Source organism: Acipenser ruthenus, chromosome 16 (assembly GCF_902713425.1).
Source record: "Acipenser ruthenus chromosome 16, fAciRut3.2 maternal haplotype, whole genome shotgun sequence".
Taxonomy (NCBI): Eukaryota; Metazoa; Chordata; class Actinopteri; order Acipenseriformes; family Acipenseridae; genus Acipenser; species Acipenser ruthenus.
The window spans coordinates 3,634,751-4,211,466 of NC_081204.1; the positions used below are offsets into that span (position 1 = coordinate 3,634,751).

The 576,716-nt window shown below is 37.7% G+C and overlaps 21 protein-coding genes and 1 long non-coding RNA gene across 35 annotated transcripts in view; 11 read left to right on the forward strand and 11 right to left on the reverse strand.

The window, feature by feature from the left end:
* Positions 1-19,684: 19,684 nt before the first annotated feature.
* On the reverse strand, positions 19,685-47,923 carry LOC117414076 (histone deacetylase 11-like). The gene is made up of 11 exons (XM_058988451.1): positions 47,730-47,923; positions 44,778-44,840; positions 43,881-44,029; positions 43,217-43,317; positions 41,540-41,656; positions 37,083-37,125; positions 35,156-35,232; positions 34,699-34,761; positions 27,688-27,784; positions 24,042-24,220; positions 19,685-22,476 (listed from the first exon to the last, which is right to left on the reverse strand). Exons 2-11 carry the CDS (start codon positions 44,810-44,812, stop codon positions 22,234-22,236), a joined length of 1,104 nt encoding a protein of 367 aa, XP_058844434.1. The 5' UTR covers positions 44,813-44,840; positions 47,730-47,923; the 3' UTR covers positions 19,685-22,233.
* A 1,924-nt stretch (positions 47,924-49,847) lies between these two features.
* On the forward strand, positions 49,848-79,360 carry LOC117412607 (nuclear pore membrane glycoprotein 210-like). Its single transcript, XM_034021114.3, has 40 exons — positions 49,848-50,609; positions 52,974-53,110; positions 53,212-53,343; positions 54,292-54,388; positions 54,571-54,721; positions 55,798-55,930; positions 56,318-56,476; positions 56,764-56,832; positions 57,572-57,678; positions 58,073-58,213; positions 58,707-58,844; positions 59,404-59,559; positions 61,237-61,435; positions 61,895-62,040; positions 62,160-62,378; positions 62,784-62,957; positions 63,152-63,344; positions 63,434-63,540; positions 63,729-63,833; positions 63,947-64,048; positions 64,475-64,603; positions 64,999-65,126; positions 65,613-65,748; positions 66,012-66,074; positions 66,706-66,885; positions 67,110-67,190; positions 67,378-67,509; positions 67,994-68,152; positions 69,286-69,377; positions 69,811-69,985; positions 70,483-70,658; positions 72,465-72,685; positions 73,110-73,246; positions 73,876-74,002; positions 74,381-74,527; positions 75,526-75,776; positions 76,298-76,514; positions 77,104-77,226; positions 77,327-77,401; positions 77,693-79,360. The coding sequence occupies exons 1-40, from the start codon at positions 50,443-50,445 to the stop codon at positions 77,797-77,799; spliced, it is 5,688 nt and encodes a 1,895-aa protein (XP_033877005.3). The 5' UTR covers positions 49,848-50,442; the 3' UTR covers positions 77,800-79,360.
* A 15,151-nt stretch (positions 79,361-94,511) lies between these two features.
* Positions 94,512-259,419, forward strand: LOC117412175 (IQ motif and SEC7 domain-containing protein 1-like). Of its 6 annotated transcripts, XM_058988452.1 has the most exons (16): positions 94,514-95,271; positions 125,608-125,637; positions 134,602-134,685; positions 233,491-233,770; positions 234,864-236,125; positions 239,596-239,757; positions 240,760-240,882; positions 242,137-242,303; positions 243,179-243,318; positions 246,101-246,130; positions 249,082-249,207; positions 249,751-249,850; positions 250,356-250,517; positions 250,872-251,048; positions 253,240-253,289; positions 255,210-259,419. In XM_058988452.1, exons 1-16 carry the CDS (start codon positions 95,015-95,017, stop codon positions 255,723-255,725), a joined length of 3,666 nt encoding a protein of 1,221 aa, XP_058844435.1. In that variant the 5' UTR covers positions 94,514-95,014; the 3' UTR covers positions 255,726-259,419. The 6 variants fall into 6 exon arrangements, with proteins under 6 accessions (XP_058844440.1, XP_058844435.1, XP_058844439.1 ...); XM_058988457.1 differs by lacking the exon at positions 253,240-253,289 and having other exon boundaries at positions 94,512-95,271; positions 255,210-255,357; XM_058988456.1 differs by lacking the exons at positions 94,514-95,271; positions 125,608-125,637; positions 134,602-134,685 and adding an exon at positions 161,900-162,060.
* A 5,599-nt stretch (positions 259,420-265,018) lies between these two features.
* Positions 265,019-277,349, forward strand: LOC117411961 (complex I assembly factor ACAD9, mitochondrial-like). The gene is made up of 18 exons (XM_058988458.1): positions 265,019-265,439; positions 265,719-265,812; positions 266,018-266,119; positions 266,314-266,420; positions 266,826-266,926; positions 267,960-268,038; positions 269,255-269,429; positions 269,567-269,640; positions 270,045-270,120; positions 270,842-270,912; positions 271,203-271,322; positions 271,991-272,119; positions 273,249-273,328; positions 273,597-273,723; positions 273,906-273,983; positions 274,842-274,970; positions 276,064-276,136; positions 276,397-277,349. Exons 1-18 carry the CDS (start codon positions 265,269-265,271, stop codon positions 276,495-276,497), a joined length of 1,887 nt encoding a protein of 628 aa, XP_058844441.1. The 5' UTR covers positions 265,019-265,268; the 3' UTR covers positions 276,498-277,349.
* Positions 277,350-279,601: 2,252 nt separating this feature from the next.
* Positions 279,602-300,774, reverse strand: LOC131697867 (uncharacterized). The gene is made up of 17 exons (XM_058989601.1): positions 300,529-300,774; positions 299,841-300,190; positions 299,275-299,480; positions 297,440-297,443; positions 296,968-297,099; positions 296,244-296,328; positions 294,973-295,133; positions 293,540-293,662; positions 292,666-292,850; positions 283,809-284,713; positions 283,079-283,273; positions 282,444-282,750; positions 281,550-281,714; positions 280,893-281,186; positions 280,359-280,415; positions 279,887-280,040; positions 279,602-279,714 (listed from the first exon to the last, which is right to left on the reverse strand). The coding sequence occupies exons 2-17, from the start codon at positions 300,148-300,150 to the stop codon at positions 279,656-279,658; spliced, it is 3,342 nt and encodes a 1,113-aa protein (XP_058845584.1). The 5' UTR covers positions 300,151-300,190; positions 300,529-300,774; the 3' UTR covers positions 279,602-279,655.
* Positions 300,775-302,802: 2,028 nt separating this feature from the next.
* LOC117963461 (EF-hand and coiled-coil domain-containing protein 1-like) lies at positions 302,803-323,974 on the forward strand. The gene is made up of 8 exons (XM_034903626.2): positions 302,803-303,887; positions 304,432-304,847; positions 318,089-318,207; positions 318,608-318,743; positions 319,747-319,912; positions 321,692-321,850; positions 322,325-322,394; positions 322,527-323,974. Exons 1-8 carry the CDS (start codon positions 303,201-303,203, stop codon positions 322,658-322,660), a joined length of 1,887 nt encoding a protein of 628 aa, XP_034759517.2. The 5' UTR covers positions 302,803-303,200; the 3' UTR covers positions 322,661-323,974.
* Positions 323,975-326,328: 2,354 nt separating this feature from the next.
* On the forward strand, positions 326,329-328,684 carry LOC117411981 (platelet glycoprotein IX-like). Its single transcript, XM_034903574.2, has 2 exons — positions 326,329-326,414; positions 327,326-328,684. The coding sequence occupies exon 2, from the start codon at positions 327,360-327,362 to the stop codon at positions 327,960-327,962; it is 603 nt and encodes a 200-aa protein (XP_034759465.2). The 5' UTR covers positions 326,329-326,414; positions 327,326-327,359; the 3' UTR covers positions 327,963-328,684.
* A 157-nt stretch (positions 328,685-328,841) lies between these two features.
* LOC117411980 (platelet glycoprotein IX-like) lies at positions 328,842-330,784 on the forward strand. Its single transcript, XM_034019886.3, has 2 exons — positions 328,842-329,021; positions 329,744-330,784. The coding sequence occupies exon 2, from the start codon at positions 329,745-329,747 to the stop codon at positions 330,483-330,485; it is 741 nt and encodes a 246-aa protein (XP_033875777.3). The 5' UTR covers positions 328,842-329,021; position 329,744; the 3' UTR covers positions 330,486-330,784.
* Positions 330,785-331,033: 249 nt separating this feature from the next.
* On the reverse strand, positions 331,034-343,765 carry LOC117411979 (kinetochore protein Nuf2-like). Its single transcript, XM_034019885.3, has 24 exons — positions 343,328-343,765; positions 342,577-342,706; positions 341,897-341,971; positions 341,547-341,623; positions 341,268-341,329; positions 340,849-340,946; positions 340,474-340,547; positions 340,204-340,297; positions 339,874-339,936; positions 339,639-339,776; positions 339,160-339,300; positions 338,866-339,041; positions 338,459-338,594; positions 337,883-337,971; positions 336,158-336,284; positions 335,877-335,951; positions 335,339-335,415; positions 333,523-333,616; positions 333,120-333,182; positions 332,754-332,891; positions 332,240-332,380; positions 331,974-332,149; positions 331,439-331,574; positions 331,034-331,211 (listed from the first exon to the last, which is right to left on the reverse strand). Exons 2-24 carry the CDS (start codon positions 342,700-342,702, stop codon positions 331,125-331,127), a joined length of 2,463 nt encoding a protein of 820 aa, XP_033875776.3. The 5' UTR covers positions 342,703-342,706; positions 343,328-343,765; the 3' UTR covers positions 331,034-331,124.
* Positions 343,766-344,097: 332 nt separating this feature from the next.
* LOC117412208 (ras-related protein Rab-43-like) lies at positions 344,098-349,142 on the forward strand. The gene is made up of 3 exons (XM_058988460.1): positions 344,098-344,528; positions 346,499-346,682; positions 347,105-349,142. Exons 1-3 carry the CDS (start codon positions 344,340-344,342, stop codon positions 347,353-347,355), a joined length of 624 nt encoding a protein of 207 aa, XP_058844443.1. The 5' UTR covers positions 344,098-344,339; the 3' UTR covers positions 347,356-349,142.
* Positions 349,143-350,444: 1,302 nt separating this feature from the next.
* LOC117412207 (haloacid dehalogenase-like hydrolase domain-containing 5) lies at positions 350,445-364,525 on the reverse strand. Its single transcript, XM_058988459.1, has 8 exons — positions 364,168-364,525; positions 360,786-360,989; positions 359,925-360,037; positions 358,476-358,569; positions 356,922-356,955; positions 355,714-355,888; positions 353,712-353,900; positions 350,445-353,240 (listed from the first exon to the last, which is right to left on the reverse strand). The coding sequence occupies exons 1-8, from the start codon at positions 364,279-364,281 to the stop codon at positions 352,841-352,843; spliced, it is 1,323 nt and encodes a 440-aa protein (XP_058844442.1). The 5' UTR covers positions 364,282-364,525; the 3' UTR covers positions 350,445-352,840.
* A 2,244-nt stretch (positions 364,526-366,769) lies between these two features.
* On the reverse strand, positions 366,770-373,679 carry LOC117412590 (pre-mRNA-splicing factor ISY1 homolog). Its single transcript, XM_058988462.1, has 11 exons — positions 373,529-373,679; positions 372,697-372,719; positions 372,313-372,364; positions 371,998-372,063; positions 371,607-371,649; positions 371,398-371,510; positions 370,797-370,914; positions 369,719-369,841; positions 368,459-368,580; positions 368,169-368,255; positions 366,770-367,253 (listed from the first exon to the last, which is right to left on the reverse strand). Exons 1-11 carry the CDS (start codon positions 373,529-373,531, stop codon positions 367,146-367,148), a joined length of 858 nt encoding a protein of 285 aa, XP_058844445.1. The 5' UTR covers positions 373,532-373,679; the 3' UTR covers positions 366,770-367,145.
* A 369-nt stretch (positions 373,680-374,048) lies between these two features.
* LOC131697696 (uncharacterized) lies at positions 374,049-375,226 on the forward strand. The gene is made up of 2 exons (XR_009307447.1): positions 374,049-374,259; positions 374,946-375,226. It is a non-coding gene; the product is annotated as an uncharacterized LOC131697696 (long non-coding RNA).
* Positions 375,227-382,279: 7,053 nt separating this feature from the next.
* LOC117413688 (uncharacterized) lies at positions 382,280-384,942 on the reverse strand. The gene is made up of 3 exons (XM_058988464.1): positions 384,647-384,942; positions 383,193-384,196; positions 382,280-383,025 (listed from the first exon to the last, which is right to left on the reverse strand). Exons 1-3 carry the CDS (start codon positions 384,660-384,662, stop codon positions 382,735-382,737), a joined length of 1,311 nt encoding a protein of 436 aa, XP_058844447.1. The 5' UTR covers positions 384,663-384,942; the 3' UTR covers positions 382,280-382,734.
* Positions 384,943-387,534: 2,592 nt separating this feature from the next.
* Positions 387,535-392,847, reverse strand: LOC117962898 (CCHC-type zinc finger nucleic acid binding protein). Its single transcript, XM_058988465.1, has 5 exons — positions 392,679-392,847; positions 390,510-390,677; positions 390,257-390,319; positions 389,860-390,058; positions 387,535-388,567 (listed from the first exon to the last, which is right to left on the reverse strand). The coding sequence occupies exons 2-5, from the start codon at positions 390,652-390,654 to the stop codon at positions 388,450-388,452; spliced, it is 525 nt and encodes a 174-aa protein (XP_058844448.1). The 5' UTR covers positions 390,655-390,677; positions 392,679-392,847; the 3' UTR covers positions 387,535-388,449.
* A 14,992-nt stretch (positions 392,848-407,839) lies between these two features.
* On the forward strand, positions 407,840-436,857 carry LOC131696785 (RAF proto-oncogene serine/threonine-protein kinase-like). Of its 7 annotated transcripts, none has more exons than XM_058988466.1 (18): positions 407,840-408,366; positions 420,436-420,668; positions 420,867-420,979; positions 421,172-421,274; positions 421,468-421,625; positions 422,987-423,079; positions 424,361-424,514; positions 425,515-425,574; positions 426,227-426,251; positions 427,524-427,630; positions 428,071-428,188; positions 428,286-428,370; positions 428,586-428,762; positions 430,606-430,652; positions 431,158-431,276; positions 432,834-432,980; positions 435,075-435,209; positions 435,552-436,857. In XM_058988466.1, the coding sequence occupies exons 2-18, from the start codon at positions 420,462-420,464 to the stop codon at positions 435,690-435,692; spliced, it is 1,989 nt and encodes a 662-aa protein (XP_058844449.1). In that variant the 5' UTR covers positions 407,840-408,366; positions 420,436-420,461; the 3' UTR covers positions 435,693-436,857. The 7 variants fall into 7 exon arrangements, with proteins under 7 accessions (XP_058844449.1, XP_058844450.1, XP_058844453.1 ...); XM_058988467.1 differs by having other exon boundaries at positions 407,840-408,183; XM_058988470.1 differs by having other exon boundaries at positions 407,843-408,366; positions 432,834-432,965.
* A 1,177-nt stretch (positions 436,858-438,034) lies between these two features.
* On the reverse strand, positions 438,035-447,894 carry LOC117411832 (E3 ubiquitin-protein ligase makorin-2-like). The gene is made up of 8 exons (XM_034904079.2): positions 447,771-447,894; positions 446,834-446,962; positions 446,299-446,603; positions 444,569-444,885; positions 443,123-443,337; positions 442,493-442,603; positions 440,131-440,275; positions 438,035-438,821 (listed from the first exon to the last, which is right to left on the reverse strand). The coding sequence occupies exons 1-8, from the start codon at positions 447,794-447,796 to the stop codon at positions 438,672-438,674; spliced, it is 1,398 nt and encodes a 465-aa protein (XP_034759970.1). The 5' UTR covers positions 447,797-447,894; the 3' UTR covers positions 438,035-438,671.
* A 14-nt stretch (positions 447,895-447,908) lies between these two features.
* On the forward strand, positions 447,909-451,538 carry LOC117414170 (MKRN2 opposite strand protein-like). The gene is made up of 4 exons (XM_034023948.3): positions 447,909-448,507; positions 448,944-448,993; positions 449,535-449,697; positions 450,028-451,538. Exons 1-4 carry the CDS (start codon positions 448,290-448,292, stop codon positions 450,248-450,250), a joined length of 654 nt encoding a protein of 217 aa, XP_033879839.3. The 5' UTR covers positions 447,909-448,289; the 3' UTR covers positions 450,251-451,538.
* A 505-nt stretch (positions 451,539-452,043) lies between these two features.
* LOC117412003 (tRNA-splicing endonuclease subunit Sen2) lies at positions 452,044-459,400 on the reverse strand. Of its 3 annotated transcripts, none has more exons than XM_058988475.1 (12): positions 459,164-459,386; positions 458,247-458,495; positions 458,080-458,146; positions 457,867-457,906; positions 457,037-457,550; positions 456,581-456,658; positions 456,014-456,064; positions 455,342-455,480; positions 454,805-454,841; positions 454,300-454,411; positions 453,836-453,925; positions 452,044-453,598 (listed from the first exon to the last, which is right to left on the reverse strand). In XM_058988475.1, exons 2-12 carry the CDS (start codon positions 458,433-458,435, stop codon positions 453,539-453,541), a joined length of 1,377 nt encoding a protein of 458 aa, XP_058844458.1. In that variant the 5' UTR covers positions 458,436-458,495; positions 459,164-459,386; the 3' UTR covers positions 452,044-453,538. The 3 variants fall into 3 exon arrangements, 2 of the variants coding, with proteins under 2 accessions (XP_058844458.1, XP_058844457.1); XM_058988474.1 differs by having other exon boundaries at positions 459,154-459,385; XR_009307448.1 differs by lacking the exon at positions 454,805-454,841 and having other exon boundaries at positions 453,551-453,598; positions 459,154-459,400.
* Positions 459,401-462,250: 2,850 nt separating this feature from the next.
* LOC117412001 (peroxisome proliferator-activated receptor gamma-like) lies at positions 462,251-496,174 on the reverse strand. The gene is made up of 7 exons (XM_034019919.3): positions 495,954-496,174; positions 477,243-477,476; positions 476,660-476,829; positions 474,220-474,358; positions 470,681-470,880; positions 468,789-469,248; positions 462,251-465,833 (listed from the first exon to the last, which is right to left on the reverse strand). Exons 1-7 carry the CDS (start codon positions 496,000-496,002, stop codon positions 465,586-465,588), a joined length of 1,500 nt encoding a protein of 499 aa, XP_033875810.3. The 5' UTR covers positions 496,003-496,174; the 3' UTR covers positions 462,251-465,585.
* A 5,700-nt stretch (positions 496,175-501,874) lies between these two features.
* Positions 501,875-576,716, reverse strand: part of LOC117412166 (synapsin-2-like) — a 77,646-nt gene continuing 2,804 nt past the window's right edge. The window contains exons 2-13 of the mRNA XM_034020189.3: positions 546,483-546,540; positions 543,306-543,397; positions 537,789-537,945; positions 536,800-536,889; positions 521,177-521,239; positions 520,634-520,776; positions 518,817-518,891; positions 517,935-518,037; positions 509,976-510,125; positions 509,197-509,263; positions 503,705-503,939; positions 501,875-502,778 (exon numbers count right to left, since the gene is read on the reverse strand). Coding sequence (XP_033876080.2) covers positions 502,646-502,778; positions 503,705-503,939; positions 509,197-509,263; positions 509,976-510,125; positions 517,935-518,037; positions 518,817-518,891; positions 520,634-520,776; positions 521,177-521,239; positions 536,800-536,889; positions 537,789-537,945; positions 543,306-543,397; positions 546,483-546,540 — 1,366 coding nt within the window. The 3' untranslated portion in view covers positions 501,875-502,645. The remainder of the gene's footprint in view (positions 502,779-503,704; positions 503,940-509,196; positions 509,264-509,975; positions 510,126-517,934; positions 518,038-518,816; positions 518,892-520,633; positions 520,777-521,176; positions 521,240-536,799; positions 536,890-537,788; positions 537,946-543,305; positions 543,398-546,482; positions 546,541-576,716) is intronic.
* On the forward strand, positions 524,901-536,044 carry LOC117412167 (metalloproteinase inhibitor 2-like). The gene is made up of 5 exons (XM_034020191.3): positions 524,901-525,192; positions 533,130-533,227; positions 533,571-533,685; positions 534,401-534,525; positions 535,111-536,044. The coding sequence occupies exons 1-5, from the start codon at positions 525,066-525,068 to the stop codon at positions 535,306-535,308; spliced, it is 663 nt and encodes a 220-aa protein (XP_033876082.1). The 5' UTR covers positions 524,901-525,065; the 3' UTR covers positions 535,309-536,044.

A 576,716-nucleotide genomic window follows, 5' to 3' on the forward strand; every position in this document is an offset into this window, starting at 1 on the left:
GCTAACATTTTCCCTGAAAAAAAAAATGAAATCGGTTTAGCAGCAAATAGAACTGGCAAATGTACATGGAATATACCCACCCAAAAAAGTAGTATTATCATATATAAGACCTTGCTTTGTGATTTTGCACAGTTTGTTAAATCCGGCCCCAATGTAAGGAGATATTAGAGACAAAGCAATGTATCTGTATATCTGGTAAATGCGATTAGCTGATTTCACAGACCCTCTCAGGATGTTTTCATACTGGGTGCATTAATGCTTCAGTGACACAATTTCCTACATTAGGATTATAGCCTTGCCTGATAATATATGTTGAAATAATACAATGGCTATGCTTGTCAGCTTTCAGCTTTTATGAAATGTCTCCGGAATATGGACTATTCAGTAATACAGGTTCTCTGAGATGGTGGGGTAGTTAGTGAATCTACTTTAAAATACCCATCAACATTTTTCATCAACGAAAAACCATTTTTTCAGTGTATTTTATTGGGAATCAGACAGATACAAGATCAATTAATCCAAACCATATCAAAATATAGGTTTAAGATAAACAAAACATTTTACTCAGGGCTTGAAGTTTTCAGGTTTTATTATTGATCACATGATGACCCTTTAAACTTATTTTGAGCAGATTCTGTTTCCTAATTAAACTCAGAAACATCTGTTAATTACAAAGCAATGTCATTTCTTTTTACCTTCATGTCGTGACTGAACCTGATTCTGTTTAGCTTAATTTTTATTTCAAACAGGTGTGACAAATTACTTTAATTGCTCATGGCTGATTGCATTTCATTCTTGCAGTCACTGAGTTTATCATTTATAGTTAGTTTTTTTCACTTGTTTAACAGAGTTTTTCCTCACAGATTTTCTTTTCAGCATAAAATATCCAATATGAAGTGTACACTGATAGCAAGTCCATCATTTAAATTGTAGCAAAGAAAAAAACGATCATAAACTCAGTTTGTGATTGAATAGTTTTCTCTTTATTAGGATGCAGAGACAGCTTAACTACTATCAATTAACATTTACCTAGATTGCTCCAGTAAAAACCCAACTGTATAAAAGGGTAATTGTATGTAAAAATAATGTGATATCTGTATAATGTAAAATAATGTATAATGTGATATGTTGTAACAATTGTAAGTCGCCCTGGATAAGGGCGTCTGCTAAGAAATAAATAATAATAATAATAATAATAAAGAGAGGTAGAATTTGGAAAATAGAAACCGAAAAGTTGAATCCCTAGTTATACTTAACCAAATTAATAGCCAATTGAAATCCATTAATGTGACAATTCTATTGACTGTAACATACAGTATTCCAAAGATGACGGAAATATGAAGCTTTCAGGAATCAGATCTTTGAGCTTCAGGTTTTACCTTCATTTCTGAGGGGCTTATTATGGATTGTGGACACTTGTGAACTGAAGGGCACTATGACGGGTTTGTCCTTAAATTAGTAAGTACTAGCAACCAATGGCTCAGTAAGATGGCCAGTTCTGAATTCATTGCAAAACAATGGCATCTTAGCATGGATACTTCTAAACACGGCAGACTAATACAAATCTTGAACTCAAAATAATACAATTTCCGACATGCAACAACAACTGGCACGTATTTAAACTGTAGCTGGAGGAGGTTTAAATGATTGAAGGAGAGGTTCTTGCGGTGTACTTCAGAAACAGCTTAGCCTCCCTATCATATTTCACAGACATCAGGTTTTCTCATGTGACAGGAAGTTCTGAGGGGTCAGAACAAACTGGATAACAAGCTGTTCAAACTGTCAGTCGTGAGATAGCTAAGCATGGAGTTTCTCAAGCCCGGAGAACGACATTTTAACTGCAAAGAGAACCACAAATTATCAAGTGAAATGGTTGTTGAATGTTAATTTAGGAAGAGTCATAAATGTTATATTTGAATACAATGTATGTGAAACTAGACTTTGGACTGTTAAAACAACAACCAACATGTAAGAACCTTAATTATTTCTTTACACAAGAGACCATGGGGCTGCAATGTAATTGAATTATATAAAAGTAAAATTGCCGTACTATTGTTTTCATGGGCCACGGGAAAGAGGACAGTCTTGTAAATTAGCTTTATTATTAAAACAGCCCTATTATTCTCCTTTCTGCTTTTGAAATTGCCAATGTGTCTAATTATTAAACATGACAGTGTTCTCTTTATTTCTCACATGCTGTGTAGAATCCTTTCACAGTGGTCTATTTCATCTAATGAGGGTGTTATTTTCCCATTCTAAATGAAGAAGAGCAACTACGGGTCAATATATGAAAAGCATCTTGAGAATAGTAAATGAGCAGTTTAAAAGAGCAAACCCTGCCGAGCCACACAGGATGCTCACATTTTATTGTTGCAAGCTAGAGAAAGCATTGGGCGCTGAAAAGGGACGGAGCTGTAACTGTCACCAGTCTAATCCAGAGGAATTCTAAAAGCTTCCTCTCCCTATTGTAATGCTCCAGCTGACCTTTCTCATATGAACAAACATTGGGAACTGCATGCAGAGCCGACATTCTTCAAGACACTTCCCTTCAGACAAAGGAAAACAATAAGATACGCATACCTGCTGCTGCAGTGCACGCCACTGACAGTGCAGATTGGATGGATCTAGCCTCCAGCCCTATTGCCCAGTCATGCAAAAGTCAATGATTTCCTTTGGAATAAGGCTGACCTTTTTATTCAAAATCCCTTAACCCTAATGAAGTCAGATGCGCTACATTACGCAAGCTAATTTAATCTACAAAGCCTCTAATGACCCCTTGAGTTAAACCCTGTACAGCATCCTGTAAAAAAAAAACAGCTAGATAATAGGCACAGTTATCAGTGTGTTTTATAAATAAACATTGGCTTTTACTTTTCATGGAATTATTATTATTATTATTTATTTCTTAGCAGACGCCCTTATCCAGGGCGACTTACAATCGCAAGCAAATACAAATACATTCAAGTGTTACAATATAAGTCATACAATAAATGACTTATATTGTATGGGCAATGTTATGTTAAACTATATTTAAATGCATTCATTTCATTTCATATAGAGAGAACAAGTAAAGCTAGAGTGGCCATGCAAGATGTTCAATACCCTGTTTAATGGTGTATTAACAATGTAATTACAATGTAACCACACATGTAATTACATTGGAGTCAGAGACAGCTTCATTCTTTTTCCATGATTTCTACTTGATTTGACCACATTCTGCTGGTGTGCAGCTGCATTCTTTTTTTAAGCAGCAAAGCATCACTCTGTGCCAATATGATCTGCCCCAGTGCAGCACTGATATGTTTTCAGGTGGCTTATTTTCAGGCTCACTGGTCTTTCTGTAGGACAGTGACTGGGAATCTGGAGCAAGGACTTGTGCTATAATACACCATGCACACAAAACAATGTCAGTGTTTAATGCTCAAATACAACATAGACCGGTCTCTCCAGAGGCTGCTTCAAGTTTTTTTTTTTTTTAATTTGTAATTGGTAAACAGAAAAACAGCAGGACACTAAAAATATCACTGTTAATATAGAATATGAAGAAGGACAGTCATAGTATCCCACTGATTTCAAACCTAAAATTAGTCAATTTTCTACTATTTCACTGAGAGAAACACAACATGCAGTATGAAGCAAAACCCCAGTAAGCAGAAAAGTAGTTTATCTAGTAAATTACTAGGATTTGATATATGGTACTGCAGGGTTATTTGCCATGTCTGTACAGAAATATAATATTTTAACTGTAGAGCTCATGCAGACTCCATCAGACAGACCATCTGAAGAATCTGTTCAGCTGACTTCATCATGCATTTTACTTAAACTGTACTAAGTTTAGAATATTTAAGAAATGCAGAAACAATATCAAATAAGTTATCTATAATGCATGTGTGAAGGTGTTGTTTTCAAATGATTATGTGTTTGTATCTTCGTCATGGTTTACATTAAGAGTATATCATTAATTCTGAGTCTATTGCTAGGTGCCAGTTGGACCTGAATAGTGAATCCATCAGCAGCAGTAGCTGTGTCTTGTAAAGATAGAAATGACACTCATCTCTTCTTAAACGGTTCAGACACAGAAGTCAGTGTTTTCAAAGGTTCACTTTGGAGGCCTGTGCAAGACAACCTAGCACAGCCTCAGCTGTCAACACGGCTTACTCACAAACAAACAGAGACATATGAACTGTATGATCTTGACAGCCTACAACAGTCCCCTGTCAGAGCAGATATCAAACGAGCGGCTCACTGTTTACTTTAGGTATGGCATCTCTTCTATAGGGAAACACAAGCAATTCTGCCAAATGATCCATGCCCAGGGGTGCCGGTCCTCGTTACCTAGTCATCTTAAAGCACGCATTTACTCCTGTGTCATTGAGCAGCAAAATAGAAAGGATAAGATCTCAGTTGTCCTGTGTACCATGGGACCATAGACTACAAGCTAAGTGGGGGTTATGATTAGCAACATACAATTATACTATATAATGTTTAAAGTGTCGCTGTCACACTTTAGATGGTAATTGTTTTTCCAAGAATACAGAACACAATGGAGTTACGCAGTGGTTATATAAGATATCTTTAATGTTTCAGTGGGGGGTAGACCACTGCTGTACCTCATGTTGGGGTCTCCATCACACCCGGAACCCTGTGAAGATGTCTTTCTTTGCCTTCCTCCAACCTTTGCCCTCCAAAGCTCTTCTTAAGTAGACACCTACAATCTGCACAGAACTCCTGGATAAAAGTAATGTTTTGACAGAATGGTTAGGAATCCTGTTTTCTTCTCAAAGGAAAATTCCTTTGAAGCTGGTGCATCCAGAAGAAAAATCGGCAATGAGAGCTGTCATCAGTGCATTTTATAAATAAAAAAACATTGCAGGTAAAAAGTGATTTTCTGTTCAGGAAATGGAACAGGAAAACTAGCTTGTTAAGACATAATTTGAGACTTTGTTAATCTGTGCTCTGAATAATTCATACCACTATGAACGGTGTTAATTAATTTTAATGCAAATTATCTTGCAGAAATAACGAGTTATTTGGACAGAAATGCTTGCAATTTAAAATGCCAGCTACTGTCTGTTATAAGTCTTTTATTCCTACATTTGCTGCATGTCTCCTTTTATTTTTCTTGCATTAATTCCAGAGACAATGATCCTCTTGTGCTAAATTAAAACCAGCGGCTAGATTCACACTGAAGTAATCTGAGGGCAAATAACTCATCCTGCTACAGTACAAATAGTCTTTCTCCTTAATAGCGTCCCATGCATTGTTTACAGATCTTACATCAAACGTCTTTGGTTTTGGTTATTGCTGAAAAAACTTTATACCAACTATACTGATTTTTCTCAGAAAACCAGGGGGTTTACTACCAGCAAGCTACAGGAGCACTCGTTCTAAGTTCTACCCAATGCTGAAATTATTAGCAACATAAGTTTTATTTTTAATTGCTTTGAACAAAATGTGTTGTATCTTGAAAAAACCTCCTCCAGCGCAAATAGCTTTTTTTTTTTTTTTTTTAGGGATTGAACAGTTGGTAAGGTCAGCTTACCGGTTATTTCGATTGTACCTCAGACCCATATAGACACTTTCTAGTCGAGCATGCAATTCATTTCACAGGAATTGAAGTGTATTTCAATAAGATCAGGCTGAAAGAATAAATTAATCGAACTCCAAACACAGGGAACTTGGAAAACATTGTTTGATTATTATGTGATCAACAGTGAGGTAGCCACATTCGAGAGACTCACTGCCGCACCATATCTTAATGTGATGAAATTTCCCAGTAGCCTCCTCTGTTCCATATCAACATAACCATCTGATACAAGCTTTCTGATACAACACATATCAGATGGCTGTATCGAGATGCCTCACTGCCTCACATGGAAACTGTACAAGAGAGGCACAAGCAGTAGAGCGGTACTTTTTGAACAATGACACTCAAAACCTCTTTCTTGACAACCTCTGGAGTACAGATCACAAGAGAATATGCAAAGATATGAAGAATGTAAAGCAAGCAATGGTTTAGGGAGCTAACTCGTTTGAACCTGTCAACCTACCTGCCATTTGTATATATCGGTCACAATCAATTGCTCCAAAACATAAATGCTGAACTGTATGTTGTACTGTAGGCTTATTAATAATATTTATTTTTAAAAGTAGATTTAAAAGTCAAACATCTCAGATGGCCTACAGTACATTTCCAGGACTGTAATACCCTTATTTACCAGGCCTTTCCATATTGCTCATATAACTTTCCTGGTCTTAATTGTAGTTTAAACCTGGGACATTTTACTCCCGCACCATCTGTGTGTTTTTTGTGCTCCTGATCGCTCTGTTTCAGTTGGGATTTCACAGTGGTTAACTATGCAAACTCATCATTTTGATAGAGACTACAGGTGCATTAATTTCCAATCAGCTAATCAGTTCAATGACATTCCCTGCATGCTTACACAAATAGCCATCTGTTCTTGAGTGTTGATGTGTCAAGGCTTTTAAGTAAAAGTGCTTAGCCTGACAATGCACGTGTATATGTAAATGTTTTTTTATAAGCGATGCATGTCATCCAAAGCTTCATGCAAGCAATCTGTGATGAGAATGTTAACAAGCATGTTTCATGTGAATTTACGTCTTTTGCATGATGATGGAGTCATATTTTAAATATTTTATCTTTTTAAAATTGGGCTTGACAGCAACTTTATAGAGACCTGGGTCAACCACAATGCAGGCATATACCTAACATGCAATTTAAGCAAATAAACTATGCTTGGGATTTGCAGTATTCAGCTAAGCTAATGTTAATTGTATGTACTGAATATCTTACTGAAAGTTAGGAGTTCAGTTTATTTTGTCTTTGGGGTAGAATGAAATGTTAAATAATAAGTTCTGGAAATTAATTGCAAATGTATTTTGATTGACAATTTGAATCTCAGAGAGCAACTAAAATTCCCTCCATGTGATATGTCTTACTGATGTATTTGTTAAAGCCACTTGGAGCAGAGTTACCTGGGAGGAACTTTCATGGTTACACCCTGGTGTGCCAGCTTAACTTAAACAGAAGAGATGTTTTGACGTCTCTTTTAAAGTCACAGGAGTGCTTCAGACTTCAGAGTTTAAGAAGTGGATATGATGTGATGCCTGAAACATACACTTATATACCAAGTGATTCTACACAAGAAGAATAGTACATTTCTTATGATAACTGTGGCATTTCAGAGCTATTCCAAATTGCTCTTTAAATTCAGTTTCTCAATTCCATCCATCTTATGTGTGTCTCTGTCAAAGTCTGCCTTCCATTAATGTTTTTGGAATTCAATATGCATCAAATGTGAAAGCATTTTCTTTTCATCTTTTCCCAAAAACAATTGCATTCAAAATCCACATGTCGTATTTCATTATACTTTTGAGTACGATGTAGGAATGGATTAAATGCTATGATTAAACATACAAGGTTACTTAACCAATACTGGTACACGATGAGAGGGGTATTTCATGGTTTATATTATCCATTTATTTGATTTATCCTATCAAGATTTAATCAAATGTTATTTTATTGAGGTACATATGTTATCTAGGCTAGTTAATGCATATTTTAAATAGCCATATGCTATAAGGAACTGTGAAATTCACTGCACTTGCATGTGTAAACTATATGATCATATACACATTCAGCATATGATACATACATGAATATATACTGTGCATGTCCAAATACAACTATAACTTTAGAAACAATCACAGTGATAAGCTACAACTGTTTAATGGCTAAGTTGACAAAGATTTTGGCTAGCGCCCTCATTAGTGTACTATAGTTCTTTAGACATTTGACCTTAAACTTAAATACTGACATTTAAACTTGGAGGAAAAATAATCTCACTGGGATTTTAGGCTGAACCTTTTACCTCAATTCAAACAAGCCTCCTGTTGTGTAGTGTGATTATCTTGAAAATCAAACACATATTCCAGCAGTAGGAGGTTCACAAACTGTAGCTAAACTATGTAGCTTAAAAGCAGTTTAAGAATCAGTATTATTGCTCAGTGTTATAAATGCCACACACTTTATTGTGCCACTTGGATGAACGTTGTGTTGCTTTGCAGTTATGTGGCCCATTGTAACACCTCAGGAATATCGTTGTGCTATATTCCCAGACAGCCATTTCCAGCAAGGAATCTGTGACGGGCCACACTGTGGGAATTAAAGCAAAACCGACAAGGTTCAGGCAGAGATGATTGGGGCATGAAGTAATAAAACCAGTCTAATAGTCCAATTATTTTTAAATGATCTTTATGTCTACAACTCGTGTCCATTTTATATTTACATTCAGTTGTACGTTTTACATTAACTGCTGTTTATTAGACAGCATCTTTTATTGCAGTTGAAGTGTGGTTTTGTTCATTTATGGATTAATATATTTAATACTTTGAGGAAGTGTCTTTAGAATCAATTCAAAATATAAAAACTGCAATACAGGGCATATGATTTCACTCAGTATAAACTGTACCCCGATTCTCCAGACACAATAGCATGGCATTCTCTTATACATTTTGTTAAGCTCTAAAACTGAATGATGTCATTTTTTTTTTTTTTTACAATATTTCAAGTGGGCATATGGTTTATTGATGTGATGAATCCATTTGATATGTATGCTTTTCTGGTAGATACTTGACTAGTACTTATACATGGTAGTACTGAAGCTGGATGAATGAATATACGAATGATAAATTAAGTTTCAAGCACCAGCAGATAGGACAGGTGGCTCAGCATTGCCAGGTAAGGCCAGCTGCAAAGTGGAGGCAAGGTCGACCAAATGATGTAATGACATACAAGTATGAAAATAAGGAATGTATTCATTTTTTTTACCTCATCACCACAAAATAAATGCCAATGCTATGTGTTCACCAACATGAGCGCACCTGGGATTACAGATGAGGATGTTTTAATTGTCAAACCATGCAGTTCATCATTTCAAACAATCCCCTTTATGTTGGGTCTATTACTGTATTACTGCTTCAGTACTCAATTATTTTATCTTTAAAACATTTATTTAAAAAACAAACTGACGTAAGTCATGTGGAACCACTTATGTGAATACAATAAGGCTATGCTTCAGGAATCATTTCTGGTAACTATCTTTTTTTTCTACCATCTGTCAAAAACCTCAATAATCTCACCCTGATGTTGCAGAACCACCCTTCTAGATTCTAATCAAAATTGTCAAAAGTTTAAAAAGTGTCATTCTGGTTTCCTTGGCAGGATCCAAGTTTGTTTTCCAGTAGCTTTTTTTTTCTCCCCGAGACCTTGTCCTTCAGGTCTTTAGCAAACCAAAATCTTTTACAATTTTTAACATGCAAAGTATGTTTTTCATTAGTATTCCCTACATATACGTGTCCATGAGTATCCCATGTGTCTCTACACCAAAATATATCTCCATTACCAGCTTTTCTCTGGGGAAAGTTCTACACTGACCTCTCTGTAAAAGAATCCACTAACTTAGCACTTATACTAAATGTTTTCCCTCTCGTTCAAATAATTCATTTTACTATTTGTGAAAGAAAACAAAGGCAGAGGCTTTGCAATGACAATTTAAGCAATGCATAAAAAACAGTAATTGCTTTTGTCAAACAATATATTAAACTATTCTATTAAGACACCGAAAACACCAGCAGTCCAGACGGACATATTTTTTTCCATATTGGCTCCAGATGGTAACCGTTAACAGAAAGTGCAACAAACAAACAAAATGTGAATTGTGTATATGTGAAGGGCTGCTCACATTTGTTTAAATGCTTGAAATATCTGTAATTCATGCAACCTGGGTTCTATTACAGCAGGCATTTCAGATTAGGTTATATGATAAGTAATATTACTAGTTGTGTCTCCTCTATGTCTCATCTGTGTAGTTACAGCAGCTTCAGTGCACTGAATTGTGGTTCCACTGTTGCATTCTTAGGTAAAACCATGTATTTTTCATGCTAACTGCAATAACAATCATATTAAAAACATTTATGTAGTGCATTTCCAGTCAAACATGCCAAGGAGCTACAGTGTACATACTGTAAGCAGCATTGTTTGGGGCTCTTGAAAAACACTGGCACTTGAAAAAATATGTATGTGTGCCTTCATTCCTCCTTGGAACAAACAGCACTTATTGGCACACAACACAGAATCTTGTATTGAGAACACAGCACAGGGGCGTTTTAAATTTACTTTGTTGTTAATTCCGACCGGTCATTTTCACTGCAACAATAAATTGATATGTAGTTAGCAAATATGTCTTTTTTTTTCTTTAAAGGTACACTGTAGTCAGTAGAAACATTTTTTTGTTTGCAATCTATCCAGTCAGAGAACACAAAGGCTTTCAGCTGGAAATGAAACTGATAGAAAAAATAACTATGTCAGGCCTGTTTTCAATTGTAATGTAAATTCAATTGAGTCAGTATGGGGCCCACAAAAGGAATCAGCGATGTAACAAAAACAAAAAAAAATTCTCCAACTTCTTTTTTTTATGTTTTTTTTTTTCTACAGTGATATTTTATTATTATTATTATTATTTGTTTATTTAGCAGACACCTTTATCCCCCCCCTCCATTTTATCTGATTATCTGTGCCAATGGGATGGTGAGTGGAATTTTGGCCCCAGTATTTAACCACTGTACCACTACGCATGCTAAAACACTGACCTAGTTATTCACAACATGATATATCTCACACTATAAAGGAGCACAGCCAAATGGAAGAAAGTGACGCCAAGTACAAACCCAAAAAATTAATTAATCCAAAGCTGCCAATGTCACTGAGCATTTCACACAGCTATTGGGATCCTCTCTAAATACAGAGAAAGAAAGAAATTAAGAGCTGTACTCTCAACTGACATCTACAGACATTTTCATCAACACAATACAACAACACTATGATTTCATTCTGTTTTCACGTTTTCATGTGAAGGCAAAAGCATTGCCACAGGCCAACTGCAAAGCAAACTCAGACGCCTGTGGTTGATAAATTCATTGTTATTTTTAAGTAGGAAACTTACAAACAATAACACTGTGCAAGGAGATTTTCAAGCTGCAGACTAATTTGGGTAGACCACAAAATGTAATTTCTTAATACCATGTAAATTTAATATCATGTAAACTACTGTCTAACAGGTGGCTAATATGTTAAATCAGTTGTGAAAAATGACAATAATAATCCAACAATATTTAAGCAACATATTTTTTTGCATTTTCTTTCCAACGAAAAAAAGGCATTGGCAAATTTCACAGTGAAGTAGTATCAAGAGAATAACTGTTATTCTTTTGCATTTCTTTGAAGGTTTAGTACTGGGGACAAAATTGTAACACTATTCCTCCAACATCTGGTTTTGCATTCATGCAAGTCATGTGTGCAACATGATACCTCGTTCCTCAATCCCATGAGCAATCCCATTGCAAACACAATCTGGAGAACACAACTGCAAGATTAGAACACAACCCACAGCATTATACGACAGAGGGAAACTTCAAAGAGGAAACTATATAAGCCATAAAAGTTTTCTTAATAAGGAAAATGCATTTAAGTGAATATTTTCACCCCTGCTCATGGCACTGTACTGTATTTTACATTACACTACTAGAGAATATTATAAACACCCTTTTGGTCACTTGTCACTAATTTGAGCTAATTTTACAGTGCAATTTAATCGATTATTTAAATGCCTGCTAATTCTATTGTACTGTACTCTACTACCCAGTACAGAAGTTTACTGTTTTGTCCTTATTTGCTGAAACGGACGGCCTCTATCTTGAACATTTCTACAATACAAAGGGTATATGTGTTTTCTGAAAGAGACAGCTGTGATGTATTGTAGGATTATAAGGCACAGCGGCTTTGTCAGTTTGATCAATCTGACACATCGATTCATTATTAAAGGGCAAGGCTCTCTGGATTAAGCAGCTCTAAATGGATGATCCTCTATAAAACAGGACCAGTAATGCTGATCCTTCTTGCTGCAGGAGGAAGGTTAGCCAATACACTTTCCACCTTCAAGCCAGAGGGCCTTACAGACTCATTCAACATTCCTGAAATGGCTGTCCTGGCCTCTCCCTGAAGAAGCCACAGTTTGCAATAAAATCGATCAGTTTCTTAGAGAGTTATCAAGGGAAAGTATATACCTCAATCATGTTGATTATTGATTTTTGAAGAGATTACTTAGACAGTGTTATGCAGCCTTTTTCAAGGTGTTTTTTAAATACAGAAAACAAAATGTGGGTAAAAAAATAAAAATTCCCATCCTTAATGAGCCACTGTACTATTCTGTAATGTATTTATTTTTTGAAAGGATAAAGGCATCACATTTTACAAAACTAATTGCAAACAGCACGAAGGCCTCATTAGCACACTCAGGTTGCTTCTTTCTCAGTTTTATAGCATTCTCATGGATTTTTGTTCTTACATACAGGAGAATAACGCAGCTCCTAAGATGTCTTATAATAAATTCCTAAACAACTAGCGCATCAGCCTATTGCTTCTGGGAAAATAACTGAGCATTGGAAATACAAAAAGGGCATCAGTTAAATGTATTATAATAATGCAAAACAAAACAAATTCAATAACAGCATGGATTTGTCATCCGACATAGAACACAGCAATAATTATTATGTAAAACAACCTCCCATTACTGTATGAAAAGGCAGCCAAGCTAATTTATCGTACCTCATGTAATAATCAGCTTAGTATTCCTCTCTGGAGTTTATCCACTATTAAATAGTACACCCAGGTTTGTTTTGAGGTAATGTGGCACAAGCTATTGTCTCTATGGTTTAAAAATTCTAATAATAAATATGCATGATATCTGGCTGGGGTGAGAGCAATACAAGGCTTTTTCTGTTGTATTGACTTCAGAGGTACCAACACTGTGTTTATGAAACAGAGAATTTAAGCAAATGCCTTAATTTTTATCATATAACATATTTTTTTTGCATTAAAATAATGTTCTGAATTGTGGTGCATGTTGTATGGATATGTTTAATATTACAAAGTGGTGAAATGTATTAGTGATGCTGGTTCATTTCATGTAGCATGATGTAATGGATTTAACAAAAATGAACAGATGACATGTTAAGAAATATTAAATAGGCAATAAATAAAATAGCATACACAATTTAAAACCTGTTCAGATTGTATTTCATAAAATGAATTGAAAAGATCTGAAGAGAGGACCTAAAGCAAGTTAAATCTATGCATCTACAGGAAGTGAATTATTGACAATTTTAAAAATCACAACTAAAGAATTCTGACAGCTTTAGCTGCAATGTTGTCTTTTCTGTCTTTTCTTTGTACCCTTTATTTGTTTAATGTAAAGACTTGGAAAACATCCCCAGTGGTGAGCCGAGGATAATAATCAGTATTGTGTAATATTTGGATATCATCCTTCAGTTCTTTATTATGACTCCCAGACAGCTGCCGCAGACATTTGAGATGGAGAAATAGAAACTGGGATGTATTTCTTTTAGGCAGGTTGGATGTAGCGAGCGCTGCCCCGAGCAAGTCAACGCAGCTCTTCAATTTTTATTTTGACACCAGCAGAGCTTCAAATACTAGCACGAGGTCGAGAGAAAATTGATCAGATCATAATTACATTTTCAGTAGCCTGTCATGTCATGGAGATTAGTGTTGCATGACATCAACGTTTCTCAAATGAGAGAAGATTTCCAGTGCCACGTGCGAGAGTCTTGGGTGTAAATCTTTGATCCCTGTATTAGAGCGTGTTTTTGTATCTCAGTGACCTTCTGCTACAGAAATAGACTTTGTCCTTGAGTTGCCGCTTCTCTTATTAAGAATAGTACAGGAGTGTTATTTATAGGCTCAGCTTTCATCTTTTTTTCTTATTCCTTGACTGCATCAGTATCTGTGATGTCATTTTATATTTTGGGATCGGGTGTCTCAACAGAAGTAGAACAGTGGTGCGAGGCCCGTTTGGAAAAGGCAGCTTTTTCAAAAGAAGCCCAGAATAAAAATGACACATTCAAATACAGAACAATGGGCGTGTTCTAATAGTGGTCATTGTACAGTTGTTGAAAAGGTCATTTCTTTTTCAGGTTTTGCAGGGCAGCAGTGCAGATGACTGGCAACATGAACAGAAAACATCAAGGAAGATGATTGGTTGGTCCCTGCTCTATTACACCTGTATTCTATATTATTCCTACCCATCAGCTGTACTCTTAAAACATTACCTCTGTATTACTCGCCCTGGGTAAGGGCGTCTGCTAAGAAATAAATCATAATAATAATGCTATCATCCACCTTCTGGGCTATTAAAACAGGTACATTTGTGAACAAGAATACCAACTGAGGCTGATAAAATAATAAAAGACATATGAAAAATGTAACTACCGGTAGCTTTGAAGAGAGAATGACAAGCATAGTTAACACAATTTACTAGTTCAGCCATGTATTGAGTGAATACAGACGTACACACACTTGTATACAGTGTAGTGTCACTAACATTGAGGTATTTATTTATACAAAACCACTCTAAATTACTAAAAGCCTCTAGCTTTGTCTAGCTCTTCAGATATGTTAGAGTGTACAATGACAACCCGACGGCATTTTACACCCTGAAGTTTCTTAAAGTCAGACTTTTTCAGAAATAATTGGAGTTCATCTTCATGTCCTCTATTCTTCAAATGCTTCCGAAGACCTATCAGCATCATCTCTGCTGAAGCATCTGTAAACAGACTTGCTGCATTCACTGTAACCGCAGTATAACTCAGAATGTTTTTGTACGTTTGAAGTAACGTGTGACTGTAGTTGACCTTTCGCCTTCGGGTCCCACTGGAAAACAGCATGGATTGTCAGATGCAGAAACAGCTGTGCTTACTTGCAAGGTGTTAATGAAAATGATTGTTTTGACAGCACAATCTTTCATTCTTCAAAAATGAGCGCTAATATATTTATCGATTATAAAAAAATATACAGGCCTTGGGTTTTGTGACCATGACAGGATAGCCATGGAGGGACAAGAAAATTCACAACCATTTGTGTGCAGATACAGCAAGTTAGATCTCTCCATAGTTGAATATGTTTGCAGGTTTTTTACAGTGAGCTTTGGAATATAATGACTTTAAAACTTTTTGGGACTACATCAGAAAACAGACATCCTGTGTAACAGACAGTGCTGTGTCTTGCGAAACACATCTGTTAGGGATAATGCTGCCCCCTGCTGGTGAGATGACTCACTAATCCTCATTTAAACGGATCTGATCCTTCTGCACAGTGGTTAAGTCTCTTTCTTGTGATTGGGAGGTAGCCACAGTTTTACGATTAATTCAAATAAGGCACACTTAACCTTAACCAGAGCCTGGGTTGAATCACATTTTCTTTTGAGTCGCCATTTTAAAACTTGCTATTATTCTTGAAAACGACAACACTATTTAGATGAATGAAACAGTCTCCACTGTGTTCAAACTGGATTACAAATCTCATACTCATTGTAGAGGGTGGTTAATACTGTTGATATACTGGATTACCCTTTATGTAATCCAGCTCAGTTAACAAGCGTGATTTATATAGTTTGTAATAATAATCGGCCACAGTGGACTTTAGCTGCTGGAATTCCCAGCATGCACCCTTGTCTGTCGATCAGACATGATCGGCACTGTATTTTAATGGCTACCTCGCCACTGTTCTTCTAATACCTTTCTGTGACAGTGTGATCCTTTACAGATGTATTCATTATCAAGGTAGAAATATAGCACTACAAACTGGGTTAAATACAGAAATGTGTCGCCCACATGGAAAAAAAATAAAAAATACCGACAATCTTTAACTGCACGCTGCAGACCAGACTTTCCTGGAGGGAGGCATTCTACACATTGACAACAAACACGACACCCACCAGCTCCAGTCTATTCAGCTCTTATCAGACATTATCCTCCAGCACTTCACAGAGACAGCTGACAGTTTGAGCCCCACAATGAGAAAGCTAGGGTTGTCTATTTGGAGACACATAATAATGTATCACATATGTTGCTGTTGAGGATTTTGAGCCTGCCTTGCACACATGATCATTTATCGGGCTCAAAATGAAAAACGCTACTGGGATTTACTGGGTTAAAACCCATTGGTGTGGCATCTCTGTGGCTTATTGTATTAATGCAAACAGTGGCCAGGGAGGTAAAAAGCAATGCAGCCCACATCAGATCTCATTCTATCACACAGGGGGTCCATTGCGTGTATTAACCATACTGTCACAGTCAGTTGTCAGTTGGCTAGAGACAATTGACTTTGTCAAGACAATCTCCTGCTGTGGTCCATATTCATTTGTGGTGGATGGTGGGTGGACAGTGTTGCTCACACATGCAACATACTAATGCAATAGATAGTGAAGTCCTTACAGAGTTGTTCTGTGATCCCTGTGATCAATATACTGGTATACAGTATCTCTGCATTTGTTGTTTGTGCAGGTAGAGAAGGGATTTAGTCCTCCAGTTTAAGCATATCGCATATGTGTTTGCTTGGGTTAATTTAGTACAATATTTGATTCAATTTTAGTTAAATACAACTACCTTAGTGCCACTCAATGAGCAAAACGTGCAACTTCCATGTCTTTAAATGTGAGCATTAATAAAGCATATGCCACCTGGTGGTAGGGTTTGTTTTTTCTTTTCTTTTTTATCAAGGTTTCCAGTTTTCATCTTATTTTATTATATTTGGGCTCTGTCTAGGAATTGGATTCATTTAGAGAATCTAGTGTTCATTTGCAGATGGTTGTTGCTTACTGTTGTCTATCAGTATGAACAATGGGATGAACCACCAGTCAGCCCAGATCCTATATTTTTATATACTTTTTTTTTCAAACATACTAAAACCTAATTTCCTTTTACTGAAATGTAATTTAAAGAGGAACAATACTGATTCCTAACAGCCTATATTAAAATGCTGAATACTAGAGGGATAACATAATGAGTCTGTGAAAAAAAAAGAAATAATTTGGTTGCAATTTAATGTAGCCTTCTCCAGGATGTATTTGAATAATTGATCATGACTACAACACTTTTTCATCTCTTCCTTGGACAACGTAAATGAGTTGCCACCAGCAAACACTTCAGCCTTGCCACATTTTATTGTAAGCGTCTATGGGGACTGAATTTTCATTTCTCGTAGGGGTCAAGACAACATTCAAAAATAATTAGCAGGATTTAAATGAAGGCATGCCAGGGTTTCAATGCATATCAGGCGTCTTTATGCAGTGCTCTTTCTAGTCCCAAGACCCTGAAGGGAGCCCTTGATGAGTACTGCCTCAAATTCTTTTAGGGAACTTGAGGGCAAAAATGGTTTGGGCTTGTCGATTTCCAATACCTCCAATATGTGTCCCTGTTCATCAAGAAGCTACTGTTTCTGCTATTCTGGCACTCGTTTACAACCACAGTATATATTTCATGTAAAAATGCTTTGCAGACAACATGTTATTGTGTTTGCTTGGTTCTGAACAGATTATATAAATAATGGTTGGAGATTAAGGGGTTAAAATCATAAATTCCTAGTGAGTTATACTAGGGCCTTTCATCTATAAATAAGAACAATACAGCAGCTTCCATAATGTAATATAACTCAATGAAACAACAGCTACTGTGTCAGAAAAAAAAATGCAGGAAAATCAAATGTTGGTCAGTCTTTGCAAAGTGTAATTCCGTATAAAATTATTCAAACAGCAATAAAATTGTTTGCTAGAGAAGAATTAAATTACACTTGCCTTATGGTCAATTTTAAAGCCATTATTATTTCAAACGTTTTGCTTGCAGCAGCTGATGAAACGACAAATTCGATATTGGACCACTGTCTCCCGTGCCTGGAAATCCTAATTGAGGCGCAGGTTTGAAGTGCTGGGAGACTTGGTCAGGTGGTGCAGGACAGCTACTATGCACGACTGCTTCTTCATTCTCTCAACTCCTAATGAATTTCGACCAGGACCTCAACTTCATGAGCAATACATTCACAGGCAATAGCCTGCTCTCTCTCTTTCTCTCTCCCCAACTCTGCAACATAAGTGCCAATTAGCGCCAATAGTTGCTATAGTTTTACACTGTGGTTGCTGCACATTAACAACTGTTACAGGACCACGAGGACTGAAATCAATTGAGCAGGAAGTATTATGTGTATTTTACAAGGGGGTTGAGGATTTTTTAAATAAACTGGCTGAAAATAATAAAAGTTAACTGCCACTCAAGAGTCCAGGTGGTAAAAATAAAAAGATTTAGGATGGATTTTTACATCAGTATTAAATATTAGAGCATTTTGTACAGGAATACCCATGGTGTTGTCCAGTGGATTATTAGTAATATACTGCATATGGTGTTTGCTATTTGACAGCAGGAATGGAGGATTGGGAGTGAATGGAACACAAACCATCACTGGTCTCTGGTTCGCTATCAGGACATCATGTCTGGCAGTTTGTTATGAACTCCTGTAATTCTGGGGGTTGGCATGTAGAGACACAGAATGAGTATGACAAGGTCTCCTAAATGAGTGCTATTCAAGGGGTACAGGGCAAAGGCTATCCAGAATGTGTAATCAGAAAAAAAAGGTCATATTTCAAGTTCTCAGAGAAAAGAAATCTGAAAGACGAAGCCTATGATAATCATGATTTGAGTTCAGGCGGGTAAATGTTGAAAGCCAAGAAGATCAAAGGCTACCGTTGTAAATAAAGGAAGACAAATAGGTTTTTAAATGTTTGGCCACGTGATGGAAAGTGCACCTTCTCATGTTTTATCCAGTGGCTACCCAAGCTTAGTGTAGTCTTCATATCCTTCTTTAAAGTACAGTCACTAGACACTATATCCTATGAGGTTCAGTTTACCACTCTACTAGACTACACGTTATACCCTTAGTACTTAAAGACCTGAAGCACCTAAAAGGACTTGAACAGAGTATGTATTAGTACAAAATAGGCCTACTTGCTGTACCTGGTCTTTGTGTTATTAAGTTACAACCCCTTGGTTTGAAACTATAAATAGGATAAAGTAGCATCTAAATGAGTAACACAGCAAGCAGCCAAATGGTTTCTTCAACAATGACAGGCTATCAACTCCCTTAGCGAAAGGTCCCGCTTGCTGGTAAAGTAAATTCAGCTCTGCATTGTATGCAGATAACATTTAATCGAACTGTCAATAGAAAAAGGGAGAAAAAAAGTAAATCTATGCAATGGGATATAATGAGTGGTGCTAACTCTTATATCGTCCTTCATTTGGTTCTGCATTGCTTCCTCATGTATCTATATGGAGTTGTGAACAAGCAAGGTGAATGATGTCTTGTGTACAGATGTTGCTTTGCATCACTATAATAATAAATGATCATCTGTGATTGTGTAATGAGACGCCGGTTCTCACTGTCAGCCAAAAACTGACATGCATTGCTGGATGTTTCTGCAGTCAGGGTCAGCTGCTGACCACTCATCATGCAAAGCTGAAAAGCCATCTGGGTTCTATCTGTAGCTAGTAGGAGGCTGGCATCTGTCACTAAACCTTCTCTACCACCACATAAATCCACATATCTTATCAAATACTCCTAAGGCACCTTTTTTCAATAATTTCTGGGTTCAGTGTCACAGCAGTGTGCTCCTCATAAATACAAATGTAATGGGATACAAGTCCAGGTTTAAAGCAGCATGTGTCTTAATACATTTGAGCATATGTAAAGAAATAACACACGATAAGCAGTAAACACCATTATTTTATCAATGTAACACAAACAACATCGCTTTGGCACTTTTTTTTCCCACAATTGTTGTCATACAGAATTATCTTTAAGGAACAGCAAGTCAGTGTACTTACAAATATCCAATTACTAGGCTCTCCTTAGCTAGGACTACAATTAGTGCTTATCCATCTGAAAAACTGTGTTGAAACAGAGTGGAATCAAACAGAACAATGGGGACAATGCTGAGTAAGTTGGTGCTAGTTTATTTACCACTAAATTCAATTTGCAAATGAGTCATTCAGACTGGGTTCTGAACGTCTAAATTCCCAGATAGGGTGCAATCCCATTTGAGACAAGTACAGTAAGCAACTGCTTGGGTAACAAGCACAATGAATCAAAGTAATAGAGTGCTTTTCAGCTACATGTATGACCTCTACTGGGCTCTTAATTAAGGTCAAACTTGCTATTGATATAAGAACATTTCTTCTGTTTTCTTGAGAGTAAACAGAAAAAGTGGAATAAAAACAAACCCAGTCATGCTGACCCTTTTTTATTCAGGGGCTGCTTAGTGTATTTCTATGCGCACCAATTGAAGTGACAGATGAAAGCAAAAGCTACTTAGATATGCCAGGCAGGCGCAGTGTTTGTTTTAAATGTAAGAGCACATATATCATTAAAAGCACACCACAGAGTACTGATCTGCCATGTTAAAGCACTTGTGGTAGGTTGAGTACATGTTTTTTTCTCTTTCAACAGAATCTGAACCTATAGCCTCGTGAGCCAGAGGTGAAGGTTATCTTCTGCGCCACTCACTGTGCCTCGTGTGGAAATAAACTCATCTCTCCAAGGTTCTCCTAGCACTGCCCACTTCTCAAATCAAACTAGCTTTACTTAAGTCCTGTGCATTAGGGTAATATTACAGGTCATATAATGGCAATGATTTTTCAATTGAATCTACCATTTCTACATAGCTGTCTGTAAGGGGCAGCAGTGTGGAGCAGTGGTTAGGGCTCTGGACTCTTGACCAGAGGGTTGTGGGTTCAATCCCCAGTGGGGGACACTGCTGTTGTACCCTTGAGCAAGGTACTTTACCTAGATTGCTCCAGTAAAAACCCAACTGTATAAATGGGGAATTGTATGTAAAAATAATGTGATATCTTGTAACAATTGTAAGTCGCCCTGGATAAGGGCGTCTGCTAAGAAATAAATAATAATAAACAGATTTTGAAATATATGAAGCTACTGAATAATCGTATTCATTAGAGGAGTTAACACTTTCACAGTATCTTTCCCAGTAGAATTTAGAAGTTGTCATTCCCTTTCTAAGAAAACAGTTTAACAGACAGATGTTCTATTAAAGCAGGTAGTGTCAAAAACTCTTTAGGCCACGCCAAATGAATGCTTCGATTCTCAGGGGCTTTTGCAGAGAAAATCAAGCAGCTGTTGGTATTAAAATCATATTTGATATGATTTTCTTTTTTTAATTTGTTTTATAAATTAAAGTTTATTACTGCTGCAAGAAATACATTTACAAAAGCTGTTAGGGTGTATGAATAATAATTTGTGGTCAAATAAAAATAATAATGCATTCAGAATTGCAATCGATCAATCAACATGATTGTTAAACAATGCAAACTAAAGCATGTGGCAGCCCCCAAGAAGCATGCCTTAGTACCTTTTTAACTTCAAGTTAATGTCATCCTACATGACACATGATCATTACCATGTCAGCACAAACAAAACAGGTTTTCAGTTCTGGTTATTAAATACAATTATTTAAACGTAATAGTATAATTATTTAAATGCAACAGTACCATTTTGAAAGCACTGTATTTGTAGTTGTTCCCCTCTGTTTGTTCTCTGTTGGGTAATATCGCTACCAAAATGGATATTCACAGAAATGGAGGCAAGATGCTCCTAAGGCTGTTTTTTTTTTGTTTTTAATATATCAGAAACCTGATTCTTAAAAAGACACCCTAGAGAAACATACATAATCAAATACCTAAGAATCTGGGTTATGTGTTTACCTCTAGAAAAGCATTGATCTGAATGATGGAGTATATAGCCCACACACAAACAATGCCTCTGCACATTAATTCAAATGTAATGGAAGTCCATCTTGTCAGTAATTCCAACCCCAAACAGCCTGGCTTTCCATGCTTAGAACCTTGGATTTAGAAGCTCCTCCTGCCTACATTCTAAAAACTATCCAGGAAATTATGTTTATAGGTGTAAACATTGTGACTTAACTGAGCAAAATAAATCTTAAGTGTACATATTAAAGTGGAAGCAAACTACTTTTTTTGCCTCCGTCAGTAGTGCAGTTAGTAAATCTTGTTAAAAAAAAAAAGCTGGTCCAACCTAGATGGACAGCAAGCCTGACAACCAGCAGCTGAAGCCCCAGTCACTCTAGTAGTTTTCTTTAAGTAGACCACGGTATTATAAACCTACCATAGAGAGAGAGAGGAAAACAGAGAATAAAAACATGCTACTGTTTGGGAGTAATAATCACATAGCGTAGCATCATTTTCATTTGAGGACAAAAGTACAATTAGTGCAAATATTCAGCGAGATGACAAAACTGCAGCTGATGAAATTGACTTGCTCATCATCAAAGGGACTTGGGAAGGCCTGGCTTCGCTTGCTGCGGAGTCACAGTCCACCAGCCCCAGGTTATGCAAGTTAATTATAGAATCAGCTATTATCCGCGCAGTCCTCTTCTGATAGCCTCCAGACGTCACCATGAGGATCGGGATCTTCCTCCTACGAGCAGCTTTAAACAGGATTTCATCCCGTTTAATAATGCCCTGGGTATTCAAGAGAATCATATTTTTTTATTATCATTAATCTAAAGTTCTTGCATGAACAGTGCAATACATATTTCAATAGGATCTTCTTAAATATAAACTGAAACAATATTCTTGAAGGCATTCATGCACAGCAAAGCTTATTTCAAAAAGAGGAAATGACCATCAGGCACTTAATATATTCTTGTCTCTGCTGAGACATTCTCGTCACTTTGCTCAGTGACGCTCATAGAGATGAGGTTGCTCGTAAGTATATGTTAAATATGTGGAAAAATACATATTTTTTTTGTCAGTTGGTATAGGGCGGGGTGAATTATTTTAGCTCAATAAGGGATTGGTGCTGTAACTAAAGCTGTGCAGAAAATAACCTACTCTTTGTTCCTGCTTTCCTCATTCCTCAAACTTTTAGTTTTGGTAAAACATCTTTAAAGCATTTATTTCAAGTCCTCAGTGCTATCCCCACTGGTTACTCCTGGCAACGAGGTGCAGTGGGAGGGTACTGGTGCAGTCCTGACACTGGAGTCATGGATGATAGCAGCTGTGTGCTGATTAAACCTCAGCAATCATTTCATTTCTTCTACTCGGAACCATGGGAAAGGCTTGCTTTTTTTAATATTGTAGTTTCTTTTAGTGATAGATTTTCAGGCTTAAAATGAAAAGGTAATATGGAGAAACTGAAGAGTAAATGTTTTGTGACATTACAGACACTCTCCCAATATTTGTTTGAAGGCGAGGTATAATATTACAGGAATAATAAATGGGGGACAATTATAGCTGCTTGTGATTTAACATTCAGCTATGGCCAAAAGGTTTGCATCACCCTATAGAATTAACTAGTTTTGCTCCATAAAGTCGACTGAAACCTGCTGAATAATGTTACGTTAACATAATGAATAATATACCGCCTTGTAGTTTTCCTTATACTTAACGGAAAACTGACAAAAATTGAAAAATGTGACATTTCAAAATCTAACATGAAATATTGCTATGGCTTCTGGTAGACTTTTGTAATATCATTTTGTAGATTATGTGATTAAATTATGTTAAATTAAAATATCATATATATATATATATATATATATATATATATATATATATATATATATATATATATAATTTAATTATGTCTCAATCCTAAAATTATAGGTAATGCAAAAATTTGGCCATAGCTGTAGCCTTAAGCACGGTGCATGGTTCATGCTATAATCCTTTTCTTTCCTGTGTCTGTAATTTTGTATTCTTAAACTGTAAAAAATGATATAAATATTATATTAACTCATGGCACTTGATGCTAAAATATTACGACAGCATTAGAAGTATGAGGTATTCTACCCATGACATCCATTATGCTGACTGGCCTTTAATATTTTAACAGTCTGCATTTAACCCTTTTTTTCCAATCTCTTATTTTAATTAACCAAGCGATGTAAAGATTTAAGACTAGGGACTGTAGGCAGCAGTTAAAACATCAACAGTAAAATCAATCCCTAACTTTCCAAGGCCTAATAGATCACTGTAAGCAGGTAAACTGGTCGATAATGACAGGGGTTAGTCGTTCTGCACACCTGAGGAGAAATGGCAAGGCCTCCCAGCGGATCCCCATCCAAGATATCAGTGCCTGCGTTGTAGACAAGGATGTCTGGTTTCACTTCATTCAGTGCTCCCTCCACGTGCATTTCCACCTTCTGCAGATATTCTTGGTCCTCAGTACCCCAATCCAGCTCAACCTTTCTCTTTATAGCCCCTGAAGAGAATCAGCATTTGAATCAGCCATGAAGGTATGGTGTTTTCAATCTCCACATTAAAACAAGAAGCCTAATAAAACAGCCAGCTTATAAGATAGCTTAATAATTAAGATAGCTACTAAAAAGTATAAACTACTGACAGTTATGGTTTGAATAAAACATAAAAAGTGTAAACTTTTTAGTCTCCAGATTTAATCCTGATGGATAAAATGTCCCTCATTTGATATTAAGTGCTGAAGAATATTCCATATACAAACCATGCACAGTTCTCACAGAATTCAAGCTCTTAATTATAATAAACAAAACATCAGTAACATGGTTTACAGTTCAACCTTTTCTAGATTCGATACAGGTCTGTAGTTGAGCATTTTAATTGATTTTGTTGGATTTATAAATAAAAAACAGAAATGGAAATCATACAAAACCAAACCCGCCTTGTCACATTCACACATGTAAACAATTATGGCATTGTCAGATGAAGACAAAAAGGTGGTGCAGAACACTATAGAAGGATATAATTGGATGGAATGTCCTGAGGGCCCAAACAGATATGTTCACCCACATATCAGTATCAAATACTCAAAGTATTACAGTTAGATGAAACCAGTGCACCTGAATGCGATACCTTGTAGCAGACAGAATATTCAGCATTATATACAACATTCTCACTACCTGCCTCTGCTTCTTATATAGCTGCAGTTCCACCATGGTTTTGACCTTTCTATTGTCATGTTCTGGGTCATTAAATATCTCGGACACTGCTCCAAGATGGAGCTGTCTTCCAAGTATCTGTTTTGCTTTTGCATTTCTACTTATATATTTAAGTATTGCTATTAGAGGGGTGTTTGCAGGTTTACACGCTTCTGTTTAGTAACATTGAACTAGTCACTAAACACTCCACCCTTGCTCCGCAGTGGTGGAATGACCTTCCTACAGATGTCAGGACTGCCCAGTCCCTGACCACATTCCGACACCTCCTTAAGACTCACCTCTTCAAACAGCACCTGTAGAACTCCTCTGTTTTTATCCTGGGACACTATCACCCTTCCTTAAATGCGCTTTATTTACTCTTATCTGCCCCCTATTCTACTGCATTTAACCCTGTACTTCAGAATACTGTAAACTGCCAAGTGTTTAATCTGTAGTATTTTGTATTTAATCATATCCTGATGTAACTATCACTGTTATCTGCTGTATTATTGAATTGTATTTTGTCACACTTGTACTTTGCTTGAACAAAAGTCATTGTATTTATCTTGCTCTTATTGTATTACTTGTATTGTAACACTTGAAATGTATTTGCTTACGATTGTAAGTCGCCCTGGATAAGGGCGTCTGCTAAGAAATAAATAATAATAATAATAATAATAATTATCTGTTTACAAATATGGAAGCTTTATGCTATTGTTACACTTACATGTTGCTATTTAGTTGTGCAGAAATGCAACACTCACCTTTATGCTAGCTGAGAAGGGAAATGAGTTCAGAAGCAGCATTCCAGCTTATTAATGACCCGGTATTAGTTATGTGTAGGGTGTCTCTTATTGTTATAAGAGAGGTCTTAATGTTACAACAAAAATCAATACAAAGTACTTTAATACCAACTTGCTATAAGACTCATGAAACTATACTAGCGCAATTGTAATTGCTTCCAAAGGCATACTATGTTCAATAAAATCACATCACAATAGACAAACGCAGGCGTGTAATGCACAGAGACCTACAACTCATATAGGAGTCTGCTGTTGCGTTATTAGCAAGATGTTTTTGAGTTTTGTTGATTTTTTTTAATTTTATTTTTTACTGTTTTCCTTATAACATCATATATAAAATCTAAAAAAAAATAAATGTTACTGACTTTGAGCTGAACAAACAGACTTCAAATGTCAATATATTTCATGTTTAATAAGCCAGAAACAGAACGATCAAAGCTTGTTTATGACAATGGGGAAATAGTCCAGCACTAAAATGTTGTTAATAATGAAAACTTTAAAAAGATAGTGCACTGGTTATTGACAAGGTTTTAAAAATACTGCACCTCAGGTGTCTGCTATATCTGAGTACAAAGAGAGCAACTCTTTTTGTCTAGCAGGGAGTTCTTTTTAAAGCTCAGCAACTCAATAAAGCAAATCACATTATGTGTAGATTTCCTTCCACAAATTTGTAGTTTTATAGATTTCAGTTCCTAGGTCTGCAATTATTGTTGGGATCCTTATTATAATGTAGTGGGTTAGATGGTTGCCACCTGCTGGACAACAAATGAATTGAACTACATTGTAAAGCCATAAATACTTGCGACCAAAATATTTGGCGAATCACACCCATAAAACCGATGCTGCTCCAGAAATGTTGGCTAGCTGTTGCAATATATGAAGTATGTATTGTTGGTGGAATTTGATATTCGTGCCAAAAATGTTTACAGTTTTCTTTCATATGTGAAAAAAGCACAATAAAAGGCTTGCAAACATGTATGGCTTTACAGTAAGTGGTTTACTATTTAATATACAGTCTGGTCCATCATCCTGTGAAATTAAAAAGAGTTTGTTTATAACTAACATTATTCAGTTAATTTACATTGTAATGGTTTTAATTTTATCTTCTTGTCATCATGCAAACTAATTAAGACTAATTAGCTCATTGAATGGTACTTTAGTGAACCTCAATGATGAGCTTAATCTTGCTATATATCAGTCCTGCAGTTCCTTTCAAAGGTAAACAGACGCAGACACACTTATCACATCATCCCCCCTGATTCTGCAAGAGTTAAACAAACATTCTGCACTTTCATAAAACAAACAAGTCAATAACACACAGCAATTTGTACAGGAAATGTCTGGATGTACTTCTGTTTTGTTTCACTGTAATTATGCATTCTTTCAAAGCAAAGAAAAATACTGGAAAGGGCTGGTGCTAAAAACAAACACTTGTTAAAGTGAGTGTAATGTTCATGCTGTTACATGGATCTACTGTCACAATACAGGAATGACTGTTGATACTTTCAATATTTGAACCAGCTATAGCAAGTTTGAAGATTTGTAAAAAAAATAAAAAAAAATAAAAACTCCCCAACTCATAAACTTTTACTTGACAGATCGGCCATGCAGCTTTTTAAAGCCTGTTTGTACATTGCTTGCAAACATTCAATTACATGAAGTATGTAAGGCAAGTCTTACTGCAAGGACTTCAAAAACAGGCCATCAGCATTCAATAAGGTAAATGATCCTCAAACCCAATGCTGGGAGCACGTACTATGATTTGCATGGTAATGCAAGAGTACTGAGCAATGATACGTATAGGGGTTCAATCAATGACTGATTCCTTTAATGCCTATTGCCTTGCAAGTCACTAGGTTCATTTGAACTTCCACTGGGGTTCGACTGTTTATTCGATCCATGCTAGGTGCCTCAGCCATGCTTTCTCGTAGACAATATTTCAGACAGGCATCAAACAGGAAGGCTTGACTTACGCTTCGCAAATCCGTCCCCAGGATATATGTATCTGTTGTAGACGTCCATGATATACACTCTTTTGTCATCCATGAAATCTCTCTCGTGACCATTTCCCTGAAACCCGAGGGTACAAAAGAAAAGTTGTTTTTGATCGTGTGAATGCAACATGTTGCTTACACTGCAGCATTTAACACAGAAATAATAGTGAAACACAAACACTTTGGCAATAAAATCCACACCTTAGATGGTCTGGAGCTTTGTCAGATGTGGCAATACAAAAGAAATCCTCGTATTCAGTTGGAGGTGAGGTGTCATCATATCACGCTGCTGCCTATGTAAGTAAAAGCTTAACATATTAAGTATATCAAACAGCTAGCAGTCTTTCAAAAGCTTTGTTTGGAGCCTGTTTCTAGCACCAATGTACTAGGTTTTGTCATATGACTACATTCCTCAGACCTACTGGATATATCAAATGTTTTGTCACAAGAAAGACAGAATGCTTCTATGCATGTTTACTGTTTTCTTGGATGACAAAGTGTTTCATCCAAACTGACATGCATTTATTCAGAGCTTTCAAGCCATCACATAAGACAATCATTCTGATGACTGCTGACTTACTAAGCAGTAATTCTTTTTTGCAAGGCGTGACTGCATTGTTTTTGGCTCGATTGAACAGAACAAATACAGATTTGACATGGGGTGCCCGCACACATGGACGCTTTGTAGACCAATTCAGATTCCATTGCCTTCCTTTCTTTAGTGGAGATAAAAAAAGAGCTTGTTCTTCTGAGCTCCTGTTTCCTTTTGTCTATTTTTAGTTTGCTTTACCTTTTATCGTCCTGTGGCATCTCCAAGGAAATAATAAAATCCTTTTGAGCACGTTTTCAGTGGCATGTGAAATATTAGTATGCTCAAAACAGCATACCAGTTCATAAAACTGCAGGACCTCACCTGCTATCTGTCTCACTGCATGAAGTATTTCACTCTAATCAGTCAAGTTCATCAGAAGTTAAAGTTACCTTCCGGTACATTATTTATGTATCTACAATCCAGAGGAAAGCAGAATCTTCAAAAGACTATTTAAAGTTATTCAACGCAGTGAAAAGTTATGGAAATTAAACCATGGGCAATACAAGAAAATGTGTTACAGAAAATCTCTCCATGAAAAATCAACAAGAAATTGCACTTCTTTGTTTTTCAAATATAGATATAGATATAGGGAAAATATTTAGCCACTAAAGTACCTGTACATCAGTATGAAGCAGGGTTTTAAGCAAAATCTGACAGCTGGCTGACAATGAAAAAGCATGAGCCCCCTCCAGCATCATCTTTAGGGATAACTCCGAACACTCCATCACAAGCGGAACTCTCCATCAATGGATGAGGATTCGTCCACAAGGAATTTAAAAGCGGACATCTCGAAAGTGGAAGACATTCAACAATACCTCAGGGATCCCCCTCCAGCCCCACTTTCACATTAAGAATACTAGGTTTCGAAAAGAGAGGTCTATTATTTCAATTTCCCCAAGGGCTAGCAACCTACTGTTCAATGTTTTTACATTGCACAGTACAATGAGAGGGCTCATCACAGGAGCATCACAGGGAACACTGTCGAACAATCTACTAATTGTTCGACCAAATACCCTTTTTTGGGTATACATCATAAGCCAATCAATAAATGTGTACGATTTGCTTAAATGAAGACAAAATGATTATGGTGACCCCTGAATCAATACCCCTAAACCCCCTACACAAAATATACCAAGCATGTTGTTTCCAGGAAGAAGTATGGTTGAACAGGGTGGTTTGAGATCAATGAAGCTATCACTGTATACAGTATGAAAAATAGGTCTGAAACAGTTCTTCAAGTGTGTCTAGAACCAATTAATTCAAGGTAAAACTTGTTAGAAACTAAACTTTAGCTTTCAACTATTTCTTCACGCTTTTTAACTGCCGAGCTAATGTTGATTACTGATTACCGAATACTGTATTTGACTAATGCAATCTCTAAGGTGTGCATATGGAACATTTGAATGATATGCTACCGTCCCTCAGGACTCCCTTGCAAACCAGATGCTGCATCTCAAGGTGTTTATCCAGGAGAACAAAGAATTAAGCACTGTAAAGAAATCCCAAGGAAGAGATCCTTTCACGCCAGTCTTCAATTGCCTAGACAAGGCAATGTGCCTGATCTGCTGTTAATTAGATTATTTCAGGCAGAACTGATCAAATCCATCATCTTCAAAGGAAACCTAAATTAATTACAAAACGCTGAGTAAAAAATAATTAAAAATCAACCTTGTTGACGTTTGTGTCACTTGTTACAACACAGGAAACCCATGTGATGAATGCCACCGGGTCCATCCACCAGCCACTGATTGGGATTGTAGATTAAATGAGTTGAAGAAATATGTGGAAAGTATATGTTGAGTGTATCCAGGCACCTATAAATCTAAATGAAAGTGTATTTTTAAGACGTCATGAATCACTCAACTTACAGATGAAGGCATGTGCTGCTCACTTCTGGAATTCCCAAACGGAGGAGGCCCTGCCTTGGATTCATACATTTATAATCAAGACGACTGGAACTGTACGGTGCACTGAAGCCTTTTAGATTGAGATTCTGTCTTTGCCAGAAGGGCTTATTTCCAACAATCTATACTGTGGGATTGTGATAACTGTTCAATTGAATTTAAGCATTAATACCAAAAGCCGTAGACATTATTGTTATAGATAATGAACCAATGCAACAGATACAGTAAGTATCCCATGTTGAAAGAAAGGTTATATACAGTAGCAGGTAATGCCAGGGGCCGGGATATCAAATTAATGCTATTATGTAATATATACAGTATATATATATATTTATTTTTAGTTCTTTGTGAACTGGAATGCATGACTGTTCAAAACAAAAAAGAGCATCTAGCATAAGATGATGGCAGGTACACAAACACTGCAGTGTAAACAAAATGTCATAATTATATTTTTAATAATCTGTATTTCATGAATGGGTGTCTAAAATACAGTATATGGTACTGAATTGAGGTTAAACATTTTGCTCTAAAAGTTCCTAATAAAGTCAGTGAATGTTGTCTAGTGCTGCTCAAGTAGAGTACATACTATAAAAAAACACATACCTGTAATCAAGATGACTGGCAAGCTACAGTAACTGACCATCAAAATGAACCCTAACCTTTCACCTTTGTTCCTTATTGATTGGAGGCTGTCAGTTGTATTTTATGTGTAGCAGCTTATGAAGGCACTGGAACAGTACTTTGGGACTATAATTACAACGCCTTTATTACGTTATTGTATTCATACTGGCACAACTCTCCAGTACAGTAAAACATTTTATTGACAACACACATGAAAAGCTATTGTTATTCTTTCCCTCGTCTATGGCGCAAATCATAAATACAAAGCGTAGCTGTACGGGCATTTCAGTTACGTTTGATCACTGCGGTTTGCTACTGATAAGAGCGTCTTGCAAAAACACAGGAAAAAAGTGTGTATCTTGAATCCCCCAAAATTATACAAAGAATTATAAAAGGTGATAAGATAAAGTTGTCGAGAAGACATCAAATGATTATCTTTATCAGATAATACCCTGCTACCTGTCACACTGCATCACTCCAATACTCAGGAGAACAGCTCTTAAGAAGTCCTCCAGTAATAGCATATAAAATGTTTTTCAGGTCCAAACCCGTGGCTCTTAATTGGTGCATAGGTTTTCTGACTTCTCTGACCCTCTGTTTATTAGCTTGGTAGATGCAGAATCAGCATTTTCTTCCCATTTTTTATGCCCAAGCAGATTTCAAGTCTCTTGTTCTTCAGAGCGTTCATGAATTATTTACTGAGCATGACTATTGATCAGAATACCTTGTCTTGTTCTGTCGATAAGAGCCAGAATTATAATCAGGCAATTTTTTTAACAATTCAGGGCTGGAGCCAAGACCCTTTTGAAACACGCTTCATTGTCATCTAATTTGATGAGGAGGCAAAATCCTTTCTGCAGCTAAATTGTGGGGCTGTTCTTTAAAACAATTATAAATTGTATTATAAATACAACCAGAGGTTCAATAAATTTAACTGGAGTTGCTATTTTGTACTAATCTATACATATCAGTTAACCACGTCTAAAAGAATAATGCTGCAGAGCTAAAAACATGCATACCATACAGCTGTTCCACTGAAGGGTTAAGTGTAGTAATTAGTCTCATGTCAGACGTATATGGCAACTTTCACCACATGATGGAGCTGGCACACAATGAGCAGAATCCTTCCGAAGAATCCTTCTTGCACTCAAGTGCTTCATGATTGTGGATTACGTTCCCAGCAACAATTGTCATGGCGTGGGTTGGTATTTGCAAAACTCTAGAAAGCGCTTTTTGACTGCTGCGCACAGCATATGATTTAGTGACATGGATACAACGATAGTGGTTCGAATTAGAATTACTGCCAATGCCCACAATGTGCAGTTCCCTGAGAAGGGCTTTAAATGGAACACTGTGTTACATTGATCAGAACACCCACGCTCCAGTCACTATTTCATATTGTATCCATTGTTTGTAGTGTAACCAGCTTCGATATTGTACTTGGCTACTTTTGGGCATTATTTCCAAGCACCGGTAAAATGAGAATTGCATTAAATGAATTAATTTGATAGGGCACTCAGCAGGAACAAGCCTAAACCCAATATGTAAAATGATGCAGCACACGTATAGTTGTGTCTTGCAGATCTGGGATTGCTAATCTAATCACAGCATCAAAAGCATATGTTGGAGGCACCCAATTGTGGCGTATGGGACAAGAGCCTTTAATGCAGGTCTCCTGGGATGATAGAGGGTCATGGGTTAGTCGTGAGCCTGAAGATGTACATACAGTATGCCAAGCTGTTCATACGCCTTAATTAATGAACTGCTGTGTGCTTAAAGGGGACACCTGATTGTTGGGGAAAATAATTCAAGGTAAATGGCTAATTATACTGTACACTAGAAGCAAAGGCTGTCATGAAGCTTTCTTGACAGAACCCCAATGCATTAGGGTTGAACTTCTCCGTGTTTCTATGACAACCTAGACCAGTCTATAACACATCACAGCTTCAGCAACAACCCCACAGGTTTCATGTTCAATTTCCCAGTACCACAAATTAGCAGTTTTAATCAGGCCAGGTGCTTGGTGAGCAGGAAATATGATGATTAAATCTGTGAAGAGCACTGCTGAGACACAAATATAACATTTTAAATATAAAAATTAGGTTGAATCTTAATTGTTTGCGTTTTTTTAAATTTGTTTTGCTTTTTTCTCATAAACATGAACAATCGTCTTTAATCACCTGGCCTATCAACATTATTATTATTATTATTATTATTATTATTATTATTATTATTATTATTATTATTTATTTCTTAGCAGACACCCTTATCCAGGGCGACTTACAATTGTTACAAGATATCACATTATTTTTACATACAATTACATTATTTTTTACACATTATTTTTATTAACATGACAGAATGGTCAACCCAGCTCCAGCATTATCACTGCAAGTAGAATGTTCAACTCTATTGAAATGTCAATTTATCACAGTATGTAGGCAGCAGTGTGGAGTAATGGTTAGGGCTCTGGACTCTTGACCGGAGGGTTGTTGGTTCAATCCCCAGTGGGGGACACTGCTGCTGTACCCTTGAGCAAGGTACTTTACCTAGATTGCTCCAGTAAAAACCCAACTGTATAAATGGGTAATTGTATGTAAAAATAATGTGATATCTGTATAATGTGAAATAATGTATAATGTGATATCTTGTAACAATTGTAAGTCGCCCTGGATAAGGGCGTCTGCTAAGAAATAAATAATAATAATAACAGTATGAACCATCATAGTGCCTATACAATGATTGGAGGCGCACTCACATCTACAAGAACCCAGATCTACCTCAGGAAACATGCCAGCATACACAAGGAAACTCGGCAGGCACTATTCACTCATCTTTACTTGAGGGGTTACTTATTTATTTAAAGAATGTTCTGATTAAACTAGATATTTAGTAAACTGTTGCTTAAGAAGCCAAAAACAACCCAGAACAGTATTTGTTTCATTTCACAAAACATCATATATTAAAGGTATGGCAACAGAACAATTCACAGTGCATCATTTGTATGTGGTGCTCTCTGTAGTCTGGCGAGTGTGCTGCAGCTTTAATGGCTGGACTTGTAACTATGCGCATCATGATTCATATGACAGGCCATTGTAATCAGATTTCATTTCAAAGTGCATAACCTGTTTTATTCTCCAGATCATAACACTCATAATAGGTGCAATATATTCCCAAAATGCCATTTCCCTCATTGCAGTATGGTAATATACAGATTCCTTCTGCCTATGTAAATCTTTTTCTTATACAGTACGTGCTTTGTTATCGGAATATATTTTCTGTGGTGACAGAGGAGACTCTTGAAGACAAGAGTTCACAGCATTTCCTCCAGTCGGTTCGAAACCTAAGCTGAAGGTTACCCGTCTTACATTCCTGTCAACGATCTTATCTTTCCCAGATTTCCACGGGCCTGACCTAGCTTCCTAATGGATGCTCTCGTTATCGCAAAGCAAACTGAAAAAATGAAGGTTTTAAAGCCAAGCATAAAAAGAAGTCACAGGTTCTGAATGGTAAAATGAGCACATAGCCACACATTACTGCTTATTAAAAAAATATAAAGAAATTCCAAAAAGCAACAAAAGAACATGAACACATCAGTATTTCTATACTATACGATATATTTGTAAATTCCATTTAAGATATTTTGAAACAGTATTTTAGGATTTGGGGGAAGGCAGCAATAGTTCAATTTAAAGATATACGAGTATTGCACTTCAAAGTGTGTTCCACAGTTATGGCAACTTCTTGGTATGGCACCAGCAACCTATTGAATTGATTCTCCCTCTTAACTAAGGGCTATTATTTTGCCTACTGTGTTGATTAGTTTTGCAGCAGTTTCAGCGACAAACAACATGGACAATGACTGCAGCTTACCTGATGCGCATCCAGATCAATAATTGTCGCCTTAGATACTCCTTCTACTCTCTCAAACAAAAACTGTGAATTTAAGAAGATTAAAACATAAATATTGTTGAACTGTTGTGTGTGTGTTTTTCACTGTCTTGTTCTGTAGTAAATTAATTAACCAAGTGACATTTTTCTCACACCATTCAACAAGTAGTGCTCTATGGTGGTACTTTACATTGTGCAAATGTAAGTCCTCGCATTTATACTGGTATTATTTTTTACACAAGGGCTTTTGATTCAGGCTGGTGAAGGTATTTGCCAAAATGTGTGCCAACAACATAATTTGAGAGCTGTCAGAGATAAAAAAAAAAAAAAAAAACAGTAAACAGCTAAGTTAAATAAATTGTAGGAAGTAGTCCAAAAATCAAGGATTCTATTACACCTAGCATATGATTTCAGTGCAAAGGACAGACATGTTTATTACCTTGATAGTCAGCGTGATGTCAGCATAGGCGCAAAACCCTCCACCTTTGTCACTGGAGCAATGGTGAAAGCCACCACCTACAGCATCCGAAATGTGCAATTAATGGTGGGATATGAATTCACAATGAATCCTCAATTCATTTTAGCATTGCATTCCCTTAACCCAGTAAGTACCAAATAAAATGTATTTATGCAATTTGATACATTAACATAATTGGAGTAAGTTATCATAACAATATAGTTAAAGAGAAAATTAAAATAGCAGGTAGAAGCCAGTTAAAAATGCCCCAAGAAATTACAAAGTAGCCTGTCCTGAAATTAGGAAACGTAACGGGTTGAAAGAATTTGCATCATTTTTTTTTTTTTTTTAATCAGTGAAATCCTAAACATATTCCCTTAGGGAAAACCTTTAAATGAAATCGGGTATTCGTGGCACCAAGACATCCATGCTGATGATAGACACACATACACAGAATAAATCAACCTCTTTCAAAATAATGTTTATCAATGTAAAGGATTGGCTTCCTTTTTCCTGATTCATCAGGAGATCCAGAAAGATGCTGAGCCAGCAGTAACAACTCCTACAAGAGTGATGTCCCTCTCTAAGCTCAACACATAAAAAAAATATCCCCAAATGATTTGCAAATACAGGCGTTTGCCAAAAAAAACAACAGGAATGTGTATTTCTTATTATGACCATACACATGAAAATGGGACTGTAAACAGTGAGTAAGGGAACTCTCCTGTAATCCTTTTCTTCTTTTGTTGTAGCACATATGGAGTATATTTGAACACAGTGTATCTTAATAACAGTATATAAAAATGTGATTGTTGCTGGAACACACTGTACTGTATTGGTGTTGTACATTGCCTGGCCACTTCATTAGGACCTAGACCTGCTATTAGGCTGGACCACAGTTTGCTCTGATGACCACTGCAGCGATTCCACAAGGTGCTGGAATGTGCCTCGAGGGAAATTAATCCGTTCAGTCATTAATATGTAACACCTGACAGGGCTCTCTATTCCCTCTGTCTGTCACAGACTGTTTGCGACCTCAGCTGTCTCTCTTAGTGACCACATTCCCTTTGTTTTGCCACTGATAATACACTCTGCTGACCAATGTATTGGATCTTCACTGCACTGTCACACATGACCATGTTGCCAAGCAACTATTGTGTTCTGTAGCTACAACTGAGTTTCAGGTAAAAGGTAAGATTAAAAAAAACACATCATCTTTGGGCGACTCTGATTAATGTCAGGACCAGACAACCCAAACCTGTTGTGTTTCTCTATTTTGTTTCTATTTTTTTCCACTCTTGGAAAAAACACAACCTAACTAGGGTGTAGTTAAATTGCCATGCTGGTCTTGTCCGTTGTTTCTATTTACAGTGTCCTTTACGTGTTTTATAAGCATAATCTGCTATGGAATACTATCAGGATAATGCCTGTAATGTCGTTAATTCTTTTTTTAAGGCCAAGCAACATGTTTCATTTCTCTATGCTTAAGGAGAACTGTTCACTGGAAAGTTACATCCGCCACCTCAAACAAGACCATAACAGAATATGCTCCCAAGGGAACTTTAACGTGATTATTTAATAGAAAATTAATTGTGTTGTGGTGGCTTAACTGAAACACATTTCCAAAAACAATAACAGCATGAACGGCTCTAATGGGTACTAAATAATTGAACGTGGGTTGATTTTCAGTACTAACAACATGAGGGATGAAAGTAAACTGTAAAGAATTAAGTTTAATGACACACTGGAGTCAATTAATCCTGATGCTTTTACTGCCCTATCAATAATGCTGGAGGTGAAAATTTCTTCAAGCAATGAAGTATGTTTAGAAAACAAAGTAGCTTTCTAGGTCTATAGGCCAGCACAGCTTACATGCTTTTAAATGTGTACAAATATTATTTTTACTTACCCACATTGATCGCCCATCCTCTGTCAATAGCCAGCTTGCCTGCCTACAAATAAACGAAATAAACAAGGTCTATAAATTGTAAATTTTACAATCAGATTGCTAGGGACTGCATTGAAAGACCATCAGTCATTTACAAAGCAATATGCGTGGCAACTGTTGCTATGAATAGAAATAACCATGGTACTGACTAAACGCTGGGGTCAGCAGTCAGTTACTAACACATAAACTGTTTTAATTTCTCATTTGAATGGCTTTAAATGTTCATTTAAATTTCATTATCCAGCCTGCAGGAGCCATACATTAAAACTTGTCGCTGTTCTATGGTCCATGTCACACGCTTGCATGACTTGTAAAGGCAAAAGTTAACATTAATATGTGTGAGTTCTTGCTGCTCACATGCTGTTCTTATGCGTTTTCTTGTTTGTGGCTCTTACAACTTGAGATCGTCTTGAGATCGTCTTGTTGGATTGATTTGAAAATACACACTCACTTTCATAATGGTGGAGGATTGAAATATGCACAGTTGCAGATTGTTACAACAAAGCATTCCCCCAAAACACTGCAAAAGCCAGCTACTGGCTATTAATATATCTAAGAGAATAATCATTTGCGAGTGCACATTGACGTGACTTGCCTTGTTTGGCAAATCTTTTACCCATCTCCCCGTGCAGGTTTGTCCATGAGGAAAACCTCATATGCTGGGCAGTGACACTGCAGTCCTTGCAAGTATACCAATTAGGACTAAGAACAAATAAAAGCAAATGGCTTATAGTAAGTGAGCAGCACTAAAACTGAAATTCAGTGCCAGGGTCATTACATTTTCAGTTATACCTAAGGGAATAAAGTGATCTGCTTCACAACACAGTCATCGGTCAAAACTCCAGGAGCCGGAATCCTCATGCAGACATACAATTCCACTGCTTAAATTGCTGCTTCACACATTACATTGATGTTATGGCACTCTGCATATCCATATCCAGGCACTCAAATAGGATCAGCACAGTTTAATGAATGATGTATAAAAGTGCAGAACAGTAACATATATATAAAACATGACAAACACGGTTTTATGTAGGGCTGAAAATGTTTTTTTTATCCAATATCACGCAACTGAAGATTATATTACCAGCTCTGCTTTTTGTGTAATTAAACAGTAATAAAATCCCTTCAGGCTGGTGGTAAATATGTTCTTTTTTTGTTTTTTTTGTTTCACATCATAGTTATTGTTGACATCATACAAGGCAGAAACTGTTGTAATACTACTGTTTTGGAAATTTAGGAAACCACAACATATTCCAAACAGCAATCGAGCAACACCTCCCCACTCCCACGTATAGAAAAGGAAACTACACTTAGCAGTGCATAAGCATCTGAAATACCTAACAGGTCTTGCAGTTCATACATCAATACCTACCCTGTGTGTAAAACTGAAATAGTTTTTCTTTTTTTTTTATTGTAATTAATCCCATGGAAGGGATTGAAACCAGCACATGTCTGTGCATAATGACCTATTTAAAGCTCTGCCTGTAGTTCATGCATGGCTTGTAAAGTGAGTATATTTCAGTCCCAGAGGAAATTAAATCATTATAATTTCTCCGACAAGGTAATCAAAAATGTCATGTTTGTTTAAATAGTATACGCCTTAAACATTAAGGAAAGATGTGAACATATACGATATGCAGAAAATCAGGATGCTTTTTTTCTCAACAAAAGCGATTTTGTTTCAAACCAAAAATTGTTTTTGTGTACAGCTGGCTAAATGGACTCCCTCCATATTTTTTCCAGAGTAATACACTCATTATTTCAATCAAATGCATTACAATGGGCTTCTTATATTGTAAAAAAAAAAACTCTGTAACTCTGTAATTTCGACTTTTTTTTTTTTTTTTTTAAGGTCTAATTTGTTTTGTTTTTTCTCGTGCAGATCACCTTGATGGAATTATAGCATTTTAACTTCCTGTCTCTCTTTATACATCAAATAGCCCCCAAAAACTTCTTCAGGATGTCGAATGAAAAAAAGGTTTGGGAGGAGTTGAACCAGCGTGTCAGTTCATCATCTTGAAATTAACACTAAACACTGCAGGTTACATAACACAATATTATTAACATACGGTACACATAAGCTCTTTTAATTGTTTTCAGCATCAAGAGTCAATTACATCCTATTCACTCTACCTAAATAGCGTGTGACCATCAGGTTTTGAAAACGAGATTGTGCTTTTAACATGCATTGATCGCATAACGTGTGTGGAAAGGGTATTGCTGCCAAAGAGGAAGAGGAGGTCACCTCATGCAATACTACTGCTACCTAACTTCACATTTTATCAAGAGACGGAGGATGATTTATCGTTTTAATAAACATTTTCAGGCAAGTCATGTTTCCGACTTTATCAAGCACGCGTTTCTCATGTAGCACAAGTGAATGCTACATCATAGTACAGTATTGCATTCGCTGCTAAAAGTCAGATAATGCCAAATATGTTTTAGGCTAGGCAAATTATTAATCTGTTGTGCTGTAACTTTGATAAATAGCTTTTTTTCCCCCACACATAGTAAAGGCTTTCAGCAAATTCAATTTTCCACTATTTTACTGCTTCATATGTATTCTATTCATTGGCCTGTCCATTGCCTCTGGGGCCACTATTGAGTTCTTAATAACCTCTTTACATGGTCTTCCTTGGTACAATGGCCTTCAGTTTCTCCTTCAGCTTTTGCTGAATATGCACAAACCAGTCCATAAAGAAAATGGCTATTCGACACTTAATAGACAAAAAATAGCCCAAAAAAATCCTACAGCAAAACAGCTTCTAATTTGCCAAATTAGTAATAACTGGTGAAAACAAACTACCAATAAACTGAGAATAAAAATAAGAAGAAAGTCCCCTATCATGTTTGGAGTTTAATCAATGAAGTAATTCCCCTCTCACTTGCCTCCTGTAATTTGCTCTCTCTCTTTCTGAAGGTAGCTTACCAGCTCCCAGGACGACACCCACTTTTCTTCAGCAATGCAGAAATGTGAAATGAAATGAGCATTTGACACACTTTATGGCAAGGCTGCAGCTTATTTCAAGACCCTGTAAACTTTGATTGACAATGTTGACAGTCACATCTGCTTGCATGGGATGAGACCCTAACTTCTGTGAATGTCAAGTAAGTGCTAACACCATGTAAACAAACCCAACACTCCTAATGAGCCGGCTTTGCAGAAATAACTGCTGCATACTGGCAAATTTACCTCAACGAATTTACATTTAACTAGCAAACAGGCTAATGTTAGCAAATGCCAGCACCTTTAAGATAATCCCTTAAGACTTTTTCAGGTGGCTTTTTACAAAAAAACAAACACACTACAGGACCTATCTTTGACAAAGACCCATTCATTAGATTTTGAAAGGGTTTATAATCTGAAGCAAGAAACACTGATTAAAAAAAACATGTATGTGCACTAAAACTGGTAATGAGACAAACAGTAGAGCTCACAAGCACAGTAAAGCCTGGCATGACTCAGACTGCTATGTCTTTTTAACCTCCCTGTACGGACGTTTCTCTGAGAGCAGGAAGGCGAGCTACGGGCTGTCGGGGGAGCTATTATACAAGATTCTGTTTTCGGTCATATCACACATGTGGTCACATCACATATGGGTTTTCCCTGAACAGTTTTCTCTACATACAGCCTTCCTTTGTCCAGCAGAACAGAGGTCAGATGAATGCTTCTCAACATAACAAGAAAAAGATAGGCAGAGGAAAATAACACAGTAAAATTACATTTGTTTGTCTTTCAGCCTTCCTATATAAATACAGTCTTTGTTCCAGCTAACTGGTCCTTATGTAGACACCCAAAATGTAGATTCTGCATTAACGTCTAGATCCCTGTCTAACAGAAAGGTATAGTGCATGTATAGAAGAGTTGAGAAGGGTCTCTTCAAGCCCTTTTCACTGGATAATACACAGTGAGACCCTGTCTGGAGTGTTGTCAATTGCTTACATTTACCAAGCGCTTGAGATAATGACAGGTGGCTTGATATGAAGTACAGAAAGTCTGACAACCATTGATAACTTGGGAGGTATAAAGATCTAACAGCACAAAAAAAGACCACTGATATGGAACAAACTATAAGTGCATTACAGAGCTGCACAATATAATTTGTGATTGCTTATGTCTGCCCTCACCAACCACTCGAGCCCAGTGGTAAAAAAAAAAAAAAGTACTGCAATGCCGTGATGCTGTACTTTATTCTATAGCTTAGAGTACGATCTGTCATCACCTTTTCCCCCCACCCCTAGCACCCCACTCAGTCCAGTTCTGAAAGAGAACACTGCAGTGCTGTGTTGCTGTATTTTACAGGCTGAGGCAGCAGAACAGAAGGGTGGCATTCTCAAGGGCAGAATTCTGAAACCTCAGTGCAGCAGAACGGTAGGCGCTGCTCTCTAAGGGAATGCAGGCAGTGCACTCTTACCATGATCGTTCCTCCTGTTTGAGTTCTCAGTGGCCGCAGCACCCTTCTTTGAACCAGGAAGTTGGGCAGGAGCAGGAGCGGAGGGATTTCCGTGATGGTAGCCACTACGAACGACCACTAAAAGGAGAAAAAATACATATGCTTGGCAGTATTGATGACACATCACAGCAACTCTGCATGTTTTCATCCTATACAACATATACAGTACACAGAAGTTATTAAGAGTTTAACACCCTGCATTGCTGAGAGAAATGGTGCTATTCGTTTTCAACACAGTATGCAGTACACGCTTCACCAATTTCAAATCTAAAAGCACACAGAAAACCAACACAGAATCCGCTTGGTGGTAGGGAAAGGTGTTCCTGGAATGGAATTCACAAAGGAGACGGTTTCTGTACTACTGTTTTTAGTTATGACTGTCAAACAGTACTGATTACTGCAGGCAAAATGTTAACTAACTACAAGAAAGAGTCGCTGGATCCACTTTATTTGATATTTTGATAACAGAAGCACACAGAATGATTTACTGGGATACCTCTTGTGAGCCTTCCAAGATATGGTTCTGTATGCAGTAAAAAAAGGAGAAAATATAGTCACATCTTTAAAATGAATGAATATTTTAATAATAAATGTCACCCATTTCATGAACGGATACCATCACAGCTACTGTACATGGCAAAGGCAAACAGGCAGCTGTTCTTGCCCACTGTTGTGTTGCATTGCAGGGATCTGTGAACATGTGCCTCCCTTGCCTTCTAACCCTTTAAAGGTACAAGAGACATATGTGTCCCACAAATAACATTAAGTTAACTTTCTTATTTTTGCAATAAGGTGCACGAAACAGGATTTAAAGTTTCCCGACAGGATGGCTCTGGTCATCCAAATGGTCAGTTTCCTCCTCGTGGTACTTGAGCTACTCTCAAATGTATTTTAAGAACAAACCGTTTGAACAACCTCCAAATTCCTTGTGTACCTTAAGGGGTTAAAAACACAATTTACCTGTATCGCTATTGTTTTTTCATGACCCCTTGTGTATCTTACCAGCGGACGGTACAACGGAATGAAAAAACAAACAAACAAACAAACATGCCTAACAGTGCCCCCTACTGTAATTAAAGTGGTTGTGACTGTAGATGCTGGAAACAATTCTTGAATATTTAATTAATAAAACAGTAAAAGTATAAAAATGAAGATTTACACACAATATTATTGTGCAAATACATACATAAAGTAAATCTTAATAATAATATTAGAGGTGCTTAAAAAGAAAAGGCAAACCATGTTACATTTCAGTTTTTTATTAATCTAGCAGGTACTAGCTAAAATTGATCAGCCATTATTCCCCTAAACTAGCAGGTTAGTATACCTTGACAAAGACTACAAGAGGTAACACCCAACACCCAACAAAGCTAATGCGCTGTAACGCAGTGGATTTGAATTTGCTTCTGTTAATGTTTGGTATTTGCCTAGAACCTTTTGCCGACAGTACAAAGACAGGTCTTGAAATGAAGACTGGGAGGATTGTAGGAGTGAGTACCACATAGAAACAGGAAGGTCAATGGCTTGTGGTCATAGTGTTCTAATTTGGGTTTTATTATATGGTTTCTGTATACCACCAGATATATGGGACATAGAAACACATCCATTTGCTTGCGAGCCATTGGGAAAAAGAATTACCTTTAATTTGTTAAGATAGCGTCTTGTGTGGACAACTAGGAGGTCATCCTCAGTGGCCTCCCGGGCTTCCACAATGTTGTCATCCGTTATCAATTGTTCTTCTAAGATAGACAGATAGATATAGTGTATGTTTAAACAAAAAGATGTAAATGAATAATTAAAAAAAGACATGCCTTTATAATATAATTCAATATTACCCTGGTCACATTGAATTGAGCCTAAAACACTGTCACTGGGTTCCCTTTTATATACACATCAACAGTATTTAAGTAGGTACCTTGCATCATAGTTCTCTAAGGTTGTTGTTTTTTTTTTAAATGTTATGAATTTCAAAGATAATTAGTCAGACAAAAAAGGACCACTGCACACCACAGGTATAGATGCACACATGGCAACATCTCAGTCACCTTGACCTGCAGTTCACGTATAACAGCAGCATGCCGCATGTTTTTAGTCTTTGTTAATTATCCATGCTTTACTGCACAGCTCCACCACAGAGGTAGACGTGACACAATCTTTCTCTCCAACTCACAGATTTGAAAGGTGACATTGGACAAAACTTTCTCCTGCAACTGCATTCAACTTTCATCTTCTCTACTACTGCAGGAATATTCTTGCTGCTATTTCACAAATAGGTGTTCATTATCGTAATTATGCAGCATACCTTTTAAAAAGCCAATAACCTTCCCCCATTTTCCGGCATCAAAGGGATGCATTTTTTCAAGTCCCATGAAAGTAATGTTGTATTCTGGAGAGTAGACAATTGGCAAACATGTCGATGGGACCTCGATATATAGCTGTGTTCTGTGAGAGCTGCAGAAAAGTTTATGAAAAAGTTTATGAAAAAGTTTTTAAAGTTTTTTTTTTTTTACCTTACATATTACATACAAAACATTTTTCAAGTGATTTTGAAATGGTCTGAAATAAGCATAGTTGGTTATGAAATAAAGCAATATCATAAAAACACAAATACAAATTACTATAATAAAATTGGACACATTAATATCATGTTTACCTGCCTCTGGCTATGAACAGTATTTTTCCCAGCCTTAATGGTCTTTATGGACAAGTGTAATTGTACTAGTTATTATGTTGCAGGGCAATTACTTAATGTGGGCTTTATCATATCTAGAAGAAACCTTGCTAACAGTGTGTTATATCAGATCATTGGAGCACACTAAATAGATTAAACCCATATATCTCCTTAACTACCCCCTCTCTCTCTCTCTCTCTCTCTCTCTCTCTCACACTCACACACAATTTAGGAAGAGTTACTCTACATAGTATTATATAATTACAGATCAAAATCACCAAATGCCAGGAGGAACACTGACCGTGAATGGAAGGTCCACTGTGTTGCAAGGCAAGATGTAAAATAAATCAGGCTTTCATAACATCGTACACACTGACTGCATTTTGTGCTATAATGTGTTTTGGCACTAGGGGTTGACCATATTTGGAAACCATTTTGATCATGCAAAAGACCCGTATGAAAAGCAATTTCAGCGCTATCGCTTGAGAATTTGAGGTTGTCTTATCCACACCTGTGTTGGACACTTACCACTTCTGATCTTTTTTACTTCCTTTAAGGGACATTTTCTTCACTTACACTTTTTATTTGAATCTGAAAAAAAAAACATTGGGTGAAACTTTTTTTTTACATTTTTTTTTTTTTTTTAAATTTACAAGGGAATTGTAATTTTCAATTAAAGCAAACACTGGCATGACGATACACATTTTCTATTACAGTGGCCCCACCAGTGGTCCCTGACAGTGCTATTGGGTGGAGCACTTATCGAACATACAGGGTGACAAAAAGAAGTTAAATTCTGAGGATTAGCTGACAAGTTAATAAGCACCAGCCACATCATTTATAAGTACGGGAGGTTGTGTGGTCCAGTGGTTAAAGAAAAGGGCTTGTAACCAGGAGGTCCCTGGTTCAAATCCCACCTTAGCCACTGACTCATTGTGTGACCCTGAGCAAGTCACTTAACCTCCCTGTGCTCTGTCTTTCGTGTGAGATGTAGTTGTAAGTGACTCTGCAGCTGATGCATAGTTCACACACCCTAGTCTCTGTAAGTCGCCTTGGATAAAGGCGTCTGCTAATAAAGAAATAATAATGTTTGGGACACAGCAATCTTTCCAAATCTGTCTTTTGAAAAAGTCATGGTTCTAATTACAGATTAAACTGCCACGAACAGTAACATTATAAACAATTATAAAGTATTCTTCAATTTGGACAACAATGTGTGCCCCCACCTTTATCTCCAGCAGACAGCTGGTTCCTTCATCACCGTTTTCCATTAGTCTATTAGCAAAGTAATTATTTTTCCAATCTGCATATTGAATGAACGTAAATAGATTTTCCACTTGCAATACAATGCAACAAGTTAAAAACAAAACTGCTTTTAAAGCAACAGAAATCACCATATTTTTGTTTTAAATACAATAGTCTATATATTTACATCCGTATATTACGCGTTTTAAAGTGAAAAGCCTCAACAGGTTTATCTACACTGTATGTGATTACCTATTAGGGGTTCCTTCTTACCAGCTCTTACTAGCTGGCTCACTTTACAGTCCTACAGCGGCCGGCCTAGCAACATAAAATTCAAGGAATTAAAAAAAGAAATACCAGAGACTGTTTTGCTTGCCTCATTATCAACAAACACCATGCAATTACTGACCACAAATCTTAGGTATTCTGAAAGGGAGATAATCAGCACTAAAGGTCTGAGGTCATACAACTGAAACAGTGCTTTAAGGTAGAGGACTAAACCACATAATGGGTTTTTGTTTCCAATTTTAACATCATGAATCTGTCCTGGCTGCAGGGGGAACTGATTTCAGTGGTAATAAAAGCTGTTTTTAAAAGACTTTTTACTGCGTTTCAAATTACAGCAACTGCCACTGAAGCAAAAAAGTTTCAACAATGTCTGCGGACCTACAAGTGATGTGGCAATACTTTTTACACATTAAAACACTGTATGTCTGTGTGTTTTTTTTTTTTTTTTTGATAGCACATTTTTTATAAAATATTTTAGCTCTGGCGGTTTACTTTCATTAGTCAATATCAAACAGTGAGTTAAGAAACTCAGCATTACAGTGAGGATCGGGGGGGGGGGGGGGGGGGGGGGGATGAAGGATTTATTGAGGTTCTCAAACTTGAAATGTGACGACCTTCCCAGAACTTGTTATAGCAAGGTCTCAAGATATTTTAAATCCCATTAATAAAAAAAAACAACAGCCACCCATCTTCTAATTGTAGACAGCATGTTACATTATTCATGCGATTTATACATGAAGCCTATACATGACTCAAGAGAGCAGTCTCAGCAATCCTTTCCTTTAACATCGTGCAGGTTCACTAGTCATCTCTTTTTTGTATATAGCTGGAACTTACACAATCAAAAACCACATGTACATTTCTCATTTAGAATTTGTTTAAGACTGCTGCATATTTAAGCATGGAAGATAGCACTGGCAATCAAATGACTGGAAAGTAAGGCTACTTTCAGGTAAAGCACGTCACTTTCTTTCAAACTGCAATTAAAACACATGTACGCTTGGCAAATTTATGGGATGTTCAATATGTAGGGTAGTCATTAAAAATCATGACATACATCATTTTTTTTCAACCAGTAAAATAAAGGTACAAATTGGAGCCACTGCACCACGGAATGCTGGGATGCGTGGGCTGATCAGAACATCCCACTTGTTGACTGTAAACTGCCCAAAGGCTGTAACACACAAATAAAATATGCAATATGCAAATAAATACAGTCCTCATGTCTCTGAGATCGAAACCTTAATCACCCTGGTTCCAAATAACCTGCCACGTAGGCTGGAAAGAAAGACCAATAATTTTTCAGTTTGTTAGCTGCTTTTGTAGCAGACTAACTAACACAGTAATAATATATCACGGTTCAACAGAAGTAATGTGAATTCAGCAACGATCTATCATCAAAGGCTCAGCTACCCAAATTAGTCTGCACCTCATTCTGTGCTTAAACACAAGTCAGACTGACGGCATTAGGAGAATGACAAGTTGAGGGTATTTTAATAAGTGTGTTTTCAATATCTGTAAATGATAAGCTAAGTAATAGTGTTTGTTTTTAATACGCAACTGCTGTGGTTTCAATTCCATTTGCTTTTGCTGTGGTTCATTGATAACAGGTACCAGTTAAAAAGAAATAAATAAATAAATAAAATACAGCACCCGAAGGCCTTTGCGAGATTCGCGCATGTGCAAGTTTAACCAAGCAGCATTCGGGTCTTATATATATAGATAGATAGATAGATAGATAGATAGATAGATAGATAGATAGATATTAAACCGCTCATTGTCGTAGTTCTATTATTGCAAAATGTAAAACATAATAATAATAAGATATAGTAATTGCATTACAAAATGCTGGCTGAATTATTATGTAAATTTATTTCAGTAAACGCACTGTCGGCCTTTTCACCTGCTGTGCATACTGAAAAAGACACCGAATCACGAGAAACTCACCTGCTGGACATTTTCATTTTAGGTTGAAAACTAAACAGACAGGTTGGCTTTTTTAATCGGCGCTTTGTTGATGCTATTGCATTGTTTAACCACGATTACACCGTGCAACCTGACATTATTTCTAAATGCAATCGTCCAACCAGCTTCCATTTTCAAAGCCGCTGTGCTGTATGATGCGCAGTAGATTCACGTCACTCACTGTTTGTGCAGTCTACAAAAGCGAAAGCGTTCCGTACAACCGATGTCCTTAAGTGAATGTTTGTGAAAAAGGGTGTTCGCTAGGTGAAATGTTTCACTTTAAACAATTGAACGTGGAAGCAATAGGAATGTATACACACACACACACGAAACATAAGTGCATATATGGAGAAACAACTGCAATGGATTACAAAAATCACGCCAAATGAAACTGAATTAGTATATATCAAATCCCTATATAAATCGAAATTGGCAATATTATAATTATTAATGAGACTGTAATCCATTCACCATCAGGAATTTCCATGTACAGTCCATATACAGTGGGTAGTTATGTGACTATCAGGATATATTATACCAGAGGTTGAGAAAAAAAAACTCAACATTATTTTTGTTCATTAAAATAAAACAACAAATGATCAACTTATTTTTAAATGCTTTGGGAATCTGCCCCAGAGATGAACTCCCTCCATTTCCAGAGTCACTTACTATGGTAAACAATAAACCAGGTTGTTGTTTTTATTATTACTGCAATACCACTGACAATACAATGCTTAATGTACTATTATTATTCATGCATATTGTATATTGATAATGATAATCATGTATTATACCATGCTTGTAATGAGCCCAAAGAGTATGGGCAATCAAACTCGATCCATAAATAAACACATTTGGTTTGCTCTGTGGCTTGGCTCATAATTTCTTATTGCATTACAGTATTTGTTAATCCCTCTGCTGCAAACAGTAAATGCCATTACAGAATGTTTCTAGTTCGATGTCTTCAATCTCGAATCAAGAAACATAAAGACATATACAAGCCACCCAGGACCTTTGCACAGAGAGAAATTTGAACATGTAACACAGGAAATGCTGCAGCACATTCAGAGCCTGACAGGAACACCCACCCCTTCAAATGTGCATTGCATTTGCCCGAGCAGGTTAGGCTCCACTACTGTACATGAGATACGTCTACTGACAAGCCTCTTCCTTGGCATTTCCTTTACAAACTTTTTTTTTTAGTCCCACTATATTGCTTTAAAGCTAACATTCTATTCTACTCATTCAAATATATTCAAGCACAAGGTGTGGGGAAAGGGGTGAAGAGGCTGTCATTACCTGTGTGGTTGTATTAGCATTGTGCTATACTGCTATATAAAGAGTAGCAATTAAAGACTGTCAAAGCAGCCCACAATGAAGACATTAGCATACTTCTCAAAGCACTGCTAAAGTTGAACTGGTTGAAATGACAAACTTAAAAAATGTATAGACCTGCCTATTAAAAGTATGCATGGTTTCTAATAATGCATCGTTAATTGTTATATTTCCAATTATCGGAGTAGCACCGCTTAGTTTCCAGGCATCACTAATAGATACTGTCACAAGAAGAATGTTCCACTAGGACCACCCTCTTGTATCTGTTGGATTCAGTGTTGAGTTTTTTTATTTTATTTTGTTTGTTCATTTGTTTTCACAACGCAAGTGCACAGCGCAGTTAAAGTTTTGATAAACAGGGGCCATGTAGGTTTTTGTCACCAAGGCTAGGAATCATGTCAAATCTGATGCCCCAAGGGGATGTGTGTTTGAACGACTTGAATACCCAACCACCTCGTTTTAGGTTTTATCCTGCACTTTTTATCCTGAAATTTTTAAATGCACCTCTGGTCTGGGGTTGGGGATAGTTGCTGTGTCTGTTGCATGCAATTACAGTATAACAGTTTTGTTAAAATATGCAAAACACCAGCAAATAAAATGAGTACAGACATATAATTTACAAATACTTGCATTACCCATGGGCATATAATACCTCCATGTAAAAAAAAAAAAAAACGATTTTGCCCCTGGCTTGTATTAACAACAAATAAAAAGACACACAAAACAGAAAATGTCACATTGTTCACTGCACCTTTAAGCCCCGGCTACTGTGACCCTTTCCTCCTCCCTCTTGCGTGAAAGTTACACTGTTCCTCTTCTGCCGGTGCTTGACGTTCCTCGAATGGCTGTGAATGGCGGGGATTTCGGATGAGTTTTGTGTTTAAATTTAACAATGCAATCATTTCAACAATATTTTATTTTATTGTGTAGCTTTAGGTTTGTTTTTCCGGGAGCATAAATATATATATACATATTTTTTATTTTTGTATCTATCTGCAGATTGCGTGGGCTCTATTGAAACGGATATCAGAGTCATGCTGCTGCAGCAACTCTCCATGCTGGTTGTGTATTGAAACTTTGTACAATTACTGTATCTATATTTGACTGGCAGATTATAGAAAAACAGGAACGCACTGTTGAAAGATTAATTTGTATCTTGATAGCAACGTTTCAGCGGTTGTTTTTATCAATACAGTATTATCCTTATATTATTTCGCGAACCGTTTTTTTTTTTGTTGCCCTGGTAGTACAGCGGCCTCAGGCTAGACAGCCGGAGGGAGTGGATAGTTTGATTCAAATATTTTCGATGTTATCTTGTAACGTAAGCTAAATTATATTAGCGCTTCACTGGACAAAGAAAATGTCGAGCCCTTATCAGAATGCCTTGATTTTAGTTTTGGTTTTATTTCGTTCTCTAATTGACTGTTCTGGTGCTTCTAAGTTAAATATACCCAAAGTTTTACTGCCTTTGGCGAGGAGCACCAAGATAAATTTCACATTGGAAGCAACCGAAGGATGTTACAGATGGTAAGCTGAATATCATCTTATTATTATTATTATTATTATTATTATTATTATTATTATTATTATTATTATTATTATTAAATATAGCTTGATAAATCTTTGCGGTGTTGACAGCATCCTGGAAACACGTGAGTTACAGAATATGTGCAAAGTTAGGCTGCTCACTCAAGTCTTATCTTGGATTAGTTAAGGGGTTATATGTTATGCAGTAACTGCTTTTCATGTTACATAATTGTTAGAATTGTTTTTTTGCACATATTTGAGCGTATTTTAAATACAAATTGCACACTGTTTGCAGTGCTTCTGTTTTGGTAGTCGGGCTAACAGTTTGTACTGATACACTGTATTACAAAACACAAGAAGCTACTGAATCCAAGTCATAAAAAATGTATGTTTTCATCACCACCAGAGTCCCTACTAGGTATTTCTTCAGTGCATGTGGGCGTAATCTGTTAACCCTATGCAATATTCATATGCATAGTTAGGTTTTTTTTGTTTGTTTTTTTGACTAATGCACCAATTTAGAATACGGACAGTGATCAAAATGTCACATAACAAGAAGGCCCTTATATGAAAACTAGACTAGATTCTAGAATGAGTAGGCTGAAACATTTTATAGAGAGCTTTTATAAGACGTTTGCATTGAATTTGTAAACTTATTGGATACTCTTTTAAAAAATGGAAAAAAGCACTTGCCTGGTAATTTTATTCAGCCTTCCTTGGACAAGTTGACAGAGTAAATTTATAAAGTTAATTTTGTAATAATTCATCTGCACATCCCATAAATTATACTTTGTGATACTCATAAACCAAATTCATGTATGTGTTGAACGTTCTAGAATAGACCAGAGCCCTTCTAGAATGGACTGGATTCTCAGATTGTGCTAAAACAAAAACTGAAAGTGTCGTGTCCAAAGGGTCTGTGGTAGTCATTTTATTGCATGGGAATAAAAAAAAAAGCTTCCTGGTAGTTCCAGACCTGCTGAGATTCTTGAAACCTAAATGGATGTTGTCACAAAGTAGCTGAGGCAATTCCCCTGAAGAGGCCAGCACAGCTGACCCTGCAGCTGCCCTGAGTGGTTGCCATAGCTTACAGCACTGATCCCTGTAAACAAAGGCCACCATGTGTTAAGTACAATTGACAGATCAGATGGATCATCTGAAGTTGTCCTCTTTGTCACAAGATAAGAGACGAAAAGTCTTGTGTACAAAATTACTGTAAAGAAATAATGCTGTTATTGACACACGGGCCTGGTTTCACAGACCCTGATTGTCACTAATCTTGGGCTGTTATCTTAAAGTAGGTCATGTACCACAAGATTGTGCTGATCAAGGTCTGTGGACACACACAATACTTGTTCGTGTTTTTAGATTTATTTGGAGGACAGGTTGGTATACAGAGCATTGTGTGCAGGAAGTGGTTCTTAAGAAAAACGTAGGAGGAAGTGGTTCTTGAAGAAACTCCAGGTATTCACAGTGCAGTTCACTTTTATAGCAGTCAGTGTGCCAGGCTCCAGTGGTGTCATGCAAAGCTGTCAATGATGAATTCAGTTTTGTCCAGCTCTGAACTCTATTAAAACCAGTACTGCATGTAATATGTTTGCAATTCTAGCGAGCACGCATCATTCACTTCTATAGGTGTGTCAAAAGTGACCAAATGTGTGTCCAAAGTAACATGCAAACAGGTTTTTTTCAGATTTAAAATAAGCTGTGAACAAGAACCAATTGCATACATTTTTATGTTTTACTGTTAGAGTTCATTATATCCTTGGTAGATAACAAAACAGAATTTTTCCAGTTTAAACAAATGTTTGTTTGTTTTAATTTATCTGAGCTGACTTGACTTGCAGATCATTTGACTATTTCTTTTACATTGGATTTATTTGTTTTATTTTTTAAACCCCATGGCAGGGAATGGCCCATATACATCATTTTTCCTGAAGGGGTTTGGTATAAAAAGAACCGTTTGTACTAATAGGCATGATTTTTAGAAGAAAATCCTTTCCTAATTTGATTTAGCAAACTGCTATTGTAATCACATTCTTGTTTAATTCTTTGCTACTTGGTCTGCTCGCCTCAGGTAATTAAATTGCCACCCTAGTCCGAGTTAACCGTGAATATTTTGAATGGAACAAGTTTAAATTCTGCCGAGATTCAGTGAACACATGCAATATTGTAAGCCAGTGTGATGTAACATTATGTACGTCTTACAAGCCATTAGATTTCACAGAATTGTCTTCCATTTTCCTGTATAAAAGACACACACACACACATTAAGGTAACCGCGTATTTGATTGTTTTAAATATATATTTTTTTACTGGTCACCCTGTGAAGATATTTCAATGCTCCACTTTTATTTTTCTCAGGTCCTCTACTAGACCAGAGGTTGCCAGCATAGAAGCCATTGATCAGGATGCTCGTCACTGTTCACAGAGAGCTGTTCTGCAAGCACGTTCCACCCAGCCAACCCGGCTCACCAGTATTATATTGGCCGAAGACGTATGTAAGTATTTATCTTCTTTGCCACACTAATATAGTTAGGAAGGCAGGGTTGCCAGTACATTGTCTGTTGTTATAATTGAATACGTTATTTATTTATTGAAGTGACTGGCCAGGTACTGCGCTGTGATGCGATCGTGGATATTATTAGTGCGATTCAGATTGTTTCCACTACGCGCGAGCTTTACCTGGAGGACTCACCACTGGAGCTGGCCATTCACGCTTTAGATTCTGAAGGTAAGTGTCGTTTTTATAACTCGAAAGGACCAGAAGCATTTTATATGAAATGTACTTTAATTGGATTGAAAATTAAAATAGAAAATGACATTGGACATGTTAAAGCAGACAAACCCTTGTATCATAAATCTAAATGAATTGGTAACTGAGCATCCTGGGTATTTTGTGATTCTTTTTTTTTTATAACTTACAGAAGTAAACAGTAATTCATAGATAGATTTTACACGAGGGTTCGTTCACTTCTAGTTAGTTCTAATAATTTGGACATTTGTATAAACTCCAGTAGCACTGAGTACAGTAATTGGATTATGTCCTTGTGGTGGTTAGTTTTGCGGTCTCACTTGTGATGAGTTTACTTTGGCATCTCATCAAACCAGTGAGTTTGTAAAATATGTTTAAATGTACGCAGGGATGCCAAGTTACATTAGCAAGAAGGCCTGAGCTACGATTTAAAACAGTTCTACATTCTGGCAGGGAAAGATCAGTATTATGTGGTGACTAATGCTAGTCTAACAGGCAGTGCTGTGTTACGGATTCTGTCCCCTGTCGGTGAGATGTTGTTAAAAGCTCTAAAACCTCAAGTGCAGACGAGCCCGGCTCTCTTGCACTGTGGTTAAGACGCTCACCGGTGGTGTGCAGGGTTGCCAATTTACACCCAGTCTCTACTGTGTTACACACTCATGTTCTAGTGAGAGAGTTTATTTCTCCAGTCAACTCAAATTAGAGTTGGAAATGGTCCTCTTTTTTTTATCTTTTTCTGAAAATCATTGTGCTCTTCAGAATTTTAAAGAGAGGAAGTGTTTTCTGTTAAAAGTAGGAACGCTGCCTAGAGGAGGTACCAAACATGTAATGGGATGGGGCGTGTTCAGGGTTAACTGGGAAGAATATTAAAGGTAAAACACGGTCTTCAGGTTAATTTTGCTTTTTATTTATTGTTTTGCTTTCCAGGAAATACATTTAGTACATTGGCAGGGTTAGTGTTTGACTGGACCATAGTAAAAGATGCAGAGACTACTAGCTTCTCAGACTCCTACAATGCACTGCGGTAAGTGTAGCTGTATTATCTGCTTGCAACAACAATCCATTGCTTCCTCCCTAAGGTAACCACAAGATACACTAGTACGTTAGCACACTTGGCTTTTACATTTTTTTATGTTTGATTGCTTGATCATCCCCCCCAATAAACATTATAACAAATTATTATTTATTTATTTTTTTCTCCCTTAGAGTACTCAAGTTTTCAGAATCTACATACACTCCTCCAGCCTATATTTCAGAAATGGAGAAAGTTGGCAAACAAGGAGATACAATGTTGGTGTCCGGAATGAAAACTGGAAATTCCAAACTGAAAGCTAAAATACAGGAGTCCTTATACAAGGTAGTATATGTAAAAAAAATGTTGTTTTTGCACCTGCAGCTATCCTACTAAGTCCTTACAGTACAGGTTAATATTTATTTTTCCTTCAAATCTGAAAAGCAGTTCATAGAAGAGAGAACAAGACTATATCACATTCTTCTCAAGCTGTCCTAGATTTTAAAGGTAGTCCAGAAAAAATCACATGATTTGTGCTTTAAATGTCATGCAGTTTATATTTCACTTCTGAAAGGCTTTTGAATCAAAAGCCCCATGAAGCTCCATGAATTAATCTGTGAACTGGGGTTTATTTAGTTAGTCAGTGAGCATGTGCAATCCAGCTTTCGTTAAACTAGTTCTATAGCCAGAGTAGGTAAATAGTCTTAGTCAGATTGTTCAGAAATCCTATCTCCTGGCAGCATCAGCTCCAGAAGCCTTGATGCTAAAAATAGCACCAGTTGCATCAAGTGCATAATAGCTGAGTTCCCTCGCAAGTAGGAGGGACTGTATGAAGCTTTCTTTCTGATTAAGATGTCTCATTGCTTCATTCTTGGTGGATTGTGACATCAAGCTTTAAATTCATGCCTTGCAAAGGCAATCAACAGGATTCTTGCTAGCTCCAGACTGTCATTAAGCTCCTGTAGTGAACAGCAAGAGTGGCATTGCCTGTGTTTCTTAATGTGGATGTTTTCTACCTTTTCAACCCAAACCAGGCAACTACTACTTGTAATACCTGTGTATTTTGTATTGTTTCTTTATATTCTCTAAGCACTCTTGGCAGTCCTTATGTCTGTAATACCCAAAACATCCTGTGACAGCCTTCTCCTCATTTGAAACTTGGTATCTGTCAACATAGAGGCAGACAGACACCTTGTTTAAGGCTGAGATAGTGCAGTAACCATTACCCATTTCATTTTGCTCTTCAGTAGAATGTATTTACCCATTCCAAATAGCTACGTGGTGTATTTTTGAATTGCAAAGCTATTTTTGGTACCTGATTTTGAAAGCGTTTTTCTTGTTGAAAATGATGGATCACTGTAATCCCCCCAATTTCTTACATTACGTACACATTGCCTTGAATGTGTGTTTCATTTGTGCAGAATGTGCCAGCAGCAGAAGTGAGGCTCCTAATCTTAGAAAACATACTGCTTAACCCTGCGTGTGACATTTACCTGCTGGTGGGAACTTCCATTCAGTACAAGGTTCAGAAGATGAGGCAAGGAAAGATTACAGGTTCGCTTCATTTCACTTTAAAATTCATGTTGTAGACATTATCTCCTAGGCTAAAAATATATAAAACCCTACATTCTTCATTGCTCTCCGGCTACGTAGTTTTGTTGTAAAGTTTTGCAGGGTGAGTCCACTGGTTGAACAGAATGGTTCACCATGGACCCTTTTAAATCTAGATGTAAAAAGAGAGCCACATATGAGGAGCAATCTAGACAGAGTCTAAACTACTTTAGTTTACGAAAATGATGTAGGGTTAACTGATCTGCTGAGTTGAGTGGAGTTGTTTTGTCTACACTTTTTTAAGTGAGACTTAAAACAAGTTGTGTTATGTGATGAAGTAGTTTGCCTATGTTCATCCATTTGTCTATTCTCCTTCGCTTTCTATTCCAGAGCTAGCAATGCCTTGTGATCAGTACGAACTGCAGCTTCAGAACAGTGTTTTTGGCCCAGATGGAGATCCCCACCGCCACTTGGCAAAACTGGACAGAGCAACATCCACTGTCACTGCCCTTCAACAAGGACAGGCAAACATTGTCCTTAACTACAAAAGTATCCTTTTAGAATAAGAAAAATAAAGGGAAGTTCTGCTGGTTTAATCTGCTTCTTACACATCAGCACACCATTGCGTTGCTTGAGATTTGATTTCTGCAAAAAGGCCTAGACTTTAGATTACTACAGGACATTGACACTTTCAATCTTTGTTGTATAATAGAGCAGATTCACTTTGGCCCAATGCATTGACCTACCGCAGGACTTTTATTATTTTTATAGACTTGTGTTATGTGCAGGTTTTTTGCTTATTCATCATTTTAATTGGTCCTTCATAGAATTACTAGGTATTCGTATGCAGGGAGCTTCCAGGTTGCCAAACAGCACACTGTATGTGGTGGAACCAGGATATTTAGGTAAGTAATGTTTTGTGCTCTTGTATTACTTAATGTAAGCATATTGAAATAACCCTTTTTGAGGTTTGAGTGCTCAACCTCAAAACAGTTGGGCTGAGTAAAGGGGGTGGTCCATCAAACCCCAGTAAACGTGTGTACAAAATAGGAAGAAAATGATTATTGTTTATTGTATAATTTATTTAGTCATTTACACAAACTATAGGGGTTCCCTCAGTTTTATTTAATTGTTTTGCGTAGGGCTTGTGCTTGGTTCCGTTCCGCACAGAGTGATTTTTATTTGTCTAAGAAATTCTTCATTAACGCAAACAACATTGAAATTCCTCCATTTACACTGAAATGACAGTGAATCGTCATCACTTTAGTTTTGGTCTGCCACTCAAGTGCTTTGATGTGATCTCAGTGCAAGTGGTATGTTGGTTCATGTCAAATTATTTCAGCACTAATGACAGCTAAACCCTATTCATTTAGATTGCTATGAGCGCACACCAATATTTTCACATCAATTTCTGTAACTGATGCAGACTGCAGTCTTCAAGTGCAGTGCAGTTTTATTCAAATTTCAGAAAGTGTCTGACAGTACAGTCCTTTTAGAATAGTGAAAGCAGATACAATTACTGGGATGACAATACTTATTATTATTATTTTTTTCTTCAAATGGATGGGTTGTGTTTTAAGAGGCAGATGTATGTTGCTTTAACAAATGTGCTGTCTTTATATATGAAACTTGTATTTCTGCTAGGGTTTCGAATTCAGCCAGGCGACAGATGGGTCCTGGAAACAGGGAGAGAGTATGAAATTCACATTGATGTATTTGATAAATCCAGCCATAAGGTTTACTTGTCTGATGTAAGTAATGGTTTCATGTAACGTTGCAGTTTTTATTTTGGAGGTTTCATGCCTTATTAGTCTTTATCTTTCTTTTCGTGGTTGTGAATAAACACATTACTAAACTTAAACACAAAATGTGATGTCGTCTTTAAAAAAACATTCATGTTTTAAAAAAAAAAGTGTCATAGGTACTTATTAGAAGACAAGATTAAAGAACACATAATTTACAGTAACTCAAAGTATTCTAGTGGTTGTATGTATTTTCCTATGTGTGCCTTACCAATGAATCTATTTTTGTATATACAGTATATACCGGTATAGCTAAATAAAAATAGTCTTGAGTCCAAGTTATTAATCGTCCTATTAATAGGTCTGACAGTACAAATTTGTGGTTTCATTATATTGGTTGCAGAATATCAGGATTGATGCCGACATTCCGAAAGAGTATTTTAAGGTTCTGGAGTCCTCTGTGAATGGATCGTACCACCGTGTGAAGACCTTGAAAAGGGGACAGGTGTTAATAGATGGCGCCCTCACTTCTGTGGTCGACCAGGTGGGTCCTATACAGGTTAATTATACTGGCACACCCTTAGAATCTGTTTAATACTGTGTGCTGTGGTAACATGAGTGGAGGATGTTCAAGAAGACAATAAAACATTATTACTCTTGAAAGAGATAAGTCCTCATTTTGTAGATGACAAAATCAATTAAGACACCAGTAATGCTGTTGTAAGTTTGTGTGTACAGTAATGCAGGAATGTGTGCTTGTTTTATACATAGTAAAGCTCAGTTTTCTTTTGTTACCTTTTCATTTCAATATGTTTTCTGAAATTTTCAAAAATTGAGTTCTGTGATCTTATTTCAGCACACTAATCACCTTGGAGTATTTTATTGGCCATTGCATTCATATTCTGTGGAATGAGGAAAACTAATCATTTCTCTTCACCCAACAGATGTTGAATACCGAATAACCAGTTTTCATATTTAAACAATATTGTGCCTTTTATTCTTTTTTTTGTTAAAATATCGATTCATTCAATTTACAGGATGGAGGAGTCCATGTTCTACCAGTCCCAGTTAGTAACCAACAGGATGTTGAGATTTTTAATCCCATAGTTCTCACACCAAGGATTTTGACGTTCCCTTGGCAACCGAACACGGGCGCTTACGAGTACACAATAAAAGTAAGTGGTTAAAATGAAATGGTAATTTTAATACAATTAACTCGCCAGAAGCCCCAGAGAGTCCAAAGAATCTGAGGCCATCCAGGTGGTAGGAGTGATGCACATAATGATAAACTTGCAATCAAGCAGTATTTTAGACAAGTAGGCACATCATATTGTGAGTAGCTGTAAATTGCACGTTTAAGTGTTTGAACTCTTTTGAACGGGGACCATGATGCTGCATTCATGGAAGAGTCGATTTCCAGGAATGCAGAGTGCATTAAGCAATTCTGTGTCTTGCATATTTACCAACCGAATGAAATGAGGGTTAGTATAGATTCCATTTTGATTGAAGGTTTTTGCTTGGCCGTTGACTAAAATGAGTTCTCTTGTAGGGTGGGTGTGTGTCTGAAAGATAAATGTGATTTTGATTTATATGATTTGAAATAAAATCCTGGGATTTATTTTCTTTCAAACAAAAAAAACCGTAAGAAACATTCACACATCAGTCTAACTCAAATATGCTGTAAAATATCCATGGTTAGTTAGTTATTAATGTCGTCTGTACCATGTTTTATAGGCAGAAGGTGGAAGTGGAAATTTTACTTGGTCCTCCTCCAACCATGCAGTTGCAACTGTGACAGTGACAGGAGCCATGACAACTGGCAGTGATATAGGCATCAGTGTTATACAGGCGCGCGATGTTCAGAACCCACTGCATTACGGAGAGATGAAGGTGAGTCTGTCCAATGGGGTGTCTTCCTGGCCTTTCTTCAGGTTGAGAAGCTTGTCTTAAGGCACAAAGTAACTTTACAGGAAGTATACCACAAGACAACTTAATACAGTAGTTTCAGTGTCTTCCAAAAAATAAATTCAAATGTGTATAGATATATTGTTTATATGAGCTTAATTTACTGCTCTTGAGTGGCGTTACCTTGCTGATACTACTAGAACAGTGTGTAGTTATTTGTCTTGAATACAGGTCTACAGTGTTGAAAGAGTTAAGGTGTATTGTATGAGGCTGTTTTATTTGCACATGTGAAAAATAAAATAATAATTCAGTGTAATAAGAAATACACATTTGTTTTCCTTCTGCCATTTAATGGATAACAGTACATTGTAATGAGGGATTAGCTTGCTGTGTGAGAGAATGAAAAAAACAAATCCCTAATTCTAAATGTGTGATTCTGTATAGCTTATATGCTTGGCTTCTAGATCCAATAGTGACCTAAAAAATATAAATCCTGGAAAGCCTTGGCAATCATTTTAATTACTAATTATATATATATATATATATATATATATATATATATATATATATATATATAATATGTGTGTGTGTGTGTGTGTATGATGGGTTTTTGCTGAAGGCAACAAACTTTCACTTTTTTTTTTTTAAATACAGTATGTTCTTTCTGTTTGTCTAAATGCAGCAAATACATAAAATAAAACCTTTTTTTTCACACGGATGATAGCCCTGACACTGCACCATATGGACAGAATTTCTGCCCTGCTGCTAATTTGCAGATGGTTGAAGACATTTTAAATACTTAGCAAAATTTTTCAATCTTAGTTTGGGATCTGAAAAGGCTGTAATCCATCTGTTCTACTGGAGGCAGTAGTTTACTGAACCTGTTCAATACAAAACAGCCTCATGCTGTACATTTTATTTTTAAATAAGAACTTTAAATGTAATATTTTTTGAATATACAGATATGTAATACAAATATTATAATTGTGCTTTTGCAGAGCCCTTCTTTGTTCTAGCTGTTCTGTTTTATTGAAGCAGAACGCATGTTGAGTTGTAACGTCATCCCCAGGGTGACCATTTCAAATCTATGGGTTTGATTTAGTGTAATACTGTTCAGAGTAATAAAATATACCATTAATATATACAATTTCATAGCTGTTTCTCTGAAAAAAAGTGTTCTTGTGTACACCACTAAACGCAAACTGTCGCTTAGTAAAATATGTTGTCATTAAAAAGCGGACGTTAGTGTTGATGGCTTCTTTACTGAAATGAGTCTTCTCAAGTTGCAAAATCCTGTACTCCAATATTCCATCTACAGTTGTAATCATTTCCAGCTTTCCAGACTTCATTTTGCGTGTTGTAATGTTTCTAACAAGATCAAATTTAATGAGGAAATTCAGGTTATTATATCATTTCATGATGGTCTTATATGCGTGAAAGTTTGATATACTGAAATACTGAGTGCCAAAGTAACCCTGCTTTTTCGCTGTCAATATAACGCCATTAGGTTTTATGGCACTTGAAGCTTAGGCATATAATGCCTTTTCATCCTCTGGACTAATAAGAAGTCTGATAACTACTGGTACATATATGATGCTGTTCAATTTGTGCTTTTCTGAAGAGCTCCAGCATTTATGTAGTGTTTGTTGGCATGTTTCCCAGGTTTATGTGATCGAGCCCATTGGGATGGAGTTTGTTCCCTGTCAGGTTGAGGCTCGGGCTGGACAAATGCTTGACCTTCCTCTGAGGATTTTCGGCCTGCTAAATGCGGAGACCAGTGAAAGGGTAACTCTGAGTGACTGCTCCCATTTTGATTTGGTTGTGGAATTGGAGAACCAGGGTGTCTTCAGCCCATTGGAAGGTAATTGAATAGAATGAACTGGATGAGTAGTATTTAACTTTACTTGTGCAATAGTCATTACTTATCAGTTAGCTCCTTGGTATTTTTAACACTACAGCATTGTGGTAATTGAGTTTGTATTTGGATTATTATAATTAATGTGCATTGCAGAAGACATGGGCACAGGGAATGGTGCTAAGAGGAACCATGCCCAGAGTTCATTACATTACATTCCTTTATTCATATTAAATAACAAATCCTTATGACAAAAAATGCTTTTTTCCCTTGTCCTTTTTAGTAGTTGATATCACGTTTCTAGACTGTAGTGTAGTCCTGGAGGGTTCATTCCACTTTGGAACAAAGAACAGGACTGGAAGTCCGACTTTGCCCACCCAGTGCAGATAGGTATCCCTGATGGGGTATTCAACTGTTTATCTTTTTGGTTCTTATTTGCAATTGCAACATGTATTTCCACGACAGGGAGACTCCAGCCAGGCCAAGACTATTGCAGTGGAGTAAGAGTACATGCCGAAGCTCCTGGATACACAACGCTCCATGTTAGTTACACACACGGCCAAGTTCACCTGAGTGCCAAAATCACCATTGCCACCTATCAACCTCTTAAAGTAAGTTTTAGAAGAATTTTGTTGTCATTTAAGTCTGTCCTGCTAATACCACTCTTTGTCAGAAATGCCTACCTTTTGAAACATTTGCAAGCCAATGTTTGATTTATTACATTTTTCAGGCCATTGATCCTGTTGCTGTTGCTCTGGTGACACTTGGCTCCTCTAAAGATATGCTATTCGAAGGAGGACCAAAACCATGGGTCCTGGAGCCATCCAAATTCTTCAGGAACCTCACAGCAGAAGATGCTGATAGTGTCCATCTGGCTCTTTTTGGTCCTGCATCAAGAAACTACTTTCAGCACTGGGTTCGGGCAACCTGCAGATCTCTGGGACAACAGGTGAGGGTAGAAAAAATGGCTATGCAGTGAATCCTGATGCAGCTTTCTTTTGTAGTAAAGATTACCTGTCAAAGATGGTCACATTGGAGTTGATGTAACCTGCCGTCTTCTCTTCCAATCAGTATTGTATATTCATTGCTGTATGTAATTGCACAATATATAATTGCCTCTTGCATATAAAAGCAATGTTGCTGACTTAGACAAGCACGTTCATGTGCCGATTATTTGTGTGGTCCTCAAAACAAACCTCTGCCTGAATCAGTATTTACTGCTGCAGGGTGATTTATGATTGTTTTAAATGCTTTTTGGTTTTCACTCAAATGTAGGAAGACACTATTCCAATACTTGTTTGTTTTCCAGGTTTGAACTTTTTTAAACTGTGCTTCTTTCTTCTATTTTTCACAGGTTTTGGCTATAACAGTTGGAAACCAGCCCAGTTTAACAAACCCCTTTCCTGCAGTGGAGCCAGCAGTTGTCCAGTTTGAGTGTGCACCTGCTTCCCGGCTCACCCTTGTTCCTGTCTACACCAATCCACAGCTTGATCTCTCCTGCCCTTTGCTGCAGCAAAACAAACAAGTGGTGAGGGTGATTAAAATGGAGTGATTGATTTACCCTGAACTGCTTAAATTATCTGTGATGTTGTATTGTATCTGTGGTTTAGTTTACCCCAAAAAAAAACCTTCCCTTCCCTTATTTGAATGCCAATTTGTTTAAACATGTATATACAGTTATAACGAAGCAGTATTTTAAACAAGCTGTTGTCTTGTTTGCAGGTACCGGTTTCAAACTACCGCAATCCTGTATTGGACTTGGCTGCTTATGATCAACAAGGCCGCAAGTTTGACAACTTCAGTTCGCTCAATATTTTCTGGGAATCGACAAAGGTCTCTTTAGCCAGTATAGAACCCACTATGCCAATGGTCCTGTCCATAAAGGAGGATGGAAACGGACAGAAGAAGCTTCATGGTATGATATCTTCTGGTTAAGAACACAGCTTGTAAATTTAAGAATCATAGGGACACGAGATATAAAGTTTTTATCTGGCTGTGTTCTAGGTCAGCAAACGGTGCTGGTTCATCGTGAATCAGGGATGAGTGCTGTCACTGTGACTGCTGCAGGATACCAAGTGTCACACCTCAATGCAGCCAAAGTGCATAATGTGGTAGGGAACCTTTTTGCATCTGTGTACTGTACCAATTTGAAATGTGATTGAGAAAGTGTGTACATGAGTCTTGCTTCAGTGTTTGTTCCTCCATGGCATCCTTATATTGTTTGTGTCAAACTGAACACCCATGGTAGAGTTTAGAAAAATAAAGAACTAAATCCATCCACTTTTAATGTGCATTTCAGTATGACCGTCCAACACCTGTGTCTGCTACTGTTGAACTGTTACTGGTTGAAGATGTGAAAGTGAGCCCTGAAGTCATCACAATATATAACCATCCTGGGGTTAGGGTAAGGGACACAATGTTGCTTTTTAATTTTATTTAATTATTTTTTTTTGCTTTGTTTTTGGCATTATTTTCTTTAGTTCACATACCAAGTACAGAAATATATTTGTTTTACAGGCAGAACTTGCTCTAAGAGAGGGATCTGGGTATTTCTTTGTCAACACCAGCATTGGTGGTATAGTGAATGTAGCTTATCAAGAAGCAAAGGGCATTGCAGAGGTAAGTTAAATATTTTCTTTTCTATTTCTAAGGTAAACATTTACGCTAAGGAACTGTGTGTTACAAGAAGATGTCTCATACATTGTATACTGTTTTGCATCTTTGAGAGTTAACATTTGTTGGGATGAATTAACACGTTGTGTGTAATTGGATTGGAATACTCTCCAACAGCTGCAATTGCTGTGTCTCCCCAGTCACTCAATTATGGGATTCATACCTGGATCCAACAACCAGGAAATATGATGCTGTTTTTCATGTTTACTATAAAATTACTTTGGAATATATCTTAACCAACCAATTTGATACAGGCATACCAAGTTCTACAGTGTAAGATTTACTAAAACATACTACCTTTTAGTTATTCCTTACAGTTTGAAGCGAGGTGTGTGTAAATATGTTCTGACCCATTTTTGTCTTTGTTTTAAGGTGCTTCCAGTACAGCCAGGGTTTTTAACCGTGATGGTCCATGATTTGTGCCTGACATTTCCAGCTCCTGCCAAAGCTGCAGTACACATTTCTGATATTCTTGAAATTTACATAAGAGTGGTTGACAAGGTGAGTCTTTTTTTTTTCCATTAGTCTCCGGGCTACAACAATGAGCCTTAGAAAGATGAACGATTTTTATTAACAAAAAATGTGTGGGGTAAAAGACTGTGTTGCTTAGCCAGAAACAGTTACTGTGCGAGTTACTGGGCCTAAAGCTTTGCATCAGTATAGGCCTCGAACCTCATTCTGTCTTATGGAAGTGCTTGCAACATGTTCTTTGTCTTTGGGGGAGGGGAGAGGGGGGACAGCATACTGTAATGTCCATTAACCATTTAAAAGGCTTCAGCTATAAATGTTATTTTAATGAACTTTCATTGCTTCACAATTATATTTGATGTACTCTTCATTTATTTATTTTTTAAATACAGCATACAACATTGTTGAATTGTATTGTCCTATTACAGGTAGAGATTGGAAAATCGGTAAAAGCCCACGTCCGAGTACTGGATGATAACAAGAAGCCCTTCCTGGCTAAATATTTCTCTTTCATGGACTTAAAGCTTAAAGCAGCATCTCAGATCATTTCTTTGGTGTAAGAAGTTCTTAAAAAATGTATACAATTTAAAAATATTTTGTTCTAACAAGTAGCCAGACCATTAGAATTTTTGTTAAGATTCTTGGAAGAGAAATATCTTTTGCTTTTGCACAAATGGAAATAAGACTCATTTCACCCATTCCAGGTATTACAACGATCTTGATTAGTCCCAGTGGATAGGTAACAAGCTCAGATGTGCCTTACTCAACTCCCAGTAAAACCAGGAATAGATTCAACCACTATGCAATGGGAGTCTTTTTTCCATCCCTGCTTTAGGCTGATTTTAATTTATTAAAACATGTTCTTGTGACTGATTTTACTTCCATAACTATCCAATGTCTATCAATCCTTTTTTCTACTAAATATTCAATGTATTTGATATGTTACTGATCATATATCAATATAGTCATGATAGATCTATAAAGTAGGCATTGATGTCTAATCTGGTGTAAAAATCTTTTTTTTTTTCATTTTTCATTGTAGACCCATTGGTGAAACTTTGGAAAATGACACCGCAGTCTTCCTAGTCCAAGGTGTGGCCATAGGACAGACCAGTCTGTCTGCAATTGTGCTGGATAAAACTGGCAAAAGGATCAGTTCCACACCACAGCAAATTGAAGTAAGTGCTTGCTTCTGATGAAGTAATTGTAAATGCTGTAACATAGTACGAATATACACTGAAAAAGCCATAGATTTCACATTTTCAAGTTTTGAATTTAAATATAATGCTATTACTCAACTTGGGTCTTATCAAAGTCTCTAGAAAAACAATTTGATTTGTTGTTAAGTATATTGGACCACACAAAAAAAGCATTTAAAAAAAAATGCACTAAATGTGTATTAATGAATCATGAACTCTGGAATTTTGTTTTTGTGTTCCAGGTATTTCCACCTTTTAGATTAATTCCAAGGAAGGTTACTTTAATTGTCGGTGCTATGATGCAGGTAAGCTGGTCTTGAGTTTTGTTTTTTGTTTCTTATCAATGCAGCGTTATCATGATGATCTGTTGCGAAATGCCTGGGTGAATTTCACAACAAATTTTCATCAAACAATTTTATAAATACTCTGAATACACTTCCTCGACCCAAGTTTCACTTCAAAGGTTTTCAAATCAATTTTTTCACTTCCTCCTGATGTATAACAACAAGACCAGTCTATCCGCTTTCTGAAATGTAGTGATTTCCCCCCGTTTTCACTTCTCTTTCGTTGGTATTAAGAAATTGTATATATTTCATGGTTGTGCAGTAAAGGGTTGAACTGCAGTTGTATCAACCCCAATAAACTGCAAATCCTAAATGAGCAAAAATGTTAAAAGCAAAACATTTTATTTTAGTAACACATTTGTAGTTAAAAAAATAATAATAATAATTATTGTGTCCTGAGAAAATAATGATGTATATGACCATTTGGGCAGTTTTGCTGACTAATCTGATATTATATATAATGGGAGCTAAAATGGTGGTGTGTGTGGTTGTTTTTTATTTTTTTGTATTTACATTTAATAACCTAATAAGGTGTGTGTTTTTTTGTTTGTTTGTTTGTTTTTTTAATCACATCTTTGAATTGTCCCTGCAGATAACATCTGAAGGAGGTCCCCAGCCTCAGTCTAACATCATTTTTTCCATTGGTGATCAGAAGATTGCCTCTGTAAATGGTGTTGGACATGTCCGAGGGGTTGCTGTTGGGAACGTGACTGTAACTGGAGTAGTGCAAGCTGTTGATGCAGAAACTGGAAAGCTTGTTGTAATTTCACAGGTAATAAACAGAAAACAAAGAAAGAAATGACTATTAATTCAGTGCCTTTAAACTATATCCTGGTTAATGGCACAGCTGCAATTGAAAAGCGATACGAAGTTTCAGTCTTGTTGGTTTTTTTGTTTTTCTTTCACATGCTGCTTGAACACACTGCGCAGTATATCCTGATAGGGCCTGGCATGTCTGTATCTGAGGAGGATGATTTTTGTGATTGATGTTTTTAGGATAAAGTGGATGTTGAAATAGTGCAGCTGAAAGCCATTCGAATCCGTGCACCCATCACAAGAATGAAGACTGGTACTCAGGTACAGTAATCTCATTACTTTCTTTAGAAGGCACTGGGTGAAACTTTACTGTTCTTAACCTTTTTATTTATTTTATTCCACCTTGCACAAACCAGAATGATTTTGTGTGTTTTATGATGCTAATTTCTTTTCTTTTTGGTGTGATATTTTGAGAGAATGAATCCCCTAAACATTATTTTTGTTTTAGATGCCGGTTTATGTGATGGGGATAACCAGCAGCCAGACTCCATTTTCATTTGGCAGTGCTCAGCCTGGGCTGACGTTCCACTGGTCTGTCACCAAGAGGGACATCTTGAATATCCAGACTCGCCATTCTGAAGTATGCACCCACTAAACTGTGTGCATGCTAAACTTCTGTTTGTCTCTCCTGTCTGGAGTACACGTAAAGATTACAAAACTCTGATTTTAAGTCGGGGAAATTTAGAAATTCCTCTGTCACAGTCTTGGTAGAAAAACATATTTTCATTGTGTGTTGGGTTTTTTTTTTTTTTTTTTTTAAACTGAAGTTCTCCAATATTGGCAGCCGCTTTAGCCTATACTTGCCTTTCCTTTTTGTAGTAGATTTTGAAATCCATAAGTAAATAAATTAAAACTGCGACCCATTTTAGCATTTCTGTCTTTTAATGTAATTCATCATTAAAACAATCTAACGAGAAGGAACACGGAATGATGCCCAGGTAATGTGAATTAAATGTGTTGCTAAGCCAATAAACATTTTTCTTTGTGTGTGAAATCCGAGCTTCATTTATAGTTCAAAATCCCGTAAAAATGTTTTTTTTTTATTTAATTTTTTTTTCTTGCAGGCTTCCTTGCAGCTTGCCGCAGAAGACAACTTTGCTATGAATGTGTATGGAAGAGCAAAGGGAAGAACGGGTTTGAGAGTTGTGGTGAGAGCAATAAATTCTGCTGCTGGACACCTGGAAGGCAATGTGAAAGAACTTTCAGATGAACTACAGATCCAGGTACAGCTGCACATTTTAGATTTTAGGTCTGTCTGTGTGTGTTTTTAGTACTGTACAAAATAAAAGTTAAATCCATTTTAGTTTGCCCTAAAATATCCATCTGGAATTTGTTGCATATTTTAAATTAATTAAATTAATACATTTATTCTTTGGACTTCCTCGATTTATTATAATTTTAATTAAATTGTTTACTGTACAAACATTTTCAGTTCCTTAATATTTAAGTGTTTAAACCCCATTATAATTGAGTTTAACTTGTTACCAAACAATGCCGTACCTCATTGTTTGTCCATATGCTTGAGTTAACACAAACCTTTTGAGACACATACAATATTCTACAACCTTATTGATTATGCCATAGTAATCATTCTGGGATTAGATATAGCTAAAGATGGAGGTCAGAACTGACCACATTGGACAGTGGCCACAGTCACCTCCATAAATCTTATTCAGTCTTCTGCACAGCATCTGCTAAAAATAATCACTTTAAATTGCATTTATATAACCAGGGTTATGTTTTTGTGGTCAATTAAATGTACTCTTTCATTTGTGGAGTTGTTTGTCATTTCGGACTGCAAGTAATAGAGCAGGCATGTTATTTAATTTGGTTTTATAAAGCTGATGGAGATGACGGCTAACCACATAAAGCAATAACTCATTTTCGTCTTGTTAATATGCATCAGGAGGTGATGCTTGCTTGGGTTTATTCAATAGAGACTTGAGTTTTGATAGCTGTTGTTAAAAGAATCACAAAACCTATACTGTTTTGGGATTCCAAGAAAAATACCAGAGTGTAGTGTCATCCAAGTTTATAGTAATCAATGAATTATGGATCGGAGGTTTTAATTGTGATTTTAAAATGTCTGTTTGGTGGGTAGCCAAGTTGCTGCCATTCACAGTGGAAGAGGAGTTGTGCAATCTAGTTCAAATCATTTTTTTGCTGAAATGCCGATCTTGGCTCAGGGACCCCTTAAGGAACACTGCTTTGCCCAAGAGAGGAAAATCGGCTTGTGTTGCTATACCTCATTGTACCACAGCAACCCTTACTGGTTATCCTCCAGACAAGACTCATTTGTGTTCTGTATATTTCAGTTCTGAATGCTTTAACTTTTACGTTGCTTCTCTGCTTGTAGGTTTTTGAGAAACTGCATTTGCTCAATCCTGAAGTAGTGGCTGAAGAGATATTAATGTCTCCAAACTCCTTGATGAAACTTCAGACTAACAGGTGAGAGTTATTTATTCGAATTCCCTTATGTAGGTATTCTAAAAAAATTAAAAAATCAATAGAAGACCACTTAACACTTGGCTAACATTCATTGCCAGAATTGCACATAGCCTGTTCTATGTATAAGGACTAAGCACAAACATCACCTTCAAGAAAGAATAAAAAGCGTGCAGTTTATATTCTAATACAAGACGTCTTTTTCAAAACACTTTGTCTAATTCTCTTTTTTAAGTATAGTTGTATGAATCCCTACCGCCGCCACCTATTGTGAAACGTTTGCTACTGAACATACAGAAGTATTTAATGGAAAAGCTTTTGATGCGCTCGTTGCTCTGTATTTGCTTTAGTGATTGCCTCCTAATTGACTCTTGAACTAAAATTATGTCTATTAAATGGAAGCAGCAGTCCTAATTGTTTTCTGGCTCATTTGCAGGGATGGAGTTGGTTCTCTCAGTTATCGAGTGCTGGACTGCCCTGACAAGGCAGCTTTAATTCAGGTGGACAAGACGGGTCTGCTCACTTCTGGTTCTCTCACTGGCACGTCAACCCTGGAAGTTAATTGCCAAGAGCCATTCGGAGTTAACCAAACCATTGTTGTTGCTGTTAAGGTAACTCTCTTCCTTTCTAGAGGGTTATTAGATTTTATTGCAATATTTATTTACATCACTTCATATACATTTAATGTTCTAAAGTTGGTTATCTATCATAGAAAAGCAAGAGACACCACAACCATGTCTCTCTGAGAGTAGATATGATGACTGAAATCAATACATAATATCTGCCATTTTCTGGGTTACTTTAGAGATAGTGACACAAAATCTCTAGATGTTGACACAAAATCCCTAGATGTTATCATTGCTATTTAGATCTTCTGAAGCAAGCATATCTCTAATTGCTTATAAACCTTGGTACTCTAAAGGTATGTGAACCATACCAAAATGTTGGGCAGCTTATTCTTTTGAGCAACATGCTTCTTCAATGTATGATAATTGCATGTTAATTCAGAACATTCAGTATAGTAATTCTTTATTCAGTATAGTTTCATTTAATTAGTAACAATCAAACATGTATTGCTGTTGAGCTGAAGTGTCTCCTCTTTTCCCAGGTCTTCCCAGTCTCTTACCTGAGGATCAGCACCAGTCCTGCCCTGTACACGTCTAACAAAGAGACGCAGACAGCTCTTCCATTAGGAGCAACACTCACCTTCACCGTTCACTTCCATGACAATGCGGGGGATATCTTTCAGGCTCATAATTCAGTGCTCACCTTTGCAACCAACAGGTGAATTATAGCAGACTTTGGTTCCTCAGTGAACTCCTTTGGGATCACCTCGTAGAGCCAGAGAGAATCTGAGCCTACCAGTGCTCAGATAAGCATCTGCTGTAGGGCTGATTGTGTGCGGTCCAAGATCATTTCACTTTTCTTTTTTCCTGCTACAGAACACACTCTGACTTAGTAAAGGCCATTACCCATCTGCTCTCCCCTCTATCGCTGCCAACAGCCAGCTGGGATCTGGAATATATCTACATGGCATTGCTGGGACAGGTTCTTGTGTTCAGATGCTGTTGAAATTGAAGAATGACTGAGGATGAGACCGCTGCTATTTTTAGATCCAGTAATTATAGCCCCAAATCGGAAGACTGGGGAAACTTCACGAATTAACCATGGATTGAAATAAGCAACAGTACATATTAAATCTATTAGAATAAAACGCAGAAGAAAGCAAGAAAGCGTTTGGCCAGTTTAGGAAATAGTGGTGCAGAATAAAAGTTATTTTTTTCAAACTAGCAGTGAGAAACCTAAAAATAAAATATGAACAAGAGAAGAATTCATTGAAATGTTAAGTTTTCAGCAGTTAGACGAAACAAGTCCAGGGGGCATTGGGGGTGTTGCTGTTGCTGCTTGTGCTAGCTCCATTGAGCTGCTTAATGTTTTTGAACAGAGATAGGACTCTGATAAATTAGTAAGCTACGTGTTTAGCTGGTAGCTACATAAGTCCATCAGGTTCATGTTGTAATTTGAAAGACTTCTTTACTCAAGAGTTCAAGCAGCAAGCCACTTTCCATCTACATGAGTTAAATTAAATTAATGAAACAAAGCAGCATTACTGCCTTTCTGACCAGGGTGCTAACTGGGAAGCCTTTGATTCAGACACAAACGAAATGGATGCTGTTTATAAGCAGCCGGTAGGTTTCCTGAAGGATATGTACAAAGTGGGTAGAAATGGGGGAAAAAAATAAATAAATAATTGAGGGGGACAAGTTTTTATACAGGCAGTGTGTGTTACTTGTTTGCATTCACTTTAAAAGAATACCCTCATGCAAAGTTAGAATTTGGCATGCATGGAAGATGGTTTTGTTAGACACTTAGGGATAATATACAGCTGTTATGAGGAATCTGATTCTGTAGTGTATACATGCTGTTGCAAGTAAAATTCAATCGACCGTGTCATCTCATTAAAATTGAAAAACTTTTTATAGGTTGATGGCAACTAAACATTAATCAAAAATCCACAATCCCTGATTCCAAAAGGCAGGATAATCCTGAAGATAACAGCATATACTTGCAATTGTCTTTCATATTAAGGACAACAGAGCAAGGGAAGACTTAAGTGGTTTTCTGCTGATTACTCTAAAATACATTGGGCAATCTGTTTAGGGTCCTACATGGAATTAAATGTGCTTAGAATTGTGGTTCTTGTTTAACAGTTTGTGGGAATCATTTATCACGTCTGTTGGTTATTACTTTATATGGGAAGTTGCTACAGATGGTTTGTCGTTAGACTAGATTTGATTTCAAGCAGTTCCTGCTGCTGTTTGTTTGTTTTATTTAGTACCAGCTATATCAGTGCCATTGCAATGAAGGTGCCGTAGTGTTTCCACTGGGTTGTCCTAATTTACAAACCATCGTTATATATGTTAGATGTGGAATATAGTACATGCATTGTTGGTTTTTTTTTTTTTTTTTGGTCATTATTATTAATAAACTCTGATTTGTTTGTATAAAGTAGATGTAAGTGGTTAGCACTCGGACGTTTCTATTTTAACTGCAAAGTGTTCCTGTCCTGTCCTGTTCTGTTCTCTCCAGGGATGACCTGGTTCTTGTTGGGAAGGGGTTGACTAACAGCACCTTTGTGGTTCGGACGGTGAACGTGGGGCTCTCTCTGCTGGGGGTGTGGGACAGTGAGCACACTGGAATAGCAGACTACGTGGCCCTTCCTGTACAGCACGCCATCTTCCCTGACTTGGCTGAAGACCTGGTAGTTGGTGATGTCATCTGTTTCCGCACTACGCTGGTGAATCAAGAAGGTGAGTAATGGCGCCTGATCTATTGCGCAGTGCAGTGTAGTTTGGAATAGTGCGACCTTACCCAAGTGTATGCAGGGATAGAATGAATGCATATTGTACATTACAAAATTACTTTTGGCATTTGTAATGGGAATCTTTCAACACTTTGTAAATAAATCTGGAGGACAGATTACAGAAAAAAAAAAAATCTGGCTAAATTCCAATGGAGGTAAAAATAAAATTCCTCATTCCCGTGTGGTCTAATTTAATATAAATCCTTACTTTTACAAAGTCATTTAACAGGAACAGGCTATTGCTAAAACCAAGAGTTGCATATTACTAGAAATACATATTTGTTAGAGAATTACAGGGTGGATTATTGGTTTTTTTTTTGCATATGAGGATGTAGATGAAGGATATATTTATGAGAGCTTACTTTTTGCAGGCCTTTCAGGAACATGGAGTTCTTCCTCTGGAAGTGTCCTTCAAGTTGACCCGAAGACAGGTGCAGCGGTAGCTAGAGAAGCAGGGGCGGCAACCGTCTATTATGAAATCCCTGGCCTACTAAAAACATACAGAGAGGTAATTTCCTACATTCAGTACTGCTTCATTAATATAGGGTACATCACTTTTATCTCTGCAGTTTTCATGTTCATTGACAGCATTCTTTTTACAAAAACTTGAAAGCTTCAGCAGGCAGTTTGAAACGTGGAAAATCTGTTCTGCTAGTGGTACCTGGCATTTCTGACAGTCAGATATCATGCAAGTACCATATGTGAGTACAAGGTTCAAAGATTCTCCTGTTAATCTTCACGCTAATTGTGAAGTTAAAGGATTTAAGTAATGTTAACCCTGTCTAAACCAGATATTAAAAACACATTGGCATGCACCTTTGATAGCACGTCAACTGGGCTTGAATGCTGCATGTTTGGTCTTTAAATGAGCTTTTATCCACAGTGAACCTAAGGGATTGCATTTGTGGTTAGCACTGAACTGAATTATATACATCAGTGGAGCATTGCATTCTGTCACTTCAAATTCAAAAAGCTTTTTCCATGAGACTTACGTAGAGTTTATCTGCAAGTTTAAAAATGTTACACACACTCAAAGACTGTTGTATTAATAATTTAGGATGGCTTGTGGCATACCAAAGTGCTAGGCTCCCTGTGTCTGCCTCTAATGTTGGAGCATTGCTGCATTGAGTTTCTTAGGTGCTGATCGTTGGTGCTGAAACAACAACAATTAAGACACACACGTCTGGAGCAATGAACAATGCAGGAGGGGATGCTGCTTCTAGAGTATTGGTCACTACTCGTGAAAAAGGCAGCAATTTAATAGGTATTGTATTCCACGAACAATACATATCCACTGTTCTGCTAGATTAGTGGTAGATCCATGTTTTGCGTTTTGAAATAAGTGTTTCTCTTCAGTAAGAGATTGCATAATACAGAGATCGGTTTTACATATGTAAAACCGTGTGTGTTTCTCTGTATAAATACAACTGTAGTTTAGCAGCTGTTTTAAATTAGTGGACAGTGCAGTAACAGTTACCTTTAGAAGTCAAAGTTTCTCCTTCCAGGTTTTCTATGTAAGAACTCTGTGTCAGAAATATAGTAGTTTGAGAGTTCATGGTAAAGAAACAGATGGAGCTGCAGTGCATTGCTTTCCAGTAGCTGTAGCGCTGTTTCAATGCAAGTACTTGTTCTTTCCTTTTAGGACCGTGTTCCTCGGCTCAGGGTGAAGCTGTCCGCGAGTTGCACCCAGAGTCTATCATCAGCTGCCAGCTTCAATTCAGCAATTCTGCGATTGACTTCCCTGCACATGATGTATTTGTTGCACAACCTGGATTTGATGAAAACACAGGTAGGCATGAAAACAAACCTGCATTGTTAATGATGTAATAACGGATTGTTACCATAATAATCATATTTACCATCAGTAGGGCAGGACCTGGGATGCTTGGCTTGATGGAAAATACAAAGGTAGAAAGCTGCAGAAATTCTGTTCAATTTGTGCAAAATGTGCCATTTCAAGGTTTGCTATCACTCTTCAAAATTCTCATGAAGTCCTCAAGAAAGTCCTCCTTGTGTATCAGTGCCTTGATATTCAGCTATAGAGAAGTGCTAATAGTGTTTGAAGATATCGGGTTCTTTACTTATTATGTTTATTCTGCCATGATGCTTCTCTATGGAGGCCTAACCACTGAAGTATAAACCCATTTTGAATCTGATCACTGCAGCTGCACATGGGGGCTACCAGTAGGGAAATGTCAGATTGATTTAGAAGCGCTGCAGGCACTTTCATGCGCTCAAATACATCTATTTTTTTTTGTCTTGGTGCTATCAAAAAAAAAAAGGTTGTATGGAACATGAATAGTATGTCATTTTTGATTAAATTAATCAACCCTCTAAAGCCAGAGAGCATGTTTTAAATAACCTATTACTACCCTGATGGTGGGATGTGATTTGTAATGAACAGAAAACATCTATAGCCTGATGACTGTGTTAGTTTATACAACAAGGGTTTTATTCAAAGTTGAACAGGTGCACACGTTTGTGTGGCTAACCCTGTAATGCGCATTTCTGTATCACCTACAATATGATACCATGCTTAGCCACCCCTCCTATTATAATTGTTTTTAAATCCAGCCTCACAAGCTATAATTTCACATGAAGTGCATTGTGTTGCCAGACAGGGGGACAAAAAAAGTGTTTTGTACAATAAACTGGATCTAGTTACATAAAGTAGCTTTTCTCATTTTAAAAATGCTTGAGCATTACAGGGTTAAAGGAAAAGAAAAATGGCAATGTCGGTGGTGTTCTAAAATTCCTTATTTGTTTTAATACTGTGCGTCTCCCCAGGTTTCTATACATGCTCCATCCACATGCAGAGTCCGAGTGACCAGCATCTGAAAGCCCTGAGCATGTCCAGACCAGGCCTGATAGTTAAAGCTGTGGTGCAAGGAAGCCACTTCTCTGGAGAGCAGATCAGCGCCCAGGTGCCCTTCAACCCTGGATTCTACGCTGACCAAACAGATATCCTTTTGAGCAACCAGAACACTGCCACTGACGTTACAGTATATGGAGCTTCTGAGATCCTCAGCAATTTGGAGGTGAGGAAATTTGGTGTGTGTCCATCTGTCTGTACTGTGTGTGTCAATTACATTTTGACATGTCTTAAGATTAATGCTTATTCATTTGAAATGTAAGCTGGTTTGGTTTGACATTCTTTAGCACATTTTATTGAGAGTATCTCAATCTGTGGGGTTATAAGGAGGCAGCTTTATGCCAAGTTAATTTTTTTTTTTACATGTGCTTATAGTGTATTAAAGTCATGGTGATTTTGGTTTTCATCTTTTTCACGATACTGATCGCTTTAATTGTGTTTACATGGCAGGAGATATACATCACCGAAAGTTTGTTTAATATTTATAACGCAAAGCTACTAGCATTAACTTTCAAAATATTATAATAAACAATGTGTGACTAATATGGGGTATGTATACAGGTAATAGAAAAGTGCTGTTTTGTGTTTTAGTGTTTCAATTAAAGGATCTGTTTCTACATCCTGATGTTTTGAACCAAAACTGTTTATTATTATCATTGTTTTAATTCATCTTTTTGTCTTGTCCAGGTGAAATCTGAATCCTCTCTTGTCATTGTCCAAGAGAAGGAATCTTCCTCTGGTCCGCCCAGCTTTGTGAAGTACACTGTCAGCATCACCGATTCAAGGCTTGTGTCTCGGGGAGCTGTATCGACAAGGCTGACCATATCCAGCCCACTGACAGAACAATCCATCATCATTCCTGTGACAGTGATACATGTAGCTGATAGGAGCACTGCAATGCAAGGTAGCTTTTTAGTTCAAGTCAAAGGAAAGTAGGATGTCAGTTTAACTGGAGAACAAAGCCATTAGAAAAGCATTTAGAACGACCCTTTGTAGTAAATCTGACGTTTTTGTCTTATGAAAAATAGATGTGTTGATGATTGAGAGATATCTGAAAAGCAGAATGGCCAACCAATCCGAATCTTGTTGTGTTTCATCTAAGCCACCAAACCTCAAAGGAGGTGTTTGTCTACAATTCCACAGGTTGTATTTAGTGGACTGGAATAACCAAGTGCATCCAGTACCCCAAAATCAGACATAAGGTACAGAAATCGTTTGCATTGCCATTGCAGTGTTTGATAGATGGGCTTTAAAAAAAAAAAAAAAAAAAACAACTGCCCTTTTAAGTGCTTTATCAAATAGGACTGCTACTACATATTCTGCTGACAGGTGGCACTGCATGCTGTGCAACAAAACAGATATTAGAATGTGCAATTACAAATGTCAGCTATTCATGAAGTTCTAGCCAAATTAGAATGCTAATGTAAAACGGAATGTGATTTTAGCCTTATTTGGTGTAATTAGCAATTTCCTCTACTTGGGCCACTTTCCAGCTGGTTCCTCAGTGGCAGGCTCTTGGGAGGGAGCAGGGATCTTTCAGCACTTCATTGACTCCTATCAGGTGATGTTCTTCACACTCTTTGCACTGCTTGCTGGGACTGCTATAATTATCATTGGTAAGTAATCATTTCTTTAACAAAGTTGTCCATTTTGAACTGGTGTTTAAAAAGAAAACACATAGGATTTCAATTTAAATTGCTTTAATTTCTTCCCTAGCCTGCCATGCATTCTTCTCACCAAGGGAGCAAGTTTATCATCCAGCATTTATACAGAAAACACCTACTCAACCAGGTATAGTATACACGATTCCGGAGTTGGTAAACAGAGTGTGTAAATACTACTCAAGTGCAATAACACCATCTTGTAAAAACTCAACTCATTCCTCGGTTGATCAGTGTTCATATTCGGAACAGGATCTAGAACTTGTAGTAGTTTATACACATCCGTATCAATATAAGCTGTTTTTGTTTAGAGTAAAATAAACGTTTAGTGCTGTTATTTAAGTATGCTCAATATAAAAGAAATTAAGTGTTTTTGTTTTTCAAATTAATTTGTATTGTATTTTTTTTCTTGTGTATTTAGGTTATGCTTCTCCCATCTTAAGCCCATTCAGTGACAGAAGCCAACCTACTAACCTGAGAAGCAGCCCACAGCTTCGCCTGTTTAGTACCGACTATGAGTCGCGCTAATCTTTTAAACCCTGGAATGATGAATGTATATGTAAGGATACTTGACCCAAGAGAAGAACAGTGCCTTTTAAGAATAATCAAACTTCAACATTTCTTTTGCATGGTTCTTTTAGTTGTTAAATTGCTTTTTTATTACTTTTTTTTTTGATTGCCTTTCTTTTATTCCTTTAAGAGTAATTGCATTAGAAGTTGTATTTATGAAGCAGGTTTCTATACCATGCTAACCAGTGAAGTGCTTTGCTTTTAGTCCTGTACTTTGCATAGAAGATACAGTATAACTTGTTGCTGGCATTTGTTCAAAGCTGTGGTAGAACTTAACAATGTGAACATGAACGTTTGTGAATATTGAAACTCAGGTACTTGTTGCACTGAACAACAGGTTGAATACAAGCTTTTCAATCTAACTGTACAAGGTAGAAAACATAGTGAAACAAATTGTAAATCATGGCATTTTCTATCTTGCTCTTCAGTGAATAAAAGTAGCATTTCGTAGGGGTGTGTGTGTGTAGGGAACACATTATCTGTCCTTTTAAGATTCCTCATATTTACTGTAAGTGTTATTATGCCTCATTCTGTTCACACAGATGCAGGGGTTCAAACATAAACACGCTGTTGTGCACATGGTATGCATCTCACATGATTGATATGTGTTCTGTATTCCATAAAAGCTGCATCAATCTCCCTGTTCAACTTTGTCACAATGAACAAAAAAACATTTTGACAAAAAGGCTGATTTTAGGAGCATTTACTCAAAAGTGAAGATTAATTCCTTGATGGGGTACAATTTGAGGTGGCAGTGGGGAATGGTTTTGTAGTATTGTGAAAGGTGTTTCTGTATTCTGTTCTTCAGCCCCTGTATTAAGATGTGAATCACAGAGACAGGCGGTCTGTATGTAACTATTGGCACATTTAAAATCCAAGTAGTATTTTTATTTGGTTTTAAGAGTGTGTTCTTTTTATCCGCCAGCAGAGAGAATTGCAGCATCTTGTGGAATGTGCTGAATGCATTTGTGCCGCATTCCTGAACCTTTTCCTGCAGCTTTATGTTCTGTGGAAGCTTGTTAAATGTGAATGATACAGTATAACTGAGCAAAGTTTAAGTGGCATTCCTTTTTTTGAATTTCTAAATTATAAAATGACCAGAACTAAAATGTCTGGTGAAGCTTACCTTAACGAAACTACTTCTTGACTTTCAGAAGAACCTTTGCCATCCTTGAAAAGGCTTGTTCACAGTAAAATAAGTGAAAAGAAAAACTCAGCCCTTGTTTTTGTATTCAGGGCCCAATAGTAGAATTTTCACGAAACCTGCCAAAACTTGCGTGATGTGGTGTGTTTTTTTTTTTTTTTTTTTTTTATGTTTTACCATCCTTGCATGCAGAAAAATGACTTGCAAGAAGCTATACTTTTTGCCTTTTTTGCGAAATGACAATTTTTGGATTTTGAAGACCTGCCTTAATCCTAATTAAAACTGACAAAAAGAACTTGTAGATACTTATAAGTGCTTTTGGACTGGCAGGTTTTTGTATGTCTTACTTCATTAAAATCCTTTTGTAAAAAAGTATTTCTGGATTTTGTGTTTGTTACATTTGTCAATGAATGTACTCTTCTTATTCTGCTTTTTTTTAAAGGAGGTATTAAAAAGGATGTTAAATTGGCAAGGAGAGCCCATTTCCCATTGTCTTTCCGAAGCTAAACACGTCAAAATGAGCACATGCTGAATTACCCTAATCCAATTGAGCAACGTACAATGCATGTGCTTAATCACAGTAAACATGTTTGTTTGTTTGCTGTAGCTTATGCAGTCACATTCTGCTAAAGAGTCTGCTATTATAAATGTTTTGGCTACATTAATACATGATTTTAATGTCTGCAAATGGGACACTGATGAAGGAAGAGGTGTGAGTGCTCCCTGTACATAATAATAAAAACAAGGCACATTTATCTCTGGCCAAGAGATGAATCTGTACTTGGTTTGTTATTAAGGACCACTAATGTGAATTCAAATAGCCTTGATATAGAGTACCTAAATACAGTTGCACAATTAGCAGCCGTTTAGTAGACAATTTTAATGGATATTGCAAAATTAGTTTAGGTTAGATGATGCTTTAACACTTGTAGAAATGTAACTGGTTAACTGATTTTACATTAATTGCACCTGATTGCTTTTACCAAATTAATTGTGATGACATTCAAATTCACTTGGAACTGCAAGAACACACAAATTAAGATGAATGAGTCTGCCTAGTTAATCAGAAATTAAACGTGGTTCTGAAAGTCAGCTAGAAAGCCCTCCAGACCCAACACACATTTGAACCAAAAACATATGTAGTAGATTGTGATTTAATTTACTGTTCATAAAAACAGAATACAAAAAAAGATATATTTCATATGCTTCACAGGTTTTACAAGCACTTTGGTTGACAAGATCATTGGAAAAAAGAATAATTAGGTGACTCGTAGACAGTTATTTTTTGATGCTTACAATCACTCTTCAGTTCAACTTAATGAGGTAAGATGAACTAATTTATCAAGTCACAGATCCTGATTACCACTAACCTTGGTAGTCGAAGGTTAGGGTTAAAACAGACTGTGAAACTAGTTTGTATTCACACAATACCTGCTTTTGACTTTAAAATGACGCTGTCCTGTCGGCTGGATTGAGATCTCTTAATAGGCCAAAGCTATGCAAGACACCTTTTGTGACTGATAAACATCTGTGATGACCTATTAAAAAAAACTAAACAGTAATATATTGCAGACAGAACTGTATTTGGCAAGGTATTCTGGTAAGAGTGCCGTCTAGCCTTGGCATGTCCAGGAGACCAGTTTCTTTAGTTTTCTTGATATTTTAATGAGAGTTTGTATTCAGCAGTGGTGCAAATTCAGCTTTCATATAATATTCTCAAGCAAGGCCTTTGCTGCACAGGCAGAAAGTGTCTTGAAACAGCAGTGGGTTGTGCACATTTCTGACCTTAAGTGATGCTTATGAACAAGACAAGAAACTATGTGAACACAGGAAGGGAATAAACTGGTGTACAAATGTTATGCTTTAGAGTAAAGTGTTTGGTGGAGCCACAAAATAAGAAATTGGTGTTAATATTATTATTATTATTTTACTATTTATTTCTTAGCAGACGTCCTTATCCAGGACGACTTACAGTCGTAAACAAAAATACATTTCAAGAATGAAATGCATGTTTTCTAACACTTTTTTTCAATACAATGTTTAATTTGTGAGCTGCAGAAGTATGTTTCTGGCCAGGTAGTAGGTATAGCTTCTGTCTAACTACTGAGTGACATCTTTGAATGAACTCAATGACCAATTAAAACATAATCTTAACTAAATAATGGCTTCATTGGCAACAGCCATGCCAAGCAACAACTACAGTTCTGCAAGTGAAAATGACTAAAAAAGAAACATTCTAAAGAACCAGTAATTTAGTGATCTCTTAATGGAAATTCTGTGCGTAGTGTCAGTGCTGACTAGAGAACAAAGCAGGGCCTAATGGTGCATTCATCAGGCTGAAAACCCATTAGCTTAATGAAGGCTACAGAACAGCAAACAAATGGCAGAGATTTCATTTGCACAGAGATGAGGCTCACATGGGGAGTGGTGGCAATAGAATAACCAACTGGTCAACATCACATACAGTATTAAAGGTTTTTCAAACTGCTGATGGATGATTTGGCAAACACAGATTATGATTCCGGTTATGAAAATAGAGAAACATCTGCATGTCCTGTATTTTAATCAGCGTAGTACGCATGACAAATAAGCCCCTTTCCTCAACATATGTGCCTCTTGTGATACCATTTAAGTTTTGTGCAGTGGCAAAATCATCCATGATGTGTGTTTCCAATGGCTTTTGCTTAAGGAATTCAAAATGTAAAAGAAAATGGGTCACTGAGCTGTTGATTAGAACACAGTCAACGAAGAGATTAACAGAGCTGTGGAAAGGTGCAAAACTGCTGATGGAAGCTTAATGAAGAGCATAAACTGTTGTTGGGCTGTTTGTTTTCTGTGTTGTAGTTTTTAAACAAGACACGCCTGCACCCTATTTATTCCACGCATCCAGGATGTGCTGTTTGTTGCCTCCACTTGGCGCTCGCTATTATTTATATACGTTTTGAGCTCAACGCTTGGACAGCTGTATGGCTGTTATACACTGACTGGCTGCTTCAGAGACAGGGATGATTTATAGTTGGCAGAAGCAGAACTATATATTTTCCATGGTCTCTGGAATTGCAACCAGCCCACTCCTGACAGTGTGCCCACTCCTGGCAAGCATTAGCTGTTAGTGCGTTTGTGCTGATGACTAAACAAAATGAATAGCTTGAACATTGTTACCAATGATATTGGTGTTCTGCGGTTTCCTTGCGAGGCAGAGTAATTGATCAGCAGCCTAATTATGAAACATTTCTTTTGGGTTGTCTCATTTATATGACTGGAGGGCCTGCCCAGTGCATTAGCAACATTTTAAAAAGAAATACAGCAACAGAGCTGTTGAGAGGTTTACAGGTGGGTGGATTTATAGCATTTCTTGGGAATTTTTGTACATACAGTGTATTTATGCTTCAGAAAATGGATAGGGGCTGCTTTTTACAGTAAGCAAATACATACACTGTAAGCTTGTTGTTTTCAGACCACATTCCTGCATTGAATCTACTGGCGTCATGCATCTGGGATGCTCAATAACCACTGTTTTTGATCCTCAGCAATGGACTGAGCTGGAGGAGTTGTACGTGACCCTATTCACTATGCACAGCCACCATCTCTCTACCAGCCTAATACAAGTTCAGCAGCACAGTTCAGTTCTCCTGTCACTAATTTTCTAACTCAACCATCCCTCAAAGCAGTTGGATGTTCCAGCATTTCACTCTGTGCCAATCCCTCCTCTTTCTGACATTTTTAACAGAGGCCGCCTCCTCCCCTCTAGCATTTTAAGTATTACCCAGCATGATACAATTTATAGATTATGTCATTTCCTGCATATTTCAAAGCAGAATGCACAGCAGATCTTGCAGTGATTTTAAATGATGATGCATTATAATGGTGTAATCTGAATGGCATCAGTGCATCAATATGAAAGAAGCTTGAAGATAAAGGAAGCCAGCCTTCAATTGAGTGGCTCAGCCATTAATAATCTCTATCCTCATCATTGAGCTCTTTTATTCAGTTGCTATATATATACTGTATATTATTTGGTTGTGTGTGATTCTGTATAGATAATAATACATAAAAAAGAACAATAGAAATCTGTGTGTGGTGGGGGGGGGGGGGTTAAGGTGTAATTAATTAGAAAAGTATGGAATGTGGCCAGTGGGTAATGGACTGATTGATTGTCAATTATCACTTTGATATTAAATTGTATACCACTCTATCAAAGGTGAAATGAAAGCACAGTACCTCTCCCAAAATATATTATCTTCTCATAAAATTACCACCATAATAAAAGTGGCACAAAACTCCCAGAGCACATCAAATCTAATTTATTTTTTGATAGCTTTTCCTTTGGTAGTAGTTCACCCTCTGGACCACAGAATGTACATGGACTCCATACATTAATTAGCACTGTCTTTCTGTCTGCATCACTGTCTGCTTGTAAACCGGAAACCCACAAAATAAATGCTATGTAATAATGCACATTGTTTTTGAAGCACCCTATATGTCACCCTTATTATTTTTGGTTCCCCAATAACCACCTGCAATACCCTCTGAGGATCTAAATAAAGCACCCTTGCTTCCCATTGCTTTATAAGTCATAACTGTGTATTCCAAGCACTCCTCTTTATCTAATTTTGCCTATACAAACCACACCTCAATCAATATTCACCCAGCTTTTTTTCATGGCAACGGTTCTACTAACTTACTTATGCAAAATAATTCCCAACTTTTAATGGAAGGCAGCCAGAGCACAATATCTTTGCTATTTTAGTTCAATAGCCTGCGTGTGCAATTAAAGCTGCTACATTACCTCTAATAGATTACCCAACTCCCGTTGTGTGTGTCTATCAGATCTGTCTCTTATTTTCTTAGACGATTCAAGGAGTGTCAGCTAATAATTGCCGGAGCTAAGTTAGCAAAGGCACTTGATGATGTGCTTGTAAATGAATTATTGGATCACTGTAATAAAAACAGCTGAACTTGTGTTTTCCCCACATCCTATCATCTGTTTTGAAACTTTAATTTGAATAAGTATGACATATCAGTCATACTGCTTCCCTGAATTAAGAATACAGTATGACACTTTAACCCTGTCAGGTATCGTATGTGACCCACAAATAAAGATGACGCTAACTTTCCTGTCAATGAGGTGTGCGAAAACAGTTTTTAAAATTTATTGACAGGTTGGATCTGGTCTTCCAATTGTCAGTTTCCTCCTCGTGATACTTGAGCCACTCTCAAATGTATTTTAAAAACCGCTCAATTCCCTGTGTACCTTAAGGGGTTAATAGCATAAAATCTGAATAAAACACAGATATTATGCCGAGGTCCTGTTAAGTGAACCTAATTATCAATGTGCCTGCTTGCCATGGAAAATCATCCTTGTACGTTTAAAAATGTGCCGTTAGCATTATTTTAAAATGACTTACATCCATCTGCTGCATAACGTCAAGTAAAATACAAGAAAATATGATAGTTCTGAAGAACACTGCTGTTCCCCTGGGGTTCAGTCTTAGTTTTTATGTCAGTCTTTCAAGCTTAGAGCTGGCGTAATTGATCAAAATAAATTGCAGGTGGTGGGAACTGGCAGTGACTTCCAATCTCACCACACTTCCAGGAGGCATGTAATAAAAAAGCATTCTGTTGTGAACAAGAAACTTTTTACAAAAATGAGCATTTTTCTTTCAACGCACTGCGAGGGGCAACATCATTGACAGAAGCAGCACAGCGTGTAACAGTTAGGCACACGATGGAGCTAAATATTTGCTGTAGGGGAGATATGTTTTGTTATGCTTGATGTCTTTTGCATGAATATAAAAAAAAAATCAGAAAAGATCACGAAGGGTGTGTTTTTCCCTATTCAAAACATCAAAGCAAGATTTTTGGTTATTACCTTTTCACTTCTCTGTTTTTAATACTTAGACTTAAAACTGGCTAAGTAACATATTTGTTGAGAAAGCTAAACCGAGGACTCCACCATTATCTCTGACTAGTTTTGTAATACTGATGGTGTGTTTTCATTTTGAGATTGAGCATTGAATATTGTTTTTGTACAGCCCTCATAAGCCCTCATAAGCAGTTATTACAGGTATATTGACTTCCGTTTAACTTTACCGTTGAGTTTCTTGCCATTTACAACACCTTGGCCATCTGCTGGCCATGCACACATTTCATTAGAATCTATTACACTGATTTTTTTTGCACATCTCTATACCTATCACACTGTTTGGCATCTTGGAATATTACATTCAACAATCTGCTATTAGATCTGGTGAATTCCTACCTCTTCATTTAAACTGCAGGGAAAATCAAAGGGAGATTATGTTGACTTTCATTGAACCCAACAGGATGTCCAACTCCATAGGCTGCAATATAGCACTGGCACCAGTTCTGTGAACTGCTTGGAAACACATCATTAGAAACCCGATTTCATCATGCATTTTATTAATGGCTCAAATACATAAAAGATCAAGGGCTTTCACAACTCTTCCTAATGTTTTTTTTTTCTTTACAAGAAGCACCATTAACAATGCAACACAGGTACTCAGTGGCATGCAGCCAGGCTTAATGAGCCAAACGTGTTACATAAGAAGCTTCAATAGCCTGTTTACTTCTTTCTTTCACAAAATATCATTATAGGAAGGATTAATATACATCTTCCCATACCTTTCCTATAGATGGTTTTCCAGTTTCATCAACAATTCCCCATTAACACCCTATTCAAAAGCAGTTAGCCTTCCAATGTAGTATGTGTCCATGCATTAATTTACAGACACATATCTTGTGATAATAGTACTAGTACTACTAATAATAATAATAATAATAATAAAAATAATAATAACAGCATTAGCAGGTTATAGCGTACAGTGTTAAAGAACATGTAGCTGAGGCATTTACACTAGTATTGTGTAAATTCTAAAAGAAGTTAATTCTATTTTGATACAATGTTATTAATCATCAAAACCTTCAAACATTTAAGTTTTGCAATAGATTCAACTAATGTGTGACCATCATGACTCTGTAGATAGATGAACGACTCCACATTGAATGAAGAAGCACTGTATGTTCCAAATGTCATCTCTGTACCCTCAGTGTCTCTCAGATTAGCTTGAAAAGATTTTGCTACATTGAGATCCAGTTTAAAAAGGAAACGTGACATTTTGTTGTGTCCTTGTAGCTCAAAGCAAATAGAGTCTTTGGGAGGGTCGAAAGCCTCGGGAGGTTGTGTGGCACATGCACTGCCATCCTTCATGACTGAGCGAGTAAGACTGTGCATCAAGACTGAAAAGCATATTCAGTAAGCAGTCCCCCTGGTAAGTGCGTAGACTTGTAATACATACTGAGAAATCCAAGAGTGTAGAAAAACATTCAGTCCGTGAAAAAAAAAAAAAAAATTCCTTAGCTATTATCTGTTTAAAATTCAGAAGCAAGAAAGCCTGTCTTCTTTTTCTTGAAGTGTTTTGTTGAGTTATATTCTGTAGCACTTATTGAGACAGTACCTTGAGGTCATAAATTCATATGCCACAATTAATGTTCCCATGTTTTATTTTTTATTTTGTATTAATTAGATTTTTATATATTGGAAGAAATTAAAATAAATCAAACTATCTGCATGTAATCCCCAAACTTAAGAACTATACACATTTTAACAAACCTTTCATCTCTACATAGAGTATACAATAGCATGATTAAACCCATGGCAATCTTCTGATGCAAAGGATTTTTTATTTTTTTTATCACTGGTTCCTGAACGGTTTTAAATCTAAATAATGTTATGCACACTGTGAAAGTATTATGTTACATGATCTAGCTTTGAGTCTCAAAAAGTGGCCCCAAGAATTTGGTAGACTTGAAAGCTGAATTGTTTCCGCCCTCCTTCAAGAGTAGCTTAGAGGTTGTAGTCACCAGTGCAGCCAAATTCAATACAAATAACTACATAAATGATTTCTTTATAATAGGCAGCATGGAAGGGGAGTGCTTAATAGAAACTGATCATGTCTAGATGTGAACTGGCAGGAGTGCAGATGTTCCCATTCGGAGAATTGGATGACGAATGGGAGGTAATGGATGAATAAGTGAGCAATAAAAAGTAATATCTAGATTTAAGATTCAGAAGGTTCAACTGGGGTGTTTCATTACCAACGAGGTCTCAGATGTCAGCGTTTGAGTGATTTAAAGAAACATTGCAGCATCTTTAAACCAGCCATAATCATGTCTATAATACATGTCTATAATACAACTGTAGGCTTGCAAATAATTCATGAGTGCAGAGCATATTAAACAGTGAGGAAGTAAGAGCATTAAGAGCACAATAATGAGGAAATATTGAAGCCTGAATGGCAGATTGGAGACTCCAGAAGGCTGGTAGCAAGAGAAAGGTACAAGAACTGAGCTAAAGGCAAACCAGTTTATAATAAGGACAAGTTACAAACAGCAGGGCAAGAGTTAGAACTCTCAAGGGAAAGATACTTGAGGAGCTTGGGAGAGCCTATACAAATACAAACATGGTGAGCACACAGATTATAAAACTGTATTAAAGGAAGTCTTCGCCTCATGCTGGGAGTTAGTGAATGAACATAGGTGGAGAACAGAAATGCCAGCGGCATAGAAACCACAGGCAGAGAGACAGCAATGAAATATCTGCAGACATGACAGCGGCCACAGTAGATGAGGTGACGTTGCCTGTGATGAATGGAGTAATATTGAACAGAGAATAAGCAGCAAGACAAAATGAGGTAGAACCATCTGGTGTTGTCTGAAGCCCAAACGACAGAAAAGCAAAGACAACACAAATGATGAGTACAAAAATAAACAACGTTTAGAAAAAGTGCAAATATATATATATATATAATTTGTATTCATTTTTTCTAGACAAAACATTTTCCCACACAATACCATTTGGTCTCAAATCAAGCATATTGACATTGGTACTAACCTTGCCTGCCTCCTTCTCACAGTTAATTCAAATGCCTAGTTCATAGTAGAGTCTCTAGGCAACCCCTTCACCCTCACTTTTGAATCATTTCTCCTCATTCTCAAAGGTCGCTAACATCAGCTTGTGTTCAATAGGTTGAATGCTCTACAATATTACAAAAACACTTCAGGGCTGTTATGGAACCTTCTAGTAACATTTAGAATGAGCTAGCTAACTGAGAGATTCGGATGAATGTGTCAGTAAATGTATGATAAATTGTGGGTATCCATATGTTTGTACCTACTGGCTAAATAAATACAAATGTGTGGTCTTGCAACCAAAAACTGTAAGGTTTAGCAGGAAGCATATAATAACAAATAAATTAAGTATGTATATTTGAAAAGCACAATTGATTTCCCTGGTTATTATGAGTCTGAGAGCAACATGAGATGAAAGAATCGCCCCTGGCTGTGAATACAATTCTCTGTTAAAGTATTTAACCTCCATGTTGAAAGAGAAGTGCCACCAATAACAGAGTCAAAATAACACACTCTAATCAGTTTATTGGGGAAGCGTTACGCTTTTGTAACATTTGAACTTACCTGGAGGAAAAAAAAATGAGTGGGAAGATACAGCTTGATGGCCCATCTTACAGTTGTTTATTGCTATCATTGTCCATTGCAAAGTGGAATTTTACCAGTTATAGCCAAAAAATATCTTCCATCCAGTGATTTAAATAAGTAATACATCAAAACAGTAATCAATGTGCATTCTCATGCCTGCATTTTAACTGTGCAGTAACATTGACACCAAAAAATCCTTTAATGCTAAAGAAGCTTGCCTGGAAATGCACCTTCAGTGGGTGAGCTATATATATATATATATATATATATATATATATATATATATATATATATATATATATATAATATGGTATCCGTCATTAGGTTACACATTTTTGTGATGATGAATTTGAATTAGAAGCCTCAAACTTCCATTCACCAATCAGGCGCTACCACACAGAATATCTAGCTTTAGAAAAAAACAGAACAAAAGCAAAACATTGGAAAAGTAAATAAATCTCTATTTTTTTTTTTTAAAAGATTGAAACCCTTAAAATAGCAATAGATTAAAATATTTACCATTTTCTACCAGCTTCCCCCACCCAGAAGCTTATACTGGCAGTAACTAGAAATAATAAGTATGAAGATCTTAGAATTGATAATATGAAGAAAATGTGCAGAAAAGGGGGAAAAAAGTCATCATGACATATTTTAAGTTTTATTTTAAGGCACACTTAGTCCATTAAGAAAGCATGGAAAGTGTGAGAACAAGATGCTTAATCAACATTAAGCAGCGTTTTTACAATAACGTTGGGTTTGGTTTTATGAGTTCTATAGGAATTCCTTCAAGCGTACTGATGAAAGGAGCTATTAGATGATTGGTTGTAAAGGATGGGTAAGATGCCAGTGGTGTATAACAGTGATGGTTTTCTTCCTGCAATAACCAGCTTGCTGAGTGCACAGAGCAGAAGCTATTATTACTTTTCATTGGCAGTCAGCAACCGCATTTCCTTACATGCTGTACACAAGACAGATAACTCAGCCAGTCAAGAACGTGGTATTAGTTTGTTTATGTCCAATATGAATTTATTTGTTTGTTTTTTTAGATATATTGGGAGATTTAAAATAATGCAGTCATGCAACTACTGTATTATTTTCTGGTACGTTAGCTGGAAACTTAATTCCTAAAGGATACAATCAATTTAGTTAGAAGGCTTTACTCTATTCGATGTTCCTGTCACCCATTTACTGCTTTGATGATGCAGACATCAATACGATCACAGGCTCTACAGTAAATCCCACACATGCTCATATTCTACTGCATTCCATTTGCAATGAATGTAATAGACTTGAGTGCTGCGTTAAAGCAGATGTAGCCAAAGAGAAGCAATTTCCATGTGAGGATGTAAAGGTAGTTTTTTAACATTAAGAGTTTATTTCCTTTTTACAAAATTGGAAAGACCAGCATAGAGCATAAATGTTGTAACGCATCATGGAATGCAATTGATAAAAAAAAAAGCGGCTGGATTAAAACCAAACAGACCTACAGATCTTCACAGTGATGTCTGACCCTCAAAAAAAACAAAACTAAACATTGAGTTCACAGAATGAAAAAGTATGTTCAAATAATATCTCCAATTTCTACATGACTAAAGTTGTTTTTTTTTATCTCAGAATTCCTACAGGAAAACAAATAAGACAAGCATTAAAACAAGGAGCTAATTAGCTTACACCATTAAAATCCAATGACCCGTGATGTAGATTCAGAGAATCTCCCTGTAGTCACAACTAGCTGGTTTGCAAATGTTTATCTATTCATATAATTAAGTAAAGTTATTTTGGATACTGTATTGTACAATTACCCAAACTTTTTCTTTGTTTTAGTTTTTTTTTTTTTTTAAGTTTGTTATCTTGGTATTACTGTTTATTATTCTTAATAATCAGGTTTCCACACATTGATTTAAATCAGGGGTATCCAATCATGGTCATGGCCATTCCACTCCAGGTTTAACAGGTACAATGAGATCATTAATTACTTCAGGGTCTGGATGGAGGTTTAATTAGTTCAATTTAGAACAGGGTTGGTACAAAGACCAACTTTGGACACACCTGATTTAAATATTATTACATACAAGTTGAATTTATTGACGTGTGTACGATTTGTTGCATTCATTTGATGGTGGATTCTTAGACCTCAGTTTGTACAGTTCACCCAACCATTACTCGTGCTAGGCAGATGTGATCATTCTCTCTGCTGCACTTGCACTGCAACTTTCTTGCAGCACCTGGCAGCCTGCTCTAACCAAGCTCAACCATGCTTAACTCCTGGGCTCAGTCCAGATTAACATGGCTGTAGGCTGGTGTGACAGAGAACGAATGAATCTTGGTTATAAATCTCCTTCCCGACCTGTGAGGGCGCTGTGTAAATGGAACAGAGTGCCCTGGACTGGATGGTTTGACAATTCATTCCAGGGTGGAAAGATGGAAGTCGGGCATCTAGAAAGGGGGCGGAGTCTCAGTTCACCAAGTCATCGCCCCAGACAGAAGGTGATGTGGCAATCGCGGATTGAAGGAAAAGCAATTGCACTCGCTAACCAAGGGGGGGGGGCGGGGGTACGACTAAGGGTACAAAAGGGGAAGCAACGAAGCGAACTGTTCCTTTATTATGGTTACGTATGGAGCATGGAGTAACCGTAAAGAAACCGTGAGTGTTTCTGTGTTTGTCTGTTTTCAGACAAACACTGTTTGTACTTTGCACTTGTTAGACAGCTAACACCCGGGAGCTGTCGCTGTAAATCCAGCACCAAACCCGGATTACAACACTGCACTTGTCACAATAACTGTGTATTCACACTGGCACTAGAGCACCGTGAAAAGGTCAGGGAGCCCTGTCTGTACATATAAAGTGTACATTACTATTGTTTCGGGACTGAGCCCTGTATTATTTTGCTGTGCAACTACACATTGCTGTAGATCACCAGGAACATCACCAATGTGATATGATTAACTATAGTTTCCTGGTAGACGTACATGTGACAATACAACTAAAACAAAAAATCACATGATTAATGATTACCTATAGAATTCCTTGCAGACCAAAGGCGCTTAGTACAGCAAATCACAGCCTGGCTGTTTGTGTCTTCTGAGCTGTAGGCATGACTCTGAAAAGGATCAATGAAAACTTCAATGATGTACTTACTGCTGAATTACTTTTATATACAGGACAGCACATATTATTGATCGACATTTCGGTTCGGAGAAGTGGCAATATGGTTTGCACTGACTACTTTTAAAAATGTTGCAAAGCCTAACTATACTAACGATATAATGATCAAAGCTTTTATATTGGGGCATATCTTCTGAAACTGATGCAATTCATCATAGTCACAATAAATTCTATATTCTGCTGATCTTAGGATAAATGCGAACGAGATTTTTAGATGAGTAATTGATACAGTATGTACTTGGAACAACATGCATATTATACTAAGGATACTTGAAAGCTCTTGGGGTTATAAAAGTACCTTTTCAGTACCTATTTAAAGCAAAGTGGTGTCATAACAATATTAACATTGGTGGAAATAAATACTACCATTAGTATACTACTAAATACTACCAATACTACTGGTACACAAATGGACCTTCTTAATGATCTAAATGGTGGTGGGTTTTTTGTTCGGATTTGACTCCATTTTTTAGTATAGATAAGAGTATGACACTAAATCTACGTCAGTTTAATTGTATTTTTTTTTAAAGAACAGGCTACTATAATATTATACAGACAACAGACAGTTGCTAAAGTATTTACCATCACTATGAGCAATCTATTTAAAGTAATCAGACATGAAAACAACTTTCGGTTCCTCATACAGAAGTGTGCAGGTGCCAAGTGTACGTAGAGATAAAAAGTAATTACACCAAAGTCATTTATCATGCTCAGTAAACTCTGTTTACTTTATTAAGATACTCATCAGTATTGTGGATGATATTCACTTGGCCCAGTTCTTAATGAATATAAAAGAAGACATTAACCATTACAAAATTGTATTTTATTGGTTCTTAGTATGTTTGACATTCACAAACCATTTATGGCAATTTTATCAAGTGTATTCTAAACATTTGCATACTGCAAAGCTCTTTGGTCTCCTGTTTTTTTAATGTTTGGCTCCAGTTATTGTCAGAAACATTTTAAGGCCTGCAATATATTTCTCATAAAAGTAATCACATCCTTTAATATAAGCTTAGTATGCGTCTTAAATATCTGAACTAATGTACAGTATTGTTCTTGATGGTCAGATTAAATTAGTCTTAGATTAGTCACAATAAGTATGATATTTTAGACCGCTATCAAGTTGGCTCTTTAAATGCTTAAGAAGAGCTGTCAGCTGACTAAACATAGCCAGCCCTGATTTAATACATGCACGGAAGGGCTCATTTTGGGAGGAAGACTTTTAGTGGGAGTACTGCAAGCTATTTACATCATACTGTCACCGTGCAAGAAAAATAATAACACCATTAACGATTATATAACAAAAACCATAAACCACTTAAAAATAATTACAAGCCACTAAACAAAATGCCAGGGCTGTTTATCTGTTTTGGTAAGAAGGTGTGCTAATGACTGTTTTGAGCCAATCTGGCTCATTGTTGCTTGCTTACATGTACATTACAGTGTTTTTCTTCTAGATGTTCTTTTATTCTGGGCCACTGTGAAGTAAGGATAAAATCAAATTTGCTACCACAGGGGGAATTTTAAGAAAGCAACCCGGCCTGGAAATTGATACCCTAAATCATACATCCACAGAGGGCCTCTGTGCTGTTCAGTTGCTTTATTTTATTGATCCCAAAAATAATTAAAACACAACAACAAAAGAACTGTGGGATGAGTTAGGGGTCTCCAAAGGCTGCAAAGCGCTGGATAGATACTTTATCATAATGATATTGCTATTCAGAGAGGTGATTCCTGCTCCTGGAGCATGGCTCAACTGGTACAGTATGTGGTAATTGCCTGGCAAGTAGACATCATGAAAACAAATCACTTTAATGATTATTCTTAAACGATTGCACTGGGTTTATGAAATAAAATTATACAATTGCTAAGGATGATAACAAATGTTGCCAAATAATATACCGTTTTTCTAAACGAATTACTAGCTATTACCAACAAATGAACAGTGACATTAGTAACAGTTTATACCACAAGTGTTATTATAAAATGAATGTTCTTTGATATAATTATCATCATTATTATTATTATTGAATATTCCAAACAGTGTGTTTTTATTGATATAAGTTCATTTTAATGATCTTACTTTTAAATGGTTTAATATAGATCACCACATTAGAATCTGATGCTTCTGACTAAGAATAAATAACCTAACAAAAACACAGAAGACAATAATAATAAATAATAATATCTTTATTTTTATATAGCGCCTTTCATAGTGGACCACCATCACAAAGCGCTTTACAGAGGTAGGCTGTGAACTGTGCATTATATGCAGAGTCACTTACAATAGGACATTGATTTACCATCTCATCCGCAGGATGGAGCACAAGGAGGTGCAAGAGGTGGGGTTTGAACCGGTGACCTTTCTTAACACTGTATTCAGTAGGCAGTATGTTATGAGCCTTTTTTTTTTTTTAAATATAAAAAATATTTTAAAGGGTTTATACTTGGAAAACGCCCTATGAAAAAGGCAAACCCATATAGACGACTTTCGACGTCTGTACTGTCTATACTCCCACCTGCTGGACATAAGAAGAAATGACCAAATACTGTCCCCTAGCTTTACTCGTTCTAAGTTAAATAGGTAAATCAATCAACAAATCAATAATCTATCAATAAAAACAATTTGAGCAGCTTCACCTAGCATGATGTGTGCCTATAATACATTTAAATGGTTAAAGTAAGATTGATTTGCTAATAAAAAAAAATATGATTTCAGTTAGTGGAAAAGCGCTTCTCGGGTTGGAGGCGGCACAATTACACCCATCACAGAACTGAACCTGTTGGCAAAACACACAAGAAAGAAAACAGCAGAACAAACAGATCATTTAGCTTGAGTGTTAAAAAAAGACGGATACGTGCAACTACTGTATTTAAAACAAAAGAAAAAAAAAGTAATTATGTTTCCATTTCAGCCCAGGTGCACTTGTGAATAGGGATCTGCAAAATGCGCTCGCATTTGAAAGCGGAACTCTGACAGCACACTATATGAATGAAGAGTTAACCTTACCTCACAAGAGAGCGCGTTTTAGCAAATGTGGCTTGAGGTGGTTTAAATAAATAAAGCAATATCTTCCAAGGGTTAAATGCAACTCCTCTCGGAGTGCTTTACAGAGGTTACTGATTGTGCGGCAGAGCCTCTGGACGGCGTGCGGCTGCGGACAAACGTATGAACAACTTTTTTTTTTTTCTTTTTTTTTTTACTCATTCAATCAGTACCAAACGTAAACAATGGCGGAGCGGAGCAACCAACCCGCTTTACAATCTCAAGGTCCCCTGCTGTAGTAGAGGCAAAGGGACAGCGGTTTTTCTTTTTAAATTTTATTTCCCGTGGAAGCGGAGATATGGAACATGTTACAGAAAACCCGAGCAAGGCAGCGGAGTACCTCAAGGAGCTGAATAAAATCATCGAGACGCAGCAGGAGTTGCTGGAGAAGCAGAGGAATCGGATTGAAGAGCTGGAGCAGCAAGTGACCGATCTGTGCAAGGAAAACGCCTATCTGAAAGACCAGCACCACAGACATCTGGCCACTTGCCGGCTACAACAGGGCAATAGCCATCCCACTTTAGGAGCCATAAAAGAAAATGCAGTGCAAGAAAAGTAAGGCTTTATTACTTTCTCGTAGCCTTGAACAGAGAAGAAAACAAAAAAATAATTAAAAACACGCTTAAAACAATAGAAATATACGGATTTCAGTGCGTTAAAGGTTCTTTCTATTTGTTTTGCAAAGGTATTTAAATAAAGGGGACAAAGGTGTTTTCAGTACTAGACTGTAATACTTAATTGTTAGTAATCCGTTTAAATTAAAATAGTTGTGCCAGGTGCTAGAAAGAAAACGTAACTTAAAAAATGAGTATTGCTTGTAAATTGTGGAGATTCGAGTTTCAGTGCTATGTATGGAATCTGACAGATGCTGTCTCGTCTGGTCAGTGAGTCGGTCATTTTCTCTTGGAAATAAATTGACGCTTTGAGTGTCCTCGAAACCATGCCGTTATACTGATGCTGAAGACCTTCTTTAATTCATTCTCCAATCCCAACCCAATGGGAGGCATGTTTCACGCCCGTACAGAAGAAGAATCTGCAGAACTCGAAGATCTGCACCCGCCTTGATTCTAACAGAGCCCCAACATAAATTCTACCATAAAGTTATGACATTCTTCAGTGAGTGTATCGCGCTGGACAGCGTTGCTTACACAGTGCCGGTACATGAAATATTAAAACGGGTGTTTAGCTCGGGAATTGCTGTCAGTTCAGCTGTAAGAAGGATATTTTTTCAAAGGAACATTGTTTTACCCAAACGCGCAGAGCGATGGATGAAATATTCACAAGCATGCATACAGACAATAATGTTTCACATTGGAAAAGCTTTGTCTTTGTGTTTGGGCGTGTATATACATGTCAGAAGTGGGTATTGCTGATTAGTACAGGGGATGTATGAGAAGAATATTGATATTTCTCAACGCAAGTTGTCCTTAGATCACTCTTTATAGTCTATTGAACGGAATAGCTGTAATTGCCCATAGAATGTACTCTGACGCTAACGCAGCTATTTTTATAATAGTAGACTAATCAGACGTCTTTGAAATATTACTTGTAAAATACCAGTCACCACTGTACGTATTTGATTGTTTCTGTTTAAATAATATTAGCCTATCGTTTGACATTACACAGTTTCATAAATCCTGTCTCCCCACTGTGGCAATCCTTCTGCTGTTTTTAGTTATTTTATTTTACAGTAGGCGGGTTTGATACTATAGGTGCTCAACAATCATAGTTATATTTGCTTTCTGCGTGTTGTTAGTGAACTGACGTTGAACGCGTATTCAAATGATTGATTGTGGATTCTCATTCAGTTTACTAATACGACAAATTGCGATTGTGACAAGGCAATTCGTGTCTTTCTACACAAAACAATACTTGTGTCATTAAAATACTATTGAGTCATTAGTATACTATTGACTTGCTGTGCCAGGGATCTTTTTGGTAAGGTTGAATGAATGGTGAGATCAACTGGACAATTCGTATTGTAAGCAACACCTACTGTATCAGTATAGGAATGCTAATGGTCCACTGTAGAATTTACTCTGACTCATTTCTGGGTTTGTGTTCTATGTTTCCATTCCACGGCTTTACAGGGTTCCTCTCTGTGTGCCGAGCTCAAGGATGTTAGTCTTTTAAGTGGATTTACTACCCAGATAAGTAATAATCCGGGATATTTATGGAATGCACTATCAGCTTTTGGAAGTAGAACAGTCGCCATAAATCGTTTAGTGGCGTTTCACTCGATTTAAATTGGATGCGGTAGCCAGATACCATCGTTTTAATGACTTAAGGCAGCGTGACTAATTACTTTGAGATTAATTATTCGGAGGAAAATATTCTCACGGTCTTGCTTTAATGATTATCCATGTAAATACAATGTTCTACAGAAAGAAAAAAAACACAACCATATCGTATGATTAGACACCATAGGAAAGAGAGGGTGTAAATAGAGAGCAGGTCTCATCATACACACAGTGCTTACAGCTTCTAGATCACTCGTTCTAGAGCAGATTCTGTTGACACGTGAGCAGTATAGAACGTGATCTGGTGGTGGGTGTTTGCAACCATGTCCTTACCTTTTTTTATGGTGTGTTCAGTATCGATGTTGTTCCATAGCGATCAATAAGTAATTTACCAGTTAGTTGGGTATTGTTATACGTTTTAAAATAAAGTGTCTGTATTCATGTGGTGTTTATACAGCGTTTGAGTATAAAGTATTACTTAATAGTAGAAACATGTTCAAATAAAATAAAAATACAGACTCTGAAGGACAGGGGCTTCAACTGAAGTGATTTGATAACTTTCAGTAGAAACGGGGGCGATGATGATTGGTTTGAAGTAGAATGTCCTGAAATCGAGTGTGACATTTATAGCTTGTTAAAAACAGCTATCTTTAAAGGGGAGATAACCATGGATTTTAAAATTAATGTATTGCTATTTTAGCGCAGACAACATCTCTGGTCCGCTCATTCATCTGTGCTGCAAAGCATTTGATCCTTGGCTTGTTTTAATTATTTTTCTACTTCAGTTTGGGATGCAGATTTTTCAAATAGAAGTACATTTTATCAGCTGCTTTCTGTGCAGCCGGTCACGTGGTGTGATTGTCTGGTTGCAGCAGGACGATTGGACTAGTGAGACTCACAATAGCACAAGGGACGTATTTAGGTATTTGTTAAAGCTGTTTAATAATGCACTTCCTTTGTAAAGTTAAATATGATTATCTTCCTGACATTATTCCTGACAGTATGTTTTTTATCTTGATTATATAGGTTTGGGCATTAAGTACACCAGTACATAACTTCTATGTGTGTTGTGTTAATCTATTTTTAATACTGAATGAAGATACTTTTTTTAAACTTTGTCATCTATGCAAAAATAAATAAATAATTTAAAAACCTTGATTGATAGATGTATTGTTTCTGGGAGCTGTTTAACAATACACGCAAGATTTAAGATCAGTGTGCCACCTACACTTGAGGCATTTCGCCCTAATACAATTTGTCTAAACAATGTGTTTTTATTTCGCTCTCAGATCAACTTTTATTATAATTGTGACAAATATATTTTTGGAAGGAAAGAGCGGCGTTAGAAAGGAAGGTCTCTCGGACATCACCTTCCTGTCTGGAAAGCAAACACGTGTAAAGCTGTTCAGTTACTAAGTCCAAATAAAATCAGCTCGTGGAGACGAACATTTGCTATCAGCAAATACAGAAAGGATGACAATTACTCTGGAGTTGTAATGAGAGGAGAAGTATTTGTTAAACTGCAAATACCCCTTTAGACTTGGGATGAAAGTTTGAAAAAGCTTGTGCTCGTATAGGTGTTTCACAACTAACGCATCGTATACTTCCAGCACATCCTGTGACAGCCACCTCGTTTGTGTAGAAATGTGTGCAGCAGAAAACAAAATTAGGCCGCTACAATTTAGCAAAGCATCTGCAAGACATTGTGAGTAGAGTGCCTTTATCACTGTCATCTTAGACTCCAAATGGTAGTGTCATGCTGTCCAAATAGATATAATAGAGATGCAAATGACACCACCCTTGTTACTTACTATGTACAGCGTGCCTTCATAGTAGAATCTCGAAAGACACCCTGCTATGAAATGGGAGTCTTCTTTGCAGCCCCGTGTAATCACGCGTGAAATGCAGCTCCTTTAATGTAAATAATCCATTCACAGTTCAATCTAATAGGCTCGAATTCATCTAATCATTAAATGGCTATTGCTACAGTTTTGCTCCTTTTTTTTTTTTTTTTTTTTTTTACATCATATATGACCAGGCTGTTTCACCAATAAAAAAAACAAAAAAAAACAACAGTAATATTTTTCAGGAACTCTGTAGTTTAAGGATACTTAAATTAATATGTGTTATAAAGGAAGCTAACAATTATAACAAGTATGCTGTTTGAGGGAATGTTAATTCGGATGCAGCAGTCATTAGCTTCTATTGTAAATAATTGGCTACAGAAATGGTTGAGTGCCTTGTGCAAAGAGCCCTTCATAAAAGGCAAGGACAATTAGCAATGTTCACTATGGAGGGCACTAATGCTATCATAAATTGAAAAATAGATTTGTATGTAAAACATTTTTGTTTTAAGGTTATATTTTGGACTTTTTTTTAAATTATTTACCGAAATAGATATTTTTGTTTTTAAATCTCACTATTTTTTATAAATAAGTAAACTTCTGTCTTTTATCTGAAAGCATTTTATTTCACTTTTTTCAATTCCTCTTCGCATATGGCTGAAAGAGTGAAAAACGACAGTGACTTTAATGGAACGGGGAAAAAGAGAGTGGCATCTTCTGATCTGTTTTTTTTTTAAAATTTATTGCTGCTTCCTACAGCAATTGTTGGTGCTGCTTCATTTGTTTGAAGTACCTTGTGTTGAGAGTTTCATTCCAATGTGCTGTGCCAGTGAGCAGTGAGGCAGTGAGGCAGTTTGATACCCCTGGAGAATAATAATCCGTTGTTGATTGCTTTCAGGATTACTGGGAATGGGATAGGATTGACTTTTGGGAAAAAAAAACAACAACAACTGCTGTCCTGGTTTGAGAATCTCTTGCCAGAAACCAGCTTAGTCATAAGAGTTTCTATAGACAAGTGTAATACAGCCGTCCCAGGAGTAATTAGTTACAGTCAAAGAAATAACTTCATTAGTGCTACAAGAAATGAGCATCGGAAGCTATATTTATCCTAAACGTTATCATAGTCTTTTTTTCTACAACACTGAAAAGCACAGATGTTTTCAAAAAAGGCATGTTATTTTTAGTATATTGACTGTAGGGTAGCAGAACGGAACATACTCTATGTGCGTCCTTGAATCGCTCCTGATTCTGTTTTTAGTCCTCTTGTCTTTATTGTTTTGTCTCTTTTTAAATCGTATCTGTATGTCTCTGATGAGCAGGCAGCAGCACAAAGCCACATGTGCTCTTCTGATGCTGTTTGCAGTGCCAGGAAATCTTAAGAAAAGAACAGTATCCAAGTCAATGCAATGTAGCCAATATTAAAACTTTGCATACAGAAGTTTTGCCGTCTAAGAGACTGCAAAAAAAAGTTTCACAAATATCTAGATTTTTATATAGTGCCTTTCATGATAAGGTAATCAAAGAGTTCTGTACATTTAAGAGCACCAACAGGTAAAATAATTAAAATCTAGATTGAACCAAAATTGGACACTGTGATAAATGAAAAGCCAAAAACACACTTCACCGGGCAGCTATACCTTACTGGCCAACTCCATGCAGAGTGAATAAAGACTTTGCCAGCTCTGGCCCCAGGCATCTCTCATAATTCTGTGTCTAGTGTGTTCAATATGGAAGAAGAGGTGGGCATTGGGAAATGCATTTCAGGTACTGTAATCTGGTCAGGCATACAAGATCCACTCGGCCAACTATCTAGGCATGTAAACTGGCCAATCAGTCCCAGAGTCAGTTGCCATCTAGCCCCAATCATCTGCATGCCAAGTCAGCCCCTCATCCAGTCCGCAGATTTGGAGAACACTGACTAATCAGTTCTCCATTCATTAAGCCAGTGAGATATCCTGCCAGTTTGTTATTTTAACAGAATTGAACAACAACAGAGCCCCCCACCTCTTCCTTTGAGTTGTCTTCTTCCTGTCCTTGACTGTTATGTACTCCCCATTCCTGAACTGTGGTTGCTTCCTCATCTCCTGCTGTTCTGTATGCTTCGGGTGTTTTGAACTCTAAGCTTGTTTTATTGGGAGATTGGGATTCTGGACCCTCATTATTGGGTTGGCTGTCTGAATCCCGCTCTTTTATAAAATTATTGAATCTTGGCTGCCAACTCAATTAATTCCGATTGGAGTCACGACTATTACAATAAGAAACTCATTACAGCAAAATGCTGCCATGGATAACATTATAATGATGCTGGATAGGGCATTTCCAGTTGCACTGTAAGCCTTTTTCTTAATGAGTTGCCTATGAGTCTGTTTTTATGAAATCGTTTAACTGTGAAAGCCTTACCGCAGAAGAGTGCTAATGTTTGCCCAACACCTGCATACTTAAACCCTTCACCTTCAGTACTGGTAGACGCTACCACTGACATTTGTGTTGTAAAATGTTTTATAGGTGCCACTTCAATATGCAGGTTAATACCATTCATAAGGCTTCATTTTTAAACTAATTTACATCACTGTGTGATAATGCAAAAAAAAACAGCATTAGCCTTAGGTCTCTCATGTTTTGCCAGAGTAATTGCCACTTTGAAGGCACTTGAATGGGGATGGTGACAGGGATATTGTCATTCACCAACAGTTATGTTAGGTTGGATAGCAAGAGGAAAATGGAAATACAGATTTTTGCTGTACTGTAGCTCATTCCTGCAAAGGATGAAAGTTTAATCCACACGACAGGTGTGTTTCTTTTCCTTTTATTGATGTAGATATTAGTCTGTCTGTATGACTAGGTATTATGTTTTACTGTATCCCTCGTAGGGTGTTTTGACTATTGCCACACTAGAAAACGACTGCAATGCTCCTATTAAAGACTGCAGTGGTACATTTTCACAGCAAATGACACCTTAACACCACTGAAAAGGTTTTCTCTTACTGGTTATGATCTAAATCTTACCATTTTTTTCTGGGTCAAGACACTGGTCATAGCTATTGAATGCAATATCTTCTAGCAGTAGGAAGCCTTCCAACAACTACTGTACCGTACAGATGTGTCTAGAGTGCATTAAGCTAGTGAGCCAGTGAGTGGTTCTTGCAATTTGCTAATGAACTTTTAGCTCTTTTTAGCTCTAGGTGTTCTAGCACCCTTTTACCAAATAATACGCATACAGTATCTGTTTTTTATAATACAGTAGGTGCACATAGCAGCCTATATTTTGGTTTACAGTTCATCATTATAGTTTGTCATATTTTGCGTTAAAACTTAATACTCTTGAGCTTCAGTTGATTTTGAGTCATTTTTTAAAGGATTCCTTTGGAACAGTACATTTGCATTTGTTACATATGTCCACTTCTTGAAACTGCCTGAAGCAAAGCTGTTGTTTGAAATGTTGTTCAAAAAAGGAAGTGATAATGTTTATCTGGAGAACTGATGTACCTGCATGCCGTGCAGATCTCTGTGGTTTGGGTTTGTACATCTCTTTGAATGTTTGTTAAAAAACAAAAACTGATGAGGTGCAATGGAAACAACTTAACATTGCACCAGTTTGATATTTGTTCTTATTCATTTCATCACTCTCTCGCTTAATATTGAAATGAAAAGCATCTTCGGTGAGCACACTATTATTTGTTAGGTCAAAATGAAAAATGTTGAATACGCAGGTTTCCTAATTGTAGTAATACAATTATCTTCATACCCAAGGACGGCAATAGAATGCATGATGCTTTGCCAGCAGAGAAAATAGCTTGGGAATTTGTTTAGATAGCACTGTATAGAGAATATTTAATTAAAGTCATGGTCATACCAGGTAGCCATTTAAATACAACTGACATTCATGAGATAAAGAAAGTAAACAAGCACGGATGCATTGCAACAGTGTTTTAATGCAGTAAAATATTGATGGGCAACATGAGAATATCTGTGAATGAATGAACATAGTTACTCAGACCTCCTCCCAGTAGGCCTCTACAGTAATGCCTTTTTTAGCCCCACAAAACACCTGCTCCAATTAATCTCAACACGTGCAAATAAATACAAGAACGAAATTCTAATGAGTGTATCTGGGTTGAAAGAGAACCTACTTTGGCGACAACCAATATGCTGTTCAGTCACTTTGTCCTGCAATCAATTAGTGTCTATTCTCAACAGTTTTCTTGGCAGGGTGCTGTACATGCACATTATGAGGTGCCGTCTTGCCAAGGCATGCATGTTTATTTCATGACTCACTTTTGCTCATTCTGATGGCACTGTGGGGATGACCAAACTATATTCCAAACGTGTGTTCTCTGTAGTATTCGTCATAGCTGACATGTCCTTAGTTATTCAGAAGCAGAGGACTGACTCTTTCTAGCAGTTACAATCTGCTAAATAGCCTCTGTGGGTGAAGGGTAAGCAGCAGTCAGTTATGTTTTGCTCAGTAAGCAATCAGTGGAGCCAGTGTGTTTACTCAACATGGTGCCCTGTCCAGAAAGGACTGCTGGGTCAGTCCAGCTCAGGTGGACCAAAATCTGGGAAGATGTTTTCATCCATGTGGTGGATGATAACTACATACTGTTGAGAAAAAAAGTGCCAAGGCAGGTGGTGTGTTTTTACCAAAGAAGAGCTGTTTAGCTGTGTAATTCTGTGTCTGATAAACATTTTGAAGATATTTTCACTTTCTGCATGCTGAGGATGAGCCAGACATTGATTGTTGTAAGAGATTGAGTAACACCTTTTGGTCCACTTGAGCTGTAGTAACCCTTCTGTGTATGTGCTGTAACTTGACAACATGATCCAACCAAGGTTATGTAAAATAAGGTATTCAATGAAAGTGTAATCTGAGGCAGTTTGGTATTTCTCTGTCCATGTACGATTGGACTTGAATGATTCGTTTAACTAAGGCCGCGTGTTACAACACAGGTTGGAGGAAATCTTCGGCAATGAGTATTGCGCTGCTTTCAGCATTTCAGAGATTATGAAGTGTGAAATTAGAGTCAAAACTGGAATCGTCTCACAGCTGATTCTCATTTCAAAACCGGAGGAACATGCTGATTTCAGCGTTTATTACTTTGAAGTGTCTCAGGGCATTGTCAAATGGATTTAGTTAAATGTTATTGGTAGGTATTAAATATAAAGCAAAATAGAAATTGTAAAAATACAGACTGCCGACATTCCATACACTTAGAAAATAATTGCCATAGACGCTAAGTATATGTTTGCATGAGGTGATTTTGTAATTTACTCACTGTAGTTTTTTTGACAGCTGTATTCTACTCGAGTTATTACTGAATTACACTGCATGTCTTCAATTGAATATGATCGACGTGGAGTGACTCCCCACTTTGAGCTCTTTTAACCAATGAATAGCTTTCAAAGAAAATGTATTTAAGAGAAACCACACGCTAAGAGACCACTGAGACGTGGGGCTATGGTTTAACATCATTCAGCACATTATTTCCTAATTCCCTGTCCTGCTGTAGGCTTCAGGGTTGGATTTTCTGTGGTGCACAGAATTTTCTGTTTTCTCCCTGAAGGGGTATTAAAGCTGCTTAATTACAGTTTGGAATTTCCCCTTCAAATGAATGATTGAATCAGGGTACTCAGCAACCGTCAACAGGAAACCCATTTGGAACATCAGCAACAACAAAAAGTTTAAAGATAGTGCATCAAAGCTTAAGAGGCTGCAGACTCACCATAAGGGAAGAAACACATTGTTACCCTGAATGTAAAAGAGTCTTCAAAACGGTGGTAACCGTATGGCATGTTTTGGAATAATCAAGGGTACTGTGGTCAGACAGTATTTAGATATTGTGAGTAAAGCATAGCTGAAGCCTTATAGCAGGGGTGCCCAATCACAGTCCTGGAGGGCCATTCCACTCAAGGGTTAATAGATAATGAACTACCTTCTAGTCTGGGTGGAGGTTTAATTGGAACAAAGAGCTAGACTGGAAGGGACAACTTTGTGAACCCCTGCCTTATAACCAAGGCTGCTTTATTAAAGAGGCGCCTGTGGGTGAGTCTAACAAACTGAAGCAATCTCGTGACTAAAAAAAAAAAATAATAAAGCCTGTTAGCAAAAGATGGTGTGAATATTTACTGGTAAAGGAAAATGGCAATACGTAAAATAGAAAATGAATTGTTGCATACAATCCAGGATTGTGTTATGACAGTTAAGACTTTGTTCTGCAATTCCAGCAAATGTAGGAGTGAGTAATTTAACAGAATATTTCAGTTTTAGCCAGGTTTTCAAAGCACTCGCACGACTTAAAACTACCGCCTTGTGAGAATTGTCAGATGATTTAGTGCTGATGAAATTAAATGAAATGGTTATTCAATTAATTAACAATGTATATTTGTTAAGTTTTGTAAAACACACTGTACAACTGTAAAAGTATTACAATACACCAGATTCTACCAGCAATATACTGTGGTATTTTACTATATTAGCACAATTTGGAATACAGAGCAGTGGAAGGTGCATTTTTACAGCATTCAAATGTATTTAATTATTACAATGTGTGCATGAAGCCTACATTGTAGTAGATTGTACTTGTTAAAAAATACATTTTATTAATGAACACCTTTGTAATCAATGCAATATCTACTGTTGTACTATATTTCAGGTTCCACAGCGACTTCTGTGTTTTATTTAGTTTTTTTTTTAAGGGTTATTGGTGAGCTTGTTAAAGTCAGCTTCTCTGTGTTTTAAAAGTTAATCTCCGGATTTGATAAATCATCTCGTTTTACCCGTCAGAAAATCGCATACCTTCATATGTCAAACGTCATGAAAGTGTAAATTGCAATAATCACGATGCTGGCACAACCGAGAAATGGAAAAATGTGTGCCCCTTGACCCATCATATACAGCGTCTCAACGTGATGTTACCTATGGACATGTGTGAGGACTATCTACAAACATTAATCTCTGAGATTCATCAGGGTTTATGCTGTACCTTGGGAAACGGTGGCATATCTAAACCAGTCCCTCGGGGAAGAACCCTTCTTGATACAGTAGTTTTACTTCTGTTTTGTTAACACTGAGGCTTGATCAGGGTATTTTGTAGCATGATCACATGGTAATAAAATGCTTTACTGGGACCAGTTAATGGGCTGGTTCATTGACAGTCCAGTTACTATACTTCTGGATACTGTTCCACTACTGTATATGACTTGCACACAAATGTCAGGGGTAGTGAATTTGTGATCGATGTACACGTACTACAGTTTTGTTCTGACTGTATGGCATAACCATCAATTAACTCAATTGTCAAAGTGTAAAACAATGAGGAAGCATGCTATTTTAAATTAATTGAACTGTGCTTTATAAAAAACAAAACTGCTTTCACCTCACCTGTTTTTTTTTTTTATCTCAGAAATGAGAGCTATTTTTGTCTTATATAAATATGATCTTTTTGTTTTTTTTATACACTGGTTAGAAAAAAAACAAAACACATTGTTGTTGTGCCTGACAGCTGAATTAAGATTCAGTGCATAAAATATTTTCAAAATTATTTGGAGAAATATAATTTGGTGCCGTATGTGATTTGAAATGGAAAATCGTTTAGCTCTGTGTGTTTTATTGGAAAGGAGTAATACTGTTTTTCTCATCTCAGTTGTTTGTGATGCATCAAAGTTACCTTTTCGTTGTTACTCAACAATAGCGCACAACTGATACTAAATAATGCTTATTTACAAACAGAGGGGGTGAGAAGTTATTATGAAGCAGTGATAGACCCTCATTTTCAAATATCCGGGCTCTCTTATTCGGTCAGTATTAATATGACCAGTCCATCACAATGGCTTTACCAATTAAAGGGAATTGAATCCCCATTTGTCCTGGCTTTGGAGAGTAATATAAACTAGATTAGAATGTGCTGCTTTGGGCTTTCCATCAATTTATCTCTTCTCTCTGCTATCTGGATAGCATTTGTCAGAATGAACAGGAAAGATTCATGGCCTGCAAGGGACCTTCCAGTTTAAAACGGTAATGAAATCTTAGACTGCAGCTGTGGCCAAAAGTTTTGCATCGCCTAGAATTTTAGGATTGAGACAATAAAAAAAAAAGCTATATTAGCATAATTTAGATCTTTTATTTAACATCATGAAATCAAACTACAAAATGATATCGCAAAAGTCTACCAGAAGCCATAATAGCAGTGCATTATTTCATGTTAGATTTCGAAATGTCACATTTTCTGCCAGTTTGTCGTTAAGTATATGGAAAACTACAAAGCGGTATGCAATTCATTATGTCATCATAATATTATTCAGCAGGTTTCATTCATCTTTACAAAGCAAAACTAGTTAATTCTATAGGGTGATGCAAAACTTTTGGCCATAGTTGTAAATCATTACATAAACACAGACTAGTTTGTATGTATTGATTTTTCATCACACTAGTTTTTAAATGTAATTTATTACAGTATAACTGAGTATGTTACCCTTTCAAACACCAGAAAAATATAAAATTGCTGTTTTTATTACAGTACTATATAGCACAGCTTACTCACTGCTTAAAATACAGAGCTTCTATCTGCACAGGGTCTCAAAGTGCTTTGCAAATACCACTGAATTATTAAGGACCCACTGAAGGTAGCTAATAAAGTATGTAAAACTGGCATGCTGGTTGATTCTGTATCATGTAAAAAAAACAATAGTTGCTGGTTGAAATACTGAGGGCTGCAGGGGCTACTAATAGTAGAGACGGGGCAAACGGCCAAAATTTCATTTGAATTCTGGGCAGATAGCTCAATCCGCTGGTATCTGGGGAGTCGAGATAGCAGTCGCCTTTGAGATTAAAACTGTGTACTTAGTCCCTGATTATGCTTGACCATTCCGAAGTAAAAAAGAATTGAAAAGCCTGGAAGTTGGAAAGTAAAATCAATGTGCGTTCTTGAGAGCTGTCACTTGAATCCTGTCGCTCAATGGCAATTTACTTCCAGTACCTACATGTCCAGCTCACGTTCCTCTGAGTGCATACATCCCCATCCAAGGATAATCAGCAATTAAATACTTACAAGGAAATAGGAGACAGTGGACTGATTCCTATATTCACAAAGGCAGGTCATTATTTGCTGGTAGTTTGCTTGGGCGGTTATTTCAATAACCATGCTTTTTTGAGCATTTTTTTTTCTCCCCTTTCATCTAAGAGGATTTAAGCACTGTGCTGAGAAATCATAATTGATAATATATTTAATAATAATAATTAAAAAAATCAATGTGTATCCGTGATACTTTAATAATAACAAAATGAAATCTGGATATCATGTAGGATGCATTTTGTAGCCTGTGATATCCTGGTACAGCCAGTTGCATTGATTTTATTAAGACACTTATGAAAGGCGTGGATCTGTCAGGCAGATCATATCGTGGTATTTATGGTCTGATGACTATCCTGGTCACTTGGTTCCTGAAGTCTTTATGCTTTAAATATAACAAGGTGTTTTTTTTCAATATTTATAACAGCATACAGTTGTGTTTTACCCATTGTAACTTGTATTCATTATATTAGATTTGCTGTACAAAAAGGGGTTCAATAATATCACCACAACACTATACAAAAGAAAGAGACTAGAGCAGGAGGCTAGGTTCTGCAGTGGGTTTATGCACCTTTGATTTAGTCTCAGTTTGAATGAGTGTGGTGGTCTCATCTTACCCTTACACTGTAGTTGGCAATTGCTGGGTATGATTGGGAATAAACTGCTCCCTCACCCCACGGAGCATGGTTCTTCCTGGGAGTGCTTGAGGCAAGCTCGCAGAGTAGTTTACAGAAGCACTTGGTGGTCTCTGCTTTTGTAGCTGGGATGTGCAGGAAGATTATTCTAAGTTACCTGCAGTGTAATTAACATTAGTTTCATTCAGATTGGCACCTTTGCGGTCCCTCTTCGGAGGACGGGAGGAGGTGTTTCACAGCCACTCTACGACAATAAGATCCCAGTTTTCAAATGGGAAATATTTTTATAGTATTGACAAATGGTATCACGATTGAGAAGTTTTACAATGAAAGGGGGGGGGGGGGGGAATTATTTACTCCCTGGCGGCACTTTCTCTTTGCGTGAGATCCCCCATAATGCATTGCACGCCAACGCCGCCTCAGTTGATTGCTGTCTCCGCTGGGTGCTAGTGGAGATTACTATACTAACTAGTGATTATACAAATGCATTATTGAGAAATAAAAGTTTTAGTGTTGCTGCAATGTGAGGGGGACATGTCCCCTGTGTAAATTACCGCCATGGTTGGAGGTCAAGCCCATGCTTTTCATGAGCCCCACAATCCCTCTCCCTAGTGCAGTGAGCTAGTGGCACAATATGCAACTGGATATATGTGAATATTATATGAGACCCAACAATAGAATTACATCAGCTGATAAATTGCTTTTTGATGTTTTTAAACTGTATATTGTATCAGGAATCTTGCAAAGCAAAATACGGTGAAAAGAGCAATATATCACTGTTAGTTATGCGCAGAGCTGGGTTCTTTAATTAGCTTGAGTTTATTCCTAGAGTTTGGCATGTGCGAGCAATTTTACAAGCTGGGAGTGTTTCACTTCCAGAAAGAAGCCAAAATAATTTATTTTGCTTTAAGTGTGCTGCTGGTTTTCCCTCTTGTAGTTAACATTCATGTTTATGCCGCAAGTTCTTTTTAGCCTAAATATATACAGTGCAACACATTGTGCAATATCTCTTTGGTCTTATCTTTGACTAAATTATGTGGGGTTTAATATTTTATATATATAAAAAAAATGTCAGTAACAGCAGACAAATAATAACGTTATTAATGGCGGGAGTATTCAAATCAATTGTAATACATGTGAGTTCTCCTTGGAAGAGTAACTGGTAAACTGACAGCAGCTGAATTTGCACCGGCACATGATGAAGACATAAAGGCATAAAGAGAACAAACAGAATTGCATTCAATTTATACACTGTGTAAAAGTGATTTCCCTCTGTCTTCTCAGGGGCATGATCAGAAATACAAGGTTAATGAGTTTTGATGGTTTTTGTATTTTGCCTTTCATTTTTCGTTTATGCCACGGCCACAAAGCAGATTCAATTAAATACAGCCAAAATCAAAAAGGGATTTAAAACAAAAATAATAATAATTACAAATTGGTTTGCAAAGGGAAACATTATTTGTATTGTATCCCAAACAAAAGTGTTGTATTAAACATGAAATCATAAAATGCAGAAGGTCAGACATAAGAAAGAAAACAAAAGCCCAAAAACAAGAGAAAGGGAAGAAAAGAGTCAGGAAAGGTCCGATTTTTAAATTTGTGGAGGGGTATAGAGCTGGAACAGGCTCCCCAAGAGAAAGACCTCGGCATTGCAATAGAGAAATCTAAGGAAATTATTGTAAGGTTGTAATGCACTGGTGAGAACACACTGGGAGTACTGTGTCCTATTCCAGTCTTCAGGTATATATAAATTGTGCTGAAAGATTTAAACCATTAGTGTTGCTGTAGAGGTGCTGTGAAGCATCTGGAACTCAAAATATGCATTTTATTATTTAGTTTTTCATGGGGTATGGGTAGGTCTTTTTTTACAAATTAAGTTATTATATTGTAGACCATAGAAGAGATTCCTCCGGGCAGCAATTCAATAGCACACCAAAGCATATGGAGCTGATTATGATCAGCTAATTCGATGGTGTCAAATTAATCTGTCCTGTGAGTTGTTTTCTTTTCTTTATTTCATTCTTGCCAGTGTTCTCACATTAAATCTATCCATTGTGTTCAACAAAACGTTTTCAAATATATGCTTTAATGTCGTTTTAGTATGTGCCCCAATTCACTGCCTCTGTGTTTCCCTTGACCAAATATAGTTGACAGTGAAAGGGAGGCTGGTTTGTATTCTTTTGTTGATTTCACATTCACACTCTTTCTCATCTATTTTTAGAACTGCAACAAGGGTCCTCACCTGAAGAAAATTCTTCAGTGCATTGTACAGATACATGTTGTTGTCTGGCTTTATGTGAAACTGCACAGTGCGTCAAATAACTTCAGTTGGACATAACTGGAATATGTTGGTAAATGCAGTTAAGCTGCCTTGTGTAAAGCCTGCAGAGAAATCCTGAAGCTGTGATTTGCTCTTCAGCAGTCAGCTGTGCAAGCAATAGCAGTCTCAGTAGACAGAGTATGATGGTAATACTTAGTGACTGGAAAGTAACAACAGTTGTGACAGTGTAAAGAAGACCCAGCAAGTCCAGTGATCAGCTATGATACACTCTTCCATATAGTTCTAGGCACTGAGATCTAAAATTATCTGGGGTGTATAAGTAAAGGAGTGTTATTTGTCTTGTAAATTAGACTTAGAAATTGGTCGTGCTTAGCAAGAAAGAATAAAAATGTAAGAAAGGGTTGCAGGTCATTGTTACCATTTTGCACCCTTTAAAGTTATATTTCCAATGATAATCCACTATAGAAAACATTTTCTAGCAATAAGCCAAAGTGTCTGTTCATAATGAACTCCTAGATAACTGCTAAACTAGAGCCTTATACTATATACGTCTTGTATCAACTGAACTCTTCCTCTTGCACTAAAGATGCTTACTTTAAAACATTCTTACATGGCAATTCAGTGCAACCCAGAAAAGTTTTCTTTTTATTATGTCTTATGAAGCAACACAAGAAAAAGTGAAATGAGTGCAATATAGCAACCATTCAAGTAGAAAACCTTCACATATCTCAAATGGGTTCTGAGACACGTGGTTGTGAATGTGTGGTGGCAGCAGATTCACTAGGGCACGTGTGAACTGATCTCCTGTTTGCTTGACAGTTTAAATTAACAGCACTTTGGTAATGCTTCAGAACTTCTCTTGCATTGATTGAAAAAGCTACTTGGAATATGATTCAAGGCCGTGTTACTGAGGGCATGTGTTTTCATTTTATTTGTATTTTATGTATTTATTTATATTTTGAAGTACATTGCCTTTATTAGCAGCAGGGGAGGAATGCTTTTTAGAGTTGATTAAAGCTGATGCTATTAAACTCAAGGGTGTTGCTTCATCCATTTGATTTGATTTACACAAAGCAGTGGTAAACTTCAGTCTCCATTCAGTTTAATATTTCATTAAAATGTGCAAAACAGTGTTGCAGTGTATCATCCATACAGATACTGAAGTACATATGTTTCACAAATGTGTATTCTTTCTTTACTTCAACAGAACAAAATAATAAATCTTTCTCATTTACAATAATCATTTTCAAAATGGAGGGGCTAGAAGAACAATCAGACCGGACAGATCACCCTTCAAGGCCTCAATTAGTTTTAATATAAACGATTTCTCTTAGATGATAGCCACCATGCTATTAAATATTTAAAACAAGGCTATGAGAGCACTAGCACTTTCAAGAGTCGCTAGATGATAAAATGACTTGATGTCACTGCCGGCTAGGAATGGATAAGCTTCAGATCCCATTGCCACTCCAATGAGCCAGCCTGGGCCAGCACCCTATTTTTCTTAGTGGCACAGATTGAAAAGCCTTCACAGTACATGCCTAAGCTTTAGTTTGCCAGGACTGTGATTTATATTGATTCTTCTAGTGACGAATGGTAAGATTATTCAAAGCTGAAAGGAGAAATATTCAGGAGAAGTACTGGCCTTTTCTAAATGTCTTAGCAGAAGAATAGTTTTCATTAACCACAATGCTCTTGCTGTAAGAACCTGTCCATCAACGTCATGTTTGTTTTGATTTTCTTGGTGATGACCTGCTGAGTTGCTCTTCATTTGAAAATGTTGAGATACAGAATATATCCAGTTCTGACTGCAGTATTAGTGCCCATTCTTCTGACCTTCACTGCAGTCCATTTGGACTCCTGAGAATTATTGCTGTGTCATATTGTTTTCTCTGTACAGTAATCAATACATATCTGCTGACCCTTGACAATAGCGTCCTCTTTCGGAGATTGAGTATCTGTGGAAGTAAGTATACATTACACAAGGTTACCGTATAGAATCTAGTGCTGGGAGGTATGTGGTTTTCATGTTCCAATATTATTTAATTCTGAATTAGCTTGAAAACAAAAGCATAGTTACTTTCTGCTGTCAAATAAATAAAGTACCCCATCATATTACCTATCTTCTGTGCAGTGGCTTGTGTGTTATAATTTCAGGCCTTATTTATGAATTAGATTCCTTTGCAAAATATCTCTGATGCAGTCATATATACAGTAAATTCTGTTACATGAACAAATCTGAACATGGTCATTTCAAGCAAAGTTTGATCCCTTATAAAAGTTGACCATAGTAAAAGCATAGCAAAGGTCATAAAGCTTAGTGAAAGCAAGGTAAAGAATAGTGAGATGTGGTAAAGCATCTCAAGAAACATGTCAAACCAGGGTACATTATGGTAAATGCATAGCATAACCATAGGAAAAGCATGGGAAAACTACAGAAATACCCTGCAGAAATACCGTGGTCAGCTTTTTATAAGGGATCACATTTTTTTCCCCCCAGCACTAATACAAACTGTATTTTGTGAATGTTAAAAGTTTTAAGTTTTTAAATACATTTCTCGCAATCAAAAGGCTAGGAAAATCCAACGTTTCATTGAAAACCAATCAAGGAAATGACCTTTACCTAAAATAATATTTCTCACAAGTATATAGATTTGTTGGGGTCTATTAATTTGATCTAAACAGTAAAATATCTAAATACTAACACATCTACGGTAACAGTACATGCAGATCTTATTGCCTGTAAAAAGCGATTAGTGATTCAAACTACTGAGGTATGAAGACTGGTCACTGTTTTGATCAATTGAATAGACTCTCTTTGTTCATGAGTTAATTAAGAATTCCCTGCTGCTACATTCTGAGCAACTTGTGTGGCTTGGAGTTGGGTGAGGTATTGACTTTTAACAGCAGTAGTATATGTTCTTGTTCTACAGTACATACAGTGAATGAAGTCAAAGGTATCCATTGAAGGCTATATCTTGGGAACTACTTGTCTAAATTGGATGAAACTGATTTTAAACTGTAAATCAGTCCGTAAGACAACGAATCATGATTTTCTTAAAGTTTAAAAGTTAATAAGTAAAAATAAAGTAGCATTTTGGAATAGGACAGACATTCTGAGAAAAAAAAATGTGATGGGCTGCTTCAGTAGTGGAGGGATTGTGTTTCAAGAGCTGTGTTAGAAATCAGCTGACGCTGCTTGTAGCAGATGATCTCATCAGCTCAGTGGGGGGCTGGGAATGCTGGAGACACATTGCTCTCCATGAAAACCACTGAGAGATGAAGGTCAAGTACCGAAGAGATCATGCAAATTCCTGGTAAAAAGTTAATTAAGCACTAATGTGAAAAGCATAACACCCTGTAAGATCGTGCACTCTGCTGCTCACTAATTTCTGCAGGCTGCTTTTACACGGATACACTTCCCATTAATTAGTGCATGATTAATGAAGATAATTTGAGAATGGAATGGCTTGTTACTCTATACTGTAGTTTGAAGTATTGACACCAAATCACTCAATGCGATTTCTATATCTAAAGTCACGTTCAAAATCCAGTTTTGATAATTGTTCACAATCAGTAAAGCCCTTCACTCCCCCCCCCCCCCACCTTTTAGTGCATCTTGTATAAAGCACACCATGGGGCTAATTCCTATTACACAGCAGTGTTCACGTCCATTTGGGAAGTGTGGTTGTTAAAGAAGTAAGGCACACTGTTGAAGAGTTTCACTGTAAACCATGAAGCTTCAATAAATAGCATGTGATCATTTGCATCCAGTGAAGTTAATCTGGTCACAAAGACCTCACAGGACATCCTGTAGTGATGTTTGGTTTGGGAAATAGCCCCATCCTGTGCCTCTGGAGGTGGGTTGCCTTGCTTAAATTGCAATTTTGTTTGATCATTTGCTTTCTTTTCTTGGCACCACTTTTTTAATGACAACACTGATCCACCCCTGTTTAAGCTCTATTTAGCAAATGAAGGTATATTAAGTACAATAAACATCCATACACTGCTATGAATCTGGGTGCTATCATTGAAAAGGGCAGCTTACGGGAAAACTGGGAAATCTTCAATTTTGTTTCCTCATCTTCTGCTCCCAAGACTTGATTAAACATTAAGTCTCACAAAACTGCCTCGCATCGTATTTTATCCCTGGAGGGAGATGTGACAGTAAATCCCTCAAATTCATTATGAATACTTCAGCTTGTGTGATGGTGACTTAATGTTTTGTAATGATTTAAATCGAAATATGTTTTGGTGTCAGATTTGCTTTTCTTATGTTGATAATAATACTAATAAATATGTATATACATTATAAAACTATATGCTACATTGAACTAAAATCCACATGTTCAGAGCTCTATACCGTAATAAACTCACGGTGCAGTGAAAATGCAAGAAAACATCAAATGTCACTAGAACTGTATTTGCTGGTGTGCTTTCTGTATGAAAATAATGGACATGGATATGTGGCATATTACTGGGGCTATTTTCCAACTGGAGGCAGTTGTTTATAATGGCTCTGACTGCACCCTTCCTTCAACCCAGCCATTGTGTTGCACACATGGCCCGCACCCTGGGCACGCTGCCTCTGCTTTGTGATTAATAATGCTCCTCATTATTTGTGCCATTTCACTTTTAGCTTCCTGGGGAAGGTCTCCAGCTGGGGTTGTCCATCTGCCTGAGACACCTGCTAATGACTCTTCTCATTTTCCATCCCTGCCACATATCCACCACAAGTTTACACTAGGGGCAGCTCTGGGCGGCTTCGACTGTGACCTTTTGAAACTGTAGATCATTTGTAAACAGTCAAAACGAACGACGCGCTAGTCAGGGGAACAGTTTAATTTCCCATTGTCGGTCCTTAATACAGTATGCTAATGAAAGATCTTGGCAGGACTGCTTACTGCCTGGTTTTGCAATAAAGGCTGTTGTTTCTTTTTGTTTTTTTCATCAAATAAAGGATCTACATTGCCTTACTGAATAGTGTGTTATGTATTCATTTAGCAGATATTTATGCACTAGTTTCTCATCTCTGGATACCTGGATTATAAATTTGATAAAGTTTCACTGAGTATGGTGATCCCCAATTATTGTGAATATCAGAAACTCCCAAGCCCAATTTTTTAAACTTGACAGCATGCTTTGGAGAAGCATCGTACTGAACAACAGGAATAGTCCAGGATTTAGATGTAGTTTTTTTTATTCCCTCATAGCATTGTACCAAACGGTACCTTGTGCCACTACTATAGACCCACACTTTACATGAATTTGACCTGTTTGTCAGACAAAACAATGGATTGTTGTTCACATTGTTATTACCACAAAGTTTTTATGGTCTCGGGTCGTCACTTTTGTGGTTTCCTTGGAGCTGCGTGAAAATTCATTATTGTCGCGGTTCATCTAAATCATCTTTTTTTACACTCTTATATGTGGACCTTGCATTTGAAAGACTGCTGAGGTTGTCCTATAGGCTGTAAATGTACAGTATGTAAGTATTACACTACACTATTATTTATATAAAAACTGTAACAACACCAGTGCAGTTCTGCTGACAGGGGGCTTCCAGAAGGCTTACTAATGCATCAGCAGTAGGGAAGATTGATATATTTTGAATCAGCATTATTTGCGGGCCTTTGTGCTTTTTTTTTTTGGCATGTGATGCAAAGGCTTGGAGGTTTATCACAAAGGAAGCAGATATCCTTATGCTTTTGTCACAGAAATAGTTTGAGTGCATGTGCCTAGCACCTGCTGAGCTGAACCATTTCTGGCAGTGGGAGTGAGAAGGAAACTAGAAAGGAAAGCTGTCAGAGAGCGCACATTTGGGAGAGAAAAACAAAATGACAGGAACAAAAAGGAGAGAGTTGAGGGTGGGTGACAGGAAGCTTCTGGACTGTCGACAGGGAGATTGTACCTCTCTTACAGGGCCGTCAATAGACAAACTTCTGAAAAAGACTTTCTGTATAAAGTTTCCAGTGTTATCTGGAAGGTCATGTATTTTTTTGACTGATTTGGCAGTTTCTCTTTTTCACATCTCGTTGTAAAGAGAAGTGAAGTTCTGAATGAAACTGTAAATTATTTGAAGAAAGTTAAGGTTTTACACCAAAATTACATTTAAATAATCAAATGTTAATGTTAGTTAAGTAATAAACAATTTAAAGATCCAGTGTCATAGTTTAAACATCATAATCTTGTAGATGTATTATTTTTTAATTGTAAACAATGCTAACTTGCCTGAAAATGTTTGGCTGTATTTTGCCCTTCTCTTGTTTTCCCAGTTTGAAAAGACCGGCCTCCTGCTGGGTTACCTGAGTGGATCCTTCATGTAGTTTTGATTTAGGTCCTGTGAAAAAAAATCCAACTATCAAAGTGCTACTTAAAAAGTAACCTGTCATTCAAATACTGCCACCTTGCCGTGGTGGAGAACGACACTTCGGTTAGCTTTCTTTTTTAAAATGACTAGTAAAAACTACTGCGTTAGACTGTGAAAACAGGAGGACTATTGTGCAAGTTATCATGGATTGGAGCAGTCCCATTACAAAACATGAGGGAGCCTACATTGGCCCAGTTTTCTGCAAAGGCTGGCAATTATAAACGGTGGCTATTTGGCAAGTTTGCTGCAGCTTAAGTGGCTAATTATGAACTAGGAAGAGAATTGCTGAGCTGGCAAAAATAGTTAGTCGTGTAGATCCATTTCCCAACCAAATTTTAAAAAGATTGGACAGTTTATAGTGTTGATAGAAAATAGTTATTGATAAGTATTTGTCACTTCGCTAGTGGAGGCTACAGTTATATAGCTTATATTCTATAACCCAGTCGTAATGGCAGAAGTTGACCTAGGTTTTGCTCTTTATTTAGCAGCATATTTATGAATATCATGGCCTTCATTTATGATTTTATTGCCCTTGCAATCACAAAGATGCCTTCTGAACATAACCCTAAGTTCCAAATTCATCCCTTCAGAGCTTTGATAAAGAGGTGTCTATGAGCTAAGTATAGAAACGGCCTGTGATTATATATTTGAAACATCATTGGATTGCAATAATCCTTCCGAGCTACCTTGAATGACTAACCATTGCCATCTGTAAATATACTTTTCCCACTGCTAAATTAGGCATTTTGTTAAACATGACAGCTTCTAAGTATTGGGCTCAAAATAGCTGTTAGGTTGGACTTTAATTGGGTTTTAAATCAGGTATCCCATTTTCTTAAAGGTAGCACACGTTGATATATGGTATATTAATGAAAGTTAAAAGTTGTAGTCATTTATTGAATGTCTTTAATTGATTTAGGAGACTTCCCAGTGAATTGTCTAATTGGCTAATTTACATGGCAATATAAATCATTTGGCATGGATTGTACAGAACCTATTTACCATCTCATGGTAAATTATATGAAATAGAAGACATCAGTGAAGCACAGTGTCTTGTGATTTTAAACAGTGAGTGATGAGATTACTTCAGCTGATGACAGTTTATTAGAATAATTTCTTGTGAGACCATGGGGTGTGATTTCCTTTAACAGGTTTGCTATATCTCATGCACTGTACTGTGTGGGTTGTATGGATATTCTACAGGTTACCCATTACTGGCATTTAACCAGAAATTCTATATGCAAGGTTCTTGATCTCCTCTGACACACACACTGTAAATCCAGGACTGGTATTATTATGGATACATTTTGAATGCAGCAAGGGGAAATAAAAATGGAAAGACATAAGTCAGTCAAACCATTAAAAAAAAAAATAACCCAAACTAATTGTACGCTGTCTTCACAGTAACAGATTCGACGGCTGTGGTCTGTTGAAAGTGTGCCTGACTCTGCATGCAGTGGTTTTTGATGCCAATCACAGCGGTGATCCTTTGAAAGTGTGCATGGCTCTGCTTGCTAACTACCATCTTGGAATGAAATGATAAAGTTCAGTGGTTTAAAGTCATGTTTGCTTTCTGATCACATCCTTTATATTTCCTTAATGTTAACAGGAAAGAATCGTCTGGTATTCATGACATAACTTCTGACTGTATTAACAATAATTATTATCTTTTTTTGACAGAAAAAAACAAACATATTTTTACCTGTATATTGATTTAATTTTACAATTTACAAAATTAAAAAATACCCATTAAACCTTTTCTAAATGCTAAATGATCTGTAAATGAAGTTTTGTACTAAAGAGTGACACCTTAGTACTGTATTCCAGTCTCACTGAATTGTAATCCATAACCATACAGAGTACATACATTGAAAAGCATGCTCTTGGAATGAAGACATATAAGCATGGTAATATACAGTACCACAAGATCATATAATTGTTGCATTGAACAGTTTTCAATTTTGTTTGAAAGACTGTACCAGTGCACAATCATTTCCTTTAATAGAAAAGGCTACTTTGCGTGCAAATGGTCATGGATTCTAATCTTAACATTATATCAGGTTGTTCTATTATAAATACAAATAATTACCATTACTGTATTTGACATATCACATTATATTTGCACAAAGGCAATCCAAGTGAAAGGAAAGGCCATTTAAAACAAAAAATGTTGTTCATTTAAAAGGTATGTTTTTTCTTTGTGGAGACAAAATAAATCAGCAGAAATTGAAATTCTTTTCATTTTGCAAGGCATTGTGGATGCTGAGTTAATAAAACTATATGTCATAATGTCCCTTTTGTTGTATGATAAGGGCATGGATGTTGTTCACAGTTTGAAAATACATTTATATAATACTACTGAAAAGCATAGAACAAAAGTTCAAATACCAGAATAAAGCTCTTAGTCTGTAGGCAGTTTTCCTTATTTTTTTGTTCTCTTTGTCCTCAAATATAAAACCTATACAGAAAGGTTTTGAAGTGTGATTGGCAGTATATTGTTGAAGTATATTATAGACTGTGATACAAAACAAGAATACAAATGTGTTGTTGTCCCTTCTAGATGCTTGAAGTTTCAAGGTGTCAGAATGGGGATAGACACACTCCAAGATAGTCTTTAGCTGTCTAAAGAATTCCATGAATATGTACAATGTAGGTTGTGTCAACAGTCTTCCTTTAGTAGCATATTGACGATAAGGTCATTATTTATTTTAATGCTATTAACCCTTTGCGGTCCTGTGTTGGATCAGGTCCGACATTGCAAAATTCCTGCTCCGTTTTGTATCTGTTTTAGGTGTTATTCACCGGTCCCTTGTTGTTTTTTCTCTGAAATGGCCAAGAGAAGCCAAGAGAAGCAGGGAAAAGCTGGATAAAAAAACTGGAGGCGGATCTGAGCAAAACGCATAGTCCCTTCACCACAGACATAACACAGACATAAACAACCATGATAGCTGCTTCTGCATCCAGCACTCAAACAAAATCACAGACATTTGCCAAGCTTTTTGAGATGTTATAGTAATAAAATAAAGACTTGGATCGCATTATTGAGGAGTTTGATGGTAAATCAAGTGATCAGGAGATGATTTATCAGTATGTACGGCTCGGAAGACGTATGTGATAAATACAGCGAATACGTGGTGGGCAGGGCTGGAGATGCAGTGCCTTTTAAACCTGTTATACAGTGAATAAAATGACTTTTAAACAGTGCATGTAAAATAAACAGCACGTGTAAAATAAATTGGAACTGACGAGCCTGACGGGCGCAGAATAAATGGACCGCAAAGGGTTAATGTACACTTCCTGTATTTGACAACTGCAACAGTAGCTGCAAAGATTGTTTATATTTCTACTGTAAGTGAGTGGTGCTGGTCATGACAATCCCAAATAAACTGATCATGAGGACTGGCTGTGGTTTTTGGATTAGCTCATGCCACTGAGACAGCTTTGCTGATGTTCACTAGTGACTTACTTGTCAGCAGTGACAGTGCTTGTCTTCCTAGATATCGCACCAACTATTGACACCATTGACTGCAGTACACTATGGATTACACTATGTAACACAATTTTTAATAGGCAGTATATTGTTGAAGTATATTATAGACTGTGATACAAAACAAGAATACAAATGTGTTGTTGTCCCTTCTAGATGCTTGAAGTTTCAAAATATCACTGTCCTGGTCACAAAAGCAAAGTTTGTGGGGAATAATAGCCATTTTCTATACTTTTGAGGCATAAGCAATTAGGAAATAAATATATGCTGCACGCATGTAACTTCCAAGGTCTTCCTTTGGTCTGCTTGTTTGCAGATGAAACAAGCACAATTCTCTCCAGATGTGCAGACAGTAACATCATTAATAGCGTCATCCAAAGAGAGTTACAAAGGCTCTTGCCTGCCTCCCATCCAGCATGCTTGTGATGCAAATGGATCAATAAATACTGTAGTTAATTGGCAACAGATGGAAATCATGTATCTCTTCTATGGTATAGCTGTAGTCTACCACTGGAGCCCTGTCTTGTGGAGATTAACCCTGTATCCTGTTACTATCTGCTACTGACAACCTAGTTTATCCCTTGTGCTAATCTGATTTCGTTATTCTTGGTCTCTCTCAAGAAGATCTCTGCAAACTCAAGGAAGTTTCTGGTTTCAATGTGTGTGCCACTCACAGCAAGATCACTAGCCTTCACCCCCTTCTCCCTTTATGTAACAAATAATCATTAACAATCTTAATCTTTTATTTTTTTTACAGTAATTCAGTAGTTCTACAAATTGCATCTGTATTTACATAATGCCCTCTCTGAGCAATATAATATACCATTTTTGTTTCTTACTATGTAGCCTTTTCTAAAAACATAAATGAATACTGCTCTGTGAACCTGCTGGAACACACACAAGCCTTCTTTAAATTGATGTCTGTGTTGACAGCGGTCAGGAGATAGTTATTATGAGTGATAAATCATTAAATCCATAAATATTGGGCAATACTTAGTGAGTTATGAGCCCGTGGTAAAAGGTCAGGCTTTAGAGCCTGCAGTCCATAAATGTACTGCATAATATAAACCAAGATTTACAGTTTGTACTGGCTTTGGCTAAACAGTTTTTCTTAGAAGAAAAGTTTTATAATGTCTGCTGTATCAGAAAAGAAGCTGCAGTCCCCAGCAAACCTGGTTGAGTGTCATATAATCCCAGAGTAAAGGGCATTGCAACAAATTGACATCCTCCCATCATCCCTTTGAAACTTGCGCTGTGTTTAAGAAAATAAACAGGTTAGGCACATATACAAGCAGGTGACTTCAGTATAGCTCATAAGGTACATCTCACACTGCACATGATATAGCCAGCTGGCTCATGTCTGCAGTATACTGTAAAGCCATAAATATTTGTAAGCCTTTTATTATGTGTTTTTCACGCAAACACTTTTGGCATGAAATCAAATTCCACTAACAATACATACTTCATATATTGCAACAGGTCGCCAACATTTCTGGAGCAAAATAGGTTTTATAGGTGTGATTCGCCAAATGTTTTGGTCGCAAATATTTATGGTTTTACAGTAACCCACAGTTCGTTGGAACAAGCCAGTGGATTGCAATGTTAGTGCAGCGGGTACCCTTCGTGCTACAGGCACACAGTGTGCTCTCCGCATGGCTCCTTCCAGGTCAGCCTGAAGCAGTTAGCGGATATCAGAGATTGTTTGTCTGTTGAGGCAAACTTGCTGCATACATTGTGTATCGGACAGGCTCAGAAAAGACAGATGACTTCTAAATATTTGGGGACGTTGCTAAATAAGGCCCAATGTGCTTTATTAGTTCTTAACATTTTATATGATTGAGTGTTGTATTAGTGCTTAATATCCTGCTAATGTTGCAGTTTCAGTACTGTGGATGGTGTGAGATTAGAGTAGCAGAGATATTAATAATTTATTAAAGTTTTAGTTGGCAGCTTCGCACATTTTCTAAAAGTAATTGCTAGGCATTATAGCGATTGAAAATTACTATATGGCAAATGTGAACGCACTGTAATAGAAATTTTGTACACTGTCATTTCTATAATTAAGTTATTAGGGTATGAAGTACATATGGTGATATAGTGTATGTGTATATATATATATATATATATATATATATATATATATATATATATATATATATATATATATATATATATTTATATTTATATTCCATTCCATCTAGAGAAAATTACCATAGTGTGTCAGGCAGAGCCAAACAGATCATTATTTCATTATTTTATCTCTTCTCCAGATTGGGATGCAGTAAACTACCACAATACGTTCTAAATAAATGAAGATAAAGAGCCTGAATATTTGGTGGGCACTACTGTATTTAGATTGTAGATAAAACACTTTTAATGGTATTGTATTGTATTGTATTGTTTTCCAATAGAACAGCACACTGTAGTACATACCATTACCAATATTTACAAGAAGAACAAAAAGCATTTGTGTCCAGAATGAATTAAAGACTTTCATACTGCAAGGAAACGACCAGCAAAAACTAAAGGTCAACCTCACTGGCCTGGTTTTACAGACTGCTTCATAAGACCATGTATCCAGAACAGTGCTTGTTTCTACTCCCACTTCTGTGCATAGTTAGCTAACAAGGAGCTGGCATAAATGATTTCTTATTCCTCCAGTTAATTTAGTAGTTCTTTCCTTTTTGCGATACACTAATAGACCACTTTTCCTGATTGTTCAACCACCCATTTCCCCCCCAAAAATGCCTGTAATTAAAATAATAACACACAGCATCGGTTTGGTAAGTTTTGAGATGGAGTCGAAAGCAGTGATTCAGAGGGATGTAAATGACAATATGTGGTGTACATTTTTTGCTTAAATTTATCTTTATTTATGTTAAAAATGCTGCGGAAAATATGTATTTTCTTTCATCTGCTTGTGTTGTGTAGGGGTAATACTTTTAGCTTTTGATGATGAGGTCTCCTTTTATACCACTGACATATCATATCCCATTCCATGTCTTTTATGACCCATCACTCATAGTTATAGAAACCCAGGAATGAACAGCCATTGGGGGCTATAGTGCTGCTCATTTTGCAGCCTTAGGGTTATGCTGCTGCAGTATTGCAATCCTACAAAGTGAGTCTTTCTTCTTCCAGCTCTTGAGTGGGAAGGAGACTAGACATACACTATTAACTGTGCTGTAAATTAGGAGGGCTGTTAAATGTGGAGGTAAAGCAATCACGCAAGCAAAGGTTGAGTGAATTTTCAGTTTAAAATCAATGTACTGTGCTGCACTAAATTTAAATTGGTCTGCCCAAAAAAATATCTATTTCAATATGCAGGTAGATTTATATTCACTTTCTGCTTTCATGTACTGTACATTTTCATATTTAATTCAGTGACGAGTTTTCCATTGCTGAATTTTCACCACATTAAAAATATGACTGCTAATAAACTACAGTATCTGGATAGATAATATATTTATATATAATTAGCCTGCTTATATATATACAGTGCTGGTGACCTGTTTTACTCAGAAGTCAGAGGTTAAAGGAACAGAACTTTTCAAGCGGATGGTCTTGTGAGCGTATGTGTGTGTCCAGTGATTTGATTTAATAGTTTTTTAATACGTAATGTTTCTTCAGTTACAGCCGTTATGAGCCTTGCATGTAAAAGGATTTAAGGATTTAGTCCTCGTTCAATTTAAACTAGGAACTCTGACAGGACTGTATCTCGGAGGTAGTGTTATGAGTAATGTGAAGATGTTGAAGTCCAGAGCAGCTTAAGAGGCAGACATTCAGGCATGAATATTACAGGTCTCAATCACGTTCAGATACTGTAAATAGCAGGGGTCTGAGGCTGCTTATGGCAATTCCATTTTATGAAAACTTACCCTCTTAGAAATGCTGCAATGCTTCTGCACATGAAACTGAGCCTGAATGGCTTCTCATTGTTAAACCAGAATAATGGAACATTGTGTAAAGACTGTTGCAAGAAAAGAGTGGTCTATCAATGTACTCTAACTCAGCGTTTAGTAGAAGTAAATAAACATAATTTGTATTAAGATGTTTTCATTATCTGTATTGTTTGTCAACCAGGACTATACCCACGTGGTTTATGGTCCATGAGATCGAGTATAAATGTCGAGATTTTATTGCATGGCGACTGTTGAATATAAGTAAGGATACTTAACGTGGTGACCTGGCCAAATTAACCAAGAGACCACACATGTTGTATGGGGACAGTACCACTTCGAACATACACCAAGAGCTTACCTGTAATAAGTATGTTCAAATTAAATTGCTCAAGCCAAGAAATGGTTTTAATAATTGTGATTATAGTCTTTAGTATGACTGATTTTCCCATGGCACCTTCACAGGGACTACCCCAGAGCTGCCAGAATACCACAAAGACGGAGTTTCCCATTAGACAGCCCCTTTGCAATACAGTATAGAGCATTCTAGCCCTACACATTTTGAATACCCAAGTAATCGAATGCTAGTCCAAGAACAATCACAGTAAAACATGGGGGTTATTGATTCTTTCCTCTTGTAATTATCATGGCATGAATAACAGGCTGCAATACATAAAACTATGTACACTACTAAGTGAGGACCACGTGCCCGCCAAAGAAATAACTTATGATTAGCATATTCAGCCATTGCTTGAATTGTAGCTAAGTAAAGTGTAAAAATAATATTGGCTCAATTCTGATTTTATTTTCAGTACTTGAGTAATCGAACTAAGCCCTAGTTTGTAGCTGTTTTAAAACAGGTGGGCTATGTAGGTGTGTATTGTCAAAATGCATTATACTGTAGATATTTGGTATAGTACAGTACTTCTGCAACCTAGGTTATCCCCTCTTTTTATTATTAGAATGTGTTTCTTCACACAACATTCAAATCAAGAGGTCAAGATGCAACCACTTGTTGCTTCCCTGTTTACGTTTTGGCTGATTTTCGCTTTCTTTTTTCTGCTTTGCAGGTGTGAAGGTGAAAGCTCAAGAGGTGTCAGGTATGTATTTAATTCCTTTCTCCTAATATGTCCCAGTATTCCCTCTGGATGTGCTGATTTGATGAAACCATTTGTTCTGCCATTCCAGTTGACTGATTTGGAACCAAATTGTTGAGGAACAGTGCTTTGAATTTTAAAAGGCCTTGTGAGAAAATGCATTTGACCAGTCTTGTGTTTCAGTGTTCCATTTGGGTTTTGATTACCCATGACATTATTGGAATATAAATCATTTACATTGATGCAAGTACTGTACATTGTTATGTCACAATCTGAATTCATGTCCTTCAGTAGCAGGGTAGTTAATACACTGTACAGTGCTTACAGGCTATTTCAATAGAAGACCCACCACTGTGTATTGACTATCAGTACACAGAGCTTACTTAAGGACGTACAACAGAATTTGTCACATTTCCAAAGGTGACTCATAACTGGTAGCACTTTACGATAAGGTCCAGTAATAAACACTTTAATAACCCTTTGTAGATGATTAATACATAGTATATACAATAATATTTATAGTGCAACTTATTAGCGTGGTTATTAATGCTTTATAAGGTCCCCTAATAAACACTTTGTTAAGCATTTATTAATGATTAATAGAGGCTACATAAATATGAAAGAGCAAGCTATACAGATCTATAAAGCCATTTATAAATGAGGGTTAATTTAAACAAACTCAAATGTTAGTAAAGACATGGAGAAATGTATTTTATATATATATATATATATATATATATATATATATATATATATATATATATATATATATATATATATATATATAATGTATTAAGAATTTAAACATAATTCTAAATGCAGAAAGCAGGATTATGTTTATAATAAAATGCGAGTCGCCGGTACAATAGCAGATAGTGAATATCTTTTGTTTGCATGGCTGTCTTCACCAAAAAGTGTTTAAATAACCAACAGAATCTGTGCCAGAATATTCTGTAACAGAGAGGAAAAAAGAAATGTTATGAACACAGTAGCTTTTAATTCATACAGTAGCGCAGGTTGATAGAAAGTCAGTGTCGGTGTGGGTAGATATGGTCTTCAAATCTGGTATGGCAGACCTCAATTAGTCTTGACCTATAAACTAATTTTACAACAGTCAGTCCAGCTCATGACAGCCCCTAATTTAGCAGCCATTCCTCTCAGAGTATTGGGGGTGAAATGTAGAAAGTGGAAATCGTTTTTGAAAAAGACTAAACGGCAGTGAGCAAGCTCAGCTGCTGACAATCCTCTTTACCCTGTACTGCCTTAGAAGGGATGCATATCCCATATCCCATATCAGAACGTTTAACACGACTGTCTTGATGTTAACGACTTTGTCAGTTAACATCAGTTGTGCTGACCGTTTTTCAAATGCTCTGCACATATCGTCGGTCGGATTGTGATTTGGTAATTGCATTCTGTATGCTGCTGAGCTAATTGCTTTTTGACAACTTATCCATTACAAGGACAGAAAACTTCAGTCTTCAGTAATGCTAGGCAGTGTCCCTACAGTGATTAAAAAGAAGAAAAGAAAAAAAAGAATGAGTGTGTCTTTTTTTTATTCCAGTGACATTCATACTGGGGAACGTGTTAGTTATCCTTTAATTAATTCTCATTAATAGTACAATTCTCAGGATGTATAAAACACCCTGAGAAACTGTAGTACACATATTTGTTAATACAGAAATGTTTTGCAACAGGTAATTTGCAGGCTGCAGTGCTGTACATATGACTCCTACAATGCTAGATAAACTACATTAGTATTTCCCATCCTGTGTTTTTTTTAATGGAAGATCTGTTGGAGGTTTAAGACATAGGACAATAATAATACAGCACAAATTGTTCTAGCCAAGGATAATCCCTGGTCTCCCTGTCAATTTATTAACCTGTGAAATGTCCTGTTGTATTGTATTTGAGTCTGCTGTTCCTGTCCTGATTACCTGCAGTAAATAGCTCTTCAAAAAAAGTCCACCAGTGCTGTTAATGCTGTGTAACAGGTTTTGTAAAGAAGTGAAAAAAGAATTTAAAAAGGGTGATATCCTGATAACAAACACTCATAGGGTTGATATTATCAAACTATCAGTTTAATCCCTTAAACATTCAACTGCAGTTGCTTTTGTTCAACGATTTCAGTTTGCTCTTTGACTTTGTTATCAACATTCCTTTACTTCCAGTGTGGTTTAATATTTTTACATTTGCTTTTCATTGACAAATTGATTTAGATGGCGTTGGATATTGTCTGAGGTTGAATTGTTTTCTACAGTAAACAATATGTGACGCTATGTTTTCTCCCAGAAAAACATTATGCATGTATAAAATAGTTTTTCTAGTATTACGAAATAGATCTGCTTTGAGTGTTTTATAGTTATGGATGAAACTGTATTTGCAACACAGGCATAATAAAAACATCTAAAGGTAAACCGCATATACAGTACCGAATACATTTACAGCAAACTGGATCTTTGGAAATGATGCAGAATTTCAGGAGGAATAAAAATAATGTTTTTGAAAATCGTAAAAGATGGTCTTTATAAAAAGCTTAGGTGTGTCTATTTTAAGCTCATAGAAAAGCCTGGAATGACTCAAACTGATATACTGTACAATAGGAGTCTTGTGTAAAAGCTGTTTTCAATACTATGGGACCCAATAACTCCCACTTGCACAGATAGGTGCTTGTTTTCACAGAGAGCATTCTGTCAAAGGGATCTTCACTGATGAGCAACATAATGATCTTCAAGGGCAATAATTCCGTTGTTATCTTCGAGACCAAAGATGCTGGTGTGAAAGGTCAAAGTATGATGTGAAAGTGAATTGAATAGAATGGTATACAATGATGTTTTTCTGTTTTAGACTGGCTACAGTACATGGCTAAATTGATATGAAACTCAGCTAAGGAAATGAAAGCCTATTTAGGTTTAACCAATACAAAAATAAAAATTAAAAATGATCAGGTATTGCTTCTCCAATACAGATATTAAATTGAAGTTCCGTTTCTCTTTTTCTGAATTTCCTCAATTAGTTTCCGCTTTTGAAATCCAATAGCTTTTTTTGTTTGTATTTTCTTATTTAACAGATATTCAATGCTAAAGTCTGTGTTTTTTATGAATATGATGACTTGCTGGTAATGGTTAAACAATTAGGCGTAAACGCAGTCATTTACAATCAGTCTGCTTGTTCAGTGACAGCGTGATTCTCCTTCTTCAACCAAAGCGAAGGTTCATTGTCATTCATTTTTTAACAGTATTGAACTTGGTATGCTATAAATAGCACGACTGTGTGATAGGATGAATTACTTGAAAGTAAAGGCACTGGCTGGTCAATAAGCTGTTTAAAAATTAACTGTAATACAAAATAGGTGAAAGAGTAATGTGTTTCATCAAATGTGTCATGAAAGAAAATACACTATAGCTGCAAATTAATGCATAAATCAGATGCTGATGCTGAGTTTAGCTGTAATACATTTACTATGAATGTATAAAGTAAACAATGAATGAAGCTGTATACAGAATAATTAGAGAAAAATTACCGAAAAGCAGTTGAAGCAGTGGCTTGTTGAACTTATTCACACTTTCCTTTGTTTTTCCTTTCCTTTTTCATTTATAGGGTTTCTAAAAATGATCAGCTTTATCTGGCAGCCCTGAATTCCTTTCTGTAACAAGTCACAGACACATATTACCTATAGTACATAACAGTGCATGTTTGCAATCACTATGCAAAGCCAGTTTTGAAGAAAAAACAACAAATCAGTATGCGGAAACTGTTAAGGTGTTTAAGCACCACATCTTAAGTATTCTACAAAGAGGATTGAAAAATAGCATACCTGTCAAGAAAGACTTTCCAGAAAAGATGTGATAGCCAGTGCAGAATGAATACAAAGTGGGGTATACTATATATCAGGCATGCTAAGATAAACATGTCAGATTGCAGAATGCATATGAGGGGATTGTTGCTAATGTAATCATGGATTCTGAATTTACTGCTCTATGATGCTTGAAATTAGATGCCAGAAATCTTAGTAATTTTTATGAAACTGTTGTATTGCGATATACAGTATGTTTAACAATTAGCAGTAGTGAAAGTTGGCTGTTAAACAGACACAGGGTTTTTGGTAACTGTACCTTTTCACTTCTTTGTAATTTGTTTACTGCACATCTACTGTGTTTTACAATTTGCAGAACAAGAAAAAAGTAAGCAAGAAAGCAAGTCAGTCCACTTTAAATTCTGCATTGTTGAAGCCTGTGCGAGCGCTATGCTGCCCACGTCTGAAGTCTGAACCTGCCTGTTACTTGAAATTAGCTGATTAGCTAAATTGTGTTGAAATCGGAAAATAGCTAGGTTTCACCTTCAAGTTCTGTAGCCAGATGTGAAGGATTGTAATTGAATCCAAGAGTTTAGTGGTGTCTGTCAATTGTGGCCTAACTGGAAATAAGCCCTTACAGTACTATTTTACTACAGACTTGTGTCCAGTTTGTACTGTTGTTGTTTTTATGAGGTTTTGTGTTGATTATGTACTGTAATATATGTAATCAGTACTAGTTTCTTTGTTTTGTTAAGCTTGAGGATAGCTGAAGCGTATTATCAAGGGTTACATGGTATGTGTTGTATAATTTGTGTACTGTATGCACCAAGTAAAGTCTTGAAACAAGGGGATTACATCAATAGTACATACAGCCTGGAATAGCACTCTTAATAAACAGTGCAGTTCAAGTTTAGTGAATTAAAGAATAGTCTACAGACACACAATATCTTTAGAGATTCTCACAGAATAACTTCCCACATCAATACAAATTGCTTTGCAGTCGGTAAGCCTGTACAGTGATTGAATTTTATGATTTACAGTGTGTGTGTGTGTGTGTGTGTGTGTGTGTGTGTGTGTGTGTGTGTTGGTCTGAGAGTTAAAATCTGATCTTCCACAAAGAGAAATGGAAACCTACTGCTAATCAGCCAGCCATTTACAGTATACTCAAGTTTGATCTCCCGACGTCAGTGTGCCAGTATTATTGAGGGATTATACAAGATTGTTGCTCAGTGACACAGGAATATATTGCCTGCTGTCATGTGATGAAGCTAAGAAGAAACACTTTGATCTGTTTGCAGACAGTCTACTGTACAGCTTCTACCTATGCACTTTATATGTATTGCTTTTACTTGCGTGTACTGAATAAAGGCATTTGATTTTTAAGGCACTTTACTTTCTTTTACTGTTAATCTTTTCAACTTCGCCTGATTGCTGCCAAAATGGTGTTAAATATGACGGCCTCCTGCCGTAGATGTAGTTTTTTGTCACACTAGTTCGAGCAAGACCCGAAAGATCAAGAATCATTACACAGTGGTAGCAGATAATATACCTTTAATTTCTAACATCATTCCTGGGATAATTAGCTGTACTGTTGGGTGAAATTAATCGTTGCACGCTGTAGGCACAGCACTGTGTGTCAATGTTAATAAAACATATTGAGCTTTAATACTGTTGGCTGTATTAATTACAGTTATTACATTGAGCTTTGGTGTCTCTAAATGAAGGAAAACTTGACTGGGGGCATCACAGTTTCTTTTTGGTATACAGATACCAGATACCTGTGTGGTTGTGGATATCAGGAGGCTGTGTGGTCCAGTGGTTAAAGAAACAGGCTTGTAACTAGGAGGTCCCCGGTTCAAATCCCAGCTCAGCCACTGACTCATTGTGTGACCCTGTGCAAGTCACTTAAACTCCTTGTGTTCTGTCTTTAGGGTGAGACGTTGTTGTAAGTGACTCTGCAGCTGATGCATAGTTCACACACCCTAGTCTTGTATCTTGTAAAGCGCTTTGTGATGGTAGTCCACTATGGAAGGCGCTATATAAAGATTATTATTATTATTATTATTATTATTATTATTATTATTATTATACCAGTATGTTGAAGGTCATTTTGTTTAAATAGCTCCGCTTAGAAAGGTGTAAATGCTGCAAGGTTCTGTGTTTGATTCTTACTGGTGATGGTGCCATCACCACCACCAGTTAGTTAATGGATTGCAAAAAAAAAAAAAAAACGAAATACATACATAAATAAATAAATAGCCTGAAACAACCCAATAGCTATTTGTGATAGAAACTTTCTTGACTAAATAAGTCATTTTGAACCCACATACCATTCAGGGTTTGGTAAACAGACTTATATAACACAGAACCTGCTTTCCAGTGATAACAGAAAGCTTTACAGAAACATGGAAGAAATCACCCTGGGGTTTAGCCTCTTGACATCAAGGATTATTACTGTGAGCTGTGGGTCGCTGAGGTGCAAAGCTGATTTGTCCTTGAATTGTGTTTACACAGATGACTAGTTATTTTAAAACTTAGGTACATCTTGATACAGTCCCTGTAAATAAACGTCAGGCCCCTACAGACACTCTTCATGGCGTGAATTAGTGCAAACAACAGATTTTATTTTATTTACTGCACAGAATTTTCAGTATAGTAAGATTGGGGTGATGATAAAATGTGCCTTTTCCATTGCTGAGTATCCATGGTTAACTATGAGGATCTACAGTACATAAAATAAATATGAATAACCATTGGAAATTAATAATTGAATAACTAAAAACCTGCAGTCAATGGAATGGGCTTCCATTCAATTAGCTTTTACATTAGTCATGGCTTCTGCTAAAATAAGAGAATTAGTGAACGCTTTTGCAGTAAATAGGATTCTGATATTGGGAGTATTTCACAGCTGTAACAGAATAATTTGTTTAATGTGATGAAGAGTAGATAACTTTGCATTGGAGTTGTTTAATTTAATTGGATCACGAACCTCTAGGTTTTCCATAGAGGGTATAACAAAGTCTGCAGAATCCCTATTGAAAACCGTGCAATAGCTACATTTTCCAAATGAAAAGGGCAGATTAATAACGTGACCAAATATATAATCTTGAGTTTCTGATGATTAGTTAATACTATAAAGGGGTGAAGGTGAAGGCATTGTGCAGACACCCTGTATTTTGTTCATAGTGGCATTTGCATAATATTGCATTACTCACAAAACTCACAACAACATATATGCATTATAAAATAGATACGTAGATGGGAAACTTTAATGTGGTACAGTCGGGTACACAGTGGCTGAAGGGGTTATACCCCTTCCCCAGGATTAATGTAAACTGGACACATGGCATTCACCAGTGAAGCAGTTAGGATTTCTGATTGCTTTTGTCTTTGCTCTGTAGTCTTCCTGAGTGTATTGTAAAGGCATGACACATAAACATATAGACATAAGAGTATCAAATAAAATACTTACCCTAGCACAGTTTTTAAATCATTTAAACCCATGTTTTACAGGGTTGTGTAAAAGAAGATACCTGTTAGGTTTTCTGTTGTGATGATAGTTTTAATAGCAGAAGGGTGCTGGTTGTAAAATGCTCCTTAGTTACTGCAGAGGTCCAGGAGAGTTTTAATAAAGGCAGAATTAGCATGTTTTGTCATTCTGTTTCGACCACATAACATTGATGTCACACCAGGGACTGTCGTCAGCTATTTGGCACAAACAGGAATGGGTTTCTGATGAAAGTTTAAAGGCATTGCAATTGTTAGAGCTGTTACATTTTTTAAATTGGAGATTACACTAGCAATACAATTGCTATGCAGATGTTTACACAGGTGTTTATTTTATAGTCAAGTTCCAATATTGTTGTTGTCCAATAAACCTTTACCTTATCAACTTCACATTGTTTTAACCATTTCAATGCATGGTCTTGGTACCATTTGCTCTAGTTACAGGGTATTCAGTCTACTTTACCTTATAAATTCCCTTGTATCATACTTCTCTGAATAGATTTCCAGCTACTAAACACTGAAATACTGTACTTGTCGTTTTCTGTCAGCTCTTTGCTTTTTTATTGTGGAATAAAAATTGGATTTGCTTTCCTCATTTCATCTGGGACTTTAACATTTCACTGTGCAAGTAAAAGCTATACTATGGTCACAGCTGGCATGTTTTAACAAAATGATTCTGTATGATGATAATGTGGAAAGTCCATAGGTCAAAGAAATGTACTCTTCTTAAGGATTACAATGCTGCTTCAGTATAAAAGTTATCAATCCATAAAATTTACAACAAAAAAAGTTGTAAAAAAATTTAAAACTGATTGCTACTTAATGACTTAGTCACTTAAATATTTAGTTAGACAAGTACATAGAAGTGGGAGTAGGGAGGCCACCTCCTGAGGGACAAAAAAACGAGACCGAACGGAAAAGGGGGCGGGGTTATGGTACTGGCATGTAGTGTCCTGGGAAGGCATATTGAATTCCCGGGACACCTTTCTCAAAACCGGGATGATGCAGGGTCAGGTGGCAAACCTAACTGGGAGTGAACTGGTGACAAAAATGTACTCTTTCACCGCGGTATAAAAAAGGGTCAGACTCATTTGCATGTGTAGTTAATAGCTCTCCTCACACACATTATCTGTTGTATCACAGCATCTGCATTGCAGGATCTACATGTTATGGAAAATGCACAGTCCTTTGTGTAGCAGATTTGTTCAAAGCTGTTGTAACGCGAGCCATCATTTTCAGAAACATTCATTCTAATGTTTGTTTAGTTCAGATGAGCAAATCTTCGATTTCTGTCAGTTCTTCCCAGTACAGTATAGGAAGTAGCTCTATTACTGTACATGTGTCAATGTTTCTCTGGAGTCCTGGTTCTGTTGCTTGACTGCGGTTGGGCTTCCACTGAATAGAGCTTAATTTTGTCTTCTTTGTACATCTCATTATAACCAGTAACCTGTAAATATGCAAAACGAATGACATGACTATTGTGTAGCAGTTTTGTTGACTTTTCTTATGATATGTTTACAAAAAAAAAAAGGCAAGCGAGACTGGATACACCCAGTTTCAAGCTGACACCCTCTTCCTTTATCATACTCAGAATAAGAATCCACCAGTTCTCTGTAGCGATTTTATGAGCTGAATCTGTTTTTATCTTCTTTTTTCCCTTAAAGAAGACACACTTCTTTACCAACCGAAGTCAAGGAACCACCAGACAGAAGAATGTATCCCTGTAGCAGGTGGAAGTCTACATCTGGGTAATGTCAGTCTTTCTACATTTTTTCATTGAGCTGTGCAGCAAGCCATGACAATTTTAGATCTATCAACCAATGGAAATTCATAGTATCAGGGTGATAAGAGCACCTCTTAACTGTGGTATAGCAAAGAGGAATTCAACACTGTAGATACTGAGAAGATAGTTCACAATTAGTAAAAACACTGTATCTAATGAAGTGTGTCTCAAAAGCCTGTCTGTGTGACCTCAGGTCTGGATATTGGATGTAAAGTGATGTTAATAGCGTAAATAAAGAGATGCAGCAGGTGTCTCTTTTTCATTGCTGTGGGCATGAATCCCCATTAGTCCCCAAGCAGAGGTCCATACAGTTATGAATCATGTTCAGTGATCTTGGGTCACAGAATGTTGCAGTCTAAGAACGACTGTCTGAAGGTTCTGGTAATTAACCCATTGCTGTTGTATTCGTGGGATTCTTCTCATTGGGTGCACTCCTTTTCATTCGAGCGTTGTCATGTTGGGTTGATGAACATATGGTTGTGTCCCCGTTATATGGAGCATAAAGAGTATGATTTAGTTTTAAGACCTAAGAATTACTTCCAACTGTCAGTTCCAAATAAAATAAAAACCCAAATAAATCAAAAACACATATTTAAGTAGACAGTATGTTTTCGTTTGTGGTTCCAGTTTCACCATTAGATTTACAGAAAATCCCAAATGGTTATTTTAAATGCCACTATTATATATACTGTATTGGAAATTGGCCCTTTCCTTTACACAAAGTATTTCATTTATATGGATTAATACAGTAAATAGCTTCTATATGTTGAGCAGTGCCTGCTAGCACAATGTGAAGCTTTTTTTCTCCATTATAAAATACTGTCTTTACTGTCTGAACTGCTGGTATTACTATAGAAATCAATACAATTAATAGATGCTTTTGAAACAGTTTTGAAACAGAATGGAACTGATGGTCATAAAGGTGAACTGGTCTGTCTATTCAGTTGTGACGGTGCTGCATCATGTGTAAGTGACTTGTGTTGGTGCTTGTATTTAATTTAGTAAAAATGGCTATAGTGAGTCTGTCCTTGAACATTGCGATTGGTGTGTGAATCTGGAAATTAAAATGTCTATGAATCTATTAAGTGAGAGCTGTGAAATATATGTATATTTTGTTACAAACTCTTGCTTAGCATGTTCTAGAAATCCTATTTAATGTCCCCAAGCAATCTTTTTTTAAATGCCTGTTTAAAATGAGTAATTACCATTGCTGGTTTTAAAAACAGAGAATAGTATTAAATATATTCCAGATATCGTGTTGTATTCCTGTTATGTTATATTATGGTGTGTGAGAGAGAGAGTGTGTGTGTGTGTGTGTGCGATACAGACATGTACAGTATTTGAGCACCAGCAGGCATAGTAATTGATTTGATGTTTCTGTTCCGGTGAAAGGTGAGGGATTAACAGCGCTGGTGATGGAACCCATCTGCTGTCCTCTGCCCTGGTACATCTCAGATGGGCATGGGGCCAAGCTTCTTCACACTGCTGTCAATTGTGTCTGTAGATTTATCTGGAGATGTGTCCATTCACTGAATTGGGAAGGGGATTCATTATCCATCCACCTACAAGAGTGGGTTTCTATTGAGATGCTCATACAGCTGTGAAACCGGGTCTCGATGGAACAGTTCAGATAAGTTGTTGTGAGAAGATAAAGTTTGATGCTCATGAAACTGTGTCTTCAACAACAGCTTGGTGGAAAGGTTACATCCATATGAAACTTTTATTTAATCCATCAAAACAGACTTAAAAATATATATATGTAATTTACTTGAGTTAAAGCTGTATGACTATGGACCAGTACCCCCTACACTGGTTCATCTAATTTGGTTTGTAATAGGGGGACCTGCCAGTAATCATTTCTTCTTTGTGTCTACAAGATTGTACTCCTACCAGTGGAATGCCGGCTAGTCTTTGAAACTAGCACTGGTGTTAAATCTTTTTTGGATGCTTAACAATCTCCCAAGGCCAATACGAAGTAGTTTTGTCTTAAAAGGAAACTGTATCTAAAACACATGACAAAGGATTTCACAGAAAACATCAAACCATAATCTGTCAATGCCATTTACAGCATATATTCTCACAGAATGGAATATACTGTATTTGTCCTTTTCACTCAATTTGTTCCATGCTTTTAAGTACAAAGTAGCAAATCAAAGGTCTGTTTTTAAAGCTGAAACTCTTCAAATTAAACTGTCATCTCTCTCACTGTGCATTACTTGCAGTACAGTAGGACAGGTAGCTGGCCACCACCAAACTAACTCGGCTGTGTTTCATATAGATACATGTGCCTTGATGTTGAACAAGCTACATTTAGGATTTATATAAAAAAAGATATACAAAGTAATGCATGTGTAATACTGTGCCACAAGAAACAAAGCTCACTAGTGGATACTGTTTACTCAAATCCCACATTTACAGTATTGTTCCCTTCATTGCCAACTGACCTATATATCAGAGGCAGGAATTGTCTATTTCTTTATGCTTTGAACTAATAGCACTGGTTCTATGTGCCCCCAAGTTAAATATGAACATCAAGACATAATATATATCATCTTAAAAAGCATTCATGCACAGCAAAGCTTTTTCCAAAAAGAGGTGCCGACCATAAGGCATGTGTATGTATGTGTGTGTGTGTGTGTGTGTGTGTGTGTGTGTGTGTGTGTATGTATGTGTGTATATATATATACTTCAATGGAAAGATTCCTAGCATTCTAAGTACGGTTGAGCTAGGGGGATATAATCCCTGATATATGCCCTTAGAATCTTTGTAACCGCATCACAAAAACAAGTCAAACAAAATTACTCCATCAGCTATTAACAAAATGTCGTTTTAAAGTAAATTTCAACCTTTTTAATAAGATGTCAATTGAGGAACGGCTAAATCAAAACATCTCGGAAAATACGAGCACCTCTGAGATGTCCACAGTCGCTGTAAGTAATACAGAGAGAAGTACTGTCGGGCAAAATGAACCGGTTTCTTCATCAAGCTCTTCCGAAGGTCGCACTGCTTCTGCTGTCCAAGTACTAGGCAACTCTCCTGGAAGCATTTATAACTGCTCGATTTCTGGAAATATTCAAATCAATTACCAAGGAAATGGTTCATTTTAGAGTGCTTATGTGGCAGGATACGTGGCAAAAAAGGAAAACCTAAAAATGCAGTTAAAGTCAATAGAAGTTATAGTTAATTGTGCTGTAACATTGAAGTATATAAGCAGTAAGACCCTCCACATCGGGCATTACCAGGCATTACACGACCGTTTGGTTGTAATATCGCCCTTGACTTCGTCTTGGGCCCCATTACCCAAACAGTATAATGCCTGGCAATGCCCTCTGTGTCGGGTCTTATTGCTTATATATATATATATATATATATATATATATATATATATATATATATATATATATATATAATAGCTTAACGACACAACACAGCAAAAAAAAAACAAAACATGAAAAGCAGATTGTGTTTTGTGTTTTAGTAAGCTATATCAAAAGAGAAATCATGTTGAAGTAGTCCTGTGTGGCTCTATGCTGACCTGTAGTCACCCACTTTACTGTTCAGCATTGTGATTAGATTGCTCCATCTAATAATTAATTAGGATTATACATGCAAATTAAATAGTGCACACTGCTTAGAACAAAGGTGTAGTCGAAGGATTTCTTTCCAGCGACTAATTGCCCTGTTTTGATTTTGTTTCTGGGTAATTACTGTAACATAAACATGCATAGAAGGTGTATAGAATATGGAAGCATGTAATTTATAGAACTTGAGCTTGATTGGAATGCAGTAGTTGTAATCTTTTAGGCCAGACAATAAAAAAAATACTGGCAGGTACGCAAAAACGAGGAAAGCGTGTATTATGAGTGTCTTTTAATATTATGCAATTTGCTATATTTTTGCCATAGTTAATTTTGATCCCAGTAACACAAACAGCACAAGTAGACATACCACATGTCAAGTATTTATTTCAGTCAGTACTTGTTTATTTGCCCATTGCAGTAATCATTTGGCAAAAAGTAGCCTACCGGATGATTTAGCTCAGCTGCTCTTACTTGTCAACTGATGCCCTTCTCTTTGAGTCAAGCCTTCGCTGGGTGCCCAGATTTCAGTGATTACTGTATGTGAAGCTGAGGAAAGGAATGTGGACACCTTACACCGCAACACTGTGTGGATAGTCCCGATACAGTCTGTGTTTTGTGGGTGGTCTGTTGTCTACAGAGCAGAGGCAGTTGAGAGGGTGCAATGGGGAGGGATTGTCAGTATACACAGTAATTGGGCTCGGCAGGGTTACTTTTTATATACCACAATTGGGAATTGCCATGAATTGGTAATTGCAATAGCTTGGTAAAGGGGATCTCAACTTTGGGATAAAATTATTCAACTTTTTTTGTAAATTGGCAAGTTTGCCTGAAATAGTTAATGATAGAGACTCCATATGGAATGTTCGGTGAGAATCACAATGTTGCACATGCATAACCATTTACATGCCACCCATACAGAAACAAGTTTACTGTAGTTATGACTCATAATGTTAGTAAGTGCAGAAGGCCTTGATGCTCCTGCATGTGAAGGACTTGACTCCACACCTATACTCGTGACAAAGTTCAGTTCTGTCCATCACTGGTCATGGGCACTCGTAAAGTGAGATGAAGCCGTCTCTGAGGGTTTATAACCAGCCTGCACAGCATGTTAAATAACTCTGCAGCCGAGACATGTCAATGAAACAAGCTAGCACACTGAGATACCACATCAGCTCAACAGCACACAGGAACTGTCTGGAGAGTTCCCTTTTATGGCCTCATTCTTCAATCTAGTTAATGGCTAAGACTGCCAATCTCTGCTTGCTAATAAAAACTGCAGTTCGCCTCTGTGGACTCAGTAATGAAAGATTTTCAAACTGTGGCTCACTGATATTGTGTGTACTTTAGAGATGTAGAAATGTATTTTTACATTCCAATTATTATTGTTGTTCATACATACATATATATATATATTTATTTATTTATTTATTTATTTATTTATTTTTTAATCTGTGGAATGATGATGACCTGGCTTTTCTTGATTCCAATTCTTTGCTTCCTAAAGTTTGATGAAAAAGCATGTCCTTGTTTTTCATTTGTTTATTAGTTACAGAAAGCATGTCCTTGTTTTTCATTTGTTTATTAGTTACAGTTCTTTTTTTAAAATGTGTGGGCTGTACAGACTATTCAAAAAATCCCATGATGACGGAACAATGCAAGACACAAATGGTATGACTGTAAACAGATGACCTTGATGGTCATATTTCAAAATATCTATTCACTGCACTTTCATTCTACAATGTTATGGAATTGTAAAGGCCTGATAAGTAATAAAGGATAAGCTTTCCAATTCAGAATGTCCATGTTCATTCTAAGAATCATGGTGCAAAAAGCCTTTATATCAAAGTATTCTAAAAATATTGGATACTTACTTTTATTGTTATGTTTTAATATTAAAATAAATGTATCTAGGCTCTACGCATACACACACCAAGAAACAGGATTTACTACATAATTAATGCGAGACAAAACTGAATTATCCTTAGTCGATAGCACTGATTTAAAATGTACTGTATAATTAACTTTTTACAGTAGACAATGTTACTTGATTAGGATTAAATTATTAACCACATAGACTAGTTCAATAACACATTGGACCAGATTCTCAAAGCTCTTCTATCTGAATCTTTTTCAACTCTTTCAAGGGCTTGTCGTTGTGTTGTTTTTTTTTACATCTAAATAAACTGTATGGAGAGATAGCTTCGATGTCCATAGGCATGGTCTATAACACACTGGACAAAACAGGCAGACCAGTCTGTCATCTCAGGGGGAATTTATTCTTTGCTACAAACTCTACTGATGATAAAAGCCTGACACTGAATCAAAATAAAGCTGCTCGGAAGATAACATAAAATAATAATAATAATAATAATAATAATAATAATAATACAGATAGGTTACAGTAAATAAGCTGAACACACAACTCAGGACCATACATCAGGTAACTTCTGATATGCCTTTACATGTTTTTGATGTCCTTGTGGTTTCGCTCTGCGTCATCCAAACTAAATACATCTCCCTAATTCTTTTTAAATTTCATTTGAGCTCAAAACCAATATAAACTCTATTGACAAGCCCATATGCTTATGGTTTTTTGCGTGTTATTTTTAATAAAGTAAGAGCAGATCTACACTGTCAGAAGCCATCTATGCAGCCCGCTTAGTGTGCTTAGATGTCACAAATTGTCATTAAAGGTGGTTGCTTGGCAACATCAGTGTCCATTGATTAGGAATAGGGGATTGCTGTACTTTAGAGAAGTGAAATTTCAGCCGAAGAGCAATGTTCAGGATAAAATTAAGTTAAAGGTTTGCTGGCACAATTGTGATTTGAGGTTAGGATTAATTGTATCTACAGTATAAATGCTCCTAGAGAAAAGGATGGTCCTAGAGTATTTTGCTCTGGAACAATTGACATTGTGAGTCTCTGCTTGGGACTGAATAGCAGGGGTGGTATTTCAGGTGAACCCTGAGGTGCATCAGCTTGACTTTGCAGAAAGCTTGCTTAACCTGTACTGTACAGCAGTTCATACCTTACTTAATGAGATCCTGGGTTTGATTGTCAATGCTATTTTAATCAATTACCTAAAAAGACATCCATCGCTGTTAGCAACACACCTGCTTCACAACTTTCCTATTTCCAATGAACTTGCCTCAATCTGTTTGATGTACGATATAATGATTGGAAAGACTAGCATTCGGCTACACCAGCCCAGTTGTCACACACTCTAAAAGCCAGCAAAGATCACAAATTTATCAGTGTTGTAAGTGTGCTAATAGAACACCACTCTCTGTGAAACCAGCACCCGCTGCCTGATTCAGAGCGCAATTAATGAACTATGTACCTGAGCTGTGAAGCTCTGTAACCTGTGGGTGGTTCCTGTCTAGTACAAAATGGATGAGTTTGGGTCAGGAAATGAAATCACAAGACCCAGAGCTATTAAACAATGCTAAATAGAAAATTAAATGAGAAAAATACCCCTAGAGTCTGCGAGAGCGGGGGCGGAAGATGACTCAACGTTGGACAACACGGTTAACGACTTAGGAACGGAAACGGATATGAGTATGGAGAGTACTTCACAAAAGACTAGTTCAAGATCTGCAGTTAACAAAGACATGGAACTCCAGGTTTGTGTCTGCGGCTGGAGCAAGGCGACAACGGTCAGGGGTTTGAAGATTCATCAAGGGAGAATGAAATGCTTGAGGGAGAAGGGACAAGGGCCTCGCATTGATCAGTACTTCTTACGAAGTCAGTCAAGTCAGTCGAATGAAATCCAGCGACAGGAAGCAAACCACAGTTCGCAGGACATCAGCACCCCTGTCATAGATGTGAGGAGGACTTGCATGGACACAGTTAGTGATGAACCTAATGATCCTTGTGAACCCGGTCAGACAAACCAGCATAAGAGAGAAAAGAACCTCAACGGGCACAAGCCTGGAGTTAAATGGCCAAGAGCTTGTGAGAAAACTGCATGGGACACAGTAAACACAGATCTCTGCGTTGCATTGGAAAGATTAAGTGGAACAGTTGAAAAAAAGTTGGATAAATTTGGGGACATCATCTACGCATATGGAAGTGAGAGGTTTGGAGTTGAAAAAAGGAAGGAAAAAGTACAAACTATTCCTGGAAAGTCTAGACGGCAGCAAGAGATTGAACGCTTAGTTAGAGAAAGGAGACAGCTGAGGAACCAATGGAGAAGAGCAGAACAAAGTCAGAAGGAGGGACTCAATCTCTTACAAAGGGTCATAAAAGATAAGCTTGCAACATTGCGCAGAGCTGAGCGCCTACGGAAACGCTACAAAAAGAAGGAGCGTGCGAGAGCTAACTTTTATAAAGACCCATTCAAATTTGTAAAGAAGTTATTCACCAGTGAGAAGAATGGCACACTAAAAGCATCTAAGGTTGAGCTGGAGAGATATTTGGAGGAAACACATACAGATTCAAAAAGGCAGGAGCCTATGTCAATTCCGTCAGACATCCCACCTATCAATCCACCAGAATACCAAATGGAGGACTGTGCACCTAAGTGGAAAGAAATAGAGCAAGCTGTGAAAAAAGCAAGGGCTTCATCATCTCCAGGGCCTAATGGAGTTCCGTACAGAGTGTACAAGAGTGCTTCAGGAGTTCTACGAATTCTGTGGAAATTGATGAAAGTGGCATGGGAAAAACAGGTTGTACCAAGAGCATGGCGCCGAGCAGGTGGAGTCTTTATACCTAAAGAAAAAGATTCTACAAGCATCAGTCAGTTTCGTCCCATTTCCCTATTAAACGTAGAAGGCAAGATTTTCTTCAGCATTATTGCTCAGAGATTGTCAGCTTACCTATTAAAGAACTGCTTCATTGACACTTCAATACAAAAAGCGGGCATTCCAGGTTTCCCAGGTTGCTTAGAACACATCAATGTGATCTGGCAACAAATTCAATCAGCTAAAAAGGAGAGGAAGGAGCTCCATGTGACATTCCTGGATTTGGCTAATGCATATGGTTCAGTGCCACATGAACTACTTTGGGCAGCATTTGATTTTTTCAGTGTACCGATGACAATAACAAATTTAGTGAAAGCCTATTTTGGAGATTTGCAATTCAGTTTTTCAACTTCAGAATTCAGCACTACATGGCAATGCCTAGAGGTTGGAATAATGGCAGGATGCACCATTTCTCCACTGGCTTTTACCATGGCAATGGAAGTAATCATTAGGGCATCAAAATGGGTAGTAGGAGGAGAGCGCTTGGCTTCTGGAATGCGACTACCACCAATTCGAGCATACATGGATGACATGACAACCATGACTACAACAGTAGCCTGCACTAATCGATTATTGGGCAAATTAACCAATAACATTGAATGGGCACGAATGCAATTCAAGCCCACTAAATCAAGGAGCATCTCTATAATTAAAGGCAAAGTAGTAGATAAAACATTCTTCAATAATGGTGAGGCAATACCAACAGTGTCTGAGAAGCCAGTGAAGAGTCTTGGGAGATGGTACGACGGGGATCTAAAGGACACAGTTCGTGTGGGAGAAGTTAGACAACAAGCAGTGGAAGGGTTGAAGAGCATAGACAGCTGCGCTCTACCAGGTAAACTAAAACTCTGGTGCTTTCAGTTTGGTCTACTGCCGAGGTTGCTGTGGCCACTGACTGTGTACGAGGTTTCTTTGACAACAGTAGAGAAGCTGGAAGCTTTAATCAGTTCATACATCAGGAAATGGTTGGGAGTTCCACGCTGCCTCAGCAGAGTGGGACTTTATGGTAAAGGAATACTGCAGCTACCAGTCTCTGCTCTAACCGAGGAGTTTAAGTGCGCCAAGGTCAGACTGGAAATGACATTAGTAGAGTCACGCGATAAATGCGTAAGGGAGGCAGCACCTGTGTTGAAAACTGGAAGAAAGTGGGCGGCAAAGAAAGCTGTGGAAGATGCAAAGGCTGCCCTTCGAATTGGTGATATCATGGGGCAAGTTCAGCATGGAAGAGGGGGTCTTGGTTTCAGTTCAACTCCTCCTACATGGCACAAGGCGGCCCCAGCTCAAAGGAGGAAGCTGGTAGTCAACGAGGTGCAAAAGCAGGAGGAGAGGATGAGGTGTATAAAGGCCATTTCCCAGGCCAAACAGGGAGAATGGATGAGATGGGAGAGTGTGGAACAACGCAAGATTGGCTGGCAAGACCTATGGTCAATGGAACAGAGCAGGATCAGTTTCCTCATCAGGTCAACATATGATGTTCTCCCATCACCACAGAACCTAAACCTCTGGGTAGGAGAGGATCCCTCATGTCCTTTGTGTTCATCACCTGCAACATTAAGGCACATTTTGACAGGATGTAAGGTGGCTCTTAGCCAAGGACGGTTTACTTGGCGCCATGACCAGGTGCTGCGATGTTTGGGCTTAGCATTGGAAGACAAGCGTAACATGACCAATAAGTTGCCACCTGTTCCATCAAAACATTACACACAAAAGACAACATTCCTCCGCCCAGGAGAGCAACCACCAAGAAAAGGTGTTAAAACCAATCCTCGCCCAGGACAACTGGAAGCTGCTAGAGACTGGAATATGCTGGCAGATGTTGGTCAACGGCTTATTTTTCCACCTGAGATTGCCACCACTAACCTTCGACCAGATATTGTCTTGTGGTCTGGATCAGCACGCCTTGTTCACCTGGTAGAGTTAACAGTGCCATGGGAGGATGCTGTAGATGAGGCGTATGAGAGGAAGAAACTGCGGTATGCTCAACTAGCCACTGAAGCGGAACAGCGAGGATGGAGAGTTCGGGTTTACCCAGTGGAAGTGGGTTGTCGAGGATTTGTGGCACACTCTACAACCCGGTTTCTCAGAGACGTCGGATTCAGTGGCCAAGAGTTGCGTCGCACAGTGAAGAACTTATCTGAAGCAGCAGAGAGGAGCAGCAACTGGCTGTGGTTGAGACGGAAAGATTCTGGCTGGGGACAGGTAAGTAAGCTGGGCTGAGTTGAGTGGGGGACGGAGGGGGGTGATGCTGGGACGCCAGAATCACCGTCGAGCCCTCTTGAGGTGTCGTGGGCTAGTCGACGAAACACTGAGGATGGAAGGTGCCCACTTGAAAACCCCAGAGATGTACCCTACTTAGCTCAATCCAGACGGTTGTCATGCTGATGCGCTGGGGAGGCCGCACTTTGGTTGATCCCCGGAGCCAGCATCGCAGCCGTTGTGTGTGCTGATGCGCCAGGGAGGCAAAATAAGCTGATCCCTGGAGCCAGCATTACACTTCAGCCATTAACACCAGACAGAAGGATATCTACATCATCATATGGAAGGAAACGTAAATGGATGGAGACACATATGGATCACATTAGTTTACTGTAAAGCTACGTCTTAGTTGGTGCTTATCTTGGCGAGAGCCGAGTTCAAATCAGCATGAAGTTTTAACATCTACTCTCGTGTAATGGAAATCATAAAGCAATCTCAGCCCAGACAGTGTTCAGGTATTCATCCTGCTTCCTACGTTTAACCAGGAAAAACATGTTGATTTAAACATCCTCGGGACCACAAGGACACAACAATGTGGACCCCGAATGTTTTGACGCAGATTAATTACACTGGTATTAATGTTCATTCTTGTATTAGGGCCTGATTTTCAACACTTGGGAAGTGCATTTGAGGTAAACGTATTTTTCTTTGCTTGTTTTAACTTACATTTAATCTTATGTTTTGATTTACTTAATTAAAGATGTACACAATCTAAGTTATCAAGCTTTGAAAATCAGGCCCTTACTACAGTTACCTGTTTCAGTTTAGTTTTTTTTTAAAATTATGATTTAAAGTTGTGTGAACAGAAACTATATGTCTAAGTACATGCACACCGACACTACAACACCAAACCTAATGTATTATTTACATGCCTGAGTGGGCCAAATATTGGGTAATAATCCATAAAAAATGTATTTATTTTGTAAATCCTGAGGATATTTGGGTAAAAAATCAATACAAACTGAAAATCCATTAATAGGTTAAGAGTGGTTTCTTATGTATTCTTTGTTGTTGGGTAAGCAGCTGTGTCACACTTTACAATATGATTAGAGGGAGGCAGCAGATGAACACAAATATATGACTATTATAAGTCAGGACTGAATCGATAATGACTGTAATTAATGTTACTTATCTAAATTGTTGGAATATAAGAACTAACGAAGTGTGACACTCAACACAATTATTTAGTGTAGTTGCCACTCATAGCTTCTATTAATGTGCTGTAAACATGACTTATAATACAGTAATATTACCTCCCTACAGTATGAACATCAAGCAAAGGTGGAGAATGTACTGTAGTTAAAGTCCCAATGTCCCATTCATGCATTGGTAAAAGTGTATAGAGCTTATGGACAAACAGAGAATTACTTCTGACTAGTCCTTTCTGTTTGTGTCATTTGTGTCACCCTCCACCGCATACAGTGCTTTTGAATAAAACCAATTAGATTGCCACAGCTTTCGAAATGAAGCTTTCAGATATGAAGTCGGATAACACTATTTCCCTGTGCCAACAGTGTTTCTTAATGAAGGTTACTTGAAGGTTAACTTCACAATGGGTTCCATTGTCTGTGAAAGCACAGGCACTATCAGGTCATGTATTTATTTCCAAAATCTGTTTACGATATAATCACTGCACTCACTGTGCAAACAAAAGCTAGATCCTTGAAAGCAATTTGGACTGTGAAGAAATGAATACAAAAATTGCCAGAAAATTACTTTTCCTCTATTTTTCAGGGGGATTATTTTGTACACCTATTCTGGATAATATGAGGACACTCAGTATACATTACAACTTTGCTTTTTCCATCTGTGACGGACTTTTACACCATAACTGAACAAAAAAATAAATAAAACCTGATACAAACAAAGAGCTTATCTCAGAACATACACTAGCACCATCTGCTGGAAAAAAAGAAAACAGCAGCACCCATTGATCTGTTTATTGGGGTAAATAAAGAAAGAGTAGCAACTAATCCAAATTAAACAATGTATCCCGATGCTGCTTAGGAGGCTTTTACTCAGAAAGATCAGACAGTAGTAAATCATAGGCAGTTTATATATAACTTATGGTGGCTGTAATTTGGGTTAATGACTGCGTTTTGAACTGAAAGATACAGTAGGTGGCTGGGCTTGTGTCTAAGTACTTTCCGCTGTAAACAACTTTTAGGTTTTCTGTGACACCCGAGTCCTTTTAAAATCATTCCAAGGCAGCCTGTACAAAACATTATCCGTCTTGCAGCCAGCTAAAATCCACCCAACAACCCATTGTGTTTTTTTTTCCATCTTCACTGAAGACACATGTAGTTCGTCACAGAGAAGCTGAAGGGATTTTAAAAGTGATAGTAAATGTAAACTTGGAAAGGAATAAGGAATGTAATTTGCCCTGAGGAAAAAAAAAAACATTGATATTATAACAATATTTAAAGAGACGTAATACAAATGAATATCTCTGACTCAGCCCTTGCCTGTGAACGATGGCTGATGCCAATGTGTGTACATGCAACTTACAACCCTGAGAAGTGTTTCTGTCGTCATGGTTAGAGCAACATGACTGTTTGCTAAGGTATAGTAAATAGTAATTAATTCAGTTTGCAAATATCAAACAAGTTTTCTTGTGTTTTGCATTTGCCCAACAGCAATTAAAAAAAAAAAAATGCTGGTGGTCCTGGCCCAGTGGACAGCATCACAGAACTAATGTACATCTGCAGGGAGCCCCTTAAAGATTCTGATTGTCATGGTGACGATTACTCTCACATTGTAAGAGGGTGAGGCAGCTTGCTAGGGCAGTGTGGAGACCACTGCCATGTTATCAGCACTACAATTCAAAATGTATAAATACACAAAGGAAACCTGCACAATGGCATGACTCTCCTAGGTTTTAAAATACTGTATGATGTGCTTGTGCTCTGACTGCAGTTAATAGGATGCTTGCCACACATATTCAGAACAATTATTGCGTCCATATCCATATACTGTTATGGATTCACATGTTATGACAGAAAACTAATAAAACAGTATTCCTTATCAACTCAAGTCATCCCCTTTTTCTATTGCTTTTAATGTTATAAGAAAATAATGGGTTGCACTCATCTGTAGTGATGATCAAAAGCATATGAAAGTCCATATTCAGTTGGTAAACAATACCATTCATTTGATTACAGATTTATATCTGAGGAAACTGTGGACAAGACACACATTTCTGGTGCAATAAATATCATGGACATATGGTTCTGTTACAGCATTTAAAAATACATACTTTAACTTGTTTACCTCATGTTTATATTGTTGGTTTTGTCTCTGAGCAAAAGTGTGTTTAAATACTGTACATGTGGTTACTTCTTTATGGAAAGCTTGTGGAGAAAAGTGATACAGAGTTAGAATTAGTGCTTTTGAGTGAGTACTTTCAGAGACATTTCTGCTTGTAAATATGGGTCTTGCGAGTGTCACTATTGACTCTGCTGATGATTTCTCTGTTATTGTCTGTCTATAAAGACTGCTATGTTAATTTGTACACAAACTGCAGTTTATTAATTTTATTAAACAAGGTAAGAACCTAGTTTTGAAACATTCACTTTTCTTGTTTTTTTAGAAATATCGGTAGGTGCAAAAGTTTGACCTTGGGCCACAATGGTCAGCATATGATACAGCTTTTTTTTGTTTGTTTGTTTTTGTTTTTTTTTTTTTTTAAAGAGGGAGAAAACTTTTTCCTATTACAAATGAAGTGCCATTTTCAATCTGGAGTTCATTTATCATCAGCTCCAGGCATTTACATATTCTTGTATCTTTTATAAACAGCAAGTCAGTGGAGCAAACCTGGTATACAATAGAAGATAATCTAAGAAAATTGAATGCACACTGCTGGATACAAAGTATGCGTGCTGTACCTATTTCACACGTCCCTATCTGCACAATGGCATAAACAGTCCTGTGTAGATATATGATGAAAGGTGTAGTTAGTAAGGACTATGGAATCGATGGGATAGGAGGAGCAGTTTTTCAGTCTTTCCTTTTGTTGAATTCTAGCAAAAAATGTAACCGTGACGGAAAGCCACTGTTAACATTTTCACTGCTTGCTTAACATTTTGATATTTTGATGAAAAGGTTATGTTTTGGGGGGGGGAGTGACAAGTCTCATTCCTTTCTCCTTTGGCAGTTTTTCCGACTCCATCAAAACTGAGACTCACAAGTGCCACCTTTTGATTTCCAAGAAGCATAGCAGTTGTATATGTATATATATATATATATATATATATATATATATATATATATATATATAATTTTTTTTTTTTTAAATGCCTATATATAACAGACCCTCTCGACTTGCCTAGAGTCCAACTCTGTACCCCTGTAGGTTAAACCAGCAGAATTCAGTGTTAAAGTCATTGAGATTATGATCCATTCTGTTTTGTTTTTCAGATCTAAATAAGGAGTTCTGTTAGTGACAGGTTCTGGGAGTGTAAATAATGTGTCGCTTCATGCGAATAGTTTAGATAGATAGATTACAAATAGTTTACCACTTCAGTGCAGATGATAATATGCCTACTTTACAGCTTGGATTTTATTTAACTGGAAAATCTGTTTAACTCTTTAGGTTCTGTCTTCTGTTCATCGTTTAAGAATAGAAAAGATTTGATCCAAGCTAATGTATTACAAAGTATTTTCCTTGAGAGAGATGCTTGTTGGTTGAGACCTGCAATTGCAGTAAGAGAGAAGAGCTATCCTATACTCATTCATTTTTTTTTTTTTTTTTTTTTTTAAATTTAGTCGTCGCCAATTATTTTTACCCCGGTTTTCACCCCAATTTAGCATGCCCAATTATTATCTGTATCCCCGGCTCACCGCTCGCAACCCCCCCGCCGACTCGGGAAACGGAGGCTGGAACACGCGTCCTCCGAAACGTGCTCCTTCCAAGCCATCATTTTTCGCACTGCAGATCCACAGCAATGCCACCAGACCTATAGTGCCGGAGGACAACACAGATCTGGCGGCTCCGCTGCAGAGCCACAGGCGCCCTATCGGCCACAGGGGTCACTGATGCGCGGTGAGCCGTGGATTCCCCTGCCGACCTAAGCCCTCCCTACCCGGGCAGTGCTCAGCCAATTGTGCGCCGCCCCCTAGGAACTCTCGGTCACGGTCAGCTGTGACATAGCCTGGATTCGAACCTGCGATCTCCAGGCTATAGGGCACATCCTGCGAGGAGCGCCTTTACTGGATGCGCCACTCGGGAGCCCTACTCATTCAGATTACAAGCTAGGTAACAATAAAATGAAATGACGAAAAACCATGCCCCAATGCTGTTCTGCACTCTGCTTCCATGCTCGGCTCTGGTTCCCCCTTGTCTTAAGCAGCATGCAGCCCCCATTATCCCATCACACTAACTCTTCTTCACAATGCCCTCTTACTCTGGGAGCAGAGAGATGGGGATAGAATCTTTCTCACCCTTTGTCTTCTCTTAACTCCTCTCTCTTCTAGAGTTTCACCCACCATTCTCTTTCTTGACTGGGGCTCCTCTCCTCTCCTCTTCATATCTGCTGTGACTTTTTCAATCTTTCCTAAGCCTGTCCCTTCCTTTCTTGGCCATTTCTTGTGTCCTCTTGTAGGTAGAGATCTGGGGTGTGTGCAAATATACCCAGAGAAGTATCCCTAAATCCAGAACAGCTGGCTCCTCTCTGGTGACCTCAGGGAGTACAGACCAGGAGGTGGGGACAGGGCACATCTCCGCAGATACATATGTAATAAAGAACGTTGGTACTGTATGTAGGAGCCATTCAATTACAATTCTGAGTCTCTTACTAGTTTATATCTAGCCCATTATCATCAGTCCGTCTCTCTGCAGAGTGTGAGTTAGTCTTATGTACTATAACTTCACAATCTTCAGTAAATGGATGTCATTGTTTGGAGCTCTGGCACTATGGTAACAGCCCTGAGCCTGTGATGTCACAATACCAGTTCAAGGAAAACAAGATTTCAAAAGAATTCAGAAGAAAATAGAGCAAATCTAAATGTGCAATTGGGTATTTGTGTTTACAACGATTTATTTATTCACAGCGCTTTTAGGAGGAAGCTCTGCTTCGATGTGATTTGAAAGGACTGAAATCTGTAATAATCAGGCAGATGAGTGGTAACTTGTATGGTCTGTTTTTCTAACCAGTCTAATATAGGAGTTCTTTTCTAAGCAGAGCAGAGAAATAAGAAGATTACTAACCCTCATGGGATGCCCACTCTTTTGATTCCAGCTCCTCATCAGATTGTACATTAATTAAATGAAGCTGAAATATGTTTTCCATGAGTGTGCAGAGCAACCTGGTTTCATTTACAGAATCAGTGTTGCTTCTTACAAAAATCTATTACTGGAATATCATCTTACAAAGAAGAAACACAACACCCAATGCATGCATTACTGTAACAGATACGCAACTGTTTATCTGACTGATTGTACAGCCACCCTGCACATTAACCAAGCAATGCCTTTATCTTGTGGGTTCTGCCCACTATGTACTTGCCCTACTTCAGTCTTGCTCTGTTTCAGAAGGTCAGTGAGCATTATCCACAGGCTTTTGCTTCATTTCTATATCTGTTTCTGCCGTCTGCTGTGCTGTAATGTTACTCCACTATTTGTATCCTCTTTGTGTATCGACTGACTGTCTGCTGAGCACTGTTTTCTTTTAATTTTTATACAAATGTAAATTTGCTGAAGACTGGGTTTTACTTTCTATCGGCTATCGAACCACACAGAATAATTATAAGGTCCAACCTATTTTGGGGTTTACGTATTTCATTGTTTTCATTAATTATAACCAATGACTTGTATCCTCTATTTTTCATCCATTCATATGATTGTGAGCCATACAACCTTTGGTCTGTGGTTTACAAACTATTTAATATTGCATGATAGCATTGCTCTGATAATAAATTCCAAGCCACCTCCTATTCTTAGAGTGAAATTTCCTTGGAAGTGTGTGTGTGTGTGTGCATGTGTGCGCGCGTGTCTGCTTGATAAGCTATTGCCATGCACCCTCATCTGGTTTTTCAATTAGATGACTGCCAGGGTAAATATATCATATGAATTGAAAAAGGTAAAGCTTGGTGTATAATAGGAACTGTCTGGCACTGGTATGATAATGAGGATTATACAGTAATTTAATATTACAGTAAATTGCAACAAGCTGATTCTGATAATCATAAGGAATGCAGCATGGTGTAAGAGGTGGCAGCACAGTTAGGCTAAATATTACAGAATCCTCTCATCGAATTTGAGCTAATGTTAGATCTTCAGGTGCAGCTAAATTATGAGATGAGACAAATATATATCAAGTGAAGCATGTCTCTTAGGTGTCTTTCTTGATTATGGGGATTGTATTGAGTGAGTGGCAAAGTGTGACCCTACTTCAGGGGTTTCTGTCTTCTGGAGCGCTGTAGCGTGCGTTGTGATCAACTGGAGTAAGCAGACACATCACAGCGCATATTTGATTGAACTAAATCGCCCCTTTTATTAAAACGAAGGGAATGCCCATGGCACACCCATGGCTTTCAAAAGTGTTCAACTAATGATAGCGTTGTAGTTATTTTAATCTATGGGGCTCTTGCACAAGATCATCTAAAATTGCATCAGGCATGTCTGCCTGTACGCGTTTGTACTTTGTACTTTTTACGTGCTACTGAAGTATGGGCAAAAACTATTTTAAAGCGTGATCATTTTATACTTTTTTTAATGAAATTTTAATAAGCTGGGAGATTTATTTTATAGGTTCTGTCTAAAGGCATAATTTTAATTTATTCACATTTCTGTTTCTTCTTGTATTGAAAATCATTATTTATGCTTGATCTAGCTTTATTTACAAACATTGAATAGTTAAGTATTCCCCTCAGACCTTTTTGGTTTTGTTTGTTTCTGGGTTCAAGTAAATCACTTTCAAAGCTAAACTCTGCCAAAGGCTGATTGTGGGGGTGTCATTCAACTACATTCATTAATAAACAGTACAAATAGTATGTCTTTTGGGGCAAAGATTTAGAAGAAATATAGAAATATCTGGAAATAATCCAGGGTGAAAACTATTTGATATACGGTACAGAGCTAATACTACTATTTGATTCCTCACTTTTTACATGAGGGTTTTTTCATCACTACCGATATATAGGCTCCATTATAAAGAGGTTATGTGATAAATAGCTTATCTTGTTATGTGGGTATCCTGTGAATCAGAATCATTAATTAATATGCTAGTTCAGTGAATATGAAGTATTCATATTTCATCACATATACAGTAAATGCACAACACCTTTAAACATGTTTTTTTTTCATTTTATTTCAGTTATTTTAAATATTAAGTATTATGTTTTGAAACAAGAACTTAGAAGCACGATGCAAAGTAGTTTGGCAACTGTCTGTTCTGGGTTACAACTCTTTGCAATTCAAAGTAAAGTTCTATTGTTATTATCTTCCATAACCTTCCTGTATCCTTGTTCACGTTCCTCACTAATAAACTGAGAAGTATTGCCTCAAGGACTGCACCTGCTGCATTTAATTTCACATTTAGCCAGCACATTTTCTAGGATATACATTTTAAACTAGATTTTTTATTTTTTTTTGTAACGACAAATTAACCATTTAGTTTGTCATATGTGTACGCTGCAAAAAAAAAAAAAACACATTTCCCATTAAAATGGGTTAGATTGTTTATATACAAAATCTAGAATGGAATCTGGCTTACACATCCATTTAAAAAAAAAAAAATACATTGACATAAGATGTTTGTAGTTTCGTAGAGAAAGTCCAATATGAGTGCATGCTGTACAGAAGCCAATATTCTATATGCAAAACCAGCCTTATACAGCTGCTAATGCAAGCTCAATTACTGCGCATTCATTCTCTGTGCAGCCTTCATCCTGACACCATTCTCCAGCACATGCGCACCTCCTGCAAGCTTTTCAATTCCATGACCTTCTGAGAGCTGAATGGACTAGCATAGCCATTTAATAGGGTGTGATATGCACTGTGTACGGCACAGTGTATCCATATTGACAGCCTTTGACAAATCCTAAACCCCTGATACTGTTTCCAGTGAACAGCTGTGAATAGTGAAACCAGAGACACTTTGTGTGTGTTGTTTTTTCTTTCTCCGTAAATTCAACGTCAATATAGATAAGATAAAAATGCTGGGAGGGTAGACGTTGGTCTCTAAAGGAAAAATATTCAGCTTCGATAAGTTGGCAACCAATTCATAATCCCTTGTACTGTGTAAACAACGTTGGAAGAGCTGAATTAATCTGTGCCATTGTTTTTTTTTCACTGTCTTGATAGTTTTAAAGAAGCAGCAGCATGCTACTCTCTGTATGTGTGAATCTGTCCGCCTGTCCACCTGTCTGCCTGTCTGTCTGTCTGCCTGCCTGCCTGTCTGCCCCCTCATTGATCTGTCTTTGTCAGAAAAGTCCTTCTGCTTGTTTACTCGTGCATGTAGAGTGTTCTTTGAGAAATCGGACAGTTAAGGAGCATTTTTTGTTCTATGAAAAGGTGGCTGTAAGTTGCTTTTCTTTTTGAAGTGTCTCTCAATGAGAAAGATATTACAGATTTGAATCTTTGGAACTTGTTTCATCAGCTGCATACCAGCTATGAGTGCGTAAAAGAAAGCGCTGTCATGCTTTTGATCTTTTACAAACACAACAGCTTATTTAATTTCCAGGAATTTGTACTGATACTGTACCTGCCGCTGTCTAGGAGTTAGACTCCAATACTCGAGACCTTGAAAAAATAAGAAACCAGAAGAATAGTATTATTATTTTATTTTTATAAGTTACTTTTGTGAATGTGTTATGTCTGCATGTGCATAAATATAGTGTATGTACATCCATACAACTACAATATTGACTGTAACTTGCACTATCTCTGTTTACACTGTAGGGGTCAGTCTCGTACCAAATTATTGTCTTAACACACCTGACACCACATAGTCACTCTACTGAGGTCTTGAATATTGCATCTGTTAGAAACAAGTAATTCAGTCATACTGCAGGAGAAGAGGGTTCAAGATAGTATAGAAGTATTTTCTGGTTTCTACTCATTCACTGAAGCATGCATTTGGCAGATTAACTTTGCACTTGGAGATGGGAGAGGGTAATTCCAGTCAGCCCGATGTGCCAATTAAATACAGAGTTGAAACCAACAGAAATGGCAAGAGCAAGAAAAAATTGCATGGTGTGCAAGTATTGTGAGGCTAAGTGCTATCTCACAGGAACAGTCTGGATTAGCGTGACCTGTGTACACTAAAATGCGTAGGAGATAAAGACAAAAACAGATTGAGCACCATCTGAATAATGCTGTTAATGTGTGGAAGGTTGCCAGTCATTCACACACTATAAAAAGCTATGCTGAAGCCAGGAATTAAACATTTCACACATGTCCTTGATGAGTTCTCTTTCTTTCCTTTTTCTTTTTTTACCCAGCCGTCTATTCCAAGGCAGTTTAGGCTGTGGCCTTTCAATTCTGTTGGTTCTACTATATTTGACTATACCATACTATACAGTACTACGCTATACTATACTACACAGTACCATACCATGCTGTAGACAAAGCCAATGCTAACAAAGTTTCTCTGTAAAACTGTAAAGCTACATCCATTGTTATGATTCTCAAGTTAGACAGCTTGGTTTCTGTGTACTTCTCATGCTTCCAAAGAGTAAACAACCTGACCTATTGGGAGTTTATTGCCTTTGGTTTGTTTCACAATAGCTGTCAAATAAAAATAAATTACAAGTTTGTTTTGAGGAATTTACAGAGCGGGAAGTGTGTAGCGCTCTCTATTCAGAGCAAAGGTGCAACACTAAAGCTGCTAACACTGCAAGCAGGGCCCTGTCAGGGAGGGTGAAATACAAGCTCATTTCTTCTCGTATGCAGAATCTGAGGCCATTAAACAGTGCTTGAATTGGGATTCAACCGATATTGCGTGTAAAATGATTGCCTGCCTCCCTGCCTCCCTGCTTGCATGTGTGTCAAATGTTCCTATTGGGTTTTTTTGTGTTTTTTTTTTGGCTCTTGGAGGGCATGTACTCACTCCACTGAAGCTCAAATATCAGACACCATCAGATTTCCCTCGGGTAGCAAATCAGCACACTGAGCGGAGCAATTACTGAAGGCTTTTTGGCTTGTGTGAAAGAAAACCATCAGCTCTTTTGACGTAACCGGGATACATCAAACAGAATAGCAGCTCTCAGGGTAGCTGCAGCCAGCGCTGCCGCGGCTTTCATTTAAGAGGGATGCGTCGGCCCCACACACAGGAGAAGCATGAAAGAGAACAACCCTGTTACCTTGGTGATGTAGCTTTTGAGGCTGATACTGTCCCTGCTTTCTAAAACTACGAAAAATGCCAAAGGTGGAATGTAGCTGTGAAAGCGCATGCTGTCAAAAGCAAATACTTTCGGTAAGTCCTGCTAGTAGGCAAAAGGTGTGCCTGTAGGCTGCTATTTAAACTCTTTCTGTTGAGATCAAGTGTCAGCGTAGTGTCATCTTCTTAATCAGTGAATCCAATAATTATTTGTATTTCTTGTCGAGATGCCTGATCACAAAAATGCCGTCACATATATCATGCCGAATAGAATATTTGATGGCATGGGGACTGAATTACCCTTCTTAAACAGAAGTTATCTATTGTGGCACATTGGTGGGGCAATGAGGGGCTAAATAGAGGACTACAGTTTCCAGTGCCATCCTTCCAGCACCCACATAAAATTCATCCCAAAAAAAGGAGGATTTTTTAATGTTTTCGTTCATTTTCCTGAGATCTCACCTGTTTTACAGTAAGTCCCTGCTGGCTCAGTTTTGTAGCTCAGTCAGCCAGTGCCTTTCTGTGAGGTCATGGTCATGCAGTAGGGTAGGTTATTGCTTGAGCTAGGATTCTAAGCACGGCTTAGTTCTGAGTTGAAGAGGGTTGTCAATACAGATGCAGAGGTGTAACAGTATATCACCTCCCATTTACTATAAGGGGTGGGGTAAAGAAAAAAAAACAGCATCTTTTAATAATGTGTGTTTGTGTGAGTCATTGATTTGTGGTGACGGTTGTGTGCTCCTCTGACCTCCTGGCATGTACAAGAATAACCTTTCTCTCTCTCTCATTCCCTTACAGCATGGCTATCAATAATAGCAAGATTTTAGAAAACATAGACGTTGCGCTAAGCTACTGCTAGATTTAAATTGGATTTGCCGGTAACATGGAATCATGACATTTCTCCCACTCTTTGTCAAAGCAGTTATTTTCTTTGCTGACTTGTTTTAAGACACTGTAAGTAAGGAATTGACAACTATAAAACGTCTTTGCAAATTACGTAAGCAAATAGAGCAAAGAGGTTTTGGGTGCTATGCTTGTTTGCTACTTGAATGCACATATAAATTGTGATATTTTAATTAGTTACTGTTTTAACTTTGCACCTTTAATTGCAAGTGTTTTAAAGCTCAATTGCCAATTATTATTGCCCAGAATTTTAAGAAATTGTCCTTGTTTATGCAGCATATATGTTTTCCAGAAGCTATAAAGTGTTACATCTGACATTTGTAGTACATAGTACATAACTATTCAAGTGCAATGCTAATGTGTTTTTTAACATCGTTATTATTTGTTCATTATATTCTCTTGCTGAACACTTTTTTTTTTAAAGGTTGCAGTTGTGTCAAGTACGGGAAAACTGACCAAAAATTATTTTAGCATTTACTGCCCTCTGCTGGATGTTAACTGCAGAAATAAGTGTGCAGCATTCTGCAGTAGAGCAGTTTCTCCACCTTTCTTCTGTAGACCTTCTGTGGTTTTATGTACTGTATTTTCAGAAAAGGGTTTTCATATCTTTCACTTTGAATGAAGTACCACAACCTGGCTATACCACAAACTGGCCTATATTATGGCAGAAAAAAATGTTTTGTTCTTGCACAGGAAAAGCAATATATTGGAGAAAAAAACCAAAACTGTACCCAATGTCAGATTGCATTGTTTCTTGCATGGCTGAGAGACTAAATGCATTACCTTCTGATAAAAACCCCAATAAAATGGCTGAGCGATTAGCTTGCCCGTGAAGCAGATGACCGTAGAGATACTGTGCAACAGGTGGGCCTGTGATGAGCCAGTGAAACCAAGCATGTGTCCACCATGCAGCCACAGCCTCGTGAAAAGTCATTCTGGGAAACGACTCCAATAACACATTGCCAGTCATTATGACTATGACTCTGATCAATCTTAATAAATCACCAAACTGAAAATGTAATGCTTGATTGTTGAGCACAACGTTATATAATAACGATTAATCAAAAAATATATACGCCTTATTGTCCCTTTGTAATTCCTAACAACTGCGTTGAATTGCTGTTGTGCAGGGACATTAAAGGTACTTTTTATCTAAATATAGACATTGTGATTTCATAAGCCTAATCTCTTTTTATTTATTTATTTTATTTTAAAAGTATAAATAACAAACTGTTTTAGAATTTGAGAAATGTCAGATATGCACTAAAGATTGCCACTTTGCACTATTTGATTCTCACATGGGTGTGAAAATGTACAATTTTCCATTCTTGCATTGATGTGTGTTAATGGTTGCATTTATACATTTTTAGCCTATTTCAATTTCTTAAGAAGAAACGATAACGTCTACATTCTAAGTTAAATGTCAAGACGCGTCGTTCTCCTGAAACAAACTGATACTGTGTCACACCAGGCTGGGATCAGTGTAAACCCTGTGCTTCATTTTCTTCTTTAATAAACTTTCTTTGATTAAATGTTGTTGGTCCATGGTCCTTTGGTCCTTTTTAATGCTGAATGATTCTAGTCTCTGAGGGTGCTGTATATGGAATGGCTGATGAGGGATGTTTATTGTGTTATAGGCCAGTGTTGAAACAACAGCCCACAATACCTATCCACATTTTAAGTTTCCAATGGTTTACTGAGTATGACAAGGCTTATGGTAGATTACAAGTAACTATGCAGTTATTTTGCTCAAAATTTGCACAACCTTGGTATGACGAGACTTAGTGTAAAAAATTGGAAATTAAAGCAAGATAAATTGGGGAAAAAACTAATATGAATACACTTAAAAATGTCACTATTTGTGGAATTTCGGGATAATTCAATACCCCTTACCATACTGCTGATTATCTACAGTTACAGTACAGCAGATTTGTATATAAAGTATTGTATGCTATTAGAGCTGTTAATACCACCACCAGATGGGATAAGTCACCTCACCGGTGAATAACAGGTGAATGAGAGCATGTCATAACATGTGTATTGCTCTCTTTTTCATGACTGACTTCTATGTTTTGTAAATCCTGATGAAGGTGCACAGCACTGGAACGTTGAATAAAAGTCAAAAATATGTTAGTGAACAAACCCTGATTGCACGTACTCTTTATTGCAAGACATAAAGTTAAAAAAAATGTAACTTCAAGGGAAACGGTGGACTCCTAAAGTACATGCGTTCCATTATAAGGTGTCAAAAAACATGCAATTTGCACTGGCTAAAGAAGCCATAATATGATAATGTGTTCAAGATGGAATGTTCACAGTTTTTCTAGCAGGGATCTGCACTCTTATTGGATATGCCAAAATCCATCATTTACATGTAAGTGCAACTTCATGTCTCAGTGGTAAACTTCCCAGCAATTTAAAAATGAGTGTTAGGAAGCCTGCAAGCCTTGCAGTGAACGAAAGCTAGCTACAGGGAGTGCTCTTAGCAAGCTTTCAATGTAACATACTGTACGGCCCGTGTTCATTTTTCTGCAGCACTGTGTTGAGTAACAGGATGCTGAGGCACTCTAGAAAGGTCATGTAACTCACACCATAGCACTTTGTGTTGTAGTATTTTGATTGGTTGTTGCATCATGCTACTTGAGCATGTGGTAATATTCCAGGGTCAGAAATTCCAGTCATTAAATGTGTGCGTATTTGCATCATATACACTCGCCACATTGAAACAATACAGAGGTGAAGAGCTGTTCCTCAAGCTGACATGCAGTGCCAGGTTGGTTTGGGTAAGCAGACTGCCAACATCTTGCTTTCTCATTGAAATGCAGCTCATTGGAGGAATTTCTCAAGCATGATAAATACTTTTAAATTCAATCCTCTGTGTCAAACATATTCTCCCTAAAAATGACCCGTCCTTTTTTTCTCTTCCTTAGTCACATAGACAGCTGATTTCTAGGTAGTGGATGTGATTGATGTTTTCAGGGATGTGCCTCTGGGTTTTCACTGTCACGGGATGAGTTTCCAAGTGCATGCAACGTTGGATGAAGATACTTTTGTCTAGGCACTTGATAGGAAACTATTCTGCTATGAAAACAATAATGTAGATTAATAACAAATATTACTGTCTATTACAAAGAAGCAGACTTTAGTTGTTTCTTGTGAAAAATATATATTTTATCCAGAACTGTAAAACACTAAAGGATATGTAATAATACTAAAAGAAACTAGGTGATGTTATTTGGCAAATATTTCAATGACTAGTCTTTAGTCATGCAGGTCTCTGAAGTTATTATAAACTTTGTTGAGGACTTGGTCAATGATCTGGATGGGAAAAATTATGCTGCAATGAATCTATCCTATATAAACAGTTATTTGTTACAGGTTGGAAATATAGTCATCTGGGATCACCACTTTGCTTTCACATGGTTCCAGTACAGTTTAGGAGCATGTGGAATCTGACTTTGTCCATGGTGTAGTTAATTCATGTTGGAGTGGGCCAATAGAGATGCCGTACTTTACATTATATACTCCTGAGTAGAAATACCCTCTTGTTCACGTGGTTTAAGTGGGAAATACACAGTAATACTGAAAAATGAGGAACCTTTTGAGCAGGTTTGTGTAACAGAACAGGGCAGAGGCAGGACGTGAATGTGCAAGATAAACTTCCAAAAATAAAAAAAACGTTTTTATTATACTGTAGTATTGAAGTTTTCTTATTTTAGTCTACAGACACACCGTACATACAGTAGTTTCAAATCAGTTCAATTTCAAGTGACCGTTTTCATAATAGCTTTTTAAATTTGCTTTCCCAGAGACTTTACCATAATATTTCAGCATGTCAAAATCAGCCATTTAAATAAGACACCACTTGTCAACACCCCCCCCCCCCATTGTAATTAAGCAGCTTACCTGCCAAGCTGTTTATTCAGTACTTCATTAGTCCTAAGCGCCTCATCTGTTTATATCATTGCAAACAGCAATGCATTGATTTTGCAGCAGTGTAAAGGGAATGAAATGTGCCTCAACACATACTGCTGTTACCAAGGAGACCTGTGGACCAATAATCTGCTGCTGCTGCTTTGGACTGTACTACAGCTACCAAATAAGAGGTAGCAACTGCAGACGAAAGATTAATCTGTAGCACATAAACCACACGCAGCAGATAAATGATGTGAACGCCTTTTGAAATGAAGGGCTCGACTGGCTGTGTCTCCACATTAAATGTGGTAACTGGAAAGCAGCGATTCTGGAGCTGCATTGTTGTATGTTGCATTTCCTTATCCTCCTGTAAGAGGATGCTCAGCAAGTGACTGTTTTGATGCCCATCCCCTGCTTGCTTTGGGTCCTGCTGATGCAATGTGTGATGCTGGTTACATCACAGGATCATCTGTGCATGATGTCCCATTGTGACCAAGCTTCAATGAACATGCAAAGCCAGTGAACGTGATTTTGCACCTCCCAGTATTGAGTGACTTGTGCTTCCTCAGATTTACTGTCCAGACAGAACCCCAGCTTCAAGATGGCATGCAGACGTTGTCATTTGTAAGTACCTGTTTGATCTTTATGATATAGTGCGAGGTCAGTAGAGAAGGGCATCTGCTGCCTGAGTGTTGCTGAGGCGGGTCCAGGGAGTATAAGGGGTCTTCTCAGGAGGTTACTATAGTCTGAAGCCATTTTAACTGTTGTCTGATGTTGAATGCTGCAGTTTGCTACAGCTGTCTGTTTGCATGAGTGGAAGGAGGGGTTTCTTTTTTTTCTTAGTTAAGGAGATTTGAAGACTAAGGTTTTGTGGAGTTTTTATTTGCGTTTACGTATTGTTTATGTTCAAATTTGTTTTTTCCTTTAGCATTGTACATCGGCAGATAGTTTGGTGGTATATATTAAATGGAATATATCTAAAAATGTGATTTGACTTGTTTTTTCTTCATTAAAAAAACAACTCCTACAATAAGTAAGCAGCCTGTGTGTCATTTTCACAGGTTAGGGTTTCAGCGAGCGAGAATACATGCACTACTAGTATCTTCACACGAGTTGTCATATTTGCTCCTTGGAGCTAAATGCATGTGCACATGTAGCCAGAGGTAAAGGTTGACATGCTTGGTGTAGTGATTGTGACATCATAGAATAGCAGGGGTATTTATGGAAAAAAACATCAGGCCGTTATGAGGCAGTACCCAGAGGCTTAAAACAGTCCTTTAGTCTCTCATCCAGAGAAAGATTATACAAGATGCTGGTGTGCTTTTTTCACTTGACGGGTCTCCGTGCATGATGCAGAATACTGTAGCCCTTCAGCGTGTAGTTGTGGCTGAATGTTCTATGAAACACAGAACCATTCTGCATGTACATTGCTCAGTGTTACATTGTGTTTAATAACAATCACTGGTCAAGAATATATGTTTAATAGTGGGGAAGGCAGTCTTTACTATCCTCAAGCTGATTCATCTTGTTTGCATCCCAAGCAGGGATTGCAAGGGAGTTAATTACCAGAACTGACAAATAAATCCTAATCTTGGAAAACAGCATATTCTTGTATCTGCCGTACTACTGAATAACAGGTAACCTGTCAAATTGCATAGTAATGTTAATAAACAAGTATTGTAATGTGCTCCGACACACGGTATTTCATAGTAATAATTTATTTCTGGGTGAAGGCAGGGTTGAAAAACTGGCAAAGGTGAGATTTTTGTTGATGAAGTGATTCTGCTCATTAATAATAATAATTTTACTGTGCTTTATGACAGCAGAAACAAAAAGGATCTGGACAGCCGCTGTTGAGATCTCTCTCTCTCTCTCCCCCCAGTGTTGTTTTTTTTGCTTGCGCTCTGTCTTATCATTTCCATGTACGCAACTCCCTGTCGGCCTGCCAGGCAACTCAAAATGTAGCTACTTAATTTTATTTGAGTTGCTAGTCAATAAATTATGACTGTTTCATGATACTGTAAACCATTTTAGAAATGCCCAACTGCATGCCTTTAAGACAGAATTTTAATCTCAGGGGCGGATCTCAGTCAAGGACAAGGTGCTGGTGTATTGAAAACATTTCACATATTTTAGAGGCTTTTATAGACCTATGGTTGTTTCACAGTGTGCTTGTTTCATATTGTCACAGCGTGTTAAAGTAAGGTCCTACTGTGTGGATTTGGCAGGTACTGGGTTTCGTATTTAATGTAATTACTACATTGTGCATCTATTAAAAGAGTGCTGTCTCTCTGCTTTTTTACTGTTTTTTAGTTAGGCTGGGATAGTAACACTCTTCAAGTATATCATTTCCACTGCGGTTTTGTTTCTACCTATTTTTCCAGGTTGGTATTGTAGGACTATGGAGCAGAGGGCGTTGACTTTCCCCTCTCATGGTCACACAGTCCAAGGATGCAGGCCTTCACTGGATTGAAGCCTCTTGTTTCCATTAGCAGCAAAATAAGCTGAACTGGGACTCTATCAGACCCAATTACGACTGGCAACTGACAGAAATGGATCAATCCATATAGTTTTGATGGAGAAATTGACACTTATTTTGTAGTGTTTGCTTGATTTCTGTATGCTTTTTACCTGTCTTGACCCGAGACATTAATTCATCTAAAAAGGCATTGGATTTACATCTTATTGAATGTCTGAATACATTAATTTAATAAATAAAATAAAAATATAACTTGTATGGCACATGACTTAGCTGTTTTGATATTTTTAAGAATTTGAAGAATTAACAATTAAAATGTTTTATTCAGATGATATTGGAATTTTCAAAATAACACAAACCTTTTTTTTTCCTGATTATTGGAACAGTAGTTTCCTGTACTATGGCTTTCTTGAACAGAAACACAGTTGTATATGGTGTAGAGAAAGGCCCAATAAGCACAATTCTGAAGGTCACAGGCTGGAATTCAAGCAAATGCATATCCCTTAGCTCCCTGTTTACTGGTAAGGATATAATTACCTGCTCTGTGTCAGCTAGTCTTCAGGGACCGCTTTAAACGCATGCGCAGCGTATTACCTGGATTGTTGTTTCACTGCAAATCTTTCAAAGGAACATAAGAAATGTTTGCACTATTTATCTGAATACATCCACATCTAATTTCTGAAAGTTGCTGCCAATGCAGCATGCCTTCAATCATCACGACACAAAAATAGGCAGAGTTATCAACATTTTAAGTATCATCTTGCGGTGCACAAGGTCGCCGGTTCGCGTCCACCCTCTGCCATGTTACACAGACCTGCTCAAAGGGTTCCTAGATTTTCAGTATTACCATTTATTGCCCTCTTAAATCACATGAACAAGAGGGTATTTCTACTCAGTACATTTTAACTGCTGTACCCTTCAAGTACTGCATCTAATAAAGAGATCATAACCTCATGAACAAAGGTACATAATGCATACATTGCTTGTCAAGTGTTATCTCCTGATATATTCTTAAACACATAAAGAAAGGGAAATGATGCCAAAGAGAATCGCCAGGTTCTTTTTTCAGTGTCGAATGATTTACTTTTATGTCAAGTAATTAGTGTCCAAATTGATAACATTTCATTTCATTACCTTTTATTTTTTCTGAAAACATGAAAATATCTCATTTAAAAACAGCTCTAACACTATCATTTGAAACAGCTCACTGGTGCAGAGTTATTTATCCTAGAAAGGTGGTTTTTAACCTAAAGCCTTTTATTTTAATAAATATCCAAGAGTTCAAATGAGGTCTCCAAATTAAAGCCATCAGCATGTAACTGCATGAAGGCGGAAGGGTTCATTGGTTTTTCACATAAAAAGCCCCTTTCAAGACTCTTGGTGTTTGACTATGTTTTTCCTTGTGTCGTAGGTCTATAAATACTTTGCACCAGTATTGCTGTCCCGCTCCATTGTACAATACCCATCTAACAGTCCCTGCCACACATTCTGAGTACAGGCAAGTGGAGTCATGGTCACCCACTTACCTGTGTTGAGGTAGACCACAGGGTAGCGTAGTCACTGCTGTGAGAGTGGAATATTTTCTATTATTATTATTATTATTTATTTCTTAGCAGACGCCCTTATCCAGGGCGACTTACAATCGTAAGCAAATACATTTCAAGTGTTACAATACAAGTAATACAATAAGAGCTACATGTGTTTTTGCATGTGTTGTCTCTATATCTAGGAATTTATTGGGCAATACAAAAGAAAAGGAAATTCACTTGCATGTGAGCCAAAATGCTGTTGTGATGCAAGATACTGCTGATGTTTTTCAGCTTTCATTCTGTTACTGGGAATTTAAAAATAATGAACAAATACATTCTGGAGAGCTTCATTTTAGGAAGCTGTTTGGTAGTGTTGCATGTCGTTGATCATATAGGAAACACAGAATAAATTGCATTTTGGTGGCTTTCTAAGGTCCCACTATCGTCAAGCTGCTTTGCTGTTAAACATGTTTCGGAATGAGGAAACGAAGGGGCTGGGGGGGGGGGGGTTGGAAAAAGGGTGTGACCTTCCTGTTTGGAATGAAACTCAAAACTAAACTGAAAAAAAAAAATGCAAAGAACACACAATTGCAAACTGATGTCAGGGCACAATTACCGAGCCATCAAAATGTCCATTCTTTGACTTTCATTCTGGTTACTTTGCTGGTATAATGTAATTTTTAGAATGTAATGGCGCTAAAATGGTTTGCTTGTTAACAGTATTGATACCATACCTGTCTTCTTAATGCATGGGTAATGCTTAATATTTGCGTCAGTCTGTGCACCTTCTATTCTGTACTCCTACATTATGTAATTCCAGCACATGAATGGTTTACAATATCAGCGACAATCTAGATACCAAATGCCAGTAACTAAAGTAAGAGTGATAATTAAAACGTATCAGCACTTGTATTGTTAAAAGCTGGCACTGTGGCTTTGTGTGAAAAACAGCAGTTCTTGAACAGATTTGTTTTCATGTCAGTATCCAGTATTTTTAAGCTATTTCACTTTGTAGGCAAAATATTTAATACAATTTTATGAACAACTGAAGTGCTTGTTCTTCAACCACTCAGCTCTCAACAGATTTGGAAGGAAATGCAGTTATAGCAACATTTATCAAAACACTGGCGTGAATCCTGCCAAACTTATATTCGAGTCATTTTAAATAATAAACTTAAATAGTGCAGCCTGTTGTAGATGCCCGTTTCACCAATTCCCTCCAATCTATTTTTTGAGCCAGATCTTGGAATTTGATTACTTTACAAATACATACAGTGTCACAGGGTAGCTAATACATTAATGTTAGGGTTCATTTTAGAAGTGTGTTTATAACATGGGAACATACATTAAAAAAAAAAAAAAGAATATCTTGAACAGTATGTATGGTACCACACATATAAAACAAAATGTTAGCTGAACCTCATGCGGCTTAAAAGATTTCAAGCCATGTGAAACCTCATTTAATATTCACACACTGGTGACCTTTGCCAGGGGCTTTTTGATGATAGTTAAAAGAAAGATGTGTCTGTCAGTTTCTGAACTTATCGGATTTGGAGTTGTTAGCCAAAAACAAAGCCACCTTTTATGAACTGCATTTGAACTATTTAACAAATTCTTTCAATGGTTTAATTTAACTGTTTCCGAAATCAACAGCTACGACTGCGACAGACACGAGGAAAGGAAGGTTGCATCTTAATCCTAAAAGATTTTTCTCTGTCTGAAGTTAGTGGTAACTGAAGCCCACCTAAACATGAAATATGTACTAAAGATAAAATGTGCTTATTAAAGTCTTAACTGAAGTGCCTGAAGTGACCCTGAAGTGCATTGGTGATTGGGTTGAGGAATCGTGACTCATGCATTCTGCTTTGGGCCCCCTTGATTTCCATCCACATGTCCATTAGAGCTGGAAGGTTGTTCCCTGGGATACAGGATGTTGTTTTATTTATTCAATACAACTATTATCAAACTAGGCAAGATTTAATCAATAGATCCAATTATACTTTATCTTGGCAGCTGTCTTGGTATGGTTTTTTTTCCCCTTCAAGTCACCAACCCCAGAGATGTAGCCCCTAACTTCAGCAGAAAACAGACGAGATGACAGGCTGAATGAGAGATGAGAAGGGTTGACATCCATTTTCATATCCCAGTTGTACCTGGGTAGAACAAAGATGTATGAAAGAAAAAGCTGTGATCCGTGTTTTGATACACGGTATCTGCCTGAAGTATAAAGAACATCCATATTCTTCCTAAAGTGTCTACATTCCAAAAGAATCACTATTGTTTTAATAGATGTTGTTTTAATAACAAGCAGTGCATTAATTGCCTGCTCTTACAATAATTACACATTTCAGCACAGAGTTGACAACATACATGTAAACAGCACATAAATAATTCAAAGGTGCCATTATTGTGCCTTTACTCATTGTATTTAATTGATTTAATTATAAAGTCTCTTTTTATAATGGCTGCGCCGCATGCTCTGGCAGAATAAAATTTTTTATAAAATGCTGTGTCGGAGATCAAAGCTGCTGCTGCCTGGCTTAGATTAACTGAATCTGCATATATAGAGGCAAAGACATCAACACACAGCAGGGCAGAGACTGCATGAATCACACAGCCTTGATGACGAGTACTGGAGTCCTCTAGTCTCCATCATATAAAAAAAAAAGATGTTTGCATGATGCTGAAAAGAATGTGCTCTTCAAATGTGCTTTACTGCTAATTTAAGGTTAACCCCCATTTTTTTTCATGTCAAATGCAAAACGAACAAGCCAAAAAATATATTAATCCCACACATTACATTATCATTTATCTTAATCAGTTTTTTCTGACAGTTACTCCACTTCAGGCAAAAAAATAATGTAGGGATTTGATATGCCTTTTAGCAGTGACATATCTTTGAAGAGGTTAGAGCCACAGCTTCAGTTTAATGACTTCAGATCTTAAATAGTTGATTTATGTATTTTTATTTATATATTTTTTTTAGCCAAATTCACAAAAATCATAATCTATTTCTACAATTAGGCAGCTTGGCAGCCCACAGTTAGTGAACGGCCTGGAATATTAATATACCTTAATGCATTATTGTGGCCTGTCCTACAAATGTTTCTTATTGGATTTTCAGATCCATGTGATGCTGTACAAGCTAACTGTGTTGTGTTTGAATGTTTCAGCAACAGACAATTTCAGTGTCAGCGCGGCTGGCTTGGCATCTGTTTAAAATGGCTTATGAGCTTGAAATGCATTTTTAATTGTCAAGGCAGCTCTTACTTTACGTTACACTGTAAAGTTAAACAGTATTGTTACTGAACTGGAAATTCAGTGCCTACCAACTGAAACTGTAAGAATCAACAAGGTTCATCATTTCAGCATATATTATATAATATGTAATACACACATGAGCAAGGAATTTGTATTTGTTGTTGTTTTTTTTCAGTATGAACTGTGCATGTTATAGATTCAGACATATTTGTCAAATTATAAGAACTGGAGGTTTTTGCAAATCAGATTTGGTGACCATCTGTGTAGTTTTTCTTAACTTGTTCGCCAATTTCAAAAACTGTCTATTAAAAAGTTTTGGCTCACTGGTGTGGTTCAATGTAGTGAACCATACACTGTAAGCTCAGCATCTAGTTAGTTATATTACAGCTGTGGTGAACATGAATGGATTCATTAAGAACAAAAGGCAAAGACAGGATGATATGGAAGCAAGCTCTGTACAAAGTCTGGATAAATGGGTAAAAGAGGGTTCAATCCAAACGAGTGCTTGTTGCAGTGCTTTCAACCCAGTCAACGTTTTGATTCTTCTGTCAGTTTTGGTTGCTCATAAATTGCTATGCCATTAAATAATTTTTCCAAGCGAAATCAATTTCCTTTCTAGTTGTGGTTGTACCGTTCTGTTTGAAAATATAAATATATCTACCCATTGTAACAAAGGTGTTTTTTTCACAAATCTGTTTTACACTTGATACCATTCATGATGCTGGAGTTACATTTCTTAAGCTTTGCAGAAGGCTTGGAATGGCACATGCTTAAAAATCGATTTCTTTTGAAAACCGCTATCTCCTTTTCACCTCTTTGACAGGGATGATAATGTCCTTCGTCAGTTCTGTTGTCCACCTTCCGGATCTAGTAGCCCTTCTTCGAGATAACCCAAAGCACGAGGTCACTCGCTGAGCTGTGACTGACACTCCTCTAAGCCCCGCCTCTCTCCTCTCCTCCCTATCCCTGCAATGAGGGATCTCTCCTGTCCTCTCCTCCCTATTCCTGCAATGAGGGATCTCTCCTGTCCTCTCCTGCATGGATTCACTTTGGACGTCAATATACTTGGCCAAACTTTTAAATGCACATACTACTTTTAAAAGCATTTAATCATTTCTAACCATAAATGCCTGATATTTCTGCCTGGGACTGTACTTTCTCTTTCTATTGTGTCTGTTATATGCCTGTTAACTACTGACAACTGTTGATTCTGAATAAATGGTGCTATGACTGTTGTTTGTGCTTACATTTTTATTTAAATGTTTTTAAATAAACAAATAAAAGCATTTGGTTTCTTTGTGTTAGTGGTGCAATTTAAATTGGAATTATGATGACATGAAGAAGAAAACAATTACCAATGTGTTTTTAATAAGACTTTTGAGAAAGGGGGGAACGTTATGATGCCTTTATTTTAGTAGAAATAGATAACATCTCTTAAATAGAGCCTTACGATCATTTAAATAAAGAAGAGTTTATGAGAAAAGGCAATACATATAGTTGAGATGGAGACACTATTAATTAGTTCATTGTACCGACTGTGGTTTCTACAGATTCAACATCATACACATTGTTTAACTCATGAGACCACTATGAATAAACATGTTCTCTTTATCTTTGCTGTAATGTCTGTTGTGAAAAGCAGGATGCATAACATTTCTTATTTTTATGTAGCAGAAAGCAGCAGTAAATCATCTTTCAGGTTGTCTTTTTATGGGGTGATGGCATTTAACAGCCTCACGGGATGGAGAGCAAGCCACCAAGCCTTTTTCATGTTGACGTTTTTCTCCCAATTTGAAATATCCAATTGTATTTTTTTAGACTCAGCTCACCGTTACCACCCCTGCGCTGACTGGGGAGCGGCGAACACGAACACACGCTGTCCTCCGAAGCGTGTGCCACCAGCTGACCGCTTCTTTTCACTCTGCAGGCCCGCCATGCAGCCAACCCAGAGCTACAGCGTCGGAGTACAACACAGCTCTGGGCATCTTACAGGGAAGCCTGCAGGCGCCCGGCCAGTCTACAGGGGTCACTGGTGCGCGGTGAGCCGAGGCTAATTGTGCGCAGCCCCCTGGGAACTCCTGTCCACGGTCGGCAGTGGAATAGTCTGGATAGGGCTATTATAGGGTGCATCCTGCACTCCACGTGGAGCGCCTTTACCGGATGCACCACTCGGGAGCCCCTTACTGCTATTTTGTACATTATCAGTCTGTACTGTACCTTCACGGCAACTGGGAATTAAGCTTTAAAATAGGAGTTTGCTGGCCATTAACAACACACTTTGGCTCCTGGTTTGCATTATATTATCATGTCACCTGCCACCCTGCCCTCGCAGATTAGTCATGCACCAAGGATAACCCTCAGTAAACCCTGAAATTATCAAACTTCAAAACAGCCATGTCATTTCCACACAGGATTTCAGAATCCTGCCTTAATCTTGATCCTTCCTGTTATTACTGGAATTCATGGCCAGATTTCAACAAAGCGATCAAGCGAATTAAAATCCTGCTTTTCTTGGAATGAATTATAGTGAACCTTTTTTTTTTTTGGTGTAGTGCTTTATTTGTGAGTGTGGAGTAGTTTCATTTTTTTAAGACAAAGAAAGAGTATTTAAAAAACAATACAGTCCTTTTTGTATAATGTATCAGGACAAAGATCAACCTTCTAGAATTTACAAAAAGCACATCTATTACATAGTAAAACTAAATGTGTATATGATAAAAACGTTTTTTCTTAGACTGATTTATCCTGCTATATTTTGTTTGGAGGTCAGGTAACTAAGCTGAAAGGCGCAATTTGTGTTTTGATTCATGAAATTAATTTAAACAATTAGTCAAAATATTGCAAAAAGCAGACCTTAGTGGATAACCAGCATTTTTTAAAACTAAAATGTATTTAAAACTGAATTCAGTCACTGATTGCTGTCTGAATGCTTTTGTTCATCAATACTTAAGTCAATACTGAGGGCTTTTGAATAGACCACTAGAGGGAGTAAAGCCCTAAGCAGTCATTCAGGAAGCAATCAAAAAGCTTTACTGTCAATACGAGTTCTGGGAAGCTGAGGCACATGTGAATGTTGATTAGTGCACTGCATTCAAAAATATGATCAGATTCATACTGAACAGCTACTACTATGCTGGTGCAAATAAACGCCATGTGATCATTTGGTGCACTGTGACCTGTGATGAAAGTACTGCATCTAATATGGAATCTGGTGAAATACATAATAGTTAAATCAAGGTCGAGGTAATATAATAAAAACATATCATCCCAAAACTCTCATGTTTCCATATTGTTTCTCCTGAGATAGCTGGTGTATGATAATAAGCTCAATTCAAGTGCTAGTTAAAAGTTGATTAATTATGAAACCAAGTCTGTGAGCCAAGCTCACACTGTTTTTTATATTAAATGTATATCTTTCAGGTTTCAAAAATATGAATTTCTTTCTCCATTTTGATTTTTTTTGTATATAGACTTATAATTAAATTAACGTATTTTAAAATTATATGTTATGTAAATATTATAATTTTGATATTAAATATGATATTTATATATTTAGTATGATAAAAATTAGCTTAAATTAAGTATAAGTAATCTTATGGTTATAATTAGCTTTTTAAAACATTCTCATAATCATTTGCAAAGATTCTTTAATCTAGAGTAAAGAATTAGAACTTAAAAACTACTAAATGCTGAATTGTAAGAAAGAGGAAGATGAATCTGCAACATGTCTGTGTAATGGTTGTGAACAGCAGGACTCAGAGTGGCTGTGACTCAAGACCCCACTTTGTAGCGTAAACGTGGTTTAAGTCCCCACTTGGTTGTTAATTTTTTTAAATATATTTTTTCTTATTTAAACACATATTACCAATGTTGAGCTTAAAACATCATTTTCTATATATATTTTGTTTAAAGAAAATGTTGGGAAGTCATGGTGCCCACTTAGCTGGTGGAGAATCATATACCCCACTTGGTAGCATAGACGTGTGTGTGTGTGTGTGTGTGTATATATATATATAATTAATGTAAACATCGCCATTCTGATGAAATAATTGTAGCTACAGTATACAGTATAGCAGCAGGTGCAGACTCATTTCAATGGGGGTCTATGGTAAATATTTAAACACTGAGATAGAGTGGCAGTATTAAGGCCGCTGTTTGATTTTTCTGTCGTATATTGATTTATTAAAAATAATATACTAATGTTACATCATTGTTTGACTTTTCTGTGGATTTACCATTCTGGGAACTTGGATGGAAACTTTTTCAATGACCTATTTTTTATTTTTATGTTTTTCAAATGCATCTCCAAAGAGCTCACTGCAGGATGCCATTGTTCAAGTTTTTAAAAGCTGTCTGTGTTCTGTGAAGCTGAAAGGGGTTTGATAAGCTTAACAGCTACGCTTGGACAAGTTGCTATCAATACAGTGTAATTGCATCTGTGAGCAGCAAGCAGTGGAACTTTGTAGGTGGAACATTCCATGCTGACTTGCCACTTACAGTATTGTTTGCTTTTGTTCTGGTTCAAGGATTTGTGGCGAATAGTATAACAGAGTTGTGCACAAATTTTCGACTGCAATTACAATATGTGGCCATCTGGTGCCTCTCTTTGCTTGGTTTGAATCTCAGTAAAATATTGTTAACCCCATCTGACCACCTTTCCGCTTAAAAACAATGAAGATATAAAAACAATGCTAAGGAATCAAATGATTACCAAACAGTAATATTGCCTATATAATATTCCCATTTGTAATTTAACAGAGGTGGAATTATTTTGTTGTTCCTCTTAAAAAATAAAATGGTGTGTATCATTGTTTTTTTTTTTGTTTGTTTGCTGAAGCTTGGGAAGGGATGAAGCCATCCAACACTCCTGTTTCAGAGGAACACTGTTAGGTGTAACCGGGGGCAACGCTGCGGGTCTCATTCTCCACAGTGATCAGTTAGCAGTGGAGCGCCGCTGTCACAGTTCAGTATCACAATAACAGCAATTACACGCCTGCTTGAAACTCGCTCACAGCTCTGTTCAGGGTACTCGGAGGGTTAGAAAGGGGCTCTGTAGGTAAAGAACAAAGAATAAAAACAAGAGGCTGTGTTCATGAAGCACTAGCGAGCTACTGCTGTATGTACATTGCAGTCCTACTGTATGCCGTTACCATCATGCTAATGTTTTATAGATATTTTCTATTGTTCAATCAGAGTCTAAAACATAAAATGCTTTCATCTTACAATCCAGATGTATTTTAGTGACAATACACAGTTAGATATGCACAGTGAACAATTCTGAATGTGGATTGCAGTTTGCCAGATTTGTATTTTCTTGATCTGAAGAGAGCTGGGTGTTTGCAGCAGATGGTAAAGGCCAGCAGCCCATCCCTTTGCAGTCCAGAGAGTCCCTGATTACCATCATTCCAGCCTTTTGTTCTCTCTTTGCCTCAGATTTATCCAAGCAAGTTGGAAGGAAATCTAAACAGCGTCAAACAATCTTCCAGGTTGCTCTTTATAGTCATCTTCTTCTATCAAAGAAGGGCCCCAGGCATTAGAAATGTATTGCACACTGCTGGGTTGATGTCTATATAACCGTGCAGTATCTGTACATATGGAGATAATGTCAAATGATCATTCTGCCAAAAGAAATAGAATGGAATGGAGAATCTTTGCTGTTTCATTGTTTCCTGCATTCTGTACATACAATGAAAAATATATGATAGCATACACAATTATAGCTCTATATGGAAGATAGACATTGTTATATACTACTGCAGCTAGTGGTGTATTAATATAATATTACAAAATAAAACATACACCTTGTAACATATACTGTACAGTGCATGGTGATATTAAAGATGTGTAAGATAGGTAAAGATCCTCTGCCTTGAAATATCTTGTGTATTTGGAGGACATGTTGCTGATGCAGCTATGAATATTGAATGCTATTGTCCAAACTATACAATAAAAAATACCTTACACACAAACATATTACTTAAGAGATACCTGCCACACAACATATTACTCAAGAGATACCTTACACACAACATATGCTCATGCCTGCAGTGCACAGTGTGGGCTTGTAGAGCAGCACCATCAGAGATCCTTGTTTCTTGGAACATGGTACCCAGGTGGGAGGCTTGGTCACCAGCCCCCTTTATCTTAATAGGCACCCTTTCACAGCTGGGCCCAGGCAGCCACTGGAACTCCATTAATCACTTCATGCAACTGGAGTATGGAGTATGTTTAAAAATGTTCATTTATCAAATAGTCACTCACAAAGAACAGTCCGTCATTAACATCTTTCCTTAAAATGGAGGAAGGAAACCATGTCTGTTTTGCTTTGCTTTTTTTTCACCTTGGTTTTCTCAACTCTTAAAAGTGTTTTTAGGACTGGAAACCTCAAATAAAAACAGTGGCTGACACCAGTAACAAGCAGAGCCCAGTTCTGACTTTCAGCTGAATAATAGGATTATCATTATTATACAAACTCTCTGGGCAATGAGCAGATTGCCTATAGTTACCTTTACTTCTATCTAGATGTTCTATTCAATGCTATAACTGCAGTTTCTTTTTGGAGAATTTAATTTGTAACAAGGATGCGTGGGGGCACACAGGTTCATTATACCCGGTAATGCTTTTTCAAATTCACTTCCATATTTCCAAAGCTGATACACTATCTCTCTCTAGCAAACTGCACTATTTCACTTTGAAATCAAAGCACCATTGGAACAGAAGGGGACAATGCACCGTGGGTTGAGGGGAGGAAGAATTGTATGATCAATTTCTATTTGACGGTGCTGTGCTCTTTGTCATTGCTGCAGGCTGCTCAGATTTGACACTATTTTCTGTTAGCCCTTTCTAAAGCTCTGCACATCTATTGACAGTTTTAAATAAGATGGCTGGATAGGATAGGAAATGACGGAGCTACAGAGAGCTGGAAAGCAGCAATAGCACGGCAGGACATTGTGTAAATGCACTTCATTTCCTTACTTATGTGAAAACTTGTCTCATTTGTCACAGTTTCCCCAATGCCTTGGGCACTTTTTCATTCAATCAGGTTATCTTATTTTACTTTTTAAAGGTACTTCTAAGTACATGCGATCGTGAAAAAAGCGCCAGTGGCTTGAATCTTGTATTGGTTTGAAACGAATTGATATTAGAAGTGTTTTCTCATAAATAAGTAAATGTTATTGTTAACCTGAAGCAGACTACAATTCCATCTCTAGTTGTACTGTAGGCTGAAACTCAGTTAATGTACTGTAAGTACTGGCTTAGACTTTTACAAGACTTGTTCATTCATTGCCTGCAGTTGATGGGCAAGATCCTTGTTTCACTGATCTTTGTACCCAGGTGGTCATTTAACATCAGCTCCCTTAATATTAATAAGCGCTCAGTTACAGTTGGACTCACTGAAGGACAGACACTTGGTGTGAAGGACCCTTGGCCTTTGCACTCTGTCCTGCATATTACGCTGCTTGCTTCGCCAGCTAAATTTTATAATAAAGTTAGCATGTTTCGCAACATTGTTTGTGTTTGTTCAATGAATCATGCTGCAGCAAATAAATTGGTCATGTTGACCATTAATGTGCAATGAGCCCTGCTACTGATATTGCAATTTTAAAGTCTTTCATTAGCACTTTGTCATTTTCATTTTAAAACAGAATAATAAAGATTGCTACACAACAAACAGTACTCTATGTTTTGACACTGCTCGGTGGGTTATGCTTGTTTTAGTGTCATATTGTTGACTTCTCAGATGTTTAACATTTGCAATAAATACACTCAGTAATTAGCAGTAAGTAATTGCTGTAGTGTCTGAAGACCTTGGGCTGCCTGGCTGACGAGCTCCCCAGTTTGAGCTCTATTGTTTAGAGGAGCTTACAGAGACCTTCAGGTAACCTGCAGGGGCTCCAGTTACTGCCTGTGTCCATGCCTGCCTCTATTGTCTGCCAATAGAGAAAGGGAGGAAACCACATATAAATGATGCCTCTCACTCTGTACCAGACCACCCATATCCCGATGCTTCCATGACAGTGATTTAGCATCACCAACATTTCAATCTGAGAGCAAATGAACGTACACCTTGATGCACATAGAAGAGCAAATGACAATTGCAACAGCATTTGTTGGGTTGTCTGTCTGTTCTGCTGTAAATTGAATTCCCACTAAATCGGATGCTCCCTTGCATTGTCAGGACAACAAAGGGACGGTTTACTTTGTTTTGTTAGTGGTGGCAGAAGGACACGTGTAATCCAGCCCACCATTAAATTCATTATTCTCAACAAAACAAAGGAAGGCTGCTCTGAAATAACCAAATGACTGGGTGTTAAGGCAGTTAGAAGACTCTGTAAATTCATTTCAATCTGTTTAGACAATATGTTAGGCTTCTGGAGCCATTCCCCATGAGTGCACAGAGCCTTTAACTTGCACTTGAGTAAGTGCAGCCTCCTTGTTATGTATTGCTTGGTGTGTATAGTCTTTTGAATATGTTCATAGGCCTTTTTTATGGATATGCTGTTAGTCAGAATCTGTCTGGATACTGTAGATGACTTTGTAAGAGCAACCCCACCCTACCCCACCCCCCACTCATTGTCATTTTCTTTCTTCAAACTAGCCGTATGAATGCAGAGCAATCAAGTATAATTTTGAAACCCAGCATAAAAAATAGATATAATTTAAATAATGACTCCGATATGTGCTGGTAGAATCAAAGAACTGAACACTATCATGGGTCTTCAGTAGCCGAAACAAATGAGAGGCTAAGGGGTTATTATTTTTTTCAAATTTCCGTCTATAATTATATCTGCTCCCTTGGGAGTATCATTGGGGTAATCAGAACTACATGCAATTTGGCAGTTGCAAAATAAAAGATTTCCTCAATTTCGGAGGAATGGAGTGGGCAGTGGAGTGGGCAGTAGATTTTATACATTATGATGCATGCTAGTTAAGTCTTCCTTTTGCACTTTGCTTGTTATGCAAAAATTGGACTTTAATTAAAGGGTTTCAATATGGGCTGAAAAAACCCGGCAATAATCACAATGTATTGATAAAGCTGAAGATTTTGATAAAAATGAAATGTATACGTTTGCAGTGCCGCATGCATTTTTGACTCTCCGATATACCGTAACTATCTTAAGCAATGGAAAATCCAAAGGTGTTTGCATCGCAGGATCATCCTTATTTAACAGCTTGAGTAATATCTGGCAGTATGAATTTGCAATATATTTGCTGAAGGTAAAAAAAGGATCAAAACCCTACTACCGAGGCACAAAAACAAACTTGCAGAGCATAGTTCTTACTGTAAGAGATACACACTAGATTTTGTAAGCATTTTTATCTCATTCTTCTGATTCTGCACTAAAGATTTAACTTTCCAGGCAGCACAGAATCTTGTGCTAAGCCAGTTCTATCGTTGCCATCTTGTGAATGTCAATTTGCCATAAAAGTACCTATTGTGCAAAATGTCACCCGTTGGTAGGTTTCAATAACTCAGTCCCCTGAACAGGAACCAAGTGCTGCTTTCATCTTTACTGATACACTAAGACACGTCAGGGTTCACACATCTCACTGTGTAGAAACTATTCTAAACTGAGAGATATGGATTTAACAAGGACTATCTTAAAAAAAAAAGAAGTAAAAAGATAACTGTGTAAACAAAGATAACAATATTGAAGTTCATTCAAACCTGGCTGATAATTGAGCCGTCACCGAGACGTAAAGATTAAACAGTAGAATGTAATATTGATGTGGTGAGCTTCTGAGGAAGGTGTAGCTTAAGGGGTTTGTCGGGTGATAATAATGCTTTCGTGTTTGTAGTAAGATTTTTTTTAGTCCTGAATATAAGCCTGGACGCTTACAAAATGGTTATACAGTGACATGTTGTTTCCTGTTGGCTATACAGCTGCACCATTGAGGCTGAAGATTTAAACGAAACAAAGGCAGCCAAGTCTCTGCCAGAAACTTGTATTCAAAGTAACAAGCTGTGTTTCTTCAAGAGCGTGAGATGGAGCTTAATGTTGAAGTCTACTGTGAGAGGAAAGAAGCCAGGCTGTTGTGCTGAATCTTGATTACCATCCATCTCTGCCTTTATCATTCAAAACACCCAATCAAAGAATCTAAGGTGGAACTATTAAGAACCTGAAGTTGATTTATCAGTGCCTTGTAGATTTGATAGTTTTAACATCCTGCCTTCAATTATCACAGGATAGAAATGTACATGTCTGGTTGTAACAGTCGAGGTAATATGAGTATTATATAGCAGAATAACACCAGATTTATATGTGAGTTTGGATTTAATATTTCCATGGAGTGTTCTTGTCCCTGCAAACATTTAAATGACTCTAGTGGAAAGGCATGCTTTTAAACATTCAGATTCTTATAAATGTGAGAGACTCCACCCCATTACATTAATTGTGCGGTACTGTGTTCTTTTTCACCTTCTAATTCTGGAGGACATATAAATCAATTTGCATTATTATTCTCCACCAGCAACTAAATTAACTCACATTCTGGCCCTGTATTTCCCATGCTAATTTTTATTTCAAACATCCACAAAAGCTGAACCGTTAGATAAACATTGTGTTCACTGGATATCGTCTTCAATGGGAAAGCTAAAATGCTGTCACTTTCATCTATTTTTTTTCATATTGCAGAAACAGTGTTATGCTTAAAACTTATATGTGTTTATTTGCTTCCTATCTTGCTCAAAAACTGCATTGGACAAGTCTACAGTTTATGGTAATTTTGAGCACCACCACAATTGCATGAATAGTGTTTTTTTTTTAAATTCTGTCCCAGTATTCCAACACAAATTCAGGGCAGTTGTTATAGAGTCATTATTTAAGTACAGGCCAATGGGAAACAGACATCAAGGTTCTATTTGAGATTGCCTCAATGTGTTCCTGTTGCCCCAGCAACCAGCATCGGAATATCTCCGCGAGGCATTATCTAGCCAGCTTCTTAGCTCTGAGCTTGCCCCACTGAGCACCATGTGGTTTTGGTGATTAGCTTTTCGCCACGCAGACCTGACTGGCAAAGGGTGCTGGGAATTAGATAAAGCATAATTAATACCCTGATCGGGAAGGGCATTGTTTGCATTGTTACGGTTTAAGCGTGGGGAAGCCAATCCTTGTCATAGTCTGCGACAGATAATGGAGCAGCTGTAATTCAGAGCTGAAGACCTGGCAGGGAGAGGCAGAGCTGTGCAGCCTATTTACAAACTGGGAACTGTACTACTTTACCAGGGCCCTTTAAAAAAAATAATAAATATGTAAGGAACGGGGGGGAAAGAAAACTGCGTGTGTGAACATGAGATGCAAAGATCTATACTCTGCTGGGATTTAACGTTGCTTTTCAAGGCAATTGTATGGATTAGAGCTACAGTGCATACTTTCTTAAGGGTTTTATGTCTCATATTAACAGTACAAAAGAGTGGCATTAGAACCACCCAGTAGTTAAAAAAGAACAGATTTTACGTGAAAGAGAGAGAAGAAAAAAACTACTAATCACTACAGAGTATGAGGGGAGAGCTCCGGACAGATCTACTGGAGACATCAAAGAGGATAGATGAATATTGCTGTCGTTCTGCTGCTGCTGTCTTCTTGTCCTCCTGTTAATGGGCAGGTGCTAAGCCAGGATACAGTGCCATGTGGGGTCTCTCGCTGCCTTACTGACAACAGGGAAGACAATGGGCTTCGGAACATTGACACAAGGGCAATGAGGTGTATCTCTTGTGGTAACAGAGGCTTCTGCTTGAGCCTGGCGTAAGAAGATTCCTCAGAAGTTAATGATATGTTTATAAACCTACTGTGTCTTACTTGATTTTACCACATACAATGTTGAAGCTAAAAGCCTTCTGTTTGGATTACTGGCAGTTCTGGTGTCTACAGCCTCTCAATGGCTTTTATAAAAGGTAAGCTGGAATTAAAATATTCTACTGTTTGTTTTTACTGTATGAATTTTACCCATGGTAGTGTGTTTATAAAAGATATCTTGATTTGTATTTTGCATTGAGTTTCATTACCATTTGACTGTTTTGTTTTGTTGACAAGAAACTACTGTACTTTTTGTTCACTGGTTAAAATAAACCAGGCATTTTAAGAGTTCATTTTAACTACAGATACAGATCATGTTTGCTATTATGATATCATTAACAGCAAGCTGACCTTCTGTGTAATGCAGGAAAACTCTTCAAAATCTTGGCAAACATGTTGTTTATGGAACTCATTTCCTATGGTAAACATTTAGGAATTATTCGAGATCATTGTTCTTGCTGATTGAGCATCTCACATGCATCACAGCTACCCAAGCTGAGCTCCGAAACCTTCCTCCAGCAGTTCTGACACAGAGCTTCTTTGTGATTGATTCTGAATGGAGAATAGGGTTGAAGTGTCAGCTGCCTTTCATTTAACAGGGGGGTTGAATAGAGAAATGATGGAACAAAGTTGTGCTGCTGAGAAGCGCCTGGTGCGGCTTGGCACTCCTGTGTTTAAGGTGAACTGTGGTGCTTGTTTTGTATGGTGTCAGACTGTTTGGACACTGTGATGCAGCACACGCTCAGTGTGTGTTATGGCTGTTACATGTGTTAGGATGACCTTTGGGTGTTTATTGATTGGACATAATGAAGCTGGTGCTTTAGCATACTTTTTTATTTTCAATTTCTCAATTTCTCTTTTATTTTTATTGATTTTACGGTACGCTTTTTTCGACCATATAGGAAAAAGCACAGGCATTTGCACATCACTCAACAATAGCTGCTCATAAAGAACAGAGCCAGGAGTAACTACTGCATTCTCCACTCCACGCTTCTCCTGCTTCATGCTCTTGTTTAGGGTTTAGCAGCCAGCTGGTGAATATTTAATGGTAATTTCACGTTTTTTTTTTTCACTGTAACCTCTGCTCTCCCCCCCCCCCCCCCCCCCCCTCTTACTACTCTGTCGAGGCCTGGAAAGAGACGGGCCACATGTCTGTGTCATCTGCCTTCCATCCCTGACAATATACAGAGTCACACCCTTCACTTTCAGAAGGTCAAGGTTTACTACTAGCATGTTGAGTGAATGCATTAACAAGTACATGACTGGTTTAACAGAGGCTGATATATACAGTGTCATTTATGGTGACTGGTAAATTGTTTTACAACATTACCGCCATTACTGTTTGCAAGAAATGACTCTCTATCCAGTTCTGGATGTACTGTATGGACCCTTTTCACAAATCTCTATAGACTATTTTAAGGAATGTTTTGGTAAGGATTGTATTTTGAAGTCCATTTTTATTAATTAAATCAAGTTTACAGTTTATGAAACATTTTTTCTAATATTTTAGAGAAGGTTTGAAGTCGATTCTCATTTTCCAAAGTACTGTTTAAGAGAATATGAATAAGAAAAAAAAAACAGTCCTTAAAACAGTCAAAATGCAATTTGATGCAGTAAAACAAATCAAGTCACATTAGGGTTATATTAGGTACTCAAAAGCATGGCCAAAGTAAGTTGTGTGCTACTAGTTATATAACATTAACCGTTCTTTTTTTTTTTTTTTAGTTTGTAAAATTGTTTTAATGTTTTAGAGACGGATAGAAGTAATTACTAGATATGTAACATTGCGGGGGGGGGGGGGGGGGTTGTGTTTGTTTGTTTTACTTTCACAAAAAGCGGTACTTTTATCAAGCGCTCCGTTCTTAAAGCATGTATCTTTCCAAGCAAAGGCACCAGGGCCTCGCAGCTTTTCAAAGTGATATTGATAAACCCTCCTTGGATCTTTAGAAAATGCAAAGCATTCCATGCAGCTGCATATTATTGAATAATCGTGCGTTACCCGCCTTGCTAAACATCTTTATATGAATACCTAGTGTACAGGCAATAGATTATTAACTGGAGTAATGAAGACCTCTATGGCTCAATATCTTTCTGACATATTCTACTAATGATCCTACACACGTTGTGTATGCCCTCGATCAAAGTCATCTGTCAAATTTTAAAGTGGAAACTTTCAGCAAAACAAAATTGTCTCATTATAATCTTTTTCCTTGTTTTTTCATCGCGTATGCTTATTTGTCATGCAGCATGCAGAGGTGAACCGTATAGTTTTATCATGTAGTTATTGTGTTTGTAATTAAGGAACAGACTTTCACTTGGGTGTGTCTGCTGAAAGGCTCCTGAGACCTGGACATATAGCCTAGCTCTGTCCAAATACAATTCAATAAGAAGACTTTACCTACCCAAACTTTACAATGCTTAAATCATTTGAATGCAGTTCTGTTTCTTGCATAGAGCTTACTCATGCTTGATTAAGCACAAAAAAATACTCTACTTGTAAAATGACAAGGATAAATGAATGAATGTTGCTCAGTGCATTAGCTGTTAGATTAATGACATTTTTAGTTGTCAAGGAAATGCAGTTAAAGGTAGAAAAGATCAGGGGACACAAGGATACTGATGCATGTTTGAACCCTCGACAAGCAAGGGACGCTGTCTGTCTCTCTGTAACTCACTTGGCAGGAGGTCATGTTTATTGTTTTGTTTTAATTTATTATTTGTCTCTATTCTCCAAAACCCTAAAGCTGCACACACTAAATGTAAGGGTGGTGTGTGTGTCTCTACACTGTCATGCTTGAACTAGTTTATTCTGATTCGTCAGGTTAATCATAAATCATGGAATTAAAAAAAACAAATCTGAAATGTGCGTATGATTCATGGTCTGTAGTCAGTGTGTGTGTGGGGGGGGGGGGGGGGGGGGGGGGGATATTCTGCTGTATTCCAGTTGGAAAGTCCATGTCATATTCATCTACCTTACTGAGACGTGTGGAAATGTAATATCCTATCCAAAAGCACTTTTGCTAAGCAAACATAGTTGCTGCTACTGGATTTTCTGATGCTTTTAAGGCAAACCGAATAATGGAAAAAAGGGCCTGATAACATTGCTTGGACAGCTTTTCACTAGCTTTTTACCAGCAATCAAACACATTGTTTTGTAAAACGGGTTGTATGTTTGTAGATTCCTTTTTCTGAGAAATATGTTTACAGTACTATTCATTGAGTTGGCAACCACGGTGTTACACATCGCTGCTGTATCTCCTTAATACTGTAGGGAAAGACATAACAGAATGTAATGGCAAGCTTTTAAAGACCAGCAGGCTGGACTGGGACTTGGTTAAAGATGTAACTGGACATAGCCTGAAGGTCATTCATACGCTGTTTATATTCTCTAACTCGGGTGTTTAGACAGGAGAGTGTTTTCCAGCATTTTTGTCAACGTGACATTAATTAAAATATAAAACAGTCTGAACAGCCTGGATATCCAGTGCAAAGTTCTGCGAGGGATGTTTCAAAGGAACTAATTCATATGTCACTGTCATTCTCAATTTAAAATAAAATTAAATGAGAAGAAAGTTTTCTGTGTTACAGAAACCATCTGAAAACCTAAAATGCTTTGCTTAGTTTAAATGAACTCAAACTTTGACAATTGTACCATTTCTACTGAGTTCTACATGAAAGATTTGGAAAACTAGCCACTAAGACAGTGCAAAGCTTTAAATTATACTTTTTGTAGTGTTTTTTTTTTTTTTCATGGACTTCCCTCGGGCAATGCAGTTGTCTTTTTATGTGAAATGAATCTGTAAGCAGTATACGGAACAGCTTCTGACAAAATGATAAATTAACCAAATTCCCCAATGCACAATTGTTTACTCCTAAATCAAATATTTAAGGATTTAGCAAAGTTTAGTTTAAAAAGTGTATCAAATTATTTTATAATATTTGATGTCCATCCAAATAGGACCCCCTGGTATAAACTCTGTTCCAAAAGAGGGAAGCTATAACAGCACCATCCCCCTATTAACAGCATTCTGGAACGTTGGTTTAATTGAAGCCCTGAGGCCCCCTACTGAGCCACATTAAAAGACAATGTCTATCAGACTGTATTTGATTGGGTTCTGGACTTCCCTTCTGTCTTTTATCCTACACCTGTGTTCCTAAGCAAAATTATGTTCCATAAATCATTGGCCAGCTCCTTACATCACAAATGTTTGTTGGCCAAGTTTCACCAGTTTCAGTGTGTAAATCAAGACTAAAAAGTGTCAGATAGCATCTTCTGTGTTACCGCTGAAGTTTAAGCAGAAATAGGCTCCATTGTAGAAAAATCTGCATTCGTTTTCGACCAGGATAAATGGAAAAACATATAGTGATCCCAGTGGTTGTCTTTTTTTTAAATTATATTTGCATTAACCCACTTGGAATTATTACATATCTGCTGAAATGTTCAGGATCGGTAGCACTGGAGACTTCCCTGGATATCTGCACAGCAGATATAGAACAGTCAATGGTTACGTGAGGTTCCCCTAAAGACTGCCCTGGACGGAAATCCTCTTAGCGACTGAAGTTTTCTCCATTCTCTTTATTGGACATTATTTTGAGACAGTGCCAACTGTACTGGATTGTATCCATGTGGACTATTGAGAAGCCAAGGTTTACTTCTCGTTTGTGGCTGGATTCAAACCCAGTGCAATGCTCCACTTGCTCCTGTCTCTGCTAATCCATTGTATCAGTTCCTTTGACTTGTTTAGTTCAATGTGTCTCTAGCAGTACAGTCACTATGTATCAATTTCCTTACTGACTTGCAAAGGTTCACACACTTGGAGACACTCTGCAGTAAAACTTGCTGTTTTTAATTGGATATATAATTGGACCAGCTGAGTTGTGACAGAAACCCAAATATAAAAGATTGTGGTCATCCGGTCAGAACTGTATGTGAACAGTACTTGAAAAATATAATTCAGACTTGTCTCAAATACCAGGGAAAAGGACAGGGCTCTTCAAGTATTTTCAAAGTTATATTAGCATTCCTTGCCCTCTGTAATATGTTTCTATTTGCAAAACATGACTTTTATATTTAAGTAGATACAAGGATACATTAAGTAATTCAACCAAGGACTCCCGAGTGGCGCATCCGGTAAAGGCGCTCCGCGTGGAGTGCAGGATGCCCCCTATAGCCTGGAGGTCGCCGGTTCGAGTCCAGGATATTCACTGCCGACCATGGACGGGAGCTCCCAGGGAGTGGCGCACAATTGGCTGAGCGTTGCCTAGGGGGGTAGGACTTAGGGTGGCCAGGGTGTCCTCAGCTCACCGCGCAAATACCCTTATCGTGACTGTGATTTAAGAAGAGTAATGTTTTTGAGGTTGGACACACAATATGTATTTCTGGTCCTGTAGGCATGAATTGGTGGTGTAAATGAGTCATCAACAGCTGCTTAATCCGCTCCTGATGTAGGCCATGTCAGTTTTGTAGCTATAGAAACCTGCAGTATACTTTTCATCCAGGATTGTGAAAGTAGATTGCTGCTTTTATCTTTCTGATTACTTTTCCAGTTACTTGGAAAAAGGAAGAGAAAGTTTTCCTGAGCTCTCTGCCAGACTGAGATACATTAGACCCGAGCTTTGTTAAAGTTACTGAAAAAAACAGCATTTCATGAACTTAATTGTTTTCCATTGGAATAATGTACAAGTACTCTTGTGAGTTTGAAATTATGATTGAAGAACAACATGGAGGAGAAGTTAATCTATTATGATGACAAACCACCAGCACATAGCAACAAACATTGATGTAAATTGTACTACAGAGACTCACTGAATCCATTTCTCTATTTCTTCAGGCTGTTGGGTTAGAATTTTTGGTTATCAGTAATACAAGTTGCAATATGTAGTGCATCCTAGTCCCCTGTCATTATTCAGTGATTTAAAATATAGAAGCAGGTTATACAGTAGGTCACAGTAAGTTCACAGAAACCAGAACAGAATACTGCAGTTCATTTTTAGAGGCCAAATATTTTCCCCCTGGGAATAAGCATCCCCCTACTTTCTTAAAGAGTGCAAAAATGTGTGCAAACCAAGCTGGAATAGACTTCCAAGAATGCAAGCATAGAAAGATAGTGTTTATATGTTGTGGGCATGCTTTTACAGTATATGCATTTATCATGCTTTTACAGTATATGCATTTATCATGCTTTTACAGTATATGCATTTATCATGCTTTTACAGTATATGCATTTATCATGCTTTTACAGTACATTTATTTTGGCTGCAGTTTTTTTTCAATTGCCAAGGCAATTTACACCACAGCGATTTTTACACCATAATAAATAATTGTATTTACTGTCCCCGAAATGCAACAGCTGTATTTTTACTGGTACAGTGTTCCCATTCAAAATATATTATCCTTCACCAGGCTTTTCATATTCTGTTTAATCTTGAACAATCGTTTCCCTTTTGCCTCCAGCTAATAATAATAAATGAAATTTTTTTTTATTTATTTTTTTAGTAAAATCTGGCATGTAATTGCATCTCCGTAAATTGCACGTGGAACAGTATTTCTTTGTTTTACCGGTTTTAACATTTTGTTTTGCATCAAATACAGGTGATGACTGAAGAAGCACACACTGTAGTTCCTGTAGTCTAATGTGACATGCAATTACATTTTTGTTTAGTCTTTTAGTTAGAGGATTAGCCTTTTATTGCAGTTGTGTTTCTGGCAAAGCTACACACCTCTTTTTGTAGGAGGGTGCATTTCAGCGTACCTGTTATTCATTTATTACTATTTTAATTTCAATAAGGTATGAGGTTGGTTTAATGTATATTAATTGTAGTGATCCTTGGCAAGATGGATTCAAACAATAACTTAGTCATATTAATAGGGCAGGTAGTCTTGCAGCCTATCAGGTTTCTGGAGCGGTATTCTTTCGTTGGGCTGGGCTCTTTTGATATGACACCAGTGCTAATCAAGTCCTTATTCAAATCCACTTCTCCTGGTATAGCGAGAATCGTTTACAGAAAATACTGGACCACAGAAAAGATGCATGACCTCAAAATTGCAAATAAATGGAAATGGATAGATTATATAAAACCTGCATTCCACCCCATGTAATTCTAGCTGCAGTTCGCAATCAGTTTGATAGGAATGGGATCATTAAATTTGATCAGTTAGCATTATATTTTTTGTTGTTGTTATCTTCCCTACTTTAAATAATTAGAATGTAAGCTTTGGGGGGAAAAAAATATATAACAATGCTGTTTTTGTTTTGAGAAGAAATTCCAACACATCACTCCAAACAAGCTTGTAGGCTTGGGGAGCCCTTCACAAAACTGGACCTTTTTTGTTTGCTTTGTTTAAATCCTAATTAAGAATCCTTCTGAGCAAAGTTCTTGTTTAAATTGTCTTGTTAGCAGGAGATCACAGCACTCTTGTCTTAGCTTGTGGTTCTTTCTTAATTAATTCAGTTTGTGTGTTGCTAAAACAGGACGCAAATGAATCTTCCTAATTGTACATACAGAGCTGAAAGACCTAATTATCAGTTTTCTGGCTTGTGCAGATGTGAAGGGAGTAGTTAACGTGTAGGATTAGTTTTGTGCTTTGGTGCAGAAATAAACAAATTAAAGATTAAATTCCATGACATTATGTTTCAAAACATTGCAGCGTGAATTGAATTGGCCATGTTCTAAACTTTATTCAAACCCCTGCCTTGGTGCTCTTTTGGGAAATATGTCACTGTGTTGGACCCAGGCCCTGTGCAGCCTCTGGCACGTAGAGATCTCTTACATCATACATGCAAGACATTCTGCAGACTGCTGGGAGTTTGCACAGTCCCAACCAGATGATTTAGGGTGTATTGTTAAGTACTAGTAAGTGATATTCAGGGGGGCTGCCGACAGCTTGCATTATAGAAATAAACTGTAGTCTGATTTGTTCTAGTGTACTTAGTGGTCTTGCCTTATTTGGGTCTCTGTGAACGGTCTCTGTTATGCTTTAGCTAAAGGAATCAAGGCAGAAGTGAGCTCTGAACCAACTTGAAGTTAGTCAAGTTCTCTAGCGGGTTAAAGATGCAGGACCTTGGAGGGATTGTGAGTCAATGTCATGCTGCCTTAGTGTGCTGTAGACAGTAATTTTCTTGTGTGCCTGTAACATTTTTCGCTCGTGTTTCTCACTGGGACCGCATTAACCTTCTCAAACACGACAAAAGCCAAGGAGAGTAGATGACATTGCAATGTGGAATCTAATGTGGAAGTACTGCATTTCTGTGCGCACAGTAAGGTAGGAGAATTGATTCATTCATAGTAAAGCTGTTGGGCCGGGCATGCTGGCAAAAGGTCTTTGTCAAAGTAGAATCAAAGCAATCCCTCGGCTTTCTGGCTTGTGAAAAGTTCAGCTTTTTGATTTTGTTGCTGACTGTTCATATTGACAGTTTCTCTTGCATGGTAGCTTTTATCCATGAGTACAGTACTGTGTTAAAATGTTAATTATTGTCTATCTATAAATTAAATGGCATGTTTTTGGTCTTTAAGGCTTTGGTAACTGTTGTTTTCAATGCAATTGCATATAAATACATAATTTCCTTCAAAAGATATTTTCTTTATTAATCATACATTCAGAACTTGTTGTTATGTTCAAGTGTGGAATGTAGTTATTACCCGACACTCATGAATTTGCAATTGCAGCGCAACCTCTTCTTATAAAGCAATTTAGCTTGCTACTTCATATTTATAGCAAGTGTTGAGTAAAACATTTAAAGAGTAGGAAGTTTGCAGTACAAATGCAGAGAAGGAAATAAGACACCTACAGCATAGCCGTTTTACCCATTTCTGGGTATTAATACTACAAACTTGATTAGATGTGTACAGGTGTAGGTCAAGCTCAGGTGTGTCTTATTAACCTCATTGTAAAACCAGGATTGAATCGAGCTTCTATGAAACAGGAGTCTTATTTCAAACCCTGCAAATTGTATACTTTAGCTGAAATGTTTCAGCTTTGGCAAATACTGTAGGTGTGATCCATGCATGAAATGTGAGACAGGACAGCATTCACCGTATCTCCAAAGGGACTGGTTTCTGGGATAATTGGCAGTGGGGTGCTTCATGTGGAGAAAGAGAGGTTTGTCAAGCGGTCATAGCTAGAATTGTATCCTGTTTGCTTTACTTTTATAATCAAATACAGGTTGAGGAATGTTTATATAAACGGTTAGTCTGCAGCTGTTTAAATTATTGACCATTTTTTTGAGCACTTATAATATGTATCCTTTTTTTTTTTAAAAAAAAGGTGTATTGTTTTTAATGTGAGACATTACATAATCAATACCTTGTAGTATTATTTCGTAAATACAACGAAATATTTATATAAAACTGTTGAATTTAATACTGCCGTATTCTACAATGAAGCCAATGGTTGATCAATCGATTGATCACACATGTTAGTTAGTGATTTGAAATAATACAAAGTATTAACGTAATGCTTCTTGCTGCAAATGTTTCATAATGCCAGCTAATGTGTTATATACATATATTTACATATATGTAATTTGACAGTTTGAAAATATTTGCTTACGTGTAATTGGGCAAACGTTGCAAGTTGCAGTTTTTTTCTTCATTCTGAGATTTTGTGAAATATGGGCATGCTTTCCACTGGCCCTTTTGCCAAGGTCTTCAGAAGTACCTGCCGCCATTTTTCAAGATGTCTTTTTTTTTTGCGCACCATTTTTTGGAACCACACTCAGGTAGACAAGATTAATCAATCAAAATCGATTAAACCCTATGTATTCAGGATATTCAAAAACAATGCTAAACTGATAACATTGATAAACCGTTGCTTCCTGTTTGAATTACAACCTAGTTTGTGAAGTACTAGGAAGTATAATATAAATTGAAGTATATAAAATGCAATACAAACAACCCAAATCTATTCAACAGTAGAACATGGGGACCACTGCAACAGCTAATAATGTATGACAATTGATTTTAGAATCTTTGATTAGCAGTCTTTAAACTTGTATGACCCAGTTAAGTCATCAAATGCACAGTCCTCAATGGTTGAGGTACATTAAAAAAGTTTTAGAAGTTATGTTTTGGAGCGTTATTAATTTGCAAAGCACCCTTAAAGCACAGCAAGGCAGCCCCACGGCTTAGCGGGGGTTAAAGTGTTGACTGATGAATGCTAGTTTGAGCATTTGAGCGTGCAGGGATAAAATTAGTGGTCAGTGGGTTAGACTGGAGCTCTCTTAGTCAGCAGATCCAGTCCTCAGACTTCTTTCCATCCTGACTCATTTTCTTTAGTGCTTATATAATAAGGAATTTCCCTTTACATGGGACACAACGTCCTCGCTTGTTATTTACATTCTTGGGTCTGTTTCATAATCTTGATTTGAGAGCAAACAACAGTCTCAACCACATATATACGGTAACTGATGCTGGATTTCGTGCACGTCTGTTTAAAAAAAACCTGTTGCAAAATATAGAACCGACATACCTGGTGGATGACTGGAGGAGTTTAGGGGCAGGTGTGCATTTCCGCCCACAGGTATTATGAGGTTATTGTAATTGCATGCCGCCATGTTTAAATGAATGAAGGCCTCAAAGGTGCTATTTCATAGTTACTGGCAGGAGTGGGTGCAGTTCTGCTATAGCAGAAGGTCATTGGCTTGTATAATGAGGTAGCAAAACACTCTGTAACTGATTCATAAACAATTATTGCAATAGAACACACAAACAGGATAGGATCCTACTGTTTCTAGTACTTACCTTGTCGGTCTGCTTCCTGTGCCTTCAGTAAATAGTTGCATTAATGATGTCTTAAGCAAGTTAATGATGCCCCAAACAGAAATGAATAAGCCTGCTTTTCCTGTAAAAGGTTAATGATCACCATGTTTGTATGTTTTAATTGCACATCTGTTTTTTTTTTTGTTGACACAATTATGTTTTATTGGTCAAACGGGAGTATCCCTGAACTTAAACATCAGTTAGAATCTGTGTGATCAGAAATATTACAGTGATTCACAAAGGAAGTGATTTTGCAAAACGTGACTTGATTCCCATTCAAAATAGAACTACTGTACACATTCACCACAGCAACGTGTTTGTACTGTGAAAACACTGAGCTCAATCAGTAACGAAAGATAACTTTAAGGTTTATCTGTCTAATTTTAAGTTAGATTGCAGTGCATTTCATCAAAGCAGTATTACTCTTTTTATAGTATAGTTAGTGGTTTTAAACACAAGGTGCATGGATCTCTATTTTAAAATAAACACTGAGGTCTATTATCTTCAGTCATTTCCGTGTTCTTCTCATTCATGTGATCTCAGTCATGTTTTCGTATCCCTGTGATGGCTCTTTCGACAGCGCTGCACACCCAATGTAATCCTGCAGGAGTAACATTCCCGAGTCCTACTTGAGAACGTCAACCCGTATTATAATGTTTTGGAAGTGGGCTCCCGAGTGGCGCATCCAGTAAAGGCGCTCCTCGCAGGATGTGCCCTATAGCCTGGAGATCGCAGGTTCAAATCCAGGCTATGTCACAGCTGACCGTGACCGAGAGTTCCTAGGGGGCGGCGCACAATTGGCTGAGCGCTGCCCGGGTAGGGAGGGCTTAGGTCGGCAGGGGAATCCACAGCTCACCGCGCATCAGCGACCCCTGTGGCCGATAGGGCGCCTGTGGCTCTGCAGCGGAGCCGCCAGATCTGTGTTGTCCTCCGGCACTATAGGTCTGGTGGCATTGCTGTGGATCTGCAGTGCGAAAAATGACGGCTTGGAAGGAGCACGTTTCGGAGGACGCGTGTTCCAGCCTCCGTTTCCCGAGTCGGCGGGGGGGTTGCGAGCGGTGAGCCGGGGATACAGATAATAATTGGGCATGCTAAATTGGGGTGAAAACCGGGGTAAAAATAATTGGCGACGACTAAATTTATAAAAAAAATAAATAAAAAAAAAAAAAAAAATGTTTTGGAAGTAGGTTGACAGATGTTAAAATATGTATGCCTTTCACATTTAATTTTAGTTTGGGTCATATACAGTAAGACTGCTTTTAACTTTTCTTTTGGAATTTGGGAATACCCCGTCAGACAAACACATCATTTCATTTTCGGAAAAAAAAGACGTTTCTGTTGGGCTGTCTTGCATGGCCCTATACAGTATTAGTTATTGGAGAACCTCACTTTGTACAATCTTAAGTAATTGGCAATGGATGTTTGGGCGAGTATTTCTAAAATCACTGTTTTATCAGTAGTCAGCACTGGTAAACCATGATATTTTGCTAATGTTATTTTTGACTTATGATTAGTTGACTTCTAGTGCTACTTACTTACAGAAGATTTATAAGTTGAAACAAAGGTCCCAGAGGCATGTGTTTGTTTATGTGTCTGTAGGTTTATCATTAGGTTACTGAAAATGCCAGCTCTTGGAAGAACTTTACATTGATTGACCGTAAACTGTGACATTTTGTCTAGATTAAGGTAAATCAGAGGTTTGTCATTAAAGTGGGTTTTAATTAATTAAATTCTAGTTGAGTCATTATAGCCACAGGTATAGATCTGATTTAGAGTATTCATTACAGTTTTTACAATGTTTAGAAGTTCAAAAACAACCCATTCCTCCAGCAGTGATCTTTAAAAATGGCGGCCCTTCCTGCTAAAACAGCAACGTTGTGATGGAAAATCTGACTGGCTCAAAATAGCACAAAAACTGTCAATTACAACAAGCACTCAAACCCTTTATTCCAGTACTGCAAGCAGTCAGGCTAGGTCAATACGCTGCACACTTAGACTTAAGCTATTTAAACAGGCTACAGTGAAACAGTAGAAGCGAGGAAACTTGATCTAGGCATTCAGCCTTAGTCTGAAGCCATAGGGTTTATAATTTATTTACTTTGTGCCTTTCCACTGAGCCTGTGATGTCGGGTCACATTGTATTGTATCAGGTCTGTCTGTGCGCGATCAGCGTTTAGAGGAAACCTCTCTGTTCTTCACAGCAGATTCTAAACGTTTTTCCAGTACATACAGATGTAGACTTCATGCATCTGTCTTATTTCCTGTGCTTCCTGAGCTCAGTCTGGGGTATCCTGCACAGGGCAGCATTGACAATTGGAAGCGCGGTCCGTTTTCTGCAGCATTGAATTATCATAATGCCTTTTTTTCCTTGCCTGCCAGCAATGAAGACACCTCGGGAGGGGAGTTTTTTTTTTTTATAAAAGATAGTAACTTCTTGATTTCAGCAATAACTCTCCCGGAGCTTTGGTAAACTTCTGCTCCGTCACATCAGTGTGTGTTTTTTAAGCACTGCAGAAAATTTCTTTGGCTTCAAACGCAGACTAAAACAGGCGCACAGACTTCCAATCACGAGCAGACAGACAGCTCCTCAGCTCTGTGCTGTCGGCAGGACCTCCCTTTCTGCTTTCAGTGCACACAGGGAAGTGTGCCTGAGTCAGCAGACAAGCTAGAGAGGGTTGGCACTCCTAACTACAGTTAAGCCTGTGGTCTGGAGTATTGTTCCCCTGGAAAAGAAACTACTTTGTTAATAAATTTGTTAGGCAAGTAAGAGGCTGTACTTGATTTGATTGGGGTTTGTGCTGGCAGATCCCTCAAGAGACTGACTGATTCCATAAATGGTGAGTAACGTAGCATACTTAAGGCTGGACAGGGTTGATTTGAGGGTCAGTGAATATGTTTAGGACAGCAGCAATGATATTGAATAGAAATAGCACTTCTATTTTTAGAAACTGGCAATTGTGGGCTAAAAATAACTATGGTCAGTGTAATGGTGCAACAGGTATTCTTGCTTGACTGGATCGTATGTGTTTGAGAGAAGGATTCTGCATGTCTGTCAGGGCTCTGTACTGTACTGTGCCAGGTTTCCGGTCTGCTTTCACTTGACACCCTCACAGCTGTAATGAATTGAATTAGGGATGGTATTCTGTCTGCCAGTATAGCAAACATCATTTGCCCAGAATTTATGGAATTCTTCTAATCTCACAGGAACCTCTATTTCAGGCATTTTGGGAGAATTATAGCTTCTTAACAATTCATGTTTTTGTTTGTACCTTTTCATTCAATGTTGCCAAAAAACACACTCTAAGGAATGTAATTTTTTTTAATTTTTTTTTTTTTTACAAAAAACCAAAAACAAAATATGTATTTAATATACAATTTATTTAAGCTGCAAACCACTGTACTTTTTCTTACTGTGCTGTGTAGTTTTTTGGTCTAGTAAAGTCTGTCTGTTTTCCTTTTACATGCAGTTCATTCATGCCTAGTAAAACATAATAATAAAAACAATAATAGTAAGAGTAATAATACATATAAATTACAAAGGCGAATCACTTTTGAATTACAAATAGATTCCTTTAGTTAGCACAAACAGTAAATTGACTGTACTGTAACATTTCATAGACTTTTGGCTGTCAAATCTCAGCTATCAAAAAAGTAATACTGTAATATCAGCTGTCTTTGATTTGAAAGCAAATATTGTCTTGGCTTCAACAACTGGCATTCTGAATGAAAGAACTACAGTCGAGCTGTGGAAATGCAGAGATTAATATTTTAGTACCGTCGTTTCATGTTTCTGAGGTGATGTTGAGCCTGTACGGTATGCTTGTCTCACAGCTGAAATGTACCAGCATTGAAGAATGAGGAATCTGTACTTTGTACAATTGGTTGTAGTATGTAAACTCTCCACCATAGACATTAGCCTATAGGGGCTATTCAATTGATCTCAATGTTGGGGGAATCTAAATAACCTTGGTTTGGTATTTGGAGTTCCACTGTTAAGATCAATTGACAAGACCTCTGTGTCTTATATGCAGGTGAGAGAAGAAACAATATTCTACAAAGCATAATATTTAAATGAAGACAAACACATCTCTCATTAGTTTAACAAACAAAAACAAAAAAAACACGCTGACTCGTTTAGCAGCTAGTTGAGGGATCACCCTGATCTGTTTATGCCATCGCTCTTCATTTTCCACTATTGATTTCATGGCCTGTGGTCAGCCTCCTGGAAATGAAGGTCTCAGCTGGTCAGTGACATGGACAAGCCCCCCATACACCACCTGGGGTCCTGCATGTTTCAGTGTTAAGGCAATTTGCTCAGGTTCATCCCATATTTCAGGCTATGACGACCTCTGTAATAGGAAGGGCTTCAATGATACACTGCTGACAGGATTTGACCTCAGGGTGTCGGTCAGATCTGACTGAACACCTTCCTGTTTCCAGTAACTGATGGAGGGGAGGATTGGGCTGCTTGTTTGTGAGTGGTGTCAAGTCTGGATAACTTCATGTATGTCTTTGTGAAAAGTAGAAGAAATGTGATGGTAAATATTTTCTGTTAATGCCCCAACTGTGTTTTACTGCTTAACATTCATCAATATGGAAAATAACAAGTCATTTTTCACTCGAAAGAAGCAACTGTGCTCCACTTTCTTGCCAGCGTTAATCTGCCACAGCATTCACCCAGTGCCATAACTTTCTGTAGCTGATGCATGCATAAAGATTATTCAATCTGAAATAATGAAAAAGTGAGGGGGACATGTCCCCCGTGTAAATGACGCCTATGCATTCACCTAAAACAATTATTTTATTTTAATATGTGCACATGATGTAGGCCCATCTTTGTTTCTTATCGTATCTATGTGTAAGACATGGTAGATGGATGGATGGATGAGGACTGTTTGCATTCTTAATAATGGTAATGTGATGTTAAACTGTTATTGTAAACTCTGCATGTATAAGAAATTGATAAGGCAACAGGGACCTGTCCTTGAGTATTTGTTTCTCTGTTTTTCTCAGATGAGAGAATGAATAATATGCTCAGTCATATTAGTTTCAGTACTAAGAAAAAGAAATCTCCAAGGATTGGCCCTGTTATTTTTGCAGCCCTGTTTGTAGGCACTGCAATATTGTAGGCTTAGAAGAATGCTTCACATAAACACGTAATACATATGCTACAAGCTGTTTCTCTAGTAATGCTAGGCAACATTGGATACAGCCCATTTCTTTTCACAACAGGGTCCTGATGATTATCTTAGCGTTTGTTTTTTTTTGCTTTTTTTTCCACAACTGAAAAATCCTAAACGGAAAGTTCAACATTTGAAAAAGATTAGTCAAGAATGTAATTCTCTCAAAACCGTGGCTTGAATCAGGGGGACCCACTTGGACGCCCATCCCTAAAATCAGTCTGGTACATATTATTAACATTGGAGGGGGCTGCAAACTCTTTGTGTAATTTACGTAAACACGTGGAATGCCAACAGAGTAGACGGTATTAACCAAACCATGTCATTTTAGAAATCAAAACCCAAAGGGTAGGATGAATTATTGGTAGATCCTTTGAGAAAATAATTGTTAGTGACCAGTTTTTTGGTTTTTTTTCTGTTTCCTGATTTAAATAAATGCTTGAAGAAAAACATTCGCTAAAACAAACCAATAATCTGAAAAGCTGCTGGTTGAACCACATGAGAATACACAGACATATGGACATGAGCACACATGTTGGAAAGAAAAAAGAGGAATACTTGTTTTTTTCCTCCTGTAGTTATCATCAAACACATCTCCAGTAAAGATGATACTGACAGCTCAACATCCACACGGATGGCATTTAAAGAAAAGGATAACCTTAGACCTAGACTGTAAGGGAGTTGGGGTTTCAGTAACACCTCCTGTTGCTTGGCGATGAAGCCTTGCCAAGTCATCGACAGGAAGCATCAGCACGGCAGTGTTTGTTTATAAAAGATTTGCTTTCATTTTCTGGCCGCTGAAATACAGTAAGTCATTTTAGAGTTAAGGCTAAGTCAATAATGCTACACCCCTTTCCTTTCATCTCTTCCTGACAGGCATAGTTATACATTTATTTAGATTCCCAAAAACAGCATAAACACCTAAATAGGCGGGTACACAAAATAATGAATTCCATAGAGTATTTCAGTAGAAATGTTGATTTGATTTGTTTTGGTATGTTTTGCTTTGAAGAAGTCTTCTGGAATCAGTGCATACCGGTTGCTCATGTCTGTTTTTTTGTCGACAAGAACTTTGAATTTTGTGGCAAAAAAAAAGTCCATGACCGGCATGCGTAACAAGTTTAATGTTACATTCCAAATGACATCGGCTGTTTTTATGAGTATGGCTTTTGAAGAAATCAAGAACTATAGAATTTCCCAAGCTTATCCGCCCATCCACCAAAACCCTATCCTGCCCTTAATCAATCCTGGAGAGAACGCTAGTGTAGTGTCATGTTGTATAGCATAGTATCCCTTATACGTTTACCATAGTAAAAGCCTAGCAAAGTGTGTCATAGGTTTAGCATTTGAAAGAAAAACAAGGTATGGTAAAGTATATTAATAAACATTCCAAACCAAGGTAAACTATGGTAAATGCATAGTAGAACCATGGGAAAAGCATGGGGAAAATACCACAGTATTTTGTAAGGGATATTAAAGCGTGGTGAAGTATAGCACACTTTACTGTATACAGTTCTTGCTTTCTCCTTCGGTGTACTGGATACAACACCCCTGAGCATTCGAATCTCATCATCTGCAAGGCTGCTGCCATATTCATGACAAAAATGCAATTTGAAGAAGAGAAATGGAAATTAATATTAAGCAAAATCAAATCAATTCACCTTAATACACTTCAGGGACCAAGTTTAATCAACTCACTCACAATTTATAATCCATGCATTTATACTGTATAACCCTTCCTGGAACTGCAAAGTATTGTTGACTTTATGTACTGTACCGTATGTACAAAAATACATTAAAAAAATACAAACATGACCTCTTAAGTCATGACTGTTCTCTTATTGTACAGTACAGTACTAGCAATTTCAAGTCTGTTTTATAACTAAGTTCAATAACCTTACCTAAACTTATGTTAGCAAGAGTCTAGATTCTGACCATGACTTTCACTCAACCTACTGGTTGGTATCATTTTCAGATTACCATCACGCTGTGTTTAATCAGGAGGCTCCTTGCACATTCAAGCTTTAAGATGGGCTTATTAAAGGTAGCCATGTGTGGGTTGATGTATCCCACAGCCAGGAGCTGGTACCAGAGGGGGTTGTGTGCATGGTCGGGGCAGCTGGTGGGCCGTCACTCCCTTTATAATAAATAGGCAGCTCTGCTCTCAGTTAGTGGTCTCCACAAAGCAATCTGTCTTCTTCTGGGCCTAATGAAAAGCACTTTTAGCATCTGATTAGCTCTTAATATGACAGCGTAAGTGTGCCTGTGTGTGTGTGTGTGTGTGTGTGCAAAGGAGATTTCGATTTTTATTCCACAGTGAAAGTGTTGCTATAGATCATGCCAGACAAATCTTAGTTAGTCTTCCTCAAAAGACCCAATGCTATGTTTTTTTATCTGATATGAACTGATACCACTATTACAACTCCTAACTCCAGGGTAGACTGTAATACTTCAAGGGATCAAGAGGGAGAAGAGCAGATTTAAAAAAGGTTTGAAACCCAGTTATAGTTGCAGATTTTTTTTTGATAGTTTCAATGTTGTTTTGTTGTTCAGTATATTTAGGTTTAAAAATGGGATGAAGGTCTTTTTATATGCCACCTTCTTGACCAGGTCTCCCTTGAAAAAGAGGGTTTCATCTCAACGGGACTTTCCTGGTTAAATAAAGGTTAAATAAAATAAATATACAATTTGCTCAGTAATAAGCATTCTCCCCTATAGTTGAGCTTTATGGTAATTGTCATTAAATTGTATTATTGAAAATGCCATTCTCATCTTATTTAGTGATGTTCAGAGCCCTGTTTGAAAGGAATACGTTCAAAGGTTGTATTGTACATTTTAATATATTTGTGAAAGCTGTTGATGCTTATCAAGAACCTGTCCAAGTATTTCATATAGCTTTTATAATAGGAAAGGTTTCTGTTCTCCCAGTGACCCGATTTGAGATTTCTGCTCTGTTGAGCAGCACCTGAACATTCTCTAAATCACTACTGACTTAATGACAAGTTTAAAATGCGCCACGATTCCTGTGTCCTGTGTTCTCAAAGAATAATGGGCCCCCTGCCCATTTATTTGGTCATTTGCATTTCTGATTACGCAACTCTTCTTTCTAATTTAGCTATGGGACATCACTGTCTTGATACAGTAGATTTATGGCAGGCTGTCTTAATAGTGTTTTCTGTGTGGATGCAAAAGATTTCTGATATTTGTAGAATCAGTTCTGCTGTGGTGGATTTGCATCCCTGCTAATGAAACATGCTTGTAATTGCCCCCATACCCCAACCTCTTTCCTATTTCACTCCCAGCTGTGAGCACAGCGCATTAGCTTTTAGATCGGCTTTTCCTTTTACTGCTTTTGTAGAATATCTGCATGAGGACACACAATCTCGCTTGCATGAAGGTGCCATTTTTACCAGCTTTTGGTAAAACATGCCAGTTGCAAGCTGTTATTAGCGAGAGCAAAGTATCAATTAAAAAAATTAGGCAGCGCACTTAGTGTGCCTTAAGCAGTAACTCAAGTTGCACAGCACAGGACTGTAGCTGTAGAAATACGCACCACCCTTACAGTTACAGTCTACGGCTGCTGCATGCTGGTCCTTTCAGTCACCCGATATAAGGAGGTGTGAGCCGGTGCTTGTCCACTCTTCCCAGCAGGGAGTGGGATTGCTTTAAAGCTGGACAGGGAAAGTAACTGGGCACAGGATACTGCGCTGGCTATGATGATTTGTTTATTTAGCAGACGCCTTTATCCAAGGCGACTTACAGAGACTAGGGTGTGTGAACTATGCATCAGCTGCAGAGTCACTTACAACTACGTCTCACCCGAAAGACGGAGCACAAGGAGGTAAAGTGACTTGCTCAGGGTCACACAATGAGTCAGTGGCTGAGCACATTTTAGTAATGGCTAGTTTCATAAACTACAGACCACTTGGCTAGAGTTTGCTTTCTGTAATCCAGGGCCGCACGTTTCCCAGCTGTATCAATCAGGCAAAGATCTCAAATTAGCCTGGAGAGATGGGTCGTTTCTTAATCCTCAGCACCTGGCAGTTCACTTGGTGATAGGATTAAGAGTTTACCCAGGGGGAGCAAAAAGCACAGTAAAGTAGGATTGGAGAGCTGCTGGCACTCACCAAGCAGAGAGTTCAGGAGAAGGTTATGCCACTGTGTACCACCCTACTGTTTTCAGGTGCATACAAATAAAACAGAATGTTTGACTACAGTATTTTTGTTTAATTATTTTTTTAATCTGTGCTAGGTTTTTCCAAAACTATCCACTAGATGCCTTTTTTGCAATGGAGTGCCAGATTCAGGATTGCATGTTACAAAGTAAACTTCTTGGATTGTAAACAGAAAACAAAATCAGCACCATCTGTCAAGTTTCTTCTGCTGTTGTGAATAGCTGGGTAGCACTTGGTGTGCCCTTCAGCATTTCTGAATAACTCCCTGAACATGTGCTAAAGCCTTTAAAGGGGATACATGAGACATAGCTCTTGGTATGGCCTCTCAAGTTCCATAACATCAGTTGACTTCTTTTAAACAAATGACATCACTGCTGCACGGGAAACCACGTGGGACCAGGGTACGAGGCTGGATTTCAAAAGCAAGGATGTAGGGCAGACTTGCTGGGAAAGCAGCCCCATGTCATTTGGTATCTTCTACAGTGATTATGAATTCTGCAGATTAATCTGCAGAACAGGTTTGAAGTCCTGTCTAGAGAGCTGTAGCATGCAAGACACAACATGTAAATGCAGTGCTACCTGAACCTTTACATTTCTCTGACGTGTTGACTTCTCATATCTTCTTGGTAAAATATTCACTGTGTGTTTTCTGTATGCTGTAAAAGTGTATTTGATTGATTTGCTTTGTGGTATAAAGTATAACTGGGCTTTAAAAAAAAAAAAAAGCTTACTTAAAGCTGTTGTATGTGGATTCATGTTCAAATTGTTTTAATACAATGTTATTCCCTGGATTCTGTGTACTACAGTCATTAGTATGACTTTGTGGTTTGTTTTCTCCAAAGTGGGTGGTAGCTTCAGGCACACTTGCGCCCCCTGCTGTCTGTTTGTAAGTCTTACATGTTATTGTTTGTAGTTTCATGTGTGAATATGACCTGCTTTACAAGTTCAGAAATATGATAACTTTTTTTTTTTTTTTTTAAACAAGGTGTTTTTGTTACACATTGGGAAATGTTTTAGGGCTTATTGTTAGTTTTGTTTTTGTTTTTTCTCGTATGAAGTATTTATCATCCTTTGTAACTGAGTCTTAATTTCTTGGCTGATAGTTTAGAAAGATTTCCTGAAAGGTTGTGGCGCTGAAATAAATGTACCAGCATGTCAGTGCCTTGAGAAAGCTTCACCATTCGGACCAGGAACTCTCCGCTTCTCTAAAAAAATGATTCTGCTTTTTTTTTTTTTTAGTTAAACAGAGAGTGTTTTTTTTTACTTAAACAAAATGTATTCATATCATCAGACTGCTGTCAGAAGTTCTGCCAGCAGATCTCCTGTCTATAGTTTCATTTAATTGGCTCCCCAGAGTGAGAGTGAGTAGTAAGTTGGTCTTTCAGAATTTCTTTTTTCTCCTTGTTAATAGAAGGTGTTGGTTTGAAGTTTGCAGCAGCATATCTTCTCAAGATGTTCATACAGCCTTCAACAAATCCAGCTCCGTACAAAATTCACATGAAAACCTAAAACAAATTGTCTTTTAAAGCTTGTCTAGAGTCCCAAGAGAGAACACAGGATGTATACTGTAAACAAAACCTTTTTTTTAGGATGAGGTCTAAAGTTGAAGTGGTCCAGTGGGTAATGAATATCAGCAGGACTGCATTATACTGGTATGCACCAGCCCAGTTTAACAATTACAGCAAAGAACTGAGAGCTAGAGTAATTGCAGGGTTGAATATCAGCATCAGACTCACAATGGAGAACTGTTGGTGTTGATTTCAAAGTGGAAAAATGTGTGTAACAAAGGCCACTGTGGATGTAGATATTGCTTCCCAGTTGGGCTGTACTGGGCCAATAAATTAAATACAAAAAAAAAATCTATTTCTATGCCCTCCATGTAGAAACACATCACTCTCCCAGCTTGTGCAATGCTGTGTGCTGCTCACCGGCGCCATCTCCTGGAGAATCTCAAAGTCAAACATGTTTTAACCCTCTCATTACAACCACATACACTATATACAGTAGTACTGTGTACTCACAATACATATTTTGTGTAAATGTGTTGCTGTTCTTTTGAAGTTTAGTATTGCTATTGCAATAATTACATTAAATTATGGGTAAAAGGAAAAGACGTGTGATTGGAAATTATGTAATTGTGATTATGACCTAATTTGCTGACCTCAGAGTTACTAAATTAAATAAATCATAATAATATAATATTTTCAAAAAAGAGATGCATTTCTTTAGCATGTGGATTACTGGTGAGTTTAGCACCTCTCTGCTAGAGCTTTGTTACTGATGGCATTCATAGTGCATCACCTAGGTCACCCTATCTTTCATGCTTCAGTCGAGGTTATCGCTCCTTGCACAGGTAAGGTCCTGAAACTAAATTTTCAAAGAGAGGTCAGGTTGTTTTTTTGTTTTTTTGGATGAGAAGATGGCAAAGCTGACAGGCTTTCTGATGCAGAGGGCAACACAGTTTATTGCGTGAGAGTGCTGAGGCTCCACAACAGCCTGCAGCAAACCAGAAATAGGCTTTTATATTACCCCTCTGTCATGAAGTCCGTCTCAAACCGAAGATTAAAAGCAGGAGCCGGCTAGGACAAATTACTGTAATGTGCTTCCATTTGGTTCTCCACATAGCACAGACCTGATTTTATCAGCGTCTTAAGAGGCAAAAACAAAACTAGTGGTTTGTTCACGATGGTCGTGGTTTAATTGCTGAACAAGGCCATTTAAAAAAAATTTGAAGCTGCAGCGCTGAGAGGACCTAAAGGGTATCAATTAAGAGGTATCTATCTATTAAAGGGTCTCTATCTATTAAAGGGTATCTATTTATTAAAGGCTATCTATCTATTAAAGGGTATCTATTAGATTACATACATTTTGATATTTTGGTATTTTTTGTTTCTCCATAACATCAAATATAAACACGTTATATGAGAATGTGTTCTGGGCTTTCTTGGAAGATGATATGTAACTTCTAAAATATGGATTCAGGTGCAGCCTTGTGGCTCATAGGATTTCAAGTCAATTGCTGGCACATTAGCAATAATATTGGTATTTGGTTTTGTGTGTTTCACACTGAGTGGGCTTAACATCTCAGTTTTCTTAAAGCTGTTCATGCATAAATCACACTGCCCCCTTCATTGGGGATTCAAATCCACTCTCTTTGCATGCTTGTATATATATATATATAGTAGTACTGGTATGTCATATGATACTGTAGAGTCTAACAAGTGCACAAGTGGTTGCTTTTAGCTAAAGTACCCTGTTTGAAATGTGGCAGTTTTACACATGCTAGTATTTGCAGCTACGGTACAACAACAGGGTAGTTCATAGTACATTATGCTACAGATGACTGAAATTGATTAGTGTTGAAAGCCTTTTAAACTTAATGGGGTCATTATTTTGATGTAAGATTAAGCTTTAGAGTTTGATTTTATAATTGTTTGTGAATGACTTGGCATGGCTTCAGAAAGTGGTAGACAGGATTTTTTTTTTTCATGATTTAAAGTAAGAACCCTAAAACAAGGATATACCTTGATCTTGTTCAGTTTCCTTGAGGCTGTGGATAAATAACAGAAAGAGGTTGTTACAGTGTAGGTAATAAGAGATTATGAAGCATCATTCTGTGCATAATCTATTTATGTCTGTTTTTAAAAAAAAACATTGAAACAATGTATTTTTTGTTTGGGTTTTGAACTGTTTCGCTTTCCGTTTCATATTAATTTTGGCGGGGACGCTTCTGTGAAAATCAGTGTCCCATTGTTCAATTTGTCACATTTTATTCCCATACAAAGCTGATCTTGAGCTAATCAGAATGCCAGCTGTTGGAACCAACAATCAGTCGAAAATCTCATGACCATTAATCCTGAAGTCATCATTGAGATTACTGTAGGGGGAACTGCATGGCTTGTAGTATTTGCTCATGTAATCTGTAAAGCAGGGCTCCTCTGCACCACAGTCTATAGAGTATGTGTCATACACTTGCTACAGCCACTGAATTTCCAGAGAGATAATGACTTAGAATAGGGTGGCAGGCGATATCTATTTAATTATAGTTAAATAATTAGAAGCAAATACGTTAACAGAAACCTCTGGATGAGAATCTTGGTTTTCTGAAGTCATTGCATCATTTCAACCTAAGAGAAGGTTTTGCATCTGCACGGAATACAGTGAACATGTGTGTGCTTGATTTTTTGATTTTATTTTAAATCCTGTGCCAGTTTCAATCTCATCATACAATGCTCATGCACATGTGGAGGCATCTCTTTAATACAGCATTGCCACCCCTGTGCCTTAGGCTTCCACAGTCATGTGATTTGTCCTAGAAAGCTAAAAACAGGCATTGACCTTGCAGTGCGATTGTTCAACAGCCGCAATATAACCACAGGACCATGCATCACTCCGGAGGCACTGGATCTGGAACGCTAATGCTTTTATGGATACATGGTATAAATACAGCATTTAGAGAAAGAGAGAGGGGAGAGAGGGAGGGGGAAGAAGAGAGAGCGAGGAGAGAGGGAGAAAGAGAAAGCCACAGGGCCCATCCCATCTCATTGACGTTTATGGAAATTTGCTGATGAGTAAATCCAAGAGCACAAGGTCCCCTGTGCTTTCAGCTTCACAACGAGGCACTGACCCAGCTTCATCCTCCTCCAGGACCAGCTGACTTTCTTTATTATTATTATTATTACTGCAAATCCACTGCAAAGGGAAACCGTCACAGCTCCACCTGGCTGTTTTGCTTTCTTGTTTATTCCCCGGCTTGTAAGAGGATGAAGTCAGAGGTAGGTGGATTTATGCAGTGCATTAAGTTACTGCAGCAGCATGTGCTCAGGGTTATGAGAGCTGGAATTTACAGCACCAGCGACAGCAGGTGACGAGCCTTACATAATGTTGCAGTTTTACTGAATTGCAGCTGGGGAGAGCAGGAGTTGTATGCGAGTGCTGTTGGTGAAGAGGAATTCTGTACACAGATTGTCTCTATTGTGTATAGTCTGATGTCATACCGATGCTGATGCAGTACTGCTAAAGGACGGGGTGTTTTTGCTTAGTAAGCTGAACAGGCATGTTAAGTTACAGAGTGCCGGTACTGGTAAATTCTATTGCCAGTGCATACCCTTTCTTCTCTTTATCCCAGATATGTAATATATCTGAAGCATGTCGTTCATTAGAGCTGATGTGGCATGTTATAGATGTTTGCATCGATTCATTCTGCAGGTTGAAGCTACTTATTTGCATTTTATCAATTAAATATCTGGCTGCACTGAATCACCCCTGATGAATTCACATTGATTTTCAGTTGTTCTTGAGAATAATCCATTAGTTCAAGCTCATCCCACTTTATACAGTAGAAAGGGCTGACCTAAACAAATCCTGCTTGTTTACAGAAAGGATAGGTTCCACAGCCAGGACATAAGAAGTAATTAGAAGTCCAACACAATACCCTTAGGGGGTTTTACTTTGGTTTGGATTATGATATAAAACCATTGGGCTGGTTGTTTTATGATTTTAATTAAAGTATCATAAGCAGATACCTGTTTTTAAATATGTTTTTGTGTATTATTGTATGGACTATCGAATACTTTTAGAAATCTGTATTTATTTTTGAGGAATATTAAAACATTTAATTTGACATTTGTCTGTTATTTTATTAGCTTTTATTTTTACATTTTCATTTATCAACTTAAACAATGCTTTGGGAAGCAGCTCCCTTTTGAGCTTCGGTTTATTTTACTATTACATATTTACAATACTGTAGCTGCTGTAGGAACCTTGCATCACAATCACATTTAATCAGTTTTAAATATGATGTGCAGAAACACATGTACAGGGTGCATCTCTTTGAAAATCCAGCCATTTTCATTTCAGACTGGAAGCACAAATGAGTTAAATAACCACACAGCCTTTTTTATATATATAAGTGTCTATATCATTACAGTATTCTTCATGTTTTTGAGATGATGTCCCTGGATATTCTATTATGGGGTGGCTGATGAAATGTTTCTTATGTGATGCAGTGTGCAACGGTAGGCACTGTCCCTCAGGACCCATTTGAAATGAGATGTGGCATCTCAACATGCTTCTCCCACTGAGGGAAATGCTTTTATTAGTATACGAGTGAACAGTACACTGGGCTTTTTCCAGGATTGACAGAGAGTCATAATGTTGACGTACTGTAGAGGTAACTCCATTATGTGATTAGGGATACTACTTTAAGATATCAGGTATTGATATCTAGGGAACGATAGACAGGATATCATTAGCAGTCAAACACTTTGTTTAAGTAAACCTAACAATCTATATTGAAAAGAGCTGAGTTTGCAGATGGTACTAATCAATGCTGACAGCCTTTTCCAGTAAGCTAGTAACCTGTCCACGTCAGGGTTGGTTAGATAGACGTACTGTGCAGTTGTGGGCTGGGTGGCTATATAATAAGTAACCGGGAGCTATAGCAAACTAATAATTTATAGACAGAGAGCGAAAATGTTGTCTGATTTGGGAAGATGTTGAATACACATACGATTATCCCTATGTGCTGACTGATCACGCACTGATCAGCTGACCCTCTTGATGCAGTCATGCTACAATATGCACGTTATTTTGGTCTTTTCTTTATTAATTTGCCACTGGCAATAATGTAATCATTATGTGTCTGTATAAGACTGTAAGTTAAAACTCTGTCAAGGCAACACCACCTCTTGTGCTGTAATGAGGTCCCTGTTCTGTGTATGCTGTTTGCTATTGAGAATCCCTTTGAGGATGCACTGCATAGATACATGATAGCTGAGTGTCCTGGTTTACACATCATTGCATTCATTTGTGCTTCACTTGCTGAGTTAATTGCTGGGGTCGAGTTTGGATGAAACTGTATTGATTTAACTTGTTTGGTAAAAGAAAAATAAGCAAAAACGAAATTCAAATTGATATGTCTGCCAAAATCCTAAAAATGTTGTGGTATAAAAAAAACGTTGTGCTAAATTAGTCATGCGATTTACAGGGTTCTACCTCACATTTCAAGTAAATATTATGATTATTATTATTGTTATTATCATTGGTATCACTTTGCACATTGTGTCACTAATTTCACTGTAATTTGACTGTAATTTCATGTGCAGTAAATACACCGTCACGTGTGTAATTGCAAGCACCTGCCTAAAGTTGTAATTAAGCCTACAGCAGGTACATTGAATCTAAAGCGGGTGTGTAAGTACTATGTTATTAGAATGTAATAGGGAGGCGCTGCTCTGTCCATGTGAAGTGGTATTTATTGTATACCCTGGAGATACTGGTATACATTTAATTTTCAGGGCGCCTAGTAACTGTCAATTGACAGCAAATGGCGACGGAGTGTTAAGGGTCTATGAAAAAAGTGATTCAAAGTCAGAACCAAGTTCTCCAGGCAACAGTCCCCAGACTGATCTTCTGAGTCATCCTGCTTTGTTAGCCTGCGTATGACAGCTGCTGACAGCAGTTAGCTGTTTAGCGGCTCTTCACGTCTCAAGGCCTGGTTTTATTGCTCTGTAGTAATTTGTGAGAAAGAAATTGCGGTTTTAGCAGCTGAGTGCTTTTATAAATCGTTAAAAATTGCATTCAATACAAAGCTGCAGCTGGAATTGAATATTTAGGACCTCCAGCTAGAAAGTAGGTGATGCAGATCAGGGAAAAGAGACAACAGATCTATGTAATGTATTGTCAGGTTGCTTTGTATTGTAACAGAGAAATGCTAACACATATGTAGCATTCTATATCCAGGACCCACTTACAATGAAAAGGGTTTTAATCAGAACATTTTAAAGTACATTTTTCAGCCACTGATTAAATGGCGTATGTTTCTAGATACGAATGAGTGGTTTAATTATTAACCCTTTCTTTTTTGTAACAGATCTCTTGTGTTTTATATAAATGTCTAAGACTAACATGTTTATTTTCTCTGTGCCCCTGGGTGTTTCTGACAATATGCTATAGAAATCGCACAGGATACATATGTATAGGATTCCTAGAACTTTGACTTGACAGATCTGACTTCTTGTGGTTGACACATTCTATTTGATGATGAACATCAACTTGTGACGGTTTGGTCAGTATGCAGAACTTCTCCTTAGTGAGGTTATGAGCTCAAAACTAGTGCTTGGAATATAGATTTCTGTGAGGGTTCTAGAATGTATTTAAGGTATTCATGCAATTAATGTCTATCCAGTTGTTTAAACAATATAACAATCCATATCAATAATTATTTTTTTACTTTCAATTTTGCTCAGCACAGATATCGATACTGCACATTTTTTTTAAATTAAATTAAACTATATTAACTGTATTTTGTATTAGTCATTTATTTTCGTTATTACTATATGGGTTTGTGCCTACTGCTAGAGCAAACAGATACACTTTTCATTTGAGTTTATCTGACTGGAATCCTTCACACAAAAAACAATAGATTGCCCTGGGCTGTAACTCTCACAGTAGCCCCTCTTGTTCTGTGTTCTCAGCCAAAGTAAGCTCATTTCAAAAAGTATTTTTCCAGTACATAGCTGTGGAAAAACCTAATTTCCTGCAAAGCAGATTGCCATGAAAGGAACCTATCTGGGCTGAGTGCTGCAGTGTTTGTATTACTGGGTGGCTCTGTCAGGGTGTTTTCTACCAGCACTGATTAGGAGTGAATTACAGGGTAAAGGCATAACATGAATACAGTACTGTTTATTTAATTTAAAACTGTAGCAGACAGGCTTCGTTGGCCTAGGATATTTGAAGCATAGACCTGTGTAGAACTAAGTCATTCAATTGTTATTTTTTTAGAGCATACAGTATGTTATGTTCAGTGATTATTTTCTGGTGAATATTTTCAGAACTGGGTTTTACTTTTTACATTGAAAATGCACAGGTTGGATACTCTGTTATAGTCTCTCACCACTGCAGATGTTGGTAATGTATGTGCCTTTAACCGGTCAATGCTGGCATATGGTTAAATCACAAAACTGCAATCCCCATATGTTGCTTAATGAAGAGCTTCGGTAGAGACACAGTCAAATTAGACAGTAAGCTAGTTAGGAACTCAGTGGGATTTCCAGCTCTGTACAGAACTGCATGGTCACTGTAGTTACAGTGAACTGATTATGTTCACAGTGCCCATCTGTTTTCAAAGCTGGAAAAATGAAAATATGATGCATTTCTTACGGCAAAGGAGTTTTTTTTAACTGAAATGGTGCGTGCTCAGATAAATCACAAAAAGTTCAGGTATGACTTGTTGAAGTAAAATCAAATCTTTTTTTCCCCCCTACTTTTTAAATATCCAAGTAAAATACTTTTTTAAAAATGTATTTTGTATGTTTTAACATTAAGCACTAAAAGCAGCAGAGTAATTGAATCACTATTGCAAATCAAATGAAACAATGGCATATCTAAGTGTATACCCATCAAAATACATGTTTCTGGTAAATTCCTACTCTAGTAGCATGCAAGCCCATGAACAGAAAGGGGGGTGACTGGGGCAGAGCTCATTACATTAGTGTTAACATTAGATCATGAGGTTTATTTCAGGGGTGTCCAATCCTAGTCCTGGAGGAACATTCCACCAGGTTTAACAGGTAAAATAATAAAATGAATTACTTCAGTCTGGATGGAGGTTTACAGTAATCGGTTTGATGATACCATTTAGAACAGGGTTGGAAGAAAGACCAGGAGTGAAAGGGCCAACTTTGGACACCCCTGGTTTATTCCTAGAGGCTGAAGCGAAGGCTGGAAGTTCATTGAGCTTCAGCGTCTGAACTAGGAATGGCAGGAGGTGGGGCCTTCCTCAGTGATGAGGTAAATATTTGGCCCGTCGGGAAGGGAGGATAAACACAAATGTGTATGTTGCTCGCGAATCAGCATTGGCAGGCTGTGGATACACCATCATCAATTCCAGCAATTAAGGGTGGGACCCCTGGAAAAGACTGATGCAGATTCTTGCAAATGAAGGGCTTGTAACCTGTGTTTTAAATGTCTGCACAAACATGGAATTTAGAATGATTACCCATCTACTACACAGTATGTGTAATACTAGAGACTATGTTTGTGTCTTTAACTGTACTTTATCCCAAACCAAAGCTGAGATTTCACTTAGAAAACACAGAGCCATGCCTTCATACTAACCACACATGGAATGTGACCGACTTACTCCGTGGCTACAGTTTACACTAAAAACTGCTGTCTTCAAGGCATGTTTATGCATAACATAGGCTCTGTTTATGAGAAACTAACATGCAAGTCTACTGCACTGTCAGTGAAGGGTATAAGGAGAGGTCTCTGTTTCTGTACTCGCAGATACATTTTGTTTGAGTGTCAATGTTTTGTAGAACACATTTCTACTGGCATGTTTATTTAACCAATTGTAGTGAAGATGAACATTTATTTATTTGTGTTTTTATGTGGACGTAGAACAGAAGGTTGAACTATGTGTTCTGACCTGCTAAATGATTTTTGTTTCCTAAAACCTTATTTTGTTGCTTAACTAATATATATATTATTCAGTCCACAGTAAACATTTTTCCGCTGAGTATACATGTACTTTAGTGAGCTATCCAACTTCTTCCACATTTGATTTGAAATGCTTTGGTATAATGGAAAACCCATTTTTAACAAGGAGTTTTGCTCTGCTTCCAGTCCCAGATTAACAGTTTAGCTTTGTACAACTTGATGTTTTAACATTTAAAAGTAACATACACCCATCACAGTTAATGTTTTTATTGAATTTCAACTTACCAAGCGTAGGGTTTTTACTACAGAGGGGCAAATGTTCATACAGCCCCTTGATGTAACTTTTTTAATGCATTGAGCCTGAGCAAAAATGTGTAAATGGGTTAGTACGTGCAGTACAGTACGCTGAACGAAATAAAGACCGATTTATATGGTATATGGGGGGTGTAACTTGCTTAAATAGTAGTTTATGTGGGTTTGCTCCATTCCAGCACGACCCACCTTAAATGTAGTTTGTGTTAGAAACTATACAACATCTGACATTCTGTGCTTCTACTGTACAGCATATAGTATGGATTTTAGACTTGAGATCACAGTTCCGTATTTAAGTGAGTATTTATGAAATACTTTGCATAACTGTTTTTGTTCACACCAACTAACAAACAAGTCCCACCCTGTTGCATCAGCAAATGCATTTCCTTGGTAACTCTCAGAGTTTGTTCCTATGTGTTGCCTATGTTTACAGTGTCTGTGTTTCTGTATTTTTGTCATATGCAGCAGCACTGTAATACACTCCAGAGCTGCTAAAGTTTTGAAAAGACTGTAAGGCAGACAACGGGGCAGGATTTCCTTTAACAAAGTGTAAACGCCTGACAATGCAGTTTGTCAAAACATCTGGCTGCTGAAACGCAGTCACCAGATCGGCCAGATATTGTTTTCGAAAGTAAGTTTTTTTTTTTTTTCCAAGGGGATATTTCAGTCTCTTCTTTTATCAGAGAATATTCGAAACAGAAAACGGTGCTTACAGTAAACTGTGTGGAAGCCTGTCAGGTTGAGTTCTGTGTGTTTCAGAACTGTCTCTACCGTTATCTTCAGAGTGAAGGGTTGGATTCCACCAAATGTGAGTTGCTTAAGAATTAAGTTTGTGTTTTGTCTGTATAGATGAAAGTCTGTACATCGTGATACAACAGTTTAGACTATAAGGTGAGTCTTGGTCTAAGTAGTGAAATCTGATGATTTAGTAGAAGTAAGGCTTTTTCTTTTGTTTTCTGTTACTGGAATTCAGTGGCTAAGTGTGCAAACCCTGCTGTCCCCCCTTTTACAGGAAATAATCTTGGTGAAATACGGGTATTTTTTTAAATTTAAATAAATAGCATTTCAGGAAATTAGTATTAGAAAATATACATCGTAAAGACCCCTGGTTTGTTTATCAAAGTTATTTCTGTGTTTTAACATGTTATTAGCTTGGGATTGCAAATCTAAGTCCTTTTGCATACTAAACATCCACAGCTTTAGAATAACGTCCTTTAAAATACTGATCATCTTTTTCGCATTTGGATAAGATTGAAGTGTTACTGTATTACATTTTACAACGTCCTTCGTAATGGAAAATGCTTTGTAAATAATATTAGTTTGTGGCTGTAATCTTTCAATGTATTTTCTGGCTGCTCTTATATGTGAGTGCGCAAGATTTTAGAATGTATACTTGTGCAAGGGTCAATAATTATGGTTTTAGGACATGATTAAGAATAGATTAAATATTTCATCTCATATTGCTTTCCTTGGTGCTTTCCTTCAGGGCTGATTTATTGATCATTATATAACATTGCTGAATAGTAAATGCAGTAAATACCGTAAAGCAAAAATATCTGCAATGGGTTTATAGTGGTGGTACTGTATTCAGATCTATGGCCCTTACTGTATGTACAGTTTTGTGTTCAGTACTTAGTGATCTGCTGCTTACTGAAAGCTCAGTCCAATTGGAAACATATAATTATGATTGCATTCTAATATTGAAATGCCCGAGACTGCATTCCAATTCGGGGTATTTCATGGCTTCTGGCAGAAGCTTTTGCCCCTGTCAGCAATTTCAAGGAATTTCCAAACCGCAGGCTGTAGCTTTGGCTCAGATCCCACATGTAGGGGCTATCAAACAGATTCTCAAAACGAATCTGGGGGATCCGAGTTAATGAACTGTTCAAAAGGCGTGCTGCCTAAAAAGCTTTTCAAGCCTAGCAGCATGTCTTATTGAACTATAATGCTATCCCATAGTCCTTCATGTTAAAATACATTCAGCAAAGCTGGATGTCTAAAGCCACTTGTTTATTTTTAAATATCTTCAGACCTTATTGTATAGCCTGTGTAGTAAACTGTTATTGACTGCTCGCATATACAGTATTGAGAAGATGTAATATGCAACAGATAGCAGAATCATGCATTTCTATTTGTTGCCTAATATTATGCTAAGCCAAACACACATTTTGTAAACTCACTGTGCTGTTAGATCCTTTGAAAAACCCACACTTGGCTGTTCCGGTTAGGACTGTAATTGAAAACTCAGAACCAAGGTCAGTAGGACGTTTCATGCAGTTCTTCAGTGGCTTCTCTCCATCTCAGAGACACCAGGGTCAGTGTCTCAGCATGCAGTAGGGGAGTTTCAGGACTAAAGGTTTTTGCTCAGTTTGGAACACAAGGCTGAAAGACTTTGCTTCAGGCAAGCACATGTACTGCTAGGTAAAGAAGGTGAACCATTTCCATCCCTCCAGCCACTGTCAGCATGCAAGCAGCATCGTGGAATCACATGCTGCTTTTTAACAGGTCACAAGTTTCCAGTTTGCTTGGTAGGAATGAAATAATAAATAGACTAACGCTACACATGTAAGGCTTAAACAAAAAAAAAAACATTCAAGCAAAGGCTTCCAATCTGTGTCATTGCATCTGGTTAAGAAATGACATTTTATTTCAATTTAAACAGGGCTTAGAGAGCTGTATTATTTAGACTGTTCTGATAATTCCTGTTTATTCAGTTAAACCCTCTTACAGGCGTGAGCTGTCTTCCCCCTGCAGCAAGTCAAGGATTTAAAAATGCGAAGCTTTGCCATTTCTCAGGCGGAGCTGTGCTCTTCCTTAAAATTATTCCATTATTCAGTTGATAACAATCTGGAATCAAAAGTAATTAAATACTGGAACAGATGGATGGCCTTTGTCAGTTTGTCCCTGAAATAGACCTTCCCATTACAAAAAAGGTAGGTTATTGTATCAGTTAGAATTACAGTAGAAGGTGCTGTATGCACATGTTTCCAAACACTCGGGCACCTGTCTGTTGTAAAAGTACCCGAACACATCCTGGTTCTCCTGTTCCTATCCGGTTATCAATGAATAACCCATCAACTGACAGTTGTGCCAGAATTGTTATCATTCAGCCTTTCTCCAGAAGCATTGAGACTAGCAAAGTAGGAAAGCTGAATGGTATGTGTCTTTTATGCATTTAATTTAATACTGCAATATTCGATGTGAGCTTCAAATGACTCAATTAGATTGTTGTTTGTTTTTTTTAATGTTGTCTTGTATTAAAATTGAGAACAGATAAACAAACCAAAAAAAAAGAACCCAGATAATACAAACAGGAAATAACCAGGTTCTTTTCCAACTCTTTTTCTTATTGCCTTGTTTGTCTTATGAATTAGAGGGTGTACTCAGAGATCAGTAGCTGTTTAATTTATTGTTCCAAATTCCAGAAGGAAGTGTGTGTTCCTTTTTCAACACATGAGGGTTTCACACGTCAACAGGGTGGATAACAACCAATGTACTTCTCCGTTTTTTGTCTAAGCAGATGGTATGAGGATAAAAAGAGGTTACAAATAAGATGAAGCAAGTTAGACAGGCATCAAATCCAAACGAATCCATGCCAATGAATACCCTTCTTGTTAATTTATTTTGTCAAAAGTCAAGCCATGAATAAAAAAAAAGTATTATTATTATTATTATTATTATTATTATTATTATTATTATTATTATTATTATTATTATTTAGTCATTTAGCAGACACTTTTATCCAAAGCGACTTACAGAGACTAGGGGGTCAACTATGTATCACCACTGTGCCCTACATTGTCTTTACAATACATCTTGCTACCATATAGGATGCTGTGTAAATGTATATTGTATGTAATAATACTGTAGTACACTAGTCTTGTAACATTGTATTGCGCCCCTTAACTGGTTTGCAGTCGATCAAGCCAGTGCCTTACTCCATCCATCTTGAAAAGCAATTACAGATGAGTGTGACATAAAATTGATGAATTCGATGTGAATAAAATTACACTGGTCCAAACACTGATTATTAAGTAATGTCTGAGTTTAATAATTTTGTCATTCCTGGCTGTATGAGTTATTAAAATGAAATATGCATAGTCATCTAGCTTGGAGACATTTTACAAGACAGTAGAACTTAGCATTGTTTTTCATAGATAAAAGGTACAGACCTCCTCCTTTTAATCTGAATCAATCTTCTGGATAAGAAGTGAAGTCTCTGTCAGTTGAAAGGGATTGAAAATACAGGACTACCATACATTATTTATAAAGTAGATTGGTGAACAGCTGTCACCTCGGCTGCAACAGAAAGAATAATTACCAGCTATGCTAATTCAGGTTTGGACACCCAGATTTTAAAAGCTGACAGTCCCCTGAACAGTTAGTATTACACATCCCTGCTGCGTTATCTTGTTCACACATTTTGTTAAGACAAACGACGCATGAACAAATGTGAACTACGGATAGCCAGATCAGTTCTAATTTTGCATTAAATAGCCAGTTTAAGGCATTTACTTTTCATGAAGCCGTCGAAAAAGAAAACAAGTCAATAAGTGCATTACTTTGGAAATTATGAATTGAATAAACAAGTGTTAATTTGGTAGGAGTAGACATCTTTTCTCATACTGCAGGAGTGTTTAACCCCTCATCAACAGCAATTCAGCACAAACTTAACAGATGCCTCCCAGCAGCAGATACTTTTGATTTATTTTAACAGAGTGATTTAGGGTGTCTGTTTGTACACGTGTTACGTGAGTTTACGAACACCGTAGCCACAAAGCACAGTCTGCCTTACCTAGACATAATAAACGTGAGTTGTGTAGTTTAACATCGTTTTATGGTTTCTGAATTTTTATTTATCAAAGGTGCCAAATATACAAAATGACAGCCAAGTAAAAGGCTGCCTTTGTAAATACTGCCAACACAAACAGCGGTTTTAAACCACGCAGACGGCTATGCTGGGAGGTGCCCAGCTGTGCTCAATGGCCTCAGTGTTTCCATCTTTAAACTCCAGTGCCAAAGACTTGCTGTGGGACGTGGAGGGCGGCTGTGGGGTTGCACACAGGGACAGACAGACTTCTTGTGCTAGTGCAGAACTCACCAGAAAGAAAGGGTGCCACGCGATTGGTTGGCTGTCAGGAGGAATGCATCATAAGCTGATGCGTGGGTTGATGCCCCCTGTCACTTTAGGAATTCTATTGCATTGTCAAAGTGACCAAAGTTTATCCTCTGCTTCACTCTGAACTGAAAAGAGAATGTGATCTCCGTGCTCCTGCTTTTTCCATTGATACACAGAACACATTCTGTTTCTTTACACTTGAAAGCAGGTACTGTATCTTTGCCATCGGAATCCGTACTCTAAAGGGGGCTGTACAGCTTTAAAAGAGATTGTGCTTACTCTGCAAATGCAGCTCATAGAAACAAGGGGGTCACAAGGTTGTATTGGCTGTCTGCTTCACTAGTTAAGTTCATCAAAAGAGCCACCCTGAGCATTGGCGTCTCCTTACTCTGTTGCAGCATCTTAATAGTTATGTAATAAAAAGAATCTCCATGTGAAGCAACACCACCTCGTAAAATGTATAGCAAGGTTTTGAGTTTTCTTTACTTGCTTAAAGGGGCTTTTTAATTTCAATCTGAGCCCTAACATTGAGTCAGTGCAGGCAGGGAAATAAAGACTCCTGTTGCATAGCAGTGTCACCCATTCCAGGTTTTAATATGTGCTTGATTAGCCCCAGTGTATCGGTAGCATGCACAGGTTTGTATTATTAGACTCATAGTAAAACCAGGAATGGATCTGCTATGCAATGGGAGTCTCATTTCCATCCCTGCAGTGCATTAAATCCAACAGTGAATCTGTCACATCTGCAACCGCATTTTAAATACAATTCAGTCGTGAAATCTTTTGGCTTGGGGTGCATGAGTTCTATGCACTGTATCATGAGAAATGGCTCATGATCCTTGTGTTAGACTAAAGCAGAAGAGACTATGAATTAGTATTGATGCATGTGTTTGCCACGTGGTATAGATAGATAGATAGCTTTGCTCTCTGACAGCTCAAGGAGACTTGGTTGAGTCACATGGAAGTTGCTGTGATCTATTGACATCTCATTTTATGAGCCCGCTGTGGTCAGGGCAGAATTATGCTCTTATTTTGTGACTGCTTACCAGATCTGATTCACCTGATATACTGCCTGAGTGTAGACTCTTTCGTGTTTTAATTTTAATCCCAGATTGCTTTCATACATTTGAATTGGATTAGTGTAGGCAGTAATCATATTATACAGTAAGGCAGGAAAATATTGATACAGAATTCGCAAGCGCAACTTAATAGAAGCTGTGAGCACAGCCCGTGATTTATATTTATAATTGCAATCTAATACATCAAAAGTACTTGCTGAAAAAGAAATACTCAAACTGTTTTGGAGCAACGTGAACTACAATAGGCCCTTTGGCACTTGTGACTTTTGCCTTTTTTTGGATGGAAAGTCAATTAATTAAAAACAAATCAAACTATACTTTTAATTTGTAACACAAGTTTTCTTTTAATTGTCAGGGTTGTTTTTTGTGAGTCTGACCTTCGTATTTTAATCTAGACTGCAGCGAACCGAATCCTCTTGTTTATTACCAAAGAGAAAAAGGAAGACCAGAATTTTGTCAGTTTCCTGGCTGAATGTTGGGATGTGATATAACTGCAATGCAGTGTTTAATCAACAGATGGCACTGTTCCCCTGTAGCTGTTGGCCGCAGCCCACCTGACAGCTATTTATATCCCAGTGAAAGCAATTAACAGCTTAGCTGGGTTAGCTGTGCATTTATGTACTCTATATAATCCACAGTTACCAGTAACGCCTTTGATTCTAAAATAAGACTGCTCTAGCTTTGTATGAAAAAGATAAAAAGCAGGGTTTGGTAACCCTGCTTTTTGCTGCTTTTGTTTCAGTCGTTCCAGTACAGTTAAGCTATCAGCCCTTTGCTTTATTGCCTTCATTTATGAACTACATCCTGCATTGTTCCATTATTTATAGCTGTGGTTTGGTTGCCTTTCATCATCACTGGATGTTTGACATTTCAAGTATGCCTCTCGAAATCCAGTCTGACTTCCATATTTCATTGTGAGGTAGCTGTGGGCCACCCTGGCAATGAAAAAGCCACCCAGTCCTCCTGTTTGCATATGCAGAACTTTTGCAAAGACTGGTGGAATAAAAATGCCCTCTTTCTCTCTCTTGAATGGAACGAAGTAGGCTAACTAAAGGAGATTTCAGACCATACCCCAGCTGTTAGTTATTGTTGACAATTACACCACACTGTGGAAACCCTACAGTATGTTTGACACTTAACTTAATTTGTGGGCTGAGTAGAGGCTTTTCATAGTTTGAATTGGACACAATATAATACTACTAACAAAAGAGCCATCTGCAAATGCCCAAAGGTTTCCAGCACAGTACTTATTTTTAAGTGGTTGATATTTAATCAGTTTGTAATGACCATTATGAATTAATCTCGTTGTTGTTCATGTAATGTACTGACTTCAGAAGAAAACCTTATTCATATTGTATTACCATGAGAGAATCTGTTGCCAGTTCTTTCTAAGCAAGTAAGCAGGCTTAAGAGTACAAATCAAATTGTGATGACTTTTTTTTCCTGCAAAATCTTTCTGTTATTCTTGTAATTTTTTGTTATTATTATTATTATATAAACCTAAACGCTTTGTGATATCAGAGAATAACACGACTTTCAGAAGGTGAACACCAAGGATTTAAGTACCGTGTACAGAGCTGTAAAATACACAGAAAACAAAACATAGCATTGTCGTCAATTGTATACTTTCTTTTTTGCTTGTATTTATAGCTTTTACTAGATGGGTCTATTGATGCACTGCTGTACTATGTTCAGACTGCCGTCAGCACTGTAGATTAGATTGGTGCTGGGAGGGAGCTTGGAAATTTGCTACTGAAAGAATGTGCTCTTTGCTTAACATTGAAAGGTGAGTAGTGACTGCAGACGAAGCAAAAAAAAAAAAACAATGCGAGCTCCTGCCACGTTTGAAAGTGCACAGACTTAAAACAGTCATCCGTGATGTTGAGGTGTGACACAGCATTGTAGTCCTGTGTTTTCATCCCAGTAAAACGATTACTAGTAATGCCATGCGTGCGCATTGGGACTTTGATCGTTTTCAATTTGGGCTGTGCTTAGAGCAAATACTTTCCATGTCAGGGAAGGAAAGTAAAATGCATTCCAGCACAGACACTTTTTATTTTATTAAAAGTGGGATTGATTTGAAGAAAAACCTTTATCTCTGGTCATGCAGTGTTAGGTTCTTTTTCATCCTTCCTCCCCTCATGTAGCTCAACAACCCTCTCTGTGGTCAGTGATGCTGGATTTACACACACACACGCGCGCGCACACGCGCGCACACGCGCGCGCACACACGCACGCACGTACACGCACACACACACACACACATGCACACACACACACACACACAAACACACACACACACACACACACACACACACACTGACTGCATGCCTCTCCTAATAACCATCCAGCAGCACGCTCGCTGGTGAAGGATCAGCATTAATCTTCTGTTTTTCACTCTTCCCATAAGGACAGCCAGACCCCAGTAAAACTCATCAGTGGCTTCTGATTTGCATGATTGAGATCTGGAAACTGGGTAGCTTGGCTCTCCCGATGACTGTCATAGCCAGGATTTTAACTCCTGACCGTCTGCTACAGTGTCAGAACCCACGCCAGTGCTAAATCTTGCTTGCCGTCGTGTATGAAAAATGCAGAAATTCATTTAGTAAGCTGATTTTGACAGCCTGGTCTTAAATACACATTCAGGATTTTTATTGATTTAACCTGACAGATTCCAATAAAAAGATTAATGTTCAGTAGATTAAAATTTACTGTATTTAGTAAATTGTTAAATTTGTTGATAATTCCTCGTTAAGAACTGTGAAAAGAAGCAAAAACATGGTGTAGAAATGAGTCTGCCGAAATCGAATCTTAAGGGAAGTTACATAGAAGGCTTAAGTACTGTACACACTGCAGCTACTTATTAATACAGCACTAGCCACTTACTGTGCACCCTAGGGGTCTGCTAATACTACTACACTGAAGTGATTCATGTCAATTACAAGGCAGGCTTTCCATTTAGAAGTATAGGGTAAAGGTAGGAAGTTATAATTATTTATAATTAGGACTGGCAACCTGGCAAGTTTTTCCAGTGCGCACCCTTTACTGAAAGTACAATAAATGCTGTGTACAGCATACTCTGTATAATTATTGAATAGAGTTCTGATGTGTCTGTTTGCTTTGTGGTGCTGATTCCCTAGATGCTGAATGTGTTTAACCAGAGGACTACGGTCCTATCGAAATTATAAATGACATGAGTTTGTGGTGAAACGTGACAAACACTTAGCCAGTCTGCTCCACACACTCTGCCTCACACTCCCATCGGCACCACCTTACCTGCTAGGTGAACCATCAGTGGTGGAATTGGGAGCGTGACCCATTGCTTATTCTTCAGCATGTGCGATGTCCTGTTGTTTCAATGGCAGAGAGAGAACAGAACATCCCATCAAAGGTTGGACAGGCACAAGGTCTTTGCAGGCCTATTCTATTTTTTTTAATGAAATAATAATACGAACAGTAATCTTTACCTCAAGTGCACATATCTAATAGTTTGCAGCTTTAGCTGGTAATAGTGGACATTGCTGTCTTGTACTGTACACATGTGCATATGTATCTGAATTGCAATTGCCTTATGTCATGTCCTCAGTATGATAATTGCTTCCATATATCTGGTTTATTTTCCATTTTAGGCATTCTGTACTGCAAGCTCTGGTATGATTACTTTCCACAGTGCTGATATAGCTTTGGAATATTTGATGACACCAGCTTGCTTATATATTAGTAAAGATTCCAGAAGATACATCTCAATACAAGGATACCAGGTGGCAGAGTGTGTGTGAATTAGCAGACCTCATTGTGGTCTAAAGATGTCAGCCATTCAACATGGATTCCAATCCAGACATGATCTGGTGATTTTACAGGACAGCACATTTAGAGTATACTTGCTGCTTTCAGGTCATTCATCACTCAGGAGTGGGCTGTCTTTGGTATCTTGTGCCAAAATGTCCTCAAACCTTTTTTTTTATTTTTATAACCTATTCAGCACTTTATCCCTTACAGAAGACCATTAGTATCCATTACTTTTAAAAGTGATCCTAAATCAGATGAGTGTCGTGACCCTAACCTGGTTCATGAAACGTCGCTGCACTTAACCATGGTGGCTCGTTGTAGTCTGTGGCCATGCAGTGGAGTGTGTAGCTCCCCGCCCCCCATAGAGTTTCCAGGATTGATGTCATTTCCTCAGAGACGGAATGGAATGCTGAAGACTGGATTTGTCGCAGTTGGAGTGGCAGCTGTGACATACACAAAGATTAAGTGAGCGAGAGTTCAGAGGGCTAGGAGAAATGGGGTCTGCTAAACTTTCTGTTCAATCACCGTCTCAGCATCTCTCACATACACTCGACAGGCATACAGTCTTAACTCTCAGGGCCACTGATAAAATGTAGTCATTTATTTATTTTAAACTCTTTTCTACCATAAAATGTTACTAGATTTCCATACTGGTATTTAGTAATAATTCATATTTTTTATTGAGTTTACATATAAATCTTTCATTCTAATTGCTTGCAAAAATTGAGCATGCAATATAAATAGTATATTCTGGGGGCTAATTGTTCATAATCAAACTCTCAATAATATACATGTCCAGTAGTATGTCCTGGATTCTGTTTTCATATCCTGATTTATATTGTTGATTACACAGAAATGATATATCTAAGATGTTCTCCTTTGCTTTGGTGTTCAGCATACAAAATCCTCTCTTTGCCTCGCAAGATTTTAGCATTAGCAGTATTAAAAGATTTGAAACCATCAGTTATTTGCTCTGTCAGCTTTGTTACAAGGGTTATAAGTCAGTATGACATGCCTGGTTATTAATGGGCTCTTTTTTGTGCCTTGCAGCATTGAGATTGATTTCATGCTGGATCATTCTTTTAGACATTTTTTTAAAATAAATCAACAATAATAATAATAATAATAATAATAATAATAATAATAATAATAATAATAATAATAATAATAATAACAACATGTTTTCCCATGTACAAGATAGTGCATGACTTCCAATGGCTGGTTGCTGAAACCAGAACACAAAGAGGAACACATTTCTTATAATGAGCTTTAATACATTTATGTGCTCTTGCAATTTACAAGCTTTATAGAGCAAGTGAGAACAGAGAGGCAATAACTGTAACTAGGCAATTGTTCAGCAATATTCTAGCAATATCCCTAGGATATTATTGCTCCCATTTTTTTCCCAGTTGAGATGGTGGTGTTTTGGAGATGTTCTGTACTAATTTCCACAAATTACAATGAAATCTTAACTGAGGTCCTCAAACCAGGTTCCTGAGGTGAAAGACACTGTGCCCTTCAGACTAAACTGAGCTCCCTTGACTTAACCACAGCATGACAGGTGTGCAAAGATACGCATGCCATTTTGAATAGGGAGCTATTTTTTGTTGTAGCCAAGAGCAAAGGGGTGAAACAACAGGGGCCAAAACCTATTATTAAAATTCATTACGAGTTCCATCAGCAGACATTTGCTGCTGATTGGTGTCCCGTAAACTTGCACACCATATGGGATTAATTTCCTTTCTTTTTTTTTATGTCTGTGCTAATTATTGAAAAATGCCACCGTTAGCTGGGTGATTTAGCTAGACCCACTGTCGTTCCACAATTTAATTTCGCCTTCACCCATAACTACAGCCCCTGGAGAGGGTCTGGGACCCTCCCTTTACGATATGATCTCAGACATTGATGGTCAACGCCCGATCTTATGATTGATTGTTAATGAGTCACTTATCTGTACCTCTCCACCCTCTCGTTTTGAGGAAATGGAAAGAACGTTTCATTTATTCCTGAGGAACGGAAACACATGATGAGATTTTATTTAGTCTCCCCTTTTTCTTCAAACTAAGCAAATGTCTGCATGCTTACAGTATATTTACCCTCTCCGGACACAAAATCAGTGACTCCCTGCATCCTGGTATTATAGAGGTGGTCATGATACAGTGTTTCACCTTCAGTGAGAAGATTGGCTCAGCTTCTGATAAAACATTGGATCTCAGCTGACCTTAACTTAAACAGTGATCCACGTTCACTGTAATAGCAGGCTTCTGTGCATTGAGTATACCCAGAAATACTAACTTTAAGAAGCCACTGAATTGGATGGCTCCTCTCTGTAACATTTCTGACTATGTGTATTATGTATTCTTGCTTTCATTTAGACGTTTACTGCTGTAGATGCATTACTGAGTGCTTAAGGAGACAGAATCGATGTTCAAGAATGTCGACCCCTTTTTGGAAACGGTAGTGAATTCCTCTCAACAAAGTAATCCTCCCTTGCCCCTAATTTTTTACAGGTCACAGAGTCCAGAATCCTTATTCATCATATTCTACAATGTAGAGACCTGCCATGGTCTCAAATCTCGCTTTTAAACAGGCCATTCTTTCACAATAAAGGAAGAGTTCAGAAGTCACAGTGGGATTGTAAAAGGGGTCTGAATTGTGGGAATTTCTAACTTAAATGTCCTCAGCCACTAGACAATTTTTCCTACTGCATCGTATTAAAAACAAGAAATTAAATATATCATATCTGTATTAGAAGGAATTAATCATGTGCAGTTTATTAGAGCAGCAAAATAAAATAACTGTGGTTCTATAAGCAGCAAGTCCACACAAAAAAAAAAAAAATGTGACTTTAACTGACAAACATTTGGTTCTGCCACGAAAGCAGTGGCTGTAGCCCATGCCCACTTTCCAGTCTGAAATACGTCCAGGGAGGATGTTAGACAGGAAATAAAAAGAGCTCTCAGGTTTCCAGTGCAGGACTGCAGGAGGTTATGGTGTCAGTGTAGCTCAGCAGCTGAAATGTAGCAAAGGCGGCCCTTCACTCGCATTTATGTGTCTATGAATAGAGCTCCCTCCCTCCATCACATGGAAAATACTCCCAGTTGCATTCCTGCCAGACCTGATGATGGTCTGCCTCTTCTCTGATGCTATCTTGCCTCTCCAGTGACCGCTTCCCTGCTACCCCTGCTCCCCCTGCTCCCAGAGGAGAAGAAAGCCTTTTTAACAAATCTGCATGCATAATTAGACCCACTAGCCCCTCCCGAGGGGGGTGATTTGTATTCCCATCGTCACACTGTTAGCGTGGTACTGGAGGAATTTCCTTCCCTCTTTCCTCCAGCCCCACACCCCCCTTTGCTTGCTTCAGCCTGGAGAAGGGTGTTGGATACAGAAGCTGCAGTCTGCGCTTCATACTAGGGCTTGTTGCCGGATGGAGAATTTTCTGCGCCGATGCTATTAAACTGTCACAATATCGCTCTGTCATCAAAAAGGATCCCAAGCCAGAGGGCAGGGCTATGGTAACATTTTGGGCACCCCCTTCTGTGAGTGCTTTCCAACATGTGGTGTTTGCACTGTAACTCAGAGAAGACCCAGTCTTTACTGGAACTGGAGCTCGACAGCTGGTAAGCGACTGCGACTTGCTATTTCTGTAATGGTTGTGTGAGTGTGAGAGAGAGTCCTGTCGGGGAGAAGTGTTTTATTGAATTTCGAAGGAGTTGATTAGCGGGTTTACTTGGAAATCAGAGTAATTGTCTCTTCCTTTACCAATGTTACCTATGTTTCTTTTTCCTTGTGACTGCATCACTTTTGAAAGCGTGTTCAGATCCTGTTGTTGGCTGCATGAAGTCCTACATTTTTCAGTCATTTATGGCTCCTGAGCTGTATCCAAGTATCAAACACCCTTATTAGAGCTGGCCGTACTAAAATCATAGCAAAGTGTAATAAAGTCTCGTGAAACCAAAAGAGGTACAGTATTGTAAAGCATATTAAAAACGTGTCTATGGGAATTGCACAGCATAACCATGGGAAAAGCAAGGGAAAACTGCAAAGTTACTGTACAAATCTATCATGGTAAACTTTTCTAAGGGCATTAACATGCATTTCTAGAATAACTTGTTGTTTGTTGATACCACAAGGAGACATTCCTTGGAAATAAATCGTCCTGTACAGTTTGATAATAGCATTGAGAGTGAAACGATTGCTACTTGAGGTTGTATTTCTTGTTTGGTATTTTATTTGTCTAATGGATTATTATTTTCCTTTTTTTCACGTTTCACGTCATTGACGTCAGTGCATTTCAGCTATTGCAGTGTTTGAATGACAAAGACCAAGGTATACAGAAGTATAGTACTAAGGGCGGTGCTGGATACATTTTCACTAAATCTGTGAAAAGAATTCATTAATTATGTTTTGCTGATCAGCTGTATCAACGTAATGCCATCTTACTGGCGACATGACAATTCCACTCCAAATCAAAATCTGTATTTCTGGAAACAAATGAATTGTAGGAAGGCATCAGCCCAGAGTTTTGAAATAGTAAAACCTATCCTCATGTCATTGGAATGTTCTGTTATGACTCACTGGTGGCTTTTAAAATAGTTTAATTTAGTTTTAAATAGCTTTTAAAACTGTACGGACTGCTGTCACAGTGCGGTCTCCTTGGCGTTTGGGTTTCTGCATTTTAAACAGCTGACAGATGTCATATGATTTACTTTATCAGTCAGTTGATGGCAGGTGACTGTGGCCAATATGTTTATGATTGCACACGTAACAGTCAGTATGGAAGCCGTTGTTGATCTTGGCTGCTTTGCGCCGTGGTGTCCAGTGGTTGGGTTGGGGTATGTAGAAGGACCGTGGGGAGCAGCATTGTTTCACAATCACAGGAAAAGCTGCAGTAATTTAGGTAGAAGTGAAACCCAGAAAAGCTTTAATAAGGAAAGTGCTTTACTTATTCCATGAATGGTTTATTTATGATGACCAGGCTTTTAAATGGCCATTTTTGACAATGGTAGTTTTTCATTCAGTGTTGTCCATAGTCTAGACATGCAACATTAGTGGCATTGCCCAATCCCAGCTGTGTAAACCAGTAAATTAAGCTTAAGTAACTCCTGGCAGAGATATAAAAATGAACAAAAAAAAACAAACAAAAAAAACAATTGTATTCTAGTGTGGAGGATGTATCAAAAATAAAAATCAGGTCTGTGACATGTCATATGTAAAAGACAATCGTCTGTAAGGTATTGGAAAGAAAACTGTTTGCTTAATGAATGAATTAATATGCTGGACTGTATATATAAACCAGTCTATGAAGCGAGATGTGACTTTAGCACAAAATAACTGTCCTCCTTGTATGAGATGGGTCCGTGTCTGTCCTGTCCTCCACTAATGCACTCTCTGCCTTGAGTCCCATGACAGGTTTATTAAAACTGTTTGATGTAGATTGCAAGGCAGCAGCAAAGCAGTTGATACATACTGTAGCAGAAACATGTCATTGATGCCTGGCTTGGAGAGAAAATGGCTTACTTTGAAAGGATGGCTTTTCTTTATTACTACTAAGCACTGCGATTGGCATGCTCACACAGTTGATTAAAAACAGGGCTTTGACAAGGCTTACGCTGGTTATGTAATGTTTGGTTGAATAATCTTGTATTGGTGTTGCCAGTGTCTGCTTGCACAGTGCCAGCTAGGCTATGTGTTCCAATCTGGTCATAACTAAGTAGCTGGGTGACCGATTACATGCTGTTTGTAGGATGTTCAGCCAGAAGGGCCAATTTCAGTACTTATTTGAGTACACTGGACAGGCTAAATATTTGTTATTTCCTATTACAAATGCCCGGTTGTCTCCCACTGCAGAAAACACCATGCATACAAAATGGGTAAACAGGGAATATCTGCAGCAAATTCATTTTGCGGATGTCTCGCTATGGACAAATGTAAAGCAAACCGATATTTGCGCATGTAAACTATACACTGTAAATAAACTGAATTGAGTAATTATGCTAGTTTTGCAGATATTTCTTCACAGATTTTTAATAAAAGTGAAATGAATGAATGTTTCTCGCAAGCAAACATTTAATGTTTTACAGTACAAGACTACATTTGATATGCAAACATAAAATGGACAGCAGAGCCATACTGAATCATCTTATAAAATGCTAGTTGGCACTTTGTGGTTTCCTGTTAAAGTTTGACTATAATGCCTTCCTTATCATGATTGTAGACTTGATTGTAGATTGCAGACTGATGTAAAAGTGTATGTGTGCTGTATAAATAGAATTTATGTGTAAGAGTCCAATGTTAAATACTCTCAGCCTGAATTAGTTTATTTTAATCGACATGGACCCACAAAACGAAAAAAGAAAATCTAATGCATATACTGTGTGTATATATATAAATAAAGTCTTCCTGGTATATGTAACACTTTCAAGTTCCCAGTACTGATAATGTTCCACACTGTAGAAAATGCTTTTAAGATGAGTCAGTCAGTTCCTAACTCAGTAATTATGGACTGTTTGATGTTTTTTTTTCTTCTGTCTCAACTCAAAAGTGAAAGAAAAACATCAAGATAACACATGTTAATCAGCTTGAAAAGTTAGAAGCTTGCAGTGAGATTTTACTGACACAGGAACATTGGAGAGCTGTACAGGCTCTGTCTGTGCCTGCAGCCAATTCACAGGTTTACTTCACAACTTTCCTGATTTTTAACATTTTTTTTTCCTCAGGCTTGGAATTTTTTTATTTCACAAGCACGTGAACAAACTTGTCAGTTTTATCCCTGGCACATTTGTCGGTAATTAATGGTTTCATCAGCTTGACCTGACAAAGCACAAAAAACAACTACTTGGGTAGACTGACTTTTTTAGGGAAGAGTGGGATTGCAGTTTTGATCTCATGCTTCATAAGAGAAACAGGACAGTGCATAGGTCTTTTTTTAACCAATTCAGTGCAAACAAGCCAGTTTTTTTTATTATTATTTTTCATCGACAAGGTGACATTCAGGACTTTTCAAATTAGGGAGGAAAACGGCAGGAAAATGACTAAGCACTCTACATTTAAAAAAAAGAAAATATATATAATAAAACACTTTACACATCAACCCACTATTACATAGAGTTTGTGCAGGCTCGGAAATGTAGCCTCCACAGATAACTCCCTCTGGCTCTGCAATATGAACATGAACAGCTACTGGTTATAAGGAGGGGCCTCTTTCCTTGCATTGATATTGAGCGGAAGTGTTACTTTTCAGGGAATCCTTTCAAACTTTGTGGAAAGGGATACAGGTCCTTGAAAATGCAGCTTCTTGTTATTCAAGGACTCCCCAATGACAGGGATTTACAGACACACTTGGAGACCATTCTTTTTTTTTTTTGTTTGCCTTGTTCAGATTATCAGCTTTGGTACTAGTAAACAGCACTGTAGCATAGCCTGAAAGTATTGAATTACCCCTTGATACAAAGCTTTCAGGGAGGTAATGGGATCATGTTCCATTTATTATTTTTAAACAAAGGGCAATACCAGTGAAAGGTTGTGTAATTTACAAAGGTGAAGCAATCAAATTCCACAGTGGTGTTTAGAATATCTGCAGTTCCATATGAAACAATAAAAACTATTAAGTTCAGACAAGATGTTGTGTGTGTAAAGTAAATAACATCAAGAAATGGGAAATAATACCTTTTTGGCTCACAGAATGAGGTAGTGGCCAGCAGGTTTTGGTAACACTTTACATTAAACATCTCTAATTACTGTGTATATACATAGTAGTCACTTAGTAAATACATGTGTACTTACACATAATTACAATGGTATTATCCATATTTACAGTGTACTTAATGTATACATCTTTTTGCATGATATATGTAAGTTCACAATTGTATCAGACAAGGGTTAGGGACAGGGTTGGGGTTATATCATACAAAAAGGTTTACACATTAAGTGCACACATGCTTACTAAACTGAATAATGAATTTTACATCTAAAACCTAAACATGTCCCAAACTTCATGCAGGATGATACTATCACTGGTGATATACTGATGCTATTCAAATTTTTTGCACGGGGTACCGGTACAGTACATGAATATTTGGACATGCTGTTCAGTTAAAGTGGGAAGCATTCCTCCGTTCGTTCCATTAAGCAGTTTTGTAATTTCCCATTGTGTGTATCAGTGCAGTAAAATCATATGAGCCAGCAAATGAAATCCATGAGTAGTACTGGGGGAGGCACATGCTGTGCTTCCTGCAGTGAGAACAAAGTGGACTGCAGAGTACAGCGTGACATCTCGTGTCACCTCCGTCTCTGATTGGTCTCTGAGAACAGCTGAAGAGGCAGGGGTGCGGAGGGGGAGAGACAAAGGCTGGGCCAGTATGAAGGGGATAAGGGGGTCTCACAGATCAGCCCCTCTTACAGCTGCTGAAAACACACTGTGTGTGTGTGTGTGTGTGTTAATCACATGGAAGACACAAGGCACTGTTGGCGACTTGAGAACTACAGTATTCTACCCCATACCCTTCCCAACATGTGTTCCATTTTACCCCACTCAGTCGCTTTGTGTACTAAATGTCTTGGAGTCTCCAGAATAGAAAATCATTTTAAATTGTAGTGTAGTTGTAACCGTGAATGTTATCAATTTAATGCAGAAGGGCTTGATGTTGATGATCCTGGTACAGTACAGCATTCCATGTCAATCGCCAAACTGTAGAAAATAACCACAAAAACAGACACTGTTTTATGTCTTCTTTGAGATTTGTTTTCCCCGGTTCATAAGCGGCAGTTTTATTGTCCCCACTTTCATAGTAAGATGGTTTTGCCTGTGGTTTTAAACCAGTGATTTATGTCGAGGAAATGGCATGGTAAATCTTTTAATTTTCAAATTGAAAAAAAAAAAAGAAAAAAAAAAAGCTCCACCACTGCATTGAAGCAACCACTAGAGAAAGCTTTCCAAAGGATATAAAGTGTATTTCTGCTTCACCAGTTCAGCGTAGACTCTCTGGAGTCTCCCTTGCAATTTTTGGTCAGACATTCACAACCACACAGTCGGTATTCAAATGGCTTCTGCCTATAGGAACAAATAGGAGGTTTTGTGTTATGCAGCTTGACAACACGGCCACCTGATACAGGAATTAACAGCAGCAGAATGTTAGTGTTTCTCTTAAATGCTGAAAAAGCTTGGAATCAAATTATATATTTGATATTGTATTAATTTCTGGTTATTTTTAAGTTTCACATCTTGAGCCTTCCCCCGCACACTGGTTGCCTTGGAAAATAGAAAAGATCAATATATTATGATTTATTTATTTTTTATTTTTTTGCCTGCAGAGAAAAATCACAATTATTCAATTAATAATTAATATTATTCAATTCATATTCAAACAATAACCTACCAGGATAAGCCACAGCTGGATATTTTCAGAGCGTTTCACAGTGACAGGAATCTACCTGGATTGCTCCAGACTCTTATTTTGAGGGTAAATCCGGGATAACCAGGTGATTGAGTCCACAGCTGTGGAATATCTGAGCGGGGTAGTTTAAAAGTAAATATTAATATTTTATATTTGCACGGCAGGAAAAAATTCTGTATAGCTATGATCAAATCAACCCCTTAACCAGCTTCAATGTAGTGTGTCTGTTATAACAACCTAAATAGTGTCGCTCTCACTGCAGATAGGATTTGAAAGGTCCATTACAGTTTTTCAAAGCAAATGGTAGAATAGTTGAATCTCAAGTGGGTTTATGTACAGTACGTCCCAGTCGATTTCGGTTAGAGGTGTTGCAGCGTGATTAAACATGTCACTTATCCTGAATGTGTGTGTAAGCAGCGTTGAAGGCTGTTACCCTACAGAGAATAGAACTGATTTACCAATATGCAGAACAGACAAAGAGCAGACATTCTAAACAGTTGTTTACTCCATATCCTCAGGAGCGCATTTTTTTTTATCTGAAAGAAAAAACAAACATAATTTGTCTATTTCGAAAGCGAAATCGTTATCTCAGTACTGTGTTGTTGCGTTGAAATGCAATAGAGCACTGAGCTTTTGTCTTGTACTCAGTGTTATCTGCGGAAAAATGCCTTCCTCGTGAACGATGTCAGATCATCAAAACCTCCTGTTTCTTTTGTGCATCACTTGATGTGCTTTTGCTCCACATTGCCCCCTAGTGAATGAAGCTCCAGACAGACATTCAGCTTTTAAGATGAGGGCATTTGCAGGAATCAGGTGGCTTTATTTTCGGCAAGCCGTCAACATGTTGGTAACACTAAGCTCTGAACTCGAAAAGAAGCTTTGATTCGGAAGATTTGAGAGAACTGAATATGTTTCATAAACAACAAGCTTTAAAATCATTTAAATCACTGCCAATGTCATTAGGGTGTTTCCTGATGAACAAGATGTGCAAGATAATTTCGATTAAAGATTGACAACATTTTGACGTGTAAAACCTTTTAATATACAGTAAATAAATCTTTGCGCTCACACATCAACTACATCTGATTAACAATGACATTTTTACAGACAGAAAAAAGCTGACAAGCGTTTAACACTAGGCCTAGTATAAAGAGAGACGTAAGTTACGGTATAACTGAACACTTTGCATCGCACATATATTTTACAGACCGAAAATAAATCAATAAAAAAGAAAGTGGTGTGTGAACACATTACCCTACGATCTGGCAAATAAAATGACCAGATAGAAAATGTTGATTCATGTAGTCAGCCTCCCTTTTTTATGTTATGGTCAGCAAATCTGGGTTTGGACTTGGGTCTGAATTATTAGAACTGAAATTCAGCTTGTATGGACCAACTTGAACTGGATTGATGCATATCTATTGCCTTTGAGGATGTGAAGGATGTTGACTATCAACTGTACACTACTACTGTACAGGTGGTCAAGTTGAATTACAGCTAACTAGATACAGAAGGAATTTATACTATGGATAAGATCAGCATTGCCTACTGTAGCTACACGCAATGTGAAAGAAAAAAATTACTCAAATCTGTCCTTACTTAATCAAATGGTAGGAAATGGTTTGCTGTTGTGACAGGGCCAAGGCAGAGCGCCAACTGGCGATGGTGCGCACTGCAACCAAGCGTCTTAACCACAAAGCAAAAGAGCCAGGCTGCTCTGCATTCGTGGTTTTAGAGCTTTTAACCTGATCTCACGGACAGGGGACAGGACAGGCAGTGCATCACACAACACTCTGCACTAAGTTATAGGGAAAATATTCTACTTTGAATCTGTATGGTTGTGTTTCCTGGCATGTGTAACGAGAATGAACTGCTGACAACAATCCTAATGGTCACCTTAAATAAGAATACGTGTCATTTGTTTACTTCGCATTTGAGAGTTTCATTCTACAGACTTTGGATTCTATAAACTGTTATCATAGGAGTCCCGAAGCTCTGTAAATTATGACTTGTTCTGTACTTTGAACTGCTTCAGAAACTTCTTAAAACAAGTACAACTGGGTGTGGAATGGACATTAAAATGCTGGCAAGCAAATACAGAGTTATCTATTTAAAGCAATGAGTTTGAACACTTCAGGGAATTCGAGAAACCAATTTACAATTTATTAGAATTTATATTGCTGAGTTTCAAGGTAGGCATATTTATATTAATACTTTATAAATTCTTGAGCACTGTATAATCAGCAGCTGCATCAGAATCTGCTCAGCACAGAAACAAATCAGGTCAAGCAAGAATGATAATTTTGATCCCAAATGCAATATAAAATAAATATTTGATGTGGGGAGGGGGGGAAGAGTCATTTAACTCTTTACTATCAAGCTATAACAAGCATATAATATTAGGAATGTTATTTCCAAGCTACTTTTCCATGTGATGTATTTGAGGACAAGGATAATAAAGGATTGTCCCACCTCACCAAGCAAAAGCTGTTTGTGTTTCATTTTTACTGCTGGTAATAGGATTTTGACGCTGGCAAAAGGAAAGCGCTCCTTAGGTGTGTTCGATTATGGTTAAGGTTAGACACCTATGGTGATAATGTGGAGAATCTCTTTTAATTATTTCTAGTTACATTTATTGTATTGACTTAGTCTGTGTAGATTTGTGTAACATAAATATATGTAAGTACATGCTGTATGTACGATATACTTACCAAGCTTGTTTGTCTTGTTGTTTCAGCGTGGAGGGTGACACTCCAGCCAGCGAGACTGGCACTTTCCTGGACAGCCCTTCTAGCTACGGTCGAGGACCCGTGACCCACACTTCTGCTCTTAGTCCTGACCACTTTGATCACCCCCTGTACGGACATTCCATATCTCTAGGGCAACAGCGCCCACGACGACCTAAGCTGCAACATTCTACGTCTATACTGCGCAAGCAGGCAGAGGAAGAAGCAATCAAGCGTTCTAGATCCTTGTCAGAGAGCTATGAACTCTCCACAGATCTACAGGACAAGCAGGTGTGTTCTTTGAAAGTATAGTAGATATTTAAATATATTTAATAACCCTGCAGTCAGTTGTATAACCCTGAAGGTCAATTTCAATGCCCCTGCAGTTTTTTACCCAAATTATGTGTGTGTGTTTTATGAGGTTTGAGACCAGAAGCACCATTTTGTTCGACTAAAAAATAATGATACATGTATGTTGCGTTGATGAGACTCTCAACTGAGAACTTAACAGCAATCATGGACTCATGGTTCCCATAAGCTGTGACCTTTTATTATGAGTCAAAGCAATGCAGTATCCTTCTGGTCCTCTTGCCACAGGATAGGGGAGAACAGATTCTTTTGTTGGTTTTAAATGTGATCTTTTTTTTAATTACTCTGCTCCACAAAGGAATAAAGCAATGGAAAAGAGAACCTCTTTTGTTCAGGTTAATTGTGGTTCTAGAAGTGATCCAGTCTACCCTTTCATGTTTAAATAGAACACATTTACTGAATTCTAAGTTGAGGTGCTCTTTGCAACACAGGTACAAACTGCATAGTCATTGCTTGTAAAATGGTATGGCTATTTTTTTAATAACATTTCTTTTCACAAAATCCAATACAATAATGCAAGTAAATTGGCACCAATTGGATGAAGAGTTATTTTAATTAATTTTAATATATAGCACGGTTTTGCACACTTGAAACCTGACGTGGATCAAATATAGGACAGCGCTGATGTAGATATAAATCATTGGGGAGTATTTTACGGCTTCATGTCAATTTGTGTATTTAAATCAAAATCAGAAAACTGCTATCCTGCAAACCTTTTTTTTTTTCACTTCAAAAGGTGACCTTACAATTCGGTAAGTAATTAAAGTTGCAATGTTATAAAACCTTTTTGCAAACCTATCATTTTTCTGTACTAGATCCTTTTTAAATGTACACTTGCCAGGAGACATCTGCAAAATAATTGAATACGACGTTTGCATTTGCTGCTGTCAAACTGAAGCAGATTGTGTGTTTAAATCTTGCACTGTGTAATATATGTACAAATCTAATTCTGCATTTTTTCAGGGAGAGGCAGCCTGTCCTACAGTATCGGATAATGTCTTGTTTTTCCTCACAGGTGGAGATGCTAGAACGTAAATATGGGGGACGTTTTATAACTAGACATGCAGCTCGCACCATTCAGACGGCATTCCGCCAGTATCAGATGAACAAAAATTTTGAACGACTGAGGAGTTCTATGTCCGAAAATCGCATGTCCAGACGCATTGTCCTGTCCAATATGAGAATGCAGTTTTCCTTTGAAGGGCCTGAAAAAGTCCACAGCTCTTACTTTGAGGGCAAGCAGGTCTCTCTAACCGACGATGGCACCAAGATAGGCGCGATTGTCCAGTCCGACTGTGGTGACCTGGGAGGTCCAGCCAGTGTGAAGTCGCCAGCCGCACAGAGTGATTTCACGGATGCGATTACAGAGCTGGAGGATGCTTTCTCGAGGCAAGTGAAATCCCTGGCAGAGTCTATCGACGATGCCCTGAACTGTCGTAGCTTGCACCCAGAGGAGGGTCAGCCTGATCAAGGCAGAGGTCATCCCAACATGGAGAGAGAAGTTGCCTACCAGCTGAAACCTTCACAAGGTGCGGATCACCGCAAGCTGGATGAGATGACGGCGTCGTACAGTGACGTGACTTTATATATCGACGAGGAAGAACTCTCCCCGCCTCTTCCTTTGTCTCCGTCTGTAGACCGGCCCGCTAGCACGGAATCCGACTTGAGGCTTAGATCTGCTAACTCTTCGCAGGAGTATTGGTCTATGACCCACAAGGACGATAAGGTAGACACTGATACAAGCTGCCGAAGCACACCCTCACTGGAGTGCCAGGAACAAAGATTAAGAATAGACCATCTACCTTTACTCACCATAGAGCCGCCTAGTGACAGCTCTGTGGACCTCAGTGACCGATCGGATAGAGGGTCACTAACGAGGCAAAACGTCTATGATCGGGGGGTCGCGAGTCAGCAAGGAAGCCCGAAACACATCTCTCATGGGATTCCTCCAAGAGGCCCTTCTCGAGAAGAAGAGCAAGCAAGACACAGGCCCAGGCAGCTGGATAGCCACTTGGCCATCAATGGCACTGCCAACAGGCAAAGCAAATCAGAGTCGGACTTCTCCGACGGGGACAATGACAGTATTAATAGCACTTCTAACTCGAATGATACAATTAACTGCAGCTCGGAGTCGTCATCCAGAGACAGCTTGAGAGAGCAGACACTGAGCAAGCAGACGTACCACAAGGAAACCCGCAATAGCTGGGACTCGCCCGCCTTCAGCAACGACCTCATCAGAAAGAGGCATTACAGGATTGGATTAAACCTATTTAACAAGTAGGTATACATACATATATAAAGTGATAGGTCCTCCCATGTTTTTAGACTTTTGAGAAAGAGCACTTAAAAATGAATGTTGTACAGCCTTTAACAGTGGGAAACACGCAATTCGTTCAGAGCACTTTCATGAACCGCAATTATCCTCATTCAGATCAGCATTATAATACGCTTGAGTAGGCTGTGAGTATAGCTTGTTTGAAGACTATTATTTGAGCATACAGTGCTGCTGGTTTAGTAGAACACACAGTCCAGAATGCTTTAGAGAGTTTTTTATACAAACATTTGATACCAATGTTATTATATCTAAGGGATATATGTAGTCATTTTGAGTGGGTTATAATGGGCATTTCTGGTGTTTATCATGACCATATATATAAGGTCTAAAGTGTATATGCGATTGACAAATTTTTGTCCTAGATGACATGTATTTGCCCTTAGCTTAAAAATGCAGTAAAAAAAACATCAGCTTTATAACGCTTTCTAAACAAGTGTCCTAAACTTGGATCTGGGAGTTTACGTTTTCATCCATGAATTTCCTTGCTAGGCTGTTTCATGCTATTACTGTAAAACCACCATCTGGCATAAATGATCCTGAAACCTACCCAACCCAAATAATAATTAGGCTATAATCCGCTGCCATCCTACTCTTTCTTAAATAAACAGATGATTTTATTTCAACGGCACCACATTACTATTTAATGAGTCCCATACTTGTCTTTCGTCACTGAGTATAAATAGCAAGCTTCCCTTAAAATGTATCAGCATTTCCGGGAGCCGAATTTTGTATATAAATGGATGCAGACGTGAATAGAGATAGAGAAACCTTATTTATTTCTCAAAGCAAAACAGGATTAACATTGCTGGTAGAAAGCATATGGTGTATCTATCAAATTCAATCCATTAATAAAAAAAAACTGACCATTTCTCAGTTTTCCATTTGTCTTGCTTAAGTAAATGAAGTCCAAACACCGCATTGCTTCGTGGTCCTAGCTGAATGTTGTTGCTGAGTGGAGTCAGTTGAGGTACACAGTGGGGTCACTGATGCATGCAGATTAGCTGATGAGTTAATTAAAAAAAAAAAAAAAAGTAAGCATAATTTACCCTATTTGCAAATGTCTTTTGCCTGTTTGAATAATTTTATGCATTGTTTCATTTTATAAGACTGAAGGGTGCTTCTCTTTTTGGTAGTTTGATTAAACTTGCTGTTAACCACCCCTTAACAAAACTTCATCCGATGTCAATGAGTGGCACATCGCTCCACCTTTTGAATATACTGATATTTCCTGTTACTTTTTTCATTCATTGAAGTTTAGAAAAAGAATGTACATCTAGCGCAGCAGAGCTTTCAGTATTTTAGAAAGTAAAGATTTATGCAACAGTTCCTTTAAAAAAAATGAATGCAACAGTTATTAATATTTAGAATAGAGTTAAAATGGTACTGTTAGTCTATTCATTTTAATAAGAAACATCAGTATAATTTCCTATAAATAACGTGCTGCCAGTATTCAGTGCCTAATTGTATGAAAGCATGTGTGAATAATTATGCCTTGCTTCTAATCTCCTTGTAGTCAAGGACCTAATTGAATAGAGCTCAGGTGGCCCTTTTTTTTCAACCCAGTCAAGTCCTGTGATGTACTTTGTTAGTGCTTTCAGGATATGTAATGAGCTAGCTGCAGTATTTGTGTTGATGGATGCAGTTCATATTAATTACTAGAAAGTGAAGAGCTCATTGTGAAAAGACTCTTCTGTCAGGTTAGTAAATTAAATTGGTTGAAATGATATCATCCCAGGGGCGTTTACTATATTTATTATGTTTGGGTCCCGTTCGGGTTGAATTGATCTATACCTATTGGTTCTGTTACAAGGTTTTCAAGGTTATCCCCAATCCCAGTATTTTAGGAAATTGAGGTTCCTGTTACATGTAAGCACACGGTTGCATCAGTTTTTGATGTAAACTAATTCAGTATTTATCTGAGTGATTGCAGGGAAAATACTGGTTGAATCTGCTGGAGAAATGCTTAGGTTGGTTACGCTTGCAATGCTGTGTTTCTCAACTGCATTCGAATCGAAAAATGAAAACATGCATAGCTGCTCGCTAAGTGAAATGTGTGAAAGCCAAGACATCTGCCTACTATTTCACACATCCCATCCATACTGAAAATCCTGCATTTCTAATCACACCAGCTCATACGGTAGGATCTTCAATGTTACAGTACAAAGTTAAATCTAACCATTAACCATCACTTTTTAAAATGCACTTACAGGTGAGTTCTCGAGCCAAGCAACTCAATTTTGTATTCTGTGCTGCAGGTACAATTTAATGTAGTTTAATGTGAAGTAATAGAATTGGAAGGAGGCAGTAGCATGTAGTGTCATCACGAGCATACAGAAAATGTGAGGAGTTTTTTTGTGTGTGTGTGTGTGTGTGTGTCATTAGACGCCTTTTAAAATGGTAGAGTCACCTTGTTCTCAGAAATTGATTTTGGCTGCGTAAGAAATGCAATCTTGCTCCTAGCCTCTCACAGAATCCATTCCCCTTCGCATGGCAGACAAGCAACCATAACTCGGCTGCAAACGTCTGTTTGCTCGAAGATATTGATAACACCACATGTGTTTGTGGTGTGTTCTAGCAAAGGCTTTTGAGCTTTAATGAGGATGCTGTGGAATCCCTCATGGAAGAGGGTGATAGAATCCCCAACAGTGGGCTGGAAAATCAAAAAAGAAAGTTTTCTTTGCATCCTGCTAATGATGTTTACAGGCCATCTGTTTATCACAAAGCTATTTTAAACAGACCCTTGGTTTTCCAGTCCAGTTAATGGTCATGCTGGTTCTTAACTTTGAAACACCTCAATGCTCTATGTGCTTTTAGAAGTGAGAAATATATATTAGAAATCAGAAGTTCAACTGAACTAGTAAGAAATGTTCTGAGGCTAGTAAAGGATAGGAGAATGGATGGTTAAACATTCGGTTGACATTTTTTCATGGTCAGATCTACTCTCAACATGAAGACACTCTAAAGATGGGTTATACATCATGTTTATACATCTTCAGTAAGCTTTGCTTAGTTATTGTCCTGGGATCTCCAACTAGACTTATTATTATTAGTTTATTTAGCAGACGCCTTTATCCAAGGCGACTTACAGAGACTAGGGTGTGCGAACTATGCATCCGCTGCAGAGTCACTTACAATTACGTCTCACCCGAAAGACGGAGCACAAGGAGGTTAAGTGACTTGCTCAGGGTCACACAATGAGTCAGTGGCTGAGGTGGGATTTGAACCGGGGACCTCCTGGTTACAAGCCCTTTTCTTTAACCACTAGACCACACAGCCTCCTTGTACTCTGGCACCACAGCCTCCTTGTACTCTGGCACCACTAGCCCACACAGTCCCCTTGTACTCTGGCACCACAAATGTAACTCACAAAACAGTATTGTTGGTAATGTGTGTGTGTGGTTTATCTGTCCAGGAAGCCAGAGAAGGGGACCCAGTACCTGATCGAGCGAGGATTTGTTCCTGACACGCCTGTGGGTGTGGCCCACTTCCTGCTCCAGAGGAAGGGCCTGAGCAGGCAGATGATTGGAGAGTTTCTGGGGAATCGGCAGAAACAGTTCAACAGGGATGTCCTAGAGTGAGTGTTACGGAACTATTTTGATGCAAGTGGAAACTTGACCCAACTTTTTTGCTTTATATCCAGCAAGAAATTCCATAAAACGGTAATGCACTTTTTTTTTTTTTTTGGTTTTCTACATCCAAATAAATTGTTTATTGCAACTCAAAAAAATTTAGACAAAATTTCACCCTTCAAAACCGTGCCCTTAGATGTATTTTTCAGACAGCACACAGCTGGCGTTTGAATTAATTGAAACCTCACAGGTTTTCAGCTCGCTCTCTTGAAATAGAACATTTACTCACAAGGATTTAACACATACAGTTTGTTTTTTAACACCAAGCAAATGCAGAACTGGGGTCTAGTAAGTGTACAATGCCTGCACTCTGAAGAATAATCAACCGTTTTGTTTCTGATGAAGAAACCGTGGAACAGAAGTGCAAGAACCCTGTACTCCCCAAGGTTAAATTGTCAAGTAATTCAAACACTTTATAACAAATGTGTCCGAGACAAGCCTCTCTTTGGTAGCATTGATTTATTCAGCTGCCGTGCAGCGATGAGATCAATGGAACAACTCAAGACTGCTTTTCAGCTGCTTTATCACAGCTGTGCACGAAACAGTCTTGGAGGGATTTACAACCCAGAGCTGATAACCAAGCACACTGAAAGACATGCTGCTTTAGTTGTACCGTACATTCCAATCATGCAGGCTGTCTCCCTGTCCTTGTGCTGCTTGTTAAGCTTTGGGGCTCAGCAGCATTATGCTGTGTTCCTTTGGACTTGCATCGCTGGTAACGCCCATCGAGAAAGACCCATGGGACATAGTAACAAACACTGGTCCACAAGGCTAATTTTGAAAAAATAATATGACACTAATCTCCCTTCTGGACAACCCCCCTATTTGCCCAAAGTCAAACTCAGGTTGTCTTGGATAAATGTGTTGTTGTTGTTGTTGTTTTTTATGATAAAATATAGAAGAGTTTAAAATGTGTTTCAATGTTGGGGCTGTGCTGTTGTTTGCAGCTGTGTGGTGGATGAGATGGATTTCTCAGTAATGGAACTGGACGAAGCTCTCCGGAAGTTCCAGGCTCACATCCGGGTCCAAGGAGAAGCCCAGAAAGTAGAGAGGCTTATTGAAGCTTTCAGGTGTGTAACTGGAGAGACTCCATCTGAGCTGTTGAAATTGAGGCTGCTTTACCATTATGCACCTAGAAGTTTAACAACTTGTGCATCACCATAACCAAATATAAATGCAAAAGTTTTGTCATACACCTCTATATTGGTTGGTTGTTATGGTGTAAAATAAAAAAAAACATACATTGCAAATGCATTGCCACAGGAAATAAACATATTAATTACAAATTCACAGTGGATACTTTGTTGACTGTTGGCTACCCTGCATGTGCTAGGCTGGGGGGACACAGTGCCAATCCACAGAATGGCTTTATCAGTGTGCAGAAAGAGATGCTTATTGATCAGTGGATCAATACTTAAAGATTAGGCGTTTTTGCCTCAGTATGTAGATTGCTGAAAAACAAACCCTGTTAAGAAATCCCATGACAGGTTACTTAGTGAACAATTAATTTAATCCTGGTCTTCCTAGCACTCCACCATTAAAAGGCTGTTTATTTACTGTAATCTAAAAAAGGAGGCGGTGTGGTCCAGTGGTTAAAGAAAAGGGCTTGTAACCAGGAGGTCCCTGGTTCAAATCCCACCTTAGCCACTGACTCATTGTGTGACCCTGAGCAAGTCACTTAACCTCCTTGTGCTCCGTCTTTTGGGTGAGACGCAATTGTAAGTGACTCTGCAGCTGATGTATAGTTCACACACCCGAGTCTCTGTAAGTCGCCTTGGATAAAGGCATCTGCTAAATAAAAAAAAAGATCTTATCAATTTGTATATTCTCCATACAATCCTGTTTATAAGATTTGCGTAATGAATTTGGCAGCTTTTTCCGGCAGGATTTTGCTTGTAAAGTTATTATTATTATTATTATTATTATTATTATTATTTGTTTATTTAGCAGACGCCTTTATCCAAGGCGACTTACAGAGACTAGGGTGTGTGAACTGTGCATCAGCTGCAGAGTCACTTACAATAACGTCTCACCCGAAAGACGGAGCACAAGGAGGTTAAGTGACTTGCTCAGGGTCACACAATGAGTCAGTGGCTGTGGTGGGATTTGAACCGGGGGCCTCCTGGTTGCAAGCCCACTTCTTTAACCACTGGATGAAGTTTGTTTTTTCTGCTTCTATAAACCTCTGTTCAATAATTTGTGTTTTTTTTTATTTTGTATTAATATCTTACATCTACTTTGGGTAATCCTGTTTAGATATGTTAAATTACAGTTTAGTTCCTTGCGCTCTAATTTGATCATTTCCCTGTTTCTGTTTTCAATAGCCAGCGGTACTGTATCTGCAATCCTGGGGTGGTGAGACAGTTTAGAAATCCAGACACGATCTTCATCCTGGCTTTTGCAATCATACTTCTAAACACGGACATGTACAGCCCCAACGTGAAGCCAGAACGCAAAATGAAACTGGAGGACTTTGTTAAGAATTTACGGGGTGAGCATCATGAATTCATAAATAGTAAACTGTTATAGCGTATGTTTGTGTATTCCATTATTACAAGCCTGATTCTATTGGAGATATTTTTGTACAAATAATCTCCTAGCTGAAAGTGTACGTCTTCCAAACTGTATTATCTGCAAATGCAATTTAAAAATTCTTAAACAACGACACTGCTATTTCTGCTAGGAGATTATATTTCTGTAGCAGATGCACCAGCAAAGGCATGGAGTTTTAGTTCCCACAGATGGCTGTACAATGAGAACACATAAAACGTGTTATTCCCTAATGCAGCAAGTACTCACACATTTCTACACCTAAAATTCAGGCTTTTTGAAGTTGTTCTAGGAAATCAAGATGCATTCGTGAATTGCATACATTTTAATATAATGCAGTAAAAATCATAATTGTTTATTCATTGCATTGTCTTATGTGTGTATGCAGGTGTTTATTTGCTTTATTGACTTTCAGAATTCATTATCTTATCAGAAACAATGTAATCAATGGTTTTACTAATAAAAGCCAAGCCCTGGTGGTTAATCTTCTCCTTCTTCCTGCTAAAAATAAGCATGCCTTCTAGTGTTTGTTTTATTTATTTTATTAACATTTTAATATAGGCGACCGTGACCGAATTATTTCTCAGCCTATTAGAGCAATTTAAATGTAATCTACAAAGAGGAAGCCTGTGCGGAGGACTCATAAAGGGAACATGATGAGTAAGCCTTCCTATTTGCCCTTGATGATACAGAAGGAGGGGGACCGGGGGGAGGGTTGGAGCTGCAGCAGTGAGGTGCGGCCGCTCTAAGCTTTCAGATGTTTACACATCACTCATTGCAAGCCAGTGTGCTAATGATGGCTCGTGTGACCTTCAGGGGTGGATGACGGGGAAGATATCCCGCGGGAAATGCTGATCGGGATCTACGAGAGGATCCGCAAGCGGGAGCTGAAGACCAATGAAGACCACGTGTCCCAGGTTCAGAAGGTCGAGAAGCTGATTGTGGGCAAAAAACCTGTAAGTACAATCTGCATGACAGGTGATCAGTATTTACATGCAGTGGATCCCCAAACCCAATCAGGAATGCAGCTGATAATGTGTCAGCCGCCATTTCCATCTGAACATTGCCTTATAGGACCAAAAATGTGTACTTTTTTGGAAGGAATACAATTAGATAAGGTACAATATAGAAGAATAAAGGGAAATAAATAGACTCAATAACATGATGCCTGGAGGTTTCAATAGAAAGGAATAGTAGATTGTTACGTCATTAGCTATGTAGTAAAGTATATCACAAGCTCATTAATAGATTTAAATAGAAATAAATGAGTGTAGTTACCATGGCATCAAAGGCGTGTAAGTACCTCCACTGTTTGTTTTCAAACACACTTTCCCTTGACAAAGGTATATTAACACTAATTGTAATTTTTCACACCACAGAAAATACATTGGAATACAGTGCCTTGCGAAAGTATTCGGCCCCCTTGAACTTTGCGACCTTTTGCCACATTTCAGGCTTCAAACATAAAGATATGAAACTGTAATTTTTTGTGAAGAATCAACAACAAGTGGGACACAATCATGAAGTGGAACGAAATTTATTGGATATTTCAAACGTTTTTAACAAATAAAAAACTGAAAAATTGAGCGTGCAAAATTATTCAGCCCCTTTACTTTCAGTGCAGCAAACTCTCTCCAGAAGTTCAGTGAGGATCTCTGAATGATCCAATGTTGACCTAAATGACTAATGATGATAAATAGAATCCACCTGTGTGTAATCAAGTCTCTGTATAAATGCACCTGCACTGTGATAGTCTCAGAGGTCCGTTTAAAGCGCAGAGAGCATCATGAAGAACAAGGAATACACCAGGCAGGTCCGAGATACTGTTGTGGAGAAGTTTAAAGCCGGATTTGGATACAAAAAGATTTCCCAAGCTTTAAACATCCCAAGGAGCACTGTGCAAGCGATAATATTGAAATGGAAGGAGTATCAGACCACTGCAAATCTACCAAGACCTGGCCGTCCCTCTAAACTTTCAGCTCATACAAGGAGAAGACTGATCAGAGATGCAGCCAAGAGGCCCATGATCACTCTGGATGAACTGCAGAGATCTACAGCTGAGGTGGGAGACTCTGTCCATAGGACAACAATCAGTCGTATACTGCACAAATCTGGCCTTTATGGAAGAGTGGCAAGAAGAAAGCCATTTCTTAAAGATATCCATAAAAAGTGTCGTTTACAGTTTGCCACAAGCCACCTGGGAGACACACCAAACATGTGGAAGAAGGTGCTCTGGTCAGATGAAACCAAAATCGAACTTTTTGGCAACAATGCAAAACGTTATGTTTGGCGTAAAAGCAACACAGCTCATCACCCTGAACACACCATCCCCACTGTCAAACATGGTGGTGGCAGCATCATGGTTTGGGCCTGCTTTTCTTCAGCAGGGACAGGGAAGATGGTTAAAATTGATGGGAAGATGGATGGAGCCAAATACAGGACCATTCTGGAAGAAAACCTGATGGAGTCTGCAAAAGACCTGAGACTGGGACGGAGATTTGTCTTCCAACAAGACAATGATCCAAAACATAAAGCAAAATCTACAATGGAATGGTTCACAAATAAACATATCCAGGTGTTAGAATGGCCAAGTCAAAGTCCAGACCTGAATCCAATCGAGAATCTGTGGAAAGAACTGAAAACTGCTGTTCACAAATGCTCTCCATCCAACCTCACTGAGCTCGAGCTGTTTTGCAAGGAGGGATGGGCAAAAATTTCAGTCTCTCGATGTGCAAAACTGATAGAGACATACCCCAAGCGACTTACAGCTGTAATCGCAGCAAAAGGTGGCGCTACAAAGTATTAACTTAAGGGGGCTGAATAATTTTGCACGCCCAATTTTTCAGTTTTTTATTTGTTAAAAAAGTTTGAAATATCCAATAAATTTCGTTACTGTAACTTATGCATTTCTGAAGTTCCGCCACATTAATTTATTCAGTATTCATACACACAGGATGCACATCATCTAACTCCTACAAACTGAAAGCACAGAGAGGCAGCACTGAAAGCAAGCTTCCAGTAGGCCAGACTGCAGAGTCACAACACGGAACACTTCCCTTCGTCTTTTAATATGATTTAATTACAATATCCTGGATGGTAGAACCAGAATATACAGACCAAAAGTATAGCTTGATAGTGTTGTTTTATGTTTTTTTTTCTTTCAAAATATTTTTTCGGTATCTACTTAATGTTACATCTTATGCAAAGTAGAACAAGATTATTGGCAATCGGTATCAGGGAAGGTTTCCGTAGCTATGGGCTCCCCCTATGGATCGTCTTGTGTCAGTGCTGCCTATCAGGCAGTGGCTCCCTGTAGTGTCTTTTTTTTGTCCTATGGAGGGCAACTGTTCACCTCATTATCACATGGTGTGACCCTCCTACCATGCTTGAATTAGATTGGGTGTAAAACAGTTCAGCGCTCTGCTTGATTGCCAGTGCTTTCTGAATGCAGCTGCACACAGGTGCCGCCACTTGCAGAGAGTTTTCATTGCCTTCATCTGAACAGATGCCAGATCTATGAATGCGTTTGTACTGATGCTTATTGGGCTCTATTTATATTGGAGTACTGCGAGTGGAAGTCTTTTTTTTCATTTTAGATACATTATAATGCCGTATACATGGACTAAACTATGCATTTGCTGTTGCTGTGCATGCGTGTTATATTAGCTGCAATGTTAAGGTTTCTTTACTGAAACTCATCTGTTGTAAAGCAAACTTACACATGTGTTTTTATTGTAGATTGGATCTCTGCATCATGGACTTGGTTGTGTAGGTATTTTTTTAAATATTTATTTTATATGTAAATATAAATGACTGAGGTTGATATATGGTATATACAGACGTGCTCAAATTTGTTGGTACCCCTCCACAAAAAACGAAGAATGCACAATTTTCTCTGAAATAACTTGAAACTGACAAAAGTATTTTCTGCATCCACCATTGTTTATTCCATATTTAATAGAAATCAGACTTTGCTTTTGATTTTTTATTCAACAAAATATTGTAAATAATAAAACAAATGAAAATGGCATGGACAAAAATGATGGGACCGCTAACCTAATATTTTGTTGCACAACCTTTAGAGGCAATCACTGCAATCAAACGTTTTCTGTAGCTCTCAATGAGACTTCTGCACCTGTTAACAGGTAGTTTGGCCCACTCTTCCTGAGCAAACTGCTCCAGCTGTCTCAGGTTTGATGGGTGCCTTCTCCAGACTGCAAGTTTCAGCTCTTTCCATAGATGTTTGATAGGATTCAGATCAGGACTCATAGAAGGCCACTTCAGAATAGTCCAATGTTTTGTTCTTATCCATTCTTGGGTGCTTTTAGCTGTGTGTTTTGGGTCATTATCCTGTTGGAGGACGCATGACCTGCGACTGAGACAGAGCTTTCTGACACTGGGCAGTACATTTTGTTCCAGAATGCCTTGATAGTCTTGAGATTTCATTGTGCCCTGCACAGATTCAAGGCACCCTGTGCCAGGCGCAGCAAAGCAGCCCCAAAACATAACCGAGCCTCCTCCATGTTTCACTGTAGGTATGGTGTTCTTTACTTTGAAAGCTTCATTTTTTCGTCTGTGAACATAGAGCTGATGTGACTTGCCAAAAAGCTCCAGTTTTGACTCATCTGTCCAAAGGACATTCTCCCAGAAGGATTGTGGCTTGTCAATATGCATTTTAGCAAATTCCAGTCTGGCTTTTTTATGTTTTTCTTTCAAAAGTGGAGTCCTCCTGGGTCTTCTTCCATGGAGCCCACTTTCGCTCAAAAAGCGACAGATGGTGCGATCAGAAACTGACGTACCTTCACCTTGGAGTATCTCTTTGGCAGTTATCCTTGGTTCTTTTTCTACCATTCGCACTATCCTTCTGTTCAATCTGGGGTCGATTTTCCTCTTGCGGCCGCGCCCAGGGAGGTTGGCTACAGTTCCATGGACCTTAAACTTCTTAATAATATTTGCAACTGTTGTCACAGGAACATCAAGCTGCTTGGAGATGGTCTTGTAGCCTTTACCTTTACCATGCTTGTCTATTATTTTCTTTCTGATCTCCTCAGACAACTCTCTCCTTTGCTTTCTCTGGTCCATGTTCAGTGTGGTGCACACAATGATACCAAACAGCACAGTGACTACTTTTCTCCATTTAAATAGGCTGAATGACTGATTACAAGATTGGAGACATGTGTGATACTAATTAAAGAAACTAATTAGTTTGAAATATCACTATAATCCAGTTATTTATTATCTTTTCTAAGGGGTACCAACAAATGTATCCAGGCCATTTTAGAATATCTTTGTAGAATAAGCAATAATTCATCTCTTTTCACAGCTTCTTTGCTTTATTCTATGACATACCAAAGGCATGCAAGTATACATGATAAAATTGCTTTTAATTTCATCACTTTTCAGGAGGAATGAAGCATTATTTCAATGAGCTGTAAGGGTACCAACAAATTTGAGCACGTCTGTATGTATGTATTAGTAGCTAATGTCAGAGAACATATAAAATCTGATATCGGCACTAAAAGAAAAATGTTAGACTTTACAAATGGAAATTCACTATGCCTTAATACTTTTATTTTTCAGTGTCTTGACTTAATTCATTTTTACACTGTGCCTGTCTCGAAAGGTGGCAATGGAATAGGTGTAAGCGCCCGTCTGAAATAAATTCCAAGTCAGCATTATAAACTGGAAGTTTAAGCAATGTACAGAAATTGTCAAGCACATTCGTTGCTGTTTAGTATGATGCTGAACAGTCCCTTTTCAATAACCTGCTGAACCACACACAAGTAGCACATAAATATCAACATAGGGAACTCTCTTCACAATGTATAGATTACTTTCATTTACTATCTATGTTTATTCATATGGGTCACCAGTGATATACACTGTAGTATTTATTTCACTGTTGAAATGTTAACATGCAAATCTTTCTGTTAACATCCATTAAGATTTTATTGAATGAAAGGATTAAGCTTGAGATTATAGGGAGGAAATGAGAAATGTGTTACTTTATTTTCTGGATCATCATTGACATTGAAGACACCCACAATAGCTGTCAGAGTTAATTTACCATAATTCCACTCCACTTTTACACTCCCCCCCCCCCCCCCTTTTTGCATTATCAAAGCTCCTCTGAATTATAAATAATTGTTGTTGCTATTATTAATGCAAACAATAATTTCCTTTTTGAAGCCTCTGTGGATTAATCTAATGCTGTGTAATTTAATCTAATGCTGTGTAATTGATGTTGTCTAACACAGCAACATTTTTGCAACTTGAATTACTTAAGAAAAATGTGCTGCTTAATAATAAATATAGTCAAATCAGTTTACTCAAAAAACCCTTGGGGCTGTTTAATAAATTTTTTTATTTAAAAAAGGCTTTAGTTTATGACACTTTTCTTATATAAATATATTTTAACACTGTTTTTTAACAAAACAGACATAGGGCAAGATTCTCAAAGCTGTTTACTCCAGATCTTCAAAAGCACATTTATTTTCAGAATGGGGGGAAAAACACCAGTTAATCATCTAAAGCGAAAAAGAAATGACTCAATACTTCATTCAAGCCCCTGAATTAAAAATCTTACTTGTTTAGTCCTGGTTTCGTAACTTTATTGGAGTACCTAGTTTGGAGAATGGAGCCCGTACTGTGTACAGTGATCTTGTAATTGTTTCAGGTGGTGTGGTCACCTCACTTAGACTGGTGTTTTTCCAATGCAGGTGCTTTCTTTGCCCCATCGAAGGCTGGTTTGTTACTGCAGACTGTTTGAAGTCCCGGACCACAACAAACCTCAGAAACTGGGACTGCACCAGAGAGAGATCTTCCTATTCAATGACCTTCTTGTGGTATGCAGCTGTGTTTCATTGCTATTTTTTTTTTATTTGAACATCTCCTCTGCAAGCTGTTTTTATGTTTAAGTCTATTAGAGTGACCGCTCAAAAACAAGAAAAACTTTTTTGGAGGGGATAGCTTTTACTGTCTAGCACAATTACTGACTGTGCTGTTTATTTTACACAGTTTTTGCCTATTCCCTAATGTAGACATTCTGCATATTCTATCTCAGTGTGTTCCTGGTCAAAGTATGTGCAGCTAAAAGATAAACTCAACAATATATAACTAGAAACTGATTCATTGATACACATCATATAGCTCTTCTTTGCAACACCAATTCCATTGAGAAATACCAAAAAGCACCCAACACAGCGCAGGTCTATTCCTGAAAGATGCACAGACGTGATTGCAGTGTTGTTTTTCTTGTCTTCCTATATGCCCTCAAAGCTGCTTATAAGGACCACTCGAGGGACCCTGTGTTGCTTGAGACCAGTGGTCTGTTTATGAAGGTGATTAACAGGACATACTGTGCAATTGATCCCCTGACTCGCTTTTAGGTCACAAAAATTTTCCAGAAGAAGAAAATCTCTGTGACGTACAGCTTCAGGCAGTCATTTTCACTGAATGGGATGCAGATTCTCCTCTTTGAAAACCAGTGTAAGTACCAGAAATCAGACCCAGAACCCCAAATGTGTGTGATCCCATTTTCTGTGTCACCAGTTCATTGTAGTGCTAATTTACCACCTCTAGAATTACCTCTTGGGTAATTCTAGAATAAAATGTGTTTTTTCAACGCTAGTTTCTATTGCTAACCTTACAAAACTTGGTATGCTTACAAAAGCAGTAGTAATGTATATGCAACAAATGTGATGATCATGTTTATGCAGAATTATATAAATAATCAATGCTGGGTTTAAGTAAGAAGAAACATAGGTAGGAAGTCAACATTCTAGCTCTTAAAACCTTTATCAAGAATGCCTGTTAGAAAATCTTTCAAAGGTGGATGACCCAGCCAGTATTCTATAAAATGACCATTGTTAAATGAACATCTGTTACAGTATTAAACTTAGCATGTGACCAGACAAATGCTGCTTGTGCCTTCTGTTATACCATTCTATTTTAAACATGTCAGATTTAATAGGACTTTCCGTCTGATTTTTAGATTATCCGAATGGAGTAAGGCTTACGTCAGCTATCCCAGGTGCAGACATCAAAGTCCTCATAAACTTCAATGCACCCAACCCCCAGGATCGGAAGAAATTTACAGATGATCTGAGGGAGTCCATCGCAGAGGTCCAGGAAATGGAGAAGTACAGGATAGAATGTGAGCAGAAATGTTCCCAAAAATGTTTGTTTTTTGTTTTCGTTAAAGGAACACGATTTAGCTCCTGTGCAGCAGTCTTTGAGTCTGGCTTGACTTTCAGTCCAATAAGCACAGCATTTAAAATCCCCATTTCTGTAGGAAGTGTTCTTCATAATAAATGCTAAAGACATTCCCCAAATGTGCAAGGGAAGTTTTTTTTGTTTTTTGTTTTTGTTTTTGTAAATGTGAATATTTTTACCACGAAACGAACCCTAACAAATGTGTCGCATTGCAGTCCCTTGCAGTGCTCCGTCACTGCTGAATTTGAATGCCAGTACATGACAGGTGAAATCTTCTGAAATGCTTTCTCTTCAGCTGAGCTGGAGAAGCAGAAAGGAGTAGTGCGTCCAAGCATGGCTCAGAGCTCGGGGCTGAAGAAAGATGCAGGCAACGGTACCATGAACCGACCCAGCCTGGACGACAGCTACGCCACTGGAGAGGGGCTGAAGAGGAGCGCCCTGAGCAGCTCCCTCCGAGACCTCTCTGACGCAGGTGAGAGACCGCGGCATCCCCCCTGTCCCAGCTTCAGTAGCCTGCTCAGTGACATCCTGGGGAGTAATCTGCCAACAGTGTAACAAACTAGTTTATAATAAAAACTAAAATTGAAATATATATATATATATATATATATATATATATATATATATATATATATATATATATATATATATACACATTTCAAATAATATTAACAGTTTCTGATTTATTTTTAACATAGGTGTGTAGTCAGTTTAAAAAAAAAAAAAAAAAGGAATGTTTTAGTTTTTTGTCTTGCTGAGTATTATTATTATTATTATTATTATTATTATTATTATTATTATTATTATTATTATTATATTTTTTCTTTTTATGGAGACTGAAAAAAAACAATAGTGTCACTGGAATCCGTAATGTAATTCCGTATATAAAACAACAACCTGTTTAGCTTTTACGTCTACTGTAGGTTATACAGACTTAGACAAATGTGCAAAGTCATTGCTTTGTGTGTGCTGTGTGTGTATGGCAGCATTCCTGTGCATTGCATCGATGAATGAAATTGAATGAAGCCTGGAACTTCTATATTCCTGTATATCAAAGATCAGTTAGAGTATACCAACCTCTTTACACACACGCGCTTATTTTCAGATTGTTTTAAGTTTTACATTTCTATTCCTGTTGTTTACCATGACATCTCATGTTTCAGTAACACGTTCCTAGTTTGGGCATGGTCATAAAGAAAGTCATTAGAAGGAAGCAGCTGACCATGATTTCCCCTTTGACAGAGTGTTGTTTAAAACCAGCTAAACTTAATTCTAATCTTATTAAAAGGCACAGTTATGAGCAGCTCTCTTGTTTTGCTGAGCAGTGGTACTAACATCAAACGACACACACAAACAAAAATAAATAAATAAATAAATAAATAAATAACCCATTCTAACACCTCATGCTTGCCTGTGGTGGCATGCAAGAATGTACTGCTTACTCAAAAATTTATGTTGAACAAAAATTGGTTTAAAATAACCAGTACTTGTTATTCTATAGATTTTACAGCTGTACGCTCTCTTAAATCCCATGGCACTGTATGTGACCTAACATACAGACATCCCTCGTACAATATGTTTAATGCCAGTCACCACTGCACAGCTACAAACATGCTACATCTGACTATCATAGCAAGTGGCTTTTTGATATCACTCCTGATTACAATTAGGTTTAGCCTTCCTTTGACCATAGAAAAATGAAATCCACTTAGCGCTCCAGTTTTTCTTCATTGGTAGGGGAATAGTGCTGTTGGAGGTTTTTACAGAAGTGGTTTGCTGTAAATGAAGAGGACCAACAGTTGGGTGGTGTTTGTTTTTACGTATTTTGTTTCCCTCATTGTGATCTGGAAAGTTTTGAGTTCATTATGTGAAATGCCCCTTTAGTATTAAACGGAAGGCAATGAGGCTATAATGGAACACAACATGGTGAGATTTTTTCAGGTTTTATTTATTTATTTATTTATTTATTTATTTCTATTATTCCGCCATGTGCCATCGTGTGTTACGTGCTTTTCTTTCCTTTTTTTCTTTTCTTTTTTTTCTTTTCAGAGCTATCAAAATATTCATTATCTTGAAAATATAGTCAACTTTGTTAACTGATGTGTGGCTTTTTTTTGTATTTCCCAAACAAAAGGCCCACATTTGCCGTAGTCCTGTAGTCAGTGTTGTCACACACGTGGATTCTTATTACACGCTTATGTGCAAACCAAGACCTTTGCTGGTTGTGCGTCCAGGTGTCCCAATTTGTTTACTTTTCTCCGGCTTGCAGGTTCCATGCAGCCAGTGTGATTTTTACAGTGGGCCTTTGTCATTCCTTGACGACTGCTTCTTCTTGAGTGTTGTCATGGAAACCAATTGAATCACACTGTAGAAGCATTATACTGAGTCTGTGTAAAGCCTTATTAGTCTTAGCCCTAAACAAGAAAAGTAGTTCCCTCTTTTTTTTTTTTTTTTTTTAGAACAACACACAACTGTAGCTGGATATTTAGAAATTACTTCCTCCCCCAAATTCCAGCCTTCGGTGCTGCCTTTTCGTCCCCCCCATCCCCAGCTCCCAGTTGTACCTGTCTCAGCTTATCAAGCCCTAGATGAGGGATATTTACCTATATATCACCGAGGTCTCTTCTCAGTCTCTAATCTATGGTATTGCATGTCCTGGGCAGGCAAGCGTGGGCGTCGCAGCAGTGCAGGATCACTAGACAGCAATATGGAAGTAAGTAGGAAGCAACTGATGTCTAGCTGCTCAATGTGATGATGTGCACTTCTCAAAGCATTTCTGTTGCACCCTTTTGCTTTATAGTTTCTCTCCTTCCTTCTTCCTTTCTTTTTTTTTTTAATGGGTAATCTGCCTGCCTCGATTTAATATGCATGCCTGGGCTGCTTGCCATGTACTTCAGGCTTGTTTATCACGTATATCACGTTGTTTATTTGGCTACAGTTAACCTTCTCTGTACACGCAGCAAGCATGATTCGACTAATTCGATTAATCCATGTCTCATATCTCTGACGAATGTATGTTTTTATGTTTTCATTATTTTTATTTATTTATTTTTTTTACCTGGGACTGTGTGAAAGTGAAAAAGTCATACTGTGTAATTTCAAAATTGTGAACCGGTTTCAAGTGGTCTTCCACCCCATTTCCCCCCCCCTCTGTAATCCCTCCAACCCTACCCCGCCCCATCCCTATTTTAACAGTATTCAAACCTTGCTCAGTAGTGAGATCATGTAGTTGCTTTGAAAGTGAATCAAATATTTATTTGTACGTGCTGGGAAAAACTGGATGGGAGAAAGAAATAGAAAAATGTGGATTTCATGAGATTTCATTCATCATTATACACACACTCCATGTCTACAGTGTAAAATGAATGTTAACCTGCTGGTTTCATTCAGAGCACAGTGACAATCTGTAAAGGAACTGCATCCCCTCCCCTTCCCGCAATTCAACAGCTTCACCTTAACATCTGTTACCAATCATCAGAATTGTTGAAGATTTTTCTTTTTTTTTATATGACCATTTGAACTGAAACGAAAACCATCAAGTAGGGTAAAGCAGTTATAATACTTTGTGTTTCGTACATGTAGAAGGCGAGACTGCAACCTTTAATCTAGCCAAGCTTTTCTGGTGTGGATGTTAACTTCGCTCGTTTCAGCTTCTGCATGTTGTGCGCATGGAAGTCAAGAATATGCTTTTGTCACATAGTATATAAGCAACGTGTCCTGCCATGAATCTTCCCAGGCTCACTGGATTGCTTTCCATTTAATAGAAATGAGCTCATGTCCCAGATCTGCAGTGTTCAAGAAGCAATGAAAATATGCAGCTTGGGTAAAAACAATTGGGTAAAAACTGTACGTAATGGTTCTGTACGGCACGTCGATTGAACTGCACCCCCATCACTGCAAAGAGGTGATGTGTAGACATTCAGGAGTATGATGTGTCGATTGTGTGTTCTGGGAGGTAATGTGGTAGGAATATTTAGATTGTGTTCCAGATCTGGTGGTTCTGTTGACCCAGGGAAAGCCCATCATGCTTTGCAGTTTATTGTTTTACCCAGCCTGCATCTTTTTTAAAACTCTTATTACTTAAAAATGACTTTTGTTTTTCAAATGAATGCAGTGAATTAACCTTATTAACAAATGTAATTTATAAAATGTATATAAAGTTCTACAGATAGGTACTATTTTTTTAAAATGATGTGCAGACCAGCCCAGAATATTGTGTTTGCAGTGAGCTGGGAAATGATACCTTTTCAATTTTTATGTTTGATTACTCAAGTTTCTGTCCTTAAAATGGGCATGGCAATTCTGCCTGTTTTTTTTGTTTTTTTTTATAAACATTTACAGCAATTGTTAATAAAGCAAAAAAAAAAACTCATTAGATCAGTGTTCAAATTCAGGTAAGAAGAGACTCCAAACAGTCGCAAAGAGGGTCCTGTTAGAAATGATCAAATACTGATACACTTGAAAACTGTAACGCAGACATCATCACTCCTACCATCGCTTTAACAGTGTCACTGATTGTATTTCAAAATCAGGAGGTCACTATCTTTTAGGTCTATTTTTGTGCAGATACTGTAGGCCACTTAGCAATGGTACAGTCCCTGAAGTAATGACACTGATTTCTTGTTTCCTCCAGGGGTCCATCATTAGCAGTCCTCACATGCGCCGGAGAGCCACCTCGACCCGCGACTGTCCTTCTCGCCCACACCAGACTATCCCTAATTCCTCCTCGCTCCTGGGAACACTTTTTGGCAGTAAGCGGGGGAAGCCGTCCTCCCAGGGCCACCCGGTCCCTGCCCCCACCCCTCCTCCTCCGCAGTCTCAGCACCCCCCTTTGCTCCCCCACCCCTCCAGCCTGCACCACACCGGACCTGTAGAGACACAGGCACAGATGCACACACACCACTCGCAGTACTGCCCCGTCCAGCAGAACCCACCTCCCTACCACCACCACCACCACTACCACCCACCACAGCATGTCCAGCACCCCCCACACCAATACCACCAGCACCCCCCCTATGCGATGCACTCTCACACGCAGCATTCCCAGCATGCACCACACCACCACAGCCAGCAGCAGCCCCCCCCTCCCCAGCCCTCGAGCAGCAGCAGCAACAAACCCAAACACAGCGGCATTAGCACCATCGTCTAAAATGCTAATAAAAATGAAGGAAGAAAGATACACGCCTTGTGTGACAATAACAGACAGGACCACTCACTGGTTGCAGTTGTGAAGGCACTTAATTCCAGGTAGCATTATTTCAAGCTGCTGTGGACAGGGAGCACGAAAAAAAAGGCACTTGATTCACTACTTCTGTTTACTTGAGAGCCTTCGGTGTTCAAGAAGAGGAATTCAGAGGAATGTTTTCATTCGCCATGCTTACCAATCATTTAAGAGCCTCTAGACAATAGAAATAATGTTTGTGCTTGCTCTCTCACTCAGTTGCTGTAACATTTGGCAAACAAATGTCTGTCTTCACTTCACTATACCAAGGAGAAAGGAGAAAAAGGAGGGAAGTGTATCATGGTTACAGCTTCTGACTCCTTAGCGATGGCAAAAAAAGAACATTGCAAAAGCATAATTTAACAACTTGCTTTTTAGTGTGTGCAGAAGCAAAGTTTTATTCTCAAACAAAATGGCAATATGTAAGTTGCGTACTGTAAATGAATTATACCTAGTTCAAGAACAGCATATACATAATTTAAGAATGAATAGACCCAAGAGCTTGGAAAGAAAAATATATTAAAGTACATACAGTAGATGTTCCAATATTTACTCTGTACCCCACAGTACACTGGGAGGTCTTTTAGCAATCAGAAATAAATGTGCCAATTATTAAAGAATTTACTATTTTAGTCAAATAACACTGCTTTGTGTATATCGTGCATATTTTGTTAAAAAAATATATAATAATAATAATAATAATAATAATAAAATAAAAAAATAAAAAGTCTGAGGCATCATATGAAAAATAGCAGGAATATAATCACCCTATTGTAGCAGATTTAGTTCACTAGTTTAAAAAGAAGCATACAAAATAATAGGCAATTAAGCAAGATGGTACATCTCTGGTTGCCTTGCTGCATCACGTAGAACTTCTGAATATTTGAAATACTGCAGCTGCAGCATAACCTACTCACCAGGTGTCTGTATATAAAATGCTGAGTAACAAAATGGACTTCCCAGCTGAGACTGAGTCTTCAAATGTTAAGCAGCAAGGAGCGGGGGGGGGGGCTCGTCATCAGCACTGAGGGGAGATCACAGCTGCTTGTGCACCATTATTTTATTTTTGTTAACTATTTTTTTTTTTAAATACTGTACATGTTATTAGGTTTACCAATGGTTTGATCTTGATGTGATTCTGTTAAAAAAAAAAAAAAAAAAAATCTTGCTTGTGCGATTTGAAGGAGATACTTTGCAAGCAGGTTATAGCAGGAAAGCATTCTGATCTATTTCTTCCTCTTCTCTGCTCCTCACAGAAATATCATTGTACTCAGCAGGCTGAGTCTGCCCTGATTACTCCCAATGCACTCTTAGATTTGAAGTAGTAATACGGTGGTGTATGAATTGATATGCCATGCATTGCTAGCATGTTGCAATCACATAACATTTATTTTTCAATACAAGGTGAGGGGGGAAGGAATATTTGAATCTATTGCCAAGAAACTAATTCAGTCGAGGTCCTGCGCGGAATCTTGGAGAATTAGTATTCAGCTTGTGAATTAGATGGATATATAGCTTAGTTTTGTTTTTTTAAACCTCTAATTTTCTACATTTTGAAAAGTAATAGTTGGTTCATATTGTAACACATTTTACACCAAAATTGAGTTGGAGTGATTCTCTGAAGTTTCTTTTCCTTTTTGATTTTCGGGGATAGCTTCCTTTAAGAGGTGTGTGTGTGTGTGTGTGTGTGTGTGTGTGTGTGTGTGTGTGTGTGTGTGTGTGTGTGTGTGTGTGTGTGTGTGTGTGTGTGTGTGTGAGAGAGAGAGAGAGATAGAGAGGGGATAATGAACTCTCATCTGGATGCATTCCGAAAAAAACAAAAACATTTATAACTTCTATTTTCCCACAATACTTCAGTCAACTTCCAAGTAACTCAACTCAGCACTTTGTCAGTCTCCATTGAAAGCAAATATGAACAGTCTAGAGTTTAGCCTTTTGTCCTTTTTTTTCTTTTGTATGTGCAATATTTTTTTTCCATCGTAGTGCAACAAAATGGAGAAGAAACAAGCTCCTTTATGTGATATGTTGATTCTTTTTTTTCTGTATATCCTGAATCATAATGTCCTACCCCACAGGGCGCTACAGTGGACTATTTAGGCTCTCTGTCCTTTGCAATGATAAGGAATGTCTGATAAAAAGAAAAGTGCATGTCATATTAATATTATGAGGCTACTCTACATATTGTATATTTGCAGAATATATCAGTGTTACTGTTGACTATAGTTGAAGTAAAGTGATAAGAACATAAAATATGTTGACTTTTCTTCTTACCTCTTTACCAATAGTAGAGTCTGTTCTGTAGTTTACTCCTGGAAATATCAGGTGAGAGGGCTAGATGTTGTACTAATGAAAATATTTATTTTATAAAACGGCAGAAGGAAGCAAATGCATAATACAAATCCAGTGGCGCATACTTCATGCTGAGCTGTTTATGTAGTGAGGTGTTTCAGATCAATACAGAAACAACTTTACATGTTACATTCCAAAATAGTAAATGGTGCCTAAAATTATTTTCTAAAACAAAACATATAGAGCATGACAATGAATGTAATATGACCTACCTAAATGGTATACATATTGTGGAGGTTGGTTATACAGCTTCCTGTGGCTTGCATGGTATTAGCCAGTCAAGTAAATAAATACAATAATAAAAAAAAACAGATTTTCAACAGGTCATGCATTCAACAACAGTACAACCTAGAACGAAAAATCTGAATACAACACCAGCCTTCTCAACTGATCTTTTTTTTTTGGGAAAGCAGTAATTAATTATCTGTTAAGAATGAATTGTATGGCAATGTAAAAATGAAAAAAAACTGTAAAAGTTCACCTAAATATAACGTACATGTATTGTATTGCTTCAGATGTGTGTGCAGCCATTCAGTGTGGAAAATGTTTTTCCCCATAATGCACTGCATGCCGCAGCAGCCTCTTGTTAATTGTTAACAGCAAGCTGATGGAAACTCAGCCAATGTATTTTCATGTGTGTTTTATTTTATTTTTTTTAAGTGAAACTCTTGATGTTGACTTGCTGTTCCATATTATGCGGTGTGTACCTACGGTTCAGCATGCATTTCACAATGTAACCGTTTTAAAAAAAATAAAAAAGGCATTGCACTTCTGCCTGCAAACTGAGGGGTGACTGTGCACATAAAATTCCAAGAGCCAAGAAAAAATACCATATCTCAAGGCAACAAGGAAGGGGAGGGAGAGGGGGTGGTAATGTTGGGAGGTGGGACCAATGGAAAAGGCAACTCTGAAAATAAATTGTACATAATGTGTATATTAGTATTCAAATACAATGTCTGCAGTCACATTGAGGTTGCATTCCTGTCTCCTCCCTTGTTAACATTTAGCTTGCTTCCGCTGTAATCTGTATTAAACTCTTATAGGATGCAGGTCTTGAACACAGACCTGTTAAAGAACTACCACTGCTTTTCATGCTCATCATGGGGTGCTTCGATTCTTTAAATGCTTGAGACTCATTTTGTAAGTACAGGGGACGACAGGAGTGCTTTCATTTTAATATGCATTCTGTTTGTAAGTAGTTATAAGACCCTATCGATGTAAAACTATAACTGTGATACTGTCGAGAACGCAAAAAATAAACAAAATAAGACTCCTTCATTTGTCGTTGGTGTGGTGTTTAAAAAACAATTAATCAAAATATAATGGATCAAAATGTGGTCTGATTAATGCATGAATTTATATTTACCTAAAACCCCTTTTTTCCCCCCCAAGTGAATTGAATCGGGCCCATTTCTATGACATGTTTTTCTTGTGTAAGCTAATCAGAAATAACATGTATCTGCACACTGCAAAGTGCTTTCTCTTAATCATTTTATTTAACACGTCTTTCTTGGATAGGGTGTCATGGGTGTCATGTTTCCTGGTGTCCAGTAATTTGCAAACACGTTGCCCAAAGTGGACAACTCATCTACACGTTTGAATTAAGTGGATTCCTATAAAATATTGATAAAATAATTGGTTTGTGGGCCCAGTCTAGACTGTGTGATTTTTATAGGGAATAGGTGAGTTTAGAATTTAACAGTTAATGAAGCTAAAAAATGCGTTGACCTTACCTGCTTGTCACCTGGCCATTTGGCAACAGTAGCTTTCTCCAAGGAAATGGTGACATTAAGAGTTTTCAAAGCATGTTTACCATGTTCTCCAGGCTGTTCTGTGTATGTTTACAAAGCTCTGCGCTGCATCAGGAATGTGTTGTTGTAAGACTTGTCCTTGAAAAAGCTCAGGATGTGCACTGAAGCTCAATCTGGCTCATGTTGCAAGAACATTTTGCTTACACTTCAACCACTAATAATGACATGTGAAATATCCAGCATTGTAGCACTTGAAAAACAAAAGACATAGTAATAAGGGCTGATAGTCCTTAAATGTTGTAGGTCTTTTTTATATGCAGTTTATTGGCATCTCCTTCTATTGTCTAAAAGACAGATGGATGAAAATTGGAAAACATCATTTTTATTTAGATGTTAGTAATCACCACCTACTGTTTGAACTTTGTTCATGTACCTTATTGTCAATGAAAAAGCAAACTTATCCATGAAAGAGAGATGGCACAGTGGCAAATTTATTAGTATGTTGTGCTGTTCTCCAGGGAGGACTGTGTTCAAATCCAGGTGTGTTCTTCTTTATTTTCAAATCATTGGATAATATCCTATATAGACAATGATAAATAAAGCTTTGTTATTAAAGGGAGATGGCACAGTGAACTAGCATGCTATGTTGTTCTCCGCCGAGTCCAAATCCCATTAATTTTCCTTTATTTTCAAAGACTTAAGTTAGTTGTCCTTGTAGTCAATGAAAAAGCTCACTCTTCCATGGCAGTGAGATGGCGCAGTGGGCTAATTCACTAACGTGCCGTGCAGTTCATTTTGGGGGGGGAATGGGTTCGAATCCAGGCGAGTTCCTTCCTTTAGTTTCCAACAATTGGTTAAGTCCCTATATATTCAATGAAAAAGCAGGCTCTTCCACTGAAGTGAGATGGCACAGTGGACTAATTCGCCAACGCGATGTGTGGTTGTTTTTGGGGTACTGGGTTCGAATCCCACCGATTCCTTCCTTTGTTTTCCAAAAATTGGTTCATTGACCTTATGTTCAGTGTGAAAGCGAGCTTTCTTGTGGGAGCTGGTGGCGCAGTGGTTAAGGCCACTGCCTCCTCTCCCCGAAGACGGCGGTTCGAATCCAGCTCCCGGTAAGTTCCAGAGGTAAGTAATGATGTCGGTTGTAAGTAATGATGTCGGTTGTGTTTCCACAGATGGAGGGAGGAGGAGGAGCAGGTAGCAGCAGCGGTGGAGGCAGGAGAGGAGAGAAAGGGGGGGGTCTGGCCCCCCCGCCTGGGAGGAGAGTGCCTGGTTGGGATGTTGCTACCCGAGCAAAGTGAAATGTGACCGAGTGTTGTTTTGTTTGAGTCCCCTTGTGCATTCTACATTCTACAAACTACAACTGTCTTAATATGTGGTCTCTTTTACTGTCATTGTAAAAAAGATATTTATCCCACATGTTTATTAATGACAGTAAAAGAGACCACATATTAAGACAGTTGTAGTTTGTAGAATGTAGAATGCACAAGGGGACTCAAACAAAACAACACTCGGTCACATTTCACTTTGCTCGGGTAGCAACATCCCAACCAGGCACTCTCCTCCCAGGCGGGGGGGCCAGACCCCCCCCTTTCTCTCCTCTCCTGCCTCCACCGCTGCTGCTACCTGCTCCTCCTCCTCCCTCCATCTGTGGAAACACAACCGACATCATTACTTACAACCGACATCATTACTTACCTCTGGAACTTACCGGGAGCTGGATTCGAACCGCCGTCTTCGGGGAGAGGAGGCAGTGGCCTTAACCACTGCGCCACCAGCTCCCACAAGAAAGCTCGCTTTCACACTGAACATAAGGTCAATGAACCAATTTTTGGAAAACAAAGGAAGGAATCGGTGGGATTCGAACCCAGTACCCCAAAAACAACCACACATCGCGCTGGCGAATTAGTCCACTGTGCCATCTCACTTCAGTGGAAGAGCCTGCTTTTTCATTGAATATATAGGGACTTAACCAATTGTTGGAAACTAAAGGAAGGAACTCGCCTGGATTCGAACCCATTCCCCCCCCAAAATGAACTGCACGGCACGTTAGTGAATTAGCCCACTGCGCCATCTCACTGCCATGGAAGAGTGAGCTTTTTCATTGACTACAAGGACAACTAACTTAAGTCTTTGAAAACAACGGAAAATTAATGGGATTTGAACTCGGCGGAGAACAACATAACATGCTAGTTCACTGTGCCATCTCCCTTTCATAGCAAAGCCTCCTTTATCATTGTCTATATAGGAAATTATCCAATTATTTGAAAATAAATAAAGGAACTCACCTGGATTTGAACCCAGTCTCCCAAAAAGATTGAAACAGCATACTAGTGAATTTCCCCACTGTGCCATCAGACTTTTATGGAAAACGCCTCCTTTACCATCATCTATATAGGAAACTCTGCACAGGTGCAACAAGCGCCACAGTGCTCAACTCCAGGTGTGTGCAGGCTCAAAAGGGAAGTTAATCTCATATGCAAAGTTGGAGTACTAGACTGTCAGAAGGAGCCAGGTGGTGCAGTGGGTTAGTTCACTAGCATGCTGTACTGTTCCTTCTGTGGGACTGGGTTCAAATCCAAGTGATCCTTCTTTTATTTTCAAAGACCTTGTTCATATATCTTATAAATTAATGAACAAGGAAGCTGTTTCCCAGAAGTGAAATGGCACACTGGGCAAATTCATTAACAGGCTGTGCTGGTTTCCTTTGAGAAATGGGTTCAAATCCAATTGATTCTGTCCTTTATTTTCAATAACTGGTTAATTTACTCTATACTAAGTATGAAACAAAGCTTGCCTGTTGGAGTTGGTGGTGCAGAGGCCTTCTCTCCCTGAAGAAGGTGGGAGTTCCTGAGGTAAATAATGATGTTGGTTGTGTTTCCATAGATGGAGAAGATAGGAAGTGGGGGTCCCCCTGCCAGGGTGGAGAGTGGAAAGTGGGGTTGTTGCAGACAACCAAGAGTAGAGGAAGGTGTAATTTTCTTGACTTGTGCAAGTCTCGTTTAAAGATTTTTATTGAGTGCATTCAATAATAATCTTAAAAAGAGACTTGTAGAAGTCAAGAAAAGTACATCTTCCTATTCTCTCAAGCAGAAAAAACTCCACCCCAGCCAGCTGGCTCACCTGCTGCATGAAACACATTATTACATTTTGTGATGTGAACCTGGGAATAGGTTGGAACTAAGCTGAGACTTGCGTTTGTGACTTGAACTTGAAATTAAACCACATTTTTGAAAATGAGGGATTAACACTTGTGCCGCAATGCCAGAGGGGGCTCACACGCATACAAAAATAAAATTGCAAATATGAGTAAATATACTACTTCTGTGCCAGCTATCCTACTCAAGCAGCCTTTAGGGGTAGAAATGTTTAGTTTTCACTAAACTAAACTGTGCGCGTCCCCTTTTTTCTGTTTTCCTGCTTGCGTTCTGTTCCCTTAGTCCCACCAGTTCTCACTCCCTATTGGCTTCTGTCCTCCCCAGTACTTGGTAAAGACGAAAGCTGTTAAAGGAGTAGGACCTTCAGGAATTGACACAAGCACTCAGACTAACCACGGATAGACATTAGAGCACATATCAGTGCTTTTCAGCAGAACAACAAAGTGAAACAAAATGTGAACTATATAGATTAAGGGTATATTCTATTTAAGAATTAATGGTAAGGGCTGTCCAGCTCCATAGAGGCACCAATTCAGGCAGCCTCTGTGATTTTGGCAGCCTTATTGATTTCTGCCGTGGATGCTTGTATCTCCAGTTGAGCCAGTGCTTAGTTCTAAATGGGCCTAAGACAGGTAGATGTCTTTTTTTTTTCTAATGGTCAGGCCAGAGAGTATCAGTTTCATACAGAAAAGGGGGCTGCTGTGCATTGCAGCTATCACACAAGAGGAGCCCTGGAGACACAGATCCAATAAGGGTGTGTTAAATAGAGACAGAAATGAATTACTAATGGACACGATAGGAAGTCAAGCACACAAATGTTTCAGCACAAATGCATTAGCTGAATCTTTTACCTGTCTTAGTTTCTTATAGTTGTCTATAGTTATATAGTTGGGTCTGTCATGTTGAACTTTGTGTATTATATAAATCAAAATATATAACACAAAACTACCCGTAATGTGCAATCTTCTGACTGTCAAAGGGGCTGTATTGCAAGATGACATTTCATATACACTTAAGTGAAAAAAAATACCTGTTAATAGGATTCGAAAGAGACCTGTGCAGTTGAGGAGTGAAATATGGGTATATCAAGTGGATGCATGTATGAAGTGAGCTTCCAGAGAAATAGAAAGAGATTGCTGTTTATTTCCTGTCTTAATCATGTGTGAATCTTGGCTTCCTGCGAAGCGATCATAAAGAATGCTCACAGTTTCACCCATCAGCAGAGACTTGTTTCTGTACATGTCTTCCATAATGACAAAGGGCCCTATTTTCACAGCTATTGTCCATCATATGATACATTCAGTTTGGAGAAGCACAAAAGGTTAATTCAGTTACACCCAAGACAACCGATCTGTCCATTTCAAGGACACATGAAGAAACTGTTCTCACTGGCCACATGGAAGATATAAATTACAAAATGTGTGTTCAAATGCATTTCAATGTATTGCATTATATTTTTAAGCTACATTTACATGGTGGTATACATTTCTCTCCTGCTTACAAAAAAAACACACATGCATTATTGCAGACACTGGAACTTTGCAGTAGTAAAAATATATGTATGCGCTTTGTACTGCATTAAAAAGCTACTTTATCAGAATTCCTGCAGTACATTTGTAGAAGGTAGTGTAAGGTGAACTCCTCTAAGCTATGTATTCCCACTGCCCAACCAACGTGCCCTAAGCCTGCTCTGGACAGTCCTTCAGTACATTGCTGTTAATCTTTTCATTTGCAATGGTGTTTGTTTCATTTCAGTAGCTCAGAGATTACAAAGCAACTTTAAACTACAATGAAATGTCAAGGGCATTACCTTGTATTGTATCGTATTGTATCAAAGCTTTGGAGAGCCAGGGGTCGCATACCGACAGTGCCCAGACTGTAGTCTAAACAAACAGTCCACACAACATGGCATTTTTGTTAAAGAAATAAAAAAAAGGTCTGTGTCCCAAGACAAATACTTAATTTTAAAGAATATTTTATCAGCCAGTGTAAATTCTGTAAGAACAAGTACTGAAAAGTCAGAACATGTAAAAAGGGAAGAACAGAAACTAAGAATGTGCGTCATCTTGTGGCCATAAAAGGAAATGCACGTGGATACGCTATTCGTATACTGTAACATTGCGTCATCAAAGAGGTGAAAGGTACAAAGAGAGTCAACCAAATCATCAAGACAAGGATAGGCAGTTCTGTGAAAATAGCTTGCTGTTGCGATGAGTTTAAATGGACTTTTTCGGGTTTCTAGAGCAGTGAAATCGGGAGGGAAGTTACTGAATAAAACCTGCGGAGTGGGCAGCACGGATTCTCAGAGCCCCCGGTTTTTCAGAACACATCCCAGGAGCTTGGTTTATGCAAAAGACCTGTTCCTAGGCAATATTGCCAAGGTATGTACGAATGCTGTGGAATCAGTACCACATAACCGAATTTAACAGGTACAGAAATTAAAAAAAAAAAAAAATTGCGACATATTGACTGGATCACGCAAGAGAATGCGTGGCAGTTTCAGATAATATGCAGCTTCGGTTGTGTACATTGCATTAGTTCATCTGCAACGCATGCGTTTGCATTTTGTATTCATATCTCTGCAGAACTCCGGTGACTGTTGGCAAAATACTATGCTAGTATATTTAAGGGAACCCTTGTTTAGCATATTTTTCTTCTAGAAAGAAGTATTTCCGTATCCAGAAATCAGCAACGAAGAGCTAGATGAACTCAATCAACTTGTTGCACCAGTGGAAAAGTTTTTCAGTGAAGATGGTAAGCTTGTTGTTTTTTTTTTGTTTTGTTTTTTTAACCAGTATTTGTTTTGCATCGGTTAGATTGTGGGATTATTCACCCTTGTCTAACTATTTCAATATTTATTGTAAATCAACTTGAGAAAGAAAAAAAAAAGTCTGATTAGCGCATACTAGTTGTGTTGTGAGGTTTGTTTTGTGAATTAATCTAATCTATTATGTTACAGTGGACTCCAAGAAAATTGATGAAGAGGCAAAAATCCCACCTGAAACCATGTCTGGATTAAAGGAGCTTGGGCTGTTTGGAATGCAGGTTCCTGAAGAATACGGTGAGGAGAAAGGAGTGGACGTGTGATTCAAGTGTGGGCACACAAGTGGATAATGAGCCACTACTGTATCATTTTAGAACTCTAATCTCCTGCCTCCCCTCTTTCAAGAAAACCAGAACATATTAAGGTACAGTAATTTTCATAGTCATGTGTTTTATTAATAGTTTAAATGCTGGATTTGTTGTGCTTTACAGGGGGTCTGGGGCTGTCCAACACCATGTATGCGCGCCTGGTAGAAATCATATCATTAGATGCAGCGATCACCGTCACTTTAGCTGCTCATCAAGCCATTGGATTGAAGGTAATTTTATTGTCAGCATATTTTCTTAAATATAAAAAGGCTTCTGTGAAGATGCAATTATGCATCCTGTTCATTTATTTCAAGAATGCAAAAGCCATGGTTCAGGACACAGTACTGGAAGACGAGGTTTTCATTGCATGCTATTTTTTTTTTTTTTTTTCTTTTAATTATTATAAAGAGTTTGCTTCTATTGGGAATGTAGAACTCTGCCAGAATGCCAACATGCTATAAATGTACAGTAAATCGGTGAAGTTGTGAAAGAATTTTCCATATTTCTAACAGCATGATTGAGCAACCAGAAGATCTAGCAAATGGGAATTTTGCACCCCTCTTTTGAACTGTAAATTAATATTTCATGCATTAAACACATTTCACATTAAAATAACTCTTGATTCCTGTACCTAGGGAATCCTGATTGCAGGTAATGAAGAGCAGAAAGCCAGGTACCTGCCCAAGCTGTCCTCCGGGGAGCATGTTGCTGCCTTCTGTCTCACTGAGCCTGCAAGGTAGGTCCTGAGCCCTTCTTTCAATGTCACCTGAATGAAACTGATTAATGAGAGAAATATAGCCATGCAAGTTCACATTATCTTTCCTCCTGGGGAAATCATGATCTTACAAGTTCTGTACGATACCAAAATAGATGTGTAGGTTTTTGACATATTAAATATAGGAAAGGACCAAAGAAAAGTAAACTCCTATACCATACCATTCCAGTTACACTTACATAGTGTCCTTCACATACATAGGCATCCTAGGACACTTTACAAATGTAGTTCATACAGAACTAGATTTGTTATGATTGCTGCTGCTGTTATTTAGAATAAACTACCTTATCAACTGTCCTGAGATTAAGAAGACAGAAGCAAGAAACTATTTAAAACTTCTATTATGGACTGGACTGTCTCCCACATGTTAAAATAAAAATAAAATCCCCAGCATATTGTGTAATATATTAAAACTGCAGCTCAGTTACACTTCCAATCACGACCACAGGACAGCTGATAACAGGTGTCCGGTGAGCAGATGCTTTTGTATCTAATGTTTCACAAGGAACAGACTGGTGCAGATTTCCACCTTAACTTCTCTGAAGAAACAGTGGTGGCCACTGAAGAAGAACCTTCTGCCAGTGTTATGGCAGGTGCTTTCCAGCTTTTCTTTGTACTCCAAACAGTGAAAAATAAAACAGTCCAAGGCTGGTTAAAACTTTTTTTTTTTTTTTTTTAAATCAGGCAATATGGAAACTTTTGACCTTCAGTAACAGATGTTACAATACAGTATTTAATCACTTCGGCAGAGTCACAGTATCACAATCATAGTCACTTGTTGCACTCAGACAATCGTTTACTCTTGAAAACATGGTCTGTATACTGTGGGTTAAATGCTTCAGGTCAGTTGTATTGAACTATGGCCCTCAACTACATTTGTATCCCAGTATTGCATATATACATATATAGGGTTGTTTTTCCAGTATGGCATGTTGATAAAATCTGCGTTTTCTTTCTTTATTGTAGTATTGTAATAGACTTTGTATTTCTACAGTGGCAGCGATGCTGCATCCATCCAGGCCAGAGGAACTCCAAGCAAAGATGGGAAGCACTTTTTACTCAATGGCTCAAAGGTAAAGTGCTGCTTATGTAAAGTAATGACCAGCATCACCTAGGTGACGGTTTGGAAAGTTGTCTGTGCAGACTCCTTGGCCTGGATTACATTTGTCTTTTTTTTTTTTAAATTAGAGGTTTTAAAAAAAGAAAGCTGTTCAGATTTATAAATAGTTTTCTGTTGATTAAGTGCCAACAGCAATATTAACACGGAAAATCTGAGAGAAGACAGAATAAATTACACTTTATAAACGTTGTGCAAAAAATAAACCAAAGCTTGCTTTATTCAACAAAGCAATTAATAAATTAGCAGCCATACATTTTCTAGAAAATAAAGCCCACGAATGAAACCCCTTGGTTCATTAGTTCACTCACGGTCCCTGTTTATTCCAAGCGATCTCCTGTTAATGTACAAGAACTGTTCCAGATGGAAGGTTGACACAAACGTTCTTCAAAACTGCATTCCACATCAGCTACAATCCACAGGTGTTTCTTCACTTACTGCAGCAAGACGAAACTTTGGCAGAATAAAAGATGCAAATCCACATTAATGGGGGAAGAGCACTGTTCGAGACTTAATAACAGACAAAAGAATTCAGAACTGTATCTGTAGTGAAAAAGAACAGAGTGAAACTGAGGGTTTCAATTTATAGCAGCTGGGTGTGTCATGTGACCTTGTTAAGGCAACCTGATTCAATTAACTTAATTGAAATGAAAAAGCATGGCATTACCTAGTCTGTAACTGATCAATGTCAATGTGCTGTATTAGTTTCAGCACATTGGTGGTGGTTATTTTTCTTTTTTCTCCAGTAACTAGATTGAACAATGTAAGCTACTTGGTATCTGCTTCTTCAGATTGTGGTGTTGCTTCTTGGCCCAGGAAGGTCACATGTGTCTCTGTGTAAATACATGAATGTATTGACAGCAATCTTCCACTAGGTGTCCTGTTGAGCCACTTGAATGATGCTGCTGCCTGGCTGGGAATGGTCATTATAATAATAATAATAATAATAATAATAATAATAATAATAATAATAATAACTACCATTTATTTTTAAATTTGTGTTACTTATATTTGAGTTGTTTTCAAATAAATTAACAAAAACAATAATAGTCATAATGCAAATCCATACATGATAATATACTGCAACCCTTGTATTTCAATATTATTTTCATGCATGGTTATTGAATTTGGAAATGGTTTACCGTTGAATTGTTTGTTGTTTTTATTTTTAGATTTGGATATCCAATGGTGGCATTGCAGATGTATTTACGGTATTTGCACGAACTGAAGTTGTTGACAAAGACGGTAACACGAAAGACAACATTTCTGCATTTATAGTGGAAAGAGCATTTGGTGGAATAACCAGTGGGAAACCTGAGGACAAGATGGGCATTCGAGGATCTAACAGTAAGAATACTCATTCTTCATTTGTTCATGTTGCATGTCTTGCAGCAAATTGTTAGATCATGACACGTTTATTAAAGTGAAATTACATAAGTGAATGAATCCATTTATAGTTTCAAGTCTATAATTTCCTGTTTCAGCCTGTGAAGTTCATTTTGAAAATACTCCAGTGCCGATAGAAAACGTAATTGGAGAAGTAGGAGGTGGATTTAAGGTAAGTGATAAAACATTACTGAAGGGCCATTGTGCAAAATCAGCTTCTGAACATGAACGACCAAGACCCTCCCTATTTTAATCTTGGGAAACGATTCTACTTGTGCATAGCGTGTGTGAACAAATACACAATGATTCATTAAAACAAAACAATCATTGTATGGCATTATTCAATTTCACCGAGCATCAGTCTTCAAATTAATACTGTATGTAGATTTATCTTAAGAGTCTACATTCAAACTTAAATCTGTGCTGTTGTGTAAATGGTTTTCTTTTTTTTAAGAATGTTTTCAGTGAATTTTATTTGGATACTGTACTGGTTTCCAAACACTACAGTAGCTCTGATAGCACAGCAAAGGGTTATTTTGGGGACAGGCTGTCATTGCACTCTCTGTCTTTCGCCAGGTTGCCATGAATATCCTCAACAGTGGCAGATTTAGTATGGGCAGTGTGTCTGCAGGAATGATTAAGAAGCTCATAGGTAAGAGGAGCACTTTCATGTAACCTGCTTTAGCTTTGTCCGGCTAGGATGTGGTCAGATTCTTCATTTTTCATGTGAATTATCACATTCTTTTTGGGCTGTTTGGTTAAAAGTCACACTTTGTTGATTTGCTGAAGCAACACGATACCACTAAATAGCAAACCGCAGCACTAAAATCAGCATGTGTGTACCTCCCTGCCAAAACCAGTTAGCTGAAGTGACCAGTTTGCCTGTGGAAATGCCCTGTTGCATTGAGATTGCTTTGATCAAAATATAGAGACGAAAGACAGGGTTTTCTGCAGCATATACATATTACCAGTTTGCTTTGAAGACTAACATTAGATGTACAGAAAATCATTGCAGTCCACTTTTTCCCTGTCACTTTACACTGTTTAATAACTTATTCTGTCCTGACTAATGCTAATGCAAATTGTTTTGTTTGACCTACTTTTTGGTAATGGCACCTTGTTTTGTGGACAATTTTTATTAGACATTTATGACTATTATTTTAGCCTATTTTATTATAATGTTTCTGCCCAGCAATAAAAAAAAAAAGAACACAAATAAATAAATAAATAAATGACATACCGGTATGTGGTTAAATTATCTTGCTTCAGGAAAAAAAAAGTTTCCAATTACTGGAAGAATTCAGGTGTGTAGAGATTAAATCTTCTACCAGAACCTTTATTATTATTATTATTATTATTATTATTTTCCGTAGAGCTTACGGCAGAGTATGCTGGGACACGGAAACAATTCAACAAGAGTCTTGCCGAGTTCGGAATGATTCAGGTATTGGAAACTGGGTTTCTGCCTCAAGAACAGCCCTTAATGCTGGATCACTGAACAGAAATCACAAGCATCTTGTGATTTGAAAGACATTTTGTTAAAATAAAACATCATTTTCAAGGTTGTAGGAAGCCCCTACAAGGTTTAACAACTGTACCCACAACACATTTTAGGAAAATCAAATTCAGGTTTTACATAACAAAAATGTCCTCCCTACAGGTTTGTAAGAGCCCAAACTACTGCAACGCTTTTGTGTACCAGTTGGTTTGCTGTAATGTTTGTTTTGTGAATAGGAAAAGTTTGCGCTGATGGCACAGAAAGCATATGTAATGGAGAGCATGGCGTACCTGACTGCTGGAATGATGGACCGTCCAGGAGTGCCTGATTGTTCTGTAGAAGCTGCCATGGTGAAGGTAAGGAATAGAACACACACAACAGTCTTCCGTTTCACTTTGTTCTAAAATGCACATAAATGTTAGTCAAATAGTTGCCAAAGTAAGACACACAAAAAAGTAGTGTAGGATGTCAAAACTGAGTTCGTAGCAGTATTATGGTAAAGAAAGTTGTATAATGATAATTACACCATATATCCGTTTTGGGTTGCTAAATCATAAATTGTGCTTTGAATCTATTATTTTGTTGTTTAATTCCAAAACATAATAAAATAAAAAAAAGATCCCAGTAAATGTAGATGTTTGATGTATGGGGAGGTAGTCGGAAAATAATTCAGCTGTCAACATCTCCAGTGTAATCTCAGCAGGACCAAGGTTTGAGAAAACCTTACAGCTGGTACGCATTTTGTGATAATGCCAATAATTCTAATGCGAAACAGACTCATCTAACTGATCTTTTTTTAAAACCCCAAGCTTTAACAGACATGCGTTTACAGTGCCTCGTTTCAGGGTTCAGTTGGTAAGCCCTTCCACTTAAATGTCCAACACTCTTGCAGCTGAAATGAGTGGTAATGTGGACAAAACAATTAAGAATTCCCAGATGATGACAAATGCATTTAATATAGAAGATGTAAATGTGACAGTTTACTAATCTCTCTTGAGTATTGCTTAGTTGTTCTGTGTTTCAGATTTTCAGCTCTGAGGGTGCCTGGGTTTGCGTCAGTGAGGCCCTGCAGGTTCTTGGAGGATTGGGGTACATAAAAGATTACCCCTATGAGCGTTACCTTAGGGACTGTAGAATTCTGCCAATTTTTGAGGTACTATTTAATGCCCTGTTTGTTTTCCTAGGTAACTGACTTTACAGTATTTCTCTGAGTATATAATAATTTGATTTCAGAATTGTTTTGTGTTCAGGCTGGTTCATATTCGTCAGACAAAAAAAACTAATTGCAGGAAGACAGGGTGGCGGTAGAGAGGTTGGTCGAACTTTGACCTTCAGTCACAAGACCATCGCTATACTGTCAAGGAATTGCAATAAAATTGGAGAACACATCCCCAGACACGTTTTGTGGGATTTCTTTACATAAGAAAAACAAGGAATTGTTTGGCAAAAAAAAAAAAAAATCCTATCAACATGCCTTAGCAAGTAGAACAATCTTAAAAATAAAAGGACTTCAAGTGAGATGGCAAGGTGTTCGAAAATTATGATACAAACTCAATGTAGAAATTAGTTCAACATTCTCGCATAGATTAAAATGGCATGATTCTGCAAAATTATCTGCTCTTTTTTTTTTTTGGTTTTTTTAATGGGAGAGATGTCAAAGGCGATATAATAATCTTAAGGTTAATTCATTTAATTACCGGTAGTTAACACTGAATATTTGATCATTAATAGCTCATTGGGATCACATATTTAGTTTTCTAATCATCCATTCCATATCATGTGAACTATAACCCTTTTTTCTTCACTTGTCTGTGCTGCCCTATGATAATAACTTTTCCAGTTTGAAGAGCAGTTTGCAATGTGCAGCGTATTCAGAGCTGCGACCCCTGCCGAGATCTATTTAAAGATCCTTCCTTTTTCAGCAGCCACTTGGCTTCCCAGTAGAACACTGGCAGCCCCTTTAACTGACTGAAGCTGCTTATTGTATCTCACTCCTTTGTAATATTAAGAATTCCACAAAAGAAACAATTCCTGCACCAGTGGGGGGGAAATAAACTAGAGCATGCATGAATAACTGTCATGTACCAGCTAGACATGTTTGTTTTACCAAAGGGCAAGAACAAAACTGCAAATTGAGAATATTTAATAAAATGTTCATAGTTCTTGTACTCCAAATAGCTTAAGAGTTTTGCCAGCTAATCCAGTTCTGACAGCCACAGGCTTTCTGTCTTCTTAGAATGTCCATTATTATATAAATGATCTAAATGTTTACTTAATGACAGGGAACCAATGAAATTCTGAGAGTGTACGTGGCACTGACTGGAATGCAATACGCAGGCAAAATCCTGACAGGAAAAATAATGTATCCTTTACACTTATTTCATGTAGTTAAACAGATTTCACAAACATCCCCAAAAATAGTATGTTTGTACAGTAAAGGTTTAATGTTAAAAGCAGCTTGTTCCATACCCCCATCCATCCTTCTTGTTTTGAATAACTAATGCAGGAGTGATACAGTAATGGTGATATATAGCAAATAAATGAAGTTCAGAAGAGCGAGATAGAGGTACTAGTATGTTTACTTTTTTTAAATGGTCAGCATATATTTCATGTGCATTTTAATATTTCAGGGACATGAAGAAAGGTAATTTGGGAGTAGTTCTCGAGATGTTGGGAAAGAGGCTGCGTGACACTGTAAACAAGAAAGTTGATTTTGGGCTGATGGGCAAAGATGGTGTAGTGCATCCCAGCTTGATGGTAAGCCATGACTTTAAAAAAATAAATAAATAATGACACACCAGTATTCATGTACTTATGAATTTGTTTAGCAACTCATGGACAATTTTTTAAATGAAAAAATTGTGCCAAAATATAACATAATACAGTAGGTTTGCAAAATACTGGTTTAAACTATTGAAAAATATTGCTTCATTTTTCAGGAAAATAGTAAGAAACTTGAAGAGAATGTTTATTCTTTTGGAACAACAGTGGAAAGCTTACTTTACAGATTTGGCAAGGTAATATTTTACTAATCTTCATTTATAATTGTGACCAAACTGCTATACATTTAGCATATGTAGAATTTACCTTTTCACATTTCACTATCACTAGGTGGTGTTGGGTTTTTTTTTTTTTTTTTTTTCCTTTTACATAGTCATATAGATTATACACTGTAGCTTGTTTCAATACATGTTCTAGAGATTTATCAGTGTTGGATTGTTTTAGGCAGAACAGATAATCTGTGTTTGAGCTGGACTGGTATGCTCAGGTGTAAACATAAAACAAGGCCTAAACTGGGACTATCGCTAGTTTCCTCAGCAACTTCCACAATAAACAGCTTATCCAAAACATTTGGGATACATTTACAAGTCCCTGTTACCCAGTGAAGATGATGTAATAGCATCTGCTTGACAGCTGGCTTTTTTCGTCAGTAACGTTCTATACAGTATGTTTGGGTTTTTTGGGGTTTTTTGCCTTTTAATAAATACCATTTTACTTGGAAAATAATAAACATCTTAGAAGTGGTGCTGGTTCTTAAAATACTTGCTTTGTGTAATTTTTTTCAATCTGTCGTGTGTTAATGGCTTTTGGGATTTAACAGCTGAGAATAACAAGACTTGTTTATTTAATGTATGCATGAACTAGCCTATTAGAAAAGTAGATGGCTCTAAAGGGATAAAACATTTTAATTTAAAGCAGAGTTAATGCAGCTTAGATCATGTATGCCAGTAACATGTACAGAGTGGCAAAGATTAATAACACATTATAGGTCACCATGACCTCCAGTCAATATATAGTTTTTAAAAAAAACCTCAACCAAGAACTTATGCAAAAGTAGATAACTTGTTTCTGTACCTCTCTTTTTTTCCCCCTAGACTATTGTTGATGAACAGTTGGTTCTAAAAAGAGTGGCAGATATTGTTATTAACCTGTACACCATGACTGCTGTTCTCTCCAGAGCAAGCCGCTCCATTAGCATTGGCTTACGCAATCATGACCATGAGGTAAGCTTCACACGTTTGTCAAAGATCATAGCGGGCACTGTGTATGTTTAATAAATATACATCACACACCAACCCTTGACATTTTGTTCTGTGGAATACAATTCTACTGAATGATATTGTAAACTGCTATGAATAGCAGTAGAATCACATACAGTAGTAGATTTTAAATTAGGGCTATTGCACCTGCCTAAACTGCAGGGATAATAGTACCGTACAATAATACTATAATGTGTTATCTCAAGTGCCAGCTCAACACAACCTGGCTTTTTTGTGACTGCCATTGCTGTGATTATCACCCAAGTAATCTGGGTAAGAGGAAACCTTTCCCCACCATTAACAGCAAATGATTTGGTTCCTGGCAATTTGAACAAGTGAACCAGATTAAAGTAACAATTCAAAACAATATTGATTATGATCTAGTTTCCTTTGTGGAAATTGCTTACTAACCTCACAAGTGAGGGAACCCTGATGCATAACAGTTTAGCCTCTCGTGTGGATTTTATCTGCCTTTTTTTGTTTTCTTTACTGAAGCAAAAGTGCATTTTCATATGTGTTATGTTAAGCAGAGTGCAACACACCCCAAATAAGAAATATTTGTTTCCTTCAAAAACATTACTTTGCAGAAGATAATCTAGCCACCTGCTGATTAACCGATCTAACATATGGTTACACTTTCCTCCTCCTTTTGAAACGTGTACACGTACTGTATAATGTATTACAAAGACACTGGGCTATATTGTTTAAGGTGTATATTGGTAACAGATGGCTTTTGCTGGAGCTAGATTGTAAAATATTGCTTCTTTTGTCAAATGTGAGCTACAGCCAGCTTAAGTGAAAACAGTTAATTGATCTAATATGTTTGGCAGAAATGCTACAGAATGTTCTTTAGTACTGTATCTCTAATAATGACAAATATCCCATTTATGAAAGCACAAGATGTTATCAAGATCATGTAGTGCTTTTGAAAATGTCAGACTGATTTTACTTTGAACAAGCATATAGAGTTTATGAAAGTTTTATGAAAAAAAGATTCTGAACTGTAGTATGCTCACAGGTTTTAATTATTATTTTTTTCCTTCTATGCTGTTTTTAGGTCCTGATTGCAAATACTTTCTGCGCTGAAGCCTATTTCCAGAACAACTACCTCATGGCTCAGCTGGAAAAGAGTAAGTGGAACATAGAATATTCACCAAAAAATTGATTCACAAACATTCTAATACAGAGATCCATCAACCACGTAGGAAGATTCCCCTGAATAATAAGTGGTTGATGCAACCACTTATTCTGTGGTGCTGTAAAATGCTCAGGCAGTTGTGGTTTATCCCAGCAGGTATTGGTTGATCAAATCAACCCCTGTGTCGTTTAAAGTTTTACTGCTGAATTTATGATTGAGCTGCTTTGAGATCTACTACTTGTTCTGTTTCAGATTCCCCTGAAAACAATGATGATAGCATAAAGAAGATTGCCATGCAGGTGCTGGAAAAGCGGGCTTATGTATGTTCTCATCCACTTGACAGAACTTTCTGAAGATCCTGTTAATAGGGTGAAGAAAAAAATTCTGCATGGGTAAAAACATGTTATTGTTTTATTTGCCCAGGATTTTACACATCAGAATCCTTAACTTGTCCTTCTATTTAACCAGTGTTGAGATTTAAAAAAATAATAATAAAATTAATAAAAGTGGGTCTTGTTAATTTAACAATAACTTGATAAAAAAAAAAAAGAATAAAACTACAGTTTGTAAATAATTGAATTTTTAAATACTGTAACAAACTAATGAAAATATATATATATACATATATTTTGTAGTTTACTTCTTATTTTCACTTAAGCTACTGAAGCCTGGAGGCAAGATCCCAGCCTGGTAAGTCTTGGCGGCTGTCTGCCTGGTAGAAGCTACTGGAGCCCTGTACGATTTTCCACCCAGAACTCACAGGAGTGCTCCCTGTGGGTCCCGACTGAGATCAGAAACACAGCAAATGAAACCATTTAGAGCTGTTATTATTGTACTGTATGTCAAAGTTACTACAATGATTTGGATTTGGTTCATTTATAATGCCTTTGCTTTTCTATTAATATTCTGATATTACTTCTGTGTACGTCACAATCAGAGAAGACATGCCTATTTTATGGGCAAATACTGTGTTTTCATTGCAAGGTGTAATTAATCATTAGAATACAGCTTTTTTATACTAATCTGTTCAACGTATTTGCTTATTTGATATCTTAAAGGATTACAGAACAAACTGCAGTGTTTGCAAGAAATGCATCTTTAACACTTTTTGAAATGTATAAATACAAAAGCAAATTTCTTAGTGCAAAACAGCATTTTGGTTCAAGTGTAATCATCCACTTGAATAAAACTTTGATTAACCTAGACAGTATGCATTGAAATTGTGTTGTCGTTTCTTGCCTCTATGGAGTTTTCCGTTGGATGGGGTCTCGCAGCAGCTGTGTCAGTTGGAGGTTTTTCCTGTTGAAACAGGGTCGTCTTCCTCTCCTCTTCAGTGAGCGGTTGAGCTGCACGCTTATAGAGATATTGGTGCTCATTGCAATAGGCCCTGAGAAAAAGATTAAAAAAAAAAATTAAAAAAAAATAGAATACAATGATGAATGAATCCCACAACTGAATCCAAAAGATCTGCAAGATGCTGCTGTTACACACAGTTGTTCCCCATCTTAAACCCCCTTAAAACAAACCAGTAGTAACAGAAATGTTCCATATACAATAAAAAAAGAAACTGAACCACCACCAATTTAAGATGATACAGATGAATCAAATACTTATTTGCATTTCATGAAACTATCCTCATATAAGAAAAATGTGTTACGTGAAATCTGCTCCTTTGAGACGCTGGAACTTCTTGTGTTCCATATTGTAGCGAGGGACTATGTTGGCTTCCCAGTTCAGGCTATGCTGATCATGTAAACCTGGAGTAAACCCAAGGGTAGGCTCCACAGGACCAGCTGACTCTGAGCCATATGGACGCTGAATCACTGACAGTGCAGGAATGGGCTGGAAATGACAGAGAGCACTAATAAGTAAACAAAACCATGAGAGAAAAAAAAAAGCTTGCAGCCAGCAGTTTTGAAACTTGAAACCTCAACAGGCTTTTCAGATGCTGCTTTGATTACATAACATATTATACTTAATTTTACCAGGAAATACTCCTTTCCAATTAACTTGCATTGCCAGTAATGTGTATGTGTGTTTTTTTTTTGTTTGTTTGTTTTTAAAGGATTAAAATGGTTAAACTTGAAAAGGGTAAGAAGTTTACATTGACAAAAAAAAAAAAAAAAAAACACTCCACACTGCTTTACCAATATAGCCTGACACAGGACTTCAGGGACCACCGTGTAAGAGTTTGGGAGGGACGTTTCACAGACTGGCTGCAATGGTGATAATTTGAACTTGGCTTTATTAATGCCATTTGAATTCTGTTAAAAAAAAATGTAGCAGGATGATGTTCATGAACAGTTTTGCCCATAGTCAAGGAATTACTAACCACTGTGTTGGCTGCACACACTAGTATGATGGTAGGATGCAATAAGGTAGTATGTTGGCTTAGCTCTGTATTTTTCCTATCTGCACAAGTGTTATAATAAACAAACGGAATAGCTTGTAAAGTGACAATGAAGTTTTGGCTTATGGCAAAAATCCCTGTGCACAGCATTTTTTTTTTTTTTTTTTTTAATTGAGAAAATGTGTACTGAGCTTCAAAAAAACATTCAGTCCTGCTCAGCAAATACCAGCCTCGTTGTTAAGGCTTGTTCATAGGACGACAAGATTCTGCTGACTCTTCTAAACACCTCACACAGCCTGAATAATTACAGGACTTTCTCATGGTTTTGGTCACATATTTGCTTTGCTCTTTCTGCGCTCAGCCATGGTTATCTTTATATGTTAATCAAACAGATTTTCTTTTACATTACATCAAGTTTGATTGACGTTCAACGTTTGGGCCCGAAGGCCTGTCATTTAAATGCACAAAGGGCTCTAACAATGGAAATCTACACAATGGGGATTAAACTGAGTTAGTTCAGACCACCCATAATGTTTTTAGCTATATGCTTATCCTTGAATGCTATGGGATTTTAAATTTTAGTGCCGTTTGGATTTATTTAGTTAGTTTGGATGTTTACTTTTATTTATAACAAGACATTACTCCTGGCCTGGGCTTAGTCAAATGAATTACAACACACAGTACAGGTATTATAATTTGCTGTGATGTCTTGCAAAAGCACAAGGTCATAGAAACTGCCCAAGGACTCCAACCTGGGAATTCCTTGCCATAACTCTTTTGCTCTGACACAATAGCTTGATTGAATTTTATTAATCTACAACTAATAAACATGGTTAAAGGTTTGACAACAGCATGGAAAAAAAAAGATATTCAATTACTATGTAAACTGTACTTAATAAAACCAATACATTTCTGTAATCATACCTACTACATCTTGCCATGGTACCTATTAATCCTTTTTTTTTTTTTTTTTGTATAATGTATTTCATCCAGATGCACACAAACAGTTACCATCAGGACCATTCCCGGATTCCTGAGCGAATGCTTCCTTGGCTTATCCTTCAGCAGTCCTTGCAGCCTGTCCAGTTTTGCTCCATTTGTGTGTAGCTCAGACTCTGGAACGCCTGTAGAATTTCATACTATCTTCAGTTATGACTTTGTTCAGCCAATTGATGTATTGCTTCCCGGCATATGCAAGCTGCTCATCTTGCAAAGTATCTCTTGAAAGTCATGCATAAAAAAAAGACAATACATAAATGTATTGGTGACACTGCTGCAATAACCCTCCATGCAAACATATAAATAAAATAATTCTACATAATGTAATTAAAATGCAATACATGGGGAACAAGAAAGCCTTATCGATAATGTTGAGTCCTTGTGCATCCCTACCTGCCAAGTGTATTGTAATTGGATGTCTGGTACCAAAGAAGAGAGGGGGCTTCTTGTACAGCTCTACATCAACATGTCGTTTGCTCCACTCCCATCTGTCCCGGAGCAAGGTGGGTGCACAAGTGTTGGCATGCAGGATGTTTTCCTCCCAAGGCTGAGAAGAGGTCATGTTTAAGACATTACCAATATAAAACAGCACGCTTTATAAACAGATAGATCCAGCAGTTCAGACTTTATACAGGTAACAGGTAATGAATGGGTTTGAGCTGAGCAGAGATCATGTGGCTCAATGTTGAAGGAAATGCACTACAGTATAAATAAACCAAATAAATAATAAAACTGCATGGATGTTTTCCACATTTTTATTATTAATAATAATAAAAATAAATAAATAAATAAATAAATAAATAAATAATAATAATAATAATAATAATAATAATAATAATAATAATAATAATAATAATAGGCTTACTAAACAGTGCGCACTCAGACAATACTCCCTGTCTGCATCTGGGTGCTCTGGCGATATTTTTTATGTTTTTTTCTCTGTAATGAAAAAGTGTTTTGAACAGTGTTCTGCATTACTTCAGTTTCAAACTTGGGTGGTTTTCTGATAACATAACTTATAATGCTTTACATCCATAAATCAGTTTTCAAAGTTGGACATGAATTTATATGAGTCACAGCTTTTAATTAATTCATATTCTAAAAATGTCCCCCACCTCAATATTAGAGTTATATTATCCAACAATCTTCAAGCAATCAACATAATTGTTTAAACAGATTTTAAAAGGGTAATTAATTATAGGATGACTAGATTAAATAAACAATTAAAGAGCTTCAGTATAACATTTTGGAATTATCAATCATTCTGAATTAGTTATGTCACATTATGTGTTACTTGATCCCCACCAATGCTCTAACCCTTTCATACACTTGTACCCTGGGAACAAAACTGTTGTAAAACTCTATCCCTTTGCATAAATACTCAGGAATTCCCATAAATTAACATTCCTGTTTTGCAAAGACGTTTGTGAAACCGAATATAGATCGGTCTGGGTAACCGTATAGGACGGGCTGACAGTACCTTTTCCAGCTCCTCTGCACGTGCTTCAGAAGGTCGTTTCTCATGCTCGTTAGACTCAATGCTGCTCTTGAATCCTGGGTATGTGAAGCCGTTCCAAGTACGCCAGGCAGCCTTTGATCTGGCAGCAGCCTCTTTCAATTCATCCTCGAGATCTACAGGACTCACTGTGGCTGACTGGTACTCCTGGCAGTATGTAACCCTCCTTGATGGCTCCTAATGGGTAAATCACAAACATAAACATGAAGGGAAAACAGTGTAATGATTGCAGTGTCCCCTATTCTAAAATAAAAAAAAAATGTTTAAAACTGGGATAATTAAAGCTCTTTTTTTTGTTTGTTTTTTAAGTGCAAACGGGTATTAAAGTAAATGTAACCATGCAGACTAAACTATGGCAGACTAAATTAGAAGGAGCCCATCAAATATTATTATAGTGTACTATAAATGAATGCCTTACTCAACCACTGCATGAGTTTTAAGCCTAGTACTGAACTGCAGTCCCAATGTGCAGCAGTACAAGTGTACAAAACACAAGAAACACTGCCATATTTCGATGCAGTTCCCCTCGTCGATACCAACCTTTGCCATCTCTCTCCATAGCAGCTCTTTTGCCTGCTCGGTGGAGTTCATTGTCTGGCAGCTGTAGTTGTGGACCTCCTTGCCCAGAGCAAGAACAGCCACAAATGTATCAGGCTTTGTTCCTTGTAACTTCCTGCTAGCTTGATGCACACAATGAATATTATCCTGCAACAGAAAGCAATGCTTTGTTTCATTAAAAACAGAAAGCTGTAACACAGGAGGAAGGTTCATTATGAAGAATTTATATATGAGAAAGTTGATTATAAGAACATAAGAAAGTTTACAAACGAGAGGAGGCCATTCAGCCCATCTTGCTCGTTTGGTTGTTAAAAATACAGCACTGCAAACGATGACGTGATATTTAAGAAGTTAAGACAGCAAATAAGGAAATGTTATGAACATGATAGGACAGGAGTAGACACAGCTGTATGTCATTGTCAGTAACTCCAGTAACCTTCTCTCTCCACTCTTGGCAAACCATTAAATGTTCATACTTTAATATAGTTTACTAATGCTGTCATTATTCATAGTCTAAGATTACTGATTATGCACTGGCATGGTGAGTAGAATGCACAGGGTTGTTTGAACAGTGTCTTTTACAATTGAACCAATATATCATGTGGGTCCCTGACTGTAGCATGACATGCACAATTACAGATCAATATACAAATATCAGAACCACAGTATTATTGCTTGAAGGTCAGGTAAGTATTAGACATATGACCCCTTTGCATTCCAGCAATGAGACATGAAGTCTAACCTCACGTCTGAGACATTAAAACAGAATATCCAGAACACGTCTGCCTTAACTTACATTGCCTTTAAAAATGAATGATGCACTAAAACGAATGTTTTTTTTTCCTTTAACTACTCCTAAGAAGTTTAATTGTTAACACCTATCTGAATTAAGTCTTTGCCGATCCCTGCCTCAAGCATTATATTAATTTTCTGTTTCCATTCCACATACTTTTCATTATAATTATCTAATGGGTTGAGTTGAGTGGTTGACTTGAAGTCCGGAGATGATGGTTCTACAGCGGACTGGTTTGATGTTAGCTTTAAGTCATTCATAGTATCCAAACTTGCTTTTCTTAGTGGAATACCAAACTCTTGGCTCATACTCAGAATCATCTCAGATGATGGGAACAGATTGTAATGCGTCACATCTTTAAGCTTTTTTAATTTGCAAATCAAATCCAATCTAAAAGAAATAATGTAAATAATATTGACATGAATAGAAAAAAAATGCAAAGAACAATATAGCGTATGCTGTGTAAGGTGTGGTTGCATTGCCCATAAAAGCATTACTTTCATATTTTTCGAGTTTGGGCCACAATGTATGGATTTTAGAAATTTTGAAACGTGTATAATCTGGCCCAAGTACCTTTAAAAAAATAATAAATAAGGAGAACCTGCTTTTTCTTAATTTACTTACAAAAAGCAACTTTTGTTCAAACAAACTGTACACAGGCGCACATGTGGTACCTTCACGCTTCTGATTTTAAAATCACAGTGAAAAATGTACGTACCTTGACAAAGCTTGGAAACACGCCTGAGGTACCATATCCCTGACATAGAGCAGAGGCTGCTTCATTATATCAGAGAGAGGTTTGTGGAGATGGACACGGCAGAGGTTGAGATCCAGGCTAGCGTACAGGCGCTGATGGAAGCACAGATCAGAGTTATAGAGCACTTTCAACATTCTTTCCCCGGTACTGTCACACCTGTAGTTTATAAAGCACACAAGCACAGAAATATAAGCATGCCAGAGACCTGTAACACATCCATTTCAGAATCTACTGTATCTCATGTTGAAAAAAAAACAAAACATGCATGACTTTGTGTGTTACCTTATCATCCAGTTAAACAATAAAGTGCTGATTAATTGATTAGGAACCTTTAGGAATCGGTCACCAGATTTTACTTTCCCTTCAAGGTCATTGTCCTGATTACAAAGTTTCGCTTCTGGTAAAATTGTGAGGTATGCAAAACACTATTAGTATTGTTTTACATTGCCTTTCTACTATGAACAATATTTCCCAAAAAATTGGAGAGCACCAACTAATCATTGTATAACATACAATAGCATGTGTTCTTAAATTCAAACAATACGCCAGCTGTAAGATGGGTCTCTCTTAAAATCAAAGTGTCCAGGTTTGTATTTTTATTCAATGTTTATTACTGGACTTAGCACGATGTTAAAGACTTACATTATACTGCGCAACTCTACCTTGCATGCAAATTAATTAAAAATCCTACCTTGGTATATTCTCCCACAGTCTTTGAATTGCTTTATCCTTCAGCCCCTCGAGCACAAAAAGGTGAATTTCATCATCCTGAACGTGAAAACCTGTGACGATATCTAGTTCAGTGCTTTCCCTTTGCTGGGGTTTCATCTTATAGGAATTAAAAGCAGCCTCAAGCAAGTGCTCAGGGTAGGAGTCCAGCTGAAGCGCTGCAGAATTGATCCTGCATATCTCTGAATTTAGCTTTTTGAGGGCAGAGCTGTTTAGACTATCAAAGATACAAATGATACGGCCAAATGGACAATCTGACGTCTGACCTTTAATCACCTCCGACTCCAGAGGTAGTGGACAAACTATTTCAACAGTTACTTTGAGCTGAGAGGATGAGTCCAAATAGTGTCCCGCTGGCAAAGCAGGGTCCTGTGGACCATCTACAGAACCGGGATATCCCACAATCCTCCCAGACCCTCCAATACCACGGATGCCTGTAGGATCTGGAAGTGGTGAAGCGTGAATGGGCAGAGTCAGTTTCAAACGCTTTTCCCCATATAACAGATCAGAAAGGTCTAACTTTGCAACACCATACGGATTGTACAATTTATCCTTGTCTGTAAATGGATTGTGGGTAGTGCGCTGGCTACTCACAAGGCCCACATTGCTTATTTTTGCATCTTCGGGCTCAGTACCGAACAAAGCTGACTTTTTCATTGTTTCTTCCATTTTCCTGTCCCTGTCGTGGATCTCGATCTCAATGGGAGTTCCGCGGACGTACTCTCGGAATTCTCCCTTTCCCAGCAGGCCTGTAAAAATAACGTTGACGTCTTTGAGGTACACGTGTGTCCCATGTTCACGGCTTGCAGTCCGGTGGTCAGTCAGATTATAAAATTGATATCTGCAATACACTGGAGCACATTTTACCTAGAAAGAAAAACAATACACATGAAAACAAAATCAGTGCTAAATATACAAACTAAGTTTCACAATATGTAAAGCTTTTCTATAGATATACACTATTTAAAACACCAGCGTTTGACTTTACTGATGTACATGCAGGTCCCTCAATATGCACTTCCAAACATGCAGTTTCTCAACATGTATTTATGAATCACATATTTGAATAAACAATTAGATGAGTGTACTATTTGAATGTTTTGAATTTGTGTAGTATAATATTTTAATAATACACAGTAAAACTTGGCTTTGATTTGTAACTTCAAAGAGGAAACAAAGTCATATGGAATGTTTTATAGATGTTCGGTAGGCGTACCAAAAATAACAGCCCAAAGTGATTTTGCATTTAGGATAAATATATTTTCCTAAGGCAGGCTTATTCCATTTCAGTTGAGGAATGTTCTAATAAAGCATCTGCATCATTGATTTACCACAATAAATCTGACAGTGATTACTTAGATTTCTAGGTAAACAGGGGGAAGTTATAATTTCAAAGAAATCCGCCATGCAGATATTAATTTACATGGACTGTCTGAAGTCAACCAACCTTTACTCTGTGATACAAGTGATTTACAAAGATGGTCATATTTTATTACATTAAATAGAACTGAAGGAGTGGCTTGCAGTCAGGTTTGTTTTCAAACCACATGGGAGAATAAGAGTAATAAAATACAACAGCAGAAGATACAAAAGTTGATGTCATGTCATAAAGTATTATTTAGTATTACAAAAGTTTAGTAAAAAAATATATATATATATTATATATATATATATATATATATATATATATTGTAACAAACCCGTAGAGTACCCCGTGTAAAACTCTACTTTCGCTTCCACCGACTGGCACAGACACAAGGAACGTTCAGGTAAGGACTTTTTATTTACAATATTTACACATAAGTTATCACTTCCTTTATGTTGCGTATAGCCCTGTACGGGTCACTAACTGGCTCACTTCTTCGCCCCTCACTAACTGTTTCAGATTGCCGAGTCCAGCAGGCCGCGGCCTTTGCACGTCCTTTCCTCTGGAGTACTCCCACCACTCAGGTAAGTAGGGAACCGGCGCCCTCTGCTGGAATCTCTCGGCCACACAGGTAAGAGTCACGCAGCCTCCCTCTGCTGGGATCTCACTGCAACACAGGTCAGAAGAAAAGCACGCTCTCTGCTGGAATCTTGTTGTAACATAGGTAAGAACACAAGGTCAGGATCACGCAGACTCCCTCTGCTGGAACTGGCAGTAACACAGACAAGAACAGAGAGACTCCCCTCCCCCTGTTGGAGTATCTCTGAACACGGGTGATTTATAAGAACAACGTGGACACCCACTGCTGGAGTATCGCTGCAAGACTGGGAAGGATCCACAAGAATGAATAGAATTATATCCTGGTTGTGGGGGTGAACCCCTGCAACCAATGTCCCAGTGCTTCACAGAAACACGGGGTGTCTCAGAGTTCAAACACAATATTCTTGTTTGTTTACACCACCTGTGGAAACTGTTATTCCTGTCTGTACAATAAAAGCCACATCCAAAACTCCAGACTGTTGCCTCCGTTCTTACTGTTACAGTTCGCTAATTGTGCTGCGCCTTCATGCGCGCTTCCCTCTGAGTCCCGAAATAAACATACATCCATATCCACCCGCGGCAGTTGTGACAGTTCCCAACCGTCACGGAAACTGCGGGATTATTTTAAAGTTGTTACCGTTTAACAGCGTCTCTTGTCCAATACTTCGTAAAAATAAAAGAAACCCTAACAAAACAAAAGACTACCTCACCAAGAGGATAAACGCTCACGGTAAAACAAAATACGGCTGTTGCTCAAACGAAATCAAACGTTCACTTTACCTTCCGGAAAACACGTATTGCACTTTCAGTTCTCTGCGTCCTGTCAGCAGTAAACACCGGCGGTGCTCCCCACGATCACCCCCGTTGTCCTGCTCCACTTCCCTTTATACCCAGAAACCCCGCCTTCCCTATTAATGCTAGGGTTCCTGGGTTGTACAGTTTCTCAACTGGCGTCGCCATTTCTTAAAGGCGACGCCGCCCTTTCTACATATCCTCTCCCCCAGCTCTAACCTATAGGGTTGAGCGACCTAACTAACCCCATGTACTCTTGATAGCCCATCTGCATTCGCGTTCTGAGACCCCCGTCTGTGTTCAATTTTGAACTTGTACGGCTGTAGAGCTAAAAACCAGCGAGTTACCCGAGCATTCTTCTCTTTGTTTTCTTTCATAAATTTTAGGGGTGCGTGATCTGTAACTAGAGTGAACTCCCTGCCTAATAGATAATATTTTAAAGCCTCTACTGCCCACTTCACTGCCAAACATTCTTTCTCCACCACGGCATACTTTCTTTCTCGGGGCAGAAGCTTTCGGCTAAGGTATCCTATGGGATGTTCCTCCCCACCAACGACCTGTGACAACACTGCCCCTAAGCCTACCTCAGATGCATCCGTTTGTAATACAAAGGGCTGGGAAAAATCGGGTACTTTTAACACTGGACTGTTACACAGTATTTCCTTAATAGCCCTAAAAGCTTTATCTGTCTCGGGGTTCCACTTAACACGAATCGGGGCCGATTTTTTTATTAGATCAGTAAGGGGTGAAGCAATAGACGAGAACTCCGGCACAAATCGCCGATAGTAGCCGGCTAAACCTAAGAAGGCCCTAACCTGTTTCTTATCCTTTGGTATAGGCCACTTAGTGATGGCCTCTACTTTACTCATCTGGGGCTTGACTTTACCGCCCCCTACTACAAACCCTAAGTATTGAGCTTCCTGCAAACCCACAAAACATTTCTCTGGGTTTGCAGTCAGCGATGCTTCTCGTAGGGATTGTAACACCGCATTAACTTTCTCTAGATGTGTTTCCCATGACTCTGTGAATATCACTATGTCATCAATGTAAGCCGAGGCATACTGCGCATGAGGTCTTAATATAATATCCATTAGCCGTTGGAAGGTGGCGGGTGCGCCATGCAATCCAAACGGCATTACTTTGTATTGAAACAAGCCCAGGGGTGTGGCAAAAGCTGTCTTTTCCCTCGACTTAGGGCTAAGGGGGATTTGCCAATACCCCTTTGTGAGGTCTAAAGTGGTTAAGTATTTCGCCGTGCCCAGTCTTTCAATTAGCTCATCCACCCTAGGCATAGGATAAGAATCAAATTTCGATACCTGGTTGAGCTGACGGAAATCATTACAGAAACGCCAAGTTCCGTTGGGTTTGGCGACCATCACAATTGGGCTGTTCCACGGACTCGAGGATTCCTCGATCACGTCCATCCGTCTCATCGCTTCGACCTCTCTGACGACTTCGTCCCGTTGGGCCTCCGGGATCCTATAGGACCTAACCCGGACACACACCCCAGGAGGTGTGTGGACCTCATGTTGGAGAACTGTCGTCCTTCCTGGTACCGGGGAGAACACATCTTGGTTAGCCTCTACGCATTGCTGCACTTCCTGGATTTGTTGGGGTGTAAGTAAGGGTCCTATATTAACTGACCTCCCTTCCAGTCTATTCCCGCTGTCTTTCCCAAAAGCCACTAGTGCTACCAGCTCCTCCCGTTCTATCCACGGTTTGAGGAGATTAATATGGTACACTTGTTCCTTCTTTCGCTTATCTGGTTGTCTTACTTTATAATTAACTTCTCCTACTGGAGCTATTATCTCATATGGGCCCTGCCATTTGGTAAACAATTTACTTTCGGGGGTTGGCACCAACACCATAACCCTATCCCCGGGGCTAAACTTACGGTGCACCGCCCTCCTGTTATACTGTCCCGCTTGGCGTGTCTGTGCTTCCTCCATATGGGCTTTTACTATGGGGGTGATTTTTGTAATTCGATCACGGACCTGTAAAATATAATCGACCACATTACGTCCTGTGGACTTTTGGGCTTCCCATGTTTCCTTTGCCATATCCAATATTCCCCTTGGCTGTCTCCCATACAGTAATTCAAAGGGTGAGAACCCCGTTGAGGACTGTGGTACTTCTCTAATCGCAAACATTAAATAAGGTAACAGGAGGTCCCAGTCCCTCCCATCTTTGGAAGCTACTTTCTTTAACATTGATTTCAGGGTCTTATTAAACCTCTCCACTAGCCCATCCGTTTGAGGATGGTACACAGACGTTCGAATGGGGGTAACCTTCAAGGTAGTACAGAAATCCTTCATCAATCGACTCACAAATGGGGTGCCTTGGTCCGTCAAAACTTCCTTTGGGATACCTACTCGAGAGAACAAGTGTATTAATTCCTTTGTAATTGTCTTAGACGCCGTATTCCGTAAAGGAATGGCTTCAGGATACCTAGTTGCGTAGTCTAAAATGACCAAGATGTATTCGTGTCCTCGAGCTGACTTGTTTAACGGCCCCACTAAATCCATTGCTATCCTTTCAAACGGCACCTCGATAATAGGTAGAGGCTGCAAAGGTGCTCGTAAACCTGGATTAGGGCTGGCCAACTGACACTCTGGACACGACCTACAATATCGGTCCACTGCCTTCCTAATACCCAACCAATAGAACCTCTTTAATATCCGTTGCAATGTCTTTTCGGACCCCAGGTGTCCCCCGAACAAGTGTGAATGCGCCAAATACAACACCTGAGGTTGAAAAGCAGGTGGAACCAGCAACTGCTCTATGGGCTCTTGATTAAGTTGGGTGCAGCGATACAGTAGATCATTCTTTATGATAAAGTGCTCAAGTGGGTTAACCACAGCGTTTTCCACCCTAGTGCCGTTTACGGATACCACCTTCTCCCGAATATTCACCAGGGTGGGGTCCCGTTCCTGTTCTCTAGCAAAGTCTTCACTGGGAAGTTGAAGACATTCTTCCCAGGGCCCCTCCCTGGAACTTCCCATTACCACTTCCCCTGTCTCTGCTAAAATGTCTGTCTCGCTGCACTGAGTGTATACCCCCTTGCTATTACGTTTTGCCAATAACCCCATTAGGCTTTGTGTTTTCGAATCTCGTTCTTGTCGCCGCTGTCTGCGGGACTTTCTTTCTTTCACACAATAATTCTCAACAAATAAGTCTGGGTCCGTAAACGGGAAAATGTCATGGGGGCTCTCAGGAGGCATACTTTCGTCCTCAATAGTTACCTTCGGCTTAGCCAATTGCCTATTGAATTTCACCAGGGTGTCAAACCCTGGTATGTTTCTGCCAAGGATTACTTGGTGGGGAAGGTGGGGAACTACTCCAACCCTTAAGTCTACAGCCTGGGAACCAACTTCAATAGAGACTACAGCAGTTGGGTAGTGTTTAACATCCCCATGAATACAAGTAACCCCTGTTTTAAAGTCATAATCCAGCACCTGGTCTGATAACAAATCAAGCGTGACTAAAGTAATTGCGCTACCTGAATCGGCGAGAGCCTCCGCCTTTTTCCCATTAATGGTGACCCACACTAGGTAAGGATACGTCCCCACAGGGTGACGTGGAACAATTATATTTCCACAAAAGTGGCTTTCTATTGCACTATGCTTTACCACATTGCACTCCATCTGTTCTTCAGTTTTACAATATTTGGCAATGTGGCCCACCTGATTGCACTTAAAACATTTAAGATTGCCAAACCCCGGCACCTCGGGCTTCAACCCCCCAATGGTCCCCAGTCCCTTCACGACCTCTGGCCGCTCTTCACCCCTTTCCGGCATCGCCGGTCGCTTACCCGATCTCAATGTCCATGCTGGTGGTTTCGGGCTTCTTATTGCCGGGATCTGGGGCTGTCGAGAGAGCTCCTCCGCGGCTAACTGCCGCTCTACGAGGTCAACGAATTCATTGATGGTATTGGGGTCTCCTTGACCGACCCACTTCCTTAGTGGGGCCGGTAAGGACCGTAGATACCGATCCATCACGAGAATCTCTATAACCTTCTCGGCGTTATTGACCTCCGGTCTGAGCCATCTAGTGGCTAAATGGATAAGGTCGTACATCTGTGACCGGGGTGGTACCCCGGGTGCATAACCCCAGGCATGATACTTCTGTGCCCGTACAGCTGAGGTCACCCCTTCCCGTGCCAGGATTTCGGCCTTTAAGTGGGGGTAACTCTCAGCTTCCTGCGGGCCCAGATCATGGTATGCCTTCTGGGCTTCACCTACTAGAAACGGGGCCAGAATCCCAGCCCATTTCTCCGTTGGCCATCCCTCCCGGGTGGCCGTACGTTCGAACGCCAACAAAAAAGCCTCCACATCATCCTCCCGCGTCATCTTCTGCAAGACATGGGAGGGTCGAATGGAAGACACAAAAGGCGTTGTCGAGGTCTGGTCCAAGCGGCCTTTTAACATGGCCATTTCCTGCCGGGTCACCTCCAGCTGTTGTGCGTGCAGCCGGTTGGTTTCCTGCTGGGCTTGAATAGCCGCCTGTTGTAGTTCCTGCATCTTCGTATTGTTGTCCTGTTGTACTGCCGTGGCATGCAGTAGTGCTCGCATCAGTGCGTCGGCGTTTTCCATTTTGTTGCTGTTCGTGGGTCCGACTGGAGTGTTTTTCCGGTCGTCAGAATCCCACTTCTGACACCAAGTGTAACAAACCCGTAGAGTACCCCGTGTAAAACTCTACTTTCGCTTCCACCGACTGGCACAGACACAAGGAACGTTCAGGTAAGGACTTTTTATTTACAATATTTACACATAAGTTATCACTTCCTTTATGTTGCGTATAGCCCTGTACGGGTCACTAACTGGCTCACTTCTTCGCCCCTCACTAACTGTTTCAGATTGCCGAGTCCAGCAGGCCGCGGCCTTTGCACGTCCTTTCCTCTGGAGTACTCCCACCACTCAGGTAAGTAGGGAACCGGCGCCCTCTGCTGGAATCTCTCGGCCACACAGGTAAGAGTCACGCAGCCTCCCTCTGCTGGGATCTCACTGCAACACAGGTCAGAAGAAAAGCACGCTCTCTGCTGGAATCTTGTTGTAACATAGGTAAGAACACAAGGTCAGGATCACGCAGACTCCCTCTGCTGGAACTGGCAGTAACACAGACAAGAACAGAGAGACTCCCCTCCCCCTGTTGGAGTATCTCTGAACACGGGTGATTTATAAGAACAACGTGGACACCCACTGCTGGAGTATCGCTGCAAGACTGGGAAGGATCCACAAGAATGAATAGAATTATATCCTGGTTGTGGGGGTGAACCCCTGCAACCAATGTCCCAGTGCTTCACAGAAACACGGGGTGTCTCAGAGTTCAAACACAATATTCTTGTTTGTTTACACCACCTGTGGAAACTGTTATTCCTGTCTGTACAATAAAAGCCACATCCAAAACTCCAGACTGTTGCCTCCGTTCTTACTGTTACAGTTCGCTAATTGTGCTGCGCCTTCATGCGCGCTTCCCTCTGAGTCCCGAAATAAACATACATCCATATCCACCCGCGGCAGTTGTGACAGTTCCCAACCGTCACGGAAACTGCGGGATTATTTTAAAGTTGTTACCGTTTAACAGCGTCTCTTGTCCAATACTTCGTAAAAATAAAAGAAACCCTAACAAAACAAAAGACTACCTCACCAAGAGGATAAACGCTCACGGTAAAACAAAATACGGCTGTTGCTCAAACGAAATCAAACGTTCACTTTACCTTCCGGAAAACACGTATTGCACTTTCAGTTCTCTGCGTCCTGTCAGCAGTAAACACCGGCGGTGCTCCCCACGATCACCCCCGTTGTCCTGCTCCACTTCCCTTTATACCCAGAAACCCCGCCTTCCCTATTAATGCTAGGGTTCCTGGGTTGTACAGTTTCTCAACTGGCGTCGCCATTTCTTAAAGGCGACGCCGCCCTTTCTACAATATATATATATATATATATATATATATATATATACATACATTTTAAAAAATACACATTTTTTAATATGGATCGAATATTAAAAAATAATAGAAATGTTAATGTTTAACCTTGAAATGCTTTTCTAGAAAAAGTACCTTCAGTTCATGAATAGGAACCGGGCGTGTTGGCAAACATGTGCAAGACCCTATTTTGATAACAAGAGGGTTCAATTCTTGTTTTAGTTCATCCGAAATGAGTGGCTGTTCAATAGAAACAGTACAGAAGCCATCCAGGATTGCAGGAGATAAACTATACAGGCAATCTGTCACTGATTTATTTCCTGAAAAACAAAGGTTCATCATTTTAATGTAACTTTACTATATTTAATATAACTTTACTATATATATAAATATATATATTTTTTTTTATTTGTCTGGCTGGCTCCGATTTATGACTTTGGGGCTGCTTTTCACAAGAAAAGCTTCTCATCAAGGTCACCCACTGTGGCAGTGAGTGAAAACACATCAAAAGAAAGCAGTGAAGTAGACTGGCTAAATCTGGTGCCAGTCTGTAGACAATTAGAACATTTTCCAGCACTACCCCCCCAAAGCAAACATCAAAGTCTTGCAGCAAGGACCAGCCTCTACATGAGCATCGTTAAACATTCTTACAAAAGGCAGGAGGATTCAGGAAGTGTAACATGTGTTGTTAATTTGCTGCAGGATGTGCTGTTCTGCTGGGACATTTGTTACGATAGAAATCGAGAGTTTCAAACCAGACCACTACTTTTTGCTATAATGTTTTAAAATAATAAATACAATTTCAAAAATACAGATCTAGAAAAAATAACTCTGGACTCTCGATGGAGTGCCCCGAGTTTTTTAAATACTAGTGGCATAAAATAAGGATGCTCCTGTGTGAACAATTAAATGCTTTTCCTGTTAACCACTAGACCACACCCAAACAGACTTTAGCTTCAACACCAGTAGAATTGTTAGGACAATCAGTAGTGTATATACAGGCAGGTACCTGCAAGCAGATGAACTGGGTCCAGGTGTACTGATGCACTGCATTCTTCTTCATCAGTCCTGTCATTGACAGTGCTGCTTGTGCTCCTCTGCGCACATACTTGTTTCTGCCTGAAGATGGTACCTTTTCATTAACTGGAACTCTACCTGAAACTGTTAAGCAACACAACAAATCCACAACTATCCTGTTTTGTTGTTTCTTTGTTTTTTTTTAAACCTTGCCTAACCACATTTCTGACCATGAACAACCTCAAGAATTATTTATTTGAAAAATGTTGCTTGTTTTAGGATTTTTAAGGAGGTCTCAGAAAGGCTATTCTTGTCATGAAAACGAACACCTACCTTTCTTGAACAGTTATATATACAGCAGTACTGTTAAGAGGATAGATTTACTAAGCTTCTGTACCAGTTGCAAAGTTTGCTGCACTTTTTTTCTAAGTGGAATGAAAAATAAATTGGTATAAAAAGCATTCCATGTTGGGGAGTCCCTCGTGGCTCACCTTGTAAAACCGCGGCCACTTGGACAGTAGAGCGAGCCATTAGAGAGTGCTTCGAATCTCATTCCCACCAAGGTGCTGATACTGGGTAGGGAACCACAGAGAGCTCGGCATTGGCCTTGGCGGTCCCAAGGGGTTAAGGAGGGAGATCCGCTAATTAGGTTCGGCAGGGTCGCAGCAGTGAGGCAATATTTGAATAGGGCAATTCAATTAAGGTAATAAAAAAAGGGGGGTGAAGTGTAGAATTTTAGACATCGCAAGATTTTAACTCCATATTGCTATGAGTGGAGCATGGTGCAAAACTTCAAAAACACAGCTACTGTCTTATTATGTGTCTATGTCAATCGATCCCACAAGGTGGCATATCAAAACTTAGTTACAAGACTAATGCTTTATAGTGTATCACCCTGCCAGGGCATATCCACCATTACAATTAGAAAAAATACTACATCTAACAAATTTAAATCAGGGGTTCACGTAATCCAGTTTACTAAATCCCTAAAAAGGCATTTTTATTTCTTCTGTAATAGAAAACACCAGAGGGGAGTTGTGCTCACTCCAGGAACCAAACTTTAATAATCTTGCCTAATCTAGCAATCTCCAATCCCCCTGCAACCCTGCAAAAACATTCCTCTTACTCATAGCATAAAAGACCACACGATTGTTGAATACTAAATCTCTTTTACGGGTTTGGAATTAAAACTTATTCTCAGCATAATATCTCAAGGTTAGGGGGTGGATATCATTTATTCACCACCCACAAAGGATATAAATGTGACAATCACAGGAGGAAATAGCTCTCTTACCCAGAAAACAATACAGTATATTCCATGCCTAACATTTAAGCCACTTATTATACAACATAACTTAAAATAACATGTACTTGCTTTGCTACCAGATGTAAGCATACAAATCCCCATGTTTAAAAAACACTTACTGAGCACTGTCTTGCTGTTTTTCTTTATTGAGTTAGGCGATGGATCAATAAGGGCCTTTTTCTGTGCTGCAGTACTTGTAGTAGATACAGTCTGTTTTTGGGTTGCTTTGAGTTTAGCAGTCCTGGTATCAAGCACAGCTGCTTCTTGCTCACCCAAAAAACTGTGTGATGAAAATGGAGGAGAAAAAAAAAAAGCAGATCAATATTTTATCATCTTTCAGGTCACAGATAAAATTGGTAGTCTCACATAAGACCACAGTGGACAGCCAAATGTTCACATAACAAAAGTACTGCAAAATTCTACTTTTGAACATGCTCAGGAACACAATTATCAGCACTGTAGCAATGGCAGTGTTCAGATTTAACACAGACAGCAGAAAATAATGGTCCTGGTATGCAATTCCTTCAAGAACTTTTTTATTTTAATGATGCATTTGCAACTGTACCACCATATAAAGTGCAGGAGTAACATTGCATTTTTACTAGCTATACTCTTGCTAGTATCACCAATGTCATGCAAACAAGTATTACAAAATTAAACCATGTGCAAGTCAGTGTGATTTAAGAATCCAAACTTAGTGTTGACAGGATGTAAAGTAATTTTTCCTTAGCTTGTAGGAGTCAACATCAGCTGTTTTAAATTATGTGGGGAAAACAAGAGTTTCACCAGAGCTGTTTGTTGTTTCATTCAGAGACACTATAACCCGTCTTTGCACACTACTTACATGCAATCTGTCAGTTACAGGGCCCCTCAATTATGGAACGATCTTGCTCTCAAGCCAGCAATATGTGCTCTCAGTTAAATAAAGAAAAATACAAATAGTACAACAGTACATTTTAATCTAACTCAAAAGTATAGGGGGAATGAGCACAATTAACACTTTCTTAAACCAGTTCGAGTGCTAGACGCCTTAGTCACTTTTTACAGTATTTAAACAGATACAGGTAATTTACTATTTCACATACAAGAAACATTGATAACTGTGCATTCAATTTGAACCCAATATCTTGAAGAACCTTAAAGCTAAAAAAAAAACAAAAAAACACAGTCCATAACATGGGATGCAAACTGCATACTGAGAACCTAAACATCTGGTAGAGTTATTAAGTTAGAGGTCAAAGTTGAGTTGCTCTGAAATGGGAGTGTAATCATGACAAATTCAGTACAAACAGATGGCTGTAATTATGACCAGTGAATTGAGCCTAGTTCAAGTGTAGCAGTTGTAAACAATGAAAGACTTCTCTGGTTGTAAACAATGAAAATTCCTTACCTCTGTGGTGAACTGTCGTCTGCGTCTGAAGCGACAGATAAAGCAGTCTGCATACCAGTAAGGGAAGAGGCAATGCCAACTTCTCCTGTAAAAAATGTACAGAAAAGAGAACTGACAGCTACACTGTTTATGCAGTAAACGTAACAAAGCAGGACTTACACTGGTTGGGAATAACAGCAAGTATTACTGACAACATAATAGAGATGCTGGCGAACAAGACTCAGATCAGGGGAAAAGTTAGTGAAGATCAATAGGTAAGTAGTTCAAATTGGAAAGAAAAAAAAAAGCTGGTCTCAAAACCACATACTGGTACATTTTGAAAGGAATTTACTTCATCCTCATCCAGAAGGTTAAGGAGTGAAACACAGCACTTGTAATGTACCAGAAATATTCTCCAGTAACTGAAACTCAAGACCCATGATAGTGTACCTTAATAGTATGGCTGTTTGGTCTGGTCATTATCAAGTACATATACCATGTAGGTGACACAATTTTGTTTTTAAAACAAGCTCCATTAAAACAGCTTTCTTGCTATATCCAGGATCTCGATGAGACCAAAGATTGACATCAGGGGGTTTTCCCCATTAAAGTCCCATACGACCATTGATCATTCTATGAACAGTTGAAACCAACTTATGTCCGAAAGGGGAAAGAGTGGCTGTAGACAATGATGACAAATGAAAGGTGTCAAATAATACGCACAATATCCCAAACACATTCTTACCTGTCTCAAAGCTCAACTCTGACACTTTCCTGTCATCTCTAAGGCTGTTATCTTTATTGCCTGTGAAGCTTGGTTTTGGCTGACTCTTACGAAACAGCTTTCTGTGTTTCATTATCAGTTGTTTTACACCACCTAAAACCAAAAGGACAAAAAAACACTGTTATTAACAACTTAAATTAAAATAGTAATGCACCTTATACAATAAGCATAAAATAATAATGTGACGTGAACAAGTTTTAAACAAGACAGTACAAAACGAATGCACTGATAAACAGTCATTTCTAGCTTCTTAAACAAAGGTTTCGCTTTTTATTAGATTTGTTATTACATTTAATGTGCATAGTTTAAAAGCTTACCAATCATATGATGTGCTCAATATGATAATCTAATACAGTTTTGAATCGCAAGCCCCCAGCAGATCCTGATAATGATTAACAGATTAGATTGTGATGTAGCCTTGTGCCTGCAGTACTTGGCTTTCAGAAATCACACACAACACTCTCAGAGAAAATAGATATTTAAGTGTAGAAAGCTAATTGTACAATGCTCAATGGCACTTGGATACTATATCAGGGCAACTACTGAGAATGGGCACAGAGACCAACAGCAGCAATACATCTTTGTAAAACTAAACCATAATTAATATGTATGATTATAAAAAAATATAATTAAGAATGCACATGTGAAATGTCCGAAGAGCAACAAATCATTCATTTCAGTTCACTGATCTAGTAGGTTACATTTTGTAAGGCCTTCCTTGGCCAAACGAACACACCTTTGGGCCACACTTGGACTAGAAGACTGCATTTCCAATACATTTCTTATAAGGACATAAAATAAAAAGCCTACCATTTAAAAAAAGTGTAATGTTTACATAAACAAATGTGCAAAATGTGATGCCATGGCTACAAGCACTTTGTTTTTTCTAGAACACCAAAATGACCATTTAATGAATAAATCTGCAAACAGCTTCATTTCAAAAGGAACTGAATTAGTAGAAATACAATCTTCCAAGGCAGTAACTCAAAACAGGGCCTGTCTTCAATGTTTTAAAACATTTATATAGAGATAAAGAGCTAGCATGACTTTTCAGTTGCAGTGTTGTTGTCAACTGTGAAAGGGGAGAAGATGCAACACTATCCTACAATGCACACGTCTCACCACACAGCTAATTAAGTGCCACTAAGGCTCACTGCAGTTCATTGAGTATTTGTATTTGAAATGCACTTTCAATTGATATTGATATAGATTTGAATTTACATTGTGTTTCCCCAATTAATTTCAAATAGTCCATTTTAAACCATATACAAAACAACTACTTCCTAAAATAATACGGTAGCCAAGTTGTCCTATACTTTAAAAACAAGGACTTAGCCTATGTCTGACAAAAACTGGATAATTTAGCATTAGCATACATTCTTCTATATTATTTATATAAAAATGCTGTATAATGGGTATAATTGAAATATACTGTAAATACTATTTAGACTTTGGAATTGAGGAACATTAATAGAAAAGGTTTAAGTCTACAATAAATGTAAACAGAAATCTTCATAACACACAGCTGCAGGAAGAGTGTTAATCCATTGTAAACATTAAGATTGGAGTTTCTCTGATCCTGCCCATAAGAAACTTCAAAACAAGACTTTTGCTTCAGTAAGCTCAAGTAATTATTTAAAGACATGCACCAATGTATACCTGACAACCAAGAGGTTAAACATCTATTTGATCTGTGCCTTTTCTCTCTTATAACTAAAGGCTTTCCAAACAACCTGGGTATTGGAGCAATCACAGATAATAATCTCCTTATGGCAACACCTGCATTTATTATACTAAGTTATTCTAGTCACTTGCAATGGGAATTTAAAAGTGCAAAATAAATGTAGCTGTGTTTTTTGTACAAAACATTTTTTTTTCCCCCATGTACGGCAACACATAATGTACTGCATATGAAAAATTCTGTCTTGTGAGGCTGGATTAAAAAATATATAGAGAGAGAGAGAGAGTGGGGTGGCTAAGCACTGTGTCATTTCTTTTTGTAGGTTCCATCCCTGTGCCAACCTCTGGGTCTGCTCTCTGTCCAAAAAGACACATTAAAACAATTTGACATGCAGAAAAACGAAGCAAATGTTACAACAAAACTAGCATAAAAAACATGAATCCAAACACTGCTGTCTAAACCCAAGCACAAAAAATGTAACAATGACAACTGTTTAGGTGTTATTTTGCTCAAACTTTTCTCTGGTTTTTGTTTTCGTCCAAGAAACAACTAAAAACCTTGCAGATTTTTTTTTTTTTTTTTTTTACCATAGTTTCATTCTCCATGAAAATCTTTGCAGCCATGCCAAACATCACTATGTCCACTTTCATTGGCTCGGGGTCACCTGGGAGAAGTATGTATTCCATGTGGTAGTAACTCTGAGCTTTGGGAGCTTCGGCTGTGTTACTGGATTTATTTTCCTTTATTTTTCCTTTCTTTAATGCATTGCTTTCACTGCTCTGCTCTTCTTGCCCTGATGAGACATGACATTTATGTTATTTTCATGCGCGGCTTTAGTCATGAAATAGTTGTCTAGTAAAACATATGTTTTTTCCTCTGGCAGGAGACATCTAGCAGGTCGAGACACCAGAAAACAGGAAACTAGATGTTAGAGTTACCACCATGGGTTAAAGGGAGCGTTGCAACTCAGCATGACTATTGCATGTCTGCACAGTTCTTTCACTTATATATTCCTTTTAGAATCAGCAGTGCAAACTTTTTGTGTTGTTTTTTTTTTTTTTTTAAATTTAAAACCCACACAGTATAATGATTAACAATCAATTAAAAAAAACTATTAAAATATCTCTCTATATAATGATATAGTGCCTCATACCTTTAGGAATTGCTATTGCAAAAGACACTGTACAAGTAACAACATGACATGGGCCGGATGGTTCATTCGTTATTTGCATGGAACTCTCTGTCACTTGTGCATGGATTTGTGACGTGGACTCGGACTGTGGAGGTGCTGGACTTCCACCAGCTCCCCTTGCGCTGCCTGATAATGAAACCTCCCTCTCAGTCTCTCGCTCCCCATCATCTGTAGCTACCCCACTGTCGTATATGGGAGACTGGAATTCCGGAGAAGCTACGGCGTTAAAGCCCTCAGACAGCAGCGGTTTTTCTGCATCACTGGACTCCATTTGTAATACAGAGTTCCTTGGACAGCAGCAGCAGCAGCTTCTGGTGTAAAAAACAGAACGACAGATAGAAAGAAGCCCAGGATAATCTGGAACGTAAAACATATATTTATATATTAAATGCTTAAAGAATTTGTTTAAAACTACGTCTGTACAACTGCCACTCCAAGTATCTTTAATTATAAAAATCACTCAGTTCAAACCACATTTTTGACAGGAATTGAACACAAATATACAAATAAAACCTACTATTGTAATCTACATGAACTGCGAATCTATAAACGTTTTTTTTACCTTCTGTTTACTATCTTTTCTTTCTTGACTAAGATTGAATGTTATTTGTTATGAACTCGTCCAGTCAAGGCTGCGTGCAGTGCCTACCTTTCCCTCTTCACACAGGTGAGGTGAATTGTTGCAAAACTTTTTACCACGAATCAAACTTTCCGATAGCAACTAGCCGCATAACTTCTCAGACAACGTAGAGAAGCTCAGCCAATTTCAGCAGCACCATCTAGTTCCACCAAACAAACCATTTGCGCCTTCAGAGTTTTTCTGGAAACGTTTTGCTTATGTAGATTAAAGACCGATTAGGATTTTAATTATTATACATTTTACACTGTGCTTGGATTTGTTTTATAATAAAAAGTCTTTACTTCCTGTCTGGCGGAATAATTCGTGTAAATCGTCTAGCTGTTGCTATAAACGTTGCTAAGGCAACATGGGTGACAATGGGATTCCACGAAAGGTGACTGATTGAACAGACTTTGCAACGCGCCTCTCTCCCTCTTTTTGCAATTATTAAATCCGAGACAGAAATTATCTTAATTTAATATGAGTGACAGTGACTTTTTTTCACTGCGCGTATTCCCCGTGTGTATGTGCATTGCCTACGTTCCTAAGTTTTATAACTTGATATAGTGGTTAACTTTATTTTAATAAAACGTTTCCATTATATTTAAATTAACACACTATGACAAGGCTACTCTAATGATGTCAAAATCTGTATATTTTATAGTCGTTTAATTTAGGACTAATATAAATGTATGGAATAGTTCTTGAAATCTTTATGAAATAATTTCTGACAAGCACTACTATACTTCACAGCATTGCAGCCTTTATTAAAACATTGTGTTTGACATTATGGCATCTTATTTATTGTAGCAGGATGCCTGTTATTTACTGAATAAGCTAATTAGGCAGAGGCTGTTACTAATGTATATTTACTTCACTCTCCAATGTACTTTTGCCTATTATGTTCATGGTGTGTGATTTAATGAACGCATTGTTGAAATATAAAATAAACATGTGGTTTGCATTGTTGATAAGTTTTATACTTAAAGGTCAAACGGAATTAATGGGTGGTGATGAGAAACATTTTTAGAAAGACCGACATGATCATAAATAACTATTTTAAAAGGCCATATGTGCTGGGTCTCTAAACGCAATAGGCCCATCTGTCTTTAGTGGACTATCAGAGTACAATAAATGACCAACTGGCTATGTCTGTTTAAAATATAGCCTTATTAATAATAATACAAAATGTTTTAATATAAAAACACGATATACTGATTGCATTAGCCACAGCTAAAAGGAACAAACAACTTACAAAGCCAAAAATCAATGTTAATTTAATCAAATACATTACTGTTCTTATATTTCCAAACAGCGCAAATGTTCTGTCGCTACCAAAAAAAAAAGTTCCTGGCAAAGATATAGAGGGTTTTACTGTAGCCAAACCCTCCTTCAGAGTGAACTTTACTTACAACCCTGAGATTCATGTGTTTACTTCAAGCTCCTTTTCACCCTGAAAATATCAGATGGATATTGAGAGGGTCCAACAAAGAACCAAATGCCCGTCATGTTGGTGCTTTTCTTTCCCTAATTTAAGCGAGAGAAAAAAAAAATCAATAACAGCAACTCGTGTGGATAGAAGCGCAGGTGTTGTAGGGAAATTTATGTTGGCATGTGTATAGTATGACAAATTCTGTCAGTCTTTAAATCAATTATTTGCACTTTGGGGACACTTTTGCCATTTAAAATAAGAGAGCCAAGCTGCTCGAATAAATTGATCAATATTTTTGGTCAAACCCCCTTTTCAACCCTTGTCAGTAGTGAGTACAATATGTATATATGGTAATATTACTGTCGCCACTTATTATAAAGACAGCCATCCATTTGAATGGTTTGGTCAGAGTAGTTTGCTGGTTATACAATTTCGTGCAACTTTCCATTTCTTAAACTACATATTTATTTTGATCACGTGGGGAAACAAAAGATAAAAAAGCTCCCTTCCCTTTTACTAAATATGCACAGCAAAAAAAAAAAAAAAACGCACGCACTCCATTGTTGCAGATTTGTTTCATCAGACAATACAATGCACTGAATACAGTGGGGTTGGCTGAGATTGCAGCTGGCTGAATATTAAACTAGTTACATATAAGTAGCGTGGCAGCAGGTGCAGTTGTTACACATTGTCTGTTGTACCTTGATGTTTCAATTCACAATGACATCATGTATCCGTGAAAGGCAGCAGATTGGAAAATAAATGCATTCCACGCCAGTTTAAAGATAAACGCCTTTTTTTGTATGTTGTTAATAAATGACCCTGTCTGAATACAACGCCGGTTTGGAACGCTGCACACACCTACATCATATAGTCTTACAGCTTTGCATCACGCATTGTGAATCACAAACTCGTAGTCCACTACCAAAGCAAACCTGTGCTGTAATACGACAACGTCTTGGGTGATAAAACAATGCACAGAAAAATTAAGCCCAGCCTCTCCGCGGACGACACGAAACACATGTTGAGTTTTATTTTGATAGTCTGAACTTCTTGCGGCAGTACTTGGAGGCTAAGATTCTTAGAATGAGGGATACTACCACCCTACTCGCTGAAAAACTGGATCAATAAGACTATGCAAGAGGGTGTGGTGTGGTGTATTGCTTTGTACCGAAGATGGGAAGCGACAGTGTACAACTCCAGCCTGTTAAATATCATTAGTTATAGTTGAAAGTCAAAAGTCTATTACAATCTAATCGCAGTTTAAAATATGAATAAATCAGACCCCTGCGATCCCTACAGCCGACCAGCCCGAAGGACACAGTGGATTGTCAGCACTTTGGCTTACCATTACGGTTTAGACCGCGGAGTGGAAAACGAAATTATAGTTCTGGCCACCGGTTTGGATCAGTACTTGCAAGAGATCTTTCATCATCTGGACTGTCTGGGTGAAGGCAAGGTCTCGGCTGAAGATTTTAAAATCCTCTGTGAGGTTTTGGGGCTGAATAATGATCTGGAGGAATGCGCTGGTGTTTTGGATGACATACCAGATGAGATTACATTCAGGCAGTTTCACGCTAAACTCTGCGGCTACTTCAGTACCAAAGCCGGGTGCCAGTATGAAAACGGCAGGCTGCTGGTGGGCAAAGAGAGCGAGCACATCGAGACCCAGATCCGACTCAGAAGCCCTCTAAGGCGGAGGAAAAAATCGCTCTCTGTCGGTGAAAACGGGAGAGGGAGCAGGGGGTCCTCCCCACCCTCAGAGCGGCATGCATCGCATTACAGAAAGCCGGGGTCTTGTAGCTGTACCCGGGAATGCTACGAGGAGATTGTAGCTCTGGAAGAGGCTGAAGACAGGGTTGTAAAACTTGAAGATGAGAATGCAAGTCTAAGGGAGCTTGTGGAGGACATGCGAGCCGCTCTTCAGAGCAGTGATGCCCGATCCTTAGCCCTTCAGGTGAGAGCGGGAGCTTTGCACACAACATATCAGGTTTGATACAACAAAGTAGCGGTATGGAGATTACTATTGAATTTATCATGTATGGGACAATATTTTATGATGCTACTAATTATTATTAATGCTACAGCAGGTCATCTATTATTGAGAAGACTTCAATCATACATTCTTGGAAATAGAGTTAATATTTATGACCATCTGGAAAGTTTGAGTAAAACAGATAGTTAATTGTGGTGCCATTATAACACTGCTGTGTGAATAATAGATCTGCATACTTGGTTTGATTAAAAAAAAAAAAAAAAAAGGGGATTCGACTGTAATCACTGTGCCAAATCTTTGAGTAGTTTAAGCAAGTAAAATCCCTTTTTTTGTTATTTGAGAAATGTTCAGGATGGCTACACAATAAATAAAACAATTACATGATATCTTTTTTTTTCTTGATGCTAAATAAGGCAAACTGTCTCAAGGATTTTTAATAGAATTGTTTTGCTAATTTCAGTTTTGGTTGACCTTCATAGCGCTTTTTTTTAAAACTGTAACACAGGTGGGGTTGTGGAAGAGCCATGCTAACCATGGCGCTGAAGAAGGCTGTTTCATAGCAAGCAGGAGGCGATTGAACCACAAAACCAGCACCCAGAGCAACATCAAGTGCCTTCAGAGCTTCCTGCAGGAGATCGAGCTGATCCGCAGCTCCAGGGATGGGCAGATCGAAGAGGCCATGAGGTTCAACCAGGAACTGGAGAAGGAGCTGGGGAGGTCGCAGGAGGCTCTGCTCATTTTAGAGGACTGCAACAGAAACCTCAAGAGGGAGCAGGCAGATATGAGGAAGAAAGTGGAAGATGCCAGACAGGCAGTGCACAGCAGCCTGGGAAAAGTCAAGGAACTGGAGGCCAAAGCCAACCACGTGCCACTGCTGCAGAGGCATGTTCAGCAACTGGAGTCCGAACTCAACTATTACAGGTAAGAGGAATATAAATTATACAACTGGCGAGCCAGCATGCACCTAACAGGCAACCTTAGCTCCTTAACTATATTATACTGTACAAGTTCAGCTCTATGTGGAGGAACCACCAGTGACCAGCATGTATATTCCTATTAGCAGTGTTTCAGTATGCTGTGCTATATTTTGCTGTGCTTTTACAATATGACAGTAAATGTTTACATTTACATAAGAGCTGTCTAGATGGAGTATTCATAAAAATAATGTGTGATTGATTTGCAAAAAAAGCTAAAAGTGCAGCACAATGACTATAACATATGTTGAGAATGTTACCATTTGTGTGGACTATTGACAAACTCAGAAACAATATTTATTTTGTATGGTTATTAATACTTTCAGGCACTATTCATGAATAAAATAAAAGTTGCATATACATGAAACTGTTCTAAGCAGTTGTTGACTTAAAAAATATATATATTGTAATTACACAGTTCTTCAATTGTGAAACGGGCCTTGAGGTCCAATATCTTTTGTTATCATAGTGCTTTGTTGTTTTTGTTACAAAGCTTTAAATGTTTACACAACAAATTGTTTGAAGACTAACTTCAAAGCACAGAGTTTTAATAAGGCTGCGGTCAATGGTGACGCACAAGTTCACAGTCATCTGGCATTTAAAAAGATGTATGTTTAAGGCAGCGTATCTATAACAGTTTTTATTATGACAGAGTTACATCAGGGAACTGAGAAACCGTAGCCGTATACTTATAATACAGAGAAGCCCAGTCTTTTGGTGTGGGATTATTCTGATTACAAACTGTTTAAAAGGCGGACCTCATATTTCGACTCCTGTCCTCAGGAAAGCACTAGCTGCCTAATTTTCCTAGCTAAACACTACCAGATACACCACAGCTGGAAGCCTAGTACCACACATGAAGCTCCTGTACCGACAAAGACAACCTGTTTTAATTATTGCACTATGTATGTTCTGAATATTATACGAGAAAAATGATTATAATCATATATAATGAAATAGAATGACATATCTTTAAAGCTCTTAAGTATAAACATAGAAAGTCCTTTGATGTTTTTTTTAAGGTTCAGAGTTTTACATATTAATTGATCTATTAATTTATTTAAAGAAGAGTCATGCTGGTTATTCATATATTTTACGCTGAAAAAGATGCAGTAAGTTCTTCAGAAGTTCCCTGAAAATAATCATTAGCGAGTTCAGGTCATGCTGAATGAATTTGCTTCTCACTATAGGTACTTGAGTTTGCCAGTGGAGGAGAACTGGTTGGGAGCTGGGTTGTACAGAGAGGATAAACACAAAATCTCCACACTGAAAGTGTAGGGTCCCACGTTTCTGAAGGCCATGGCAGCCACCACGGATCAAAGCTGTAGCTCTGAATGGCGGAAAAGAATAAAGCGTTGGCTCTGTTTCTGCTACTGTAATTGGGACTCCAGGAGCGCAACATTGACAATACAGTGGTGAACAAATTCATTTAAAAGGCATTGTTCTGACACTCCTGCAGTAAATGGGAAGGATGGTATTTTAAGCAGATAGTAAAATAAACATGTGTATTCTGACACAGTGATTGATTTCTGCAGCTCATCTGAACAGGTATTAACTGCTGCTTAAGCCTTTGTGGACATGCCCATTCCTTTCCATGAAAAGAGTATTTGCGGACATTTTCTGTTAAAAAACAATGTTTGCAGTTGAGCAATTGTTACCGTTTGGGAGTCAGATGTCAGTCTCTAAACAAAAAAGCCCCATTTTAGAAATAATTATGCTTTACAGACTGCACTGATACATGGAATTCTCATGCAGTGTTCAAATAAATAAGATTCCACGAAGCTAAAGCAGTCGTATAAAATAGCAGCAATTTAATAAACATGTATGTTAACACAACCTCTGCTGAGTTTTATAGCTTGTTGTGGCGGGCCTTGCTCTGGAAATGAAGTATTTTGATAAATAAACAACATTCCTCTGAACGAGTGCTGGGCTGCACATCTGAAAGAGTTCTGCTCTGAATGTTTTCCATCTGGAAACAGAGGGTCACTGGTAATCTAGTGGGGCAATTGCGTTCAATTTTATTAGAGATTCAATGGGGCTTTACTGTTAATCTTAAGCAAAGCCCACGGGTATATTAAAGTGAGAAACGTGCACATTCAAAGTCTGATTAGGTGTTTTAAAAAAGACATGCTTTTTAAAATATAATTCCGCCTATAGAAGACTACATTGAAACATAGGGATCTGTATTGCACACAGACTGTAATCTACACAAACTTCCTTAGCTTTTGTAAGTCTGGTGATTTTGTAAGGCTGCTTCATATATTTTGAACTCGCATTCAGTAAACACACAAGAATTTCCACCTGTGCTGTATTCTTTACAACTCAAAACCCTTCTATTTTATATCCAAAGTTTGAGTCTCTGCCAACATGCTTATTTCAGACCCTCCATCCCCCTTGATTTATGTGGAGAGAGCAAAGTAATTCATTCACAAGGCAATGGCTGCGACACATTGTGAGAGCTCTCCATTCACTGCTGAAGACCCTGCCTGAAACAGATTGAAAGTTCCCATCAATCTCCAAACAGTCCTTTTCCACTTTCATCAGTCACTGAATAATTGATACACACTCCTTTGCAGTCTCCTAGCAATACATCTTGAGAAATGCACCCAACAGAAAATCGGGATAATTGTTCATTAAGATCTCACCACAAAAAAGGGCAGCATTTCCTTCATCATGTTGTATTATTTTTTTCTGATAAAAGTTACAGTTGAAGAAAGCGGTTCATTTGGAAGCTTAAGGATGGCAACATAAAAGCTGCAACACTTTTCAATAAAATATTATTTCCAATTCAATTTCAATTAAATTAATTATTATGTACATACCAAAAAAAGTATTATTTAATCTAAATATTTTTATTAAAAAGAGTGAACTTATATTATTATATTTTGTTCAATATGCCATGCTGGCAAGGAGATTGTGCTGTCATCAGCATAGTCTTATTGGTGATGCCAAATCTTCAGTAGTGAAATAGGTTTTGAAATTAAGATCCCCTATTAAATGTATTGCACAGTAGAGTTCATGCCAAGCAATCCATGTTTCCTGGACCTCAAGGTTTTTTTTCCTTGCCTCCAGGTACTGTCTTCCTGCCGTTAACATGATTTATAATAAATTGTTCTAACAGCTTATAAACTGTCTAGCCGTCTAATTCCTGTATTTCCTGCTGTGTACACAAGTGTTTAGCCTGGTCTGTTCAGTCCAGGATGCAGAGCATGCTTCCGTGACAACAATGTGTGATGGAAGATCTACAGCAACCATATGTACAAAGCTATTAAGTATTTGTTATATCTATCTCTCAGTATTTTCTACAGTATCTATAAGTATTTCAGCTCTTGAAATTCCTGTGAAACAACAGAAAGAAAACTAAAAAAGGTTTGTGAGCTTCATACAAGTATTAGTGAACTTCAGAAGAGTTCCCAAACAACAGTCATTTTTATTAAGGTGATAATTACTGTATGGGACAGCCGTGAAGCTCAGTTAACACAGACAACTGTCTGCAGACCCCAAGGTGACAGATTTCAGATACAAACGCTTTCTGAACTAAACTCCCAGTATTTAGCAACTTCATGTAAACAACGGCTAAACGGCCCAGTTCAAACCAGAACATGACGAAACGAGAAAAGAGTGGAATCTGAAAGATGTGTTGCACCTTTAATGAGAAGGCTAGAAAAGCCAAAAGTCCTGTAAACTTCCAGACAGATTCCTCTCACCTTCCTAATTTGGAAATATCCAGCCGGCTCGCAGTATGTCACTGTGGAGTAGTTATGGCAGTTTGCACAGGATTTCCAAAAAGGCCATCTGTTAAGGCTTAGGAAAATGCTAATGCACACTGTCTGTAACTAAATAATCTGCTCTAATAATTTCAAGGCTACGTTAGACACCAGTGGAGGGAGAGTTATCTCTGTGAGAATACAACGAGAAGAGCAGAATGCCCTGAAAGAACAGTAAAAGACTCCTGGAGGGAGTCCAGTAGACTTGCAGCTGTTTGGAGACAAATGATTGTAACCTTTTGATACCTCTGCATGTGCCAGAAAAGTATCATCTGAAAGCATGAGGTCATACCTTTCAAACAGACATATGATGAACTAAGAATTTAAAGCACAGCACGACTCCTGCTCATTTATCTAAAGGCTTTCAGGAAGCGCATGTGGGTTCACCTGACCTGAGCAAGACAGAATGAACCAAGAGGGCCTAATCAGAAACTAGACCCGTTGACCCGCTGGCCAAGCTCAATAGATCCTCAATCAAGGGTTTGTCTTGGTGCAACAGTGTAGCCATCATGATGATCAAAATGCAATTTGCTAATTTTTTTTCGTGATGGGAAAACCAAAGTGTTAATGTAACACAATTGACAAACATCTTAAAGACTTTGAAAAACAAATGTATTCTTTTTAAAATCATAAGCATATAATGCCCTTCATGGCTAGAGTTCTGTTTTCTTCAGTGGTATGTCATGTTGTTTAATTAAGCCTGCACAAAACATGTAATTTACTCAATTATATAAATAATTCAGGAGGAAACAGTCAAATTACCAAGCTTCAAAAATAAGTCTTTATGCCTAAAGCATATATAAGACATATATGGTGCCATACTACTAGTAAACAATGACGACAAGTTACTAGTTCCTTGTTAATGTTTAGTCTAGCAATGTGAGTTAGCGAGTGATGAGGATTGAAGTCACAAGCCGTACACATTAGCTAAAGAGCCACGTACACAAAATGTTGATTGTCACAATAAGCCACAAAATGTAGATTTGTTTAATAAATGTAAATAACGCTGCCAAACTAGTATAAAAGACCAAATCAGCAGTTTAATTTGAGAATCAATAGAGTACTTAAGTTAAATGTTTTTTATAACATTACAAGTGTGCATTTCCTCGACCAATCTGTCAGGCGTTTTTTTTTTTTTTTTTTTTTTTTTTTTTTTTTAATAAAGCAGTATGTCTATGGACAAAACCTGGGCATAAAAATAACACCAACATCACTTAATGGCGGGAGGGATGCTGTAAATTCAATTTCCATAGATATCTGAACTGCCGATTTGACAGCCTTTATTAAAATAATCAGATCAGGGTTTTTGACCCTGGGGCTCTGCCCAACGCAACCCTTTGGAACCTAACTTCCTCCCGCTGGCATGTGTCAGACCTCTTTGAAAATGAACATCCTTGCATGGAAAAGTACTCCACCAGCCAGCTTTTATGTTTATTGTTTGATAAGCCATATTTACAATCATTCAAGAATTGTCATAATTAAAAAAAAAAAAAAAAAAAAAGTTCCAAAATCACAATTCCCGTATGTCAAAGAGCAGGTAGAGAATAAACCGCGTGGTCTTTACACCAGCAAGTTCTAAACTTTATAACCTGAAAACTTGCCAAGTGTACACAAAAACATGGGTTAAATATCAAATATGTGCCTCTATCCTTTATAAGAAATATAAAGGCATACAAAAAAAACTGAGGTTTTTACAGTTTTGTTATTTTGCACTACTGCTGTGTAAGAATGTGTACAAAGAAAGATGCACTAGCTTTATCCTGCTAATATCGAACTCCCTTTGTAATACAAAGATAAGGGGAATAATAATGGCTTTTGAGACGGCGGATTATTGAAGCTGCCCAAAAAAGACAAACTACAGTGTAAGCCCCCTCTCAACACTGTATCACTGATTTTCTTCTGAGAATTTTCTTAGTTGGTACACAGGAGGAATAAAAGGATTAGTGAAGTGCAGAGCCAAGGCAGGCAGGCAGAGGTTTCTTGTTCGTGGCTATCAGGGAGAGGGGGAGGTGGTGGGAAAAAGAAAGAACAGTTTGGTTCATTACTGTGAAAAAAAGAGAGAGGCCAGCGAAGTGTCACCTTCTTTCATCCTTAATCCCTATGGGCCTTTCTTGACCCAGGAAAAGTGAGGCTTTAAATCAAAGAGTCAGAGAGTGACTGATGAAAAAACATGGGTTACTCTTGGATACAATGGAGGCCGTTGGGAGAGGTTAAAAAAAAGAACCATCTGGATGAAGCAAGAAACACTATTCGGCAGTTCTGTTCCCCAAAAGCAGGCGTTTTTAAGGGCCACATGAGAGAGATGGGCTCCCCCTCTTCCCCCCTGTTTCCAGCTCTTTCTTTCATTCATTCTTTCCTTCTCTCAGATAACAGAAAAGTTTACAAAGCAGGCCGCTCACTGCCAGAGACTTACATTCAGCGGTTCTGTGATTTTTGCAATGAGGAGCTGACAGGTATGTCACACTTCTAAAAGGGACAGAGCTTTTACTAGAAATTACTAGAGCTCAAGTTTGCATGGTGTGCCTGTGACTGTGTCTTTAATTACATTCACATGCTTGCTAAAATATTCTTGGTATGCTGCAAAAGCATTAGCACCTTGAATTTGAAGTGAGTTGGATCAATAAGGGTCTATCACTACACCTTTAAGAGTTTTGGCTTCAAACTGTCTGCAAAGATCAGAGTTTTAGTTTCTAACTGAAGGATGTTCACAATAGTTGGCGTAACCAGAGGTCTTTGTTTTCCATTTAATGGCAGAATGACCATTTCTAAACATCCCATGTCTTGTAGGGAGGGACACACATCAGAACACTCTGCAAGGTGAATTTATGGGATCTTTATTGTGTCTATTAGAGATCAATAGCATTGTGGGCCTCACCCTCACCAGAGGAGGACTAAAAATAAAAAATAAATACTAAATCCAGTCTCCTTTTCTTTACTTACAATAAAGAATATAACATGTCTGGTTTTGGACATGTTTTAACATAATAAAACAACTGTTTTAATAGCGACAATGAACAAATGATACACTTTACTGATCTTACAACACAGCTGAATGCGTGAACATGTTGCCAAGTAAGATGGACACAAAAACTATCCCCACCACCCATTACTAAGCATATTTTATACTATAGGTCTTAGTAATACCCCTTACGCTAATCACACAGAGGTGTAGCGCTCATCAACAACTGCTGCTACCAATTTATTAATACCTGCCACCTTTCCAAAATACTGTGTTTACAATGTACGGATCCTTGTTTATAACTGGGGGCTGAGAGAGTTTCCTCAAACCATGGTTTTCTTTTTACGTGGCACTGCTCTTCGTGTTTCAAAACGTCTTGGATGACTTCTCTCTCCCTACCCCACTATCCAACACGCATAAATTCTGGCTCGGCAGATCTCGACCTCTTACGTAAAGTTCCATAAACTTGGACAGCGCTGTAAAGTCCAAACCCTCCCTCCTCTCCTTCTAATAATAAAATGTCCTAATAAGGTTGAGGCAGACGCCTAAATGTCCTTTTTACACACATGCTGGATGTTTGTGCCATGCAAATATTTACATGCATGCAACCCGCGTTCCTCCTTTGAAAATGTTTATAGGGTCTTGATTAAAACCGCAACGCTATAAAGTTCGGGTGACACTGATTTATAACTGTCTGCATTTATTTAGAGCACAGTTTCATTACCCAAAAGACAAAAATATCTAACACAGCGGTGGCTTTATTCTCAGGCAACGGCACTGCCAAAGGCCTGTCCCTGGTTAACCCAGCTGTGAACACACCCTGCTGCTAAGATGGTCTTAAGACACTCAGGTGTCCAGTATTTGACACAAGCTATCATTGCTAATCTCTTGGCCAAGCAATATACAATTAGTTCCTGATTGTAAAAATAAATATACATTGTACAAACAGTACAGTCTTATCAGAAACATTTACAGCAACAAAGCTATAGATTTTGTGTATGCTTATTTGGGCTTGATGGGTAATATCAAGACAGCTGTTCTTTACATCTAGGAATATAAATCTATGCTTTTGTTTTATTAGCAGAAATGTAGAATCCGAAAAGAACTAAAGTGCATTGTTTGCCGTTCAGTCTAATTACAAGAACATCAGTTCCGGTAACTTGGAACAAGTCACTGTCGATTGTCAGTTAACGTGGTCCCTTGTTTGTGTTTCTGTTTAAGACGCAGGTGCCGCAGACAATTGGAAGCAGGGGCTTTGTCTTTACACAGCATGAAGAAGAATTGTAAGCCACAAAACAATATTATCATTGCAGGTGGAGGGCAGGTGCTCTTTCGTAAGTGGTGGCATCACTGGTATTAAATCAGGGCTTGAGCCACTATCGACTGGCAGGCATGCTTTAGGAAAAAGAGGCATGTCCCTGTTGTTCGTTTTTTAAACATATTATCTGGACTGCAGGGAAAAAATAAACAGAATTGCTTTCCAGAAATGGAAAGCTGTTTAGGGCCTGTATAACAGTGTCTATTAATCAGCCTTTGTTCTAATTTGCATGGCTGTCAGATCCCCTTTTGTATTAAGGACTCTCATAGCTGCTCAATGGGGGCTGTGTGGATTTAGAGTAGCCCCCAGGCTACAGATGTGGTTCCGCTCTAGAATCCCGCAGGAGGCCTTCTGTCCACCCAGCAGCATGTGCTGCTCCAATCCTCTGTGATAAACAGAGGAAATGGCCCTGTGTCCTCTCACTCTAACCACAAACAGCTGGAACAGCCATTGCTTAAAAGCAGCCGCTCCCTCTTACATAAATATGGCAGTGTACTATGTAGCCTGTTATAAATAGCTTCAAACTTAATTGATTTGTATTCTTTATAGACTTTTATGAAGTGTCCTTATTGTCAGGTAAATTATACATTTAGTAGACAAAAAAAAAAGTTATGGATTTTGCATTGATCTGACAACCATCTCTTTTACTTCTTCTTTTACCTGCACATGTTCTCTTAAGTCACTGTTTCTGTGGTTATTTTTGTGTTGCACAGCAGCAATGCATTTGTGCAGAGAAAAAACAGGACAATATACTGTACTGGTACCGCTAATATAGTAAATGAATACAAACAACAGCAGACTATATGTTAATTGTGTTATATACTGTATGTCTGGGTATTTTCACTCCTTTCCCAATTAATTCACTGCTTAACTGATGTGACAATGCCCCGCGTGTAAACAATAAGATCAGTTTTGAGAACGTCAGTGATACAGCAGACAGGTTTGAGTGTTTCAGTCTGTTTTTTTAATTTTTTGTTGGATTTTTTCCTGGCACGTGACACAGTTTGGTAGGATATTTTAAGGATCTAATTTCCCTCCACCTCTTTCACCTACAGACTCGTTCTTGAAAGCAGAGGTGTTGAGATGTGTCAGTGGGTTATCAGTGAAGGAATGTGTCCCCTTGATCTGTGTGTGTTACCCATGGAGTAAGGTAACACATGAAAGACATTCCCTGTCCTGACTAGGAAATGGGATCCAGTAACGAAAGCAGTTTTACCAAACCCATGCTTGATAGCTACATGGTTCATGTGTGTTTGGACATTCTCAGTGACTTGTAACTTATTATATGGTGCTAAGAGAGCTCTGCACTTTAAATTATTGGGCACTTCATGTTAATGAATGGCTATTTCACTTGGATCTCTAATTTAATCTCTGTATAAAACAATTGTTATTTTCTATTAGCGTTTCTATATCTATACAAGTTAATTTACAAGCCACTAATATGAAACTCTGATTGTTTTCAAGCACTCGTCTGATTTTGCCATTAGGAGTTATGTTGCCAGCCTAGCGGATTCCATAGCAGTTTGACACACCCATGAATAAATCAGATTGTATCACTCTAATGTGGTTAGATACAGTGACGTATATTAAAATAATGTATAAGATGTGACTCTGTTAGGCAATTGTATACTGTATTTTCTAAACCAGCACCTTCTACGTTTCAGTGTCACACACCTGTAGTAAAAACAGAAGATACAGAAAGAGTGTCTTCGAATTCAAAGCTACAATTGGAAAAGAATAGAACAGCCTTCATTAAGCCTAAATAACTGGATAGAAAGGTCTGAGGTTTACAGTCAAGTTGCCCTGTTTATTGATCTCACCAGACAGGCGGCCAGGGTGGAAATGCCTGTAAGTGCAGTGACTGAAGCAGATATTTAAAGCGTTCCAATGTAATTTAGCATCTGTTTCTGGTTTCAGACAGGCATCAAGTCTCCAGAAAAAAAAAAAAAAAAGCGGATGAAATTGGCTAAAATAAAAGTTTTTTTTTCACCGGTACTAAGACGTTTTGGATAGCATGCAGACAGGCCATCAATGATGGTATGCAGGATATGCGAGTTAAATGTCTGTATGGTACAGTAATCAGTCTCTGACATTTTAAAATATCATTTCAGCCTTTGCAAAGTAATAATGGAACAGGCTCATGAAATATCTATCTTAGTAACCACAAATAACAGTACAGTGAATCCCTGGAAAGAATCCCTTAAGAATAGAAAAAAGGTCAAACTTTATTTTTTTTTTCTGCAGAAGGCTTCTCGTGTGGGTCCTATGCTTATTGTCTCCCACAGTCGAAATTGCTGTGAAGCTCAGCATCCTTTATCAGAAATAGTTCTCAGAATCTACTTATGCATCACTTTCTTGTGATTGATGATACTGTTGAAGGGTATATCTTGGGGACAGCCTGTCTGAGTTTAATAAAACTTTGTATGTACATTTGGGCAACTTAAGATACTATCCAGCATTCAAGATCACTACTTTTTATCACTTCTTTCTTATTTTTATAATTTTCAGGGTATTTATGTTCTACTTTCGCATATTTTGTGCCTAGCGCAGTGTGGGAGCACCCCTATGCTGTTCTTCAGTTTGAAGTTCCTCGTTCTTCCTGGAGAAGATCTAGTAGCTCACCTTTAGTGTGTTCAAGGTGGTGATCGTCTGTCCTCTGCATCCTCCTGTCCAGTGAATCGCATCCCACAGCTGCATGGCAGAGTTTAGGTCAAGGGCCAGCCCAACCCATCTCTGTGATTGGATGCTGGAGCGTGTCTTGAGGCACTGCACACATCCGGCTACAAAGATAAGGGTGTTATGGTTTGTTGAAAGGCGCTGCATTCCTAATACTTAAGTTGAGCCATAACTGCTTGTATGGTCTCCTAACCTGAATGCTATCCATCTTTTAACATAAATAGCCAGAGAAGAGCTTCCTTAGTTTGGTCCCCTGAATGTACCCCATAGACAGACAACCACAAACCATCATCTGGTTGGAAAAGTGGCACCTGACCTAGCTCTGCCATTTATTAGGATAACATAAAGTGGAGGAAATGGCTATGACACTGCAAAGAGTTGCAGCACTGGTATCAGGGACTTCAAAAAAAATTAAAAACAACCCAAGGAACTAGAAAAGAGAATGACCCCCCGATGGAGATAGCTAACTGATCGCAGATGGGGGATTGACTTTCTGTTTTGGCTGATTTTCTGTGGAAAAATGTGCTTGTGCACATATGTACTCATTCTCAAACTGCCGTAAAGTTTTTCCAAATATCACCATCCGGTCAGCAAAAGATCTGGGTAATTCATGTTGGGACGGTGCTATTAAGATCTGTCGCTGTTTAGATCATTAAAATAGAGTCTTATGAAAAGTAATCTGACCTAAATCATCCATGGTATCTATTACTATGGAAAATATTACAGCAATAGAGACTGGACTGTGAGTATAGAGAATGTGAATAGAAGTTAGACTGTCATCTTTCATATTTTTGTGAGGGGCTTTAAGGAGAACAGATGAATGATGTTTTAATGGACTGCCCAATATAATTGTTCTATTGCTAATGGTTGTTTCTAAGGACATGTAAACAGCTCAGATGTGCCTTTTTAAAAAAATTACTTCTTTGAACTCTCTGGACCTGACTCGGAAACACAAATGGGAGCAGTATTAATTTCCAAGATAGTTCATTTATTGGTATTAGGGTTGGGTATGTCAATCATTTTAAATCATATTAAAAAACATTTAAACAAGTTTTCATAATAATTTAGTGCTTAACATTTCTCTTTGATTTTTTTTTTTTTTTCACAAGGACTGGTCATCATGATACACCAGCTGTAGCCAGAAGTGAATTGCAATTCTAAGCATTTCTATTAGGGTTATACCTTTGAGTAAACCACTCAGACAAACATTCAAGCAAATTCCAGTATTTCACTAAAATATAAAGTTTAAACTTTTTTTTTTTTTTCTAAATTGCATCGTTGGGCACTTTCCATTTTCATGGACATGAAGGCTTTCAACATTTTCTCATTTCTCATTTTCTCTCGTCTGAAAAGCAGAAGGCTTTATTTTCCCTCCATTACCATAAACTTTATTCCTTGTACTTTGCAGCAGCATCACTGTCAATGAGTGGGGCATCAATTAAAGTCCAATTAGTCATAGGCAGTACTTTGGGACCCATCACTTGACGAACCCTGTGACCTCATTTTTTTGCAGCCTGAGCGGTTCATTTTCCAGCAGCACAAAAGCTTAAGATGAATGTGAGGTGCTTGAGTGTCTCTATGGAAACACTGCCGGTGTCTGTTTGTGTGCCATTCACATCCTCCCAGACAGCTGTGAGTCTTCATTTTCTAAAAGACTTTCACAAGGTTTTATTACTGAGCTTTTATATTTTAACTAAATCTCAGAAAAAAAGTGCTTGCACACTTTAAAAAACAGCATGAAATAGTCAAGGTACATGAAAGTGTTTTTTTGCACTATATATATATATATATATATATATATATATATATATATATATATATATATATATAGTAAACAATTAATCTGTGTGGCCTCAAAAAGTGTTAAATACCGATGTTTGTTAAAACTTTTGTACAAACTTTTATAAAACGATTACCGGTTCTTGTTTATTTTTGTTACAATAAAATGGCACACATTGACTGTTGAAAAGTACCTCAGCAAAACAACATTAGTTTGCACTTATTTAGAGAGTCGAGTTTGTACCTCAGGCAAGCCACTGAAATAAGTGGAATCAGATTGTCATGGTATTCTGTTATATTTTGGCTAGAATTTGTTCATCTGACAAACAAAATGAGCTTAATATGATTCGCCTATTAATAGTTTTTCCAGTAGTGACTCAGCTTTGAACATCATCTTATCGTGACTGTTATGCTTGGCTCTCTTACTTAGAGCCACACAGCTAACCCAACAAAACTGACCACAGAAAGCAGCCACACGGCCACGTAGAACTGCTCCCAATACCTGTACCTTTTAATTCAACAGATCTACCTGCTACCACGTAACTGAATTATTGATAGCCTGCAAAATAGTTACAGCAAATCACTGTCAAATGTTTTGGCAGAACACTTATGTTCTGCAGCTCAGGATAAGGAATCGTTGTAAGCAAGGTAAAATAAAATATTTACATTTTAAAACTCTTCATTTGCAGGTCAGAGGTGATCCAGCTTCAGCTCCCTCCATGCAGCCCCTTGGAGCAGAAGCGTGGTGCTGCCGCCCTGCAGGATAGGAGGTCCCCCACCGGCCGTGACGAGATACCGCCTGACAACAGTAAGGATATTTGATACGTTACTCTCGATTACAACATTGCACAGCTATATGTACTAAAATCAATTTAGAAGTGAAGATAAATAAAAACAAAGTTATTTTTAGTTATATTTTAGAAACATCATTGGTAGCCAATTTAAATTGACTAACAGTGACTTCAATTTTTGATCAATAATGTGTTGGGATTGACTCAAAGGCAATGGGAATTGGAAACTGATTTTTAAAAGGAATTGGTATTTAAAAACAGAAATTGAGCTTGACCCTGAGTACAGGTTAGTGAAGCACAAATGAAGAAAACAGGCTTGGTTATCAATAAAGAAATAAAAGGGCAGATTTCCATTGGGTTGGTCTTGACAAGCCGAGGCTCGTGTCTAATGAACGCTGGGTGGTGTTGTGTGTCCAGTGGAAGAGCAGATGTTCCGCTCTGTGGAGGGCCAGGCTGCCTCAGACGAGGAGGAGGAGAAGTGGACGGGGGAGCAGCAATCCCAGGTGGACGAGGTCAAGAGGATCCTCACCAGGCTGTCCTGCTGCAGGGATGGGTACGTCTTCACCACAGGCTCGGGTTCCACTGGAGTGCTCCAGGGCTGTTCTGCATAGCCCAGGGCTTCCCAATATGTCTCTCTTGATTTAGAGGTGAAGTATCACGAAACTCAAGGCTGTTAATGGGTTTGATCACCTGCAAGGGTGATTTATAGTTTTTGTTAGAAGTCAAAATGCAAATAAATGTACTTCTTTACATATTTTCAGTACAACTATAATTAGACAAAAAGCCTCTGAGGTGTGCCTAATTAGGCTTATAGTAAAACTTGGAACTGCACTATTTGCTCAGCATTGTGTTTGTGATCAGTACAGTTTTTGTCTTAGTGTTTTATCAGCTACTGGTTCAATGAATGACATTAAGATTGATTAACCGGAAGGGGTTGAATTAAGTGTAAACCACCCTAGCAAGGAAGCAGACACTCCGTTTGAGAAGGATTAATATCTGCTAGCTACATGATCTTCCTGGAAAAAGTAGAACCACTTCACAGTTTATCGAACCTCTGCTTTCTGGGTCAAAGTAGCTCCATGTTTAGAGAGAAGCAGCTGTCCTGCTTGAGGAGCTCCAGTGAGAGGGAAAATCAAATCTCCCCACCGTCCCAATGAACCCGTTGTGTGTTCAAGAAACCTCTCAAGCATTCCCCACCTACTCAAACTACAGGATCAGATAAAAGCAAGTCACACAAGGCATTCACTCTTTTATGGAACATGAATGTGAATGCGTGCCATGATGACTGCAATGGTCATTGTCCACACAATACCTGTGCTGGTTTTTCAGTTTCATTAGTAAGAATCCTTACTATCTATCTCTACCATGTCCTGGGTTAAAATCAACTGAACTGGCACTGACCCCCTTTGCTCTGTTAATAATAATAATAATAATAATAATAATAATAATAATAATAATAATAATAATAATAATAGTTGTATTCCCACTGTGAAATCACTTGTGAGTGTGCTTAAGAGACTAACTTGACACTTAAAGAGCTGCGCCTTGTTTCTCAGATGCGATGATAAAACAATGAAGAAGCTGTTGTCACATTTCGGAGGTGCTAAGAATGAAGAGAGCAGGAGCGCAGTCGTGGAGCTCTTGGACAAAGTTACAAAGTTGACAAAGCAACTTGAGCTGAAAGAGAGTGAGGCTAAGAAAATGGAGATGGACATGGACCAGGTAAACGTTGCTATTGAATTTTATGCAGAGAAAATAAAATGTTTGAGTTGTGCAAACGGCTTTACCTCCAATACGTGAAGGCCCGCTGTCTGTCGAGCTTAGTAATCAAAATATAAAACTGCAGGTGCCTCTATTAACAGTCGTGTTAAGGAATAGGGGAATACTATTAAAGGAGTCTGAAATCAGAGCCCCGTAGAAATAGGATATATCGCAGGTGTGCTTTCCCAATAAAATAAGCAAACAACTAACATCAAAGTTATCCAATCCTGTTAAAGAGGCAAGTGCTTCTTAGTTCATTCATTTACCCAATTGAATTGAAAGGTGTACCTGTGGATAAGAAGGACAGAGCAGATTTCTATACAGGTTTTATTAGACGCCTCTGTTACCCTAATCTTGCCTGTCTAATCGCTGTGTTTGCGTCAGAGGTTGAAAGCAGTATCCTATCTTCCTTCCTGCTATGGGTCAACTAGAATAGGCTGCCCACCCAGCATCTGTGCCTGGAGACAAGTGCAGCTCCTCCATGGCCCGCCCTCAAGTTACAGCCCATATAGACTGCTCAGATTGGTATGGTTCGGAGCATGCAATAATGAATACTTTAAACTGCCTGAATGCCCAACGCTTGGGTGTATGCAACTATTGGATTAAAAGTGTGGGAACTCCTTTTTGAGTTTTAATCTGTGCAAAGGTCATGAAGGTTAAAGCTTAGTTCAGTATTGTGAACTCATTCACATCAATTACCATAGTATTCCCTGCTATCCTTCTCTGCACTCTGCTGTCTGTTCAGCTGCAGAATTACTGATTTGGTCTGCAGTTCTTCTGCTCAGATTTTCTTGCCCGGGATATAACTACAACTACACTCTCCTCCAAATGACAACTGAAATGAACGGCTGTATACAACTGAAACAAATACAATGGGAAAGAGAAAACTCCATACCCCTTCTATTGAGCTTTCTGTTTAAAAAAAGCTCCTATTATCTCTGTAGTCACATCCACCAAAAACAGATTTCCTGCCACGCACTGCAAGTTAGAGTTCTAGGTGCTGCATTACTTCTTTCTACTGCACCACCACAAATGTACCATGGATCTGTAATAGTGTTAATGAGTGACGTAACTGAATGACCTTGTCTTTCCCCTGGGTTACACCCCCACCCCCATATAAATCTACAGCATCAAACCCCCTACCCCTGTGCAAAAGCACAATGCATTCCATCGACTTGTTTAGGAGTTATTGTGCGCCAAAGAAAGCATTCGACAGAGAAGACGGAAAAGGATGATAAAAACGGTGAGGGGGGTAAGCAGCAATGCCTATGCCATCAATTCAGATGGATTGACAGGCGTGTAGACAGTGGTAAACCAGCCTGTGGTTTAATGAGATGTTCAAAGGGATGCAGTACTCTTTCAGGGAGTCTAGCTGCTTTTGCTGTCCTCAGATGTCTTTGTTATTAAAAGCACAAAAACGGCACATTTTAATTTCTCTACATATGCACCAACACCAAGAGAATGTTGCAAAGTTCAACACCCCTTTACAAGTGACAGAAACAGGGATCTAAACATTGCAATGATAATGCAGCATACTTCCAAGTCTTAATTTAGCTAAGCAGCAGTTATAATGCTACTGTTGCATCACCACTGGTTAATGGGTTCATTCGTTTTTTTTACAACTCTGAACTTGCAGTAATGCTGAGAACTGGTTTACCCAACCCCTTGTGTGAGTCGCTCCACTCTTGTATCTTTGCTGTAAGGCAGGGTGCTCATCACATTTCCTCCCTTGCTCTGCAGGTGAAGGACTCTTTGCTGCTGGAGCTGCAGCAGAAGGCCGAGGAGACGGAGCTGCTTCAGATGGAGCTGCAGATGCTGGAGACGGAGAGAGTGCGTCTGTCACTGGTGGAGGAGAAGCTCATGGACGTGCTTCAGCTCCTGCAGCAGCTTAGGGACCTGGTCAGTAGGGGACCGCTTTCTCCTGTAAACACAGCTCGGGGATAGTGCAGAAAATGAAGTACTCATCATGCTCCTGTTAAGAATGTGTGGGTTATGCAGTGCAGTCGTACAAGTGTCCATCAGAATTATTCCTGCAGCATATGGCTTTTGTGGTCTGTCAAGGAATCTTATTTTAGCTTTGTGGTGCCCATTTAAGGGCCGGCAGTAGTTGGTGATTGTGCACCATACCAACTGACCAGTAGCATCACAGATGCGAGAGTTGTGTTTTCTAGGGAGACTACAACATTTATTTGTTTTAGGGTCTGTTTAAAATTTCAAAAGACATGAGAAAACGATCTTGAACTGAATTTTGAATTAGTGATAATTGTTGTTCTGGTTCTCATTGTTGTAATATGTTTGAAATATATTAAACTAAATGTACTACACTTGCCTGCTACTTGAAAGAAACCATGATATCATGTACATTGTTTTCAGAATGTTTCGCGGAGATCTTTGGGGAAGATATTGTTGAGCACTTTGGAATCTTGTAGTGACCCACAGCATGGTAAGGACCAGTCTGTCTATCTCCAACTACAAACTTTTCTAGAATGTTAATTGTGATTGGGGGGTTTCTAAAATCATATTCCCTGTGGACACAAAAAATAACTAAAGTCTGTTTTTGGGGTTTTGCTTGTAGGAAAGGCTCACATTTTGGAGGTTCTCAATGCCCTGTACCATGAACTAGCAGCTTGTGAGCTGTTAACCGGCACTCCCTTGGAAAGGACTCAGAGTCACCAGTCCTTGTCAAATCCACTTCTCATCTCATGTTGACATGGAGCGCCACCAGCTGGTCTGCAAGCATATTCTCTGCAAGCACTTTGAAGACCTTGAAACTAAGGGAAAAAAACATCAGAAACACTGACCCCATTTTTGTGCCAGTGCCTGAGTTCACGGAGTTCAGAATTGTATTTCATACCAGTACTTCTCAATAAAGGTGAGCCTGCTGATAACACAACGACAGGACTGAGGGCCTCCATATCTTGTCTGCTCACAGAGAAGCTCAAAAATCACTTTTTGAAGAAAGTTTGTGTCAAATTACATTTTGGTACATACTTTGCAACCTGAAACTAATGCATGTGTGATTTTATATCAATTCACTTCAAAAATGCTTCAGTGCATGCAACACAAGAGTACTGCATTGGCCGTTTGGAAAACAATTGTAAATAATATTGTATGCACCTTATTTAACGCCCTGTTACCTGAGAAGAGCGTGTGGGTTCATGTATTTTTTTCTATTTTCTACTCCCCTTTAGGGTGTAATTATTACCTTTGTGACAACCGGGATTGTTCATTAAAAATAGGAATTACTTACACCTTATAGGGGAGTATAAAACCCAACCCTTTTTACCATCCATATGTAGAAGCAGTAATACTTCAATATCTTTGCTGTCTCTGTGAAGCACTAAAATAGTGATCCACTTGTGTAGCACTAAACTGTTTAGTATTAAAAAAAATAATAATGTAATCTCTGAATATGCTGTCACAGGAAATGTATCAAAGATCACTTTTATTAAATATGTGACATTACCTGTATAGATTATGAAGCTACCAAATGGTGACCTCTTTTTAAACTTCACTTGATATTTCTTTCAGCTGCAAATTTATTTAGGCAACTTTTACATAATTATATATTTGATTATATATAATTGGTTCATCGTATACTAATTAAAACATGCAAATTCAATGGTCGCCATCTAAGTCATTTTTAATACTTCGGTCCATGTCACATAAACTGCATGGATTTAAAAGAAATACAGAAATAAATCTGATCCAGTCCGATTCTAGATCCAATTATATAATCTATATTTTCTCCATTTAGAAAATCTGTACATATACTAGACCTAATTACGATAAATACTGTATTACTCACAAATAAGCTGTGCTCATTCATATAGCATTACATAGTATTCTGTTCAGACTTAATGCACTTGTTTACCTATCTGGAGAAATGAATGCAGTTTTAGAATTGCTCAAATGTCTACTAGTTGGGTGTTTTAAATAAAGAATTGCATATTAACTGCAAGAAGCTTAAAGCTCTTGGATTAGCATGAAAGTAGTTTTTTAATAAAGTTTATAATAAGTTGACTCTGTGTGTGTATGTTTGTTTTTAAATACAAAAAAGATATAATTTGACCTTGTACAGCACAACAAGTATTACAAGTATTATATGGCTCCTTGATATCCCACAATATCAATCCTAGATAATAGTTGGATTACCAAGAACAGGAGTGATTTTTTCTCTATTTTAAAGAACCCTTGCAGTCCGTGCAAGTCATATTCATGGAGGGTAACATCACAAGTGATAAAAAGATTGATCTCCTCTGATAAGAAGACACACTTGTGTGCAAATATGGCATATTTTTAACCATATTATAATGACTCCAGTATGGGTATCCATTTATCGGATGCAAAAGAAAATAAGATTTATTGTACCATCTTTAGCCAGAAAAGAAATGTTGCAGGATAACATTTCAAATACACCAGGATCTAGTTTAATCACCTCAACGTGGAGTAACTACACCCAACCTGCTTGCTTTCTTGAGTCTTGTGTTAAAGGTAATAGCTAGCTCAACCATAAACAACACAACTCAACCAGCATTGACACTAATCCAAACTGAACACTGCCATATGTCCATGTGTCAAATGAAGATACCAAATCTAACTAGCATCATTTTATAAATATACAAGTTGTGCAGGATGCACAGGTAATGTAGACACAGGGCATCTGCTAATTATATGTGTAACCTAAGACTGCCAAGTCAAACGCATACCTGGAAAATGACTGTAATAAATTCCACTTTATTCAGTCGAAACTTTCTTTATTCCCTTTTTATACTGCTTGACAATTCTGGATAAGGGCAAGAATCCCACCAAATCTTTTAAGCCAGTGATTGCTCCTGTGGCAATCTTTGATGAAGACTGTGTGAAATATGCACAATACCCATCCATCAGCCTTTTATATGCATTGCGGGACATTTAATTATATTCAGAATTACCCAAAACCAAATAAGAAATTTGCTAAATTGTGTGTCATTTCACAGCGCAGGGGCCCCCAGGCTGTCTGGTAGGGCGCAGCGCTTCTGAAAGTTAATCTGTGCCTTCAAACTCATAACTCACTTTTCTGTTCTAATGAGCGGGCAGGTGGAGAACTGCCTCCAGGCATCATCTGGAAACAACAGAAAAGTAATAAAATACAGAAGATGCCATGGAAGCTCTCATCATTATTAATAAGCCTCCCCAGGGATTGACTGCATTGGCATTGCACTTCATCTTGTTATTGTCTGGCTCTGAAACGTTTTCTAAACAGCTACAGCGGCTTCGCTTTTCCTACATCAATCAAACCAATATCCTGTCACTAAAACATAGAGAAGATATTGACGGGGTATAAGAGACTCCTTACCATCCCACAATCTCTAGTTTCAGCCTCATCTTTCTTCCTTATGAGAGAGAAAACACTTTCTAAGATGGCCCAGGGTCATATATATGTATGCAAATTCTGTGTTATGAGTGGAAGACACATAAAAGTCTCCTAGTGTCTTTACCATGTTTTTGAGAAAACAATGTCTGAGCATCAGTCCACAGCAACCATGAATTTAGAGGAAGCTAGCAGATCCCGCAATGCAATAAAACTCAACGATGCCGCAACAGAACCGAGAGCCACTTTGGAGAAACCAGACTTTAAAAAAGCATTTGAAGCAATATAGCCTTTACCGATTTTCTGCCTGTCAAAACCTCATTTAAGTTTTGATAGCTCTTTTACCAGTTCATATTGTAGCACTCTGAACCAATACTGCTGTCAGTACATATCGTCTCCAGTACATCATTCAAACTTTCCATTCTCACATTAGAGATCCTGATTTCTGCAGACGCTGTCTCTCGATATCACAAACATACAAAGTCTGCCGATTCTCCTGTTCTCACCCTGCCATTGTTGTATCTGCACATGTTGTGAATATCCCCCCTCTTGCATACACATATGTGCACAACTGGGAAATGTAATAGTAGAAATAAATGGCCAAGGCAGGATAAGTTACTACTTGCTATGGAATAGGAAGACCAATTTATATGGGTATCCTACAGCGCTTGTTGTAACCTCTCCCCCTCTGTCCAAAACAAACAAAGCAATCTATATTATGAGATCCTAACAGGTTTAGGATATCTTTAGTGGAAACATTTATAAACAGTAGTGATATGGTGACCTCTTGTGGTGACGTATGAGAACTGCATTTTTTTTGTTTTACTTTTCTGGAAACTTTATCTTTAGAACATAAAGGAAACATTTTGTAAACGATGTGTCTGTAGAATGAAAAGTATAAAAAAAAGTTTGCTAATTAACTTGCTGTACAGCGTTAGTGCAGTTGTTTTGCGTCATGATAAAATGGTTCCCGGGTGTTTAAATATAAATGATGATAAACTATTTCCTTCCTGAGTCTTGAAGTCCAAGATAAGCAGTTACATTTTCTACATTTTTATATTAGCTTGCTGGCACTGTTCTAAGCTGTGACATTAAGACATTCACTACAAGGTAGGTGTCTTTTATCATTAAATTGTGATAGAGAAGTAGTTTAATGCATTTTATTACTAATAAATGAATACTGTTTTTAAAAAATCATCCTCTTTCTTGTGACAATGGCTCTGTTTTTTTCTTTGTATTTCTTGTAGAGCAGCACACTGCAGTGTCCCCAGGGTTGTAGTATACATTAACCATAGTGTTACCCTGGTTCGCCATGTTTATTAATATGCTATACCATACCTCGCTATTCTTTACCTATGCTTTACTGTACATTCACTGTGTTTTATTACACTTTGTAATGCTTTTGCTACAGGAAACTTTTTTTTAAGGCTCATTCCATCAGGGCCAGTGTTACATTCACATAACTCTTTGTAATGATGCTTAACCCTCACTAAAACAAATGTCTCTGTATAGTTTTTATTATTATAAATTATGTATTTCATTATTTTACTGTGCTGTGGGTACTTTTGCCAGGAACCTTCCTATAATTATTTATCCAGGGGAACACATTGAGAGTTATTGCATTAATTAGTTCCCTCCTTTTTATTTCTGTGTTATCCTTTCAGTTTAAATTGAAAGTTTTATTAACTGTCAATTTGTCATCGTTTTGTTATTGTTTGGCAAATCCCTGGTGTATGATTAGGCCAATAAGCGTGGTGTGTTAAGCTATGCCCTGGAGCTGAAAGAATACCTCGTAACCACTGGATTAAAATGGCTTGATTTTTTTTGCGGACGTGTGTTAATGTGTGTGAGCTGCTCTGTGACGTGTGTTAATGTGTGTGAGCTGCTCTGTGACGTGTGTTAATGTGTGTGAGCTGCTCTGTGACGTGTGTTAATGTGTGTGAGCTGCTCTGTGATGTTTACCCAGTTTGAATATAAAAACCTTACTTGATTTATTTATTTATTTACTTTCTTCAAAACAGTGACTTCTCTGCTCAATAACAAGCAAAAACAAGAATGAACCTGGTGATACTTGCTACTCTCCTAATCTGCTGCGTTCCTGATGCCAAGCCCTGCCCAGCGTCCTGCAACTGCAGCCTGCTGGGACACAAGGGCTTGCAGGTTGACTGCAGCTCCCGGTGGCTGAAGGAGGTGCCAACCCTGCCCGACAACACGGTCTTACTTTACCTACAGAAAAACATGCTGGCGGGCATTGAGGCCGGTAGATTCGACAGACTACACCGCCTGCAGCGCCTGGACCTGTCCCAGAACCCCTTGAGCTGCGACTGCGGCATCGTGTACCTCAAACATTGGTTGGACGACAATGCCAACGTGTCGGTGACGGGGGCCACCTGCAAAGGCCCAGCTAGCCCAGAGACACCGACCATTATAACCCAGCTTAGCGGCAACGAGTTTGCGGGCTGCAGCAGCACCAATCCGATCGACTGCTGGGGTCTCCTCAAAATAGTTCTGATCATGTTGGGTGTTTTTGTCCTGCTGGTACTCATTCCTGCGGCTTATTTGTATTGGATTTCAAAACGATTAGCTTGTTGTGTTGCGATGACAATGGACACTGTACTTTATAGAAGAACTACAGTGAGGAGGCTAAAATCCCAATAAAAAGCAAACACGTAGGGCATGTTCTATAAAAACACACACAATAACCAGGCACGTTTCCATTGTATAGCGGAGATCCTATGTATAACGTTTGGCACTTCTACTGAATAAACAGCATCACATGACCTTTGTTTTTGCTTTTGTTCTATTGCGGCTATGTACCCTTTTTCAGGGATATCAACACGCTCAAGCTTGGACCGGTGTGTTGTATATCAATTGCAAGAGATTCGAGTGTCCAAAGGTCCAGCTGTTTGAAAATTAAAAATCACTGGCGGTACAAATCATTTTAGGTGGCCAAAGTTGCTTTTGCACACTCATCTTTACCATGTATTAAATAAAGTAAAGCAGCTTAGAGCACCTTGTGTACCAATGACATGAAAAAAAAATTCAGAGTGCAAGTGAGGCTCTTTAAAAAAGGTATGGAAAAGGAACCACTAGTTAGACCAACTCAATGGACCTTCGTACAGCGTTACAATACTGGATGATACTTTGTGAACATTTATGAATACTGGCATTTTGGATTGTTTAGGGAATACAAGGTTTTAAAAAAATATGTATTTGATTAGCAATGTCATTACACTATTTAAAGCCTAGCATGAATCTATGGAAAATCCCACAGCATAGCAAATATAGAAAGTAGCCAGATAGTCTACTATACAGCACAGCTTCAGCCGGGAGTGGCTGGTTCTTTCCGCTACTGCAGTTCATTACTCGAGGGGTCCTTATCTCTTTAGAACACAAGGGGCTTTCTTTGGTCACATGATCCAGTGTGGTTTCGCCAAGGCCAATTGTGAGTCTGGGCGCTCTTGTGGTACAAATGATTAGCATGTTTCGGCGATAAACTGAAGAATCCGTCAAAAAAAAAGTCACATTAACACAAGTCAGCAAGCCGTCACACCAAAGCCATCACATAGGCAGCTTGCAAGATGTTTTTTTTCAAATGTCTGTGGAGGAGCTAACCGCAGAGGTCTCTAGCAGTTTAAATAAGGACAGGCTGGCAGGCATAGTATCGCCGTCAGTGATGCAGGGATTCAAAACAGTTCAGACAGCTTGAAACAAAAGGTAGGTGTTCATTGTTGCTCTATAAAGCAGAGAAGCCATTTGCATTTAGATGCATATTATAAAGCTTATGGTGTGGTACTGCAAGACAGTTTTATAAACTTGATAAATTGCATAGTTGCCGTAGCTTTCCTTACTGTATGTATTGTTTCAGTTTATACAGTCATTTTACTGTACTTTTAAAAGGTGCATATTGGAATGTTTTGGGGATCTTACCAAATTATTTAAAACAACATTGGGTACTTAAGAACTGTTTTGATGAAATAGGTTTTGGTAGGAATTATAAAAACAAACATTCTTGGTAGTTTTAAGGAGGCTTTGGAATCTTTTTTTATAAAAAAAAAAAAGCCACTGCCCATAGAGAATGTTTACTCCTTCTAAAAAAGTTTCAGTACTAGGGCCCAGTGTCATTGTATATAGCAGATTGGCCTTTAGCTAAATACAAAATCTAAAACTACCATTTAAGCTGTTGCGAGACAAGACAAGAAAATGCGAACAGTCAACAGACAATGTTATTATAATATTACCATGATATAATTATGAATCATTAACTTGGCACTATCACAAGACCTCTAGTATAACTTCAGTGAATTATCCTCTGAAGAGCAGTTATGACAAGCCCAGACTTCTCTCATTAAACAGCTGTAAAACCATTCCTGATCTCTCTACTATAATGTATTACTGTCATTTTGAATGATTAAATGGAGCCTCTCTGTTCTTTGCAGCATGTTGGCTTGCCCAGGTTTAGCCCTGCTCCTTTTCCTCAGTCCTTCCAACGCACAGCCATGTCCTGTCGTTTGCAAGTGCACCTCTTTCGGCTCTTATGGATATGAAGTGAACTGTAGCTCCACGGGTCTTACTGTGGTGCCAATGCTACCTCCTCATACCACCGAACTTTACCTGCAAAATAACCTGCTCACAACAGTGCCTCACGGGAGACTGGACAAGCTTCAGCACCTCAACAATGTCAACATGTCCAACAACACCTGGGACTGCGGGTGCGACATCATCTACCTAAAGACCTGGTTAGAGGACCAGGAAGCCATCTCTCTTGCAGACGTCAAGTGCTTCACCCCAGCTTCCCTTGCAGGGAAACCCCTGTCCCAAATCACAGGCCACGACTTAGCCCAATGCACTCAAATCACGAAATGCCCTGACTTTGTTTACAACGATATACTTCTATTGCTTTCACTTTGCATTCTCATTATCCTTCTCGCATGGAGCCTTAAAACTACAAGGACAACCACTTTTATCTATGACTTCAATGCTAGGCATGCAGACATGGAACTTCAGTCATTAAAATCCACGAAGCCCAAGCACAGGTGGAAGAGATCTGATGCCCTTTCCAAGGAATTATTGGAGGAGGATGAAACGGAGACACCTTTAACAACGGATAACATGGAAATCCTGAATCCAATATTGCACATCTTGCAAACCAAGCACAACATAAAACTTAAAGCTACATGACATGAAATGAGCAAGACAAATTAAAATGTATTATTTTGGAAGGTCAAAAAAGCCGAATTAAAAGATTTTTATGAACTAATCAATCAGTGAAGGAAGACACTGAGGAATGCTGTTGCCATGCAGTGCTTGCTCCCAGGTATTTAATGTTTTGATTTGTCCATTGGAACACCCAGTTAGAACTGTAAATCTTACATGTTTTTCTTTTGCCCCTCCCCCCTCAAACTTTCGAAATGTTGTCCGTGTTGAATTCTGTATGTGGTAGTTCATGCATTTCTGATGAAATAAACATTAATCCTTCAGTGCTTTTGTGAAACACTTTACACAGCTCCCCTTCACAGAGACAGAGCACAAGTCGAAAGTGGGCAAATTCATTTGTGTGACTCCTCTTCCTTTCTGTAGTTCAGGATAAATAAATCTTTAAATCATACCGTCACGAACGCGAGTCGTATCATGTCAGCACCCTAACGTTTCAGTGTTGTTAACATACGGTACCTTGAGGGAGTATCCGTTTAAAAAAAAAAAAATACCAAGCTGCTGTGGAAAAACACCTCTACCACAAAGTGCTGGTAACATTCTTTATTTGTAAATAGAGGAAAACATATACACTTCACATTACTTTCTTTACATACTCAAAAAGGCTCATTCAATTCCTGTGCCATTTTCTGCAAGCCTTGCCAGACGCTCATGGTATTGATCCACCACAGCCATCAGTCTGTCATGCATCGCCTGTGTAGAAAGCCATGGTAAACCAACAGTCAGCCTTGCATCCAAATCAACTGTATATACTCTCTCACCAGTTTTATATTTACATTTAATATTAGACCAAATTAAATAAAGTACTGCTTTAAGTCAAATTAATAAATATATATAACAAATATTAGATCACAGTATGTGGTATAGCATGCAAGTATTTTGTGCCAGACACAGAGAAAGTATTTCCTTTAAATACATACTTGGGCTTTTTCTGTCTCAAGGGTGCAGGTCTCGGTTAAAAGTTGTATTGTTGCCCTAATTTGCTGAGTTTCACAATCAATCTGTTTCATGTGCTTCAGGATATCCTCTCTTTTCTCCTGAACCTGGTTACACTCACTAATGCAGACAGAGATCAAACAGAATGCCTGGATCAGCACAACCTAGTGCACTACCCATGTTAGAGAAAGAATTCCTGTAATGTGTTCTTTAGGATTTCTGCCTAGACCACTATTTCACCCGCTTACCAACTAATCCAACAAACAATCGTTTCTGAAAATACACCACAAGGAAACTGTGGAGAAATAAATTCACGTTTTACAGTGTCCATGTTTGAAGCATTGTGCATGGAAGCCTATGCAACACATATGTTCAGTCTTGTCAAAAGTCATTTCAGCTGGAAATGTTGGTAAGCATGGCAAAGAATGAACTAAGCAGAAAATAAATCATGCAGAATACACAGCAGAATTTTGAAGTTAAAGACAACTTCATATACAATATTCAGACTTTTTTCCAAACCTGAAGACTGTTTGAACTTGTTGATCCTTCACTTCTTGCTTCTTCTGCCTTCTGATCTGCAGCTTGGTCTTTTTGTCCATCTTCATGCCCACAGCTCGTTTGTACTGAGTCTCGTCGGTGCTCATATTCTTCAGATCCTTCCTCTGTCTCTCAATGCCATCAGTCAGATCATGGATCTATATGCGGGAAAAAAAGCACTTTTTTTTTTTTTTTTTGTACTCTCAGCGGTCAGAACTTCATGTTTTTAAACACTGATCTTCACTCACCTCGGATTGCAAGACGTTCATTTTCTCCACTAAACCTTGTAAATCTTCCAAAAGTTTGTAAAAAGACTCAAATGTTCCATGACACAGGCTTGAAGTTTGGTTTTTGTTTTGAAGTTCCACCAATACCACATTTTTATTATCCTGTTTAAATTAAAATAATTTAAAAAAACAGTACGCAAGCTATGATATCACTCATCTCTGTATATTAATGGATTTTTGCAACATTTGGTATTAAGAAATACTAAAAGAAACTAAAACTGAATGACAAATGTTTTGACCAGAAGTCTTAGTCAGTGTCTTTGAAAAAGACTTCTAGTCAAAATGTTTGTCATTGAATTTTAGTTTGAGTATTTCTGAATTCAATATTAGAGTGTTTATGGATGATATTTAGTATTAAAAAAAACACACACACAACCCTTAAATAATTGCAGTGGTAAATACAAAACGAAAGGTAAATCACTGAAAATATGCTGGACACGACCTCAAAGCAGAATACTTCTAAATCAGTTCTTACAATAGACTGCTTGATCTTCTTCACAGTCTCCTTCAGCTTTTCCTTCTCATTCCTGAGCTCTTCCGGGGATTCCACAATCAGAGATTCCAGTTTAATATGATCTTCCTTCAAAGTAGCCAAATCTACTTTTTTCTTGCTCTGTTAAGGAATGGAAAGAATAACTAAAAAGTTACATTTAAAAAAAAAAAATCCAGCTAGCAGTAGCACAAGGCATGCCTAAATTGTCTGCTTTCTACATAGAATGAACAGATATAATCAAAACAGATCAACTCAAAAGACGACATTACCGGTAGATTGACACACAACAGAGTCTATTTTTTTCTCAATACACAGAGAATGCACGATGAATTACTAAACAATTCTTACCAACATTTGGGTCACCTCTGAATGTTCACATTTCCGCTGTGCAATCTGTTCATTGACAGCACTCTATTTCCAGAATAAAAGAATACATTGTTATTGTCACTAGAGCCATACTACTATAAGAATGCCTGCAATTTCATTTAAATACAGCAATGGAAAACCTAAATCAATACATAAAACAATCACCCAGGTATTTGTCAGTCTGATCCAAATCTTCTACAGTCCTACATGTCTATTTTCGCAAGGACACCACATACACTTCACATTAGGAACAATATACAGTACATACAGCAGTTGCAGACAACTCTGTGTCACTGCGCTTAGTTGCCTCTCTCCCTGTTACAGGTCTGCTCATTTCTTTTGATGCACTTGCAGGTTGACAGATAGAATCTGCTTGGACACTCACCACCCTCTGAGATTCTTGACTCATTGCATTCTGAAGATCTAAAATTTCTGAAGACAACTTATTGAACTCTGCTTGCTGCTCTGGTGGAATGGTCCTAGAACACAGAGTATAACTACATGTATTCTCAACATAAGCAAAATGACAACTTCATTGACCTAAACAGTCCAAACCCAGGACCCATACGTCAGTGGTCACCAGATGTTGAGGAATGTCTAGATCACATTTCATTGTAATTGGAGGATCGATATGATAGAATGAAAAGGGGGAAAGCAGCATGCAGTTATGCTATTCAGTTTGAGCTTTCGGGGGGGTAAGTTAAAAGAACTAAAATACAAAATGAATTGTGATTTGTTTTTATTTAGTCACCAACCACCATCTGAAGTAGCAATTCAAGTAAGTAACAACATTAGCTGCCTGAATTTATCCATGGGAGGCTACTGGGAGGCTTCCCTACATAACTTTAATCATTCTCCAAACCTAATTTGAATAAAAATGAAATCTCTCGGAAACTGTACTGAGCAACATGAAAGTTAAGCGACCCTCTGCTCACTCTCAATCTAAAACCGAGCCCCAGGATATCCGGTATTACCAAATTCCATGCTAAAAGGAGTCGTGTTAAATTCAAAAACATTTTTTCATGCTTAATACAGAACTACAAAAAGGCAAGAGCATTACATATGTGAGTCTGACAATCTTCAATTCTGCTTCCTTTATTCCTTTCACAATATACTGCGACTCTTCCCCAGCAGATTTCTGAAATTGCCCAAATTAAGAGTCAGAATGTCACTGTGTTCTGGGACGCTGTTCTACAACACCTTTAAAAGCAGAATATATTGTGCTTTCAGCCGTGTGTCTGCCACAAATTACCAACACTTTGAACATAAAGAGAGCTAAAGTAACGTTTCTCAATGTCTTCAAACTCTTTTGATGAAGTATTTGGCTTGTTTTATGTGATTCTCTCTTAGAACCACCCCCAAGACTTTCTGTTTGCCCAAACCACTATACAATCAGTTAGCTGCACTTACATAACGCTGCAAGTGCTCCAAGTAAATTTCCCGGCAAAAGTTTCTAAATTTCAGGAAATTTATGATGCCACTCAAAATAAAGATGGTCCTCTTTGCTTCTACAGGGCAAAGTAGAACTTTTGTTAAAAGATACATTGAAATCAGCCAAAAGACATTTATATAAAAACTTAAGTAAACAAATTTCTAGATCAAAATATTGTTAATTTAGTGCACCTAAAAAAAAATTGGAAACAAAAACTGAATCACTGATTTTGCCACAGTCAATAGTGTTAAGACAATTCAGATTCAAAAAGGTCCTTAACACTAATTGCTTCTAACACAGTTATTTACACCGGTGTGGATAAAGAAGAACCAACCAAGTCAGTGACTGCTATCACACACTGACCAAAAACAACTTGCAATAAAGAGACGCAGGTTTTATATATATAAAAAAAAAACACACATCAGAAAACAGAGAGTAGCTTACTTGGATTGAGCAGGTCACTCATCTGAAAGTCATGAACCAAGCAAAGTGGCAGAAACTGACACCTTAAAATAGAAGAGTGTGCAGGGAGGGGTACATTTAAACATTCAAAGTACTTTGTAGTTGGGATTTAAAAGCCTTTTTGCAAATTCAATGTTTAAGATTGACATCTCAATTTACAATGAAAGCAAGTTTCATATATGTATTTATCTATTTATTAAAATTAGATCACAAATGCAATCACTGATTTCAGGAACTAGGAAAGACATTAAAAAAAAAAAAACTTATTAACCAGTCATGGGGTGTAAAAACAAATTGTAACACTTACATGCAAAGGCAGATGTTGCAAATAGGTAGAAAGCCTTCCAAAAGCACTGGGTACTGTATGTGTTCATTTACCGGCACCTGCAAGTTTAAAATTGAGAATAAAGGATTCACATTACAAGGGGAAATAATATCAGGCATTGCCACAAGTTATTAGGTTCTGATGGTTGGCAAGCTCTCTTCATCTCTCCAAGGCTTTAGTTCCATGCTGTTTTAATACAGTACTGGAGTGTTCAGATAACTTAAACCAAGTCCTTTGAAGAATGTTAATGGACAGCAGCATTAAATAAACCATTGGTTTTGCTAACTTTGGGTTTATTTTAATTTACACTTTACCAACTAAGATTGTTTCAGATTCAACAAAACTGACCAGGGCGCATTATTATTATTATTATTATTATTATTATTATTATTATTATTATTATTATTACACAACGTGACAATTGTCTAAATAAAATAATAATAATAATAATAATAATAATAATAATAATAATAATAATAATAATACAAAAATAAAAGTATTTTAAAAAATAAATACAAACCATGTGGTTGCTATCTGGCCTGAAACCAAACACAATTTGCGGTATTCTCATGTACAGTCTCCGAATTAAATCTGGCTGTAATAAAAAAAAAAAAAAAATGCACACTTAAACACATCTGATGCAATTCTGATGTAATAAACAAGTTATTTTTTAAGTGAGAAAGGTGAGCAGTGAATTAACCCGATTGTAACTGAATTCTATTGATATATATGTCGTCTGTACCGTGGACACACATTCATCTCAAACAATAGTAAAATCACGCTTGCTAGTTTGAGGTATACCTTAGGGTTTGGAACAATATCACTTTTGAGAATGTTCCTTGCGTCTGGCCCATCCAATACGTCATTCTGCAGGAAAGCTAGAATTTCATCAACTTTAAACTCAGGAAAAGTATTTATTTCCATTTCACTGTAGGGAGAGGGGGAGATGACATATTAATAAACCTTGTCGTTGGTTTCGTCTCCCCCGAATACATTATTAATGGTATGCTCCCTGGCAAAAACTATACATATAGACAAGAAACCACTCAGCCGCTTTTTAATAGAGACGCGTTGGTAACTTTTGTTTAATTGGTTCACTTTGGAACGAGTTTACATCAGAGCATCTCCTGCATACCTAGAATAAGTTTTTATAACAAGTTTGACAGTAATATCATTAGCAATAGATGTTCCTCCATAACATACAAGTACATTAATAATAATCTCAGCAAACCGCAAACCTAACCGGTACCTTTGTCTTCAGAATTCAGGTTCAATTGACCACAGCTGTAAAATAGTTTGAACGCTTTCCTGGACTCTGATTGGATGGCAAAGCGGTCATTAATTATTGGTCCCATTACTCTACTTAAGGTCTAATTTCTCACTTGAAAGGCATTGTGAATAACAAAAATCAACGGAAGAAAATAAATTCAAGTTTAATTCACTGTAATACTCACATTATATATTTGAAAAATAAACTACACTGACTACAAACCCGCTGAGTGTATTTCCCCTTTAGCCAAACTGTAGCGTGTCTGCCTTTAGTTTCAATGGGAAACAGCAGATGGGACAGATTATGAATGGGGGCATGTAAAAAAAAAAAAAAAAAAGAAAAAAAAAATACATAAAACCACCGCACAGTGCTAGTGCTTACATCTTGATTGCAGTTTGATTTAATGTTAGGTCTTAAAATACAGAATATTGTTTCTAAATGTTTAATTGCATTTTGTTCCCACTGCAGTTAATCATTGCTAAAGCAAACGTTATCAACTGACTCGTCTGCATTTTTCTGCTAGGAGAACGGAGGTCACAAAGTTTGTAAATGTATTTTTAATTTTTTTCTCAATGCCAGGAGAAAAACAAGTACTGCACAGTACTTTTGTAACTAAAGTTTCTGCAGTATAATATTTATTTTTAGAAAATTGACTTTTAGTAGCCTTGGCAGGGGGTCCCATTAGCTTTCAATAATAACCAGGAAATAAAACCTATCAGCGTAAGTGCTTTTTCACCTGGACAGATATCCTTGAACCACCTACTCATCAAGTTTTAAACCACAAAAAATGGAAACGCCCATTTTCTAAGCACAATAAGACCCTCCAGGGTCGGCAGTCCGGTATTGGTAGTGTTTTGTTTTTCAGCATGCAAACCTACATTTATATAGACACCATTAACTGACCATGGCAAATCTTCACAAAGTGAAAATATTAGAACGTTTATTTGCATTATGCAACTTTATTGAAAGTACTCTATATTTAGTTTACCCGTTCAAAAATACAGCGCCCAATGCTTTATACTTTGTTCTTTGAGGAAGATCCTTGTTTAACACTTTAACTTTACGGTCATTAGGGGTTATAAATGAAACCATACGTGTATATACTTAAATTACAAGACTCTACACAAAAGATTTATTCTGATGATTAACAGCTGACAAATCCAATCAAGAAGACCATAACTTTTATTAAAATACAAGCAGAAAGATGAACAATTTAAAATAATATTAAAAACTGGTGAAAGTATTGAAGAGACCATCACATCTTCCTTTCTATGCTCTTCTCTGCATGCCTTGCCAGACGCTCGTGGTATTGCTCCAGGACACCCATCAGACTGTCATAGAGCGCCTGTGGAGGGAAGTTACTGTGTTATACCAACACGGTTTCAATTGTAATGGAGGGGCGGGCAGAGGATGGCATCTCATCCTGCAATGGTGGCTTTGCTTTGTTTCTGATTCAAGTACCTAAAGAATCATCTTGATTTTGTAATGCTTTATACTAGAAATAAAATGATAAAAAATACATATGGCTAGGGCTAAAAATACGTTTTACTCTCCTATGTATCTGTGTACAACACTTCCGAGTAAACAGATTAATGAACAGGTTTTCAAACATTTTATTTGCATAGGTTTACTTACTGGTTCATTAAATGAATGCAGACCAACAAAGATTATACTTTGATCAAATGAGGAATAATGTGAAATCACAAGACAGTTATTTTAAAAAGCTACAAATCATCTTAATTATACAGTATACCTATAGCAACACCTTTTGAAAAAGTAAAAAAACATAATGCAAGTCTTTCATTTAAATAAATAAATAAATAAATACCAACCTGAGCTTTTGCAGTCTCATTTGAGCAGCATTCTGTTAGAAACTGCAGCTTTGCCTTGACCTGCTGATTTTCATCAATGACCTGTTTGATTTGCTTCAGGACATCCTCCCTTTTATCCTGAACCTGGTTACACTCACTACAGAAAAGAGACACAACAAAGTATGGCTCAATTGACTACCAACATTCACCATTGGTTTTAATCAAGTCTGATTTGGTTTTAAATGTTTCAAAAATGTTCTGCACAATTATAAAAAATAAAAAAGTGTATGGAAACACAGCAACAACTTAATTAGTTTCACCTGCTGTGCTGTTATGGCATAGCCACTACAGTCCCGACACTGCATTTATATGTATATCTCTTGCGTGCAAAGTTGCAGTTTGTCACTTAATAAAAACAAATATTTTACCCAAACATTATTTGAACTTGTTGATCCTTCACTTCTTGCTTCTTCTGCCTTCTGATCTGCAGCTTGGTCTTTTTGTCCATCTTCATGCCCACGGCTCGTTTGTACTGAGTCTCGTCGGTGCTCATATTCTTCAGATCCTTCCTCTGTCTCTCAACTACATCACTTATATTCCGAATCTATTTAGAAAGTTTTAAATAAAATGAATATCAATTATAATGAAACTAAACAGAAGAAATACATTAACTGCATCTTCATTAATAAAAAAATAAATAAAAAAATAAATAAAACACCCACCTCAGCTATTAAGCTGTTCATTTTCTCCATTCCACCTTGTAAATCCAGCTGTAGTTTGTAGAAAGACTGGAATTCTTCTTGGCACTTAATTGAACCCTGGATTTTATTTTGAAGTTCCACTAAATTCACATTGGTCTTTTCCTAAATAAGAAAAAAACCACATTAGAAATACTGCATTATAGCAGCTCAAGTATATTACAGTTCTGTGGCCAGTTGCATAAAATTTCCCTAGTTTTCCCCTTAAGTGTTACTTCAGTTTAAGGGCGCTGCAGAAAGCAGCTTAACACATTTAGATCAACGCTCTAGTTGAGGGAAAATGCATCCTTATGTTATAAACTGAATACTTTGGCCTGTGTTTCTCATCCTTGCTTTGTGATCGTTTTAGAAAGCAGTGCATCACACTGAACAGATGCTTGACATTCAAGACCATTCGCTAGAATTGTGACACTGCGCCTTATCAAAGAGGGAATAGTTCTTACAATAGTCTGCTTGATCTTCTTCACAGTCTCCTTCATCTTTTCCTTTTCATTCCTGAGCTCCTCTGGGGATTCCACAATCAGAGATTTTAGTCTAGCCTGATCTTCCTTCAAAGTAGCCCAATCCACTTTTTTATTGTTCTGTTATAAAATAAGTAATAAAACGAGAAGATTGTAAATGTCACAAAAACACTTCATACAGTAAAAGTATATAAAACAGTAAAGTTACAATACTTACCAGCTTTAAGGTTTTCTCTGCATGTTCACTTTTCAGCTGTGCAATCTCTTCATTGATTGAGTTCTATTAGGGGGACAAAAAGAGAACAAATGTTTCTTTTACTTGAAGAATGCATAAATTTAGTAACGTTAAAGTTGACAAAGCGTTCAGAACAATGCTCATCTTTCTCTGTAATTATACTAGTGTCCAATTCCATGTACAATCATATAAAATGACACTAGCAATTTAAGATAAAAGGTGAGAAAACTACTTTCCAGGTGTAAAATACATAACCCTCTTTTGGAAGCACTGGTGGTTTATTAACTGGAAAAAAGTTACTTTGACACTCACGACTGCCTGAGATTCTTGGCTCATTGCATGATGTAGGTCTGTAACTGCTGCTGACAACTCTTTGAACTCTGCTTGCTGTTGTGGTGGAATGGTTCTAAAACAGTATCAGGGAAAAAAAAGCTATATAGTTAGGATTGTATTTGCATTTTTATTACAATTACTTATTCCATGACTCAGAAGATTGAGCTTTTATAAAATCTAAAAGATTACAGTACCTCCTAATTCTGTAACACTTCCCCGATCTCCACCAATTTAGACAGAATCACTTACGTGAGTTTAGTAATCTTCAGTTCAGCCTCGTTTATTCCTTTTGCTATGCTCTGCGACTTCTCTACAGCAGATTTCTAAACGAAAAAAAAGAAATATAACCACAGTATAACTTAAAATGAACATGTCAAAGAATGAAAGCTTTTCATGAAATGTCTAGCTTATTATTTTGTATTAATTAGGCCTACATCATTAATAAGAGCAACTGTGTTTAACTGGTCAAATTCCAAGCATTAGATTTCCACAAACGTAACAGTAGCCAGGTGCCTGCTTCTGTTTTCAAGTGCTGTGTATGAGCACCAAAATAATACTTGACCACCCAAACACTCTGCATTTAAATATATCCCTAGCCATGTTGGGAGCCCATGTTACACTTACATAACCCTGTAGATGGTCCAAGTATATTTCACGACGTAAGTTTCTGAAGTGAAGGAAATTCATGATGCCACACAAAATAAAGATGGTCCTTTTTGCTTCTGTAGGATAAAAGGATTGATTTAAACAAAAGTGTAAAATAAATTGCTTTTCAAATTGCCATTTAAATTTGTAACATAAAATAAATAAACCATCAAGAACAATCCTTTTACTACCCTGACTGGTTTCAGATTACAATCATGTTAAATTTAATTTAGTTGTCATGTCAACCAAAGTAATTTTCCTTTTGACTAAAGCCAAATTTGAACCGAAGAGGCCAGAAGTCAAATACACTATCCTAATGCACCACCTCACCTCTGCAAGGATCGCCAATAAAATAAAAGGTCAAACAGAAGCAGAACACACGTTAGCGTTTAACTTACTTGGATTGAGAAGATCATTCATTTGAAAGTCATACACATGGCACATTGGCAGGAACTGACACCTAAAAATAAGAGAGTGCATTAGCCTTAAGGTACAAAGAGGGACGTGGAGCCCCACAGACTCCAAAAGGATACATTTATTTAATCCAATTCCACACATGCCTTTGTTTCCTTGTATTGGCTATCAATACTTTTGAACATTCAACCCTATACAGTGTTAAAAAAATAATAATACTTTTAAGCTGTCTATGAAGCAAAGTGTAATATTATAATACTTACATGCGAAGGTAGATGCTGGCGATGGGTAAAATGCCTTCGTAAATTAAGGGGTGCTGGATATTCTCATTTACTGGCATCTGTTTGTTTTAAATTGAGAAAAATAGGTTACTGGATGATCCACACAACAAGAAGAGATACCAGGGTAGGATAGTCCATTGGAAAGAGTCCCATGTACAGGATTGACAACTTTTATATTTAGATCTACTGACTCTGCTTTTTATTAAAATAATAATTAGCGGTAGTTTAAAAGTTACATTTTACAAAATACAAATCGAACAATTGAATTACATACTTATGGCACCTCCCCTGTTAATAATCTGCATCCAAATATCCGTATAGAAAATACTAACCATGTAGTGGCAATCTGGCCTGAATCCAAACACAAGCTGTAGAATTCTCATGTACAGTCTCTGTATAGAATCAGGCTGTAAAATAAAAATGAAAGTGAAAAACAAGCCAACATAGCTGTGCAAAAAAAAACTTAACCGTGGTCATGCATACCGCACCATCATTCACCAAGTTTGAACTGTGTCATAGTATTAACTTTTGTGTCACCAGTTGAGATGCTAGAAGTTCAACTTACAAAAAAACCTCCTCAGCACCTGTATGAAGCCCTTGTTCAAGGACCCCATCCTAGAAAGTACAAATGTTAGTATCCAACTCCTGCAGTATTACACTTCCAGATATACACCGCAAACTTTCTACAGCTCAGCTGTGGCCAAAGATTTTGCATCAACCTATAGAACTCACAAATGCTGCTTCATAAAGTTCAATGAAACCTATTGAAAGAAATCTGCTGAATGGTGTGTTACCGGTATGTTAACATATTGAACAACTGAAATTGAGAGAAAGTGACATTTCAAAATCTAACACGAAATACTGTACTACTATTATGGCTTGTGGTAGACTTGTTTTTTTAAAATGGTCTCACTCCCAAAATTCTAGGTGATGCAAAACTCTTGGCCATAGCTATATAACGCAGACAAAATTAATTCAGCCAGAAAGAAAACAACCGTGCAGTACTGTATACCTTTGGGGTTGGGACAATGTCACTTTTGGTAAAGTTCCTTGCCTCTGGCCCAGCTAAGACATCACTCCGAAGAAAGGCCAAAATTTCTTCCACTTTATAAACAGGAAAGGTAAGATTTTCCTCCATTGTTCTGTACAAATAAGAAAGTACATGTGATCAGATAAATCTACATCTGACTTGCCTAAAAATAAAACAGGAATTATAACCAGTAATCAGAAATTAGGCGAGGAGTAAGTTAAGACCCTCAGCCGTGTTTGAACACAGTATTATTATTAACTTCAGCTCATGTCTAGTCTCAGCTGCGACTGTTAATGGCACAAGTGCATTTTATTTTCTTAGTCGATATAAACATAAACAAAACACTACAACGCCTTCGTACACTGCTCTAAACAGCACAGTAGCATCGGTTAACAACATAGCATTTGTAGTTGACTTGTTGATGCAGGTTCGAAAAGAAAAAAAAATCCAGGAGGCAGTCCAAAAAACAACGGTATTAATATTCACAAACTCTTTATAGTCACAGATATTATCGTCTTGGAAAACGGTATCGTAAATAAAACGTAATTGTAAGCATTGCTGTGTTTTTTTTTTTACAAGCTATGCAATACAAACCCGCCAAAGGATGTGTATAACTCAAACACGAATATCTAAATAAAGCACATATCATTTCGTGGTTTTAATGCATATTTTAAACGATAAAATCATTATGTGCTCAGAAAGTGTATATTGTAAACTTATTAATAAAACGTACGTGATTTAGTTCTGTCTGAACGTTGCAGTCCTCCAAATCCAAGCGTTATTATTTGATTTTGGCGCTTCCTCTCTCACTTCCGCTGTGTGTTCCACTATTAATGCTCCGCTGTAATGTTTTCGAGTTGCAGGCGAGTACCGTATAATCGCTCAAGTAGTCGCACACTCTTATGTAAATAGAGTGAGTTTGAATTAGCCTTGCTTTAAAATAAAACGAACAAATAAACCGAGGAGAAACAACCCGTAAAACTCATCCATGCTTATGACTAGTAATGTGGTTTATAATAATGTTACAATTTTTGTTTTTTTAGAACTGTTTATTTTTATTTTATATAAACCGATTTTTAAAATATCAGATTTGTAATCAAATTCTGTTTTAATTATCAAACAGCGCTACTTTACTTTAATTGGGACAGCAAATTATACAGTAGGAAAAAAATATATAAATTCGATCCTGTACATTTTTTGATTTTTGTTTGTACTATTGTGTTATAATAATGAACATTTGAGTCTGTTTAAATTATATTTCTGTTATATATTCTAGTGTATTTTGTTTTGGTTATGTTTTCTAAATAAATAATATTTGGAAATAAACTATTACAGGTTCTTTACAAACAGCAATCACTCGTGAAAGTATTATTTGCCAGGGCGTAAACAGCTGTTCCACTGTATCGTAGTCTTTGTGACTTTGTGAAAACGGTCTACCAAATCTTAAAAGGATCAGGCGCGGCACAGGGATACTTAATGAGGACCCTCCAAAAAAAAAAAAAAAAAAAAAATGACAAGAGATTGTTTTTTTGGGAAAGAGGGTTGGATTTCAGACACCCCTTCCGTGTTGGTAGAGCTGCAGGTGGTAAATTCCACGTCATTTTCGTCAGTGTGCTAATATTGCCAACTTTCAGGTTGCACCCAGGTCACTCTCAGGGCTATATAAACCAAACTTCAAGACTGCGTGTATTCACATGTGCTGCAGTTTGCCTTAACCGAAGAAGCCAATAATTATCAAGAAAAAGATGTCAACCGTCGATTCAGACGATGCATTCGATTTTCTCTTTAAAATAGTTTTGATCGGGGATGCCGGTGTGGGGAAAACTTGCGTGGTTCAGCGGTTTAAGTCTGGGATTTTTGTGGAAAGACAAGGCAGTACCATTGGAGTCGATTTCACGATGAAAACCATGGATATTCAAGGAAAACGAGTTAAGGTATGGATCTTCGATGAGCGAGTTTATTTATTTTTGTTTTTTTAAGCTTACTTTTTTATTACGAGAAATGGTGTCATTGTCCGTCGTTTTCAAAACCAACCAAATGAATTTAAGGAAATTGAAATCGTGAAAGTTCTTTTTTATATATATATATGGGTCATGAGTTATTTTGAGCAGGTATTACTTAGATTATATACCACCACGTATTGTCTACTACTACACTGAGACTAGTTAATAAGTCGGTGAGTCATTTGCGCAGTTAACGGGACTTCCCAAAACAAATCTATTCTCAATCTGCCAAAATATTGTCACGAATTGCACAGTAACAAATAGGAATGGTATAGTACTAAACTACGACGACTAATACGACTACTACATTATTATTATTATTATTATTATTATTATTATTATTATTATTATTATTATTTATTAACAGACACTGTTAATATGTTGACGTTTTCACAAATAATTTGCCATTGTCTTTTCTAAATAGTTATAGCAATGTATCACTTTTGCATGGCACATTATCACGGATGTTATTTATTTCACATGAGTTTGACATCTGATATAATCACAATAAACAAACGCGCTGTGAACTGAATCTGTTACCACAGTGCCTAAGCATTAGTGACACTGTTGCAATGCCAGCGCAACAGGGTCAACTGTGAGAACCTGCAAATCCATGCAATCTCTTTGTGGCTGCTGACTAAACAGGCCATCACCCGAGGCGTTCCTTTCGGAATCGAAAGTGTTTTTTCTTTACTTTCCTTTCCTGTTTGTCTTACTTTAAGCAACGATGCGTCTAAAGCACTCCCTCCCCCCCCCCCCCCCCCCCCCCACACAAAGGGTGTCATGCACATCTCACGTTTATTTTTTTTTCGTGCCAATGTTAACTTCTTAACTTAGAAAACAGCGAAGGTTTTGAATGGCTTACAGCTTAACAGAAACTGTACTCCACTTACACAGGAAGTTCTTGATAAGACTGACGCAACCTGTAGGGTCACAATCAACACAGGTAGCACGTCAACGATGAACCTGTTAAGTGGCGTTTATTAAGACCTTTGCATTGTCAAATATATTGGGACACCGGTTAACTTTGTAGACGGCTATTGTAAATGAAGGATTAACGTTCAAGATAAGTGTTTCATGATTGACATTTAGTACGATTATTTCTTCTTTCAGGCTATTTAGGGTGACAAAAAAAATGAACACCCTTTTCATCCTATTAACTGCAATCCGATTCACATACAGTACTAATAATATTACTACACCTATTACTATTAATAATAATAACAATAAGGATATTGCACACATTATGATATGTTTGGTATTTAGGTGGTCTCCTGGAATGGCAGCGTTAGTTTCCATTGTTCATTCATTCATTCATTCATTCATTCATGCATTCATTGTGTTTCTGCTAATGCCTCTGCTGACTCAGCCCATGCTGAAGCAGGGTAAGGCCTGACAATGAGCAGGTGATTAGCTGTGCATCGCATTAAAACAATGTTTCAGCATCAAGCACACAGCAGCAACTTGTGCTCATTGGAAACACCAGACGCAGCCTTCGATGACCGCTCTTGTGATGCTGGTATGTTTTCTATTTGGTGATTTCGTCCATGTGGTTTCACGAAGCAGACCAAGTTGATCAGTTTGTTTTATATCCACAGTTTTAGCTGCTGACACACGGTTCCTGCTTTGTGCCGTGTCATAATAAGCTGAAAAGGCTTGCGTTTGCTGCTGTTTGGAGTACATTACATAATCAAGCTCTGATATATCTCAGGCAGCAAACCGCAGAGTACTCATTTGAGATATTAAAGCAGGTATATTTAAATGTGCCCTTGTTTATACATTTTGGAGGGAGCTCTGAGTGCTCTATGAGCAGGCAGCACAATGGGTGTCGGTATGACCCATACTTGCATTACTAAACTGGCGGTGTCCTCTTCAGTAATATACATGCCCCCTGCTTACAGTTGCAGATCTGGGACACCGCAGGGCAGGAGAGGTTCCGCACCATCACACAGAGCTATTACCGCAGCGCTAATGGAGCCATCATAGCCTACGACATCAGCAAGAAGGGGACCTTCGCTTCCGTGCCACGGTGGATTGAAGACGTCAAGAAGTATGCAGGTTCCAACATTGTGCAGCTTTTAATCGGTAAGTGTTGTGCAGCGTAGCCCTGTGACTGGGGGGGCAAGAAATCAGTCTGGTTCAGTTGTATGCGTGGCTCGAGGAGCTTCAGTCTCAGTTCAACCTGTCTCCGTGTTTAAGCACAAACATGAAAGTGTGTTACAGTTCAAGTAATGTTATGACTGCATTTTGGGGGTCTGTTATATTCTACACTGGCTGCTCAACTACATTCACAAAGCTAAAGCAAGATGATGAACATTTTTTGTAGAGCACACAGTAGCTTCAGGACATAGCACAATTATCAGTTGGTTTGCTAGCAAGTTTAAGAACAAGTTACTGGTATGTATTTATGAAATGCACTTCTCGGCCTCAGGTTGGTGCAGCCTTCGTACCATTTGAATCCGGGATTAAACTGTAACCTGCGGTTTCTTTTATAATCTTTTAAACAGGTAACAAATCGGACTTGACTGAGCTCCGGGAAGTTCCGTTCGAGGAGGCCCAGGCCCTGGCCAGCCAGTTTGACGTCTTCGATACCGTGGAGACCTCGGCCAAGGACTGCAGCAATGTGGAGGAGGCCTTTGCTAAAGTGGCCTCTGAGCTCATGCTAAGGCACGGGGGCCCCATGTTCAATGAGAACGTGACCGACAGCATAAAGCTGAACAGCAAGGACGTGGGGGAAAGCTGGGGCTGTGGGTGTTGACATCCACGCTGGACGGAGACGTTCTGGGTTTTCTCAGAGGTGACTGACTGTGCAATGGTTAATCTCTTTTCTCTTGGAGCCAGTTTTGGAGATAATTATTTGATTCAGTAGTAGTATTTTTCCCTGTGACAGATATACATAAGATGGTCACACTGTGAAGCAAACAAAGGGAAAGCGAACTGGAATAGTAGAACTGTTTTTAAGGCCATCTTAAGTTTTATATTTTCATTTGATCACCCTTTATCCCCTATAGGTGATTTTAAGAACTGGTTGGCTATCACTTGTAACAGCTGTACAATGCTGCCCAATTGTTGACACTGATTAGCAATGTGGTTAGAAGCTTACAGTACCTGATTTTATCATTCCACATTTTGAATGGACAGCACCTTGCTACCACTGACCAATACTTTTTGTGATATTATTCGTAGATTTTAATAATGTTTCAGCTATTTAAATGGCAATGTGTGTATATACACAAAATTGAGAATTATGCATTTTTTCTTTTAAAAATCTGAAAAAAAAATTATTGCATGCTCGTACAAAAATATCATCCGTTTCGCATGACTTTTTCCAACTAATTTCTGCGAGACAGGACTGAATTACTTGAACTGTGAAAAGTGCTTATCAATATTTTACTGTGCTGCCATGGAAACAAAACTCAAGGTTGTAAATAGTGTCTGGTTGCAAAAAATAAATAAAAATAACTTTCTTTGGCAACCCATTTTTTTCTATACAGATTCAGCACCCTGCTTTTAATGTACTATTCACTCCTGTGTTGTGATGGGAATTGATTTTGTTGCTTGCTGCACAGGACTGTGGAGTGAAGAAATGCTCAGGAGCGAGTTTACCGGGTGTACACTAGTTTAAATAGTGGCATAGTCATGTCTTTATATAGTGATAATAATAGAACGGTATGTATGGATGATATGGTTAATACAACTGTTTGGCCTCTTCTGAATCCCGACGAGGATATGCTTTTGCAGTGGGAGACATCTCTGGGAGATCTGAGGTATCTAGTATACATTTCTTGGGAGCTTTCTATTCACTTAGTATAATCTAAAGCAGTAGCAGTTATGATTTTCAGTGGGAAGAACCGTATCTCTTTCTTCCTGATTTGAAAGACTGGATTTGTATGATTTTATTATGCTGAGCTCTTGGGGGTGTTGTCTGTGGTGTGCTGTATTTCATTTGCTTTCCTCCTGGAGGCGAGAGTATGACTTCAGTGATGATGTCACGCACGTTCCTCATTGGCCAGTCTGTAGCCAAGAAAGGGCAATGCATCTCCAAGCCAGTCCTTGGTTGCTGAACACTTACTTGAAAGAAGCAGAAAACAGGGGGAACACAATGTTATATGTATGCACAGATAATAATTAAAGGTTATGTGAATATTTGTATCTTAAATTAGTGTATTAAATATGATTTATAACCAAAGAGAACTGAGAATAGCTGACTGCAGGTAATACTCTAGATGGACCTTGTATCTGTTAAAAAAAACCCCAAAAAATAAAGAAAAAAATACTGTAGCAATGTGCAAAAGCAAATGCTGTACTTGGGACCAATTTAACCCATTAAGTGCCACTGTCCTCATTTGAGGGCAGGCTACTTTGTAATTTTTTTGGAGCTTTGTTAACTGGCATCTATCTTTTTTTTTTTTTTCATTTTCTCTTTAACTATATTGTTATGATAACTTACTCTAATTGTGTTAACCGCAAAAGTTAAGTCTAAATGTAATGTATCAAATTGCACAAATACAGCTTGTGTTCTGTTAATTTTTTCTTTTGGGAAAATTATCATCAGCATTGGTATACAGAATTAGTCAAAAGAATACCTTATGTCTGCCAATATTAATATTGTTGTACATTTTTATAGCGATCTATTTAATAGCAGTCATTTGCACCTTGTGTGGTATAATATAAAAGTAAATGAATAATGTTTTAGGATTAAGCTTGGTTTATTTAGGCATCTTTTTGTGTAAACTGGACAACATAACAGCCCATCTTAAACTGTCAATTGTGGACCAGTTAAAAGATGCTCGTTACATGACGTACACAGTTCTTCATTAGTTGTGACTCCAAGTAAGCATGCTAAAAGAAAGAGAAATGAAGTGGTTCTCCTGGATGTATTGTGTAGCCTATTCTTATTGAAACTTGGTCACATTTCAGTGTTTTTCAAACGCCCTCGGTTTTGGTTGAGTCACAAGAATAAAGGGACCCTGCAGCTCTGTCTGTGTACAATTGTTGCAAACTCTATGGGTTGATTGAATGTGCCTTGTACTGTACACACCACCTCTGTAGTTCTGAATGATTCATATTGAATTCACTTTTCTCATATCAAACGTGGATATTATTTTGACTTGCTTATAGAGTTTGTTGTTTTTTTTTGTTTTTTTTACTGTGATTTCCAGTATGTATATCTGTTTTCCCATAGGTTGTTGAACGCAATAGCCGTTTTGGTATGACTCCTCTTAGCACAGTACCTTTGTGTAACTACTGCAGAGAATTCAAACCACACAGACCCAAGAGCCTTAGTGTTAATCATGTGCTACCTGCTTGTATTTTGAATATCTGTGCTAAGCTACTTGTTGATAGGGGATCTTTTTTTAGTTCTTTACATTTGTTTTGTATTGGAACATTTCCCATTCAGTTTCAGCTTCTCTTGTGTTGTATGTCTTCCAATAATGAAGAAATTTGTGATTTTTATCAATTTAATTTGAAATGTTCATTCAAAAGGCACAGTAGAATATACATTTGTTTAATGTTTCTCAAATTAGCATTTTCTAAGAGGAAGGTTTCTGTGGTAAGCATTAATATTGGAAAACTACTTATCTATAGAGCGCTCTGTGCCTTGTTTACAATGGAAATCCTTTTGTCTAGAAGTTTGCTTTCAATAGGATTCCTTCTTAGCTTTATAAAAACCAGAGATGGAAAAAATCAATAGATTTTATAATTATGGTTTGTTTTAAATGTTTATAAAAGGTGATTTGGTGTTTGAAATTTGCATGTAACTGCACATGTACTGTAAATGTTTTGACATTTTTGCAATCTGATTATAAATAACTTTATAGGCTTATTATAATATTTATTTCTTTAAAAATGAGTGAGTCAGTTTTCCTTATATACTTTTAATAGACAAAAATTAATTGAAATTGTAAAATGTTAGGGCTTTGCGTGGTTTTACTGAAATAAATTGGATTTTCTGAAGAAAAAAAAAATGCTTTGGTTTTTTGCTTTTGCTGTTTGTCTCCAGCAGAGGGGGCTCTTTTCAAGTCTGATTGAGGTAAGGCAGCATGTGTGAGCAGAGCCTGCATGAATTAATGCACAAAACGGTTTAATGACCCTAGCAATGTCTTAGTCAATTTAAAGTATTTAAATGAAGACACCTTCTACTTGCAGAACAAATGTTAATAAAGCTTTGTGATCACGTCCAACAGCTGTAAACCTTTTAAATTATCTTTCCATGCCCCGATTGTCATACAGAAGTATTATTCAAAACAGTAAAACTCCTTTTAGAAGCTGCACCAACTAACGTGACAGAGGAACTGAGCTCATTATCCTCAGGTCACATGTGGCACCAAACAGAGACATGGTTACATAAAACGCAAGAGGCAGCTGGAATGAACAAGCTTTGCTAGAACCCCCTCAGTCCCTGCCTATATTAAAATGGGGTGGGGAGGAGGTCCTGTCAATGTTTGGATTTCTCAATGCACTCACCTGGCCCGTCACAACGCTAATAGCAAATTGATCAAAACGTTTAATACTGTGTATGTAAATATATACTGCAATTCCCAAGACAGTCTCCTGCTATACATAGCTCAGCCAATCAGATGTCAGGACTGGGAAAACGAGCACCATGACCTACATGGGATTTAGTAAAAACATTTCGGCAACAAGCCCGAGTCTTCATTTTATGTTGCGGTTTATTCATTATATTCAATTACTTTTTATTAAAAAAAAACAGGTCATATTTAATGTAAACCATCGACTGCCACCTGTGAATGGCAGAAAACTTTTTATTTTTTTAATGTTTTTATAATAACAGAACACATCTGTGCAGAACAGTTGCCTTGTTATGCCTTTGGCAGTTCCATAATCTGTCTATTCTGGCTGAAGGCAGCAGGTTATCTGGAGCAACATTTTAACCCCTTCATATCCTGCCATGGCAAAGGTTTACAGTTTTACTGTCCAGTAAAGGATTTCATTACTGGCAGTTTCAGACAATTGAATTAGAAAATTGCTGTATAATTAAAATAACCCATTTATGCAACAATTCCTGGGACTCAAACACTGCATCCCTGTAGCAATCTGCATGCAAGAGTCCAAACAGTACATCTATTTAAGGTTTTAAAAAAAAAAAACCAATATAAAATAGCAATGTTAATGTTTATTATTTTAAAACCAAATTTCATATTAAGTTTCCACAATCAAACACTCCTCCATATACAAATGTAACAGACTAAATAAATAAAACGCTACATGTGCAGTTTACAGGTTATTTTTTTTGTTTTTTTGCAAAAAACTATACATATTGCAGGGTGTATACCATTGCCAAAACTGTTCTTAAACAGTTACCAGTATATGATTACCACTAACATGATTTCAAGTGTGAATACATTTACCCAAAATATTAAATTCAAGAGTTTGTTTTATGCTCTTTTTACATATATATTTTTAATATATGTTCCAAGAATGACTTGACCAACTTTTTTCTGGTTTGTTTTGGTGTTCATCTGTGAATTTAAAACCAAAAAATCATAATCCCCAATACTGTATTTAAGATTCTTAATCTTCAAAACAAATATAAAACTAACCCTTTAAAAAGGACCAGACTTTTTTATATGTATATAAAAAACATGCTTACAAAGCTTTCTATCTTTTAAAAACTGCCTTGAAAATCCAAAATGTTTTTTTATTCCAAATTAGTTAAATATATATCTCAGGTCCAAAAATTAGGTCAACCATTACCAATGGGCAGATCATTAAAACCTTTACGTTACTTTGTACATACATGGTTCATTTTTTTAAACAGAACTGCTGTTTATGAATGGGAAAGGAGCATTATTAATATGCTGAAGAGTATGGTTTACAATAGATGTATCTACTCATCTGTTTCCTGTCAGGACAAAAGCACAGTTTGAAACTATTCTGAATAGTTAGCGATTTTAAAAAAAGCTTTTAAAAAAAAAAAAAAAAAAAAAACCACCACACACACACCACACCACAGAACAGTGTTGAAAACTCTTACGAGGGAGGGTGGTCAGAACATTTCTGGCAAGTAGGTACCCAATATATTCACAAAGAAATCTACGCACCATTAAATGTCCACAAAACCAGAAGACAAATTGGAGTGTTTAAATAGGACTGCATGCACTCACCTGTACATCATTTATACTCTATTCTTTTTTCGGGTTTTTTTGGCATCTGGAGAGCTAAAAACTTCTAAAATCAGGATGGTAGAACAAAACAAAAAACAAAAATAACTCTGGTCTTTAAAGAGGCACAAAGTTTTCCTGTTCAAAGATGAGTTGCACAGCAGCGTCTACATCCTGCACTAGATGGCCTGGCTCTACGAGGGCCGGGTCGAAGCGGAAGTCTCTGTGGCCGTGGAACACAGTCTCTGTAATGCACTCGCTGGGGTCGGACGGTACCTGCGTGTGGGGATCGTAGACTCCGGTGCACACCAGAACAGACCTGCAGCTGGTGGCAGAGGGGGGGGCCAGTTCGCTCTCCCAGGCATTGTCCGACTCTTCCTCCTGGGAAACAGCACTGGCTTTGCTCCCTGTCCCCGCCACCACCTTGGCCAGTGCTTTGGAACTTTTTCTAGAGGATTTCTCTTCCAGGTAGCGATTGTACAGGTTAGCACCATAGATATCTGTCATGAGGTTATCCCTGCAAGATTAAATAATTCACACAAACACACAAGATATTATAGCAAACTCTATAAATGCTCAAACCAACAGTTGCCACAAAAAAATGTGTATCAAATATAGGACTGTGGAGGGGATTATTGTGGCAATATACAGCCCTTTCAGTCACTGCATGCAAAATTGTACCACGTTATGTTCCCTATCTATATCTATTTTATAATGCTTTTTTTTTCACATTTTTGGCAGGGCAACGTCTCAAAACTCCATAGAGTACACACAAACTGTTTATAAATTTCTAAAAATGTAAATAAAAATCGTGATTGAAGGGGATCTGTTAGGCGATCTAAGTTTAGTTTTTCAATTATTCTTTGGGGGGAATGGTAGTGTAATTCAGCTTGACAGTTTCCATGCCACTGACATACAATTCTTTCAGGTATGCTACTATAGTACATGGTTACTCATACTGGAAAGCAGAGCATGGATTATTTCTCACCCTATGGCATACAGGTTTCCAATCGGGTTCCTCCATTCCCTCTCCGCAGCCTGAGATCTTATCAGATACTCTGCATAGTGGTATGTGAGCTCGCTAGGCTTGCCCATCAGGGCCTCGTACTTCAGGTCTTTGCCTGTTATCTTCTTATAGATGTTCTCCAGACAAACTAGAAACGTCCCATGGCCAAACCTGAAAGAATAAACAACATTGTTGTGAATATTCAGTGCCTGGAATTGAAACCATGCAGCAAGTGCAAATACCAAGAGAGATTCTCTATTGAGGTGTGTGGTTGAGGCTGCTGCTTTTGCCAAATACTTTCAGAAGATAAGGGCTTAAATGTGTTTTTGTCTTCTTTAAAAAGATACAGGAAGCCAGGTGTTGGTACATTCCACAGCAGCATTGTAAATAAATGAAATGTTATGTTCCTGAAACTAGTCAATTAGTGAAACACAGCATGTTCGGATCTCTGTTCACATCAGCACACTGTACGTTTACCCAGGCCCCAAGCCAGATAAGATCAAAACCCAAGGCTAAATTTGGACAACACTAATGAGACCACCACACGAAAAAAGAAAATAAATAAAGACGAACTGGACCACTGTCATGAATGTAAGCATTGTTTATTTATTTATTTATTTTTAAGAAATAAAACCTAGCTTGACCGATAGGAAAACGGACAAAGAAATTATTTTAACAAACGGTTTACGTTTGGACTACTAGTTGGAGGGCAGCATATATACCGGCAGCCCAACCCTTATGTCAGTGTAGCCTTGTGGTTAGAACACAGTGCTGCAAGCCAGGAGATCACGAGACCAGAAAATTTTGTGCGCAAGCACACCCTGCAACAGGAACAACGAGAAAAACCATGTTGCATTCCAGTTGGCCAGCACTAACAACTAACAACGCTGCAAAGACGTTGGTCATGTCTGGTCACTGGTCATTCCAAAACCGTGGCTGGAGGCTATAAGCCAGTAGAACACGTTGTACCATTACATTTATCAGTATGGCAATCTGATTTTTCATCAGCAAGCTTCAAAGCTATTTGTGATTAATTGTTCTGATAATCTTAGTTCTTCACTGTTCTTTTTTTATATATTCTATATTAAAACTAGCAGTGTTCACAGGCAGCATAAAAAACAAGCAAGAACAGAAGGTTTTAGAAGTGCAAGCGTTATGCCCCACTGCATAGCCTAATTACATCAACCTAGTTTAGAACTGCTCTGATCTTTATGATATTGTGAAAGCACATCTATTTATTTTCTCATAAACTGAGGGGATATTTTACACCTATTCCTTTGTGGTCCAGCAAAATGATTTAAAAAATGAATTGTTTTATAATCAATGTGAACGTGCATTTTTACAAAACAATGAAATATAAAAACGAGAGAGAGAGAGAGAGAGAAAGACTCATAGTGGGAAACTTGTGTACCAAAAGGTGCAAAATCAAAAAGAAAAAAAAAAAGTAATGTAGGTACACAAAAATATTTATATATATATATATATATATATATATAAACGCATTTCCAGTTTCTTTCGTTTCCCCTGCAGGCCAGTGGCATGTACAGTAGTAAAAGGGATTGACTGCACATTCTTCCTTAGTGGTTAAGAGAGCATGTAGAATCAATACTGACACCATTCTTTTAACCCTTTACTGAGCAAGTGTTTTGCAGCAAGAGGATCGTGAATGCCCATAAATGCTTTCTCACTCACAGACAATCATAATGCTGAATTAAAAAAACAGAAGGCAATCTTCCACTTGTTTATTTAGAAACCAGAAAGGACATTTTAAAAAACAGCATTGAGGCATATTCCAAGTTTAACGAACGCAAGTAACCAAGCCGCACTTCAAACCCCAAGTTGTTCCTACACAGCGGAATAGGAATTGAATCAGTGAACCCAGAAAGCGTTTCAGCTGAATGGTAAAACAGACCGCAGAATTTTGAGAACAAGCTCACTGCACACAGAGCTGCCCCCCTTCATTTCGAGATCAGACAAGGCCTACCTTGGTGACTGTGCTTCAGCCATCCACATGAGGTCCATGTTACAGGCCAGCACAGGTATATGCGGGTAGCTCTGGTTGTTGTGGGCACCTCCTAGGTTCCCATTGGTCAGTAAAACGTCGACAATCAACTGTAGGTTTGTCTCCCACCGGATTGGCTCACCAAACAGAATTACAGCTGCAAGAAGAGGACATACTGTTTTCCTCCTCAACTAACCGATCTATATAGCTGTAGGTTAACCAATTCCAAACCGAAGCAACACATTTACACTGCAGTGATACTAGAGGATTACTTTGTGTAACTTGGGAGATCACGCTCCAAATCCCCCAAGTCGTGACCTTTTTAATTGATCCTAGTTAACAAAGTACCAGGTGGATTACATGAAGTGTAACTCAAGAGTCTTCACACTTAATATGCAAATTGGGGAAGAAAACCAAAACAGGAGGTAAAACACATTATTTCAAGGGGGTTGTTAGCTTAATATTTGTTACTGCAATGCCAAGTTTCATGTAGCCATTTTTTGTTTTGTGTTATTCATACTGTTCATTATTAAACTGATTATTTTGCAATTGTATGAACTTCATTGGTTGCGGAAAAAGGATGGAAATCCGTAGTCTTGGTGCTGAACAAGAGGGCCTACACCTAATAACTCCCAGTTTTCCTTGGTTTAAAAATCTTCAAGGAGGTATGAAGACAATTAAAGGTTCCAGGTTAAAATGAACCATCTCATTTCAAGGTCTGTATAGCACATTATGCTGTTATCCACCCCTTTAAAAAGCCCAGTGACATTCAGTTAACGTGTCATCCAGTTCACTCTAGTCAAGAGGCAGCCCAATTAAAGAGACATGTAGCTTTCAAAAAGTATGTGGTATCAACACAGCTACAGAACATTTCTCGAAGTGAAGAGGATCACAGCTACAGGACCCTCACTTGAAAAACAGTGATGCTTCCCCCAGACATTGCGGAGTAACTTTCTCTTAAAGATACAGTAACCTAACTTAGTTTGTAAAGCGATATGGAGGGAGTTGTCCCTTAAGTAAAAAATATACAATACTACAAAACACACAATTTTAGTATCATTTCACATAATTTTAAAACAGATACCGATGAGAAATAATCTTTCACAACTCTAACATTCAAATAACAGAACAGGAAAATCTAAGAAACTTCCAATCGATTTTTGTTCGACATCATGAAATATTGTACTTACCATCTATTTTAGGCAGATTTACATCAGAGGAAGGCTACAGAAAAAAAGAAGAAAGATAACACTCAAATTAAATTTGAGGTGCGTTTTTATTTCTGTTATGCAGGTGGCTACATATCAAATGACTGACCTTTTGTAAGTGCTACTGATTGGTATATATATATATATATATATATATTTTAACCCAGACGTTAAATTCTCCTGTCCTTTTTCCAGCTGAAACCAGTTACATCAGCACAGAACATAGGTTACATCAGCTAACAATCCCCCGCTCCCCCATTCACAGCTATTGGCTCCCAAGGCTCTGCAGTGCGAGACCTAAACTGTTCTACTCAGCAAACTGTTTGTTTCATGGGTGTACAGGCATTTCAAAACCAACAGGGCTGCATTACGTAACTTGCATCATCTTAAAAACAGGACATATAGAAATTGGGCTCTCAATAAGACAGGCATATATTTGAAATCAATAATGTTAATGTGCACACACTCAAAACTGAACTAAGACACCGAATTTAAATTCTGTGGGTTCTTATTTTATAGGTCATTTTAAATACCTTGGTTAACAAATGTATAGAATCTGTTGGGCATGTACAGATATAGATATAGAATACCTTGGGACACTTTTTTCATCCTAAAGTTCATGCATGTTCTGCTTCCTGGCAATGGTAAGTGTTATCTCCAAAAGGGCTGGTTGCAGATCATTTTGACAACACCTGTCTTAAAGCTGTAATCCTAAAGTTCATGCATGTTCTGCTTCCTGACAATGACAAGTGTTATCTCCCCCACCCCATTTTATAGCCAGAGCCTTCCACCACAAATGATTGCTACACCTTAGTAAACTTGACATTTTCCTTTATATTCGGAAAATTCTGTGGTTATTAGTGCATTAGAATTTTTTTTTTTTTTTTTTTTTTTTTTAAACTTGAAATATGAAATAATAATGAAATCAGTGAGCTTTGTGCTCGTTTGTTTTGCTGAAGACCAAAATAAAATATTCAGTGGATCTTGGAGAGGAAAAAAAAAAGATCAATTTATCCTTTGTAGAAAGGTAGTATCATACCATATGAATTTAGAATGCATGTATAGAAGTATGGATCAATTTCATTCCATGGTAATCCTTTCAGTTGTCGATTACTGTTGTCACTTAACAGCTTAGACTATCTACCCGCAAGAAACTTCTGAAATAAGCGTACTGAGCCATACATTTAAGTGAAATTGTTTTCTGACCAATGGAACGGCATTTTGAAGTGCTTGCCCCTACCACACCAGAATTCAACTACACATTTTCACATTGTGGTCAAAGAACTTTACAGCACCTGCATTTAGCGGAAATGAAAAGACATGCTTCCTCTGAATTTCCCCACGCATTTTGAACTCGATGGTCTTCTCTTTGCAGTATAATTACCCAACTTTCAACAGACCATATCTACGTACAATTGCATCAAGGTTTTTCCAATCTAGATTAGAAGTACTCTTGCAGGCGCACTGGGAAATAGCAGCTGCTGCCACAGAAAACACATATGAAAATCGAAGAGGTTTATTACGCTTAACACTCACCAGTATTTTCGGTCTTCTATTGTGGTCGACCATGTCTAACAAGGGGAATGATTCTCGCAGCATGTCAATAGTAACAACCTTGGAAAAACCTAAGCTGTTGGAAGGTTGGTTAAGGATAAAACAAATATCACAGATAGGAGATTAGCCATTCAAAAAAGTGTCAGTCACAGGCATGGTTACTGCTCAGAGTTGTATGACCATATGGTACTTTTCTGCACTGCTATATTAATGCTGCATCACCCTGCACAAAGTAAGTTTTATCCACCATCAAATCAGCCAGGCTTGGTTTATATAACATGTGTTTGACTGGCAGGTACTTCCTAGCCGAGAACCCACAGATTACTGGTTTGGACTCCAGAGAGCAGACTGATGCTTCAGAAAGCATGCAGGAATAGTGCTGTATTCTTGTCATGTTGATGCTATACACCCAGCGTTCTGGCCGGTCATGTTTTTTTCCAATCCTTACTTAGTGCATTGCTTATACCATCTACACATTCCTAATATTTAATTCCTTACCTTTTTAATATCCCATTATGAATGTTCTCTCTATCATGCTCTATTGTTGTTTCAGCTTAGATAACTATTCACTAGGCTTTCAAACTAATCTACTTTTAACCTTGAGGTTCTGTCAGGACTGAAAAGGTTAGAGAACATTGGTTAGTAAACCTGCTAAATAATGACAAGCCAAAACAGCTTTATAGTTAGTAAGTGCAAGGTATAATGTATCCCTTTGTTACCACTAGAACAGGGTTTGGAAAGCTTCTTTCTGTATGACACTGCAGTTATTTACAGTGACTTGCCTTTTTTTAATATGACAAGATATATAACTTGACCAGAAACCTTAAGTAAATAAATAAATAAATAAATAAATAAATAATTTAGCTGGAATGTTCAGTGATCTATATCACAGCCAAAATACTTCTATGCCTCTCTACAGTCCCTTCCGTATAAATAAAAAAAAAGTCCACTAAAGTGAACAGAAACGTTAAACTATTGTGATTAAAAGTTCAGGTAATTAAAGTAACTCTTCCCTGTATTTATCAAAGCACTTAAACAGATTTAACATCAATCCAGTTGGATTTGTTTCAGTGTAATTACACACATAGGTGCCAGTTAGTTTCTTCTCACCATCTGAAACACAATAGCAGCCAGGATTGTCGGATCAGTTTGCAAACCCTGTATTTAAATGAACACCCCCCAATATTCTGTACATGCGTCATTTTGGTCAGCTGTTGCATAACTATTCATTTTCTCTTGATAGCTTGTACTTAAAAGTCCACAAGCATGCATTTGAATCTGTTCAGCTAGAAAAAATAAAAAATGGCCAGGCAAAGATTACATAATGCATGGAATGTGGAAGTTACCATGTGATGTTAAGGATTCTTGTATGGTAACATGCAAACTAGTCAAGACAATTATTTAAAAAAAATAAATTTAAAAAAAGGATACTTTTTGGCAATATCGAGCACTGGTCCTTGTCCAGACACTAGCACACACTTGTCTTGATACTTTCTGAACATTCGTAAAGGGCTATGTGACATCATCACCTGGTCCTGGGAAATCTGTAAAGTAATTACATAAATAAATATGCATAACTTACATATCTGTTAAAAGATGAACTTGCACGTCACTCAAGCACAGAGATCTGAAGCCATGTGCTATGTTAATATGATGTGTGTCAGTATTAGTTCAATGTCAAGTGCTTTGTGATCATATTGTATTCAATCCCGTGTTGTATATCAAGGGCTAATTTTTTTTAATTAATCCTGAACATGAAAGACGCTGTTATGTCGTCTTCTGTCGCAGCACACATTGGAGTTCATGTGTCAGCACTGAAACAGGGAGGTCTGTGTTTGTTTTCTATCCACAGTTATAAAAACAGGGAATAGGTATGTATCAGCAATTCAGATCCTTTTCACCACAAACCAAACAGACTGAAAACTGATGGCAGGAAGCCTCACCTCAAAAAGGAAAAGAGTAACTTTCAAGACTGCAGATGAAGAGACACACACTTATGCATACAGTCACAGGTCAATTGCCCAGTTCAAATATATATATATGCATGAGGGAAAGCATGTGCTATACAGGGAAATGGACCTTGGTGGTATTTGACACCTTGCGTCGTGGGGCACCATGATATAATTTCTATTGTAGAGACCACCATTTGTTAAAGCAATGGCTTATATCTTTAGATGGGGGATGGGGGGGGGGGTCATGGAACTGAAGCTGATCTGTTGAAGATGCATTACATAAACCACACTGCTTATGACTACCATCCCACAGGTTTAATCAAATCATACCAATACTCACAGGCACTCCTAGAATATGAGACAGCTGATCTGCTTTGGTCTGGCGTAGGCAGTTCCCTGCATTTGTGACAAACACCACAGGCACAAGGAACTGCCCTTGAGGATTAACTAATTTTTGGAAGGCTTTTTTCGCTGCTGGGATGGGCGTCTTTCCTCGGACCAGCACTCCATCAATGTCAAACAGGAGACCAAAGCCAGGCTGCAACTGAGGGGGGGGGAAACAGTTAACAAAACAGACTTACAGCTGGCAAAACACCTTTTAATGGGGTAAAACCGGAAATATGGTTTTAATGGAACATTTTAGTAGCATTGTTATACTGTACATTACGGATCATTGTAATGTACATTACAAGTTTTACTGTACATTACTGATCTGCAAATAAAAACAAAGCCCAGTATGGATACAGGAAGGACAAAGTTATACAATATAAGGCAGCACCTTCATTTTAAATTCAAACTGAATACAAAAAGCATGTTCAGTTACATTGCTTTTCACAAATCAACACTTTTCCAAGAGTTTAATTGAACGGAGTCGGCTCAAAAAAAAAATTACCAGGGCGCAGGTACCATCACTAATTACCAGGGCACTGGTATCATCACTAATTACCAGAGAGCACGTACCATCTTTAATTTGAATACAACATACCCCTGCTTGAAATTTTCCAAAGTTACTGGAAAGTTGCATGAAGTTAAGTTGATCAACGTGGAGGGAAGTTTACAAACTTCGCCCCAAAAAAGTACTTCCCTGCAGGGAAGTTTTTGATCGACTTGCCCCCCCCTAGGCTCACATGAGGACTTAACAGACACTTTCTCCAAACGCTTATCTTTTATTTAGTTAGGGTAAACTCAAAGAAACTTAAAGTACAGAGAAATGTGGAGACTTTAATTAAAAGTAGTTTGGGATCAGGTGTGTTGAGGATACGGCTACAGTACAATGACAGTCCTGGAGAAGTTAGTGCCGGGAATCTTAGGAGGACACCCCTTGACATCTCACGTCCACCAACGACTCACATAAATCAGTCTGAAGCAGCAATACAATACGATAAAATTGAAACAAACAGGAGGAGCAGAGTGCAGTTCAAACACACAGAAATAACTGGTCACCAGAAGGAACCCAACGTTCTGAACGACCAATTTACTGTTGTGCAAATGAGAAAAAAACACTTCAGTTTGAGCTAGTTTTATAGACTTTAGTTGTTTACATACTCCACTTTTATTTGTTCAAAGTAATTTAATAATGTGCTTTTTTTGGCAGCAACATGGGTGTTTTGCAGCCGCAAATCACTTTGGACGTATCCTTACATTGGCCCCTTAGTGTATACTTGAATTCTGACCAGTAAATATATAAAGAGTATAAATGTTTCAGTTGTAGACCACCAGTAACGTGTCATTCCCGAATTTCCAGGTACTCTGGTATTCATTTTAAGGCAATAAAAACAAAAATAACCAAAAACTGAACTCATGAAATGAATGACAGCCGTTTGGCCCTAAATGTCAAAAGCAGATCAGAGTCCAGATTTACTTTACGTAATTTGTATCGCCTAACAGCTTTAAACTGTGTCCATTCGTAACTTTTGTTTTTGTGCTTTCAGCTTTCTCCTCCTTTTTGGGGATTACACAGATTTCTTCCAATCTGCTAGAATTTGCAAAAAAACATCTGTGTAACGCCCAAGGGAAAAGGGATTTTGCTTTGAACAGTGCATGTCCAGCAGAGATCATTTTAAAAACATGATTTCCAATGCTCTGCTAAATAGGCCACATTCAGAGTAGGTTCCAGAGCCTAACGAAATGCCAGACTTTCCTGAAATACCTCTGCTGTCCTTTCGAAAACGCATAAATCTACTCATTTTTTATACCGTAGCTGGGACACTCGTCCAGTCAACCTTGACAATTGTACTCCCACATGCTCAGTCACCACAGTAGCAGTAAATACCCGGGGGGGGGGGGGGGGTTACTACTTCCCCCTTTTACGACTGTTAGTATGGTGTCCGCAAGTGGCTCATCTGATAGAAGCACAGCTGTGTGGTGCGCAGGGCGAGTCATACAGCGCAGGTTCGCGTCCTGGCTGTGGTGTTCCCATGGGTTAGGGAGGTAAAACCGCCTGGGGCTGTTTCTCCACATTGCTCTACAGCAAGCCCTGCTGGCCAGGCACCCAGTGAGCTCAGAGCAGACGCCTGCAGGGCTGGCCTTTGCCCTCCAGTGGCCGGTAGCTCGCTGCCATCCGCTCTCGAGTTCCTGGGTGAAAAAGGAAGCTGGCTTGGTCGTGGGATCGAAGGATGCCCACTGAACCTTCGGGTCTTCTGAGCTGTGTGGCGAATTGCTGTGGTGAGGAGAAATGCGATTGGGCATTCCAAGGAGTAGAAATCTATTTTGTGCACAGCAACCAATAATCCTCAACATCACAAACCATGGCTACTAATGCAAGGTACTGAGACACAGTAATAAACACTGCCCACTCTGCAAAGTGAAACAAGCAGATCTAAATCATTTATGCAATCTGAAAGGATATCTTTTGAACTTACAAATAAACATGCAACCCCATCTGACAGATACAACGCTAAGATGACATTAGTGTTAAAGGGTTAATAAATAAGCAGGTAAGAAGACCTACTGGTTGTGGTGCCTCAGAAAATTAACCTTTCATAAACACGGAGCAATACATGTTCTGTTTATTTTACCATGTGTAGTGCGTTTGAACAGAGGTGCGAGTAGGCAAAATTATTAAAGTTGAATTGATTTGGACCACAAGAGAAAACAGGGGACGTTTTTTCTTGGCTGGTGTTCAGAAAGCACACTTCAATTACTGCTGAGAGACACTACTTCATGAAGTGAGCAGTTGAGAGACAATAAGGCAAGGACTACAGATAACAGAAAACAAGAGATATCATCACGGCGTGTAAACACAATTTTCAAGCCATTAAGTGTTTTAGGGTTGTGGAAAGGTTCTACTGAAACAGGAGACATGCTCCATTTGATGTACGTGTCTGCCTTGTACGTAACACGGTCAGCAGCAAATCAGAGAGCAGGATTTCTCTCTATTGCGATTTCATTTATTATGAAGGATCCACCGAAAAAAAAAACAAAACAAAAAAAAACAGCCGATACATTTACCGCGCGAGCAAAAATACCCAACCATTTCTCCAAGTACATGTTATTTTCTATATAATCTGTGTACTACATTTTAATATGTTGTTAAACAAACCAGTAATTTAAAAATGAAAACAAAGTTGTTGTTTTTTTTACTGTAAAACTAAAACCTGATATTATTTGGAAAAGTTCAAATAAATTACACGAGGGGAAGGCGGTGAGCAAATAGAGAAATATACAGTAGCGATACACAAGACAACCGACTAACACAATGTTTCACAGATGCGGTCCCTTACCTTACTATCAGAGGCAGTACCGCACAGCCCGCACCGTCCCAGCCGAACCTTTCTATCAACCCGCGGGCTACAAAGAGCGTTCGCAGCCCGGTTTAAATACGAGAAGCCTCTCATTATCTTCTTCCGGAGAACCAGACTAGCCCCTAAAATGAGTGCAGCCGGTTAGCGTAAAGCTAACCAAAATGCCGGAGACACCCTCCTTTCTTCCCCCACTGTTCTATGCCTCTGTTATATATATCTCAGGAGGTAATGTGACGCCATCACAGAGGGAGGCGTCCAAAACTGTTTTAACCAGGGGAAGAAACACCAGATTCCTTTGGCAGTGAGTCAGCCGACAGCGGATGGGGTGCTCTTAGGATACGAAATAGTCGTGCGCCGCTGTAATGACGTACATGGCCCTTTTAAGAATTCTAATGTACCGGTAGACTCTTTTGTGAGGATATCCTTAAAAAAAAAAAAAAAAAACCCACACACAAAATCGACTTATAATTACCTTTAAATCTTACACAAATTGCCCCCAACGTAGGAGCTATTTAAAAAAAAAACGCTTTCAGTCCCATTCCTTCATTGACTTTTATGGTTGAAACAAAGGGTCCATAGAATTATCATTGGTGAAATGTGTGATATTTGCAAAGTCTTGGATGCTGTGTGGTCTGGTGGTTAAAGAAAAGGGCTTGTAACCAGGTTGTCTCTGGTTCAAATCCTGGTTCAAATCCAGGTTCAGCAACTGACTCATCGTGTGACCCCGAACAAGTCACTTAACCTCCTTGTGTTCTGTCTTTCGGGTGAGATGTTGTTGTAAGTGACTCTGCAGCTGATGCATAGTTCACACACCTAGTCTCTGTATGTCACCTTGGATAAATATGTATGCTAAATAAAAAAAATAAATAAATAATAATACTGGACCTGCCATCCAAGCACCTACGATCAGCAACAGGGAGATGCAGCTTTTATATACTGTATTACAGAATGCATTTCAGGAATTTTATTAGCATAACATAAACTAATCCTTCATGTGAAGTGAGACACATTACACAACAGTGTGTTTCTTAGTTCAAGTTTTTCAGATATTTTGGACCTTCACCTGAATGTGCTAAAGCAGTTTTGTTATTTCAGTTTGGTCCAGTACGATACAGGCCCTGCAGGTACATTCTAAATGGTGCTTGTTAAATAATTCTTATGTTGTTTCCAGTAATATGTTAATTTATTAAGGTTTCTTTAAGAATCAGATGGCATACCATTCTAATACATACAGTGAAGATGTAATTACTGTTCACATAGTTATTGAACCATGCTGTGTTAATGTAGTGTTTGAAGGGGCCAAAGTGAAATGTTAATACCATTTACATCATTTTGACAGATGCTATCAGCTTTTTATCTTCCAATCTGTGATGCCAGCTCCAAAGGCAGCAGATCTGTATCTTAGCATCAGCACCTTGGTAACTATAGAGGGGTCATTTAACTGAAACAAACACTTCAACTGTCATACAAAATGCACAAGTCCAGTAGAATCTGTGCAACTCTGGACAAAAGTTTTGCATCTCCCTATAGAATTAACTAATTTTGCTTCATAAAGTTAAGTAAAACTTGCTGAATAGTGTTATGTTATATATATATATATATATATATATATATATATATATATATATATATATATATATATATATATATAATTTTAAATTGAGAATTGAGTTTCAATCCTAAAATTCTAGTTGATGCAACACTTTTGGCCATAGCTATTGATGCATCAATGTTTCTCAGTGAAATTGTTATCAAGTATCCGCTATTAAAACTTGACTTAACAAAAAACGTAATTCTGCTATTACGCTTCATGACTACTTAAAGGTTCTACTTTGGCTGATCCAAAGGTTTCAGGAGCTGTATCCCACCTCCATTAACAATCTAATCAGACAACAGTTCTCATCAGAGCTGGCTGTTCTGTGCTGTCGCACAGCGTCAGTAAATGTCAGTTTTGTGGTGGTTACCTCCATGGCTTCATCTAATGGAGCTGACAGATTCAAAGTAGCTCTATGTGTGTGTAGGGAGGGTTTCCATTCTCCACCATGAATATTTCTATGGTACGGTATACTGGGGTGGACACAGATAAATTCACTTTTTTTTTTTTTTTTTAAATGAATATCAGTCGTAATAGGGCATACATTATGGTTTCCTTCCCACAGTCTCCTATCTGGCCTCAAATCTGAACTACATGTCTTGTTACCAATATTCTTAAAACTCCAGAATTGGTTAGGTGTGTTTATTATTAGGTGGTTTATGCTAGTTATCATATCACATGCTTTGTTGAGTGTAGCAGACTTCAATAAAAGGCTGCAGGGTTAACTCATGCCTAAATGTCTGCTCATGTTCACACTACATTTAATTAAAATTCTTCTTGTCAGTCCTTCACAGTCGTTACCCTATTAAATCTTTATGTAAGTAACCACATCAGGTTTTGTTTCGTAGTTGAAAGCGAACCTGCTGCGTTTAAAAAACAAAACAAAAGGAACAAAACAGATGAGTGACATTTATACATCCTTTTCCACTTAGAAATCTCTCAGAATGTACTCTTTAAGTGAAAGAAGACGCATGCTTTTAAAACAAATAAAATTGTTTTAATTTTTTTTTATTTACAAAATAAGTTTACTAAAACAATCCACAAAAGTATTTCATATTACAAAATGAAAACAAACAAACAAACATGTGGTTATGTACAATATTTTGTGAGATGTTTGCAACACACAGTAAGTGGAGTTGGATTTACTGTTATCTATGTCACTAGAACTAGTGACATGACATTTTATCCCATTATGTATCACTGAGCCTTCCAATGAAACCTGAGTTCCTGAGGGACACACACAACAAGAGTTACGTTGCCAGCAGTCTTTGACCCCAGAGGTATTAAAGCCAATCTTCTTTCAAAAAAGTCAGACACATAATTGCAGAACAAACATGTTCCACCCGTGCGCTGGCTGCTGATGCTACAATCCTAGAAGTGTTTTGGCTTCTTCACTTTGTGCCATCAGAGTTTCACTGGCATATTTTTGCAGCAGCTCCATCTTCTTCCTTCTGACCAGGGCCTCTTCAATCTGGAATCGTAAACAATACCTTTCAGAATATAGAAGGCTGTGTGGTCCAGTGGTTAAACAAAAGGGCTTGTAACCAGGAGGTCCCCGGTTCAAATCCCACCTCAGCCACTAACTCATTGTGTGACCCTGAGCAAGTCACTTAACCTCCTTGTGCTCCGTCTTTCGGGTGAGACATAATTGTAAGTGACTCTGCAGCTGATGCATAGTTCACACACCCTAGTCTCTGTAAGTCGCCTTGGATAAAGGCGTCTGCTAAATAAACAAATAATAATAATAATAGAATACTGTTAGGCAGGAAAACGATCAACGCTTTGTATCTTACGTGGCTCCCCAAAAATAATTTCTTAACCTTTTCTTAAATAATGAATACACACAATGTACATACACCAATTAACAAACTAACAAAGTCATGCATGCATATACCCAAGACCAGCTGCTATGTTTATTATCTGTCTTAGACCTCAATAAAAGTCAGCAGTTAACACATGCCTAAATGTCTGCCCAGATTTAAAATGATATTGACACCAGTTTCTTAAACTATTTTAGTATATATTCTGGACATGATACACCAATACACGTCTATGAACCTAAAGCAAATTAGTCCTTGGCTTGTGCAATGTGACTCTACTTACAGAGGGCAAGTTATATAGCTGATCAGCAAAACTAAAAGCCTTCGTACTGTCATGTGTGTCAATGTCTTGCTACGATTTCAAAATAGTAAATCTTTCAAATTCAAATATTCTCATACAGGAAAGCAAAATTATGTCTATGCATATGCATTACTGGAGTCATAGTGTCTACTACAGTGTTTACATAGTGGAGTCTACTGTATACAAACATTTTAACCAGGCATTGTGCAAGTATTACGTGATTACGTGTGGATGCTCTGTAGGTAGAGCACCAGCAAGTTCTTACCTCTTTCTGGGAGGGTACTGGGACATGCGCTATAAATTTCTGTGATCCTTCCTCGCCGTCCATAGGTTCGCCAGTTTCTTCATCAGACTGCGTAAACAAACAGATTTTGGTTATAAGAAACAATTATTCTCTTCTGAGTAAACCACAGAACCACAGTTTTATAACATTTTGGTAGACCAGGGCATATATGTTGCGACTCATCCCAGTGGTCAATGTAGACGGGTATGTGTTTTCATGGTGGCCTTTCATGCAGGTTTGACTGTAGTAGTGTACTGCATGCTGTGCATTACCTCATCCTCTTGAACCGCATAAATATATTCTTCCTCCTCCACTTCCTCCTTGTCCCCTGCTTCTTCCCCAGCCAGGCGAGCCTCCTTCTCTGCCTTCCATCTCTCCACAGCCTCAGCTAAGACTGAAACAACAAGATCAACACTTAAAAGTTCCAGGGCAAACGAAAAACAATCATCTGTGCTTCTAATAATGACAATTTGATTTTAAATATGTAACAAAAATAAAAAAAAAGTCGCTATCTACTACTGAATATTATTAACTATCATGTTTTCTAAATGATATCTGTTCACTTTTTCACAGCATTATTTTATGTATTTAAATATACATTAAAGAATACTTCCAAAAAAATAAAAAAAAATAATAAAAACGCATCACCCCTCAAAACCAAACAAACCCCAAAAATACATCTGAGTAGTAATTTATAAACGCAGTCCATCCGACTGTGGTCATGTGTTAAAGCACAAGACAGCATCTCAAGCGTGACTGCAATTAATAGATACAATCTTATTAGACTAGATAATGATGGATAATGCTCTTCATTTCCCCATGCATCTCAGTAATTAAATGCTACAAGCCCATGATTAAGCAGAACTATATGACTGAAACAGTTGTGCAGTCAATAGCTAATGCATATTGTCACGTGGTTGTCTTTGAAATGGCTGAATGAACTCAGAAGAACAAGCAGTACAAAAATATATTCTGATTGATACACATTGGGCTTCTTTTTAAATTCTAACGTTACCACTGTTTGTGAACAAAAGTATTTAGTCCTCAAAGTTGTGCAACAAGCCTGTGATTCTGAAATAAAAACTATTCTCTTGCATGAGGCAAGTGAACTGATGCCGAACAAATTATCTAGTCAAATGTCTAGCAAGAACCTGTTTGGCTCCGATAAAATAACCTACATTTTGCCATTTTTCCTACACAATTTGAAATGCTCACTTACTAATCAGCTTCTGATCCCTGGACTCAAGTCTTGTCAGGTTAGTCTGGCACCTGACCAGTATGAGGTTGTTCCAGCTGTTTTTGTCCCTAACCCTTGCAGTATCCACTTCAACGCCCTGCTCCCTGTACGCCCCCATCCAAGAACAGGAATCGAACACTGCTAACATGACAGGATTTAGCAGGGTGTAATCTCATTCTTTCTAACTTGGGTTCTGTGCATATACCTGCACATGGACAAAATTAAAAGGATGATCTTGAACATTTCTGTCACTATTCTAAACTTTACAAGACCTGAAAATACTGCGGGCATATACCTTGTTTCTCATATTCCTGTTCCAAAGGCACTAAAACACCATCATCTTCATCTCTGTAGCCATAATATTCTGCATCAATATCTTTCATAAGCTCTGCACGAGTCTTCCTTGGAGGAGGGAGTGCTAAATGAAAAGAAAAGAAAATTAATCTTGCTTCAGTCAGTATGCAACAGGTATGGAGACAGGTTTAATATGGCATTATGACAGGGTAGCATCACAGTCCGGATGTTATCAGCACGGAAGACAGATTCAGACACAGAAAAGCTGCAGTGAAGCGCTAATGCCCACGTTTAATCAACACAAATACTGAACATTGAACAAAACACATTAACAAAATAAAAGGTCTACAAATATTCACGCAGTAAACAAACACAGACATGGACGTAAATACAGCACACAACACAGAACACATACCTTCCCCTTTACAACCAACAACATTTATTCTATCCTTTTCTCTCTCTAACATGTGTTATCACCCTTTAAATACACCTGTGGCTGGAGCCTAATTAATCATTTAATTATGTATTCAATTGATGGCTCCAGCCACATCCTCACATGTTTTTACAGGGAGGATTTTAACCCCCCCCCCCCCCCCCCCCCCCCCCCCCCCCACACACATACACACACGAGCACCGGCACAGCTTTCACTCTGCCACAGGCATATAACATATGACTTAGTTCAAATATAAATACCTGCTGATAAATATATAATTAAATAAAAAGGAATTTGCCCAATTTTTTTTTAAATTACATTGTTAGTTTTTTTACAAAAAAATTGTGACCTGTTCCCATTGCCAATTTTCGAAATATCACGCAAAAATTAAAAATGACTGCATTCCCAACTAATATGTACAGAGCTTTTTTTGTTATTATCACAAATCATGCTTTGAAAAAGGAGACCAAAAGAACATTTCTGAGATTAATAAGGCAATTACACAGTTTAGTTTGGAAATTCGGTTCTGCGTGACCAACATCCCAGTCACTTACTGTATGAAGTTAGCATAGCTATAATCTTTGCTAATTAAGCTTGAGACTGGCACATCTTTGGAGCTGACTTCTGTCCTTTAAATGTACTTACGCTCTTTCTCAAAGAGTTCCCGAACCCCGGGTAGATCTTTGGCAGCACCAAAGTATTTGTACCCTCTGTTTCCTGGCACCTCTTTCCCTTCATGATCCAGCATCCTAGGTCCAACTCTCTGGGGAGGGGAAAAATGGCAGAATTTCAGTTTGCTCTTACAGAGACCTGAAGCGACAGAGCAGGATAAGCACTAAAAGTTACTAGCTTACTGGGCTGTATACACTTACATTAGTGTCGGGTAATTCACAGCAGCAAAATGCACCAGTTTACGAAAAAAGAAAAGAAATTCAATTGTAAGCACAACTGTAGTCATTTTGCATTAGCGCTGCACACTTGGGTGACGTTGCTGAAGAGCTTGATGATGGCAGATAAACGGTTAGGCCGGATACACGACGGATTACTGTACAACAATTTTGCTATCCGTATCATTGGCAGTATGATGCCAAACAAAGTAAAGAAAATTATACATCTAACAATTGATAGGACAATTATTTTGCAGTTTGAATATAGATGGAAAACATTTTGTCAAGGTGTTTTAGAAATCTGAGATGGTCACGTGGGTATTTGACACAGAATTCCTCTACTTCAAAAAGCAACTTACTGCATAATCAGGACCTCCCAGCTCCTTAATCCGAATTTCCCAATGTCCCTTCTCTCGGAGCAGCTTATTGATTTCATCGTTAAGGTCCCGTATCTTAAACTCCCCCAAGCCGGCTAGTAAATGAAAAGGATGCTTTGATTATTAACAATCTAGGATATAGGAACTATTATTTATTTTAGATATGAAATTAACTAGATAAAACTCCTTACCATTTTGAATCTGTGCAACCTTTTTAGAAATTTCGCTGATTATCTAAAAAAACAAACAGATTTAATAGTTAAATATACATGCATGTGACCTAGCTTCAATATTTTAACCATAAACAAAATAATTCAAAAGAATGACTTAACACACACACACACAATCATACAAGATCATGCCTGCGGCTTTTAATGTTTTAAAAGGAATAAAACACACAATTGGATTTAATGTAGCCCACTAAAATACATGGTTCTGTTTTAATCCCAGTAATGTCATATCAGGGACAGGTGAGCTTAGTGGGAAAACAGTATTGTCAATTTAAATTTAAACAGACCTTCTAAACATTTAAACAGAAAACAAAATTTCCGACTCCTAACGAACACTGCCTTATCTTCTTACCTGTCTTCTCCATCTTTCTGCTTTCGGTAACTCGTTGCATTCTGAAGCAAGAAAAGGCCTCCTCTCCTGTTGGATTGAGCACATTTAAAGTGAATGATTTGTGTACAGCGAGAAGGATTTAGTTATGCAAGTTATCATCATATAGTCAATAACAGTGATGCCCTTTATACTTACACATATGTAGCACAGTTATATGACGTTTTTAAGTATTGTAAACAGAACTGAATTATTGGTGAGAATCATTATTTTGAGATGGCCACAATGTCATGATTTTTGCCACTACATTAATAATGTTTCTAGGAATTTACCACTCACTTTAACTTTTCCATCCTCGAGTTGAGCCTGGCGAAATCTCGCCAGGGCTGTCCTGCATGACAAAAACAATATTAGGCAGGGAGATAAATATCTGCATTTTATAACAATATGAAACTGTACTTCCAAGACAGCAACACAGTAAGCATATTTATATAAAAAGTAAACTTGACACATGATTAAACAAATTGTCTAATTAAAAAATATATATAAATATATATTCCCCAGAATAATAATGAAGATTGTATTTGAAAATACTACGATGACTGTTATTCTTTGTTAGAAAATGACATGACATGCATATCAGTTTATTAGAAACATAATGTGAATCCTCAGTTTATTGTCAAAATAGGTAAAAGTCACCAAACATTAAATGAGTATACTTACATGGCCTTTTCAGCATTTCGAGCCTATTGTTGAAAAAGAAAATAAGTTTATTTCAATATGACTATACACCTTATTATTTAATAAATTATATTAAGGGTTTAGTGTGGCCACATTTTTGCTCCGCTTCAAACATAATTGTAAAACTCCTAACATTGCATAGCAGTTTCATCCATTCCAGGTTTTACTGCGAGCTTGATTAGCGCTAGTATAGAAGTAACAAGCTCTGATGTATCTTATTAAACCAGGAACGGATCAAACCGCTTTGCAGTGACAGTCTTATTGCCATCCCTGGATGCTTCGTTATTAACATACACTCTATGAGATTCAGATATGGAACTGCTTGGAGTATAATTCAAATTCGTTTGTGAAAACCCAAGAACCGTGCCAGCTTTGAACAGTGGTGCAAATCAGAAAGCTGGTTTTCTAGTGCCAGGACACTCGCCTGTGTTTGACACAGCCATATTACACCAGTTCCCAGAAAAGACAGGGATCCATAGTGTAACATTTTCAGGCAAATGCAGGAGGGAAGTTTAGTGAATCTTTAATGAATTGAAAATGATGTCTCAAAATGTGTAAAAAAAAGATGTTAACTCTTTTACAATCACGTGACACATCAAGAGTATTTGTATTTAGGAAACTGGCATTTAACGTTTCAGGGATGTTGTATGAGTGAGAATTTCTGAAGATCAAACTCAAAATGGAATACAATGCAGAATTAATGGTCCCGGTTGGGCTTAGTTATAGCTAGTAAAAGCCACAATATTTCCTATAAGAAAGCATCGAGACCAAAATAATACATGTATATAATGAAAACACTGTTTTAACAACGTACCATCTTCCGCTATTCAACGTAAAGTACAGCAAATTCTGCGGCGCTTCCTCCAAGTTCACCACGCTGAATGAAAACAGGAAGGGATTGTTACAAGGGTCAGGGTTGAGAGTTCGAGTTGTGTCGCCGAACCTGTCGACCAATCAGAGTGCAACAGACGCCCACTATTGACAGCAAGGTAGAAACATGTTTTGAACAACGAAGGTAACTACAGCAGATGCACGTTTGTAGAGGTTGTTAGGAAGCGGTGAGGAATTATTCACCGGTTTAATATGTGTTTTGTGTTATTGTAACACAAATATGAAATCGCTTGGAAGAGTTGTTTCACGGTTTTGAAACGCATCTAGTTATGTAGTACTAGTGAACTGGCCAGTACTTTGAATAGTTGTACACCATAGGCTGTAATAAATGTATTTTATTATATATATACACGTAAGTTAATAACTGTTTTAATTAACATAGTGTTTTGTGTGTGTGTGCGTGTGCAAAATGTAAGATTACTGTATGTTTTTGGATATTTCTCTTTTTTAGAAAAGACGTTACTTGGTCAAAAATAATCATACAAAATGCGAAATGTATTAAAAAAAAAATTAACCAGAAACACATGAGGGACTTCAACCATGTGTATCCGAGTTCTCAGCAGATGGCTCTCTTGTGTTCCTTTGATTCAGAGGTGAAGGCTGTCAATGGGCTTGAAATAACTCAGTTATAACGGATAGTCTTTGTTGAAGCAGGTACAGTGAAAATAGTAGATGTTGGGTTTAAACATGCAACGTGTTTTTTGAGTACTGAGTACGGGAGTCCTGTTCTGGTTAAACTGTATGTCTTTTTTTTTTTTTAAGAAAAAAGCTAATGTGGGAAAAAAAAGATCTGATGAATTATGGAATTGGTAATAACACACTGGGCCAATGTGTGGCAGCAACGCTCCTTATTGTGCGTTGGTGATTTTGAAGTTAATTTTAACTTCCCAAGGCTTCGTCAAGACCCAAAGATAAAAACGCTAGTCCCATAAAACTGCATTTCACGTGCGATGCTTGCAGTTCAAATCATAACTGTCGGTGCACTATTGTATTGGAAATGCTAGAGTACAATATGAATATTGCGCAGCCACTGCATTGAGTTGTGAGGCAGTGGTGCTGTCATTAATATTCAGACATTATATGCGAGGTGACTGTAGATCGCTGTTTTAAAAATAACTGTGACCCAGCTTAGAAAATGCAAACTGAGATCAGTGGCTGTTTCTGTTTTGGGCAAAAGTAGCAGACACTCATTTGCATTATATTGGTTTCTGTTATTTAATTACCTGAATTTTTTGTTTGTGTTTGTCTTGTTATATTAATACCATTTTATTCACAAAAGTGTCTTTTTAAAAAACAATTATTTGAAGGTCCATGTAACTAAATATAACTCTTCTTTTCAGAAATGACCAGATTCTCTGTGAAAGGAACAAAGAGCTGTCATTCACTTTCTCACTTCACCTGGAGCAAACCCTGATCTGTTCACAGTGGGCAGAGGAGATGAAGGACCTGCGTTATTCAATATGGAAGTGCAATAATACTTTTTGATAATTACATTTTATTGTATGTATTTTCATGATGAGACAAGTTGTTAACACATGTCATACATATAAACACTTTTGTATGAATGAACAACAATGTATACTTTTTAAATTGGCCTTTCTAAATAAATGGTTTCCTTAAATCTAGAAATCTTCATTATCATGTATTTATTATGATTCAAATGACCTGTCCTTAATGGCATGGTATGGCATTGTATTGTATGACATGACTTTATTTTTGAATAAACATTTGCATTATATGTACTAATAATAATGATCATAATATGTATGTTAGGGCTTTAAACTTGCACTAGCCCTGAATCCAGTCCTGGGTTTCAGAATTTCCCTTGTTTCAGTCATTTATTAAAATGAGCGGGTGGTAGTAGTTTGAACAATCAGGCCCCTGGTAAATCTGCTCTGAACTGATTTCGCTTCACAGCATGAATAAGTCACTGCTGAGTCTGTAGTTTTACACGCAGCAACAGTGGAACAATTTATTAAACATCCAACTCGTAATCGTTAAAAAAAACAAAAAACTTAACTGAGGGTAGTTCACAAACCCTGGACTGGGTCTGACGTGCAAGCCATGTCATTTTTTTTTTTTTTTTAAAACACATACCATGCTCCTGTAGAGTGCCTTGTCAGCACCAGGTGGCGCTTATTTTCAAGCGGAAAAAGACACTTGAAACTGTAGTTTGTACCAAAAAAAAAAAAAAAAAAAGTTTAGGTCATTTTTAGTAGAAACCAGTTTTCCAGATGGTCCTTACACATTTGAGGGGAATCAGCACTATTTTGTGTAATATGTTGGGGAGGGGGTAAAAAAAATGTAATGCTTTTTATCAATTTACTATTGATAACATCATATGATCTGTTTTTGAAAAAATTGTGATCTGCAATTTGGTTTACTTGAAATGTTGAAATGAAAAGCAGGTAAAGCATGTCAGTTAATATTAGTAAAAACAATACTTTGCTATGCTTACATAGGAGGAATCTATTAAAACCTATGGGCTAACTTATATTTGATGAAAAACAAATCCTGTTTTAACAGAGGGGTGTTCAGAGCTCTGCTCTTGTACAGCTGTTATTAAGCAAACTAGACAGCAAGATAATCATACTGTCAGTTTCAACCTTTATCATGCATACCTTTTCTTAATGCGATTTTTTATTGCTGGATTTATTCTTTGTGCTTTCTAGGACAGTAATTGCATCTTGAGGTGTAAGTGAGAAATACTGTAAACAACTGGTGTACTCGAAAGAGGGTGTCGCAGGACACTGGTCATGTCACTACATTGTGAACTGCTGCCTAGAAGCCAGCTGCTCTCAAGTTAGCACAGTCTTCCAAAAAGTGGGACTTACAATGTAATTGATCACTCCAAAAAGGGTTATTTTGAGGTAGTTAATATTCGAGGCATGTGTACAGCTATGGCCAAACGTTTAGCATCACCCTATAGAATAAACTCATTTTGCTTCATAAAGCTGAATAAGACCTGCTGAATCATTTTATGTTAACATATTAAATGACATACCGCTTTGTTGTTTCCCATATACTTAACAAAAAACTGACCAAAAATGTGTGACATTTAACAAAGCTGTCTAGCCTGTTCTTATAAGAAATGACATAGACATTGTTTAGCAGTGGGCTGCACAGTGTGTGCTTCATTTTTATCGAGCCCTGCAGTAGGAAATCCTTACCTCTCTGACAGGTGGCCAGCCATTCTTGGAGCGCTCGTTTTAGACTTCAGTCTTGGCTGGAAATTGACCTCACAACCACAGCTAGAGCCAGCTGTTTCAAACTCTTAAGCCACCTCCTGCTTGTTGAAATCATGTATGCTTCCACTAAAATAAAGTTTCATCTCTAGAATTATCCATTTAGAAAATGTATTCAATGTTAACAATGTACCTGTTACATAAGACAAGGGCATTACTTTTAAGAACAAAAATGAAAGACACTTGTCTTAGGTATGTACTGTACATATTGATTGCTGCACACTGTTGATGAATGTATTCAGTGCTTCTCAAAGGTGGAGTGCTGTTGAGTGATTGCCCCTGTGCCAAGGTTATCACAGTTTCACTAATTAGCAGGAAATGACACTGCTGATGCAACTCTCTGCCCTTCAAGGAAGAATCAAATTCTGTGTCATTCCCTTGCAGTTGCTGTAAAGCAGCATACAGGTGATAAGGAGGTAATGACGTGTTTTTATTTACCTTAGATAGCGTTTCAGGATGTGCAATGCTAATCAGAAACTTTACAAATGAAAATTTGGAATAATAAAATTTCAGCAATGGTATGAAAATTGGTTTTGAAGATTAGCAAGTAAAAAGAAAAACAATTGTCTACAAGAAATGCTATGTACTGAGGCTATTGTGACAATTTCATTAAAAAAAAATACCTGAAAAAAGATTATTTTTCAATTGGCAGTCATGGGAAAACAATGGGATAAGTCTTCTGCTCATTCCAGCTCCTCTCAGTACCTTCCTCAGCAGGCACCGTTCTCCCATCTTGTGACTGTGAACTGCACTAACCACATCCCCCGATTAACTCAGTCTGGACTTAAAGATCTAATTTCTTAATTTTTATAATTTTAGTGCCCTCAAAAGGTGCTGGATCGCCAACACAAGTTACTGAAATCCTTGCTTTTTATCCAGAGCAGGGATAGTGCAAACAACAGCAACATCAGCATCCCGTATTGCCTGACCAGCAACCTGCAATCACCCTCTTCAATAATATCGTGTGAGGGAACAGGTCAGTCTTTGCCCATCTAACCTTTGGCCTCTCTTTTTGTGAATTTTGCTGAACTGGCTTTCTGAAATTGGCCATTTTTAAAAAATTATACGACCGTCCCTTTTCTAAGACTACCTTGAACATTTTAAACATTTTTGGTCAGTGCATACTTCATAATATATTGGACATATGACAATTTTTAAATTGCACTTTTTGTCTAAGTGCAATTTTGGCTCTTGGTTTCTTTGCTCTGTTTTGTTCCACTAGACTCTGAGCAGTCTTCATGACTGGCCTCACACAATGCAGTTTTATTAACAACAAGAGTTTGCACTTTTAAGAACACAATAACCCGAATACTAGCAACGTCTTCCACCTGTGACCCCCCACTGTACAAGCTTATCCATTTTCATTAGAGACGCGTTGCCTGTCCTTGTATCTCATTGCCTGTAGAGAATGCTGTCCTTTATGATTGCCAGTTCAGTGAGGCTGCAGGATGGCATGTCCATTGTCACAGGCTCTACAGCCCACTGACTAACTCAATGGCTGTTGACAGTGCTGTTTGTATACACAGCCAGGATTCAAATTCCCATTATTCAGCAGAGAAACCCTATCCACAGCTCTCCTGGGGGAGATGGTGGTAGCCACAGTTGTCATGTTTCAACAGTAGGAGCATTTGACATGTAGAGGAATATTTAAAAAGATACTGTGGCCCACAATTGTGTTTCACTAAAACATGAGACATTGCTCAATAGTGAGCGACATTTTTACAGTACTGACACCTGATCTAAGGTATTGAAAGCTGTATTTTGGGAACCGCTTATCTTGTTATGATATACTATTTTACATGCTGAGAAAGTAGGTCACAGTGATACTGAAACCTGTAAAGTGATATCTTTGACATACCTTGTTAATTTTGTGTGTGTGTGTGTGTGTGTGTGTGTGTGTGTCGGTTTGGATTTATATTCAATGTTGGGATCATGACTGCTTGTATGGGTATGGTGAGAGGTGATTATGGACTATTTGGCCGCTGGTCCCGCCGGTTAAGGGGAGAAGAAGCCACCGCCCTCTGAAAAGAGGAACTGATCTGACGAAGCCAGGACCTCCCCACTGCCTGCATTAAGATGGAAGTTGGGGAGGTGGAGGGTAGAGTTACAACTGGATTGCAATGGCAACGCCCAGATAAGTTTATCTGAGATTGATATAGCATATGAGGAAGTGATCTCATAAGGCAATTATTCAATAATCCTAAATGGGAGTGCCATGATTCCCTACCCTGAATTTCAGCCAAAGCTCCTAATATAATTTTCTGTGACATGGATTTACAACACTAGAAACTAATTCACTTTGTGTGCTGGTCAGATTCAACACAAGTCCTAAAGGTAAAGGCCCCAGCCCTCTACACTGTTTAGGCTCCTTTTCTGAAGTTTCTTTAATTAATGCTCAACAAACAAACAGCAAAAAGGAATCGTCATGAAATTCCACACTGCCACACTGAGCTTCACTGGTTACCAGTCCTGCTTGTGGGGGAAAAAATCCTCAGAAGGAACAAACCTGATTACACTGCAGCAATTATTCATACCAAGGTATGAATAATTGATTTGCATTTTGTTTTCGTCACAGTGGCAGCCTTTTGTACCTGCTAGTAAAACAGAAAGTGATGAAATGCCAGCGACTGGCTTCGTACACCGAAAATACCTTTCCGTAAGAGTGAATGGGGGGTCTACCCCCAAGGTCGTCTGAGGTTGCATCGTACACACTTAATGGGGCTGGAGAAGAGGATGATACATGAGCACAAGCACCCCCTGTTCACAAGGCCGGAACCATGTTTTAATCTTTCCTCAATTCCCTTATAACAGACAGACACAGGAGAAGAACAATCGTTTAACAGTGTAAAATCCCTCTGTAAAAACCTTCACCATAAACCGTTTCTCCGATTCCTCAACCAAGATAGTTCCAACTAGTACAGGGGGTGCACCAGACTTTCTGCCCATCCTGACAAAATCGGACTTGAAAAAGCAAGATGCAGCTTATATATTTAAGCAGATCCAGGGCTTTTGCTCTGCATTAATGACCTGCTTGCAGAGTTTGTGTATTAACCCTTAACATTATATTAATTCCCCTTGAAATGCAAGGGGTAGAGTTTGTATTTGCTGTAATAATCCGTGTATAAAAAATTAAAAAAAACAAAAAACTTTTACCTGTGTTCTGTGTTTATTTCATGAGCATTTGCTTTTACTGAACTGAACATTGACAACCTTTGAATACATAATACATACCAGACCTCATGTCAGCCCATTTACACAGGTGTACAGGCAGCAGGCGTTTCTCATTTTTGTCTACTGTTAATTGCAGAGAAATATTGCAAACCTTAATGCGCTTGATTATTTTAATAGCTGGCAGCCCCATTAACTTTGTTAATACACTCTCAACAGAGCCCTCAGGATCCAATCACAGCGTCTAGCAGCACAACCAAATCAAGGTTAATTGTGTAGACTTTGCAGGTCTAATTAAATGAGGAGAAAAACAGGCGCTCTTGATTAGCTGGCACTTGAGATAATGCCTGCACCCTGCTGCTTTTTCCTTTGTCATCGCTGCACAAACTTGGCAGGCACAGCTGTTTTCGAGTGCTTTGAAATGCTGGTGAAACGCTCATTTGAATAATTGATTAAAGTGCCTACAGGTAAACAAAATATGCATGCCCCTAATCCATTTGAAGAATTCAAGTCCTGAGTCGCTCCATAGGAAATCCACAAAATCCTCTTATGAAGCAGAACACATATATATATACAGTACTGTGCAAAAGTTTTAGGCAGGTGTGAAAAAATGCTGTAAAGTAAGAATGCTTTCAAAAATAGACATGTTAATAGTTTATATTTATCAATTAACAAAATGCAAAGTGAGAGAACAGAAGAAAAATCTACATCAAAACAATATTTGGTGTGACCACCCTATGCCTTCAAAACAGCATCAATTCTTCTAGGTACACTTGCACAGTTTTTGAAGGAACTCGGCAGGTAGGTTGGCCCAAACATCTTGGAGAACTAACCACAGTTCTTCTGTGGATTTAGGCAGCCTCAGTTGCTTCTCTCTCTTCATGTAATCCCAGACAGACTCGATGATGTTGAGATCAGTGCTCTGTGGGGGCCATACCATCACTTCCAGGACTCCTTGTTCTTCTTTACGCTGAAGATAGTTCTTAATGACTTTCGCTGTATGTTTGGGGTCGTTGTCATGTTGCAGAATAAATTTGGGGCCAATCAGATGCCTCCCTGATGGTATTGCATGATGGATAAGTATCTGCCTGTACTTCTCAGCATTGAGGAGACGATTAATTCTGACCAAATCCCCAACTCCATTTGCAGAAATGCAGCCCCAAACTTGCAAGGAACCTCCACCATGCTTCACTGTTGCCTGCAGACACTCATTCGTGTACCGCTCTCCAGCCCTTCGGCAAACAAACTGCCTTCTGCTACAGCCAAATATTTCAAATTTTGACTCATCAGTCCAGAGCACCTGCTGCCATTTTTCTGCACCCCAGTTCCTGTGTTTTCGTGCATAGTTGAGTCGCTTGGCCTTGTTTCCACGTTGGAGGTATGGCTTTTTGGCCGCAAGTCTTCCATGAAGGCCACTTCTGACCAGACTTCTCCGGACCGTAGATGGGTGTACCAGGGTCCCACTGTTTTCTGCCAATTCTGAGCTGATGGCACTGCTGGACATCTTCCGACTGCGAAGGGAAGTAAGCATGATGTGTCTTTCATCTGCTGCAGTAAGTTTCCTTGGCCGACCACTGCGTCTACGGTCCTCAACGTTGCCCGTTTCTTTGTGCTTCTTCAAAAGAGCTTGGACAGCACATCTGGAAACCCCTGTCTGCCTTGAAATTTCTGCCTGGGAGAGACCTTGCTGATGCAGTATAACTACCTTGTGTCTTGTTGCTGTGCTCAGTCTTGCCATGGTGTATGACTTTTGACAGTAAACTGTCTTCAGCAACCTCACCTTGTTAGCTGAGTCTGGCTGTTCCTCACCCAGTTTTATTCCTCCTACACAGCTGTTTCTGTTTCAGTTAATGATTGTGTTTCAACCTACATATTGAATTGATGATCATTAGCACCTGTTTGGTATAATTGTTTCATCATACACCTGATTATATGCCTACAAAATCCAAGACTTTGTGCAAGTGTACCTAGAAAAATTGATGCTGTTTTGAAGGCAAAGGGTGGTCACACCAAATATGGATTTGATTTAGATTTTTCTTCTGTTCACTCACTTTGCATTTAGTTAATTGATAAATATAATCTATTAACATGTCTATTTTTGAAAGCATTCTTACTTTACAGCATTTTTTCACACCTGCCTAAAACTTTTGCACAGTACTGTGTGTGTATATATATATATATATATATATATATATATATATATATATATATATATACGTATGTATCCTTAATCCATTAAAATCATCAAAAGAAGAGCTCAAAGTAGGTCTGTTATTGAACCTAGCAGTATTTGGGATGCAGCATTATTCTGAAGACTATGCAACGGATTGCTTGCGTGTTGGTTCAAACTTTTTGATATAAAAATAAAAAGTTACCACTGGTGTACCAATGGCTCACATGATTATAGCTTCCCTTGCACTACCCTTCAGTATAGAACCTGCATTTTCATTTGATGATACTGATCATATCTTACATGAAACACCTACACAGCTGATATGTCCCTTTTCAACTTTCAAACATGTCAAGCATTTAAAAATAAAAAGCTAGAACACTACACCCGAAGGACTTGAAACATGAGGCTATGTACACAGATTTAGAATTACTTGCAGTCTTTATGATCTAAACTTATAATCATCCCTTCAACCCTCTTACAGTCACAGCAACGGAACAGTTTGTGCCACTAGCTTACTTTGAGCAGAGTGCTGCTGATTTGTTATCACAAGAGCACACAGACTTTGGAATCGTTTCCATCTTTTTGGGGTTTTCTCCGAGACTGAGTGCTATTGTGGCTGTTCAAGTGACCCTGGTTGTTTCCGAGCTCCTCGCTCAAGGTCCGCACCAGCGCCTTGGTGTTCTCCATCTCCTCACTCTTTGTCAGCAAAGCTCCCCTGGTCTCTGCCAGCTCATGCGTCAGTTTAACAATATCCACAAGTTTTTTATTCTTGTCTTCCTCCAGATATTCAATTCTTTTCTGCAAGTGGACCACGATCCTGTTCACCTCTTGAAGCTGAAATGGACAACACACAATATCAGTCGGACTGATTTTCTTCCTAGGAAAGTGTGCTAGAAAACGTAGATCTAGTTCAGTGACAACAAACCACAGGTTTGGTTTGCAATTTTGTTAAATAATATCTCAAAATGATTAACTTGGTTAACTGTATGAATGAGACTTACCTGAATGGCCAGTTGTTGTGATGAAAATTGTAGCTCCTCCAATTGTTCCACCTTCGACTTGCACTCAGTAAGCACTTCAATTAGAGAACTATTAGCTACTTCAGTTTCCAGCTCCCTGATTCTGTGGACATGGCCCTCGTCTTTCAGCTTCTCAGAGTTCAGCTCCGATTGCAGCTCCCCTATCCTCACTTTGGAGTCATTCAGCTCTGCACACAGTCTGTTTATTTCAGTCTGGTGTGAAGCATGCTTTAGCTTGAGAGCCTGCAATTCCCCAAGAGAATCACAATCCAGCCTACAATCTGTAGAATTTGTAACATGCCAAAAGTTGTCCTCACTCACTTTCTCGATTGATGGGCAATGCTCCTCTACAGCCTTGCTCACTCCCTTACAGTCTGATGCAACAATTTGTTCCCAGCTTACCTCCTCTTGCAGTCCACCCACAGTACCATGGTCTTCCTCACCTCCAGGAGTGATATGGTCAGAGTGAGCACTATCAATGTTTGTATAGGCGTGATCTGCAAGTAACACACCTCCATTATCACCAAGGAGAGCTCCTAAATATGCTTGCATTGAGTCATCCATACTTGCCAGATGGTTCTCCTCTTCCTCCTGAGGATCAGTGACTTCTCCATCAGCAACCTTCTCTTTGATCTTGGAAGCCCCATCTCCTGGGCACCTTTCAATTGTAGACACTTCCTCTTCTCTCCCATCCATTTCGTCCAGCTCTTTAATGGACTCCAGAGGAGATACATGGTAAATCACGTCACTCATACTGTGCTGGAGAGGGTCTTCGTTTTCTACGGTGTCTTCTTCACCCAGCTCCTGTGTGTACATCACTGCCTCCTGTCTCTTGCTGGACATGTTTTCAGAGCCAATGCAATCATTCTCCTCAATATCTTCATCTGTCACAGCCTCTTCTCCACATTTTAGATGCTTTTCTCCATCTTCAAAATGCATGCTCTTATGGACTGTAACCACCTTAAGAGGACTCATCTTGCAGAATGCTTTGAAAAGAGTCACACAGTTAGATATATTCAGTATAAAACAGATTTGGTAATTTTACAATACCTAAAAATGTATACAATTTTAAATAAATACTTACTATAATTAAAGCACAACTCAAGACACGAGGATTTTGATTTAGGATTCACTCAAAATCTGTCAGTGGTCAAGAATGTCATTTATCTAATCAGCCTATGCATATCAAGGAAAAAAACTGCAAATATATTTTAAAATACTGCTTTCTATAGTAATATTTTATTTTTATTGTATTACACTTTTCTAAAAACATAAACCACATTACAGTATTTATATGTATTTTTATGCCGACAAATACAGTACTGTAATATGTTAAAGGACATAGTTTTAATGCATACAAAGAAGCTGCCTTATGTCGTGGTTGATTTGTTAGCTTTATAAAAACTAAAATCACAAAAAAGATGCTGCCTTCTTACCTCCAATGTTTTCCATTCTACCACTCGCGATCTCCCACAGCCCTCCAGATCTCTGACTCTTCCCAGGAGTCTATCAGCTACTCAGCCCTTCTCTCCTTCACTGATGAAAACCTCCGCCTTTGTTGAAGGATACCAGGTGATCAAGGATCCAGTTACACTGTATGAACTGCAGCCAGTGATTCATCACCACCATACTCAAATCATACCTAGTTTTTTTTTTTTTTCAGCACTATAATTGACTACCCAAGTGTCCAAAGTAAAAGTTAAAGGAATTGACAAGCTTACAGTGTGCTTTATTTGTTAGGACTCAAGCAAGAGACTGCTGTCAAGTTAAGAAGTGGTTATGATCATAACAGTATCCCCCTATTAATTATTAGAAATGGACTGGCAACATTTGAAAGCCATAAATAATCTGTTTATTTACAGATTCACCATCACCTGCTCGATAACAAAACACTAAATAAAGAAGTGTGGTACAGAATTCACACAAGATCAACACAGGAGATAGCTGGCGTAGTGTTTCTTGTTTCTTTTACCTCAGGGACCAGGGTTTGATTACATAATGTTTGAAATGTTTTTGAGATATCATTAAATCATATTCAGATATCTCAATGTGACTTCCTGTCTATTTAAAGATATTTTAAGATACCTGGAAATTACTTCCTTTTCATTTAGAGATATCTCTAAATAATTTTATATATATATAAAAACTTAATTTAGAGGTATCTCTAAATCTTTTTAAGATATCTGAAAGCAACTTCCTGTTCATTTAGATATCTCGAAATAACTTCCTGTTCATTTAGAGATATATCTAAATCATTAAGATAACGCAAAATAACTTTGTTCATTTTAAGTGAACAAAGGTATTAAAAGATATGTGTAAATCAATGTGTTCTCTAATTTCATTTTTAGATATCTCTCTCATTTAAAGAGATCTCACATTTACTTAAATATTTCTGCAAATGATTTAGATATTGCTAAATATTTCACAATATCTTAAAATGCAATTCAAGATATCTCTACATGATAATTTGGCTTGTCATAAACACTGCTTACACAGGTGTCTGTTTCAGTTACTGGAAGAACATACGTGGTATACTGTGTCTACTGTGGAAAGCATTTTGCACTGCAAGAGCCCTTTGAAAAATGTATTTTAAGACAGCGCTTTTCACATTAGGTATCTAAATATTCAGAAAACCTTTAAGATATTCATCAAATAAAATAAACACTCTATTTTATTCAATTAAATAAGTATAATGACTAATCAGGTATTTTACAAAATATCAGGCATCTCTGTAGGAGCAGCTGCAAAGTGGAACAGTATTAGCTTACCTTTTTGTTCTCTGAGAATAAGAAATACTGACCAGCAAAACCAACAGACCAGACAATCTATTCTCTATTACAAGAGAAAGTAGAACTCATTTTTCAACAAAATAGAAATACACTATCCCTGAAATGCAAATATTGTATTGACGTCTTTAAGATTTAATTAAAGGTGAACAATAAAATGGTTAACTGTTCTGTATATTCTACATGTATACAAGAATAAACTACCAGCATTTGACATGATTTAAAAAAATAATTACTGCAGACAGGGTAGTGGAAACTTTTTTTATGGTGACTAATTTTACACTGTGTGTAATCAGTAAGAACTTCAGTGCTGAACCTGATCCTACAGATGAGATGGAATGCGTTGACTAATGCAACATTAGTTCAAATGGCATTTGGACCTCCTTTGCAACATTCTTATTTATATTTGTGGGCTTTACTGTAACAAGAACAGCGGGTTTCAAGAATCTCAGTTACCCCTAAACTTGGACTAACATACTAAACTAGTCCAAGATCAATGCTAATCAGGTTCTGAAACCACCCGAATAACCCAGGGCAGCAGTGTGGAGTAGTGGTTAGGGCTCTGGACTCTTGACCGGAGGGTCGTGGGTTCAAATCCCAGTGGGGACACTGCTGCTGTACCCTTGAGCAAGGTACTTTACCTAGATTGCTCCAGTAAAAACCCAACTGTATAAATGGGTAATTGTATGTAAAAATAATGTGATATCTTGTAACAATTGTAAGTCGCCCTGGAGAAGGGCGTCAGCTAAGAAATAAATAATAATAATATTACACTGCAGTGGTAAAATAACCTAGGTATGCTGTATTCATGTATCAAAATTAACTAGTTCTATTGTACAGGGGGATTAGAAAGTTAGTTTACCACATTAATGATATGGTGCGTTGATATAGTAAACTTACTTTCTAATCGGCCTGTATATAGAAAGGCATACATTTGACTATAGGAGTAATAACTTACTATCTGTACTGCAGATTATATTCAATTGAATGAACAGGAAACAAAGCAATCGCAAACAAACAAAAAAAACTAGCTTGTTTTCACCCATTACCTGACCATATCCACAAACCTGCATAGCCTTTATTCCACAACCACCACAATTATATATATTTATACAGTAAACTTATAGGTTTGCTTTTATATTTAAAAAAAGCACTTCTGCAGGTTACAAAAACTTAAGTTAACAATTACTTTTTACCACTAGCTTTCATAGAACAGTGTAGTTTTCTACAGCAGAGAAATTTTCTGCATTCCAACGGATTGTATTTGTTATCCAAGGAAAATGTGCTTCACAAGACTCACCCCTTTTTACTTTTGTATGTTGAGTTTAAATTATTTTAAGTAACCTTATTTTACTTTTTCAATAATTCACCAGAGATGACAAAACAAGCATGTTTTCTGTTGCAGAACTGAATCCCAGAAGTGTAGTCATGATTTGATATTAATGTGAAAATTCAAACCTTTTGTGATGTAGTACCGTGCTCACACAAGAAAACCACCAAATCAACAAGAATAAAAAATAAATAAAACAGAAAAAACATTAGTCTTTCTCCCCTTTCTCCTCCAGCTTTATTGATAGTTTAAAATTACATTTCTATGTTCTAGGACTTCAGTTGCATTTACCTTCCGACTTAAAACTGAGTACAAGCAAATGATATTTTTTACAGTAGTCTAATTGATATATTGTACAAAAATAACATTTTGATTTCTGTGAAAACATTCTTCTTACTCAAGTAACTTCAAATGCCGCTTTCTGTTCTTGAAGTTTTGTTTTTTTTTCCTCCCAGGGTTTATTCATCTAAACTACTTTGAAAATTGTGACCGAAACCATGACCTAATCTGTGTCTCCAACACCGACGCTGTAGCTGCGAGCGGCTTGCTTTTATAAAAGAATTGATCCTGATTTTTTTTCTCCTGAAAATTAAACAGGTAATATATAACTTTTCATATTCAGTTATCTCCCACTTAGCTGTGTACTGCTTATAGGGCCCGAAACTGATGTAACTCGTGTTGTGAACTGCTTCAGAGGTTAAACATTCCAAGGCCTAACATTTATTTTTCCACAAAAAAAATTAAATCATATGTGGAAGTTTCTCAGAAACTTCCAAGATTTATTTTTTTTCCCCTCTCACATATGATCACTTCCAAGAACTCGGAGAGGGTTTTTTATCTGACATCTCTTTACACTCATGAATCCCTATTTCACCAGTGGCATGGAAAGGGGGTTCTTTAACAAAGCATTATACATAACACCTCTACCAAACTAAACATAAACATTTTGTATTAAATGCAGAAAGTCGATTTTTTTTTCCACCCCTTTCCTCATTTTACATGTCAAGTAAAGCTCACTGGCCTGGGACTAGCCTCTATCTGCCAACCTTGGGCCAGTGAAGAGGATTCAGAGAAAATAATACAACCATCAATCAGAAAAAGGAGGGGCGACAAAGGAAAAGGATTAAGCTGTAGCCTCGATGGTGCATTCTCTTGCCAGGTGCCCAGACTCGCCACAGCGGTAGCAGTTGACTTCACTTGTCTTGCTGCAGTTGATGGCAACGTGACCGGTTTCACCACACCTAAACAGGAGAAATCACAATTAATCTGAAATTCCTTATGGCGAGTTGAACTGAAAATGCATTTTAAAATCATTAAACCTTTAAAATGTTACTTAAAAATATATATAAAATTCAAAACATAAAAATAACACTTATTACCATAGGCCAACTCAGATGCTTACTTTGGGTGCTGACTTGTACCAAATTCCATAGGCATGGTGAAAGGACTTGTCCTAGAGTCAAAGCATGTCAAGCTAGGATTCATAATTAATCTTTTAGAGAAAGACGACTACCCCCTCAATCTCCTGAAAAAATGAATACCCATTATATTGTTTCGGTCAGATATTGTCTAGCCGTAACAAATATTCTGTTGTACGCAAAAATGTGCGTCAGATTGATCTTGGATGCATTCACAAAATAGAGTGGACCACAGTAATGAAATTTGTATGAGGGAGAGTATTTACCTATGTGTTGTTAAGTGCAAGTTCCTGTTTTTTTACTCTCATGTGAAAAGAGGGGGAAGAAAAACTTATTGCTTACAATAAAAAATAATAAAGCTGTTGATAGATCCAACTGTAAAATGGTCAGAGTCCCAAGAAAAAGTTGCATAGTACAAATTATTTGAAGTTGTGTTTTACATCACCTTTGTGCCTCAAGGGAACGGTTACTTCTTGACAAACTGAATCTTATTATTTAAAACAATTCATACACCAAGGTACTCCTACAAAACACGAATATAAAAGGACCTCCACTTCCTAGGAGGTGCATCAATTGTCTATTTTCACTATTCTAAATTAAAAAACGTAGTTATTTAAAAAGGTCGAATATACCAGTGACGAGAACTTAAAAGTTGTTGAATTCAGTAAATAGCTATTGATGTGGAGTTTATTTGCTAATCTGCAGGTTCTAACAGTATGCTAGGATTCAGAAGATTTGAGACCATGGGTTTACATGTAGGTCCAAAAACCCCAAGAGCAAAGTCAATGCTATAAAAGCAATTTGGCCTTAAGGGATCAACCCTTTTTATACAAAATTTGTTTCACTGATTAAAGCCAGGTTCTATCCCCACCTGGACACACTTTCACCTTAATATATTACCTCTACATTAGAGGTAATTTTGTAATGTGCTTAGTATACAAAGCAGTCAAGTCATGTTGAGAAGATCTACTTTATTAAAGACACATTGTATTCAAGACACTCTTCAAAACAAAATTACAACAATTGAGATCACTGCAAGGCACTATCTCTTCCTGTATTAAAGCATCACTTTAGCCTGCTTTACTGTAGTCTTAGCAAATGGTATTCCCATTTACCTGTAGCACTTCACTTTGGTGCAGTCTTTCTGGATGTGCCCAAACTCTCCACAAGAATAGCATTTCTGCTCATCTGCATGGTCGCAGTCACGGGCCAGGTGCCCTGGTTTGCCACAGTTGTAGCATAACTGCTCCCGCTCCTTCTTGGGCTCCTTGCAATCCTTGGCAATATGACCACCTTTGCCACAGTTGTAGCAAGCTAAAAAGAAAAGGAAGAAAGTCTTAAAATGAGACAAGTAAGCATTATTACACAATGGCCTTTTGAAAACATTAACTATACTAGCCAGTATATCCACCACTGAAGCCTACATAGCGACACAAGAACAAGCATTTATTTTAACATCGGTTGGATATGTTTTTGCTATGGAATTAAAAACAGCAGGTAAAATGTACCTACCATCCTCCTGAAGTTCACAGTCCTTAGCAACATGGCCTGATTCTCCACAGCGATAACAGATGTCTAAAAGAAAAGGAAGAAAGATAGTCAATTTATGCGCAATTAACTCGACAGTGATCTATACAATGTGTTTTGGCTGTTGTAGGCTATTTTACTCTATCCGGATCTTCAGCAAGGAAAAAACATTTAGTAAGCTATCTAATGTCTTTTCAGTTTTAGACATTGGGAGCCAGCCAAGTGCCCCCCAGATTACCTCTTGCAGAACTGTATCCGGCTCTTCCGCGGCTCCTACCCCCACGACCACCACGTCCTCCGCCACCACCAACGCCACCACCGGTGGGGCATTCACGGGCCCAGTGGCCTGTGCGGCCACACTTGAAGCACTCGTTGCTGCTCATTTCCACAGTATGTGAGCTGAAAACTAACAAGACATTCAATGAGATTTAGCACAAGTACCACGCTGAAACATTAAAATATATATTATAGAATGCAACCAGCAAAGTAGTAAATACAAGCTGCTGGCTTCTGTATTTTAATTGAGGGGCATGTGGGAACAACAAAAGCACAACAAAAAATAAACTGAAACAACTCCATTAAGACAATACAATGCTAAACTGCATACTATCCTGGGGTTCTTGGGGGAACATTCGTTTCAGAATGACAAAACGCATTCGTCTACAACTACAGTTACAAGTATTTATTTTACTCTTGCTGTCTTAACCAGTGCAAGGAAGGGCTTTTAATTTTTTTTAGAAACTTTGGATAATTAGTCTCAAGATGCTCATTACTGCACCTGTTTCTCAAATCAGAGGGTTCAACAGCTGTTTTTTTCTAAGCTGCAATCAAGACCAAGGCAATAAAGTAAATCCACACATCCATCTATAACTGCACAACAATGGCAATTAAACTGAAGTGCAATAGACATTTTATACTTGTAAAAGATTCACAAAAGTATAAAAACCATTAATGCAGATCAGCCTACACAAGCACAGATACTGGATGCAGTAGGTAGGAGTTATAAATTTGATTTTAGTCGTTTAAGAACACGTACTAAACTGAGGCCTAATTACGTCCTTGTCCCTACATTTGCATTTCAAAATGCTATTTAGTCTAACCTTGCTCAAAAAGGCTCCAGGCACCAAAATGTTCAGGCCGAATTCTGAATCGTGATTTTTAAAGTGGGCAGCTTTTAGATCACACAAGGGTCAAAGTACCTTTGTTTGATTATCAGAAAAAACGATAACTACAATGTAGTGATGTTATAGTATTTAGAATATATACATGAATATTAGCAAACACAGCAAAACAGATGCACTTTTCACAAATACCAATTAATGTCAGCGAACATCGCGCTGTTAAAGTTACTATCAATTAATGTGTACATTTAAGAAACTGTATTCAAAGTTAAGCATTCGTGATGTGCCATACAAATTCTGATCGAAACTAAAACAAAAACGGTTTGATTCCTTGATTAGAGTCGAACGTTGTAGGCCATACTAGGCCCATTTACTATCAATCCAAGAAAACTAACACTGCTGTATTAAAATATGCCTTAATTTTCACGAGATTACAATTCAAGTGAAAATTGTACATCAGGCGATTCACGAGGTTAAGAAATATTATACATGACACAGTATTTACACGTGGTAAGATTCTGTCCTGCTTCTGTAGTAGTAATAAGATCATCAGTGCCCAATAATAAAGATGTGTTTCGAGATATCCACGTCGAACAAAAAAAAGAAACCTTTAACGCCGTAGTAAATGCTAAAGTTAAAATCTCGATAGTTTAATCTCACCGATTATTCCCACGGACAAACTATGAGATCACGATGAGACACATGGTCAACACACTTGATGGTTAAAATTGGCCTTTTCGTTAGATTTACAACTTTTATCAATACATACCCACATTTACCACAAAAGCCTTATGTTTGTGTAAATAAAATACCACGATTAGTGCTCGTTTGTCCAGTTAAATCAGCACCACGCCGTCTTACTGCAGCTAGTTCAGCGAATACTATCTGAACGCGCCGCCCACCCACGCCCGGGGCCTCACATAGTAGAATAACTCAACCTTTCAAATAAGCCACGAACATTCAAATGTGCTTTTAAACTTATCTTCACGTAAAAAGAAAACACAATCTAACACAAATACCGATTACTGAAATGCAAAACTAATTTTAAACGGTGCTTGTAATCGGTTAAATGTGCCGTGTTTCCCGCGCGGAGCCTGACGCACCAGGCCAAAGTGCGCCGTCAGAAATTTTAGTTGTTTACCTTCTAATTTTTGCTCGGTTACAACTCATATGTTTTGGCTTATTTCTTCATGTTTCTTACTCAAGGGGTGCTACAATTAATGCGACGCGGAAACAGAATTGTAAAATCGCATTTTTTCGCGTCTTTTGGCCTTTGGTTCACTTACCTTTGCTACGTGACTCGCCGCTGTTTATTTTCGGTTCCTCCTCTCCCCTGCGCCACACGCGGTTTGCACACGGTCCTCCTGCGCGCCCCTCCCCCACCAAGTCTCACTCTGCACACGGCTCGTTGCTTCTCAGGTACCAATGGCAAGCGAGTGTTGTAAGACACAAAGGGGTCCAATCAGAGATCAATTCCCTGCCTCTAATAAACCAGCCCATGTGTGGCACCACCAAGTATTTGTAAATTAATCGCTGGTGCATGGGTTAAGCCTAAAACATGAAGGACAAGAAATCTGGGTTTACATTAAACCAAATAAACTCCAAAATAACCTATTATACCGTTCCCATTTTCTTTATACAACAATGTATTAATCATAATCTTTATAACAACCAAAGACGTGCTTATGCAAAACAAAGATGTGCTTTATTTATTTGTTTATTTATTGCTTTTATGTGTACGGTACCTAATTACGCTTTCGCGATTCTCAGCCTTAAAACTACACATTATGGGTGTGGTCGGATTATTATTATTATTTTTTTAAAACACAAGGGCTTTCCATTACAAACAATGTGCAGTCATAATGTATAGTTCTACTGGCAAGGGAGTTGATCATTTCACAGAATAAAAAAACGGTGTTTTAAGTTTAAATAACTTTAGCCCTAAATCTACAGAAGTCTGTACTTGGCAGTGAGCACAACTTGTTACTTCCTATGAACTACAAATCCCACCATACTTTGCTGAAAGAATACATTCCTTTGCGTAGTCTATAAGAGCAACGTGTAGTAGCTTACAAAACAGATTTTCTGTACATTACTGTGCATTTGACTTTGCACGTTGTAAATGACGGTCACGAAGAAACTGCCAACAGATGGTAACGTTTTACAGTGAAAGTACAAGGTACTGTAAGTGCAGTGCATTATCAAACAACTCTGAAATCAGCAGTATATGACTGTGACAAGAATGGCTGAGTGGGTGACGTCAGACCAGAAGACAGGAACACAAACGACAGAGAGATGTGGAGTTTGGTGGAGCTGAGCGAATGCTTTCGCTCAGCATTTAATGAATAAACAGACAGAAAATAAACGTTTGTAACAAAACACAAAAAACAGGACACGGCACTTGCGCCAAAATAAACAGACATACAAAACGACTAACCACTAAACAGACGGTGCAGGACAGACGAACAAACACGGTGAGTGAAAACACTTATCTCTACGATTTTACTTTACTTTTACTTTATAATACCCTCCGTCTCCTAACCCGTTCTCCACTCACCGAACACCAACCCCCAGTGAGTGAAAACATGCAGCTTTTATGCAGTTGTACCGAGATTCGATTGCTAGTCAATCATTCAATTGGAATCTCGGTACAACTGCACGTGAATTAATTAAAGTGCAATTCCCCGTGCTCACATATTACTTTTTACTTGCACGTGATGTGATGTGCCATCCCCGTGCCTAAATACAAATATACAATTTACACACACGTGAAACACAGACCGCTTATATCCCGTGTACCAATGCCTATACACCAACATTTACACACAACACGTAACATATAACACACACAGGGGGGGCACTTTGCCACATATACCCCCCCTTGTGCAACGCACACATGGCCTCAACGGCCACCTCCCCCCTTAAATACCCAGCAGTCCAGGCAAAAGTCTCGGGCTGGGAAGGGAGGCTTCAGTGGGCCCATGGCTGGAAATGCTGTCAGCTCCCCTGCCGGTAGTGGCACGGCTGACAGCATGCTGGTCCCGTCCTGCAGCGAAAAAGCTGCGGGGGCAGGTGGTCCCCCGACCTCCCCCTTCTTCGTAGCCGGCAGCTCCCTCCTGTGGGGCTCCGGCCACAAGAACTCCTGCAGCGAAACTGCTGCTGGGGAAAGTGGTCTCCAGACCTCGTCCCCCTTCTTCGTGGCCGGCAGCTCCCCTTTCTGGGGCTCCGGCCACCGTACTCCCTGCGGAGGTACGGGCAGCAGAGGCAGCTCCTGCTCCTCTGCTCCGGGCGGTGGCGGAGGCAGAGGCAGCTCCAGCTCCTCTGCTCCTGGCGGTGGTGGAGGCAGAGGCAGCTCCAGCTCCTCTGCTCCTGGAGGTGGTGGAGGCAGAGGCAGCTCCAGCTCCTCTGCTCCTGGCGGTGGTGGAGGCAGAGGCAGCTCCAGCTCCTCTGCTCCTGGAGGTGGTGGAGGCAGAGGCAGCTCCTGCTCCTCTGCTCCTGGAGGTGGTGGAGGCAGAGGCAGCTCCTGCTCCTCTGCTCCTGGAGGTGGTGGAGGCAGAGGCAGCTCCTGCTCCTCTGCTCCTGGAAGTGGTGGAGGCAGAGGCAGCTCCTGCTCCTCTGCTCCTGGCGGTGGTGGAGGCAGAGGCAGCTCCTGCTCCTCTGCTCCTAGTGGAGGAAGCGGTGGAGGTGGCGGAGGCAGAGGCAGCTCCTGCTCCTCTGCTCCTGGTGGTGGTGGAGGCAGAGGCAGCTCCTGCTCCTCTGCTCCTAGTGAAGGAAGCGGTGGAGGTGGCGGAGGCAGAGGCAGCTCCTCTGCTCCTGGCGGCGCTGGCTCCCTCCGCTGTGGCGGCTGGGCTGGTGCGCGCCGTGCTGCCTTCAGCAGCATGAATAGAGGCTGCTGGGGGACACCAGCCTCCTGCCCCTCTCCCCCCAAAAAATTTCCAGGGGGTTGGGCCTGTAACTCCTCCCCTTCCGGCCCTTGGGGCTGAACCAGCAGGCATTTTCCCTCTGCTGGTGGCTTGGGTCCCAGGGCTGTGGAAGCCCCGACTTGCCTCCCTTTGGGCTGTGGACGCACCGACTCCTCCCTTTTGGGCTGTGGACGCACCGACTCCTCCCTTTTGGGCTGTGGACGCACCGACTCCTCCCTTTTGGGCTGTGGACGCACCGACTCCCCCCTCTTGGGCTGTGGACGTTCGGGCTCCCCCCACTCAGGCGTAGGACGTTCGGGCTCCTCCCACTCAGGCGTAGGACGTTCGGGCTCCTCCCACTCAGGCGTAGGACGTTCGGGCTCCTCCCACTCAGGCGTAGGACGTTCGGGCTCCTCCCACTCAGGCGTAGGACGTTCGGGCTCCTCCCACTCAGGCGTAGGACGTTCAGGCTCCTCCCATTTGGGCTGTGGACGCTCAGGCTCCTCCCGCTTGGTCTGTGGACGCTCAGGCTCCTCCCCATAGCTGCGGAAGGGACAGTGGGCGAACAGGTGATCCTGGTCGCAGAGGAGGCACCCCGGCAATGGCTTGTTACATCGCCGTGGATGCCTGGCCCTTAGGCGGCACTCCTCCTCCCTGTCCTTCACCTCTTTATCCGGTTCCTCCTCCTCCTCACCTTGGAAGGGGCAGATCGCCACCGTGTGCCCGTAGACTCCACAGGCCATGCACCAGCCTTGGTCCTCGAGGCCCCCGAGGAGGTCCTCCAGGTCCCGGCAGCCGTCTCTCCAGCCTTCCATTTTCACTTTTTTTTTTTTTTTGAAACCAGTCCTGTGGTTTTTTTTTTTTTTTTTTTTTTTTTTTTTTTTTTAAACACAAAACCCCCTCTCCTGGTCTGACGCTTGGAGGCGCTGTTATCCCACGATGACACCACGTGTCACAAAGACGGCCAGAGTGGGTGGCGTCAGACCAGAAAAGGAATACACAGAGAGATGTGGTTTGGTATAAGCTGGGCGCGTGATCGCGCTCAGCATTTAATAAACAGAAAATAAAAGGTTTGAAACACAGACCGCTTATATCCCGTGTACCAATGCCTATACACCAACATTTACACACAACACGTAACATATAACACACACAGGGGGGGCACTTTGCCACAATGACATAAAAAAAAACCTTTTGCTCTGATTAGATTTCAAGGTTACGTATTATACCACAGGCACAAATGAGTGTGATGTCCATACATATCTTTCAAAAATAAGTTTGAACTACACAACGTGGCATTAACTTCAGTAAAGAAAAATAAACTACACATATCATTCCTCTTGTATTTTAGGAATTGTTTAGGCTTTATGGGAATTCCCTCGTTGTCCGTTTCTGGGATGGAAATACAACTCCTATTGCACAGCAGTTTCACCCATTCCAGGTTTTACTACCAGCTTGATTAGCCACAGTGTATAGCTAACAAGCTCAAGTGTGTCTTATTAAACTCATGGTAAAACCAGGAGTGGATCAGTCTGCTATGCAACGGGAGTCTTATTTTCATCCTTGCATTTTGATCCAAATGCCCCCATTTGCACAAATCCAAAGACAAGAGCTGGCAAACAAGATGGCTGTGCCCTGATCGGTCTATAGCTCTGTATCTGGGGTACATTTTAAAGCAAGTAAAAAGATTCACTATGAGCGGTGAATAAATCAACTCTCTGTACCCTACATTGTATCATATCCCAGAGGAAAATTACACTTCAAAGCACTTCAAGGCAGACGATGAGCTAGAAAGGGACACATCTCAAAGTTAAACGTGAGGGTTTGAATGATAGTTTTCCTCTGAGCACTAGAAATTAAAAGTCAAGCAGTGTCTGCTTTTCTTAACATTATCCTTTTTACAAACAGTGGTAGGGAATATGGCAAATATGGTACAATTACACACGGATCTAGAAATATGTGGTGCATATATTCAATTTACTAGAATTACAGCATCATCTTCAATCCATGTAATAATCTTACTGTACACATGCTGTAAAGCTGCTTCATAAGTAAAGAATACGTCTTCCTTAGCGGCAGGTGTTTGTGCAGACACAAGTATTAGTAAAGATTATTCAGAAATCAGCAATTAAAACATTGTTTTCTGATTAATAATTGGTGTATTGTTTTAATAGCATTTGTTTGGTTCAATAACAACACTTGCTTTGTGTCCACCAGTAATAATAATAAAAACGCTGCTTAAAAACCCCCACAATATTCAGTCGAAAAATCACACAGCCAAACCAAATGTTTATTTTTTAAATCTGAGCGAGTTGGGTTAGGAATGTCAGAGGGAGATGCGTCATTTAAATAAGAAAGGGGCCAGGATTATCTGAATACGTGAGAAGGGAAGGTTGGGGTGTGAATGGAGTGCACGTTTAGCATGGTGTTATGAGCACTTCCCCCAGTCCCGCCTCTGTACATGCATAAGGGCTGTGTGAGATATATAAGGTAATATTCAGAATTATAACCGCAGTAAATCATGGCAGGCTTCTTGCTAAAGTAGGCCAGAGGTCAGAAGGTACTGATTTTTCACATGCATGCATTTGACCACACTGGCAGCTGCAAAGCTTTCATACATCTGCTGCTATCAGTCTGAGATCTTGCTGGAGTAAGTGGAAGGCAGATGTTGTCATTCGACACCCCAAAGCTAAGAGATCCTCTTCTGTGCATACATTTGTTTATGGCGTTCACTAATTTGCGTACCATAGTTTGCCTAAATGTGTTGCACACAGATTTCTTCACTGCCTTCCAATAAAGAAAATGTTGCGTTGGTGATTACAAATTAATACATTTCTGTAGTCTTACACTGACTTTCAACTGATTAATTTCTACCCAAGCAGGATTTTCCTGTTACCTAGACAGCCACGTTTTTGACTAAGCCACAGCCATATGTGCGTAGCACGAACCTGCAATTATGAATTAAGAAGTCACGCAGACTCATAGGTGTGTATTGCATTCGTAATTCAAACAGTTTATCGTTATTATTATTATTATTATTATTATTATTATTATTATTATTATTTATTTATTTATTTATTTATTTATTTCTTAGCAGACGCCCTTATCCAGGGCGACTTACAGTCGTAAACAAATACATTTCAAGAATCACAGTACAAATAATAATACAATTAAGAGCAAGATAAATACAATGACTTTGGTTCAAGCAAGTACAAGTGTGACAAAATACGATTAAAAACATTATCATCATGTGACACAAGTGTCTCCAGTTTCTTCAAGTCACTTGTATCTTTACATTAATGATCATTTCACTGATTTCTAATTAGTGCCTTGACAGAGCTATTGTATCTGTGTTTTAAAGAAGGGCATTTTATTACATATCCTCATGAGGAAATCACGAATGTACCAGTAGACAGGAACAGCGTTTCTACTTTGATAAACATTTCAACAAAGAGTGAACAATTTTATTAGATTTATAGTATAGCTATGGAATTAATTTAGTTTGCATATTGAATTAAAGGTTTTACTTTTAAAAAGTTTTACTGTAATTAACTTGTAAAAAAAATAGACAGATTTACTCTGACCTATAGTTTAGTGAATTTTAACTGCGCTACAGTTACTATGCTATTATCTCCGATTACAAAGCAGTTTAACAGTAAAGTATGATGACAGGACTTAGCATCTGTTCATGATACAGCTCTTTTGTATGTGTTCCTTTTTCCTGTCTTGATATCTCTTCTCATTTCAATCCATTTTTTAACAGTGACCCCTGCTGGAAAAGGAAGATACTGGAGAGGGCAAGAGATTTCTTGGCAAAAAGTCTGAGCAAGCATGTGGCACGTTTATGCCTTTATGCCTTAAAAAACAGGTGTTTGGGTGCAGCATCTGAACTCAGTTCCACCCTAAACCAAGCAAACAGGCTCATGAAATTACTCCACAAAGGAGGATAGCTTGTACCTGTAAACTGAACTCCAATACGTGATCACAGACTGTTAAAATAAAATCCTTTCAGATTATCTTGGTATTTAATATTTTGCCTTTTTTTTAGCTCTTTAATTTTGTATCTATTAACAACACAATGGTTGTATCTATTACAACACAATGGTTGCCATACCTCTCTCTCCATGAACTCATAAACAGAGTGCAACATCGTTGTGTGATCAATACCTCTTAATACCAGTGTTACCTGTATGAAGATGGAACGTACAATTCTATGAAGTATTTTCTCTACTATCTAGCGGTGCAATAGAAAACAGACTCTCAATTTTAATGGGTAGTACCTGCAAGCAGCCACTTGGAGGAGTTGAATAGCAAGCACACGCTTTTTAATGAATTTCCACAACCTCTCTTCGCAATTCATTATTTAATAGCATAGTACAGTAGTACAATTAAAAGCAAAATATCTCTCTCTTGTTATGAATTATGAATTTTCAATTCCATTAATATTGTATGAAAACATTTTCTCTGTTGAAACAGGTTGAAAAAAAAAATTACCAATAACCTTTTCAAGAAGGGCAGTTCATTATTGACTTTTGTGAGTGGGAGAGAGGGATACTCTGGAATAAAAGGACACTTAAAATGTTGCTATCCATCCAGAACTGGTGATTATTTCACATGGGATGATGCTACTGATATGAAATGACAGCGTGTGAGAAGAGGAGAGCGCTAAGTGTCCTCTTAGCTCTGTAAATTGACTTTGTCTGACTGTAGCCAAACCCCCCCACAAGATAAGCTATATATTGAATCATCTAAAAGGTACTTGCCAGGGTTGCAGATTGCCAAGGAGAATCAGTGTAAAAAGAGCATGTCCGAAACCCCATGTCCTGAAGCTCTGCAATGCGTCAAGTATACCCTTATTATTGGAGTCTGATTTACAGACACATTGGATTTCTGTACCTATATTATGCTTGCATAATATAATGGCCTGGAATGGGTTGATTACAGATCTATGGTTCTATAGACAACATGCTTGGAATACAGTGATAATCATGCACATCATAGCAATGCAAGTAATGCTGCTGTACCAGATAGGAGTGGTATTCATCTCACAGTATGGAGCAGTGCTTTGCCTTGGTCTGTGTAATTTCATTCAGCCATGAAAGAGTTAAAAGCCCTGTGTGCTGTTACTAGGGTCCCACTCTGGAGAGCAGTTTAAGTACTATGACTTGTTTATGTATGAGTCATGTCATTGATTGATCTTCAAGGAACCCCTTTAGTCTCTGCTAACCCTTTTCAACTGTTTGGAGATCAATAAGATTACAACGTGGTTGTTTAAGGTGGTTTGCATTCTGATGTCCAAAGTAACTGCACTGCTACGTAGGCAAGACTGTGTGTGATCACTGTTTGCAGATCTGGAATTGAATGTGGCTGCGCTGTATTTATTACTAAGATTTTTCAGTCAAAGACATGATTTAAAACACCTTCCAATTAAAGCCAGTGTATAATGCATACACAACTAGACTTGGATGATATACTGTACTGAATTGAAATGCAAGTGCATCTTCGATGTGTGTGTTTCCCTCCTTCTCTCCTTGTTGCTTCTGGAGAACTTGTATCCCATGCATAGCAAGAGCAATGAAGAGAGCGTGCATTTATCAGACTGAGAGGCTCAAATATATTCCTTCAGAAATCACACCCTAGCCTGAACACAGCTTGATTTGCAAGTACCAGATTCATTTTATTGCTGGTTTTCAATGACTCAGCCTAAAATAGATTCCGCTAAATGACAAGCTACATTTTGTTTTCTATATATATATATGTATATATATATAATTTTTTCCCCACACAGAATCCAGTTTACAGTTGTGTTACCAGCTGATAAAACGAAAGCTGCTGTACCCCTTTAAGAATGTACAGTAATAGAATGGGAAAAGCCATGGTTGGGGAACACCTTAAATATCCCCTCTGATTCTCTCTTACAGACAGCAGCTCATCATCATCAATCCATAACCATGTGAGCTACTGGCATTGTTTCCTATGAACTTGGAGGATGATGGGTAAGTGAGACTCCCCAACACTTTACAGAGGAGATGACAAACGGAAACCTCTTTTATAGAAAACAGTACTTAACTGGCTCTGGTGTTCAGTCTGTGCAGCGTTCAGCTGTCTTTATTAAGCCAACGCATGCTTGAGGATGCTGCTTTGCTTTTGAGGAATCATTTGCCTGACAAGGAAGCAGAGCGAGTAATGCAAACAGCGGTTCTCCCTCAGCTCAACAATGCCAGAGCCCCCTGCAGTTTGTTATTGTCACCTGTTGTGGGGGGATTTCTTCACTAGTCATGCTTACCTTGGATATTTCAGGTGAGTTGTGAAATAAACCTGAATTGCTTGTGCTACAGTGCACCTATTTAATTAAACCTGTTACACTAATAAGTTGCTTTTGACCGGCTAGCAGCCTAGAAATGATGACACCTGATATCTTAGTACTGGCATTCAGTTAGGGTGTGTGATAGATATCCCTATATTACCTACTTTAACAGTCCTGGAAGATGACACTGGGAGATATATTCCTTTAAGCAATTGTAAACAGCTGTGCGTAGGTGGAGAGAGATTTTTTTCTGAAACAGCAGAATAGGAGAAGGTTCTGGTTATTCTCAAAACGTCCTAGTGGATGAATTAAATGACTGTTTTCTTAAAATTAAATTGAGAGTTTTTTTTTTTTTAATTTACAGAAGAGGACTGCTTTGTACAAGTAGGAGCTTTCTAGTGATGGGAGGAGTCTTGTTTGCTTTGTTTATTGTCTATGGTGTGCATGCACAGGATAATATGCCCACCTGCCTGCCTCTGAACCTGTTTCCGTCTCTAACCCCAGAGACGTGTCATTTAAATTAGTGATCACCAACCCCCTTTCCCTTGGGACAGCATGTGATGTCAAAGGCTTGTTTGATAAGCCTGTAAAGAACAGATGGCATTTATATAAAAAAATAAAAGCAGACAAAATGAAAACCCTCACTTTGATAGTGTATGCTCTGAACTGCAGTTCAAGTTTTTGAGCTGCATGTGTGTTACTACTGTCTCTGACTACCGTTACTACTGTCTCGAGCACCTGTTTGTCGCCGTCCTTCTGTTTCTGTCTTCATAGACCATGCAGTGACATATCATGAGTCTCTGTAGGGTTATAAGGCCTGTGATTACCACATGTATCTTCAGCAAAATCTAAAGCTGCTTCTCCATGTGTACTTGCTGAACTGAAGCTAAAGTTCTCAAGGATTGCAAGCCACCTATATTAAACTCTTCAGTGAGCTGGATTTCCACCTGGTGTTGTATAAATTTGGGGTTCTTTCCACACCAGGTGCCAAAACGATGCAATCGGATGAAGTTTGTGCAGGAAGACGCTGTAGAATTAAAAAAAGGCCCTGCTGAGCTACAGATTGAGAGTGATTGGATACAACACTGATGTTAGTTGGATAGTGAACAGATTCTATTATTTATAAACAGAATAATAATAAAAAATAACTCTGAGACACTGCAGAGAGAGAGAGTGTGAGAGGAACGGAATACCTTTTTAAAACATATGTTCGATATTAAACCATTGAAGAGGCATGGTTGGACAATTAATCAGATACTGTTGTATTTTGTATCCTAGGAAATAAAACTAGACACACTGTGAGGCTGTGTTATGCAAAAGTTACATGTAAGTAATTACAGTTTGCAAAGCACACAGCATGCTATGTAAATGTTACATGCCACGTGATTGTGCAGTACAGTTTACAAAGCACAGAGCAGTTAGGTGTTAATTAGCTGGACATAAGTTATGAGGAAGCACTTATTATTATTATTATTATTTGTTTATTTAGCAGACGCCTTTATTCAAGGCGACTTACAGAGACTAGGATGTGTGAACTATGTATCAGCTGCAGAGTCACTTACAACTACGTCTCACCCGAAAGACGAAGCACAAGGAGGTTAAGTGACTTCCTCAGGATCACACAATGAGTCAGTCCCTGAGGTGGGATTTGAACCAGGGACCTCCTAGTTACAAGCCCATTTCTTTAACCACTAGACCACAGCCACAGCAGCAGCTACTGACATGTGTGGGTTTGTTTTGCTACTTACAAGTAGGTGGGTTTGAAAAGAGCTTTCCAATATGTCTGTGGGGCTTGCTTTGCTGATTTAATTGTGGTTAATTACTGTGGTGAGGCTTCCAAAAGGTAATCATAACAAGTGACATCATAAGGAGAGGAACACCTTTTATCTGTTTGAATAAACTGAATCTTCACGATCTGAAGTGTTACATTATGTCCTGTAAGTGGCGCCCTTTTTCATTCCAGTGAGCAAAACATATCTGTGTCAGCGTGCACTCTGTGTAAAAAGCACAGCAGCAGCTATAGACATGTGTGGGTTTGTTTTGCTGGGTTTCAGTTGAATGCTTGAACAGAGTCTGCACTGTACAGCCAACAGTGCTAAACACTTACACTGAATAGAGTTACCTAATACTTTAATCAACAACTCCTTATCTCTTCAGCATCTAGTAATACACAGGTGTGCTAAATGAAAAGAGCCTGATGTTTAGCTTGATCAGGGCATTTGGGGGGTGGGGGGTGAACACCCAGTCAAAGGCTGTGACACCTGGAAAGCTTTTTGGATTAGCTGGCCGATTTTAAATTGTTGTTACATGGTCTATTAAATAATATAAAAAATAAATAAATAAATAAAAAATAAATGATGAAAGACTTCACACATTTCCTGTTGTTCCATATTCCCAGCGCTTTACCCTGTGTTAACTATTATTCTCTACACTTTAAGGGGTGAGTTTGAAGTATTATACAGTACGGTGTCAGCATACAGGTACTGCAGTGAACAATAGGTGATCGCAGCCTTCAAAAGCTGCATGTAAGGGTTGCCCTTGTTTAGGCATTGCAGTTTTTATGACTTTGTATATTCATTTGCAACAGATCACACAGACACAGCCTTACTAGCCAAACATATGTTACATGGTTTAAAGGTAGTTAAAAAGAGATACACTTGTGACAGCCTAACACTTGAGAGAGGGTGTAAAATGTTTTCACAGTGGTAAAAAGTAACAGGGCTAGTCATCTAGGTGTGGTCCACAGTTTCTATAATTAGAGTGTTTAACTCAGTGGCTGGAAATTGTTGCGTCATGCCTTTACTAATCAGCATCTGCAAAATTCTCCAGAACTTAAGAAAGCGTAGGCACTTGCTTAATGAAACAGTTGATGAATATTGACAAATGCAATCAATATGTGTTTTTACTAACGTTGAAATTATATTGAAAACAATTTACCTTCAAGCTGAAATGTCATAAAATGACCCTGAACTAACACCTTTCCTGTTTAATTCATACTGAGTTTATATGTGTATAACATCATTCCATGACACATTGCACATTCATATTGGTGACTTTTGAAATATGTGTTTATTCACAATGAACTGAAGCCAAACTGTGTATGTCTCCTCTTCTCAAGTTAGTTTCAGCTTTAGACACACAAGCTTCCTTGTGCTTCATCTTAAGAAGGTTATACATGGGATCTGCGAGTTCTGTTGAAACAGATGACAGAAGTACTGCTAGTACGGCACCTGGAAAGGCAAAGACATGCCAATGGTTGTCTGAACATGAAGACCGAACTGCCCCTCTCACCCTCGGGATATCTGCCGCAGGGGCTTTGGTTTCCTGAGCACCAAAATCCTTCAGTAAAATACAGGACCTTTATTTTTGAATGCCTGTACCTTTAAATAGCCTGATGACCCAGCTTAAAGTGGAACCGTGAGATAAAGTGCATTGCAAGGGGCTCTGCTGCAGTGTGCTGCTGAGTGTGGTGCAGTTGCTAGTCACTGAGCACTGCTCATGCTCTCTAATTGCAGTGCAGTGGTGGATGGGCTGTTTATAATGACAGCGTTCAATTTCATCTCCACAAGCTTTCTTGTGGTTCCTTGTTGCCCTGAAACGAACCAGAGTCTGTTTGTCATCTAGTGAAATTAGAAATGATAGTGTTGAAGTCTTGGAGCCTGAACAGCAATTTTTAAATGAGGGGAATATAATCATCTGCCGTTGCATTATTGAAGAGGAAATCCCCTGGGTGTTTGTTGGGAATTAATATAGATGAAATTGAATTGTATGAATGGACAGCATGTAACGCCCATCTGTGTTAAAAGCAACACATAGTGCTGTAAGCGTGCTTTCTTTACCCATTAGTTACATGTTTAATGGATGTTTGTTGAAAGGTTACATAAAGTATAGTATATCTATATATGTTGTTAACACTTTTTTTCAACAGTATCAATAATAATAGGTAGACCGATTGCAACAGATATATGATAGGCATATTTTACTTCAAACCACATATGAAATAAATCACCTGATTCACAGTCTCATTACAGTATATCTGAATGTACAATTTAAGTATAACATAGCAAGAAAAAAGTACAGTAAACTGATCATGTTGTCTATGATATGAGGGTAAAATTAACTATGCACATCTCCATGTCAAATTCTACTTGAAACTAAGTCATTGTAAACATTCTGTATGGTAAATTTGTGCAGATAAAAACATATTCACAGTATTTCTAAAATGACGATGAATGAAACGATAAATTCAGTTCTTTCAGCAATGCTTTTTTTTTGTATTCCATTATTTTAAAAAAAGTAATTATATATGAACACAAGATCATAACAGTATAATATTACATTTTTATTTTAATTACTCATGTAGTTACATTGAGATAAAAAAATATTACATTATATTCTGTATCTATTATAAATATAAACTGCTTTTATTGATAAGGCAAACCACGAATACCGTTGCTAGTTGACTCATCTCGATTTGCCATAAATTAATCATGATGATAGTTCTGCTCAATCTTAAAATGACTAAGCAAAGTATTTGTTTGCTGCTTATCATTTTAATTTAAAAGAAGAAGAATTTGAATCAGCCTGAAAGTTTCAGATGTATTATGTCTGGGTGATTAGGTGAAGTGTGTGTGGAGGTGGGGGGGGGGGGGGGGGGGGGGGGGGGGGGGACAATTAGGATTGCAATGTGTTCAAGTCGTGGAAGCATGTAACTCAATACATTGCCTAGTGTTCTGCATCAGGGCACAATGCCCAGCACTCTGTGCCAGCACCCTTTTAGTCCAGCAGCGCAGCGCCTTTCAACTTCCAGCCCTCTGGTCAAGTCAGACCCTTCAGACAGCTGGCAGCAGTGTCTGCCTGTCAACAACAGTCAGCACCCATATCAGCACCACTTGCGATTCTGCTGATCTAATGTACATCTGCTAAAAGTGTGAAGATATGCAGGTATCTTAAGAGAAGCCTAAACAATATGTAAGCAGTGGCAGCTGGTGGGCAAAAAATTAAATAAAATAAACAGTGTGGAGGCACAAAATATGGTTGTGGTCCCCTTAAGCCCCCAGCAGAAAAAAAAATCTTCTTAACGTCATATCTACTTAACGTTTTACTGCTGTTAAACGCATAGAGCGTCAATAGTGTAGCTGAGGACACTATTACAGTTACCTTTTAAAGGGAGCCTCATTAAAGTGTCTTATCTTGAGGATTGACTTTATTCCCATGAACTGCATACAGTACAAACAATATATAGCTTGACTTGTAATGAACCGGCGATGCCTTTGTTTGGTATAAATGAACTGTAAAACTCTTTATTTCAGACTTGGCCACTGTCCGTCCACGGGCCAAAGCTGCTGCTGTAGAATCGGATTTGTAGTCTGTTCAGGGCTTTGCACGTGCGTGCTGCTTCACAGGCTCTGTCCCCCTTTCAGGATGAGTCACATCTGCAACACCCGTGCTTCTCTTAAGATTACCAAACCACCTTTATTATGGTGCAGGCTTACATCAGTATGAGCAACGTTTGATTGTTTCTAAGCACCACCCCGAAGACGTTGAGCAATCTTTTTACACATTTACGTGATTTGCATGAGCTAATTCTATTGATCCCGCGGTCAACATTTCTGCTTCGGTACGAGTGAAAACAATTAAAAGTGAGGTAAATTTGGCCGAACAATAACAACACCACCATGGCAAATAATTACATGAACTACTGTTACACTAGCTGCTGCAATTGTAAATACCAGTACATAAAAGGGCTTAATCTGAGGATCATTTAATCAAAACGAGAAAATTGCAGACATCCTAAGAATAAAGCTCGAACGATTTACAGATGTATTTATTATTACCATATAAGTAGAAATATGCGTGTGTATCACATTTAGAAAAATATGATAGCCGATGCGTGTGAGGAACTACCGTCACATGTATATAAAGCAATGTTATTACTTATCCAATAACTAAAGAAAATATTCCTAATAACTGACAGCAATGAAATACAATATACCAACATATGAAGACGAAGCACTTGCAGTTTTTTTCTTGTGGACGTCTTGCACCTCTCAGCTATTTCCAACATTGCAAGAATTGCATTGTTCATCTATTTCTATTACTGCAGTGTCCAGAGTTCTAAGGTAAGGTAAACAAGAGAGATTGCAGTCGATAGCTTGCCAAATTGTGTGCCCTCTTGTAACGTGCTGTACATGGCTGCAATTCTTGGTCCTAAAAAGTCAGGGATCCAATTTCACTGGCGTCAAGCAGGCGCACTAGGCTAACACACACAACCCCCGCCTAACCTTCTAAAAAGCGACCTGAAATGTGTAAATCGTGCAATCTTGGTTAAAACATTGAAAGACTGGATGCGACTCGAAATACAAGGATACAAATTGCTTAGACTCTGTTCAACACATTGAAACACTGAAATCTACACACCACGTAATTTGTTTTAGCTCCTGTTACCCATGTGACACACGCTCAAACCGTGTATGAGGGCTCTTTAATTCCAATCTAAAAAAGTAGCGCATTGCAAAAGAAGCCAGGTTACAAGGAAGACAGATCAAGTCCGAAAAGAAGAATTAAGTACATTAAAAAAAGGTGATGCATTTGTGTTTTCTTTTCTCAACTCCCACGCGATCTACTTTATCTGGAGCTCTGATAAAAACAGTTCAATACACAGACGCTTTCTCTGTCTTTCTGAAAATATGATGACGATGATGTCACCGAGTCCTTACTTTTCCTTCTAGTTATGGCGGAGCTGAACTTTTCAGAGTTTCTTTGGTAAGTTTTTCCTTGCAGTGCCATTCAACAGTGTTCATTTATTTTGTTTGACTTTTTTAATTTTAATCGACAAAGTCGCTCTTGAGCTGGGGGATCGTGGACATATAAATGTCATAGACTTTTAGTTAGTAGATTTAAAAAAAAAAAAAAAAAAGTACTGTTGTACATAGTTTTATAATTGTCTTGGCTGTGAGAGTTTGGATCCGATATAAGGGCCTGTAGTGTTAATAAAGGCTGAAGTGCAGAGAAACGGTGTATCGTTTCAAGTTTTTATTTGCGGTTTAATGCAATTGTTTATTTACACAGATAGAAAACAACTTTGTTTCCTTCACTCAACACGTTTACGCGTTATATAAATCGTTTTTTCACAAATCCAAGATTTTGGAATATATTACTGGACCGTGGGTACTGTAAGCTATGCATCGTTGTGGTTGCTGATGTTTTTAACTATACGTAATATTATTACGTGTGTAGCATGGAAAATGATTGTAAAGAAAGTAAAGTCGAGAAAGAGTTGGTTGTTCTGAGTTATCTGACTCGATATTTAGAAAATAAATGTGACCAAATAAAATAAAAAAGTGTTTATATAAATAGAAACTGTATACCGGCGTATGTTGTGAATGTGTTTTTGGAATTACATCTTTAAATTTTGACTGGCTAATCGTGTAAACATGATGGACTGTTTTGAACGTTATATTTTGAACAGCATTTGTTTTTAGATGTTTGTTGTAGGAGTGTTCTTAAAATACAACAGTGGTGAATATCATTAATGTGACTCACTATTATCCCCAGTGTCGGCCAGAATAAACAGACTTGCAGGTATTGGCTCTGTGAGGTTAAAGATGACTAATTGTGTTATTTATTGGGAATTAAATAACCGTTGCTTTTTTAAATGCTACATTTACATTTTTACCTATATTTATAATTAGAACTGCACTATAAACTGAGACACATTTTGGTATCGACATTCGTAATAAGATGATTTTGTTTTGAGGATATCATAGATAATGGTATCCTAGTTTTGCAAACAAGTTCTGTCCTCTAATTGGATTGGCTAATGAAGCCGAGTTTTTCTTTCGATGCATTTGCATGAGTTTGATGACATTTCCCTTTACTTGTTTTGAGATTGTATTCATATGCCCACCTTTTTCATAGTACCTGGAATCCATTGCTTACATTGTCGATAGGGATTTACAGGCTGTGTAAAAGATTGCTTCGCATGAGATTCATTGGTTTATAGTTGATTTTCTCTCTCTTTTAAGACAGCCCAATCTATGCTGTCCTTTTATTATATAAACTTTTATCTTCATTAGGACATGCTTTAGCAGACTGGCCTTACGTATGCACATCTGTCACACCTACATTTTGACTTGTGTGAAGAGAACCGATTATCCAGTCTTGATATACAGTAGATATGACGTTTTTCTGCAGTAAGATAACTCCCTCTGAATGTGGTGTTCACTTGATGTGCTGAACCAGCAGCTTTACAAGCTCAAAAGCACTTTCACCTCATTCAAGACTATGATTTTTATATTTACTGCTGTGACTGTTACTAAAGCATTTGTCAGGAAAATATTTCCTGCATTTACCATTTTTCCCTAACTCAGTACCTGAATGAAGATATTTCATTTTGATTTGGTCCCTGGGGCCCTAAGGGACCCTGTGTTGATGACAGCGGTGCTGAGCAATTCAGATGTCGATAGTTACTGATACCTTTTAGGAAATGCAGAATGTTGCGTTTTACAGTAGTCCGTGTTAACACGTGTATACAAAGAGCTTTGGTTGCTTATACTGGACTAGAAGATGCATGTCATCAATATATTGTAGTGTTACCAATGTACAGTATTAGATGTTCTAGCCTTGTGTCTGTTGCTGTAGCATGTTGCTAGTGTTTTATTGATGTCTGGATCTATATGGTTTCCTGCGTCTATGTACTCGCTGCTTGTTTAACAGTCTCAGCAGAGTTCTTTCTGGACAATGTGGTTTTCTGTACTACCATCCAGAGGTCACAGATCAGTTGTTGTTTGACACCAGCTACCTAGTAAGGCTTCCACAATTGTTTCTGCTAACCGTTTTTGTATTTGTGGCTTTCTCCATTCTGACACTCTGTAGGCAGCACGTTTGTGTACAGCTTATACAGAATACCCACCACCACATTGAGTCACCACATTGAGTCAGGTGCTGGACTATTATTATTATTATTATTATTATTATTATTATTATTATTATTATTAATTAGTTATTTAGCAGATGCTTTTATCCAAAGTGACTTGCAGAGACTATGGGGTGAACTATGCATCAACAACTGCTGCTGCAGAGTCCTTACAATGAGACCTCAGTTTTATGTCTCATCCGAAGGACGGAGCTCAAGGAGATTAAGTGTTTTGCTCAGGGTCACAAACAGTGGTTGAGCCTGGATTTGAACTGGGAACCTCCTGGTATCAAGCCCCTCTCTTTAACCACTGGACCACCAGTACCTTCCTCAGTGCTCCCCTCCCCCCCTCTCTCTCTGTTGGCCACAAAGTAGGAGTAACAGTAAAGCAGGATATTCCCCTAAGCAAGACTGCCTCTTCATTAATGAGGTAACTTTTCAGCCTTTGCTGTTTGTCTACAGGTTGTTTTCCACCACACAAGATAACACGTTCTGCGGAATAGAAAAGAGAATTTTACCGATCACACACAGCCTGACTGAAAGTCACATGGAGGAATATTAACACTATTTCCCACAGAATTCCCACAAGTTCTGATGGGGATCGGAAGACAAGCCTGAACATGTTTACCAATGAAAAGATATTGGACCTAGAGGAGATTATGCAGAACAACATGGCAACAGTAAAGGTTGTTGAAAGTATTTGAACTCCCAATTTTTATTGCTGAAGTCATAAAAACCTCCTCCTACACACACACACACACACACACACACACAACACAGAACACTGTGTTTGGCAAATTACAGGCTGTTGCTTTTTCAAGTATAGTACTTAAAATAATTGTAGGTATTTTTTTAAATGAGTGAAAAGTGAGCCTAAAATAACCTTTCTACCTGTCTTTTTTTAATGGGGTGCTGCATTGTTTAACATCTTGAATGGATGTTGAATACCTAGGTTTGCGTGCAGTGTTCATATATTTTCTGCTTGTAAACAAGGATTTGCTTTTTGGGAGACTGGTGGGGGTGAATCACTCCCATGAAATTGCAAGAGCAACTGCATTGGGACATTCTTGCTCTCTCATGATCCTATTTCCAGTAACGTACAGTACAGTAGGCTTAGCATCAAATTAGTTTGTTTTTTCAGCAAGATAAATATTTATTTCAAGAACTGCTTGTCCAATCTTTTTTGATAATATCAGAATCTGGGACTGTGAAGGCTGCTCGGCTGTCCGTCTGTGTGTCAGTTTTTGCATTTTTGCATGTAGCTAGAGAAGCGATTGTGATGAAGTTTGTTTCAGAAATTCTTTAGCTCAGTATATGCTACTTATTCATAAGGTAAGCCTTGGTCATTTTTACTTTTTTTTATACTGATTGCTCAGCATTTACATTTACAGCCACAGCTGGGAGTGAATGAGAATGACATCCAATACATTTCTACCCATGTAAAATACCACTAAGAATTGCCCATTTGGATAGCCCTGTTCACAACAAAACTGGGTCAGCCTGCTATTCATTGGGAGTCTTATGTCTATCAGTGGAGTTTTTTTTTTTTTTTAATAATTACAATACAAATCTCTGATGCTACAAGTCTTGTTGATAACAGTTTCAGTGTTTGTTTTGCCATTTTGTCTGTTTAATGTACACTGTTTATTAAAAGGTCAAACTGTTTTATTTTTCTCCTGTTCCCAGCAGTCGATGGGAACAAAAAACCCTGTTCTTGTTTGCAATAAATTTGTCTTGCTTACATTTCAGTTCTAGGAATCCCTGCTCTTAAAAATGAACTGTCTTGGTGTGAACCCAGCTTTTGGCGGTTTACATTTCCAAAGCTGCAGTAGTCGTCGTCCCCCCCCCCCCCCCCTTTTTTTTTTTACTTCTCCTTCTAGGTAAACATTTTGGTAAGCAGTAAAAAAACAAACCGAGTGGGGGTTTCCATAGCACCTACATTCTGTAACTTCTGGTAGGCTGCTGGGAAGTTAAGCAAGCTTCTGTATTGTAGTGTGGATACTGGAGATCTACTTTCCATACTTCAACAAAATCTAACGTTTCATAAACACAGTGTCCTATTATAAGAAACACTGTGCTGCTTTGCATCCATGGATCCAGGAAGAGCTGCTAAATTTATAACCAAGCTGTCATAACCCCCTAACTCAAGATTAGTTTTGTAATTCTCATTGCTTGCTCTTTTCTCAGGGATGATAATAAGACTCCCATTGCATAGCATTTTGATCTATTCTGGTTTTTGCTATGAGTTCAATAAGACACACCTGAGCTTGTTACCAATGCACTGGGGCTAATCAAGCTCGTAGTAAAACCTGGATCGGGTGAAACTGGTATGCGATACTAGGAGTCTTATTTCCATCCCTGTTTCCAGTTAGGTGCTTCCAAGGAGTGAGTCTTTGCCATTTGTGAAACAAAAAAAAAGCCTAAGTTTTCACCTTAATAGCTCTCCGACTTGTAGTTCTGACTGTTACCAGATGTTCAGACCATTGGAAATATTAATAAAACTATAACCCCGACACATTCTAAGAATGATGGCATTTAGTATAATGAAAGTATTGCTTACCTCATTTTCGTAGAACGGCTTCTTTAAGAAGTATTTATGTAACGCTTAATGGTTGAATGTTACTATGATGGGTTCAATGATACATCTAAGTACATGACTTCGAAGGTGTTTTGTTTAACTTATGGTTTATTAATCAAGTGTGGCTGGAGCTGCTTATCCCTTTAAATTTCCACCCACAAATAAATACCAGTGATGATAGATAGACATGAGTGTTGGGAATTAAAAGCAGTTTATATGTGAAGTGTTATTAGCAGAGATTTTAGAGGTCGTTATTCTTCTTCTTCTTATTTATTTCTTAGCAGACGCCTTTATCCAGGGCGACTTACAATTGTTAAAAGTTACCGAAGTGAAAGGGCCAGAGTGAGCAGTTGTATGCTGCCATTTGAGAAAGTCTTAAACATGTTTACTTTATGGAAAAACAGACAGGAGGACGTCTGTTTTCACTGTTTTAAAACTTTTACTGGCATTGTGGAGTGTCTCCATACTTGTGATCAACAAGCTTGTGCACGCTGAGTACCCATGGGCTTATACTGCTGCCAGTGGCTATCAACACTAGACTAGTTGACTTGGAAGGCATTTAAAGCAAATAGCACTTACAACCAGTGCTGGAGAAATGATACATAGGCTTGTTTTGCAAAATGTCACTGTTTTCTGCTGATTCTGACTGTTTCAAAGTCTGCAGATTTCACAATAATAAGGTTTACTAAAGATTAAGAGGCTGTTTTTAAAGTGGGTGTTTGGGGGAAGTTAAAAAGTTCCTTATTTGTTGGGAGCTTGCAGTTAAAGAGCAAGTTCGTACGGGTGTGAGAGATCAGAGTTATCAAATGTATTTTCCTGTTCCTCTGATTCACTTTGTATCGTTTTCTATTTCAGTCATCACATCCTGGTGACATTTTAAAACTTGAAGCACCCCTGGGGTCTAAATATACTGTAGCACTGACCACCAGGTACATCAGGTACACAAAAGTGTATCCATGAACCTCTTCCCCAGCAGCACTATGCCTCTTGTGAATGTGTAAGAAATAAACGTGTGAGTTGTACAGAAAAAAGATTTAAAGTGTCTAAATAACAAGAACAATATATTAGTTAAGGTAACCAGGAGCAACCACAACTTTGTAACACAGCTTGGTCAGTGTGCAGATGCAAAAGCATCTGGGTTATAAAAGTTGAGAGTTAGGAAGCCTGCAACAATAACAGAAACATAACAGGAATGGAAGTAAGACTCTGATTGTACAGCAGTTTCACCCATTCCAGGTTTTACTACGAGCTTGATTAGTCACAGTGTATAGCTAACAAGCTCAGGGGTGTCTTAATAAACTCATAGTAAAACCAGAAGTGGATCAGACTGCAATACAATGGGAGTCCTATTTCCATCTCTGAATAGACACATCTAAAGACAAATGGGTAGGTAATAGAAAGTAACTATGTTGTGTGGCTGTATGCTTAAAACCCATTTTACCTAACCTGGCCCCTATGTAAAAATTGCAAGGTTTGTGTTAGTATTCCCTAAATTACAGCTGTAGGCCAGATGAATGGTGTGGCGGTCAAGATGGTCTCATTTGGCTCAGGATGCTGTAGAATTGCTCCCGGTCTGCAGTTGACTCCACCTTGAGGCCAGTCTAAAACGAGCATTCTGAAAAAGACTGACCACCTGTCTGAGAAATAGAGCAATCCAATGTGGTTCCAAAAAATGGGCACCAGAGTTGGCAGCAGTGACCCACAGACCAGGTTGTAAGAGGATGTGTGAAAGTGTCTCAGAGATTCGGCAGCATTGTTATACTATCCAGTCATAATCTACTGTGCTTTTGTTCCAATGCAACAGCAGTTTCTGAAAGGAAAGTAGCTATGCAACAATACCAGTAAGAAACAACTTGTGCGTATGCAGGAGGGTTTTCTAGAAGAGAATTGTTTGGGTTATATAAAAAGGGTGCACTTTCTGCACAGTGAACATTTTTGGGGGTGAATCTAACCCCTTTTTAAAGGTTCCTTTTGAAAATGCCACTTCCTAGTTCTCATGCACTTCAGCTTATAAAATGCTATTCAGGACTGCCAAGGTGAGACTGGATCTCTCCAAACTTCACTCACCAGCTGAGCAGGTTTCTTGGGTAGGTAGCTGGCTGGAATGTTACTACACAGCAGAAAGGTTTTCTTCTTTACTCTGGTAAGTTAATCATAGTTTGGAATGCATGTACAGTAAGAGAGAGAGAGTTATAAGGCTGTTTTAAGGCATAGGCGAGACTTCATATGTGCATCCTGAAGAGGCTATATTTGATACATAAACTTTCTGAAGAGTGCATTAATACTATAGTTTGTAATGCTATGTATAGTAATGGAATGGTGTAGGATGCTGTAGAGGGATGGAGGCTGAATGCAATGATTTTAGAAGTTAGCTATCATTTAGCACAAGCAATCTAAATTTATAAACCAGCAATTCTATCTGTAATAAAAACAAAACCAGGAAGTCTAGATTTAATTAGATCAGTACTTGATAATAAATGTACACAATCTTTTCGATGAGTCTTGTCAGTGTCTTCTGTGTTGTACAATACTGATCTTGCATTCTTCTTTACATTGTTTTTGATATGTGAAGTGCAGTAAAAGTCTTAATTATAATAATGACCACATTCTTATTTCAGCATTGTTTCCGGGAGTGGTTGGCAAACAGCAGTGCCAAGTTGGGGTTAAGCTTTTCAGGTCCCTTGTTTTGAAGTTGATATCGGCTGTACCGCAGCACACAATGAAGGGATATGTAAATACCGAAAATGCATCTTGGCAACTCAATAATTTCAGGAAATTGTGACCCTGGTGAGATAAAAAGATTAGCCATAAGAAGGCTGATATTATCTGCAAGCCTCAGACAGTGAAGCCTAAAATTATGGATAAAAAGGGAAACCATTTGTAGTACAGGCTAAAAAGAAAAAAAAAAAAAAAAAAAAATGTTTGAAAAACCCCTCCCACTGTTGGAATGCATGTTTAATTAGCATTGCTAGCTATATTATTTTCTGACTTTTTCTCTTGCTTTGCACACCACACAATGAGAAATGTCCTCTTGGCAGAGTTAACACCAATACAGTGTCGAAACATGTTGTGAACCCACGAAACAAGGTTCAGCAGCTGCTTGTTGTCCTAGGCTGTCACATCCTTCAAAATGTTTTCAAATGGGCCAGCAATGGGAGGCAGTTACTGTAGCACACTGGTGTTGCCTAGCAACAAAGGCCTTTAAGACATAATATAAACCATCTAGAATTCCCCTTCCAGGACCACTGGCCTGAGTGGTTTGTGGGCTCATTTGCAGATTGTTCAACCATAACTGCACACACAGATATTATTTGCCAGCCTTAAGCCAAGCATCTATCATTTTTTATTTATTTATTTTTTGTTCTGTTCTAATCAATACAGAAAACCAAATTGGTTTGTGGATTGGCATTTTGTACTGAACTTGGAACAGCTCAAGCGACTCTGTCCTGCAGATGTGCCTTAAGCCTTTCAACCTTTCAGACTCTCATGTCTGTGCTCTCCACGTTCACGACTGGCTACAATGTTGCTCAGTGCCAGTTGTATTCAGATTGTGTGCTGGGGTGCTTGCTAGAAAGGAGACCACCAAATCCATCTTCTGGTGATTTTCCATTTTCCTGGGCTTTGGGTTTTCTCAACCAAAAAAACAATTCCAGATGAGAGAATTAAATTCAGGCAACAGGGCGTGGCCCTGAGTGAAGAAGGGATTGTGGTCAGTGAAGAGGATTAGAGAGATATTAGCAGTGGGAAAGAGACATAATCCATAGAGTTGGGATCTGGAACAACTCCACTTTCCCAGGAGATTTCAAATATTCCCAAGCTTTAAATGATTGAAGTACAGCAGAGTTTTACAGGGGAGCAGGTCATTTCTGTTCTCAGTTTCTCTCCAGTCATGAAGACCCTGCACCTTAGTGATGTTTGGCAGTGCTATTTTTTTATTATAGTAGAGGGTTCTCTGAAAATGGCATGACATTAAATCACAACTTTGAAGTTGTGTCCACAGCTGTCTTCGCACACAGACACAATACAAATAAAAAGCCTATTGAGAGCGCAGCCCCTCTGAATCTTAAACTAGACCCTATGCGAGTCTGAATGAAGAGAGTGATGTTTTCAACTGTTGTCTTCAGATTTTGGTTTGACAGTAAATTATATATGATCCGTCTCGGCCTCGTACAGTTGGCACATTCCATCGTTGTTTTCAATAACCCTCAGCAGTCACACAGATGGCTTTTATTAGAAAGAAAATATCAGCAATAGTTTGAGAGTATAAAAACCGTTCCTGTTTTCCATTAGTGTTCATTCAAAACTTCTCGTCTGTCGGTGCAAGGATGAGAACAGAATGCCTTCTCATATGATTGCAAGCCTATTCACTGGATAGATTAAGAGTGCACATCTCGTTTCTGGCTGGAAACTGCTGTATTAACAGATACATCGGTTTACAGCAGCTGGAGATCAGTGAATCTCTGGAGGAACTGTTATTTTAAAGGTATGTAATGTCTCAATGATTCTGGCACAGCTGTGTAGAAATTAAATTCTTCGGCATTTTAACTGGTAGATAAACGCAGTTTAAGATTCAGGTTTGGATCCCGTTCTGACAGGTAAAATAAAACACTTCTTGACGTGAGTATTTTGAATATTCTGTTGTTCAGTTGAATCCTGCTTCTCTGATGCAAAAGCCAGTTTTCTGTTTCACGCACCAAGAGCTCAAGCACCAGTTTGCTAAAGAATTGTATTTGAGTTAAACAGAAAGTTTTCTGACATGTTCTGCAAGCCACCATTCATACGTAGCTATGCAAAGTCGGTGTTACCTTTAAGTGTGTATCAAGGCATGCTATTGAAATGACAACATTCGTCTATAGCCTATATATTTATATTGGGCATTTATTGATTTGAAGCAATTGTACTCAAAAACAGAAGTTGTATGTATGTATGTATGTATTGCATTATATCCTCACAGATCAGTACCTTTTTGAATGATTTGATTTGTTTGGAAGAAATGGTAATGAAGTGTGAAAATGTGAAGTCCATCACGAATGTGAAGAAACATGAGAGATTGCAGTATGGTGCTCTACTCTACAGTCAGCTGCCCCCCACTGATTCGCTGTCAATTGCAGCCCTGTTAACATTTATGCTGTATGACTACTATGCTAGCTTGAAAAGCTTCTCCAGGGCTTTCTTGACTCTGTTTCGTGTTTCCACGCTTGTTTTAGGCAGTGCACCAACATAAACATTGGAGGGGCGGAAAATGTAGCAAATGATCAAGATGCTCGTGGCTGGATGCTTCTTCTGTCGAAGCCGTGGCCTGGCTCCGGCCTGTCAGTGGCATGTCTCTCGTGTCGTGTGTGGAGAGGTGCTGGCGAGCTGGGGTTCATTAAAGGTTGATCCCCCAGTTAATAAAGATCGGGACTCTGTGTGTGTGTGTGGGGAGGGGGGGATTCTTTGGCACACAGCCAGAGACCACACTGCTAGACGAAGGGCACTCTAGACAAAGCGTCATCTGTTGCATTGAGTGCTCTGCAGCTCTGGTTTCAGAGAAAATTGTGAATTCTTTAAGCTTAAGTGAGGCAGGAATCGTTTCTGGCTTTTGTATGATCACTTCTGTGTGTATTTCTGTGCCCCGTATACTAGAGTTTGCTTTATGAGATCATCCCGGAGGGGGAAAACCTGCAGTTTAGCTGTAGTAAAATCAAGATCAGTCTAGGTCATCTCTTGAATCTCTGCCATTGCTGTTTAGTTGTTTTTTGTATTTGTTTTACATAAGCTGCAGATTTTATTGACTTATTTAAAAAGGTTTTTTCTTGGAACCAAACTGTTACTGTGGACACAAATTTGATACACGTTTTAATGACTAGCTTAATAAGAAACAGTGTCCACTTGAGAAAGCCATAGCTCTCCAATACAGCAGAGCCAATGAGCTGGTCCCAAGCTCCGTCCAACTGGAATGATTGGGGTGGGTTCTGGAGGCTGGCAGTCAAACTTCACAAACATGGCTGGTTTCATGAGACTGATCAGCGCTATTTCGGACCACCGTCCCTGGGGGGTTTTCATTGGTGTCCTGGGCTCTCATCCTGGGTGTCTGATTCAAGTCTGAGTGCCTTCAATGTGCTGTACAATGAGCAGCTTCATCCTGCCCTTTCTTCTCTGAGTGCTGTGGGACTGCTTAATATTCTCTAAACAGATTGCATGTGTATTAGAACCGTGTTTCTGTCTGCGAAAGCAAGTACCAGCGAATGAAAGACGACGTGGAAGTAGGGCCTACTAAAATGTGAGCCATTGTATGGTATGTTTTTCACTAACCTCTTCTTTGCTGGGATATGCTGACAAAAGCATCATGCCAGTATAGATGGCTTGCCTGAACGCAGCTGTAATAACATGGTGTGTATATATATATATAATATATATATATATATATATATATATATATATATATATATATATATATATATATATACAGTACTAATTTGGGCTCTGTGCCAGTTTGCAGCTCACATAAACTAAAAGCTCCATTTATAGCAGTTGAAACAGATACTGTAATGTTGCCTAAAGACTTTCATAGTTGACAGGATTTAAATATAAACATTGTCTCCTTAATAGTACGAAGTTCATCATTTAAATACATATAAAACATAGAACTATAATAACCATCTACCTACAGTACTATTCCAGTCATGCTAGTTAACATTACACAGTTTCTGAGGTTGCAGTAAGACGAGATGTAGGTATAAAGTTGCACTTATCTTTGGACTGATATGAGAGCACCAAACTGTGTTCATGTACAGTACTGTGACGTTGCCACCTTACTTGCTTGCCTTCCTGTCTTTCCTTACTGGTGTTGTCCTCCTAAAATGTACTTCTTCATGTACAGAGTGAGGCGTTGAAGGGGCAGGGGCATGGCACCCTTGGTGTAAGAGGCTGAGCTTTGTCTACTCCTCACACCACTGAAAGGTGAAAAGTAGCAACACACTGAAGGGTACAGAGACTCTTTGAACCCAAGCACACAGTACGGAATTGGCAGCATTATTTAAACAGTCTGTTATCAAGTCCTGTGTTACAACATGAACCAGAAGCTGGGTGGATTTAAATCAAGAGCAGGGACTCTGAAGGGAACCCCTTTCAAAATAAACTTCATAAGGAACATTGTTGTGTGTGTGTACTGTTTACAGGATTACAGAGATCTTGCCTTTTCTGCAGGCTTTGTGCTTGTCATTACTCCATCGTTTTTATCCATGGCAAGTTAAGATGAGATACATTCTTTTCAGCCTACCTGGGAAGCAACTGAACCAATTTCCACTGACTTTTTTTTTTATGTTTTACTTTCTTTTTTTTTTTTTTTTTCCCAAAGATTTAGAAAGTCCTCATATATTGTGAATGGAGCACTTTCATGAAGCGTGGAAGACCCTTAGCAATGGGTTTGGGCTCAAGGATTCCGTGTTCGAAGATTCTCCTTGCATGTCTCCCACCATCGCCCAGGGGTTTCCCTACCAGCGGCGCTCTTCAGATGAAAGCAGAATCACAGACTCAAGCAAGACCAGCTGCACTATCCGGGTGTACCTGCCCAACAAGCAGCGCACAGTGGTATGTATTGTTAGCGCCACAGGAAGGAAACTTTTGTAAAGGTTAAATTCAGCTTGAAATGGAATTCAGAAACTTTAGGCGTGGTAATTTGATTCACATTTTTGGATGGGATGGTGGTGGGGGGAGGTTAATGGACAAGTGAAAATAACGTTCAACTAAAAATTTTGTTGTTGGCGTGTTTCTCTTCTCCCACTGCAGGTGAACGTGCGGCCTGGCATGACCCTCCATGACTGCCTCATCAAGGCCCTCAAAGTGAGGGGGTTGCAGCCACAGTGCTGTGCTGTGTTCAGACTGCACCATGGGCAGAGAAGGTGATTCTTAAAAATGATCTCCGCTGGTATAGCACCTGATGTGCTTAGCTGTAGGAGAGCCATTGAGAGCCTTCTCAGATCTCCTTACAATACCTCCAGTTGGGATAATCTACAAGGTGTTTTTCAGACCTGTTAGCCTGGACAGACTGAAACTTTAAATTCTGTTACTGACTTTTTTCTTTCCCGATACAGTCGTAATTCCCGTATGGATTGGAATACAGACGCTACCTCATTGATCGGTGAGGAATTACTAGTTGAAGTTCTAGACCATGTTCCCTTGACAACGCATAATTTTGTAAGTTTTTTTAAATTATTATTTCTTAGTTATTATTTTTTTTATAACACAATTACTTGTGAAACAAATTTTATTTTTCCCAGGCATTGGACAAACCCCGTACATCCAAAACAACAAAAACAGATGTATATGCCAAGAGAGAATTTTTGAACTTGCTACGTGAAAGTAATACATTTTCTGTTTTTGCCTTCAGGTTCGGAAAACATTTCTCAAGTTGGCTTTTTGTGATATTTGCCAGAAGTTCCTGTTAAATGGTTTCCGGTGTCAGACCTGCGGATACAAATTCCATGAGCACTGCAGCACTAAAGTACCGACTATGTGTGTAGACTGGAGCAACATCAGACAACTGCTGTGAGTGTCCTGTCACGCAAAATATTGTGCTAAACTACACTATCTAAACGAATCGTTATATATTTGCAATTTTGAAATCAGTTGGAGCTCAAAGGCCAGCCAATGTGGGATCCAGGCTTGCATTACCCCTCGTGCACTATCAACAGGGCCCTTGCTAGGTCAACCAAATGCTTCAAGCATTACTGAAGACAACTAGGTAGAATATACATAGCAATTAGTATGACATGATTCTGTGATCTAAACTAATATGGTATTGCAATCTGCTTTCTACTTCCTCATGTCTGTTTTATTACTGTAGAAAAAAAACTGTCTGGCTGTATCTTTATACGTTGAGGTTTACTAGTACCACCCAGCATAGGCACTGTGGATCAAACAGACCGCAAAGGAGAAAGCTACAGAAAGCCTGGAGTTTATTATGGAAAAGAATGAATTCATTTCTTCACCATTAAAGAAGTGCTAACGAAGGCTTTGCCGTACGCTTTCTTACCTCTTTTAGTTGTTTTTTTGTATTGTATAATTGAATTTGAAACATGCAGATCTTTTAAAGACCTCACATTAGAAGTTACCTTTGCTGCAGCTGTGGATCAGTTTCACTCCTGTGGTCTAGCTGCTATTGGGTTAAGTGAACCACCTACAGATGATCTTCAAAACGAGAAAATGGGGAGCAGTGACAGAATGAATTTTAAATCCTTAGTTGGCACACCTTTTAAATCGGTACATTATACTGACTGTAACCCTAAGAATGACAGCTCACTACTACCAGCTTACCCATTGCATAATGGTTGCTATGTATGGAAACTATGCAAGCTGTTGTATCTGTGGTTTATAGAACCTTGCCGTATATATTACAGTATTTAGAATCACCAGCACGTTTTGATATCTCTCACGATCTCTGTGTCCACAATTTAAATTGTGGCCGTGTGTGTGTGTGTGTGTGTGTGTGTGTGTGTGTGTCTAGTCTCTGTGGGGGATACAAAAAAAAAGTATGTATCTCTGTTCTGCAGACAGTGATGGAGTTCAAAAGAAGTTTGCATAAAGGACTCCTTGCTTCTATTGATAGCCCTGGTTCTTTGCACATTTTTATCAATGGAAATGAGGAGGCCTCTGCATAGTGCTCCTTTGTGCTCCCTGCCTCCATAGGCAACATTATATTTCTATTAATTCTGATGGAGACTGATTTGATTTCCCCCACACAGACCAATTGCTGAACTTTATTTCTCCTAAGATCTATTTTTAAGAGTACCTCTGCGCGTTTTAAATTGGAAGCATCCCTTCCCTATACGCAACATGTTTATAAAGCTTTTATCATGAGGTATATGGCCTCAAGTTGTGTGTAGACTCTGATTGGTTCATTTCCTCAGGTTGTGTCCGACACCAGGTGAGAGTGGAGGCCCCTCCCTGCCACCCCTGTCATCACGACGAATGCGAGAGTCTCTCTCCCGATTCCCTGTCAGGTAAACCTTGTCTAATATTGTATTTAGGAAGGTAAACCGGGAACAATTACTCACTGAGACTAAGGTCTCATTTCCAGTGAGGTACCGGGACAAGAGGCTACACGTTACAACAGCTCCAAATATCAGAAAATAAAAAACAAAATGCATTGTGACAAGTCCTTGTTTATTTAACAGTTAGAATTACATTTTAACCTAATATTCAAAAGAAGGATCAGAGCATGAGTGAAGCTGAGCCAGGTTTAGTTCCAGTTCTTGGGACAGAAATTAGTTTAGCTCTTCTTTTTGTCTTGCCGCACTTAATAACCCTCAGCAAGAGAGCTGCCTGAGCTGCAGATAAAATGGTCTTTACTGTAGGGATGTATCCTCTTTGTTATTAATTATTAATGAGTCATTTAGCTGACGCTTTTATCCAAAGCGACTTAGAGACTAGGGGATGAACTATGCATCGCAGCTGCTGCTGCAGAGTCACTTGCAATAGGACCTCGGTTTTGCATCTAATCCAAAGGATTACACTTATGCTCAGATAAATGTGCCAGTTTCTACATAATTTTAGCAGATTGATGTCGTGCATGTATATTTCTAGATTGGCGAGAGATAGCATTTAGTGTTTCCTCTTTCATGTTTAACCACTATGGTTGGCCTGCTTTATCATAGTTACAGTGGCATATGCGACCGCATAAGTAGCTAGTGGCATCGTAATAGGGGAAGGGTGTGACAAACAAAACAAAATTGAAAAATACTGTCCAGGGCAGTTTGCAGCACTAACAAAAGCTTTTGAGAACTGGGCACTTATTACTTAGTACAGAATGTGGTATTTTGTCTAAACAAATTCAAAGCTTTGACCATAGCTGCATGGGCAGCAATGTGGAGTAGTGGTTGGGGCTCTGGACTCTTGACCGGAGGGTCGTGGGTTCAATCCCGGGTGGGGGACACTGCTGCTGTACCCATGAGCAAGGTACTCCAGTAAAAACCCAACTGTATAAATGGGTAATTGTATGTAAAAATAATGTGATATCTTGTAACAATTGTAAGTCTAGTCTGCTAAGAAATAAATAATAATACTATGGCTGTTAACCACACTCTTGTCTTGCAAAACTATATCTACACTGCCGTAGTTCCTTCCTTTAATGGGGATTAGTACAATTTAGTTCTGTTTTTATTCTCAAAAGCATTCAGCTCCTGGCTCTTTTTAATGCTGTCATTTTATCTTGCTTTGTTCAAACTTGTATTCCAAAGGCATTGCTGCTATTCTCTCACCATTGCTTTGTTTGTGTCTTCTAGCTCCCAGCACAGACATTCTACCCCCTATGCATTTAATGACCTCACAGCCTACCGTCCCACAGACTGCTCCCTTTCCCAGAGGCAGAGGTCCACCTCTACTCCCAACGTTCACATGGTCAGCACGACCATGCCAGTCGACAGCAGCGTCATAGAGGTAAGGGTCTGTGTGAGCTTCAGTGCTTCTCTTCTTGGCTCGTTGTGTCCTATGAGAAGCAACCCACAGAGGCAAGGCTTAAAATACCAGCAACGTGAAACTGAAGTTCTATTTTAAACGCAAGGAATTCTAAGGGGATAGGGAGCACAGCAGAGTGATTCCTTGCTTTACATGATTCCAATCCAAAGGGACTTCTGGAGAAGACAAAACACTGCAAGATCGCTGAACTACTAAGCTAGTGTGTGTCTTCATAGACCTCACCCCAGTCGTATACACGATTGTAATGGTCTTTACATTTCTTGACATTTCTTGAATCTCCCTATTCTATTGCTATTATTTCTTTACAGTTTTATACAGGGTTGGGGGGGTACCTGGGTGTCCAGCCTTTTTTGACCTCACTATCTGATTCTTTACAAGGAGTCCAGCTGTCTTCATTTTTAACAGACAGAAATTATAATCTTAACTCCTTTCCCCTCTTAAGAGAAAACGTGCTAGCTTTTTAAAAGCCATTGTCCTGCTTCACATAGGCTTCAGTGCCATTTTCACGTCGTGAGGCTTTCGTTATAATGCATTTTGTGTTTCATAGACTGATTCAGATCATACAGCGGTGTGCCCTACTGGCAGTTACTATGTATACTGACTGTGAGCAAGACCCGCTTCCCAAAAGATGGAAATCCTAGTACAATTTATTAACAGCAAATCTATAGCAGAGTTAAAAGAAATAAGGAAGATTACAGAAAGCACATCTTGAATGCTGCTGCTGCTGCTGCTGCTGGAGGTCATGTCTATTCTATACACTTTGTACAGGTACCAGAATAGTTTGGGTGCAGAATGCTCCTTCGACAGTTAGATTTACAGGGGAAAGGGGTTCAAATGTAACCTCCCAGATACACCCTGCCCCTCTCTCTTTTATTGTTTTCCTTTCTTTCTTTCTTTCCTTTGCCCTCTTCACTGGCCTCTTCTCTCCTCTCTTTCTTGGTTGGTTCTCTGTGTGGAGTAGGTAGATTGCCTGAAAGCTTCCCCCAGGTCCTGGTGCCGGAGGTTTTGCATGAGAGGAAGAGTAGGTATTGTTTGCTTCTCTGCTTGAGTAGAAGTTGCCCCCCCCCCTCCCCTCCCCAGTTCTGTCAAGTCTGTAATAGAATACTAATAAAAGGTGACCAATGGAAAACAAAGATGGTGAAGGCCTTTGGTAGTGTAGTAATAAGTCACATAAATTGCAAAAAGGGTTCTTGATCTGATTTACCCAGCATACACATGGGCATCAGATGTAGGTTAATGATCACTTTCAGATCCACATTACTGCTTTAAAGCAATTGTTCCTGTCAGTGTACTGCTTTCAGGGAGAGAGGAAGTTAAAGAACAGTGTGTGTGTGTGTGTGTGTGTGCGTGCGTGTGTGTGTCTGTGTAAGCAGCATTACAAGTACAATAATTGAAAATCATCTTAGATTATTACTATCTGTGGTTATCATTTGAGGCAGGTTGTTTGATAAAATTGTGACGTTTTACTTGCTTTGACATTCATGCACGTGTTGCATTCATCTAAGTATAAACTTAGAGAAACAGAACTTAAATTGTTGTACTTTTAATGCCTGATTTGCATGTTGAATATGTTCTTCCAAACCACTTGGGGGGGGGGGGGGGGGGCTAATGAAAGTATAAAACACCATAGAAGAAACACTTAACTTCTGTTTTTTTTTTCTTTATTTTCATAGGATGCAATTAGAAGTCATGAATCAGGTGAGTGTTAGAAAAACCTTTTAAACTTAATTTGTTCAGTAAGTCTAGCGGAGTAAAAACTGCAGTGATCTAGTTTATACACTGTGTGACTCACTACCACTGTGTGAAACACTCTGCCCCCTGTCGGTGAGATGAGGTTAAAGCCCAGGTCACACCTGGAACGATAACGATAACCATAAATCGTTTACGGAGCCGTCACACCCGAACAAAAAAGGGCTCTGATATATTGTACAGCAAATGCCAATCAACTCTTTAGTATACGCCCACTTTTATTTCCATCAAGATGAGGGACAGTGATGAGGAACATTAAGAAATACTCCTGTTGTATTAGATCAACAGAAGGCATGGAAGACTGAGAAGACGAGTGTGGGTACACAGAATGCTACAGAGTAGGGAGGAGTTAGGGGAATTCCACACGCTCGTTGGTATAGTCAAGTGCTGAAAATTACGCTGTGGTATTGCCTCAAGGAAGTATGCACGGTCGCCTTGGGTAAACCACTTCCCATTAAAGTAAAACAGACAATAAGAACATGGTATGTATCGTTCATTACACCTTACTTAATATGACGTTAGACGATACTCCATAAATTATGTATATATTTATACTTATTATTATTATTATTATTATTATTATTATTATTATTAAAGCAAAAAAACTACAATATGCGGACTGACATGTCTTTATGGAGTATATAGGATCATACATCATGCTTGTTCTATAATTATACATTAATGGCTGTTTATCAAATAATTTCTAACACAATTCAAAAATAATAATAAAAAAAGATTCCTTGATGAATACTAGGACCAGTTTTCCGACATGATGTTCTGTGGTGGAACAGTGGAAGGCAGTCTTCTTTGTAGTAAATCATTGCAGTGCCTGTATTTACTGTTTATCGTGTTTAAAATAATATGTAAAATAGCACCAGGTAGGTGGTGATGTCACATTTAATACAGCCCTGATTGGCCAGGAACATTTATTATTATTGTTGTAGCAGGAAGAAATTGCTCTGAAAGCGATCGAAATGATAGCTATCGTTATCGTTTACAATGATCGTTATTGTTATCGTTGTGGTGTGACCACCTCCATTCATTTGAACTGGAATGGTTTTTAAAAATCGTTATCGTTATTGTTCCAGGTTTGACCGGGTCTTAAAAGCTCTAAAACCACGAGTGCAGACAAGCCTGGCTCTCTTGCATAGTGGATAAGAAGCTTGCTTGTGGTTTGCGCCCAGCCTCAGCCCTCTTACACCTCCCTGACATTTCTTTCAGGGAGCCCTCCCAATCTCAGTCCAACAGGCTGGTTCCAGTCAACAATGCCAGTCCCTGCTCACAGAGAACGAGCCCCATCATCCAACACCCAAGAAAAAAAAAAAATTGTGAGTACTACTTGCTACTGTTTTGCTTTATTGTCTTTGAAATTGGTGTCCCTTTTAGTGGTGAAGCAGACATTTGTCATTACCTTCTAACTGTAATGCTTGGTAGTAAATAAATAGTGAAGACTAAACTGTTTGCCCTAAATAAGTACTCATTGTCTGTTTATAACGTTAATATGAAAGAAACTGCTCAGTGTCTCCAGTTTTTTATTGATTGTTTTGGATAGAATTATTATTATTATTTATTATTATTTATTTCTTAGCAGACGCCCTTATCCAGGGCGACTTACAATCGTAAGCAAATACATTATCAAGCTTCAGTAAGTGTAATTATATTTGCGCTATTTATAATCAGCAGTGCAACCTGCTAAAAGCACTGGAGCTAGTCCAAGAATCCGTTTGGTATGCAAGCACATTTACATGTTGGCTACATTCTGTTCCAGAGGCAACGAGGTGAGAGAGATTCCAGTTACTATTGGGAAATTGAAGCTAATGAGGTCATGCTGCTGTCCAGGATAGGGTCTGGCTCGTTTGGGACCGTGTACAAAGGGAAATGGCACGGTAAGTACATCATGCCAATGCATTTGACTCACTGTGGAACAGCATGTGCCAGGCTAGAATCAACCAAGCATAATCAATTCAAAACTCTTTTCCACAGGAGATGTAGCTGTGAAGATTCTAAAGGTGACCGATCCCACGCCAGAACAGTTCCAGGCCTTCCGAAATGAAGTTGCAGTTCTAAGGTCAGTGGAATGAAGTTTGTAACACAAATCAGTAGTGAGGGAGGGGGCTGTGAAAATAAGTTAAGTGACCTTAACTTGGCCTTCAGTGGACAGGAACTTGTTGTCTGTTCCATATTTAGAGCAGATCTGCCTTTGTCCTATTTGGAATGACCCAGTAAACTGATCCATAGATCTCCAGCGTGTCTGAATAACTCCTCTTTTTATTTGTGTTACAGGAAAACAAGACATGTCAACATCTTATTGTTCATGGGTTACATGACAAAGGGAAACTTGGCCATAGTGACTCAGTGGTGTGACGGCAGCAGTCTTTACAAACACATGCATGTTCAGGAGACAAAACTCCAGATTTTCCAGCTGATAGACATCGCCAGGCAGACTGCGCAAGGCATGGAGTAAGTGGTGCATGTCCGATACGTGTGTGATGTTCAGAACCTGTTGGCAAAGTCAGTGTTTGTCTGGTTCTATTAGCCCTCCTTTTTATAGCATACATTTTTCGCAAGTGAGTTCATTAAGGCTACTGATCTGTCTCGCACATACTGTATCAGAACCATCAATTGCACTTTTTTGGAAATCAAGGCTTGGGTAGACTCACCAGTGTTGTGTTGTTTTTTTTAACTTGGTGAAGTTCTCCTTCATACACAACAATATCGAGCTGCATTTTTGAGTGGAGTTCTCTTTCCTAAACCTGTGTACAGAGTTGTTGGTTTTGATCATTTTTGAGTGGAGTTCTCTTTCCTAAACCAGTGTACAGAGTTATTGGTTTTGATCATTTATCCAGTATCCAACTTTGCTTGTGGTACTGCTGGATTATAGGTATTTTATTTTACCCATACAATTAATAAAATAACAGTATTCCAGGCGCTAAAGATTTATGGCAAACTGGAAGAAGAACTTCACAGAGTTCATTTGAGGACACATCTCCATGCAAGTGCTGAAATGGCCAAAAAATAAATGTGGAACAATTAGGAATGTTCAGTGATGGTTTTATGCCAGCTTGGATGCCGAAACATTCCAAATTATAAAATACTATAATAATAATAATAATAATTTTACAGTACTTTTACGAACCAAAATGTTTATATTTCCGTCTATTTTAACCCAGTGTTATCTTATTTAACTTTTCCTCCAAAACGTACACTACACAAAACTACAAAATGTAATGCCTGTGAAACGCCTGGGCTTCAGAGCACTTGTCAAACACAATATTCCTCGCAGGTTACAAAGTGTGTTTCAGGTGGACATTTCTGGCTTAATTGTTAAGGCTCATTGTAAACCTGATCAAGACATTTAGTCTGCCTCCAAAGTACCAGCCACTAATGTTTCACCTTTTGATAACTGACACAAAAAGCGCTGTTTGGTAATTTTTGGTACATTTGTTTTTGCTTCACTCTCTAAGCCTCCCCTTGTGTTCTGTGTCATGCATAGTTTATAGCTGAGTCACATCCTATTGTAAGACTCCCTGCCATTCAGTATGGAAAGCCAAAGTCACTAAGCAGCACATTCACTGTACAGGAACTGCAGTCCCTCCCCTTCCGCCTCACAGCAGAATCTATAGACTACAACTGCTGCTGTTTCCTGGGTATTCTTGGTTTGAAAGGCTCAGCATTGCAGTGGACTGGCAGACAGTACCTGTTTTGTTTTTCACAACCTTTATTCTGTCTCTTTTATCCATCCATCTATCAATTATTATCAGAATGAGAAAATCTGATATTTTAGGTTTGTTAAGGTCCCCGGTTTCATTAGTAAAAATGCTTTCAAAATCTTGTCCAATGTAAGACTCTAAATATATGTTTTAATAGATTAAACAAGCAACAAACGTGCTGTGAACAGTGCTTTAAATGATTTAGCACTTTGTGAATGCAAAATAGACCTCGTAGTCATCTTTTGTTTTACTTCTGTATTTGTTTTTAGAATTACATTTGTTTTCAAAAAATAATTTCGCTGCTTTACAATGTATTAAGATGCAGTACTATAAATAGTGAAATTAACATTTATAAAAGTCTATGCTGTTAAGGTTTTTGTTATTTTACCATTCTGTGCGTAATAAAGGCTGAATCCATTTTTTATTACCACCAGTCCTTATGCTGGTGTGTTTTTTAAGTGCGGTTTTTCTAATACTTCTTAAAGAGGAGGAAGTTTGCCTGCCTATCTTCTCATTACTCTGTTTTTTTGTGTATTTAAGAAGCTTGTGGTGTCACGTAACTGTTAATGTTTTTTTTTTATCTGTCTCTACAGCTATTTACATGCAAAGAATATTATCCACCGGGACATGAAATCAAACAGTATCCTTTTTAACACAAATGCTACCATGAGTCGACCCAGAAAGATAACTTGATCGTGGCAGCCAAGTGGCTTTTGTGTAAATCCAGGAAGTGGAAAAGTGAAGGGCTGACTGTGTAGGAGACTGGAGCACACTAGAAACTGCCGAAAATCTATGATAGTAACTTTACAAAGACCAAAAAAACTCCCAGTAGAGGCTTGTTACCCATATACTTTGGGCATTAAAAATCACATGGCACAATTTCCAAGAAGTTCTCCTATAATGACAAAAAAGACATACCATGATGGTATAAAACCAAAAATATATTCTGTATATTCCACATCACCTAAGCCATTTTTATAGTTGATTGGACTAATGCAGCTGCTGCTTATTCCTAGCCTAGTCTTTTATTTAATGCTGTGGCTGTTGCACATGTATTTGTTTGTATATATTCTGATCACAGTGTCTTCTGTATAACTTGACTCATGTTCTGGTTTTCTGTAATGTTTCCCTTAACTCACGTGCAGATATATTCCTACATGAAGGCTTGACAGTGAAGATAGGAGATTTTGGCCTGGCCACTGTGAAGGCGAGGTGGAGTGGCTCCCATCAAGTAGAGCAGCCGTCAGGATCGATCCTCTGGATGGTATGTGTAAAAGGAGCCTGCTTCAGCCTTGTCTGTCAGAGACACGGTTTGACCAGCAGTGGAGCTTTAAACAGGGTTTTATTTTAGGTTATTTATTTATTTTGAGCAGCTGTTCTCCATATAGGCTGAACCAGAACCAAGGAATACAAAATCCGGATGTGTGTACCTGTTGCCTCTCTCACACCCTCATGAATGTCGTTCCTGCTTCAAAGTACTACCCTGGAGGTGGGCCTGGTTAACTTTCATTGGGGGCTCAAAGAGAGCAGCTTTGAGTACGCATCTGAGCTTCATATGAAACAAACCTCTGCTTTTCTGCATTGTGGGTGAAGTCCTGGAAACAGTCCAGAGCTGCTCCTGTAGCCTGGATTCTAAATTCAGTACAAGGCCGGCTACGTTTGATCCAAATGAAATAATTTTGTTTCAGTAAAGATTGGTTTTGTTTGATTTTTTACATTCTGTAGATTTAGGGTAGCATGTCCACTACCTTGTTTTTCGCTGTCATTCTGTGTGTGTGTGTGTGAGAGTGAGAGTGATGTGTATAGCACAGATCAAATCTGGCCAGGGCTTGGAGTCCTGCCATTGCCATGGTGCAATCATAAGAACACATGCTCATTGTTTTGGTTTTTAACTTTTATCAGTGCGCCAAGAAAGTCTCCATTGTCTGTTTTGCTGGCAGTTTGGTGCATCGTCCAAACATTTTCTTCAGAAACTGTGGGTATTTATTTTCAATTCAGAGTGCATCTTATTAAAATATTTGCAGAAATGTACAAGGTGATTTTAACCCTTTACCCTTTTCATAGCTACTGCTACTGCTAGGTGATGCATTTCAACACAATTAATCTCTACATGTGGGTTGGGCAATCTCCTCACGCTTGCATTTGTTAACCAAGTTCAGTTTTTAACAAGAGTAACAACTTATTTAACCAAGGTTTCTAAACTATCCCAATGCCTGTTGGATACTTTATTTATGGCTGTTTTCCACACCATGGGCATACTCATCCATCTTTGTGGTTTCGGAGTCTTCGGACACAGTGAGGCACTCGAGAGTGTCTGGTTCTATAGACAAGTGAACTAACTGGGAATATGGGTTCTATAGATAAGTGAACTAACTGGGAATATGGGTTCTATAGATAAGATAACTAACTGGGAATGTGGGAGTTGGAGGATCAGAGGCAAAAGAAGCACCAATAGGTTATTGCTGTTTGAGCTCATAAGCAGTTTAATGTAGGCTGAATGAATAGCATCCATTCCTGGTTTTACTACTACTGGAGTGGGTGAAACTGCTATGCAATAAGAGTCTTATTTCCATCCCTGCTGTGTGTGTTTGAAGATGTAAACCAGGTTATGGAAGGAGGGAAGGACAGCTGTCGGATAAGCAGGCTCTGTAAAATAATTTCTTGATGGCAATTTCTTCCCTTCTTCAATATAGCTAGTCTGCAGGTAACCTTAGATTTTAAACTCATTTTAACAAGCTAACATAATGACCCTTTTTCACAGCACAGAAGAAATCTACCTGCATAGATAATGTTGTAAAAGTGTGTGTTTTGTCTTTCATAGGCTCCTGAAGTCATTCGGATGCAGGATAACAACCCATACAGTTTCCAGTCGGATGTCTACTCCTATGGGATTGTGTTGTACGAGTTAATGACCGGAGAATTGCCGTACTCACAAATAGCCAACAGAGACCAGGTAACGACATTTACTGTAAGCCCTATTATATTTTTCATAACATATCAAGTTTAAGTAATTTTAAGGTATACATCATTTAATAAAGGTGCTGAAGTGTTGGGTATTGTGGGGTATTAAAAAGAATAAAAATATATTCGAGTTACGGATAATAATAAAAACGTCCTGTCGTTACTGTATGACTAAATAATACTGATCTGGTCAAATGGTTTCACTGACTTCAGCTGACTTGGCTCTTTCCAAACTGTTTCCCCATTATAAAAGCACCACTGTGCTTTTTGATGTAATCATTATCAGAGTTACACTTTGTTAAAAACCTCCCACAAGTTCCTATCATAACTTTGTTTGGTTTGCTGTGGCTTTTATAAAGTGTAATTGTCTGCTGCCGCTTTTACTGTAGTGTCATATTTATAGAATCCAGTAACCAATGTCTGGGAGTTCAGCATTTATCTTGGACTGTATGCAAATGACCCTCATTGCACACAGTGCACTGAAAACCCCACACAAGATCAATATCTTTCTTGGAAAAAGGTATAAGATGGAATGGAATTAAAGCTTTGAGAATATGACAGAGATGGAAATGGAAATAGAGATGGACTCCTATTGCATAGCACTTTCACCCATTTCAGGTTTTACTACAAGCTTGATGAGCCAGTGTGTATAGCAAGGGTAGCCAATGTTGGCCCTTCCACTCCTGGTCTTTGTTCCAACCCTGTTCTTAATTGAACCAATTAAACCTCGATCCAGACACTGATGTAGTTATTTAAATCATTTTACCTGTTAAACCTGGAGTGGAATGGCATTCCAAGACCGTGATTGGACGCCACTGGTTTATAGGTAACAAGCTCAGGTATGCGTTATTAAACCCATACTAAAACCAGTAATGGTTTAACACGCTATGCAACGGGAGTCTTATTACCTTGCCTGAGGATTGGAGTTTGGATTCCGATCTGTAAAATATTGATCTGTTCAATGGAATGCTCAATTCTTAAGAGTCTTATAGACAATGACTCCTGTCTTATCAAGCAGGAGTAGTGAAACAGACTGGGGGCCTTCTGGACCTCCTCCAGGTCTCGTGAGTAGAAGTGTTACATGTGCCGAGGCAGTGCAGAATGTGTCACCCTTGTGTCCCTTTTCTCGCATTTCACTCTAGCGTCTCCTCATATGATAAATGCAGAGGTCACATTTTGTTTTTGCAGGTGTATGGGATCGTTCTCGTGAATACCCAGTAAAAACTGACAAGCATCGTACAGTAATTGCACCAAAAACCAATGACTGACCGACATGCAGAGAAAATAGATATCTTGAAATTATTTAAACTGCTCCAGTAATTGCTGTCTGTGTTTAATCATCAAAATCAAGTTTTGTTTGAAGATTGTATCTGGAATTTCCCTTGTAGAGCCACTGTGTACCACATACTATATACGCAGTTAAAGGCGCAAGATGTTTTTCGCATTATTACTGAACTTAATAATCATTCAAATTACATACTGTTTCATTGCACATCTGTGGATAAGCATGTTTAGCCCAGTGGGGGTGGATGTCAATTTATTATCTTCATGCTCATAAAATGGTAAGCAATCGTTTGGCTTAAGTGTCTGAGTTTGAGGTAAATTTTGTTTTTAAAATTCAAAATAATTTCAATTGTATTTCTGAGGGCAGAACACCATTATTTTACAATATCAGAGAATCTCTTAACTTGCTTAAATTCAAACAATCAGACATTGTTTGCAGAGACTGATCCCTGTCCAATGAGAAAATAACTTGCTGTCCGTCAGCCCATGATATGGCTAAAAACTAAATTTAGTTTAATGAGGTAAAAATGCTGTGGCTGTGTGAGATTCACAAGCACAGTGTAATGACCCCAGATTGCTGCCTGTTGGTTGTATCGCTATTCCCACAGAACCTTTCCCAAATTTTTTTAAACTCCATGCTCAAAACCTACATGTTGTTGTTTTTTGTTAGTAGTGTTGATGGAAGCATGCATTCCAAAGTCTTTATTTACTTGCCCCACTCACTCGGTCCCCCATTGCCATGGTTAAACTACTGACTTTACTCCTTGCAGTGAGAACATATAAATCAATGATATGCCCCATTTCTGTTTCCGTCCAGATCATTTTCATGGTTGGTCGAGGGTATTTATCACCAGACCTCAGCAAACTATATAAGAGCTGTCCAAAAGCCATGAAGAGGCTTGTTGCAGACTGCATCAAACAGAAAAAGGACGACAGGCCTCTCTTCCCTCAGGTAAGGAAGAACAAAAAGAAATCCTTCTGACAAAAAATAATCTAATGTTCTTCTGTCGGAAACCCTGACGACATTGGAGTCAAGTTAGCAGATTTATTTTCTTCCTACTTGTTTTAACCTTGTGTTGGTATGCAGTTATACTTTCTATTGTTCTATTATTTGTGATTGTTGGACCGGGCCATGATTTGTTGGCTGGTTTTGTGGGTAGGCCTAGTGTGCATTTTTAGAATAATTCAAAGCAAATCCTGTTCGCTGGTGTTTTTTTCCATTCACCCTTGTCAGTATGATTGTTGAAAGAATGTTTAGAATAGTGTTTGAATCATTTTTTTTTTTTCACCGCAGATTTTGTCATCTATAGAACTGCTGCAGCACTCTCTTCCCAAAATCAACCGCAGTACCTCGGAGCCGTCACTGCATCGAGCCACCCACACAGAGGACATTAACTCATGCACTTTGACCTCGATGAAGCTGCCAGTTTTCTAGGACACAATCACCCCACCCCTAGCCAAAAAATAAAATAAAAAAACTGCAAGTCTGCATTATATATTTTTAAATTACTGCACCCAAGGACAGCAACGCAGCACCAGCTTATATATACAAACCCTAAAGAAAAAAAAGCTGCTATCAAGATCAGTAAAGGAAACCTATGTTTTTGTTCCTTCAGTCTTCATTTTCATTTTGAAGTGTGTCCCCTTTCATAGAGTCATGCAAGCAACTGATGCAACACAGATGGATTTGCATGGATATTTTTGATTGATATTCTGAATTGACAGAGGAACAACTGCACGTTTTTTTCTGTTGGGAGATGAGAAAAATGGTTGAAAGCTGCAATATTCTATTTGTTGTACTCAAGAACCAGGGAACTATAGAGGAGAAGCATACATTTTGTTTTATACATTTTTTTAAACAGATGTGTACTTAACAGAAAACGTTCCTCGTCTCATACTCTGGATTCTTACCTTTTTGAAAAATGAAGCAAATTTGGATTTAGGCAGAAATCAGCATCTCCTGGAGCTGATTTTAAATAGAAGGGACATGTTTTTTTTTTACTGTAGTTTAACAGTATTGCATCTGCTGTCATTCATCAAACTGTTCTAGAACTAAGATTCTTGCTTAACAGTTACATTCTGTGATTCACCAATACGTGTTTATGAAGGGGGTACCAAAACCGTTTTGAGGAGCACTCTGCTTATTCAATGTTCTCTTGCTAATTTTCTCCCAGATGCATTTATAAGTGTACCAGTTTCTCCATACACAATATCTTAAACATATTGATGAGATAACTACAGGCAGATGCAATTACTGTAGCAATCTCTCTTAAAACTTGAAAAGGTTTTCTCATTATTCTCTTCTGTGTCTACCACATGGAAACAAAAAGCTGGCATTTAGTTTTGGAATTCAACTATTTCTTTTATTTTTAAATTGTACTGCTTCTAGGGCTGTCTTAAGTAATAATCAGTGCAGTCTATTAGAGGTGCACTGTAATGGGAAAATGTAAGAGTATATGATATGGTTTTCTTTAGGGACTATAAATGATTTGGCTTTTTTTTTTGGTCTTTTGTTGCTCTTGACAGAGGATACACATTTTATTGTAAACCTGAAGATTGTTTATCCTACTTATTTTAATAAAACTAAATTAAATTTGTAACTGTGTACTGTGTGTATCAAGTGGAATGGCTGGAACACTTGAGCAGATGAAGTGCAATAATTTGGTTTATTTGGATAATGGAGCTGAGGTTTCACAACAGCAGGGTCCTGCTACTTGGTTGCACCGCAGGGTGGATGTGACGCCCGTTTTTAATCCTTTGTTTTTGTCAAGTCTGTGGGATCAAGCTGAAATGGTTTTGACACCAGTTCTGTACATTTCAATAAGTTTGTGTCAATCTGCCGTCACTACTGTTAAATCAACGACACGCTGTGACAGAGTATAAAGCAGTCCACCAAATGTAAAGACAACAATATTCAATATACTCTCTTAACCTCTCCTCCCCTCCCCAGGGTGTAAATATATTTTAGAACTGAGATGCAATGTGAGACATCTTTGTGTTTACTAATCCTATGAAACTGATTTTCTTGTCCCCTGGGAAACCGGCTTGGCTGCTGATTAAAGTCAAGGGAGGTGGAATGTCTTTATCCAGCAGCACTGAAAGCACATTTACAAGTCATAAGGGAATGCATGCTGTGATGTTAATCGTTAATGTTCACCTATGCTCACAGTACCTCTCACAAAAACTAAAAATGGGAGATTTTGTGAACAAAAATGTATAATCCCTGGTGGCACAGTGTGAGGGGAATGGCACAGAAGATCAAATGGTTTGTAAACATGAAGTCAAATGGATCTGTGGTAAAGATCTGGATCATTGAAATTTAGAGATGCAGAAATGTGGCAGTGAAATGGCTGATGTTTACTAAACACCGACTGTAATGGAACTTAAACAAAAACACTGCTACTTCCACAGTAACACATTTATTCACTTCTAGTGATCAAAAACCAAACCGCGGAGATGGATTTCAGCAATTGCCAGGTTCAGGGTTTTGCTGAATATGGGAAGTGAAAATTAAAAAAAAAAGCTGTGATACAAATACAGAAAAGGGCTTAGACCATCCTGTAGGAAAATGTAATACTATTAAATCCCCCTACTCGTGCATTTTTTGGACACGTTTTCTGCATCCAGTAAGTATACACTACTACACCACGTACATATTAGTGTGATTCTTTAAATAGTCTGTCTTCATCACACAACACAGTACATTTTGTTTTCCCTACAGTACAATGCTGTTTTTTTTTTTTTACCCTACAATTAAGACACTGATGCTGTAAAGGCTTGCCATTATCACACAACAGTTAAGATTTTAATTACAAAGGTCAACACTGCAGAACAAAATCTAAAATGTTGCACTTCAGAATTTATTGACAAGGAATCTTTGTTCACGCTCAGTGAACGTTATAGTAACACACTTGGAAAGCATTCTCTCCTCAATGCTTAATTATTCATACACAGGGCTGTCTACAAAGGAAAGAAGTTCTAGGAATTTACGTAAATTTTACTTAGAAATTCATTGCTAAAGGAAGTTTATTAAACACTATTGCAGAAATGGTGTCACCCTAAGAAGTTACCACATTTGTAGTATATGAAGCCAGTTATTTAACATTTAAATAATGGGTGCATTAACAAACAAAATCAATTTTAGGTAGTTTTCCCAGTATTTGTATATGTGTCTAGCAAAATATTCTAGAAAAAATGGCTCCAAAACCAACATTTGGGTCGCAGGAGCTTTTTTCAATTGTTGTTATTATTATTACCCCACTATATGAGGCTGCTCTTCTGAATCTTAACATTGCCCAAATATCTAGGTAATACACGTGTGTATTAATGAACAGGTCTGACATTTGGTAATGAAGATTTGCTGGAGGTAGCAGGAACACAGAGAGGTGGTTCATTTTCATCCAGCTGGCAGTGGTCACTGTGTGGAGGTAACGCTTGCTTCCTGGTCGGCCCCCGAGAGCTGCATGAAGAGCTCCCCCAGCTCTGACACCTCATCTTCATGCTGCCGCTCGCCCCTGTGCTCCCTCTCCTGGATGAAATCCCACAGCCGCACCGAGTTCAGGAACTGCAGGGGGAAAGGAAGGGCTTGCAAACTGCATTTCATCTACATAAATTATTTTAGCATGGATTTCAGGAACCTGTGACCAGTAAGGTAATTTTGTATTTTGAGTCACCTATTTACAAAAAGCTGTCATATAATGGCAGTAACCATAATTACCCATCTCAGTAAAATTGCAAAAGGTTATGCTTGGATCAAGCAAGGGTCACAGAAAGGAATCTGCAATACTGACTTGCTCGGCAGAGTATATTGTATTAACTCATTTTTCAATTTAAAATGTCAACTGTCATTGATTTTACCACAGGGCAAGCAAGGAAGGCTAATGCCCTCTCAATTAGTGTCCACATGTAAAACATCAGTTTTACTTTTACATAAGCAGGAGTTAAATTCATTTTAAATTTAGTCCCCCAAAAAACCTACATGACTTAATGTTGTATGCAGAGATAAAGAATAAAAAATGAATAAAAGGTCACATTTCATGAAGATTCAAAATCAGTAAGAAAAACAAAGAAGTGCTTCATTTGATCAGATAAAATGTGATGGGTTTGCTGACAACATTGAAACTGCTCAACTGGTTTGTGGTTTGAGCATTTTTTTCTGCAGATAAATTCTAATTTCTAAACTAAAGAATAATAATAATTAAAAAAAAAAAGCCTGTTTGATTTACCCATACTGTACAATTGACATTTCTAAAACACAACTTCATTATTTTGGTAAATCGGTCAATCGACATTTTAATCGTTAGCAGCTCAAAAGATCAAAATGTTGTTTAGCGAGGGCTCAGAGACCGAGAATTGGTAAAGGCAGCAATTAAGCCTGCTCTGTGGTTGCCTATACTGTTGGCAACCTGTGAATCACTCTTGTAATGGAGTGTTTTTTTCTGTGATCAATGAAAATTGAATTTTAATGGAGCATATAAACAGCATTGCGCTAGGTCAACTGTGTGTGCCATGTTAGCCAAGAAAACATCAGTAATAGCACTTCTGAAACATGTGTTTTGCTCTTTTCTTGTTAATGCACAAGGGAAGTGGGTGGTCCAAACTGACAACTTGTCAAAATGTAGCGGTAGACCACCCAGCATGATGGAGTCATCACATTCACACTGAATCTAAATATTACATGCAATACCCCCAAAGACCTAAGACCGATTCAATGTCCTAGAAATGCTCTGTTTTAACTACAGTTAAAAATGAGGGTTTCAGCAGCCAGGTAACAATGCACAATACAACACGTCCAAGTGGATCACAGTGTGTATCTAGAAGTGTCTGTGGTTAGGACTGCTGGATCCTGCACCACACATACAAGAACATCTTACCCGAACGCTCCCCTCTGAACTCATCTGCTTGCGAGGCTTCTCGGGCTCAGCTCTCGTCCCATCCGGATAAGCATGCATGTAAAAGCACTTTCCACCAAACGGGCACGTCCCTCTTCCCTGGTCAAAGTACTTGCAGGCCTTTTTGCTGGGAAAGAAGACGGAGTCGCATGATTAAACGTTTATCCATTTTTTGACACTTCAACCAATATACCCGTGTTAAAAAAAACAAAAACACTCTTCTTACAGCCCGAGTCACCTTTAATACTTCTCTTCGAGAGCATATGCACTCGGTTTTCGTCTTCCTAATGCTTCTTTATTCCTCATGTTCACTGTACTTCCAATGGTTGCTCACCACGGGATGGTTTACAATGACTTGCACCTTCAATATATTTTAACAATGCAATATATGAATGTATTTATTACCATGAGTAATTTGTAGGAACTACCTTTATGCTGTCATCTCCCCCCCACCCCACCCCTCTCAACGCTTTTACTAACCTGGCTAACAAAGCCAAATCGCTCAAAAGTTGTTTTTTTTGGCCCAGCTCCTAACAGACTTGATCCCACTATGAAACTAGAAAGGCTTATTAAGTAAGCGATTATCCTGCTAACCGCTCACTTCCATCAGTGAGTGTTCTGGTCAATAAAAGATTGTTATTACGAACTGAAACAGCAGAGAAAATAATATTTGTGTTATGCTGGATGCCAGAAGAATAATGTAAATACAAAATCTTGAAGAGTAAAATACCCCACCCCTCTCTACTGAAACAAAACACATACATATATGATTGTTGCAAAGAAGGAAAAAAAGATCCACTGTGGAATAAAATGTAAACAAGAGAAAATTGGCTCTGCAGCAGTAAAACTGAAATGGTACTTATTCAACACAGTGGCTGAGGACACTTCGGTACAAAGTTTAGCGTGCACTGAACATGAAAGAACTTATAGAACCACTTGCATATTCAATCTATAAAACACATGTTCAGGGTATTTTGGTTTTGAAAACAAGGTATTCTTTCATAAAAAGAAATACCAGTGCACATCAATTTAAATTAAAGTGATTAAAAAATGAAATCACAAATAATGTAACCAGATATACATAAATGTGTCACATAAAAAATAGAAATTAATCTTCCAAGCCATAAAAGACAAATGCAAGACACTTAAATACTAGTGAAGTCCTGCCAACAGCTTTGCAGTGACCTTTGTGGTTCTATTTTTGTTAAGGGTGGTTAAATGGCACAGTTAACCTTGAACACACCTCAGTAAACTCTATGCATGTTTCCACTGGCAATGTTAACCATAATCTCACATGACATGGCTTAGATGTTGTCTACAATGATGGAAGAGCCTTCAGCCAGAATGTGGAACTCAGTAAGAGGCATCTGTGACAATGCCTCGTATTACAAACTTAAATCTGAACTTCTGTTGGCAAGGGATTAACAATGAAGTGTTATGGAACATCCCATGACTTTTAGAACATTATCCAGAGAAGGTTGCTGCCTCCCTTCTGTGATGTACTGATCAATGCAAATTTCTTTTGATAACAAAATTGTGTTTAAGAATGCACCTAAAAGAAGGGTTTATGATGAAGGCCACTATAGACCCCACAAGCTAGGAGTCTAGTGGCCACATTCGTGAAATTTAAAGCAATGATCTGTTCTAAAATGCGTCATCCCACAACTCTGTGAACACATGGGATTAACATTAACATGGAAGAACAACAGCTAAATTATTCACTGTAATAAAAAACTACAGCTCGTTCTAGATTAATATTTCTATCCTGTTTATCAATTTAGTATCTGTGACCTTCTCAGCCACAAACTACATGTGTTACAGACAGATCACTGCTGCAGTTACCTGGCACATGGCAGTGTGTATTTTATTGCTTGGATTGTTTTTCATGACATGCTTGTTGTATTTGCATAAATTGTTGACTCTTGCAGTGATTTTTGTCTATGTATGACCGATTTTGATTACATGCCGTTTCTGATTTCTTGTCCAGGTCACAATATATGAGGACTTGTTCTCTATTGGTTCTTACTTGGTTATTTAAAGCTACAGATTGATTCATGGTATCTAATTTAGGTCCTACAAAAAGGACAAATTAACTGAACCAAAGGCTCATAAGCGATCAGTACATTACAATTACGAATGTGCTTTCTTGTGAATGCATAATAGCCAATTTAGCTTCTGTATGTCTTTCAGCACAAAAAAACTTAATCCAGATATATTTACTTTGGGTGCCAGTAAAATTACAATGCTTTTAATCTGTAGCAACTAAAGCACCTCTAGACTTTGTTTTTCTTTAGTGTGGATATGGTTCAGTACTTTCTAAACAGGATACAGTGAATCCTCTTACCTCACTCCTGTTTTGAATTCTTCAATAAGTCTGTTCTTCTCTTCTTGGTCCTCTACCCAGTAGACGCTGGGGATAACAAACTCCGATACCACACGGCACTCAGGACACGATCTACCAAAAACACAGCAATACAAAACTAAGAAGTCAGCATTAGTCAATAAAAGCATGCCAAAATCCCGATCTGTCGTGACAAGCCTTTATTCCATGCAAGTTCTGTTTACAACCTTTCAGTTTCACTGGTCTCAAAGCATTTCCTGACTCCACTATATACCATTTCCCTTCGCACTGGTTATGAATGTGTTATTTAGACCTGTCACACCGGACAAAAAAAGACACAACATGAAAGACAATGACAAAGACTTCTTATCAAAATGTTTGTCTAATTTTGGAATCAAGTTTCTTTTTAGAACTGGAGAAGGGGAAAAAAGAACAGGACATGTCACTAATTTTAGATGAGGGTGGTAACACCCCATATCATAAATTTGACGTGGTGATCGGCCATTTCTTGCAAGCTAACTCTAAGGCGCGCAACCACAATTTAGCAATCTTGTAAAACAAAGCCAACACCAACTTAAAGCGCTCCATTGCATTGACTTATGTTTTGAATTGTGTTGCATGCACAGCACTCACTTGATGATCTTGTTCTCAAACTGCTTGGCGCACCGCCATTGCCTGATGCAGGGCAGACAGTAGGTGTGATTGCAGTTCGAAAGGATTCCGAAGCGTCTCTCTGAGGGCGATGCTTTCTCATACACCACCTCCATGCAGATGGTGCACACCTTGTTCTGGCTGAACTGCACGGCAAACGCCTTCTCCATATCCAGCTCAAATGCCACCATACACATCTAGGGTTTTTGCATCAAAATGGGTATATAAAATAAAAAAAAAATAAAAAAATTAAAAAAAATAAATAAATGGGGAAGGGGGTATGTAACATTTCCAACCTAAATACGCAAAACAAAATGCCAGTATCTATCCATTTCTGATATGTGGACATTACTTTTACAAACATCAATGTGTTATGGGTCTAGGCCATCTATCAATACGTCAAAAAAGTAATCCATCAAATTTTAAAATATTCCAAGGTAAATTCCACATCAAATATCAATTTGGGGGAAAAGTTAACTTGGAGTAGTGAAAACCTGTGTTTAAAAACAAATATTTGCCTCAAAAACAGTTAACTAAAAACATCAGTCACTGTCTATTAAAGTGCAAAACATATTTTCTTTGGCACGGGAACTGAAACTTTTAGCATTTACAGATTTGGTTTGTTTTCTACTTCTGACCATAACAGTTTCTAAGCGTCTGTATTTATCTACATCAGATTGGTGCTATGGAGACACAGGATTCAGTTTTGCAAGAGCAGCAGACAGAAGAAACACATTTCAAATAAGATAGCATCACATTTCTTTGCAAGATAAGTATATTTTCTTTTAGACATGGTTAGCAGCCTCCTCCAATACACTTAATCTTTTCTGAGAAACTGCAAACTAGAAAAGATTCAGTTACACACAAGGTTTTACTTAATAGTAGGTGTCCTCTGGACAATCCCACCAATATGAAACTATAAGCAGATTTTAATTTTTAATTTTTTTTAAGTAGCTCTTTGCCGCGAGTTACAGAGTACGATTAACAATCTTAACAATGAAACTTGTTCTTGCTGCCATAATAAATAAAAGCCGAACAAGGTTTTGATTAAAAAAACATTTACAGGTCTAACATGCCAAAACATCAGTTGGTACACTGAAAAACATTGCCCAATTACAGGACAAAACTAGGACAGAATGTTCAAACATCACAACTGGCATTCTGGACTGGACATTCAGTCTTTGTTAATCAACGAACTACAATGTGCCAGGCCAACAGCGAAGCTCAATTGCAAACATGTTCTGTAATAATAAAAAATATATATTATATGGGGCACTGTTTAAGAATCACCCTGTAGTGGCAATTGTATTTGCTTGACACTTTATAGCTGAAGGTTTCAGGCGGCAAATGAGATCCAGAATCAGCAGAAGCTATAAATATCTATCACTCCCTCGTGTAGCCTGAAGCTCACTGCATGGGTCTCCTCACCTTCTCGTGGGCTTTCCTCTGCTCTGGGTCAAAGGGGTGGAGCACCTGCAGCGTGCAGATCTCGCACACATCTCCATGCAGATAAGCACAGCTGCTTCCAAAGTGGCACTGGCCGGCAGCTGCATAGGGACACAGCTGCTGGGGGTCTGCAAAAGAGCTGCCTGCAGCTGAATCCTCCAGCCCGCTTCGAATGGCTTCCAGATAAGAATGGGGTTTGATGTTCAAAGCCTCATCCTGGTAACCCCAGCATCCAGACTCGGGCGTCTTATAGTTGTCTGCTCTGTACTGTGGCGTCCTTTCATCTGAAGTGCACAGTGCTAAAGAAAAGTTCAAAGAAAAAGCAGCAGATTTTTTTTTTTTTTTAATTAAATCTTAAACAATTAGAGCACTGCTTCATCTCCATGTGACAGGGATGGGATTTAACCTGTTCTGGACCAAGCTCGTTTGGCTTGTCATCACAATTTTACCTTTAAAAACAAAAGTAAAAAAAAAAAAAAAAAGTGCGTGAAAATAGTAACTTAATTGGTTGAAATAAACTTAAATATAGTGGTTAAAGAAATTACACAAATGTAGCTTAAGTTCACAGCCACAGATGTTTTGGATTTTCCAGCAGCCAGTGGGAAATGTCTGAAGCAGTTCAATATAAAATGCTCGCCTCTTACAGCATTAAGTATTAGTGCATTTTACGTATGTTGATTTCTGACTCTTCTCACAGTAGACTTTGGAAAGATTATATGCAACAGCACTGTTATTATTTACATTTGACAAGGGTAATACAAAAGGGTATTGGTTTTTACAATGTTTATTTTTAGAATTAAACCCGATCAAACACAAGACATTGCTCAAAAAATGTGAAGAAAAATTGCTGGGAAACACACATACAGAGAGACCGCCTTGAATCTGACGACTGTATCTTCGGCTCAGTGCTTGACTGGTTTAAATCTTACCTTTCCGCTACGTGTCGGTTTGTTTCACTGGGAGGTTATTCCTCAGGTTCTCTGTCAGTGACCTCTGGGGTGCCCTAGGGTTCTGGGCTGGCTCCACTTCTTTTCAGTATTTACACACACTCCCTCTTGGGCAGGTAATCCGGAAACATAACATGGGCTTTCATTTCTATACTGATGACACTTCTGATAAACATGCTTCTTCTGCTCTTTCCCTTTGTCTCAGTGATATTAAGTCCTGGATGAGTAACAACTTTCTCCATCTTAACTGAGGTAAAACTGAAGTCTACCATATCACGACTTCAGCTACTACAAAACTCTGCTGCGCGCCTCCTAACTCGTACCAAATGAAGACAGCGCATTAGCCCTGTCTTGGCTGCCTTACATTGGCTGCCTGTAAAGCAGAGAATTGATTTTAATGTCCTAATCCTGACATATAAGGCTTGTAGGGTCCAGATTACATTCGTGAGCTGGTGACATGGTACACTCTGGGTCGCTCCCTGCGTTCCTCCAACTCAGGTCTGCTCTCCGTTTCTTCCTTCCGTCTCGTCTCTACAGGTGGAAGAACTTTTTTCTAATTATGCGACCAGACTCTGGAACTCACTCCCTGAGAATATCCACCAGGCTGACTCGCTTCTGATTTAAAAGTAGGATAAAAACGTTCCTTTTCGATATGGCTTATTCTTGATTGTACAGCGCTTTGTTGTGAAAGGCGCTATATAAAAACAAGTTGCATCGCACTGTATTGTAGCAGTGGGAAGGAGAACCTTAAGTAGCGAAACTCACCTCTGTCCCTCAGCACCAGTGGTTTCTTTCCACGTTGCCCAGTTTCTGCTGGGTTGCTGCCAATGATTGGGGCTGAAATGTGGCTTCCTCCTAGGATAGGGATGCCTATGCTGTTTCCTCCGATGACTGGGATGGCAAAGTTGCTTCCACCAATGCCGGTGGCTGCAATGTGGCTTCCTCCAATGATGGGTGGTGCAATGCTGCAGCTTTGTGGGATAACTGGTGGAAGGGGTCGATTACTGTATTCTCCCTGTGCCCCAAGGACACCTATGCCCCTTCCAGCAGAGGGTTTAATATGATCATACCTACAAGGCAAATTCAAATCAAGATGCTATATTAAACAGGTAGATTCTACACTGCACATTCCAGCTCCTAAATGACTGTACCTTGACCCCGGTGTGCTGTTCGAACTCCAATTCCGGCTTGATCAATAATGATCACATTTCTTATATGAGACTAGGGCCAATGTAAACTTCAGTGATGGGGGTCTTCTGTACAACAGAGATGACAGGAGGACATAATCAAAACTCCTTACCTGCAACGGTCTCCATAGGCACACTGCCCTTTCTGGTAGAATTTGCAGATGGTGGATGGTTTGCTTGTAGTTAAATCATGAGAAAATAAACATCTGCTCCCCTCACGACATACACCATGCAAAAAATACCTTAAAAAAAATGTTGACAGCTATTATCTAAAGTAAGACACCTTACACTATGACAGGAATTTAAAAAAAAAGCAACACAAAGCTTGCACTGAAAGTTAACTGCTATAACAATGTTAATGAATTGAAGCCAAATCAATAGGGTTGCCACCCGTTCTGGTTTTGCATGGATTGTTCTCTTTTTGAGGCAACTGTCTTGGGAAATCTGTAAGACTTCCCAGGACATTTGTCATCAAAGTATATGATTTTATTTTTAAATTTTTTTGTACGAAATGACTCTGGTGTCCCGGTTTTTTGTAAATCAGAGATGGGAACCCTACAAATAAAGCATCTCTCAAAAAGAACTATATTCAGTTCACGTTATACTATCACAATATATATGTGTGTGTGTGTGTGTGTGTATATATATATATATATATATATATATATATATATATATATATATAATCACATTTAACAAAACGTCAGAAATTCTAAAATTAAAAGGACGTATAAATATTTCAGAATTAAACATATACTGTACTACACATCAGCAATCAAAGCTCACACATTACGTAAATAGAAACTAAATAAACAGACGTGTACTGGGAGAAACAAATTAACTTGTGGGTCTTTTTCAGTAACGTACATGAAACAAGGGCATGGTATTCCATTTGACAGAACGCACATCGTAAAAAAGGTGTCAACTGGAAAAAGTACGTTTTTAGAAATAAGATATTCTCTAACTACGAGTATCGGTTTATTACAATAAGTATTCGGTAAATAAAAAGCAGGGATAGAAACATGTTTTAGTTGAAATAACGGCTGTTACCGGCAGGTGACTTGCTTTGTGTTCATGTTGCGTCTTCCATACGTGCATCAATGTTTTAGCTCCTCCAGTTACTTTTGGTGCAACCTTCAAACACCCCCTCCAAATCACGGACGCAATAAAAAAAAGGTTCTGCTTATGACAACCGACAGTGGAGCGAATGCGTTTCCTGAGCTATTAAATTAATGTACAGATGACTGTGAATGACTTAAACGATATATTTAAAGGATCGATTTAAAGTTTTTTGAAGAAAAAAAAATATGTGCATCATACATGGTTTTGGTATTTAGGTGAATTAATTGATGCTGATAATTTTGTCAAACAAAACTAAAAATAATGAATGATTTCAGCCCGCTATGCTGGAGACGGCATATCATATTTAATCCCGGGCTGTGTGTGTGGTTGATTTTATATCCTCCTGAATGACGTCACTAAGGATACATTACTTCCTCGGAGCCACAACAAGCCACTTGTTACGTTACGTTTGTATCGCCAGTTCCAGTAAAGCGCCCAGGAGCCCAAATGGACATGGACAAAGCCGGCGTGATCAAATTCCATCATTGTGGAAAGGACATTTACTGTTTTTTTGTCCCAGAATATTGTCCTGTTTGTCGGGAGAGTTTAAGCTCCAGGACTCGGAGGCTAGAAGAAGCACCTGTCAGCATTCCTAATCCTTTTATCAACGGACACAAGGTAACAAGTTCATTTCTGGTAAAGCCTACCAAAGGAACATTTCTCAGGTAGGTTTTTATTATTATTATTATTATTATTATTATTATTATTATTATTATTATTATTATTATTATTATTATTTATTTTTTTTGCTAAACCCTGACTTTGCAGCAGCCAGCCTTTCTTCCGACTCTTTAGACTTTGTTACAGTTTGAACACAGGCTGTTTTTACTTTGAACTTCACAAACATTAAATCTAGGCGTGTCTTCGTCCGAGAAGTTTACAACAGCGCCACATGTGATACGATGATGGACTAAAATGACTAATTCAATTGATATATCTCTCAGGAATCTAACATTATTCATTCATTTAACTATGGTATGTTTTTCATAATAGCTAGCAACAATACATCTGTGTAGATAAAAAATATGTATTCTGTTTGTGTTGTGCTGACAAGATACGTTTTTTATATAATAATAATAATAATAATATATTTTTTCACAGAGAGTATGATGGAAGTTCAGATCTTCATGTGGGAATCACATGTACTAAAGGTAAATGCATTTTATTCTTAAATTCTATTCAATTCTATTAAACAGGAGACAGATGAAATTATTATAATTATTGACATCTGGTTTAATAAAAAAAAAGTTTAACCCATTAAGCGCCACTGTCCTCTACCTGTTATCTAAATGTTCTCTTAGTAATTATATTGTTATGGAAGCCCCACATTTATTAACCGCAGAAGTTAGGTATAAATGTAATGTATCTATGGAATTGCATAAATACAGATTGTATTCAGATTTTTTAAAGACAAATGGATTTGGTACCTAACTGGTTAATACAAAAATAATAATATGAATAATTTGCTAATGCATAGTTGTGCCACAAATTCCTTTTTTTTATCCAAGCAGAGCTGTTTCTTATACGTTTTACCCTATAGTCTCTACATGGACTACATTCATCAACTTTTACATCAGTCTTGTTAAATATCAAGTAATATTTTTTGTCTAGCAAATGAAATAACACTGTCTGCACTGGCTTGAAATATACATTCCTTCACTGTACCACTGTGTGTGTGGGGGTTTCTTCCAGGTGTGGTGTATAATTATAATGAGGCTGGAGTCTGCAGAGATGAGCATGGCTGGGAGCAGTCTGTCAGCATCCCCCTGGTACAGCCTGATATGTACAGTCTGATAAACCAGTGGGATCGCTACCTGGAACAGTTCTCATCGACGGACATGTGGGATCCTCAAAGGTTAGAAAGACCAGAGCACATTTTCAAGTCCACGATCCCTTTTCGCTTTTTATTTTGTACTAAAATATCCTTGTTGGCGTTTGTTTATTATATTAAATTTCAAGTTTAGCCTTTTCATGCAGTCATTTTCATCAGCAGTATAATACTGTACATCTGTCATCTACAATCTCCTGGATAACTTTGCAAGCCAAATAAAAAAAGCCATTGGTGGTGCTGTCTTTGGTAACAGTAGAAGGATTGCAACCGATCTATCTACATTTTGAAACACTTCATACAACACTGACTCATCAGTAACTAAGTCCATTATACTGTATGTCTTGTGTTTTACAGATATGAAGAACACGAACACAACTGCTACACCTACGCCCTGACATTTATAAACTGTTTGCTCGCCACGCAAGGAAAGCGTCAGCTAACGAAAAGTGACTTCACAGAGAAGTTTGTTCTTCCCCGAACGAGGAGGGCTTCCAGATACATCACACTCTATCAGGAGATTTCCCACAAGTCTTTCTATATTGTGGACAGCTCCCAGCGAGAAGACAGCTATGTTTAAATTGCAGGTCGATCTAAACAGCGGATATTCCCCTGGGTAGGAATGCATTGAAATCACTGCTAGTCAGTCACAAGAAGCTGAAAACTGAAAGTATGTGTATAATGCGTTGTTCTGGTGTAACTGTGCAATGTTTGCTGAGACCACAGTGCGTGTCAGCTGGGCACATTAATGTACAGTACTGTATATTAGTGTATTGTATGATTTTATGTTAGAGTGAATCTAAAAGCAGCAGTTACAAAAAATATTTCTTGCTGTTAACATTTATTGTAATATTCTCTGAACTATTATAACAGTGGACCTAGGCTAGGTGACATTGTACTAGTTATATCAAAAGTGTTTATGTACATGTAGGTCTTGTGTTTAAATGAAACTACAAATTAACCAGGTTTACCAGACCTGCTTGTGACTGCTGCACTGTGTTCAGAACCTTCTTGTGATTGCATAAACGATGTAATGCTTTTGAAAGAATTGAATGATGTTGTATTTATCTAAGGAGAGCTGAATGAGCATGGAGTCTCACAGAGTCAACGTGAATTTTGAATCTGATCTGGGGTTTCAAGAGATGGTACAATTGATTTCATTAGAGGATGTGCTTAGTTTTAACAATGTGGTGTGACAATGCAGTGTATGGGCGGTGGTGAGTAAGAGATCTCTATGTATGAGAGGTATGGGATTATGCCCTGTATCCTAGTTCATTATGGCTAATTGATTGACTAAGATTGACAGGTCCATTGTCCCATCTCTAAAACCACACACATCTTCACATACAGTCAACACTGGGCTGCTGCAACCAGACCTGATATCCATTATCAGTAATACGTTTGTCACAATAAGAGTGAATTGCTGCTCATTGCAACTTTTGACACTCTCATGGTAGAGTTTCACGTTCACAAAAGAAGATGCTAATTTAAGTAAGGAAGCATAGAAAAAAAACATTTAAAAAGAATAGAGAAACAATTGTGCAATGGTCAAAGAATTTGGTTTGTCAATTTAGAAGAATACTGAAAAGTCCAGCATTGAATTAAATTTTTTACAAAATGAACCTTAATGTTAACACTGTGCAATCTGTAAATACATTAGTTTTCCATATTGAATTAAAAAAAAAAAAAAGTTGCCTTTCAAATCTGGAAACAGGTTAACATACCCTTAATAAAACAATTAACATTTTTTTAATAACAAATGGGAGTTTCCTTACAGATTGTGTTTCATACTCTTATTTTAGTAGGTCACGTTACAAGCTATATCACCAATATACAGTAGAAGTTTCCTGTAACATCGTCGCAGAAAAACACAGTTTGGATAGAAGTTTTGTTCTCGGCTTCTAAGCCTCCTAATTCTGAACTGTTATCACAGGACTAGTGAGCTCACAAAGGAAAGAAATGGCAAGGAGGTACTAATAAGATTTTATTTGTATTTGGAGAAATTTGAAAAACAATATTTTGATATCGCAAATGTCTACTGGAAGCCATTAATAGTAGTACAGTATTTCATGGAATTACGCATATGGAAAACTACAAACCGGTATGTAATTCAATATGTTAACGTAACATCAGTCAGCAGGTTACATTCGACTTTATGAGTTAATTCTATAGGGTGATGCAAAGCTTTTGGCCATAGCTGTAATTTAAAGGGGTGCTCCTCTCATGAAAGGTTCCATTTCAAACTGTGTTGTACTACAATGCCATGCAATTAATTAAATGACAACAGTGGGCTGTAGCAGCTGTGCATGTCTTGAAGTTTGCTTTGGCAAGCCGTAAACATAGCAAGGGAGTTTCAATGTTTACACAGGCACACAAGATCATTTTTGCTTTATTATTCCATCATCTCCGATCACAAAAAAAGAGAAACTGTAGTTACAAACCACGTATCATTCTTCATTGTGTGTTTCAAAAATTCTAGGCAGTGAAAGTCTTGTTGCTTAATATGTGTATTACTTGGAATGCATCTATCAGTGTGTGAACAATGGCTTGTTTGTATATTAATTGGACTTTATTTTTGGTTTCTTCAAATCATTTCCAATTAGTTTCAATTAGAGTTCAACAATCCATATACTAGCAACAGTATCTAATGTAAAGCAATTATCTTTCAATTCACATTGTGGTTTTCTTGCAGGCCGGTAATTTGCCCGTCTCCAGGTTAGTTCACGTGGGACGGATATGAAGCTATAGAGTTACTGCGAGGATTCTTTTGTCAGTCACAATGACACTTGTGTTTTATAGATTGCTCACATTTCCTTTGTGACCATGAACAGCCCAACAAGGGTCCCGTGTCCTTGTCACAGTAGGTGAAGTGTTCTTGATCATCCAATGACATATCAGCTGTCACAAGTTTCCGCCGAGTAAATTAAAACCGATAAAACTTGATTTCAATCAAACGGTCCATTAGGATTAGCGGATTAAGATTTAAATATACATTAAGATATACGATGTCAACTTGTCCAGGGCAGGCTTTTCACAAATAAAGAAAAGTAGGAAAAGTATCACCGTACTTAATTTTAATACATGTCACAGTTTCTGCTAGTCAATCTTTTTTTTATTTTATTAATACTGTATTATAAAGTACACTTTACAAGCAGATAACAATTATTTTGCTAATGAATCAAAATAAGCTTTGAAGTATTTATTAGAAACCAAAATGATGCAAACTCAGACACCTGAAACTTTAAACATTTTAAATTTTCTTTTCTTTTCCACAAGAAGTATTTTGCGTGCTGAGTGTGCATTTTCTTCTAAATCATGTTCAACTTGCAAGCTGGTAAACACTCAGCTCGGTAGTGTGTACTGTCCTCTAATAGGAATAATAATACTAATCTAATATCTAATAATACTTCAACAGCAAGTTCCAGTATCACAAAACCCCTTGCAGTGTGTACAACACACATTATCTTTGCTGTATCCCATTTTTCCAACATATTATGAATAGTTTTGATAATTGCGTATTTACTCATCACAGGTAAATCAACTAAGTCATTGCATTTGGAATGAGTGGCGTATTGTGGGAACAGAAAACCATCTTTACTGCAGGAGGGAGTGTGATTTGGATACACTGCGTCCCCTGGAAGATTTTTGTTTTCTCCTGTCGAACGCTCCCGAGTAAATGTTGATAATGTTTTGCCCAGTTGATAAAAGTTTCTAAAGAGTTGGCAGTAAGTTCAATAATATAACCTTGCGATACAGACAACACGGGACACAGCAAAGGTAACATAATGTGCTTCTAGTAAACTTTGCAGGGTGTTCTGTAACCCTAATTCAACAACCACCACCACCACCACCATCACTCTGCAATGTTTTACATCTCCTCTTGTTCTGTACGTTCTCGTGAAGATATCCAGCGACTCACAATAAGCTCCTGAAACACAAAATTCAACCAATCAAAAAAAAAAAAAAAAACCTCTAGATGCATTGTAAGGTTTACATACCTCAGATATAACATAATAACACAATGAGACACTTTAGTTTTGGGCAGACAAACAGTATGCATATTACTGAGTGATACACTACTCTCTTTGAAAATAAATATTTGGCAATGGAACCTTTTGGGATTGCACCATTCGCCTTTATTAGTACAATAAAAAAATCATCACACCTGAACTTTGATCCTGTTCATACATTCTGGGGAAGACATTTCCTCCTCTGTCATATCTGATGGTCTAACCACATAACAAAACATCAGCTCCTGAAAGTAAAACAGAACAGAACCAATATCCTATTTAAAAAAAGAAATATTGCACACAATTGGCCTTTAGAGGAATACAAAAACAGGCAAAGGCTGAAAGGAATGAAAAGGAATCAAACTATCCCAACAGTATAAAACTGCTCTCAACAATAACTGACCTGCTCCTAGCTAAATGGTTCAAGAGCACATAAATCTGGACAGACAAAAAACAGAAAGTGACCCCGAGCCTAAACACAAAGCAACTAGTTTTCCTTGGCTGTAAAATTAAAAATAGCAATTTTCTCTTGACATACATATTCCAGAGTTTCATTTTCCATCCTGGCGTAGTCATTTTAACAAATTGCAAACCACAGTACCATTGCATGTTATGTTACCTTGGAAACGTTAACTGTGATTCTATTGAGAGCAGCAAGGGACCTCCAGCTGAACGGTCTGAGGGGTTTTCCTTGGAAAGTATCGTCGACCATCTCCACCACGACTGAATAGCTAGAGGAACAACACAACCTGGGCGTCAGACCTTCGAACAGCACGCTGTGCGCAGATTCCATTTGTATTTTCTCATTGACAGGAAGGCAGGACGGTGCAACCCAATCTATTAACCAAATCATACAGTTTACTACAAACTGGACTGAACAAACAATTTCTGGGATAGTGCATATTTTCTGCTTATGTACAGTACTACCAACTAAAAATATCCTGATCTGCATGTCCAGTTGACCAAAAACTTTATTATTAAAAAAAATTAATTGTGCATTTAGTTGCATGTTAAACTAAGTAAGAAGTGCCAGGAGAATTGAATGGCTGCTACCTGCACATAGATAGGATAGATAATGCATTCCCCCACAAATCAGGTTAATAGTGTATTTCAGAGAAACAAACCTTGCATGGTAAAATGGAGGTCCTTTTCGATACAGCACTGTCCGAAAAAATAAATTCGTACAATGAAATAATCATTAGTCATGTTTGTTATTGTGCAGCTACCAAAACTAAGAAATGGACTCCCTGAAAGCAGCAGCATGCAAGGACAGGATTGTATGTGATCAAGGAATGTAGAAGTTAGTAATTCAAGCTGCACGTAAGAAATCAACAACCTTTGTTCTTGTTTAAAGAAAAGTAAACCAGTGCCTGGTTTGTAGGTCACCGGGAGTCAGTTACCAGGAGATACTTAAGTGGAGGAAAGCATTGATAAACAGGAGTCAATTATTCAACAGCAACTGAGCGTTTTGTTATTTAAATCTCCAGGAAAAATATCTGAAAATGTTCAGGGGTGTGTCATCTCACACACTGCTTACAGACAATCATTTCTTTAAAATAATAAGTAGTTAGATCCATCACTACTGTTAATCATTCAAACATAAAGTAACGCAGAAACTGTCTTCTATTGGGTTATCCTGGTTTCTATGCAGGTTTACTTACAGAGGTCTGTTCCATATTTCATTCCCACTTTTGGCACCCATCCTTTGCTCCTGAAGTGGTGGTAGGCCATGTAGATTGTTTTAAAACTAGGTTGAATTACACTGAAAGCTTGCCAGAGCTTAACAATGGACAAAGGCTCCTAATGTTGAAGAAAGAATGTTAGCTGAACGCAACACAGGAGCACAAGTACAATGTACATCAAAGGCAACACCTGAAGATTCAATTCTTAAAATAGAACCCATGCAATAACTATACTGAAACACACTACTGAGTGAAACGCAAACTGTAGAGTCTGCTTTTCAAATTCAACAAACACAAAATACAAAAGAGTCACTATCGTGTATGCCTGCCTAGTGATTCAGTTACCTTGGAACCAATTTTGGAGCCACAAGATTGCCTGGTAGCCATAGATCAGATACATAACCGTGTCAGATAAACCCTTCTTACTTAATGTAAGCTTTTACTACACAAGGTTAGGTATCTGAAAATGAAGCTATTAACCTTATTTAACCCGATTGGTCCCTAATCTCTGATAAAGGACTTTGAATGTTGTTGTTCAAATTATGTTTAATATCTGTTCCAAATCAATCTGCTGGAAAATACACAAATAGAGTATTCATTAAATCCCTGTTGGATTTAGAAATGTCATCAGCCAACATAAAAGCGTCTCACCTCATTGTAATAAATGGACAAGCATCCCAAGGCGTACGTCAAGAAAAAGGCCTGAAAAATACAGTAACAATTGGTAGCAAAGACACAGTTGCCAAATAAGCAGGTATTTACAGCATTCATGTTCCTAACACAACTCAACACTGACCCACACAAGCACCCCTTATATTCCAAACAGTATTTCAAGTTTCAAAGAATGCTAAAAGCAATTATTAGAATCATATACAATAGTTAAAATAGTTTTCTATTAGTTTAAACCATGTTTTCATTTACTGATAATGATGTAATATCGAAGTGTAGTATGTATGTACCTGCTTTATTGTTACTGCATTGGAATCTACAGTATCAGTCATATTTTTTCAACCAAATACTGTACATACAATATATCCTCTCTGTTGGCTTCCTCTTTGTATCTGAAGAGCCCATCAATTGACCTACTTCTTTTGAATTTGTGATTTCTACAAGATACAACCTATATAAAATACTTTAGTAAAAATACCTAAACAATAGTGATTTGGCTACTAGACTACCACCTAATCATTTGCATGTGGGACAGACAACTCCACTTACCTCTTCTAAAGTAAGCTGGAGGTATTCAATAATTCGAAATGGGTTGATTCTGCAGACCAATCTTGGCGTTTTCTCAGACTGAAACAAACAAAGCCTTATGTTTACCAGGTGATCATTTTAAAAGGTAGCACTGCATTTGAGTTTTGAAGAATAACGGCAATGGATTGATTTGTACTGTTTGACAAAGAAATAAAATACATCCTTACACCCTCATCTTCTTTATGGTCTTACCATCACAGGTCCCAAACGTAATTCCTTCAAGGAGTGCTAACCAATCTTTTTCTTACCTCTTAATTATGTTTGTATTGTATGCTGTAAAGCTTTTTTTTTTAAAACATGAATTCAGAATATTCACATATTTGAAATGCAATTCTACAGTTAAATGTAAAATATGGTAGGTCCTGATAACACAGTGATTCTGGATTGAAAATGGAGCTGCAGCGTGTTGATATTTACACTGTCACAAGGATTCTCCTCATCCTCCTGCACCAGCACGTACTCATGGCCAGGGGTGAAGGATGGTGTCGGAGGTGCCGTCGCATTGCTGAGCATGTCGTCTATGACGCTGTCCTTCAACCTGCACCCACAGTGCATAATCAGGTCGTCATGCTTATGACACTTCACAGTAGATAGGGCCTCTTTGTCAAGCACTGCGGGCTCCTCTGGATAAATGTCAGCCAGAGGATCGTACTGCAGATCCCCCTGTCTCCGAGGCTTCTTCCTCTCTGGACTCCCTGACTGGAGTTCAGAATCTGAAGGTTCCAGATCTCCGTCACTATGGTGAGTGGATCCCTCTGCCTGCCCTCTGTCTGCTGCAGCACAGCAATCAATTTGCTCATTTCTGGAGGTGCTGCCAGCACACTCCAGCTCCACCGGGTCTGTGTATTTTTTAAGGGTCTTTTCTATTGAGTCTTCATCTAGCCCCTGCCCTTGCAGAACTCCTCTAGCCCAGTCCAAATGCAGCTGGTACCTAAATAAAACAAATGACAAAGTAGCGCAAATATTCAAAAGGGGTATAACATATCACATAGTTCCCTCTCACAAGTTATAGATTGTTATTAGTAGGTTATTTGTCGTCCCACCAAAATTACTTAGAAATACAAAGCAAAGTTTGTTACCACATGCTAAATTTGAACCATTTTATGGTTGTATGAAAAATGTTACAAACCTGCAAGAAGCAACCAAGGGGCATATGTTTATTTTAACAATGTAACAGAATGTAAAGAAAATGTCAGGAAATTCTTTGTGAATATGGACCTTGTACTGTCATAGATGGAAACACTTACTTGGCAGAAGAAATTACAGGCATGCGCATGAAATTGGCATCTGTAACAAAATAAATAAAGACACATGGAAAAATGTAAAATCTGGTTATTGTTGAAAACGGGTTCTTAAACAACAGACAAACAAAACGTTTAATTCTCCTCTATCAGCAGAACTTAATCTGTCCATGTCTAACAATAAACTTAATACCAGAAAACACAGTACAAAATACCTACCGCTCCATTTGTTTGAAATTCTATATTCAGGTCTGCTTCTTGACAATAAACCTTTCCCAAAATAGCCCTTTAAAAATATAAAATTTGAATATACTGTATTTAAAACAGATTTGAACAAGATATGAGTTTTAAGTTATAGAACATCTGTTAATAAATACAATAAATACCCTTCCATACAAGGCCTCTATTTCTTCTGGATCTCTCACAATGACATGCTGGTTTATAATCTCAGCTCTGTAAACCCTGAGCTCGGTTAGGCCCGCTTCTTCTTGGGATGTGGGCACAGGGAAAGGCGCTATATAGGATTCGTACACTTTCGGCCTTCGTTTCGGTGGGTGGAAAATGGCTTCTGCCATTGCATTTACAGTACTTCCTATTCAATCATTACCCCAGACTGCATACCAGCATTTGTAGCCCTATGCAGACAAAAAGAAGAATTTATGAATACTATATTTTAACTAAATGCAACATAAGTTTTTTATTTTATTTTATTTTATATAATTATAGATCCCGTCCATATAAATTTGAATACCCCATTTTGTAAATATTTTAAAAGAAATAGAAAAGGACTTAAGTAACTTTCATTCATTTTAATTAAACCGATGTTTCATTTATTATTTTTTGGCTCACTAGCAGTTTGCAGCTATACCAATTATTTTATTAATGTAACGTTATATCACAAATACCTCTTCCCCCCCACCCTGCAAATAAAGTAACAGTACAGCCGTAGTTTGTAGGGATTTTACAAACAAGTACTTTGTACATTTTTGTTTTATAAATAGCAGCAATACAACTGTTATCCTGTGTAGAAACTATGACGTTGACATGCTGCAAGTTTAAAATAACAACTTGAAATCGTAACGTGCGTCTATATCGTAGTTATTAAATACTATAATTTGTTATCCAAAATTCAGTGTAACTAACTGTATGTTTGGGACTCTGTATGCTGCCTGCACACGTATTGAGTACAGTATTAACCAGTACAAATATATTTTATAAAACGACAGATTTATTTAATTTTACAAATTAAAATCGAATGACAATTTGACAAAAAGTTATTTTTTAAAAAATTACCGGTACGCACAGCAACCGAAAACACACGTGGGTATGTTGTTGCTACAAGAAAGTACCTCCGTTCAGAAACAAACTTTTCAACATTGGTTCCCACTCTATAGCTGTCTTATTTTAATTATTGTATGTATTTTAAAATATGATATATTATAATTGTTTGACGATTAGAACACATCAGAATAAACGGCAAGTTTTGATCTGCATTTCATGCATTTGAAAATGTACATTCTGCAAGTAAACAGACTACTTCCATATATTGTATTGGTTAAAGTTGAAAGACCACTTGCTTGCTACTTATTTGATGCATGAAGTAGCAAATAAAGCTGCTGTTTAAATAATAAAAAATGACGACCATCATCGTGTAACGCAGCCAGGTTTTGTTTTTGACAGCATTCTTTCATTAGTTCTACGGTCGCATTACACGTGTTTTGTCAGCAGATGGAGACCTTGAGTTATTATAGCATCCCAAAGGCTCTGTTCAGAAGTTTTGCTAAATTAGTTTCAGGATTTGATGTCAATTCGGATTTCCCGGGTTCAGGACAGCAAAATAGTCTAATGTACTGATGAAAAACCACCTGACCCACTTCCTGCAATTACATCCTGGGGCTAGCAGTTCTGGGTAGCAGTCTGCTAAATTCAATTCACTCTAAGATGGCTTGCTAGCCGAAGTGCTGGCAGTGTTTTGTGAAACTGGCCCCTGGTTCCTAGTCAGATACATGTTGTGTGTATGGATGAATAAAAATTACTTGCAGTCGTTTTTAAATGAGAAATTGTGACTATACCAGATTAAAGTTTGAAAGGTTCTGGGCCACTGAACGTAGGAAACAGTAACTGAGATAATAGTTTATTGACTCAGCCAGTGCTAGATGTATGAACAGTGGTTTGCTTTCTGTGGGTAGAGGGTGTTGACTGCCACTGCACTGGTGTGAAAGTGTATGTGTGAGGTGGGTGCATAGAGGCATTGTGTGCTATATCTATAGTAGGGAAAAAAAAAATCTGTTCCATAAAGAGTCAGCATGTCTATCACATAATACGTATTAGATGATGTGTCTAAATTTGGTCAACAGTGGTTTTAAACTATCTTTCTTGAGCTATCACATCAACACCAACATTACATTAATCTATGTATATCCCACTCATTGCAGAAGCTCGTTGAAATACCATAATTACAGTGGTTGTAGCTAAAAAAAAAAAAAGTCGTATCTTCCAGTTCATTCACATCCATTTGCTTTACAGGTCTACAATGTGCAGTTTTCAAAGAAACATGTTATATTACGTATATATCAAGCATATTGAACATGATATCTGGCACTATGGTAGTTTAAAGAAATTACTGTTACCGCAGAGACAGTGTTTAATGACATCACCTAGGAAAAAAAACAGCAACAGACTTCCTTTTGTTAACCTTGTGTCGTACCAGTTAGTATACACTGTTAAAAAATAACTTCATACAACGTATTTATCTAAAGTTAGTGGATAACATTTTAAAGCAGTAAAACAAAACCATTTTTACCCTAAAATAATAATTTAAAAAGTCTTATTACATGGGCACTTGTAAGCCATTATAAGCAGAAGCACAATTGGTCTTTTCTCGGCACAGGGTTTATTATAGTTCTTATTGCAGCTCTCTTTAGTCATCACTGAGTCTTGTCTCTCTGTCCAAAACTCCAGGCTGAGCCAAAGCACGTGCTAACCCAGCTGTGGGTGATAGATTTTCCTGAACTTTTATTTATTTATTTTTTTTATTTCGCAAGATTTCACTAATTCTGATCATTCTGTAAACATCTGTCCTGTCCTGTAAACCGCGTGTTGCTTCTCGGCAGTTTTTCCCTGAAGTACACTTGTACACTGCATTTGTACACTTTGTAAGTTTCTCATGTGTTAAGATTGTAAACCAAAGACATTCCACAGCCAAGGGACATTCTACCGAACACAGTGAAGTCAGAGTGACATTCTTACTTTATTAACTAGAGAATTATCTTCCCAGGGTGTGTGGGAGGAGGACAAGTTTGCTTATAGACTTTTTACTTATCTTGTCTTCAGCACAGTTGAACCTAGTCAGTACTTTTATAGGAAACCACAATAAACCTGAGGTGTTATTGGTATCTTAAAGGCCAGGCTGGGGTTCTGCATCAGTCTAGTTTAAATATTATTTGACTGTATATGCTGTGATGAATTTTGGCACACAGAAAAGTACCTGATTTACCCAAAGATCAAAGACAGCATAGACAATGGCGATGTGAGTTTCGTAACCTCTCCCTGCAAGCGTCAAGCCTTACGCCCTCTTACAGGGTGTGGGATGGGAGTAACTCAGTCTCCAAGGCAGCCCGGGCACCAGACACTGCCTGCAAACTGTTGAATTGTGGGATGGTAAATTGCCACTACCAAAGCCATTTTACTAGCGTGCCGGATTTGAACCTTGGTCTTCAGGTGGAAAATACTAGCATCTCTTGCACCACTAGCCTGTCCTGGCTGGTTTAATTAAAGAAGACTGCCTGTCCAGAGCCTGTAGAACTGGGAACTAGAGATTAGACTTTAGGTTTATTCCCTTATTAAAGGTAGTGGATATGACAGGATGTGCCTTTTTAGTTTCCATGTACCTGTCATCAGGTACTTAAAGATTGTAAAATGTAGTTTGGCTTTTCCAGCAAAACCAGTTTTTAATGTGTGCATTTTTTCGTTTGACTGCAATGCAGGACCTGGCAAATCAGCATACAGGCTGGCTGTTGACTTCAGGGCATGGCAAGGGTCCTGACTGCTGAATGAAATGAAGACACTCTTTCTGAAACTGCTACGATTGAGGCTGAACCTTCTTTTTCATTGAATCATGACAAAAAAATACATTGTGCTCTAATAGTTGTTCAAGTGGGTGTTGGATTAATATGCGGCAGGGCTAAGCACCCACTAATTCAGCATAGTTGGTGTCCCTTAGTAAAACAAATTAACAGAGCAAATTACTCAAGAAAACAGAACCTTTTTAACCTCAGTAATGAAACCAAAGTCAGTAATTTATATATATGGAGGACACTTTATTTATACAGATAAAGTGTCCACCATTGGCAGCAATGTGTGATAGAAAAAAAAAAAAAAATCCACACAGTTTTGTTCGAAATACAATTTTTATATTAAACATTTGGCAATAGAGATAATTCTTTATTCTAGTTATCAATAACAAATAAACATCTGCAACAGAAAAATTGATTTTATAAAGTCCCAACAATTGCAGTATTAGATTTGCTCTTGTATTTGGTTATCTAAATTGATCCCTCCATCCAGTTGTTTGACTGGTACATATGCCATATTATTCACATTAACAAACACATATGAAAAAAACAATTAACATCTTGTGTGACCATTCATTTATGTTCAGATTACACTATCCCTTTAAGAAGCCAAAGTCATTTTTTTTATTAAATTGTAATATAGGCAAAATTCCAGTAAATGTGACAGAAAAGGATTCTTTTAATGAGACATAACTATTACAGGATATTTCTACTGCTTTTGTTACAGTCAACCCTTTTTATATATTAAAGGTATCCATGTAAACACTGAGCACCAATACATATAAATATATATTCTTTGTAACTTTTTAAACTGGACAATTAGACTGTGTAACAGGAATAGCACATCTTTCATGAAGCTGCATTTCAAAAGACTATAGAAAATGTTATCTTAATACATTATTGGGCAAGTGCATATTTAATACCAAGTATGCATACATTCACTGAAAACTATGATTAAAGAAAAATCCATTATACATTATAAAAAAGGGTACACTGTAAGCCCCTTTTTAAGTAAAGCATTTCTTAAGCAGACTGATGTGTACAGCATTACCCCTTATTATTTTGTGTACTTCTTTTTTTATTGTTTGGCAGAGTCTATTTGAAATCTGGCAGGATATATCCAACAGAGAATTAGTACTAACAAACTAAGGATATGCTGACACAACAGAAATAAACCATTTAATCATCCTCACAAGCACCAGGATCATGTCCAGGCACTGCATCTGCCAACTTTCAACATTCCCTGCGAGAGCCAATCGTTTGCTTTGTTTCCCTTTCCACCCTGTCATTGGAGAGCAGCCTTGGTTACCCTGGTCTCATTTTCAATGTCTGAACTCAAGTAAATCATGTATTCCATTAACCCCCGAGGCTCACTGGGCACCTGGCCAGTAGGGGACGCTGTACCGCACGGTAAGCAGAAACGGTCCCTGCCGGTTTTGACTCCCTAACCCACTGGAGTGCCAGAACCAATCCGATGACCCCCCTGCTGGCTCACCCTGCCGGTCACAAGGCCACGCCTTTACCAGTGAGACCCTCTGGGACATAATATCTTACTCTTGCAATGTCATCATTTTCTTTGACAGTACTTTGGAAGAGTGGGTTGCAGGTTGAGTTGAAAGAGTGGCTGGTGACTTTATTCACAGCATTCTGTGTTGATAAAATAGCAATAATAATCCAGTCATTAGGGAAGCCAAAACCAACTTCCTTTGAATCTCAAGCTTTTCCTCGCTCATGGAATATTTTTTGCTTTCACCACCATCACAGATCCCCCTTTTCATAGAACTCTGTGCCAATCCAAATAAATCTCATCAGTTACTTCATTTTGTACTTAGCTAGAATCAGGCAGAGGAACAAACAGCCCAATATGGTTGTGACCCTCAATTTCTTACACCTGCAGCCAGGCTTGACTCCAAGCTCCACCTGGAATTACACTGGATTTTGGGGGCCTCTATAGACTTCTGAAAGAAGAGAAATAGAGGTTTAGCCAACTGCACTAATGGCATCACTGATAAGCAGCAATCATTGGCTGTGGGTTCTATATAAACCTGCCAGGCAGAGTTTGCAGACAGATATCAGATGGGCACCAGTGTAAACGGGATATTCTTGTAACCTGACCAAAAACACCTCTTCAGCTCTCCCTGTGTTGTTTAGTAGTATGACCTACAATTGTCTAGATGCTAAGAAGACACCTTGTCAAAACGCTTATCTCCTGGAATACATTTCATTAGTTTCATTCACATTTTTTGGTTCAGTACTCTATTACCTACACTGTACCATGCATTTTAGAGCATTAGTAAACTCTCTTTTGTTGAACAGTAATAGTCCACTTTATTCTTTGGGAGAAGTAGGATTGTGATAGTACTGTAAGTGCTTAAAATGGCATTACAAGTCCTGTGAATCATAAGATTGAAAGCATTGTAATACTACTTCCACACGAATATCTTCTTATTTACTAAATTAATGTATATACTTTATTGGACTGGATCATTTTCTGTGGAAGTAATTTGAAGGAATTGTTGTTCTTAATTACAGCTTATGAGCTGCAAGACAAAGTTTATTGTAAATATAAATACATAAAAAAATTATTAAAAAAATATTTAAAAAGTCCAGAGAAAAGTTCTGATTAAGAATGTTTTTGAGGAACCACTATTTCATTTTACCAATAAAGTCTGTAAATATAAGGGGATGAACAGTATATATATATATATATATATATATATACACACACACACACACGCACGCACGCACGTTAACTATAAGGAAGGTCTGGGGGCACTTACTCAAAATAAATTCTTTTTTTTTTTCTTTTTTTTTTTTTTTTAATTTAGTCGTCGACAATTATTTTTACCCCGGTTTTCACTCCAATTTAGCATGCCCAATTATTATCTGTATCCCCGGCTCACCGCTCGCAACCCCCCCGCCGACTCAGGAAACGGAGGCTGGAACACGCGTCCTCCGAAACGTGCTCCTTCCAAGCCATCATTTTTCGCACTGCAGATCCACAGCAATGCTACCAGACCTATAGTGCCGGAGGACAACACAGATCTGGCGGCTCCGTTGCAGAGCCACAGGCGCCCTATCGGCCACAGGGGTCGCTGATGCGCGGTGAGCCGTGGATTCCCCTGCCGACCTAAGCCCTCCCTACCCGGGCAGCGCTCAGCCAATTGTGCGCCGCCCCCCTAGGAACTCTCGGTCACGGTCAGCTGTGACATAGCCTGGATTCGAACCAGCGATCTCCAGGCTATAGGGCACATCCTGCGAGGAGCGCCTTTACTGGATGCGCCACTCGGGAGCCCCCTTCAAAATAAATTCTGGGTGATTCCCCAATGCTGTAAAATGCTCCAAACAAATCCAGCAGGTTACCCCTTGCCATTTCATTCTGATATTCCATTTTTTATCCATGTTTTAAGACTCATTCGAATAAGCTGTTACAGAAACTCATACAAACATGGACAGAAACTGAAGCTAACTGCACCCTATGTCTTAAATGAAAAAGGGTCATTCAGCATTTATATAAACTATTTACGTATTCACAGTAATTTCACAGGCATGTACTATGTTTCCCTCATAATGACATAGTGCAATTTATTAAAATCAAAACAAAAGAAAGGAAAAGGGCTACAGAGTGGGTGAGGAGACAGAATGTAGTCTTCTAGTACAAGTCCTTGATTATTTCCTGCAGAAGCGGGTGGATGTCCATATCCAGTTCTGTTTTCTTGAGGAGCTGCAGAAGCTGCACATGTTCTGTTACGATCTGCCGGAGGTCTGTCATTTTCTGGAGCAGTTTGGCAAAGAGCTGGGGGGAGTCTGGGTGGTTCATTTTGAGCTGTAGCTCCAGTGCTTGCAGCATGTTATCCTGTAGGTCCTCGATGGGCTTTACATTCACCAAACCTGGGCGATCTGAGAGACAGACGAGGGAGAACAATTCAATTAGGAATGGTGGAAAGACCATTTAGCTTTCCATTGAAGCAAACTATAAGGGTTTCGATTTCTTTTTTTCAGCCTCCTTAAAAGTGGTTAGAAATATATATATTTTTTACACAGTTGTACTCATATAGAAAACAATTAAAAGATGACTCAGGTAAGTTTTCAGTATTACTCAAAAAGTAGAAAAAAAACTGAAAATCAACTATGAAAGCACAAAGTGCCAAACATTGCTACTGCACGTAATGTGTTGGTTGAAAAGGTATGCAGCAAATGTACAGTCCAAACATTTCTATTAAGGTTGAGATATGTAGAAATAATATAATAAACAACAATTAATCATTTACAAGATAAGATAATACAGTAATTATCAGATCAACATTATCTTGATTATCACAATAATGGGTATTGCATTTCCCAACGCTGCCAGAGAGAGACAAACACAAACACACACTCCTTCAGTGGCAGTCACGAAATACCCTTTCAAGTTTAATGTTAATGTTTAACAGGCCTTCGTGTAACGGCTGATTTCTTTCAGACAGTGGACCTGGTTCAAGGATAAAATAAAACGTCACAACAAAACACTGCAGTCACCACCCATAAATGTAACTTAGTGAATAACTTTTCAGTAAATATCAGAAAGGACTGTAGCCCTTTGTTATTTTAATGATTTACCTTTAAACAACATGGTATTTCAGTTCAGTTTGGTTCAATTTAAATAGCCCCCAAATACGTCTTTGTGTGCTTATATTTTATACCAAATTTACTGCAGGGTTGAACCTTTTTACTAAACACCCCTTATACTCATCTCTGTAATAGAAATAGTTAAAATAAATAAATAAATAAATAAATAAATAAATCATGGTCTCTTTTTTTAATACTTAAAATATAGGGCAATTTTCAGTCACAAATCCTTCAGGGGCCAGAGGTGATCAATCACGACGGACTAATGAGGAACAGGGGGAACACTTCCAGCCTGTTGACCCTCTTCACCACGGGTCAAAGACTTGGTGAGCGATGGATTTTGAAACCTCCACTGTTCTACTGTACATTTCTTATACACAGCCACGCTATAGGAAAGTCACATGTCATCATGGGTGAAGCAGTTTTCTTGTAGATAATATTCTGGCAGCGAATCACGCAAACATATATTTGAAGCACAACAAGAACAACCCAAGGCTGGTCTGGATGGCACTCCTTGATGATTTGCTGTGATAAGAGTATTGTAAACATACAACGTGAATACATGGTTCATTCATATTGCACTCAGCAAAGAGAGTGACTAATGAGACTGCTAACGCCACTGTGGACGTGGGGTTACTTTGTCAGGCTAGAAATAAACAATCCAATAGGATTATTATACTTTTGCCTGGTCGGTGTATTTCTTTACTCATATTTTTTGCAATAATCTGAGCGAAATTGATGGGAAAAAATAGTTTGTACAACGATAAAGGCTGATATAATAAACACTAAACAACTAACATAGGCAACTTCGGTCTCTATTGTATGCCTTGTGTTCCCCCGTATGTTTCTAACGCAAACTACCACCTGTGCATGTTTCCTCAGTGCCTACAACTGATAAACTCATTCACCAGATCAAAGTACACCGTTCTCTAAATACACAACTGTATTGTAATAGTCTTAAACGACTTCCCACGTGGGGCTCAACATTCAGTTTGATACTATTTACATGATGTTATAAAATACTCATGTAGATGCACTTCTGAATGCTTACAGTTCTGAATGATGACAGTGAATTCAGTGAATTTTTTCAGGGAGACAGAGGATTATAACTTGATATATGTACCGTAATAACCCTGTTTTTAGTATGATCTTGCCTGACCACCACTATCACTTATCTTATCACTGTACCAGCAACAGTTTCTAGAACAGATAATTCTAGAATAGATAACTCTAAAATAGATACGGTGGCAGGGTGGAACAGAGCCTTGCATGTAAAGAGGGGGCAGGGCAAAACCATGCTTGTAAATAAATGTATTGTGGTGTATTGCATAAATATTTAAACAAAAACAAATCTTGAACACAAACACGCAAACAAATGCCTTGCTGGTCTGCCCCGCAAGAGTAGCAATTGCTTTCTTTTTTTTTTTTTTTACTTTCATTTTAGATTTTCATTCGCTCATTCCTCCTTCCAAACACTCACCCATTTAAATAAACATAAACACTACATTTGAAATCATAATACATTCTCCAGTTCCCAATAAACACCAAACAATACATTTATTTTAAATAATAATACAATACACCACAACACATTTGCCCTGCCCCCCTCTTAACATGCAGGGCTCTGTTCCACCCTGCCACAGATACTCATAGAAATCAAATTCTAAAAACATCAAAAGAAATCCTTAGGTGCACTACATTTTCTTGAGTATTTTGAAGCACCATTTATTTAATGTTTGATACAGCACTATTGGTTTAAAGGAGCATTAAAGGGTAATTTTTGTTTTGCATTCTCAGCTACTGTCCCCTCTACTGTTAATAAGAATAACAGCAGCAGCCATGATAGTTGATAAGCATGTCTTAGATTCACAGCATTTTAGGGTGACTAAAGAATGGGTCACTATTGCGGGATATTTAGGAGTGATACCTAGAGGATCCTTCGGCTGACATGTAAAACCAAGGTCCTATTGTCAGTGACTCTGCAGCAGCAGTTGTTGGTCAACCCCTAGTCTCTGTAAATCGCTTTGGATAAAAGCCTCTGCTAAATGACCAATTAATAATAATTTATTAGCGATCCACTGTAACTTTCTGTGGGTGTTATACAGTATGAAGCTTACCCAATATGAAAACTTATAACACTGTATTTGGTGATGTTTCTGCCACCAATTTTTAATCACTACGATAAAGTTTAAAGGCTTCCCCCAGCTTCTTCCTTCTTAGAAAGCAGCATGGGGAAGCGTTCCTCACCTCCACTGAGAATGATGACAGAGATGAACACTGCTAGGTCGCTGTCGTCCAGCTCCAAGGCGTTGAACTTCACAGAGAAATCAAACTTGGGCTCCAAGAGCTCACAGAAGGGCTTGCGGAGGCTCTTGAGGAACTCGCGGGTCATGAAGCCCTGTCCGCAGGAGACCAGGGCCCCGTCCTTGTTCATGAGGGAAGCCAGCATGCTGAAGATCACCTCGTGGACGCCGTACTTGAGGAGAGTCACCTGGTCGTTGAGATCCAGGTTGACGAAGCCCGGGATGCTCTTGGCGAACTCCGTGATTTCCCGGACTGCCTCTACGGAGCGGAACTGACAGCTTTGGAAAAGACGTATCTCCATGTCCTTGTTCTGTTGCTGCCCCTGCTCTGGAACAGGGGGCTGCTTGAAGCTGATGTAATGCTCTCCAGCCTTCAAAGAGTTCATATCGTGAATCACAAAAGGCTGTGAAAAGACATTGGAGACACATCAGGATACAAAGTAACACATTCCAGCTGTCTGTACCGTGTCTATCAATATAGTCGTTTGTCTATCTATAAACATTTTTTTTATTACATGTACAAAGTTACATTTGCGGTACGACTGTATAAACAATGCAGAAAATAGAATCCATTTTAGTCAAATGTAAGACTAGCCCGTTTAAAGAGCTAGAACAAATCAACTCCAAAGAAATCTCCACTGGCAAAAACAAGTTTTGACATAAAACACCATGGAAAGAATATTAATAATAATAATACAAAAAAAAAAAAAAAAAAATCAAATTTGTCATAATTTAAAAATAATGCTGTTGCTTTTTTCCCCCCTTCATAACTATTTTGGCATTATAAGCAGTCCTTAAACAAACAGCTGTTCAGTCTCATCCACCCCATATCTTTAGTCCAAGTAGTCAAAACAAGCTTAAATAAAGGATATTCAACAGCCTTGGCCGAATATCTTCTCAGTAATACACTTAGTCATGTGTTATCATTAACTGCATGGAATAAGCCATTACAATAATATGAAGCATCTTCTTTAGAGGACACCGGTTACCCCTCTACAACAACCAATCGGTGTCTTCAATTCGAAGGTGCAGTTTAGAACAAGGTTATGTGCAAACGATGGTGTGTTTTAAAATCTAAACTATATTTATCAAAGGGGGTATCTTCCAAGTACTTTATCTGAATGCTTGAAGTCTCATTAGGGTTTGCTACATCTTATCAACTCCCGACTACAGAAAAATATGTATTACTGTACTTTAGAGGCTTGAGAAATGCGACACAATTTTTTTTCAGGGAATCCGGGCCTTTAAATTCAACTGTTCTCAATTTATTTTTAAATTTAAAAAAAAAAGGTATTACCAATGCAGGAAATGATATGTTTCTGCTTCTACATCAAAAGTGAGTGCCTTTTTAGTTCATTGCATTGTTGTATTTGAATCTGAACCAAGTGTCTCCTTTATAATGTATGTTAGGGAAAAAATTTAGTAAAACAACCACGACAAGCAGAAGTTTAACTTGCTGTCCGTCTTACTGGAACACTATTATTCACACAGTCCAGACACAATGTCTAAACGGCAACAAGAAACAGCTTAATGTTTGCTTAAGACAAGCAACATCTCATTCAGCCAATCAGAAGACAGGGTTTCTAGGTTGTGTGGAATGGCAGTATTGATAACCATGACATTTTGTCATGCATGATGACACTGTGATACCAGACACATGCACTAGACACATGCACCTTTCTTTTCAGTGATTTACAACATGAACTTTAGCTCATCTCAGTCCATATTTACTATCCAATCCCGTTATAAAGCTCATAAAATGTGTAGCGAATTGCAGGCCAGATCTTGATATCACTGGGTTGTGAGGTACTCTGAGGCAGCGTAAGTGGTACTCACGGCTTTATCTCCTGTCTTTCCCGTCAAGATGGCCCTCGCCTTGGATTTGGTGAGAGGAAAGGACTTGAAATATGAGTCATACAAGTGCTTGGCAAGGGCTCGGAGATCAGCAGACTCAGGATTCATCTGGTCAATATCGCTGGAGATCTCTGCCAAAAGCTTCTCCTTTTCAGCCTGGGGCATTCGGCCAAATCGTATGGCTAGGGAGAAACACACATCAATTCGACTTCTATGTCATTTTCAATTTATTTGAAAGTAGAAAACAGAAGTATTTATTTTTTTGCTACCGCTGTGGTGCTAAAAATAGCACCCAAATTGAGATAATGAACTACCTGTCGCTGTTTCCATTGCACTTTTGCTAGTATTGTAATATATAAGGGAAAGCAAATGACATGCTGCCATAGCCTATGCTCTATTTCTGAAGTACTTGGTAGTTTTCGCCTTTGAGAAATGTGTTTTCCACTGCCATTGTACTGTATGTTTCACTTTTCTAATATGTTTGTCACTTTTTAAACAAATTAACCTTTCAAAACTGTATTATTCATTCTAGGGTTCAATTTCTTTAAGGGAGGTACCACATGCAAACCCTGAATCTATTTGTCACTTGAGGTTTCAGCTGAGATTTTGATTCTATTACATAAGGTTAACATAATGATGCCACATCAATTCAGGCTACCTGAATCTTTAAAAAGTTGTATTCCAATTAGTGATGATGGGTATATTCTGTTTTGTTTATTTATATATATAAAAAAGGTCCAAACATTGTCATCTTTACACTGTCTATGAAAACAGTTTCCATTCTTCAATGGATAAAACTAAACCCTCCCCTAAAATCACTCTAGATTCTCCTTTTAGCACTGGGAACGTTCACATTGTCCAATGGTCTAATTACATACTCCACACATAATAACATACTCACACCTTTATTAAACTTTTTCAGCTCATTCTAATCAAAGCAACATGTGTGGTCCCTGGCAGCTCTCAGATAATATTTTAGTTTCAACATAATCTCTGCTTTATCGTGTGAAGAGAACCTGATCACTGACTCATAGAAATTACATTGAAAGAAAGCTTTGCTCAAGAAAGTGGCTCAAGAAACGTCTTGCCCTCCTTTTTCAGATTTTGTGTAATCTGAATGGCATTAAAACACATTTATCACTGCCTGATAAGTCACATTGACAAAACTAAGGAGTGCCTTGCTCATTCATGCGATTCTTTAAAGCATTTGTTACATTTGAAAGCTACAGTACATACAGTAAGAAACATGATGGGGAAACATATTTATCATGTTAGTAATTGACAGGGTACTCCAACACATGGGGGAGGGGAAGGGGGAGAAAGCAATTAAGCTAATATTTAATTCTGAGGCTTTTTAAAAAAACTTTAAAAACAGAAAGCCTCCTATAACTAATTCATCTTTTGAGTCATATAGGGGCATAGCTGAGGGGGACCAGTTAGCTGCTGTGTTGATTGGAGTTATTTTAAGTCTGTTGTTTATTCATCTCAAGACCTCTGTAGAGGTCTGCAGTGTTTAAAGAGTTAGAAACAACCAGCTTCTTACTCAGCCCTACACAAATGCCACTTTTTACCTTTGCTCTGTTACCAAGCACTGACAAACATATACAGTACTGTGCAAAAGTTTTAGGCAGGTGTGAAAAAATGCTGTAAAGTAAGAATGCTTTCAGAAATAGACATGTTAATAGTTTATATTTATCAATTAACAAAATGCAAAGTGAGTGAACAGAAGAAAAATCTAAATCAAATCCATATTTGGTGTGACCACCCTTTGCCTTCAAAACAGCATCAATTCTTCTAGGTACACTTGCACACAGTTTTTGAAGGAACTCGGCACGTAGGTTGGCCCAAACATCTTGGAGAACTAACCACAGTTCTTCTGTGGATTTAGGCAGCCTCAGTTGCTTCTCTCTCTTCATGTAATCCCAGACAGACTCGATGATGTTGAGATCAGGGCTCTGTGGGGGCCATACCATCACTTCCAGGACTCCTTGTTCTTCTTTACGTTGAAGATCGTTCTTAATGACTTTCGCTGTATGTTTGGGGTCGTTGTCATGCTGCAGAATAAATTTGGGGCCAATCAGATGCCTCCCTGATGGTATTGCATGATGGATAAGTATCTGCCTGTACTTCTCAGCATTGAGGAGACCATTAATTCTGACCAAATCCCCAACTCCATTTGCAGAAATGCAGCCACAAACTTGCAAGGAACCTCCACCATGCTTCACTGTTGCCTGCAGACACTCATTCGTGTACCGCTCTCCAGCCCTTCGGCGAACAAACTGCCTTCTGCTACAGCCAAATATTTCAAATTTTGACTCATCAGTCCAGAGCACCTGCTGCCATTTTTCTGCACCCCAGTTCCTGTGTTTTTGTGCATAGTTGAGTCGCTTGGTCTTGTTTCCACGTCGGAGGTATGGCTTTTTGGCCGCAAGTCTTCCATGAAGGCCACTTCTGACCAGACTTCTCCGGACAGTAGATGGGTGTACCAGGGTTCCACTGTTTTCTGCCAATTCTGAGCTGATGGCACTGCTGGACATCTTCTGATTGCGAAGGGAAGTAAGCATGATGTGTCTTTCATCTGCTGCAGTAAGTTTCCTTGGCCGACCACTGCGTCTACGGTCCTCAACGTTGCCCGTTTCTTTGTGCTTCTTCAAAAGAGCTTGGACAGCACATCTGGAAACCCCTGTCTGCCTTGAAATTTCTGCCTGGGAGAGACCTTGCTGATGCAGTATAAATACCTTGTGTCTTGTTGCTGTGCTCAGTCTTGCCATGGTGTATGACTTTTGACAGTAAACTGTCTTCAGCAACCTCACCTTGTTAGCTGAGTCTGGCTGTTCCTCACCCAGTTTTATTCCTCCTACACAGCTGTTTCTGTTTCAGTTAATGATTGTGTTTCAACCTACATATTGAATTGATGATCATTAGCACCTGTTTGGTATAATTGTTTAATCATACACCTGACTATATGCCTACAAAATCCCAGACTTTGTGCAAGTGTACCTAGAAGAATTGATGCTGTTTTGAAGGCAAAGGGTGGTCACACCAAATATGGATTTGATTTAGATTTTTCTTCTGTTCACTCACTTTGCATTTAGTTAATTGATAAATATAATCTATTAACATGTCTATTTTTGAAAGCATTCTTACTTTACAGCATTTTTTCACACCTGCCTAAAACTTTTGCACAGTACTGTATATATATATATATATATATATATATATATATATATATATATATATATATATATATATATATATATATATTTAACTAAGACCTGCACCTGTTTTTGAGAGACTGGCACACCAATTCTGCTCTGTAATCAGCCACACAGGAAACAACATTAGCTTTTATGAGAATGCTATCACTTACATATGTGACACTCAAAGGTGTGAAAAGGAAATCGCAAGTAGGGCACACCTATATTCTCTAGGACATGAGGTGACTGAGCAGCATGTCTGCAAAAACATTTTGTAGTTTGCTTGAGCATGAAGCTCCCTTCAGCCGACACTTGTATGCCTACCGTTGTGTGACATGCCCACCATGAGACACTTCTGGAACCTGCAGTACTGACATTTGTTTCTGCTCTTCTTGTGAATGCGACAGTTTAGGTCACACCTGTCATATACCAACTTCAACCTGATTGTTCTGCGGAAGAAGCCCTGTTAATAACAAGAGAAAGAAAAAAAAGGTTTTAGCAAATGGTCCATATTAACAAAATCTTAAGACCATGGCGTCGATATTCCAGAAGGGGACAAATTCCCCACATCATACATTTACTATGGAGTAGTCAATTTTCCTGCAAGTATAAGAAAATATTTTATTAAAATAAGACATGTCAGTAACATACAGTACATATCCCTCACTAATACAGATAACACATAAAGCACCTGTAGTAAATATTAGAAAAAGAAAGTAGAGAGCAATATCTGTATTCAATTAACTGCATTTTGCTGTGCATGCATAATTGAAAAGCTCATTATCAATGGGTTTACAAAAAAAAAAGCATGTTATTTAATTACACATAATATGGTAGACAATATAAAACACTCCTGATATCTGGGCCCCCTCTGTGTTTACTTCATAAATCTTCCACATGCATGTTACGAAGCAATGATATCCATATTGAGGAGGAGACTGATAATCTTACAGATGGAGAGACGTGGGTGTGGATTATCACCCCACCAACCACTTATTCTCACTTCATATTCCGGTTGTGAAACCCAAACAGCAAAAGCCTATGTCTGCAAAGTCATCTGGAAACTCTCCAATCGCTTGTGGTTAAGGTGACAGACTATCGGCTACTGGCTACCATTGTTTCAAGTTTCCAAAAGAAGAACTCATTCGCATTATTTTTTTTTTTAATCTCATACATTTTCCACCTTGGTCAAACATGAGGGCTGGGCAAGTTTCTTGCAATCTTTTTTTTTAAAAAAACAAAGAGGATAAAATACAACTAAGTATTTGTTCTTACGGACAGTTCAGATGCAAACTTAACAGAATCATTACCAACAATCTGCACATTTCAGCTATTTTATGAAATTGCTTAAAATCCATAGCTCACATTTCTGACAGGTTTATAGTGTTTGCAGTAGAATTTGCCAATCTGGACTTGTTACACAGTCAGAAATTCTTCGGTGAAGTAGTTTACATTAACCCATTGCCCCACTCCCCCCATCCCAGGACTCATTAATCTAGAAAAAGATGGAGAAAACACATAGGTTTGTAGTTTTGATTTAAAAGGAGGAAGTGTCTCATTGTTTCCTATTTCTCTAGACAGTGAGTTCCAGGGAGGTGCATATTGGGCAAACACACCAGAAGTGATACAGTTATTCACAGGAACAGACAGAAAACTGCCATCTAAGGATTGCAATGAAAATGTGGTCAGCAGTTCTAATACATTTTGTGGCTCCAGGTTTTATAAGAAGGATCTTTTAGTTAATGCGAGAGTGAACTGCAAACCAGGGTAACTGTACAACAGGGTTTAAAAATGCAGTCATCAAAAAGACTACTTTTTTCAGGATCCAACTACAAAATCCCCTTTTTTTACTGCATTCATTTGAAGATAGTTTTCAGACAACCAGGAGGTCAGAGATTCCTGCCCATGACTAGAGGAGTATGCAAGGCACACAATATAAAATGAATAAACAAGGCCAGAAAAGTTTGAAACTCAGTCTTTTGGCATGTCACTTTCCAAGTGTTTTGAAATCAACTCATCAGGCACCGAATTGGGTAAACATAAGGGACTTTCTCGTTATCCAATACAAGTGAGATTACAAATATGTTCCAATGGAAATGTCCAGAAAGGACCCTTTCAGGACAAGAAAAACAATGTGTATCCATGCAGAGATTTTTTCTTGATCAAGTTACTACTGTGCAGTAAACGATAAATATTTAACAGATGTTTTTTAACACCGGTATGACTAGATTTAGACACTAAAGATAAGCCGGGTTCGACTAAGTAGACAGGAGGGCTCTGTAGAATATTTCACAAGTAATAGGAATTACCTTAATAATTCTTCCCAAAGGTACAAAAGTCTGATTTATAAAAGCCACCAGTGCCTAGATAAAAAAAACGACTGGAAGGCCCCTCCTTGGAATGAAACTGTTTAAAAATGGCCAATCCATACAGTATTTCAGCAATTTTAGCAGAATGCACAGAGATCTATTTCACAACGCATCTCATGTGAAGAAGGACCTAAAGGTCGGATACAGTGGGAACGCTCACTGTATTTCTAAGGGAAGAAGATGTTAATGTTTACTGTTAAGTTGCATGTTTGAATGCATGACAATATATTTGAATAATAATGGCAATAACCGTGATTCCGCTAGCATTCACATGGATTTTCAACCATTATTATATATATTTTTTCACTACATATTTGTTATTTTTAATAATACTGATTATCACTATTATGATTACACAATGCATTAAATGAGACTATGCAATACTGAAGCCATACCTTGCACCCTTCACATGCATGGACTCCATAGTGAAATCCCGAGGCCTTGTCCGCACAGACTCTGCACTCTACGGACAGCGTGGAGTTCAATGGGTCCTCATGCAGTTTTGTATATGGAAAGCTTTTGTCCGAGTACTGAGGTGGAGATGGTGGTTCAAGTTTTATTGTGCCTGGATACAAAAATAAGAAAAAAGGTACAGTGACTTTTACTCACAGTAGTTAACAAAACCTTAGAAACGATGTCATCTTCGCCAGACAATTCCTGCACAAAAATACTAATATCCTGGTTGTATAAATACACTAATACAGTATAGGACCTGTTAATTATCCCCTAATTTTGTGGAAAGCTAATGTAGAAAATTCAAGAAAATTCAAGAAAATAAATAAATAAATAAATAAATAAATAAATAAATACTTGGTCACGTGTAGATTAATTGATTCTGGCAGGGATCTGACAGAAAATTGTTCAAAGCAACAGTTAATCACCCCGATCCAAAGATACTATTGGATATTGATCACACTACTCTTAACATGATGGCTGAGACAATTCTTGAAGTTTATATATGAAAAAATGGTGGCGTACTTGTATGATGGTACTGTTGTAATTTAAAATCATATTTGCAGTCTAGCTCTGTCAGGTTGCCTCTCTCGGGAGGGTTGTAGTCGTAAGGCCGGTTGGAAATGCCGGAATAATCCACTGTTGTGTAGGGCTTGATGTCAAAAGAGTGGGAGTGGTCATCTAGCTCTGCCATATCCACTGGATTCAGCCCAAAGCTCACTTGCCACATTGGCAGCTGTGTATCTACCATGGCTGGTCCTGTAAACAAAGGTACAAAACAAAAAAAAAACTTTTTTTATAATGCTCTGGAGAACATCACACCATTGAAGTTACTGCACAGATGGCCATATTTATCAAGCAAAAGCAACCTCAAGGTTATGAGTCATGGTGCACAGCAAGGATAGTCAGGACTTTGTGATATTTGCCAAAAAACAAACTGCATTGTGTAAGCTTGAGTTTGTGCCAAATTAGATTAATTACAGAATGTATAGTTTGTCTTACTGCCAATGTATATGAAATGAGTTTGCAGTGCAAACTCCTGAACCCTTAAAAGGCCAGTATAGTCTGTGTTGGTTACAACTTATTTATTGGCTGCCATAGTTTTGAAATAGAAACTTTTTATTACTGTTAAATTTTAGAAAAAGTAGTGATGGCATTATTAATGATTGTACAATGTGCTTCATAATCAAATCAAAGCTAAAGTTCTTACTCAAACTAACAGTGCACAGGACAGCCTAAAAAACACAAACAGGTTACTACTGTCCATTGACTTCTCCGATTGGGTGGGTGCTAAAACCGTACTGTCTGAAAAAAACAGCTAGCAACCCATTGCAAAAATGACATCAGCTCTAGCAATCTTTTGTTAACTCAAAATGATAATGGTTAGGAAATATTATATGATTTATAGTTCACTTTATTAGGACCTAGTAGCAAACAAAGTTTTACACCACAAGAGGCTATGATGTGCCACATGCTCCACTGTGACACACACTCTGCAGGTCTCAGAGAAGTTATAGCTGCTAATTAGTTTACTTGTGAAATGGGTACAAACAAAATGGCCGGTGTGCCAGAAGACTGGACTACAACTACTTGGATGAGGGAATCCAAACAAAAACAGGACAAACAATAAATTACGAAGCCATGACAACCCCAGTTTTCAGCAAGGGTGTAGTGTAGTGTAGTGGGGGCTGCATGTGTAGCAGATTGGTTTTCCAGCATTGGTTGAGCAGGACAGACAATATTAGCTTTTTCTTGACCTCAACTGAAAATTGGTTTGTCCTAGATTGCATAATAAGGCCATCGTATCATCTATACAAGTCCATCTTTGTTATGATTGTATACATGTTATGATACACGTGTGTGACGGGGTACGCCCGCCCCTATGTTGATTTGTTTTATTTATTGTGAATTATTATTGCTATTATTTAAATGTATTTTGTATTGTTGTTGGTGTGGTTTTGGGTTGGCAGGGAAGCAGACAATTATTTTCAAAGAGAACATTTGTAAGTCATTGTAAGTCGCCCTGGATAAGGGCGTCTGTTAAGAAATAAATAATAATAATAATAATAATAATAATAATAATAATAATAATAATAATAATAATAATAATAATAATAATAATAACATGTGCAGAATGTGGCCGTCTTCAAATTGGTTAATTGCTTGCCAACTTGAGGACGGCCACCTGTCTAAAAAGTGTAGCAGCTGAGCGCTGCAAGAATGAGAAAGAGATAGAGTGCAAGAGAGATCCCTCACAAAGTAAGATAAATAACTGCTATCCGGCTGGCTGCATTCCGGACGATATTTGTTTTATTTTCCGTGGTCTATTTGTTTGTTTGGCCATCGTGTCTTTTTGTTTGTGTGTTCATGTTATTTTTGGTTAGTTATTTAATAAATGTGAGCGCAATGGCGACTCACCCCGCAGTGCTTTGTCTGTGTATTTCCTGGTCTGACGTCACTCACCAAGCCAGCCTGCCACAATAACTGTTTTAAATAGGTTGTATATTATAAGGTTACTACAGTATATCTCAAACTATTACGTACATTTGTAACTTTTTTTTCCAGCCATTGACAAACAAGATCTTTCTGTTTATCAGGTTCTACCAGTTCACACAAACGCATAACTTATTAGTAAAACTGCTGTGACTGGCCTAGATTCCTCTTTGTTATTTTTCATGGTGCATTCCTATACATATATAAATTGATTCATGCTTGGAAATAACAGCACAGCTATCTTTATTTTGTGTATAACAACACCCTCATTTAAGACCATTTTTTTCCTCTGTGTTGAAATGCCTGTACTTCAAAATATGATTGATATTGGTACACTGATGATGCTAAAGAGCCAGACTGGCACCTTTTCTGTTGGCTCGCACATCACTTCCTGTCTGTCTCTACAGTTTCCTGTTGCTGAAGCAGGAATAAATGCACAAAAAGAAGGGGGAACCCACACTGGCGCCCCCCCACCCCCACCCACACCCATTCATTAAGTTAACTTACAAGTTTAAACCTCTTCCAATACTGTACAAAGGTAACACACATTATTGGATAGTCTCCTTAATTAGATTTAAGCAACATCTTGAATATCAATCTGAATGTTAATTACCAATCTAAACAGTGCCAGATAGGAATGAGAATTGTAAACAGGGCCCTTTACTCGTAACATACAAAACTACACTGAAGCACTTCGGAAAATAAAAATAAAAATAAAAATAAAGCTCAGTCCACAAATAAACAGAAAACAATTAAATCATGAAATCCCCAATGTGATTTTTCAGGGTGAGGACACAATCAAATAGTTTCGAGTTGTGTGAAGCAAAGCCTGAATAAAAACGTTCTTATCCGGCAGGATGCACAAAATTCAAAAGGAGCTGCTAGTCTCCGAGTTCCTCATTCCTTCATGTGGGCATTGTAGAAAAAAGAAGGAAGTAGAAAGAGATACATATCAGTATGAAATCTATCTGCGTTTCACCTATTCTGTGAACCTGCAAGCAGAATTTGCACTTCAGCAACCCTGATACACTCATCTGACCTCATCCTGGAGTATTTATATAATGCAAGGCCATCTGTGAGATTGAGAAGAGATAAACCTGGTATCTCACTTGCTCCTTTGCCAGGATTATGAGTTCATAACCAGTATAAAAAGATGTAAGCCTAAAGCCATGCTGACATTTAAACTTGGCAATGAGTATTTTTGTTTATTAGTTGTTTTTTTTTGCTTCATAATATCTGTAATATATTGACTCACTTTTAAAGCAGTGTTTTATTGGTTGTCAAAGCCTGTGTTTTCCTATTGTACAAAGTGTTCTATGCTTATTTCAGTGGGCCACAGAACAACAGAGAGTGTGTTAAATATATCTGTTGGGCCTATCAATAACATACCCCAATAGAAAACAATGGCAAGTATTCTATAAAAATTTACTCTCTGTAGAATATAAAAGAAGAATCAGATCAAACATGTATTAGCTGCTTGGTTGACCCCAGGTGTGAAAAAGGGGCATTCACAATTACAATGTGTATTAAATATATGTTCATTTATTTCCTTTAATTAGTTACTGTTCAACATGTTTACTAAAAATACTTGAGTCTAACATACACGATGAACTTACTTCACATAATACCGTGTCATATATACAGTGTAATATATTATGTCTTTGAAAGGCCAGTTGTTGCACTTTTACTTAATTTATTTATTATCATCAAAATATACTCTGTATAAATCAAATGCAAGAAAATGCTAATGATAATTTAGCAATAATAATTTACTGTTAACCTAAACCTCATCATCCTATTGGGTCAACACCTGTTCTGCTTGCATTGCATGTCCACTATTGAAAATGATGGATTCAGTATCTGGAATTATACTGACGCACGTGGATAGCAGTCTATTAAATCACCACAGCCCAGTGATGGAGATAGCACTTGCCTTATGCTGAGATTTACTCGCTACTTTCTTTTTGGCAAGCACATCTGGATGACATTCTTCAGTGAGATGGAAACCCTCTCTTTATCAGCTGGCTAAGCACAGACAGATGCAGCACCAGACAGCACTATGTCATTGAGCAGGACATGGCCCTGACCAGGGGGAATGGGACAGGGAACGGGACGGTCTACAACTCTGCTGTTTAGGTGTGTAAACCAGTCCACATGCCTTCTCTGTCACGGATAGTTCATGTTACATGTAAGCAGGGAAAGTCAGCAATGCCAAAACAGTAGCGTTTAGAAGTGAATGGAGGAGACTTCAATTCTCTGCATGCCTCGTACCACACCAAGTCATCCTGTGAGCTTGCTGGCAGACTATTGTAATTTTCAAGCGATATTAACTTATCTCATTGTATTACTGTTCCTAAGATTAAATTATAAATACATATAGAGGCTTTTAAAAAGTCACAAATACAATGTTTAATGTTAACACTGCTATTTTTTAACCCAGTTGTTTTTATTTGGCACTTTACCAACGCCTCGTTAGAATACAGGCACAATAATTAAAATAATCAACCCAAGGGCAAGTTTATTTTAAGGAACAACGATATTTAGTATCGCATTTAGCAACCTCACCTTTGCCAAAACTGCCAGCTGCTAATTAAACCTTAAAAAATGCATTACCTAGAGCATTTTGTTATTGCCATGTACTTTTCTATTTAAAATTTTTAATTTTTTCCTCTTCCACCAATTTAATGCAAGAGAGCAAACTTCCTCTGTAACCCATTCGATATCATACCAAAAATCCTGAAGGACATTTTTACAAAGGAAAATAGTGACCAGTGCACTATAAATAGTACGAACTGAAGGCTCAGTAGATTTCCGGACCATCGATTTCCATTTTGCAATCAGGAAAACGGGCTCCTTGAGGAAGACCTTTGCTCTGTTTGGCCGACTCCAGGGGCAAGTGGTGCCAAACTACTAGTGTGGGAGCAAGCCTCCCCCAGCCGCACCAGCGGCTGAATCAGACTCTAATGACTTGTTTTTCAAAGACACACTCCCTGATCAGATGATGAAACATTCTTAACCGCTTCACTTCCACAAGACATATCTGTCATTTTGTGAGAATTATGCAATTCTGAATCACGCAATCATGCACTGCAGTTCATACCACATTCTACAACAGGTGAGTTTCTTTAGGTTTCAGGGCAGAGCAGGAATAAACCACAGGGTTAAGTAAACTAAACTGAAACATCTTCATGCATAGTTCACCCCCTAAGCTCTGTAAGTTGCTGTGAATAAAAGCATCTGCTAAATGATTTATTATTATTATTATTATTATTATTATTATTATTATTATTATTATTATTATTATTATTATTAATAATAATAATAATAAAGTTTTTTCCCATGTAGATGGAAGTAAAACAAAAAATAGGTAATTGATGTATAAATTAAAATATAACAATATACAAATCTGAAGATAAATATAGAGGTGAGCCAATTTAACATGTATTTGGTTTTGTCATTCGCATCTTTTAAAAACTAAAGTTAGTAGCCCTCTGAATGCATTTGGCTTCTGTGCTGTATATAAAAGAGAAAAGTGTTTCTGGTAATGCGATCAGTAATGTGCTGATAAAATACCATTATGACCACACTTAAAAGTGTTAATTAACATGCGCAGTCAGCACAGCCAAAAAAATGGTATGCATAATTTATGTATTTACGTTTGTATGCAATTTTCTCCATAGGGATAATCTTGCAGCATGTTTTTATATATATTTCCTCATATGTCTAAATCTCCTGCCAGAAAGCCATGGACACCGGAAACTAATCCTTCAATTTCAAATCACCACATGTTTTATTAAAAAATAATGCAATCATTCATTTGTACGATTTTGTTTCCCCTATTGGTGTTTTCCAATTGTATTTCCTAATGAAAATGAACTCACAAAAGTGAAAGACAGACCCAGTGGGATGATAACAAATAGTTATATCAATCGTGCTTGGAATGAACTACTGTACTGTCAAACTACACATTATATATTGAGTAGCTCATTTACTGTATATGGGACAGATGAATAAACTGCTAATAATTATTAAAATGTGGCAAGTCTGTCTTGTAATCAGGTAAAAACACCTTCTGTTGATGTTTTACAAATGAATGCAATAGCTTACAAATATACTCAGGGCTGATTTCACAAATCTAAGGCAACATCAGGGTCTTTGAAACCTATGTAAAATGTACCAGTTTGTCTTTTGGCACCCAAGCAACCATATAATTCTTAAGCGCACACAGGAAACTTAAAAAACAAAACCCTAAACGTTGGCATGGCCGAGCGATATAGAGAGAAAAACTGTCAAACAGAAAGTGCTTGAAATGCAACAGAAAGCAGCTTTAAATAGTAATGATAGAGTATGTTTGATTGTTTCTTGTTTATAGTTTTGTCACTCAGAAGTAACATTTAAATAAAATATGTTTATTTGCAGAGTTAAATATATTTATTTAAATGTTTAGTAGTTATAGTAATTAGAGACGCAATGTAATGTTTTACCATCTTTGTAACATCTCACATACTCAATTTAACGCCACTGAAGAACATAGGAACATAAGAAATTTACAAATGAGAGAAGGCCATTCGGACTATCCAAGCTCTTTCTGATGTTTCTGCCTCAACAACATGAATAGGTTATTACAATTCCTAGTTATTACTAGTCATTCATAATTACACCGTACTTTTACAATGTTAACAAATGATTAATTGGAGATTGCAAACATAAAACCTAAATGCTACGAGTCCACATTAAGGTAACATTATTTTTTTTATTTTTTTATTTTTGTCAAGTGACATTTTCAAGCTGTTTTCAACATGTGCAAGTTCAAGAAACTTGATAGGAGGAATCTGGTGAAAACTGCTTGTTACTTGAGCAGGTGCCAGAAGAAAGTTGTTTAAAGATGCTTTATGTTTCACAGCGTTTAAAAAGTTACAACACACCCACCCAGAGTCTAGTCCATCTAAAATAGCATATTCATTTATTACAAATGATGACACGGGAATGGAAACCCTTATGAATCACCTCAATCTCAAGTGTGCATCACACAACTTTATCGCGTTATACATACCCACATGTTGCTACAACTGTTTAAATAATCTTTAAACTGTTTAATACCTGTCATTTTCATTGTTAACATCCTGGAAACTTTTTTACGCTTATAACTTTAAAGTCTGTTTCAAAGCTCTTTTCAAAATGTCCGTCTAGTGCACTGGGGTTTGAGATCTGTCCTCTAAATCACTGCAGGCAGAGCAATTAAAAAAACAACAACATAACAACAAGTGCTCTGGCTTTTCTGTTCCGTACCACATCATGGATCGGTATTGCTGTGTTACCTGTTTGACAATGTGGGCAATAATCCTGACACTATCAGTGCACTAGAGCGGCCATTTTGAAAAGAGCTTTGAAACAGATTTAAAAGTTCTAAGTGTAAAAAGTTGTCAGGATGTTAACAATGAAAAGAAAAGTCACAGGTACGTTATTTGAACAGTTGTAGCAAAGCTCTATTTTTCGGAACCTCACTACTTACTCTTTAATATACAGAATTAGATAACACAAATTGCCACTAAACCCGTTTACTATAGAAATTTTAAGCAGCATTAATATAAGGTCAATATAGAATGCAATATACTTTCAAAAGTAAAAATCACAAACAAATATGCTAATCCAGTACAACCTACACATTCAAGTCTGTTACTGGCTTACAAAATAGCTGGACGATTTCAAAAATAAATAAATAAAATCTCACCACAGTAATCAGAAACAATGACATTATTTTCTTTGCTAGGCCATGTAAGATTAATTTTCTTCATACAATAAAACTAGGTAAATAACAATATTTGCAAAAATTGAGACAAGTTTGCTGTAGTAGTTACTGTACTTGTACTATTAGTATATAATTGGACGTTTGCAAAAGCATTTATTAGCCGTTCTTACCCTATGATTGCCAGCCTCTTCTCACCCCTAACGTTTACTAATAAATGTCTACGCCAGTGTCAGCACAAGGGGGAAACACAAGTGTAACCTGCCTAACCACATTTACTGTTAACCTTTGGTGCAACTGCATCTTTAAATAGGGACACGTAATTTGCTAGAGCATAAAATCAGTCAACTTTTCTACTCCTAAGACCTGCCCCTCCTTAGCTCTCTTACATACCCAATAACCAATACAGAAAAATCAAATGCAAACACCTGTAAAAAACCGGGAACTTTCCATACAAAATAACTGTGTTGGATGCACTGTATTGCTGGAAACCAGTTATAAAGTGCATGTTAATATCGTAATAGTACATAAAAAAGTAAACTAACAAAAGTTTATAACAAATGTATAGTAACAAACGTTTTCAATTATTATAACTGCTTGCAAAACAAAAACTAGGCTGTTTTACTTTTAAATCAAGTCACAGACAACAATACGTTTTTGATGCTATATGCAAATCCAATTAATCTGCCCCAAAGCAAATCAAATAAGCATTTATTTATTTTGCAAAAAAGCTTCAGCTGCAGATGTTATTGATGTTAAACTTGCAAAGTGTCTATGTGGCTAGACTAGCAACCAAATAAACACACACACTGCTAAAAAACTTAATCTTAAAGAGAACTTAGAGGTAATAATAAAGCATTTTTAAAGAAAGCTTTGGCAAGAGATATAACAGTGTTGGAGTGGCTAGACTGCTAACTGAAAAAATCTACACCACAGAAATATTTTATACTTTAAAGAACTTCAGGGTAATTTCAAAGCAGATACAGACATGATGTCCCCCTGGACCCCTGGCTACTGCCATTCAATTTCATGATTTTTAAAACTTGTTTAAACATCTGATCTTATGGTACTTTTAATCACAAGTTCAATGAATGTAAAATTGACAGGGCTGGAGTTTTTTTTCACCACATTAAAGTAACATTAATTAAAGAGTTATTCCCATGAGCACACAAGTGTTCTAATCTCCACTGACACAGTCATATGATTGGCGGCAGGTGGTCTCACATGACAAATACTTCCTGTAATGTACGGCAGTCAGCACACATAGAGTAGAAGAATGGGTGAATCCTGTTCTGAAGGCACAAAACATTAGTCTGTAGTTTTACCGGACATTGCTTTTCTCCTGCACTGTAGTCAAGGATTGCATCATGGGAAAAAAATAAACTGCAGCAACGAATATCGCAAGTACTGCTTCATGCTATAGACATCAGTGTGCCGGTACGGCATGTCACATGCATTGAATTCTGTTTTAAGCACCGTAGGTTTACAGTTTCAAGTCTTTTTCTGCACCTCTAGGTTAATCGGTTACAATGTATAAAACGCTTGTTTCTATGGCTTCGGTGCAGAAGCAGGTAATGTTACCACAGTCATGCAACTAAACTTCCCTGTTTCACATCACATACCTATTTCTGGATGCCTGAACCAGGATTTCCTAAATCTAGGCACAACCCTTCATTAACTTCCCTATTTCACTTCATTAAACAAACATCTAACAAGTAATTACAACTAGTCATAAAGAACGTCTAAAACAAAACAAACACCAGCCATTCATATTTCTATAAAAACATGGTTCTTAACTAAGCCAACCTGTTAATAAGGTCACGGTTTTGTTTTTTATGTGTCACGCTTTGTTGAAGTTAAAAAGAAATTTTAGGCAAGTTCAAAGAAATGTCACTTTGCATAGTTACCACGATAATGCAAATCTGTTTCCACTCAGAAGGGTATAACTGTCAGGAAGTGGGTAAAGAACTTAATGTTTTTTTTAAATCTAGGAACCTAAATAGTTTTAGTCCCGTAGTCTCCCTTTGGTCTAGGTGAAGTCCATATCTAACGTTTACATATTGTACAGTTTCATGCAAAAACTGCAATGTATCCACTTTGCTTTTGTGTTTTTTTTCCTCCAACATGATCTGAAAGACCAGAGCGGCAGGTACGGCACAGACTGACAAACCTCAAAGCCGGAAACGAGGGTTTTATGAGTCGAAGAGATGAATTTGTGAACTCCTGACCCTGGCAGTAGTTTCACTGCATCACAACGAATCAAACACATATTCTGTGGTGTGCCCAGCTGGATCATTACTGCAACCTTTCCAAATCACCTACCCTGGTTAAAGAAAAGAAGTCAGCAAAAGTGTTGTTTATGTGATGGAAAACAAGGTATTAAATTCAAACAAGAACCTGATTAGTACACTCCAAAGTATGTGTTTTGAGTATAGTAACGGCTATTAAACACAGGGAAATACAGTATGGCTTTCAAGTTAAATGTATTTTGTGTCTAGCAGGCTTGGTCTGGAGGCATCCTTCATTTTTACAATATTGAACAGCTTCTTCAGCCAGTACCCACTCCCTTGCTAGTCTCCCCATACTGGGTCCCTAATTCTAGATTTCCTTTGGAAGTTGGTGGTAGTAGTCTGATGACAACATGACCTCATTTGCTGTGTAACTTCAAATGTCAAGTTTCACTGTGAATTATAGAAAGATTAAAATGAGTTATTTACTAATTGCACAATAATAACCATCAACATGCCACTGTAAGGCTAATTCATTAGAGAGTGTGTTGTACCCAAACTAATACAGTGAGGCTTTTTTAACAACGGTACTGTATTGAAATTACACAGCGACGAAAGTCCTTGTATATCATTATTTCAATGGTGTATAAATACATATTTCATGTTTTGTGAAGCTCAACTCAATCTAGATTAGAAAAGATTACAAATGGCTATATATGACTACACCCAAAATATATATTCAGAAAAACAAATTAATATAAATAGGGCAGCCTTGGAAAACAAAATGTAGCCTTCACACAAAAAGAAATATAAATGGATGTACATTACCTGATTGTGGCAGTGATCTTGGAAGTTTACAAGACTTTCTGAATGAATCACACTTTATAGATTTTTGTTTTAAATGTGTTTAATTAAAAAGTGTTTTTATATTTGTATTAATGACTACAATAAAAGCTAACATTCAGAAACATGTCAAGTATCAGCACTCACCGTTTCTTGACTCTTAAGTTCCTTGACGTCTGGCAGGCGTTCTTTTAACTTTTCCATGATACCAGGCAGCATTGAACTTTTGGCACTTAGCAAGTGGCTCATACCTTGTGGTTAATTTGCCCAACTAGAGGGAACTAAAACGCTCATTTTCTGATTTTGACACAGCATAACCCCAGAAACACTGCAGACAGCTAAGAATCATGTGTCTCCTGTGTGGCGTATTAGTGACTTCCTGTTGCTTCACTGTGACTTGAAACCATTGAGTTGTACTTCTCTTGATGAGCCTGAAGATATTTTAGTTTGGTGACATCAATACCCTGCAGTAGTCTGAATCTGATAACTGATGGTTTCAGAACCAAAGTGTAAAGCTTAATTTTTCACCCTGAAAATGCTGTTCAAGAGTTCAAAGAAAAGCGACAAGATAACGGCTATGCTTCAAAAGGTGTTGTTTATTAAGAGACAATTTAATTACAAAAAAAATGACTTGAATTCCTTCTTAACGAACAACACCCACTTAATACAGTCTTGTATGATTTTAATTTTCAATTAATTAAATAATAATAACAATATACACCCTATGCATCCATATTAGACTAATCCTTAATTCAACATGGACTGTATCTATATACAGTACACAAAATAAAAGGTTTCAGCAAAATCCAACCAGGATATTGTTTAATCTTTTTTTTTATGTTATTTAAAATTCTATATACCCTCCCCCCAAAAAAAATTGTATATAAAAGTTTTTTACTAAGTAGCACTAATTACATTGTAGTTAAACGCATATTATTTGATTTTATTTTTATCTGGTAAGACTCTTAGTAATTATCCAGTAACTATGTACATTCATATGCTAGTACCATGCAAATAATGGCACCAAAAAGAAAGTGGTCCTGACATTTGAATTCATTGTTTTGATGTGGCTCTAGTAGATCATGGCACAACATAGTATGACCTTCCTTAGAATGGTACATGATCCAAGTTCCTACAAAATTACATCATTAAAAACTTCCCTGGACGTAAGTCATGGAGCTAGATTGCAATAAACTCAGTGTTGTAAGAAGGACATGGACATGAATACCAGTTAAAATCGCACAAAAGATCATTATTATGAAGAAAAGTACAATATCTTACAGCAACCTGGGATATACAGACATTTCAAACTCCAGATGGTTTAAGTACAGTACCCCCTCCGTAGGTATGAGTAGACTCCTTTGACTTTACTACCACAAGGCTGTAACCACACAAATCTATATTTATAGATGTTATTCTTTACCAAGAAGGACTCCTGGGATTTTAAAGAGCCTATTGGAAATAATTCAATAACACATTTTTGGCAAGTGGTAAGCATCCCAAGATCGTTATTGTACAGCTCCATGGGAATTTAGGTTTGCACAATATTTTAAAAGCAACCTTTTCCCTAATTTCTTTTTTTAGAAATTATTTAAAGGCTTGATTACTCTACTGGGAGCGGCTGTGTTTCCTTCACAGATGAGGAAAATGGCAATAGCAGTCAATGGCCTTACACTCCTCTCAGTGATGCAACTGGCACTGAGACCTGCAGGACCACGCCACAGCATTCCTCGAGGTTCACAGGAAAGACATGTGCTGTATGAAAGCTATACACAGAAATATAATATACACCATTTTTGAAAGGTTCATTTTTGACCTCACTGACTGCAATTATTTCTTTATTCATTTATTATTAGTTTGGATGTGTAAATGCTGACAGGTGTCTGCTTTTCTGCCTGATAATTCGCTTCAATCCTACTCTACTTGAAGGCTATCAGCTTACAGTGTTGTATGTCTTTGCTCTGTTCTGCTGCCTATTGTCTAAACAGGGAGAACTGCCCACTCGTTTGTCACATTAAAACATGGGTCAGTTACGTTGAAAGATTCGGCTGTGGTGCGTTAAGGTAAGCCTTGCCAACACTGCATTTTGAAAGCCTGGCTTTTGAAAACCACACAGCAGTGCAACCCAGGAATCCAACACCTACTATTACATGTGAGGTAATGCTTTATGAAACACCAGCTTACACAAAGAAAATTCTAGTCAAAAGAGTTATAGAGAAATCCACAGCATATCCGCAATCCGCTAACTTAACCCATCGAGTACCAAATGAGGACAACGGCACTTAATGGGTTACAGAAGACTCCTTTAAAAGTTGATGTCAATAATGGCTCTATTTACAGCTAAAATAGAGGTATCACGCTATGATAACAGTGCTATTATTCCTGATAAAAATCCCCTTGACATTGTCCTTTTTTTATTTTGACATGGGTTTACCGGAAACTGCTTACCGGAAAAGGTTTATTATGAATAGAAACAATTGTAATTGCAAATGTAACAGCATATGATAGAGTTATAATATACTGTATATAAAAAATATATAAAATATATATGCTAACTACCATGCAAGACTCACATATGGACTGAGTTTTACTGGGGATCTATTGCCTTGAGGTTCCAGGGTAGTTTACAATGCTGAAGCCAAAGGCTTCATAAGAGCATTTTTTTTTATTAAAACACTTTAATAAAACGAAAAAGGAAAAAAAAAAGGATTTGGCAGTGAAACCCATGCAGTAGTTTGTTAAGACTGTCCTCAGTGTATTATTCAATGTCCTCCAATGCCAGCTGTCTTGCTTGTAGGATTATGTTTTTATAACCACTGCAGTGTTCTTGGAGTCCTTTTCGTGTATAAGAGAGTTTAATTCCTCTCCCAAGAGATATCTCAATCTTTTTGAAATCCAGAATTCAAACATTCTGGAAAATGCATTAGGCAAGGTGGTGGGGGGTTGCCATCAGAGGCGTGTAGTGTGTGGACCTGTCTATTGGAGCCACTGCTTTCATTAACATGCAACTGCAACCAATCACATTACACCTTTAAATTACATGTTTAATACATTGACAAGGGTGTTACCAAAAATCCCAAATTCTGAAGTGAATTACATGTAGTATCTACAGGAAGAACGACAAAGAATAATGAAGATAGTAGTGGGCCAAGAGTGAACTCACTCAAGCAGAACGAGCTGCCAAGAAACTGATTCAACGCAACGAGGTGTTTAAATTATTCTGGATGGATATGTAAACATAGCTTAATGATTTAATACTGGCTAATTCCTACAGGGAAATTGGTGGTTGGAGTCTGTCATCCAGAATGTCCCATAAAATTAGCACTTTTTGTGAGTATTCAAATAGGAAGTTACAGCCACCCCTTCTCTTATAAATCCTGAGGAGAATCTAATTTCTAACAGCAGTGCACAGGCATTCCTGCTATTTCTAAAGGGGATTCAAATCTGTTTCAGATCAACAGTTAAAATATATTACAGTGACTCGTAGGATATTTAGATGAGTTAGACTAATTGTCTCTATGCTCAGTATTGTAAGAAACAATGCAAAATCCAACAAGCAAATGCTTATACCAGTTACCAAGCTCCCTTTCATTTGGAACAGCTTACCTCTTTACAATAGAGATGGGTTTTCTTTAAACGTAACTGAATGTTCTTTACAGAAATTGCTTCCCCAGTACTGAGTGTGATCGTGGGCTGCTGCCTACGTCTTTCAGAAGCCTGTAGCCAGATTAACAATGCAGAAGTGAATTTAAAACAAAGCCGTGGGACTGATTCAAGGCTATAAGGTTATGCGCTTTATAACCTAATGCACGCCTGAACATTCAGTCTCCATTTCTACTAACAGGAGGCTCTGCTCCCTGCAGGTAACCCACATTATTGATCGAGGGTGGTTCAGAAACTTGCGTGTGAGCTCAAACATAGTGTGAGAAGGACTCGGAGGCCTCCTTAGTCAGACTCTGAGCTGGGATTTGCTACAGCGGACACACCTTTCATTTACTGCTGCATTTATAGTTATAATTCACGGAAACATATCTCTACTCTGTAAGAGACGACTTAAAGAATTATGGTTAAATAAATATTGCACAATATTTGACATACACTTTACAACATAATTATATACATATATTATTGATCTTACTGCCCTTCCCAAGAAAAACTCGTGCTTTCCCTTTACTTTTTTCTTTATTTTAAAATATATATCTCAGGAATGTAAATAAGGCAACTCCTATTGCAGAACAGTTTGGACCATTCCAGGTTTTAATAAGCACTCGGTTAGGCTAGCCCGAGTTGTTTTCTCTCTATAGTTATATTACGCTCCCCGAAAAACTTAAACTGCTATACAATTGGAGTCCTCTTTCCATCCCTGTATATTTGATTTGGTATAATGAGATGTGTTTGTGTTTGAAACTAGCTTTATGTATATTCTGAATACCTGAACAATGAACCAATGTTATACAGGCTCTTAATTAATAATGCATGTTTTATTTCAATTAACATTAGTCTCAGTGCTGTATGTTTTTGTTTTTACAATAACAAAAGAAACACATCAATCTTAATTAGTGCAGTAGTCAATTACCTCTGGAGTCTGTTTCATTAAATGACTTGGGGGCAACAAGCGATTAGTACTTCAGTCAGTGACAGTGGACACTTTGATAGGCCAAGTTACAACCTACAAACAGAGGCAGCAGTGGAGACAGCATTGTTTCCTGAATCCAAGCCTGGGTTCACCCTCCAGGTCCCAACATATTAGTGTGAGTTAGTCTGCATTACCCCAGACCACACTGCATGACGTCAGTCATGTGCTGTGCTTCCCTAGAACACCACGTTTACTGACGATAATGTGTAAAACTATTACAGCAGCAAAAGATTAAATTAGTCATATGAGCCACTATAATCCACGTGTCTATTAGTCTTAGTGAAAGGGTGTTTATTTATAGGAACGTTTGGATCATTCTGACATTTATAAAGAGAGTAGTCTCAAGATAACATCATGAGGCCAGTTATTTTCAAGGGTGGCCTGTTTTTAAAGTTCATGGAGGAACCAGATAAAGAAGAGAGCGTACACAAAGAGGAACTTGTAGGCCATGTGGTCCCCTGACCAATGATTTAATTTGAAACATAAGTCTGATTCATCACAATGACCTACAACGTGAAATAACTTTCACCATTTACAATAGAAAAAAAAAAAACATGGTATAATTCTAGTACTCGTTCATTGATTATATTTATTATAATCATTATCACAGGGAGTTGTTGAGAACTTACAATTTTAGGGCACGTCACATGGTCACGGTTACTATAGGAAGAAACTGAATGCAGTATTTGGATCAGAAATTGCAGTTGTACACCCCTAGCGGCCATTTTGAAAACCAACTCCCTTCAAAAATTCTCCTTTTAGAAGTGGTTGCATCTGCTGGAATAGTTAGTAAGCGAGGTAAATAATGATCTAAGCAAAAATAACTATAGAGAAAAGCACATACTAGGAAATTAAACAGGTAAGAAATGAATTATAATGGAAATATATAAAAATGGTATAAAGTATCCCTTTAATCAAGTTCACAATCACATCTTGTCATTTTCAAGCCATGAGAAAGGCAGGATGGATGGCAGCACACAGTCTAAATCCCATGACCAACCCTGAATAAGAAGTTCCTTGCCAAGTGGAGCAGAGATTTTAAACAAAGTTAATAAATTCATACAGAAAAACATAAAGTACAGCTCAGAATCTAGAACACATGACACGAGAAAAAAAGGGTCACGTTCAAAAATTATTCATATCAAGAAAATGGGAATTACGCAGATCCACTGAAAGCACTGAAAATAAAACTTGTAAAAACAGCGTCATAGATATCCATAATGGGAAGTCCTAATGCAGAGAGTATCTTACTTCTTGGTAATACTGGTTTCTTGTTTATTCCATTACTTCTTTTTTGACTAGCAGAATCACAAATTTCCTCAGAATATCACAACACGCGTTTTAATGTTTTAAACACATCAGCAAAACTTTAAAAGATGTATTCAAGAGGCTCAAAGGGTTACAGTCAACCCTGCATTATTTAAAGGGGAATGGCTCATTTGTCAAAGCCATGGGGTTAGTAGTTGAGATGCCCTTACAAAGATAAGCAAGTATCCAGAGGCACCAGTATCAATTGTACTGTCAAAATCAAATACGATAAAGTGTTCTCTAAAGTACTTTGGGGATTTCATAACATACATAAAGAAGGTTTAAAATAGTTAAAAACAGCCTGATTTAAGCCCCCTTTTTAAGGGTTTTCTATTCTAAAATCCAATTTTTATATATACTCAGTACTGGGTGCAAACTTGCACAAAAGTTTATGAAAGGAAACCGACACAGAGTAGAAAGTGATTTAAAAATCGATCCTGCTTGTTTCCAACTGCAGCAGATAGATATCAACTCAATCTGAAGCGGGAATCTGACAGTATAAGCTTGAAATACGCAGTGGGAGAATTCGCCCAGTCGCTCTGATGGATGACGTTCTGACAGTGCAGTGTCGAGGACGTTAGAGGCAGGTTTTAAACCATGGGCAGAGGAGCTCCTATTTGAATTATTTAAACATGTCTGCAGCACTTTGATCTGCGGCTGTTCGGATCAATTTCTGAGTGGGAAGTGCTGCTGTGTCTGCCAGTTTCTGGGCACCGCAGATCATTTGCTACGTATCTGGTACAACGATTCAGGTTCACTTCTGAAATGCATCCAAATTAGGAGGGTAACGTCCTAGAGTTCTGTCACTTGGCCCAGAACCATTGTATCCAGCTGACGTTCCTTTCAATATAAATGTATGAGACCTGAATACAGAGGGATACAGACTGACCCACCTGATCTATAAGTGTCACTAAATATTGAAAGTGTCAATATTACAGATTTTCAATCTTTGCAGTTATTTGTTTTGTGATTTTGGATTTGAGGACTAAGAACAGCAGTAGATTTAACACATTGAAACTGCATGCTCAGGGCAGAGTCTTTGACATTGAATCAGAAGAACACAACTTTGTATCAAACTTGAATATTACAAAGGCACTTGCTTTAACTACACACTTAAACTTAGTTTCTGGCTTCTGCTGTCTATAAATCAGGTTTAAAATGGCCAGACACTGCTTGCTTTGAAAGTTTGGGGCAAAAAATGAAACATCTATAATGGGCTAATCAGCATAGCCTTCTATGCTTAAAGTACTATAAAAAACGCATAGTCACTGCTGTGTAGCACTTTCTAACTAACCATTGCATAACACCACCAGAATTCCAAGCCAGCAGTATCTGATCTAATTTAACCAAGAGGTTTATCATTGGAACAGGGTCCAATGTAATTATAATAACCAACATTTTGTCAACTGTTTTTGCCAGCAACATCAAACACTCAATATGGGAAACTTTTGTACTGCTACTTTTTTTTCACCGGGATTCTTAAATTCCATCTAATTCGAACAGTCCATATTATGCTGAGTCATCATTGGATATTAGTCATTTTTAGAATTTAGAGGGTCAACCGACTGTCCTACTCTTGTAAACACCATGCTGTAGTTGCAGCCAGAACTCTATGGCAGGTACAAATACATTGAATTACCATGTATAATACACTCAGGTGGGAGTCTATTAATAACTATTTAAGATGTAAATATTAATCTTTAATTTTATTTATTTTAAAATAATTACACACATCAGAAAAAACCCTGCAGATTGGCACAGCTAGCTTTGTAGTACAGTAGCCTACATACCTACATACCTACGTACATCATACATACACAGGTTAATGCATTTAACTGGTATACAAATACTATAGCTGCATAATCAAGTTAGTGGTTACTCTACCTATTACAAATTAATGCATAACTGAATTGCTAGAGTAAAAGTTTTAACAATTTGAGCACAATATTACTTACAAAGATTTAAAAAAAAAATAAACTTACCGCTTAATGAAATATTTGGATTGCTGACAGTGTAATGACAATCCTGCATGTGTTAATCCTACCTCGCACAAACATACACTAAGTTCTATGGTAATAATATAATCACAACTTGTCAGTGTCAGTTCCTGAGACACCACTAAGACGTACTGTTGTTGGAAACATACCAGGTGATGCAGTGATAACACCAAGCTAAACTCGAATACCAACAACTTTTACATTAAATATCAGGTCACTAGTTTAAATAAAAAAAGGGGTACTAACCTGCCCTGGTGCTTTAAATGTGGGGTTTAAAAGTCTTTCACTTCCTCTTTCAAGCAGTCACTTCTTTTCATTCTAAGTTTCTTCAGAAGCCCAGACCACCACGCGTGTTCTTAATTTTTTTTTTTTCTTAAGTGTCACTGACGGTTGCACAAATGAAGGGTTATGGTAATTAAGCGAGGAGCAGCGACGTTGACTGATCTCAAGTTGTGCAGCGCTAATTAGTAGCCGATTGACAGAGCGGCCGCTGGACGTCTCAAAGTCCTGAAGTTTTTTCCTCGGTTTCTCCTCCCAAGAGGAGTGTTGTCAGGATCACATGCAACTCGGTATCACATGGCTACAACAAACTGCGGAAACATGAAGTTTTATCCAGCGCATTGAAACAAATCATCTCCTTCTTCCCACAACCTTGCCACCTTTAAAAAATAAATAAATACATTGCCAAGAAATTAGAAACGTACCGTCTTGTTTGGATACATAAAGTTAATTTTCAAATTAGCTACTACCGTGACACATTAAGATATACTAGTACATATATACAACAACATAGTATCTAATATTTTACAAATTCAGCTTTTTGCCAGTTTACCAGTGTATTGCAGAAACATGTTTCTGCAATAAACAGCTGTCTGAAATCATAATAAAAATCACCATAACCTTCATCATCATCATCATCATCATCACAACCTTTTCAACAAACGCTTCTATATTGTCTGCCATTTGAAACACTAAATGCTCAACATGTTAGAAATGATATTGCTAACAAATGCAATTTGCCTGTTGTTTCACACTCTAGTTCCTGGAAAACAATGGGGGTGATGTGTGGACAATTTGAAGATGAATTCTTCAGTTAAATATTTAAATAAGTGTTGAAAAAGGGCAACACTGTATAAATGCCCACTTTGTGGACAGCAGAAATGGTGCCAGAGTATCAACGAACAGCAGCAATGGAGAACAGTTTTTATAAACAGTAAACATGAAATCAAGCACGACGACCCAGAATGTATTTAATATAACTCACACGTAGTATCTTGGTATTGTAGTTGTTTTATTTGATTTTGAAAAAATCTGTGAGGATATATCATGTTTGTGTGTGGGTACCTATGGCTGTAACAGTAGAACTATAAAATGAGTATATCACATGCTGTTGAAGACTTGTGAATGGTTTCATGAGCAATATTATGTCTGGTTTCACAGATAAAGAATTGCACTAAATATGTGCAGTTTTAGTGCTAATAGGGATGTGTGTAACCAAATGATTGTATGAGTCAATCTGAAACCCTTTTGAACGCCTGGCTAAATGTAAAAAACAAAACAAAAAAAAAATACATGTATTATTCGTTAGTGCATTATGAAAATGAATCAACTGCCACAGTTTTACCTTCATTTATCAGTTTCAATATTTTATAACAAGAAAAGACAATTTACCTGCCAAGAAATTGAAATGTAATTGAATACAAACCACCATTCCATTCCATTAAAGGTTAGTAAAGAGCTTTTTTATATTTAACATGAAAAATAAACTGGTTGCCAAACTTTTGTTAAAGAATGATGCAAGAAAGACTTTGTTCTGTTGTATATTAAAAAAAAAAAAAAACAGTAATACATATTATCAAGCAAGGGATATGTGACTGTTTGAATGAAACCGTTTGTACAGCAAATTTAAATCAATAATTAAGAATGTCTATGAATAGGTTTAATAAACAAGTGTTAAAACTCACAGGAAATAAGCTACCAACACAAATACAGCAAGAAGAAAACAGCAGGCTGTGTGATACTTATTTGATGACTTATTTTTATTACCTGATTTTCACAAATCCTGGACTAATCCAAGATTAGTGATAATGAAGATCTAGCCAATTGTGTAACAACTCTGTAAATAAACTTTACTGTTTAATGTTTAAACGTCTAGTCTAAATTAAATGTCCTTGTTTTTGGATCACTGTACAAGCGAACACATTATATTTGTAGTTACATTTTTACATTGTGCATGTTGTTGATTTCTAAGGCTGGCAGATTATTTTACACCTAATTGATCAACAGTGGAGAGAGTGACGTCTTAATAGCTTGATTTTACAGTATGGCCAATGACTCGTTAAAGTTTGACTGACTTTTCTAGTTCTGCAATTGGAACAAAACTACTAAGATTGGACATGTTTGTAATTATGTTGAAATAATTACTTACTTGGCAAATGCATGTTTCATGAGCACTGATGGATTTTATTATAGAAGGTTTTTATTTATTTATTTATTTTCAAAATACACTTCTGTAAGTTTGGTCATAGTTTGAAAGGATGTCATTCATATATGTTTCTGCCAAAACCTGGATTTAATTTCCTGCAAATATCTGTAATCGTCCAACTAAATAAAGAGTTGTATATGTTGAACACAGTGTTACCTAAACAACTAATTGACTGCTGTAAATGATCCTATTCTGACCCATGTTGAAAAAGCTAAACCTACAGTATATATACATTATACATTACCAACCTGTTCATTTGTTACCCGACTTACACATCAAATACTGTGAATTACTGAAGAGCTGCTATACAATAAAAATGATGTAAAATGCACTGTCAGCATGGCCCATTCATTGTGACACATTCATAGTGACACGTTCTAAAACAATAGATTTGATGTGGAACCAGGTAAACCATAGTTTACCATGATTTGCCATGTTTTTTAACATACCTCAATGGTCTTCACAATGCCTATCTACTGCATGCTTTACCATGCTTTCACTGTGCTTTATTACACTTTGCTCTGCTGTACTGTGGTAAACTTCTATTAGGGATGTTAAGCAGAGGATTTTTGTTACATGCATTGTTTGACGCCTGATAAAATCACAATATTAATGATGGAATACGTCTGTTAAAGGAATTAATTTTGACTGGAGGTTTCGTCTTCTCTGTACTTTTAATTTAAATTATATCTAAGCCTATATTGTTTCTAACAAAATATTGTGTATGCCCTTCAATGTCATAACCTACAGCTATATCAAGGCAATTTTGGATGAACAGTGTAATATAACTCGTCTGAAACAACTTCTGGTACAATCTTACACACAAATACAGTACCATATACAGTGAAAAGTATTAAACAGTCTTTTCCTCGGCGTCAGCTGATTTGCACAAGGTTAAGAAAAGAGCTGTTAACGGCTCAATGCATGTTCCTTATTTCATTCCTATACTTAACTTTAAAAGAACCATGAGTGTAGTACAGCATTACCTAAATCTGCTTATACTTCCAGTAAGTTTATTTGATGATAGACTAACCCATTTCCTGTGGCGCTAATGTTGTGCATATATTCTAACACCTTAGGTCTTAGCTCTGTAGAAAGGCGTCTTTGATAGGGTATTTTGTATACTATTGATTTCTTGTTGACCTGTATTTATAGGTATTGAAAATATTTCAACGGATAAAGGCATTTTACAAAATGTTTATCTTCTTATAATTAAATTTTCTGTAAAATCTCAATTCAAGTCTAGCAGAATGGATTAACGGGGACTTATCACTCTGTGGGGTTTCATTCTGAAAATGATTTAGTGATGACATGTACCGGTATGACAATTCTGCCAGACAAGAAAGCCATGCACCGAGTCTAGTAGAAATGCTACCAAACTATACTAAACTGATCCCATCGTGTGCTCTTTGCTGGTCAGATCAGGGTATAAATAAAGAGCGGAAAGGTTGAGTATATATGAGAGAACGGGCATAACAGTGGACACCCCAGAGTATTGTATTCACAAAGTACAAATACAAACCATTCCATGGTTCGGACACTCCCCAAAACAAACAAGAGCCAGTACAAACGCATAGTTGTGTGTGGCAGTCCGGCCACACAAGGTCTTATTAGCCATGTTCCCACAGTCAGCTCTCTTTAGGTCAGCTACTACAGGGACTGCTCTGACTCTGAAACAGTCTGCACCGCAACTTTGGGGGCTCTTTACGCCATGAAGAGAAAGTCTGCCACTGTCTGATGGACAGACCAATCCAATCTCATCTTGAAGGCTTGTATGTGTGCGGAAAACCACAGTTATGAAAAGAAGTGAAGTAATGTCAATGGCATTTTTATACAAAAATAAACTAGACCGCACAAAATACAAATGAATTGCGAGTGGAATTGGGCTAGATTCTCCAAAAATGTTATTAGTAAAATGAATAAGGAACAACTTCATAATTGATTCATGCCTCTGAATTAAAAGTCTTAGCTGTTTATTTCTGATTTGGTCATTTTATTGTGTGCATTTCTCCTTTCTGAAAAAAAGTGGCCTAAATAGCTTTGAGAATTAAGGCCATTATCAAGAGAAATTAATTACTGAACATAAAATCTAAATATTGTCTCAGTTACATCTTAGTTTTGTATTTGGTTTAGTTAACAAACAGTAGGCCGCACTGTGCATCTTTTAACCCTTTACGGAGTTTGAGGATTCCTCAACAAACAAGTAACTTCTTATTGCTTAAATTTTGATATCTTCATCTTTTCTAAATGGGCACTTTTTTTGTTTATTACCAGTTGTTTATTACCAGTTGTTTATTACAAGTTGACTGACTTATGAACAATTGTTTTCATTTTTTATTGAATTTAATATATAGTAACCCATTTAAAAGTTATAATAGTAAAGGTAAATAATATAATATGTTGGTAATAAAAAATGAAAAAAGGTGCACTGTACATGCAAACCAAAAATATAGTTCCGCTGTATGACTGGAACCCTGTTTTATGGCATAATAAAAAACATTCTATAAATTAGACTGAATGTTGCAACATAACAGTAAGTGGGTTCTGTATTGTTTGACTGAAAAACACCGTAAGGGAATTTGAGCATGTTTGCAGAAATTCCCCAGGTTGATAAATTCAGTATGGTAAGGGAAGGGGTTAATCCTGTGGATGAGCAGGGAATGCCACGTGAGATTTAAAGATTACACTACTGCACTAGCACAGCTGAACTGAAGAGGAGTAATCTTCCGTCTGGCCATGCCATTTAACTACATCATATCCTGCCATTTAACTACATTACATCCTGCCTCCTGAAATCTGAGCCTTGCCATGCATACAGATTGTACGACACAGTATCCTAGCACCATCTACTGCTACAAAATGGGGCTCCATGGTCTGTAAATTGCAGCAGTTTCAACAAGGTCAGTGGTGTGGAATTCAGCTAAAGTATAGCAACTCCTCATAACAATGAAATAGATATATCTGTAGTGTCTTTTATTTGCTGTGTCTTTTGTTTTTGCTGCATCACTTACCTCCTTTGACAGTATCTGCAAGAGACTTTCATCACAAAGGCCACTTTACCTATTATTATGACTGTCTGAACCAGTTCGTTCTTGGTGAGCATAGTGCTGATGTGATTGTCCTTTATACTTACACAGGTGTGTCACTTAGTGTAGGTAGAAGCAATGTTCTTACAGTTAAACACCTGCTCCTCTGGTTTGCATTGCTAGGTTGTATAACTAAAGTACTATATAGTGTCATAATAATCACAAACATTAGCATGCTGGTCAGTGCATTGAAGTCATATGTATTTAGGATGCCTTAGACAGGATGCAAGGTTGAGTGAAATAAATATTTCAAAAACTTAGTTCAAAAACTTACTTCCCAAGCCTTGTATCAGTTGTTTGCTGATCCACAGATTACTGCTCATTTAACTACGGGCTACATATTTATTAACATATTTATTGACAGCTGTACAGTGAACAGGAAGGTAGTCAGATCATTGACCATGCAAGGTACTTTTAAATACAAGTTTAACCACAGTGTGAACTGAACAGTAGAAGCACAGATGAGATGGTTCACTATATGGTACACAGCATTTATATTTCTACACTAAGCAGAGCCATGAGGTTTTATATTCATTTATTCATGATGCCTCAAGAATGGAAGAGGATATGAAGTATTGCCACAAAACAGACAACAATGACCTGAAATGTGCATTTCCTCTGTCGAATATCTGCAAGAACAGTGACGGTTCAGTCTCGCTTTTACTGACAGTGATTTACTGCAACAGAGCTGCTTTCTAGAAAACAACAATATTCTATTTTAACAAACCTTTAAACACGATGGAAGGAAAGTGTTTCATTACCAATTACAACAATTTGTTTATGGTGAGAAAATACACAGTTACAATAAGGCCACAACATCACAATGGGAGAATCTAAAGGATCCCCCCATAGCTGAACCACTCCAGTACCAAAAATCAATAACAGCATACAAACCTAGGTTTTATCACTAGTCTTTTGCTAGATATGCATTTCTGCGCTTCATGATAACCAATTGCATCTTTACAGTATATATTGCTTAATCAACAATAAGGTTAATAACACAAGGGACAGGTCATTCACTTTAGGGTTCACAGTATAGACCACTGATAGATATACACTACAGTTTCACTGTTGAACATTCAGCTTCATCTTTTTCAGGTGTTTGGCTAGTCTGAAAACAAGCTGGCGAAGGATTTCCGTAGCTTCCGGATACTCTCTGCTTTGGTTTCGTCTTCATTGTTGGAGCGAAAGAAGGAGGAATCCGTGAAGTTGAAAGCGTTGGTCAAAGACTGGGATTTGCTGTAAAATAAAGAACTATGTTCAGCTTGAGAATCACTGACATGCATTGTGAGTGCTTTGCAATGCTAAACACATCATTAAGATCTAGTAGCAGTCTTAAGCTGGGCTAGAATACAAGCAACTTTCATTTCCAGTACTGCTGGGGAATCTTACATTGTGTATGTGACTCCTTTCTAGCAGGGGTCTCCTCATTGATTAGACTTAGCTTTGTCAACATGGGTGTAGGACCACAAGGTGTCAGTATAACACAATTGGCTCAGCTGATCAAGGCTGGCATTCTTTGCCATCTGTCGTACAGTGTTTTCCACAGTAGCAGATAATTGGATAATGCTGTGGCCTCTGTGGAAGGCATCTTAGCACAGACGTCAATGCTGATCAAAGGGAATCTGCTTAAGGAAACTGTCCGCGTTTCATGAAATCGTCTGAGTTCAGAAACCTATGAAACAGACGGCACGTTGAAGTTGCACCTGAGATGCAATGAAATAGGTGCTGATTCATTTCAAACAACTGCTTCAAAACTCCTTGATAGATCAGGGCCAATGTTTACAAAAGGGGCTACTTAGTTCTATTTAAATGTCATTATTTACAAGATAGCTAACTTGCAGGGATACAAGAGTAACATATCTATCATGGGATTGTAGTGTTGACGTCAGGGCCAGAAGTAGGGGAATAAAATCAGGAATGGATTCGCTGAAAACAAGTGGACTTTGCCCAGCGTCCAACAGTTCAAGCCTCTTTCCCTACACTATTATTATTATTTATTTAAAACATATATATTATTATCATGCCTTTAATACAAGTTCAATTAAACACTCCTTTTAATAACAGCTGTTAAAGTAATCATGATAAAAATGTCCCTTTCAGTGTAATTTCCCTTTCCATCCTCCACCTACAGTATACACACCCACTATAAACACTTTACTTACTTCAGCTGTGGATGTGGCTGAGGTTTCTGCTGAGGGGCAGGCTGAGACGGTGGCTGTCTCAGTTGCTTTTCCGTCTTTCCTGCAGGGGGAGCCCCCTGTGCCTGGGGCTGGGGCTGCTGTGTGGTAGGGGCAGGGGGCAGCGGGGGACTGGCTCCCTGTGTAGACAGGCTCTGAGCTTGCTCTGACGGTGGCGCTTGACTTTGAGATTGCAATCCTTGGGGTTGCACTGGGCCCCCTAGGTTCAGTACAAGAAACACTTCATAATGTTACAACATTTTTAAAACAGCACATAGATTTTAAATCCAGCACCTTTCTTTTCTTTTGTCTTATAAAATGTTTATAAGACATCAGCTTTTAAAAAGCTGTAAGACAAGACGTGAAGATCACATATTCAGGGAAGGAAGCAAGCCGCCATTCAGAATGCCATTTTGCTTCTTAGATATCAGACATGGGGGTGGGGAGGGGGACAACCAATAATGTTTTAAAGAATACAAAGGAAGCCACACAGTTAACAGCAGAGGGGAAATACTGGAACCAGTCAATTGCACTAAAGTTTCGTAGGGTGCATGCACCATAAGCAAGGCAAGGAGGAAAATCATGCAGAACAGTTTTTAAGAGAATGCTTGTTTATTTTTCAGGTGTTTATTATTCAAAATACTTGAGGTTGGGAGTTCTTGCTCAAGGAACCAGCATGGTTTTATAACTGGGTGAAAAATCAGGTCATCAGAGTTTTACTTTAAGTATCCAGCTTGCTCAGATGGTACCATTTCAATGTTAGATTAGCGTCTAATCTAACCCACAAATAAGTGACACACAAGAATTCTGTTTACCACATTTTATTTCCCTAATAACAAAACAAACAAACAAAAAAAACATGATCAAAATGATATTAATAGTCATACATAATCTCCAAAAAGAGAACATGCATATTCGTAAAATGGCAACATTTTAATTTTTGATATGTGAATGATGTTCCGACAGGGGATCAGCAATGTAATTTACATTTCCTGTTGAACTGATAGTTTAGATAAAAGCTTATATTCCTCTGCGTTAGCCTGTGCTTTAGCATTATGAAAATATTAAGTAAGTGCTATTATTCTGTTTGATAAACCACACGATCGTCTCAGCTGTTCAGTAGAGCGATCATTCTCTTACTCCTCGGTAATTTACTTTTAAAGCTAATTGGCTTTTAGAATCTTGAAAAAAATTTTAAAAAATTGTCAAATCAAACTAAAGAAAAAAACTAAAGGAACTTCCAAATAAAAGCAATAAAAGAAATTATAACAATAGTAAGTTGGCAGTGGTGAGGGGAAAGAATAATTTGACAAAATTGGCGAGGAAATTGGGGGGTAACATAGTAAATCGTAGATTAATGGTATTAATCCCCAACAGTTAAACATTACTGAAACACAGGCTAGCTTTTATAAATACGGACCACTGCTGCTGTATTTGGACATAATACAACTTAAAACTAAACTATCCTCTACTAACATAACAGCTCTTAAATGGGTGGGTCTGAAAGCACCAAACGTGACTTGATTCAAACCCAGTAACCCCTGGCTCCTAGTCCTTAGTTTAACCACAAGAGAATTACGACACATTGTTGTTGAGGTCCCCTGAGGGTGGGAGGATGTTAGTTTAATGGGTCTTCTAGAAAGAAAAAAAAATAATAACAAATATCGCAACACAAAACATACAGATCTTGCAAAGAAAGCTTTATTGCCAGGGAAAGGGCAGAGGCTAAAATGTCACGTAAGAAGCAGGGCACCTATTAAATTGAAGTACTGGATTTAAAAAAAGACAAACATGTTTCATGTTTCAAAACCTTTGTATAAATACACAGCAGCATGTAATAGACTTGTGGAAAGTAAAAACCCACAGTAACTGAATGCTGCCTGTAATTCCTTTCCTACAAGAGAACATTTGACAGTCATCAAGTTTTTTAAAATCTGCTTATTCCTCATGATTGAATCAAGTGGTTGGGAATACTAAAGTTAATGCAATACAGAACATCACGTGATAAAAGCCACATTGCTTGTCTTAAAAGGAAACAACCACAAAAATAAAAAAATGAAATTGGTTACTTCATTGTTTGTAATAGATGCTGCCTTGTTGTAAAGTCCATGTGTAAGCATTAAATCAGCCAGGCCCGGATTAAATCCAAATTATAATTCCGCCATAACCGCTATAAGAATAGATACGGCTGTGCCATTACCTTTGATTTAATTTAGCATTTAGCATTGGCAATTTAGCATGTGTACATGCCTCTACAGTATAATGACACAATGAACAAAAAGCTTTGCAGGGTAATGGTACCATTTCTGTGTTTGGTTTTGTTGTTCACGCTATATGATCATTATGGGCAAATTTAATGGACAACTAACACAAGTGTATGAACCATGCTGATTTCAGATTTGCTATTAAGATGCTACTGAAAATACATTTTCTTAAGAAAGCAGAATTATATTGCTGTTGTTTATATATATATATATATATATATATATATATATATATATATATATATATATATATATATATATATATACACAGTATATATATATATACACAGTATATATATATATATATATATATATATATATATATATATATATATATATATATATATATATATATATAATATATATATACACACATATAACAGCAACATAATCTAAAATAATCATTTTAAACATTATTGTTAATACATAAAACAAATTGAAATAAAAAGAGAATTACATTTTTGTATAGTCAGATCTCCTACAATGTATTGGTGAATGACAGGGGAATATAGACAAAATATATAGGGCTATACGCCTCCAATGCAAAAAAACCCCAAAAAACCACAATGAGATACTCGTACAATTTGAACCACATTTTAACACACTGTATGTATAAGAAAAAGAAGGTCCAGACCTTAAAATCATCAAACGCCTTACACATACAGTATGTGCTTAAAGACTGTATTACTTTGACTGACAAACTGAGACACTAGTACAGTGTTAACGGCCAAGCCAATTGGTCTAGAATATAAGGCAACTGTTCTGAAATTACACTGACAGCATTTCTAAGAGATGTATTTTACTGCACATATATCTGCACAGGATAGAAAAGTGCACCAGATCAAACCCTTCATTAGAAAGCCCATAAAATGTTAACCCTCAGATTGGCTGGTTCAATACAAATTATTAACAGCCATAAAATACACTTTCACAAAGAGCTACAATGACACTGAATTGACAATTGCGTGCTTGCATGCAGATTGTTTTTGGTAGGTACACTGGTTTACTATGCACTCTGATATAAATGACGGATAAACCGTTCTTTTTAATAGACATACTGTACAGTAACACCACAAACTCCCCACTGTAAGTAGGTGTATTGTCACACTCACAAAGTCCACTAGATACACCTTGACTAATTTAACCACTGCATGCAAACAGTTAAAAAAAACACTGTTTTATACATGAGGATATTTACGAGATTGCTGGTAAACAGGGCTTAAAGATGCATTTTAAGGAACGTCCTTGTACCTACAGTACCAATCCTAACTGAGAGATGTAACGTAATAGCTTTTCATTTGAATCTCTTATGACTTTAAAAAAAATATAGAATACATATCTAGATTTGTTTCTTTGTGTTACACACTGCCCACTGCTTAAATATGGCAGACTTCTTTCTTTCTTGAAATTAACAACATAGGGCTATACACACCAAGCATTAACACCTAATTAAATGCAGAGACTGCAATGCATTTCTCTTTATTTTGGTCCTCGCTATAGTACTTCAGCCATATACTTCTGTACTTGATCTAATCCTGCTTATACTCTCGTTGTCTTTATATACTCTTTATAAAATAAACAGCTAATTTAATTGTAAAACTTTTTCATACTTCTTTTTTTATACTTCTTTGTTTGCTCTGCATGGATCAATATTATTATATATAATTCCATTACCTTGCCATACTTAGTACATTGGAATGTATTGCACTTGCCACATACCAGGGATAATACTTTACAGTAGTTTAAAAGCAATATGAGTTTCCAGTAACTGTCATAATCATGGCATTATTTTGCAGTTTTAGCTAACTGACAAAATATCAATGCTGATGTGAGAAGAATGAAACAAAACCTCATGCAGAACACTGCTTTTACATTTAGTTGTATGGATGTTTGCTTGTTTGTTTCGATCAAAGTTTGTTTGGCTAATATCTCCTGAAGGCCTTGCAGGCTTGATCTGTAAATCTGAATATGGCTTCAATATGGTGGGGACTGAAACAGGCCTAGTTACAGAACTGAACAACAAACTGTTTCCCCAAAACATCCCAACAAAAATATCTGCTGGCTATTAAGAGGGCTATGAACATAATCAATAATTTGTAATCATTTACGCATTGGTGTGATTTGCTTTGGAAGGCAAACACCCTTCAAGTTTTTTTTTTTTTTTTGCTTTTTTTAAATACATGGTTCCATGGTAAATTTAGAGAAAACCACTTTCAATTGGTATTTTACTGTACTTGCATACGTACACATACATTCTTTGCACAGATGAAAGCATACAGAAAATCATGCCCCATACGCTTTGGAAGAAAATATTGCATGGAAAGAATGGTATAACCCACTGTATTGCATTTGAAACGCAATGTTGTTTTTATCACATGGACTACATCCATTTTGTTTATACTATAGTTCAGCCAACATTTAAGTTGTTTTATACATCTCCAACCTCACATCTTTCATATATATATATATATATATATATATATATATATATATATATATATATATATATATATATATATATATTTATATAGATAGATAGATAGATAGATAGATAGATAGATAGATAGATAGATAGATTATGAGGCTGGACTATAGGAGACACCTCCCATATAGATCCCATATGTAAAAACAGTCTTAAATAAATTTCTCTTTACCTGTTTCTTTGTCATCCATGCAAAATAAATAAATTAAACATCATTGTAAATAAAATAAATACCACAACTATCACACGCACAGTTAAGCAACGGGTTTTAAGTCTGAAACTGCATTTCACCCCACAACATGAGCACACTTTGGAAGTAAAAAAAAATGAATCAATTTTTAAAAAAAAAATGAATCAATAAAAAAAAAAAAACTACTAAACTACTTAATAATAATACACAACAGCACTGGACTCAGTAGAGGCACAATTTGTTTTGTACACCATCGACAACAGCCCTGAAAAGTCACAAGTTTTACATACAAACATCATTGGCAGGCATTACAAGCACAAACATGGACAGGTAAACAATTGGACAGTACATTTTGACACTGCATAGAAAAAAACACAGTCCAGGTCAGCACTGAAACACTGCAACAATTGCAATGAAAACTTTTTTCTTTCTTTTTTTTTTGTCTACAAACTCTCACTTCCACTAGGGGCTAGTTAATTTGCCTGGACTTGTTTTGGTCCTACTGCAACGCCATTACAGTCGAGAATGTACTGTAAACAACCTTGAGGTGGGGGTCGCTGGGGTGGGATCTTGCTGTGGTCAGGCTGGCCTTCCTTTAATGCTCCACTCTGAAAGACAAAAATATTTAACGATACACTGGCAGGTCATCCAATTCTACAAAGGTAATTTAACCATTTAAGGACTACGGCGTTTGATCTGTGCAACAAAAAACTATAGCGACACTCTATCGCAGCCAAGAAAGGGGTTTACACCAAAACCGAACTCTCATTACTGGTCTTTATGGGCGTTAATACTTATCAAAATAGAAAAGGCAGGGCTGGAGCCACCCTGGTTCGAGGGCAAGCATGTTATATATCAGCATCCCTTTAGCCAAGCTGAATTGACAACGGCTTTATTCTGCTGACAGAGAACTACATTGTGTTTGAGGAAAACCGGACATGGAATCCTCACTCAGTATATGCAGGTGGCAGATTTGGTGGCAGTTTGAAAACTGTGAGGCTTCAACACTTGGTGGTGCACTACACAAAGCAGTTGTTCATTAGTATTAAACAACAGGAGCTGCCGCACCTGGTAATACACATGTGATTTTTAAAAAATCTAGATTCTCCTTTCACTCTCTTGTATAGCATAGTTGTATAGTATGTTGCTATATTTAAAGATTTGCGTCTAGCACTTCCTACATCTTACTATATGTATTTTTGCAGTTCAAAAAAGTTTTCAGTCCCACCAGGACATACACAGATGGTTGCAAATGGAAGCAGGCTGGATTTGTACCTCATTGCAGCCCATCCCATCTTTCCTCTCCAGCGTATACGTTACCTGGGGTTGCTGGGTGGCAGTGGGTCTCTGTGGTGAAGGGATTGGCGTCCTTGGCACGGCCTGGTTCATTTTGGTGACGACCATGTCAGTAATGAGCTGCTTGTCCTCCGCTTGATGCTCCCCAATCAGTTGCATAGAAGAACCCATTACCTGGAATGTAGCGTAACATGAGAACTGGTTATGAGAATTAACTTTGGGTAATGGAGCTTGAATGTGTTAATGACATGTCAGATGAGTTTAGTGGTCTCAATTGAGATCCCTATGGACAGTGGTCCCTATCACAAAACCACTACACAATTCAGCTTAAGAATTAGAACAGGGGTGTCCAATCACAGTCCTGGAGGGCAATTCCACTCCAGGTTTAACATGTAAAATTAGATATGTAACTACTTCAGGGCCTGGATGGAGGTTTAATGATGGAGTGGAAGGACCAACCTTGGACACCCCTGAATTAGATGAACACAGCAACTGAATAGCTGCCTCACCTCCCCTTCTTGTGCTACTCTAGTTCTGTCATTCCAGTAACTTTCTCAGGCACCATTATGCATTGCAAAAATGGTAAACCAGCGTATCTTGTATTATAGTTATATTTTTATTCAGATGGTTTTGAAGATCTTTCTGCGATTTCTATTTCTGGAGAAGGTGAAATCATCTGCCCAGCCCAACCCAACCAAAATACTTGTTTAATAAAGATGGACAAATCTCTATGAATGGAGTACTTGAATGGGTAAGTGTGTTCCTGGAACTGAACAGTTTTTAAAAAAAAAAAAGCAAATACAGGAAGATCTTTTGATCTCTTGTATGTGTCATAGCTGCAGCCAGACACCAAAATTGTTCAAAACAAGAGCAGCCAGGCCCTGACTTCAGACTGTATAGTGTAAAAATACAGGAAGCAGGGGAAGAGGCTTGAATTACAAAGATGGTGTCACACACAAGGAAAGAAACAGCATATAATCAAGTCTCATCTTAAAAATACTTCAAAGCTTTGAATGATATTAATATTATTCCCAAACAGGATTACTTGTTTTATTTTGCGAATGCCCCACTTTGGACCTATTTACAACAAAGGTTTGCGTCTATAAAGTATACATATACTGTGTAGAAATTGAATAGTTTTGTAGCTGGGATTTTGACCACACACCCTTGTGGAACTGCAAAGCTTCTTGGATTCATAAACAAGTCATTTTTTATAGTGGTCACTTGCGAAGGCAGCATTCAGTTTTGTTCTCTGTCTAATCAAACTTGTTCAGACTAGGTCTTTGGAAATCTGCGTCTAGCTCAAGCATATATGAACTATATGAACATAATTGATATTTTATTTAATCATGTAATCAAAGAAACTACAAAATGATATTGCAAAAGTCTACCGGAAGTCATAATAGTAGTACAGTGTTTCATGTTAGAATTCAAAATGTCACATTTTTAAATTTTTGTCAGTTTTTCGTTAAGTATATGGAAAACTACAAAGAGGTATGTAATTCAATATGTTAACATAACATCATTCAGCTGGTTTCATTCGACTTTATGAAGCAAAAGTAGTCAATTCTATAGGATGATATAAAACTTTTGGCCACAGCTGTACATACATACTGTACATAACTTAACAAAGCGTTATCCATGTAAAAAGAGTCCTGAATGCTTTTAGTTTAGTTTGAAACATGTGGTACTGTATAAAAGTCAACTCGTTATATTATCAGAATGATGGAAAACAAAACTGTTTTACCATTTTGCCTGGTTTAATGATTTTTTGGCACACATTTTATTTATTTCAGTTGGTGGGTTCTGAAAAATAATTGTCATACTTTGTTTCATACCCTTTCTTCCAGCCACAAGTGATATAACACATCAGACTGGGTACATGAACAGCCTTGTTAAAAACACATACATAACTCTAACAACAGGACAGTAATGCCCCTTTATTTAGCACCACTCCTGGTGACTTGCATTTAGATAATTTAGCTAGTCAACTGGATTCCTTTTTCCAGGAACACTCAACTGGGGACTGAGGGCTGCCCTATTGAGTGAATCTTGAATCACACAAACACAGTCACACACAATGTGATGATATGTGTGTGTGTGTGTGTGAATTTTGTGACAGTTTGACTGTGCTAGACAAAGACAGAATGGTAGCAAGTGCTAAAACACTAGAGTCAGAGAATGTGGTTCAAGCGCACTTCTATTAAATGAAATAAAAAATACAATACTGTTAACCATACAAAAACTAAAGTGGCCTAACAGGGTTCTAACGGAATAGTTCTATGCAGTAGAACAGGCAAGCACACAGGTAGCTAGCCTCTCCCTGGAGTCCAAAGCAGAACTAAATGCAGCACAAAGGGCTGAGCTTAAATACAGGTGGGCCAGGCTGAATTGCCAATCAATTAAGAGATTCAGCCTGACCAGCTGTGTTCACATGTTTGAAGTTCTCCTCCTATCAGGTCAGGCTCAGCCTAATCCGACTCACATGGCTGGCCGGCCTGCCTGATTGAAGGGCAACTGAACCACTGTTAGGAGGGATTTGTAACCCTTTTCCTGCCACAAAGACACAATATACAGATAACAAAACCAATAATAATAAATGTATACAGATGTTCAGTATTCATCCTGTTGTCTTTTTTGGCAATGATCATCAATCTCAATGCAGTGGCACTGGAATGGTTCTATGAAATACAACAGTAAGCCGCTGGTAGAGTGGTCTCACAATGGTGTCATTTTCATTTTCATGATCACATTTTTATTTTTAAATATTTCCCAGTTTTATGATGCATTTAGGTTTCCAATGGGTACCAAAGTACTTTGTACTAATACTGTGGCTTCCTAACAATAGTACCTTAAATGACGCCAGGGTTTAGCAGTCAAGCCACAGTATTTTAATGCACACACACATATTAAATAATTGGGATTACCTATTTAGGGAAAAGGCAATGTTGTGATATTAAAGTGTATTACATAACACTTCAATTAAATTTACAACAAGACCGCCCATTTGTCTGCCAGCACCTGTTACAGATAATCACTGAAGGAGATATTGTTTATTGTGTCTGTTTCCCAAATGAGACTTATAATATGTGTATCAGTAATTTGGTACATCTTTAATAGTTCACTTAATGAGTAAGAATCTAGACATGACCCTAGCTGTGTCTCCAGTGCTTATGCAATGATATTCCTGTAACTTTTTGCATTATTTATTTAACTTGTAAAGGTATACATGTTCACAACGGTGGCTGAATACTGTACCGCTGCCAAAATACCTTTATACAGACAACATTTATTTTACGGTGATTTCTTTAAAACAATAGCCGCAATTTCAGTTTCTTCACTTAAAAAAGTCTACAATAAAAGTGTTAATTGGTAAACGGAGATATATGAGCAGTGAGATGTTCATTACAATGTATGGCAGAATGACTTTCACCAGGGCACAGGGTTAAGAGGTTACAGTGTTGAAATACATGGCAAGGAACTTTGATTCACGTCTTGTTCCACTATAACCTACGCACACAAGCAGAACTCACCAAAACAGAGGACGTGTTCAGGGGTCAATAACGTAAAGTGACTCTGCCTTCTAGGTAATGCATTGCCACAGATGTGCCTGCACTGCCTTTCTCGGGGGCGAAACAATTACTCATCAATCATGTTGACACATGCTCCTAAGCATAGTCAGTAATTGTTACTTAAAAATCTGTTGAGTTGACAGTTTGTAAAGGTTAAAAGAGTTAAAAAAAAAAAAAAGAGTTAAAAAAGTTACAACATTGCAGCGTCACGTGTGTGAACCAGATGTTTCCTGGCATATATGTTTTTTTTTTTTTAAGTACGTGCTTTAAGCAATATCTTTTATGTTGAAAACATAAAAAATGAGAACCATGTCTCTGTTTCACAGCCTGAACTCATTTATCCTTATATAATATTTACTGAAGCTCTTTCACTGTATTAATGTCAAAACAGGGAAAACATACATTACAAAAAACAACATCAAGAACTGTACTGTTCTTTTCATCAAAGAACAGTGGTAACTGTGGTAAATGAACTTATATTGTAGCTGCTACAGTCTATGTCCAGGTTTGAAATGTGCTGCCTGAACACAATCAGCATGCACAGGCGCTGTTCATTGTTTTAAAGATGGGTTAATTCATGTTTTGCACTTAAAAGCTGCATAAGCTAACATTGCACAGAGTAAGATTTGTACTGGTGTTAAAATTATAGTATTAATTAACTACTTTTTTTCTGTTGGGAAGGATATACATACAAGTGCCATATTATAGAAATGTAGTACTGTCCACAAAGATTTGCATTGAAATATTCACAAAGGAAGGGAGATTAACACAATAACATACTGTAATACCCTATTATGTATTTTCCAGACTAATAATGGATAGTTAAAACTAAATTGGCTGTTATTCTTGCTACTCAATGTTAATGTGAAGAATGCCAGGGCAGAATTATTACTATTTATTTCTTAGCAGACGCCCTTATCCAGGGCGACTTACAGTCGTAAACAAAAATACATTTCAAGAATCACAGTACAAGTATTACTACAATTAAGAGCAAGATAAAATACAAATTACTTTGGTTCAGAGAGAATGCATTACTAGGCTGTGTTAAGGTAATTCACTGTTCTGTGACCCTGCATCTCCTTGCTCTACCTCGGGGCTGTGGTTTTTAATAAAACTTTTACTGATGCATTGGTCTTTGTGAAATCCCTTCTGTTATGAAATGTAGAGACTGAGTAAAATGAGCTTAACAGAGAGACGGTTAGAAAAGAGGAAGATCTTCAAGCTCCTCACGCATGACTGTGAATTCCCAGTGCCAGGATATCCACATCCACTCTTGTGTAACCAATATTTTTCATGAAAACTACGGCTTTCAGTATTTCTTAACTGTACAAAAAAGAAATGTAATCTGCTTCCTGTTTGACCGCAGTTGTTAATGGAAAAATGTCATCCGTGAAATGAGATATTCATAAGGACGAGTAATGCGTCTGCAGGTGTAAAATAACATAAACATTTACCAAATGGGAGCAGGTTTGATCTGAATAGTGTTTCGACCATGGAACTCAGTGATGAGAATTGTAACTTTACAGGATTTAGTATTTGTTACCTTTAAAATAGATGTGCAGAAAAGCACCACATTAAATATTATAACGGATTTATTCAACAGATTTATTCAACAGATTTATTCAACAGATTTATTCAGATTTATTCGACACTTGTGTTTTTTGCATGTGCCAATTTTGTAACTGGTTTTATTTTGTAGCTGCACTTATATCGATTATTATTCAGACTAATCACTGGAGCCAACCAGCTGTATTTGTGACAAATATTCTATTTAAATATATTCTATTTCATAAATATCGAAATTAATTCTATTGAGCAATGTATACCCTCGAAGCAAAACCTTTGAAAACAATGGGAAATAAATATTTGCATCAGATTTTTATGTGCACTCAGTAGGCTGTTAAAGGGATATCGATGCATTAGTAGTCTTTCAGCTCCTGGGAAATTCAGAACATGTTTTCATTTCAATCTGGATATATCTCAGGGCTTTAGGCAAGGGCTAATACACCAAGGTTATTCAACACCTTGTTAATATACAAACATATGGCACCAGTCATGTTCTTCCAACGGACACGGAACTAACCGGCAACACTTTGCTAATGCTTCCTAATTCTAATACAGACAGTATTCTTTTATTAAATTCAGGCATCTCCAGACAGGAACTTCACTGTCTAAATCTTTAAATGAAATATATTTTCGTTGGACAAAACACGCTGTCCTAAAGTCTTGCCATTTTGTTTCCACAATTATTGCCTTATGTTATTACAATGTTTAGTCCAAAATGTTGGGTGTCTAAAGTGTGGAAGTGAGCTCCAAGTTTGTACAGTGTATACTGTAATTTTTTGCATATATTTCTCCCACATCTCTGCATGTTATATAGCAGAGGTGGCCAAACCGCGGCTCCTGGGTAGTTCAAGTGCGGCTCTCGCTGAAATGCTGGGTGACACACTATTTGCGTTTCGAATGAACTGAAGAAAGAATAATAAACAAAAACAAAGAGAAAAAGTAAAAAGTAAACGCAACAAGTTTATTATTTTTGCTGTCTGTATTCATTCGTGTTTATTATTCTTTCTTCTCTCCCGTTCTCTCTCTCCAGTTTCTTTGAGCCCGCATGGTCACTGCAAGGACGTTCTGTCACTTGATGACCTTCGACACCACGCACTGGTGCATACGTATTTCTATCACCTCGAGTGAAAGCCGAATGCGCAGTTCAAAGTTGAAAGTAAGAAAGCAAGTTTACATTAAACAGCTCAAGTTCTGCATCTGCTTAAAACAGAATGTCATTCTGTCATTGGATTTCAATGAGTTCAATTTTTTAAATTGAGATCTGGTATTATAGTTATTCACTGAGACATCTTACAACATTTGATGTATGATATATATTATACTATGGTGTATTTTGCATGTTATTGATGGGATTCATGGGTGTGTGTTACAGTTTAAAAATTAAGGTAATAAGTCACAAACTGGGCTCAGATTCCTTAGATGGCATTAGTAGATCAGTCTATGTTCCAATATAAATACTGATGTTTTATTTAAGCTGTGGTTCAGATATTTCTTTATAGATACATTTTTCAGCTCTGTGAAGTCCTCATGGCTCTGCAGATATGTTAGGCAAACCACCTTTTTGAAAAAAATGCTTTTAATCAGGCCGTAAGAATGGAAATAAAATGAGACATACATACCGCAAAATAATTTTGCCCATCATCATTTCTTTAGATCATATAATCTCCTTTAACAATTTCATTAAACTATGATAAAGCTGGAGGTTTTCAAGAAAAAAAAAACAAGCTGCATTATTGAAATAAATGTTCTGTGACACGGCTTTCTTCATCGTTACGCTAGCAGGCATGATACCTAATGGGGTTTATTTATTTTGTCGTTTGTATTACTCTACTGTCAGATATGAGATGTAGACTTTATCACTTGAGAATCAAGAGGGTTGAGAAGAATTGAGATGCAAGCTGATTTAAATTATCACAAGACAAAACAGTAATATCAAAATAGCATTGGGAAATTCATTTTGATTTGCTGTTGCTGCTCTCGGTCTCTGAACGTCTTTATTGGCTTCAGAAAACACTGTGAAGAATATAAGCTGATTAAAAGCTGATCAAAAAAAGAACCTGTCTTTTCTCAGTTTTATTTGATCATTTAGATTATGTAGTTTTTCGGGGCAAAACAGACATACTCAACATCCAGTTGCAATCTCCAGACTGAAAAAGACTTTAAAGAGTTTCCTAAGTGTGATTGTGTCTGCCCATGTTTTGGAAGCCTAACTTGCTGATCAGAAAATGTTGACTTGTAATTCATCAGAAAAATACTCATGCATTCATTTCACAGTAATTGGGACATTTTCTTTGCCTGCTCTGTGTCTGTATTCATGCAAAAGAAAATGATATGCAGAATTTAAGGCAACTGATTTATATAAAATAGGCAGCTGAAATGATTTCTCTACCAATATGGTTTCATAATATTTATACCATTGCGATTTAAATGTGCCTAATTAACTATGAGTTTATTTACAATGAAAACATAATTATATACTTTCTTTATAGCTTAGCGTTTTCTAAACTTAAGGAACCAGAACTTTTGAAATATTCATTACTTTTGTATAAGCAGGTCATATTTTTTAAGTACATTAATTATTCAAAGAACAATAACATTTTCATGTTTCAGAGGTTTCTTTTTTTCGTTGCTGCGCGCATTATCCAATTATAAGGAGGCTGAGGTTTCAAATATACATTAGTACGACAGCAAGGTCTTAGGTTTGGATAAGGAAAGGCTATTTAAGAATGTTCCCTCACCATGGATGCCCCTTTACCTTTATTTATGTCTGTAAATACTTAATCTGTAAACACGTCGTATTTCTAGCCTACATTACATGGTGTTTTATTTATAGTACATGACTTACCTCAGTTATATAATCTTTTCCATCCTTCCCATGGAGGGCTTTCACGGCACAAATATCCAATCCACCAAACATCTCTGAACAGGTATCCACCCATAGCTTGTACCTATTCCAAAGAGATGTAACAACATAAACTATTAGGAAGATATAATGAGCTATACTGAATTCTGGCATTCATATCACTTGTGATTTAAGAGTATTTAGGGAACAACGACTGGTTTGACTACCAATCGATGCATATTCAATTACCTAAACCTAACCCACAAGTCACAGTGTTATTTAGTCAATGTAGGTTGTGTGGTCCCAGTACTGCATTAAACAGATCATTGCCACAAGAATGAGTCTAAGAATAACTCCCATGTAATGTACAATCATACAGAAATAATAAAATCAGTTCTATAGGTTACCAAATATGGTATTTTGTAAAACATTCACTGCACTTATAATAACCAGGATGAACTTCAAATATAATAAGGAGAGTGTTGAGTGAATATCCCTGCAGGGTACCGAGTCTAGATGTAGCACATTCTAATTAATATTTGTGACAGGAAGGGACCTGTCACTGGTTCTTGTGCAGATGTGTGCAGCTGGGACGCATAACAGGAGACACGTTATATTAATAATAATAATAATAATAATAATAATAATAATAATAATAATAATAATAATAATAATAATAATCATACAAACCCGTCATCCTTACAGGATTCCAGGTATGCCATGAATGTTTCCTCAGCATGGGCTACAACAGAAGTGGTTTTGTATAAAATTGGAAATTGTGGCAAAAGCCAGCTTGCAAGAATTATTTTCTTTTTCTCATATCCTCTTGACATACATTGCTAATGTTAACCTCAGGGTCACACTGTAGCAAACTCATGCACTTACCTGTCTGTCATGGCAACTTGCTCCAGCATGGCTGATCCTGTGTTTGTCTTCCAGTTTCCAGAGATGGAAGTCCTCCTATTGCAAGGGCAAACAGGGACAATGTAAAGGGTGCCAGTCGTCAAGTATCTAACTCTTTAAATGACCTTTGTGGAACCCGGTCAAAGAAAAGACACGGCCAATCGTAATTCCAACTTTTTGATGCAGCCACTCTATATTTTCTTTTAGCTTATTCCACAAAATGCAAACAAACCCACCAGTAATAAACAAAAGTTGGTATCTCATATTGAGAAGCCCTACAATTGAATTGCAAATGTGTTGTACTGGTTTGTGGTAGAACATTGTTCTGTTGGTAACTGTAGCAGCCAGAAGATCGCCTAAAACCCTAAGCAAATGAACAAGGTCCTAAGAAAAGCTGATAGATTCTGTATTTCGGGAGCACATGGCGAATGTATGGGTTCTAATGAGATTAGTGTAATCTGATTAAGAGAGAGCATTGGCAGAGCTGTGGCCGGGTGTCTCTGCTCCGTGAACCAAATGTTGAAGAATTAACATAAAGCTTATACAACCGATTTTTAACACGTTTTAGTATTTATACTGTAATGTTTATAGTGTGCCTCTAAAGTACATTCCCAAACAATTAAATTCAACACTAAGATTTGTTTAAAATCGTTTGCATAATATTTATGTGTAACGGAAAACTTCAAAGCTATAAATCACCATACAATAAATGCACGAGTAAATAAATACATTAAATGTGTCCAATGAACAAAAAGAAAACTGCAAATGTATTTCTTTTGCTCTGTTATATTAATCTGAAAGGAACAATTTCCCTCGGAGGAGAACTGGTTGTTATGTTTATTTTGGAATTGAAATCTTATCCAGTATTTGAACCCATTTCAATAGATACAAAGCTCTTTATCGCCCATATACAAAATACTGCTGTTTAGTGCCACCCAAAAGAACAATAGTGTCCTATAACATACTATTGTATGAACTGCAGTAAAGTGTTTTTAGACAGTACTACAGTCTATACTATAATATATAGTTAATTGGCCAATGCAAAGTTTTGCATATTTTAAGGCAAATTGGTAAGTCTAACATGTAGGAGCAATTGAATTAAGATTTTAAAGCATTATATTTTTCCTCTTTTTTTTTTTTTTTTTTTTACAGAGGTGCAACATTTGCATTTGAGCAAAAACTTCAGCCCAGTGAAGCAATATACAACTGCACACAGTTTTTTTTAATTAAGATCAGTCAACAGCATAAAGCAATGCTGTAATGCAATAGAAATAAATGGCTTCCATTCTACCGACTGCATTGTAAATGCCAAAATGATTTATGAAGGGACTCGATAATTAAAAACGATACCATTACAGTAGGCGGTGACCGTCACAGCCGTGTCATATCGACACTAACTTTCTCTTTGGTTTTGTGTTTTGCATTAGTTTAGTCCTGCTATTTTAACAGTCTTTAATATAAGCTATTTTAACAAGGGAATAGTTTGTCAGTGAAATCAATCAGAGACTTGGTGAGGCTCCCTTGTAACTTGCGGCTTGAACCCAACAAACAGGCCGTGCTGACTGGATCTATGCTGTAATCTTCTCATTATAGAAGGCTACCAGTCTTCGTTCACAATGTCCTGCCTATAAAAGTTGCATGATCCAAACCGCAGACATGTATCTTCAGAACATTCAATAATAACAGACAGATGTGTTCTATAAACTAACAATCGAGAAGGCAGATGTTAATTAGCAGACTGGACTACTGTACATTAGATTGCATTGCTACATATGAAGCAGTGGTAGGTCAGTACTTACATGTAAGCTTTGTAATTGTCGCCAATCTTTTGGATCCTTAAATCATACTTGGAATCGATGTAAGGCTCTATGGTAGTGTAGGTCTGAGTGAGGGCCACCACACTGACAATATCCTGGAAGTCATGGTGATTGTCTATCTTCACCTGCTCCATCCAGTGGCGGACAGAGTGCACGGGGAACGGAGATTCAAAAAGCAACCGGAAAAGGTTAGCAACCTCCTTTTCATCACTACTTAGAAAGGTACACATTAAATTGCTTTATACACAATATTAAAATGTTTAATTGTGTTTGAATATATGTTTCATTTTACAACAAAAACCAAACTACAGTACAGGCTCAGCTGTGCTTAAGAGAGGAGATGTGGAGGTACAATACACATTACCTGTCTATGGGCATCTGCCCCTATTGATTAACAACAGTAAATAAATCAACACGTTTTAATATAAATATCTGCCATTAGCTTGTGTATCGAGGCTGATTTGATTTGTATATTGTAATCAGTTAACAGAGTAAAACAGAAATGACAATCAATGCAACTCTTACCTTCCCCATGCCTGAATGAGCATGCCCTATCTTCACAACTACAGGAAATGTAGGCATTGTTATCTGGAAGATATTTTAAAAAGAAACAAAATGAATGAATAATTCCATGCAACAACAGTCATGTTTATGTACTGTAATTGTGTGACTTCCAACCATGGACTACAAGGATCAGCTTATGATTGGTGAGAGGGCAGTTTATTACCCGTGTCTGTTCCCTATCCCTGGTTTTTCTTTGAAAGGTGCCCATTATCTCCAACATTTGATCTCCAGCAGGTCATCGGGAAACAGCTTTCTGCAGCTACTGAACTGGCTACTGGCTTACTGCATATACAGCAATTGCACACTGAACAGCAATGCACATCATTTGTATTGAAATGTACAAAGCAAATACAATAAAACAAAAAACTAAAAGCTTAAAGTATTATTACTATCACACATCATGTAGCTTTCCACATATATTATGAAATTAAAAATATGTTGTAATAACCCATTAATATGACTCAACACCGTTTTGTAGCTTTACTAGTGGAAAACTCCATGATGCATGATGACTCGGTGCCGTTTCCCAATATACAGGCTCTGTTATAGGGTTTCCACCCTTTGTTCATTCACTACAAGTGGAATCACATACAAATAATACCATCTCTATATAACAAAATAAATACATAAAACACTAAAGTCATGCAATTCTTTGCTTAATTGAGTTTGCCAAAAACACAATTGAGACAAGCTTTACTTCAAATTGAAAGTACAATTTTAAATGAAACACATTTAAAACAAGGAGTAACACTGATACTTTGCATTACCAGTGTATCCATTGTCTAAAGAAACCATTTGGATTTATAGCCCTTTTCATTTTGACCTGCTAAGTATAAAACTGCAAAAGCCAACCAGCCCAAGCTGAAATGTGCGGATGGTTATTTTACAGCCATGAAAGGAATCAGAAACACATGCTGCGCATGGTGCTATTTCCACATGGTAGAAATCTCTAAATACAGTTGCACTGAATGGTTAAGCAAGGCATTGACATGAAACCGATGGAATGGCTTCTTTTAATTTGACACATTTGACCCATTTGTGAACCTGCACTTCTATGATCCGATGGATACAATTATTGACTAGATTTGTAAATTAGCTTGAGTCATACAGTATGTTATGCAAAAACCTGCAATCAGGTTGTTTTCTCAATAGTTTGGTAACTTCAGGTTTTGACCTCTTTTAGTGTTGTGTAAATCAACATGGATTACATGCTGTGTCAGTTGATGCACTTGGAGAGTTCACCGAAATTATTACAAAGTGACACCAATAACTCTAAACGTGGTGGAACACATTTCATTCCACTGAGGAATCTTATTTCAAGGCTGGAATACAAACCAAAGGGTGCACTTTTTAAGGTCAAATTGAATTTAACGAAACAAACATGACAGTTACATGTGCTCATATCGTTTTCTGGTGGCTTCTGTTTTCTTTTGACACTTGTACAAGGCTCTGATATGTGTGTTTTGAGAAACAATGTCCCTACTTTAACATTTGTAAACCATGTTTGGTGAATATATTTCATTGAAAAAAAAAACTGCTTAAACTCAAAGCACAGGGAGGTCCCTTGTTTAGACAAACCCTCTGTACTTCAATGAGAAGAGTTTGGAATCAAAATTGTTTTGATTGTCTTCTATCTGGCATTGAATGAAGACTTGCTGCTCTTTAATACCCAGTACTGTAACAAAACACAGCTCTTTATTTGAATGTTAATAATAACAACCTGGCCATGCGTGGGACTACATATCCTTTGAGTGTACTCACTATGGCCACACTAATGCACATAAACACAAACAACAATGGCACAAATTGCAAGGGCACATTAAGTGTTTTTTCAAGACATTTGCGTCAGTGCTTCTCACATCAAAATTATTACCATCCTACGCGTCTAATCATGTAAGTTGTTATGGCGCTATGATATTTTCATATTGACCTAAAATTCTGTTTTAAACTTGCTTTGAAACGTCTGGTGAAAATAACCTACTTTTGAAAGTTATAACGCTAGAAAATTCTAATTTTATCACAGGACTTATTCATCATAAGCCTATGTCAGTTGGTGATAAATAAGAACAACAACAACAAAACTACCAACAACAACAGCTTAATATACCTTGCACGCATAAGCACCCCACGCAAACATAGGGGGCAACCAAGCTTGCAACCTCACTCCAGGGAAAACAAGTTTTCCCATTTTGGCAGCAGCTGGAAAACACATCCATAGCATGGATCATTTAACCAAGGATTACAGTAAAGAGCCCTGGCACGGACCATTAAGAGTTAGGTACGATGGTGACAGCATTTGACTTATAGAGATAGTGGAGGAAGAAAAAACCCTAATGGTCAAATATTGGCTGGTGAATCAAGCAATTGTTGTACCAGCCAACTTGGGATATCAGAAGCTACTGTGATATCCTGAAAAAGAAGTCCTGATCAATGAACCAGCACCGTCGCTCCCATTGAGAAGCAGAGACGACAACGAGAGCTTCAGGGCTCATGTGTCAGAACAGAGCGAGAGGAGAGAGAACTGTGCACCCTAGTGGCTAGATGTGAGTATGGAAAGTAATGTCAGTACAGTGTGCTCTTGGGGCAATGTGTCTGTTTTTGAGATCCTCATTGAAAAAATGAACCCTTATGCTGTTTGTGTCCATCTTTCTGTCACACACTACATACTGATTATGATAACTGCACTGAATTTTCCCAAACCTTTATCATGGACGCCTAGCCTCCTGTTGACTTTTTGAATTGGGTGTATTCTGCTAAACTGATTTTACTGTATACACATTTCACAAATAATGATGCTGTTATGAGGACCCTCTGTGTATGTGTGCCTTGGTTAAGCCTGCTTTAACCCTGGCTGTAATTATGACCCCCAGTATCACAGAATGCAGATAGGATAAGATACAGTAATATAAATCTAGTCAAATAAAGATTCAATCAAGGTACTGTAGAAGTCAGTGGACCAAATTTCACTTACAGTAAATCTAACTTTAAACAATGCACCCATATAAGGCAATTAAACTAAATCTATGTGCAAAATAATAGTGTGAGAAAAAGGCTTTTGGTATCCTGAGCCATTAGATCTGTATCACTACTGTGACACATTGACCAAAAACTAAAACAAACTGACATGTTATTATGACTTACAAATGACTTGTACTGTACCAGTCCAAAACGGTATAGTATTTTAATACTGGTTACTTACACTGTACTTATATGATAAAGCAAGCTGTGCTGCATTAGTAATATGAAAAATAAGTGCGATCACAAAGGTTTGTTTAGAATATTTACCTGTTTCCATCATTATACAGTATAATAACAATGATTCAGGGCATGCTAAAATGTGTGTATATTTTTAACCTTCATCCCCCTAATTTGGTATTACATTTAGAATATTGGAATATTTTTGGGGTCTTGATAACCTTTATAGAATTAACAGGTGCACTGTTCCAGAATCAGAAAGAAGAAGAAAAAAACTAACCTAGCTATTGAAACAATACTGCAAGACATATTTCCTGTAAAATTGTTAAACATTAATTTCCTTCATTCAGATAATAATAATAATAAAAAAAAGAGTTTTGCTGTAAACTGTTTATTTGGTGACTCAGAAGTATGACATCTTTTATTAAATGGGGCGGGTCTATCTGTAGAGGCGGGATCCTCAATGTCAAACAAAGACGTACATAAGAGGTTCCTTCTGTCAGACTGAAGCACCAGTGCAAGAAGAACCAGTGGGCTGAGAAGGTGTTTTTACTGCAGCACTGTAGCTTTCAGCAGCAGTTTCTACCTTGAAGAAGGACTGAGAAGTGAATAGCGTGCAGATTTGCTTAGAGGAAAGAGATCTGTGTACTGCATCATGAGTACTGTTCCTGGCTTGCTGTCCCTTGTACTGCTTCTACTGACCCTAAGACTTCAGGAGCTGGTGGAGGCATGCAGCTGTGCTCCAGCACACCCTCAACAAGCTTTCTGCAACTCTGAAATAGGTAAGCTGTGTTAACTGCTCAGTGCATGCAATAAGCATTGTTAGCTTCACAGCGATAGTGAATCCTCATTGAGTTATCTGAAGCTCACTTGAAAAGTTTTTCAATGTAGCATTTAAAGAACGACCTCTTGGGAAAGTTTTATTTTTAATCCAAAATATTACTCAGAAAGAAAGCCTGTTCTATTTCTGTAATGTAAAACAAAATATGTTATTATTGCCTTACTCATGAAAAGAGAAATGGTCGTGCTGAGCTATATTGTCTCAAGCAGTCAAAAGCTGTCTTTGATGAGAAATGTTATTAAAATGCTTTATTAAAATGAAAATGTAAAAAGGCTAGAAAATGGTGCAGCACACAAGAAACAAAATACTATGTGAAATGAAATTGTAGAGGTCTAAAAGTGAATCAAAAAAGGGAGGGCTTTTTATATATATATATATATATATACAGTATATATATATAGAATGTGCAGAATATATATATATATATATATATATATATATATATATATATATATATATATATATATTCTGCACATTCTGCTTCTTATAGGTTTAATAGATGTTAAAGAGGGTAGCAGAGTATAATATATCAAAATAGCAACAAAAAATTATTGATTTTCAATCAGATGACAAGTTTTTACATTTTTGCTAATATAAATAATTTCAAAATGTGTTCATCTTACTAAATTCCTTTGCAAGCTAAGGAAACTGTCACAGTCCCATAGTCCATTGAAACCGTGGTGAGTTCTGTTTGGTTTAACATTCACTTTCCACTCTCCACACATGCGGTCAGATTCAGCTTTACAGCCATACAAACAACTCAGTGTGCAAAAAAACACATAAGTGTTGCAGGGAGTCCACAGCATTAGACAGGAATGTATGGACTTCATTTGCTGTTTCCAGCTCTTTGAATCACCACTGGTGTATATCCATCTACACAGCCTGGACTGAAATCCTCAATATCCTGGGAATAAGTTTGGCTGCTCTATTGCTATCAGCATGCAAAGCTTTTGGCATTAATAGCATTTTTGAAATCTAGAGGATTTTGGTTAATTATAAATGTGCTAAATACATACTTGAAAGTATTTTTTCTTCTCAGTCTTTTTTCTAGTTTTTCTAATCTGCAGCTCTTTGCTAAGTTATTGTATGTAAGTGTAAATATTACCTTCCAAACCTTTAGGAATTGAATTTAGCAGATGAGCACAACGTCCGCTCGGTAGAACCCTCAGAGCACTGTAAGATTCTAAGGACCTTTTCAGATCTGGTTAGTTTATAAACAAACCCAACTGAGTTCACCTAGAAATGTTCCTTTTGTTTTCAAATATGCACCTTGGTGCAAAAAAAAAAAAAAAATTCTGAACTGACTGCCCAAACGGACTGAGACCACCTCTTGAGAATTACTCAGTTCGGTTTGATTAACACAAACTCTGAAAGGGACCGGGTTCTTTTGGAACATTCACATATACTTCCAAAACTAACCGAACCACACCACACTGAGTTTGAAAAAATCAGCCTTAACGAACCAAGTGTGAATGCACCCTGAGATCCCTAACAAAACCTCCCAGGAGGCCATCTCATTCCGTCATATTCACTGCACCACCTAAAGCTGTTACTGTGGTTTACCAGTTACACTATAACAGCATTATTGCTCAGCCTAGGAGGATCAGTACTGTTGTTTGATACTCTACTTAAAATGCTTTGCTTCTATTTTAAAGCATTACAGTAAAAATATGTACTTGTTTACATTAATATATATATATATATATATATATATATATATATATATATATATATATATATATATATATATATATATATATAAATTTGCCATAGAAATCTGTTAAAGATTGAAGTTATGACAGAGGACATTTCTCAGACATTTAAAAGACCGAACCAGTCATTTTCACGGACTGCTTTTCAATAGCGGACAGTGCACCTCGACAGTACTATATTCTATAAAGTGTATAAATATTATTAATATTTTCTTGCTGTGTCTTTTGATACTATATATATATATAGTATATATATATATATATATATATATATATATATATACATACAGAATATATATATATATATATGTGTGTGTTTTTTAAACAACAAAGAGCGAAAGGATTTCATCACACAATTTGAATAGGTGTCTTGTAACTTTCCCAGAAGTCTTCGACACACGTAGAAAACATGACATTTAGCAGTCTGTAAGGTTCAGAATGCCAACGCGCTGTTGGTGAGCTTCCAAGCTGCATTAACATTAATGTACAACACGTTTCAAAAGTGTCACCAAATTAGCATCTCTATAGGAGAGAGGAAACTGCTTGCATACAGATTAATGGCTTTAAAGACTCTGACAGGGAATCTTTGTGAACATGACAAGCCCTGAGCTCTGTTTGTGAATATTGATTTTATTTTTATTTTTGTAAAGCTGTAATTTAAACAAATTTGGTGTTTTTTTTTAAATATCCTTTTTCAACTATGACTAACGAGGATATGCAAATGCCTTCAGCTAATGCCGAGCTCCAGGGAACAGCTACAATTACAAATCTTTGGCACCGTACTCATCTTTTTCATAGTTAATGTTCGTACTCAAAGACTGTTCTTTAATGTGTGTTTGATAAAAAAACCTTTATGATTTTAGTTCTACAAGTAAACAGTGAATAGGTTTCAGGAGTAACAGAGGACATCCAGATGCAGTATGGAGGTATGTTGGCACATCAATACTGCTAAATCCAATCACAGTCAGGAGTTTACTCAGGAGTTCAGAAAATAGGATATTGAGCTGAAAACGTCAGGACCTGGTGGGTGTCCCTGCCTTCTTGCCTGCAGTCTGAATGCGCAAGGCCAGTCCCAAACAGTATCATGTAGTTTAGCACTCCCGGCAAAACCAAGCAGAGAAATTAATTAGGTCTGGGCCAAGCACTTTTCACTGTGACTTTTTTGTCTAAATGATTAGTGCTGTGGCTCTCTGTCACTGTTTGACAGGGTATCTTTTGTTACTGAAGGCCATCTTTTCAAAACACCCTAGCTACCATACATTCGGCACCACTGGCAGATAGCACACATCCACTGACAGCTCCTGCAGGCACAGTAAAGACCTTTAGCACTTTGGCAGGGGGGATGGTTTTGAAGAGAGTGTCTGTGTGTGGGTGTCTGTGTGAGTGTGAGTGTGAATCGGAAATTGATAACTCTGGGGCTCCGCCAGTGCATAGACGGGAACAGAAGCAGTGGCCTCATGTGGCACGATCCATTCACTGATGTTGTTTACACAGCCTAAGCCTCAGAAAAGAGATCTCCTCGTTCGAAAAAATTGTTAGAAAACTTCTGTCACACAGTATACGGTACAATATTTTCTAGTTAAATGTGCAACTTTACAATGAAGGTGCCCCAGGTTATCACGCCCTTAACTGTCCCGAAAAAGGGTAGAAATGAGAATGAACTGTATTGTTGACACAAACCTGGCATTGGCCAAACTGAAACGGAGCCCAGTGTCTTTTAAAAACAGTCCCTCGATGACTCTCGCAAATACGGGACATTTTCATCACTTTCTTTATACTTTGGGGTGTCAGTAAGTCTTTTAAAAAGTAGTTATGGGGTAATTCTTAAGCAATCAGGCACTACTGGATGTCATGAGGTATTGAGTTCTTCCAGTGCTGTGGTAAGGTTTTGGTAAGGTAACCATATCTGATCAAAACTAAATTAGGAATTAGGCTTTTGGCCAGATGTTGGTGTGTCACTGCAAGCCATTTCTTATAGAAATAATTGTGGGGTCTTTTTTTATTTACTGGAAACATAAAACTTGATGTTATGGAAATAAATATATACTGTATTTAATATGCCATTCCTATGAAGCATATTATTACATAGAGACAACATTAAAAATAAAATAACATGGTTTCTAAGCTGCTGCTATATATATATATATATATATATATATATATATATATATATATATATATATATATATATATATATATATAGTGTTTATGGCTTTTTAAAACAGGTTATTAAATATCTGAAATTGTCATTTATATGTATTATTTATTTCTTAGCAGACGCTCTAAAAATTGTAAGAATCTCGAATTTCTGCTGCCTAGTATGAAAATGTTTCAATACAAACTGAGCAGATTGTTGTGAAACTTTAATAATTTTAAAGAAAGGGTATAATTTAATGGTTATTTACTTGTAAATAAACAGAATAGATGGCTTATTGGAATCAAGGACATTCAGTTTAATAGTGCTGTTTGTATTTTGCATTTTGTATTCTGAAATACAATGAAAAGAAAACTAAGTTAGAAAGAAATAACTTCAAAGCCCTTAAATGCCTGAGTGCAAATTGCATCTTCAAGCAAGACAATTCAACCCATTGTTGTCTCCAATGATCCCACAGAGCTCTGACCGGGCTAAGAGGACTGGGGAGGCAGCAGGGGAAGCTCTAAAGCTATGGACAAAAGTCGAATGAAACTTGCTGAATAATGTTATGTTAACATATTGAATTACATACTGCTTTGTAGTTTTCCATATTCTTAACAAAAAAAAAATTGAAAAATATGACATTTCGAAATCATGAAACACTGTACTACTACTATGGCTCCCGGTAGACTTTTGCAATATGATTTTGTAGTTTCTTTAATTACATGATTTTAAATAAAATATCTAAATTATGTTCTTATAGTTAAAATTCTAGGTGATAGAAAACTTTTGACCGTAGCTGTGTACTGGGTTCATTCTCAGTGATCCACTGGACGACCACTCTCCCTTCTAAACATTGTCTACAATGATTCTGTAGTTTACCACGCTTACACTGCATTTAGTGAGCTTTACCATGGGGTACACCGTGTTTCACTTTAACTTTGCTTTCACTTTGCTCTACAATACTTTACTGTCCTAAACTTTTCCGAAGGCTGATTGCACACTTCTTCACCAGAATGATCAGAAGCATATTTTCTTTCTCCCTCTTTTTACGCTCTCCTTATTGTTGTAATTTGCGCTTCTGAGAAAAGCAATAGATTTATTGCAGCGATCGCTAGCTCATCTCGTTTCACACAGAATGTGCCGTTTAATAGTATACTGTGTTCAGTATTTCAGCCATAAGATCAGACAGCAGATTCTAGCCTGATCAAATACAGTATGGTCCTTGATTTGACTAACTTTTCAAGGCATTAAAAAAAAAAAGGAATGTAGAAATGAATATTCCATTGAGAAGCTTTGGTGAGAGACACTGTCGAAAGGGTTCTGGGGTTTTGGCATTCCTCAGTTCAGCTGACTGCTGTTTTTAATAAAGTAAAAAGCAACAGAAGCAAAAAAAATAAAGTGGTGGTTGGAAAAAGGGTTTAATGTTCAAAAAAACATTTTTGTACATGTTTGTGCTGTACATTGCTGCAAAAGGAAAGTATCCCTTGTTACTCAAAGAGCAACCTTGTACTGGTATGAAATATTATCTTAACTAATGTAACTGATGTATCTCTTACATTCATTAAAGGCAGTGTTTCAGGGGGACAGATTAGCGGTTACACTCTGGTGTACTAGAGATACTCGGAGAGAGGACTAAATTGAGGCCGCAGGAATGCTTTAACTTTTTAAAAAGTTACCAGGTTGTGAAGACTAAAACAATATATATATATATATATATATATATATATATATATATATATATATATATACACAACGTACATTAGTTACTTGAATATTTCATATCCATATCAAGTTGCTCTTTAATAGAATACAAAAGTTGGGTTCTGATACCAGTTACAACTACCAGTAATGCTGATTATACAGTATTTACACTACTAAAGCAGTGATACAATATTATTTTACAAAGACACATTAATTGACTAATAAACAAGACCATTTCAAGAATATAACTATGAATTATTATTATAGCGTAGACTTTTATTTTTCATAGAAACTCTTGTGCCTCTCATGTAATAAAAAATATTGTACAACTTTAGAGTAAAATAATACTTGGGAAGAAGAAATGACCATTCCTATTTTGTTATATCTAAACTTTAAAATAACAAACGTGTGTGGTATATACAAATTCTTATATTTTCCATTCTGTAGTTCACGTAGTTAGGCTAAAAATGCTGAGCACATTATTTTTTTTTTGTTGGTTTGTATTAATCTGAATTTACGTTCCTGGATGAGGATGCAGTGACTCCAGTGGCCTTAAAGATGACATCACACGTTTTGCATGTTAGTCATAGTATTATGTAATTACATCTGTTTCCTGAATAAGCACACAAATGCCTTGTGGTGTTTGGGCATAGAAACAGGCTTATCTTGGATTGAGCCTGACAGATTTACTGCAGCATTGACATAACACTATACTCTCGGGGGTCCAACGGTAGCGAAATATAGGGATAAGTGTTTAGTATTCCAGAGGTTTTGTTGAAAAACAAATGATGCTAAACTACTGGTAGCTGAGATCTGAAGTGATTTAGCACAGTATGTAGCATTTAAATTGCTTACCCAATTAGAGCATAATCTACAACGCTGCAAGAATGACCTGAATACAAAGTTTCCAAAAATGCACGACGCATTTGCCAATGCTTCATATCAATAAAGCTTGTAGGCTCAGTATTTTCAATGTCTCTTTGCAAGAATGCATGCTTGCTTTTTGTTTGTAAGGCTGCCCAATAGAACAGATAGTGAAGGGCTTACATGACAAGCAACAGCCACTGAATATTAAGTGTGCAGCAGGGTCTTCAGTGCCAGATACAGTTCAAATGGAAAGTATTCTGTTCCCCCAAACATCGTCCAACAACAGCACAAACAGTATCAGCAGAAGCAGAGCCATGTCATGCATTTAATTTGTCTGCTTGCATCAAAAAGAAACACTTTGAGGGAAATTCATTATGTTTCATTAGCATCATTTTCTTTATGACAGGAGAAAAACGCCCACTTGTAATAAACTCAGTAATTTGGCTTAAGGACTCTTCAAGTTTTTTTTCTTCTAATTTGGCAACATTAACAGGTGTTGATCTATTTTCAGAACCGATACTTTGAAGTAAAAGTTTTTGTGAGAATGGCTCAATTTGTCTGCTATTTTAAATTATTGATCCTGCTATAATAGAAGGTGTTTTCCCCCGTTTAGGAACTTTTAAAATGGTTTTATCAAACACTTCCTCACAGCCTTTGCAGTAGGCATACATGGATAATAGCATTCATCCAACAGCATTTCTCTTAAAGCAGTGCAGATAAGAAAAAAAAGTCTGCCTTTTTAATCTGCTGTCTACACTGACTGATATACGTAGGGCTGCAAGTTTAGCATCTGTATGATCACTTTACATCAGTCCCTGGTTTCGACCAAATTGGACGCAGCATTCTTCAAATTTCTGCCTACTTGTCCTGAGAAAGCTATCACAATTTGTACTGGTTTCTAAGAACCAATTACTGTAAATTGATGTTCATTTAAGCAGGACCTAAGGCAGGTTTGTCACTAGGGATTGCCTAGTGATCCTACATACTGATTTTGGCACTTGAGGTTCTGTTTTCTAGAAGTCGCCTGAAACCTCCCTCCCCACACTGATTAATGCAGCACTTTTCTGTTAATAAGCAGGAAATGGAAATAGCTCGTCATTAGCAGAGTCAGACCTTGGCAATTTCTGAGGAACAAGTAAACTGGATTTTCTTAGGGTCTCTCTGGTTAGAAAGTAAGCAAGGCAAAGAAAGAAAGAAAGAAAGAAAGAAAGAAAGAAAGAAAGAAAGAAAGAAAAGATAATTTGCTGTAGTACCTGACAAAAAAAAAAAAAGCCATTTCTATTGTTCGCAGAAATAAATGTGGTTAGAAATTGTGGAAATATAATAAATGGATCTCAACACTGAAATTCCAAAAAATACCTGTTTATCTTTATTTCACCTGAAATAACTTGATGCTTTGTACTGTATGCATAAAACATGTATGCACTTTTTACATGATTTTTAACAAAATGTATTTTACAGTAATTCGGGCCAAAATTGCTGGTGAAAAGATGGTCTCTCCCAGCAACAGCTCCTTGTCCCACTTCAAGATGATCCAGTATGAAATCAAACTAGTAAAGGTAAGAATAGTAGAACGATGGTAATAAAGGACAAGACTGTAGTGATATTACATTCATTTCAAACGGCATACTCATGCTGGGCAGCAACACCTGCAGACCACAGTATCTCACTGCCAGCATTTTCATACAAGCTTCAGCATTGCACCTCTGCTCCTTTATTTATTCCAGGAAAAGACACTGTGAAAAAATGGTTCCATACTGATATATTTCTATAGTTTTACATTGTTTTCGTTCCAGATGATATACTTCAAAATATATAGGAACAAGTTACTAGGGCATTCTTCTGTGTTATGATGACAAGATGTTTCAACTAACTATTTTATGTCATTTTTTTCCCACCAAGATGTTTAAAGGCTTTGAAAAGTTCAAGGATATCCAGTATGTGTACACCCCTCCTTATTCATCGCTGTGTGGTGTAAAGCTTGAAGCTAATAACAAGGCCCAATATCTCCTGTCAGGTACAAAAAACACCAATGATATGCTTTCAATTCCAATTCACAATGCGCTTTTATTTTGAACGCTTTGCCTTCTTACATAAGTGACTGAGATTTGTACTCACACTGTCCACATGTAGCTCAAACACTAATTCAGTTGTTCTGACATTGAATGAAATACCTAAATGGGTTTGTTTGCAATGTAAAACAATTGCCACCAGCAACTGTGCCCTCTTCTGGCCATTAAGATATGTCATTTCCTCTGATGAGACACTGCTTCAATGTGTGCGTGGACCCTTTTCAATCAGTTTATATACTGCAGTCTAGTAATGTTGTGTGTGGGATTTAAAATATTAAAGATACATTAAAAGACAATGGTTTGTGTTTCAAGCTTATAGGGATAATACAGTTAAATAATTAGACAGAAACACAGAAAAAATAACAAACAAAGTTCCTCTTTTCTGTGTATCCATAACTGTGTCACACTGTGTTTCTTTCGATAACTAGGAACCTTTAAACAGGAAACTCTATCCATAATAATAGGTTCCGCATATATTGCTACAGTTTGTATGACACACCACTAATAAATGCTGAGTAAAATAATTGATTATTAGAACTATTTGAGTCTAGTTTCTACTGTATATGTTATTTGGCCTCCTTGTCTTCAATCTTTGTAACTACAGCGTGCCTTTAATAAAGGACCCGGTGAGTTTTAACATTTTTACCCCCTGTCTCACAGGCAGGGTGTGGGAGGATGGGAGAGTTATGATTGGCCTGTGTGATTTCATTGAGCCCTGGGACAACCTGTCAATGTCACAAAAGAAGAGCCTCAATCACAGATATGAAATGGGCTGCGATTGCAGAGTAAGTGCCTTCCCTCTGACAGCTGCTGTAGCAGCAACTGTAGCAAGATACATGTACAATGTATAAGTAACAGCTTTCTGAAAATAGCAACTTTTGCAACTGTGAATTGCTTCAACATTTAGTTTTAGTAGACATGATGTTCTTATGGATAATAGTTCTAGGATTAAAATCAATGGAACAATGCATCAACAACTTATTTAAGCTAAAAAAAAAATAAAAATCCATCGTATTAATATTAATCATATGTTAATCCCATTAATATTAATCATATTAATGTTTAGTAAATATATGTCACATGGGAAGTTGATAAATATGGAAACCAAAATGAAAGCAGATTTTCATAGCAGGGTGCATTTCAATGAAAAAAGCTCCAAAAGAAACTTGGTATATATTCGTCCTGACTTTATCAGGTGTTATTTACTTGATCCAGAGTCCTCAAAGTTTAAGAACTCAATAAAGCTTGTTCGCTCACATTTATTTTTGGAAGTTATCAGATCAAATTCCGATGTAAAATTGGCTTCTAACCCTAGAGACAAATGGTTATGTTGATATAAAAAAAGAAAATAACTGTAAACTTCCCTTCAGATTTCCAGATGCTACACTTTGCCCTGCTCCACCACCGCAGAGAATGAGTGCCTTTGGACGGACTGGCTGACAGATAAGAGCCTGAACGGGCACCAGGCCAAGCACTTTGCCTGCATCAAGCGCACCGATGGCTCCTGCAGCTGGTACCGAGGAGGCTCTCCCCCGGAGAAAGAGTTCATGGACATTTCAGACCCTTAAACCCAATTAGCTCTCAAGAGAAGAGACACAAAGGTGATGCTTGTAGTCAGATCTGCCGCAAAACCGGTCCACTCTGCATAAAGGAACTCTTGTGATTCAATGCATTCCTTTAATTCTAAAGCACAACTGTCTGTCTATCCACCGTTGTGAATGTACAAGAATAAAGACCTGAAGATACACCTTGCTGCAGTCTAGTAATATGTGTGAGATTTAAAATAATAAAGATAAACTAAAAGGCAAGTCACAGTTAAAATTATTCAGCAATCTATGAAATACATTTTGTAAGAATCTTTTTTTTTATGAGTAAATCCCAATTTCTGTATACTGTGTGATGAGAATGTATATATTTGTATTCTTATTATTAACAATGTAAAGATTAACAGCACAAATGGTATAAACAAATAGACACAGCATCTTTGTAGTGTTTATATTTACAGGGTCTCAGTTTAGATATTTGTCATTGCATTTCCATATTCAGTCATTAATGATGGGCTAGTCAAAAAAAGGCACTTCTTATATAATGTCACCCTTCCTGATATTGTGCTTTGTAAAACATTACTCTCTTGCCAAAAAAGCTAAAACAAGCCTTTAATAGACGCATCTGTACATGTAATAACCATGGCTGTCAAGTTTCTGTAGAATGTTTCTATGTGTATTTATGTTTCGCTGTAGTGGATTTTTTTTTTCTATCCTGTCATGCCAAAAAAATTGTTTATAAAAGTCATTCAATACAGTATTTCATGAGTCAGTCTCTTCCCATTCATGTCCAGGGGGGGTAATTCAGTAACAGCATACTGTAAAACACCACCTTGTATCTTGTTGTGCGGATCTATAAATCAAAAACGTCCAGATATAGGAGGGCACATCCCAAACACACCACTATGTAAACAAACATGCCAAAAACATGTGTTGGCATTCAGTAAGCTTTATTATTTAAAACACATATGATCTTGCCTGAGGAAAGCTTGATTGAATGTTGCCATAGTACAATGCATGGCTCTGTATTTTTTTTTTTAATGAATCTGCTCATCAGCATTCAAATCCATTACCAGATATAAAGTATCGGAGGTAGGAGATTCTGAGGGTTCACACAACATGGTTCAATTGGCAATTTCTTTCAGTGATCTTACTGGGCTTAAACAAATATTCCTTCATGCTGGTTGAGTTTGTATATGGTTAGGGCAGATAGGATTAATGCAGAGATTACATACAGTAAGAATGGAAAAACTGCAAGAGCCAAGCCACTCATACATTCCACAGATATGATCAAAACTCTCTGCAGATGTCCCTACTCGTATGCTTTCCATGCGCAAAAGCATTGTCTACAGCTGGACCGCAAGCAAAAAAGACTGTTTGCAAGTCTTAAAGTTGTGTGTCAAAATGTACAGGGACCTTCACCGCCAGCCCTGCTCCTTGACAAAGCAGCCTGAAAACAGACCCTCAATTGCAAAGCTTTTTCTGCAGTATCATAAAGACATACTCCAGTCTTACCATTTCCTTATGGTTCGGGTAGAAGGTCTGCTCTATCAGGGGGAATTTCTCAGCACCAAAGCTCCTGTAGGTGCTGATCAACTGGCCAAACTGCAAAATAAAATAAAACCTCAAGTCAAAAATGCTAATGTTTATGCACGTTTTACCAGGATATTCTTATGCTAATGTCAACGTCAGCACATCTGGACAGCGTTTATAATTATACCTCTAAACCCAACCTCAAAAACCGATTGTCTGAACTTGAGGTTGATGATTTGAACAACAACAAAAGAAGCATACTTGAAGAAGGGACGCCCTAACATTTTGAAAATGTATTTGTTTTTTTCTAATTCTACCGATTTTATGAGCAATATTCAAATTCAAATTCAAATTCAAAAAAGGCTTTACTGGCACGACAAAATTAAGTTTCGCCAAAGCACTTACACAATGAACATCAACAAAGACAAAATGTCTAACAGTATAACACCAATAGTCTCCTTCTTTGGATGCACGCAGTGTTAATGTAATGAACTGATTACACGACAACTGATGATGAGAATTAACCTTTTTTGTCCTTACTGATGAAGAATTAACGGTCCCTTCAAGAAGTTTCACAAATAGCGCAAACAGCAGATGTTTTAAATCAAGCCAATGTTTCACTAATACACCAAGGAGCCATTAAGGAAATTAATGGGCGAAGCAACATGCTTTGGGGCTGTTGTAACTAAAGACAGTATAATAATTACTATGTGAAAAATGATTGCAGAGAGTTTGTAACTTCAGGAACTAGGCAGCTACACAACAGCAGTCAAGATGCTCTAACAGTTCACTTTTTTCAGTTTTATTCAGTATTAAACTATGCTATTTAACGGTCCAATACACAGGTCTCAATCTTTAGCGCTTTGACTTAACATACAGTATAGCACATCTACAGAGATGCGAGATATCAACACATACTTGCGTCAACTTCTATTTCTTTGACTGATAAGCATTTCTTAAACTCTACTTACCACCCAAGGCTTGTCACAGAGGTTGTAAATGGACTCCAATGAGTTGATACTGGGAACCCCACCGTACTGCAGTCCTATAATCATGTTACGGAAATCTTCATTCTCTGCCATACTGAAGGCATGTTGTCGAATGAGGACAAAGTCAGGCTTGAATGACCTGTAGCAAAATAAATCATCATTTCAAATTGCACTTAAAAGCAAAAGCATGCTTACCGCAGTGAGTTTACTAGACCTACAACACAACAACTATTCTAAAAGCAGGTGATGGCACAGCGGGGTTTCAAGCATTACGTCTTTGCGATCCTAGAATTAACTCAGTGTCGAACTAATGTATAATGGTCCATAAATGACCAATTAATTGGATGTGTGGACAGTTTACATTTAATGACCTTCATTTAAATGTAAAAAAATGAAAAATAATCTCAGTATCTCAGTAATAATATTGTGTTTGTACTAAATAAGTAAAGGGTAATAAATGACACCTTAAAGAGCCATTAAAAAAAATCCAAACAGCAAATCACGACATAGTGTCTATGTAGCACCAGGAACCAATACCAAAAAGGCTAATTAAAAACCAGTGGCTCCGTAAGGCGACTGTCTTTATTTAGTAAAAACTGCGAAAGAAAAAATAGCTTTCACTTCTTAACGTAAATCAATAGCAACAGAAGCATACAGCAGAGGTGATCACATCACAGTCCCAATTGTAATATATAACTGCCATTCCGTTTAAACTACTCCATTTATTTAAAAGAAAATTGATTCTTAAAATGTTATTAGCTCCAGCTGACCTTTTCAAAAAACAAAAGCGACTGACAGCTAATAAAATGGCAACCATCTCCAAACTGCTATTTAAGATGAATCTGTCTGTGGATAAAATAACCGCAATACCTCTAGGCCACAAAAGTTACATAACACACCGGAAAACAACAGGAAAATGTGTTAGTGATCGCCTTGCCCCACATATTCCGATTACAGTTTACAACAAGCTGACAAAACAGTCTGTCTGCTGGCTGTGTAAACATGCCCTGAGCTCTGAGTAAAAAGATCAATAGATCTGGTTTCAAAATGTTACATATCATTTGATGAGAATTAGGAAATGCTTTGCTGAACACTGTAGCATTGGAAGCCATTACCGGTTTCATAGGTTGTGGTCAGTATTTGATTTGTGAAGAGCTCTGGTTCAGCCTTTTGACCAGTTCCAGAAACTGTATGCTGTATTCAATTAATCTTTCAGTCATTTTAATGTTATGCTTCTTTTTCTTTCACTAGAAATTTAAAACGACCAATTTGATCACGCAATTTATAGATTTGGGGTCAAAATCCAATTATTTGAGAATGTTTTGGTGATGGGGTGACATTAATGTGTTTATTAATGTGTTTTTTGTGTAAATAACTTATTTTGTACCGGCACCATTTTTTTTTTCATTCACTCCCATGTTCTACGGTTCATAAATACCCATATTTATCCCATAAAAGCATTATCTATTTCTGTTTAAATTTTTGCTTTAACCCCTGTGTTTTGTTTTAGTTGCAGTAAGGGGGTATGAGATGTTTGGTCACATGACTGGTTTAAAACCAGGAAATGCCTTAAAAGTATTAGTTTTTGTTCTGATTTAATTATTGTTTGAATTTGTATTATTTACTTTGTTGAGAAAAGAAACATTTGGCCTCCACCACTGTTAAAATACTTTAAAGGTGTTTTATTTAAAAAAAAAATAATAATAAATAAAATTCTGTTTGGGCCCTCCTTGTCATGTGACCTGGAGAGTGTGTATAAAAGCCAGCAGTTCCTGCTTCCAAGAAGGAGGAGAGGCAGTTGTCACTGAGCACTAGAGGGAGGCAGAATATTTTATGGCTGATTTGAGTGCTGTTTTGTTTTATGTGTGCAAGAGATGAAGCAGTGAGACCAGTTCCCGCAAAAATCATGTCAGGTGATCTTTCAAACAAGTGACAAATTCAGATGAAAACAATTTTTGATGGTCTCTTCTTTCATACAAGTACGCAAGTACAGTAAAACATTTAGTTTTTTGTACTTCTACTATTAGGTATACTGGCTCTGTAATAACCTCTTGTGGGCAGGTTTTGTTTTTCGTTCCATAGCCACTATCTGTGGTCATCACCAATGAACAATGCATCCCAGTCTCACAGGCATTCTGGGAGCAACCAAGAGGAAGCATGGAAACCAACTAGACAGCGCATTCCTGTGCCAGTGTCATAGTAATGGAACCTTTAAATGTGTGTTTTTTGGAGGGGGGCTGCAGTCTACAAGATGAAAACAAATTAGCAAATGATGAATGAACTCCTACCAAAACCACCAAATAGTTAGCAGGCCAAAAGTCATATTGTAGCATGACCCTACCAAGACTTCTTGTGGTCACTCTAGACTTGTTCACCATACATTTTCTAGACTTGCACACATGAATGTATAGCATACAGGAAATTACTAGGCAGGGATAAATCTTCTTTGCACTTTATTTTTATATTTATTTATTTGTATTTACAGTTTTAAAATATTTGGGTTAGTGCAATATGGAGGAGAACAAGTGAAATATGTGAACTAAGTATAGAAAGTTAATTGCACTTTTAAACTACAGTTTGAATGAAAATGTTTTCCTCTATGACCCTTCGTTAACGAATGAAATCCCTAAGAGAAACTGATACCAATGATAACTCTAATCACAAGAGATAAAGAGCATAATTAAGAAGCTTATTTTGGGCTACAATCTATAAATAAAGTCCAAATGAGGAAGTTAAAAGTTGAAATTCACAGAAGAGCCTCAATGACTATCCATGGCTTTTATGATTAATTAGAAGTAATCCAATGGGACAGCCAATGGATATTTTTGCCCATGCACTCTCTGGCAGTATTTCCAGTGTCAAATTAGAACCAACAGAGAGGGAGTCAGGTAGATACATATAATGTAAGACCACAAGAGGCTATGTGGTCTAAAGCATAACGCAGAGGACCCATTCTTATCCATCATTATCGTCATAAATAAATATAATCAAACCTCTCTGGGAAGCTGGGAAAGGGGAGTAAGGATGTCAGTGTGCATCAACATTCCTTAAAAGACCATTTGATTTGAGGTTTCCTTTGATTAAAGTATGCTTTCGTAAAACTTGCCATCTTCCTTAACATTTTTCAGCTGTTTATTTTATGTGCTATAGATTTCTTTTTTTTGTGTGTTTTACCGCCACACAGCCATGCACACTAATTACTTGTACAACGTGTGGAAGGTTGTGTTGAATCAGGTTCTATTTCTCATGTGGTTTGTATATATTCTTTGAAGTGTTTTTCAGTCTGATCCAGCAAATATTTTTAGTTACTGAGCAACACATGAACTGTCCCAACTGGATTTGTGGCTTTCATTAAGCGATATCCATAAATTAACTGGACTACAAGAACTTAATGCAATGTTGTTAGGATAGAATTACAGTAGACACCACACTAATCTTGTACAGCATTGTGCAATCGGAAAAAAATGTAAACATAGCTATAGGTTGCTAGTTATTAAAATAAAATATATTTAAATAAATAATAAATTAAAAAGACCCCTTCCAATCTGGCTCAATCCAGACCAAACAAAGGTAATTTCTAACTCTATTGAATGATGTCCAGATATGTAATGAGACAGTGGTGTTTTAAAATAATGATACACAAACTGTTGTATGAATAATTGTAATGATGAGTAATGGTAGTTTTAGTGAGGTGGCCTAGAGCCTTCAAAACCTGCTTTTAATTCCGAATGACTAATACTATGCTAGATGTTTCTTTCCATCACCTTGGCGTCTATCCAAACAAGGTCTTTCATTGTAGCTTTTTTCACATTTGTCATTTGTTAACAATTTGTAAAGTCATTTGTGGAGACGGATAATTACTGGTTGCATCCCCTGAGTAAACATTTCTCACAACTTAGTACAGTATTACTGTAAACATAGCTGGTAGTGAGTCAGTGAGTGAAAAAAAGCAACAATTACAATGTTTACCACCCCACTTTTCCCTGTAGAAACCCAAGCAGACCGCCAAATTACCAACAATGGAAACACAATGGATTGGGAGTATTGCATGCTGGTCCAGATATGATGTCACATTGGTACTGATATGGTACCATTATACTGAATTGGGTTACCAACGTGTATTGTTTCATGTAATTAGGATGGAATTGATTTGTCATTATATGACATTTTACCACTGTAGCTGCACACTTGTGTTCACATTGCCATTGAAGATAATTTTGTAATTGAATCCCAAGAACAAAATGGGACATCATGAACTGACAGATTAGCACACAGACACAAAGGACAGCACGGTGCTTCTGTTGTTCTGGCAATGCAATGAAAGTACTGATAAAAGTAATGCAATTATGTACACATGAATGGACATTATAATTGTATAGCCAAAGGCTAGTTTGCTCGTCTGCTCTCTTTCAGCAGTTTGCATTTAAAATAGCTGCTTTACACCTCCTGGACCTAAGACACGTCTTATCATGCACTAATTACTAAAACTTCTGTCTTGGCAAAGCAGTTATGTCTATATGTGTAATTGTCAATATTCAGCTATTATCAGAGGCTGTCTCGTATTGGCATTCGTTCCATCCAAGTGCATCCCCCAGTGGATAACCCAGTATATTATTATAGGGTATTAAGACGGCAAACATCTGTGTATTGCAAAATATCAGCACGAATAGAAGTGAACGGACCGATGCTGAAAGCACACTAGGAGTGTCGCTATAACCCATACACAGACATTCACCGAACATATATTGAGTCCATTGTCAATTTCATTAAAAAGAGGGAAACGCTTGATAAACAGAATACAGTTGTGACTGAGGTATTTTTATGTTACTGTTTTGAAAGAACTTTGCAGTTGAATGGAATTTAGAGAGGTGCCTCAGGAATGATTTTTTTAAAATCAGTCTAAAGAGCTCTAAACTACACTTAGAAACCGAATAAACGCAGTAAAAGCGTGGGTACAGATTATGACTTGTGGGCATATTGCGTCTTCACAGATCTCTCGACCAATCAAAACACGATGAAACAGACTCCAGTAATACAAGCACCAATAAGAGCAGCGGGTAGGTGGATGTAAATAAATAAAATAAATAAATAAAGCGAGATATCACATCACAAGTTGTTCTCTGTGGCCTCTTTGTTGGGACAGGATTGTTCTTCATTTATATTAATTATATATATATATATTAAACTATTTATTTATTTGAACTATATTTACAAACACATCATTTGTCATTTTTCTAGGCCTTCAAAGACAAACAAAAATATATATATTAAACGTAGAAGCAGATTTTAATTTGCAAGTAACATTTGGCTCTTTTGACTGTGTGTCATTCGTTCTGGCATCACTCCATGTCAGCTCAGTGAACACATGGCTAAGGCATTTAATGATCTGATTAAACTAATTTACTGCAACAATACCAGTAAAACAGAAAGAAACGCATGCCTAACACAGTCTGACTAAGAACCCACTCAGTCCATGTTGATGGGTCTTTTTTGTCTTACCTGACAACCTTGGTGCCATTTCGAAACACTTGCATGTCCACATTACAGGTACCATCAGCATGAGACACCAGGTTGATCTCAGAGAACTCGGCCTAAAACATAATTGAAACAGGTTAAACTCACAGTTAATATGAACATGTACTGTAGTACATTCTATATTATAGGTAGGGCTTCTGATTTTTGATTTTAACCCATAAAACCCCATATAACGGTGGATAGCCAATAAACACTGGAAAATACCAGAAAAACAGTGGAAATGGTTAATCAATTACCCTTTACCCTTTTCCCATTAAAAAATAAAACCTACTACAAATAAAATAATAAATACATTTCCCAGTGCTGCTGGGCAATGTCCCGCCTCCTTGACTTGTATCTATCATTGATTCGTTCTGTATACTTTAAACCCGCCCCAACTACTGAGTGAATGTGCCTGTGACCACAGAGATTTCGTTGTGGAAGACAGCAAAGGAAAGAAGGGTTACTACTATACATATTTTTGACAGAAAAAAACTGCTCAAGCATTTTGGAAAGTCACTGAAAACACTAATTTCATACAGTATATCAAAAACTAAAGCCCTAAAAAAAAAAAAACGATTTACATAAAACACGAAAATAGCTCAAAATAAGCACCGAAAAATACAATTAATAAAAACCCCAAAACAGAAGCCCTAATTATAGGAAACTATCCCTGCTAAAATTGCTTTAGTACTACTACAGTACACCATAGTACTACTACAGTATACTATAGTACTATTATGCTAAAGTACTTTTTTGGCAGGGTATAGTGTTTTTGAACGGCACTACAGTATTGTTTTTTAAAAGGGTTTCCTCATGATTTGCTTTTATACCCAGAGCCTGCATCTTCATGCATGAAATAGATTAAACCCTCCAGAGGAGGTCTAATTGAACAGGGACTCTGCACAGTTAGGAACCCCTCCATAGGAGTTATAATTGAACAGGGACTCTGTACAGCTAGGAACCCCTCCATAGGAGTTCTAATTGAACAGGGACTGCACCCCTGTAAATGAATACCTTCAATCCCACATACAGTACAGTAGTGGCTTCCAGTTGTAGAGAAAGACTGACACTAGTGCAGTCAAAACTGTTTGGATCTCAATGCTTTTGATCTCTTTATCATTTCTTTACCATTGTTAACCATAATTTTCATGTCTTATTATAAGTCTATTTTTTAGCACACTTTCAATACACCATTACTGTGCTTTACTAGTTTACTGCACATTTGTCATTCATCAGTCAACTTGTAATATGGGTGGGCACCATCACCTTATTATTAGGCAACAGCGCTGTTATATAACAGGGTGTTTTGTATTTATTATTTTTATTGGATTTTTTTTTGTAATTAATATTATGCTGTACATAGTGTTATTTTTCATTTGTTTGTGCTCTGAAAGGATCCTCATTGACCAAGTATTTTAAATAGTGCTGCATTACAATCAGTCCATGCTGCAATCCTTTCGTATTGCAAACCCAGTATGCATGTTAAGTTAATTCATGACCAGGGTCTTATTTTTATTCAGGAACAGTAAGTTGCTGGCGCTTGGCAGCTATTATGGAAAACAGAGCAATTTTTCAGCAAAGGAACAAGGAAGCAATTAAAGCAGTAACAAGCTGATGTATTTTGATCAGTCAGAACAAGATCAAAGCGTGTTGTCTTAATAGTGGAAATAGCCTTGCTCTACCTCAGGGTAGATAGCCTATAAACAGGAAAGGAATCGCAAAACAGAGAAGGAGAAGATACACGGTGCACTAAGGTTCATTAAGAGGAGGATAATCCATTACTCACAGGCAGAGAATAGGCTTCTAGAAGAGATATTTGATAACACTTTACATTAAAAGTCTCTAATTACTGTATATTTACATAGTAGTTGCTAAGTAAATATATGTGTACTTACACATAATTACAATGTTATTATGCATAGTTACAATGTACTTAATATAAATCTTATTGCATGTTATAACTGTAACTCTGACCATAACTCTTTCCTAATACAACTGTGTACTTACATACTGTATATTTTGCAAAAAGTAAGTACACTGTAACTCTGCATAATAACATTGTAATTATTTGTCAGTACACATGTATTTACTAAGTAACTACTATGTAAATAAACAGTAATTGGAGACACTTTCTGTAAAGTGTTACCAGATATTTTTCTGTCAATATGGTGTTCTGTCAATTGTGGGAATTATTCTCATTTTAGGTACTGTAAACCTTACCCCTTGTTACAGAAAATGAGAAGTGGAATAAGAAGGCTGAACTAAACAGATTACTATGACTACTTCAATACTTCCAGAAGTGAAGTAATGTGTAGCTTCATTTCATTCATATCATCACATGGAAACTGCTAGCTCCAAGGAGAAACTATGGCAGCTGAATCATTGTATTCATCCTTGCATATAATAAGTTTGTCACTTGGTTTTGTTTCAATAGGAAGGAGACAGTGAGGAAATGGCAAAAAGAACCCAAGCAGGTGGTGAGAAACACTGATCATGTATCCCATTTAATCCAACCCAGTTTGCTCCTGTGAAAAACAAGGAGAAACATTGAACATTTTTTTGTCAGCTTCCTTTCACTCCGCTCAAAAAATAACAGAGTATGTATTTAGATAGGGATGTGCATATTTGAAATTATTTATTTGATTTCAAACAAAATCTTTGAAATAACCTGATAAGTCTTTCCATGAGTCATGGAAAGTATGTACATTACCACTGAAAAATATGCCAAGACCTAATGACACACACATTTCCCCAGCCTTGGCAGTTGCTTTTCTGGATTAGAGCAGAGGAGTTTCATTAAAAATAATGATACAAGTACAGTTTTCAAGTAGTGACGTCGTTAGGAGTTCTGTGAGGTGGTGGTACAGATGTAATTTATACATTATGCATTATCAATTCATAGATGCTGATTAGATTATACAGTAACGGATTTTAAATAGAGGATACAAGAACCTGCACTTATACTTTAGGGATTTGTTATAAGGGGTTTTATACAATTCATAAATGTTATTAATTATGCTCTTTATAAGAATGTAATAATCTATATCCCGTATATAAATCCCTAATTTAATTTTACATTTTACTATGGGGACCCGCAGTAAAAAAAGTTTTTAAGAGCAATTTCAAGAAACGTGTTTTAGAATGTTTAGAATTACTTACTTGTTCCACTTTGATGTCATAATCTCCATGAACCTTCTTCCCACGGAACATTTTAGCCCTTTGAGAAAGACGGAAAGCAACACATTAATGATATTTCCTTCATAACATTCACTGGTTATACATGAAAGAATATGTATAGTAGTATTTTTTATTCCACTCTTACTAGATGTAATACTGAAGGAGGTTTGTTATACAGTATTATTATTTATTTCTTAACAGACGCCCTTATCCAGGGCGACTTACAATTGTTACAAGATATCGCATTTATTTTTACATACAATTACCCATTTATACAGTTGGGTTTTTACTGGAGCAATCTAGGTAAAGTACCTTGCTCAATGGTACAACAGCAGTGCCCCTCACTGGGGATTAAACCCACAACCCTCCGGTCAAGATTCCAGAGCCCTAACCACTACTCCACACTGCTGCCCTAGTAGTACTGTAGTTTGACTCAATACCTTTAGGTCTTCAACTATTCTCTTTTTAATCTAAATTCAGTAGTAAGAGAATATCCCTTTTAACTACTGTATGTATCAAACAAGAATCTCCCAGCTCTCTAAGTATTTAAGTATTTTTAAATGTATGCTCTTATTTGTGGTTCCTCGAGATATAGGTAATAACAGAAAATGTATGAGCAAATAACCACTGTCTTTCCAGAAGCTCGTTAATAATACTGAGTCACTGTTTTTGCAACACGACATGGTTGATACATGCTGTTAAATCACAAGTACTTGGCAGACCCCCCTCCTCTCTATAAACAAAACAAATGACTTAATCTTTGAAAATAAACACCAGTCTGAAGACAGTGATGTCAGTTGGCAGCTGACAACAGTCATTAACTCTGATTTGTTTGAACTCTAAAAGCCGCCCCAATTCAATAGAGATCCATGCATGTTCCAATCCATCATGTTACTGAGAACACATTCCTTAGTTTAACAATGGAGCAGACCACCACATGTAACAGATGCATCTTGTAAATGCTTGAGCAACGGTGTCTTTCTCGAGTTCTAAAACTACAGATGTAGTTTTATAATCCCTGGGATATATTATATCCTTGGGAGAAAACAAACATTACATCTCTATACAGAATTGTTAAGACATTTGCCATTGCAGGGCTGTACACGTTGATTACATTGTCCAAGTATGATATTTTTTTCAGTATATCATTAAATACAAGCATTTGTACTATTGTACTGGTCATGGATTTTCCCAAGAGTGTATTACTACTCAATGGAAACATTAGGTACAGAAACAGCAGTACGTGTTGTTTCTTGTTACTAATCACTTAATTCCATTGGGTATTGAAGAAATCATTGAAGAACCATTAGCAGACTACAGGATTACCTGCACACCAGCACTGATTTGGTAACATGATACTGAAATGGATTGCCAGCGTGTATTGGTTCATACCATTGTAATAACATTGGTAAGTTGAAATATATAAAATGTTACCACTGTTGTACCATTCTACCGATGGCTGCCTCATATCATTGTAGCTGCCAGTGTGCTACTGTTGTCTCCTAATACAGAACCATTGAGCCACTGCATTGTAATTGATGATACTTGATAATAATGCATAGTATTTATGTGCTGAGCCTAATATGCTGTCCTTTAGTAATATTGTTTTGTTATTGCTGGCTGCAGTAAATGGTCATGGGAGCATGTTACACCAAACAGAGCTGTGTCTCCAGAAAATGATTTCATATTGATGAGCTGTTTTAGATGGCAGTAGATGACAGCAAGCAGAACAGTACCTGGTATGTTTTTTTTCTTAACGAGTAAAAAGTTACTGATGCGTTGAGAACATTTATTGACTCAAGCCAAGGTCTTCCACGTCTCTGCCACAACGAGCCAGAAGAGCTCAGTGAGTTGGTAGACGGTCAGAAATCTGAGATGACTTGGCTTTCATTTTGGTTTGCACTTTAAAACGCAGCAAACAGAAAGTTACCTCTAGGACCGGGAGGTGCAAAACTCTGTCCTTTGATCACACTGGGTTGAAGTGACCACTGCAGCAAGGTGATTTTATTTAATGTAAATAACTTGTTCTGGTACCTGATCTGTCATTCGCTTCCTTATTCTACAGTGCATAAATGCGCCTAATTATTCCACCAAATCTATTCAATAACAGTATTATCTTTATTGATTGGCAATTCGACCTGGCCCACCTGTATTTACGCCTGGCCCTTTGTGTTACAGTTAGTTCTGTTTTGGACTCCATGGAGAGGCTAGCTACCTGTGTGCTCTCCTGCTCTGGTACATAGAGCTATTTTAAAAGCCTGTTAGGCAGCTTTTGCTTTTGTATGGGTAAAAGTATTTTATTTTTTATTTAATTTAATAAACGTGTGCCACCCTGTGCTTGAACCGTACCCTCTGACTCCTGCTCCAGTGCTTCAGTACTTGCCTTTGTCCAGCACGGTCAAATCTTTACACGTTCATAGACAAAAATGTGGTTTGGGAAGAACTAAAATAGAAACATTAGGTAGATTCTCAATGTATTTTGTGAATTCCTTACTTTTTAATCAGTGGTAAAGTATGCAATTAAAATGACTTGAATTTTTCCTTAATTCTCTAACAAAAACTCTTACCTGTGTTTTGAGCAGCAATGCATGGCCTCTGGGGTATGAGGACTTACAAACAACATGTTGTTTGAGATTAATTGTTTTGACATTAACAGAGCACAGTGGCATTAATCTTTAACAATGTTAAAAAGTTTACTCAGCCACCGCTGGCACTGAAAATCGAAGAAATCTACATCGCAGTATGTCGCTATGAGTTCTGCATTAATACATTAACAGCTGCTTTCTTCACAGACATAAGCTAGATCCCTGATTAAGCAGGTGGCTTTGCCTTTGGCTGCATGTGACATTTACAAATGCAGAACCAGACTCGCTTCAGCTTTTTAATTTGCTTTGACCTTCACACACGCAGCTAGGACAAAAACGTACACGTCAATATAATGTTCAAGATTCACATCTCAGATTATTATCTGCAGGTATCAGTCGAGATCAATCTTGGGATCTTTAGGAATTCTGATATTGGTATTAAATTTAGCTACACAGACTGTTACAGTATATAGCATCTATGCTTGTATAAAAAATACAAAGTTGGTAAAATGCAAAGTCCCATTTATAATTACTTGATATAGCTAGCACAGCCTGCAGAAATTACAGTCATTTGCAGACAGACAGTAGGTTTATTCTTTACGTTTAATAGAAAAAAGCCCAGACATCAATACTCAGGGCTGCCGTAGTTAATACACCTTTCTTTCCTTTGGTTTTGCTGCCCTCTTGTGTAGGAGCTGCAGAAAAAAAACAGTGTTCTATTTTCTCTTGCAGATTAAAATACAAACACATGCATTTGAGTAAAACCAATTCAATATGTACTGCCTATGAAACATATCGAACAACATGCAACACTGAAAATCATTAAAATTGAAAATCCCAATATGCCTGTGGTGATCTGTACCTTCAGCAACTGCTGTCAACCTAGCACTTGCCCAGCCATTGAAGGTGGAGAGCAGGAAACTGATCTACTGTACTGTACAACTTAACCAACTTAACCAATAGCATCTTCTACTGTCTGAAAAAAGGTCAGCGAGGAATGCTTCAATTAAGAAACGCAATTTGTTAATAGAGTCACCAGCCATGAAAAGGGAAGTACAGTACAGTGTCTTGTCTTCAAAGGGAATTCTGTAACCCAAAACAGCACACTCAGGAACACTGCTGTTGTAAAGCTTATGTCTGGCTGTATTCTGAGGGAGTGCCACATGCTGTAACACTGCCATTAATTACTGGACTGCCTGGGAGCTTCCTGGTTTGTGTAAAATAAGCAGAGACTCAATTCTAAGTCATTGGGGGCAATATCCTTTTTCTCCTCAGGGGATGCGAATGCAGCACGCTAAAATGAAACCCTATTTAAATCAATGGGAGCCTTGGGGATTTCTACCAGTGTATTATCTCAGCTGACAATGATATGCCCTCGCAGCAGTATTCCGATTTTATTCCAGAGACACAGAAGCGAATCTGGTCAACAGTCCTGAAACAAATGTATTCTAACCTCCAGGCCTTTTTAATCTTCTTCCAGTTTTTAAAACCAGGACTTTAAATAAATCAATTTTTTTTTTAATGCACCCCCTCTTCATAGCCTGTAGTAAATTTTCAATGCTATTTAACACTTTCATGCGTGGAATATTGAAAATAGCTGGGAAAAAACACATCTGAAGTAGTTTTGGACACATAATGAACATATTTTTCATTAAAAACGTTTTCAGTGTTTTTTTCTTCCATTCCTTTACAGTATACAGAGGAAATGGCATCTTCCTATGGGGTCATCATGCATTTGCATCTTCCATGTGTCCCCATATAAAGACTAGAAGAGGGTTTTTGTATCCGTCCCAATGTGAAGGAGGTTAAGTCAAACCCATATTTAGTACTGTATGCATATTGCATCAGTATAAGTAAACTGTTCTTTTTTAGACAGAACATGAGTAACTGCTGCCACCATCTGGTCAGGCCCTGTAACAATATTATAAAGCTGTGCTTCCAGATGACACACATCTGATATTGATAACATGTATACAAGGAGAGCTTGTGCTTCACTAACATTAGCAGGATGGAACTGGTTCAATTCATGTATAACAATACTGTAGCTTTAGATAATAATGTATTCAGGGTTGAGAGAGAGAGAGAGAGAGAGAGAGAGAGAGAGAGAGAGAGAGAGAGAGAGAGAGAGAGAGAGAGAGAGAGAGAGAGAGAGAGATGGAGAACTTGAATATAGGTAGAAAAGATTAAATAAAAGCTTGATATCAGTGCCCCACATTTTTTTATTGCAATTTTATTCACATATTTCATGATGAATAAAAAAAAGCGTATTGATGTTGCTAGTGCAGAGAGTGAAAATGTAGTCACAAAACCCTGGAATCAAGAACTAAAAACTCAATTTCATTGCTGCCTGAATCCTAAATATGCCTAATAAGAGCACTCTATGGTACAGTGTTTGATCCTTGCTGTCAGTAATTATACAGTATGCTAGCAGCTAAAACTGTGCATCTCATTACCTTGCTGTGCAATTACAAACTCAACAATCACCATGTGGAATTATAAACTCCACGACGCTTGCAGCAATGATGACTGGTATTTCACGCTTAAAAATGTGCAAGTTGATCAGGCTGTCATTAATTGCTTTTAATAAAGTAAACAGCTGCCATACAGGCTTCAAGTCTTTTTTGTGCTGGTTGCAGAGCTTTTGTATTTAACATATTCAGTAAAATGAACATATACCCAACTCAAACTTTGTAAAACAAAGAGGCATGATTACCTGCAAGCGATAGAGTGGATCGATTTTTCAAATCATTCCAAACACATATTTTAAAGTCTTGATCACAGCTGCAAAAGCAGCGTCTTTGCGTATGCACTTTTAACTTGGAATCTCCTCAGGTTTTTGCAAAGAGTGATCAAGCTGACTTTAGATTGTACTGTCCTTCATCTTTTTACAAGGGAGCTGCTATTTTGTATGAACATAATCCCTTTTCTTTTTTTTTTACAGGGCTGCATGAGTGATATTCTACATATCATTACGTTATCAAATACAAAATTAAGCTGTTTTACAATAAATAAAATAGTTTCTTGCTTTCAAACACAGTAGTGCCGTAATTGTATAATTTCAGCAGGTGTTCAACAGTATATGCTGGTCATGAAGGTCAGCATTAGTGTTATGTCAATATAATGATTTGCTTTTATTGCAGAATTAAAAACCCTAGCTTTCTTGTCTACTCTAAAATCTGAATTGGGAGTCAATAAATGTGTGACATGTCAATGCCAATTCTGACCCCATGCTCTTTTAACCACAATTTGTTCTGCTGTTTAAAATGCAGCCTCGAGAGGGACTGGGATATGTCTGCTGCATTATTTTTTATAAGGTCGGGCTCGTAGGTCACAGCTAAAGTGATAAACTATAGAAAGGTAGCGATATTTTACATTTTAAAATGAAGTTAAAATCTCCCAGAGGTGAAGTTCAATAGAAGACAGCAGTTTAGCAGTTTAGTTCAGTTGCTAGAATGACAATCAGCTCACAAAGTAATATCACATTACAAGGCATCTCCCTCAGTCAGCTGCAACACATGCACAGGTTTGCATTAAATATTCATGAAGCCCTTTGTATGAGAGTAATGCACTGAATGAGAGGCTGATGTACAGTACAGCACAGCTCTCAAAAAGGGCAGTACTGTACGTGACTTTCTCCCTCATCTTCGTACGCAGTCAAGTGCTTACTTTTTTATCCTATTTGATAAGCTCCACCACTGACTCAGTACTGGCCTATATTCTAGCTATTATAAACACATGATCCATTATAAGCGCATGAAGCGTAAATAAAGTTTTCAAGGTACATTAAAGCCCTGAAAGTTAAAGATTTGCTTCAAGGCTTTATTGCTTGAATACATATGAAAAGCTTATTTTTATGATCTGCTTATTTAAAAGATAACTACAATTCCCCGGAACAGTCACATCTTACAAGTTGTGACTAGGAACTTCTTTTTGACACATTCTGTAACTGTATGCTGAAGCATCCAATGCAGAGGTCATTATTACTACTAGATAATTGACTGTGGACAAGGTAATGTATCAGCAGGTAATGGCTATTGCAGAGTTTTGTGAATTGGGCCCATTATTCTTTATTCAAACACCTGCCCTTTTGCAAAATGACACCTGATCTCTCTATTGTGAAAATAATGTTGCAGGGCAGTGTTTTAATGTGCACCTGTCTTCTGGAGCTCCCAAAGTCACTGCCTTACAGCAGGGGTAACTGAGTATAAAAGATCTCAAAAGATGTGTCATTGTAGGGTGTAAACCAACTGTATGCATTGAAATAATAATCTTCTGTCATAAATAAAACAATGAAATGCTTCATTCTTAAGGAGAAGCAATTCCTTTGATTTAAGTCTCCATGGGGAATCATGTGACTCTAGGGATGTGATCAGAATATACTAGGCCTCAGTGCCCTGCAGGAATATACACAATCTTTTAATATTTAAAGATTATATTAAAGTCTGAAAATCCCAAATGCAAGGGTTTCAAGCAAGCTTTTTGGGGGGTAAAAAAGTCATCTACATTGTTTTGAAAGTGTGTGTTCAAATACTGTAATATCGGTAGGTTTATATAAAAATTGTATTATATGCACCTCTATATTTGCACCAGTAGTCATGCCATGTGTTATGTTGTGGCTGCATGAGTGTCTGGCAAACAGAAAAGAGCATAGCTTTTAAGTGGCATAAGTGGCATCATTATAAAATGGATTCAATGCACTTGTAACAAAGACATTAAACATCACTTCTATCGATTTTGCTATTTTTTCAGACAATGGTATCCTTTATTATTTGAGAGTTCTGTTATGAATCTAGAGTTCTATTATGAAAGTTTATCGGGGGTCGTATGTGAATGTGCCTACTGTACATAGTGCAAATCTATATTTACAGTGATTACCTCCAGGCAGATGCATCTAGTTTAGAGTACCCACAAAGCTTAATGGAAAAGTCTTTCTGTTCCCTTTATTGATCTCTGAGTTTCAAAATCTGATTGCTGTTGACTGCTAATGGTGTGTCTTGCATTTCGAACAGGGGGAAAAAATAACCTACAAAAGACAACCACAGAAAATGAGCCGCAAACAATCTATACTCATCCACCTTTAGAAGTCCCATCTTTATTGAGAACATGATTTTACAAAGAGCTCTGTGAACTGACTGCCCCTTTATTAAAAGCTGATCAGGAACTGTGGCCCTATCCATATTTTTCTTTGTCTCTTTCATTAATTACACCTCACATTGGATGTTGATAATCACATTTTTTTTTATTAAAGGCACTTGTGCTGTTGCATGGGATTTATAGAGTGCAGTAATTACAGGATGATTACTAGACAGACATCAATGAAAAAATAATTCATATAACATACTGTATTGTAGTATTGTAACTAGAGGTATACTTTCTTGAGTGGGAGCTGTCCAAATCAGATTCTTTTTAAACCTTCCAGAACATATTAAAAATAATTGTGAGAGGGCTGTACAAATGTAAAAGTACACCTTTAATATAAGAGATTTCTGAGGATCAGTTTAGAAACCCCTCATTACTAAACATTCATAAGACACAAAGCCACGAATCTGTTGTGAAAAATCTTTAGAGTTTTTGCTGCACCATTTGTATGCCAATCATTTCTTCAATGGCAGGATGGTGAGCGTGAGCTGTCCCAAAGCAATTACTAAAGAAATGATATTGTTCTCTTCATTCAGCCTCATGAAGAAGATGAATACACCATGATTAAGACATTAAGTCAAACAGACTCGGTCTAGTAACAGGGATGTGTCTACTCCCAAGCTTCTACACTAGTAACAGAATACATTAAAAGCCTTGTGAGTAGAATGGATGGACTGTTTTTTTTTTTTACAGTCAGTAACATTGTTTTTCAGATTTCACAACAATGCATATTTGTTTTTAAAGGAGTGATTTCAAGTAAATGGGACGCATTGGACTTGCCTCTGATGAAATATGAATTAAAACAGAGCACAAGAGACAGGAATGCACACAGGGGTATTGTTTTTTTTAATTTGCCCATGGAGGTTGAGTGGATTTTAAACACATCCTTATTTAAAAATAAATGAATGAATAAATAAATAAATAAATAAATAAATAAACTGCAAGCTAATTCATTACAAACTGATATGCCATAAACTAGTTCTGTTCGTCTCTGTAATCCCAGTCCACTATTTTCACTGAGATAATCTAAAATATAGTGTAGAATTTTCTCAGGAATACACAAGGCCTCTCTTGTCAGACGGTGCCCTTCAGTTTGGTTACAAACTTGTTTCTGACCACCTTGAAGAATGTTTGTTTTGCATTTTTCTTCTGTTACAATGCAACTAAATACTTTCATGACTGAATCAGTTCCGCCCATTCTCTTTCAATTGACAGCTAACAGTTTTGTGACTTGAATACTGATGTACCTGTTGACCCTCTCAAATAAGATGGAATAGATGAGATAGTCACTTTTCATTAAGTCATGAAAGCTCAGTCTGTAATGAATGACGCCTATGTAACCCCAATGTGAGAAAAGCACTCGCCTAACTCCTGAAATGTATTATTTTTCCAAGCCATGCCAGACTGCAGTCATTTTCATGCTTGCAGTAAATGCAGTCAACTCGATTTTATGCCAGTTTAAGTAATCCCTATTGGCAACCCCTCGAAGGTGTTCTTCAGAAAAGAAAAGATTTTTCAGGTAATTCACACATGCAAAGTATTTTTTGATGGGTACATGCCATGTGCAATTTTAGTTTTTGAATGGCTGGAAGACTAAATTAAATCTATTATAAATCTGTACATCTTGCAACTTTCATTCCTTACACCACAGTCTCCCAGTTGTAAATATAAGCAGTCTTCAACCACTGCTGATCTAAACCCTTTGGTGATCAGTTCCCTGAACATGGGACAGTGAACAGAAAAGCAGTATTAACATAGTCATAGCACACTGATAAACAGCAGCTCTGCATGACACATTTTAACAAGAGCCTGGCAAGATTGGAGACCCAAGAAGTAAATAATATGCCTCTGCTTTTTATATGCCAGAAAACATGTCACCATGCCTGTGGCTCACCATGAATTACCATGGTAATTAATGGTGTATCAAAAATGATACAAAGTTTAGAAAACTGCTTTATCAAAGAATATTTGGGTAACTTTAGAGAGCTGGAATGGTTTTAATAATTTGATTTGAAGGTGTATAATTTTGTGCAATATATTTATGTTGTACTGTACTGTGTGTTCTATACTATTTATGATGTTTTTATCACATGGCACTATATGTTAAATGATTTTAATGTCTTTTGCTTTGTACAGCACTCCGATGCAAACTGATGAGTGGCGCTATATAAAAATGTTACATAAATAAATAAATAAAATAAATGACACCACACTGGGAACAGGCTGTGGGAAACCAAATCCAATTAAAACCATTTACAAGGAACACATATTCATTATTAAACAGGGCAGCGTGAAACGCTTTTGTAAACAGGGTTATTCATTATTATAAACCTGATGGATTGGTGGAAACTAAACCAAGCAATCTCATTGGTTACTGCATTCATTAGAAATTGACAGGACCAAGCAAACAATAGAATGCATGAACTCCAGATACAAGTTCTGAACAGAGATACAAAAAACAAGCAAAGGAATGAATGATAATAGCCACAACTCTCCAACTCTCCAGCACAATAGCTAGAGAATGTATAACTATTCAAGTGTTTGTCACAGCATGGAGTGCATCTATTTTAATATCCCAGAAAAAAAAAATATTATGCAAACATCAAGTATCATGAGTCTGTTTATCAGCACACCAATAGCAGTGCAATGTTTGGTTCAATGTAACACACAGACTGTTTTTCACATTTTCACACAATGAAAAAAAAATCAAATAAGAGATTTTCATATCAAGCTGAGCAGTTTGATAAGTGCTGTACAGATAGCATTCCAATGGGAATTATTCACCTTTTAAAGTATGCTATATAAATGTTCTACAATATTTGCCAAACACGGACCTCAGTGAATCACAGTTAAGTAATTCAGTCAATCATTACAGTACTAAAGCAATTTAATATTGAGGTATTTTCCTTAAGCAGTCCAGGAAGGCATCCATATCACAACAGTATTTTGCTAAGCCAAAATAAACAGATAGCCATTATCTCCAGGCAATTGTACAATTTCCAAGAAAGCAGAAATCAGTACCAAATAAATGTACATACTGATGCCTTCCTTATTTGCAACTCTGCTATAAAACAACCATAACTGAGAGAGATCTGTGCCAATTCCCTGTGGGTAAATGAAGACTCAGAATGTATTAAAATGTGTGTAACATACAGTATATTCACACAATGCAAACCAAATAATAAAAACCAAAATGAAATTCATAACACATAGTAAATACATGTGTACTTACACATAATTACTGTGGTATTATGCATGGCTACAATGTACTTAATGTGTAACTATGTGTAAGTACACATGTATTTACTAAGTAACTACTGTGTAAATGCACAGTAATTAGAGATACTTCATGTAATGTGTTACCTGATTTATTTTGTAAAATAAAACTGTTAATGCTACAAAACTAGTAATACAATGGCATGCATATGAGTTCTTCAATAACTTTCAGAGTTGCTTGCTAAGTTATTAAACGTACAATGCTTTGCCTGCTGTAGTTTACAACTCGGCACAGTGCAGCACATTATCTACTTGTGGTGTCTGATATCTTTCAGAGTGAGATTGATTGCCCTGTGTGTGGGGAGAAACACTTGAACTCCTGCTGCACATCATGGCCTATCAGATACAGCCTTTTTCAGCCAAAGCAAAAAAAAAGTCACCAAAATTAATCTTGTCTTTAATTCTTAAAAATGATGATAAATGCTAGCATTTTTGTATTGAAAACATATACAGTACGTAGCCTACATTATAAGTAGTATGCTAACCCTTATACAGTAAAGTGGCCACATTGATCATTTCTAGCCTCCTGCTTCTGACTTCAGTAACCTTGTTAATTTTCAAGGGTGGTGGTTTCTTTACTATCACTGCAGGTTTAGTTAGTGGAAGCAATGAAGTATACAGTATTAGCCTTTTGCTGCGTAAGTTAAGCATTAAAAGGCTTCATGAATTGAGTTATTAGTATATGTTTTTGTAATTGAATTGTTGTCACCCAAGGACATGCTAGGAAACTGATGGATCTAATTGAAATATCTAAATGTACCATTTATCCCACGTAATCCTTTTTTTGTATTCTATTAGTCACAGAATAAACATCTCGATAACCAGGCTCGATAACAATTGCTGTGGAGGGTTGCATTGATATAGGGCCTGCTTGTGCCAACAAACCATTTTAATCAGAGCTATAAGATCAATAAACAGTTCTGTCAAATAGCCATCCTGATACAGCATAACTCACTCAGCTCTTTGCCAATTTGAGCAGGTTCTAATATGTTCACAAATTATGACAAAGCTAGTTAAATAATACAGTAGTTTAAATACAGAAAGCATAATGACCTTATGTTAGTAATGTCCATGTATTGATTGCATTATTCAAAAGTTACACATCTATAGCGTAAACATTTATCGATCAGTTACCTAATTTTCTGGGCGATAGCGCAGGTACGGAGTTGCTCTGTCATCAAGAGAGGATTCAGATAAGCTTGTTTCACTCACTGTCTCAAGTGCCTGTCTTGTATATCTTACCTAACTGCGTGTGTGTTTGTGTGTGTGTGTGTGTAACTGAACATTGTGAACTCTGCTTACACTATGTTTACCTAACAATATCTAAACACTATCAATTTCTTGACGTGTGTTATAATGTTATTCCCGATGCAGAACATATGCAAGGTCAAGATGTTCCCCAGTTTATCAATTCCTTGTTCCCACGTCGTCCGGGCTGGTTGAGTAGTTACACATATTCCCACAACTGCAGCTGGGATCCAGTGTTGTTTGTTGAACCTTTGTTGATTCCTACAGTTTTCCTGTCTGTTATAAGAAAGTTATGTTTTTGCTGCTTCTCTCAGTAGAGGGACTGTACTGCTTGGTATTGGGTTGGCCCCCTGACAATGCCCTGCAGCACTTGACTGAAATTAACACTTTTTTTAAATTTCTATTAGGAATACTTTTTTTTCTTAGAGACACTACATATTTATGAACAGTCATGTATCGCTTCAAGCACTTGTAACATTTTCCTTTGGAAAGGATCTGCAAATAAAACCATTTTCTTAGTGAGTCACTCATGTGGTATTGCTCCTTAACAGAATTTAGTTCATATTGTTAGCTGTTACATACAAAGCCGCCTACATACTCAGAAGCAACAATGATTTAATGCAATATAGGCTTTTATGAAAATACGACACATTGAGCAATCTGTAATTATCCACCCACTTGTTCCGAAACCAACTGTGTAAATTGAATAGAACTGCTGATGAGACTGCTTTATATGCAAAGGTAACACAGAGTACAAAAAAAGTTGGGGCTTGTTGATGAGGGATTACCTCTCACTAAAAGGACATACAGTAAAAAGGTAACATTTGATGCCTTACCATATGGCTAATTTCATACAGAGTGGATCACCACCAGGCAACCTGGAACAGGGAGATACTTAAAGAGGCATTCCTATCAGATTATAGAGAGTTTGGGTTTATTTATCAAGCAGAAGATTTGGAGTTGTAGGTGCTGCAGAAAGCCAGTCCAAACAGCAAACAAAATACCTCTAGTGGAGCCATTATTTGTTTTACAGAGTACAAGACTACAATCAGTTTTAAAATGTGAAAATTCTACTTATTGATATTCCAAAATGTTCACCCTGCATAGGCTTTAATGCACGTGGCTGGTTACTTATTTAGAGCTCAGATAAACAGCATTCTAAAGAGGGGACAGGTTAATAATAATAATAATAATAATAATAATAATAATAATAATAATAATAATAATAATAATAATAATAATAATAATTTTAAATGAAGCACATACATAAAAGCTATTAACCCAAATAAACATTAAACCCAACTGGCCCATTACGATCATGGGACTCTAAAACGAATTTGGATTGCAGTGGCATTGGACAGATTTTACAATGCATTATCTTAGAGGCGTATTTAACATGACTAAAGCCTGTTGGTATCAGTTGTTGCACATTTCCCTCATGCTGCCCTAACATGTTATTGTGGCCAAATTGCACAGAGTTCCATTTGAAACAAGCTTTATTTGATAGATTTTTATTCACTGCCAATTTAAATGTGAATGTGCAGTATCACTGATTCATTGGGGGCCTTTGTTGACTTTCATCTCCCCAGTGCAGGTCAAAACCACTGGCAGATATAAAATGACTAAAAAGAAAGGTCTTTGGTGCATTATTTAGCAAAAGCTTTGATGTAGAGCACAGCACAACCTTTCACAGCTTGCTGTACAAACTAAAGAATATGAAATGTCACGTGTACGCAGTGTAAAATCAATGACTGCAATCACTTTAAACTTTCAGCAATGTCTCCTGATTAGTTTAATCTATAATTGCACATGCATCATAACAGGTCCATTTTAATTGGATCAGTATAAATAATTACAAAAGTATAATTATATTGTGAATTGTGATAGTAATGGCCATTGGTTTTGGGAGAAATAATTCTCAGTCAGCAACCACTTATTGATAATTAATTGTCCACCAATATGGCCAACTATTTCATCAAGGATACATCTGTAAAAGAAGCAAAGTTTGTCAAAACCTGCTTTACATGGTAGCCTAACTAGTAGTAAATAAAGCTGGTCTTGTCTCAACACCTAGTACTAATAAATGTATCTCACTGAATTCTATGCATTTTGACTGCTATAGAACTATGTGTTCAGTGATAAAGACTTCTATTTCGATAGGTTTGCCGCAGAATTATATAACTTTATTTTATTTTATTTATACCCCCACTGAGTGTTTTTATCCTTCTGGATGATTTTATATTCAGTACAGCTAATGGAGGTGCATTAGTAGAGATATGAACCAGCAGAGCACCACATGTAGAAAATGTTACAGCTGCAGTAGGAGAGATAACAGCAGATTACTCACAATTGTGTCAATTATACAAGATGAATAAAGCCCTATAAATCTACGAGGGCAGTTGGAAAAATACCAGACACAAAATAATTTCAGCAAAACATTGTACAGTACTAAATAAAATGCACCGTGTAATGCATTTTACTAACCTCTAGGAGCAAAATGATTTTCAGACGCGGGTTGAGCCTTTATAAGACATATGCATTAAATGTTTTTATTTGCAGTGAGTCATTTGAAACAAGTGTAGCAAGATAGATATGCACACCTTTCACGTATTGAGATCTATAGTCTTAAATGAAAATAGACAACCTGCTGGCACACAACTGGGACCAAGCACAACAGTTTGCTCCCAATGGAGTTTTGTTCTAATCAATTAACCTTCCATCCAGATATGTTTTTACGATTAACTTTATTATGTAGATTTCTGGTGTAGTATGAAAGTCACTGCTTAGCCTAGGACATTGATTTTGCAAAGGAAAAGATTATGTCAGCTTTTAAGTCAGTCCCGTTGTGAGTAACAGTAATTTATTCAGTTCAGAAGCTTGTCAATCTAATATCTCTGCACAATCCGAATGCAAATACTAACAATACCGTGACAGTCAGATTACCTCTAATCAGACATCTTAATAATAAGCACAGAATGCAAATGGATATTGCTAATTTACTGCTAGAACTCGGTTGTACACCTTGCATTGGTAATTTATGTAGAGAGTCAACTTTTTTTTTTTTTTTAAATCTGCAAATCTATTTAACAGGACTGGTTATGACAACAGTTTCCAGGATTAGTATCAAGGAGAACTTTAGGGGAAACAGATTCAATAATAATGAAAAATAAATATACAGTGATGAGGTTATCTGAAATAGTTAAACTTTTATGATCATCCCAAATTTAAATATCTGCTTACAAACAATATTATCAGTAAAAGCACTATGATAAGGGTTACAACTGTGGCTAAATTAATATTTGGTCATTTATAAAGTTGGTTTAAGGGTGTCAATTATGCCTATTCAGATAAACTGGGTGTCCACTCCCTGTTGACTGTACCACACATCAACATTATCTGAATGTGTTGCTCCGTGTCTAAAGACATTTCACACCAAAAAGAAACATATAATCAATATTAACAACTATGCCTATAATGTCTGACCTCCCAGCCCTGTGTAAAGCACACAGAGTATTTGCCAAGAGCAACTTTGCTAATGGTTACTGTCACTGATTTCAAACATTTCAGTCTACACTTTCCACTCCAGTAGCTGCAGTTTCAATTTGAATGTTGCTGACTCGGACTGTTTTTAGATGCAATGTAAATAAATCCTCAGATTTTTGGTTCTTAAAAAATATCATAAACAGCGTTGAAATGAGCACATCTGGATGATTTACAGACCCGTTTACAACAGCCGGTGCATTTGCAGCAACCAGATCAAAAGCAGGTTTCTGTCAATTTTGTTTGGGCTAGAGGTTTTAATAGCAGACCTTATTAGATTTTGCTGCTGGTCTTGCACCGAGCAGGAAGCTACATGACAACAGCCCATACCATCTGTGAGGTTAGAGAACAGCATGGTTTACATTGCTTCAGGCTGGATACTGTACAATACTGCCATAATGATGGACAACAAATGAGCCATTTCCAGATATCATTTTGTACCAAAATGGAAACCATTAAAAGGGCAGCTTACATAAACTGTGCCAAGTATACTACCTCCAAGTAGGCAAATAAGTTATTATAACCCTACTAATTTTTGTGGAAACCCTGCAAAGAGATAAATGTGATCCAATCACTGTGTTCTCTAAAGCAGAACAAAACCATTCATGGATTTCTGGAACACAGAAAACCCGTCAGCAAACAGTTAAGAGGGACTGGATTAAAATACTGAGAGACAAAAAGAAACATGCTTTCTGCCTAGAGTAGACCTAAAAACCCATGACCAGACCGCTTGAAATGGGTTTTTAAACAAATCCTGCACTACTGTACTCCTGGTATGTCACTATTAGTAGAAATGCATTGATCATTTCCAAGCTAAAAGGGTTCATAATACGCTAAGGTCACAATGAATGTCACAATAAAATATGCATCACAATACATGCGATGGTCCTGCTTTGTGTGATACTGTATGTCCTGACAAATAATAGCATTTTTGTATTTACTAAAATGTAAAATAAGAAAGCAAGTCCACGTGCAGTATTTATATCTAGGCCTACGAAAAGAAAATTAATAAAATCAATGACAAACGTTTAGACTAGAAGCCTTTTTCACTGTATTCAGGTAGTATTTCTATCAGCTATACATTCAATTACTGTACAATTCATTATTTATTGCAAGTAGTTTTGGAATGCTTTTGGTTCTGTATAGTGATACAAGACCAAATAATACCAAATAATAAAGAAAGACATTCAGGTTTTTACTGTTAAAGGTTAACCCTGATTTGAAAGACTTTCTGGGAATAAAACCATGGGTGGATGGCTTTGATTGCACATTGCTTGAATCACACAGTATTGTTCCTCCAACACTAACTGACATGTGAAGACACCCAATCATTTAAAGGCCAGCTGTATTTTTTGGTTTGTTTAAGTCATCAGCGATTACCAGGGAGCAGTACACATGTCCATCACATTTAATCGTAATTACTGTGGAGAGAGGCAACAGGACAGGATGAGAAAGACAGCAGTGGCTTATTACCTTGTCTACAAAAAGGTTAGCATACAGAAGTAATTTGGGCTTAATCCCTTTTAATTCCATTTAAAGAAACAGTAGCCATGATACATTTTGTTTGAAATCAATTATCTCTTCTTTGGATGTTTCCCCGTTTAATTCTCCCTGGAGAACAGCAAGGAGGCCTGGTCTAACAGTTTATTCTAATATCTGATGTGAAGCAGCGGTGTAGTTTCACAAGTTTTTTTCATAGAATCAAGGTTTGTGTGCCTTTAAATCAAGCTCCATTTGACTGTATCTTTAAGATTCCTCCTGCAATTAAAAGAACGTTTTCAATCTTAGTGAATGTATTTTTTAAATGTAGATTACAGAGTAGGGTGATGGCAGTGTATAACCAGGGCTTCTGTTTTCTGGTTTTTATTAATTTAATTTTTCAGTGCTTATTTTTTGCCATTTTAGAGTTTTATGTTTCATGTAAATCAGTTTTTGTTTTCGGTTACTTTCCAAAATGCTTGGCCGGTTTTTTCGGTCACAATATGCATAGTAACTCGACAGTACTTGCACACTTAATTTGTACCTTCTTTTCTTTGCTGTCTACTACAACTAAATCCCTGCGGTCACGGGCACATTCTTGTGTGTGTAGGCATTTTTTAACATTTCTCCACAATTTGCAATTCTGTGTTCTATCTAACTGTAATATAGCTTGAAATCGCGCAAACAAGGATGTAGTTGTTAATTACATTTTTGCCCAGAATAAAAAAAGGGTTGCCATAGGCAAGGTTCTGAGGCGACTTTGTCTGTTTTTGCACACAAGTGGTGTGCCTAACCTTTTCTGTTCTCTGGGAGTTTTCTGTAAAGCTGAAACATAGGAAAATAAGAACTTACAAAATTAACAAAAAAGAGGAGGTTATTCGGTCCGTCTGAGCTTGTCTGGTTGCTACTTTAGAAGTGTCTCCTTCCCTCTTTCCTAAGTCTATCACCCCATGTCCTGGTTTCTGTACTGTGCTTAAAGAATTGGTTGGGTTAACTACTAAGACTTTAACGACTTCAATAAATAATTATTTCTTGTTCTTGGCTAAATAGATTCAGTTTGTTCAGCCTATCCTTGTTCTTTTAAGCCCTGGGATTAGTCTGGTATCTCTATACTGGACTCTCTCCTGGGCCACATTGGCCCTTTGGTACTGTGGTGACCAGAATTGGACACAGTCCTCTAAGTGCAGTCTCACCTGTGCATTACACAACATCGTCATAATCTCCTTGGATGTGTACTCTACATATGGATGATGTCTAACCATTAAGCCTTACTGTTCTGAAATTGCATTATCAGGCTTTGACAAGCAGTCTCAATTAAATGTGTGGCAAAATTCAAATCCTAGCAGAGCCATCAAGCCTGGTTCCACTTCACTGCAGTGATAGACAAGGTGCTCTGCTGCAGAGCTGCATGTGGCAGTGAAAGCAACAGGGATGCACTGAGACTCCTACAACAGGAGATGCAGATGATTAACACATCTGCAAGCTCAGTGGGGGGTGCTGATCTTTACCTGCCCTCATTGAGAGCCTGGAGCGTGTAACCAGAAGATAGCAAGGTGTCTATTAAATTTGAGATGCAAGCTAAACATGAAGGCGTTATCCATACACGTTGTTTGCATAATCCTTGCAGTTTATGTCATGTCAGTGCAAGCAGTTGTCTCCACAATATAAGCAGGATGTGGTTTGATTTGACTTGCATTCCATTAATTAGTGCTAAGGAGTTAGGTGATGGTTTTCTTTTATAAGTGACACAGGTTTTACTCTATTTTAAAACAATTTTTATTACGCACTAGTATCCATGTCATATTTGACTCCAATATGTTTTCAATAGTATAGATTTGTTCCAATGTCCCAGAACTCAGATAGTTTCCTGTTCTCCCAGCATGCTCCTGGAAGCTCCTTATTTTGTGATTGAATGCAAGTTGCACCCAATAAAAGGGCTCAAAAGAACTCTAAACTTGTGATCCGTTTCTGAGAATGTGTTAATCTGTTAGGCTAAAGTACACAGCAATCTTAATTTGTTAACATTTTGCAATCATTTATTGTGCTGATTTCCCATAATGGGTTTAGCAAGTGACACAGATGTTTATAAGAACCCAGTATTCCCTTGGATTTCAAATGTCATGTCAGCACCAACATAATTAACAAAACAGATGATATTTCTGCCCTTGTATTTTACACTGATTGTACTTTCGAGATTGTGATCTCAGCAGCACGCCCCTCGCTGAGGACATTTATAGAGATTCCTAATTCAACCTTGCTGGTTCAAGGTTAGAAAGTCACTTCATCAGTTCACATAAAAGGTAGGGAAGGATATTTACTGAAGCGCAGTGACTACTATTTGTTTCCGCGGCTACTTGTTTTACCCATAAAAAGAAAATGAGAAATGTTCTGTATTGCTCGAAAGTAGAATTTCTCGCTGTCCTCTGCATCTTCTCAAACATCGCTCCTGCAACCTCTAAACCTGCACAAATGATTTCTAGGAACAAGCTGAAAAACCATAATGCATTAATCTAGACCTGGCTTCACAAATTGTCAGAAACTGATAACAATAAACATCCACACTGGAGTGCTAATCCTACACATTCAGGGATCTGTTATTGTCAGTGGAAGTCAATATTACTGTAAATAACAATTTATCATCACATGGTACCATTTGAAACTATCAGAGATGCTGATTGATGGGTATTCATTATTCCATCTGATTAAGGTGTGATTGTCTAGTAAATTCCTATCTTCTTTTCTTTATCGTCAACAGCACTAAAAATATATTAGTAGGTAGAAATGCAGAATATCCTTAGGCAGTAAGCAAAGCAATAATGCATGTGATGTTTTAGGTTAAATAATGTTTAGATAATCAAAACCAAACAGAGGGCAGCAGTAAGGAGTAGTGGTTAGGGCTCTGGACTCTTGACCGGGGGGTCGTGGGTTCAATCCCCCGGTGGAGGACACTGCTGCTGTACCCTTGAGCAAGGTACTTTACCAAGATTGCGCCAGTAAAAACCCAACTGTATAAATGGGTAACTGTATATAAAAATAATGTGATATCTTGTAATAAGGATAAGGGCGTCTCCTAAGAAATAAATAATAATAATAATGTAGCAATAAAAAATAAAAATCATATACAATTTCCTTAACCTAGTGAAAACACATTGCACAACTGGTAATACCACACTTCAGTTTGCAAAGCAGCATAGTTCATTTATCTTACAGACAATGCTTTGACTTCAGAATTCAAAAGGCCACATGCAACTGACATATGAATAACCTGCTGCCTGCAAGCTAGATTTTGCTGCATGCATCACCGGACAGCTGTCACTTCTAATCTGTTCCTTGTATGATTTATGTATACTGATCCCAAATCCCCTTCTCCTATTAATTACTGTAACTCAACAGCTTCATTTGTGACAGCGAATCATTCTGCTACCCCTTGAAAAACACGGGTTTAGCTTAAAATAAAGCGTGTTAATGAATTTGTTTTAAAATTGGCATGCATTCTAATTAGCAGCAAGAAGGGCTATGCTAATTTATGTAAATCATGAGATAGATATTAAATATATTTTCGACTTAAGCATGATCATACAAATATGCATCAATAAAATTACATTTATAAGCGGATTACGGTCCAAGGTTTCACAATAATACTAAATATTAGCTATTTCATTTTATGAATATATATATATATATATATATATATATATATATATATATATATATATATATATATATATAACACAATCTTCACTTCTATCCGATATCTTGTTCAAATTTAGAAATATTGTGAAAATAAATATAAAGTGAGATCAGAAAGAGTGACAACAGAAACATGATAATCTTCTCCAGCCTGACTGGCGCATGAATCCCATTATACACACTGCACATTAACATATTATATTTGAAAAGTCTATACAATAGTACCATTATTAACAATGTAATTACAAAGTACCGGTAATTACAGTCAGATACATATAAAGTCTATTTAAAGATACATACTACACTTATTAACATTGACCTCACTATTATGTACTATACTTTATGTAGCTAGATTTACATTGATCACAAGAAAACATGAAAAAAGTTAAAGAACAGACAGTCGTGCACAGTATTCCCCTCACCTGCATGCTGTTTGCAGTCATTCTAATTGGTTCTGGGTTCTGTTGCTCCAGTACTGATATCATTCAATTATTACTGTCTAAAAACACGTTTAGAGGAACGCTGTGCAGGCATGTCAGGCTACATTCACAGGCATTAAACGAGATAAGGTCTGCAGTGGGTCAAAGATCTAAACACTTTAACAGATTAAAGGTGAGGCTACTTCTTGTACTAAAAGTCCATTGGTTCCATTTGAGATACTAATATCCAAAAATGTCAATTCTAGGTGCTGTGCTCTTGTGCTCTTGACCTCCAGGAGCCCCATACTTCTGTATTGCAATAACCTGTTAAAGTATCTTTCTAAAACATCATTCTCCTTATAAGTAGTGATCTTTGTGTTAAGAACTGTTGCGTGTCAATTTTTATTATATTTTTATGATAGTATATTTCTTAAAAACTAAAGAAGGTCAAAACTGTGTGTTAATTATCTCAGGTCTACTGCTGGCTTGATTTAAAATGAATAATTAAATGCTCTCTTTCTTGACTTTTATACTTTAAAAAAAGCAATCATGTTTATATCTCTAGCTCGTGGGATGGGAAGGGTAATAGAGTGGAATACCTCATTGAAATGAAGCATGATTCGCCATGAGTCAGCTTCTTTAAATCACCAACAACAGGAATCTTCATGCTGTGTTGTTCATTTTACATTTTGGATTAATTGATAAAATCATTACAGCTATTAAAACAAAAGCAACACGGAGCAGACATCTGAATTTAAAAAGTATGTCTTAAGAGAAACGTGGAACGAGTATAAATATTACACTTACAGTATCTTACCCAATGTGTTGATGTTGTTGTTTAGATTCAAATACACAACATCAGGACTCAGCATGCTTATTTAGTGGCTGAATGAAAAACAGGCCTGGGTAGATGCACAGTTAATTCAGGAATACATGCATGCCCACCACTAATACATGCTTGTTCTTTATTCATTCAGGATATCAGCTCAGAGGCAGATGATTAAAATCAGCGCAGCATACAGATCATTTTAATAAAAGAGTCAACATGACAGCAAATAATTTAGATCTAAAATCTAATCAGAAGTGCCAGATTATCCTCTAGGCACATCAAACACATACCGTCTGTAACAAGAGGATGCAGAATCTCACAGCACATGCCGTTTCCAAGACATAGTCTTTAAAAGATGTACCCTACAGCCAGTAGGTTATGCCAAGCCAATACCAAATGTAATGATCATACATAACCAAACGACTTCACTTGGTTTGAGTAAACTCTGTTTTTCAACCACACATGTAAACCAGTGGTCAGCACCGTTTTCACTGCAGTAAACCTGCACAGGGTTTTTATAGGGAAAGCAGACTTTTTTTTTTAAATGTCTTAATAAATGTATCAGTAATGGTATGAATGCGAAAGTCAAGAAAGTCTTCTGCACATCATGATCACTCTATTCAATTATCATCAGTGCTAATTAGATTTCGACTCTGAATCTACAACTGCAATTTCCCATGCCACTGGAGCCCATATTTCAATATAATGTGAAGAGCTGCACACATTTCAGTAAGGAAGATACAGGACACTACGCAGTGACCGTTAATGTTGTTTAAAGCAGTGCAGTTGCTAAGAGTGTCCCACTTTGTAGCCACAAATAGAGCCGGCTGCACATTAACAGTGTAAAGCTTCATGTCTTGTTATAGAGTGATGATACCATTTCTTATCTTGCATTACTTGCATGTTATGTAGCATTGTTTTGCAATAGCCTGTTATTTAAAAAAAATCATTTTATGATATAGTATCCTTTGTTAAATATTTTTAGATTATTACTAATTATTTTTTAACACACCCTTAATTGAAAGATGTTAGGGACTAAATCAACTGAGTCCTGTCCACAGCTCAAAATAACTGGTTGTTATTTCATTGTGGGACATCAAATTGATTTCCAAACAACAAAGGGTTATGTCAACAACAGCGTGCTGGGAGTTGCAGAACGTGAATGTGACGTGATCAATGGCACAGTAATGTATTGTACTGTTTAAAATATTACCAAACCAACAATAACTGAATGGCCTTATGAAGAACTTGGCCTATACATCTGCTGGGCGAATGGGTTTGCCAATATAGATAGCAAGTTGGTTACCTTACAGAACCCACTGTAAACGAATGTTTAAAAAGAACCCTCATATCTTTTCGTACTAAAGGTCGGGGCTCTGCTCAGAGAGTGTGGGTGGACAGGGTTGAAGGATTCAGCAACAACCGCTGGAGGGTAGCCACCCACTCAGGAAGGAACGGTTGTTGAGCTATCAAAACAGATGCTCCCCTGGAATGTTTTTTTTTTCATGTCTGGTCATATGTTATTAATTTTTCATTTGCAAAACTGGCAATCAGCCTTAATGACTTACAGATAATAAAAGAGAGAGATAGTCCAAAAACCTGTTTTAAAAATGACAAAACACCAGATATGTTGCAGGATCTCAGACCAAGGAGCTGTATGTGCTGGAACACTATCACATTTAATTTCTGTTTCTTTACCACCCCCACACTGACAAAATCAGCCCTGATTAGACCCGAGTCTGGTCCCTTTCTTAATAATGCAAAAGGCCTTCTCACCTTCACAGCTCGGTGGTAGCAAACATAAATATCTAGAGTTGAGTCTATTGAAGAATAAGAACAAGCTGCACAGGGTGAAAACCAGGCTTTGAACAATGATTACTGTAGTGTAACCGCCCACACGCATGAACAGCGGATTTCTATCCTTATTCACGCCCTGTCCGGTGTCCCTCACGTATGAAAATGAGAGGAACATGATGCATTGACAGAAACTATGGAATAATAAAATATACATTTCTATACGGAAACGCTTTTTCACGCAGCTTATCACTAGGACTGTGGATCGTTATGACAAGCTGCGTTTCCAAACGACATGTTCTTTATATCATTTGTTATTGGCAGTCCAAGACCATTTTCTGGCCACTTTGTGGTTGAAATGATTTTACTGGTCACAGCTGAAATGTGAAAGTACTGTGAAAAGATGTATTACAGCTGTCAACTCCATACTTGTCAGAGAGTTGTATAGTTTGTATGTCAAAAGTAACATCATTTTTCAGAAGCCGTTTGCCTAATCTTGCATGCTGACACGCAGTATTAGTATTGCCAAAATTATTTTTGATGAAATGTGGGAATATCATACCACGATCATTTGAATCTGTCATGGTTTTCTTTGTTTTTATTAATCAAAGTGTAATAACGTGTAGGTGGTATGTTGTAAATTGTTTAAGAGTAACATGCTATTAAACCCTTCACATTCTCAATATGGAGGGCATTGAAGGTTAGTATCACGGTGCATCTTAAGATAAAAGCATCTGCCAAATAAATAAATAAATAATAATAATAATAATAGCACAAGCTAAACCATTCCCATAATAGTTATTTGCTGATGTATTGCATCCTCAGATCATCATGATGACGTGCGTTGTGCAGGCAGATCAGGACTCAGGGTGAGACAGAGATGGAATTCTAATTCAATAATGAAGCTAGCCAGTCAATGTAGGACTTATAGGCGGAACCTGCTGTATGGGAACCATGGCAACAAAAAGCAGCAGGCATCAGTAAAGCATCACATGATGAAGGCATTGAGGAAGGGACATGAATGCGCAGAAAAGAGCATAGCTTAATGCTGGAAGGGCAACTAATGTTCTTGTACAGTAAGGGCTTATGGAGTAAACTATGGGATTAGATACTTTTCTTATTTATGTATAAAATACATCACTACTGTAGCCTGAATTCTTTTCTGAAACAATGCAGAAAATATTACTGGCAGAAGCAAATATTTTAAAAATACAGAACATTCAGAAGCACGGTGTGAAGAGAGACCACAAATGCTGTTTATTTTTTCCAGAAACTGTTTGTGTGATTTGTTTTTAGGTCAAAACCTCATTCTACAATCAATACCAACCAGAATGCATTCATGGGTAATCTATTGAAATCATTCTTCGCACACCTTGCTATCCTACACGGGTTAACTGAGTATATTAGCAATTATATTATCTGTTTTTACACAAATAAACAACAGCAACAAGAAAAAACAGAAAGAAAAGCTGGTATGATTACACGTCAGTCTCTCGAACGCTGACCCAAGTTATATCTGTACATGCAAAACAGTTTTCAATAAACAAGCTTTCTCTGACCCACAACATTTTAAATATAGATGCCACATCTTATTTTCCGCCTGCTCACAGCATCTGAGCCCCAGCTCTGATGCCTTGCAGGGGTGTTTGAAAGCAGTCACTTCTTATACAAAATTCAATATAGTCAAACGCCTGTCACAAGATGAAATGTCAGCTGCATTTCTCCTTCATTTTTCGTCTTTTAGAAAAAAAGAAAAAAAAAGAAATAACATAAACAAAACATACCTTATAGTTTTTTTTGTTTGTTTTTTTTACCTCTAGTGTGCTTTTATTTTTATAATTGATTTTTATTGTCGCAATGTCAGAAGAGGCGTTTGACTTGATGGTCAAGAGGTCATAAACGCATACAGTTAGTGGGTCTTATTTAAGCAATGGCACTGTAATAATAATAATAAACAGAATCGCAGTGTTTAACACTGAAAAGCATAAGTGTCATAAGCAATTATGGGTAGCTTTGATGAGAAATACATGAAACTCATTTTCACGATGGCAAGAATACTATACTGTGGACTGCATATTGATGAAGTTAACCCTCCCAAGAACTCTTTTAAACACATTAAAATATGCTTCTAAATGTTTCTAGACACTAAGCATGAATACCAATAAATGTAAAAAAAATACATTAAATTCAAACTATGCAGCAATTTAATTTTATGGTTATGAATTCCCACATTAAAAAACAAGATCGCACTGTTAAAGGTTTTTTTTTTATTTTTTATTCTTGAATTCTGTCAAATGTTCGACACAGGGGAGCTCATCTACACACAAGATAAGATGTGCTGGAATTGTGGCAACTCTTTAACAGTGGTTAGTTGATTTCTCACAGGAGGTTTATAAAAACTACAATCATGCAGACTCTGTAAGTACCATCTGTTAGTGCCATACTCATCCTTAAACTGTGTGTGGAAGGATGACTGATTGTGGTGTGGGATGTCGATTATGAGGAGACTTACAATTTTTCCACAGGAGAAGGGAGGTCATTCCTTTCACTTTGCACAAGTGAACTGTCTGCAATTTAGCCCACATGAAAACACACTACTGGTTTAATACTTTTATACTGGTAGATCGGTAGTATTGTTTTTGCTTTCATCCCATTGTAGATATTGTGAATTATATGCAAATGCACTCTGCAGCTGAATTGTTGTTTTTTTCAGCTCTCTAATTTCTCATTTTTGCAAATAAAGTCATCAATTTCACTTAAGCATGAAAGCTTTATCTCTAGCAGGGAGAATGTCCTGGCTTCAGTGGGCAATTACATATTGCATTTACTTTCAAGAAAAGCTTCTTCTGTGAGAAATCATTTGTAACTCCCATTGTGAGTGAGGTGGAGCATTATTCCCATTAGTGAATGTCAGGATTGCATCTATATAATTAAGAATCGCACAGGGAAACACTAGGCACAATCTTCTAGGTGTTCTAGAGCCACTACTGGATTCTAGATGTTCTAGAGCCACTACTGGATTCTAGATGTTCTAGAGCCACTACTGGATTCTAGATGTTCTAGATCCATGTTGGCTAGTCACCTTACATCCTGACATACAATGTTTCTCTCTAGCTATAACAGATTAGAATCAGGATATATTATGCGTAGTTAATAACCCCTATTGTTGGTTTATATAAGCACTATAAATAACATATAGGAGGCTATGTGGTCCAGTGGTTAAAGAAAAGGGCTTGTAACCAGGAGGTCCCTGGTTCAAATCCTACCTCCGCCACTGATTCATTGTGTGACCCTGAGCAAGTCACTTAACCTCCTTGTGCTCCGTCTTTCGGATGAGACGTAGTTGTAAGTGACTCTGCAGCTGATGCATACTTCACACACCCTAGTCTCTGTAAGTCGCCTTAGATAAAGGCGTCTGCTAAATAAATAAATAATAATAATAACATAAGGTTATTAACAAGTAATAATAGTGAATGTAACATTAAACCTTGACAACATGAATCTTTTCACTAATACCAGCAGTATGTAATGACAATGAATAACAGTACCTGTTATCCCTTCAATAATTATGACCAACACATTTAACAACAAGCTTATTCATGCAAATGCATAATAGTGGCCCCTCTAACCAAAGAGTGGCAAAAGAAACATCATTAAATTGCTTTCGATTTCATTTTTGGGTCATTGATTTTCTCATATACTCGCCCTCCATGGCAGCCCGTGTTGCCTTATTGCTCTTTTCAGTTTGAAATTAGGCTGCCAGCACAACAGTTTGGAAAGGAATTCCACACACACTGATCATTATATAAAAAGGCCTCTTGTTCCCACTGCTGGTCATATGCCACCAGCAGCATGTTAAGACCTCTGTCAGTGCTTCTGCATGCTGACTGGCATACCCACAGGAAGGACTGCTAGCACACACATTAAGGGTGTACAGCACGGGACAGTGTGTGTGTGGAAAATCAAAACTACTAATGTTTACCCAAATGAAAAACAATGTACAATACCAATTAAAAAACACAGTATGCAATATCTCTGTAGATAGGGAGCTGTATGTTTTTTTTTTTAGATGGGAATATCTCAAGGCTTATTGTTTTTAAATTTCATTTAAATCTGTCACTGGATTTATATTTTCACACCAGAGCTAGCATTACCAGGCGTTCAGTTTTTGCTTGGAGGCTGGACTAGATTTCAATTATTTTTTTCGTGTCCAGTCGGGGTGAAAATATTCACTATGCATCAATGACCTGTCATGCCTCATAACATGATAGTGGATAGATGTGTGCATCGTGATAAATTACCAAAAGCCCTACTGTACATAGCTAGTGTACTTGTCCACCAAATGGTGCTTCTGTGAATTAAAAATACCAGTAACAGCAGGACATCATTCAGCTAAAATAACTGCATTTCCCTGACTGGTATTCTCTTCCCTTTACTTTTTTTCTACTTATAATACAATACCAACAAATATTACTAAATTCATTTTAATGCTTTTTGCTCCAAGCTTGTGTGGCTATGAAAACATTGTGTTAAAGTCTAGACAGCACTCTGTACAAAAGAAAGAAAAGGAAAATACCTGAAGCTGCAGTAATTCAATGCAATTCAACGAGTTTACAATGCTTAAGCCTGAGTCTGGTACAGATTTTGTTGCTCACATACTTGATATTCCCATTTAAAATAACAGTCTCTGGAAGAGCAGCAGGGAGGGTGACTAGCACCACCATTTTGTGCATTAGTGCAACATTCAGAGAGAAGATTTCTGTTTCGATGTTGTCGTCAATACATACTTGCACAGCTAAATATCAGATAATGAATCAAGCATTCCATCTGCAAAGTACAGTATTTGAATCTATTTATTTTAGTATTTGAATGTATTCATTTTAATATGGATGTCTGTATACATGTATACATTTTGCAGTATTAGCATTTGGAATCTTTCTGTCACTGCAATTTGTTCCTGGTTTGTCTCAACTAGTCAGACAGATAATAATGATGAATTTGATTTAAGGTAATAGTGTGGAATGAATCCACTTCCATCTCCTCATCCGCTCCTTTCCACTGCTCGGATGGTCTGCCTCACTGTTGTCTGAACTGAGGGAAAAGGGTATTTTGCATAGATGTGGGGCTAAGGGATTGTCATTATGATCAAATACAGAACAATCAAAATAAAATAAATGCATACAAATAAAGCCTATGAGATATTGCTCAGCCCTCATTTTCACTCTTTACACTACAGTGTGGTGTGCATCACAGTGTAAAGAGGGAAGCGCCCCTGCCTTCACTGTCAGTGATCGATATGGAAAAAAACTCACACTATCTAAACCTCAATCCAAAATCCAAAGATGCAGTGTCACGTTCTCCTATCTGAAAACAGAACAGCAGTCTGTGGAATAACGGTGTTCACACAGGCATTTTATTATCTATATACAAATTTCTATTTGATTATATTTCAGTTTGTTTTTTGGACCTTGTGTTTCTTGCCTATTACATTCTTTTTTGTGTTAAAAAAAGCAACTGAAAATGCTGTGTCCCTGTGGAATCCATGTGTCCTGCTGAAGGGTTCATATGTTCTTTCAAACTAACTTTCTATTCAAATGACAACTGCACTTATTGCGTTGCATGCACTCAAGTATATTGAAATAGTGCTGCAGGGAAAGAATTACGGTATGCTGACAGGGTCAAGAAAGAGGAGTGTGATTAACGCATGTTAAAAAAAAAAAAGTGTTAATATCAGAACTGCGATTGATTGACAGCCCTAATTTATATACATTTAATTAAAAACATAAACTATTTTACCAGTGGGGAAAAAAAAAAAAAATTCTGTCATATCTTATTTTCATTTTCTTTAAGTACTGGCGTGGGGGAAAAAAAGATTGTCTCTAATGGATGATTGTTAACCTCTTTGACCCCTCCCAATTGTACTAATTTCAATTACAGTACATGGGTAGTAATGTTTACATTTGTTGCCCAGCAACAGGTTGAAGGCTGCCATAAAGATCCTAGGGGTGCAGAAGTTACATCTTGGAGGTTTTCTGATGTATGGAAAATAGATGCCTGGGCCCATACCATCTGTAGATATCACATGATCAGACATGGTGTTTTTTTCCCCATTACACTTATAAACCATTAAAATGGCAATATGCCATCCCTTTAAAAGACTGTACAGCTCATTGATTCTCTTAAAAGAGCAATTCATCAGCCTATGGATATATCTAAT

What these genes read in the sequence shown, in the direction of transcription:
- LOC117411980 (XM_034019886.3), top strand. Translation starts at nt 329,745, where the DNA reads ATGTTGGCTTGCCCAGGTTTAGCCCTGCTCCTTTTCCTCAGTCCTTCC.
- LOC117412607 (XM_034021114.3), top strand. Translation starts at nt 50,443, where the DNA reads ATGTCGAGCCCTTATCAGAATGCCTTGATTTTAGTTTTGGTTTTATTT. An exon ending in TGCAGCAAAACAAACAAGTG is followed by an intron (nt 62,958 to 63,151) that starts GTGAGGGTGATT and finishes TCTTGTTTGCAG; the next exon opens with GTACCGGTTTCAAACTACCG. An exon ending in CAGCCAAAGTGCATAATGTG is followed by an intron (nt 63,541 to 63,728) that starts GTAGGGAACCTT and finishes TGTGCATTTCAG; the next exon opens with TATGACCGTCCAACACCTGT.
- LOC117411832 (XM_034904079.2), bottom strand. Translation starts at nt 447,796, where the DNA reads ATGAACACAAAGCAAGTCACCTGCCG. An exon ending in GCCTATGGAGACCGTTGCAG is followed by an intron (nt 446,604 to 446,833) that starts GTAAGGAGTTTT and finishes TTTGCCTTGTAG; the next exon opens with GTATGATCATATTAAACCCT. An exon ending in ACTGGTGCTGAGGGACAGAG is followed by an intron (nt 444,886 to 446,298) that starts GTGAGTTTCGCT and finishes ACTTTTCTTTAG; the next exon opens with CACTGTGCACTTCAGATGAA.
- LOC117411979 (XM_034019885.3), bottom strand. Translation starts at nt 342,702, where the DNA reads ATGGAGGAAAATCTTACCTTTCCTGTTTATAAAGTGGAAGAAATTTTG. An exon ending in CAGAGGTGACCCAAATGTTG is followed by an intron (nt 332,892 to 333,119) that starts GTAAGAATTGTT and finishes ATTCCTTAACAG; the next exon opens with AGCAAGAAAAAAGTAGATTT. An exon ending in AGAAGATCAAGCAGTCTATT is followed by an intron (nt 332,381 to 332,753) that starts GTAAGAACTGAT and finishes TAATTTAAACAG; the next exon opens with GATAATAAAAATGTGGTATT.
- LOC117412590 (XM_058988462.1), bottom strand. An exon ending in TGGGAGGTCCTGATTATGCA is followed by an intron (nt 370,915 to 371,397) that starts GTAAGTTGCTTT and finishes TCCCCTCCCCAG; the next exon opens with AGAGTTGGACCTAGGATGCT. An exon ending in ATGCGGTTCAAGAGGATGAG is followed by an intron (nt 368,256 to 368,458) that starts GTAATGCACAGC and finishes TTGTTTACGCAG; the next exon opens with TCTGATGAAGAAACTGGCGA.
- LOC131697867 (XM_058989601.1), bottom strand. Translation starts at nt 300,150, where the DNA reads ATGGAGTCCAGTGATGCAGAAAAACCGCTGCTGTCTGAGGGCTTTAAC. An exon ending in TATGGAGAGAGATGGCAAAG is followed by an intron (nt 281,187 to 281,549) that starts GTTGGTATCGAC and finishes TTTACCCATTAG; the next exon opens with GAGCCATCAAGGAGGGTTAC. An exon ending in GTCTGAGTGCGCACTGTTTA is followed by an intron (nt 280,041 to 280,358) that starts GTAAGCCTATTA and finishes ACCTCTTCTCAG; the next exon opens with CCTTGGGAGGAAAACATCCT.
- LOC117411961 (XM_058988458.1), top strand. Translation starts at nt 265,269, where the DNA reads ATGAGTTTAAATGGACTTTTTCGGGTTTCTAGAGCAGTGAAATCGGGA. An exon ending in TGTCTCACTGAGCCTGCAAG is followed by an intron (nt 266,927 to 267,959) that starts GTAGGTCCTGAG and finishes GTATTTCTACAG; the next exon opens with TGGCAGCGATGCTGCATCCA. An exon ending in GGGCATTCGAGGATCTAACA is followed by an intron (nt 269,430 to 269,566) that starts GTAAGAATACTC and finishes TTCCTGTTTCAG; the next exon opens with CCTGTGAAGTTCATTTTGAA.
- LOC117412207 (XM_058988459.1), bottom strand. Translation starts at nt 364,281, where the DNA reads ATGAGAGGCTTCTCGTATTTAAACCGGGCTGCGAACGCTCTTTGTAGC. An exon ending in GTACTGCCTCTGATAGTAAG is followed by an intron (nt 360,990 to 364,167) that starts GTAAGGGACCGC and finishes CCCCCCCCTCAG; the next exon opens with TTGCAGCCTGGCTTTGGTCT. An exon ending in GCTGAAGCACAGTCACCAAG is followed by an intron (nt 353,901 to 355,713) that starts GTAGGCCTTGTC and finishes TTATTCTTTCAG; the next exon opens with GTTTGGCCATGGGACGTTTC.
- LOC117412175 (XM_058988452.1), top strand. Translation starts at nt 95,015, where the DNA reads ATGGAACATGTTACAGAAAACCCGAGCAAGGCAGCGGAGTACCTCAAG. An exon ending in TGATTGTGGGCAAAAAACCT is followed by an intron (nt 243,319 to 246,100) that starts GTAAGTACAATC and finishes TTTTTATTGTAG; the next exon opens with ATTGGATCTCTGCATCATGG. An exon ending in CACTAGACAGCAATATGGAA is followed by an intron (nt 253,290 to 255,209) that starts GTAAGTAGGAAG and finishes TGTTTCCTCCAG; the next exon opens with GGGTCCATCATTAGCAGTCC.
- LOC117414076 (XM_058988451.1), bottom strand. Translation starts at nt 44,812, where the DNA reads ATGTCCCTTAAAGGAAGTAAAAAAGATCAGAAGTG. An exon ending in GCTATCTTAACAAATTAAAG is followed by an intron (nt 41,657 to 43,216) that starts GTAATTCTTTTT and finishes TTCTCCTTTTAG; the next exon opens with TGGTCGTTCGTAGTGGCTAC. An exon ending in GCCTTGCCATTTCTCCTCAG is followed by an intron (nt 22,477 to 24,041) that starts GTGTGCAGAACG and finishes TTGAATACCCAG; the next exon opens with GGCATTATTAAACGGGATGA.
- LOC117413688 (XM_058988464.1), bottom strand. An exon ending in CACAACAACTGGCCATTCAG is followed by an intron (nt 383,026 to 383,192) that starts GTAAGTCTCATT and finishes TGTCCATTTCAG; the next exon opens with CTTCAAGAGGTGAACAGGAT.
- LOC117412003 (XM_058988475.1), bottom strand. Translation starts at nt 458,435, where the DNA reads ATGGCAGAAGCCATTTTCCACCCACCGAAACGAAGGCCGAAAGTGTAC. An exon ending in AGGAGAATCCTTGTGACAGT is followed by an intron (nt 456,659 to 457,036) that starts GTAAATATCAAC and finishes TGTTTGTTTCAG; the next exon opens with TCTGAGAAAACGCCAAGATT. An exon ending in TGTCCATTTATTACAATGAG is followed by an intron (nt 455,481 to 456,013) that starts GTGAGACGCTTT and finishes CTTCAACATTAG; the next exon opens with GAGCCTTTGTCCATTGTTAA.
- LOC117412167 (XM_034020191.3), top strand. Translation starts at nt 525,066, where the DNA reads ATGAGTACTGTTCCTGGCTTGCTGTCCCTTGTACTGCTTCTACTGACC. An exon ending in GGCCCAATATCTCCTGTCAG is followed by an intron (nt 533,686 to 534,400) that starts GTACAAAAAACA and finishes CCTGTCTCACAG; the next exon opens with GCAGGGTGTGGGAGGATGGG. An exon ending in AAATGGGCTGCGATTGCAGA is followed by an intron (nt 534,526 to 535,110) that starts GTAAGTGCCTTC and finishes ACTTCCCTTCAG; the next exon opens with ATTTCCAGATGCTACACTTT.
- LOC117414170 (XM_034023948.3), top strand. Translation starts at nt 448,290, where the DNA reads ATGGACATGGACAAAGCCGGCGTGATCAAATTCCATCATTGTGGAAAG. An exon ending in ACCAAAGGAACATTTCTCAG is followed by an intron (nt 448,508 to 448,943) that starts GTAGGTTTTTAT and finishes ATTTTTTCACAG; the next exon opens with AGAGTATGATGGAAGTTCAG. An exon ending in GGGAATCACATGTACTAAAG is followed by an intron (nt 448,994 to 449,534) that starts GTAAATGCATTT and finishes GGTTTCTTCCAG; the next exon opens with GTGTGGTGTATAATTATAAT.
- LOC117962898 (XM_058988465.1), bottom strand. Translation starts at nt 390,654, where the DNA reads ATGAGCAGCAACGAGTGCTTCAAGTGTGGCCGCACAGGCCACTGGGCC. An exon ending in CGGATACAGTTCTGCAAGAG is followed by an intron (nt 390,320 to 390,509) that starts GTAATCTGGGGG and finishes CTTTTCTTTTAG; the next exon opens with ACATCTGTTATCGCTGTGGA. An exon ending in ACCAAAGTGAAGTGCTACAG is followed by an intron (nt 388,568 to 389,859) that starts GTAAATGGGAAT and finishes TCTCCTGTTTAG; the next exon opens with GTGTGGTGAAACCGGTCACG.
- LOC117411981 (XM_034903574.2), top strand. Translation starts at nt 327,360, where the DNA reads ATGAACCTGGTGATACTTGCTACTCTCCTAATCTGCTGCGTTCCTGAT.
- LOC117412001 (XM_034019919.3), bottom strand. Translation starts at nt 496,002, where the DNA reads ATGCAGGATTGTCATTACACTGTCAGCAATCCAAATATTTCATTAAGC. An exon ending in ACAACAGTACCATCATACAA is followed by an intron (nt 476,830 to 477,242) that starts GTACGCCACCAT and finishes TTTTGTATCCAG; the next exon opens with GCACAATAAAACTTGAACCA. An exon ending in TGTCATCATTCTCAGTGGAG is followed by an intron (nt 465,834 to 468,788) that starts GTGAGGAACGCT and finishes TCTGTCTCTCAG; the next exon opens with ATCGCCCAGGTTTGGTGAAT.
- LOC117963461 (XM_034903626.2), top strand. Translation starts at nt 303,201, where the DNA reads ATGAATAAATCAGACCCCTGCGATCCCTACAGCCGACCAGCCCGAAGG. An exon ending in TCCGAACTCAACTATTACAG is followed by an intron (nt 304,848 to 318,088) that starts GTAAGAGGAATA and finishes CTTCATTTGCAG; the next exon opens with GTCAGAGGTGATCCAGCTTC. An exon ending in TGGAGATGGACATGGACCAG is followed by an intron (nt 319,913 to 321,691) that starts GTAAACGTTGCT and finishes CTTGCTCTGCAG; the next exon opens with GTGAAGGACTCTTTGCTGCT.
- LOC131696785 (XM_058988466.1), top strand. Translation starts at nt 420,462, where the DNA reads ATGGAGCACTTTCATGAAGCGTGGAAGACCCTTAGCAATGGGTTTGGG. An exon ending in CTGCACCATGGGCAGAGAAG is followed by an intron (nt 420,980 to 421,171) that starts GTGATTCTTAAA and finishes TTCCCGATACAG; the next exon opens with TCGTAATTCCCGTATGGATT. An exon ending in ACCAGGTAACGACATTTACT is followed by an intron (nt 432,981 to 435,074) that starts GTAAGCCCTATT and finishes GTTTCCGTCCAG; the next exon opens with ATCATTTTCATGGTTGGTCG.
- LOC117412208 (XM_058988460.1), top strand. Translation starts at nt 344,340, where the DNA reads ATGTCAACCGTCGATTCAGACGATGCATTCGATTTTCTCTTTAAAATA. An exon ending in TTCAAGGAAAACGAGTTAAG is followed by an intron (nt 344,529 to 346,498) that starts GTATGGATCTTC and finishes CCCTGCTTACAG; the next exon opens with TTGCAGATCTGGGACACCGC. An exon ending in CATTGTGCAGCTTTTAATCG is followed by an intron (nt 346,683 to 347,104) that starts GTAAGTGTTGTG and finishes TCTTTTAAACAG; the next exon opens with GTAACAAATCGGACTTGACT.